At 37.5% G+C, this 576,716-nt stretch overlaps 1 protein-coding gene and 1 long non-coding RNA gene across 3 annotated transcripts; one reads left to right on the forward strand and one right to left on the reverse strand.

Annotated features, from left to right (window-relative positions):
• Positions 1-126,068: 126,068 nt before the first annotated feature.
• On the reverse strand, positions 126,069-133,229 carry LOC102413900. Its single transcript, XR_329321.3, has 2 exons — positions 133,093-133,229; positions 126,069-126,767 (listed from the first exon to the last, which is right to left on the reverse strand). It is a non-coding gene; the product is annotated as an uncharacterized LOC102413900 (long non-coding RNA).
• KCTD8 (potassium channel tetramerization domain containing 8) lies at positions 131,687-404,312 on the forward strand. 2 transcript variants are annotated; one of them, XM_044945923.2, is made up of 2 exons: positions 131,687-133,228; positions 138,992-139,260. In XM_044945923.2, the coding sequence occupies exons 1-2, from the start codon at positions 132,277-132,279 to the stop codon at positions 139,036-139,038; spliced, it is 999 nt and encodes a 332-aa protein (XP_044801858.1). In that variant the 5' UTR covers positions 131,687-132,276; the 3' UTR covers positions 139,039-139,260. The 2 variants fall into 2 exon arrangements, with proteins under 2 accessions (XP_044801858.1, XP_006078809.1); XM_006078747.4 differs by lacking the exon at positions 138,992-139,260 and adding an exon at positions 402,981-404,312 and having other exon boundaries at positions 131,695-133,228.
• Positions 404,313-576,716: the final 172,404 nt, after the last annotated feature.

Consider the following 576,716-nt stretch of genomic DNA (forward strand, 5'->3'; position numbering starts at 1 on the left):
TAACCAGGATTTGAATCAGAACTGAATTCCAGTGTCCATAACCACAACATAACCCTCCTGTTACTGAGCAAAAACTGCTTTGCATTTTCCCATGAGCGTCAACATGTCTACTACTTCTACTCAAATCATCCTTTTCCCTTGACCTTAGCCGCTACTAGAAAGAGCCAGAGACCTTACCTGCTAGGGAATAATAATAAAATAATAAGATAGAAGAAGAATCCAGAGTGTCTAACAGGAATAAAGTGACACCTTCATGACTCCTGGGTTCATTTCTGAACTCTAGTTGAAATAAGCTATGCAGAGTCAGACCTAGTTGGCATTTGAATAAAAAAATCTCATGAAGTATAGGGCTTTCCTCTCATTCCAAGTAGGGTTTGCATTATACGGATTTGTATGGATTGGAGATATTTTCCTTTGTTAATAGTGCTGTTTATGGTCAGTAGGATGTGTTACAGAACAAATGATAAAGTGAAAGGCACTTAGGGTACACAACTAGAGATACATCTTTTTGGTTGAATAAGTAAGTCATGTCCAACTCTGCGATCCCAAGGACTGTAGCCCCTCCAGGCTCCTCTGTCTATGGAATTCTCCAGGTAAAAATACCGGAGTGGGTTGCCATTCCCTTCTCCAGGGGATCTTCCCCACCCAGAGATCAAACCTGGGTCTCCTACATTGCAGGCAGATTCTTCCCCATCTGAGCTACAGGGAGGAACCCACTTTATTTTGGTGGAATAAGCCATAAAAAACTTTTTCCCTTTTGCTCAAATGCTTTCAATTTATTTTATCTGAGAATGTAACATTTTCCACTTTTCTGTTTTTACTCTTGAATGAAAGTTACAAGTTATGTGTAAAAGTTAAATGGCACATTTGGAGTCAAGAGATGGCCTTCATTTCTACAGGAATGAATGGGGACATGTGCTGAAAATAAAAGTCCCGAATTACCGAGACTCAAGTGCCCCAGTTCACAGTGGTTTAACTAGGGCAGTGGCCTTTGCAACATTTGATGACAGATGCCTTTCTACTTTGCTCTGGTTCCCAGTGAAGAATGTTAAATGTAAAATCACACTGACAATCTCCTGCTCCGCTTTTTCCTAGAGCACCGTAGGTTCTGTTCTATTTTTCAGCAACACAATGAAGGATCTATCTTTTCAAATCACTTCTCACTTATGAATGTAAGTCTGGGGCGATTTTAAATGAGTGTTCTGGCAAGGAGAACAAGCAATTCTTGGACATTGGTAGGAAGTTCGAGAGTTCAAATCTGACACCATATATCCAGCGGCAGCATCAGATGCCACAGGTCTTAGCCTAACCCTTCTCCTACTTCAACCCCAAGCCCATATTTTTGGGCTGTACTTCTGACCAACTGGCTATGAAGCAGGGGTTCCTCCTCTTAGGGTTAATTTACTAGAGCATTTCATAGAACTCACTTACTAGATTACTGGTTTATTATGAAAGGATATAATATAGGATACAGATAAAAATCCACATGAATGAGATGTGTAGGGCAATCCATGGTGAAGGGAGCCTCCATACTCTCTCAAAGGATGCCACTCTCTCCAAATCTCCACGTGTTTACCAAACCAGACACTCTCTAAACGCAATCCTTTTGAGTATTTTGCTGTTGTAGTTGTTCAGTCACTCAGTCATGTCTGACTCTTTGTGACCCATGTACTCTGGCCCTCCAGGCTCCTCTGTCCATGAGATTTCCCATTCAAGAATACTAGAATACTAGAGTGGGTTGCCATTTCCTTCTCCAGAAGATCTTCCTGACTCAGGGATTGAACCCACGCCTGCATTAGCAGGCAGATTCTTTACCACTGAGTCACTAGGGAAGTCCCATTTTGGGTGTTTATAAAGGCTTTATTTATATGCAAAGAAATAGAGGAAAACAATAGATGGGAAAGACTGGAAATTTTCTTCGAGAAAATTAGAGATACCAAGGGAACATTTCATGCAAAAATGGGCTCGATAAAGGATAGAAATGGTATGGACCTAACAAAAGATTACTAAGAAGAGGTGGCAAGAATATGCAGAAGGACTATACAAAAAAGATCTTCATGACCCAGATAATCACAATGGTATGATCAATAACCTAGAGCCAGACATCCTGGAATGCAAACTCAAGTGGGTCTTAGGAAGCATCACTACAAACAAAGCCAGTGGAGGTGATGGAATTCCAGTTGAGCTACTACAAATCCTAAAAGATGATGCTATGAAAGTGCTTCACTCAATATGCCAGCAATTTTGGAAAACTCAACAGCGGCCAGAAAAGGTCAATTTTCATTCCAATTCCAAAGAAAGGCAATGCCAAAGAAAGCTCAAACTACCACACAATTGCACTCATCTCACATGCTAGCAAAGTAATGCTTAAAATTCTCCAAGCCAGGCTTCAACAGTATGTGAATCGAACCTCCAGATATTCAAGCTGAACTTAGAAAAGGCAAAGGAAACAGAGATCAAATTGCCAACATCCGTTGGACCATCAAAAAAGCACAAGAGTTCCAGAAAAACATCTACTTCAGCTTTATTGACTATGCCAAAGCCTTTGACTGTGAGGATCACAACAAACTGTGGAGAATTCTGAAAGAGATGGAAATACCAGACCACCTGACCTGCCTCCTGAGAAATCTGTATGCAGGTCAAGAAGTAACAGTTAGAATTGAACATGGAAAACACACTGGTTCCGAATTGGGAAAGGAGTATGTCAAGGCTGTATATTATCACCCTGCTTATTTAACTCATATGCAGAGTGCTGCTGCTACTGCTGCTAAGTTGCTTCAGTCACGTCCGACTCTATGCAACCCCAGAGACGGCAGCCCACCAGGCTCCCCCGTCCCTGGGATTCTCCAGGCAAGAACACTAGAGTGGGTTGCCATTTCCTTCTCTAGTGCATGAAAGTGAAAAGTGAAAGTGAAGTTGCTCAGTCGTGTCTGACCCTGAGCGACCCCATGGACTACAGACTACCAGGCTCCTCCGTCCATGGGATTTTCCAGGCAAGAGTACTGGAGTGGGTTGCCATTGCCTTCTCCATATATGCAGAGTACATCATGAGAAATGCTGGACTGGATGAAGCACAAGCTGAAATCAAGATTTCTGGGAGAAACATCAATAACCTCAGATATACAGATGACACCACTTTTATGGCGGAAAGTGAAGAACTAAAGAGCCTCTTGATGAAAGTGAAAGAGGAGAGTTAAAAAGTTGGCTTAAAGCTCAACGTTCAGAAAACTAACATCACGGCATCCAGTCCCATCACTTCCTGGCAAATAGATGGGGAAACAATGGAAACAGTGACAGACTTTATTTTGGAGGGCTCCAAAGTCACTGCGGATGGTGAATGCAGCCATGCAATTAAAAAACGCTTATTCCTTGGAAGGAAAGTTATGACCAACTTAGACAGCATATTAAAAAGCAGAGACATAACTTTGCCAACAAAGGTCCATCTAGTCAAAGCTATGGTTTTTCCAGTGGTCATGTATGGATGTGAGAGTTGGACCATAAAGAAAGCTGAGCGCCAAAGAATCGATGCTTTTGAACTCTGGTGTTGGAGAATACTCTTGAGAGTTCCTTGGATTGCAAGGAGATCCAACCAGTTCCTCCTAAAAGAAATCAGTCCTGAATATTCATTGGAAGGACTGATGCTGAAGCTGAAACTCCAATACTTTGGCCACCTGATGGGAAGAGCTGACTCATTGGAAAAAACTCTAATGCTGGGAATGATTGAAGGCAGGAGGAGAAGGGGACAACAGAGGATGAGATGGTTGGATGGCATCAGGGACTCAATGAACATGAGTTTGAGTAAACTCTGGGAGTTGGTGAGGGACAGGGAAGCCCAGTGTGCTGCAGTCCATGGGTCACAAAGAGTCAGACGTGACTGAACTGAACTGAACTGAACTGAAAGGCTTTATTGCATAGTCATGGTTGATTAAATCATTGGCCATTGTAGATTGATTTAACTTCCAGCCCCTCTCCCCTCCCCAGAAGTGGGAGGGTAGGACTGAAAGCTTCAATTTTCTAATTGTATGGTTGGTTCTCCTGACAACCAGCTTGAGTGAGATCCTAAAGTCACCTCATTAGTAAAGGAAGAGCCACCCTTGCACTTACCATTTCCAAGGTTTTTTTTAAAAAATTATTTTATTGCATGCATATATTCCAAAGATATATATATATGTATGTATGTATGTATGTATATATCATTATTATAGATTTTTTAAGTTTAAAAAACCAGCCAGGCTGTGTGTATAGTTAGTCCACTCAAGATGGCTGTTCTCTTGCTCTCTGTACATCTCCTGCTCCACCAATGTCTGTTTCACCTACACCCTACTCAGATGACTGACCTTCCTACATACTGTCCCTCATCCCAGCTAGTGATTGTTCTCAATAAAGGTGATGAGGGGTGTGCCCCTCTGCTAGTTTCTCTGGTAACCAATGAACTAATTTGATGTCAATTCCTCTTATAACTAGCAATTTTCTCTTCCCCCAGAGTAGACTTGCTGCCATGTCCTGCCTGCCGTCACCTTACATTGTGGAGTATCACTCCAGGGCCTTGTTTCAGATGTGTAAGCTCCCCTGATTCAATAAACCATTAACGTCTCTGTTGCTTACTTTGAGCTCTTTCCTCAGTCCTGAAGCTGGGCAGGCACAAGGCTTGTAGGTCTATGGGGTGCAGCCCATAGAGAATCCATGATTATGGTAACTAAATACATATTTTCAGAAAGGAAATCTTAGATTCTAGTCCTGCCTCAAAGTCAGCTTGGTTACTTTGAGACCATGATGTACCTTTCTGAATCTCATTTTCTTCACAAATGATTCAGAGTTTGCAAAGTCCTTCCAAACTTGCTAGGTGCTTTGGGAGTTCACTTTGCTAGAGTCTCAGACAGTAAGGAATCTGTCTGCAATGCAGGAGACTCAGATTCAATCCCTAGGTTGGAAGGATCCCCTGGAGAAGGGGACGGCAACCTACTCCAGTATTCTCACATGGAGAATTCCATGGACAGAGGAGTCTATTGGGTTACAGTCAATGGGGTCACAAAGAGTCAGACACGACTGAGCTACTAACACTTTCATTTTCTATGGGGACGAACTAGGATGCTGCACATAATTTACCTAGAGCAGTGCCTGGAATATAGTAGTTACTCAATAAGTGAATATTTACCCATAAAACCTCTGGGGTAAAATTATAATAAATGCTGTTTGATACTCCATATATCTTGAATGAAATTGTAAGTAAAGGATGATGACTTTAATTGGTATACATAAATATAGTGGAAAACATTTTTTTGGCATAGTAGTGCCATTCATGAGACGACCATGTCAAAGACAGCTAAACATTTTTGTGTTATTAGAAATATTAACACAGTTTTATGAACTTGAAAAAGGGTCTTTGCTGAAGATTTATTATTACTATTTGGTTACCGAGCATCTGAACCTCCTTGTTATGTTGTGTCCGACTCTTTATGACCCCATGGACTGTAGCCCTTCAGGCTCCTTTGTCTATGGGATTCTCCAGGCAAGAATACTGGAGTGGGTTGCCATTTCCTCCTCCAGGGAATCTTCCCAACCCAGGGATTGAATCTGCATCTCCTAAGGCCCCTACTTTGGAGGCCAATTCTTTACTGCTAAGCCACTCACCAGGGTAGCCCTGGTCTATCCTCTATCTTTCTTTAAAATCCTACTTTCTTTTTTTCTTTTTTTAAAATTTATTTTGGCTGAGCCAGTTTTTAGTTGTGGTACATGGGATCTTTAAAGTTGCAATATGTGAGATCTAGTTCCCTGATCAAGGATTGGACTTGGGTTCCCTGCATTCAGAACGAAGGAGTCTTAGCCACTGGACCCCCAGGGAAGTGCCCCCATTTCCTTTTATATTAACCAAAATCGTTTTCTGTTGTTTGCAATCAAGAACTCCAAGGAATTAGTTAACTAGTGAATATTTCTTTTCAGTATCACCAAACCTTTGGAATGTAAATTTCATTATCATAACATGAAGGGCTCAAATAAATGTACTCTCTGCATTGTTTAAGACGACAACTATGCCTAACTCTCACATGCAGAGCAATTAGCACCTAAACTGTCACTGTGCAGGACACATCATACAAAGTGACACCCAGAAAACGGCACTTGAAACTTACTGTCATCTGAGGAGAGGATTTTGGTGGCTAAAGTATAATTCCCAGACTCTACTATACATTAAGAACATGGGTTTCATCTGTCCCACCACTAAACTTTCTGAGACCGTGGTTGATGGTGTAGAATGTGGTACAGAGGGAGGAGCCATGCTAGAATGGCTAAAAGCAGCAAGTGAAAAGGAACACATTAAATGTGGAATGCAGGCAGGGGCAGAAGGAGTGAGAAAATACATCAGCCAAATGTCCTCCCACTGACCCAGTCAAAAGTGCATGCCTCCTCAGCTGCCTTCTGAAAAAGCTGCCGTGAGACCACCACCTGAGTAGGCGCTGCAATCTGTCTTGCCTTTTAAAATGTAGTACTAGGGAATTCATCTTTACTTAATAAAAAGTGTGGGCCTTGTAGATAAACAACCATTCTGAACTTCCCTCTGAGGGGTCCTTAATAGATCAGGTAGGGGTGAGAGAAGCCAGGACAAGTACAAGCAAGGTTTTTCTTGTGTCAAAAGTGTATTAGAGGAACTTTTATAGAATTCTTTCAAATTCCTCGAATTTTCTCAGAATAGGATTGTTTGAAGGGGCTCTAAAATGGTGTTTAGTGTTTCTGTGTTTATGTTCTTCATTTGCTTACAGTGATTGCTGGAGCAAGCCAAAAAAATATAGAGAATATGCAAGGACATTTTTACTCCTAGCATAATTTTTGTAAACACTGACTACCAAAGCTTTTATTTTATATCTTTTTGGACATGACCCTGAGTTTGTGTTTTTTCAAGGAGTCATTGAACCTAGTTTCAAATTTTATGTGCTTATAACCTGTACCCTACTTATCTGCCCTGAGTCGTAAGTACTATTAAGAAACAATACTTAATTCAAACAATAAATTAGAAGTATAAATAACTTCTCTCTGATGAATGATATCAATTGATAATTGATCTTATTAGATAGACCATTTCCGGAAATATTTCCCAAAAGATAAATTCCCTTCAGAATGAACTCCATTCAATAAACCTTTCCTCCTTTATAAACTTTGATGAAACAGATTCTTTAAGTAGCCATTAGAATTATTTAAATATTATATTTTCATATTATTTATAAATAATGAGAAAAAGGCTATTTACTGATCTTTGCTCTCATAGTTTAATCTTGAGAAGATGCTTTTTATCTTGAGCAGAATGAGCTAATCCAGAATATTTTTAAGGATATCATCAGCTTCATGGAACTTCAGAACCAGCAGCCATTTAGTTGTGAGATTCCTCTCCTCCATGAGCCATGGCTCCAAGGCCAGGTCATCATACGCTGGGTGTGCAACCAGTAGGTAGGGTCGATGGAATGTTTTTTAAGACTCTTCCACTTTTGCTTTCTACTTTTTTTTTTTTTTTCCTTCCATGTGTAGACAGACTCCCTGGTGGCTCAGATGGTAAAGAATCTGCCTACAATACAGGAGACCTGGGTTCAATCCCCAGTTTGGGAAGATCCCCTGGAGGAGAGCACGGCAACCCACTCCAGTATTCTTGTCTGGAGAATCCCCATGGACAGAGGAGTCTGTTGGGCTATAGTACATGGGGTCGAAAAAAGTCAGACACGACTGATCGACTAAGCACAGCGCAGTGTGTGTATACAACAGGCATAAAGGAAGTCTCTAAAGAGCTGATATGTGTTGGGTATCTATTATGTTTCATTGTTTTATGTAGAAATTCTTATTTTAGTGTCATAAAAAACAATGAGACATTCATTGTTGTTCAGAGGCATTATGGTATTGTACAAAATATAAACTAAGATAATACAAAGCCTATTTCATATGCTCCCATAGCATCATGTGTCTACCCCTGTTGTAGGTATTAGAAATGTCTATATATTTGTCTATACCTTCAGTGGAGTTAAGTGTCTTGAGGATACTGATTATATTACTGATACTGAATGTTAGGACTGCCATCACAAAGTACCACAGACTGGGTGTCTTCAACAACAGAAATTTATTTTCTCACAGTTCTGAAGGCTACAAGTCCAAAGTCAAGGTATCTGTTAGTGTGGGTTCCTCTGAGACCTCTCATGTTAGATTGTCTGTAGCTACCTTTTATCTGTGTCCTCGCGTGTTCTTTCCTTGGCCTGTGACTTCTATGTCTTAATTTCCTCTTCTTTAAAGAACACCAGTAATATTGGATTAGGCTCACCCGTAAGTCCTTATTTTACTTTAATTACTTCTTTAAAGATCATATCCACAAACACATTCATATTCTGAAGCACTGGGGCTTAGGACTTCAATGTATAAATTGGAAGGGAGTTTTGGAGAGCACAGTTCAGTTCATAGCACTCTCATGTCTTACCATTTTTATGTCCTCACCACGGAGTTAACGTTTGTTTCTATCATATTATCCATCTTTTCAAGTAATTTTCTAACTCCTTCCTCAATTTTCTAAGAACAGCTCTTCTCTATACCCTTATGACACTGCCTCCACCTGCCCACCAACCCTTTGTGTAAATGTGCCCGGAAGTATGGCTGCTGTCAACAGTTCCTTCCCGCTCTGTACCATGTTTATTCCCCTTCTTGAATCTGGGATGCTTATGACTCATCTGGCCAATATAACATGGTGTATATGATGTTCCAGTTCTGAGCCCAGCCTTTAGGAGGACTGGCTACTTCTGCTCCCTGGCTCTTGAGGTCTTAAGCCATTGTGTATGAAGTCCAGGCTCCTTTGTTGCAACAAGACAGTGCCTGTAGGAACACTGAGGAGCTAGGAATGTTGGTGAGGAAGACATCTGTGGCAGGGAGCTCCTACCTTGAGAATATATTGACAGGAACTCTAACTAGAAATATCAGTTATAATCACTCTATGCTCCTTTGACTTCAGTGGCCCCATTTATGACCTTCGGGTGCACAGATTGCCATAATCTTATTCCTTTGAACTAGCCCAGGGCATAGGCTAGGCATGAGAGCAGTCTTCTCTTTCGTCCTTATCCTTATCTAGCTCTGTCCAAAGGGAACTCTAGGCCACTAAACTATTTAATAAAATTAATATATTTTTAGGCCAAACTCTTGCACTTTTAACATGAAACCAATTTCACATAATTTGAAATCTATTCACTGGAGCAACCATCCACAGATTGGTTCTCAAATATTCTTGAACCTAAAATGCCTGTTAAGGTACAATTGGTGCTGTCAACATTTCTTACACAATTTTAATGAGAAAAAAAATTAAAAGCACACTTCTTTGGATGGTCAGTCATTAATCACTGCGATGATAGCTGGAAAGTAAATTAACTGATACAATAACCTCTTCCCCTTCAGAAGCTAAGTAATCATAAAGGTACCATGGGAAAATTGGTTACATCCGAACACATTTTTTAAGGAGTGATGATAATTAAAAGTAAAAATCAAAGTTTTTTTTTTTAAGTTGAAAAAAGAAACATTCTGAGAACCTCAAACTTGGAAGCAATGCTGTAATTCTGATTTTTCCCTCACTGTTGCTGCCTGTATGCTTCCCAAGCCATGGCTGCACTCTCTTTCCCTCTCCTCTGGGGAGCCCCTTTGGGTCCACTGAGGACTTGGAGTCCTTACTGTGTCCTTTGCATCCTGTGGATGATGTGTCCTGCACTCCATCCTGAGATCTTTGATAATCACAGCAACATTTATTTCTCTCCTATTTCCACCCTGCCACCACAGCCACACTCGGGATGTTGCTGTCTTCTAGAATCCATCTCAAGAAAAAATATTTCATCAGAATTCTCAGTTCCTCAATTCCTTCTTTCTCCCCAACCCATCCCCAGTATTCTTTTTCCATTCCCAAGACATTTAATCAATAACAACAACCTCAGATATGCAGATGACAACACCCTTATGGCTGAAAGCGAAGAAGAACTAAGGTGCCTCTGAGGAAAGTGAAAGAGGAGAGTGGAAAAGTTGGCTTAAAGCTCAACATTCAGAAAACTTAAAATCATGGCATCCGGTCCCATCATCTCATGGCAAATAGAAGGGAAAACAATGGAAACAGTGACAGACTTTATTTTGGGGGGCTCCAAAATCACTGCAGATGGTGACTGCAGCCATGAAATTAAAAGACACATGCTCCTTGAAAGGAAAGTTATGACCAACCTAGACAGCATGTTAAAAACAGAGACATTACTTTGCCAACAAAGGTCTGTCTAGTCAAAGCTTTGGTTTTTCCAGTAGTCATGTGTGGATGTGAGAGTAAGACTATAAAGAAAGCCGAGTGCCAAAGGGTTGATGTTTTTGAACTGTGGTGTTGGAGAAGACTCTTGAGAGTCCCTTGGATTGCAAGGGAATCCAACCAGTCAAACCTAAAGGAAATCTGTCCTGAATATTCACTGGAAGGACTAATGCTGAAGCTGAAACTCCAAAACTTTGGCCACCTGATGTGAAGAACTGACTCCTTGGAAAAAACCCTGAGGCTGGGAAAGATCAAAGGCTGGAGGAGAAGGGAACGACAGAGGATGAGATGGTTGGATGGCATCACCGACTCAATGGACATGGGTTTGAGCAAGCTCTGGAAGTTGGTGATGTGTGCTGCAGTCCATGGGGTTGCAAAGAGTTGGACATGACTGAGCAACGTTTAACTTTCGTTTCTATCCAGGCCAGATATCATGGAATCTCACTTTCCCAACTCCCTAAGGATTTTGCCCTTCTCCCAACTTGTTTTGCCAAACTGCATATAATCTTACTTTAATACAAACTCCTGGCGACCTAATTTCCTACTTGGTCTAATGGGAATTGCTGGAAAACTGAAGAATCACACAACGATATTGATTATGACTTCAGTTTATAAACTAAAATATCAAATAGGTTCACAAAACAACTCAATTTTTATAAAAGTAAAACATGTTTGTATAGAACTCATGAAAACAAACAAAAAATAACAAAATGTGGGGAGAAAAGACACCTATAATATTGCACAGAAAAATTGTCCAATTGAAATTGCACACCAAATTGCAAATGACAATTTGGTGCTTTTCCTTCTGATCACATTTCTATATAAATAACAGACAAAATGTACCTCTTAACTTACAGAATGCCCCTTACACTATTATGAAATTAATCTATGCCATGTCTAATTTTTATTGGCTTCATAACAGTTCCCCTTTTAGGTGATTATACCTATTTTAACTTTCCTTTAATGCTGGATATTTAGGTTGTTATTGACCAGCAGCTCAAACTTTTTTTCCTCTAGAATGCATTTCTAAACTTAGGACCCGGAAGCTAAAGAAAATCAGTTTTGAAGTTCTGCAAGTGCTTTTGAATTGCCTTTGAGAAAATTGAGAAAGAAATCTATTAACAGCGGAAGTTAAGACCAACTACTTGGCACCTTGAATAGCTTATCTAAAGGTAGTACTGATTGCATTAACAAGTCTTTGCAAATATAAGTGGCCAAAACTTTTGTGTGTCTATTTCATATCTTGGATTATAAATAAGATTAAATGTTTCACTTTATAAATTTCTTCATATCTATCATTTTATGAATTTCTTAATCACATTTTATTCATTTTATTAATTTATTGTCTTTTTTTTTTTCCCCCTGGCTGTTCATCATGTGGTGATCTTAAGTCTCCTTTCCTGACCAGGTATTGAACTCACGCCTCCTACACTGGAATCAGGGACTCAACCACCAAACCACCAGGGAAATCCTTTATTCACATTTTAAAAGTGACCACTTGGACTATTCCTAAGTCACTTCAGTCGTGTCCGACTCTGTATGACCCCATAGACGTCAGCCCACCAGGCTCTCCTGCCCCTGGGATTCTCCAGGCAAGAACACTGGAGTGGGTTGCGATTTCCTTCTCCAATGCATTGGACTATTCCTGGCCATCTCAATCTCCCCATTCCTCTTGTACTGTGCTGTGCTTAATCGCTCAGTTGTGTCTGATTCTTTCCAACCCCACAGACTATAGCCCACCAGGCTCCTCTGTCCATGGGGATTCTTCAGGCAAGAATATTGGAGTGGGTTGCCATGCCATTCCTCTTAGTCACTCTCAATTCTCAGTGTCCTCCAGTGGTCATCCATTCTAATCTTGCTTCCTATACTTTAATGTATCTATCTGACATCAACTAAGTCTATCTAGCAATAATATTCCTTCATTGAAACATTTTGTATTATGTATTGTGTTTGTTTGTTTGTTGACAATTCAGAATCATTTTTTTTTGTGTGTGCTATTTTGTATCATGTGGGCTTAAAATGTGAGAATTATATTTACCAAAATTCCAAGTAAGATTCTAATAAGTATTTCAGGCAAGGGGTAGCCAGCCAAAAAGAAGCAGAAACCATTATTCCTCCTTAAGCAGAGGTGGGCAAACAAGGGCTTTGGCAGAAGGCAAATATGAGGTTTGTCACCTTCCTGATTTGATGCTATAGGCAGTTGATTAGCATTGACATTTCCCACAATTCCCAAGTAAACTAAACTCTTGAATGCTAATGGCTTCCCTCAGAGGAGTCCAGCTCCATGTCAGAACCCCACCTGACTTTTCAGGCTAGACCACGGGTAACTACAAGGTTTTGCCCTGTGGGCCTCCTAAGAGGAAGCACTCCTTACCAGACTTAGTGCACAGCCAGGGCCTTCAAGCTCTCTGGAGGAAGTAACAGTCCTAGGAGCCAGGCTCCTTTGGTTCAGTCAGGCTCTTCTACCTATGAAATCACCTCATCAGGGGCACTTCCAGCACCTCCTGCTCTTTATTAAAGAGCCTTGCCTAAGGCACTTCTCTACTTAACTTTGGAGTCCCTCCTGCCACTTCAGAGCTTCCCAGGTGGCTCTAGTGGTAAAGAACCTACCTGCCAACGTCAGAGACATAAGAGACTGGGGTTCAGTCTCTCCGTTGGGAAGATCCCATGGAGGAGGGCACTGCAGCACACTCCAGTATTCTTGCCTGGAGAACTCTACGGACAGAGCAGCCTGGTGGGCTACAGTCCACAGGGTCACAAAGAGTGGAACACGACTGAAGCAACTTAGCAGGCACACACTGCCAGCTCATGGATACATGAGGAAGGAGGAGACCCCAACGTCTCTGATAAGGTTATCTCTGATATGTAGATAAGCCTGGCTGGATCAGAGGATCCTGGCTCCTAGGACTGTTACTCTTTCCAGAGACCTTGAAGGCCCTGGCTGTGCACCAAGTCTGGTAAGGTGTGCTTCCTCTTAGGAGGCCCACTGGGCAAAGCCTTGCAGTTGCCTGTGGTCTATCTCTGAGAGAGAGTTGCTGGAGTCATCCCTTTACAAGAGTAAATTCTTTATAATGGGGCAGTCTTCTGGCTCTTTGTCTTCTAGGCCAGTCTCATTGCTTTGACTCCCCTGGCTAATTTGTCACAGGATGCTCCCCTAGGTGCACATGCATCCCTCAGTCAAGATGGATTTCATCATGGGGGGCCGGGAGGGAGGTTAGCAAGAGTTATGGCCTGGCTTTCCCTGCCTTTTTTACTCTCAAAGACTTGTACATGTGTATCATCTCCCTTCCCTGGTGGCTTAGATGGTAAAGCGTCTGCCTGCAGCGCACGAGACCCAGGTTCGATCCCTGGGTTGGGAAGATCCCCTGGAGAAGGAAATGGCAACCCACTCCAGTACTTTTGCCTGAAAAATTCCATGGACTGAGGAGCCTGGTAGGCTACAGTCCATGGGATCACAAAGAGTCAGACATGACTGAGTGACTTCAATTTCAGTTATCGTCTCCCTTGTCCCAAGGATGGGAAATACATGAACTCTTTACCTCCTAACAGGGTTTAAACCCTGTTTGTTCCTGACATAAAGTACCCAATGTCCAGTTACTCATCCCATTCCTGTTATTGTTCCTTATATGGAAGTGCAGATCTTGAAGTGTAGACCCAAATCTGACCATAAGCATGTAGCCCAGGGCCCATGTGTCCCTTGCCTCAAGAAATGTAAACTTGGGCTTGAGAGTGAGCATCCATTCTGGGACCCATCTTTTTTCAACCCAGGAAGTGTGAACAGGGGGGTAGTTGTAAATATCTAACCTCAAACCCATCTATCTCCTGCCTCATTCAGACTCATTAGTAACCAAATAAATTAAATTCATCAAATTAATACAGCAATACTGTCCTATGTCTACCCCTAAAATTGGCAAAGATACAAATGAATGCTAATAATTGTGAGGGTGTAGGGAGGGGGTAGTGTAAATTATTGGAAACTTCTCTAAAAATTAATTAAATACTATGTGTCAAGAGATTTAAAATGCTCGTATGTTTTGACCCATTGATTCCACTCTTGTGTATCATAAGTGCAGCCAAAGTTTAGCATTACCAACCAGGAGATAAAATGGCAACAACTTACATTGCTGTGAAGTGTAACACTTCACATGTTACAAGAGATAACACTTGCTAAACATGAGATAAACATGAGATAACACTTGAAAAATGCCTGTAACACTGCTAGGACATGGAGGAGTTCAGTAAATGTTAGGAATCATTCTCCTTTTGCATCTTGACTTAAAATGTGCGCAGGCAATAAATAAATGAGTGAGAAAACCACAGTATGTATTGCTTGCCCACTATGTGCCAGACCCCATGCTAACTGCTGAATTCATAATTGTGAATATTACAGGATTTTCTCTTACTCTTAGGACACAGTGTAAGAGACAATGATATAGTCTATACTGTTGCAGGAAGGTTTGTCATTTCCTCCTCCAGTGGACACATTTTGTCAGAACTCTTCACCATGACCCATCTGTCTTGGATGGCCATGCAGGGCATGGCTCATAGCTTCACCGAATTACACAAACCCCTCGCCACGACAAGACTGTGATCCATGAAGAGCAGTGATGAAGAGACTCTAAATAAATAAACACTATAAAATCTACATATATATGTTTACATGTGTATATAAACATGTACATTCAAGCACACTGAGTAAATGAACATGTAACTGTGAGAGAAAAAGAGAAGAGATTAAATTTAGAGAGGCAGGAGCAGGGTAGCACTCTTTGGCTGAGAAAGTTTTAACTGAGGACCTTGTAAGGGACCTTGTGTCCACCTTCCATTCATATAATAAAGCCCTAACCTCTCATGTGACTGTCTTTTGAGACAGGGTCTTTAAAGAAGTGATTGAAGTTAAACAAGGTCTTAAAGGTAGAGCCCAGAAAGCAAACCTGTGGTAACTGATCTCAGACTTCTAGCCTCCAGAACTGTGAGGAGATAAATGTCTGTCATTCAAACCTCCTGCTGCTGCGGCTGCTAAGTCGCTTCAGTTGTTTCTGACTCTGTGTGACCCCATAGACGGCAGCCCACCAGGCTCCCCCATCCCTGGGATTCTCCAGGCAAGAATACTGGAGTGGGTTGCCATTTCCTTCTCCAATGCATGAAAGTGAAAAGTAAAAGTGAAGTCGCTCAGTCATGTCTGACTCCTAGCAATCCCATGGACTGCAGCCTACCAAGCTCCTCCGTCCATGGGATTTTTCAGGCAAGAGTACTGGAGTGGGGTGCCATTGCCTTCTAGTCTGTGGTATTTGTTACAGCACCCTCTGCAGACTAATACAAACCTAAAGGACAGGAGGAGGTGGCTATGTGCAGAGTAGGGCATTTCCAGGCAGAGTGAACATTAGACCCTAAGCCCAGGAGTCTGAAAATGGTTGAAAAGCATGGACAACTGAAGGAGGAACATCGTACCTGGGATCCTATGGATCCATTGTGAATATTTCTGAGATATCTTTGGAAAATGAGGCCAAAGTGATATAACAACTAGTTATGGACATAAAAAATAGAATCATTCTTCAGATGGATTTTGAGTTCCACTTCTAAGGGGTACAATGTGACTGAGATAAGGAGGAAGAGATTACAGTTTTACATTCTGGCAGTGCCTGAGGTACTGATAACCACGGGAAGCTCAACTTTTGCATGTTACAGATGTCAATATTAAAACACAGGAATATGAAGAATATTAACAGAGATTAAACAGACAAATAATATACCAGCTAACATCAGGCATGTTTAAGAACTTAGGTCTCTTATATCCCTTTCAAGTGCTTTAAAGCAATCACATTAAACTAAACCAAATGTCCCACCCCAAACTGATAATTGATTGGGCTATGGCACCAAACCTGGATTTCTAGAAAAATAGTCTCTGTGGTGTCTGAAATCTAAGGAAAGCAGAACCTGCAAGCTAAAAGCATTAACGATGTTCTTGTTGAGTGTTCAGTTCAGTTCAGTTGCTCAGTCTTGTCCAACTCTTTGTGACCCCATGGACTGCAGCACACCAGGCTTCCCTGTCCATCACCAACTCCCAGAGTTTACTCAAATTCATGTCCATTGAGTCAGTGATGCCATCCAACCATCTCATCCTCTGTCATACCCTTATCCTCCCCCCTTCAATCTTTCCCAGCATCAGGGTCTTTTCCAAGGAGTCAGTTCTTCACATCACGTGGCCAAAGTATTGGAGCTTCAGCTTCAGCATCAATCCTTCCAATGAATATTCAGGACTGATTTCCTTTAGGATGGACTGGTTGGAGTTGGACTGGTTGGAGTCCCTTGCAGTCCAAGGGACTCTCAAGAGTCTTCTCCAACACCACAGTTCAAAAGCATCAATTCTTCGGCGCTCAGCTTTCTTTATAGTCCAACTCTCACATCCATACATGACCACTGGAAAAACCATAGCTTTGACTATACAGACCTTTGTTGGCAAAGTAATGTCTCTGATTTTTAATATGCTGTCTAGGTTGGTCATAACTTTTCTTCCAAGGAGCAAGCATCTTCTAATTTCAGGGCCGTAGTCACCATCTGCAGTGATTTTGGAGCCCCAAAAATAATGTCTGTCACTGTTTCCTCATCGATTTGCCATGAAGTGACGGGACCAGATGCTATGGTCTTAGTTTTCTGAATGTTGAGTGTATTTGCCTCTATCTTCTCTTAGTAGGATTGACTGAGCACTGTTGGAAGTTCCAGGGTTTGAAGGTCCTGGGTCTGTTGTGCATGTTATTTACTTACATTGTACTATATTCTCCACAAAAAAATTTCCCTTTCATAACTGTAGTAATAACAAAAGTAAGGGTGTATTTATTATTTATGTTATCTCTAACAGATGGCTAGATATATTATAAAACATATTTTATCTATAACATAGGTACTTTTAGTACCAACAGATGAAGAAAGTAAGGAAATATGTGGGTAAGTTTCAAAGGTTATCCAGCTAAGGGAAGAAGGAGTTGAACATGAACTGTTCTTATACTACAGGAATGATTTCAATGAGCCCGGACTGCCTATACATAGAAAAACACTAAATTCTTTAACTTGAGATATCAGGTTTCCATTAATTAACAATAATCTCTTGATGTTCAGACTTCCTGCCCTTTGTTGTAAAACTTCTATATACCCTGGCTTCTCCCCTCTCCGCCTCAGAGTAGTTCTCTCAGAATCGTTTGAGATGCTGTCTCCTGGGCTTGAAGTCCTAAAAATTCCCACTAAATAAAACATAACTCTCAACTTTTAGACTGTGAATATTTTTTCAAGTCGACACCATGCTATCCTAAGCCATCTTCCCTTCTCTGAAACAATCATTTCCTAAGCTTCCCTGCCATATAAACAATATTCTCTGACTTTTGCAATATACAGATAGCTTCTGACTACCACACTCTGTCTAGGTGTTTCTCTTTCATGCAGAACGTCTACCTATATTCCTGAGCTTGCAAACAATGTTGATGGGAACTTCTGAAGCCCAAATGAGAGCTGAAGTGTCTGCATCGATTAGCATGCCTTTTAGATAGTGCATTTCCTGTGTTCTGATTACCTTGTTGGCAAGGTACCTCTGCCTTTGAATTATGAATAGTACTTATACACGAAACTGCTTCTTTCATTTTTGAGCTGCATTTCAGTAGGGCTATTATAAATGTAGGATTCAGCTTGGTCATGTGTGGTGTTTCATTGAGAAGGATACAGAGTGACATCTCCCCAGAATTTGCAGTGCCTATGGTCCAATGTGGTGCCTATGTTCCTCTGCCAAAGGATTCTCATAATCTTCTACAGACTGTTGATACCAAGTGTGCTGGTAAGAAGTATGCTTTCAATACTTTCTGTATTTATGAAAGTTTTAGTTCTAGATGAAGCAGATATGGTAGTGAGGCCTAATCTCAGCATATATTTGGACCTTATACCCACAAACATTAGAACAGTTTGTTTCTGTTCAGTGCTTTAAGACAGTATTCTATCTGTGCTAAGATGGACTGTCAGACTCATGGTATACAAATTTTAGGAAAGAGATCAATTGATATTAAACTCTTCAACATGCTCCCAAAATATTATTTTAAACACAGATTCCAGAGTGGAGAGAATATTTGGTCTGATGTTGTTCGAGCTTTATTTTTATGAAATTTTATTCTCTTTGCTATAAGGTTGTGCTTATGTGAATTAATAGTAGAATTGAGCAAATCATGTTCATTTTCAGAAAAAGATAATCTGGATCAATCTTACCTTATAAATCTCATCAGTAAATCTCAGCAACCAAGTAATTTTAATGCAGCTAAAACTACACTAAGCATTTAGTTTAGAATACTTGGGAAACACACTTTATAAACTTCCTTAAAAAGGAGCATTCATTAGTCAGTAGATGCTGATCAGCTTTTGTGTGGGGAGAGGGTCCCAGCTTCATTTTTGTCAGATGAACACATCCTTCAAATAAACACTTTCAAGGGCCTTCTAATTTAATTCATGGTATTAGTTCAATTGTCTAGGATACCAAGTAAAAAAGTCTGTGAATCTATTTATCATCTATCTATAGATCTATCTATCATTTATCTATTAATATCTGCTATCTTGGTCTACTAGTTTCACACTTTTACCAGGTGATATGCTGAAGAATTGACTGAAGTCGCTGAAGGATTATAAAGCATCATGATGTGAAAGCTACACAATGTGTATGAATGACCAATGGTAATCTGTACATATAAAACATAAATGTATATTAAATATATGTGTATATATATTAAACTTATTTAAGAATATTTGTGCACCCTGAACATTTTTTGGAGCATTATTTATCAAATAGCATGCCACTGATGTAATAGAAAGAACCAAGTTGCTTTTAATTATGCTTCCCAGGTGTCTCTGCAGCAAAGAATCCACCTGCCAATGCAGGAGATGCAAATTCAATCCCTTAGTCAGGAAGATTCCCTGGAGGAGGAAATGGCAACCCACTCCAGTATTCTTGTCTGAAAAATGCCATGGACAGTGGAGCCTGGTGGGCTACAGTCCATAGTGTCGCAGAGAGTCAGACACTACTGAAGCCACTGAGCATGCACTTTTAATTATGTCATTAAAAACATGTTTTTAAAATGAGAATATTGATTTGAAATAATGGTAGTTTTAGTTAAGAGAAAAGCTGGTTACACAAATCTCATATCTCGATTTTAGAATTTGTGTGTTTCTAATTCTGTTGAAGATAGGACCAGAGAGAATATGGGGAGATCACAATAAATTCAGGCACACAGCCTGACAACTCTGCAGAACTATGGGGCTTTCCTGGTGGCTCAGATGGTGAAGAGTCTGCCTGAAATGTGGGAGTCCCAGGTTTGACCCCTGGGTCTGGAAGATCCCCTGGAGAAGGAAATGGCAACCCACTCTAGTATTCTTGCCTGTAAAATCCCATGGATGCAGTAGCCTGGCAGGCTACAGTCCATGGGGTCACAAAGAGTCAGACACAACTGAGCAACTTCAGTGACTATGCAATGTACTGGTGGCTTAAAAGTAAAAAGACATTGCTCCTCCCTGTAAAAGGCTTACAATCTATGTAATGGATTCTTGCCTATAAATATAAAATGTAATCATTTAGCTGGTCGTTTATCATGACCTTGCCACTGCCTATTACTAGGGAAAAATGAGGGACACTCCTCTGACTTTCAAGGACAAATGTATATTAGTTTATTCACTGAGATTGATTCATTTGATAGAATTCTTATGATCTTTCAGTTAAAGGAAACAGAGGCTCACTCAAATTGACTTAATAATGAGGGATTTATGATAAGGAAACATTTAGGGCAATTAGAGAGACAGAGATGGAATAGGGTTCCAAGAATGGAAACCATAGCACAGCTGACCATTATACAAATGGAACTTGATCCAAGGAAGCACTAATCATTTCAGCGGCAGAAGTTCATGAATTGTCAGTAGCTTGACATCAGTGCTGTGTTTTTTGTATTGACTTGTTTAGTCTTTCTGGTACTCCACCTTCTAACTTTGCTCCTAAAAACTTCAGCTTGCTTTATGATCCTTTATGCCCCCAAACCTAAATACTTCTTGGCCCTATCTAATCCTCCTGGCTTCTTATTTTTCTTAACATGCTTATTGTTTTACTTGATTTTTGAATATTTTAATGTATCATAGTTAACTGTGACTTTTATTTTAAAATAGTTTTAACAATTTATTATTTTTTTATATTGTTCAGTGTTTCTTACATACTTTAACTTTAAATTTTTATTTGTCAGATCTATCTATCTTCTCTCCCTAGATTTCACTTTTGCTAACATCACTTCAAGAAAATTAGAGATACCAAGGGAACATTTCATGCAAAGATGGGCACAGTGAAGGACAGAAATGGTATGGATCTAACAGAAGCAGAAGATATTAAGAAGGGGTGGTAAGAATACACAGAAGAACTATGCAAAAAGATCTTCATTATCCAGATAACTGTGATGGTGTGATTACTCACCTAGAGCCAGACATCCTGGAATGCAAACTCAAGTGGGCCTTGGGAAGCATCACTATGAACAAAGCTAGTGGAGGTGATGGAATTCCAGTTGAGCTATTTCAAATCCTGAAAGATGATTCTGTGAAAGTGCTGCACTCAATATGCCAGCAAATCTGGAAAACTCAGCTGTGGCCACAGGACTGGAAAAGGTCAGTTTTCATTCTAGTCCCAAAGAAAGGCAATGCAAAGAATATTCAAACTACCACACAATTGCATTCATCTCACACGCTAACAGAGTAATGCTCAAAATTCTCCAAGCCAGGCTTCAGCAGAACCTGAACCATGATCTTACAGATGTTCAAGCTGGATTTAGAAAAGGTAGAGGAACCAGAGATCAAATTGCCAACATTCGTTGGACCATCGAAAAAGCACGAGAGTTCCAGAAAAACATCTACTTCAGTTTTATTGACTATGCCAAAGCCTTTGACTATGTGGATCACAGCAAACTGGAAAATTCTGAAAGAGATGGGAATACTGAACCACCTGACCTTCCTCCTGAGAAATCTGTATGTAGGTAAAGAAGCAACAGTTAGAACTGGACATGGAACAACAGACTATTTCCAAATCAGGAAGAGAGTATGTCAAGGCTGTATCAAATTGTACCCTACTTATTTAATTTATATGCAGATTACATCATGAGAAATGCTGGAATCAAGATTGCCGGGAGAAATATCAATAACCTCAGATATGCAGATGACACCACCCTTAGGGCAGAAACCGAAGAGGAACTAAAGAGACTCTTGATGAAAATGTAAGAGGAGAATTAAAAAGCTGGCTTAAAACTCAAAATTCAGAAAACTAAGATCATGGCATCTGGTCCCATCACTTCATGGCAAATTGATGGGGTAACAGTGGAAACAGTGGCAGACTATTTTTTTGGGCTCCAAAATCACTGCATATGGTGACTGCAGCCATGAAATTAACACACTTGCTCCTTGGAAAAAAGTTATGACCAACCTGCTGCTAAGTCACTTCGTCGTGTCCGACTCTGTGTGACCCCATAGACGGCAGCCCACCAGGCTCCCCCGTCCCTGGGGTTCTCCAGGCAAGAACACTGGAGTGGGTTGCCATTTCCTTCTCCAATGCATGAAAGTGAAAAGTGAAAGGGAAGTCGCTCAGTCGTGTCTGACTCTTAGTGACCCCATGGACTGCAGCCTACCAGGCTCCTCCGTCCATGGGATTTTCCAGGCAGGAGTACTGGAGTGGGGTGCCATTGCCTCTCTGATGACCAACCTAGACAGCATATTAAAAAGCAGAGACATTACTTTGCCAACAAAGGTCCATCTAGTCAAAGCTATGGTTTTTCCAGTAGTCAAGTATGGACGTGAGAGTTGGACTATAAAGAAAGCTGAGCGCCAAAGAATTGATGCTTTTGAACTGTGGTGTTGGAGAAGACTCTTGAGAGTCCCTTGGACTCCAAGAAGATCCAACCAGTCCATCCTAAAGGAAATCGGTCCTGAATATTGATTGGAAGGACAGATGTTGAAGCTGAAACTCCAATCCTTTGGCCACCTAATATGAAGAACTGACTCATTGGAAAAGACCCTGATGCTAGGAAACATTGAAGGCAGGGAGGAGAAGGGTATGACAGAGGATGAGATTGTTGGATGGCATCACCAACATGATGGACATGAGTTTGAGTAGGCTACAGGAGTTGGTGATGAACAGCGAAGCCTGGCGTACTGCAATCCATGGGGTCACAAAGAGTCGGACATGACTGATGATGGAACAGAACTGAACAGCCTCTGCAAGTTCTCCTCCTCTCTAGCTTGTGAAATAGTTTCTCATCATCACTGGTGGTTTTTTTTTTGTTTTGTTTTTGTTTTTTAATTTTAGTCTAAAGACTGCAGAAACACCTGGGTTTCCATACTTAGAATCTTGATGCCCTAGATTTATTTTACTTTTTTTTTTTTTCCCAGATTGAGGCCCAAATAATCTATATTTTTTTAAATAAAGAAAAAAGAGTTGATCTTTTTGCATATTACAATTTGACATCGTTGATATATTTTTTTAGTACTTCATTAAGACCTGAAATTACTTTTACATAATTACTATCTGAAAAAGTCCTATAAAACAGAAGTATCTGGAAAAGTCCTGTAAATCAGAAATATATAGAATAAATGTAAACATTATCTTCTATTAATGATTAGTTCTTTGCAGATAAAGAATATTATTGATGTTTGTTTGTCTTCCCTGATGGCTCAGCGGCGAACAATTTGCCTGCAATGCAGGAGACTCAGGAGATGCAAATTCGCTCCCTGGGTCAAGAAGACCCTTTGGAGAAGGAAATGGCAACCCACTTCAGTATACTTGCCAGGTGAATTCTGTGGACAGAGGAGTCTGGCAGGCTACAGTCCATGGGGTCACAAAGAATCCGATATGACTGAATGACTGAACACATGTTTGCTTTGAGTTATTCAGAACATGTTTCTACCACTGTGAAATTTTGATTGTCTTCCAAATTGGGACTGCATGACTTTTTAGACCAAGAATTAATTTTCAAAGTTATGTAATAATTTCTTATTTTAATAGAGAAATCTAACAAAACATTGAAATATGAGTTCTTCTGTACAATTCAGAATTCCCCTAGCAATAATATAGATAATGCCTCATTATAGTATGTTCAAAAGCTAGTTTGGATATTTATATACCCTTATTTAAACATTCCCCCTTAACTTATATACACTTTTTAATGCTGGTTACTTTATACTATTTACAAATTCCAAAAGAAATATTACTAATTATTCATTATAACATGAGCTTAACATAGTAGAAAGCTATTCATATTTTATTTTCTGTCATGCCAAGAAAGAGTATAAACTGTTACAGAGTATAAATTACTTTTAAAAATTCTGGTCTTGTGCAGTTTGATCTTGCTGATAAAAATTTCAGAAGACATTGAATATTCTCAGAAGTGGCAGTTTTACATCAAGTGCAAAAATACATGTTAATCTTGGATGACAGTTTGTCTTTTATCATGTCTTCCCATGTATCATTAAACTTGATTTTGAGGATGAGCAGGATATCTTACTCAACTGTTTGACCATGGAGGAATTTACAGTTGTTAGATACTGAGCCATGAATTTTTTCTTTAAAGCTGAATGTAGGCTTTTGTAGAATCTATTTAGTAAATATTAATTTTACTATTTAAATTGGATTTTGTGATATTAATTTTCTGGTGATGTCCATTGAAATACTTTCTTCTGAAAACTGATCACCTTGAGTATGTTAGACTACATGGGTTTTTTAGTCCATGGACTTTCTGACTATTCACCGAGACTATGCAATTTATGCAAAAGAAAATCCACAACTATTTGTTCTACACCAAATGTTTATCTACTTACAAGTCTAGTTGTGTGAGCTAGGTTTTATTTTTCAGACTCTTCTGTATCCGTACTTGTTCCCTACACAGTCATTTCATCCAGCCTCAGAACTTTATTCAGCTTCATGCCAATGACTCCCAAATTTTCCAGGCAATTAAGGACTGAGTAATCAATGCTATATCCCCCTAGACAGAGTGAAGGATGCCACTGAGAATCCTCTCTGGGAGTACTGCTGAAGAGGCAGAAGCTTTCCATGGGAATTTCTAAATGAAAAGTAAATGTAAAGCTTCTAGGGTTCTTTTGCCATCTTGTAGGAAGAAGTGACTGAGAATGAAATCAACACAGGAAAAATCATCGCTAAGAGGTAGATAAAGATGAATTTTTGATTAATTCCTGTGAGCACAAAAGCCCAAGCAGCTTACTCCTGGTCTTTTCAGCAACTTTTTTATTTGTACAAGCTAAAATTTACCTTTATTTGTTTAAGCCATTTTTAATTGGATCTCAATTCCCTGCAAATAAATCAATGACACAGAAAATACTTAAACTCTAATATCAAATGGTAACCCACATACTTTTTAATTCTAAATATTACTTCAGATAGTAAAAGAAGGAAATGTCAACCCACTTCAGTATTTTTGACTGGGAAATCCCATGAACAGAGGAGCCTGGTGAGCTACACTCCATGGAGTCACAAGAGTCGGACAGGACTTACTGACTAAACCAACAACCAACCAAAGCATATGCGAAGAAAAACTTGAAGGTATCATTCTGTATTATACCTGTATCGAGATATAATTATGCATGTTTTTATTTAGGGACTTCATTCACATGTCTTACCTCTTGTCCTAGTCCCGGAGCCTTTTCTACAATAAGGGTCTATTATTTTATAGTTGGAAAGGTTTAAATCAAATTTTATAAAATCCAGCTTTTCCATTATTACCATTATTTCCCCAATATTATTTCTGAAAAATATTCTCTGTGATTGAATAGAGTTTCACTTGCAAATTCAATCTAGCAGATTTAGTTTTATTGGATGCAGGCTTTTGAATTCATTTTAAAAGAAGAACAAATACCTGGCTAAGAACGTTGTAAAGATTTTTATTTCCTATTTTAATCATTTTTTTTTAAAACATGTAATTCTCACCTCTAAAATTCAAAATTTTTTCTTTCTTGGATTGCCTATAGGTTATCTTTCTACTGCTTGTTTTGAGATGTCTTAGTGCACATACTTTTCTATTTCTCTTGGCCTTTTAGAAGTGACATGAATGTACTTTTTAAAAACTGTTGCTTAAAGTGCATGGAAAGCAGTATCTTGTGAGTATCCACATGAATGGTTGTGATGAAAGTAGACAGTAATTGCTACTTTAAGTGCTGCTACTACTACTGTCTCTGTTTAAAAAAAAGAAAGAGATTTTAAGGCTTTTTGTTTTGAAAAGTTTGCAGAAGACCCAACCATGATGTGAGTTGACTTTTGTTTTAGCTAATTTCTGCAATTAGTCTCAACTTATCATATTAAAATCTAATCCAATATTGAATAAATTTTGCATCTAAATAGAGACTTATGATTCATTGTAAATAAGTTTTATACACTATGTAAGTACTGGAAATTCTTTGGAAGGAATGATGCTGAAGCTGAAACTCCAGTACTTTGGCCACCTCATGCCCAGAGTTGACTCATTGGAAAGGACTCTGATGCTGGGAGGGATTGGGGTCAGGAGGAGAAGGGGAGGACAGAGGATGAAATGGCTGGATGGCATCACTGACTCGATGGACGTGAGTCTGAGTGAACTCTGGGAGTTGGTGATGGACAGGGAGGCCTGGGGTGCTGCGATTCATGGGGTCGCAAAGAGTCAGACATGACTGAGCGACTGAACTGAACTGAAGTAGCTAATACTTAATAAATGTACTTGGAAAAATGCCATGTAACAATAGAATTTTTCTTCTCTCTAATTCTGGGAGAAGAGTTTTATTTAGCTTAGAAGTTATTTTCTTCTCCCAAATATCAAAGTGGCCTTCAGAAGTACAAAGAGAAACTATCTCTGGGAATTTTTAGGCAGCTGCTTAAAAATATTTGGCAGAAATGGAATTAGAAAAGAACAACATTTATGGAAAATTTGCCAACATACAAATGTATTAGGATTATAGGAATATAGTTGAGAAAGTTACTACATTAAAATCAGCTTGGATCCGTTAGAGAAGAGACAAAATTCTCTGAGATTTGTATAGAAGTTCTTATTTAAAAAGGAAGTAATTAGCCTGACATGAACCAATTTGGGAACAGAACAAGGTTAGTGGGTGGTTAAAAAAAAAAAAGAAGGTAAAAATAGCAGAAGCAGATCTGGGTCAGATCTGGGACAGAGAGATTTCCTTGAGGACACTTACTAAGAGTTTTAGTGTCTTAAAGTGGAAGGGTTGATCATGCATATAAGAATTGGACACTAGTCTTAACTGCTTTTAAATGATTTGCTGTCATTGTTTGGGCTTCCCTTGTGGCTCAGATGGTAAAGAAACTGCCTGTAATGCAGGAGACCCAGGTTTGATCCCTGGGTCAGGGAAGATCCCCTAGAGAAGGGAATGGCAACCGACTCCAGTATTCTTGCCTGGAGAACTCCATGGACAGAGGAGCATGTTTTAAGACTACAGAGTTCATTCCATGACATTTATTCAGTTCTTCCCAACTTTTTCTTTTTGGCCAAATTAAGAGGGCTTCAGAGATTCTTAAGCTGAATAGGAAGAAATTAAATTCCATTTAGTTTAGTAGAACAAATATTTCTTGAGGGTTTGGTAAAGGTCAGGTATACGACTCCATGAGAAAGATGAACAAGACACTGCTTCACACTTGGAGGCACCCAGGCAGCGTAATGCAGTTAACTAAGTAGCATAAATATGTCAATAATATAATGTTATCTTATCTAGCTTTATCTACTTTATTCAGCTCAGTACTGAAGGGACCAAGGGCTGGGGTACATGTGAGATTTGCTCAGGGGAATGAGTGTATTGTGCAAATGAGAGAAGTAGACATGATTGGGACTGGAGCAGGGTGAAGGGTGGAGGAATATTCTGTAAACAGAGGATGGGATTAATGAAGACATGGCAAGATCATGTGGCTGTCAATGAATAGGCCAGGTAAACAGCATGGTTTATGTGACTGTTACTTAACTTTTAAAGATGAGGAGTAGTTATTTATCTTGATTCAAGTCCCTATAGATTGCTAATATGAGAAGTTTACTTTTTTAAAGCATGCTATTTCTTATCCATTAGAAGCATGGATTCAGTGTAATACTAATGGCTTGTACAATTCGGTCAGATAATCACTTGAAGTTTGAGATTCCAGTTTAATGAGTTTTTCTTATTTTCATAAAGCGTGTGACATTGTTATTTTGTAGTTTTGTACTTCTTTTTAGAAGGTTTTCTTTCTCTAGCCTAGTCCACTTTAATGTCTAGAGATCTTTGTCAATCAAAGTATATATGTTATGTATTATTGCTTCTTTTCTTTTTTTAAAAGTAAAGTTGTTGGTTTAGGCTTTTGAAATAGACACATTAGTAAAATAAATATACTATAAGCTTAAAAAAAACCCCAACTGCTTAATAATTATGTGTTTATCTCAATATAATTATGTGCCTTCAAAACTGCAGAAATATCATATAATGATATCACATAATATATTTGCAACAGCAAGTTGAACTCATTCTTTCCAATAGACAGAGAGGAAAAAGTAGAAATCTGAATCAAGTTCTATAACTGGAGTATTTTTCTAATGTTAGTGAGCCACAGATAATATTGCATACTTCTGAGTTTGCCCAAAGCAACAAATCTCCCAGTTCCAATTTTTTTGCTAGACGGATTTTTTCTCCTTTCCTTTGCTCTTTTTGTAGCCAAAACACAGAGGATAGAATCTTAGCTGTTTTAGAATTTCACAGCTTTCTGTGGGTCTCTGTACAGATAAAATAATTTTCCCTGAGTATCACTGTGAAAGAAGTAATCCTCTAGCATACTTGAAAATTAAAATCTAACAGAATTTTGGCTACTGCTCTTATTTCCAATCATTTTTAAGGCCCCAAGTTCTATTTCTTGAAGTACTGTAGTTTAATTATTTTATCTTTAGTATAAAGATCTCCTTTGATTAGCACTGGTCCCTGATTCTTGCAATTCTTTGGAAGGATATTAAGCTTAAATACAAATACATAAATAAAAATTTTGGTAGTATATTGTCATTGGGACTTTCTTCAGTGATGATTTATGCAAATAATATTTCCATAGAAAAGTGCCTAGATCTATTTCTTCTCTTTGTTCTTCCTATCTGCAAGTATCAGACAAAAATTAGTTCATATATTTTTATAGTTTCCCATCTATGGTTAGATTTGCTCTCTTCCTAAGCCACTTAATGTAACTCCATTACTTCATTTATCTTTGCAGCTATAGCCAAAAGCTCTGAGTGTTTATTTCCTTACTTTAAATGGATTGGGAGGTTTTCAGTGACAGTAAGGTTAGCTTTATTGACTATATTGTCTAAATTATGATAATTCTCTCATTGCCTCTTCTGTGGACTTGTCATGGTTGTGCACAAAGGGAGAAAATAATTGTATTTATTTCAGAAAGAATGACTGTTTTGAATATTTTAGTATAACAGTATTCCTTCCGAGTTTTACACATTTACTTTCCTCTTCTAGAATTATTTAACTTTGTGTTTTGCAGAAAACTAAAGACCCTGACACATAATTTTTTAACCAGAGTATTACAACTAAGTCACTCAGCTTGTACTACATATTTTTTTCCTATTCTTTGAGATAAAATTCAGACTAGAACTTGAGGAAAAGGACAATTTTATGCTGCTAGAGTCTGGAGATTATTTCTGATAGCAACTTTTTAATGGTCTTTATTTTAAAATAAAAGGAGCTGAAAGAAGTTTTGATCTATGAGTTTAAAGAGAAGAGATCAGAGGCAAAGGATCAGGGAGGAAAAATGAGGAATGGGAACCATGCGAGAGGATGCCAGGCTGGGAGACTGACGTAGTTCCTGAGTCAGAACAAGGATTGTGGTCCTGGAGTCATGAGTCATGGTCATAAAAATGCTGGAGCCTGTAATGTCAGGAAGAACTGATGAAGGACAGTGTTTTTCTGTAAGTTGCTTCAGTCAAATACCCAGAAACGGTATTGCCCAGAGAGCCACTTCTAGCACAAAGGTTTGGAGCAAACTGCCTGGGCAGACTGTTGATCATGTTTTTTTTTCTGGTTTTCTTGCAGTATTATTGACATAGAGCACTATTATAAGTTTGAGGCTTCCCAGGTGGCTCTAGTGGTAAAGAACTTGCCTGCCCATGCAGGAGACAGAAGAGACTGGGTTTGATCCCTGCGTCAGGGAGATTCCCTGGGGGAAGGCATGGCAACCCACTCCAGTATCTTGCCTGGAGAATTCCATGGACAGAGGAGCCTGGTGGGCTATTAGTCCATAGGGTCGCAAAGAGACAGACATGAGTGAAGCAATTTAGCACACACGCACACACTGTATGAGTTTAAATTAAGCACTATATTGACATAGGACACTGGATTATGTACAGTGTAACCATCTGACTTATGTATATCATGAAATGATTACCACAGTAAGTTAGTTAGCGTCCATCATCTCAGGTACAAAAGGGAAAAGAAAGAAAAAAATATTTTTCCTCATGATAAAACTGTTCAGATTTATTATCAATAACTTTCATATATATTACACGGAAGTGTTCGTTATAGTTATCATGTTGTACATTTCATCCCCACTACTTATTTATCATAATTGGTGACCACAAATACCCCTTTTTCTATAAGTTTCTCTTGTTTTAATTTTTAGAGTCCATGATTCCACATATAAGTGAGATCATACAGTATTTGTCTTTCTCTCTGAGTTATTTCACTTAGCATAATGCCCTCAAGATTTATCCATGATTGCCACAAATGGCAAGATTTCCTTGTTTTTATGGCTTTGTAATATTCATGAAAGTGAAAGTCCCCCAGTCATGTCCAACTCTGTGATCTCATGGACTATACAGTCCATGGACTTCTCCAGGCCAGAATACTGGAGTGGGTAGCCTTTCCCTTCCCTGGGGGATCTTCCCATCCCAGGGATCGAATCCAGGTGTTCCACATTTCAGGCAGATAATATTCATATATATTTCTATTTTTTGAGTAATGTTGATCGTATCATTGAAGAATCTTGTCCTGGCTAGGCCTTAGTACCTCATACAATTTTCTTCAATCATTGCATAAATAACAGTATCCTATTCTTGGGCTTCCCTGGTAGCTCAGACGGTAAAGAATCTGCCTGCAATGCAGGAGACCTGGGTCGATCCCTAGGTTGGGAAGATCGCCTAGAGAAGGGAATGGTAACCCACTCCAATATTCTTGCCTGGAGAATTCCATGGACTGAGGAGCCCGGCAGGCTACAGTCAATGGGGTGGCAAAGAGTTGGACACGACTGAGCAACTTTCACTTCACTTCGCTTCATCTTATTCTTAACTTCTCTAAAACTGAACTTTTGGATCTCTCTGCATATCTCAGGCATTTTAAATGTCTATTTTATTCATCACTGTATCCTCACTGTCAAGCTTAGGGCATTGATCAGAGCATATGTTTAATAAATATTTATTGAATGAATGAATGAATGAATGAGGGCCCCTTTGACTGGTAGGAGAAGGCAGAAAAATCTTATGTATAAGTTGAGACATAACAGAAAATATTAGAAATTTCCAAATTGTCTGTGGAGGTGAAGGGTCATTTTATTTATAATATGGGTACTTCCTTTTCCCAACACACATACAATTCACAGCCTATCACATCCCTTTCTTTTCAGTACAGGTTAGCACAGTGTCCTTCTGCATCTTCACATCTGAACCTTTCTAGAATTACCTTAGAACCTGTATTCCTCTTTCCTACTGTCTCTTTAATTAAATCTTGTAAAATATCATTAGAGAAAATCCTATAAACTAACTTATACTAATGTAAAATAAGTTTACTGTGCTCTTTTGTCCAGGTATTAGAGGAATGAAGTTCTAATCAAAAAGGTCTGAATTTCATCAGACAAATTTGAGGGCTCCAAGAAAAATACTTGAGCAAAAAGTATACTCCAGAATCCTTAGAAGATACTTTTAATTTACAAAAGCATGGAATATTTTCCAGTTATCTACTCCTCCTTAAAAACTCATCCCAAAACATAATGCCTTAAAATAAAATGTTATCTGTCACTGTTCTGTTGTTGTTCTGTCTTGTGGGGCAGTTCTAACTTAGGATCTCTGACAGCTAAGACTGGAGTCATTAAAGGCTTGAGTAAGCTAGAGATATTCCAAATGGATCATTCAAAGTTGGCAGGTGATACTGTCTGTCAACTGGAAGCTCAAAACCTGAACTCCTACACACGGACTCCTCTTGTAGTTTGGCCTTCTCACAGCATGATAGCTGAGTTCCAAGAAGGAAAGTACCAAGAATGAGCATTCCAAGGTGCAGGAAGAAACTTAACCTGAATATCACTCCCACAGAATTTTATTAGTCAGACGACAGGATCTGGCCTGAATCAAGAAGGAAGGAATTAGATTCAACTGTTTGATGAAGGTGTGACATGCAAATATGAGGAGGATCAGAACTGATATTGGAAGTATTTGGAGACAACCTACCACAGGGGCCACCAGGTATGAATAATAACTGAATTTCCTACAAATTTATTGTTGGCAGTTAATATCACTGAAGTTTGGCAGTGGTTAGAATTACTACCTTTTTGCTGATAAACAAGAATTTTAAAAATTCAAAGGTGCCATTTATTTATTAATTTGTCATGGCTTAAGCAGTAAAGTATTCACCTGCAGTACAGGAGACATGGGTTCAATCCCTGGGCCAGGAAGATCCCCTGGAGAAGGAAATGGCAGCCCTCTCCAGTATTCTTGCCTGGAGAACCCCATGGACAGAGGAGTCTAGTGGGCCAGTCCACGGGGATATGACTGAGCACTCATGCACATATATCCTTTTATCAAGTATTTATTATAGGCATAAAATTAGAATACAGCGTCTAGAAGTTTATAATGCAGGGAAAACAAGAATAAAAAGCCAAATCCCATCACTCAAAAATATTCTCTTGTATCATTTGGTGAACATTTTTATAGAACTATCTCTTTTTCTTATTGTATGTGTACATATGTTCACCTTATTTATCTATACATTTATATAATTTCACAGCAGTATGCTTAAATAAGGGCTTCCCAGTTGGTGCTAGTGGTAAAGAACACACCTCCCAATGCAGAAGACATAAGAGACACAGTTGATCCCTGTTTCGGAAAGATTCCCTGGAAGAGGGCATGGCAAACCACTCCAGTATTCTTGCCTGGAGAATCCCACAGACAGAGGAGCCTGCTGGGCTACAGTCCATAGGGTCATAAAGGGTAGGACACGACTGAAGCGATTTAGCATGCATGCACAGCTGCATACTTAAATAAACATCCTATTTTAGAACCTTTTTTTTTAAAGGAAATCATGTATTATGAAGTATATTTCCATGACAATGGACCTATAAAAATGTTACACAATGACTTTTATTTGAGCCTCTGCGGGTTCTATGGTCAGGTTGCATTTGCAGAAGAAAAATAAATGCAATTAATTTGTTTTCATACATCTTATAAATTTGAACTCTAAGATTGATAATAATTTTCATAGTAACTTATGTTCTTAATAAAGTTTAATGTTCTCAAGCTTTGTGCATAGCCCTAAGGACCACGTTGCCATTGTCTCAGCTTACATTAAATTAAAAGAGTGTAATTCCTAGAGAAATTATTTTCATCATGCTGCTGCTGAGTTTATATCACTTCAGTCGTGTCCGACTCTGTGCAACCCCATAGACGGCAGCCCACCAGGCTCCTCCGTCCACAGGACTTCTCTAGGCAAGAATACTGGAGTGGGTTGCCATTTCCTTCTTCTATTTTCATCATATTTACACATTAATGTTTATACTTATTAAGTTTGCAGGCTTCACTGGTTTCTGTTGGTTAAACAAGTGTTGAAAATAACCACAAAGCTACAATTGAAAATAATGAAATAATTTTAAGTCCAGTAACCAAAAATATTATTGTTTTAAAATTTGTTCAATCTGTTTTTAGTCAGAGAATATACTTAAGCAAGAGAGTGTGAAATTCAAAGGAATTGTTGAGAGGGAACAGTGTAAGAAATTGAGATTTTGAAGCTGTTTGGTTTCTGGTGATGCAAAGGTCTTCTAAAGTAAAGAGAAAGGTCACTGTATCTGAGCAGAATCGTTGAAAATGGTGCCAGAAATTTGGAGTGAAGAGGAATATTCTCAGTTGGGAGTTAAAATTTAATTTTTGAGTAATTCCTTCAGAATAATGTTAAATGTTAAATAATACTAATGATAAAAGAAAGGACTATTTTAATCTTAAAATATTACCTTAAACAGACCTTATATCACCCTTAAACACAGTGCTTTTTTTTTGAAATACATTGTTTTATAATATTTTTAATAAAATATTTCCAATTAAAAAGGATTTTTTTTGTCTCTAGTTAAAAGTTCACCTTTTTTCTTCTCTTGATCTTTTCATATTCATTAATATTTGAAATATATTTTCCCAGCATCACTTTCTATCTTTCTAACTTGCTTTAACTAGTTGTTTGACTCTTAACAGTTTTTTGATCCCCCCAGGACCTGTAAATCTCTGATGACATCATCTTTTCTGGGACTTCTCTGGTGGTCCAGTGGCTAAGACTCCACGCTCCGAATACAGGGGGCCTGGGTTCAATCTCTGGTTGGGGAACTGTATCCCACATTCCTCAACTAAGTGTTCACATGGCACAACTAAAGATCCCACATGCTGCAAAAGGCCTAGTGTAGCCAAACAAATAAATATTTAAAAAGTCATCTTTTTCATGCTCCTCATCCATCTTGTGCCATCAGTATCTTCTTCAAATCCCATGAGTGATCATAAACACACCCTTGCTTATATGCTCAGCTTCCTTGGTTTCTCTCCATCTAGTATACCAGTCTGGCAAAACTTCAGCCCAGTTTGAAACAGATGTCCACATATACATGAAGCGATAATAATAATAAAATAAGGTTGAGAGAAAATGCTAGTCTTGAAAAACTATGCAGTAAGATGCCAATTTAGTGAATCTTAAAAAGAAGCAAAACCAATTACTTTATTGCTTAAGAATTCATTCCTTAAAAAAAAGAATTATACTTACAAAATTCAGGATTGTGGTTACTTGGGGGTGAGTATGTAGAAGGATGTGCTGAGGAAAGTTATTGCTGATGTTCTAATTCTTGATTTAAATAATGGGTTGTTAAGTTGTCATTGTTATGTATTATAACTTACAAATATCATATATTTGCATATATAAGGAAAAATAATAATATATGCAGAGGTAGATTTGAAATAACCTTTTAAGTCCCTATTAAGAGTTTGGGGATTTATTTCATGGACAATATAGTGAGTGAATGTGAAAATGATAATATATTTGCTCTCATATTACAGTATTACTCTGTCAGCATTGTGGAAAATGAATTTGAAAGGGTAAGAACAGATGCAGAAAAAGTGAAATTTGTTGGAATACTGAAAGGGAAAACTAGAGGGTGTCAATAAGAATAGATATAAGTGATTATTATAATTGCACCTTTTCCCATTTGAACTATGTTTATGTTACTGGAATGAAGGACAGTTCAAGGTGCTTCATTCCTTTAATATATGGCTGTAATTTATTTAAGACTTTTGCATTTTTTATTTACAGAATTAAATGGTTTATAGATAGTTTTGTTCATATTATCTTTGTAAGATTTTAATGTCTGTGATTGTTGTTGTTCAGCCACTAAGTCGCATCCCCATGAGACTCTTTGTAACCCCATGCACTGCAGTATGCCAGACTCCTGGAGTTTGCCCAGATTCATGTCCATTGAGTCAGTGATCCTATCTAACCATCTCATCCTCTGCCACCCTCTTCTCCTTTTGCATTCAATCTTTCCCAGCATCAGGGTCTTTTCCAATAAGTCAGCTCTTTGCATCAGGTGGTCAAAATATTGGAGCTTCAGCAACAGTCCTTTCAATGAGTATTCAGGGTTGATTTCCAATGAATATTCAGGGTTGATTTACTTTATGACTGACTCGTTTGATCTCTTTGCAGTCCAACAGACCTTTATTGATTTTTTAAAAAAGGGAACCATATCTATGATTAGGAACCATTTACATACTAAGTACACATGCTTTTTGAAAGGTTTGAAAAACTTCTTTCACTATTACTTTCAAAGGTAGCCATTTGTCTTTTTAAGTAGGGTTCTCTGATAAAGCACAAAATACCCAGTTAAATTTTAATTTTGAATAAACAGTGAATGATGTTTAGTGTAAGTATGTCTTAAATATTGAATGGGAAATCTTTAATTAAAAATTGCTTTTTTTGAGATTGCAGAGTACATCATGAGAAACGCTGGACTGGAAGAAACACAAGCTGGAATCAAGATTGCCGGAAGAAATATCAATAACCTCAGATATGCAGATGACACCATCCTTATGGCAGAAAGTGAAGAAGAACTCAAAAGCCTCTTGATGAAAGCTAAAGTGGAGAGTAAAAAAGTTGGCTTAAAGCTCAGCATTCAGAAAACAAAGATCATGGCATCCGGTCCCATCACTTCATGGGAAATAGATGGGGAAACAGTGAAAAGAGTGGCTGACTTTATTTTTTGGGGCTCCAAAATCACTGCAGATGGTGACTGCAGCCATGAAATTAAAAGACGCTTACTCCTTGGAAGGAAAGTTATGACCAACCTAGATAGCATGTTCAAAAGCAGAGACATTACTTTGCCAACAAAGGTCCGTCTAGTCAAGGCTATGGTTTTTCCTGTGGTCACGTATGGATGTGAGAGTTGGACTGTGAAGAAGGCTGAGCACCGAAGAATTGATGCTTTTGAACTGTGGTGTTGGAGAAGACTCTTGAGAGTCCCTTGGACTGCAAGGAGATCCAACCAGTCCATTCTGAAGCAGATCATCCCTGGGATTCCTTTGGAGGGAATGATGCTTGAAGCTGAAAGTCCAGTACTTTGGCCACCTGATGCAAAGAGTTGACTCATTGGAAAAGACTCTGATGCTGGGAGGGATTGGGGGCAGGAGGAGAAGGGGACGACAGAGGATGAGATGGCTGGATGGCATCACTGACTCGATGGACGTGAGTCTGAGTGAACTCCGGGAGTTGGTGATGGACAGGGAGGTCTGGTGCACTGCGATTCATGGGGTTGCAAAGAGTCGGACATGACTGGATGACTGAACTGAACTGAACTGAAATCAAGTCTGTATTCTATATTTTTATTTGCAAATTCTGTCAACTCTATTCTTGGATCACTTTTGTTATGTGCTCAGTTGGTTATACACATTTAGGCATTAGTCTGATTTACCATTGTATGTTATCATTAACATGAAATTTATCATTGTGATGCTATTGTACTGAATTGTCATATAAGCTATTAAAATTTATTTTAATCTGTATTTATTACACATAAATATTTCATATTTTAATCTTCTAATTAATGTATCTAATGTTTTATTTATTTCCCTCCCCTGCCCAAACCACTATAACAAATATTTTACCTTGTGTTTTGGTTTTCTAATTTATTAGTTCACTTTTATCATTTGAATTGTATCCGTGGTCTTCCTTAGGTTTATTCTCCTCTTTTAAATGAGAAATAAATGAGTTTCGCATTACATATGTGCTTCTTTTGTAGCACCAGGAGCACTTTTTTCCCTAAAAACTTTTTTGATTCTTTGCCATGAGGAAAATGATGATACAACATAGCCATCTTTAAAATTTCAAAAGTTTAGTTACTAACATTTGGAAACACAAGAGTTGTCTCTTTACATTGAGTGGAGGGAAATTACACACATAGAGCTTTTTCTCCTGTTATATCAAGTAAAGATAGTTAAATTCAATCTTATAGAGAAATTTCTTTGATTTATTAAGCAATTATTCTAAGATTTTGTTTTATGTTTCATCATCTTAAACAAAGAACTTTTATATCATAGGATGTATAAAAAAAGTAGTCATAGAAAAAAAATATTCATGGGTCCAGGATAAGAATTTTTGCTTTAAATGATACTGATAATCAAAGCTGGATAAAAATAACCCATAACCTACTAAAGAGAGAATTATTTAATTCCACAATGTTATGCTAACTCATAAATGTTTAAGCAATTTATCTTTACTCTCTAATTATTAATGAAACTTTCTAAAAATATAATTTTTTCTATTTGTATGTACCATATTAGCTACAACCCATGTGTTTTGATGTTTAACATAAAAAATAGGTGTTTTCTAAATAATTTGAAAATGAGATTTTAAATTCTTCTTGGCTTCAATACTATTTTAATATTCTTTCTTAACATTTCTATGTGGTTGCATTTTGGTTATTTATATCTCATTTATTTATTTATTTTTAAAATTTATTTATTTATTTTTGCTTATTTAACTTATATGCAGAGTACATCATGACAAACGCTGGGCTGTATGAAGCACAAGCTGGAACCAAGATTGCTGGGAGGAATATTAATAACCTCAGATAAGCAGATGACAACACCCTTATAGCAGAAAGTGAAGAAGAACTAAAGAGCCTCTTGATGAAAATGAAAGAGGAGAGTGAAAAAGTCGGCTTAAAGCTCAACATTCAGAAAACTAAGATCATGGCATCCGGTCCCATCACTTCATGGCAAATAGATGGGGAAACAGTGGCTGACTTTAATTTTTGGGGCTCCAAAATGACCACAGATGGTGAGTGCAGCCATAAAATTAGAAGGCGCTTGCTCCCTGGAAGGAAAATTATGACCAATCTAGATAGCATATTAAAAAGCAGAGACATTACTTTGCCAGCAAAGGCCTGTCTAGTCCAGGCTATAGTTTTTCCAGTAGTCATGTATGGATGTGAGACTTGGACTATAAAGAAAGGTGAACGTGGAAGAATTTATGCTTTTGCACTGTGGTATTGAACAAGACTCTTGAGAGTCCCTTGGACTGCAAGGAGATCCAACCAGGCCATCCAAAAGGAAATCAGTTCTGAATATTCACTGGAAGGACTGATGTTGAAGCTAAAGCTCCAATACTTTGGCCACCTGATGTGAAGAACTGACACAGTTGAAAAGACCCTGATTCTGGGAATGATTGAAGGTGGGAGGAGAAGGGGACAACAGAGAATGAGATGGTTGGATTGCATTACAGACTCAATGGACAAGAGTTTGAGTAAACTCTGGGAGTTGGTGACAGACAGGAAGGCCTGGTGTGCTGCAGTTCATGGGGTCGCAAAGAGTCACACACGACTGAGCGGCTGAACTGAACTGATATCTTTTTTTATTTGTAGATTAATTGCACTGTCAATAGAGAATGCTGTTCACATTCTTTGGGGATTACTTAATTTTCTTTGTGATTCATAGTCAATGCTTGAAATTTTTTAAAAGCAATTTTAAAAAGTATATTCTTCATTTACATGATCTGTGCTTTTCTCTCTATAGAGCTGTTTGAATAATCTGTTATTCAGAATTTCTATTATTTTTTGGATTGTTTTTGCTTACTTGTTATATCAAAGACTGAAAGATATGTCTTAAAGTTTCCTACTAGTACTATGTTTTCCTGTTTCACTTTTTATTTCTAGAAGTTTTTATCCATATATTTCAATTGCAAAGTGATTACCCACCTCAATGACTAGATAGATTCTCCTTGCTTTGGTATAAAAATAGATATATTTCTACCACAAGACCATGAACACTTCCTGTTAAGAAGTAACCTATCTTTTCACTTCCAGTGACATGGTTCCTGAAAAACAATAGAGAGGAGAAGTTTCATTAGTGGGTAAATGATAATATTCTGAGGTCTAACTTATAGTGGATGAAAAACAGTGCCCTTTGGAATTTATACTTTGAGGAGGACAGAAGATATAAAGCATGTTTGCTAAGTGATTAATTTTCATCTTACATGTAGTACCAGCCATCAAGTCATAAACACCACACATTTACACCAACTCTCTGGAACTCTCCTTATAAAAGATACTCACAAAAGTTACTATTACATGAAAATAAGTATGTAGACTTTCAGTAAAGTTTGCTATGAGCACATCTTTAGTAAAACTTTACAATTCTTAAATAGGAAGAAACTTTGGCCTCTGAGATGGTGAGATGTTCTTTTCAGGAGATGTAACATCAGGATCTATAAATCAGTCTATTTTTATCTATAGCATAAACTGTTCTTTGAACATTGTTTAAAATAATAGATATATATGACCATCATTGTAATCATTATTCAATATTTACTGACCATGCACTAGAATCTGTTAAAATTCTATATGCTGAGCATATTAAAGACAGAAAACAGCAGAGCTTGGCTAAGTATTAACCGCTATTCCCCTTTCCTTGGAATCTTACCAAGACTTTGGGAAAAGTCTTAATTTGTCTTTAGCAATATACCTGTGCTGTAGCTAAAACCTCCTTAAATCACTTGTCTATGAAGTAGAAACAATAAATTAGATTCTCCTTGGCAATCAACAATGAAACTTTTGAACTGGATGAAAATATATTGTTCAGTAACTATTCTGGACATGAAAACTAGTAAAATCTTTCTCACACAGCTCTTCTGAGGTAGAGGCAAGACTGACGTGTCAGTTAAGAATGCTTTCTTCTGCGTGGCATAGGAACCGGGAGATACAGTGATTAGTAAAAAAGTTTATTCTTCGCACACAAAGAGCAGCCTGGAGGTGGGAAGTTTGTCTTTGGCAAGTGTCTTCACGATCCTGTTACAGTCCTGGATCATTTTATCTTCCTGGTGGTTTGCCCACCTTTGTGGAAGGATAGTTTTCTTCATGTTGTCATCTGATCATAAAATGGCTGATTTCCATTTGCTTTGCAAGCAAAAAGAAAAAGGAAGGAAACAGAAAGGGATGGTACTTATATCAGAAAGAGATATCTTACCTAGAAAGACTCAACTTCTATCTTTTGGCCAGAATCACATAGCTTGAACCCTTCTTAGCTATAAAGAATTCTAAGGATTGAATGCTTTCAACTGGACATATTGCCATTATGACGAAAAAAGCAGGTTTTTTCAGGAAGAAAGAGAAAGGGATGTTTGGTACTCATTAGCAGTTTCCACTGGAATCTTTCTTCTCATACAGGAGATATCACTGCCTAACCTTAGGTTAGTGTTTCTATCCATGCCCTGAGAGTTACAGACGGGCAAAGCTGTTGTGAGCTCACAGAGTGTCTGAGAATTTGGAAACGGTGCTAAGGAAATGTAGCCCTAGGTTGCAGCACATACCTTGGTGATTTACATTTCAGCCTCCATTTACCTGTGTTGTCAAGACAGCTGTGTTCAGTGAACAACCTGCACAGCTGTATAAAGGGACACTGAAAAGTCAACCCACTCCAGTACTCTTGCCTAGAAAATCCCATGGACGGAGGAGCCTGGTCCTCATGGGATCGCAAAGAGTCGGACACAACTGAGCGACTTCACTTTCACTTTCAGGGACAAGACAGAGGTAAAGTAGGAGGGGATCAGTGACCCATCTTGGCTCCTTTGACAGAGATGTATTTTCAGTTGTTCAGTCATGTCCAACTCTTTGCAACCCCATGGACTGTAGCCCGCCAGGCTCCTCTGTCCATGGAATTTTCTAGGCAAGAATATTGGAGAGGCTTGCCATTTTCTACCCCAGGGGATCTTCCCAACCCAGGAATCGAACCCATGTCTCTTGCGTCTCCTGCGTTGGCAAACATATTCTCTACCACTGCGCCACTGGGAAGCTCAAATTATATCTGCTCTACTCATCTTTCTTTTGGAAGCAAAGGGAACCATGCCCAACAATTACTATGTGTTTGCAGAAACTGTGAAGCAGATGTATGAAATATTTTGCAGTCCTAATGAAATTTTCCTGGTGACTTTTAAACTTTTGATAGCTGATGACAAAAAGGGATGGAAATACTAATTCCTGGGAATATTGAAGGAAAATCTCAAGTCTTCACAAAGAGTTGTAGGTGAAGAGGTTATTAAATACATAAGAAGAGTTATAATAATTATTATAGAAGCCCATGGAAAGTATATCTTCAGGAAATAATATTCTCTTGTGCAACTAGAAGGATGAAGCCAATGCTGCTGAAAGGGAGAATACTGAGGCTATTATCATCCATCCTTCACTGTACTTTGGCTGGATTTAGGATCCTTTTTCCTCTCAGTGTAGAATAATTCAAAAATCCCTAATGGAAGCACACGGATATCTCGCAGCTGTCACTGTATTTACTCCATCTCTCCTGCTTCATGATGAAGACACTGTTGCCATCATTCTGAATGTGATGGTGTTTGCAGAACATAAGATATGATCCTTCTTTAAATAGAATGCTTGCCAATCATCCTTAACTGTTTTCTCTTAAGGTACTTTGTCTTTTAGGCAGGGTTATCAAGAGAAGGCTCAGCTCTTTGTTTGAAGTTGTCAGATCTTATATTACCTCATTATTCCTTGTTCTGTCCTCAATCAAGTTCTGGATATTTTACCTTCTATTTTTAAAAAAGTTTAATGATTAGAATTTATTTTCTATAAAGAAATAGTCTTCTAGCTGCATTCTTTAGGTAAATAACCTATTAAAACATCAGAATAGAGACTTTAAGAAATGACCTGGCTCAGATCTTATCACACTTCTGTCATTTGCCAAACAATTGAAATCTGAAAGACATTTTCCTAACCCTTTTTGCTATCATTTTGTGTTAATTATCCCTGTGGACAAAATTTTTCATATGTCCATTCACTCATTCATTTATTATTAATTTCTAGTTTTCTTAATTGTGTTGTATGTAAGCACACAGAAATAACTGATTTTTTAGCAACCCTACTTTACGGATGGAGAAGGTGATGGCACCCCACTCCAGTATTCTTGCCTGGCAAATCCCATGGACGGAAGAGCCTGGTAGGCTGCAGTCCATGGGGTCTCTAGGAGTCAGACACGACTGAAGTTACTTAGCAGCAGCAGCAGCAACTTTATGGAACTTATGCATGCTTTCTTTATGCTCTAATATGAAATTGATCTTTTATGAATGTTTCTTATGCACATGTGATGAAGATATAGTCTTTATTATTGGAATGTAAATTTCAATATATAATCATAAAATCTACTGTATGAATATGTTATTATCTTTCATTATTTTTGGCTCACTTCATCTGCCTTAACTGAATGTAGTGTGTAAATTCTCTTGGTGTAAGTTTTTCTCTCACTCTCTCCTTGAATCTTACTGCCAGATATATTTAATTCCCATTTTTTAATTCCTTTTAGTAGTTTTGTATAATAAATACTACTTGCATCTCTGTATTTCTAGGAGCAGTGTGGTGGTTTGGGATGTTTATATGATTATAGTTCAAGGATTTCATGTCAGAATAAATGATTGCAGTCTCTTTAGTGATGACATTTCCTTTTTGTTTGGTCAATGAGGAGAGGGTCGTTTCCCTTGAAATTTATTTTTTACTTCTGTTTTGAGGGATTGTAAAATTTCTTCTCTTCTTTTACCCTGTAGCACACAAAAGGGTCTCTCCCTTCCCTTGATTTCCCAGAAGTATTATCTTCAGAGACAGCCTCCTTCTGTGTGCCTTTGTTTATTTATTTATAATTTTTGTTGGAGTATATTTGTTTTACAATGTTGTACAAGTTTCAGGTGTACTGCAAAGTGAATCAGTTATACATATAGATATACACTCTTTTTTTAGATTCTTTTCCTATATAAGTTATTACAGAGTACTGAGAAGAGTTCCCTGCACTATGGAGTAGGTTCTTATTAGTTATCTATTTTATATAATGTGTATTTGTCAGTCCCAATCTTCCAGTTTATCCCTCCCCCTTATGGTAACCATAGGTTTGTTTTTTATATCTGTAATTCTATTTCTGTTTTGTAGGTAAGTTCATTTGTACTCTTTTTTTTTTTAAGATTCCACATATAAGCAGTATTATATGATATTTGTGTCTCTCTGTCTGACTTCACTCAGGATGACAATCTTTAGGTTCATCCATGTTGCTATAAATGGTATTGTTTCATCTTTTTAATGGCTGAGTGATATTCCACTGTATACATGTACCATATCTCCATTATCCACTCCTCTGTCAGTGACATTTAGGTTGTTTCCATGCCCTGGCTACTGTAAATAGTGCTGCAGTGAACACTGGGGTGCATGTATCTTTTCAAATTATGATTTTCTCTGGATATATGCTCAGGAATGGGATTGCTGGATCATATGGTAGCTCCAAAATCACTGCAGATGGTGATTGCAGCCATGAAATTAAAAGACACTTACTCCTTGGAAGGAAAGTTATGACCAACCTAGATAGCATGTTCAAAAGCAGAGACATTACTTTGCCAACAAAGGTCCGTCTAGTCAAGGCTATGGTTTTTCCTGTGGTCATGTATGGATGTGAGAGTTGGACTGTGAAGAAAGCTGAGTGCCGAAGAATTGATGCTTTTGAACCGTGGTGTTGGAGAAGACTCTTTAAAGTCCCTTGGACTGCAAGGAGATCCAACCAGTCCATTCTGAAGGAGATCAGTCCTGGGTGTTCTTTGGAAGGACTGATGCTAAAGCTGAAACTCCAATACTTTGGCCACCTCATGCGAAGAGTTCACTCATTGGAAAAGACTCTGATGCTGGGAGGGATTGGGGGCAGGAGGTGAAGGGGACGACAGAGGATGAGATGGCTGGATGGCATCACTGACTCGATGGGCATGAGTTTGGGTAAAGTCCGGGAATTTGTGATGGACAGGGAGGCCTGGTGTGCTGTGATTCATGGGGTCGCAAAGAGTCGGACACGACTGAGCGACTGAACTGAACTGAACTGATGGTAGCTCTATTTTTAGTTTTTTAATGAACATCCATACTATTCTCCATAGTGGCTTACCAGTTTACAGTCCCACCAGCAGTGTAGGAGGGTTCCCTTTTCTCCATACCCTTTCCAGCATTTATTATTTATAGATTTTTTGATGATGGCCATTCTGACCAATTTGAAGTGATACCTTGGTGAAGATTTGATTTGCATTTTCTCTAATAATTAGTGATGTTGAGCATCTTTTCATGTGCTTTTTAGCTCTCTGTATGTCTTCTTTGGTGAAATGTCTATTTAGATCTTCGGCCTATTTTTTAATTGGGTTTTTTGTTTTGTTGATATTGAGCGGCATGAGCTGTTTGTATATTTTGGAAATTAATCCTTTGTCAATTACTTTACTTGCAAATGTATTCTCCCATTCTAAGGGTTGCCTTTTGTTTTGTTTATGGTTTCCTTTACTTAAAAGCAAAAGCTTTTAAGTTTAATTAGATCCCATTTGTTTATTTTTGCTTTTATTCTCATTACTGTAGGCAGTGGATCAAAAAAGATCTTCCTGCAATTTTTGTCAAAAAATGCTTTGCCTATGTTTTTCTCTAAGAGTTTTATAGTATCCAGCCTCACATGTAGGTCTTTACCCATTTTGAGTTTATTTTTGTGTGTGCTTTTAACTCTCCTTTCTGTAGTCAGTGTTCTCATCAGAACTCTTTATCAGTAGTTTTGCATGTAAGGAAGACTTTCTCTTTCTGGGAGATTTTATCTCAGTTTTTCTGGACTTCTATACCTTTCTGTAAAGATTTGCATCAAGGGCTTGATAAATAGATATGTTGGGAATTGGGTATTTATTTTATTCAACTTACTCAATTTTGAGTCTGTTATATGGAAAAGGACTTCCCAGGTGGCACTAGTGGTAAAGAACCCACCTCCCGATGCAGGAGACATAAGAGACATGGGTACCATCCCTGGGTTAGGAAGATCCCGTGGAGGAGGGCATGGCAACCCACTCCAGTATTCTTGTCTGCAGAGTTTCATGGACAGAGAAGCCCGGCAGGCTACAGTCGATAGGGTCTCACGGAGTTGAACATGACTGATGTGACAGCTGCATGCACCCATATAGAAAGAAAGGGAGTTTGTGTGGGTTGTTTATCTGTATAGTTTTGGAGGATGGCTAGAGACATTTGCATTCACACAATTGTGAATCTTCCTGGAAGTCCTCTATTATCCCTGTCTTACAGGTGAGGCAACTGAGACTTGGTGAGCTCAGATGATTACCACAACCCACTTTAAAGGTCACATGTAAACCACGATCCATACTGCTTCTGAAATTGCAAATGTAGTTTAATTTGCAGTGCATCCAACCCGTACATGTTATTCACAGAAATTACTTCAAGAAGCAAAACTGACATGGTAGCAGAATAGCAGATCAAAGTGGTCAAGCTACTTAGGAAACAACTTTAAAATGAGATAGCCCAAGCCTTTAAGGAGAATAAGTGAGTAAGGTCAGAATCGACAGTGAAACTGTGAAAACAGACAATGTGAAATGGACCAAAGTATACAATGAGAGAAACCCAACTTCAGGAACAATAAAGAAGTAGAAAAGCTGGTGGGTTTAAGAATGTGTCTTTTGTTTTCAGGAGGAAAAAGCAGCATAAGCATTAGTTTAAGTCCAGGATAAATACAATTAGGAAAATAAAGTACTTTCTTGAAAGCTTTAAAGGCAAATAAAATTAATGGGATGTAACCCATATTTTGAATAATCCTTACCACTATTCTCCTTTAAAAATTAACATTTGCTATTTGTTTGAGTACATGTGCTCTTAATCTAAAAATGGTAAGGTGTATTTTCAAAGAGTGCTAGTGCTCAGTTGCTCAGTCATGTCCGACTCTTTTGCGACCCTATGGACTGTAGCCGCCAGGCTCCTCTGCCCATAGTATTTTCCAGGCACAGATACTGGAGTGGGTTGCCATTTCCTCCTCCAGGGAATCTTCCCAACCCAAGGATCGAACCCATATCTCCTGTATCTCCTGCATTTTCAGGCAGATTCTTTACCACTGAGCCATCTGGAGTCACTTTCAAATATGGAAAGTGAGGGACAGAAAAATGAAGCTGTATAGAACACAGATAATTATCACTTGAAGGCTCAAAAGAAAGTGGATCTGTGAACATGCAGAAAGATAAATGCCTTTGGAAGAACTAAATATTAACGATACATTGTGTTTCTATGCTTCATATTGATTCTGGGAAATAGCAGGTCCAAACTGTAGATTCAGGAGACACTTAATATGAAATAAATGAGAGCTCAGAAAGTTTCTCAAGAAATCTTGTTCTTCTCAAAACCACATCTGCCTAATGCCATCTTCGTGTGTTTCTGGCAAGTAGGTCTAAGATTTTGCTGTTATGATTATTGTTTGTTATGTTCATATTCTTCTTGGGAGAAATGTGAACTGGTGGAGTAGGCAAACGGCCAGGATTCTACCAGCTTTCTGCTGTCTTGTGTTTGAGTGCTTTATTTTGTGTTAAAAATGTCTCTATTGTGCATATTTCTAAAATCAGTGAATGCCTCATTCATAAAGAAGAGCGATTGCATTTCTTGGTGGGTAACTCTTAATTCAAGAGACCATCAGGAACATTTAATGTTATATTTTTACTCCAAGGAGGGCACCAGATTTTACTGAGAGATATACAGAAAATGTATTGAAATTTAGGGACAACATTTCCTTGCCATTTATGGTAAAATAAGCTGTTACAGCATATGGTCATCTGCTTCATTTGATATTGTTTACTGCTCTCTCCATCTTGAAATTCTCCTTCCTTTCATATTCTGACCAGTTTTCTCTCTCCTTTCCCCGCTCTGGGATAAAATGGTGAATTTATTTTTATTTTATACTGTGTTTTCATAAAATACACTTAATGTATTGCTGCCATCTTAACCATTTTAAGTGTATGCACAGTTCAGTGGTACTAAGTACATGTATAATGTTGTGTAACCATCATTACCCTTTCTCTGCAGAACTCTTTTCGTCTTGTAAGACTGAAACACTTTAAATAATAACTATTAAACAATAACTTCCCAGTTTCCCTCCTCCCAACCCTTGGCAACCACCATTTACTTCCTGTATCTGTGATTTTGATTTCACTACATACCTCATGTAGATGGAGTTGTACAGTATTTGTGTCTAGATGACTGATGTTTCACTTAGCATAATGTTCTCAAGGTTTATTTATTTTATAGCATATGTCAGAATTTCCTTCTTTTTAAAGTGAAATGATACTCTGTTGTATTCATATACTACATGCTAATCCATCCATCAGTGAATATTTAGGTTGTTTTGACATTTTAGCCATTAAGCATATGCTGCTGGAACATTGTTGGACAAATGTCTCTTTAGAGCTTTGCTTTCAGTTCTTTTGTAAACACACCCAGAAGTGGACTTGGTAAATCATGTTGTAATTTCACTTTTAAGATTTTGAAGAACTGCCATATTGTTTTCCATGTGACTATACCACTTTTCTTTCCCACCAACAGTCTGTAAGCATTCTAATTTCTCCACATCCTCAACAAAACTTGCTATTTTCTGTTTTTTGATAGTAGCCAACCTAATGTGTGTGAAATGGTGTCTCCTTGGGTTTTTATTTGCATTACCCTAACGATTAGTGATACTGAGAAAATTTTATGTGCTTTTTAGCCATTCATGTACCTTGGAGAAATGTTTATTCATGTCCCTTGCCCATTTTTGAATTGAGTTGTTTGTTGTTGAGTTTTATGAATTTGCTATATATTCTGGATATTCCTTTTTTTCTTTTATGAACATTTCTTTCTACCTCCATTCTTTAAATGAGTATTTCTCTAAGTGTGGTCTGCAAACTATGTAATCAGAATCATTTGGGATATGTGTTTGGGCTACATCATCCCTGAATCTACCACTCAAACTTTTGACTCAGTCACTAAACTAGGGATCCTGGATGATGCATTTTAACAAACCATCTGAGTAGAACTTCACAAATATTAATATTTGAGAACATTTCCTTACATGTCAGCTCTTTCTAGGGTTTCTTTTCCAGTTCACTGTTCTCAATCTCATGGTTTAAGCACCACTTACTGATATACTGACAACTTTCAAAGATATTATTTTCAGTCTTGATCATTTATTTCCATATAACCAATAGACCCAGACACCTCAAAGCCAACACATGTGAAAGTGAACTTATTATGTTTCCCCATAAACCTGCTCCTTCATCTATAGTCTCCACTGGTAGTACCATCATCTATCATCTAGTCACTGAAGTTGAAAACTTGAAAAGTAGAAAATTGGAAACCATCTTTATTTCCCCTTCTTCTTTCTTCTCTTCTCCAACCAATCAACCAAGGCATTCAACAGATTTTACCTTCAAGTATTTCTCAAACTTTTTCCTGCCTATCTGACACAAATGTCATTGATGCAAGTAAGTTGTTCAGCAAGTCTCATCCGCTCTTCTTTTTAAGCCATCTCCCTTACAAACTTCAGTTTGGCTTATCTAAATACAACATGTATCAATTCTCAATAGGAAACAATGGGCACTTTCAAAATAAAATTACTTCAAGAAAACTTTATTCATCAAGAGATGATGTCCATAGGTTTTGGTGTAGGACAACAACAGATGGTGTTAATAGTCTGGCCAAACTGTTACCACTTCTACATCTCATGGGATGCAGTGAAGGAGTGACTACTAGAACACAGAAAAATGAAGTGAGTAGAGCCTGTTGATTTGAAAGAAAGCAGAGGTCTTTGTTTAATCAAGGGACATCCCAGACAAAAGTTTGTTCAGATCATACCAGATAATACTGTGTCCTCATTCCCCCCTTCCCTCTAATCTTTGACTGGGGACCCTGTTGGCCAAACCCAACTAGAAATCATAGGGTATGAGGACCCTTCAATGTAATCTGTATCAGTTAGTTTCCAGGGAAGAGCACAGAATTGAGACAGGTGGGAGGGCAGTGGAACAATCCAGCACATTGATCTTACTATATAGCTCCATTGCTTATAATCATTCAGACTCCATCTCCTTTGAGCCAAATTTCTGTTCTTGAAAATGAAACACAAAATACCTTTATTGCACATTGCCTTCTTGTATGGCAGTCTATGCCTTGCTTATCATGTTAGACATGCAAACTGCTTATGGTTCCATAGTGAAGTCGCTCAGTTGTGTCCGACTCTTTGTGATCCCACAGACTGTAGCTTACCAGGCTCCTCTGTCCATGGGATTTTCCAGGCAATAGTACTGGAGTGGATTGCCATTTCCATAAGCTCGTAGTATTATTCACCTCCATGTTTTTGTTGGGGCTCTTCCTAAGTGTTCTGTTCCTCTTTCCAACTTCTCCCAAAACATAGTTCAATTACATCCTTGATTAACATCCCTCTTCTTTTTTTTTTCCTTCTTTTAACAAACATCCTGACTTGGCTATTTACTGGTTCTCAGGACTGTCTGAATCTCTCTATCATTGCTCTTACTTCATTGTTTCATTATTATCTGTTTATGTTTGACTTCCCAAACAAACTCTGAATTCCTGGGATAAAGAAACAACATTTTATGTATGTTTATAGTCCCAGGGCTAAGCCCAGGGCCTATTTGTTGAAAGAAAAAAAGAATTAGTAATTTCTCCCTGTCTCTTCTCTCTTGCTATGCATGTGCTAACAGTCAAAGGAATTACTTTCATATTTCGAACAAATGGTGTGCGTCTAAGTACCTCGTCAAGGTTGTATATTGTCACCCTGTTTATTTAACTTCTATGCAGACTACATCATGAGAAACGCTGGACTGGAAGAAACACAAGATGGAATCAAGATTGCCGGGAGAAATATCAATAACCTCAGATATGCAGATGACACCACCATTACGGCAGAAAGTGAAGAGGAACTAAAAAGCCTCTTGATGAAAGTGAAAGTGGAGAGTGAAAAAGTTGGCTTAAAGCTCAACATTCAGAAAACGAAGATCATGTCATCCGGTCCCATCACTTCATGGGAAATAGATGGGGAAACAGTGGAAACAGTGTCAGACTTTATTTTGGGGGACTCCAAAATCACTGAAGATGATGATTGCAGCCATGAAATTAAAAAACACTTACTCCTTGGAAGGAAAGCTATGACCAACCTAGATAGCATATTCAGAAGCAGAGACATTACTTTGCCAACAAAGGTCGGTCTAGTCAAGGCTATGGTTTTTCCTGTGGTCATGTATGGATGTGAGAGTTGGACTGTGAAGAAGGCTGAGCGCTAAAGAATTGATGCTTTTGAACTGTGGTGTTGGAGAAGACTCTTGAGAGTCCCTTGGTCTGCAAGGAGATCCAACCAGTCCATTCTGAAGGAGATCAGCCCTGGGATTTCTTTGGAAGGAATGATGCCAAAGCTGAAACTCCAATACTTTGGCCACCTCATGCGAAGAGTTGACTCATTGGAAAAGACTCTGATGCTGGGAGGGATTGGGGGCAAGAGGAGAAGGGGACGACAGAGGATGAGATGGCTGGATGGCATCACTGATTTGATGGACGTGAGTCTGAGTGAACTCCGGGAGTTGGTGATGGACAGGGAGGCCTGGTGTGCTGTGACTCATGGGGTCGCAAAGAGTCGGACGTGACTGAGCAACTGATCTGATCTGATCTGAAGTACCTCTCAATGGGGCTTCAGCTAGCATTAATATTAAAGTGGTTAAGTAATGGTTAATTTTGTTTCCTCTGTAATGGAAATTGATGGAAGGAAGGTTCACTGTGGATAATTAGATTGATTTTAGTTTTTACCATTTTAATATCCAGACAGTTCTTTAAAGTGATTGTTGTAATTACAGAAAGACAAACTGATACAGAAAGCTATTCTTTATTTTTCTCTATCCAATCCAGCCTCAATGTGCTGCTTAAAAGACTACGCTAATTCTTCTCTTCTTCAGTCTCTGCATACTTCCTTAAAAGAGTTGTATTTTCACTTTACATTAACATCTTATCAGTGTAGATTGAAACATGGAAGACTGAGGCCATAATAAGCGTATACAGAATCCATCAATGTATAAAGTCATTTTCTTTTAACATCATACGGTATATACCTTGACTGTGATATGACATATCAGGAAATGTAGGGCAAACTTATAGCCTGTATTCCCAAAAGTTACAATAAGTTACCTCTGTAAAAAGTAGGTTGTTATTAGAAGGAAGACAGCTTTTCATAAATCCTGCTTTTTGCTAGGGAGAATTTTTTCCTAAGCAGGCTCTCATTCCTCCTGATTGCTCTCCTTCCTTCTAAACTCTCTGCCCCTGGGGAGCAGGTGTTGTGCCAATTGTTTTTTAGTTGCGGTTAATTTGAAGCATATAACTGTACATGTCTCAGAACGGTTTCAGAATATAGGGAGATATTTGTCAGCCATTGGTGATGCTTAGGATGGGGGGAGCTGTAATGTTTTCAGTCAGATAAAGTGCCAAGGAAATAAATGCTGGCATCAACACCACAACCAATTATTTTTTATGATGACAGTGTTCTAGGTGCTGTTTAAAATGTTTACTTTGAAACAGAAGACTCTTATTCACCTTTTTCCTTTGCTATGATGCAAAGCAATAAAAATATGGTTTATGAAGGAACCCATCTCTCATTTATATTAGGCAACAAAGCAAATAGGAAAAGAAAAACAGGAAGTTCACTTAGAAAATAATAAAATTACTTCTGAGAATAGAAATGAGAATAAGAAATCACAGTGTCAGGCATTGTGATATCCTTGAAGATAGAATTTGTATTCTTTGTTGTTCCTGGCACAATGCTTTGCATATTGTTAATGCTTAGTAAATTTGTGTTGAATTGAACTTAATTAATTCAAAGTATGTATTTCTGTGGTTCAAAAATTATTCATGAGAAAGTCTCAGGAAGGAACATATTGATTTAAGTATCACAGTGTACATTGATATATATGTAAATATATTTCCAAAATCATATGATACCTCATTAAAGCTAATTCTGCTTGGGTTTTCGTGAATCAAAAAGGAAAAGAAAATTACCACGTTTGTCACACAAAAACCACACATTTTATTGTTCATCAAAGGTTTAGTAGTTTGATTCACCAGTGGAAGAGACTGGATGCAGTGCACTGCCTTTTTCTTTGCTCATATCTTATATAAATTTGTTCACATAGTTTTGTCATAATTAGGGGATAAAACATGTAAGGCAAAATTTAGAAATAACATTAGCTTTTGAGAAGGCAAAGTATGAGTGTTAGGAGATGGGGTTTAAGATATCCAAGAAATAACTCTCTTAGCCTCTTAAGTTCTAAATCAAATGAGAATTAGATTAAAAATTATGGGAGATAGACATTGGAGGTAAAATAATGTAATTGGTTTCTACCATGACTCTGCCACTTACTAGCTATGTGATCTGGGGACAAGTTATTTCACCTCTTCTGCCTTAATTTTATTATCTGAATATGGGCATCATAACACCATCTCTATTAAGATTTTATAAAGATTGAATGAGATCATGTATATAAAGTTCTTTGTGTGCGCCATGACAAACAAGTACTCAATAATTGTAGCTATTGTTATTAATAAATGATGGAGAATTAACTTCTAAAAGAGAAAAATTTAAATGGATTATTGAAAAAATTCCAATAACAAAAAGTGAAAATATAAGCTAGGTTGAAAGTTGACATTTTGACATTTCTAAAGAGCTTGAACAGTAAAAATGGACTTCCCTGGAAGTGCAGTGGCTAAGACTCAATGTTCCCAAGCAAGGGGCCCGGGTTCAATCCCTGGTCAGGGAATTAGATACCACATGCTGCAACTAAAAGTTTGCAGGCAGCAATTAAAATCCCCACATTTCACAAAGTAGATCGAAGATCCTGTGTGCCTGCAAAAGACTTGCTGCAGACAAATAAATAAATATATTTTTAAGCAGAGTATGTTGCAAAAGAGAACACCTGCTCTTTTCAGATAGGTTGAACAAGTGAGGAAGGGTAAAGGGATGGGAAGCTAGGCATCCATCTCTTGATGCATGGGAATCAATTCACCTTTTAGGGAATTTACTCCTCCTTCCTGGAAGACAAATAAATGAGGACACAGAGAAAATTCAGTAAGTTATGCTCATGGAGTTCCCTCTATGTAGAAGGAAGTATTGAAAATAAGAATTTAAGTCTCCACCCTTCAACAATAAGAACCATCACATTTTATGGTTATTATTTGATGAGTTTCCTATTAGAATATAAGTTTTGTTACGGGAAGACATGAGTTTGATTGGTTGACTATCATAAACACTAAGTACAGTGAATGACGTGTAAGGTGCTCAACTGATCTCAAGGAACGACTGAATGAATAAATAAATCCATTCACTTGGCTGTTATAACTCTGCTGTGTATTGTATACACCAGGCTGTTCCAAACCACATCATTAAAAATTTCAATAATATTATTTTATTATTGTGCTTCTATTTGTGCAAGAAACTATTGTAAACATTTTACATGTATTAACTCACTCAGATGGTACAACAATCTTAGACGTAAGTATTATCATGATCGCCATTTTTCAGATGTGTAACTTAAGTTAAAAAGCAGTTACTTTTCCAAGGTCACATGCTAGTAATTACAGAACTAATTATTCTAATTCAAATGAAATGAAATGTTAATCGCTCAGTTGTGTCCAACTGTTTGCAACTGCATGATTTGAAGCACGCCAGGCTCCCCTTTTCATGTAATTCTGCAGGCAAGAATACTGGAGTGGGTTGCCATGCCCTTCTCCAGGGGATCTTACTGACCCAGGCATTGAACCTGAGTCTCCTGCATTGCAGGCAGATTCTTCACCATCCAAACCAGGAGGGAAGCCCTTTTGAGTCTGTTCACCACAAACCTGGTTACAGTTTGATTTACTTATAGAGAAAGAACGAGTGGGTCATAGGACAGGATATCTATTCACTTTGTTTTGTTTGGTTTTGGTTCTTTAGTGTTTTTAAATTTTTTACTTTATAGTGGAGTACAGTTGCTTAACAATGTGTTAGTTTTGGGTATATAACAAAGTGATTCAGGTATATATATAAATATATCTATTCTTTTTTCAATTTTTTTCCCATTTAGGTTATTACAGAATATTAAGCAGAGTTCCCCATGCTATCTGGTATATCCTTGTTGGTTATCTACTTGTTTTTAATAATAAATGAACATACTACCATCACTTTGCAGAGGACTTCCTTGGAGGAAATATGTCCCCAAGACTCAATAACCTTTTTTATGATTTGTTAAGACCAAATTTCTGGGCCAGTTAAATAAGAAATATATTGTGTCTATTTTACCAGTTGAGGCTAATCAAGTAAAAACTGGCTGATTTTCTCTGATGACATAGCTATTTCTTTCTAAGTCTTTGCTGCTGCTACTGCTGCTAAGTCGCTTCAGTTGTGTCTGATTCTGTGCGACCCCATAGACGGCAGCCCACCAGGCTCCCCTGTCCCTGGGATTCTCCAGGCAAGAACACTGGAGTGGGTTGCCATTTCCTTCTCCAATGCAAGTCCTTAGGAAACATCAAATTCACTAAATATTTTAACTTATATGTCTATATAATCCTTTCCTCTCTACTAGATCGCTACATTTGTTATAAGCAGGGACAGGATTTCATTCATTTCTGTATCATCAGTCCCTTATGTTGAACTCAGGACAGATAAGTTGATAAACTTCTGTTTGAGTATATTAGGCATCCATATTCACTACTCTGAAATGAGTGTTTGGAGTCTTCAGAGTTGGAACAGAGTTTATTTGGGGGAAAATAAAATTTTGGTTTGACAGGATATATATATATATGTGTGTTGTGGTCCTTTAATGGACTGGAACCTGGTGGTCCGGAGTTGACGATAAGAAAGTGAAAGAGAAAGAGAGAGAGAGAGAGAGAGAAAGACACAGGGACCTAAGCTCTGATGGAGCAAGGATATTTTATTAGCAGAAATGCAGGGTTATATATCTTTAGTAAGATGATTACTCAGCTATTACACAGTATGAAATTTTATCAATAGCCACAATACGGATAGTCTAATACATACAAGGTCGCTGATGCTGATAAGAGTCACTGAAGGGAGTCACTGAAAGGATCCAAGCAGATACCCTTTCTCATGATCTCAGTCCTGAGAACTGCATGCAGCTCTACTCGTTCCCGAAATAGGAACTGATAAGGAATAGAATCCTTGAGAAATGGCACACAAAGGAAGAAAAATGTAACATATTGGATTCCTTAAAGTTAAATGTCCCCTGACGTATATGTACCTTTGACTCCTTAATCTAATAAATGGATCAATTACTACATACATAATTTAAAAGACATATTTGATCTGATAGTTCATTAATCAAATAACTGATTTAAGCATTTGTATGTGCTGAGAGTTTGCTGTAGAAGGACTGAGAATGTTTGTAATTTGGATATATAAGTGGAGAAAAATAACTTATAGTTCATAGCCACGGGCTAAGAGTTGCGAAAGGCCATAAATGCAGTGTGATTATTTGGTTAAAATATGTGACAAAAGTTCTCCAGAAGGAGTTAAACTTTAGTTGTCTCTTAAAGAATTCATGGACTTGGGTAGGTTAAAGGGTTCCAAGATGGTTAGAAAACACGAAGAAGAGCAAAAAAGCAGAAATGAGGGTGGTGCACATGGAAGGCTTATTTCAAAATAAAGGATCATGTACATAGACATTGCCAATTGCACTCATAGCCTATGATATTTATTATCATTATTATCATATCCACTTACATGATTTCCTTCTATTCACACCATCTGGAGGGAAAATACCCTTTGACTTATTACTTTTATACTATTTAGTAATACAAAGCATTCTATGAACTGAAGTTATACTTTTTTGGACATATGGGTGGAAACTGTAGCATAAATAGAACATATAAGGATACAGAAGGTAGTTCTAGGTATGAATTTTCACCTGGATGCTTACTATGTAACCTTGGCTAAGCTAAGTAACCCCTCTGAGCTTCAGCTTCCTCATCTTTTAAATAAGGAAAAATTATGATAGCTATGCCTAGAGTCTGAGTGAACTCCAGGAGTTGGTGATGGACAGGGAGGCCTGGCGTGCTGCAATTCACGGGGTCACAAAGATTCGGACACAGCTGAGCGACTGAACTGAACTGATGCCTAGAGTTATAAGGATTAAATGAAATAAAGGTTATGGAAAGTCTACTTTTCACTGGCTGTCACATAATTGCTACTTGATGACTAGTGGTTACTATTTACACTTCTATTATTTAATAAATAGTAGCACTTTGAATTCTGCTGTTTGGCATGTAACCTAGAGACAGGAGTGCTAATTCACACTGTTAACCTCTCTCCCTGGTTGTTTGTTATTCTTTTTCCCATTCTTGGGCTATTGAAGATGTTTGGTCTTTCTTCAAATGAACCAAAGGTACTTTTTCCAATTCAAAAATATGAAATCAGGTAAACATTAATCTATCATGAGTTAGTCAAACTTTCTTTCTTTCAACTTTTAAGCCATAAGAAAACAATAACAGCAGTAATTAACAAACATTATTTGGAATCATAAATCGTACAACATTCCACCCTATGTGGCAAGAAATTAGGGAAAAATAAGTTATTCTAAGAGATCTGGATTTCAGTGTTGCTACTTACTGCTCTTGAACTTTGGGGGAAGGATTTTCTAAATTTAAAAATAATAAGAATATCAAAGATTAAAAAAGGTTCTTGGGTGTTTCAATAAATCAGAATCAAGATGTTTAATAGCATTTATTATACCATAGTTTAAAACAAGAATATCACAGTAATAAATTGTGCACACAAAATACAACATATATCCAAATAGGCAGATTAACTTGCTTTCCATTTTAAAACATTGGTGGAGTTGTCTCACAATTGAAAGATATCATTTTAGGTTACCATTATCTTTGCAAGGCCCCAAAAGGACCACCTGTGGTAAGAATCAACTTAAATCCTTTAGCTCTTTGCTGGCTTATTAACAGGGTATTAATAAAAGATCTAAGCTCAATATGTAATGTATTTTTCTGTAATAATTTTAAAATGAGTGAAAAGGGAATGCACTTCCTGTGTATATACAGTTATGAACGGACTTGTGTGTAAAGTACACACATTGAAGTCCTAAGCATCAGTGTGACCGCATTTGGAAACAGGGTCATTAAGGAGGTGATTCAAGTTCAATGAGATCATAAAAGTGGAGCCTTATCTGACAGGACTGGTGCACTTATAGGAAGAGGAAGAGACACCAGAGACCCCCTCTCTGTGTGTCCCTCTCTACGTACACGCAAAGGAAAGGCCATGTGGACACAGTGAGCAAGAGAGGCTCACCAGAAACCAGCGCTGGTGGCGCCTAGATCTTGACTGTCGGCTTCCACCCATGAGAAGAGAAATCTCTGTTGTTTAAGCCACCCGTTCTCTGGTATTTTTTATGGCAGCTTGAGCAGGCTACACACACATGCGTGCAACTGTATGTGTCTCAGTATAATTTAGTGGTTATATATAATGAACATCAAATTCTGTTTTTGTAATATCTACTCTGTGTATTCTAAAATAATGGACATTTTTTTTAATCCCGCAATGTCTAAATATCTCTATCCTGCAAAAAGTTAAAATTTTATGTTTTAGAAATATGAAAAGTATTCTTTTCTGGAGGAGAGTATACAGAATTTGATAATGCCACAGGGGTTAATGTGCTTTATGAATCATTCATGGAATTATTTCATTACAATTGTGACTCCACCTAATAATGAATTAGATGACTATTAGCATAATTGCCATATAGCACAATGCTATGTTGCTATTAAATTTTGTCTAAAGCCAGTACATGACTAAAACACAGTGGCTGTCTTCTTAATGGCACATGATAATAATTATAATAACTTCAATTTGACACAACATTATCTTTTCACAAATTCTTGCAGAGCATGTATATTATCTTCTTTACTGGAGCTTAGGTAATAAATCCAATGCATTACAAGGACCAATTTGCTTTCAAGAGTTCTATCTTTGTCTTTTTGAAGGTAAATAGACTGGCAGCCTTCCTAGTAACGTCCAAAAGACAAATGTCAACCATTCTAAGTAGATTTTCTTCATGTTTCTCCAGTATGTGCTTTGTCTGAATATAAATAAGATTACTTCTCTTTTAAAGAACAGCATTGTATCAGTGATTGATATTGGGCACAAATTTGGATAATAAAATATTAATTTTCCTTTAGCTTTAGAATTATACCATAAGCATGACCAGATCCCCAATTAGACTTGCACACTTAAATCTTCTGTTTCCAACCCCAAAGCCCTCTGAGGTGGCCTCATTTCTAAATAGTCTAGGAGCCATCGGGTTGGGGAATTCTGGAATAAGAAATCCACAGACATGTCCTTTGTTTGTTCTTCATTCTGTTTCTTTAGGTTTCACTTTCAATGTTTTAGGTACCTCTGGCTCCTTCATGCACTTATGTCAAAACACTGAAAGAACACTTAAATTCCCAAATGGAAATTCACATTATTTCAGGTATTTCTAGGGCATAAAATGAAAGCATTATAACACTGCAAAAATTCTGCCTACCTCTCAGAATGTCAGTGATTTGTGGTGCTTCTTTAAGGGCAGCTCAATAGCATGTCAGGAGCTGAAAATGAAGGCGTACCTGTTGTCCTTTGGCTAACCTCATGTCAGCTCTGAGGATTTCTCTAATAGTTCTCTTCTCCATTCAGGTTCAGCTCCTGTCTTCTCTTCAGAACCTGACAGCTGATTTCTTGCATCTATAAAAGAACATCTAGGCACATGTATCAAGGAGAAGAGCTATTAAAAGGCCATTCTATAGGAACACGGCGTTAGGCAGTGGTTGAAAATTTGGTTTAAATTTGTTTCCAGAGAAAATATATGCATAAAATATTATTGCATAGGTTCAAAATAGAAAAAGAAGATTTTTATAAAAAGACAACAACCAGTTCTTAAACATTGGTCCTCTGGGGCTGTTTACAGAGAACCTCTTGAAATTTTAGGTCCTAAAGATGAGGGTGAAAGATTTGGCTTGACTTCCCCTCTCTTTCACACATAACCCAAATTCAGCCTGACCTTTTCAAAATCTGCCCTTTGCATCTGTTCCCACCACCAAGAGGGTGGACATGGATCTTGCTTATGTGGTTCCATTTTCAGCTTTCTAACAATAGTGAAAGCACTATTGTTACCTTATATTTCACAGGTAATGTGAAAGATAAGATGCTATGCATAGACCAGCCCAAAAGAAAGCAAGTTAAAAAAAAAGGTGAAAGAAAGTGTAGACTCTATAACAATATGTCAACCCTCCAACCCATTCTCTCCAATGAGCAAGAAAAAGAACAATTTTTCAATAACTATGCTTTAGGATAGAGATTGAAAACACTTTTCTCTGTAAAGCACCAGAGAGTAAAATCTTGGGATTTATAAACCCTTGTTTTCTATCACAACTACTGAACTCTACCACTGTTTTGCCAAAGCTGTCATCAGTAATAAATAAATGAGCATGACTATGTTCCAAAAAAAAAAAAAAAAAAAAAACCATTTATGGACACTGAAATTTGAATTTCATACCATATACACAGGCAAAGAATATTAATCTTCTTTTAACTTTATTCAACCATTAAAAAGTATTAAATTTTTAGCTCACAGGCTATACAAAAATAAGCAGCAAGTGGGCTTTTGTCCAAGAACACAGAGTGCTGACCCTTCTTAATTGGCTCATTCAATGTAGAGGTAGAATGGCTTCCGCTCATCTACCTCTCTTGGATATGGAGGTCTTGGTAAATGGGTAATGCTTTTAGCTAAATAAAGGCATGCCTTGCTTTTGTGTGAGCAGAGAAGGAGGTATTAGTGGTCCCTTAGATGCCAGCATGTGGAGGTTTCTACTTGCTAATCCCATCATTGTTGAACTTGTTAACCTGCACTGCATCATTGTTGAAACTAGAAAAGTCATGCTCTCTGAAAAGACAGGATAAAAAAAGGTACCATCTCTGGACAAATAAAACAGAAAAAGAAGACCTCTCTAGACTAATAAAAATAGAAAAGGACTTTAGGTAGATCCACTGAAACATCTTCCTGGGTGCCCTTTATGTGTGGATGACAAGGTATGACAAGCAAAGAAAAGACAAAATCTTAGCTCTTCTTTGCTGTGTTCCACCATACTCAGGGGCCCCCCACCAATGCTCATACAAACTGACTCTATTATATCAAAGTGATTTGTTCAATTTCTTTAGAGAAGAATGTAATTTTATTGCTTGGGGTGAAGGCACCCACTTGCCAAGTTTTGGGGACTTTGGGATAGAAGAGAGGGGTGGAGACAGTCTATTGTTGCAAAAAGACTTTCAAATAAAGTGTGCTTCTAATAAACTACAGCTCACTCCAAGCCTCTATTGAAACTGGAACATCTGAAATTTTCCATGGAAGACAGACTATCTTCCCTGGTGGAAGGTAGTATTCCTTGCATTACTCTCTCAAGCTTTATGAGTATTAGTCAGTGGTAGCCGTGTTCCACCTGCTTTTCTGTTTAGATCTTTTATTGATTGGCAGCTTCCCTCATTTCTATCTTCATTATGTGTAAGAAGAAAATATTTTTTCCTTTCTTTTCATTTTAGAGAGAAAGACAGGAGAAGATAAATCCACAGGTTGAGTTTGTCATCTTAAAAAGTGAAATGAAATTTTAAAAAAAGTTGTTGAATTGATTACAATGGAGGTAGGATTGGACCACTTTGAGAAATATTGCTAAGTGGATCTAGATCTTCTCTATCTTTCTGGTTAGATTTCTGTCAAGGAGTCAGGGTGTGCTCTCTACCATGTGTTAGCTATGAGGGATTGAACTTTGTTCAAATAATTTACAACTATTATCTTACTTAAACTTCACAAGTGAAATAGGTAATATTGATAGTTTTCCTCATTCATAGATGAGAAAATTAAATTTTGTTAAGAGATATTGACAAGTTTAAATAAGATTCTCATGGTCATTGTACTATGTTATCAATAGCTTACCCTTATACCATATGATGGGCTTCCCAGGTGGCACTAGTAGTAAAGAACCCACCTGCCAATGCAAGAGATACAAGAGATGCAGCTTCTATCCCTGGGTCCATAAGATCGCCTTGAGGAGGGCATGGCAACCCACTCCAGTATTCTTGCCTGGAGAATCCCATGGACAGAGGAGCCTGGTGGGCTACAGTTCATAGGGTCCCAAAGAGTCAGACATGACTGACGTGACTTAGCACGCATGCACATACTATTTGATGAGGTTGTCTCATTGCTTTGTTATGAGTATCAAATAGGAAATAAATGGTACTCAATAAATAATTGTTAGCTTTTTCTTGGTCTAACCTTAATTAAGCCTAAAAGATATGAAAATTTGTAGTCAACTTAACTTTAGCTCTTGCCTTCTTCACTCTTACCTCTTTCATCTTTTTCCCCTCTTTTTTACCCTCAAGGACAGCTTTGACAATTGGCTCTGGCTTTCCATTCTCACCAAAGAAAAAAATTAACAAAGAAGAGATACTGTGCAGTTCAAATCTTTGTTGAGAGCAATGTAAAAGAAAGTTTAATAAAGGGCAATAATACTAAACTCTCAAAAACTAAATATGACCAGAGGGAACATTAATGCTGATTAATGGAATTTTTAGAATGCCTAATTTTTACATAAAGATCAAAGTAGTTTTGCTTATTCAGCAAAATTCATCTAAATTCTTCCCTTAATTAGTGGGGCTCCTTAAAACCAAAAAGAATAAATGGTAATTAAATGCTAATCTTGCACAGTAAAAATGACTGGAAATTACATGCAAATTGGAAAACATAATCAGTAAAATATCTTTCTATGTGAAATTCCTGGTGCCTTTGTTTGAATTTATTTTATGTTGTATTTAGGAAGTATAGTCAGGACTCTGGGCAGATAGCAGCCTGTTATTTCAGGGAGTTGGAGTTCACTGCTGTCAAGGCAATAGTAGCTTGGCTGATAAGAACCTGAACTGTACCCGTATGAAAAGAAAATAGATATAAGGATGTTTAGGTGTAGAATTAATAATTTTTGGTGGTCAAATGAACAAAGTCTTCTCTTTGGTAGGTTTTGTAGATGGACTAAGTCTCAATTAAACTTTTTTAAAAAAAGATTAGTAGTATGAGAGGGACTTGAGCCTAGTAAAAGTGACACAAACTTTGAATTTAAAAATCTTCACATGAGATCTCTGCAAAGTCCATGTTGATATAGCTGATTTTAGAATTTATGTAACTCTTCCAGAAAATTCTTCATTCAGCCAAAAAAACTGTCTATTGCTATCCATTTCCTGCTTTTCTGTGAGGTGATGAAGTACCAGGTACTGTCTTTTGAGCTTATAATTGAGTGTCAGTTATTCTCCATTTATTTGTCCTTCCAGGTCAGCAACTGATACTTCTCATCCTGCTCTGGGTGTCACGAGTCTGACTGCTGTGGACTATATCACATAAACTCTCTCACTCTCTGTTCAACCAATGGAGACCCTAGCAGGAGACTGGTGGATGGGAGATAATGAGGTCACAGTATGTATTTTCCCCACCATTCCTTGGGCTGTGGCTTGGCAGTGTCTATGTTCTACCCAGAGATATAGTTCCTACCAGACCCTTTCCCACCATTACAGCTCCTGTCAGTCTCGGTGACAGCAACATCACTTTGCTCCTTCCGATTAGAGATGGCAATGTGGAAGTGTGTTAGTTGCTCAGTCATGTCTGACTCTTTGTGACCCCATGGACTGTAGTTTGCCAGGATCCTCTGTCCATGGATTTCTCCAGGCAAGAATACTGGAGTGGGTTGCCATGCTCTCCTTCAGCGGATTTTCCTGACCCAAGGATCCAAGTCAAGTCTCCTGTATTGCAGGCAGATATTTACAGTCTGAGCCACTAGGGAAGACCTAGAGATGGCAAAGGCTTCTGGCTATCAGAGTTCCTCAGGCCTCTCCTTCTCTTGCTGGTGCCTTTAACCCTCCCCACAATTCTGTAAATAATTAGCTCATTAAGTTGTCACAGTTATCACTTTTATGTGTCTTGTAAGGATCCTGACAATAAAATGATTCATATTCTTATAGCATTATTGTTTTCCTTGAGGTAAAAATAAAGGGAATAGGTTCTGCTTTTTATTTTTCAATTCATTGTTATTATTACTTTTTTGGCAGAGACATTTATTTCCTTCTCTACAAATATCTCTCTTCCTTTCTCTCCTTCCTCCAGTGAGGGCAGCTAGACGAAGTATAGTCATTTTATGCTCTGGCAATCCTTTCTATATACTCTATGCTGGCATTTTAGCTTCCTTTTATAAGTAATCATTTATATGCCTTCCTCTTCTCCTTAAAACTTTCTCTGCCTTATTTATCACTGTATTCTCAAACATGGATGGTTAGGAAATCTAGTACTCAATAAATGCTTAGTAAATGAGGAATTTCGGTGCTGAAGAAGACTCTTGAGACACACCTGGGTAACTTGCTCAAGGAAATCAAATCAATCAATCCTAAAGGAAATCAACCCTGAATATTCATTGGAAAGACTGATGCTGAAGCTGAAGCTCCAATACTTGCTCACCTAATGCGAAGAGCCGACTCATTGGAAAAGTCCCTGATGCTGAGAAAAGAAGTCCCTGATGCTTTTCTTCCTGCCCTGAATTGAGGGCAAGAAGAAAAGGGATTGACAAGAGGATAAGATGGTTGGATGGCATCACCAACTCAACGTACCTGAGTTTGAGCAAACTCTGGGAGATAGTGAAGGACAGGGAAGCCTGGTGTGCTGCAGTCCGAGGGGTCACAAAGAGTTGGACACAACTTAGTGACTGAACAACAACAACCTAGAAATGAGTTGCCCAAAAGATAAGTGTGCGGCTCTAATGGTGTTGTAGAATAGTTGGATTATAGATGTTATGAATGTGGTCTCTTCAGCTAGACTGTCTAGTTTGGATCCAGTCTGTCACTACTAAGTGATCTTGAAAGGGCTTAACCTCTCAGTGCCACAGTAGTGGTAACATTGGTTATTTAATAAAGGTGTTGTGAGTTAAAATGAGTTAAAATATGTGATGTGCTTAGGACTGTGTCTGTCACATAATAAGTCTATGTAAATATTTTGGACTATATTTGCTATTTTCATGGATCTAATATCATATGTGCCAGTGGCAAGAGAGTTAAAAGATGAATTTATGGTAAGCAAAAGGATATTTCAGAACTAATTTGCAAGCTAGATAAATAGATACATTATCAGGCTTAGTACTTCCATTAAGAGTTTTTAAAACACATAAATTAGTAATGTGGAACTGTTTTTCAAAAACTTAGCCTATTGTTAGGCTCTAAGAATCCGAGAGAAGACCTCATCTTTTGCCTAGGCAGTGATCACAAGCCACAGGCAAGTGTTTTAAAATGACTTTTATTGGCATTCAGTCTCAGGTAGCAATGTGTTATATTTATTAGTGGAGTTTTTACATGATAGTTTTATTTCTTTTCTCAGAGAATTTGGGAGCCATCGCACTTTGGTTTCCTAACTGCAAATGATATGTATTAATTTTCTAGGGACTTTTGAAGGATTAAAATAATAATATGGACAAGGCTAAAGCCTTCAAATTATAATTGTATTATTCTGCCCACCATTTCTGTCATGTGGTTAGAAGCGAAAGTTCTGAAGTCAGACTTTTGGAGTTTAAATCTGCTTCATCTACTAGCTATATCACCTTGGGCCAATTATGTAAATTCTCTGAGTTTTAATTCCTTTTAGTGTAAAATGGGAATCATAATGGTATCTACTTCACAGGGTTATTATGGAGATTAAGTGAGGTAATCATGTGAAGCTCTTAGAAAAGGGCCTGGCACAAATTAAGAGCTCAAATTGTTAACTATTATTTTTCTTTTAAAAAACATTCTGAAATACTTTCACATCAATTGTTCATTTGAAACAGTAAAATAAATTTAGTCATTTTGTTTTTGTCATTAAGCATAGTATTTTTTTTTTTTTTTGGAAAGGAATAGAGAGAGATACTCATCTTCCCTTTCAGAGTGACTGTAAATGTGATTTTGATCAATCTCATAGATCAAAATTTTCTCTAACAGTAACTGAAGTAGTTATTTTAACTTTAACCACTAAGATTACAAAAAGATTAATAGCAAAGAAATTCATTCTCTCAAGGAAATGCTCCATGTTTAGTATGTGATGGCAAAGAAATTTCCATTTTTATTTTTAGTTAACTTACTATATAAATAACATTATATATATATATATATACATAATTTTGTATATATAAACGTGTACACCTATCTATCTACATGTGTCTGTGTGTGTGTGTGTGTGTGTACAGCCTAGCCAGGAGTGTTTAAGGTAATGCTATGAATCTAGTTTTTCCATTTTCATTTAATTATTTCTACATTGCCTTCCAATCTACCTTGCAAACTTTTTTAAAGTTTTTATTTTATACTGGAGTAGCTGATTAACGATGTTGTGATAGTTTAAGGTGCATGGCAAAGCAACTCAGCCATGTATGTTCATGTATCCATTCTCCTCCAAACTCCCCTTCCATCCAGGCTGCCGCATAACATTGAGCAGAGTTGCCTGTGCTACACAGCAGGACCTTGTTAGTTATCCATTTCAAATATAGCAGAGTGTACCCATGGATCTCAAACTCCCTAAACTATCCATTCCCCCACCCACTGCCCCCATCCTTCTCCCCTAGTAACCATAACTTTGTTCTCTAAGTCTGTGAGTCTGTTTCTGTTTTATAAATAAGCTCATTTGTATCATTTCTTTTAGATTCTGCACATAAGGGATATCATATGATATTTCTCTTTCTCTGTCTGACTTACTTCACTCAGTATGACAGTCTAGGTCCATCCATGTTGCTGCAAATGGCGTTATTTCATTCTTTTTAATGTACCATGCTAACTTTTAGACCTTGTATTAGAGTCATTTTCTGATGTTGATGATAGAGCTGATAGACTGATTATATATAGTTCTTCATCTAAGGCTGTTCAAATTTTAATCTAAACCTAAATTTCACCAGTTGGACTTATGGCACTGTTGTGGCTCTGTTGTTTATAATCATTACTATGTAAAACTCTGCACATACTAGCCTGGTGCCCTTAGGCAAGTGCCTCTCCATATCCTACCTCCAAAATGAGGGTAATAATGGTACTTAACTTGTAAGGGCTGAAAAATAATATTTGTAAAATATTTAGAACATGACTGCACACAGTAAGCATTATAATAATATTTGTAAAATAAAACAAATCAAAGATAAATAAGATACAGTATAGACCATAAAACAGTTGTTGGTAGGGAAATGAAGTGAATTTTCCAATTTGGGGGCTGACTTTTAGGTTCAAAAGAACCTAAAGGTTTGTAAGGTACCAGTTGATTGATGGTGCATATGAGTGATCTTATACCATATTTATAGGAAAGTGGATTCTGAGCAACTGATATAGACCAAGGAAGCATTTAAGAAGTAAAGTACCTAAAGACAGTGGTCTTATGTGCTCTCAGGGCTAAAAAGTCAATACACTGTCAGGGATTATAAAAAAAAAAAAAAAGAAAAACAAAGAAAAAAACCTGGGAAGATGTTCTGGAAATGCAGTCTGAAGATATGATGTTGGTATCAGTTATAAACCTGATCCTTGGCAACTTATTTAACTTCATGGAGGCTTGATTGCTTCATTTGCAAAATATTTGCTTTTTCGCACATATTTACATTCTAAGACTGTTGTAAAGATTACAAGAGTGTCAGTGTTCATGTGCTGTGATTTCTGTAAAATAAACTAACATACCTTTAGTATTCTTGTTTTTAATAAAGCCCTGATGTTACATAACCATGATGCTTCATTTCCTCTAACTTGACATTTTATGGAAAATTAAATCAACTAAGAAAAGGTACTGAAGATTCGCTATGAATGAGGAGAAGGAAAGAGCCTTCCTCCTTCTATTATCCCCATTACTCATCTCTGAAAATAGAAAAATTTTAATTCAAATCTATAAATTTAGTTCAAGGAGATTAAAATATAAGGGAAAATTTAAAAAATATTTCCAAGCTTTTGATCTGACATATAACTATAGTAATGTCATGACAAATTTATTCAAAATTCTAAAAATTAAAAACATTTCTACTCTGTGTTATTGCTTAGGTGATTGAAGCCTATAGTTTGCTCAGCATGAATTGAGTATTTCTTTTTATATACTACCCTAAAGGCAATCTTTTAATATTCCATCAGTTATTTTTAAAAGTTTAGATTTGAAAAAAGAAATTCTACTTCCTCCTTCAGTTTTGTAAATTTTAACCAATTTCTGTTGTTATTAAAGTAGACACCTGATGTGAAGAACGGATCCATTGGGAAAGACCCTGATGCTGGGAAAGGTTGAAGGCAAAAGGAGGAGAGGTTGGCAGAGGATGAAATGGTTAGATCGCATCACTGACTCAATGGACATGAATTTGAGCAAACTCTGGGAGATGAAAGTGAAGGACAGGAGAGCTTAGCATGCTGCAGTGCATGGGGTCAGAAAAAGTTGGACACAACTCAGTGACTGAAGAACAAAAAGTAGAAAAATTTTTGGAATTTGATAAAGGGAAAGAGGACTGCATGTTAAATTTTAAAGAGGAAAGATAAGACATGGTCTGTCAAAGAGCAGGAGGAAACATTCCATTTTTACAGAGCAATCTCTGTAAAATATTCTACCCTCTTAGAAGCTAATACTTAATGAGTATTACAGGGTCAGGTACTATTCCAATAGTTCAAATATTTATTTCATTGAGTCCTCCTAAGAGTCTGTGAGGTAGTCTGTTATTATACCCATTGCATACATGATGAATCCAAGTAAGTCTGTGCTCATTGACTTAGCCAGGATCTCACTGCTGGTTAACTATGTAAGTGGCAATATGGAAAGTACAAATTCAAAGTGTTGTAAAATATGACGTCAGTTTAAGATGGAAATTCTTTTCAGTTATACTGCAACTTTAAACATATATGTAAAGAGGGACTTCCCTGACATTCTAGTGGTTAAGACACCGCATTTCCACCGCAGGGGGCACATACAAATGTGGGATGGTTGATATTCAGAACCAGAACAACTGATGTGCATAGTAAACCATGCACAGTGGGAAAGTAGACTTTCCCCAGTAAAGAACTCACCCTTAATTTTCCCAACTCCTGATTTCCTATCTCTGGTAGATTGCCATGGCAATGAAAAATGGGACACAGGTAGGGAATATATTTAACTGTCAGGACTTAGGTAATATTTTGTGGAGGTTTCTTTCATTGGTTGGGGTTTATAGAAGACCATCCCTTTGCATTAGATTGGAATATTCATGGAGGCAGTCACTATGTGTGTTTTGTCCACCTCTGATTCTGGCACTTAGAACAGGATCCAGAACAAATGCTCAAGAAAAATATGCTGAATAGCCTAGAAACAATAATATTAACACAATCTTCTCAGATTAAAGAAATCAAAGCATCTGTGTCTTCTCCAATTACTGGTTACTTCCCTACAATGCCAAGACTAGAGTAAGGTGTGGAAGAGCAAGATCTGCAAAGCACAGCAGTGGTGACAGATGTCCATTACAGAACTGTGATGGAACTATAAGTTCCATGAGAATACAAAGCAACTGTATTTTATTTCTTCCTACATTCTCAGGGCCCAGCATATGTACAACAAATGTATAATAGACACAACAGAAATGAAAGAGAAACTTTTAAGATATGAGATGACATCCTGTGGTTCTGAAGGGAATCTGAGGGAGTTGTTTCTTACTACTTGGTATCAGAAGAGAATAGTGGGATTCAGATATCAGATCAGATCAGATCAGTCACTCAGTTGTGTCCGACTCTTTGCGACCCCATGAATCACAGCACACCAGGCCTCCCTGTCCATCACCAACTCCCGGAGTTCACTCAGACTCACGTCCATTGAGTCAGTGATGCCATCCAGCCATCTCATCCTCTGTCGTCCCCTTCTCCTCTTGCCCCCAATCCCTCCCAGCATCAGAGTCTTTTCCAATGAGTCAACTCTTCACATGAGGTGGCCAAAGTACTGGAGTTTCAGCTTTAACATCATTTCTTCCAAAGAAATCCCAGGGCTGATCTCCTTTAGGATGGACTGGTTGGATCTCCTTGCAGTCCAAGGGAGTCTCAAGAGTCTTCTCCAACACCACAGTTCAAAAGCATCAATTCTTCGGAGCTCAGCCTTCTTCACAGTCCAACTCTCACATCCATACATCCGACTCTTTGTGACTCCATGCACTGTGGCCTGCAGGCTCCTCTGTCCATGGGGATTCTCCAGGCAAGAATACTGGTGTGGGTTGCCTTGCCCTCCTCCAGGGGATCTTCCTGACCCAGGGATCAAACCCAGGTCTCCCGCTTTGCAGGTGGATTCTTTACTGTCTGAGTCACCAGGGAAGGCCAAGAATACTGGAATGTGTGGCCTATCCCTTTTTCAAGGGATCTTCCGGAACCAGGAATCCAACCAGGGTCTCCTGTATTGCAGGAGGATTCTTTACCAGCTAAGCTACTAGGGAAGCCCAGAATGGCATGTGTATTAATATTTGAAATGCTCTAGCTGGTGTTTGGTCTGGCTAAGAAGCCAAGATGACATTGACAGTTGATTACAATTCAGCAACAATCACAGTGAAGAGGAAAAAACGAGAATGTAAACAACCCAGTAGTAGAATCTCGGCAGAGAAAAGAGCACGTCAAAAGTTGTTCTAAATTATAAAGGAGAATTATATGTGGTGGGAAAAACAGGGAAGGCTTCCCCATCTCTATCACCATTCATTCATTCAATGAATACTTGAATGCCTATTATGTGCCAAACACTTCTCGAGGGAATTTTTTACATCAGTAAACAAATGATTTCTGCTTTCATTTCCCCTCTTTCTATTCTATCAAGAATAGGGGCAGGTAGAAGTTAAGACAGAAAATGAACACTAGACATGAAAAATAAATAACTTATACAGTACATTACAGAGAGACAGAGGCTTTGAATAAAGAATAAAAGTAGGTCAGGGTTAGAGAGTTTAAAGGATGATAAAGGAACAGACTGCTAATTACAGTTTCAAATAGGTGAGATTTGATCAAAGTGAAGGAGCTGAGGAAAGTAGCCGTACAGATGTCTGTGGAAAGGCCTTCTAGGCTGAAACAATAGCTGAAATAAAATTCCAAGGCTGGAATGACCCTGGAGTGTTTATGTGCCCTTGTGTGGCTTGAACAGAAAGAAGAGGTGAAGAGGAAGTTAGAGAGAAAACCAGAAGCCAGGTTACATGCAGGCTTCTAGACTTTGGCTTTTACATTGAGTAAAAGGCGACAACAGTAGGGTTTGTAGCAGAGGAGTGAGCTGATTTTGGCTTTTGGAAATTTACTCTGACTGCTGTGTTAAGTACAGTCTTTGTGGTAGGTGGGGCAAATATAAAAGCAGAGGCACCTTTTAGAAAACTTTTGAAATAATTCATGAGAGAGATGATGGTTGTGACCCTGAGATTGGTAACAGAGGTGGTAAAAAATGGCCTTATTCTAGATATATTTTAAAGATAGATAAAACAGGATTTGCAAACAGATTGGATGGAGGATATAAAAGAATTCAAGGATGCAACCAAGGTTGTTGGTCTGAGCATTTGATAGGATGGAGCTTTCATTAACCAAGATGAAAAATTCTTCAGATAGAGGAGAACTGAATCACTGTTACTACCTACCTAGTCTGTATATCTCTAGTTCCTAGGCTGTATATCTCTAGTTACCTCCTTTTTTTTTTTTTTTTTTTTTTTTTTGTAATTTTACTGAATTACAAACCTGACCACATCTTTAGCTAGTTAAAATATTACTTTGGATCACTATTTTAAGACAAAGTCCAAACTCCTTAACTTGATCTCTTTCAGCTTTTATTTCTTTTTTTCCCTTTTTTTTTTCTCCTCTGGTCCCTACTCCCACCACCACACAGGCTATTATAAAGAAATACATTCTTTCCACCTCCAAAACAGCAGCTTCCATGTTCCATTCATTCTTCAGGTGTCACCTTAGGTATTACTTCTTCAGGGAAATTATTATTGTAGAAAACTACAATACCTATATATGAATGTTTTGCCATTATTAAATCAATTTCCATTATATCATAATTGCTTGCTTAATTTTATTAATCATTCAATATAAGCTTCAGTTCAGTTCAGTAGCTCAGTCATGTCTGACTCTTTGCAACCCCATGAACTGCAGCATGCCAGGCCTCTCTGTCCATCACCAACTCCCAGAGTTCACCCAAACTCATGTACATCGAGTTGGTGATGCCATCCAGCCATCTCCTCCTCTGTCGTCCCCTTCTCCTCCTGCCCCCAATCCCTCCCAGCATCAGAGTCTTTTCCAGTGAGTCAACTCTTTGCATGAGGTGGCCAAAGTCTGGAGTTTCAGCTTTAGCATCATTCCTTCCAAAGAAATCCCAGGGCTGATCTCCTTCAGAATGGACTGGTTGGATCTCCTTGCAGTCCAAGGGACTCTCAAGAGTCTTCTCCAACACCACACTTCAAAAGCATCAATTCTTCGGCGCTCAGCCTTCTTCACAGTCCAACTCTCACATCCATACATGACCACTGGAAAAACCATAGCCTTGACTAGATGGACCTTTGTTGGCAAAGTAATGTCTCTGCTTTTGAATATGCTATCTAGGTTGGTCATAACTTTCCTTCCAAGGAGTAAGCGTCTTTTAATTTCATGGCTGCAATCACCATCGGCAGTGATTTTGGAGCCAAAAAAAAAATAAAGTCTGACACTGTTTCCACTGTTTCCCCATCTATTTCCCATGAAGTGATGGGACCAGATGCCATGATCTGCGTTTTCTGAATGTTGAACTTTAAGCCAACTTTTTCACTCTCCTCTTTCACTTTCATCAAGAGGCTTTTGAGTTCCTCTTCACTTTCTGCCATAAGGGTGCTGTCATCTGCATATCTGAGGTTATTGATTCCAGCTTGTGCTTCTTCCAGCCCAGCATTTCTCATGATGTACTCTGCATAGAAGTTAAATAAGCAGGGTGACAATATACAGCCTTGATGTACTCCTTTTCCTATTTGGAACCAGTCTGTTGTTCCATGTCCAGTTCTAACTGTTGCTTCTTCAGGAGGATGCAAATGCGACTTTTCACTGTTAAATTTAGCTATTGCTAATGTAACAAAGCTCTCAAAACATGGAATCTTAACAAGGCACTGATCACTTAAATTGTTCACAAATCTGCAATATAGGCAGTCTTGGTGGGGAAAGTTTGTTACTATTTCATGTACTGTCAGCTGGGATGGCTTGATTCAAGTTAGAGTCAAGAATCCATTTTAAGATGACTCATGAATGTTTCAGGCAAGTTGGTACTGGATGTTCATCTCTCTCCACTTGGGTCTCTTTAGGTTATTGATTCCAAGAGCAAACTGCCCAAAAGTTTCAGGCAGAAACTGTACTACCTTTCATAACCTGACCTCAGAAGTTAAATATATAGCTTCACTTTCACCATAGTATATGCTTGCCCAGATCCAAAGAAGGAAACATAGATGCCCAACTCTTTATGGGAAGAGTGGCAAAGTCACATTTAAGAAGAGTATGTGAAATGGGAGCTATTACTGCAGCCATTTTTTAAAATGTACAATCTAATCTGCTAGCCTCACTGTTGTGTCTTTGCAATGCAGCAAATCATCTGGCATATATCAGAGGCTCAGTAAATATCTTTGGAATAATTAAAATGTCTTTCTTAATAGCTTCCTTTTCCAGCCACTATAGGAAACTTCCCTTTTTTATGGATGCTAAGTTTTGTTTATTGTATTTTGACTTTGTTTTACTTCTGAGGAACGTGCTATGCATAGGGAGTAAGGTCCACATAACTAATTCTGTGCGTTTCACCTGGATAGAATCTGTATTTCTTCCACTGGAGCCATTTAATCTGTAAAATGCTTACAAGGACAAGAGTTTCTAGTATTTCTTGCTTCTCATTAAGATATTACCACATTTCTTTGGAAACTGTTGCATAGAACAGAAACCATTATTGTGCTAAGCTGTATAATTTTATGGAAACCAATTGAGTAGTTTTTTGCATTTGGCTTTCCTATAAAACTTTGGACTAGACATTAATGTTTAGCTATTACAGTAACAAAACTAATACACATATTGATTTGTAAAGTGCCTTTCTTCTGCAAAGCCTAAAGTTTTACTTAAATATTTTTGTGTTTTTAAAGTAGTAAATTAAGCGACTTTGGCATTCCTGGAATTGTAGTTATTATAATTAAACAAAAATTATATTACCAAGCTCTCCAGAAAATATTGTTTCAAATTTTTGATCATTTTTTCTCTTTGGCTACATCTACACATACATAAGTAGATTCTTAATATACCATAACAGGATGAAAATCCAATACTTCCATTTCCTGAAGACCTGGAATGTTGGCAGTGACATTTACTGAATGCAGTGGAACTTTATACTATGCAATTCATAGACACTCAAACCTCTGAGTCTCAGAGAGTTTGTAACTTGCTCAGTGTTTATCTGATGCTACAGTGTGTTTTTTCTGCTATAAAGAATTTATTTTTTTTCCTAACCATAAGTCCTTAACAGTTCTATTCATAATTGCTTATTTTGACAAAGGGATTGGTCATATGAAACATATTTTCCTGATACCATCTGACTTAAGATAGAAGACTTCAATATTTTGCCAGGAAGATTTTTTTCAGTTTCCCTAAACAAAGATAATCCTTTCCTTATCAATACTCCCATAACGTCCTTGGGCCTATATTTACCATAATATTTTCACTTCATGTAACAAATATTTTTAAAAATCTATATTCCAAATCAAGCAAAGAATTCAGTAAAGGAATCTGGATCCTCTTCATAGTCCTTTCCATAACACTTGGCAGAAAGCCAGGTGTATTGGCTTTATTCCTTTAAGACCCATTCTATTCCCACTATCTCTTTATATCTATTCCCACTATCTTTGATGAGGATCACTCTGTCTCTCTTCTAGCTGCTTTTTTGAGACTCATTAGATTATAAAATGGTCTTTTATGGCAGACAAACAAAACTCATGTGACTTTAAATCCTAACATATAGAAACACTACTTTCACATAAGTGCCCAGTAAGTGCATTGAATAAATGCTTTTCCAAGTTTAAAAAAGCTCTCATAGCAGTCATTTTGAGAATTAAAAAAAAACAGCTTTAAAAAACTGAAAATGCAAAGTGAAAATCATTTACAGTTACCTTCACATTGAGAAAGTACTTGTGAGATGATTACTATTTGCCACTCTGTCTCAGAGGGAGAGTTTGGCACCAAATCTCTGTTACGAAAAAGCCACTCATTTTTACTGCTTCTTCCCAAACTCACTGTGATACTGATGCACAGGCCCATTATTTCTAGAGCAAATATGAGCAACCATCTCTGGCAAGACCAAAACACTGCTTGCAAAATAAGCCGACATGGCAGAATTAGGTAGTTGTAACAATGCTAAAAGATGCTGTATGGTTTTGCTCTTGGGCCAAGTGTCCCAAAGCACTTATGGTTTTCTTAAGACCAATGCTGATTTGCTCAGATCAGTCAAGGCTAAGATGGGTGGGCTGAATGAAGCCAAGCTGGCTTTCTGCACCGGAAGCACCAAGCCCCATCATGGAGAAACTCTGGGGAGACAAGAGGGACACAAAGAATGCTGAAGAGAGAAAACAGACGGCAAGTCAGGAGACATTCTAGTTATCACTGCTTTGACTGTCAGAAGAGGTCAGATTTCTACTAAACTATTCTCAGAAGGCTCTGCCTGCAGACAATATTTTATAGTTTATCCAGTCCCAGGCTCTAACCTAGTATGAGTTCACGCCTTTGTCTGCCGTCTTTCTCTTTCTTGGACACTCTCATCTAGCTTCGCCGGCCTCCTTTCGTTTCTTGGACAAGCCAAACTTGTTCTTGCCTCAGAAGCTTTGAACTGCCCTGCTGCTCTCTCTTTCTTAAGGACTCAGCTCAAATATGACCAGAGAGGTCTACTTTGACTCCTGATCTTAATGACTTTCTATGCCTTCTCACTCTTATCCTCCTCACTATATTTCTTTAATTTTCTCTATACAGTTCAGTATATATTCATATGCACATACTTATTTATAGTCTATCTCTCCCCACAAGGAGTTCCACAAGAGCAGACTTTTATTTCATGGAATGCTACAATCCCAGCCCATGAAACAGTGGTTGATACAGAGTAAGTACCCATTACTTGTTGTATGGATAAATTTTAACTGTGTTACCTCACTGTGTAACACTTTTCATTTTGTTTTTCCAGACTTCCACTGAAGTCTGCTACCTGCTTTAAGTACATGTATGTGTGTTTTGGAGGACAAATCAAGGAAAAGAGGTGATTTCCTCTTATAGACTGGCACAGAGCAGAGCGAAATAAGTAGCTGCAAGGAGAAGAGACATGAACAGGTTCAAGATTTCCATTGATATTGAATTTTTAGCTAGAGATGACTATAAATATGTAAGCATCTCACCAAACTCATAGAAATCTTTGAAAGGCTAGGATACAGGATAAGGAATTCAATTTCATTTTATTTAAACTCTAAAAGGTAAGGTGACCTCAATTGGCATCTACATCATAATTAATGATGCCAACTGCTCCATGTGTTTTGCGGTTTGGATGGGAATGGGTGCAGGGTCTGGGGAAGAGGGATTCAGCTAGTGAACAGGAAGGTCTGCTACCATCTGTTCTGTTTCTTCATTGCTGGGCTTGTACAGTGGTTTCTTTTATTCTACTTAAAGTATCAAATATCAAAGATGACTGTCTGCTAATTTCAGTAATGCAGTACTCCTTCTTAAACGACATTAGTCATTCTTATGAAAAAAATGTTTATTCTGCTTCTCCAGCTATAATGTGACCTTCTTACAGATGCAGAGGACTGAGCCCTGCTAGTGACACACGAGTGTTTTCCCTTGATTTGCTGACACATGTAATATCCTGGATCTATGCTTTTCAGGGATGAAATCTTTTAACCAAATAACTCCAGAAGAGAAGTTAAGCTTTTACCCCAAAAGTTTTCTGGTGATCATTTGCAAGCAATTAATACCTTGTCATCCGAGTTGTTATGAAACCTAACTGTTTGGGCTTCATGGGTTTCTCTCTGCAAGAAGAAATTATTTTTACAGTTTTTTCTAAGCTAATGTTTTCTAGTTTCTTCAATATTTTGCACATTAATGAAAATAAGATCCCCAAATGATGACTAAGATGAGATATCAAATCTTATATTTCTCTCTAGATCTCCATCAAGCCTTCAAGGTCTTTAGTCTCAGTATTCAAAAAACTGTGATAAACAATTTAAAATTGATAAATTAAACATCTTACAAATCCAGGGAGTTATTCTAAGTGGTTGGAACTTTAATAATAAGTGGTAAAAAGTGGGAAATTGAGCCATCACAGGAAATAGCACCTATGAAAAAGAGAAGGAGTACAGGGCTATAAATCTACTGACATATTCATGAGAAAGTTTTCTATAAGCCTTTACTCAACAGTTCTCTGAGCGTAAACACAAGACAGGGGGCCTTTAAGACCTGGGAATCTCCACATTTACCAAAGCCAAAAGTGAGTCTAATCTCCTCCACTTGATATTAAATCACCATCAATCAACCAGCTGAAGCTCAAATCAGAGATGTCCATGGAACATTTTTTTCAGTTTAGAATTTAAAATCTGCTAAAGCAAGTGATTTTTTTTTTCCTGCTTCCATGGAACCATAATTCTATTTAGAGGTAAGCACTTCATGTATTTTTTAGAGCTGCTCTGTAAGTTTAACACTTAGAGGTAAGCTGGAAATGGAATACTCTCACTGGCCATTTTCATGACTAAGTTAACTAGTGTAATCTTTAAAAAAGAACTCAAAGTCAGCTCACTTGAACACTCTTCCTGTGGCAAACATGATATCTTGATTCCCCCTCAAGCTTCTGGCAAACACCTTGACAAGTTACAGATTGGTGCTTTCTTTCTCTAAGCAGAGATGAAGGCTGATCACATCTTCGTCAGAAACAGCATGTCTGTGTGGATTGGAAAAGCTGACCCTGACAGGGTCACCAGTCAGGGATGGTGAGAAGCCATGAGGACACCTACATTATCAGGTATCAGAGCATCAGGGTCAGAAAAATTTGAGCAGAGATCAGGATTTCCTTTATGTCCCTCTGACCCTAGATGTAATGAGGTGAGTCAGCAGTGACCAGTCCAGTTGCTAACACTTCTTTCTCACCTTCTCTACCTTTCTCTTTACCTCCTCCACCTTTCTCTTTACCTCCTCCACCTTTATCTTTACCTCCTCCCCACACCCCAATCTGGAGTCTTTAATGCTGTAAGTGCAGGCTCAGTCAAGTCCGACTCTTTGCAACCCCATGGACTGTAACCTTCCAAGCTTCTCTGTTCATGGAATTTTCCAGGCAAGAACAGTGGATAGGACTGCGATTTCCAACTCCAGGGGATGTACCAGACCCAGGGATCGAACCAGCATCTCCTGAGTCTCCTGCATTGGCAGGTGGAATCTTTTACTGCTGAGGCACCAAGGAGGTCCAGTTCAGTTCAGTTCAGTAGCTCAGTCATGTCCGACTCTTTGTGATCCCATGAATTGCAGCACTCCAGGCCTCCCTGTCCATCACCAACTTCCGGAGTTGACTCAAACTCATGGTGTTTGAGTGACTTTGAGTTTGAGTCAGTGATGCCATCAAGCCATCTCCTCCTCTGTCATCCCCTTCTCTTCCTGCCCTCAATCCCTCCCAGCATCAGAGTCTTTTCCAATGAGTCGACTCTTCCCATGAGGTGGCCAAAGTACTGGAGTTTCAGCTTTAGCATCATTCCTTCCAAAGAAATCCCAGGGCTCATCTCCTTCACAATGGACTGGCTGGATCTCCTTGCAGCCCAAGGGACTCTCAAGAGTCTTCTCCAACACCACAGTTCAAAAGCATCAATTCTTCAGTGGTCAGCTTTCTTCACAGTCCAACTCTCACATCCATACATGACTACTGGAAAAACCATAGCCTTGACTAGACGGACCTTTGTTGGCAAAGTAATGTCTCTGCTTTTGAATATGCTGTTTAGGTTGGCCATAACTTTCCTTCCAAGGAGTAAGTGTCTTTTAATTTCATGGCTGTAATCACCATCTGCAGTGATTTTGGAGCCAAAAAAAAAATAAAGTCTGACACTGTTTCCACTGTTTTCCCATCTATTTCCCATGAAGTGATGGGACCAGATGCCATGATCTTCGTTTTCTGAATGTTGGACTTTAAGCCAACTTTTTCACTCTCCTCTTTCACTTTCATCAAGAGGCTTTTGAGTTCCTCTTCACTTTCTGCCATAAGGGTGGTGTCATCTGCATATCTAAGGTTATTGATATCTCTCCCAGCAATCTTGATTCCAGCTTGTGCTTCTACCCTCCCCCCACCCCCAGCCCAGGAGTCTTCCAAAAATCAATAAAATCCTCAGTGACAGAACTGTGAGCCCTTTGTGCTATGCTGTGTTTAGTTGCTTAGCCCTATCTGTCTCTTTGTGACCACATGGACTGTAGCCCACCGGGTTCCTCTGTCCATGGGATTCTCCAGGCAAGAATACTGGAATGGGTTGCCATGCCCTCCTCCAGGGGATCTTCCCTACCCAGGGATTGAACCCAGGTCTCCTGCACTTCAGGTGGATTCTTTACCAGCTGAACTACCAGGGAAGACCCTGAACCCTTTAATGTCTTTAACAGAGAGTGAGTCTCTGATGAAAACAATCATCAACTTGTTCAGAATTGGTTCCAAATATCACTCCTTTTTAGCAACATAAGTAGAAATTTGGCAAAAGACAAACTATCCCATCTCTGGATTACTCACTTTATAACTTCTCTATATGCTGATGTTGGCTTTTTGACAAACATTTCCCCCCATAGTCATTGATTTGGGAAGAAGACTGGGAAGGAAATAAAGAAGAAGGGAAAGGAAATAAAAAGAATTCAACTTAGCCAGAGGCTTGGGGCTAGAGAGGAGGTGCGGACCAGAACTAGAAACAGGCATTGAGCCCTTTAGATCATTTACAGGAAAAGTCTTTGAAACTGCCACTGTGGACTCGAGCATAAAGGGTCATTATTGAGCACATTCTGTTTTCCACATTATCTTTTCATGCCGGATTCTACTATTATTTAATGAAAGAGCCTCGAGGAAGCCCTCCTGTCTCCTTATCTCATAAGTGTCTGCTGGAAGACAGGCTCCTCTTCACCATGAGGGTCCAGGGATTGGTGGTCATCACTGCCAAACAATCCAGCTTTATTTTAGACAAAAGAAATTGGCAGGGTGATTTCAGGAAGAGGGAAAAATAAACATAGCATAAAACCAGAGGTACGGAAAAAAAAAAACAAAAAACAGAGCTACGCATTGAAGTCCCTTGAGTATTAATTGTAGAGTTTTTATGTCAGAGTAAATTGCTCCTGTGAAGCAAATACGACTTGTAAAAGAAACAGGGGGCCTGGGTGTTCCTTTCTGATAGTCCTTCCTGTTATGCCTTAGAGCTGGCCTGAGAAGGAAATCCCGTTTACCAGGAATTGATGTCTCTTTAGTTCTAGTTGTTAAAACAACTCTCAGCTTGGGGACCCACCTGGGTACTGATTTATCACTTTGATGTTTTTAGAAGTTTATTTATTTTTATTTTTTATCTCTCAATCCAGTATGATTTTAACAGGTAATTCCCATGCCTCTTCTAGGGTATGCTTAATAGCAAACTTTTAAGACAAGGTAGTTCTCCTTTTTATGGCTGGGTGGAATATTCTTCCCAACTGTGTGCTTAATCTCTGAGTTTGCTGATAAGTGTGAGGGTTTACTTGTCCCACTAAATAAAGCCCTACAACACTCAACAGGGTTTAAAAAGCACAGTGAGCCCTATTTCTACCTCCATTCTTCTGCACTGGGGACTAAATTGATTCTCTGCTTATCTGAGGAGGAATAATTTTTTTCTCATTATGCCCCATATTTTAGAGCATTTCTTTTTATTTCCAAAGGCAGAAGTTATGAAATTCTAAGGGAGAAAATGATTATTGTATATTTATTCCTGAATTCCTGTAAGATGTTACTCTTATCAAGCAATAAATATTCTACAAAACTGCCATGAAAATGAGAAAACTTGTGAGTGCTTTCACTATATGTTTTTCCCAAAGAGAAACATTACGAGTTTCCTTTCATTGTCTAAATAGCAGGATGACAAAAAGACAGGGTAAGAACTTCAGTGGGTTCCCGATGTCTCACATTGTTTAGCATAGCTACGGCTGGGGAAAAAGGACAGACTAGGAGAATTCCCAGTTATGTTAGTGTCTTTCTGGTCCAGGATTCATAGAGGATATGGGCCAGGATTTTTGCTAATAGGTATAATGTGAGAGAGTTTTGCTAGGTGTTGGAGGTCAATATGTAGGAGAAAGGTGATATGAGGTGACAGCAAAAGATATTGCGGTGGAAGGAACATTGGTTTTGTGCTCATACTTTCCTATTTTTTGCCAAGAAGACCTTGGGCAAGTAACAACTTGGACCACAATTTCCTTATTTATAAAATTGGCACAATAAAAATTATGAAAGAATTATTCTGAAGACTGAAAATTATTTATGTAAAGCACTGGCATATAATTGATATTTAGTAAATTTTTACCATTATTATGATATAGTCCTTGAACACTAGGCAACTATTAATAGTATTCACTTAGGGAAGGAGATGATAAATACAAGATAAAATGACTTATTCAAGATACTGTATACTAAATTCCCATGAGTGGTAGTAATGCTTGCTTCTCACACTAGAGGCCACTGAGGTGTACTCACTGGGAGACTTTCAAAGAAGACTCAAGACCTAACTATTGGCTGACTTTACACATCACCAGATGGAAACATTTGGAGATAGGAGAGAGAGTAATGGGAGGTAAATATTTGAAGACAGGAGCAGGAGTCCAGCAGGGCAATGGATTTTGGTGAAAAAGCAAACAAACAGACATCAAAAATCAACAAAAGCACTTCTGAAGGTTTTCAAACTTCAGTTGAGCTCAGAGAGCATAATCTTACAGCATTACATATATCTTGCAGGTATTCATTAAGTCAATGTTTTACTAAATTCAGTTCAGTTCAGTTCAGTCGCTCAGTCATGTCTGACTCTTTGTGACTCCATGGACTGTAGCACGCCAGGCTTTCCAGTCCATCACCAACTCCCGGAGCTTGTGCAAACTCACGTCCATCGAGTCGGTGATTCCATCCAACCATCTTGTCCTCTGTTGTCCCCTTCTCTTGCTGCCTTCAATCTTTTCCAGCATCAGGGTCTTTTTCAATGAGTCAGCTCTTTGCATCAGATGGCCAAAGTATTGGAGTTTCAGCTTCAGCATCAGTCCTTCCAATGGATATTCAGGACTGATTTCCTTTAGGATTGACTGGTTGGATCTCCTTGCAGTCCAAGGAACTCTCAAGAGTCTTCTCCAACACCACAGTAAACTCCTACTATATACCTAGCTTTGCGTTAGAGTGGAGAATAATGATGACATGATCTCCATTCTCTGCAGTTTAGAGTCTAGTGGGGATGTCAACAACAACAAAACCAAGAAAAAAAAGAAAATATATTACAACAGAATACAGTGTTTTGTTCTTGAATTATTCTATCTGTCTACATATCTATATATTTCTTGATATATTAATAAAAAATATCAAGCATCAGCTCTAGATGGGAAGTCTGGTAGGGCTTTCTGTGAAGGCCAATTTTTAAATGATACTTGAAAGATCAGAATAATCCCACATGCAAAGCATAAGAATTTTTGAGGAGGAGATAACAGGGGGGAAAAGACAAAAACAACTGCAAAAACAAAGACATAAGGTCTGAAGGCTCTTGCTACCCAACAATCAGTCCCTACATGAACAGTACTAATGTCACTTGGGACCCTGTTAGCAAGGCAAAACCTGGATACCACATTCAGATCAGATCAGATCAGTCGCTCAGTCATGTCTGACTCTTTGCAACCCCATGAATCGCAGCATGCCAGGCCTCCCTGTCCATCACCAACTCCCGGAGTTCACTGAGACTCATGTCCATCAAGTCAGTGATGCCATCCAGCCATCTCATCCTCTGTCATCCCCTTCTCCTCCTGCCCCCAATCCCTCCCAGCATCAGAGTCTTTTCCAATGAGTCAACTCTTCGCATGAGGTGGCCAAAGTCTGGAGTTTCAGCTTTAGCATCATTCCTTCCAAAGAAATCCCAGGGCTGATCTCCTTTAGAATGGACTGGTTGGATCTCCTTGCAGTCCAAGGGACTCTCAAGAGTCTTTTCCAACACCACAGTTCAAAAGCATCAATTCTTCGGCACTCAGCCTTCTTCACAGTCCAACTCTCACATCCATAGATGAGCACAGGAAAAACCATAGCCTTGACTAGACAAACCTTTGTTGGCAAAGTAATATCTCTGCTTTTCAATATGCTATCTAGGTTGGTCAAAATTTTCCTTCCAAGGAGTAAGCGTCTTTTAATTTCATGGCTGCAGTCACCATCTGTAGTGATTTTGGAGCCCAGAAAAATAAAGTCTGATACTGTTTCCACTGTTTCCCCATCTATTTCCCATGAAGTGATGGGACCAGATGGCATGGTCTTCGTTTTCTGAATGTTGAGCTTTAAGCCAACTTTTTCACTCTCCACTTTCACTTTCATCAATAGGCTTTTGAGATCCTCTTCACTATCTGCCATAAGGGTGGTGTCATCTGCATATCTGAGGTTATTGATATTTCTCCTGGCAATCTGGATTCCAGCTTGTGTTTCTTCCAGTTCAGCGTTTCTCATGATGTACTCTGCATATAAGTTAAATAAGCAGGGTGACAATATACAGCCTTGACGTATTCCTTTTCCTATTTGGAACCAGTCTGTTGTTCCATGTCCAGTTCTAACTGTTGCTTCCTGACCTGCATACAAATTTCTCAAGAGGCAGATCAGGTGGTGTGGTATTCCCATCTCTTTCAGAATTTTCCACAGTTTATTGTGATCCACACAGTCAAAGGCTTTGGCATAGTCAATAAACCAGAAATAGATGTTTTTCTGGAGCTCTCTTGCTTTTTCCATGATCCAGCAGATGTTGGCAATTGGATCTCTGGTTCCTCTGCCTTTTCTAAAACCAGCTTGAACATCAGGAAGTTCACGGTTCACATATTGCTGAAGCCTGGCTTGGAGAATTTTAAGGATTACTTTACTAGCGTGTGAGATGAGTGCAATTGTGTGGTAGTTTGAGCATTCTTTGGCATTGCCTTTCTTTGGGATTGGAATGAAAACTGACCTTTTCCAGTTCTGTGGCCACTGCTGAGTTTTCCAATTTGCTGGCATATTGAGTGTAGCACTTTTACAACATCATCTTTCAGGATTTGGAATAGCTCAACTGGAATTCTATCACCTCCACTAGCTTTGTTCGTAGTGATGCTTTCTAAGGCCCACTTGACTTCACATTCCAGGATGTCTGGCTCTAGGTCAGTGATCACACCATTGTGATTTTCTGGGTTGTGAAGATCTTTTTTGTACAGTTCTGTGTATTCTTGCCATCTCTTCTTAATATCTTCTGCTTCTGTTAGGTCCATACCATTTCTGTCCTTTATTGAGCCCATCTTTGCATGAAATGTTCCTTTGGTATCTCTGATTTTCTTGAAGAGATCCCTAGTCTTTCCTATTCTGTTGTTTTCTTCTATTTCTTTGCATTGATCGCTGAAGAAGGCTTTCTTATCTCTTCTTGCTATTCTTAGGACTCTGCATTCAGATGTTTATATCTTTCCTTTTCTCCTTTGCTTCTCGCTTCTCTTCTTTTCACAACTATTTGTAAGGCCTCCCCAGGCAGCCATTTTGCTTTTTTGCATTTCTTTTCCATGGGAATGGTCTCGATCCCTGTCTCCTGTACAATGTCACGAACCTCATTCCATAGTTCATCAGGCACTCTATCCATCAGATCTAGGCCCCTTAAGCCTATTTCTCACTTCCACTGTATAATCATAAGGGATTTGATTTAGGTCATACCTGAATGGTCTAGTGGTTTTCCCTACTTTCTTCAATTTAAGTCTGAATTAAGTACTGAATCTGAATCTGCATTTTTAAGATGTCCAGGTGATTCATAAGAACATTTAATTTGAGAAACAGACATAAAATTGACTTTTGAATAAACTGAATGGAAGTTTTTGGCTGGCTTGAGAAAGGCTATTTCAATGTAGTGGGGTAGAAACCAGATGGGAATGGGCTGAAGACTGGCAAGGATTAAGGAATGAACACAGCATGTAGATACCTCATTATGGACGTCTTATTTGGAAAGAGATGAGAACAGAAGATAGAGGCAGCAGCTGAAAGAGAAAACAGGGTCAGAAGAGAAGTTGCTTAAGATGAAGAATGGTGTTTTTGTACATAAAGGTTACACCTAGATGAGAAAAAGAGTGATGATGAGAACATAGAGAGATGATCTAAGAATAAGGTCCTCAACAATTCAGGACAAAGCAGAAAGGCAGCATGGCAAAATTAACCTGTGATGGGAGAAGTGACACTTCCTGTACTGGAGCAAGTGGGAGAGTGGAAAGGATGTGTGCCCTGTGAATTTATTGATGGGAATATGAGCAGCTTCTGGCACACTAACTGTCTCCTGTCAATGAAGCATAAGGCATGAACATCAGCTGCAAACAAGGGTAGTAGGGATTGAAAAAGTGATAAGAGAATGGAAGAGAAAACAATAGTTGGATTACTGGTAGTGGTAAGCAGACAGTGATCAGTACCTATTTAATATATACTGAAGTCTGCCCCATCACATGATTTTTTTTTTCCAAGATGTGCTCACTTTATGGGCACAGTGTAGAGAAAGCAGATGGTTAGGTTCATGCAATGTTGGGGTTAATAATCAAAAATCATCCTTTAACACTGCAATTTGTCTAAATCCAGTTCTTGGCAACTGTTTCTGTCTACAGAAGTTAGAGATTAGATGCAGATATTTAACATCAAATTATAATAACTTGGTGCCGATTATTCACTTTCAGTGTGCTCAGTTTTGCATACATTTTCTGGGAACTTCATAGCAATGCTATGGCTTAGCTATTATCAGCCCCACTTTACTGCTGCAACTGAATATAAAGAAGATTCAGTAAACCTTAAGTAAATTATAATGCCAAGATTCAAACTGAGATCTATTTAACTCCCACCACCAGTCATGTCATAATAATGAAAGGAATTTTTTTAAAGGGAAAAATAAGAAGATTGGGATTTTTATGTGTCTTTTTGTTTTTTATTTTTTTGATTCAAAGCAAAAAAAAAAAAATTGGTTTTCATTGGACGATCTTTCACCCCTCAGTGGTGTTATGAAATTGAATGAAATGTGACATGTGCTCTCTCTTTTCAGCTGAATATAAGCAGCAGATACATATGCACTCTTGAAGATCTGGCCTCTCACATTTCCTTGCCACCATGTGAGAAGTTTGAGAGGAAGATCAGCTAAGCACCATGTAGGGACAAAGATGTGGATAGTCCTTACAAGTTTTTGAGAAGTCTACAAAGGATTTATCTTGACTTGATACATCCTTCCTTGTAAAATATGAAGGATATGGCATTTATTTTGACTGATATAAATTGCAGAAAATGTTAAACAATAAGATTCCAAAATGAGTATCAGATGAAAAAATCAGATAACAAACTCAAATGCCTACAGAAGCCTGGAACAAAATATAAAGGAGTAAAGAGTGTCAGTTAGAAGATAGAGAAGGAAAATGGGGGGCCTGGTATAAACTGAGAGTCACTCATTGGTTTAATACAACTGATGGCACACAGGAATTCCAGTTCAGTGTTGCAAAATCCTCCTGTGATCCAATGGAAAACAGTCTAAAATTTTGTGAAATAAACATCTTAAAACATTTATTGGCAAAACCAAACGTATAAGCCAGCATGGAACTAAAAGATAAACTGAGACATGTTAAATTTTTTTAGTTCATTTGAGCAAAGATCAATTCAAATTGGGTACCACCAAACCCAAGTGGTCAGGAGTGCTCTTCTAACAGGAGGCAGGGGAAAACCTTACACAGAGAAAGTAGAGAAGCAGAGGTAGGAAATTATTCAGTTGGCTATTGCTTATTGCCTGGGTTGTTGTTCAGTCGCTAAGTCATGTCTGGCTCTTTGCAATCCCAGGAAGTACTCCAGGCTTCCCTGTCCATCACAATCTCCTGGAGTTTGCTCAGACTCATGTCTACTGAGTTGGTGATGCTATCTAACCATTTAATCCTCTGTTACCCCCTTCTCCTCCTGCTTTCAATCTTTCCCAGCATCAGGGTCTTTACCAATGAATCAGCTCTTTGCTTCAGTTGACCAAAGTATTGGATCTCTGGCTTCAGCATCAGTCCTTCCAATAAATATTCAGGGTTGGTTTCCTCTAGGATTGACTGGTTTGGTGTCCAAGGGACTCTCAAGAGTCTTCTCTAGCACCATCAATTCTTCAGCACTCAGTCTTCTTTATGGTCCAACTCTCACTGTGATTGGTTGTCCTTAGTATTTTGATTTTTCTAACACTGAGGCATTTGCAGGCTTAGATTTTGGTTAACTTATGTAGCCTGCCAGGGCATGATTCACTTCAGTCTCATGGCCTGCTTATTTAATTAAGTTACCAATGTCTAAGTCCATGAGTCTCCAGTTTGCCACTTCTGTAGAGGCACTTTTAAATCTGTGTCAGAGATCACAGATTGCCAAATGCCAACTTTAATCACCAATCTTAGGAAGCCAGTTTCAGTTCAGTAATTCAGTTGTGTCTGACTCTTTGCAACCCCATGGACTGCAGCACACCAGGCTTCCCTGTCCATGACCAACTCCTGGAGCTTGCTCAAACTCATGTCTATTGAGTTGGTGATGCCATCCAACTATCTCATCCTCTGTTGTCCCCTTCTCCTCCTGCCTTCAATCTTTCCCAGCATCAGGGTCTTTTCCAATGAGTTAGTTCTTCCCATAAGGTGGCCAAAGTATTGGAGTTTCAGCTTCAACATCAGTCCTTCCAATGAATGTTCAGGACTGATTTCCTTTAGAGTTGACTGGTTTGATCTCCTTGCAGTCCCAGAGTCTCCAAAGACTCTCAAGAGTCTTCTCCAACACCACAGTTCAAAAGCATCAATTCTTTGGTGCTCAGCTTTCTTTATAGTCCAACTCTCACATCCATACATGACTACTGGAAAAACCATAGCTTTGACTAGATGGACCTTTGTTGGCAAAGTAATGTCTCTGCTTTTTAATATGCTTTCTAGGTTGGTCATAGCTTTTCTTCCAAGGAGCAAGCATCTTTTAATTTCATGGCTGTAGTCACCTTCTGCAGTGATTTTGAAGCCCAAGAAAATAAAATCTGTCACTGTTTCCATTGTTTCCCCATCTATTTGCCATGAAATTATGGGACTGGATGCCATGATCTTTGTTTTTTGAAGCCAGGAAGCCAGATACCCCTTTAAAATCTCTTGTAAATGGCTCATATGAGAAATATGATCTACTAGATATAGTTAGACATCTTTTAATTTATTCTGTAATTTAGAGAAGTTACCCAAGAGAAAGAACTATTTTCAAACCTGAAGCAAGGGAAAGAGAGAAAATTATGCTTTTCTTGTACAAATCACGAGTGTCTCTTTAATGAGGGAGTTACCCGCACATAGGCAAAAAATAGCTTCATTATGAAAAAAATACAGAATATCTTTATTCAGCAGTGGGTTCTCATTTATGAACCAAAGAATTCACAAACTTAATCAATTTATCATAATGAACTTCCCAGGGGTAGTCAACAAGAACATTATACGCACAGCAGGTAAGTTTTCCAACAATAATGATATTATGCTTCCTTCTGTACAAAGCATGATTTCAGTAGCTTTGTATTTCAATTAAACCTATAAATACACAAAAGTCACAGTGGCAAAAATCACAGCCCATTATCTACGACCTACATGTGAGATGGTCTCATTTCATCTCAGGAGCACTGAAAATGTGAAAAAGATTCTAAGCTAAGTGAATGTCTTACTTTTACCTAAATATGTCTCTTACTTTTGTGACTCCACATTTGTTATTGGATTTCTTTCCTTTTAACTCGGCCCAGAATGCCTGTCAAAGTTCTGTCTACCAAGTCCAGTCTCAAAACAGCTTCCTCCTCATTGATCTGGTGAATGAAGGTCCTAGCTATGTATGTATCCATTGCAAATTCAGGTAGTATGTGGATTCAGGTAAGGAACATGGATTGTAAATTTTCTTTTTGGTAGATTGGAAGAGCCTCATGAGAGAGAGAAACTGACCAACACATTTGTTTTAGACTAACCAACAGAGCTAAGACTTCCAAGCAATTTGAAACAATGACAGTCCTTTAATCTCTCATGTTGTATCCTTGACAGTGGCAGGGCATCAGAGATTAGCAACTCAAAGTATTAATGGCAAAGGGAGGTGGGCAGAGTCAGTACAGAGGAGTGTACAGCTTTGAGACTATCAACTGTGTCTTGACTAGTCCCATCTGGAAATCAAAGCCAAAATCTTGAAAGCGGGGGGATGAGGGGGCGGGGGAGGGGCAGGGGGAGTACAATAAACAAAAATGAGGAATTAAGTGGAAGAGCTTTTGCTGATCTGATATTAAAGCTACATTCTAAGGAAGAGAATGTGATTTTATGAGAGTCATGTTGTCAATGGACATGAGTTTGAGCAAGCTCTGGGAGATGGTGAAGGACAGGGAAGCCTGGCATGCTGCAGTCCATGTGGTTGCAAAGAGTCAGACACGACTGAGCACCTGAACAACAACAGGTGTTCTTAAAACAAATTTATTTCTGTGAATATAATCTTTTAATAGCTGCCCTTATTATTTACTTTGGTTAAATGTGTAGTTAACCAGGAATTCTGATGAACTAATTTCCAGAAACTGTGACTATGTTAGTATACATGCCCAATGGACTTGGCAGATGTAGTTATCCACAGAATGACTGGTCTCCCTCCTTCATGCCTGCCCTTTAGATTCTATTTTCCATTCAGCAGCTTTCATATTCTTTGACAATGTACATCTGATCTTGTTACTGCTCTTCTTGGATCTTCCCAAGGGCATTCCTTTACACATAGAATAAATTCTGAAATCCAGTCTTTGACTTCCAAGACTCTATGTGATCTGGCTTCAAAATTCCCTTCTTCAGCCTTTCTCCTCCTATTCTGCTTCTTTCTTCCTATGCTCCAATCACCTGGCTTTCCTTAATGTTCTATAAACATGCTGCACATACACCTTCTTCAGGACTTCTGTAATTACTGTTCAATCCATAGGGGATACTTTTGCCTCTGACAGCCATAGGGCTTGTTGAAATACTTCCTGCAGGTTTCTTCCTAACCAACAGCGCACCCTACCTGAACTAGTCTACCACCATTCATTTTATCCTTGCCCTACCCCTACGTTATTTCACTTCATTGCACTCACTGCTGTCAGTAACCAAATTACATATTAATTTTCTTATTTGATTGCCTTCTGTCTTGTCCACTGGGAATGACAGAACCTCTGTTTGTTTTTATTCATTGCTGTACCTCTTGCACCTCAAACATTGCCTGCTCCCATAATATGTTAGGAAATCAGTTAAAATCTATAGTAAATAAATTGTGAACAGGCTAATCTTTTAATTAAAGTAGCCACATATGACTAGTGGCTACCAAATTATACAGTGCTTTATTAGATTGTCTACCTACTTGTTATGTTTTTTATTAACTGTTGTCCCATTATACAGGAATATAAGAGCCCTGAATACAGAGACTTCTGTCTGTTTCTTCAGTAACATATACCAAGTACCTAGGACAGTATCTAGCACATAGAAGGTGCTCTGTGAATATTTGGAAAGTGATTAAATGAATGTTTAATTTCTGTCTCATGTAAAATTAACATTTTGGCTTTCCTGGATTTAAATTTGAAGAGAGGGAATTAAACTTGACTCTTTTGAAAATCTTTTCTGCACTTAAGATGATATGATTCTATCTCCTCTGAAATGACAATTTTAGCAATAGCAATATTTTATCAGCTGTTTTGGCCTTAGATGAATGAAACATATAGCAGATGTCCAGATAATTGAAGACCCCAAACACTAATAACCTCTGCTCCAGTTTTGCCCTCTATATTAAGTAACAAACATACCCTTTCTGCCTAGACAGTCCTGAGAGTGTTACCATGGTATTATGTCTCTTACCTTTCATTCTCATCTACTTGCTCTCAATCTCCCCTTACCTTCACCCTCACAAATTTTATAGAAATATCTCCTTGACACATAGTTTTATCTCCCGCTGTGCTTTGTTGTCTTCTTCTTTTTTTTTTCAGGCTGCATTGTGTGGGATGCAGGATCTTAGGTTCCTGACCAGGGATCAAACCTGAGCCCCCTGCATTGGGAGCGCCAGAGTCTTAACTACTGGACAACCAGGGAACTCCACGCACTTCTTTTAAATAGGACTATCTTTCTGTTTCCCTGGCATCTATTTCATGCATCTCAACACCAGGACTTGGTGATTTTTGTGGGGCCAAAACTACTTATTTTTATTAAAATTCATTATAAATGAAGACATCTGAACCTCTATATTTCCCTCTTTCCTGTGTTCTTTCAAGGATTTTTAGTCACTTTTTCCCTTGTATTCACATCTAGTTTTCATTACAGATGGTTTTTGCTTGCTTGTTTGTAAGTTTATTTGGAACTTTTCCTCCCTCTTCTCTGTTTGTTTCGAGTTAAACTGGACCACATTATGATGTCCTAAGTGAAAATGTTACATTCAGTTTTCATGATATCATCACTGACCTAATTTTCTTATATCAAGAAAGACACAGAAACTAAACACTGTCCTTTAACAAGTTTTTCTTAATTTTACATTCATACCTTCTGCCAGATTTTCTTCCAAACTTACAGCATTCAATTAAGAAGAGAAAAAACGTTCTTAGTTTTTCCCATAAAGGCTTCAACATCAGTAGAGATATAGTTCATGTTTATTTTGCCTGAGTGAGGAGCCGAGTGAGGTCAGGAGATCTGAGTTTTGGTAGTCCTTTCCATATGTCTCTGGTCACACTCAGCATCTTTTGCTGGCTTGCATGTCTCAACATCCCATGTCCTCCTCTCAGGATTATTAAAGGAAGATTCATTATAGTTGATTGTGTGTATGAATCTTCTTTACTGTTACTTTAGATGTGGATTCAGAAGAATTGTGTTTATACTATCTAAGACCAGGTCATAACTTATATTTAGCTAAAATGGTCCTGAATGCATTTTCTTCCTTTTCTCTTTTTATCACATTGTCCTACTTTCAACCTCTTGATTCCAACTTTAATTCCCCTTCACCACCTTAAATTTCTTTGACTTTCTGGCTTCCTCATCAGCTCTCCTTTCTGTCTAGGACCTTTTCTATTGCTTCTAGAAAGGCAGAGCCTATATAAGAATTATTCCATCATTTACAGTTTTTATAATTCAGACATCAACTTATATCAGTAACAAACAGAACTAGTGACTTCTTTAAGCAAGAATTCAAACACATTACTCTCAGGAGGGTCACACATGACACTTTGGCATCTTAGTTTGAACCATAGTATTTTTCTAACATTTCTATGAAATTCCACTTCAAATGCTTACTTTCTGTCACATTTTTGCTTCTGTGGTTCTGGGGTAAACCTGACCTGGAGGTCTTCTTTGTCATTGTCCACAATCCCTCCATAAACCACATTGTTAGATCTGTGGCTCCCAAACTTGAGGGTCCATCAGAATCACCTAGAGGGTTTGTTAAGACAGAGTTTCTATATCAGTAGGTACAGGTTGAGAATTTACATTTCTATAAAGGTCCTTGGTGATATTATGTTATTGGGCAAAGACTTCACTTAAAGATTCACAGAATTACTGAATCTAGGGTTTAGTAGCATGGAGAAGGCGATGGCACCCACTCCAGTAGCCTGGCAAATCCCATGGACGGAGGAGCCTGGTAGGCTGCAGTCCATGGGGTCGCTAAGAGTCAGACACGACTGAACGACTTTACTTTGACTTTTCACTTTCATGCATTGGAGAAGGAAATGGCAACCCACTCCAGTGTTCTTGCCTGGAGAATCCCATGGACAGAGGAGCCTGGTGGGCTGCCATCTATGGGGTCACACAGAGTCAGACACGACTGAAGTGACGCAGCAGCAGCAGCAGCAGGGTTTAGTAGCATACCAGGCAATCAATGGTGCTGACTGTATTACGAAGTGCAGGAAAATCAGCAGCACTTCTTCCTGACTGCTGGCTCCGTGGATATTCTGCTGCCCCAGAAGCCGGTTTTCCAGATTTCTTTGAACACTAGAGGTAGTTTCTCCTTCTTCCTACAATCTAATACATTTCGTAGGTCATTATAAAATTTTCTTCCTTAGCTCAGGTACTGATTTTTCTTCAAGGAGTACAGAGTAGGTTAGTAATCCTATTGGGGAACGTTCTCAGTCCTCTCAGCTCCTTCGTGTACTTGGAGCCCTCCTCCCAAAAACCGCCCCCTCTCCCCTGCCCAATCTTAGTTAACTTTGTTTACAGCTAGGAGTCAGCTTTGTTCCCTCCAGCAAACATAAAAGCACACTCACAAGCTGACCTCTTACATTCATTTCAAAATATCCTACTCACTTTTCCTCCAGACTCCAGTATTAACTACTGACAGCTTAAGGTATAAGTATGTATTTGGTGACATCAGCTACGTACTAATGCTGGCAAAACTCAAGCAGTTTGTGTGTGATCTGCATTCTAGATAACTACACAGAGAATTCCATCATGGGCCTGACAACTGAGAAGCCCCCAGGATGATAAGACTAAGACATGACTAGCAGTCCACCTGCGAGCTCCCTCCAGAAACTAGCACCCTGAGAATGGAAGAATATGCTATTCAGAGATCAAGATAAGCCTTAAAAACTTGAAAAACAATTTGCAAGTCTTTTAAACAGCTGCATCAACTTACACAGTGGAAGTAGTAAATCCATATTTTCATAATTCTGTTTATTTTTACTTTGAATAAAATGAATGCAATTTTTAAAAATTGGTGAATCAGCCATAATTAGTAAAAGGGCTACAGTCATCTATTTTGCTTTTACTGCCCTTTTCCATTAGAATAATAGTGAAAGTTGCTAACAATCCTTGAGCATTTACTATTAGCAAAGAGTTTTGCTAAGCAATTTGTGCATTTTACTGTACAATTCTTACCAAAAAATCCCATGAGATAGATCCTATTCATGTTTTGCAGGTAAAAAATTTGAGACTTAAATTAAGTAACTTGTCCAAGTTCTCAAGTTATTCAGTTCAGTTCAGTCACCATGTCTCACTCTTTGTGACTCCATAGGTAGCAGCACACCAGGCTTCCCTGTCCCTCACCAACTCCTGCAGCTTGCTCAAACTCATGTCCATCGAGTCGGTGATGCCATCCAGCCATCTCATCCTCTGTCATCCCCTTCTTCTCCTGCCTTCAATCTTTCCCAGCATCAGGGTCTTTTCCAACGAAAGACCTTTGCATCAGGTGGCCAAAGTATTGGAGCTTCAATTTCAGCATACATTCTTCAAATGAATATTCAGGACTGATTTCCTTTAGGACTGACTTGTTGGATCTCCTTGCTGTCCAAGGGACTCTCAAGAGTCTTCAACATCATAGTTCAAAAGCATCAATTCTTTGGTGCTCAGCTTTCTTTATGGTCCAACTCTCACATCCACACATACTATTGCAAAAGCCATAGCTTTGACTAGATGGACCTTTGTCGGACCTTTGTCTCAAGCTATTAAACAGCAGCAAAATAGGGATTTGTACCAAGTCACACTCACAACTCCAACCTTTAATCATTTTTTCTGTGAGTATCACGGCAGTGTCCCTGACCACTCCATCAATTTCTGGCTCGACTTCTAGCCTTTCCTAGCATTTTCACATGGCAAGAATCAACATATTTGAAGCAGTCCTGAGTCCTCCCTGTAGGAGAAGTTGTGGTAGGAACCACACAATCAACATTGGTTCTTAAACTTTTGGTTGTTGGTAGTGGTTGTGTTATTCTGGGATTTGGGGGCGGGATCTCATAATTGGATACACTTGTGAAAAAATTCCATAATTGAATACACCTGTGAAAAAAATTCACTGTACTTTGAATAGCATACTACTGGGTTCATTAATGCACAGAGTCCTCCCTACCATGTATCCCTCACCAGGAAAACTAGAGGATAACAATATCTATTATTGAGTCTCTGAACTGACATCAAGCCCTATGACAGAGAACTCTAGGACAAATAATTCCAGAAATATAGTCTATATATAAAATTTAGTAAGTAAATTTCATGGCTAAACTCAATTTCGGTGCCTGCCAATTTCCTTATCTGAAAAATATTCATACTTTTTAAGATTGTCATGAGGATTGCATGAGAATATGAATGTATTATTGCTTACAATAGTGTCCGATGCTTCATAGGCACTTCATAAATTCTACCCATTACTAACATTATTCCCTTATCCTTCTTTTCCTTATTATTCCTTCATTACTTCTCTGAGGAAGTTCCCTTGAAGGGTATCACCTTTGTGATCATACTTTTATTTAGAGTCTTTTGGAAATATTTCTTTTACTAACATATTGGTATTATTTTGAGGGAGGAGGTATTTGAACATTAATCACCACTATAAAGCAGGAAGGGTTATTTAACCATAGGATATGGCCTCAACTGGAAAGGTGCCAAGTCTAAACATAAATGTAGAAATATGAAAAGTACAAAATTAAGGATGATGTGACAAAATGTTGTACAATTGAAGGAGAGGTTGTACAAACTTGATTTCTATAATTTTTAAAATTTGCCTCATTTTCTCAGATATTTGTTAGATAAAATCCAGACCCAATATTATTACATAAAGTACATTTCTATTACAGAAAATCTTGAAAGTTTAGTGATAATATGAAAACTTCTTTCCATGCAGAGAAGGAAAGTGTTAGACAAGCAAAAAAGAAGCAATACAAATTCAAATTCAATTTATGCACTTAAAAACCATGGCTTGTGTCTGTTTGTTTACTGTGACGTACTGATACTTCACACAGAGACCAACATGTAGAACCCTTTAGAATTTTATCATCTATTAAATAGTAACTACTGAACATATACTTAACATGTATTATGATGTATCTGTGTCAAGGAATATTGAATGTGTTTCATAAAGTTATAAGACTAAAGAAGGTAAGGCATGAAGAGAATAACATTCTATAGAGTTCTTTGTCCCTAAGGACTTCTCTGCAGTCTAGGGATCCCGGGTTGTTGTATTGGGAGTACTCTGATGCACAATGAATAGATGCTGAGCAGTTAAGATGTTGGATCAAATTATGTTTAAAAATTCACTTTGTTTTCCGAGGTCATTTTTTTAAAAAAAAGGACAGCCATGAACAACATACCTCAGTGACAATGAAACTTTTGGATGTAATGTGCTAAAATGTTAGGGAATTACACAGATCAGATCAGATCAGTCGCTCAATTGTGTCTGACTCTTTGCGACCTCATGAATCGCAGCACACCAGGCCTCCCTGTCCATCACCAACTCCCGGAGTTCACTCAGACTCAGGTCCATCGAGTCAGTGATGCCATCCAGCCATCTCATCCTCTGTCGTCCCCTTCTCCTCTTGCCCTCAATCCCTCCCAGCATCAGAGTCTTTTCCAATGACTCAACTCTTCGCATGAGATGGCCAAAGTACTGGAGTTTCAGCTTTAGCATCATTCCTTCCAAAGAAATCCCAGGGCTGATCTCCTTCAGAATGGACTGGTTGGATCTCCTTGCATCCAAAGGACTCTCAAGAGTCTTCTCCAACACCACAGCTCAAAACCATCAGTTCTTCGGCACTCAGCTTTCTTCACAGTCCGACTCTCACATCCATACATGACCACTGGAAAAACCATAGCCTTGACTAGACAAACCTTTGTTAGCAAAGTAATGTCTCTGCTTTTGAATATGCTATCTAGGTTGGTCATAACTTTCTTTCCAAGGAGTAAGCGCCTTCTAATTTCATGGCTGCAGTCACCATCTGCAGTGATTTTGGAGCCCAGAAAAATAAAGTCTGACACTGTTTCCCCATCTATTTCCCATGAAGTGATGGGACCAGATGCCATTATCTTCATTTTCTGAATGTTGAGCTTTAAGCCAACTTTTTCATTCTCCACTTTCACTTTCATCAAGAGGCTTTTAAATTCCTCTTCACTTTCTGCCATAAGGGTGGTGTCATCTGCATATCTGAGGTTATTTATATTTCTCCCAGCAATCTTGATTCCAGCTTGTGTTTCTTCCAGTCCAGCGTTTCTCATGATGTACTCTGCATATAAGTTAAATAAACAGGGTGACAATATACAGCCTTGACGAACTCCTTTTCCTATTTGGAACCAGTCTGTTGTTCCATGTCCAGTTCTAACTGTTGCTTCCTGACCTGCATACAAATTTCTCAAGAGGCAGATCAGGTGGTCTGGTATTCCCATCTCTTTCAGAATTTTCCACAGTTTATTGTGATCCACACAGTCAAAAGCTTTGGCATAGTTAATAAAGCAGAAATAGATGTTTTTCTGGAACTCTCTTGCTTTTTCGATGATCCAGCGGATGTTGGCAATTGGATCTCTGGTTCCTCTGCCTTTTCTAAAACCAGCTTGAACATCAGGAAGTTCACGGTTCACATATTGCTGAAGCCTGGCTTGGAGAATTTTAAGCACGATTTTACTAGCGTGTGAGATGAGTGCAATTGTGCAGTAGTTTGAGCATTCTTTGGCATTGCCTTTCTTTGGGATTGGAATGAAAACTGACCTTTTCCAGTCTTGTGGCCACTGCTGAGTTTTCCAAATTTGCTGGCATATTAAGTGTAGCACTTTTACGGCATCATCTTTCAGGATTTGGAATAGCTCAACTGGAATTCCATCACCTCCACTAGCTTTGTTCATAGTGATGCTTTCTAAGGCCCACTTGACTTCACATTCCAGGATGTCTGGCTCTAGGTCAGTGATCACACCATCGTGATTGTATGGGTCGTGAAGATCTTTTTTATACAGTTCTTCTGTGTATTCTTGCCATCTCTTCTTAATATCTTCTGCTTCTGTTAGGTCCATACCATTTCTGTCCTTTATCGAGCCCATCTTTGCATGAAATGTTCCCTTGGTATCTCTAATTTTCTTGAAGAGATCTCTAGTCTTTCCCATTCTGTTGTTTTCCTCTATTTCTTTGCATTGATTGTGAAGAAGGCTTTCTTATCTCTTTTTGCTATTCTTTGGAACTCTGCATGCAGATGTTTATATCTTTCCTTTTCTCCTTTGCTTTTCACTTCTCTTCTTTTCACAGCTATTTGTAAGGCCTCCCCAGACAGCCATTTTCTTTTTTGCATTTCTTTTCCATGGGATGGTCTTGATCCCTGTCTCCTGTACAATGTCACGAACCTCATTCCATAGCTCATCAGGCACTCTCTCTATAGATCTAGGCTCTTAAATCTATTTCTCTCTTCCACTGTATAATCATAAGGGATTTGATTTAGGTCATACATGAATGGTCTAGTAGTTTTCCCTACTTTCTTCAATTTCAGTCTGAATTTGGCAATAAGGAGTTCATGGTCTGAGCCACAGTCAGCTCCTGGTCTTGTTTTTGCTGACTGTATAGAGCTTCTCCAACTTTGGCTGCAAAGAATATAATCAATCTGATTTCTGTGTTGACCATCTGGTGGTGTCCATGTGTAGAGTCTTCTCTTGTGTTGTTGGAAGAGGGTGTTTGTTATGACCAGTGCATTTTCTTGGCAAAACTCTATTAGTCTTTGCCCTGCTTCATTCCATATTCCAAGGCCAAATTTGCCTGTTACTCCAGGTGTTTCTTGACTTCCTACTTTTGCATTCCAGTCCCCTATAATGAAAAGGACATTTTTTGGGGTGTGTTAGTTCTAAAAGGTCTTGTAGGTCTTCATAGAACCGTTCAACTTCAGCTTCTTCAGCATTACTGGTTGGGGCATAGACTTGGATTACTGTGATATTGAATGGTTTGACTTGGAAACGAACAGAGATCTTTCTGTCGTTTTTGAGATTGCATCCAAGTACTGCATTTTGGACTCTTTTGTTGACCATGATGGCTACTCCATTTCTTCTGAGGGATTCCTGCCCGCAGTAGTAGATATAATGGTCATCTGAGTTAAATTCACCCATTCCAGTCAATTTCAGTTCATTGATTCCTAGAATGTTGACATTCACTCTTGCCATCTCTTGTTTGACCACTTCCAATTTGCCTGATTCATGGACCTGACAGAATGTGGTCCACTGGAGAAGGGAATGGCAATCCACTTCAGTATTCTTGCTTTGAGAACCCCATGAACAGTATGAAAAGGCAAAGTGATAGGATACTGAAAGAGAAACTCCCAGGTCAGTAGGTGCCCAATATGCTACCGGAGATCGGTGGAGAAATAACTCCAGAAAGAATGAAGGGATGGAGCCAAAGCAAAAACAATACCCAGCTGTGGATGTGACTGGTGATAGAAGCAAGATCCGATGCTGTAAAGAGCAATATTGCATAGGAACCTGGAATGTCAGGTCCATGAATCAAGGCAAATTGGAAGTGGTCAAACAAGAGATGGCAAGAGTGAATGACACAGATACTTTATATGTAAATGCTTTTAACCCCCTTGACCATTGAAAAACTTAGCTATTATAGTCAAATTTCTAGATTTTGTTTTCATATACTGTTTGTTTTCATATACTTTCATATAAAGTTGCTGATCTTTTGCTGTTTATTTAGTGAAGGACATGGTAGGGATAGTAATACAGAAAAGCTGTACTTCACATTTCTTTCTGTCTGGGTTATCTCAAAGTTTAGATTTAAGTCTGAATATAGAGAAGTTTGGAAACTATGTTAAGAATCAAAGGCAGGTTCAGTTTGGACATTTATAGATTTTAAGACTCTATAAAATACCCCTGATTACTTCTGCTACATGTGATTCAGATAATTTCACTTTTTTTCTCTTTTTAAGTTAAATTCACATTGAGGGTGGGTTAGTTCATTTATGACTTTTGAAAAGTTGTCTAGGTGCTTTTATAATTAGACTCTTTCAGGTAGCAGGAAATTTTTGCTTTGCCATCCCACTTAACAGCTGTGTTCCCAGCTGGGTTTGTTTGTTATAAATGAAAATGGCTCTTTAAATCTACATTCCCTGCATGACCAAGCTTGGCATCAAATGCAGCCTCTGGATGATGCCAAAGATAAGCACCAAAGGGTGTCAGATTGAAACTCTGGATCATAGTGTGTTAAACAGCATTATCAGCCACAGTTGTATATTTCTATTAAAGCCAGGTGATGTGACCCAATGGATCTTTGAAAAATGAATTGCTTCCCATCTTTGAATGTTTTTGTAATGTGATTGAGATGAATCCCCATGATATGTCTATGGAGCATACTGAAATATGCAAAAATAGAGGTCATGGTAAAATGGAACACCTGTGGACCTAAATGATGCTATTACTTTGCTTTAGGCTTACAGAGGAAATGAATGGGCTTATGAATGAACTGAATAATTTCTTCAAATAGTGCCCATCAAACATCCCAGAATGGAACAATGTATTCCTAATTCTTGCTTTTAGAGTTATTTTGCCTCACAATTCACCACTCTTGCCTTCCTTATTGAAACCAAATGTATGCACAGACTTTCCACTGGACAAGTCCCTGAAGAGTCTATACCAATTTAATGAAAATCTACAAAATTCTATCAGTACAAAAAGGCTAAAAAGAGGTAAATTTTCTTTGCTTTTTCTAAGCAGCGTTGTCAGTTAATATCTTTGAGAGAGTATTGGGAGAATGAAACTACAAAAATCTATAGAAATAGAAACATTAACTTCCCTAAAAATGCTTTAAATTATTATCTTGTAATATTTTCAAAAGCTACATTTGTGAATATCATGAATATTGAATGTGTTTCATAAAGTTTATAAGATTAAAGAAGGTAAGGTGAAAAAAAAAATAGAAGGTAAGGTGTAAGAATATCAATTTCAGTTCAGTTCAGTTCAGTTGCTCAACTGTGTCCAACTCTTTGTGAGCCCATGAACCGCAGCATGCCAGGCCTCCCTGTCCATCACCAACTGCCGGAGTCTACCCAAACCCATGTCCATTGAGTCGGTGATGTCATCCAACCATCTCATCCTCTGTCGTCCCCTTCTCCTCCTGCCCTCAACTTTTCCCAGCATCAGGGTCTTTTCAAATGAGTCAGCTCTTCTCATGAGGTGGCCAAAGGATTGGAGTTTCAGCTTCAGCATCAGTCCTTCCAATGAACATCCAGGACTGATCTTCTTTAGGATGGACTGGTTGGATCTCCTTGCAGTCCAAGGGACTCCCAAGAGTCTTCTCTAACACCACAGTTCAAAAGCATCAATTCTTTGGCGCTCAGCTTTCTTTATAGTCCAACTCTCACATCCATACATGACTATTGGAAAAACCATAGCCTTGTCTAGATGGACCTTTGTTGACAAAATAATGTCTCTTGCTTTGTAATATGCTGTCTTGGTTGGTCATAACTTTCCTTCCAAAATATCAATTTACATACAATCAATAGTGGCTTTTTCCTACTTCTTTGGAGAAGATTATTAACTTAGGATACATGGACCTCTCAGATCAGATCAGATCAGTCGCTCAGTCGTGTCCGACTCTTTGCCACCCCATGAATCACAGCACGCCAGTCCTCCCTGTCCATCACCAACTCCCGGAGTTCACTCAGACTCACGTCCATTGAGTCAGTGATGCCATCCAGCCATCTCATCCTCTGTCGTCCCCTTCTCCTCTTGCCCCCCATCCCTCCCAGCATTAGAGTCTTTTCCAATGAGTCAACTCTTTGCATGAGGCGGCTAAAGTTTTGGAGTTTCAGCTTTAGCGTCATTCCTTCCAAAGAAATCCCAGGGCTGATCTTCAGAATGGACTGGTTGGATCTCCTTGCAGTCCAAGGGACTCTCAAGAGTCTTCTCCAACACTACATCCTTAAACACATTAACATTATAAAAATGCATATGTGTATTTTTAAAATGTGAGTATGTATTGTGAACTTTTCTGGGGAGAAAGTCCTTTAGTTTATTATTATTATTATTTTTTAAGCAATCCAGAAATGATTAAGAAATATCCTTACTTATTTTTTTCTATCTCATTTTGGTAGCATTTGAAATTGAATGAACTATGTTCAACATGAAAAGTTTGTCATTTCACCTCTACCTGGCAGTCTATAATCAAAATGCACCACACACACACACACACACACACACACAACACTTCTCACATTCATTTGCTCTTTTTGGTTTCATTGATTTTCTTCATTCATTATTCTGTTTGCACTATCTGGTGAAATTTTGAGTATTGCATACATCTAGTTGAAATAAAGTGAGAGATACTTCATATCCTTTCAGTGAATTAAGTGGCCACTGCTCTTGAGCGGGAATTCTTGGCTTAATAATTAATAATGTAGTTTTTCATTTTTAAATTTTTGTTGTCACACACATTGTACAGATGGATGATAAAGACTGGAAATATATCATTAGGATTTCCAGCCAAAGCTAGTGTTTATTCAAAATAGAAACTATTTAAAATGTATCAAAAGAGATGAAATTTTAGGTCATGTGATTATGTTTCTATGCATTTATCTTTCAGCATTGAGATCAGATCCTTAGAGACATGAGCTCATTTTTTCGCTGGCTTAAGCTAGGCAAATAAAATTAGTACTTACAGTTCAACTTTCTTTCCATTTGCATTAATTGAAATTCTAGCACAAGGCCCCATTTAAAATATAGCATCTGAATACTTTAGTTAAGATCCCTAGAATGACACTATTGATTTATAATACTTCACCAAAGTGATTTTTGTATTAGAATATAACACCCTTTATATCTGTCACTATAATTGGTTCTGCTCATACACAGGAAATTAGAGGAAAAAGTAAATTATTCAGTCAAATCACTTTCCTCCAACATTTTGAGAAGTGTTAGTAAGAAAATTCCACTTATGTTAAAGTTAGTTCTTGTTGTCTTAGTGTTCCTTGCATTAGTAATGCATATTTTGGATCATTTGTCATGTGCCAAGTAAACACTTACATGCAGTCAGTTTCTCATTTATTTTTCATCATGTATCCAGAAGGTTGGGGCTGCAGTTATTTTTTATTTCACAGGTGAGGAAACTGACACTTGCCCAAGACTACACAGATGATGAGTAGTTAGGGCTGACCGATGGTGTCAGACTGCTAGGCATGGACTACAACATTATGCAGTCAATCTTCAATATTCCTGGACTTTATGTTCTTGAATTTACCTACTTGTTAAAATTTAGTTCTAATTCCCCAATCAATACTTGCTGCACTTTTGTGGTCATTTGCAGACCTGATCAGAGTAGCCAAAAATTTGAGCCACTTAATGTGCACTTCCTCAGCTGAAGTACAACAGTTGGTCATTTTGTTTGAGTTTTCATATTGTAAGTAAATGTTCTTCTTAAGGTCTATTCAGAGCGACTTTGTTTTTGCATTTTTGTAATTTTTGTTGGTGATTTCTCTGTTTGAAATGCTCTCGAGCAGAGTGGATGAAGTACTGTCTTGTATTCCAAAAAGCAAGAAGGCTGTCATAAGCATTATGGAGAAAATATGTGTTTTAGGTAAGTAGGGTTTAGGCCTGGGGTTCAGTGCTGTTGTCTCTGAATTCAATATCAATGAATGAACAATATGCATGAAATAAAATATCTTTAAACAGAGCATACATAAAACACGATTAAGTTTTGATCAGTTGACAAAACCTAACCTTATATTTCATTTAGGAATAATGGTTCAGCATTAGTTAATTTATTGTTCATGACAACTGTATAAAGCAAAACTATCATAACTAGCGAGAGTCAATTGTAATGCCCTTCGACAATAATCATTCTTTATTAAAGACTTAGTAGTTTACACCCATTTAGTTTCCTTCCTCCTCAAGCCAAGCTACAGATGAGGCACTGGATTATGGCTGTCACACTGCCGCGGGGGGATTGTGTGATACCTGAATTAGGCTGTCCACAGAGCTGGCTCTCCTTACTACTGTGCCACAAAGATTGATCATTAATCCCCTTTGCTAAAACTGCCAAATAAGGGTACTAATCTGTATATCTTAATTCATTTATAGAAGTTCCATGCAGTACGTGATTCTATAAAATAACCCAACCCCACCAGAACCAAATAGTAAGACTGAAATAATAGCTCTTCAATGATGCTGAAGTTGCCCTATGGATTTTCAGAATATGTGGCTATTTTTGTGCAATGATTTTGGAATGATTTAAAAGTTCCTTTGCCCTCCTCATTGCTTTCATTCCATAATCATCTTTTTTATTTTGAAATTCCATGATAGGAAATTCATTGCATGGGGTAAGAACCTTTCTTTTTCTTTTCTAATACAAACCACCAGGCTAATGAAATACTAGGTGGTTTAGATGGTAACACTTCTATTCTGGGGAAATACAAGTTCAGGCAGCATAGAAGACTTTAGGGCCAAGCTGCACTGGGTGCTACAGAGCAAAAGCAGTTGCCCTCTGAAGGTCCCTGGGACTGAAATGCAGTAGGAGAAGGGGCGAGAAGTGGAAGAGCTAGTGGAAGGTCTAAAGTTCTGTTGTCTCTAAGACCTTCCTCTACCTTGGGTTGACTCTGATTAATTGGAATATTAATGCTTCCATCCTGCTATCCCTTGTATAATCACCCAAAATAGCTCCTATCCTGTGTTTCTTAAGTTATGATGCTTGACCTGTCTGCATCTGAAGTACCTGAGATATGAAGAGTGCCTACCTGTGAGCCCACACATACAGAATTATCCTGTGCATGAGCCCTGTACCCTAAGGTGATAAAATTGTAGGGGAGCAGGGCACAGAGTAGCATAGTGAGAAAAAGTTGTATAGTGACAAAAACCAGTAAACTGAAAGATGGAATACTGAACTGAATCCAAGACTCATCACTTATTAGCTGTAAAACCTGGGGCAAGCCACTTGATTCCACCCTGAGCCTCAGCTGCTCTGTATCCAAAATTGAAGGTGGTAGTGAAAGCAATACCAATGTCGCTCTTGAGGCTCTTGAGGTTTAAATAAAATAAGGCATATAAAATGCTTTGTAAGAGCAAAATTCTTAATTAATAAAATAAAGTGATAATAATCCTTTATAAGATGGTAAAGTGATAAATGAACTAAAGCTTTTAATATAAATTAGAGAGAATTTATATTCAAAGTTTTCATTACACAGGGGGAAACACGGCACAGTGTGGAATACATATTGAAGACTCTCACTGCCCTCAAGTATTTTTCTCTCTCACCAGCTACAGATACTAAAATCTACAAATCTGTAAAATACTAAAATCATATCATTATAGAGAATTTTTGTGTTAACCTCCTTTAGAATGCAAATACTACTTGGAGGGGAGAATGCTTTGTATCTAAATTATTATTAAGATTTTATATCTGGAGATGCCAGAGTCAAGAAAGAGTACCTTAGTGGGTAAAGGGGGCCTTCAAGGTGACGCACTAAAAGACAAATTTTGCCTACTTCAAACTTAGTCTCTTTGCTAATTCAGGGATCAGAAAATGACCAGCCAATCAGTACACACATACACACACACCCTCCCTGTGGTGGAAGCTGGAAAGAGGTAATTAGTGAAGCATTAGAGAAAATGGACAAATCAACTCTGTAATTAAGCCACAGCAGAGGAGGAAAAGGAAGTACTACAGCCTATGCCAAGCTATGCAAAACTTCTTTGTATAATTTTGGATTTCATGATATAGGATATGATAAGGATAAAATCACAGAGAAGCAAAGCTATATTGTTCGTACGCAACTTCTTCTCTTTGCCATCTGTCTTACCTGTGGGGAGAATATGCCTTTAAAACACTCAGCATTTGTTTCAGTTCCTTTCTCTCCTGTGCTTGCAATGTCCTTACCTACAGTCATGTCTTGTCACCTGTGACAGCACTCCTGTCAGTATAGCTCATGACTATCCTGCTAACCGTGGAGCAGCAAATGGTAACACACTCCAGTATTCTTGCCTGGAAAACTCCACAGACAGAGGAGCCTGGCAGGCTACATACAGCCTATGGGGTTGCAAAGAGTCAGACACAATTGAGCAAGCAGGCATCCTGCTTACCCACCGCCTTTCAGAGAGGTGTTCATCAATTCCATCAGAGAAGCAACAGTTGCCCACCTTCACACTGTTAAAACAAGTTATCCTTGCCTGTAGAAAAGCACTTATCAAATTGCATTATATTATATTTTCCTCATACATCTTCTCTATCTCTATATTGTCTGCAAAATCTTCTCCTCAGTTGTGCATTCCCAGAATTTAACAGAAAATTAGCATAGGACAGGTTTTCAAAATAGGATTGCTGAAGGAATTAAGATTATAATGAGAACAATTTTTAGTGTGTCAGTTTCTTTTTAACTACTAACTTTTCGTATTCACATGTCACCAGACTTATTTTTCTTTCCAGCTTATCTACAATGTATACCTTTTATTATATATGCTAGTTATTCCACTTTTCATTCTAGGTTATTGACAGCAGCATACTTTTTTTTTTCTCCCTTTGAGGAATGCTGTAATTCTGGCTAGATATTTTTCACATCCTCCATTACTGAGCTTACATTCCTTTATTCAATGTCAATAACTTCTAATTTAATTTGTTTTGTAGAAACTCTATTAGTGATTTCTTTTAGGCTACTCTATTTATCACTTTTTTTCTGAATCTTGAATCCTCTAATACAATTATTTTCTAGAATATCAAATAAATCTTCCTTTTGTCAAAAAATCTTAGTTGCACGAACAAATTCCATTTTATCCTCACCTATCATCGGGTTCATCATGACAGAATGATATTTTATATTTTTCAAAAATGACATGGTGGTATAAGAAATAGACTTCTCACATTTTGAAAATTTAACAAATAAAATCTCATTATAGAAAATTAGCAGAAAATGAATGTTTCCCAGTTCTGAAGAAATTTTTTGTAAAGTTAATTATCTCCAGTAACTCAGTTTAGTGGTGCCATTGATGTTTGTAATATGGTGTCATGTTGAATACTACTTAATTGAGAGAACTTCCCCTGAGCAAGGGGATAGAGTTTCATTCTAAAATCATTATTTTTTAGAATCAGTTTTTTTCCCCATTTTATCTTCATATAACTTCCATTTACCCTAGGAAAAGCCACATCCCCTCTTCTTATATAAAATCTTTAAAGTGATACTTCTCCAGATTCAAAGCCAAAGATTAATAGATACTAGAATCCTTGTTTGTTTTTATTTTTTGTCATTTTTGTTTCAAATATGCTATCATAGAAGGATGTTTGTCTTAGCATTGATTTCAGGAGAAATCTCAATTAGATTGTCCATGCATATACAAGATAGGTTTCTTCTGAACATCTGCTCTTCCCTTTGTATTCTGAGATATTCAAAGAGAATAGGAGGGTGGAGAGGTTCTCCATGGAGGACAGGCTTGGAGCAAAATGCTGGGGCACAATCTGGCATCATTCCTGCCATGACCAACAGATCATATGAAGGCTGCTCTTCAATGAAAGTCCTCTCATTTCCAACAAGAAGGGCAGGTAGACATTTTTAACACTCATACATTTACCACTCACAATTTTAACACTCACACATTTAAAGGCTTCAGGTCTGAATCTTAGGTCAGCAGTTTCTAATAACAATAAAAATTAGAGTAGTTATTCTACTAAAATTTGTCTGAAATTGCTCAGAGGCATTAACCACTTTTACGTAGGGAATTTGGACAATGATGTGCACAGACACTGGTGCTCTTGACTAAGGCATTGATTAACTCAAGACATTTTTTTGGAAGGAGGTGGATTATAAATGAATTAATCAGATCAGTCGCTCAGTCGTGTCCGACTCTTTGCGACCCCATGAATCACAGCACGCCAGGCCTCCCTGTCCATCACCAACTCCCGGAGTTCACTCAGACTCACAAACATCGAGTCAGTGATGCCATCTAGCCATCTCATCCTCTGTCGTCCCCTTCTCCTCCTGCCCCCAATCCCTCCCAGCATCAGAGTCTTTTCCAATGAGTCAACTCTTCACATGAGGTGGCCAAAGTACTGGAGTTTCAGCTTTAGCATCATTCCTTCCAAAGAAATCCCAGGGCTGATAAACAACAACAAAAAAGGCAGCCAAAAAAGGCATCCTTTGAGCCTAGGAGTGGACATCAGTGATATTAGCATTTGAGTCAAGTTTGACTCAAGTATCTTCAGCATGTATTTGTGATTAAGTTGCTGTTTATGCCATTAATTGCTGTAGGAGACATCATCACAGCTAGTCAGGGCTGTAGGAGAAGAAAATGGTAACACTCAGAAACTGTTAAGGAGGATTAATCCATAGGGTTCACTTATGAGTCTACTATCCTTCCTCTATTTCTCTACCCCAGGGACCCATCTAAATGTGGTAAGCATTTCGGAAAGACTCAGGAGTTTCTAACGGAGAAGGCAATGGCAACCCACTTCAGTACTCTTGCCTGGAGAATCCCAGGGATGGGGGAGCCTGGTGGGCTGCAGTCTATGGGGTTGCGCAGAGTCGGAGACAATTGAAGTGACATAGCAGCAGCAGCAGGAGTTTCTAAAGGGTAGGTGGTATGTAGTCATCACATAAATACAAATTATTTTAATTTATTTTGGTCAAATACATCTAAGACAACAATCATTATAAATAACATTTTGTATGTTCACAATGTTATGCAACTATTACCACTAATTTCAGAACATTTTCATCACCTCAAAAGGAGCCTCTTTCCTTTAGTTACTTTTCATCCCTTTCTCCTCCTAGATGTGGCAATCACTAATCTCTTCTCTCTCCCTATGGCGTTGCCTATTCTTGATATTTCATATAATGGAAGCATATGTGGTCTCTTGTGACTGGTGTCTTTCACTTAGCATAATGCTTCAAGGTTCACCCATATTGTAGCATGTAGCAGTACTTCATTTCTTTGTGGGGGAAAATATTCTATTGTGTAGACATATCCAATTTTGTTTATCCATTCATCAGTTGACAGACATTGGAGTTGTTTCCTTTTAGCTATTGTGAATAGTGCTATTATGAATATTATTATACACATTTTTGCTTGAACACTTGTTTTCAGTTCTACCCAGGAGTGGAATTACTGGGTTATACGGTAATTATATGTTTAACTTATTGAGGAATCACCAAACCACTTTCTGTACATCAATTTATATTTCTGAAAGCAACATACAAATATTTCAATTTAATTTGTGGTTAAGCAAAAGGAAAATAGCTGCAGTGTGAAAGATATTTAAGAGTGATTCAAGAATATTGTGAACTACTAAATGCTAATAATTTGAAATCTTAAGTTAATAGATATTTTTGACAATGTAATACTTCGGAATTGACACTGTAATAGAAAATTTGTATAAATTAGTAACTACAGTAAATCCTTGCCCCTAAAATGATGGTTTTATAGGTGATTTCTACCATACTTCCAAGGAATATATGTCTATTTTACACAATTTATTTCTTATAGCAGAAAAGAAATTTGCAACTCATAATTTGATGTGAGTGTAACTTTGGTATCTGTATCAGTCAGAGTCCCAGCAAGAAACACATTCATACTGGGGAATAGAAGAGATTTTAATGAAGGTGCTTTTTATAATGGCTTGGACTGTCTTTAGGAAAACCAAGAGAGAATAGTTTTGCAGTCAGACTTATAAAAGAGGCCAATATCATTCTTTGACCGAAAGGGGTAATTTGAGAGAGTTATTTACAAAATCCAGAGTGGAACTGGGACTTTTGGTAGAAGGATGCATCAGACTTCAATCTAATAGAAAGGAATTGAGGAGTCAATACCCAGACTTCATTCAAATCCCTGCCCTTGCATCTCCTGCCAGAAGAATGTCATGGGCAGTGGTACCAGAAGCTAGAGGCAAAGGAGCCCATTGATGGAAATGGCTCAGTCATGTTCCAATGTACAGAGCAGGGAGAAAAACAGAGAATAAACTCAGAAGGACAAATGAAAAAATACCTAGCAGAATATCAAAACTAGATGAAGAAACTATGAGAAAATGCCTGTATAAGTCAATTTCTTTTTGAGGCATAAATTAAAATTTTCTAAATATTAATTAGCCAACAAAATAAGCAACACATTTTAAAAAACACACCATGAATCAAAGAGAATTTATCTCAGGAATGCAAGGACAGTCAATATCAGAACATGTAAAAACATAATTTATCACGTGAATGGATGCAGGGGAAACATGATCATTTTCAAAATACACAGGAAAAACTTTTGATAATGTTCAAAATTCACTTGAGCTTTTTTTAAAGTTATTTAAAAAATAGGAATAAAAGGAAATTTCCTTATTCAGATAAAGTCTATCTTTTTTATCCTCTCCTGATACCCATCCCCAATTGCAATATAAAGCAAAACAAGCAGATTAACAAACACAAATCAATACTAAATGATATATTTAATGAAGAAATTTCAGAAGCTTCCTTGTGATATTAGGAATGAGGCAAAGCTCTCATATACTACTATTTAATATAGTACTGGAAGTTCTGTTTGATTAAATACAAAGAAAACAAAACATGTTTGTGAATAAAAAGGAAGAAAAATATTCAGTATTTATAATTAATTGATCATTTACAAAGAAAACCTCATATAATTAGCAGACAAACTATTAAACCTATTAAGATAGCAAGATCAATATGCAAAAATCAATGGCATTTCTTTACCACAGCAATAAACATTTAGAAATTAAATAGAAAATAGGATACTATTTACAATCACAATAAACACTACAAAGCTTTTAGAAATTAAGCAGTCTTGTTTCTTTTTGCTTCCCACATCTAGCTCACTATTGTCTGAAATATTTCAAAGTCTGTCCACTTCTCTTCACCTCTATACTATCACTTATGTTGAAGCAGCCATTGTGTCTACATTTCTGTTCAATGAAGTCACCAGAGACAAAATTAAGAGCTGACAGACTGGGAGAAAACACTTCCAACATTAAAAGGAATCAACTTTTAATTTTAGAATTGTTTAGTTGCTAAGTCCTGTCTGACTCTTTGCGACCATATGGACTGTAGCTGGCTGGGCTCTTCTGTCCCTGGTATTTCCTAGGCAAGAATACTGGAGTGGGTAGCGATTCCTTTCTTCAGAGGATCTTCCAGACCCAGGGATAGAACCCAGATCTCCTGCATTGCAGGCAGGAGTCTGAGCCACCAGGGAAGCCCAATTTCTAATGCTTGATTATCTTTTAAAATATAATTTGGCATTATTTATAGTATCCTTATCTGTCAAGAATAGCTGAAAACAATTTTTGTAGACACTGCTGAAATTTGAACTTGTGCTCACTTTTCATTTCCCTTCTGTGTGAAACTTGTCAGATTTAAAATTTTTCTTGGATTCAAAGGGCTTCCCTGGTGGCTCAGAAGGTAAAGCATCTGCCTGCAATGCAGGAGACCCGGGTTTGATTCCTGGGTTGGGAAGATTCCCTGGAGAAGGAAATGGCAACCCACTCTGGTACTTTCACCTGGAAAATCCCATGTATGGAGAAGCCTGGTAGGCTACAGTCCATGGGGTCACAAAGAGTCAGACACGACTGAGTGACTTCACTTTCACTTTATTTTTTTATTTTTTAATTTTTTTAAAAATTTTATTTTATTTTTAAACTTTACATAATTGTATTAGTTTTGCCAAATATCAAAATGAATCTGCCACAGGTATACATGTGTTCCCCATCCTGAACCCTCCTCCCTTTTCCCTCCCCATTCCATCCCTCTGGGTCGTCCCAGTGCACCAGCCCCAAGCATCCAGTATCGTGCATTGAACCACTTTCACTTTAGATTCAAAGTTACTGTTTAATTTACCAATACCATGCAGCTTCTTTTTTATATGCAGAAGCTTACAGTACTAAAGAGTTCTCCTTGAATGTGCTGGCCTTCTTATGCTATTGCTACCATGAGATAAAGTTAAGTAATAAACAAAAAAGCTCCTTCAACATTGATTTTTATTCTATAACATGTAAATTTCTTCTAGTATAAAGTCTGAATTTTATTCAAACACAAAAATATATCTTAGTCTAGTTTATTATTTACTAAACATTTTCAAGTAATAATATATCCTGAAGATACATTCATGGTTGTATATAGAGATATTCTTTCCTCTGTACAATCACATTGTAATTAATTATGTGAACGTACTATTATTTATTCAACCAGTCCTCAAACAATGGACATCTAGAAGGTAAAAGTGGTCAGTATAGCTTTTCTAACTTGCAGGCATTAGAGTTCCTCTTCACTGTCCTTGTGAATTGTTCAAACATAAGGCCTACAGATATTCTAGTTTGTGGCCCTTCCTAACTCTCTGGACCTTCCTTTTTCATCTGTATCAATTGTCCTTGTTTTGCTAATTTTGGAATCTAATCCAAGTGAGTTCTCCATTCATCTTGAAGGGAGCCTACCCTAGTACACTAGCCTGTTCTAGTTCCTCTAAACCTCACTGCAGGCCCCTTGCATTCATCTGAAACTTGGCGAGTGAGGGAAAACTGTCTAGTTTCAGTTGTCCTCCTGAGGTTTGCTGCTCTTTGCAGAGAGCATGGCTGGAATTCAGGGCTTTTCCTATTCTTACACCAGTGAGTTGCCCATTACTGCCCTCTGTGACAAATGGTGATACTACATACATTATACAGCTGTAGAGTTTGTCACCAGATTTAGCAAAAAAAGTTGTCAGGTTTAGCCAATAAATTCAGAACACTAAGTTAAATCTGAATTTTAGATTAGCAATGTATAATTTTCAGTATGGGTTTCCCTGGTGGCTCAGCAGCAAAGAATCTGCCTGTAATGCAGGAGACCCAAGTTTGATCTTGGGTCGGGAATATCCCCTGGAGAAGAGCATGGCAACCCACTCTAGTACTCTTGCCTAGAGAATCCCATAGACAGAGGAGCCTGGAAGGCTGCAGTCCATAGGGTTGAACAGAGTTGGACACAACTGAAGCGACTAAGCAGCAGCAGCAGTAGTTTTTAGTATAATTATGTTCCATGTAATATTTGGGACATGCTTGTACTAAAAAGTTATTCAATTTTAACTGTGTTACAGTTTATCTGGCAACTTAGCTGAGGTTTTGTTTTTTATTCCTGTGGATAGATTCAGAAAAGTACTGTCACCATAATAGTCATCAACACAGAATTCTTTTTTTTTTTTCTTTTTGGCCACATCTTCTAGTTAGTAAATGATCCCTTTTGCTTATTCACTTTTCATTTATTTGAATGAATATATTATTAGTACATTGTGCAATAATATCAGGTGTATTTTCCAGGGATATTTGTACCTAAAGAGATGTTTGTGGCCCCCAAAATTCATATGATGAGATCCTAATCCCCATTGAGATGATATTAGGAGGTGGGGTCTTTAAGAAGCAGAGAAGGCAATGGCAACCCACTCCAGTACTCTTGCCTGGAAAATCTCATGGACGGAGGAGCCTGATAGGCTGCAGTCCATGGGGTCGCGAAGAGTCAGACACGACTGAGCAACTTCACTTTCACTTTTCACTTTCATGCACTCGAGAAGGAAATGGCAACCCACTCCAGTGTTCTTGCCTGGAGAATCCCAGGGACGACAGAGCCTGGTGGGCTGCCGTCTCTGGGGTCGCACAGAGTCCGACACGACTGAAGCGACTTAGCAGCAGCAGCCTTTAAGAAGAGATTAAATCATGGACTGGAGTCCTTATGCATGGGATTAGTGCTCTTTATAAGAGACCCCAGAGAGCTCTATTGCCTCTTCTACCACAGAGGACACTGAGAGAAGATGTCTTTGAACCAAGAAGTGGGTTCTCACTAGACACAGATTCTACCAGCACCTTAATCTTAGATTTCCCAGCTTTCAGAACTGCAAGAAATGAAAGTTGTTTAAGCCACCAAAAACTTCTGATTGTGGTTTTCTGCTATAGTAGCCCAAATTGACTAAAACAAGATGCATTAGTTAAAAATCCAGCTCTGCTTCACATATGTGTGGTCAGGGTATTGATTTGGTTGGTGGTAAGGTCTTTTTGATAGGTCACTAATTTACAGTAAAATGCAGTTTATTTTGAAGTAATATTTCCAATTCAATACATCATGTAATATTTTAAAGGAAGAATCACTTATGGCCTTGAAAGGAGAGGAAATATTAAGATAACATTTAAAAAATGAAAAAACAAAACTGTCTTAGTAGGAAAGAACAAGAGTCCCAGCTATATCAGGAGCACTAATTATCTGTTCATAAATGTTACCAGGGCAAGGGACCAAAAAGAAGAGGACACAGCATTTTCAGCTCATAAGAAGAGAAAGGGATTAAGAGTTTTAACTAAACAGTCAACAGATATGTCTGTCAACAGTTAAAATGGGAAAGGGCTTTTAAAGGTCACAAAAAAGTCTTGGGATATCAACTGATAAACACACACATTTGTGAGCATGCTGCAAGAGGTAAAATGTGGCTTCTCCAGAGTGCTAATTTTCTAGGCACAAAGTGCTAATATCCAGATTAAAGTGAAAGAAAGTGAAGTAGCTCAGTCGTGTCCAACTCTTTGGGACCCATGGACTGTAGACCACCAGGCTCCTCAATCCGTGGGATTGTCCAGGCAAGAGTACTGGAGTGGGTTACCATTTCCTTCTCCAGGGGATCTTCCCGACCTAGGGATCAAAGCCCCGTCCCCCAGATTGTTGCAATGCGGGAGACTGCCGGAGTCCAACTCCAGCAACCAGGGATTCAACCTGAAGAGATGGACGGTGTTGGCGAATGAGACAGCCTCTCAGTTTTCTATGGACTGCCTGTTTATTCCAAGTTTAAGATTCTCTCTTATACTTTTACAAAAACATTAGGCCAGCGGTTTGACATTTTCAGTTGCCCCTCTCTCAGATTTATTATCTCCATAAATCATTGTTGCTCTTCAAACAGAGTTCATGCTTCAGTGATTGTCTTGAAATCAGCCTTATCATCTATTATCTACCTCTTCTAATGTGTCCCATAGTTAACTTGTGATTACATTGTAACTCATGCTACATTCCTCAGTTTACTACTTATCTTCCTAAATCCTGTTTGCCCCTAACATCCTGAGCTCACTATCTCTTAAAAAGGCTTCTAGCTACAGTGTCTCTAAAAATCCCTAACTTCTATAAGCTATAGTAAAATATGCTAACTTTACAACATTCCTTAAATCTTTAACTTCTAACTATTTTAATTATTTCTAAGCCCTAAATTCAGTAAACTCCTTTGCCAAAAACATTCTCTTCACAAATAGGCTTCAGGTATCAATCCCTCCCATGACCTCAAGCTATGGCCTATGTGCTCATCCTGCAACACTCTTTTGTAAAAGTCCTTGAACAAATGTCAATGATCAACTTTATGAATTATTTTCTGAGCACAACTGCAGAAGGCTTTGTGCCTTCTCATGCTCCTCTTAAGAACAATAAGCACCTTAATATTCCTTTTCAGTCAACTCAGCCGAGGAGAGGAAAAGACAAGTCAGAATTACAAGGCCTAACTCCTTCATCCTGGGATCCGTGCCTGCGGAATGAGGAGAGGGGGCTGGGGACCGTGCCTCCATTTTGTCAGTAATGCCTAACGTGGCTCCCGACAGGAGACCCTAGTTTGAGTTCCTTGGAGAAGGAACTAGCAAACCACTCTAGTACTCTTGCCTGGAAAATCCCACGGATTGAGGAGCCTGAAAGGCTACAGTCCATGGTGTATATCCAGATGACCCCCCCCCCCGCCCCCAAATGAAAATTACCTCCCATATTTAGGTAGGAAGAGTGCTGCCATTTTAGAGCACTTCAGTACATCAGAACTGTCTATCTCATAGCTAGTCAATACAAACAAGAGATAAGATTACAGACAAAAGGTTCTAAAATCAGCAAACAACAGAACCTATACAGAGCCAGATGCACATGAAATGGTGTCTGTGATGGAAGGGAACCCAGTACAGAAGCATGATTCTAAGGTTTTGGAATGGAGAAAACAAGGGAACTATACGAGATCGATAATACTGTACAATTTACTGCAGAACGAATGAATTCAAAATCCTCAAGGCACACTTGGATTAACTACCACCCCACAATGGGCCCTACCACTGCAGGAGGTCACGCAACCCAGGAGAAAGGAAGGAGTCCAAGAAGGAGTGGGAAAGCACTTGCAGACTGACTTTGACCTTTACAGTTCAGCATTTCAATAGCCACCATTAGAACTGTTAACAGCCTCTTTTTAATGTTTATACATAAACATAAACATAATGTTTATACATAAACATAAACAAAAGAAGCCATACTTAACATGTACTTAACAGTGTAAGCCAACATATACTATAGTGTTTTTTCCCTTGTTTAAATATAAGTTTTAAAGTGTTAGACTGCAACTAGAATAGAGAATGCTGAAAAATAATAATTTCTCTAATAGTTAACAGTGCTTCCTACTAGTTTTGATGGTAACTTGGGTAGGCTGTAGATATTTTTAAGGCTTTGGCAGACTTCTTGAAATATTTTCAGTTGAAGATAAAAATGAATTATATCAAACATCCCTTTCAGGAAGAGGAGGGTTTGCACACAAAAAGTAATGTTTTGGAATTCTCTAGTCTCACCCTTACTGCTCTGATTGCCAAAGACACTATTGAAAGGGAAGGGACATTAAATGCTTTGCAAAAATCAGGGACACTGCAAGTAGAAATCTGAATTATAAGGGACAAGAGGTAGATCATTAACCATCTACAGTGTCACTTTATGACCAAGTTGAAAATCAATCTAGAAGTAATCAAAGTACACCAGAGGAGTGACTACCTCCATACGGAATAACAACTGAGATTTCAAATGGGAAGGTAAGGAGATTATTTGTTGATACTGCCTTTGTTTTTGTACTTGAAAAAATATTTGTTAAACATAGGCTTTGTGTGATAGCTAATGAATACATTTGTAACAATAGGTTAAAAATATTAGAACATGCTGATAGCCATGCCCACAAAGAATATAATACTTTTGTTAGATTTGGCTGCATTAGCTCTATGTGGCTCTAAGGCACTTGAAATAAAGCTAGTCCAAATGTGATCTGCTGTGAATATAAAATACACACACGATTTCAAAGACTTAATATGGGAAAGACATGAAATAAATCAATAATATTTTATACTGATTATGTGATAATATTTTATATAAACTGAGCTAAATAAAATACATCATTAAAATTAATTTCACCTGTGTTTAGTATAGAATTTAGCCCTACTTAAAAAAAGCCTGGTCTTTGCAATTAACTTCTGGGAAGGTAATTTTTAAGCTCTTGGAATGTCCTATTGATAAGGGTGTCTGTTTACCTAGAAGTCTTGGGCACCAGTAGACCGTATAACTGTGTGATTTATGAGGGCTTTGAGTCAAATGGCATCAGCTCAAACCTGAGAAGGTCTGGATATTGAGGTCAACCACATTGGCAGTCAATTATGTATGTGATGGAGCGCCAATAAAAACTCTGAACACCATGTCTAAGGAAAGTGTCCCTGGTTGGCAATACTCCATGCATCTTACCCACAATGATGCTGGGAAATTTAGCACTGTTCATGACTCTCCTGGAAGAATATAACCAGGAACTCCATGGGTGGAACCTTCCCAGACTCTGCTCTTGTAGCTCTTCCCATGGCTGCTTTTTAACTCTCACCCTTTCCCTGTAATAAACCATAACCAAGAGTATAAAGGCTTTCAGCAAGCTCCCTGAACCCTTCTGGCAAATTACTTATACTGAGTGGTCTCATAGACCCTGAAGTTGCAACCAGTAACAAAGGTGAGGGGGTCTTGAAGACCTGCCTTGTAGTTGGTGTTGGAAATGAGGATGGACTTCTGGACTGCTCCTGAACTTTGTACCTTGTATTGCTTTATTTTGTTTAATGTGGCTTCTAGAACTTTTAAAAGTATACCTGTGTCTCATTTATGGCTTGCAGTTTTTCTTTTGCACGGGGCTGGGATAAAATTGGTGTCTAGCAGGAAAGGTAGAATAAGAGCATGATATCAGTTCAGTTCAGCTGCTCAGTTGTGTCTGACTCTTTGCGACCCCATGGACTGCAGCATGCCAAGATTCCCTGTTCATCACCAACTCCCAGAGATTACTCAAACTCATGTCCATCGAGTCAGTGATGCCATCCAGCCATCTCATCCTCTGTTGTCCCCTTCTCCCCGCTTCAATCTTTCCCAGCATCAGGGTCTTTTCAAATTAGTCAGTTCTACATATCAGATGGCCAAAGTATTGAAGTTTCAGCTTCAGCATCAGTCCTTCCAATAAACATTCAGGACTGATCTCCTTGGTGACTGACTTGTTGGATCTCCTTGCAGTCCAAGAGACTCTCAAGAATCTTCTCCAAAACCACAGTGCAAAAGCATCAATTCTTCGGTGCTCAGCTTTCTTTATAGTCCAACTCTCACATCCATACATGACTACTGGAAAAACCATAGCTTTGACTAGATGGACCTTTGTTTGCAAAGTAATATCTCTGCTTTTTAATATGCTGTCTAGGTTGGTCATCACTTTGCTTCCAAGAAGCAACAGCATGAGATACCACAGCTCAGTGTAGGGAACAATTGTTTAAATGGCAGTTAGTTATTCAAGTACATGCATTTGTTTGAATTCTAATCTTGTGGGTGGCAATAATGTTGGTAGATGTTATGAGTTTGTTCCATGAAATGTTCAAAAGGAAACTTCAATGAGTTGCAAGGGAAGTAGTGAAAAAGGTTGCCCTAACTTTATATGAATCATTCTGTTTATAAACAAAATACCCAATTAAACAAATAAGCATGGCAACTTTTCAAATGAGCCAGAAATTAGTATAAGGAAGTAATCATTGTTTTCACTCTGCAGCTAAACTGTCCATTATCAAACTTACGTCCACCATTTGTCGGCTGTGTGAAAGTAGGTAAGTTATCTAATCTTCCTGTGCCTCAGTTTAATTCTAAGTAATGGTGGGGTGACTGCTGTGAGGATTAAATGTCTTAATATAAAACAGGGCTTACAACATTGTTGGCACAGAGTATGCAGGCATAAATGTTAACAGGCATTGTTAACTGTTGGGTTTATGTTAGGTTTATGAAGACTAGTATGCATGGTGTCACAGTCCACCTGATCACCACTTCTCTTCTTTAACTCATGCCTTATATCCAGTGAATCTTTAAAGACTGTTGATTTGTTGATTAAGGTCTTCCAAATCTATCGCCTCTACTCAAGCTCTCTGCACAGAACCAGTTCATGTCTTTCTCTTTGCTTGGCTGGATCATTTCAAATTTCTGAGATGGTCCTGAAGAGTCCTCCTGCTTCTTCTCATCTTCTTTGTACCAGTAGGATGATTATATAGCTCTTTTCTGTAAAATACTCATATATCCCCATAATTTGCACAATAAATACACTACTACTGAATTTGGCATTCTAGCCTATCTTTGGCCCCATCATTTCCATTCACTTCTTTGTAATTCAATAGGTTTACTCAAATTCTAAAAACACCAAGTATTTATTTTCTTAATAATCCCTCAGCGGGGAATATGATTTTTGCCTCACATCTTCCATTTGTCTGCCACGTTGTCCTTCCCTGCCATAGAAATCTGACCAGAGTTCTCTTTTTTTGGGTTGTTGTCCCCTTAGCATTTGGTTTACACTGCTGTTCTAGCTCTTTCACATTGGATTATTTGTTTTCTCTGGATAGCTCCCTTTTGTCTCTCCAGGTCTACTTTTCATCCTTTTATAGCCTAGAACATTGATCCATGTGGAATAAACAATGGGTTCCCTTGCTTTCTTCCTTTGGTTGGGTTTAACCAAGTGATTATCACTGGCAATAAACAAATAAATAAACCTGAAATAATAAAAAAGAGTAAGATTGTAGTATTTGTTTTTCCTGTGCTTCCTTCCTGCTGAGTTGCTCTGGGGTCACACCTCTCTGCCAAAGGTAACAACCCCTGTCAAATAGCCCTCTCCACATAGCTGTCTCTGAGGTTCCAGTAACTGCTCCCTCTCCTTGCCTCTCAGATTAGATGCTGCAGTGACCTTCTGCTCTTACTGGTCCAAGTGCTTCTTTTGTTTCACTGAACCAACTCTTATAAGCTACATAACAGGAGAGTGCACCATCAGTTTCCTGTTTAGATCCCATGTGACACAAATGCCGACGATGCTCTTTGAGAAAGGAGATTAAATAAGATAAATTCTAGGTTGGAAGGATTAAATAGGAAATAATTCAGATTATAAATTATTAATTTTATTTTTTTCCTTTACCAATAAAACAATTTACATTTTATTCTCACTCATTTTCTTTTGTCTAAGGCATTTAAGGCATATTTGATATGTTACCATATTAATTTATGAGGCTAATAAATTAAGATTAACCAAGATTTATGAGGCATAGGAACAGAGTATTAGCTTGAGACAGGATACAGAACCTACATAAAAGATGTGAGATGGGAAGCAAAAACCAGCATTTTAGTTTAAGGGGATCAAGATCTATATTAAGATAGGACTTTAAGTACCAATGTAATAAAAATGACAAACTAGCTTAAAAATAGTTAGAGCCAGAGGATGGACTCAAGAAGAATGCTGACCAAACAAGAGATTATATATTGTTTTCAAGGAGATCTGGGTGCTTGTCACACAGAAGGCATTGCATAAATATTGAAAGAATTGGAAATAAAATAATAAAGGAATACCAGAAAAGGAAGCATTTACTGCTCTTCTATTCAGAATCTTTATCTAGCTGTCAGATTTTAATATGTGCCATTTAAGGTACAGGAAGGGACAAAGCCACATTTATTGATTGTTTAGTGTATCCTAGGCACATTTAATCCTTAATAAAATTCAAAAAGCAAATATTAAGCTTTCTATTTTTATATGGTGATATTGAGGCTCCAAAAGTAGTAGTCCAAAGTGAATAATTTGGAAGCTAAACTGATCTTCCCAAATGCCATGCAAATCTTAGGTTGGTGGCAAGTCCATGACTGATAAACAAATCTTTTTATTCTTATCCCCAGATTAGTATACATTTCCAGACATGATTGATTTCATAAAGGTTGGAAATGGAGTGAAATAAGAGAAATGGCCACATGATATCCCATTATTTTCTTTTGAATGCTGGTTCTTTTATGGGCCAAAGGTCAACATAAGACATTTCACTTGAAATTTAATCTAGAAATCTCAACAAACTCTAGTTTATTTGATTCTAAACCTGTTGGGGGGCTTCCCACGTGGTACTAGTGGTAAGAACCTGCCTGCTAGTAGAGGAGACATAAGAGCTGCAGGTTTGATCCCTGGGTTGGGAAGATACCCTGGAGCAGGACATGGGAATCCACTCCAGTATTCTTGCCTCGAGAATCCCCATGGACAGAGGAGCCTGGTGGGCAGTCCACAGGGTCACAGAGAGTTGGCCACGACTGAAGCGATTTAGTGATACAGTACAGTCAACCTGCTGGGAGGCTGGTTGTACTATTTCTTGGATTCTTTGGGTGATATAATCCCTTTTCTTCACAATCCGTTCAAGGAAGACAAGTTCTGCCTCTTTGCCTAAGCTAAACCCTTCATCATTTCTGTTCTCATCTTTGTTTAGGTTCTATTCCAGCAGCCTCTCTTTAGCATTCTCACTTTCCCCCTAAAGCTGCTTCTTCCAGCCAAGAACTATCCTTCTTTCCCTTGTCTTGAAAGGGCTTCATTTTAATCCTGAAAATATAATCTCAATCATTCTCATCATAATCAAACTTTGTGGATGATTTCTGCCTATAGTCTTTTTCTGGACCTATTTTCTATCCTTTACTAACCAGTTTTATTCTCACATTAAAGTAACACAAATCTGGATTCACATCCAAATCCAAACTGTAATAGTTATTAGCTGTGTGCTCTTTGGTGACCAATTTACTGTGCATGAATCTGTATTTCCTATTTTGAAAAACAGAAATAATATTGCCAACATCCCATATAGATTATGTTTACTAAGTTATACATTAATGTTTGATCTTTAGCTTTTAGTGAATACAAGTAAATTTGCTACTAACCTTAATCTGCTATTACATTTGTTATCAGGTGTGCCATTTGTGATATTGACCATTATATACTCAAGCTGCCTAATAAACAGAACTGTTTAACAAATCAATATGCTTTCTCAAAGTTTTTTTTTTTTTTCTTGTTGATAAATTCAGTCACAAAACTGATCACTTTTGCTTCCTCTAGTAAGCTGGTATTCCATATGAGTAAAGTTTGTGTCAACTTTACTAACCCAGGGCTCTATGAAATATGTAATTAATTCCTAATTTTCTTATTGATGTCAATACTGTATGCTATATTTTCTCTACCTTGACTTTTCCATTTACATTTTTATACAAGTCACCTTTTGGAATAAGACAGGATGAAGACTTACAGATGAAAAATTAAATAGGTAGATGAGTAGATAGGTAGATTAGTGAAACAAGTATCATTACTAGTCTAGTTTTGCTCATACCATCATTTAGATTTGAAATACTATTCTGTCATCCAAGCCTATGAACATTATGTCTAACCATTAGAATCTATCTAGTCTACCCTCTACCTACTCCTTTTAAACTTTTCTAACCTGTGGATCTGGTCATGTATGGATGTGAGAGTTGGACTGTGAAGAAAGCTGAGCGCCAAAGAATTGATGCTTTTGAACTGTGGTGTTGGAGAAGACTCTTGAGAGTCCCTTGGACTGCAAGGAGATCCAACCAGTCCATCCTAAAGGAGATCAGCCCTGGGATTTCTTTGGAAGGAATGATGCTAAAGCTGAAACTCCAGTACTTTGGCCACCTCATGCGAAGAGTTGACTCATTGGAAAAGACTCTGATGCTGGGAGGGATTGGGGGCAGGAGGAGAAGGGGACGACAAAGGATGAGATGGCTGGATGGCATCACTGACTTGATGGATGTGAGTCTGAGTGATCTCCGGGAGTTGGTGATGGACAGGGAGGCCTGGCGTGCTGCGATGCATGGGGTTGCAAAGAGTCGGACACGACTGAGTGACTGAACTGAACTGACCTGTGGACCAGAAGTGTTCTTTCCTCTGACTCGCGTATCACTTTGTGTGTTATGTTGTAACATTTACCTTAGTCCTCCCTGTGATTAAATCTCTGGTTACTCTGAGGCTTTTCTAATTCTCCTGTCCCTGTTGTAAGATTTTAGTGACAGGGTAGATGTTTTTGTCATTTCTATAACCCACAGTGCACTTAGCAGAGCATGGAATTGATATTCAACAAACACTCATTGAATTTTATTAAATTTAATTTGACAGGAACTTAGCTTTTAAAGCTACCTCAAAATTTATTCAAACTATGTGTATAACCTAAACATAAATACCATTCTGGGGGGTACTTATACCAAAAAATAATGGTTTCCTTTTATTAATTTCCCCAAGATTGGGTAGAAAAATTTAAAGTTCTAGTTTCATAGATGGCCATTTGACAAGACATATTATACTTACCATCTTCCTAATCTTTGAATAAATAAATAACATGATTTGTACAGAGTAAAATGAGAGTAACATGGGTTACAGTGAGAAAAAGGAGCATAGTGAGGATCTCCAGACAAAGAGCCAGTACTTTTGTAGGAAGAAGAGTAACTTTGGAACACAGAGATTGAAATTTATACAGTAGAGCTGTATCCATAATATGATGATCAGAATAGAGAAAACTGTTGAAAAACTGGGTAACAAGTACAGTTTTCAAGTGTGTACAGAAGTATTTGTGTTTACTAGGTCAGCATCTAAAAGATGAAAAGAGATGATTCACTGAGGGAGAATGAAGACTTGCAGGGAGAGGGAGAGGGTGGGAAGATTTGGGAGAATGGCATTGAAACATGTAAAATATCATGTATGAAACGAGTTGCCAGTCCAGGTTTGATGCACGATACTGGATGCTTGGGGCTGGTGCACTGGGACGACCCAGAGGGATGGTATGGAGAGGGAGGATGGAGAAGGGTTCAGGGTGGGGAACACATGTATACCTGTGGCGGATTCATTTTGATATTTGGCAAAACTAATACAATTATGTAAAGTTTAAAAATAAAATTAAAAAAAAAAAGAAAGGACAGGGGGTTCTTGATTAACTATAGGAAAGGTAAATTGGCTGAAGCAATTTATTAGAGCAGAATAAATGATCAAAATGAAAATAATTGAGATTCTTATTAAAGGTGAAGGAAACACCTTGCTGTGCTTTCATGTTTCTAAATATTGGCTTCAGATTTCAGACAACCACAGTATTGAGTTGGCTGTTTGGGCATGTGTATGCCTCTTTGTGCTTGGGGCTCCCCATACATCACAACTAGGCATGCAAAGTCTGCAAAATGCGTGCTACAGTAGAAAGCCAGGTCTCCACTTACGGAGCTCAGAGGAGCCTCGTGGGCTACAGTCCAAAGGGTCGCAAAGAGTCAGACACACTGAAGCCACTTAGCACACATGCCCTCTATATAAATATCATAAAGGGTAGAATGATACTTGATTTTTAGAGCTTTGTGGTAGATTTTAGAGAAATGGCCATGATATGTTTGGTCCCACGTGTTCTTCCAGAATGTTTCCATGTTCTTTCAAGCAGTAGAATCCATATTTTCTCCCATTAAAATTGGGAGGGCTTTTGTTACTGCCTTGTTTAATCAACTATGATAGCAGTGATACTTTGTGATTCCTTATGTTAGGTTATAAAACACGATACAGCTTCTACTTGGTGCCCTCTTCTGGGGTTGTGCAACTTTGGAGCCCTGTGGCACCATGATGGAAAGACTACTTGCACCGACTACATAGAAAGAGAAAGAAAGAGAGACAGAGAGAGAGAGCAGAAAGCCCCAACTAGCCAGCCCTCAGAAGGCTGAGCCTTCAGAGCTCACGGTGATTCTAGTCCCAGTCTGACTACAACCTGTAGAGGTATGAGCAAGAACCACCCAGCTGAGCCCAGAATGATCAAGTGATTATTGTTTATGCTACTAAGTTTTGGGGTGGTTTGTTGTGCAACAGTAGATAATTAGAACAGAATTTCCCCAAATATATGAGGATGTGTATGTCTAACCATCTAGAAAAGTGAACAGGAAAGCTACTTGCGCTGGGTCACTTTGTAAATCTGTGTCATTGGTAGGACTGGGATTCAAATTTAGTTTCCAGCTTTGTTCAACCCTCTGGTCCACTTCAGTTATGAAACATGGGAAACACGATACATCCTAACATTCACTGGCAAGAAAAGTTATAACACATAATGTCCTTTGAAGCTATATTTTTAAGAAGCTGTCTACTGAATAACATAGTGTACTATAATGGGTGTTCATTAGCTCAATTTATACCTTATATCAGAATGCTCTCCAATATTGAAGCATTGTGCTTTAAATGTATTTTTGAAGTCTGATTTGACTGATGTTCTTTTTAAAGTGATGTCTGGAGGTATACAAATATCAATATTTTCCTGTTTAACAGTACAGAGAAAAATTAAACAGTACCACAAATGCCTGTAAGTAGTCTCACTGCTAATTAGTCATGCTGAAGATAAATAACCTACCCATCACCATTACAGCTTCTTTTAAGTGTATGCAGAACACTGAATTGGAAATAAAACAACTGGAGAATAGTCCATTTGCAAAGAATTTGTTATCTAGGTAGATATACTAAATAGACACATATGAAGGGTAATTCAGAACACATTCAAGCCAAATATAAACAAAACGTCTTTCAGGCAAGCTACATTTAAGCGCTGGGGGAACCAAAAGTAAAGTGGTAGACAGAACTTTTTCCTGAAAAATTATAAAGATTTAGTATATTAAATATGCATATTTAAAATTCAAGTTACAAATTAAGCATTTCTAAACATTTAAGCATTTAGTGATACGGTGCTAGATTCGCTGTCCTTATTCCTGAAAACTATTAAGTTCGACCATACTAAATTGCCAATTTTTGACAGTTTTTACAAAATTGGCTATTTCATGTGGTTCAGCTTCATCTATAAATTTGGTGAAGAGTCTGTCCCAGACTCAGACACTTAACCCCTACCAAGGACTTTAGTCATTTGGCATATCTTCAGTCATCCTTTTAAAAAATCCCAATGAGAAGGGAAACAATTTTCTAGAAAATATATACTATATTGTGTTAGATCAAATTATTAGCATTCCCATCCACACACTACATTTACAATTTTTAATAGTAGATTACCTGAGGGCATTATTTTAAAATTTTAATTGCTTCTTTTTAGATTTAAGATAATTATCATGCATTTTACTATCTGAGAACCTTAGATTGAAGGATTACGTTCACAAATCCAACTCAGGCTGTGTCCCCACTGGGGACCAGCATCACAGGAGATGTAAGGAACTGACAGGAGCACTATTTCGGTTCCATAGCCTTTGAGAAGCATCAAGTACCTTACAGTCATTAGCTAAATAATCCTATTAGCAAACCTAAGAGGTAGGACGAAAACTTTAATACTGAATTCAAATGACTGAATTCCTGCTATGATTAATTTTTTAATAATGGTGTCAAACTCATCAGTTAATAGCCAGTCATTGGTTAAAAAAATAATTTAAAGAAAGTTTGTAATTTGGGGGCAATTCTAAAGGAAAATCTGACATTAGAAATTAACATTACTGTGTCATATGCTTTAGAATTTGCTTCTCATCAGTGAAACTTTTAAAATTTCAGCACAGAATTGATAAAATTGATAAAATTTATATTGTGCATATATAATATACACAGGCAAAACCATTTTTAGGCTCCTGGTTTATGTTATCTGAAGAGGCTTAGATTCCATTCTGGATCAGAATATTATGCCCACTGCCTAGCTGAAAATTTTTATCTAGAATGTCTTAACGTTTTCCTCCCCAAGCTTTGAGAGGTTAAGCAGTGTTTCAAGGAGGCAGCCAGTTGCACAAGATGAAATACAAGGATATCTGTTGCTAAATTACCTCCAACACATACATTCCCACATACATACCATATATTAAATTACATGTGTGCATATTATCCCAATTACTTCAGTTGTGTCTGATTTTTTATGACTCCATGAACTGTAGCCTGCCAGGCTCTGCTGTCCATGTGATTCTCCAGGTAAGAATACTGGAATGGGTTGCCATGCCCTCTGCCAGGGGATCTTCCTGACCAGGGACTGAACCCACATCTCCTGTGTCTCCTGCATTACAGGCAGATTCTTTACCACTGAGCCCCTGGCGAAGCCCATAAAATTTCATAGCTATATCCAAAAACAGGACTTTTACATGATACAAGGTAATATGAAAATGGCTTACACAAAATTTTATTCATAAATATTGAGTACTTTTTATTTTCCAGGCATTAAGTGCTTAGATATAGTGAATCATAATCTATACATTTCATTACTTTGAGTATTAATAAGTAGAGTTTTATCAACTCTAGCCTTGAATAATGCTTCTATAATTTATAATATAGACCAAGAATTCATATGACATTATAGCAAGATATCTAAATTGCTAGAAAACGCCATATAACAAATGCATCAAACACTGATACTGTGAGTTTCCTAAATACTTCATGTGCAACCTTTTTCATTCACAGCATTATTAAATTCTTAAAACTGATAGGTGAGATTTGCGGGTTACCTAGTTTCTATACTCTGTTTTCCAACTTTCTCCAGATTCTACAGCAATTGTTGAATCTGAAAATGGTCCTTCCCATCTTGTACTATCTGTTCTTTGACCCTGTTATGGCAGCAAACCTTTTACTTCTTATCTTGCAGGAGGCCATATGTTTTGGGTTGGTCTGCTTTTCACAAGAACAATGTGTACAGCAAAACTTGCCCATGATGGCTGTGAAAGGGAAACAAACATTCCTCCATGGATACAGTCTACATTATTTTCTTTCTTCTTTTTAGAGCTTTTCTTCCTTTTTGGCTAGAGAGATGCTTCATGGCTATAAGTGTGAAACACATGCCATATGTTGAAGACCTAGGATGGAAAAATATAAATTATGTCATTAATAAATTTGTATACTGACTACATACATAAATGATAATATTTCAGATACACTGAGCTATATAAATGATATTATTAAAAGAATTTCACCTATTTCACTTTTTACTTTTTTAAAGTGGTTACTGGAACACTTTAAGGTATTTTTAAAGGACACCACTGCTCAAAAAACTGCAAAGCTCTTGGTACAGGAAAGAATTTCAGGCTTTTTGCTTAGAATTGTAAATACTGGGGATATTCACTACGGAGGGGCTGCATGTTACCTTAGCGGTGAGACAAATGGAAGAAAGGTAGATAGAGCCACTATAATCAATTATCTACACTGGAATTTCAGATTTTTCTAGTTAGGGTGTGGCTCTGCTGTCAGCCTTCAAAACAACACTGTGAAACAGACCAGGTAAACACAGTGAACTCCATCAAACTTGAACGGCCACATTATGGGACGCATGATCTCAGTGAAAAGTCTCTGGTCTTTATTATTTCCACTATATCCATGAAGAAACTAAGGTTTATAGTAGTTAAGTCACTTGCTCAAATCACAAAGCCAGAAAGAGACAAAGGTAGATTTTTAAGCCAGTTCTGCCTGACTTTAAATCTCACCATTACCTTGTGTCTTCTTTCTCCCCTATCTAAGAGGATACAGTTCCTGCCTTTAGTAACTCTCACCCTGGTGAAGAAATATTTGTTATTTTTAAATTAACAATTATTTATTACAACCTGGACTCCCATTTTCTTTCTGGTTAGTCTGCTGTACTTTTAGAGACAGAGTTTTGACTGTATTGCTTAAAACTTTCTGGAAAGTGAAGGGATATAGGGTAATCTGTAGACTGAGAATATTGATGTCTTGTCTTTGCACAACAATAGAAGATTTTAAGGACCCATCCTTGTGAGACATCCTCGAATGTGAAGTCAAATGGGCCTTAGGAAGTATCACTATGAACAAAGCTACTGGAGGTGATGGAATTCCATTTGAACTATTTAAAATCCTGAAAGATGATGCTGTGAAAGTGCTGCACTCAATATGTCAGCAAATTTGGAAAATTCAGCAGAGGCCACGGGACTGGAAAAGCTCAGTTTTCATTCCAATCCCAAAGAAAGCCAATGCCAAAGAATGCTCAAACTACCGCACAATTCCACTCATCTCACACGCTAGTAAATTAATGCTCAAAATTCTCCAAGCCAGGCTCCAGCAATATGTGAACTGTGAACTTCCAGATGTTCAAGCTGGTTTTAAAAAAGACAGAGGAACCAGAGATCAAATTGCCAACATCCGTTGGATGATCAAAAAAGCAAGAGAGTTCCAGAAAAACATCTATTTCTGCTTTATTGACTATGTCAAAGCCTTTGACTGTGTGGATCACAATAAACTGTGGAAAATTCTGAAACAGATGGGAATACCAGACCACCTGACCTGCCTCTTGAGAAACCTGTATGCAGGTCAGGAAGCAACAGTTAGAGCTGGACATGGAACAACAGACTGGTTCCAAATAGGAAAAGGAGTATGTCAAGGATGTATATTGTCACCCTGCTTATTTAACTTAAATGCAGAGTACATCATGAGAAACCCTGGGCTGGATGAAGCACAAGCTGGAATCAAGAATGCCAGGAGAAATATCAATAACCTCAGATATGAGATGACACCACCCTTATGGCAGAAAGTGAAGAGGAACTAAAGAGCCTCTTGATGAAAATGAAAGTGGAGACTGAAAAAGTTGGCTTAAAGCTCAACATTCAGAAAACGAAGATCATGGCATCTGGTCCCATCACTTCATGGGAAATAGATGGGGAAACAGTGGAAACAGTGTCAGACTTTATTTTTTTGGACTCCACAATCACTGCAGATGGTGATTGCAGCCATGAAATTAAAAGATGCTTACTCCTTGGAAGAAAAGTTATGACCAATCTAGATAGCATATTAAAAAGCAAAGACATTACTTTGTCAACAAAGGTCCGTCTAGTTAGGGCTATGGTTTTACCAGTAGTCATGTATGGATATGAGACTATAAAGAAAGTTGAGCACCAAAGAATTGATGTTTTTGAACTGTGTTGTTGAAGAAGACTCTCGAGAGTCCCTTGGACTGCAAGGAGGTCCAACCAGTCCATCCTAAAGGAAATCAGTCCTGACTACTCACTGGAAGGACTGATGTTGAAGCTGAAACTCCAATCCTTTGGCCTCCTGATGTGAAGAGCTGACTCATTTGGAAAGACTCTGATGTTGGGAAAGACTGAAGGCAGGAGGAGAAGGGGACAACAGAGGATGAAATGGTTGGATGGCATCACTGACTCAATGGACATGAGTTTGGGTAAACTCCGGGAGTTGGTGATGGACTGGGAGGCCTGGTGTGCTGTTGTTCATGGGGTCACAAAGAGTTGAACAGGACTGAGCAACTGAACTGAACTGAACTGAATCCTTGTGATTAAGTTGATCCAGGGAACATTAATGGTGTCTGTGGCTTAGAACAAGGCAGTTCTAATTATAGTATTTGATGTTTTCTCAGTTCACCAAAAGAACTGCTCCAATAGTGCTTGTCTCTTTCTTGCTTTCTCTTCGTCCTTAAGATCTGATTTTATTTCAATCAGATTCTGTTCTCACTTTTGCTGATTTTAATTGTGAAGGAATTAGTCTTATTTATCTCTGCAATCTCATTGCTTAGCCCAGTGTCTAGCACTCAGTTGATGCTTTGTCATCCATTTGTGATATGAACACACTTCTATGCAGTTAGCATTCAACAGAGATTGACTGTCTTCTAAGGGCTAGGCATGATGCTGGGGATAGGTAGTGCATACGATTGTATGCCATACTTTTGACCTGATGGGAAACAAGGACACATCAGTGTGATAAAACAAAAACAAAAACAAAAACAAAAGACCTGTCCTTGTGTAAGCATAGGAACACCTGTGTGGGAATACCTGGTTTGTTGTAAGTCTGAAAGACTTCCAGAGGAAGCACTTTTTAAGATGGAACCTCAGGGAAGCAATAAACAGGGAGAAAAGATTAGGGAACTCATGGAAAAGGAAAGGCATTTCTAGCCAAAAGAACCACTGGTAAAGACATTCTGGACCTGAGATTTGTACAATTTGGAGTTTGGCTCCAGAGTTTAGTTGGGGGAAGGGTGAGATTAAGAGGAGTGTGGGGATGGAAGGGGTTAAGGAAAAATGTTCAATCATGGTTGAAAGATTTCAAAAAAGTAATACATCATATGATGCAATTCACTAAGAATTTCTAAGAAATATTCATTTAGAGTACACATTTTAGGCTATTTCATCTTATAAACATACTTTATGCAATTAAAAAGATTAAAATGGATTACAACCTGATAATACTGGAGACCTCATATACACATATGCACATGTATTATACATCCACTTCATTACATTTCTATGGTCTCTAACATACTTATCATTAGGGACACTTACCTCATGATAAATGAGCTTCATTAGTAGTGGTTTAAGACTTTATTATTCATTCATCTATAAAGATTATAAAGCTTCTATTATTTCCCAAGAACGATTATTTTAAATTTTCCGGTATTTTCTGATGTTAGCTTTTAAGTGAAGAAGGCCAAAATCAATTATTCTTCTTAATTTGACTGGTTTATAAATTAAGGGGAGGCTTGGATAAGAGGATTGCATGAAGATGGACAATTTACACTCAGTTTTAAGTCTTAGACCTTCGGCAAATACACTGTTCTTTCATTGGTTCATTCTCAGTCTCAGGTAATCTAACTTCAAAACTGATATAACATTTTCTGGGGATGTGGCTTATAGGGATCAGTGAATTAAATATAGTTTTTAATACTTTAATGATTTATTACTTCTTAAAAATTAAAGTTTATTGTTTGTGTGTATGTTAAATTCAAAGAGAAGGAATCCTAAGTAGGCATATGGAATTTTTAAGACATGAAAATCTGTACATTTTGTTAATGGGTAAAGTTCCTCTATAATACTGTAATTTGTGACGCAATCTACTTGTGCCACAGTATACTTTTTCTCCTTTGAACTTTATATAAATTAATGATTCTTTATGTTTCCAAACACAAAAGGATGTCCCAGGAGGAATAGGCAGAAGTGAGGTTCATTTGCATCTCTATCCTCACTCTTTACCACAAATAATGCTGATCTTAAAAGACTGTACCTGTGTTGTGTACAAATGGAAATTAAAGTGAGCTTAAATCCTTATAATTTTCATTTGTGACCTGACTCTTGGGGTTAGATAACTAATAAAATGTAAACCATTTCTCTTGCCCTATGGAGCTGAAAGGGAAAAGGAGAGATTAATCAAAGGACAGATCAAGATAGGAAACTAGGAACAAACAGACTAAGTTTCCTCCCTGCCTCTGTCCGTTCCTTCAAAAACATTTATTAAGCATCTACTATGAATCAAACACTGACGAAATGAAAGGAGGGAACCGTCGCGTTACCACAATCTGTGATTAGTTTTGTGAACTGAAATCAGATTTCAGTCTTAAAAATTCTTCAGCTGCACATGGTGCGTGCAGTTAAATATGCAATCATGACATCGGAATGTAATAGAGGTTCGTGCATTTCGTCTTTCACTTCAAAAAACCTGGCTAAGACTACTACAAGAGATTCAACCTCCTCCCCCGCTCCCAGTCTTTTGACAATCAAAACCCTCCTGCCAACACTTGTCGTAATTTCAGATTAGGAGCATAGCTTTTTTTTTTTTAAATAATCCAAACCTCTACCCCACTTCCCACCTTAATGCCAGCATAAAAAAAACAAAACAGTTTTACTGGGCGAACAAGGGCAAGGGAGGAAGAGAAGGACGGACGACGGAAAAAGGGAATGAAATGAATGAAGGAGAGAATGAAGGAGAGAAAGCTGGCCTTTCTTCGTTCGTTGTCGGTTCCCTGCCCGCTTCTCCCCGTCTCCCCACTCGCTGCCAAGTAGCATCACCTCCAGGCTCTGCCCTCGGCTCCGCCCCCTAGCGTCGGAGCCCTGCAGCCAGAGGCTGGCACCTATCTCTTTAAATGACAGCTGTGGCTCGGGTCCCAGTCCTGGGCTTGACGTCAGTTTCGCCTCCCGGGCTGTGAGGGGTAGTGAGCGCCACCGTCCGCGCTCCGGGCTCGCAGCGCGCTCGCAAGCTGCTAGGGCGGCGAGTTTTCTTCGCTCCGGCCCCTCCTCCCGCCCTCCCCGCGGAGAGCCGAGCGGCAGCCTAAGAGAGCCTCTCTCAAGTCTCTCTCACACTTCCCCGCCTTCGCCCCAAAGGAGCAGCCGCTCCTCCTGGCGCCTCTGCCGCCGCCGCGGCGCCCTCAGAGCTCCTCTCCCGCGCACCGCTCCCCGATGGAGCCCGGGCGCCGCGGCCGCCGCCGCCCCGAGCCCTGAACCGGGCCGCCCCGGCCGGAGGAACGTGCCGCCCGGCCCGAGGGCGCACCAGGCGCACACCACCGGGGGCGCAGGGCACGGGTTTTGGGAAGGAGAAAGTGCTGCTCTCCAGGGTCACTTGGCCGGCGGCGGGGGGACCATGGCTTTGAAGGACACAGGCAGCGGCGGCGGCACCATCCTGCCCATTAGCGAGATGGTCTCCTCGTCCAGCTCCCCCGGCGCTTCGGCAGCCGCCGCCCCAGGGCCCTGCGTGCCCTCGCCCTTCCCCGAGGTGGTGGAGCTGAACGTAGGGGGCCAGGTCTATGTGACCAAGCACTCGACGCTGCTCAGCGTCCCGGATAGCACTCTGGCCAGTATGTTCTCGCCTTCCAGCCCCCGGGGCGGCGCCCGACGCCGGGGCGAGCTGCCCAGGGACAGCCGGGCGCGCTTCTTCATCGACCGGGACGGCTTCCTTTTCAGGTACGTGCTGGATTATCTGCGGGACAAGCAGCTCGCGCTGCCGGAGCACTTTCCCGAGAAGGAGCGGCTCCTACGGGAGGCCGAGTACTTCCAGCTCACCGACCTGGTCAAGCTGCTGTCGCCCAAGGTCACCAAGCAGAACTCGCTCAACGACGAGGGCTGCCAGAGCGATCTGGAGGACAACGTCTCGCAGGGCAGCAGCGACGCGCTGCTGCTGCGCGGGGCGGCGGCCGCCGCACCCTCGGGCCCGGGAGCGCACAGCGGCGGCAGCGCGCAGGACAAGCGCTCGGGCTTCCTCACACTCGGCTACCGCGGTTCCTACACCACGGTGCGAGACAACCAGGCGGACGCCAAGTTCCGGCGCGTGGCGCGCATCATGGTGTGCGGACGCATCGCGCTGGCCAAGGAGGTGTTCGGTGACACGCTCAACGAGAGCCGTGACCCTGACCGGCCGCCTGAGAAGTACACGTCCCGCTTCTACCTCAAGTTCACCTACTTGGAGCAGGCGTTCGATCGCCTATCCGAGGCCGGCTTCCACATGGTGGCGTGTAACTCCTCGGGCACCGCCGCCTTCGTCAACCAGTACCGCGACGACAAGATCTGGAGCAGCTATACCGAGTACATCTTCTTCCGTAAGTTTCCGCGTTTCCCAGTTCTTCCGGCCCCCTAGTCGGCCCCCTAGCCGACCCCCGCGGCTTCCGGCGGCTCTGGTGTCCTTGAGCGCCCCAGCCCAACGTGGCCGATGGGTCATTGGTTTCGCGTCTATGTCCCTTTCGGCGCCTCTCTTCAACAGCTTCGGAGCACGCAGTGCCCAGGCAGTCCTCTTCCTTAACTTTATTGATCTTGCCCTCGTGCCCTGCCCAGTTCTTGGAGGCGCTGGGTGTCCTTCTATTACTCAGGGCTGGGAAGAGACTCGAGCGCAAGGCTGAGTGCTTAAGTCCTCCCGTCTCTCTGCCTCCGCTGTACTCCTGGGGGTCAATTTATGTGGGTCCCGGTGGTGTCCCTCAAGAGGGAGGGTTGGCATCAAGGTATCGCCGTGCCCCGATGGCCTCCTGGTGGTAAGGGTCCGCGCAGGAGCGTCCCATTATGGGTGATTTCTGTAGTGGGCAACAAGAAAAGTGGCGATTAAGTCTGCAAAGCGCCTCAAAAGTCCGGGGAAAAGAGGTTTCCATTGACCCATATAAACCTCAAATTTCCCCAGCGCCAGTAGTCTTCTGTAATTGTTATGTGTTTTGGACGGAGTGGGGTGGAGGGAACGGACTTTGGTTGTCTGAGTGCTGCTGTCAGGGTTGGAGATTAGGAAGGGACATGGTGTGTATGCGTGCACGTGTGTGTGTGTGTGTGTGCGCGCGCGTGGTTGTATTTCCTTTCTGGGCACCTGCAGTGCGAAATGAGGGATTGAATTCACTTTCCCAGGGGGAATAAATGCAGTGATTTTTCTGAACTTAGTGAACAAGAGAGAAGATTTGGAAAGCATCTGGCATGATGCTTTTTGTAGTGCACTTGGCGTGGCGAGGGCGATCTGTGGATGAAGTTCAAAAACTCCACAAAGTATCACTAGGGCTTGGGGGATGGGGAGCCCGGGCGGAGACAATTTTCAGTGACGTGTATAAGGTGAGGATGGCCACAACCCGAGAGCTGTTTGGACAAATGAAAAGCCACTTGCGATGGCAGCGGGGGCATCATTTGGCAAGCCTTTTTTTTTTTTTTCCTTTGTCAAAATACAAGAAGACTGAAAACTTTCCTGTAGTGTTATGGAGAGTAGCCCTGATAGCCAACGATGGAAATAAGCCCAGCGTTCATTGTATTTATTTATTTGAGTCACTCACTGTTTGGGACTCAGGCAATTTTTGCACTTTGTTTTGACTGGGAAAGTGGAAAGGACCTTTCCTTTCAACTCTATTGGAAGTTGCTCGTTGTTTGTATATTCTACTAACCTTGGAGTTAAGGGTGACAAAATCCCCACACTAAGATTTTTTTAATAGTGTTGATTTTCCTAAGAAAACCATCTCAACAGAAAAGCAAAGAAAGTGTCCATTGAAGTGCTAGATAAAAAGCTAATTGTCTTAGAGAAAGATAAATATTATATCACTTATATGTGGAATTTTAATACAAATAAGACTGTATACAAAACAGAAACAGACTCTCTGACATATAAAAAATAATTACGGTTACTAAAGAGGGGAGGGGAGGAGGCATAAAATTGGAGTCGTGGGATTAACAAACTACATTCAATAGATAAGCAACAAGGATTTACTCTATAGCACAGGCAACTGTATTCCATATCTCATAATAATCAAAATGGTAAATAATTTGAAAAAAATTTATATATAAAAGTGAATCACTTTGCTCTATACCTGAAATTAACACAATATTGTAAATCAATTACATTTCAATAAAAATCTAATTGTCTTTATTATATGAAAGTATCATTTGTCACACAATAAAAGGATCTGTAGTCAGAAAAGCCACTCAGAGGAAGGGGCCTTTATTGACACTTAACATCTAAGCATTTATGGCATTTCAATAAGGGTTTATTTCCAGGCACTTCAGAAGATGAGAGGAAATAACGTCTGACTTTTTTTAAGTGACTTTTAGTTAGAGAAGATATAAGCATAAGTGCTCTGAGGTTAAGGGTCTTGCATTTCAGAATCTTTCATAGTTTTGGTTTTTTTCCCCTAGAAACTTGGGGACTTGAAAAATGTCCGTTACTTTGATTATGAAGAAGTAATACAGGTTCTCTTTAAATTATGAAAAAATGCTCATGAGATAGTATATTGAAATTGGAAACTCAGCCAATTTAATTCAAAAGATGATTTGAGAGATTGGAATTTAGGATATTTCAGTTCTGGAGCTAGAAGTGAAACAAAATATTTATATTATGAATAACTACTTGCAGAGTAATCATGTAACAAATGAGTTCTGAGATTCATTCATAAAAGTCTCAGAAATCTAAGGAAGCAAGTTATAGCATTTTCCATTGATTATCCTTTTGCGGAAAATACATAATTCCAGATTAAATATGCCTCTTTTGAAGCAGTATTCCTATAGACCAACCGAATATAGTTGCCATTTTTTTATTTGTGATATAAAATTTATCTCAAACCCTGTTATACATACATTTATTTTATGCTTTGTATAGCTTGAAGCACATTTCACAAATTATATTGGAAGGGATTCCATTTAATATTGGTTAATGAAAATGCACTGTATTTCCATCATATTTAGTATAAGTAATAATGTTATGTATATCTTGGTGGCTCAGCTGCTAAAGAATCCTCCTGCAATGAAGGAGACCTGGGTTTGATCCCTGGGTTGGGAAGATTCCCTGGAGGAGGGCATGGCAACCCACTCCGGTATTCTTGCCTGAAGAATCCCCATAGACAGAGGAGCCTGGAGGGCTACAGTCCATGGGGTTGTAAAGAGTCAGACATGACTAAGTGACTAAGCACACACATATACAGAGTGTAGTTATCTTGTTTAGTAGCCTCTATTTTTAAAAGTCAGTGTTATTCATAAAAACAACAACATTGGATGAACTTCTTTGACCACCATTTTAGAGGCAGACAGGGTCTTATTATCTTTTATTTCCCCTTTGATATAATTCTTTCAAAAATATTTATTTAATGTATAACACGTATCAATCAGTTTAACAGCTTTTAAAATTCAAGCTACATGCGAATTTAGGAGTTTGAAACTGCTCAAAATTATAGAATTGCAGTTTATACACTTGAATATCAATTTCAACTCTTCACTGTCTTTTCCCACTCCACTTTTCCCCTGAGTTTCTATGGAGATGAAAGGAGAGTGGCAAATGTTTCAGTAACCCAGACACTGCTGTTTGCCAAATGTGTAATCCTGACTAAATTATTTCAGTTTTCTCACCTATTTAAATGAGATTATTATAGTATGAATTTTATAGGATTTGAGAATTAATGTGTAATGCTTAGTCTAGTGCTTGACCTATACTAAGAGCTTTAAAAAGTTAGGTGTTACAATTATAGTAAAGACTTTTTCTTGTCAGTATTAAATTTAAAATTTGTTTTTTGGTAAGTATGCTGTGCTGTGCTGTACTATGCTAAATTGCTTCAATTGTCTCCAACACTATGCAACTCTATGGACTGTAGCCCACCAGCTTCCTCTGTCTGTGGGATTCTCCAGGCAGGAATACTGGAGTGGATTGCCATGCCTGCCTTCAGGGTATCTTCCTGACCCAGGGATTGAACTAGGGTCTCCTGCATTGCAGGCAGATTCTTTACTTTCTGAGCCACCAGAAGTATAGTTGATTTAATTATAAAGTTAATTACAAAATTGCTTTGCAATTAAGTGATTGTATAATATACTTTCAGAAGTTTGAAACTACCAACTTAATAACCAGATTCTTTCCTGGAACTTGGATTTTTCAGGGCAAGTTCAAATCACCCAGGTTTGCCAATCATACTCCAGTTAGTTCTTTTGGATCAACTCCAACAGAACCCTTTTCTGATTCAGGGCCAAGAAGTGTTTTAATACTCTCCATTAGGAATTGAAACTTTGGCAATATTTTCTGACAGAAACTGAGCTAGATTCATATCTCCTTAAGTGCTTGTATCCAAGTCATTGGTTTCTAATGCTCAAGGTTATATACAGGTTATTAAAGATTTAATACCAGCTTAATTTGGCTACATGGACACTTATATCTATTATCAGTCATAACTCATTATTTTATCAAGACTTTTAGACTCTGCAACGTATACAGTACTATGAAATTTTGTATTATTCTTCTAATACTGAAGATGGATTGTCTTTTCTTAAAGTAAAACAGTGATTTATTGTACTTTCTGTTTTTTTTTTTTTTTTTTCTGTTGTTGTTTTGGAGGGGATGTCTGTTAAGTGTAATTAGGGCTGTTTTTAGCAATATTTGGAATAGAAAAAAGATATTTCATGTTAGCATTGTATTCATGCATGTGTGCTAAGTCACCTCAGTCGTGTCCAACTCTTTATGACCCCATGGACCATAACCCGCCAGGCTTCTCTGCTGGTAGGATTCTCCAGGCAAGAATACTGGAGTGAGTAGACATACCCTCCTCCAGGGGATCTTTCTGACCCAAGGATCAAATCCATGTCTCCTACATCTTCTGCATTGGCAGGTGAGGTCTTTACCACTAGCATCACCTGGGAAGCTTGTTACATTACATAGACAATAGGTAATTTGCTTAGAATGTGATATGTAGACTACCCATAATTAGAATGAGTGTTAACGTATCCTTTGTTTCTCATAATCAGTGTGTTTACAAGAAGGTAGTATTGATTCATTGCTCTTCTCTTATAGTATTTGAGTTCTGCATTCTTTGTTGGTTGAATGATATGTGGAATAAAAGTATACATTTCTCTAGGTTCAATTGATATTCCTTAAATTTGGGATTTCCTTTTTTTTTTTTTTTTTAAATTGTTGTGATGTGTAAGAGTGCTAGATCTCGGATCCAATGCTATTTCTTATCTGGGCTGTGGATTCTATTGTCTTTAATGAATTTTTATATCCAGTCTCTTAAATCTATTCTGATTTATTTCACTGTGTTGGGTTGAAGAAAGCTAGGTTGAGTTGAAAATATTCAAATAGCTATTTAGTCCTATGTTAGCAGACCTGTTGCATTAAAAGCTTTCTAAGAAACATCTTTAAAAACCACTCTATTTAGATGCATATCCTTAAAATTGTACATTATTTTTTTGTCTAAAAATGCATCTACTTTTATCACCAAACACTGTTTTATGAAAAAATAACTTTGTTCCTCTTATTTTTTTTAAGTTGGTTCTTTTTCTTCTGGAGACTTAACTAGTATTTTTATAATTTCATGAGAAAGTTTCTTCTGAAACCACACGGCTGAATGACTTTGGAATCAATGGGGAACAGATAACTTTGTAAAATACCAAGATTCTTATTTCATGCAGATAATTGGAATAAGGAGACTGAAAATGATAGAAAACCTTGGGTGCAAAACTTTTGGTGATCATGTGATGGCATTGGCTACTGTTTAAGAGAATTAAACTTTTATCTTTGGCATAGTACTATCTGTAACCTTGATCTCTTGAAATAGTGTTATGGTTTAGCTTAACACTAGTGGTGTTTGGCTTTAATGTGTGGGTCAGTCTTTAAGCACATAATGAAGACAATTAAAGACAAAAAGAATGGCCCTATAAGCCTTATTTGGCAGTTCTTTCTCGTTTGTAACTTAGAGTGCTGGAACTCAAGATATGGATATATGTGTGTGTGAGAGAGTGGACACATGCCTTATTTAAAAAGAAAAAAATATCTTTGGAAAAAAGAATATGTATGAAGTTAGCACCAATTATTACCTATTCTTGCTATAATTATTGGGTCAATTAGTCTAAAATATAAAAGTGATTGTCGCTTTCAGACCTGCCATCTGCGGTGGAACCGCCGCCAAGATGCAGATTTTCGTGAAGACCCTGACGGGGAAGACCATTACTCTCGAGGTCGAGCCCTCGGATACAATAGAAAATGTAAAGGCCAAGATCCAGGATAAGGAAGGAATTCCTCCTGACCAGCAAAGACTGATCTTTGCTGGCAAGCAACTGGAAGATGGACGTACTTTGTCTGACTACAACATTCAAAAGGAGTCCACTCTTCATCTAGTGTTGAGACTTCGTGGTGGCGCTAAGAAAAGGAAGAAGAAGTCTTACACGACTCCCAAGAAGAACAAGCATAAGAGAAAGAAGGTTAAATTGGCTGTTCTGAAATACTATAAGGTGGATGAGAATGGCAAAATCAGTCGCCTTCGCCAGGAGTTGTCCCTCAGATGAATGTGGTGCTGGAGTTTTTATGGCCAGTCACTTTGACAGACATTATTGTGGCAAATGTTGTCTGACCTATTGTTTTAACAAACCAGAAGACAAGTAATTGTATATTGGTTAATAAAGATATGAGCTAACAACAACAACAACAAAAAAGTGATTGTCAATTTGTTGTTCAAAGGAAACTATTTTTTGATAACGAAAGTAATATGTGAAGTTTTAGGAATTTTGTAAAAGAAAAGTAAAATTAAAAATATCACCAGTAATTTCTAATACAATGACTTCTTTCCTTCTAGCCTCTGTTCTAAATTATGAAGATGACAGACATATTTTTGAAAGTTATGATGATACTGTGTAGATGGTTTATGTGCCATCTTTGCTTTGTTTTGTTTTATATATTTAATGCAGTTATACATTTAGTGCCATTTCCTATAAGACATTGAAGTTTTTAGAGTTGGACACAACTGAAGTGACTGAGCATAGCACAGCTAGATAAAAGTATAATACATGTCCTTTGCCACAGATAGTATTACAAATAAATATTGATATTGAACATTTTCCCTGTAAGCTTAAAAAAGAGTTGATTTTTTTCAAAGTATAGTATGTGTAATAAAAAGAACATTTACTATGTACCTAGTTTTATGATAAATGTTTGTAGGCATTACTTTGTTTACTTTTTTTTTTTAATATTCCTTTAGCTTGGCATTAGTTTCCTAATACTTCAGTTAGGAAACCATGATTTAAAGAGGTTAAATAAAATCTTTAGGTCATGAAACTGGTATAGGACTGAGCTGGAATTTGAATAGTTATGTCTTATTGCAAAGCCCTTTCTCTTAAGTATTTAAAAGTAATCCTGTTTTATGCAATCAATTTGGCAAATATATTTCAATGTCTAGTGAGTATTTAAAACATAGCTCTGTAAGCAAAAATGAGTAGAGTGAGCTGTATATGAATGAAGCTAATATTTCTTAATTTATGTTAATTTTTTTAAGAATGTGGAAAATTCAATTGACCCTTAAACAAACTGAGTTTGAACTGTGAGGGTCCATCTATAAGCAGATTTTTTTTTTCAAATGATACATATTGCGATTGTTTGAATCCAAGGATGCAGAACCTCCAATTCAAGGACCAACTATAAAGTTGTAAGCAGATTTTCCACTGAGCAGAACTTGGTAGCCCCTATCTTGCATTGAAGAGCCAACTGTATATGTTTTATGTCTTTACCTGATGAAAAGGTTAACTTTTAGTGATTAAGGCTACCACATTCATGGATAATTTTTAAATTAAATAAAATAAACCATATGACTCAATTTACCACTCTTTTGGGGGAACAAATAATATCTATCAGTTTGCTAGACTGACAGATTTAAACAGTGTTAAGGTAATCTTCTGCAGAAAATTCATTTTACCTTATAAAATAGAATATGCTTTATACGTTCTTCAGTTCAGTTCAGTCGCTCAGTCATGTCCGACTCTTTGCGACCGCATGAATTGCAACACGCCAGGCCTCCCTGTCCATCACCAACTCCCGGAGTTCACCCAAACTCTTGTCCATCGAGTTGGTGATGCCATCCAGCCATCTCATCCTCTGTCATCCGCTTCTCCTCCTGCCCCCAAACCCTCCCAGCATCAGAGTCTTTTCCAATGAGTCGACTCTTCGCATGAGGTGGCCAAAGTATTGGAGTTTCAGCTTCAACATCAGTCCTTCCAATGAACACCCAGGACTGATCTCCTTTATAATGGACTGGTTGGATCTCCTTGCAGTCCAAGGGACTCTCAAGAGTCTTCTCCAACACCACAGTTCAAAGGCATTAATTCTTCGCTGCTCAGCTTTCTTCTCAGTCCAACTTTCACATCCATACGTGACCACTGGAAAAACCATAGCCTTGGGTAGACTATATGTTCCTAGAAAGTAACAGAGTGAAGAGGGCATTTTAGTTGAAATCACTTTTGTTAATTACTTGTAATTTATTGGTCCTAAGTATTGATTATTGCCTTTGAATTCTATACTTGCTATAATTAAGTTCAAAAAAATATCAAATACCTGATGGGTATTGAGATTATTGGCTTCTGGTGTTTTTGAATCCTTAAAGTATTCTAGAAGTATATCTATAAATTTGAAGTAATTGGAAAGTAGTGTTTTAGGTAACCCTTCAACCTGTGTTTTATTATAGTTATCATTTTTAAAACCTCTTTTAAATTAACTTCAGAGTATTGTCAGCATTTAACAGCTATATCCTGCAGGCGAAGCTGGTGGCTTCTCTAATGGAGAACATTCTTTTAGTAATAGGAGACTATACCAATGGGGATTTTGCAAGGACTTACTTAAAGATGAGAATAACTTTATTCACAGGATTTCAAAATTTCTCCCATAGGTAAGTTAAATGATAAGTTCTGAGGGTGATGGTGAACCTCTAGTTGCTGACTTGAGTCTAGGTGCTCTGTGCCTATTGTCTGCATGCTTCTCATTATTCATTTCTGCAAGGGAGCATGTCATAAAACCTAATTATCCTGTGAGGTTAGTTGTATTTTGGATTTTCTTTTTTTTTGTTAGATATTTTAAAATTTTATTTTATTTTTAATTGGAGGATAATTATGCCACAATATTGTGATGGTTTCTACCATACTTCAACATGAATTGGCCATAGGTGTACATATATTCCCTCCTTCTTAAACCTCCCTCCCAGCTCCATCCCTATGCCACCCCTCTAGCTTGTCATAGAGCACCAGCTTTGGGTTTCCTGGGTCATACAGTAAATTCCCACTGGCTATCTACTTTACATATGGTAATATAAATGCTACTCTCTCAGATCATCCCACTTTCAAAAGAGAAAGTATATGAAATATTTTATACTGGATTTATACTGTTTAAAAATTTATTTTTTGGCTCATGAGTTTTTTAGTGCACCCCTGGTATCATGATCATGTTTTACTGAGTGACCTCTTGCTATAATCCTTCTGCATTTAGCCTACACGTCTGTTTCTTCCTAGTACACTCAGTGTATTTCCTATAACTTGTCACGGTCTCTTTTTTTCTTTCTTATTATGTCCTAATTTTCCTAGCTTTGTTGAGATATAATTAACATATAACATTTTGTAAGTTTACAATGTACTGATATACTTGTATATTGCAATTTGATTACCACTGTAGTGTTAGCCTCAAATATGCAGATGACACCACCCTTATGGCAGAAAGTGAAGAACCAAAGAGCCTCTTGATGAAAGTGAAAGAGGAGAGTGAAAAAGTTGGCTTAAAGCTCAACATTCAGAAAACTAAGATCATGGCATCCAGTCCTATCACTTCATGGGAAGTAGATGGGGAAGCAGTGGAAACAGCAAGAGACTTTATTTTTGGGGGCTCCAAAATCATTGCAGATGGTGAGTGCAGCCATGAAATTAAAAGACGCTTATTCCTTGGAAGGAAATTATGACCAACCTAGACAGCATATTCAAAAGCAGAGACATTACTTTGCCAACAAAGGTGCATCTAGTTAAGGCTATGGTTTTTCCAGTAGTCATGTACACATGTGAGAGTTGGACAATAAAGAAAGCTGAGCGCTGAACAATTGATGCTTTTGAACTGTGGTTTTGGAGAAGACTCTTGAGAGTCCCTTGGACTGCAAGGAGATCCAAACAGTCCATCCTAAAGGAGATCAGTCCTGGGTGTTCATTGGAAGGACTGATACTGAAGCTGAAACTCTAATACTTTGGCCACCTGATGCGAAGAGTTGACCCTTTTGAGAAGACCCTGATGCTGGGAAAGATTGAAGGCAGGAAGTGAGGGGGACAACAGAGGATGAGATGGTTGGATGGCATCACCAACTCAATGGACTTGAGTTTGGGTAAACTCCGGGAGCTGGTGATGTACAGGGAGGCCTGGCCTGCTGAAGTCTATGGGGTCGCAAAGAGTTGGACATGACTGAGCGACTGAACTGAACTGAACTGTAGTGTTAGCTAACACTTCCATGTCCTCACATATTACTATTTCTTTTTATGTGGCAAGGACATGTAAGATCTACTCTCTTAGCAACTTTTCAAGTATATAGTACAGTACTTTTATCTATAATCCCAATGCTATGGGTTATATTCCCAGAACTGATTCAACTGGTAACTGGATGTTTGGTCCCTTTAACCAACATCTCCTTATTTCTTCCCACCCCCTCATTCTTCTGGTAACAACCATTCTACTCTGTTCCTATGAGTGTGGCTTTTTTAGATTCCACAAATAAATGATTTAATACAGTATTTTTCTTTCTATGTCTGACCTTTCTTTAACCTAGCCTAGCATAATGCCTCAAGTTCCATCCATCTTCTTGTAAATGGCAGGTTTTCCTTCTTAATTATGGATGAATAATAATCCATTGTTTTATACACCACATCTTCTTTAGTCATTCATTCGCTGACAGACACTTAGGTTGTTTCCATATTTGGCTGTTGTGTATAATGCTGCAATAAATATGGGAGCACAGATGTCTTTTAGACATCCTGTTTTCATTTCCTTTGGAAACAGATCCAGAAGTAGGATTGCTGGATCATATGATTACCTCTTGTCATGTTGACTTTCCGCACTGGCCTACTTTCTCCATGAGAATTTGCACCAAGTCTCACTTTTGTCTTATCAACCCTCAATGCAGTGGCTAGTACCACATTGGGAACTCAGTAAATATTTATTTTTTTGAATGGAAATGCAAGTTAACAAATGAACCAATGATGCTGGAAATTCTATCAAGGTAGTTATTTTGTTGAGCAATTATGAGGCTCCAGCTTGAAACAAGGGGTGAAAATGTGAATGTCAGAAACTTCGCATTTAAAGTTATCATAGTAAGCTTTATATAGTAGTGAATTATGTTGTAGAGGGTTATTTGGTGTGTTAGTAAGAGGCAGAGTAATGACATTAGAAGCTGTCGTATGGGCACCTATAAAGAATGAGAGTAGGTGAAATGTTAACTAAAACTTGGGACTGATTAAGATAATATTGTAAATGAAGTTGTTACAACTGTAAACATACACACAGAGATGCACACATGGAGACACACACATTGATTGGTTGATCGATTGATATTTAAATGATTGGTAGGATAGAAGGTATAAGGGATCAAAAATTAGCTGACTTATTTTTTTATGTATGAAAGATATTAGGCAAATGCTCTGAGTTGCAGCCTACCCACAGCCACATTTTTGAGTACTTGCTTTTCAAAACATGTTAGAATGTGGAGTGGCTGCTACCTCCAGACACGGTCAGGCCCTATTGTGGTGTAACATAAGCTCAAGAAGTATCTGGCAATGTTAGTAGGCATTTGCAAATGTGAGGATCTAGTGAACTTCATTTTGTTATCGCTACTCTAGTTTTTAAAAGATATCTTGAAATACATTGAAGAAGTATTACAGTTTCATGATTGATATATCAATATCAATTTTACTTATTAACCGTAGGTCAAAGTTGTTAATAAAAGCAAGTCAACTTCACTGGCAATAATAGCACATAGCTTCATTCACCAGTTAAACTTATTTTAATGCTTGTTCGGCGGTTGGAATGTAAACTTGGACTACAATTTCTACCATATTGTAACTACTAAATCATATTTACATGAGGGAAAATGAGATAAATACAACAAAAGAATAAAAAATATATATAGTATTGATTTCAGGTCACCAAAATAGTGAGTGATTTCACCATTCAGTTGTGCTAGTTCCATTTCTTGCACCAGTTATAATAACAAAACCCTTGAGCATAGATGGAATCCACAGTATATGCTATTTCCTTTCATCTTGTATAGACATGTCTAATTTCTGATACAAGGAGACTAGGGAGAGGAATACCGTGTTTAGAAAGAGACAGTACTAGAATCTCTTGGTCCCCGCTCCCAAAAAGCCAAAAGCTTGAACTCTCTGAATGATTTTCTACTTTTTAGTCACATTCCTTGAAAAATTTGGCTTTAGTTTTCAGAGCTTGGAAAATAATCTCCCTTCTGAAGGGAAAGTGAGAGAAACAATATTACTCATCTTATAGGTTTATAATGAGCATTAAATGTAGTAATCCATATAAAACACTTAAAAGACTATCAGGTAAAATTAAATGCTCAATATATGCTAGTTAGTGACACTTATTAAGATCCTCAAAATATCTATTTAATTCCATTTCTCTACATTGTCAATTCATGATACCAAATTTCTTTTTATTTCTTTAAGGAAATGGATAGCAGTGCCTGTTCAGAATTTCTCTGGAAAGGTCCTATTATCATTCAGTTCAGTTCAGTTCAGTTGCTCAGTCGAGTCTGACTCTTTGCGACCCCATGGACCGCAGCACGCCAGGCTTCCCTGTCCATCACCAACTCCCGGAGTCCACCCAAACCCATGTCCATCAAGTCAATGATGCCATCCAACCATCTCATCCTCTGTCATTCCCTTCTCCTCCTGCCCTGAATCTTTCCCAGCATCATTAGTGACATTAAAAAAAAGATATTGACATCCTAAGTAGGAAATTTTTTGCCTTTTCATACTGTTCATGGGGGAGAAATATCAACAACCTCAGATATGCAGATGATACCACTCTAATGGCAGAAAGTGAAGAGGAACTAAAGATGAGGGTGAAACTTGAGGAACTTGATGAAGGTGAAAGAGGAGACTAAAAAAACTGGCTTAAAAGTCAACATTCAAAAAATTAAGATCATTGCATCTGGTTCCATGACTTCATGACAAATAGGTGGGAAAAAAGTGGAAGCAGTGGCAGATTTTATTTTCTTGGGCTCCAAAGTCACTGTGAATGGTAACTGCAGCCATGAAATTAAAAGACGCTTGCTTCTTGGAAGAAAATCTCTGAAAAACTTAGACAGCATGTTAAATAGCAGAGACATCACTTTGCCAACAAATGTCCATATGGTCAAAGCTATGTTTTTTCCAGTAGTCATGTATGAATATGAGACTTGGACCATAACGAAGGCTGAGCATCAATTGACGAATTGATGCTTTCAAACTGTGGTGCTGAAGAAGACTCTTGAGAGTCTCTTGGAAGCAAGGAGATCAAACCACTCAATCCTAAAGGAAATCAACCCTGAATATTCATTGGAAGGACTGATGCTGAAGCTGAATCTCCAATACTTTGGCCACCTGATGTGAAGAGCTGACTCATTGGAAGAGACCCTGGTGCAGGGAAAGATTGAGGGCAGGAGGAGCAGGCGGCAACAGAGGATGAGATGGTTGGATGACATCACCGATTCTATGGATTTGAACTTGGGCAAACTCTGGGGGATAGTGAAGGACAGGGAAGCCTGGCTTGCCTTAGTTCATGAGGCTGCAAAGAGACACAATATAGTGACTGAACAATGAACAAAGTAGAAAATTAATTGTAGCAGATTATTAAAATAAGTTTATTCTAATTTGTTCTTCAGGTTTTAGGGGAAAAATGCATTCTTTCTGGTCTAGTGCTGGTCACCAGTCTGTTTTGTCACAAATAATAGAAATATTGGTATTCAGTGGTTATTGTCTCGAACTATGGTATTTATTGGGGCAGAGCACCTCTAAACCACATTCTGTACTTATATTTCTGATAAAGCCTTTGGCTTTGATTTTCAGCAGTTTTATGCAAGAGAACAAATTATCACAGGCCCAAGGAGCTCATACATTGCTTAGAGTTTGGGTATTGGACCAGAGGATTTCAGATTAGATTTTGGATTCAAATACTTATTTCCACAATTTTTAGAAAACTGTGTTCGTCTTCACCTCAATCAGCTCCTATTGAAACTACTCTACACATTTTGAATATAAGTGTTTTTGTTACTAAAAAGTCCAGCTATTTGAAGAAAGCATAGCAATGTAAGGGAGATGCTGGGAGCCATTCAGAGATAATTCTCCAATATTTTGGCCTCTTTTGGTTGGTAAAGGCTGCATCGCTTTGCAGGTGGAGGGTAAGGATTCATTCATAGAATTCTAAAGTGACTTCCAGTTTTGATGGAAAAGTTGCTACAGTGGCAATTTTATAGTGAATTGTGGGAAGAAACGGTGATTATGGTGATTTTACGTTATTGGTGTAATTTATATGGTGATCTTTTGGGTGAATCCCTTTAATGTTGATCTTGACTTAGAATGAAAAACAAAGAGTTGGCAATAGGTGTCTCTGGGCTATTGTCTTAATCTTCCTTGATATGGAGATTTGTTTTATGTTGGGCTAACTTTACTGTACTTCATTATGTAGAAAATGGTAGAAATTGATCTTTTTTTCATATTACCTCCATGGAATTCCATCAATAATATGTTCCAGGTAATTTGTGCTTAATAAAAATAGGCTATTTGTTCTAATTTTATTGTGTGGGATTGTCATTTCTTAAAGAGAATATGTTGAATATACCGATGTTAACAAAACATTTATTGAGGGGGAAACATTTTCATGCATTGTATTTTTTTTAATGATTTCTAAAGAAACATTCAGAAATACAAAGACTACCAGACTAAGAGAAATCCAGTTTAATTTTATTACTGATCCATTTGTCTTATTTACTCTATTTATATTTATTCATGCATTTATAGTCAGTATTATATACAGAGGAATCTGTTAGATGCTGAAGATGTGTTAGGAAGCAATGGTGAACACATTTCCTGATTTTCATAATCAGGGCAACGACATACATATGTGCAGGTTGCACACTGCTTATCTCTGCTGCTGCTGCTTAGTCACTTCAGTCGTATCCGACTCTGTGGACTGTGATAATTCTCCAGGCAGGAATACTCGAGTGGGTTGCCATGCCCTCCTCCAGAGGATCTTCCCCACCCAGGCATTGAACCTTGGTCTCCTGTATTGCAGGCAGATTGTTTACCATTGAGCCACCAGGGAAGCCTATCTGCTTAACTCTAGACTGTACTTAGTAGGTCTAAGTGTATAACAGTACAGTGGATTGTGTATCCTACATGAGCAATACACACTTGTGGGCCTTTCAGTGATGATCCTACTCATGGCCAAAGACCAATTATGTCTCTAATACTTCTGACCGCAAGAATATAGACCCATGTGTGTGTGTGTGTGTGTGTGTGTGTGTGTACTCACATGAACCTGCATAGAGATATGATCAGTATGACTCCGTGAACCGTTGCTGTCGATTAAAAACATTTGCCCTCTAACCTACGATGGAGTAATGACCAGTATGTTTTTGAAAAATGTGGCACTAGTATTAATTTTGACCTTTGGTTGAAATTGCCTATTTAGAAATAAACTCAGTATTGCAAATGATAATCTTTCTGGTTTCTGCATTATACATCACTCCCTTTTCGAGAAATTTTACTTCTTGAAGAAATGCAAAGTCTATTTAGGAGTCCAGATTTTGCCATACTACTTATAGATGTCTGTTGTATGTGAAGAAATCCTAAAGTCAAATTAAAATGAAGATTTTTTCTGGTTACCTTTGACAGATAATCTGTAATTAAGATTAAATTTGAAATGAAAATGGTTATTAGATATTCCTTTTCATTTCAGTTAAGCAGACATGTGATGGACTGATTTAGCATGTTTCACAGACAGTGGTAAAAAGCTATATACTGGGTTGGCCAAAAATTCGTTCAGATTTTTCCATGGGATTTTATGGAAGAACTCAAATGAACTTTTTGGTCAATTCAATATTTGCTTTGTAGCAAGAAATATGGAACTTGTTAACAATTGCTAATATTAATGGGAAATGGAAACATGAGTAAATATGCTAGGAAGTCCCACATTGAAATTTCTGTAGCTTTGAATAATCATTTACATTTCTTCTGCTGGCCTGATGTGTTTCTAAGGCATGCAAGAACCATTAAAATATTCCAGTTTTTACTTTCTGTGTTAGCATGTTTGGATAGTAAACTTAGTTATTTCAAGCTGTCTTGTTTTATGGTTGACACTATCAAACTGTATTTATCATTATTATAACTTGGTACTTAGCACTCATACTGTGAAGCTTGGTAATAATAAGTATTTGGTTACCTCACAATTTTAGTGCAAACACCAGACTCTAGAGACTAATGACTATAATGTTTGTTAAACTGTATTTTATGGACTGAAATTGTGCCCCCCCCCAGCCCCCGCCAAAGATATATTGATTCCTTAACCATCAGCACTTCAAATGTGACCTTATATAGAAACAAGGTCTTTATGAAGGTAATCAGTTTAGAATGAGGTCATTAGAGTGGGCCTAATCCAAAAGACTCTGATGCTGGGAAAGATTGAGGGCAGGAAGAGAAGGGGATGACAGAGGATGAGATGGTTGGATGGCATCACCAACTCAATGGACATGGGTTTGGGTGGACTCTGGGAGTTGGTGATGGACAGGGAGGCCTGGCGTGCTGCGGTTCATGGGGTCGCAAAGAGTTGGACACAACTGAGTGACTGAACTGAACTGAATCCAATATGACTGGTGTCCTTATGAAAAGGAGAAATTTTGGACATAGAGATATAAGTGTCCATGCACACTGAGAGAACACCTCGTGAGTGCAAAAGTGGAGATCACACTGATGCATCTACAAGAAAAGGGATGCTAAGATTGTCAATAAACCAACAGAAGTGGGGAGAGAAGCACAGCGGATTCTTGCTCATATCTCTCAGGGAGAGCCAAACCTTCCAGTACATTGACCTCGGACATCTAGCTGTGAGAACTATGAGGTAATACATTTTTGTTGTTTAAGTCACCCAGTTTCTGGTATTTTGTTACGGCAGCTCTAGCAAAGTACCAAAGTAATTTTAAACTCTTTATCTTGTAAAACACCTGGGAAAAGTTTGAAAGGCAATGGTAAATTCCCTGTATTTTTCAGAGATCTTAGTTGTAGACAGCACACTCCATTCTAGATAATTTATACCGGAAAATGTATCAAGTATAATATCAATAGCACATAGATTGCTTGGGATGTCTAAGCTTCCAGGAATTCCCAACCACACCACAGAATAGGGCTGCTAAGGTGTTTCTGCCTTGCAATGACCTGGGAGTTCAGAATTTGGCAACTGCCAACCACACAATCTGCCATGTGCTGTACTTAGTCACTCAGTCATGTCTGACTCTTTGTGACCCCCATGGACTGTAGCCCACCAGGCTCCTTGGTCCATGGGGATTCTGCAGGCAAGGCTATTGGAGTGGGTTGGCATGCCCTCCTCCAGGGGATCTTCCCAACCCAGGAATCGAACCTAGGTCTCCCACACTGCAGGCAGATTCTTTACCATCAGAGCCACCAGGGATGCACAGCATCCCCTTATACATCAGTTGACAAGTGTCTGGTTGTACAAACTGAATCACATATGGAACTCTGGCTATAAGAGAGTCTAGGAAATGTAGCTTTAAAAACAGATACATAATAAATCTTTATGGTACATTATCAACACTGGTCTGTTTTAAGCTTAATTACTTATTTATTTTTACGTTAATTTTTAGCAGAGTATAGTTGCTTTACAATGTTGTGTTAGTTTCTGCTGTACAACAAAGTGAATCAGTTATGTGTGTGAAAATTTCTCAGTCGTGTCCGACTCTGAAATGCTATGGACTGTAGCTTGCCAGGCTCATTGTCCATGGAATTCTCCAGGTAAGAATACTGGAATGGGTTACTATATCCTCCTGCAGGGGATCTTCCTAACCCAGGGATCAAACCTATGTCTCCTGTGTTTCCTGCATTGCAGGTAGATTCTTTACTGCTGCGCCACCAGTTAAAATAATAAAAAAGAAGGGATATATGTATGTGTAAATGGATTCCTGGTGGCTCAGCTGGTAAAGAATCCGCCTGCAATGCGGGAGTCCTGGGTTCAATCCCTGGGTTGGGAAGATTTCTCTGGAGAAGAGAACAGCTACCCACTTTAGTATTCTTACCTGGAGAATCCCAGGGACAGAGGAGCCTGGCAAGCTATAGTCCATTGGGTTGCAAAGAGTTGGACACAACTGAAGTGACTGAGCACACACAGCACATGAAATTTGAACCTTTCAGTTTTTTACAATTCATCCTCATAACAACCATTCTGATGAATTTATTTTCATTTCTTTCTTTTTTTTTTGGCCATGCCACTCGGCTTGTAGGATCTTAGTCACCCAACCAGGAATCAAACCCACAGCCTCGGCAATGAAGGCATGGAGTCGTAACCACTTGACTGCCAAATGATATTTCATTGTTGTTTTAAATGTCATTGCTCTAATTACTGATGTTGGAAATGCAATTATTAGCTCTTCAGTCACTGTAGATTAGAAATACATTGAAAAGACCCTGAGTGAACTAACTGGTCAAGAAGATCCATAAAGTCTATCTCTTTGGCCACCTTCTTTCTCTATTAAAATTCCAACCATGGCAATAGCATGATCAACACACATTCCTCCTCAACATCATGAAATTGCCTTTCATGCAAGTGAATATTTTCCCAACCTTTCTCACTAAAGGGCGACCCAAACTCTCATCAGCCGTGCCTCTGTCTTTGGGTTATGTACAGTACATTGTATGAGGTCCAAATGTGATTTCCTTGTGGAATGGTCACCTATAAGTTAATATATTAATGTATGTTATTTGTCCTCAGTGCATTCAATAAACAATCTCAAATAGGAGTAGGATGACTTCACTGAAAGCTTTTGCTCTAAAAATGGGAGAATAGGAGACACAGCAAATAGCAGAGAGCAAAGACTCCCTTTAATAGCAACAGAATAAATTCCTTGTTAAACCCAGCTGGCACCACCTGGTTCTGCTGTTGAGTGACATTCCCTTCCTCGCCTGCTGTCCTTTATGGTTCCTTCCTTTACCTTCTGGGGATTCTTCCCTTTTAGTTGTGCTCTGTGGCCCGACTGAGGCAGACGTTGGCACTGCATCCTCTTTGTAGCTGCTGAGATTTTACAGCTCATTTTCTGGCTCTGGATTCGGGGGCTTGCGGTTTGCTTTAGGGTTAAATAGCCCAGGCTATTGCCGGCCAGTCTTGCAGTTTCTTGGGCAAAAGAGTGCTTCAAAATTGAACTGCAGTTTTGGTCAGGTTCATGAGTGAATTAAGAGCAACAGAAATCTTGTGCCGTGTCATTTTTAGGTCTGAAGACTAATTTGTGACCTGTGTGAATCACTGACTTCCCTCACTCATAAATCGATGGTCTAGTGAATGGTGCCAGCTTTGTCAGCGGGGCAGTCACCCTTGTATGAAAGAGTAGTACTCCTGCTAAGGTCCATCTAGTCAAGGTATGGTTTTTCCAGTAGCCATGTATGGATGTGAAAGTTGGACTATAAAGAAAGCTGAGTGCCGAAGAATTGATGCTTTTGAACTGTGGTGTTGGAGAAGACTCTTGAGAGTCCCTTGGACTGCAAGGAGATCCAACCAGTCCATCCTAAAGGAGATCAGTCCTGGGTGTTCATTGGAAGGGCTGATGTTGAAACTGAAACTCCAATACTTAAGCCACCTGATGCAAAGAGCTGACTCATTTGAAAAGACCCTGATGCTGGGAAAGATTGAGGGCAGGAGGAGAAGGGGACAACAGAGGATGAGATGGTTGGATGACATCACCGACTCAATGGACATGGGTTTGGGTGGATTCCAGGAGTTGGTGATGGACAAGGAGGCCTGGCGTGCTGAGGTTCATGGGGTCTCGAAGAATCGGAAACGACTGAGTGACTGAACTGAACTGAACTATTACAGCAAGAACCACATTCTCTATTCTAAATCATACTCATCAGCTCCCTAAAAACAAATGCACTCATTAGTTTGAGGTGAAAGGGATCTATTAAGGATATACATATCTCATAGAAATATAGGAAGGATGGAAGAAATAAATCTCAGGAAGGAAGACTTTAAATCACTGTGGGGAACTGGCCACCTATGTGGCTGCTGCCTTTGCCACAATCAGAGAACTGAGAGTAAGAATCTGCCAGCATAGCTGCAGACAGCTTCCCCTGCAAAACCGTTATGCCTGCTCCCTGCCTCCTCTGCATTCTGAATGAAAGTCTATAGCAGGACGACTGATTCAGGCAACAGGGATTACATCTAGAATCCCATCTGAGTGGAATCAGGAAATTCCATGGTTTTCATCTATCTAGCCTTTTCCTGCTAGTGTACAGCAGATCCATCCATATTCTGTACAACCTGTGCCTCACTTATCTTTAAGAAGCACATATAAAAGACAATACTTTTTCTTTTTGTCAAAATGCCTGCAGATATATACATGAATATATTTATCTTGATGAATATCTTATCTCTGCAAAGACAGCATTGCATAACTCCCTTATGGGAATTCTTTTATATACTAAGTGTGTATGATAGAAATGAGCCTAGTAATCATAAGTTATCAATGAGGAACAGGTATAGGAATACTGGATAATAAAAGAAATACCCAAGGAAAAGATATATATGTGTGTGTGTATGTGTATATATGTGCATATATGCTTTTGAACTGTGGTGTTGGAGAAGACTCTTGAGAGTCCCTTGGACTGCAAGGAGATCCAATCAGTCCATTCTGAAGGAGATCAGTCCTGGGATTTCTTTGGAAGGAATGATGCTAAAGCCGAAACTCCAGTACTTTGGCCACCTCATGTGAAGAGTTGACTCATTGGAAAAGACTCTGATGCTGGGAGGGATTGGGGGCAAGAGGAGAAGGGGACGACAGAGGATGAGATGGCTGGATGGCATCACTGACTCAATGGATGTGAGTCTGAGTGAACTCCGGGAGTTGGTGATGGACAGGGAGGCCTGGCATGCTGCGATTCATGGGGTCGCAAAGAGTTGGACATGACTGAGCGACTGATCTGACCTGATCTGATCTGATCTGATATATAGTAGAAGTATGTAGTTTTAAAATATGCATGTTAGAGTTAGAGTCTAGGATAAACGAAAATATGCTAAATTGTTAGACACCTACCATTTAGTAATGTTGACATGTGTATGGATTCTGGCAAAGATTAGAGAAAATCAGAGGATCTTGGCTGACCTTTTGCTTCTGTCACTTTGTAGTTATTGATTGCATGAAAATCATTTAAATACTTTGAGATTATTTTCCCATCTCTCATTGAGAGCATAGATGAGATGATAAATATCAAGTGTTTTTAGCACTTCAGTTAAATTACCCTGTATAAACTGAGCCAGTAGTAACAACATATAGATTGCTTTGAGGTCAACTATGAGAAAGAAGCTGGTAAAGGCACTATCTCAGTTTCCACATCAGGTACCATGCAAGCTGAGGGTTCTACCCTAGCTACTTGCCAGATGAATAACTTTTGCCTGGCATCAGAATGTGAATTTAAGTCACTGAAGTGCAAGATATAGGGCTGATGTAAAAAAAGTTCTAGCAACAGTAAGGCCTGTACGATGTAATAGATAATCCTTCAAAAGCCCATGAGTGATGGGAATTACTAGGTAACTTTAAATTGTCAGAGAAATTAACTGTTAAACCTGATGCAGATTTTTTTTGGCCCATCAAGTTAAGGGGATAATGTCACATTAAATCTATTCTCCTTTCCTTATGAAATGAAGCCTCACACTGTTTGACACTCTGTCGTTAAGAGTGTATATAGTAGTTTGGTTTCTTAAATGAAATTAAAACTGGTGATTTCTTTAGTTAGAGAGGGTGATTTTTTAAATTAGACTTATTTTACACGCTTTACTTAGTGAAGTCTCACACTGTGTGTGGCACCAAATTATCACTTAGCAAATGTTTGTTCATATAGTTAGGGAAGCTGTGTAATGGGTGAGTTGTTGTTTTAGCTGCTCAGTCGTGTCCGACTCGGCGAACCCACGGACTGTGTAGCCCATTAGGCTGCTCTGTCCATGGGATTTTCCAGGCAAGAGTACTGAAGTGGGTTGGGTGAGTAGACACATACTAAAACTGGTGTTAAGGAGGAGGGCTCTGGAGTAAACTAGAGCTGTGTTCATATTCTAACTCTTTTCATTAATGACTGTGTAACTCTGGGTAAGTCTTTTTTGTATCCAAACCATGGTTTCCTCTTTTGTAAATTGTTAGAATAATAGTACATATTTCAGAGGGTGCTTTGGGAATTAAATTGTGTGATGCAAATAAAACACGTGGCATAGAATCTTGTTTGAAGTCAAGGTTATTGGTTATTTAAAGTGTACTGTATTGCTTATTATTTATAAAGAACAATGACAATACAGAGGGAGTGGCTATTACGTGAACTCTGGGGGGCAGGGGGTTGGTTCAGGAAAGGCATTTGAGAAAAGATAGCATTGAAAAGTATTGGCTGAACAGTGTGCATCCATGTGAGAGCTTGGGGGCTTTGTTAGGTAGGCATGAAGTATTAGAGAATAGGTTTATCTGGCTGGATATCAAGAAACATGTTGGAAAAATTTGGAAATCTAGGCAGTGGAAGGATGTTGCTGTACATTTTATGTTAGCCAAAGGATATTAAACCAGAAAAGGACATGGCTAAATATGCATTTTCAAGAAGCAGCTACGGCAGCAGAGTGAGACATAGAATCGGGGAAATTGAAGTTACTTGGTTAGTTAGTGGTTATGGTAAAGGTTCAGGCTAGAGATAAACTGATGTGCTCCAGTACAGATGAGGAGTAAGAGATGCATTCTATTGTATGGAGGTAGCATAGTCAATTGAACTTTGGGCTAAAGCAAAGAGCTAAAGCATCTGGCAGTTTTCCAATGATTCATTTATCCCCTTTCTCTCGCCTTGGGAGAAAGAAAAGAAGGCAGATGACTTGGTTTGACCTCCTTGTCAACTGGCTCTCGAAGTAAATACATGAGTGATCTTTCTAGGAAGAAAAGATATCTAGTAAATGCCTTTACCAAATGACCCTAAGGGATGACTTACAGTGAATAAGTACAAAGTCTATGTAGGGCATGGATCCCTGGAGGATACCAAATGGGCTATTCATTTTTCTGAGTATATAAAATATGGAAGATTTATATGTCCTTGTTTGTGGGGAACCCCATAAAACTTCCCTTAAATTCCTCATTGATCATTCTGGGCCTGAGAGTGACTGTTCTGTGTGGGAAGGAAGGAATGAAGGAGTCATTTAGGATGTCCCAGACCACTCTTGGTTTCTTCTCTGCCTCTCTGGTTCTTTAAATTGTCCGTAAAATTTAATACTCTGATCTGTTTTATGGGCATCCACTGTGATCATTTGATTGTGTGTCTTTGTTCAAATGTTTTGACCTGTTGGATGTAGGGAAGAGGGACAAAGACATGTAGGGAATGACTCCAGTTGGTGATGGCCATGACTGAGATAGCGCATACTGGAGGAGTGAGGCCCATCCTGAAGAAGAAGATGATCAGACCAGCTTTAGACCTGTTACATTTAAGGTATCTGTAATTTGCAAGTGGAAGTATCTCAGAAAGCAGGTACTAGAGATTAGATAAATGATCAGTTAATTTGGAGAGGAAGAGAACTGTGCTGAGGCTGTTGAAGGAGTAGGTTGATAAAGAGGGGCCTGAGAACAACATTGTGAAAGGCCAGGGGAACAGTGGAAGTTTCGAGAGAGAGAGGTGGTCGTGGAGTCTATGGGAAAAACAAGTTTTAAGCACAAAAAAATTGAGTTAAAAATTTTTTTTTTGTTTATTTATTTTATGGTCACACTGGGTCTTCATTGCTGTGCATGGGCTTTCTCTAGTTGTGGGGAGTGTTGTCTACTCTTTGTTGTGGTGCATGGGGCTTCTCATTGCCGTGGCTTCTCTTGTTGCAGAACACGGATCCTAGGGTGTATGGCCTTCAGTAAGAGTGCTGTGTGGGCTCAGTTGTTGTGCTCATGGGCTTAGTTGCTCCACGACATGTGGAATCTTCCCTGACCAGGGATCGAACTCACGTGCCCTGCATTGGCGGGCAGATTCTTATTTGCTGTATCACTAGGGAATGAGTTTTTAAACAGAACGGTATAAATGCTTCAGAGGGTTGACCGTTTATTAAGACTGAAAACATCAATTAGATTTACCAAATTAGGAGCTCATTAGTGATTTTAAAGATAATTAAAGAAAATTATAAATCACAGTGGTAGCAAATTGCATGTTGGGGATGGGCTCTGATGTGCATGCAGAAGTAGAAAGGGTAGATAATGGGATTCATCCAGGCTTGTGGATTCTTAGTGTGGGTGCTCTGAAGAACAGAGCAGAGCTAGTGAAGGATGCTGATAAATGAGTAGTTGATGCAACTAGTTGCTTCCTTCAGGATGTGTAAAGAAACCAGTAAAGCTGTGATAATCTCAGGAACTTGTAATGCACCTGGGATGTTGCTTAAACTAGAATATTTGTTTCCTACTGAGTTAGAATCTCTGGGGAGTGGTGCCTGAGAATATTCCTACCAGATTCATGTTTAAGAACTTCCCTAATTATAAAAATGTGGGTACTGAGAAAAATGATGGTCTTGCTAAAATAATAAATTAAAAAATAGGACATAGATCTGTGTCATAGAATGCTGATAATTATATTAAAAAAAGATACAAGTCAGTGTTAAGGCATTTAAAAGCCTAGAAGGAAATGCCCTTAGTTATTACTAGGTTGTAGGATTTTTAAATAACTTTTAATTTTGTAAACTATTTACTTTCAGCTTATATTTTTATAATTTAAAATAAATTGAAGTTATTAAAATTGGTAGCTAATAAATATTTCTAAGTACTAGATTATAGATACAGATATGATACTGTCTTAAAATGTTTTTAATAAAGATAGAAGGAAGAAAGAACATTAAAAGCATTTTATATCTGAATAAGGGAAATAGAGGGATAGATAGCTGAGAGGAACATGGAGTAAAAGTAGAACTTTGTGTATGAAAAACAAATTCCATGTAAGACATAATTTTGCTGAGAGTGGCTCACCCTCTAACATGTAAAGGCCATAAATATTCAGACTCTCAGGTTCTACCCATTGTTTTAATCAAGACCTAAACTGTTCACTTCAGTTCAGTCGCTCAGTTGTGTCCAACTCTTTGTGACCCCACAGACTGCAGCATGCCAGGCTTACCTGTCCTTCACTATCTCTCAGAGCTTGCTCAAACTCGTGTCCATTGAGTCAGTGATACCACCGAACCATCCCACCCTCTGTTGCCCACTTCTTCTGAATCAGTACAGTGATGTGGAAGGAACATCAGCCTGAAAGAAGCCTGAGGTCATGAATCCAGCTGAGTTCAGAAAATCTTGAAGGTGATATTAGAGAAATTGCTGAAATCTGCCATAGGTTCCTAGTCACCTGGGTGTATATCTGTCAAAGGCTATTCTGAAAAATATTGAGTATAGAAGGGCAGAATATTCCTTGGGAGACTTAAACTAAGGATTATTTTTTTTTTTGTATTAGACTTTTGACAAAGCTGGTAGTGTACAGTGTATTGTCAGAGCCAAGTGACTGTCAAATTCATAAATGTTTATTGAGTAATTTTTATAAGCTAGACTCTCTAATGGAGAAGGTAATGGCAATCCATTCCAGTATTCTTGCCTGGAGAATTTCATGGACAGAGGAGTAACAGTCCATGAGGTCGCAAAGAGTCAGACATGACTGAGCTACTAATATAAGACTCTCTAAAGAGGGATATCAAAATGGATATATTGTATATATCATCCTTAACCTCAGGAAGTGGATAATAATAGGTGGTAGTTTTATACAAGACCAATTAGATCTTTATCCTGAAGAAAATGGCAAATATTAAAGGTATAGTAGCAAAAGAATTGGAGAAGGCAATGGCACCCCATTCCAGTACTCTTGCCTGGAGAATCCCAGGGACGGGGCAGCCTAGCGGGCTGCCGCCCTCTATGGGGTTGCACAGAGTTGGACACAACTGAAGCGACTTAGCAGCAGTAGCAAAAGAATGCATGAAGGGAGTAAATTACAGCAAAAAGGGCCTTTGGGAGGCAATTGCGAGAGTCCAGGCATGACATGGGTTGAGCTTGAACTGAGCTGATGGTAATGAAATGGAAAAGAGGGGCTGGATATGGAAAACATTGTTCAGAAATCTTTTCTAGGGCTGTGGATTGAGTCCAAGGTAGGTAGGTAGGTAGAATCAAAGGTGGCTCTAATGCTTCCATGTTTGGTACCTAGAAGAACTCACAGGAATATGGAGGCCTAGAGGAAGGACTGATTTAGGGGTAGGAGGAAAGTAATGAGTCTAGTTTAGTTTAATCAAGTTGGTCATTATAGTCATAATAGTATCTGTAAGAGTTTGGACTTAATCATATTGAATTTTATTTTAATATACCCTTTCATTTGGTTAATATTTATTTTGGCATTTGCACTATTTATAATTGAATAGGCCTATAATTTTTTTTGCATAATCTTTAATTTTGTAATAAAGATTACATTAGCTGCATAACATGGACACCTTTCTCTCTTTCTACTTTTTCTTAAAAGGTAAGAATTATCTGTTCCTTGATAATTTGGTGAAGTGCACCTAAGAATCAGCAAGACCAGGGGATATTTTTTCAGAGGAGGAGACTTTGCTTTTTAAATTTATTCAATATGATTAATCTATTGGAAGTTTTTTGTTTCCTTTTATACTAATTTTATATTTTGTATTTTCCCAGAAATAAACATTTTATTTAGGTTTGCAGATTTAGTATCATATGGGTGCTCAGAATATTCTTTTACCACTTTAATATCTTTTTTACTTATTTAAGTGTTTATACTTATTCCTTCCTTACTTATGTTTTTTTATTTATATCTTCTTTCTCTCCCTCTCTTACCCCTCCTCTCTCCTGGAACTAATTGCCAGAGTCTGTTTATCTATTAATCTCCTAAAAGCTTTTACTTTTTTGTTTTTCCTCATTTTTTTGGTGGATTTTTTTCCTCCATGTCATGATTTTTGTTAGTATCTTTATTATTGTCTTCCTCCTTCATTCTTTAGGTTTGCTATGCTGTTCTTTTTCCCACTTTCCAAGTTAAAAGATTGGGTGTCATTTTTTTCCCAATCCTTTTTGTTTGTTGATGAATGTACTTAAAATAACTTTCCCTTTACAAGTGTCATATTAGTGTTGATATGCCTCATTCAGTTTATATTATTTCATTTGTCCTTTCTGTTTTAGTATATGTTATCAAGTAGTATTTTACTTGGTACTTGACATACATTTTCAGTTCCTCTTTTTTATTGGTTGCTTATATTGCTTTGGGTCAGATAACTTTGATATAGATATATTTTAACCCTGTCTGGCAAATAGTGTGCGAGAGGCAGTGGTTCTTTTAAAACAATATTTAGATGAGGAAAGAGTGGGGTCCTTCCTAAAATTATCCTCTGACTCTGTGCTTAGCTACTTGGTGTTATAATCGCACAGTAGTTTTCTCAGTGTTTTTATGTTGGTTCCTCAGGTCTGTGCTTCCTTCTGTGTTTTGTCCTAAAAGGATGCATTTTTGGGGAAAGAAACAGCAACCTGTGCCAGGCTGCCTGCCGTCTTTTCAGGAACCAGGAGAAGATAGTCATATTTTCTATTCATTGACACTTTCAGCATTCAGTAACTATGATTTGTTGTTGTTGTTCAGTCGCTCAGTTGTGTCCAACTCTTTGCAAACCCCATGGACTGCAACATGCCAGGCTTCCCTTTCCATCACCATCTCGCAGGGCTTGCTGTCCATTGAGTTGGTGATGCCATCTAATCATCTCATCCTCTGTTGTCCCCTTCTCCTCCTACCTTCAATCTTTCCCAGCATCAGGTTCTTTTCCAATGAGTTGGCTGTTCGCATCAGGTGGCCAAAGTATTGGAGTTTCAGCTTCAGCATTAGTCCTTCCAATGAATATTCAGGGTTGATTTCCTTTTGGATTGACTGGATTGATCTCCTTGCTGTCCAAGGGACTCTCAAGAATCTTCTCCAACACCACAGTTTGAAAGCATCAATTCTTCGGGGCTTAGCTTTTTTTATGGACCAATTATTGCATCCATACATGACCACTGGAAAAAACCATAGCTTTGACTAGATGGACCTCTGTTGGCAAAGTAATGTCTCTGCTTTTTAATATGCTGTCTAGGTTTGTCGTAGCTTTTCTTCCAGGGAGCAAGCATCTTTTAATTTCATGGCTGCAGTCACCATCTGCAGTGATTTTGGAGCTCAGGAAAAGAAAGTGTCACTGTTTCCATTGTTTCCCCGTCTATTTGCCATGAGATGCCATGATCTTCGTTTTTTGAATGCTCAGTTTTAAGCCAGCTTTTTCACTCTGATCTTTCACCTTGATCAAACAGCTCTTTAGTTCTTCTTCACTTTCTGCCATAGGGTGGTGTCATCTGCATAGCTGAGGTTATTGATATTTCTCCTGGCAATCTTGATTCCAGCTTGTGCTTCATCCAGCCTGGCATTTCGTATGTACTCTGCATAAAAGTTCAATAAGCAATGCTTATAAATTATTTAACTATTGATTAAGCAATGATAATGTCCAGAATAGTTCTAGGTGCTGAGGATTAAATGGTGAAAATCTATGCTAAACCTCTTAGTGTGTTCTACTTACCTTTCACTGATAAAACCTTTTTGTTTCCAAGCCAAAATGAAATATCACTGTATATTTATGAATGCAAAACTAAGGGTTGGCCAGACCTAATGTAAACATGAGTATGTGATTGTCACCATCCAGAGGAGCAGAAGATTGGCTGGGTGCAATATTTGCTCCATTTCCTTTTGTTCTTTCAGAGGCAGATAGACCCAAACTAGTAAATCACCTTTAATTGTGGAACTACTCTATAATAAATAGGATTTTTTCTTCTATTTTAAACACTTCTTAAAAATCTGAATGTTTAGGCTATTGGGTGTATTCATTTCTAGAGCTGCCATAACAGAGTACCACAGATTGGGTGGCTTAAAAAACAGAAATTTATTTTCATTTCTGGAGATGAGAAGTCTGAGATCAAGGTATTGGCTGGGATCATTGAGATCACTGATTTCTTCCAAGGCTTTTCTCCTTGGCTTTAGATGGCTGTCTTCTGTTTATCCACATGGTCTTCCCTCTAGTATGTCTGCATCCTAATCCCCTCTTCTAATAAGGACACTGGTCATATCAGATTAGGGGCCACCCTATTTATTTATTCAACTTTATCTCTTTAAAAACCTTATATCTCCAATATAGTCACATTGTAAGGTATTAGGGGTTAGGATTTTGTCATATGAATTTTGGAGAGATACAATTCAGTCTATAACAATGGACTAAAAAGAGAATAACAATGAAATGTTTCTTAATATTATTATAACAGATGTTATGGTAGATGCTCTCTATGATTAAATTAGCAAAAGTAGATATCATTTCCATAGCTTAATTTGGGGGGTGACTTTTTGGAGTATTTTAAATAATATGACTATGTTTTTAGTTAGCTTTTCAAGGCTAAAGTTAGAAGCAATTACTAAATTTATTTTTGGTGAACAAACCTGAATTATAGAGGAACAGCCTCACACAATTATATCAAAAATTGTTTTCAATTGACATTTCCCAAACAGTATTTAAGATGTCTTTTACTTTTTGTAAAAAGTATTATTCTGCTCCAGATTTCTCATTCTTTTATACTAACTTTTGCTTGTAAGTAGAGGCAAAATATATTGACATGAAAGGGAGAATAGCTATATATGTGTGTACGTGGGCGTCTATCTAATTATGTAGAAAAGCAGGGTCATATAGTGGAAAGAACCCTGAGAATGATGGGCTGGGAGTGGGGACATTTAGGTAAGACTCTAATAGCTGCTACTACCTGTTGAGACAAATATAGATAAGTAGTTAGGCTGGTGAATGACCAGGGTACATGTTGGGGAAGATGGTGGGGAACCCAGAAGAGTCTCTTTAAGGCCATAGATATGTCTTTAGAAAAGATTGGCCAGCCCATATTGTTTAATACTATTTATCTGGCTACGAAGGGAAGACAGTGGTTATTGTGTAAAATCAAACTGGAACCCATTTGGCTGGTTCAAAAATGGATTGTGATAGAGAAAACCTATAGAAACTGTCAACTTAGTGCTACTTTTTTGGGTATAGTTCAGTATGACATTATGATATCACTTATATATTGTTTTAACCATCAGCATCTGAAATCGTGTAAGCTCTCTCTGAGTGAATTTTACTATTAAGTCAAGTCACAATGATTATTCAGAAGTCTCACTAATACATATAGAAGAAATTAAAACTTTAGGGTAAAAACTTAAGAATGTATAGAAGGTTTATGGGTATGCTGATTACAGGATTCTCTATGTTGTAAGCAGCTCACCTTCTGTTCATATCTGGTGGGATTAAAAGGCTTATAATTTCTCCATTATTGTTGATTTATATAAATAATAACTCATGGTACATTTATTACTTACTTGTTTTCCCTGCTAACTTTCTACCCTCCATTTGTCTAAAGAATTCTTGCTTTTGCCTTTAAAGGGAAATGAAGTTCATCATCTCTTGTGGATCATTCTCAAGAACTTTTTCCAGCTTAAATTAACAGAGGAATTGGGTCACTTTTTATTGAGCAGACAGACTGTAGACGTTCTCTGGAATCACAGCTGTGTCAATTAATGAACTGCAGAGAAGCTCTTGTTTCACTGATGTCTTGACAATTCACAAAATAATTAACAGAATAGCTGTTTTACTAATGGAATATTCTGTGTCCAGAGTGTTGAAATTACTTATTTCAAAGATTGCTGAAGAGTGGAAAGACATGTACCCTGCTCTGTGTAATGGTAGTCACTGAAGAAACAGTGTAAGTGTGCCAACTTTACTAATTCAGGTCAGGGTTTTGCAACTTCAGTACTTTTGACATTTGGGTCCAATAATTCTTGTGTAGGCTGTTTAGTAGTGTTGCCTGTCTCTATCTAATAGATGTTACCAGCATACCCTATTGTTCCACTCTCCCAGTTGTGACTGTTAAAAATGTCCCCAGATACTGCCAAATATCCTTGGGGGCAAACTGCTCTAGTTGAGAACCACTGACTTAGATCAGTGTTAAAATTTACCCTGGAAACTGAAGCAGGCAAATTTCTGGTTGGTGAAATAGTGAGTAGTGGAAGGGTCGGTCTCTTTCCTGGTCAGAAACACCACCACCAGCACCAACATCACTATGCCTTTGGGCTGAGGCACTATGCTTTTGGGCTCCAAAACCACTGCAGATGGTGACTGCAGCCATGAAATTAAAAGACGCTTACTCCTTGGAAGGAAAGTTATGACCAACCTAGATAGCATATTCAAAAGCAGAGACATTACTTTGTCAACAAAGGTCCGTCTAGTCAAGGCTATGGTTTTTCCAGTGGTCATGTATGGATGTGAGAGTTGGACTGTGAAGAAAGCTGAGCACTGAAGAATTGATGCTTTTGAACTGTGGTGTTGGAGAAGACTCTTGAGAATCCCTTGGACTGCAAGGAGATCCAATCAGTCCATCCTAAAGGAAATCAGTCCTGGGTGTTCATTGGAAGGACTGATGCTAAAGCTTAAACTCTAATACTTTGGCCACCTCATGCGAAGAGTTGACTCATTGGAAAAGACCCTGATGCTGGGAGGGATTGGGGGCAGGAGGAGAAGGGGACGACAGAGGATGAGATGGGTGGGTGGCATCACCGACTCGATAGACTTGAGTTTGAGTGAACTCTGGGAGTCGGTGATGGACAGGGAGGCCTGGCATGCTGCAATTCATGCAGTTGCAAAGAGTTGGACACGACTGAGAGACTGAACTGAACTGAACTGAATAGAAAGGAATATTTGCTGGATATAAACCAAGTACCAGGGACTATGTACTTGGTTTATAAAGGACTCCTAGGCTCTTTATGGAGAAGGCCATGGCACCCCACTCCAGTACTCTTGCCTGGAAAATCCCATGGATGGAGGAGCCTGGTGGGCTGCAGTGCATGGGGTTGCTAAGAGTCGGACACGACTGAGCAACGTCACTTTCACTTTTCACTTTGATGCACTGGAGAAGGAAATGGCAGCCCACTCCAGTGTTCCTGCCTGGAGAATCCCAGGGACGGGGGAGCCTGGTGGGCTGCCGTCTATGGGGTTGCACAGAGTTGGACACGACTGAAGCGACTTAGCAGCAGCAGCAGGCTCTTTATGTTATTTCATTTAATCCTCCTCATAGCCTTGTGAAGAGAATGTTGTTGTTTTCATTCTAATCCTCTGCAAATTGAGGCTCAGCATGATTTAGCCTCCTACCCAGGGACAAACACCTGATAGGTGATGCAGTTAGGATGAATCCTAGCCAGATCCAACTCCAAATAAAATTTAGGAGGGAGCTCCTTTAAACAATATCTATTCTCCAAAGTATTTGAATACAGGTTCTTGGTTATGAGGTTGGTCCTGTCTCTTCACCTCCTTCCTACATATCCAGATTGAAAATCACACTGATTAATACATCTCAAAGGTGCTCCCTCTAACAATTGATAATGGAGAAAAGAATCTTGTATTACAAGCACATTAAATCCTAAAATATAAGACCTTCTTTCCAATAACAAAGTTTGATAGATTTAAATTTAATATTTTTTTTATTGTTTTCTTGGAGAGAGGAGTTTGACCAGCAACCAAATGGCTAATAAGTAGACAGAAAAATTTTACCCAAGGAGGGGTAAAATTCTAAGTTAAAGATGTGAATGCCAAGTTTGAGGTTTTTATTTTATCACTAAGGAACACAGTGTATTGCATTAGGCATAGACATTTAGAAAGATATTGCTAAGTAACAAAAATAAGAATGAATGGCACATATTTTAGGAACAGTTAATTAATGCCCATGCTCAGATTATGTAATTGCTGTTAAGCACAGAATAATTTATATAAAGAAAAAAAGAGGATCCATAGTTAAAATTGGAAACCATAAACATTATTATGAATAAGTCTTTGTAACTTTTTTCCATATTATAAGAATTCTGGGCTTTCTCCCAATAGTAGCTACATCAAATATTGAAACATCTGAAACAGATGTTGCATATTTTTTCCCCATAATTTCCTAGGATTTTATCTATTCCAAATGCTAGGTAGGGATAAGGGAGTCATATGACATCTCTGTCATGAATATGTTGTGATTGAACTTTTGTGAATCTCCTTGGAGAGGTGCTCTCCAAAGTCTTATCTTGAGAAATTTGTTCTGTTCTTTGGAAGGCAATATATATTATGTGTTATACTTAGGAAATATTATAAAACCACAAGATATGAAAAAACACTTGCTTTCAGGAAAATTCACTTATGTTTTATCCGTAGTCTGAGTTAACAAAACAATAAAATGAAAAAAAAAAAAAAAAAAGAAACCGATTTTAAAAACACCTTCAGGAAGCAATTCTCTAAGTTCTTTGCCTTTCTCTTGGAAATTCACTGCCTATCATCTTTCCCCCACCTTCTCCTAAAAAAACAGCTTATATTTGTCTCTGATTCATCCTAGGAACCGAAGACCATTAACCTGCTCTATTTTAAACTATTTTAACTTACAATTCCTTTATAGCCTTCATTTTCTCACTTTTAATTAGTGCCCTAAGGGCTTCCCTCATAGCTCAGTTGGTAAAGAATCTGCCTGTAATGCAGGAGACCATGGTTCAATTCCTGGGTCAGGAAGATCCACTGGAGAAAGGATAGGCTACCACTCCAGTATTCTTGGGCTTCCCTTGTGGCTCAGCTGATCAAGAATCCGCCTGCAATGCAGGAGACCTGGGTTTGATCCCTGGGTTGGGAAGATCCCCTGGAGAAGGGAAAGGCTGCCCACTCCAGTATTCTGGCCCAGAGAATTCCAGGGACTATACAGTTCATGGGGTTGCAAAGAATCGGACACAACTGAGCAACTTTCACTTCTCTTCAAAGTGAAAGTGAAAGCATTAGTTGCTCAGTCATGTTCAACTCTTTGTGACCCCACAGACTGTAGCCCACCAGGCACCTCTGTCCATGGAATTCTCCATGGACAAGGATACTGGAGTATCCAAGCAAGGATACTGGAGTGACTAGCCATTTCCTTCTCCAGGGCATCTTCCTGACCCAGGGATCGAATCTGGGTCTCCTGCACTGCAGGCAAATTCTTTACCATCTGAGCCACCAATTATAATTCCTTTAGAGCCTTCATTTTCTGACTTCTTTTAATTAGTTTCCCAACAGTTTTATCATTTTTCCTTACAACTCTAAAATATTATCTGAATTGTTAGTTTTATGTCATGAGAGAGACTTTCAGGATTTTCCTGATATTTTCTCTGAACACCTGGGAGAGAAGCCTGGGAAGAGGATGTGAATGCTCTGTATTTGTGGCTCCCAGGGGCTTTACTTTCTTGCCAAGGCACACTCAGTCTCAAGCAATAGACCACACATCCAGCCCAGGAGAAACAAACCATAGCCCCGGTGATTTTTTTTTTTTTTTGGAAATAAGCATCCCTGTGATTGGGACACCTTCATGCTCATTCATTTACCAATTAGCTATGTCTGTTTTTAACATAGCTGAGAAGTTGTGACCCAGTTTTTTGATTTCCAAAGCTGAAAATATTTGCTATCTGGCCCCGTGAAGAACGTTTGCCAACCTTGATCTCTTCTTATCAGTGTCCAGTTATACCTCAGTCAATTAAATTGCTGCTTATCTCTCGTCTTTTCTTGCAAGCACCTGACTCTCCTCATATTTTGGCCCCCTTGGTTGCCCTGTGACCTTAGCAATTCAGTTAAGTTCAAGTTGTCAACTTGCTTATGTATTGAATCCTAATGCCCAATGTGATGATATTAGGAGGTGGGGCACTTGGGAGGTGATAAGGTCATGAAGGTGGAGTTCTTATGAATTAGATTATTGTTCTTATAAAAAAGACCTCAGGGGGCTTCGGCACCCCCTCTAGCATGCGAGAACACAGTGATATCTATGAAGCAGAAGCAGATCTTTATCAGACAATGAATCTGTCAGCACCTTAATCTTGGACTTCCCAGCCTCCAGACCTGCATGAAATAAATTTCTGTTGGTTACAAGCTACCCAGGCTATGGTATTCCATTGGTGGTGATGATTTAGTTGCTAAGTTGTGTCCAACTCTTGGTGATTCATGGACTGTAGCCCACCAGGCTCCTCTATCCATGGGATTTTCCAGGCAAGAATATGAAGTGGATTGCTGTTTCCTTCTCCAGGAAATCTTCCCAACCCAGAAATTGAACCACATCTCCTGCATTGCAGGCAGATTCTTTGCGAACATTATTGCAGCCCAACTGAACTAAGACATCCATCAGTCAGTTCAGTCGCTTAGTCATGTCCAGCTCTTTGCGACCCCATGGACTGCAGCACGCCAGGTTTCCCTGACTATCACCAACTCCTGGAGCTTACTGAAACTGAGTAAGTGTTGGTGATCAGTGGTGATCAATGGTGATGCCATCCAACCATCTCATCCTCCGTCGTCCCCTTCTCCTCCTGCCTTCAATCTTTCCCGGCATCAAGGTCTTTTCCAAGGAGTCAGTTCTTTGCATCAGGTGGCCACAGTATTGGAGTTCCAGCTTGAGCATCAGTCCTTCTAATGAATATTCAGGAATGATCTTTAGGATGGACTGGTTGGATCTTCTTGCTGTTCAAGGGACTCTCAAGAGTTTTCTCCAACACCACAGTTCAAAAACATCAATTCTTTGGCAGTCAGCTTTCTTTATAGTCCAACTCTCACATCCATACATGACTACTGGAAAAACCATAGCCTTGACTAGATGGACCTTTGTTGGCAAAGTAGTGTCTCTGCTTTTTAATATGCTGTCTAGCTTGGTCATAGCTTTTCTTCCAAGGAACTCTTAATTTTGTGGTTTCAGTCACCATCTGCAGTGATTTTGGAGCCCCCCAAAATAAAGTCACTGTTTCTATTGTTTCCCCATCTATTTGCCATGAAATGATAGGACCAGATGCCATGATCATAGTATCATCTTTTATTTAACATTGGGGGGTGAGGGTTTTTTAATTCCCTAATCTTCAAGTGATGCCTGAAAGTCACCATTCTTCCTCCCTTCCCTTTCCCCCCCACTTATAATTTATCTACTAAAAAACCTGGGTAATTTGGTAGATTTTCCCACAGTCTATCATTTTTGTGTAGCTTTAAATGATCTGGTGCCTTGCCTTCTGATATTTCCTGGTTTGGTTCCCAAACTGTCTTTTCTGAGTTTTCTCATTTTATCCCTGCTCTTGTCTCTCTTCTACTGTATTTTGATGCCATTCCCCGTAGTTTCTCCTCGGTTTGTAGTCCTGCTCAAGAAGGCAGTTTGATTGTTTAGAAGTCATATGCATTAAGCTATTCCAGCTCCTTCCTCCCTCACCATGGGACACTATCGGAGTGGGGAAGCCCCTTCCTTCAGTTGCAGGTCTTAAAACATGCTAGTAGCGCTTTTAGGTGACTACCTCGTGGTTACTTTGGGGTTGTTTTGTTCTCACGTCTTCAGTGGCTCTGTTGATTCCCTCTGTTTCCTTTCACAAAATGATGATACCAAAAAGGTCTTGTGGCTGTTAGTGATTTGAAACTATCCACTTATATTCTGAGGCTTTGCAGAGCATCTTGTCACCTATCTTTGTTAAATGTTGTCCAAGGTTCTTAGATTTGCAATGTAATGACTTTCTTTGTTTTTATATGGATATTCAGAAAATGCAAAATTATGTTTCCACAGCTGCCATCATTTCCCCAGAATTCCTAATTCATTGTTTTTGATTAGTTATGTTTATTTGAATGTAGTATGTTAGAATATTTGAGAATAATGTTAATAAAATAATTTGAGTTTTTATTAAACACAGCCACATTTGGGTATATGTAAGGTTGTTGTCAGGTGAACAAACTGGTAAAGTGTGCACTTAAAAATTATAGTAATAATTACTCTCTTTTGATCATTTTATGTGTGCATTGTCTTACTTAACCTTAGGCGATACATAGTATTTGCTTTGTATCATTTTACAGATGAGGAAACTGAGCTTGAAGAGGTTAAGTATGACTGGCACAAGGTAACACACCTGTAATTGGGGAACTGTAATTCTAACAAAGGCCTGTCTGAGCCCACAGACCGTGCCTTGACCACAGTAATGCACTTGCAGTTGTTGAGCAATGTCTGTTTTATTCTTTCTTCTCTCCATTTCCTGACCCACTGCCTTAATCTTCTCTAAAAGCTTCTAAAAATAATCCCCTGATCCTCAACCAGCTTCCTCCTTGCCTGCTGATATCAGTCTGATGCTTTGCTTAACCGTAAGAATCCAAAACAAATGATGTTGGACCATCTATTATAAGTTCTAATTGGTCAGAAAGATATATGAATGGATAATGTTACAGTTCACATTTTATTGCCACTAAAATTTCAACTATTCCACCATTGGTTCTTCTTATTTTTTGCTCTGTTTCCAATGACTGCCTATTATAGATCCTGTGTACTAGCCACATCAATCTGTTCACTCTCTGTAGTGCTACCAATTAGTTTCACCCTTGTGCTTGCTCACACTGCTGCCATCTCTTCATAAATGTCCTCTTTCCATTGCCTTCCTTTAAAGCCAGATGCTTTAGTGGCCTGTTCTGTGAAGCTTTCTGCAGTTTTTACCAATATGAGGGCAGAATTTATAATGGTTCCTTAATGATCTTCATAGGCTTCCCTGGTGGCTCAGTGATAAAGAATCTGTCTGCCAAGTAGGAAACATGGGTTTGACCCCTGATTCGGGAAGATCACCTGGAGAAGAAAATGGCAACCCACTCCAGTATTCTTGCCTGGGAAATCCCATGGATAGTGGAGCCTGGAGGGCTACAGTCCATTCAGTCAGAAAAGAGTTCGACATGACTTAATGACTAAACAACAACAATGGTCCTCACACAGTAATTGGGAAGGATCTTTATCATACCATTGATTCATCAGAGTGTGTTTAGGTGAGCTATAGTGAACCTGTCTGATCTCCCAAATTCTGAGTCTACTGAGGGAGAGGAGCATTCTTTATCCGTCTTTGTAACCCTAGGGCCTCTACAGCGCCTGGAACATGGTAATTACTTAAATCAGTTTTGTTAGATGAGCACAATTAGTACCCATGAGATTACATAGGTAGTTATAATAGATTCTTGGTTAGAAATCAAATGCTTAACAATTGCATACTTACCTTGCCTTGCTGTTATTACTTATCTAATAGCATATTCAAAACTATACTTACGGCTAGACAGGCAAACAGCAGTTGTTTGCCTATATTTGCCACAAAATTAAATTTTTTTTCTTGCTTGGCAGCTCTCTGAGAATTATCTTAGTGTAAATAGTATTTCTTCATCTAGCTCATCATGCCCAGAAAATTAAATATTTTTAATTAACATTTATAATCAGCTTTTCCTATTCTTGGGTTTAGTGGTTTATATTCATTTAAACAAATTGAATTCAAAGATAAATTAAACACTGCCTTTATAAAGCCAAATTCAGATTGATTTTCTTTTTTCCAACCACACATGCTTTATCAGCTTACATTTCCATTATTCATTTATTCATTCACTAATTTAATAAATCACAGATATAGTTAAAGCTAATACTTGTCATCTCTAGATAGGTCTCGCATTTGCCCAAGTCAGAGATAATAGACTTTTCTAGAAAACACTCTGCTTTGATTTTTTAAATTACAATGAAATAGAAATTTCAGGATATCAGGAGACACAGACTAGACAAAATGGTTTTACTGTTCATTTATTTTCTGTTCAAATTCAATCTTAAACAATATTCAGAAGTTAACTACTTCTGGTCTCTGCCTAAAAGTGAGATTGTTCAGCTATTTCAGTGGGTCTAGGCTTCAAGTTATCCTTATTCTCTTAAATAACTTGCAAAGGGGGGATTTCTGGCTCCTTCTTAGGTGAACAGATATGGATCTTTGGATAACATTGAAGCATAATTTTTTATTAATACTTCAGTTGTGATGCTTCTGAGAAAATGTATCTCTATTTTTCTATTTTTTCTATATTTTCTATATTTCTATATTTCTATATTTTCATAAAATATAAATATGAAGCCAAAATATTTCTAGGAAACTAGAGGATATTTGGTGTTCTCCTTCCTTATTGCAATATGCAGACTCTAGTTTTGGGTAATGGCACACAGACCTAGGCAGCTTGTTTAGGACAGTAGGTACAATATATACAGTCTACCGGGCTCCCTAGGTGGCTCTAGTGGTAAAGAACCCACCTGCCAATGCAGGAGATGCAAGAGACACGGGTTCAATTCCCTGCATCGGGAAGATCCACTGGAAGCGGGCGTGGCAACCCAATCCAATATTCTTGCCTGGAGAATCCCATGGTCAGAGGAGCCTGGAGGGCTATGGTCCATAGGGTCACAAAGAGTTGGACATGACTGAAGCAACTTAGCACACACGCACACCTACATTCTACTAATGCCTCCAGCTTCCCACGGGAAGAAAAACTTGTTTCCAGTGGGCATTGTTGGTGTGTTTTTTAGGCTTCATGGGGGAGATTTTTCTCAAGGATCTACTATAAATGGGGATACAAACCCAAGTCATCCCTCATTCTTTACCCCAGGTAGGATACAATCTAACCAGGAAAACATTTTCCCAACGATTATAAAACAGTGTGGCAAGTTCTTTCAAGGAAGTACTTTGCTAGAATAGATAGTATTATCTTAAATGATACTATAAGATATAACACTAATAAGACATATTATCTTAAAATAATTTTGAAGGCTAAAGTTTCACTGAAGAAGACGTGAAGTAAAGTGCTATCCTAAAGTAATAGTTTATGAGCTATAATTTGCTCATACTTTTTAATAAGCTTTGTTTTCTAATTTCTGTGAGAAATATAAATTAGATTTTGATAATATGATAGGAAAATCAGTAGAGATATCATTCGAGAATTAAAAAAATTAGCTCTTGGGGGCACTTTGTGGTGGGAGTAAAAAGCCATAAATAGCCCCCTATAGCATAGTTATATTATAGTGATTACATTTTAGAGCTTGGGACTTTACAGTCAGACACAAAGGGATTCAACTTCTGACTCCTTTTTAATTGTGTGACCTTGGGCAAGTTGCTCAGCTGCTCTAAGTATCATTTTTGCACTGTGTGTTGCCTCAGATACTGTTTTGAGGACTAAAAGAGATTACAACTTTAACAGTTCATGGTATAGTGCCTGGTACATAGTAAGCTCTCAAAATATGTTTGCAACAATATTTGTAGTTATTGCAATAATTCCCCTAGTTCTTTAAATATTTATTTACCTATCTAATTATTAAATATAGAATCTTTAAATATTTCAAATAATTTAGAGTATATTTAAGTAAGTGTCACAGTTAAAAAGTGAGATGAAGGTGTTACAAAGGAGTCATGGCAGGGCTACCTGCCATCGGTGGCCATCAATCTAATCCTCAGCCATTGGGGTAGGAGGAGGCAGACAGTTTGTCAAGAGGCATCTTTCTAAGTGGACTCAAAAGGATAGGGAGACACCTACTTTTGGCTCATTTATAGTGGAGAGAATGCCATTTTTATATTATAATTTATTATTCTAAGCACTTTCTTTTTATTTTATGTCCTAGATGACAGTTTGGTGACTAAAAGTTTTCTTGGGAAGCAGTGAAGTAGATCAAAGGGAATTATACTGTTTTATGAAATTTTTTATTCAAGTTGCTTAAAATCCTGTTAAAGTCTGGCTGAAAAGAGTGTACCTTTCTGATAACTAGTGCATTTCAGAGTCTTTTTCCTTTGGTCATGCTGGACAAAAAATTCTTTCTGCTATTTTGTTCTTCCTCAGTGTGTTTTTCCGCACTCTATGAAGACCATCATCAGATCAGATCAGATCAGTCGCTCAGCCGTGTCCGACTCTTTGCGACCCCATGAATCGCAGCACGCCAGGCCTCCCTGTCCATCACCAACTCCCAGAGTTCACTCAGACTCACATCCATCGAGTCAGTGATGCCATCCAGCCATCTCATCCTCTGTCGTCCCCTTCTCCTCCTGCCCCCAATCCCTCCCAGCATCAGAGTCTTTTCCAATGAGTCAACTCTTTGCATGAGGTGGCCAAAATACTGGAGTTTCAGCTTTAGCATCATTCCTTCCAAAGAAATCCCAGGATTGATCTCCTTTAGAATGGACTGGTTGGATCTCCTTGCAGTCCAAGGGACTCTCAAGTGTCTTCTCCAACACCACAGTTCAAAAGCATCAATTCTTCAGCGCTCAGCCTCCTTCACAGTCCAACTCTCACATCCATACATGACCACAGGAAAAACCATAGCCTTGATGAGACGAACCTTTGTTTAGTTACCTATTGCTGCTTTGACATATTACCACAAACTTAGTGGCTTAAAACAACCTGTGTTTTACAGTTCTGGCAGTCAGAAGTATGAAAGGGGTCTCATTGGGCTAAAATTCAGGTATTAGCAGGGCTGTATTTCTTTAGGAGGCTCTAGTGGACAATCCGGAGAAGGCAATGGCAACCCACTCCAGTACTCTTGCCTGGAAAATCTCATGGACGGAGGAGCCTGGTAGGCTCCAGTCCAGGGGGTCGCTAAGAGTCGGGCACGACTGAGTGACTTCACTTTCACTTTTCACTTTCATGCATTGGAGAAGGAAATGGCAACCCACTCCAGTATTCTTGCCTGGAGAATCCCAGGGACAGAGGAGCCTGGTGGGCTGCCGTCTATGGGGTCGCACAGAGTCGGACATGACTGAAGCGACTTAGCAGCAGCAGCAGCAGTGGACAATCTGTTTGCTTGCTTCTTCCAGCTTCTATAAGCCTGTGTTGGTTGTTTCTTGGACTCTTCCATCTTACCAAGTAAGGTGACAAACTCACAGGTTCTCAGGATTAGGGGCTGCACATTTTACGGAAGGTATTATTCTAACCCCAGCCACTACCCTAGATAGTCTTTCTGTGGATATGTTACCCCTGTTGATTACATAATGACATTTTTCACATTTAACAATGCTGCAATTAGGTTTCCAAACTGCTCTTTAAGCACTGATTTAGGAGAAATTTGGTCCTTTAGGCACTTTCTAGAATAGCTCATGGTATTCTTTATGTGTTAAATTTACTAGTTCAACTTTTTAGGCTACAACTATATTGAAGACAAGTACTTCTTTTAATTGAGGCTTCCCTGGTTGCTCAGTGGTAAAGAATCCACCTTCAATGCGGGAGACATGGGTTCATTCCTTGGGTCAGGAAGATTCCCCTGGAGAAGGAAATGGCAACCCACTCCAGAATTCTTACCTGGGAAATTCCATGACCCTGGAGGACTACAGTCCATGGGGTCACTAAGAGTCTGACTAAAACAACTTCTTTTAATTACCAAGAAGTCATAAAGATGTGGGTCATATATTTATAAATTTCTGTTTGTATGGGGTGAGTATTATTTTCCCCAAAGTTTATCTTTTAAAGTTGCAAGTGTCATCCCTCCTAAAACTAAAAAAGGAACTACCATATCATCCAGCAGTTCCACTGCTGAGTATATATCCAGAAAAAAAAACCCATTAATTTGAAAATATGCAAGCACCAGGTGTTCATAGCAGCACTATTTATAATATCCAAGATACAGAAGCAACCCAAACATCCATCAACAGATGAATAATGAAGAAATATGTATATGCATATATATAATATATAAAGTATTGCTATATATTATATATATGTATATGTACACACAATGGAGTATTACTCAGCTATAAAAAAGAATGAGTTTCTGCTATTTGCAGTAATGTGGATGGACCTTGAGAATATTATGCTTAGTGAAATAAATCAGAGAAAGACAAATACTGTATGATACCACTTACATGTGGAATCTAGAAAATAAAAAAAATTAATGTATATAGCAAAACAGAAACAAACTGACAGATACAAAAAACAAATTAGTGGTTACACTGAGGAGAAGGAAGAGGGTAGGGGCAATATAGGGGTATGAGATTAAGAGGTACAAACAACTATGTATAGAATAGGTAAGCAACAAGGATATATTTTATAGTACAGGATCTAGCCATTAATAACTTTTAATTGTATGTATATGATCTGTAAAAATAATGAATTGCTATGTTGTATACCTGGTAGGCTCCAGTCCATGGGGTTGCTAAGAGTCAGGCACGACTGAGCGACTTCACTTTCACTTTTCACTTTCATGTATTGGAGAAGGAAATGGCAACCCACTCCAGTGTTCTTGCCTGGAGAATCCCAGGGACAGAGGAGTCTAGTGGGCTGCTGTCTATGGGGTCGCACAGAGTCGGACATGACTGAGGTGACTTAGCAGCAGTAGCAGCAGCATACCTGAAATTAATGTAATATTGTAAATCAACTATACTTCAATAAAGAGAAATAAAGTTACAAGTTGCAGTTATCAGGGACATTTATTGCCATGAAATTGTCCATTTTCTAAGCATGTTAATTCAGTTAAGTATTAATGTATCACAATAGGAGCTTGTTAAATTTTAGCAATTACTTTAATCTGACTCTTAAATGTGCTCATGCTTTTCACTGTCAGTTTAGGTAAATTCTACAATAAATTTTCCATTTTGAGGTTCTTCTATATATTGATGTTATAGGTCTGCAATGACTTGATGAGATGTTGCTGTTATAAGATGGTGCTGTTATCATAAGATTTACTGTACTAAATAGCAAAACATAAGGACAGAATAAGCATCTTTTATCTAGGAGTGACTGTGAGATGGAATACAGGCAATGTTTTATTGCATTGTCTATTCATTATAGGTTCAAAACTAATGAATAAATTGCAGTAGCAGGAACACATGATCATGACAAGGTGAACATAACTGAAAGAAAGGACTTAGAAGAAAGAAGGATTTTTTTTTTTTTTTGCTTTGGACAAGTCCTGTAAATAAATAAAAATTACCTACATGAATTCTCAGGCAGATAACTTTATATTATATTAAATAATTTAGCTAATTGAAAATATGGCTAGAAAAATGATAGCATTAATTTTAAATTGATCAAGTTTTGTTGGAGAGAATTTGCTAGTATAAAGTAGCTAATGTAATCATATGTCTGCATTGTTTCCTGTATATTAATACTGTTTCCCACCTAATCATCATGGTAATCTTGTAAGATGAGAGCTGGAAACCCTGCTTTCCACTTAAGAAATTGAATTTTAGACAAATGTTCAATTACTTACTTTAGTTTTTTTAAAAAAATATTATTAAAAAGTAGATCTCAGTTAACCACATGAATATCTACTCTCAATCAAGCCTCTTACTAAATTATTTACTCTCTCCAGTTATTACACAGTTCTTTACTCTGAGTATCCTAGGTTTTATCCCATGGTCAAGGTATCAATATTTTGGGTAGCTTAACAAAACAGAAAGTTCTGTTAACAATTCTGGAGAAGTTAAAAATCAAAGTAGTTGCAGGGCCATGATCCACTGAATAGAATCATTCCTTGCCTGTTGTACCTGCTGGTGGCTGTCGGTCTTCAGCCTTGCTCGGCCTGCAGCTGCAGCCTCTGTCATCACATGGCATTTTCCTGGTGTGTCAGTGTTTTCACGTGGCGTTCTCCTTCCTTTGTCTCTCCTTCTCTTATAAAGACACCAGTCAGATCAGAATAAGGGCCTACCCTGCTCCAGGGTGACCTCATCTCAACTAATTACATGGGTTACAACTATTTTTGAAAAAGGTAATATTCTGATGGCCTGGGGGTTAGAATCACAACATGCCTTCTTTGGAGGACACAACTCAACCCATAACACCATGTATTTGGAACTGTACTATACTGTATTTGGAAAAAGAAAATTATTTTCATAATTTGTTGTTTCTGACATTATGTTCACAACTTTGTATCAAAGGACTAATGATTGTATGAAAACAGTTATTGTACTTTTTATAAGGAAATGTTTCTCCAAGTTTGTTCCAAGAAAAACTAGTTTTTTAAGATGCTCTAAGAAAAATGGAGTACATGATCAAATAATGGTGGGATATATGGAATGGTAGTCTACATTTTATGCACCCTCCTTGAAGACCTAGTGCCCCTTAAGATATTAAATTCATTAAAAATTCCCTCATGAAATCTGTTGAACTTAACCTTAAGTTCTCTAAACGTGTTCAATGTTGGAAACTCTTAATTATTTTAACACAATACTTTGCACAACTATCTTGGGAAATGACGAATTAGGAAATCACAAACTGTATACTCTTGCCCCTTTTCACTAGGGACATGGAGAGATCAGTTTATGTTTGTATGCTTCAGTTTTCTCAACTGTAAAATGAGAAGAATAATTTCAGCTATAGCATAAATTATTAAGACTATGAAATAAGATAAAACAAAAATAAAAATAAGATGAAATAAGATAACAAGCAAAGAGCATGACCCAGTATTGGACCATAAAAAGTATTCTGTACATGTTTATCATTATTGTGATTAGTCTTACACTTAATATTTGTCACTGGGCATTAATCCAGAGTGATGTTGAGATCTGTCAATCAACAGGATCACACTTATTAACTTGAACAAAATTTATATATAATTTAGAGAAGAAATCATATATTTTATTCTTGGAGTATTTAAGTATTTTAGCTTTTTTAACACTATCTCAAGATAAAAGATTATATTAGAATCTGTGTAAATATGTATGTAAGGGAGGAAATTATGCAGTATATTTTAGGAAGAGGTTTTCAGAGGATGAGTAAAATTAAGAAGGTTCTTCATTACTAGTCATTTTATTGTACTGTTATGCGAATAGTAAAGAACCCGCCTGACAGTGCAGGAGACATAAGAGACTTTGGTTGACCCATGGGTTGGGAAGATCTCCTGGAGGAGGAGATGGCAACCCACTCCAGTAATCCTGCCTGGAGAATCCCAGGGACAGAGGAGCCTGGACGGCTACAGTTCATGGGGTTGCACATTGTCCGACACAACTGAAGTGACTTAGCGCACACACACGTTAATAAATTAAGTGAAGCTCCTGGAGCAATTGAAATATGACTGAGAAAACTTGAAATAAGGGCCCTGGAATGCTGTGCTTTGGATTCTTGTGTGTTTTCTCCTTTTCTCCTTTATGTCAAGTATTTAGTTGCCAGTTTCTTATTTCCATTTCCTAGGTGTTCTATTCTACTACTGTTCCAACTCTTGCTCTTTTGAAATACACTATAAACTGGAAAACTGATAATGAGAATCATTCAGTTCTTTCCAAAATAATAAAGATGGCTGAAAGCCTTTTATTTTTTTTTCTATAAATTTTTGAGTATATTTTTCTAGCTTGACATTGCTAGATTGCCAGATTGACATCTAGGTTGACATTGCTAGCTTCGAGATCTCTATCCAGTTGGTAAAATGTTACTGTATTATGTCCCTTAAAATAATTATTTTTGTGTATGCTGAAGAAGCATCCAGCTACTACTTCACTGTTTTTTTCTCAATTTCTGAATGCCCCTCTGGCCCCATCAGTTCCTTATAATCTCTCCAAGTGAGTGCCAACCTGGCTACCTCCATGCCTCTTACAGCTAGACCACTTGAGTCAGCAGCTTATCTTCCTGCTCATTAAAGGATGTGGACTGTTCTGCCAGCACATCTTTGTACTAAATGACAGTTCTGTCTTGGAAGAGCTGCAGACTGTGCTTGGGGTCTCTCTGGATATATAAAAATGTCAGTCTCTTCTTTGTCAGTCATTTTACTCAGAAGGCTCATAATGCTAAAATGATGATTAGAAATCTTCAATTAACTTTCTGAATTCAAAAGTCTTCACACTCATTCCTTCACTGTTAAATATATTAAATTTTGTCTGGCTCTTTGTGGATATGTAATTTGAGGTCATTATTATTTTTTTTTGTTGATGAATAATTCTGGTTAAATGCAGTAGATAGAGCAGATATATATTACCAAAGAGCTCATAGAGCAAGCTTGTACAGCAGTAATAAAAGTTTGCTATGGAGATTTCTTTTTTGTTGGATAAATATTCAAGGACCATTTAGTGAGTCAAGATCATAATTTTAACAATGCTTTATTATTAAACTTGAAATATGGATTAGTGTTTTATAGTCTGCCAAGTAAAATCACTTGTCCTTGCTAGTAATTTACGTGCACTTTTTCATGTAATCTTTCATTGGCCATATGAGTTTGGCTTTATTATCCCCTGTATTGCATATAATGAAGTCAGAATTCAAGGACTTAACTTATTCACAGTGGATAGATCATGGGGCTGAGAAATAATCTCAAAGTTCCCTGAAACCTCAGAGCACATTTACCACACTATTATTCTGCTTCCAATGACAGGAGGGTAAAGAAAAAATCAAAGAGGTGAGACCAGATTAACTCTTAAAATGTGAGAATCTGGTAGACGGTGAGAAAGTCAGTAACAGCCTAGAAAACCTAAAATTGTTTCAGTAGGTGGTAAATAATTATTGGAGAATTTGATCCAGGGAGAGGGAATGTCAAAGTGAAAATAGTGAATTAAAAAAATTAATGTGATGATATCAGGGTAACTAGAAAGAGGTAGTGTTTGAGCATTAAAATGACTTAGGAGTTTATTGTACTAATTGATATGAAAATGATGAGAACCTTGACTAAGTCAGTAAAAGAGCAGATTTTGAAAGGCAGTATCTTTAGGACTGACTTAGGGATGAAAGAGATGAATGATAGAATGAAGAATCTGAAATTTGTGTTTTAAATAATTGAAAGAAATTTTATAATATTGATTGACGTAAATAAACAATGTAAAGCAGTATATTTTAGAGGAAGAAAATACATTTAGAGATTTGTGGGGTGATGGGTGGATAATACAATGGATATATCTAGTGGTCCATTAGACAGATGGAACTGAACTCAAGTGTTGGCTGAGGATTAAGAAGATAAATTCTATTGTCATCAATATACATTTAACATCCAAGATTTGTGTTCTCATATTTATTTAGTTGTTACACTTAATTCAAACATTTAAATACCCAATTTGAGCTCTTAAAATTAACCTGAGAACAGAAACATTTGTAAATACAATATGTAAATTTGAGGATAAAAATAATGTGACAAGAAGCACAGATGGGATGTACTTGAATCACTTGAATTATTTTCATAAATTTTATTTCAGCTTTTTTTTGGGTCATATCTGTCATTTTCATAGATATTTATTCTCCTAAATTCTTTTCTTGGATTTGATAGATTATGCTTGAGTTAATAAAGAGAAGAGTAATATCTTTCAATGCATAAACTTATGCTTTGAAATTAACTGTCCAGACTATATTTTGCTCTTGAAAGATATCCATTATATCCTCTGCATGCTCTGCTGATTACCAAAGATCTGTCCATTTTCTATCTTAACCTCAGAACTCATACCTACTGTATTTTTACCTTTTCGTCCTTGGATATTATCCTACTATGGGGAGAAGCTATCCAGAATATAATGAAGAAAGCAGATGTCTCAATCTGGAAGAGACATATTACATTTTTCTGTTGACTATAGCTTTACAAAGAAATGCAAAATGTAAACTATTCTCAAAGAAAGCAGTGCTGCCAAAACATCATGCCAAACTTCTAGCAGAGCCTCCCATTTTTTCTATTCTTGTTTAGTTCCCTCCAACTGAAACTTGTTAGAATGGCTCAGTGTATAAAGACATACTTTGGAATGAGAAAAACTGTACTATTAGCCTTTATTTGGAGGATACAGGGCAAGCTCTTCAGAATACTCATAGCTAGAGAGATGACTGATTAGTTGATCCAAATAACATTGACCACCAATAAGAAAGAATCACCATTAAGAACCACCATTTCTGATTTTTATCTTGGGTTAAGATAAAAATGGATATATAATACCTTTGGTGTATGGGGCTATTTGAGTAGAGTTCCAGAGGAGAACAATGAAGAAAATTAGGAGAATGACACTATTAAAATGCCCGGTTCTATTTTTCTTGATTTTAAAGGCCTAACTCATCAGATCTTTAACCTTGAATGTGCTGTACTTAGTCACTCAGTTATGTCTGACTCTTTGCGACCCTGTGGACTGTAGCCCGCTAGGCTCCTCTGTCCATGGGGATTCTCCAGGCGAGAATCCTGGAGTGGGTTGCTATGCCCTCCTCCAGGGGATCTTCCTAGCCCAGGGGTTGAACCCAGGTCTCCTCTCCCCCCTTGCAGGCAGATTCTTTTGTATTTTTTTTTTTTTTTTAATTTAAGACCACAGCCAAAATCCGATGGATCATTAAAAAAGCAAGAGAGTTCCAGAAAAAACATCTATTTCTGCTTTATTGACTATTACAAAGCCTTTGACTCTGCGGATCACAATAAACTGTGGAAAATTCTGAAAGAGATGGGAATACCAGACCACCTGACTGACCTGCATCTTGAGAAATCTGTGCGCAGGTCAGGAAGCAACAGTTAGAACTGGACATGGAACAACAGACTGGTTCCAAATAGGAAAAGGAGTACTTCAAGGCTGTATATTGTCACCCTACTTATTTAACTTATATGCAGAGTACATTATGAGAAACGCTGGGCTGGAAGAAGCACAAGCTGGAATCAAGATTGCCGGGAGAAATATCAATAACCTCTGATATGCAGATGACACCACCCTTATGGCAGAAAGTGAAGAAGAACTAAAGAACCTCTTGATGAAAGTGAAAGAGGAGAGTGAAAAAGTTGGCTTAAAGCTCAACGTTCAGAAAACTAAGATCATGGCATCTGGTCCTATCACTTCATGGCAAATAGATGGGGAAACAGTGGAAACAGTGAGAGACTATTTTTGGGGGCTCCAAAATCACTTCAGATGGTGATTGCAGCCATGAAATTAAAAGATACTTACTCCTTGGAAGGAAAGTTCTGACCAACCTAGACAGCATATTGAAAAGCAGAGATATTACTTTGCCAACAAAGGTCCGTCTAGTCAAGGCTATGGTTTTTCCAGTGGTCATGTATGGATGTCAGAGTTGGACTATAAAGAAAGCTGAGCACTGAAGAATTGATGCTTTTGAACTGTGGTGTTGAAGAAGACTCTTGAGAGTCCCTTGGAGTGCAAGGAGATCCAACCAGTCCATCCTAAAGGAGATCAGTCTTGGGTGTTCATTGGAAGGACTGATGTTGAAGCTGAAACTCCAATCCTTTGTCCACCTGATGTGAAGAACTGACCCATTGGAAGAGACCCTGATGCTGGGAAAGATTGAAGGCAGGAGGAGAAGGGGATGACAGAGGATGAGATGGTTGGATGGCATCACTGACTCAATGGACATGGGTTTGGGTGAACTTAGGGAGTTGGTGATGGACAGGGAGGCCTGGTGTGCTGTGGTTTATGGGGTCACAAAGAGTCGAACATGACAATGACTGAACTGAACTGAACTGTGATTGTTTTAAATCCTTAAAAAAATTTTTTTTTTGCTATTGCTTTGATTGAAACAAAAGCTGTTATATTTGGTTATTAATATTAGATGCTATAAGGTAAAAATCCATACCTAAGTCAAGAAGCTCATGAAATTTATTTTGAAAAATAAAATTGCAGTTTTCTACTTAGAACTGTATTTTCTTTAGGCTTTTCGAAGCAGCCTTGTCTTAAAGAACTCAAAATATTTTACTTCAAACCATGCCTTGTGAAGGTGAACTGTGATTATTATTAAACAAGAGAGGCATTTAGCACCTGAAATCTGACCTAAATTCTTCTCAACATTTCGAGTGTTTAAAGTGAGATCATTTGACAAGCTTCATTACTTTTATGTGACTTCAAACATGAAATTAAACATAAAATGTTAGACTCTTGAATGAGTTATGAGATTTCCTGAAATGTAAAATATGAGGATTTTATAAATCAGCTTTCCTGTTTTTCTCTCTCCTTATTCCCCTGCTGTCTGTTAAACAGGCCAGCTCTTGAGGTCATTCATCTTATTCATCTTGTGGACTCTTATCTCCTTAGACCTAAGGCAAAACTTAGGGCCTACTCAAGGGCATGCTGATGATCCAGGAGAAAGTCTACACAGGTTTACACAGTTTAGTATCCTATTAAGAATGATATATAGACTATAATATAAATATAAAATGTCAGGCTTATTTATCCTTTTGGCAGGGTCATATTCACGTAGACATTGATGTCACTAGGCAATGTTTTCTTCATTGGTATTTAAAACTTTTTCTACTTACAGTCTTTATATAGAGAGGTGGGGAACAAGACATGAAATACAGTAAGAACACAGCAAGGAATTGAATGTCTGGATTTTAAGGACAGTTGAATATTAGGAAAAACTTTATGGCCTTCTATGAAAAAATTTTAATATATGACATTTCAGAGATGACTTTCTTTGCAAAATGCATATATATTGAATTGTAATGGAAGCTGCTTGTTTTTCAATGTCAATGAAATTATTTCCTTTTTTGAGATTAATTAATTGAATCCTTAAAGACTGGAAGTGGATCTTGGTTTTGTAAGGACCAAATCCACTGCAATATAGGGGGAAAACAGCTCTCTTGAAGAAATAAAAAATAAATTATGAATAAAAAGTTTGGTACAAAAATGAATATATTTTCCACATGAGAAAATAAATGGCAACAAATTGCATATTTAAAAAGACCTCAAATGCTAGAAACATCTCAAAATCCATGGAAATAGTATACTTAAAAATTATTAGTTGCCTACAAAACTTACTTTTTTCATGACATTTTATGGTTGCATACTCTTAGTGTCTATAATAGGCTGAATTGTGTCCCTCCCAAATTCCTGTGTTGAGACTCTCACCCCTGGTAGTTCAAAATAAAGATGGGCCTTTAAGTTAAAACTAGGCCTTTAGTGTGGGCCCTAATCCAATCTGACTGGTGTCCATTAAGAAGAGGGGATTAGGACACACAAAGAGACATCAAGGATGTAGGCTCACAGAGGAAAGATCATTTGAAGACTTGGTGATAAGACTGACATATGCTAGGCAGGGAGAGAGGCCTAAGGTGAAACCAAACCTGCCAACACCTTGGCTTTGGACATCTAGCCTTCAGAACTGTGAGAAAATAAATTTCTGTTGTTTAAGTACTCAGTCTCTGGTATTTTATGATGGCAGCCCTCTCAAACTAATAGTGTGCTTCTATCTTCTACCTATTGAAATTGTTTTATAATACGTTCTACAGAAAAAAGCTTTTCCTCTTGTAGGACTGATTGAAATATATATTTTTTAAATTATTGAAATGCATGAACCATGTGACTTTACATATAGATGTACTCACATTATGATTAGTAAACAAAGTAATTTTTTTTATTAATCTTCTTGGCCAAGCCACCTGTCATGTGGGATCTTAGTTCCCCAACAAGGATCGAACCTGTGCCCCTTGCATTGGCAGTGCAGTCTTAACCACTGGACTGCCAGGGAAGTCTCATAGAGTAATTCTGATAAATTCTATTTTGCTCAACTGGCGTGCTGCGAGTCATGGGGTCGCAAAGAGTCGGACCCGACTGAGCGACTGTGAACTGAACTGTAGCCCTCCCAAAATATGCCTTCATGCTTAGATATGCTTCATTGTAGAGTATCTTGACAAAATTGACGAAAGATATCTTCAGTTTTAACCATGTGTTGATAAATTTTCCATTTTCATTTTTACATTAAAATGTTTGATAAATGAAAGTATTTCCCACAGATTTGCTTCTGGCTCTGTTCATTGCCAATCTTGTTTCTCGAAGGAGAAACACTGACCACTTCACTGACCATGTACTTTCAGTAATGGCTGCCAAAGGACACCATATCATGATAAAGTCTTAAGCCTATGCCTTTGTGTTTCAAAGTTAAGTAAGTTGTGCAGGATTCTTGGAAGCCATTTTTACACTAGCATGGGTAATATAATGGAAACTACTTAAAATCATTTTAGTATATCAGACAGCATGCATTCTTAATTCAGCTTCCCCTTAGCCAGATTTCTGAAGTGCTCACAAACACTTCAGTATGACAGAAATCAACACGGAAAAAGACAGCAGTTAGAATCAATTGTGGTTAATATATCTTTTGAAAATTTTATGAAAATCTAACTGTGAATCCATTGCTAGGGTTCCTCCTAGGACTTTGGAGGGAGTGTTAAGCTTTATTAGCATCTGGGCAATGGCAGCCCACTCCAGTACTCTTGCCTGGAAAATCCCATGGACGGAGGAGCCTGGTGGGCTGCAGTCCATGGGGTCGCTAAGAGTCGGATACGACTGAGTGACTTCACTTTCACTTTTCACTTTCATGCATTGGAGAAGGAAATGGCAACCCACTCCAGTGTTCTTGCCTGGAGAATCCCAGGGATGGGGAAGCCTGATGGGCTGCCATCTATGTGGTCGCACAGAATTGGACACGACTGAAGCGACTTAGCAGCAGCAGCAGAAGTTGGCTTCTGGAGAAGGAAATGAGAACCCACTCCAGTATTTTTGTCTTGAGAATTCCATGGACAGAGGAGCCTGATGGCTACAGGCCATGGGATCACAAAGAGTTGGACACGACTGAGTGACTGAGCAGCAGCAAGTTACTGCTTTTGGCTTCTGGGACTCGAGAGTTTTGCTTAAATTCACATAGTGCTTAATGGTGACACTATGGCAGGTTTCTTCAGGTTGTTTTCTTTCTCTTTTCTGAAGCATGGGTTTATGCATTTTTATTCTTTTTGATATATATACATGTCATGTGACAATTTCAATTAAACAGTAATTAAATACTGATATTCTGTTAAGGATTCTAATGCCAAGAGGTAGGAGAGTCTTGGAATATTTGCATTAGTAGATTATTGTTTATGTTAATTACTCTGTTGAGCTAAGATCTCAGCAAATCTTAAGGTTAAAAGAGAAAATAAATATTTGAGCTTGACAGGCTTAAATTCAAAGATACTAAAATGAAAAATCAAATAGCAGCATGACTAAAACCTAAGAAGTTAAAAGTGTAACTCCTTGAATTATCCTTTATTTTGTTGTTACTCTCCAGTTAAATCTTTTTTTTTTTTCCTTCTATATTTAAATGCCAGGTGTACTCTTCCTTTGTGAATTCAATTTTTGACTTAGAAAATAGAATTTATTAATTCTAAAATTTAGGATTTTTTAAAACAATATGAGAGTCTGAAATAAGTAAGGGAATCTGTTGTATTACCTTATGATTAGCATATATTTCCGTTTGTGGAAATTCATGGTTCTTTGTATAAAATTATTTTGAGAGAGCTATGCTGCTTTTGGCAGTATGAAAAACAGATTCATTTATTCAATACCATAATAATGTTGCAGTTTCTTGAGGGAGCAGTGTAGGCATTTTGAGGCCTGGAGAGAATATTAAGGAAATGGGAATAAAAGGAGATGCTTAGAGTAGCAATTGCTGCCATTAGTTAAGATTTGGTATGTACTGTCTTGTGTTAAATATTTTACTTGTATTAAGTCATTTCCTCCTTAAAGTAACTGCAACATAAGCAGTATTTTCTTCTCATTTGATGAGGAGACTGACAGTCAGAGAGATAAAGTAATTTGTATAAATGTGGCTTACACCTGCAGGTTTCTGTCTTGAAAGCCAATACTACCTTTCTTTGACAGTGAGTCAGTGACAGCTCTAAGATGCGCACCAGAGAAACAGACTTAAAAATGCAAGGATGAAAACTTCAGTCACTCCAGAGAGTTCTAAAGGATTCATGCTTCTGATATGATGATTAGAGGAAAAGTACTGGAAGTGTGAATTGTAAAGTCTTGTTTAAAAGCACTCAGTGTGCAACGTTTATTTATCATACCAAACTGAATCTTAAAAAACTCATGATCAAAACACAATCATGAAATTTATTCACTTGAACTGAAATAGAATAGCCATATAGTGAATTCCCATGAGACTGATTTGGCTTTTAGAATTGAAGGTGCTAGAAAAGAACTGCCTTTTTCTTTCTTGTATTTTGAATTATAGTTGATGTACAATGTTATTTTGGTTTCAGGTGTACAGCATACTGATTCAGTATTTTTATAGGTTATACTCCATTTAATGTTATTACAAAACAATGGGTATCATTCCCTGTGCTGTACAATATATACTTGTTTCTTATCTATTTTATATGTGGGAGTTTGTATCTCCTGATCCCCTACCCTTGTATCCACTAATTTGTTTGCCATCCACTAGTTTGTTTTCTCTATCTGTGAGTCTGTTTCTATTTTGCTATGTACATTTATTTGTTTTGTTTTTCAGATTGTATGTAAGTGATATCATACAGTATTTCCTTTCTCTGACTTATTTCACTAAACATAGTATTTTCAAGATCCATTCACATTGTTACAAATGGCAGAATTACATTCTTTTTTAATATTCCATTAGCCATATAGAATGTTTTTAAATCCCTTTGTCTGATGGGTTCCTTCTGTATGTAAATAGTGCTGCTGTGAATTTTGGGATCCGTGTATCTTTTAGAATTAGTATTTTTGTTCTTTCTGTAAGTATACCCAGCAGTAGAATTTCTGGGTCATATGCTAGTTCTATTTTTAATTTTTTGAGGACCCTCCATAGTGTTTTCTGTAGTGACTGCCCTAATTTACAATCCCATCAACAGGGTACTAGGGTTCCCTTTTCTCCATATCCTCACCAATGTTTGTTATTTGTGGACTTTTTGATGATAACCATTTTAACAAGTGTGAGATGATATCTCATTGTGATATTGATTTGTCTTTCTCTAATAATTACCAATGTTGAGTATCTCTTCATGTGCCTATTAGCCATCTGTATGTCTTCTTTGGAAAAATGTCTGTTCAGGGCTCTGTCCAATTTTTAATCAGTTTATTTGTTTTTTTTAAATGTTGAGTTGTATGAGCTGTTTATACATTTTAGATATTAAATATATTTGCAAATATTTCTCCCATTCCATAGGTTGTCCTTTCATTTTTGATGGTTTCGTTTGCTGTGTAAAAGCTTTTAAGGGCAAAAGCTTTTAATTAGGTCCCATTTATTTATCTTTGCTTTTATTTCTTTTGTCCTAGGAGACAGAGCCAAAAATATTTCTATGATTTATATCAAAGAATATGCTGCCTCTTTTCTCATCTAGAAGTTTTATGGTTTTAGGTCTTATTTTAGGTCTTTAACAATTTTGAGTTTATTTTTGTACCTGATGTGAAGGAAATGTTCTAATCTCATTCTTTTACATGTAGTTGTCCAGTTTTCTCAGCACCACTTATTAAAGAGACTGTCTTTCCTCCATTGTATATTCTTGTCTCCTTTGTCATAAATTAACTGACCATAAGTTCATGGGTTTGTTTTCTGTGCTCTCTATTTTATTCCCTTCACCTGTGTGTATCATTTTGTGCCAGTACTATTCTGTTTTATTACCATAGCTTTGTAGTATAGTCTACAGTCAGGCAATTTGATACCCCTAACTGTGTTTTTCCTTAAGATTGTTTTAGCAATTTTGATATTTTTTAATGATTTCATATATATTTTAGGATTATTCTTGTTCTGTGAAAAATATCATGTATATTTCAATTGGAATTGCATTAAATCTATAGATGGATTTGGATAGTATGAACATTTTAGCAGTGTTAATTACTCCAATTCAAGAACATGGGACATATTTCCATTTCTTTTTATCATCTTCAATTTTATAGTTTTCAGAGACTAGGTCTTTCACTTCCTTGTTTAAGTTTATTCCTAAGTATTTTTTAATACAATTTTAAACAGGATTGTTTTGCTTTCAGTTTCTTATATTTAACTATTAGTCTACAGAAATGCAAGGGATTTCTATATGTTTATGCTGTATTCTGCCACCATGTTGAAATTGTTTAATAGTTCTTGGTCTGCTGTTCATTCCTTCTGGTGTGCTTTCTGTGTCTGTTATTGAATCATTTCTGATTGGGTCTTTTTCATATTTCCCCTTGTTAAAATTCTCACTCACTGTGTTCATCTATTCTTTTCTCTGATTCAATTAGCATTCTTATTTACTAATGTTTTTAATTATTTTTCTGATAAATTATTTCTGTTTCATTATTTTTTTGGGGTTTTCCTTGCACTTTCATTTGAGGCTTTTTCAAGTTCTTCCACCTTATTATTTTAGTTAACTTTCTTTATCTCTATGAATTTAGATGAAATGGTTACCTACTACAGTCTTGAAGGGGTGTCCTTATGTGTGAGTATCCATATATGGAACATGTGTGCCCATAGCTTTTGATTGGAGAGCCAGATTTGATGTGGATGCAAGTCACTTCTCTCCTTATGGTGTGCTAGCAGTTATTACTTTGGTAGAAGGCAGGGTTGAAAATGGAGGGACTAGAGTTGGAGACAGGTCGGAGGCAGGGCTTCCCCTCTGCTCTTGGGGTGTCACTGTTCCGGGTGTGGGGTCAGATACTAAATTGCTGGGGCAGAGAAAGTGAGGGTTGGGTCTGAGCTGGTTCTGTTCCCTTTAAGTGCTAGTGACCCTAGCCCCAGAGGGGAGCATCGCTGAAGCAAGAAGGGTACATGTAGGCTAAAAGGGCTGCTTTTTGATGTCTGTTTTTTTCTCTTTTCTCCTGTCTGAGCTTAGTAACAGTATTCTAGAGAAGGTGGGAACTAGGAGACAGAAATATCATGATTCTGACTTGACATCACTATCTCATTGAAGCAGTGGAAAAGTAGATGAAATTTTATGTTTCAGATGCTCAACATTTGCTATCGAGTAGGGAATACAGGCCATTATTTTAGTATTTGAAGGAATTTTACAGAGACTTATTTTCAGAAACTAAACATGACCAAGGAATTTGAGCCTGTTTTCTTTTCGTAATAAAATAATGCAGGTTTACTTGAACAGAGAAGGCAATTGAAATGTCAGGTATGCAGTTAAAAAAGGTACTGTGGGCATTAAAATTGGCATTAATAGTTAATTAGTCTGTATTTTGAGATCTGTTTTATCACAGAAAAATGCTAAATTAAAGAATGATAGTGGGAAATTCAAAGTAGTTTCAGAGGCCACCTGAAAATGTGATGAGTTGGCTCATCTAAAAATAATATTATTACTTTCAATGCCATCTAGAGTAGATGGTCAGTAACAAATTTATTTTCATTTCAGTTGGAGGGAGATAAAGATACTTTTACTTATATTTGGACTTTTTTCTTCTGTTGTGTGATTAATGCTATCCAACTTTAATGAGACCCTTGCTGTGACTTGATTGCCTTTTTTCCCCATCTTTTGTTATATAACAGAATATGTTACTTTTTCCTCAAGTCCTCAAGCCATACACTCACTGTTACTTTATTAGACACCCTTTATCCTGCTGGAGGATCATCATTTGTGGATTACACTAGCTTTTTCTAATCCAATAAGAATAGCCGTTGGTCTCTTCTTTCCTTCTCCCTGGTGTATCAGATGGTAAAGCCTCTGCCTGCAATGTGGGAGACCTGGGTTCGTTCCCTGGGTTGGTAAGATTCCCCTGGAGAAGGAAATGGCAACCCACTGCATTACCCTTGCCTGGAAAATCCCATGGACGGAGGAGCCTGGTAGGCTGCAGTCCATGGGGTCGGAAAGAGTCGGACGCGACTCAGTGACTTCACTTTCCTTTCCTTGACCCTTTGCCCAGATTAACTCTCTCATCTCTGATTCAGATCCCACACCCTTCTGCCTCCTCTATGATCTTGCTCATATCCTCAGTCTTTCCATGTTTCATTGGCTCTTTCACCTCTACTAGTATTGAAACTATTAATAAAATCTCCACATTCCAACAAATTTTCCATGTAGGGGTCTGTCTTCACTGACATTTCTCTTTTTCCCTTCACTTGCAAAATTCAGTTGACTGAATTCTCTTACTAATCATTTGTTATTTTTCATTCCCCCAGTGACTTCTGACTTTTTAGTATTTTATTGAAGCTGTTCTCATCTAATGGACAAATAGAATAACCCCCATGTTGTACCTGTAGTGTTTGGCAGAACTCTCTTGGCTTCTGTGACAAAGTCCTATCTTGGTTATCTTCATTGTGCCCAAACTTGCTGGTTCTTTTTCTTTCTCCAGTGTACCAAATGTATGAAGTCATTCTTGAAGGTTTTATTATCAAATCTCTTCTCTCATTTGTTTGTTGATTTAAAATTAAATCTAATCTCCCAACCATAGACCCCAGGAATCTGCCTGTTCTGGTCCTGGTTTCCTTTCTGGCCTCAAATAATATTGCTCTTATTCCAGTGACTCTGGCCTTCTTTGATTCCAGGAACCACACACGCTCCTTCCTCCATGTGTGTCTAGTAAATGCTATACCTTGGTCATCACATGCTTGGCTCTTTTTCCAGGTGTAATTTTAAATGACTACCTTGTACAGAATAGGTCTGCTTTCTTGCTGCCCAGTGAAATCAGCTGTAAAATAAGTTTGTACTTGATGTCCTCTAGAGGTTGTTCTGGATCTTTAATTCTGTGATACACATAAATGATCTAAGATGATAGAGTTGAAAGACTGCTATAATGGCCATCAAGCAAAATATCTTCAAATATTCCCTTCATCAGCTTTGTGTCCTCAAGAGCTAGAAAATAGTCAATGCACAGTGGATGCTTAATGAATGAATCAGTTATCATTGTGTGGCCTAGGATAAGTCACCTCTCTTTGTACTTCATCTTTTATGTTGGTACTTCGGGATTGCGTTTATTTCTGGTGAGAAGTGACATAGAGAATCTTATCCTTTCAGCACTGAAAGTAGCAACTGTTAAAGAGGACACATTAACTCCAACGACCGGGCACCGTTTTTTGCACGTCTGATTTAAGGGACTGTAATAGTTGACTTTTTAAACTTACTTCCAAGGAATAACTTTTAGACAATAAGTAAAACAGGTAAAAGACTTTGACCTTTAAAGGCATAGAAGCTATATATATTCTAGCTTTTTACCTGACATATATTATTTTAAAGATTTTCTTATGACTGTCTTGTAAAATGAAATAAAATACATTACCAAATTTTATTGTTTGACCACAAAAATAAATATTTCAATTTTCTATCAGTGATATTCCTATAGGAACAGGCTGTAAAATGAATCCTTCATAATAAAAAAAAATACACCGAAGCAAAAGAAAATTTAGTTTCTTGTTTTAAATATAATTTTAACTATAAATCATTATGCTACAACTGATTTGTAATCACAAATAAATTAATCGTATGTGTTCAGTTCAGTTGCTCAGTCGTGATTGACTCTTTGCAACCCCATGAACTGCAGCATGCCAGGCCTCCCTGTCCCTCACCAACTCCCGGAGTTCACCCAAATCCACGTCCATCGAGTCGGTGATGCCATCCAGCCATCTCATCCTCTGTCGTCCCCTTCTCCTCCTACCCCAATCCCTCCCAGCATCAGAGTTTTTCCCAATGAGTCAACTCTTCGCATCAGGTGGCCAAAGTACTGGAGTTTCCATTTTAGCATCATTCCTTCCAAAGAACATCCAGGACTGATCTCCTTTAGAATGGACTGGTTGGATCTCCTTGCAGTCCAAGGGACTCTCAAGAATCTTCTCCAACACCACAGTTCAAAAGCATCAATTCTTCGGCACTCAGCTTTCTTCACAGTCCAACTTTCACATCCATACATGACCACTGGAAAAACCATAGCCTTGACTAGACGGACCTTTGTTGGCAAAGTAATGTCTCTGCTTTTGAATATGCTATCTAGGTTGGTCATAACTTTCCCTCCAAGGAGTAAGCATCTTTTAATTTCATGGCTGCAGTCACCATCTGCAGTGATTTTGGAGCCCCAAAAAATAAAGTCTGCCACTGTTTCCACTGTTTCCCCATCTATTTCCCATGAAGTGATGGGACTGGATGCCATGATCTTCGTTTTCTGAATGTTGAGCTTTAAGCCAACTTTTTCACTCTCCTCTTTCACTTTCATCAAGAGGTTTTTTAGTTCCTATGTGTTAGATACCATAATTTCAAAGAATTATGCTAGAAACAACAGTCCAAAATTCTTATAGTGTTTTCTCACATAGTAAAAATATTTACCAGTGTGTTTTTAGTTTTACCACATTATCAACAATACATCCTAAATGACTTCTAAAGAATGATTTCATTCTTTTTCAGAAAAAGACATAAGCTCATTATTTAAAGATAGATAAGCAATAAAGAAACATTTGAGAATAATAATAGAAAAGTTATCCAAATGTAACCTCCCAGAAAATATATTACCAATATTATGCAGATGAAATTCTGGTCATCTCTTTATATAAGAATTGAATGAACATACTCCTATTTACCAACTAATTGTCATATTCTGTGTATATATATTATGTTTTATTATGTATGTGTGAGTGATTGTATGCACTACACACACAAACACACACTTTATAGGTACATATATATCAATGTGCATAAATATATGTATATATATTAAATGTATATATAAATATCAGAGAAATGTGCTTAGATTTGCTACTTATGGTGAAGACATTCATAAGTTAATAAAAATGGTTTCACTAACTGGCATGTGATCTATGAAAGGGACTATTGATTCTTAATATTTTTGTGATCCTCATTTTTATATAAACTGATTGATTTAGATGTGTTATACTGTATCTTATTTCCAATTAATACCGGTTCACAATCTGGCTAACAGACCCTGAAAACTATGGCTTGAACAAATGAAAGGGTTATTTTTCATTCATGTGAAAGGATCTAGATGGAAGCAGTATAGGAATGTAATGAAAGCCCTATTGTGTCCCCGTAATTCAGACCCCTCCAAGCTTTCTCAAACTCTCTTCTTAGGATATGTTACTTCTTAAGTTAGCTAGAATTCAGCCACCAGATTTGCATTTCAGTCTGTAAGTAAAAAGAAGACAAAGGGTAAAATGGGCTACATCAGCTGAATTGGTTCCTTTCTTTTCTTTTTTAAATTTTTATTGGAGTATCCCTGGTGATACAGTGGTAAAGAATCTGCTTGTCAATGCAGGAGACACAGGAGACAAGGATTCTTCCTTGGACTAGGAAGATCTCTTAGAGGAGGAAATGGCAAACCACTCCAGTATTCTTGTGCGTAAAATTCCATGGACAGAGGAGCCTGGTGGACTACAGTCAAAGGGGTTGCAAAGAGTTGGACACGACTGAGCAACTGAGCACACAGGCACATAGGTGGTTTACAGTGTTGTGTTAGTCTCAGATATACAACAAAGTGAATCAGTTGTACATATACATATATCCACTCTTTTTGGATTCTTGTCTTGGATAGGCCATTACAGAGTATTGAGTAGAGTTCCCTGTGTTATATGTATGTGCATGCTAAGCAGCTTCTGTCGTCTCTGACTCTTTGCAACCCTAAGGACTGTAGCCCACCAGTCTCATCTGTCCGTGAAATTTTACGGACAATACTGGAGTGGCTTGCCATGCCCTCCTCCAGGGGATCTTCCTGACCCAAGGATCAAATCCAGATCTCTTTTGTCTCCTGCGTTGGCAGGTGGGTGGGTTCTTTACTACTAGCGCCACCTGGGAAACTCCTGTGTTGTACAGTAGATCCTTACTGCTGCTACTGCTGCTAAGTCGCTTTAGTCGTGTCTGACTCTGTGCGACCCCATAGATGGCAGCCCACCAGGCTCCGCCATCCCTGGAATTCTCCAAGCAAGAATACTGGAGTGGGTTGTCATTTCCTTCTCCAATGCATGAAAGTGAAACGTGAAAGTGAAGTTGCTCAGTCGTGTCCGACTCTTAGCGACCCCATGGACTGCAGCCTACCAGGCCCCTCCGTCCATGGGATTTTCCAGGCAAGAGTACTGGAGTGGGGTGCCATTGCCTTCTCCGAGATCCTTACTAGTTATCTCTTTTATATAATAGTATGTCAATCCCAGTCTTCCAATTCATCCCTCTCCTCCTTACCCTCTGGCTCAGTGGTAAAGAATCTGTCTGCTGTACAGGAGACACAGGAGATGTGGGTTTGATCCTTGGGTCAGGAAGATCCCCTGGAGGAGGAAATGGCAACCCATTCCAGTATTCTTGCCTGAAAAAACCCCATGGACAGAGGAGCCTGGTGGGCTGCAGTCCAAAGGGTTGCAAAGAGTTTGACATGACTGGTGACTGAGCGGGCATGTAGTTCTTGAGGCAAACACTGTAGTTGGAAGACTCAATGCCCCTCTCCCTCTGCCTACTCTTCTTCCTGTCTTTTCTATAGAGTCTGGAACGCTGAACACTCTCAATCCCCATATTTATTGCTGGTAGAGTTGGAAAGCTTGCACATTTCTTTCTAGTTACTAGATGTTGGAGGAACTCTGCTAAGAATGTGCCCAGGAAAGTTTTGTTTTCTCATTACAAAAGGGAAAACCAGAAGACATTACTCCTTTCTCCTCATTCTTGCCGTAAGCATAGCTCTGATGACTGAAAGCTGTGCAGCCATCTTGAGAACATTAAGGACTATGAAAGAGGGAAAAGTCTAGGTAACCACACAGTTGAGTCCTAACATGGCTGAGTCATTGAATCAAGGCCTGTGTTGGAATCTAAATACCTTGTTAATATGAGAAAATGTTTGTCACTGCAAAATTTTCCACTATTTTCAGGTAAACACTTAATTGATGCAGTATCTATTCCTTCACTGACTCAAATTAAGGTTTTTTTGTTTTTGAGACTTTGACTTAGTTTGGAGTTGTAATCAAAAGCTCCTAGAGGGAATGCTTCATCTGTCTATACCATGCATGCAACACATAAAAGTGTGTACTCTAAGTTACCTGATTTGAACTCCGGGTGATTTTACATTGCCAGAGAGAGTTGAGTTTGAAACCAGGATTTAATCTTGAGGATTTAAATTTAAAATAGGAATAATAATGACTACATTATGTGTTTTTTGTGACATTAAAACCATAATATGGGAATGCATAATGCACAAATATTGGCTTTCTCTTGGAGTACTTAAAAAAAGACAAGATTTATCTTTTCCTTCCTGAGTTTACATTTTCTTTGGGACACATTATGATTTTTACATTGGGATTACAGAATTTGAAAGCTCAAAGAAGATGAGTATTCAAATTCTACTTCTATGAATTGAAAGCTTGGTCTCATTATGTGATCTTCCTGACCCTCTGTTTCTTTGCCTGCATTGAAGAGCATAGTAACACACATCTTCAACATGCCTGTGAAAATTCTTAGTCCTTGCCATGCTATTGGACAATCAGTAGATGCTATTTTTTCTTCTGATTAATTTGCGTTTTCTACTTGTAATTATATTTTAGAGTGAATGCTCCATATTTTGAAATAAATATTAATTTTGATACTTTTTAATGACAAGAGGAAGTAAAGTAGTGACAATAAACTAAACATACTCAATGGTCAGGAAATGTATTCTCTTGAACTCTAAATTCTCATTGACCACACCCATGTTACATTGATTTTCAAATTCAAAATAAGTGGAGAACTATAAATATAATTAACACTGGCATACTAAATACCACTTACTTTTATATTAATAATTCATAAGACACTTTAATATTCTGCCAGTTACCATCCAGACACTCTATTGTTCATACATAGTACTTTTCTAAGAATGTTTATTTGAATTATCACTGAATTTTTTTTGAGGGGGGGCACCATGTGACAAGTGGGATCTTATTTCCCAGACCAGGGATTGAATTGTGCCCCCTGAAGTGGAAGCATGGGAACTTAACACCCGGACCACCAGGGAAATCCCATATGACTGATTTTTAAATGGGCCTTTTATACATTTATTTTTTCAGAGTGACCATCAGTAGCTTCTCTGTTTTAAAAAGAGAGTACATTTACTAAACTATTGGAATATTAATTTCCTAAATTTTCTTTAATTACATACTTTTAGCCCACTGGTATGTGAATAACTTGTAATTTTAGAATTTTTTGACACTAATTTATAAGGATTATGTTATTTGCAAGACCAAATCTGTATTCTTCTTTGAACTTTCTTTATAACTTTAGGAAAATAGTACAACCTTTATTTTTATCCCTACCTTACCTCCTTTTCTAAAACCTGATCCTTCTTTTGACAAACCAGCAAAGCTATAGTTTGCTATTATATGCTCCTAAAAATACCATTCTCATTAAAGGTCACAGAACTGTGCTCACTACAATCAATGCTTAAATATGGAAGGAGTACAACTTTGTATTGTCACAATATTGCATCTTTCCCACATTGTGTGGCATAAATATTTCCAGCAGGAATTGAAATTCAGTGTTAGCACTTTCCCCAACTATGACTTAGCAGTGATCAGTATTCTTGCTTTGTAGGCTGGGAGGAAAAGTGCTTCTTTGTCCTTATCTGTTCTGACAATTTGATATATTTAGGTTTATCTCATGAATATCATTTGGTGATATTTTTGGTGTTTAGTAAAAATAGATGTTTTTCAGCTGTATGGAGCTATAATTTATAATAAACTTTATATTGCAGTGTTCAAAGAAGAAATTATGATGAATTGAGACCATTCTCTGCCTGAAAGCCAAATCTCACCATTTTATACTTTTCCTCATTTAGCCCAGAGAGGAAGTTGTATTTACCATTTGGGATTATCTCACCTGACTATTCTTAGCTCCAGAAGTTTCTCATCAGCAGCTTGATGAAAAGTATTTAGTAAGCATCTTTTTTTTTTTTTTAATGTTACTTTGTATGAGTGAATCAGCCTCTAACCTTTGGATAATAAATGAATATTGGCAGGGAAAATCAAGGTGGATTGGAGCAATTCAGAGTCCTTTCCAAGTACACCCAAAATATTTAACTAAGATTTGACCTGACTCAGCTCAACTTGTGATTTTTTTTTTTTTAGAATTCAAAAGATATGGTCAATAAATATCTTATATATATATGTAAAATAAGGCAATATATATATATATGTATATATATAAAGCCTTATTTTGCAGAAGAATGTACATCAGTGTAGAAGGCTTCTGTAATACTGCTGCAATAGAATAGGGCCACACCATATACCCACTTAGAGGAGGAACTGTCCTCTGTAAACCTTAATGTCCTTTCTCAGCACCAACTTCAAATAAAGAAGAGGCTTATTTTAGTTTTAGGGACAGTATAAACCTATAGGTCTGATTCTGTGATTATTGGAATGAGTACTAGTCTAAATAGTAAGATCTATGTGTGTTGAAGAAAGGCAATTAGGGTTGCTTGACCAAAAGCTTGTTCTCAGACTGTCTGCCAAAGTTTCTGAGGTTTTCATAGTTGGCAAGACTCTGTAAGAGTCTTCATTTCAGCTTGTACTGAGATTTGGCATAGGCCTTGAAATTTAGTCTACACCTGCTGCCTGGCTTTAGCATCAGGCTTAGGAAGATTTATTTGCTGAATGCCACCACTGTGTTATTTTTGGCAACCTTGAACTTGTGTGGAATCATGTGGACTGCTGTCATATGATGGTACATTGAATCAGTTTAACAGTAATACAAACTATGCCATTTGTTTTGATTCTGAAGATCTGAACATATGTTTATTGTTTTTAAGTTTTTAATTGTAGTAAAATACACATAACATAAAATTCACTGCCTTAACCATTAAATGTACAGTTTAATAATGTTAGGTGCACTTGCATTGATGTACAAGTGTCTTAGTCAATTTGCGCTGCTATAACAAATTATACGATATACGCTGCTATAACAAATTATACGCTACGATAACAAAGTATCGTAGGCTGAGTGGCCTATGATATAAACAGAAATATACAGAAATATAAATGGAATAAACAAATTTATTTCTCACAGTTCTGGTGACTGGGAGGTGCAAGATCAAGCCACAGACAGATTGAAAGTCTGGTGAGAACCTACTTCCTGGTTCATAGACTGTGTGTGTGTGTGCCCTGTCCTCGCATGGTGAAAGGAACAAGATTGCTCTTTTGGTCCTCTTTTAGAAGCGCACAAATTCTTTCATGAGGGCTCCACTGATCAAGTTAAGGATTTTGAAACGGGGTGGCTATCCTGGATTGTCCGAGTGGGCCCAGTGTAATCACAAAGTTCCTTAAAAGAGGCAAGAGCTGCCTCTCTGAGAGCTTCTAGAATGAAGCCCTGCTGACACCTTGATTTTAGCCCACTGGGAGTAAGTTTGAACTTCTGACCTCTAGAATCATTAAGATAATAGATTTGTATTGTTTTAAGCCACCAAGTTTGCAGTGATTCACAGCTGGAGTAAATGTGTGTTTACCGTAGCTAAATCCAACCCCAGAATATTTATGTGAATTTCTTTGTGATTGCTTTATTAGTTAAAAAGATCATTACATTGTTCTTTGCAGTCACTAATAGTTAATTTAAAATAATGTTTAATCAAGGCTATATGAAGATTATTATCCTAATATCTTGTTCATTGATTAATATGCACACACATACTGTTTATGTGGGTTCTATGTTACATATGTATTTATAAAGAAGGACATTTGATTATAATTGTTACATGCATGTGGTCTGTAGTAGGAAACCTCTGAGATCGTCAGCATTGCTCTTGTATAAATACCCTTTCCTTGAGTTAGGCCTGGACTTAGTGACTCTCTTCTGATGAACAGAGTACAGAAAAAGTGATGGGGTATTACTTCTTTTGGATTAGGTTATAAAAGGGCAGTGACTTTCATTTTGGGTGTTCGCTCTTGGGGTTTCACTCATTTTCTCAGAGAGAAGCCAGTTGCTATGATATGAGTTGCCCTATAGAGAGACTGACGTGGCAAGGGACTGATGGAAACCTATAGCTACTGATAAATTGAGGTTATTGGCCCAACAGACATCAAGAAGCCTGCCATGTGAGATAATAAATGTTTGCTGTTTAAAGTCACTGTGTTGTGGGATAATTTTTATACAGCAATGATAATGGGTGTCCTTCCATGACCTGGGACTTCTCATACTGTAATATAACTCAGATGTGAAATACAGGCTGTTCCCATGTATATTTCATTGTATATTTTTAATTGCAAGGAGAAATAGATATGACCAGGTCTGTTTGTCAGTTATTGCTCTTGAGCAGTAGTATACACTTTATTTAAATAATATTATCATTTCTTAATAATATGGAAGGCTCAGTTCACAAAGAGAATCCCATCTTAACAATAATTGGCTTTCCACAGAGTTGATCTCCATTACAAATCATTTCATAGACTAGGGAGGAAATTAGGAAATGCAGCTAACTTGCTTATATATGTCAAATAGAATTATGAGGAGTTCTCTGGGAAGGTAGAGTAAAAAGTGATTTAGTTTTTGTGATATGAGGCTCAAGAAAAGTTTTACAGGAGAAAAGGAGAAGGGAGAAAGAAGACATAACATAGTATGGGCAAGGCTATGGAATCCTTGCTATCCCATGGCAAGTCCACACTGCTTCCACTATGGCCATGCTACTTCCTTCCATGTCACCATATTACCTGGAGGAAAATGAGGTGAGGACATAAAAAGTAAGGCCCTGTATGACCTTTCTCTTTCCCTCCTTTTACAGCAAGACTGCCATTAGACTTGACCAAGAACAGTTCTTGTCAGCACTGTGTATGCTGGACCCCTTCTGGTCTTTCCCCAAACATTTTCGTGCCATAACACATGTTGTCTATGGGACCAAGGATTGGAGCCCGCTCTGGAGTTGGGCCTCTTCATTTTAGACTGTGAGTGAGGTACTCAGGACCCCATAATTTCCCTTGAAAAAGACCTTGAGCCTTCTTCAGGGTATCTTCTGGCTTCCTGCATATGTCTGCCCTTCCAGTTTTTCTGATGTGCTTCCCTGTTGGCGTGATGGATGACCAACTGTTTCCAGTGAGCATGGATAGAATTTGATGATGCATAAATTTGTCCATTCATGTGTGTGAGAATCCTCTCACACTAAGGGAAAGGACTAGGGGTGGGGAGAGAGGTGGGATTGGTTAGAGTGTGGCAGCTGTCTCTCTGCATACTACCATGCTCTTGTGAGAAACCTCAAGAAATAAAAAAATCTCTGAAAAATACTTTTGGTAGCTTGATAGGGATTGCATTGAATCTCTAGATTGCTTTGGGTAATACACTCATTTTCACTGTATTGATTCTTCCAATCCATGAATACGGTATATTCACAGAACTTGAACAAATAATTACACAGTTTGTATGGAAATGCAAAAAACCTCAAATAGCCAAAGCAATCTTGAGTAAGAAGAATGGAACTGGAGAATCAACCTGCCTGACTTCAGACTATGCTACAAAGCTACCATCATCAAGACAGTATGGTACTGGCACAAAGATAAAAATATAGATCAATGGAACAAAATTGAAAGCCCAGAGATAAATCCATGCAAGTATGGACACCTTATCTTTGACAAAGGTGGCAAAAATATACAATGGAGAAAAGACAAGCTCTTTAACAAGTGGTGCTGGGAAAACTGGTCAACCACTTGTAAAAGACTGAAACTAGAATACTTTCTAGCACCATACACAACAATAAACTCAAAATGAATTAAAGATCTAAATATAAGACCAGAAACTATAAAACTACTAGAAGAAAACATAGGCAGAACACCCTTTGACATAAATCACAGCAAGATCCTCTGTGGCCCACCTCATACGGTAATGGAAATAAAAGCAAAAATAAACAAATGGAACCTAATTAAACTTAAAAGCTTTTGCACAACGAAGGAAACTATAAGCAGGGTGCAAAGACAGCCTTCAGAATGGGAGAAAATAATAGCAAGTGAAACAACTGATAAAGAATTAATCTCAAAAATATACAAGCAGCTCATACAGCTCAATACCAGAAAACTAAATGACCCAATCAAAAAATGGGCCAAAGAACTAAACAGACACTTTGCCAAAGAAGACATACAGATGGCTAACCATCATATGAAGAGATGCTCAACATCACTCATTATCAGAGAAATGCAGATCAAACCCACAATGAGATACAATCTCATGCTGGTTAGAATGGCTACTATCAAAAAGTCTACAAACAATAGATGCTTGAGAAGATGTGAGGAAAAGGGAACCCTCTTACACTGTTGGTGGGAATGCAAACTAGTATAGCCACTGTGGAGAACAGCATGAATATTCCTTAAAAAACTGGAAATAGAACTGCCGTTCGACCCAGCAATCCCACTTCTGGGCATACACACGAGGAAACCAGAATTGAAAGAGACACGTGTACCCCAATGTTTATCACAGCACTGTTTACAATAGCCGTGACATGGAAGCAACCTAGATGCCCATCAGCAGAAGAATGGATAAGAAAGCTGTGGTACATATACACAATGGAATATTACTCAGCTATTAAAAATAATGGATTTGAGTCAGTTCTAATGAGGTGGATGAAACTGGAGCCTGTTATACAGAGTGAAGTAAGTCAGAAAGAAAAACACTAATACGGTGTATCAATGCATACATATGGAATTTAGAAAGATGGTAATGACGACCCTATATATGAGATGGTAAAAGAGACACAGATATGAAGAACAGAGTTTTGGACTCTGTGGGAGAAGGTGAGGGTGGGATGATTTGAGAGAATAGCATTGAAACATGTATATTACCATATGTGAAATAGATGACCAGTCCAAGTTTGATGCATGAAACAGGGCACTCAAAGCCAGTGCACTGGGACAACCCAGAGGGATGGGATGGGGAGGGAGGTGGGAGGTGGGTTCAGAAGGATGGGGGACACATGTACACCCATGGCTGATTCATGTGAATGTATGGCAGAAACCACCACAATATTGTAAACTAATTAGACTCAAATTAAATTAAAAAAAAAATACAAAAACTCTAAAATTCCATTCTGGCCTTCATGTTGCTAAGATTTTCTATTTGTAAATGTAGGAGGCTAGAGCATATTTTATTTGTGCATGCATTCTCATTCATGTCTGACTCTTGGCAAACATATGGACTTTAGCCCACCAGGCTCCTTTGTCCATGGTATTCTCCTGGCAAGAATACTGGAATGCCATTTCCTCCTCCAGGGGAACTTCCTGACCCAGGGATCTAACTGGTGTCTCCAGTTGGATTGCATTGCAGGTGGATTCTTTTACCACTGAGCTACCTGGGAAGCCCATAGGGTCATTTGTTGTTGTTATTTAGTAGCTAAGTTGCATCTGACTCTTGTGACTCTGTGGACTGTAGCCCACTAGACTCCTCTGTCAGTGGGATTTTCCAGGCAAGAATACTGGAGTGGGTTGCAATTTCCTTCCCCAGGGGATCTTCCTGACCCGGAGATCAAACCTGCATATCCTGCATTGTCAGGCAGATTCTTTACCACTGAGCTACCTGGGAAGCCTGCATTTTATATAGGAGTAGGTTATCCTGATTTATACGTTTTAAGTATTTAGGCATATGGTATGCAGGCTTCATTTATATTTATACTGTGGGTCTTGCAAGTCTTAGTGTCACATCTTTTCTCCAAGATTATTTACCCATGTTTCTCTCTCATTCCATGTGCTGCAGACATATCTAGTCCATGACAGATTTCTCAGCTTTCTGTTGCTATTTGATGCTTTTGCATTTATTACATCCTCTGCCAGAAATGCTCTTTTCTGCTTTTTCATCTAAGAGCCTGACACACATTCCTGAAGACCCAGAATGAAAGTTATTTCCAGCCTCCCTTGACCACAGTTAACCATTTACTGATTGGTGCTCCCTTTGTTCCTTTTAGTCTTTTTTATTTTTTTAATTAATTTATTTTAATTGGAGGCTAAGTACTTTACAATATTGTAGTGGTTTTTGCCATATATTGACATGAATCAGCCAAGGGTGTACATGTGTTTCCCATCCTAAAGCCCCCTCCCACCTCCCTCCTCATCCCATCCTTCAGGGTCATCCCAGTATACCAGCCCTGAGCACTCTGTCTCATGCATTGAACCTGGGCTGGTGATCTATTTCACATTGCTATTCTCTCAAATCATCCCACCCTCACTCCCACAGAGTCCAAAAGTCTGTTCTTTACATCTGTGTCTCTTTTGCTGTCTCGCATATAGGGTCATTGTTACCATCTTTCTAAATTCCATATATATGCATTAATATACTGTATTGGTGTTTATGGCTCACATCCTCGACTTTGAATGTGAGCTTCTCAGTGGAAACGGCTACATTTTATTCACATCTGTATTCCCATTGCCTTGCTCATAGCCATTATTAGCAAGGGAAAACATATTTTGTGTTTCTAACATATATTGTGGGATGAGATTAAAATTGCTTAATTTTCTTTCTCATAGTGGTCCTAGATGATAGAAAATGTTAACATTAAATGCATTCGTAATTATGCTGAAAAGTCAGCATTATAAATGAAGCCCACATCAGTCCAAAGTGCATGCTTTTCTGGTGAAACTAGGTTGAGAGCATGACTGTGTCTTGAGGCCGAAGAGGGGCTGGGGGTCCTATTACTTTCTCTTTAATCTTTGCCTTGGGGTTTTTTGTAGGGAGAGCCTCTAATTACACTTACCATCTCGCCATATGGGACGTTGGACATCCTCATGTACCCATGGTAGATGAGCTGGAGAATGCCATGGGATATGAGAAGAGAGCTTCAGTCTTACCTCAGGAGTGAAAGCATTGCTCCTGTTTCTACAGCCTCTGCTGCTGCTGCTGCTAAGTCATGTCAGTCGTGTCTGACTCTGTGCGACCCCATAGATGGCAGCGCACCAGGCTCCTCCATCCCTGGGATTCTCCAGGCAAGAATACTGGAGTGGGTTGCCATTTCCTTCTCCAGTGCATGAAAGTGAAAAGTGAAAGTGAAGTCGCTCAGTTGTGTCCAACTCTTTGCGACCCCATGGACTATAGCCTACCAGGCACCTCTGTCCATGGGATATTCCAGGCAAGAGTACGAGAGTGGGTTGCCATTGCCTTCTCCCTACCGCCTCTAGGTCTGCTAAAATACAGGCAAAAATTCTTTTTATACATGCCAGTGTACTCCTCTTCATTGATTGTTCTTTCTTCTCCAGGAGCACCTTTGTATACTTTTTTGCATTAGTCTATACTTTGAATTTGGGCCTCCCCATCAGTTTATAGTAAAAACCTGTCTGATCATCTAGAAAATTATAGATAATCTTGGCTAGCACATATTGAGCATTTTATACTTGAAATACTGATTTCAAGGATTGCTCCAGTTCTTCTGAGAAGACTGTAATCTTTACTTACCTTTCTTTATAGTTGTCTATTTTGTGTTATTTCTAAAGAATGTTACTTAAGGAGAAATAAACTTACCTTTAGCTAAGCCTTACCTTTCAGTCCAGCAAATGAGGTGTGTGGAATTGCATAGGTTCTAAGCCAAGGACTTTATAATATCTTAGAGTATTGATTGGATGTCTGAAATGTGAGTGAGAGAGGAATAAAGAATAAAAAAGAAGTGAAGGAGCTTCAGTCTGGGAAATAAGGAAGAAAAATAGGCAGAACAGTGGAAAGAATGGGATGGGAAAAAAAAAATTCTGGTCTGTGATTTTCTTCCATTCCTTTAGTCAACACAACACAACTTATATTAAAGTTTGGGGCCAGGAATGATGTTAGTCTTGGGCAAACACTGTTAAAATATCTAAACTTGTATAATACTTACTATAAGTCAAGTCCCAGAATAAATGCTTTAAAATATTAAATCACTTTATCTTCATTACAACACAATGGAATAAATATTGTTATGGTTTCCATTTTACAAATGAGGAAGCTAGGGAATAAACAGGTTAAGTTGTTATTGTTCAGTTGCTCAGTTGTGTCCGACTCTTTGCAACCCAATGGACTGCAGCACACCAGGCTTTCCTGTCCTGCACCATCTCCTGGAGCTTGCTCAAACTCATGTCCATTGAGTCAGTGATGCCATCCAATCATCTCATGCACTGTCATCCCCTTCTCCTCTTGCCTTCAAGTTTTTCCAGCATAACGGTCTTTTCCAATGAGTCAACTCTTCGCATCAGGTGGCCAAAATATTGGAGCTTCAGCATCAGTCCTTCCAATGAATATGCAGGACTGATTTCCTTTAGGATTGACTGGTTTGATCTCCTGGCAGTCCCCAACACCACAGTTCAAAAGCATCAATTTCTTTGGCACTCAGCCTTCTTTATCGTCCAACTCTTACATCCATACATGACTACTGGAAAGACCATAATTTTGAGTTTGTTGGCTAAGTAATGTCTCTGCTTTTTAATATGCTGTCTAGGTTTTCTTCCAAGGAGAAAACTAGAATAAAATCTAGCTTTTCTTCCAAGGAGCAAGCATCTTTTAATTTCATGGCTGCAGTCACCATCTGCAGTGATTTTGGAGCCATACCGTCATGAAACCACTGAGTGGCAGAGCTGGGGTTTGACTGGTCCCAGGTAGCCGTGCTCTGGAGCCCTGTCTCTTAACTGTAACCTTGTACTGAGCCTTCTTGAGGGTCTATAGTCCATGAGCACTGGAAGTGTAGTGAAGAACAAGGACAACTAATAGATATGGTTTAGGATGAGGAGCATGGGAAGATAAGGAAGCCAACAGGGAAGATTTCTCTCCCAGGTTCCAGAGTTAGCAAAGGATTCCAGAGAAAGTGAGGTTTATGTCTTGCTAATAGTAGAGATCAGCCACATGAGGGGAGGAAGAAGCAAAGCTTAAGGATGGGTGGGTTCTATTAGTAATGGCAAAGATTTTGCATTTATTTTATATAAAATATTAGCATTTGCAATAGATGCATCATTCTATATTATTGAATAGAGAAGTGTCCCTCCATATTTGTGAGCCCCTGAAACCTATCATATTTATGGATTTCCAAAACCATTTATAAGGCTGGGATTTCAATTATAATTGGGCTGTAATGAAAGATAATGTGGGGCTGTTTCTCTGCACTAAGCATGCACCTTATAATAGTGTATCAGGTTTTTAAAATGATTGAAGCAATGTGTCTGAAATGTGGCCTGATTTTGAGAAGCATGAATTAAGATACAAGTCTGTGCCTGGGAAGTCATCTTATTATTGATTTTTAAGACCTTTCCTTTATGACACAGTGAAGGATGTTTATTAATCAGAAACTTACTGGATTTGGAAGCAGGTTTGTGAGTAAAGTGATTGAAGGAAAAAATGCCCCAGGCTTCTTTCCATAGAAATGTGTAATCATTCAAAATATATTCTCTTTTTATTGTTCCTGAATGCTTTACCTCCATTCCCTTCCTTTCAGAGTCCACCTATGTGTGTATCACCTTATCCATAAAGCTGCCTTCATCCCTCCTGGCCTAATTGATACTATGACCTTCCTCCACGCTTGTGCTCACACTCTCATTGTAGCTTTAGTACCACTGATGCATCTGTGTCATGTACTTATAGTCTTAGTACCTCTGTTTGTCTTTTTCTGAACTGTGAAACCCTTGGGAGCAGGGACTTAAGTACATTATTTTAATGGACTGCATGACATACTGTGCTTATTAAAACTCACGTAACACCACTAAAATATTATCAAGTGGGGAATCATGCTATTTCAATAGGAAAAGAAAATGCATGGCTCTGTAGAATTACAAAAATTGTCACCAATGTTCACCAGTTGTTCCCTTTTTTATAAACCATTTAACAGTCAGGATTGACCTCAAATAGAGGTTCAGCAGAATATAAGCACCACAAAAGTTATCTGGAGCATAATTTCAAGAGAATCAGGCAGGAAAACAAAGCTAAAACAAAATTTTAATACTGGCCAGGACATTAAAAGAAAGAAAGCAGTTTGATGTTACCAAATTTACAGTGAAGATACTAAGACACAACAGGATTACTCACAGTAATACTACTGAGGGAGAACCACTTTAACAATATGGAATTTGTATTCAATCTTGTTTATATATGTGTGTTTCAGAATTAGGGTCACAGAATATATTGGTTTGTACTCTGCTTTCTTCATATATTTTTTGGGAACAATCCCCAGTGCTCTTAATATCCTTTGAAAAATATATGTTTATGACTGCCTATGTTTCATTTATTTATCAGTGCATTCATCATCACCCATTGAACATTTTTGTGTGCCAAGCATTAAAAGGCAAGAGATAAAGTTCCTGTTCTTATGTAACTTATCTCAAAGATGTAGTTTGTGTGGCCACTACAGTTGGTTGGTAACTCAGCTTACATTTCCACCTCTTTCTACTTCTAGGAATTGAGGCTGGAAAAGAAATACTAGTCTTTAGCACTTGATTTCTAGCTGCTGCTAAGTCACTTCAGTAGTGTCCGACTCTGTGAGACCCCATAGATGGCAGCCCACCAGGCTCCCCCGTCCCTGGGATTTTCCAGGCAAGAGCACTGGAGTGGGTTGCCATTTCCTTCTCCAATGCATGAAAGTGAAAAGTGAAAAGGAAGTCACTCAGTCGTGCCCGACTCTTAGCGACCCCACGGACTGCAGCCTACCAGGCTCCTCCGTCCATGGGATTTTCCAGGCAAGAGTACTGGAGTGGGGTGCCATTGCCTTGATTTCTAGCGAGGGTTGGCAATATAACCTATTTAAGGCCTATAGGATTTCAGTAGAAGTTTCTTTGTGGATTTCTGGGAAGGTTTAGCTAAAAAGGACTGATATGTTGAAATTTTTTACCATTATCCCCTTCTTTCTACCTTGAAAGAGGTCTGAGCTCAGTCTGCCATCTTTTAAGTATGAGAATGAGATGTTCTAAGGATGTTAGATCAGAAATATAGAAAATCCTGGTGGTGTTGTTGAGCACCTAAAGCATTATGAGCCACTGCTTCCAAGTAGACTAATTACTTGAGGAAAATAAACTCATATTATCAAGTCTGAATTAGTCAGATTTCCTGTGATTTGCAGCTACATAATTGCAGATGTTACTTTTATTGAGCCAGCCTCCTATTTTGGTATCTTTAGGTGTTTCACTCATTTTCCAGTTTTCAAGTAATGCTATAATAAATAATAGGATATGCAAGATGTTGAGTCCATTTCTAATTATTCTGATAAGGTTAATTCTAGAGGTATAGTTTCTAAGTATAATGGTATGACTTTGTATACATTTTGACCATGTTTACATCTTGAAGGTCTGAAATATTCTATAATCTCAAATACATGATAACATCCAATTAAAATGGCTGGTACTTCTTAACTGTACATTTCAACTCACTGTATCTTTTTAATGATAGTAAAGTCACTTCATGGGAAATAGATGGGGAAACAGTGGAAACAGTATCAGATTTTATTTTTTTGGGCTTCAAAATCACTGCAGATGGTGATTGCAGCCATGAAATTAAAAGATGCTTACTGCTTGGAAGGAAAATTATGACCAACCTAGATAGCATATTAAAAAGCAGAGACATTGCTTTGCCAACAAAGGTCCACCTAGTCAAGGCTATGGTTTTTCCAGTGGTCATGTATGGATGTGAGAGTTGGACTGTGAAGAAAGCTGAGTGCCGAAGACTTGATGCTTTTGAACTGTGGTGTTGGAGAAGACTCTTGAGAGTCCCTTGGACTGCAGGGAGATCCAACCAGTCCATTCTAAAAGAGATCAGTCCTGGGTGTTCTTTGGAAGGAGTGATGCTAAAGCTGGAACTCCAGTACTTTGGCCACCTGATGCGAAGAGTTGACTCATTGGAAAAGACTCTGATGCTGGGAAGGATTGAGGGCAGGAGGAGAAGGGGACAACAGAGGATGAGATGGCTGGGTGGCATCACTGACTCAATGGATATGAGTTTGGGTAAACTCTGGGAGTTGGTGATGGACAGGGAGGCCTGGCGTGCTGCAATTCATGGGGTCGCAAAGAGTTGGACACAACTGAGCAACTGAACTGAACTGAACTGAAAGGTAGATTTGAGTTCAGAAAATAGTGCTAACTGCTGTCTATGAGAAAGGAGGAATAAGAGAGAAAGAGTCGAACCCAACGTTTATTTCTAAGATGCAGAAACAGAATCGCAGTGTTTGGAAACACTTGTTCTCATCTAACTTGTATTTTCTTCATTATTCTGAAATAGCTGACTAATTTTTAATCCAGAAAGTGTGTTGAGAATTTGTGTAAATTCCAGGGAAATTTCAGTCTGTAGGTATGATATTATTTATTAAAACAAACAAACAAGTAGACAGAAAAAAAGATACTCAGGAAATAAGTGCCCATAAAAGCAACTGTGCTTATCTATTGTCATCTTGCTCCTTTTATTTAAAAAAGTGATTATCTACTCAGTTCAGCAAAACTCAAAAAGCTTCACATGTTGAATGCTCTGCAATTTGCAAACTCCTTCATATTGAATGTGTAAACCCTGCCAGTGGGTTGGTAAGGTTATCTTCTCTTAAACATTATGTTATCTTGTTTTGAACCATGAACATCTATTGAACTAATCATTATGCTCTGTTCCCCTACATAGAAGGCAAAAAAACTTTCCTTCGGGAATCATTTTCTGGAACGCTAAACTGGACCTAATTAGAAGTACAGGTAACACTAAAGGAGCTTAAATAATCTCCAATCAATTACAGAAGACTCTGCTAAGGGAATACTTCTTCTTCAATGCATTGCTAAGTCCTTTAATGCCAGTAAATGCTCCAATTTCCCCCTCTTAACCAGAAAGGAAATTTTCATGTTATATCTTTCTTGCACTGGTGTACATTCAGCTACTACTTGAGTAGTATCCCTGGTGTAGAAAACCTGGATGACCAGCTTGCATGTAACTGCAAAAAAGGACAGAAGGAGCCGAGCAGAGGCTATGCTGGTGACTCGCTGAAGTCCAGTCATGTGTAAAATCAACTTAGAAGCAGCCCAGCCCAGATACTGAATTGTGCCAGGAGGTAAGATTTCTAGAAAGTGTGTTTTCTCAATGATTATGAAAATTTAATATTTTCTCCAAATATCATCATTTGCTCTTCATAGTTAACTACGACTCTGGATTTATGTTGCCTTTAATGATTCTGAAAATACTGTGAGGTGAAGATGCATCTAACCAGGTTTACTGTTTGTTATCTCTGAGTTTACCTCTTTACTTTTTAGTTTACATAACAGCTTTTCCCCTAAAAAAACCTGTTCCCGTTCTGGGTGCCAAAATCCATATTTATCTTTCTGCTGCTAATTCTAGCAGTCAAGGGATCTAAAGCCTAGCTTGTTCTATCCATATTTATAGGATTTTTTCATACACTGAAGGTGGTGCTTCACTTAATCTCACAAAAAAATAATTTTATGATTGAACATTCTGCTCTTAGTGTAGTGTCACTGAATTTCAGTAGTCATTGGCTGAATTCCAGAGTAAGGCTCATGCAGAATCTGATTTGCTTTTAAGAAAGATACAAACCACAAAGCACTGATAAACTGTTCAAGAAACTCTAGATGATGTCTGTGAAATCCTGGTTTTATCTTTAATCTCAAAGTTTGGACATGACTGCCCATATCAGAGGATTTCTGCTCAAGGCCATCTTGATACAACAGCTGAAAGATTTTTTGAAGAAAAAAAAATTTTTTTCCTACTTTGTCAGTTTATTTTCCCCCCTTGGGTATCTATACATAGTTTAAGATAGCAACCTATGGTGTTAGCTTTAAGGAGTATGAAATCTTGAATATCTTTAGATGGTTTCTGTTGTGCCATTTCCTGTATTTTATGCATCAAATAGCTGGAAAGGAATTTGAAAGATAATCTGCCTTAGATCATCAAACTTATAGCCAGTAAAAAAGAGACACCGCCATTATTTTATTTTCCTGTAGCCATGTCAGAGATTTTCAGTAATGCCGATTTAGTTAGTTGAATAGATTGTGGCATTATTTCTAATTTCAAATATGCTGATTCCCTTTCTCCTCTGCATAAAAAGTTAAATATTGAGAGAAAATATGTTTTACTCTCATTTTACTGGTATTTAAAACATTTCTTAATTTTCTTCTTCTTAATATTCTAAAAATATGACTTTATAAGTTTAGTGATAGTCTGTACATATGATTCTTTGTTGTAAACTTAACGTACAGTGTAAACATTGCAGCCTAATATGCTAAACTGGATCCTGTAAGGGGGATGAACCTCTAAGAATTCTGTTAGCTTTGATAGTGATTGATTGATTCACTTATTTATCTATTCAGTGAATGATTTATTGAGTTCCTTCTAGGTATCAAGCTGTGTGCTGGAAATGCAATGGTAAACAAAAATAGACATGTTCCCTGTACTTCTTAGAGCATGCTGTGAAGTAGGGGAGAGAGGCATTAATCAGATTTATCATACATTGCGGCCATGGTAAGAACAATAGAAGTAACAATGTTATGTGACAGCCTAATGGAAGATTTCACCTAGTCAGGAGGTCAAGGAGGACTTTGGTAAGAACCGTGCTTGAACTGACATGCGGAGGAGAAGCAAGAGTTAAGTAGAGGAAGAGGACAGGGAAGGGAGGCCAGCTAGTCTGAGGGGCTGAAGGAAGAGAGGCATGACTGGAGTGTAGAATAGAATGTAGCCTATTTTAGAGGTGGAGCAGGTAGGGAAAAGCCATCAGGTAGTGTCCTAAAGTGTTTTATCTTTATCTAAAGAGCCATGGGAATTCATTAAAGAATTTTTAAGTTGGTGATTCAGAGAGCAGGATAGAACACATTATAATGACATGATAAAAATCCCTTATCTAAGAGGAACGCTCAGGCTGTAAGGGTGGAAAGAAGTAAGAGGGTGAGAGGTATATACCCACCACCTGGTTAGGGTTTCTAGGACTTTCAGTTCAGTTCAGTTCAGCTAAATTGCTCAGTCATGTCCTACTCTTTGTGACCCCATGGACTGCAGCCCACCAGGCTTCCCTGTGCATCACCAACTCCCGGAGCCTACTCAGACTCATGTCCAACATGTCGGTGATGCCATCCAACCATATCATCCTCTGTCGTCTCCTTTTCCTTGCCTTCAATCTTTCCTGGCATCAGGGTCTTTCCCCATGAGTCGGTTCTTCGAATCAGGTGGCCAAAGTAATGGAGTTTCAGCTTTAGCATCAGTCAGTTCAGTTCAGTTCAGTCACTCAGTCGTGTCTGATTCTTTGCGACCCCATGAATTGCAGCACGCCAGGGCTCCCTGTCTATGACCAACTCCCAGAGTTCACTCAAACTCACGTCTATCGAGTTGGTGATGCCATCCAGCCATCTCATCCTCTGTCGTCCCATTATCCTCCTGCCCCCAGTCCCTCCCAGCATCAGTCTTTTCCAATGAGTCAACTCTTTGCATGAAGTAGCCAAAGTACTGGAATTTCAGCTTTAGCATCAGTCCTTCCAAAGAACACCCAGGACTGATCTCCTTTAGAATGGATTGGTTGCATATCCTTGCAGACTCTCTCAAGAGTCTTGTCCAACACCACAGTTCAAAAGCATCAATTCTTCAGTGCTCAGCTTTCTTTATAGTCCAACTCTCAAATCCATACATGGCTACTGGTAAAACCATAGTTTTGACTAGATGGATTGTTTTCGGTAAAGTAATGTCTCTTCTTTTTAATATGTTGTCTAGGTTGGTCATAACTTTTCTTCCAAGGAGCAAGTGTCTTCTATTATCTTGACTGCAGTCACCATCTGCAGTGACTTTGGAGCCCCCCAAAATTCTCTCACTGTTTCCCTTGTTTTCCCATTTATTTGCCATAAAGTGATGGGACCAGATGCCATGATCTTAGTTTTCTGAATGTTGAGTTTTAAGCAAAGTTTTTCACTCCCCTCTTTCACTTTCATCAACAGGCTCTTTAGTTCTTCTTTGCTTTCTGCCATAAGGTTGGTGTCATCTGCATATCTGAGGTTATTGATATTTCTCCTGTCAATCTTGATTCCAGCTTGTGCCTCACCCAGCCTGGCATTTCACATGATGTACTCTGCATATAAGTTGAATAAGCAGGGTGACAAGATACAGTCTTGACATATTCCTTTTCCTATTTGGAACCATTCTGTGTTCCATGTCCAGTTCTAACTGTTGCTTCTTGACCTGCATACAGATTTCTCAGGAGGCAGGTCAGGTGGTCTGGTATTCTCTTCTCTTTCAGAATTTTCCACAGTTTGTTGTGATACACACAGTCAAAGGCTTTGCTTTATTGACTAATAAAGCAAAAGTAGATGTTTTTCTGGAACTCTCTTGCTTTTTCGATGACCCAGCAGATGTTGGCAATTTGATCGCTAATTCCTCTGCCTTTTCTAAATCCAGCTTGAACATCTGGAAGTTCATGGTTCATGTATTGTTGAAGAAGCCTGGCTTAGAGAATTTTGAGCATTACTTTGCTAGCGTGTGAGATGAGTGGAATTGTATGGTAGTTTGAAGATTCTTTGGCATTGCCTTTCTTCGGGATTGGAATGAAAACTGACATTTTCCGTTCCTGGGGGCCACTGCTAAGTTCTCCAAATTTGCTGGCATATTGAGTGTGGCACTTTTACAGCATCATCTTTTAGGATTTGGAATAGCTCAACTGGAATTCCATCACTTCCACTAGCTTTGTTTGTATTGATGCTTCGTAAGGCCCACTTGAGTTCGTACTCCATGTCTGGCTCTAGGTGAGTGATCGCACCATCATGGTTATCTGGACTTTACAGATGATAAAAGGGAAGTTAGAGGAAGACTTGGTTACTTATTCTGGGTTCCAGAAATTGATCATGAGTGTAATTCCAAATCCTGTTACAATAACTTATAGATACAATGTTTATTATTATGATAACTATTAGTGAGGTTGGCTACTCCATATGGCCAAGTCTCCTCTCAGGGAAGTATTCCTAAATAAGCTCTCTGATTTTGTTTTTGTTGTTTGCATGCTTACCTGCTTGTTTTGATTATTTTTTCCTAGATCTACTGTATTCTTAAGAAGTTGAGATGTAAAAAATAAAAGCGAAGATTCCTTCTGAGCCCTCCTTCATTGCACACACATACACACATACACAAAGTGAAACACAAGTAATATATGCAGACTATAATTTCATATAAATTGTGTTAGAAGTATAATTTTACAAACTGCTTTTCAAACTCAATTTTTAAGCAAGATATTTCCTTGTCAATGAGACATACAGCAGCTCCACTTTGATAATTGCATGGTAATCTATTGTAGGGAGCGACCAGAATTTATTTAATAAATTTCCCTCTATAATGATTTCCCTTTAAGTGCTACCTGCAATTTTTCCTATTATATGAGAGAATAAATATTTGGAAATAAATGTTTTTCATATTTAATTATTTTAGAATAAATTTCTAGATGATATTACTGGATCAGTTGGTATAAACATTTAAAATTTCAATATGTTTATTAATTCTCTACACTCCTAAAAGCTCTAGACAGTTTAATCTTAATCAGTTTTGGAGATGACATCATTTGACCTTGTCTTTGTCAAGTTTTCCCCCAAGTTGTTTTCTAAAAATCATAGTTTTGTGTTTTACTTTTAGGTTTGTGATCCATTTTGAACAGATTTTTGGGAAAGGTATAAGGGCTAGATTTATATTCACCATTTTTTTTTTTTTTTGGTGAATATCCAGTTGTTCAAGCACCCCAATTTTTTTTTTTGGTCCATGCTTGGAACCCTGAAACATCCATGTGTTATTGATACTAAGATATAAATGTGGCTAAAGATTTAAATGTAGATCTGAATATTTTGCTACTTCTGAATAGTCTACTTGAAAGCCATTAAAGTAATTTCTATTTATTATGACTCTAATTTAAGGTGAATTCCATGGCAGAAACACTTCCATAATGTCCAACTGTAATGTAACTGGTGTGTTGTTTAATAACACACAAAGGACTGTTCAGAAGCTGGTGTAAAACTATAGGTGTTGCTTAGAAGAGGCAAAATTATGTTTTCTAGCATCTCCCCTCTCTGCCCTGGTCCTTATTACAGCTTCTCATTTTACTTAAGTCTGTGATCTTTGAATTTGTTGGCTTGTAGTGAACTTCATTCACTGAAGCCAGAGGCAGAGTTTGCCCTAGCTGCTGATCCATACTCCTGGAGACTAACTCTAGTCTCAGTATTAAAATGTACAGAAATACATCAAAGACACCTTTTTCCCCCAACATCCCCCTTTAACCTAAGAATAAATAGCGTGGAAGCATTTCTCTTAGTTCCTAAGCTTTGATATGACTTACAATGGGATAAAAAGATGTCAAAGTTTCAATTCCTTTTAATGTTTCTCTTCTAATAGTTCTATGATTTGATACCATGGTGACAGGCATCAAGGAAATACTTAGAATTAATGATGCTTTAGTTGATTTCAAAAAGAAATGTATTTTTAATTCCTCTAGCTTCTTGGTTAAGTTACCATCTTGCATACAAGCTCATTTCTGGCATAAATGAATTGAAAATATCGATTTCAAGAATTATTTTAATCCATACAACACCATGCTTATTTTTGTCTAATTTTACCAGGTTATTTTAACCCAAATTATAGGAACAGAAAAGTAAAGCAGATGGCTTAAGTATTATATCTTATAACATTTTTGATATTTAGAGAGTTATGTTTGGAATTGGTGAGCTATTTCTTAGTATTTAAATATGTGTTGTTTCTTAATTTTAGGGGGTTGGTCTTAACTGGGTTAAAATTTCAAATAATGTTTTTAAAAATTCACCTTTAATATAGAAATAGTCACTTGAAGTTATTGTGATATTCCTTTATAATTCAGTTAAGAAGCTGTGTGGATTCTTTGCAGTATTGTTTGAAATATTTCTTTTCCATTATTTTCCTACTACAATTACTGCAGGTTTATATTTCGTCTCATCTGGACCATTTTTATAACAACTTCATGGTGTATCTGACTTCAGTCTTTTCCTTCACTGTTTTGCCACCTATTCTACATATTATTTGATTGTTGAAAACACTACATTGCTCATATTATTGTAGTCACTTTTGCATTGTCATGTAGAAAAGAATATGGATTATGGAATAAAGACCACTTTCTATTCTTCAGTTTTGGACACACTCATTAATATAAGTTTCAGTGCCCTTAACTGTAAAATGGGGCTTTATCAACAAGCTCATAAAAGTTGGCATTATGATTAAATGAAACTAATGTTTGTTTTATTAACACTTCTCAAATGTCTGATGAATAAAGTCCAGACTTCTTAACTTGGCATACAAAATCAATCGAAGTTTGAGCTCTAACAACCTCTCAGCATATTAAATCATCCACATGTGGTCAACATTTTAGCCAAAGTCCATTTAGAAATCCCCTCTTCCATCCTCGGCTCTGTCTTCCTGTACCTGCACCTCTATGTTTCTGTTACCTGAACTTTCTTCCCTCTGTCATTACGTATTGAAATGCTACCAGTTCATTAATGTAAGCTGATACGGCATCTTCAAATTCCTGATCAAATGTAGCCAGCCTAAAAAATGACCTTTTTCTTCCTGTTATTTGTAAGGTCCTTATTTTTGCTTTCTTATGACACCTAACATGTACTGCTCTGAATAGTAGTTACCTGTGTAAAGGTCTTTTCTAAGAGACCATAAGATACTCAGTAGCAAAGCCGTGTTATAGTCATGCAAGTTCATACACTTAGAACTGCATCAAATACAAAGTTTTCAATAACCATTTGGTGAATTAAGGTATCATTTATCTAATATTCATAATTATCATATTATTTTAGGATTATCTCTCATAGGGATATTTTTTGCTCATTAAACCATTAAAAAATGCACAGGATCTGGGATAATTGTGTTTTTCCTGTATTGGCTCAGGAGGATTCTTAGATGATTTCAGCAATGCAGTGTGCATATCACTTTGAGTACATTATGACTATTATTGTATTATTTTTTTAAAAAAGCTCATGTTAGCTATAACAGCAGAAATGTCCTGTCATGTATCAACCTTTGACAAATCTATTTGTCAAGATAGATTATGGAAAGAACAAAGGCATTTTTAGTTGATACTTTGTATTTTTAGAATATCTAGTTTATTTCTGACCCCAAACCATCAGAATACATAAGATTCTGTTGTATTACTAGTGGCCTGTTGTTCAGGCAAGCATGTTTAAAAATGCCCCAGATAATCACATAATATCTCATTATACACCATAAGACCAAAAAAGGCTTCTTACACTGTCTAATACATTTTTCATTGTTTCAGGCAAGTTTTACCTAAAGCATTTCTGGCAGGAAGACAACTCTTCTAGTGTTAATTATCCCAAGGGAATATGATTTCATAGCCTCCCTTATAGAATAAGGATCTTAGCAAATGAATGTGGTAAATGAACCTTAGAGCTATTGCAGTGACAGATGAATTATGTCAGTAAAAAACTTGGAATGAGTAGAAACAAGGAAGAAAAATCTCACCTTATGTGAGATCAGATAAGCATAAGGCATATACAAAGGCTTTTAATGAAGTCTCTTAGGAAAATTCTGCTTTGTTATAGAGAGTGAAAAGATGATAATGGACTTTGATGGAAGGGGAGAGGGAATGAAAAGAGCCTTTGAGAAAACTGAAGAAGAAATATTGGAAATTAAATGAAAAAAAAAAAACAAAAAAAACAACACATGGAAAGAGATGTATTTTGTGTGCATGCTCAGTTGTGTCTGACTCTTTGCAACCCCATGGCCTGTAGCCTGCCAGACTCCTCTGTCCGTGGAATTCTTCAGGCAAGAGTACTGGAGTAGAGGAGTATATAAACCAAATACAGATTTTATTGCTTCTTAGAGAATTTGGAAGGATGTGTATGAAGCAATCTGGATAATCTACTTTTCCATTATATTTATGATATATATGTTGCAAACATTTCTATGAATAAAATATTTTATTAAATTATAAATAAGGCATATTTAGGTGTTGGATTGCTAAGGGTAAATAGTTTTGCTCCTGTATATGCACTCTCAATGTAATAATCAACTGTGCTTTTAATCCTGCTGGAATAATACATTATTGGTTATTTTTTAAAATGCCATATGTACATCTATTCATTATGCAACACAAATTTAGAATAAAAATGTATGATTTTGTTAAATTGTCCTGTCTCAAAAATATTTTGGGGAGAACAGCATGCAAATTTTTAGTAATAAATTTCTTCTCTATTATTGTTCTGGTCTTATCTGATCTCAGACTTGAATTTATTCAGAATGGTCTTTATTGCTAGAAATTTTGTTTAAAACTAGAGAAAAGATAAATATTCTACATGGGTTTAAACTTTTAATTAAGCTTCAAAGCACAAGAGCCAAATAACAGAGTTAAATAACTAAAGAAGCCATGATATTTGTATAAAATGAGTTAAATGTGTTGAGGGTTTTGAATATTATTTTACCTCAGTATATCAGAAAATACATAAGAAACAGGTCCACTAGTATTTCCTACATATTTTGTTTCCTTCTCAGTCTCTGAGGTGTATTAACTGCCCAGTCTGCAAATAATTGATTACTTAGATGATCAATAAATTTTATAAATGATATATTTAATATTTTAATTAATTTTATTCCTATTACAGAATTTATCCTGCCCTTAATTTCAAAAAAATATCAATAGAGTAAGAAAATAATATAATTTGATATGTTAGGGAAAGCCATTTTTAGGAGAAGAAACAATGTATTAAAATCATGCTAAATACATGAATCCAAGCAGGAAATAAAACAAAATTCCCAGTGCTCTTTTATTAATATATGTGTGGCCTTTTGCTCTTTAAAAATTGCCATTTGGAGAGTAACCTTTGTTTTTATTTCTTTTTCATTTTTTAATTTGAATTTTTATTGCCATGACATATATTCTGAAAATCTTTAAAGCAAAATTATGCACTATATTTCTATTGCAGAAATATAAACATTTCTGTTAATTTCTGTGCAACCACATGCAGGACAGGAAATAGATCTTTGCCTTCCTGATCACCATCTGTGCCTTAGCCTCCTAAGTTCAATTTTATGCTGACCATAAGCTTACTAATTTAATGTCGTTAATTTTCTTGCTTTTCTTTATAGTTTTAACTCTTAGGTACGCATCCCTAACCATGTTAACGTCACCATTTGTTAAAGAAATGGAATCATGTACTGTGTGTCCTTTCATGCCTAGCTTCTTTCTCCCAGCGTGATATCTGTGACATGTAGTAGCCGTGTTGTGTGTAGCTGTACTTTGTTCGTTTTTATTGCTGTGGGGTCTGTGTGTGTGTGGTGGTTTTTCACTTTTAAAATCCATTCTCTCTTCACATGCATTTGAATTGATTCTTGTTTTTTCTTCATGTCTCTTGGGTAATATTTAAGTGAGGCTGCTAACAACATGTATCTTCAGCTCTAGTATTGCTGGGTATTGCTGAGTTGTTTCTGATGTGATATAACTGTGCACTCCCATTTGATATTTCCCCATTACTTCACATCCTTACCAACTTTGGTATATGTCAGGTTTTAAAACTATAGTCACTCTGATGGATGTGTTTACAGCTTCATCAATAAGTTGTGTCCGACTCTTTTGTGACCCCGTAGACTGTAGCCTAGCAGCCTGCTCTGTCCATGAAATTTCACAGGCAGGAATATTGGAGTGGGTTGCCATTTCCTTCTCCAGGGGATCTTCCCACGCTATGGATTGAATGTGCATCCCTGCACTGCAGGTGGATTCTTTACCACTGAGCCACTGGAAAGCCCAATAGTCCTATTGTAGTTGTTGTTTAGTTGCTAAGTCATGTCTGACTCTTTGTGACCACATGGATTATAGCATGCCAGTCTCCTCTGTCCTCTGCTATTTCATGGAGTGTCCTCAGATTCATGTCCATTGAGTCAATGATGCTACCTAACCATTTTATCCTCTGCTGCCCCTTTCTCCTTTTGCCTTCTATCTGTCCCAGGATCAGGGTCTTTTCCAGTGAGTCAGCTCTTAGCAGCAGGTGGCCAAAGTACTGGAGCTTCAGCTTCAGTATCAGTCCTTCCAATGTATATTCAGGGTTGATTTCCTTTAGGATTGACTGGTTCATCTTTTAGTCCACCAGACTCTCAAGAGTCCTCCAGCACCACAATTCAGAAACATCACTTCTTCAATACTCATTCTTCTTTATGGTCCAACTCTCACATCCAGGCCTGACTACTGGTAAAACCATAGCTTTGACTATGCAGACCTTTATCAGCAAAGCTATGTCTCTGCTTTTTAACATGCTGTATAGGTTAGTCATAGCCTTCTTTTACCAAGAAGCAAGTCTCTTTTAATTTCATGACTTCAGTCTCCATCCTCAGTGATTTTGAAGCCCAAGAAAACAGGATATTTTTAATTTTCATACCTAACTGATTAGGTTGGGTTCCATTTGGGCACTTATGAAGTTTTGTTTAAATCTCTTGCCATATTTTTCTATGATATTATCTTTTTTTCTCTTCTCTATGGATTTGTGTGATTCACACACACACAACCCCCCCCTATAAACACTCCTCCCCCCCCACACACACTGTATTAAAAAAAAAACCAACTATGTTTCTATTTTTATTATAAATATCGTCTCCCAGTATATAATTTACCTTTTTATTTTCTTAATGCTGGAAACAAAAATAATCGATTTTTATGTGGTCCAGTTAATCAGTCTTTTTCTCTGTTGTTTTGTTTTTAAGTGCTTTGTTTAAGAAATCTTTCACTTCCCTATACAAAGACACTTCCCTGTGTCAGTCCTGGGTGTTCATTGGAAGGACTGATGCTGAAGCTGAAACTCCAGTACTTTGGCCACCTCATGCGAAGAGTTGACTCACTGGAAAAGACTCTGATTCTGGGAGGGACTGGGGGCAGGAGGAGAAGGGGACGACAGAGGATGGGATGGCTGGATGGCATCACCAACTCGATGGACGTGAGTCTGAGTGAACTCCGGGAGCTGTTGATGGACAGGGAGGCCTGGCGTGCTGCAATTCATGGGGTCGCAAGGAGTCGGACACGACTGAGTGACTGAACTGAACTGAACTGATGTGGATATTAAATTGTCTTACAATCATTTGTTGAAAAAGACTGTCCTTTCCCCACTGTATAAACTAATAACTTTGTTAAAAATCAATTGTCCATATATGCATACAAGTGGTAATGAACTCTCCATTTCATTCCGTTTGTTCGCTTGTCTGTTCTTGTACCAGTACAACATTGTTTTAATAATTGTGTTTTTAAAATAGCTCCCGATATCCCATTGAGCAAGTCTTTTTGCCTTGTTCTTCCTCAGTAGTGTCTTGGCTATTCTTGGCTCTTTGCATTTCCACATTTAGTAGCAACTTGGTTACAAACGTACATACATACACATATCATACGAGTTGTGATCTTTATTTGGATTTCATTCAGTCCTTAGAGAAAGTTGGGGAGAATTAACACCTTAAATTTTTGAGACTTTAAATCTGCAAACATGATATATCTCTCAAGTTTTTAAGGTCTTTTTTTGCTTTCTCTCAATAAAATGTATTTTTCTGTGAGAGATCATCTTGTCTTTTATGTAATTTAATTCTAGTGTTTGATTGGTTTTCCCACTGTTGGGAATAGCATGTTTTTCAAACTACTATGTATCTAGCACCATTGTAAAACTAGGTCTCTGGCATATGTATAAATCTTTCTAAAATTATTTTATATCAAGGTTAGTAATTCACTGTGTATCTCAATTCAGTACTATAACTTTGTCATTGGCCTCTGATAATCTGTGGATGTTGGCTGCCAGCAACAGAAACTGATTTTGGCTAATTTATGGAAAGGAGAACTAAAAGAGAATAGAGGTGAAAGAAGAGATTTATGGGTTCCTGGGGATCTGTTTTGAAAACAAGTGGCAATCAAGGCAACCCCAAAGTTCTATGAGCATGAACATGAAGTCTGAAAGCATGCTTCCTCTGTGGCAGTTTTTCTGTACCTGTTCTTACTTTTTCTGGCATCTTTCCCTTAAGTGTAATACTCAGAGCAGAGAGCATTTAATTCAATAAACTTAGATCACTGCCTGACTCTCCCCATGTAGAGAGATGGAAAATTTGGGCTTTGGGGTTTTGTTTTCAGGAGAGATTGGTTCCTGAAAATTATCTTTGAACCAATGCTATGCCCAGTGGGAAAAAGAGAGTAGAGTATAATCTCTCAAAGAAAAAAGTGCTTTTAGGAGAGGTTATGAATGCTAGAGAGAAAAGCCAACAAATAAAGTCATTCTCCTTAGAGGAAGATCAAATAAAATAGTCTGGTGCCTATCAGGCAGTTCTTTGTAAAGTTTTGTAGCAAATGCTTTGCTAACTGTGGATTTATACTAATAGGATATCTGGAGCCACCGTATTCTCTGTCTCTGTCTCTCTCTCTGTCTCTCTCTCTCTCTCTATCTATATGGGCTTCTTTGGTGGCTCAGATGCTAAGGAATCCATCTGCAATGAAGGAGCTCCAGGTTCAATTCCTGGGTGGAGAAGATCCCCTGGAGAAGGAAATGGCAACCTCTCCAGTGTTCTTGCCTGGAAAATCCCATGAACAGAGGAGCCTGATGGGCTACAGTCCATGGTGTCACAAAGAGTCAGACACGACTTAACTAAACCAATATATCCCAATGTGTGTGTGCACTATATGAAATTTACAGAGACGGAAGATTAGAAAATTAGGAAGTCAAGTATTGGTATAACTATTTTTAGTATTTTTCCATAGAAATTTGTATTATTATGTGAATGAAGAGAAATCTACCCTATAACTTGATTTTTCCAGAAGTTAAAATAAGATGCATAATATTGGTTTTTTTTTGGCAGAGAACTGAAGTTCAGTTAGGGTTGATATTTAACCTTTTTCCATTCACAGAGAGGCGTCCAACTTCAACCAAGTATGTTATTCACAAAATGAGTCACTTCCTATGCAGGTGTTTCCAGATGTGTTAGGCTCCTGGGGATTAATTAGGTGTAGAGTACTATTTATATAAGTGTAGGATTAAATGTTATAATGCCTTGTTAGTCTGTTGTACCTCAAAGAGACTTCAGAGATATTTTAGTTCAAACTAAAGAGGGAACTTAGCCTATATGTCTCTGGAATTTAATTGTCCATTGGAAAGGATCCTGGAATGAAGAATGGGACTCTTGAAGACATCTTTCTCCTGTATCAATTCTTTAAGAATCCATGACTCTTATTCTCTACTTTTTTTCTAAATGTTATTTTTATTCTAAAAATAATACTTTTTAAAAAAATCATGTAGGTAGTAGAGAATTATATGAAATAAAAAACAAAAGCTTTAGAAGTTTTTATACTGCTAAAGTCATTCTTGCTGTGTGCTATTTGCTCACATCTGACTCAGTTTAGCCTCTGGAGCAAGACAATGTGTGTCTGTCTACTCTTCACCAGACAACGCTGCAGGTGTCTGAACACAGTGATTTAACTTGACCCCATTAAGTGGTGTTTTTTTTTTTTTCTTCTCTCTTTCTTACAGTACCATATATTTTCAATTGTTAAATGTTTTAGGTATGTTAGGGAAATTAAATGGAGATAGTCTTGTTCAAGCTTCAGAGACAAGAAAGCAGATCAGGGCTCTGACCTTGTTTCTGACATGCCTGGATACTGCCCTGACTACCTGCCTGCTCCAGAGTGCACCTATTGTTACCAGTAAGCCAGGGGCACTATGGATAAAACAGGGGGTGGATCTTGAAAGGGTTGAGCCCTTGGAGGGGGTCTGGCCAACCAAGCCAAGGGCTTACAACATTCTAAGACAAAACAAACAGCATTGTAATGAAGATTAACATCAAACCAGAGCTGCAATTTGCTTGCAGACTGATGGTACTATCAGTTTGCAGACTGAGATTATAAGCAAGAATCCCACAAACTGCATCAAAGCTGCAATTTGTTGCAGTCTCACCCATGGAGTAAGCACAGTGCCTGGGACCTTTTTCTAACTGGGACCCAAGATTGCTGTTACATGGGACGTCCCAGCTCTGTTTGAGTCTGGATGTTGGTCCGCCCAATTTGGTGATATATGTGCTGTTACTCTCCTTTACTGTTTCTATTTCTGTTTTCTTTTAATGTTTGTATATTGAAAATAAGTTAAATACTTCTTCATTAAATATTGAAATTGTTTATTTGTGTGTAACAAGTAGTGCCTTTTGTTAATGAATCCTTCAAACCTGAGACGAAAGTTAAAACTTTTGACAAAACAAGGTATAGACAAGACATCTTTAAAAGAGAAAATGAAATTGCTTAATATACTTCCTTAGTAATATTTGTATGATGTTTGTGCAATTTGAATTTATTTCTAAAATTCAGGACAGCACTGAATCAACTGACAACATTCTGAATTATGTTTCAGTTATTACTGAAGTTTTACATAAAACCTCAAGACAAATGCCTGTCAGAAGACTATACACAAATGGCATTTTTTGTTTTGAGAATAAGGATTTGATAGAAAGAAACATCACTTTGTCATTAAAATGTTCACACGCTGGTAAAGTAATGTTCAAAATTCTCCAAGCCAGGCTTCAGCAATACGTGAACCGTGAACTTCCAGATGTTCAAGCTGGTTTTAGAAAAGGCAAAGGAACCAGAGACCAAATTGCCAACATCCGCTGGATCATGGGAAAAGCAAGAGAGTTGCAGAAAAACATCTATTTCTGCTATATTGACTATGCCAAAGCCTTTGACTGCGTGGATCACAATAAACTGTGGAAAATTCTTCAAGAGATGGGAATACCAGACCACTTGACCTGCCTCTTGAGAAATTTGTATGCAGGTCAGGAGAAGGCAATGGCACCCCACTCCAGTACTCTTGCCTGGAAAATCCCATGGACAGAGGAACCTGGTAGGCTGCGGTCCATGGGGTCGCTAGGAGTCGGACACAACTGAGCGACTTCACTTTTCACTTTCATGCGTTGGAGAAGGAAATGGCAACCCACTCCAGTGTTCTTGCCTGGAGAATCCCAGGGACTGGGGAGCCTGGTGGGCTGCCGTCTCTGGGGTCGCACAGAGTCGGACATGACTGAAGCGACTTAGCAGCAGGAAGCAACAGTTAGAACTGGACATGGAACAACAGACTGGTTCCAAATAGGAAAAGGAGTACTTCAAGGCTGTATATTGTCACCCTGCTTATTCAAGTTATATGCAGAGTACATCATGAGAACACTGGGCTGGAAGACGCACAAGCTGGAAACAAGATTGCCAGGAGAAATATCAATAACCTCAGATATGCAGATGACACCACCCTTATGGCAGAAAGCGAAGAGGAACTAAAAAGCCTCTTGATGAAGGTGAGAGAGGAGAGTGAAAAAGTTGGCTTAAAACTCAACATTCAAAAAAGGAAGATCATGGCATCCGGTCCCATCACTTCATGGGAAATAGGTAGGGAAACAGTGGAAACAGTGTCAGATTTTATTTTTTGGGGCTCCAAAATCACTGCAGATGGTGACTGCAGCCATGAAATTAAAAGACGCTTACTCCTTGGAAGAAAAGTTTTGACCAACCTAGATAGCATATTCAAAAGCAGAGACATGGATTCATTTTGATGTTTGGCAAAACTAATACAATTATGTAAAGTTTAAAAATAAAACAAAATTAAAAAAAAAAAAAAAAAAGCAGAGACATTACTTTGCCAACAAAGGTCCGTCTAGTCAAGGTTATGGGTTTTCCAGTGGTCATGTATGGATGTGAGAGTTGGACTGTGAAGAAAGCTGAGTGCCGAAGAATTGATGCTTTTGAACTGTGGAGTTGGAGAAGACTCTTGAGAGTCCCTTGGACTGCAAGGAGATCCAACCAGTCCATTCTAAAGGAGATCAGCCCTGGGATTTCTTTGGAAGGACTGATGCTAAAGCTGAAACTCCAGTACTTTGGCCACCTGATGCAAAGAGTTGACTCATTGGAAAAGACTCTGATGCTGGGAGGGATTGGGGGCAGGAGGAGAAGGGGATGACAGAGGATGAGATGGCTGGATGACATCACTGACTCAATGGACGTGAGTCTGAGTGAACTCCGGGAGTTGGTGATGGACAGGGAGGCCTGGCGTGCTGCGATTCATGGGGTCGCAAAGAGTCGGACACGACTGAGTGACTGAATTGAACTGAATGGAGTATTTAATATTCCATTATTGAATATTAGATATTATTTAATAATGGAATATTATTTAGTATTCTAAATAATAATCATAACCTTCCTTTGGATAAAATAAGTCAAAGAAACATTAATTTGTAAAATCACTGCATTGAAAGATTTTTGAAGTGCCCATATCAGTGCATGCATCCTCTTATTAATGAATAAAAGTATCATTTCAAGGTCACATACGTGTACTCTAATTCCCATCCAAAGAGTTAACAATAAATATTATCAACTTATCTAAAAAAGAGGTTCTTATTGAGAAGATGTAATATAATTCTATTATGGAGTAACGGAATGGAGAAAAAAATTAACTTAAGCCCATGGTTGTATCATTGAGATATATTTAGTAATATTTTCCTCCCAACTTGTATAATTTAAAAGATGATCATAATATATAATTACTCAACCATGTTTTTTTAAATAGTAATATGTAATTTTATTTTTCTATTTAAAAAAAAAACTATTTCATAGCTTAGATGTTCTAAAAATTAGTTTATCCTTGCCCCTTTTAATAAGTATATATGTTTAAAAATTATTTACAAAAAATCATGTTGTAAAAATTCCTTGAAAAATGCATTTGAATATTTCTGTAACAGAACCCTTACCTGGAATTATTGGGTTCAGAGTATGTACTTTCAGTTTTTGACATAAAATGTCAAATTATTCTCTGATAACCTTATGATTTCCAGTCACATCAAGCATGTTGTTTTGGAGCACTAACGTCACATTCTCTCCAATACTGAATAACAATCACAGTGTTTTTTGGGCAAATTGATATTCAAAAGTGACATCTCCTTTTAATTTCCATTTTTTATGGAGATTGTGATTTGGGACAATTTTAGTGCCTTTTCCTGGGAATATTCTCTCCTCTTTTTATTCAAAGAATGAATGAATTTAATTTTTACTGGAGTATAGTTGATTCACAATGTTGTGTTAATTTCAGATGTATAGCAAAGTGATCCAGTTATATGTATACATATATCCACTCTTTTTTAGATTCTTTTCTATATAGGTCATTACAGAGTATTGAATAGAGTTCTCTGTGCTATACAATAGGTTTGTTAGTTAGCTATTCTATGCCATAAAATATGTGTATATGCCATTCCAAGTCTCTCAGTTTATCCTTCTCTCCCTTCCCTCCTGGTAACCATGTTTGTTTTCTACATCTATGACTCCATTTTTGTTTTGTAAATAAGTTCATTTGTAGAATTTTTCTAGATTCCACATGTTAGTGGTATCATATGATATTTGTCTTTCTTTGTCTGACTGACTTGACTCAGCCTAACAATCTCAGGGTTCATCCATGTTGCTGCATATGTCATTATTTTGTTCTTTTTTATGGCTGAGTAATATTCCATTAAAATTTAAATATAGTTGATGTACAATATTATGTTAGTTTCTGGTGTACTACATAGTGATTGGACATTTACATACATTATGAAGTAATTACCACAAGTCTAATAACCATCTATCCCTATACAAAGTTATGATAAACTTTAATCAGACTCAGCAAGAAAAAGAAAAGATTCAAATTAACAAAATCAGAAATGAAAGAAAAGAAATTACAACCCATACCACAGAAATACAAAAAATGGTAAGAGAGATTAATATTAGCAATTATTTGCCAATAAAAATGGATGACCTAGAATCAAGGGATAAATTCCTAGAAGCATAAGCAATCTCAAAACACTGAATCAGGAAGAAATAGAAAATATGACCAGAACAATTACTATTAAAAAAATTGAATCAGTAATTAAAAAACAAAAACAAATAAAAAGTCCAGGACCAGATGGCTTCATAGGTGAATTCTACCAAACATTTAATATAGAGTTAATGTTTATATTTCTCAAAACTATTCTGAAGAAATGAACAGGAAAGGATGCCTCTGAACTGATGCTATGAGAGCATCATGCCCTTGATACCAAAACCAGAAAAAACCAAAATGATAGGCCCATATCACTCTTAGAACCACTTTTGCTGTGTCCAGATTTTGGATGGTTGTCTTCACTTTCACTTGTCTAAGGTGCTATTTGCTTTCTTCAGTGGCCCATTGGTTGTTCAGTAGCATATTGTTTAGCCTCCACATTTGTGAGTTTTGCAGTTTTTTTCCTTCCTTTCCTTTGCAGTTGATTTCTAGTTATTTACCATTATGAAAAGATATTTGATATTATTTCAGTCTTTTAAAATTTATTGAATCTTTTTTTGTGGTCAAGCATGTGATCTATCCTAGAGAATGTTCCATATTCACTTGAAAAGTGTTTTCTGTTGCTTTTACTGGAATATGCTATAAATGTCTATTGAGTTCATCTGATATAATGTCGTTTAAGGCCTATCATGCCTTATTGATTTTCTCTTTGATTGATTTGTCCAAAGATGTAATTAGGGTGTTAAAGTCTGGTAATGTTATTGCTTTATGGTCAATTTCTCCCATTATATTGTAAATATTTGCTTTATTTATTTAAATGCTCCTATGTTGGGTACATATACATTGACAATTGCTATATCTTCTTGTTTGAAAAACCTTTCTATCATTATATAATGTCTGTCTCTTGTAAAATTTTCCATTTTAAAATCAATTTTGTCTGACATAAGTATTGCTACTTTACGTTTATTTTTTGTTTCCATTCCATGGAATATCTTTCTTCATCACTCATCATTTTTCAGTCTGTGTGTGTCTCTATATCTGAAATGGGTCTCTTATAGGCAATATATATATATATTGATTTTGTTTTTTACCCATTTAGCTACTCTGGTCTTTTAATTGCAGAATTTAGTCCAATTATATTTAAAGTAGTTACTGACAATCATTTGCTTATGCCATTTTATTGTTTTCTGATTGTTCTGCAGTTCATTTTTGTTCCTTTCACTTTTGCTTGAGATTTGATTACCATCTTTAGCATTATGTGATTAAATTAATCTGCTAATTTCAAATGCATTCTTATAATGCTACATTTTTATTCCTCATCCCCATGTTTAATGTTTTTTGAAATCATATTTACATGTTTTGTTTTGTGTATTCCTTAACTATTTATCGTACATAAAGATGATTTTACTACTTTTGTCTTTTAACCTCTCTACTAGCTTTATAACTGACTGATCTACTACTTCTATTGTATGTTTGCCTTTACAGGTGAAATTTTTCCCTTTCATAGTTTTTATATTTCTAGTTATGCCCTTTTTCTTTTCTGCTTAAAGAAATCCTTTTAGCATTTCTCATAATGTCATTTCAGTAATGCTGAACTCTGATCATTTTTCTTTTTTTGTCTATGAAACTCTTTATCTCTTTTTTAAGTCTGAATAATATCCTTGCCAGGTAGGGTATTCCTGTTTGTAGATTTTCTTTCTCTAGAGAATATAGCATATGTCTCCCTCTGGCTTGCAATGTTTCACTAAAAAGTTAGCTGATTTTCCTATGGCAGTTTTCTTTTATGCAACTAGTTGCTTTTCTCTTGCTGCCTTTGTGATACGTCCTTTGTCTTTAACTTCTTTCATTTTAATTATAGTGAAATTATAATTAATTTCTTGGTGTGGACCTCTTTGGGTTGTAATGACTCTATTTTTTAACATACTGTAGCTTTTCATCCAAGGAGCAAGCATCTTTTAATTTCATGCCTGAAGTCACCATCTCCAGTGATTTTGGAGCCCCCCAAAATCAAGTCTCTCACTGTTTCCATTGTTTCCCCATCTATTTGCCATGAAGTGATGGGACTGGATGCCATGATCTTAGTTTTTTGAATGTTGAGTTTTAAGCCAACTTTTTCACTCTCCTCTTTCACTCTCATCAACAGGCTCTTTAGTTCTTCACTTTCTGCCATAAAGGTCGTGTCATCTGCATATCTAAGGTTATTGACATTTCTCCCAGCAATCTTGATTCCAGCTTGTGCTTCATCCAGCCTGGCATTTCACATGATGTACTCTGCATATAAGTTAAAAAAAAACAGACAATATATAGCCTTGACATACTCCTTTCCCGATTTGGAACCAGTCTGTTGTGCTCTGTCCGGTTCTAACTGTTGCTTCTTGACCTTCATACAGATTTCTCAGGAGGCAGGTCAGGTGGTCTGGTATTTCCATCTCTTGAAAAATTTTCCACAGTTTGTTGTGATCCAAACAGTCAAAGGCTTTGGCAGAATGAAGCAGAGACAGATGTTTTTCTGGTGCTCTCTTGCTTTTTCTGTGATGCAACGGATGTTGGCAATTTGATCTCTGGTTCCTATGCCTTTTCTAAATCCAGCTTGAACATCTGGAAGTTCACGGTTCACATACTGTTGAAGCCTGGCTTGGAGAATTTTGAGCGTTACTTTGCTAGCATATGCTGCTGCTGCTGCTGCTAAGTCGCTTCAGTTGTGTCCGACTCTGTGCGACCCCATAGACGGCAGCTCACCAGGCTCTGCTGTCCCTGGGATTCTCCAGGCAAGAGCACTGGAGTGGGTTGCCATTTCCTTCTCCAATGCATGAAAGTGAAAAGTGAAAGTGAAGTCACTCAGTCGTGTCTGACTCTTCGCGACCCCATGGACTGCAGCCTACCAGGCTCCTCCATCCTTGGGATTTTCCAGGCAAGAGTACTGGAGTGTGTTGCCATTGCCTTCTCCAGCTAGCATATGAGAGGAGTGCAGTTGTGCAGTAGTTTGAACATTCTTTGGCATTGGCTTTCTTTGGGATTGGAATGAAAACTGACCTTTTCCAGTCCTGTGGCCACTGCTGAGCTTTCCAAATTTGTAGGCATATTGAGTGCCACACTTTAAAAGGATCATCTTTTGGTATTTGAAATAGTTCAACTGGAATTCCATCACCTCAACTAGCTTTGTCTGTAGTGATGCTTCCTAAGGCCCACTTGACTTTGCATTCCAGGATGTCTGGCTCCAGTTATGTGGTCACACCTTCATGGTTATCTGGGTCATTAAGATATTTTCTGTATAGTCCTTCTGTGCTTTGTTGCCACCTGTTCTTAATACCTTTTGCTTCTGTTAGGTCCATGCCATTTCTGTCCTTTATTGTTCCCATCTTTGCATGAAATGTTCCCTTGTATCTCTAATTTTCTTGAAGAGATCCCTAGTCTTTCCCATTCTATTGTTTTCCTCTCTTTCTTTGCACTGATCACTTAGGAAGGCTTTCTTATCTCTCCTTGCTCTTCTTTGGAACTCTGGATTCAAATGGGTATATCTTTCCTTTTCTCCTTCGCCTTTCGCTTCTTTTCTTTTCTCAGCTTTTTGTAAGGCCTCATCAGACAACCATTTTGCCTTTTTGCATTTCTTTTTCTTGGGGATGGTGTTGATCACTGCCTCCTGTACAATGTCAGGAACCTCTGTCCATAGTTGTTTAGGCACTCCGTCTATCAGATCTAATCCCTTGAATCTATTTCTCACGTACACTGTATAATCGTAAAGGGTTCAATTTGGGTCATACCTGAATGGTCTAGTGTTTTTTTTCAGCTTTCTTCCATTTAATTCTAAATTTGGCAGTAAGGAGTTCATGATCTGAGCCACAGTCAGCTTCTGGTCTTATTTTTGCTGACCCTTTAGAGCTTCTCCATCTTCAGCTACAAAGAATGTAATCAAGATTTCAAGATTAACTATCTGGTGATGTCCATGTGTAAAGTCTTCTCTTGTGTTGTTGGAAGAGTGTGTTTGATATGACTAGTGTGTTCACTTGGGAAAACTCTATTAGCCTTTGCCCTGCTTCATTTTGTACTCCAAGGCCAATTTGCCTGTTCCTCCGGGTATCTCTTGACTTCTATTTTGCATTCAAGTCCCCTATGATGAAAAGGATATCTTTTGGGGTGTTAGTTCTAGAAGTTCTTATAGGTCTTCATAGAACCATTCAACTTTAGCATTAGTGGTGGGGGCGTAGACTTAGTCTTTAACTCTGTGGAGATATTTTTTATAGAATTTTTTTTTCTATTTTTAATCTTTCATATATTATAGCTCATGGTTTTCAATCATGTTTATGCCAGGCTTTTCTGCCATAATATGATTATAAAGCATCATTCACTATTTCTCTTAATGATAATGTTTCTTTTTTAAAATGCTAAAATAGAAAAAAATACAGCATAATAGTTCCTAATATATATTATTTGGTGCTTGCTGTGTGGTGAGCAGTTTTCTAAGATTTTTGCATTTCTAATTTATTTAATCTTCAAAGGTATCTTATAAAATAGGTTTTCCTTACTTGGTAGATAAGGTCACTGAAGCACAGAGAGTTTTAGGAACTTATCAGAGGTCACTCAGCAGGTAGGTGGTGAGATAGGAATTAACCCTCTACAGTCTGCCTCTTGAACTTGTTCAGTAAACTATAACTAATTATTCACGAATACCAATAGGTTTACTTAAGAGTGATATTTTAATATTTGTTTATTCTAGTACTGCATTGCAGTCTGTAGGAAATAAGGTAGAAATTTTGCTTCTTCCTTTAATATGAATTGTAGGATGAAGTAAGTTTTATCTTGAGAAAGCAAAAGGAAACAAACCACTCACGGTATCAAGCAAGTAGAAAACAAATTATATATTTCAGAAATTAGAAGCTCTTGGTGATGAAATTCACAGGTTCTAAAGCTGGAAGATTTTGGTTTTGGAAGTCCTCCTTACCTTTCTCTGAAACATCAAAAATATGTTTAATCAAATGGTTCAGTTCAGTTCAGTTCAGTTGCTCAGTCGTGTCCAACTCTTTGCAACCCCATGAATTGCAGCACGCTAGGCCTCCCTGTCCATCACCAACTTCCGGAGTTCACCCAAACTCATGTCCATTGAGTCGGTGATGCCATCCAGCCATCTCATCCTCTGTCATCCCCTTCTCCTCCTGCCCGTAATCCCTCCCAGCATCAGGGTCTTTTCTTTTTTTTTTTTTCATTTTCTTTCTTTCTTTTTTTTTTTTTAATTTAATTTTATTTTTAGACTTTACATAACTGTATTAGTTTTGCCAAATATCAAAATGAATCCGCCACAGGTATACATGTGTTCCCCATCCCGAACCCCCCTCCCTCCTCCCTCCCCATTCCATCCCTCTGGGTCGTCCCAGTGCACCAGCCCCAAGCATCCAGTATCGTGCATCGAACCTGGACTGGCAACTCATTTCATACATGATATTTTACATGTTTGAGTCAACTCTTCGCATCAGGTGGCCAAAGTACTGGAGTTTCAGCTTTAGCATCATTCCTTCCAAAGAAATCCCAGGGCTGATCTCCTTCAGAATGGACTGGTTGGATCTCCTTGCAGTCCAAGGGACTCTCAAGAGTCTTCTCCAACACCACAGTTCAAAAGCGTCAATTCTTCAGCACTCAGCTTTCTTCACAGTCCAACTCTCACATCCATACATGACCACTGGAAAACCCATAGCCTTGACTAGATGGACCTTTGTTGGCAAAGTAATGTCTCTGCTTTTGAATATGCTATCTAAGTTGGTCATAACTTTCCTTCCAAGGAGTAAGCGTCTTTTAATTTCATGGCTGCAGTCACCATCTGCAGTGATTTTGGAGCCCCCCAAAATAAAGTCTGACACTGTTTCTAATGTTTCACCATCTATTTCCCATGAGGTGATGGGACCAGATGCCATGATCTTAGTTTTCTGAATGTTGAGTAGTTTTGGACAAACAGAGGTCACTCTGTTTCTGATAGAAAAGCAAAACAACAAAAACTTCATCTCAAAAAAGAAAAAGACAGTGATTAAATCTAATACACCATAGAGATCATCTGAAACAATCACTTTATTTTAGCAAGGAAGAAAAAGAGATTCATAGGGGAAAGTGATGTGAAAATGTAATTTGGTAGTGGTTCTGGGACCAGAACTCAGATTGCTACCTTCTAAATCAGCATACTTCCCACTGCCTCCAGTTACTCTGCTGTATATTTATTATATTTTAATGGCCTTGAAAAAATAAGTTTTAAACTGCTCATTAAGTAGTGCCCTACCTTGATATTTTAAGCAACATGTTTATGCTCACATTGGGTTACAAGAAGTGTATACCTTCAAGAGAGGGGGAAGAAAATCAGCTCTGACCTTGTGAAGTCCTTCCTCTATGGCTTTCGTAGACATTTCCAACTAAGCTTCATCTTCTATATTTAGATACTTTAATAGCATTCAAGGTTACCATAAGAAAATATTTCTAGCAGTATTCTTTTTACCTCATTTTATTTTACTATACTACAAAATAGAAACAAATAGGTGAAATCTAGATTATTTAATTTAAGGATATTTATATATTTAGAGAATATTTTAATTAGTCCTTAACTTTCTTATTTCCTTTTATTTTGATGGTAGCAGAGGATTGCATTTTTTCAAGAAGAAAGTAAATGTATCAAATAAAATACCTACTTAAAAGTAAGTATAGGACTTCCCTGGTGGCTCAGTGGTAAAGAACCCACCTGCCAATGCAGGAGACAAGAGTTCGATCCCTGGGTCAGGAAGACTCCTGCGGAAGGAAATGGCAACCCACTCCTGTATTCTTGCTTGGGAAATCCCATGGACAGAGGAGCTTGGCAGGCTACAGTCCACTGGGTCACAAAAGTGTTGGACGTGACTTAGCTACTAAACAGCAACAACTTGAAAGTATATATAGAAGTTGATTTTTTTTCTCTTACAGTTTTAGGTAATTTTATAGTGATGGCCATTATATGTAGTGGTCCCACTTGTATCCTCTAAATGATATATATAGTTGGATGCTTTCTTTGAGCAGAACTTCTCATAGACTCCTACTTGATATTCCTTGTTTCTTTTTGCTGGGGACTTAACTTTAGGAGACAGTACTGCCATTAAATAGTGATGTTAAAAGTCCCCTTCCTCTGAAGTGCTCTTATAATATACTTTAGCTATTTGTTTTTATGTGCTGAAAGCCAGTGTAGTTATTTTATGGAATTATCTGTGCCTTGAATTTTCTGGAATCAAGAAAAGAAGAATGCTTCATGGCTTAGAGTTACTCAACGTGGAAATAACGTATCATTGTTCATAGTGAGGAAGAAGACACAAGGAGCAACCTGTCCAGCAATAAAGCAAATGTCTTTATCGATTTCATTTAAGTACTGAAGGTATGACCTTATAACTGCATAGTTTAGTAATCAATATTTTTAATGACTTCATTATTAAAGAAAGAATAAGTGGTATTTTGGTATTCCCTGTTTTGCAGAACAGAGGAAACCATGTATATTTCAAGAATTTTCTCAACAATAATTAATAACAATATATAAATTTTACATAAAGGGTAAGCTTTATGTGGAAACAGAATTTCCATCATAACTAGCAGTTATTAAATTCTTCTCAATTGACTCAATTTTCATAAACTTTTACACTCTGGTTTTTCATTTTAATAAAAGAATTATGCAAACAAATTGTCCAGGCAGCTAAAAATTATTATTTACTGCTTGTTTCCTTGTGTTGTTTTTCATTTTTCCAAAATCATACCAACTTTGAGAAAAGAATCACATTTTATGACTTTTATTTTTCACTCATTTCTTTTCCAGAGGAGTCATAAATACTGAGCTTTGCCTAAACTATTCAGAGTCTTTGCAAAGCCACTGCCCCTCATGGGGCTTATAATACAGCAGTAGCGATGTGCTCCGGAGAAGGCACTGGCAACCCACTCCAGTACTCTTGCCTGGAAAATCCCATGGACGGAGGAGCCTGGTAGGCTGCAGTCCATGGGATCCTGAAGAGTCGGACACGACTGAGTGACTTCACTTTCACTTTTCACTTTCATGCATTAGAAAAGGAAATGGCAACCCACTCCAGTGTTCTTGCCTGGAGAATCCCAGGGACGGCAGAGCCTGGTGGGCTGCCGTCTATGGGGTCGCACAGAGTCGGACACAACTGAAGCGACTTAGCAGTAGCAGCAGCAGCAGGGATGTGCTCAGTAAAACAACACAACACAGTTTTTATAAGTAGTATAGCTTGAAAGCAAATTAATTTACATGAACACTTAGAAAAGTAAGTGGCAAAAAAAAAAAAGAAAAAGAAAAGTAAGTGGCACATTCTAAAGGCTCAATCAGTTGATAAAATAAGAGTGTATTATAATGGTTCAGAAAAAGGAGGTTACGTCTATCTTCTTTAGTCTCAATGAAAAATACAGTATCTCAGATAGATGTTAAAGATGTGATTTTGACAGGCAGAGAAGGCAATGCTCTGGGACAGACAGTGGTTTCAGATGGAAAGAGCAGTGGCTCACAGATGGGACTGTGTTCTTATTTAGGGAATAGTCATCCTGTTACACAGGTATGGAAAATAAGCATGAGGGAATAGGATCAAACTGCTGTATCTAGAAACATTATGGTTAGGTCAGAGAGTGGGAGGGCAGCTGGACCAATTTGAGAATTCTTTTACTTAATTTATAAATTACAAAAAAGCATTCATTAAGCCTGAAAGCTGATATGATTAAAATTCTATCTTAGAGAGTTAGTAAATTTACTTTTTTAAAAAGAGATTGGAAGAAAAGAGACCTGTTGTATGTTATTGGGAAAAAAAAACTATCGAATAAAGTAAGTTAGTGATACTAAGAATGGTAAAGGAGGAGTCACAGATGGATGTTAGAAAATTATTATTTTCTAATGTTGGTAGCAGAGTGACCAGTAACAATGCTTAGAATAACCCAAAGCAAGATTTCCAACCTTGGCACCGTAACTGGGGCTAGAGTACTTGTGTGACAATACAAGTAGACAAAAGAACACTGAATAAAATAAATTGAATAGATGTTTTTGAACATTGAGGATTGGGAACTGCGGGACTGTGATCACAGAGAGAAGAGAAAAATAATGAGACCCTTATGATCAGTTTGGCTTTTTCCCTGAAAACATATTCCTAACCATGGTACAAGGTGGACGAGCCCTGGCAGAGTTCAGAGGGTCTGTCTGAGCTGAACTGAGAGAATTAGAGTTTGTGGAGGCCCAGATTGCTAGAGTTTACAAAGCAGGAGGGAGTTAAGGAGAAAAGAGCTCCCAGACTCTGAATGGTTGTATCATTGAGTCTGTTGGTGAATCCCACCCAGCCAGGTATAGAAGGAAATTCCATGCAGCTGATTAGGGAATGAATTCAGAAAACTAAGATCATGGCATCTGGTCCCATCACTTCATGGGAAATAGATGGAGAAACAGTGGAAACAGTGTCAGACTTTATTTTTGGGGGCTCCAAAATCACTGCAGATGGTGATTGCAGCCATGAAATTAAAAGACGCTTACTCCTTGGAAGGAAAGTTATGACCAACCTAGATAGCATATTCAAAAGCAGAGACATTACTTTGCCAATGAAGGTCCGTCTAGTCAAGGTTATGGTTTTTCCAGTGGTCATGTATGGATGTGAGAGTTGGACTGTGAAGAAGGCTGAGCGCCGAAGAATTGATGCTTTTGAACTGTGGTGTTGGAGAAGACTCTTGAGAGTCCCTTGGACTGCAAGGAGATCCAACCAGTCCATTCTGAAGGAGATCAGCCCTGGGATTTCTTTGGAAGGACTGATGCTAAAGCTGAAACTCCAGTACTTTGGCCACCTGATGCGAAGAGTTGACTCATTGGAAAAGACCCTGATGCTGGGAGGGATTGGGGGCAAGAGGAGAAGGGGATGACAGAGGATGAGATGGCTGGATGGCATCGCTGACTCGATGGACGTGAGTCTGGGTCAACTCCGGGAGTTGGTGATGGACAGGGAGGCCTGGCGTGATGCAAAATTCATGGGGTCGCAAAGAGTCGGACACGACTGAACAACTGAACTGAACTGAACTGAGAGACATATAAGATGATCAATCTTCAGAGATCACACAGGGCTAGGGGATGTTTTAATTCCAACAGGCCTGAGTAAGTACTGTTTGAACCCCTGGGATATTACTGAGAGACTGCATAATGGTCACCCCTTAGAAAAAGATGTCAATTTAGCTTAGAATAAAGGCTATACAAGCCCTCCCTGCAAAAAAATATCAATCCCCACACAAAACCTACAAGTCTAAAAAGGGTCATGCTGGTCTGCCCCTAACTGCTTGTCAGAAGAAAAGTCTAATACTTTTTTGAAAAAGTCAGCAGAATTCAGTACTCAATAACATAACGTTCAAAATGTCTAAAAACCAAAACCAAAACAAATATGAGATATGCAAAGACCAACCAGTGTGACCCCTAATCTCTTTAGGAAAAAATATGATAATAGAAAGGAATGTAGAAATTACAGAGATGATGAAAATAGCAGAAAGCAGTTTAAATCATTTGCTGTAAACATGCTGAGGATTTAAAGACAACCATGAATGGAATAATATTAGAAATAGAAGATATGAAAGAGAATTAAAGGGAACTGACAACTGAAATATAAAATATTTAAGATGAAAATTTAATAAGTTAGATTAATAGTTACTAATCTGATGCTTTTCTAATCTTTTTATTACTGAATTTCTTCTCCTTGTCAATCAAGGGAGCTATTCCTTTTCTAACCATCATCATATATGTCACCCAGTTAACCACAGGTCAACATTTCAGTGCTTTAAAGGGAATGCAGAAAATGAACAGTTCATTGATAAATGTGTGAGATATCGGTGTAAGCTGGAAAAAAAATGTTCAGTAGGCTAACAAGGTTCAGTTTTTGGAAGCTGGTTTCATCTTAATGGACCCTGGCCTATATCCAGGGTGGTATTCCAAGATATGTGAGGAATTAGGATTCATGGAATTAAAGAAGAATGTTTTTATTCCTGGTAATTACCAGGCAAAAAGTTTTTCAGATCCATAGGCGCATTTTCTTCCTTAAGGTACATAAACTATTTTATTTTTTCTTCTATTTAGACTATGCCTGTATAGACAAAGATGAAGGGACATTTAACGGAGCTTGACTTTGCCTGAATAAATTGAAACTAAAGAACAATTGAATATTCAGTTCAGAGAGCTATCACTAATGCCAGCCTTTGTTCTCAGCAGTTTTCTAGGTAAAGAGATAATATAAAGTTATGGAAAGGTCACATTCAGTGATCTTATGATTCCTTTGTCCTATTATAGCATATTGATACTTTATATTAATGATATTTCCTGGCCATGGCATTCTTAAAGTAATAAAACTTCATTTTTTACACTACTCTATCTGAAGGAAATATGTGAGCCTCCAATGCAAGAAATTAAAGAAAAAATGCAGGTGAGATGGGAGGGAACATGAGCCTGAAATACTTGAAGCCTGGGACTCAGTGTCTCACTCACTTCAGAAGATTCCACAGAGATCCAGGGTTCTTGCTGAGACCCCCCAGACCCTCTCCAAACTTTATGGTTCAGAATCACACAATTTGAAAATCAATCACAAAGATAATTTTGCAGCAATCTATATTATTTTTTCTGAGGAAATATAACCAAAATAATACAGAAATCTAAGTTAGTTTCAATATTAAACTTGGGCACTTTTAATGTAAAACATCCTTTTCTTTAATAACTAAAAGTCAAACTAATTTCAGTCCTGTGGTGGAAATATCAGATCACCTAACCCCATAAAGTTGTTCTCAGGCCATCCATTATGCAGTTTCCCACAAATTTGACTGTTTTGTTTTTTAGTCTAAATTATGGAGCTACATCTGCCTGGAGTGATCATAAGGTTTGGACTATAAGACTTCAGACGATAGGTAGGATTTTAATAGCTGAGAAGGTATTGGGAAAATTGTATGCTGCAAAGAAAAAGTTTAAGGCATAGGCAAGAAAGCATGAGACATATTAAAGGCATGGTAAATGATCTGATTGGATACTCACAATACAATTGGATACAGAGGAGAAATAAACAGCAAAAGGGAATTAAAATGTGTTGTTTTTTGTGCCCTTAAGATTATCTCAATAAATTTTCAAAATTCACCCCACATATTCTTATTTTACTAGTGAGAAAATTAAAGGGAAAAGAAGTCATATATCTACTGAGTGGTGAATATAGCTCTGACATGTCTTTTCTACTGGATATCACTGTCTCTTAGTAAGTCCATAAAGAATCATTGGGCCCAGGTATTGGTTGGCCTTTGATACAGAGTTAAATACCTTCAACTTTATTTATTTGAATAATAAATATATAAAAATTATAGCAAATAATATTCAAGTCTTTTTGAATAGACATTGTTACAGTCAGACTTGTGCTTTGGAAAATTAATATGATGGCTGAGTTTAGAACTGATTGGGATGTAGAAAGAAATAATATTAGAACGTACCAGGCCCAAGTAAAATGTAGTCATGTAAGCAGAGTTGTTAAGAGTATGGCAGCCATAGAGGTATGCTGCTTGGCTCTCCTTTTCAGAAAAAACCCTCCTGGTCAGCTGCTGCAAGTTGTACAGTTAGTGGACAGATTTCTTCTGTTTAGTGCTTTCAGGATTCACATTGGTTTTGGACCAAGGTCATGCTTTTTCCTGGGCAGCTATCTACCATTGATGACTGAGCATGTCAGGGGCCCTAGAGCCGGGTCACCTCTGCCCAATGTGGGTCACCTGTAATGAAAAGTCCTTGTTCCAGAGCTCCCTACTGGGTTATCCAAGACTTTGTTAGATCTTTACTGTGGTTTGAGGCTCTCTGCCAATCCTTTTCCTCTCCCCGCCCCCGCCACATCCTTGGCTTAAACATTTTTCAGATCTGTATCACAGTCTGAAGGCCTTCCCTACCCAATCTTTCCTTTTCCCCTTCTTTATAATTCACAGATGTTATCCCCAACAAATCTCATGTGCTCCTAACTCTGTCTCAGAAGCAGAGATAATTAAAGTGTGGAAATCAAAAGGTGAGAGATCATCTTAGAGCCCTTTGCTGGATGATGATGGTAATGATGAAGATAAGACTGATTTTTGCATCACTTAAGTTTTTCTAGAGTCTCAGCCAGAAATAGTTTATAGGTGTGCAGTTTCTAGAGCTGACAGGGTATCCAAAGAGGTGGCATCTAAGACAGAAAAAGTTAGAAAAAAAAGTGTCAAGGGTAGTAAGAGGAGAATTGTGCCAAGAGAGAGAAGCAAGTTTTAGTTAGGAGGAGGGAATCAATACCCTAAAAACTGCCAAGCTGTCAAAGGAGGGTCAGCACAGCAAAAAGATCGTGTTGCCTGTTTTTTTGTTTCTGAAATGTGACTCTGATCTTCAGTATGAGTGTGTAAGTGTGTGTGTGTGTGCGTGCATATGCTAGTCACTTTAGTTGTGTCTGATCTTTTGCAACCCCATGGACTGTAGACTGTCAGGCTCCTTTATCCATGGGATTCTCCAGGAAAGAATACTGGAGTGGGTTGCCATTTCCTTCACCTCAATATGAGCTTAAATGGCTGTAAACAACAAGGACCAAGAGGGTTCACTAATCTTGAACTTGGGTCTAGAACTGAACCCCAAAGAAAGACCACTTCTCCATGAAGCAATAAGTATATAAATATTTTTGATAAGGAATTGGTATAAGAATAATAATCACACAGATATTTACTCTTAGAATGAATACTGTTGATCACAAGAGTAGAAACTTTGAAGATACACATTCACACGTTTTGTCTGCATTTGTCTTTGTGCTTCTGGCTAGTTTGCATTCATTTTCCACCCTGAGTGAAGCAAATGGAACTAAACATAATGTCTCCTTATTTTCTAGAGTGTGTCTTTCAGATCAGTGTTATACATGTCTGCATTATGTCAGTTATGTAAAACTATGTTAAGAAAGGGGAAGTAGAAAAATAGGACTTTGAGTAATGGCTTTACTTGTCTAATATTTAGCCCGATTAACTGTGTCATTTTCTTTAGTGATTTTCACTAAAGCTGACCTATAGTCTTTACTATACAAAGTCGTGTGCTTTTTTATGTAATACAGTCATTTTAATTAAGGTCTTAACTCTGTCCTTCTATGTTATCTGAAGCTAGACATATTCATTAGGAAGGAATGGTGTCTTTCCAAGTAAAATTGGGCTATAATTTCTGTACCTGCTGTGTGTATTCAGAGAACAGTTCTCCAACTGTGACATTAATATTACATTATTTATCTTGAAAGAAACTTGCCGACTTATCTTAAGTGAAAGGCCAAGAGTATGCCCTACAGGGATAATAATGGAATTTTTTTTTTTCTTGCATAAAAGTATTGATCTAATTATTTCTTACTGGCACCAGAAGAAATACATGACTGCCTGCATTATCGTTAGCATCATTCTAGCCTACTCTTATAATATTATTATATTTAAACTAATTTTAAAATCGTATAGCTAAAGAGTTTTATATAAAGTTCTTTTATTGATCATGAATGTCAGAGTCTTGATAATGCTGATGTATTTTTTGTCTAATATAATTTTCTCATTAATTCCACTAAGGACATATGCCAAAATTGGAACATAAAATACCTTATTTATTAATCATTGACTAAGGCTTTTAATGCAAACTAAGCATGTTTAATTAACTAAGCAAATTTAGGACTTCCCTGGTAATTCAGACAGTAAAGAATCTGTCTGCATTGCAGGAGACCTGGGATTGATCTCAGGGTGGGAAGATCCCCTGAAGAAGGAAATGGCAACTCACTCCAATATTCTTGTGTGGAAAATTCCATGAACAGAGGAGCCTGGTGGGCTACAGTCCATGGGGTTGCAAAAGAGTCAGATGTGACTTAGCAACTAAGTAACAACAACTGGTTGGCATGATATTCACTTTAAGAAGGGCTGCAATTATATTTTTATTTACAGCATCAGAGCAGCAACCTCTACTTGGACAGACATCCCCATTCAGGACATTGCTGTATGTGATGCTGTGGGCTACAGTATCATGAGATAATGTGTTCTGGAGGATCTAAAGCAGAAGGACCCTAGAGAGCCATTTGGTACAGTGCTTTCATTTCCACATTTCCTGCTGAGCTCATGAGAGATTTAGTCCAGGTCTTAATAATCTTCTTTCCCTTCAGATACGTTCTTCGCTTTGCATATTTATGGGCTTATAAAGCCAAAGTTAAAATCCCAATCAGTTAAGTTCAGTTCAGCTGCTGAATTTTGTCCAACTCTTTGCGACTCCATGGACTGCATCATGTCAGGCTTCCCTGCCCATCACCAACTCCTGGAGCTTGCTCAAACTCATGTCAATCAAGTTGGTGATGCCATCCACCCGTCTCATCCTCTGTTGTCCCCTTCTCCTCCTCCCTTCAATCTTTCCCAGCATCAGGGACTTTTCTGATGAGTTAGTTCTTTGCATCAGGTGGCCAAAAGTACTGGAGCTTCAGCTTCAGCATCAGTCCTTCCAAAGAAAATTCAGGACTTATTTCCTTTAGGCCCGACTGGTTAGATCTCCTTTAAGTCCAAGGGATTCTCAAGAGTCTCCAGCACCACAGTTCAAAAGCATCAATTGTTCGGTGCTCATATTACATTATGGTCCAACTCACATCCATACATGACTACTGGAAAAACCATAGCTTTGACTAGATTGACCTTTGTTGGCAAAGTAATGTCTCTGCTTTTTAATATGCTTTCTAGTTTGGTCATAGCTTTTCTTCCAAGGAGCAAGTGTCTTTTAATTTCATGGCTGCACTCACCATCTGCAGTGATTTTGGAGCCCAAGAAAATAAAGTCTTTCACTGTTTCCGTTGTTTCCCCATCTATTTGCCATGAAGTGAAGGGACTGGATGCCATGATCTTCGTTTTTTTAAATGTTGAGCTTTACACCAGCTTTTTCACTCTCCTCTTTCACTTTCATCAAGAGACTCTTTAGTTCGTCTTTGCTTTCTGCCATAAGGGTGGTGTCATCTGTGTATCTGAGGTTATAGATATTTCTCCCAGCAATCTTGATTCCACCTTGTGCTTCATCGAGCCTGGCAGTTTGCATGATGTACTCTGCATATAAGCTAAGTAAAATCCCAATACCTCCTACTAAACATGAAGAGATCTATTTCTTTTAAACAAAAGATTGTATATTTTGTTAGAAAGGGCACAAGCTCAATGAGAGTCCCAGTTTATGATGACTTGGAGAACTAAAGAGGGCTGCCCAGCATGACAGGTTTCTCTTTGTGCCACTGCTACACAGTCATTTGGTGCTGAAGCTGGAGCTCCAATACTTTGACCTCCTGATGTGAAAAGCCGACTTGTTAGAAAAGACCCTGATGCTGGGAAAGATTGAAGGCAGGAGAAGGGGATGACAGAAGATGAGATGGTTGGATTATATCACTGACTGAATGGATATGAGCTTGAGCAAGCTCCAGAAGATGGTGAAGGACAGGGAAACCTGGCATGCTGCAGTCCATGAGGTCACAAAGAGCTGGACATTACTGAGTGACTGAATGACAATCCAGTTTCTTTCATGCAACCAAGAGGTGAGGTGACATTTGAATCTATTCATTTTTGGTTTGACATATTTTCATTCTTTCTCTGGAGCTTGAGGTCTGTCACTAAAAATGACCTCTGATCACCTATTAATTAGTTCAATCATGTGATATAGTAACTTTGGCTGATTAACAAGCCACCAGAGGGAAACTGATGCAATCAGTTAGTGGCCGCACCTAAGATGTAGAGGAAGTCCGTGACTGGTTGATTTTGTCAGTTTTGTTAGCACCATAAGGAAGTTTAGGGTTGGAATTTAAATATGGCAGAAAATGAAGAAGAACTAAGGAGCCTCTTGATGAAAGTGAAAGAGGAGAGTGAAAAAGCTGGCTTAAAGCTCAACATTCAGAAAACTAAGATCTTGGTATCTGGTCCCATCACTTCATGGCAAATAGATGGGGAAACAGTGGCTGACTTTATTTTTCTGGACTTCAAAATCACTGCAGATGGTGATTGCAGCCATGAAATTAAAAGACGCTTACTCCTTGGATGGAAAGTTATGACCAACCTTGATAGCATATTCAAAAGCAGAGACATTACTTTGCCAACAAAGGTCCATCTAGTCAAGGCTATGGTTTTTCCAGTAGTCTTGTATGGATGTGAGAGTTGGACTATAAAGAAAGCTGAGCACCGAAGAATTGATGCTTTTCAACTGTGGTGTTGGAGAAGACTCTTGAGAGTCCCTTGGACTGCAAGGAGATTCAACCAGTCCATCCTAAAGGAGATCAGCCCTGGGTGTTCATTGGAAGGACTGAGGTTGAAGCTGAAACTCCAATACTTTGGCCACTTGATGCGAAGAGCTGACTCATTTGAAAAGACCCTGATGCTGGGAAAAATTGAGGGCAGGAGGAGAAGGGAATGACAGAGGATGAGATGGTTGGATGGCATCACCGACTCAATGGACATGGGATTGGGTGGACTCCAGGAGTTGGTGATAGATAGGGAGGCCTGGCGTGCTGTGGTTCATGGGGTCATAAAGAGTAGGACACGACTGAGCGACTCAACTGAACTGAACTGAACAGAATGTATTGGATGTAGGGAAGTAAAATCAGTCAATTCTGATAGTTTGCTATGACATCTCCCTAGTAATTATCTTTGAAATCAGGACCAGAGTCTCTGGTTACAAATGTCAACTAAGACCCTGGACTGAATGATCCTGCAATCGTAAAGTCATTTTGGCAAAACCAAGCCTTTAAGGTATATAAATGTGTATATAATCATTTGAAAGAGAGCTTGCAAATGTCTGTAGAATTCTCAAGTGGAGTCCTATAGAGATCTGGGTCTGCTCAGCTATTCAAATGCAGATCTATCTAATGGTCATACCTTTCCTTTAATATGGTAGCAAATTGTTAATATTAAAGCATAGCCATGTAGTCTATGAACTCAATTAAATTGACAGTTCCAATAGTAGGATATAAGCCCCTCAAATTATTCTTTTATTTTCTTCATTGTCTTTCCCTTGGCTCCAGAATTTAGTCTTTTGAACACATTTTTTGAAACCTCACTCATGATACACAATTGCTAAAAGTTCTATTTTGTTTTTTATCTAGGTAACATATAGATCAATTTTAATTTTAGTAACACAGTGTGTCTTCTCCCCAGTGTTCTGGTTTGTGGAGAATCTTGTACTTGAGAATACAGTTTTGTCTAGTTGAATTGACAAGAAAGAAAGAAAGAAACAAACAAAAAAACGAACCAAAGAAGCCAAAAAATACTAAAGGCTTCTGACCAGAGGAGAGTATGCTTCTGTTTGAGACATAATAAAAGGAAGACTTGATCAGTACATACACTAAATATATAAAATTTTCTATTCCTTATAGTAAATTGAGCTGATCCTGATCATATTCTGTCTCTTCAGAACTTAATTTAAGGTTTTATGAACACTGTATGATAAATTGTGTGTATGTGCTCAGTCGTGTCTGACTCCTTGAAACTGCATAGACTATGGCCCACCAGGTTGCTCTATCTATGGAATTTTCGTGGAAAGAATACTGGAGTGGGTTGCCATGTCTTCCTCCACAGGAATCTTCCCTACTCAGAGATTGGACCTGAGTCTCCTGCCTTGGCAGGCAAATTCTTTACCGCTGAGCCATGTGGGAAGCTTATATAGTAAATTAGGGCTATATAAATTGTCACTTAGATAGCTAGGACCAATGGCATATTTTTGTTTAAGCTATCCATCCTGGTTGAATATACCTGTAGAATTTATTACTTTAATTGTTAGTTCTCCTGTTCACTTTGTATGGGCTTCCCTGGTGTCTCACTTTGTATAAGTCTAACTAAAGAGTACTTTTGAAACTAATTCCTTAGGGCATTTTATTCTAATCTGCCAAGAACCTGTTTGAGAACATTTCTAATTTTCTTTAGTATGTTTGAATCTATCTGATATTCATTTTCTTTTGTATTTATTATTCATTAAAATTGTTATACTAAAAGTACAATTTTGAATGTTAAAAATAGTTTCTATGATAAAATTAAAAATTAAAGGTTAACTTATTGTTCCTAGTACTTAATAAGATATTCTCAAACTTAAGTATTGGTTTACTGGAAACGAACAAAACATGTAGAAATATCGAATAAAGAAAGTAGTAACTGTCTAAACCATCCAGACCTGAGAAACATGCCAAAGTAGTTCAGTTACAGTGTGTCCTAAAAGGTTTAAGAGAGGCAGTGAAGTGTTTTCTTGGGACTCAACAGAAGAACACAGAAACAAGAACAGAATAATGTGAACCAAAGTGAGGCTTATGAACAGTGAGGAGGGTAGGGGACAGGGACACATTCCATTACTTTCTTCCTTGTTGCCCAGAGAAGCCTGTGTTGGTAGTAGAAAGGGAAGGTTAATAGCATTGTTTCTCAAACTAACCTATGGAGCACCATTGTTTCACATATTTATAGGAATTCCTTAGTATTAAAATTCTGTGTTTTTAATTCAATGATAACCTTTGGAAAATTACTATAAGAAGATTCTCAGTCAATGCTTGGCCTTTGTGTTAGAATGACTGGTTCTATGTCTGTATTTGCATTGTTTTTTAGGTCTGTGTTATCCACGTGCTTTAATTTTGTAGCCAGCAGCAGAGGGGAGAGGGTGTACTTAAGGTGTAAAGGATGCATGTCTAACTGATAAATAAACCCTAGTAATGTCATGTGATTCTGTGTAATTGGAAAGTTCATAGTCATTTGAATAGTGAAAAATAGAACTAGTTAGTAATCCACATGTAGATACATTGAAATCAAAATATCCCCCCCCTTAATGTGGTAGCCGGTTTAATTTTCAGATGAGTAAACTGATTTAGTTCAGCATAACCACAATATCTTTGGTTTATGTTAATACTAATATTAACATATTTTATCATGTAAACTATATTTGTGTTTTGTATGTTTTATAGTTGATAAAGACCTGAAAGTTCAGTAGGTCTATATTATTTATTGTAGATTTAAAATTTTATTTTATTTAGATAATATTCACATACAGTAAACTAGAACTTATTTTATGTACAATTCAGTGAGTTGTGACAAATATATACATGTGCATAAAATACAACCCTATTAAAATATGGAAGTATCACACCAGGAAACACCATCCTGCCTTTCCTGTCAATTCTGAGACCATCACTCCTCCACGGCAAGCACCCTTCAGGCTTTTACCATCAGAGATTAGCTTGGACTGTTTTGAGCTTCTTATGATGGGATTATATAGCCTGTGCCCTTGAGTCATCATCTCTTTTGCTCAGCTCATTTGTCCATGTTGTTGCATTATCAGTTCAGTTCTTTTATTTTTGCTTAAAAAATAATTTTTGTTTTATAGCAAAATTGAGGGAAAGGAATAGAGATTTCTCATATAACCCCTGTCCCCACGTATGCACAACCTTCTCCATTATCAACATTTCCCACCAGAGTGATATATTTGTTACAATTAATGAACCTACATTAACACATCATTATTAGCCCATGGTCTAAGTTATTGTTCAGTCTTGGTTTTGTAAGTTTTATGGGTTTGGACAAATGTACAATGGCATGTATCCATCATTAGGTTATTTTCACTGCTCTGAAAATCCTCTGTGCTCTGCCAATTCACCTCTCCCCTCATCCTCCAACTCCTGGAAACCACTGATCTTTTTACTGTCTTTAGAGTTTTGCCTTTTTTGGAATGTTACTTGGAATCATACAATATGAAGTCTTCTCAAACTGGCTTCTTTCACTTAGTGGTACATATTTAAATTTACTCCATGTCTTTTCATGACTTGATAACTCACTTTTTCTTAGCACTGAGTAATATTCCATTATCTGGATGTACTACAGTTTACTTATTTATTCATCTACTGAGGAACATCTTGGTTGTTTACAAGTTTTGGAAGTTATAATAAAGTTGTGGTAAACATCTGTGTGTTTTGTGTGGACATGAGTTTTCAACTTCTAATGGTAAACACCAAAGAGAGTGATTGCTGGGTCATAAGGTAGGAAAGTATGTTTAGTTTTGTAAGAAATTGATAATCTGTCTTCCAAAGTGTTTTCCCCACTGTGAATAGGTGAGATTTCCTATTGCTCCCCATCCTCACCAGCATTTGGTGTTGTCACATGTTCTGGATGTTGGCCATTCTAATAAGTGTTTGGTGGTGTCCCATTACTGTTTTAATTTGCATTTCCATGGTAACATATGAAGTGGAACATCTTTTCATATGCTTATTTGCCATCTGTGTGTCTTCTTTGGTGAGTTATCTGTTAAAGTCTTTGGACTGTTTCTAATTAGGTTTTTTGTTTTTTTTATTGTTAAAGTTTTAACAGTATCTTTGTTTTGGATAACAGCTCTATATCTGATATGTCTTTTGCAAATATTTTCTCCCAGTCTGTGGCTTGTGTTCTCATTTTTTTGCCTTGTCTTTTGCAGATTAGAAGTTTTAAATTTCAATGAAGCTTAGCTTATTAGTTATATCTTTCATGTATCATGCCTTTGGTCTTGTATCTAAAAAGTTATCATCAGAAAGATGGTCAACATTTGGACAAATGCAGAAGTAGTAACCAAGTTCTTTCAGGTTTTCTCCTATAGGCCTTATATTTAGGCCTGCAATCCATTTTGAGTTAACTTTTATGATGGAGGTAAAGTATGTGTCGGAATTCATTTTTTGTCTGGATGTTCATTTGTTCTAGCATCATTTGTTGAAAAGACTGTCTTTACTTCATCGTATTGCCTTTGCTCTTTTGTCAGAGATTTGTATATATTTATGTGGGCTTTCTTGGAGAAGGAAATGGCAACCCACTCCAGTGTTCTTGCCTGGAGAATCCCATGGACAGAGAAGCCTGGTAGGCTGCAGTCCATGGGGTCACACAGAGTCGGACACGACTGAAGTGACTTAGCAGCAGCAGCAGCATGTGGGCTTTCTATTCTGTTTTGTTCATCTATTTGTCTATTCTTTTGCCAGTACCTCACTGTCTTGATTATTGTAGCTTTGTAGAAATCTTAAAGTTGTGTAGTTTCAATCTTCCAATATTTTCTTCTCCTTCAATAATTTATTGGCTATTCTGTTTTTTTTTTTTGCCTCTTCCTATATGCTGAGAAGGCAATGGCACCCCACTCCAGTACTCTTGCCTGGAAAATCCCATGGACAGAGGAGCCTGGTAGGCTGCAGTCCATGGGGTCGCTGAGAATCGGACATGACTGAGCGACTTCACTTTCACTTTTCACTTTCATGCACTGGAGGAGGAAATGGCAACCCACTCCAGTGTTCTTGCCTGGAGAATCCCAGGGACGGGGGAGCCTGGTGGGCTGCCAGACATCTATGGGGTTGCACAGAGTCAGACACGACTGAAACGACTTAGCGGCAGCAGCAGCAGCATATACTGTAGAATCATTGTTCTACAGAACAACTTTCTAGAGTTCAGTTCCTTTATTGCTGAATAGTATTCCATTTTTAGATATGCCAGAGTTTGTTTACCCATTGATCTTTATGTGGACATTTAGAATACCTCCAACTTTTGTTTGTGTGAATAAAATTTCCAGCATTCTTGTATATTTCTTTATTCAGACATGTTTTCTTTCTTTTTTGAAAACCTAGGTGTAGAATTATTGTATCAAATGATGTGTTAATTTCATAAGAACATGCTAAACTGTTGCTGAAAGTGACTGTACCATTTTCAGTTTCATCAACAATCCAGAGTTCCAGTTTATTGATGTCCTTTCCAAGTTTTGTCACTCTCAGTCTTTAAATTTAGCTAATTTAGTGAGTTTGTATGGTATTTGTGGTTTATTTTTTATATATCTGATGACCAATGAAATCGAATGCCTTTATGTGCTTATTGAACATCTGTGTGTTTTATTTTTGAAATGTCTTTTCATGTAGTTTTTCCATTGGGTTTTGTCTTTAATTATTTGAATAATGCTTTTATATTTTGTACAACTATTTCATTGGGCAGTTATGAAACAATTATTGGATATTTAATTTCCAAATACCTGGCAATGATCTGAGATATATTTGTTAGTGTTCTTTAATATTATGATCAGAGAACATAGTTTATATGATTCAGATTCTTTCAAAGTACTGGTCTATCTTGGAATATGTTCCTTCTCAATATTTTGGTGTAATGTTTTAAATTTGTCAGTTATTCTAAGTTGGTTGATAGTGTTGTTAAAATCTTATATATTCCTGTGGATTTTTTGTCTCATTGTTTTATGAATTACTGAAAGAGGAGGTTTAAATCCTTCAACAATAATTATGTAACTATTTCTCACTTTAGTTTTGTCATTTTGTTTTATGTATTTTGAAGCTCAATTATTAGGTCCATATGTATTTGGAATTATGATAAATGGTTGATCCTTTTTTCATTTGAATTATATCTGTTCATTTTTATAGTACTCCTTACCTGGAGATTACTTTTTCTAAAAAACCACTACAGTTTTCTAAGGATTATTGTTATGAAGTTGTATCTTTTGTTATCTATCTACTTTTAAGTCATCTAAGTGTTTATATTTAATATGTGAAAGAGATTGCACATACTTAATTCTTGTTTTTATAATTGTAATTTAGAATTGTTCATTTTTAATAAAAATATTAGTAAGTTTATGATTAATGTAGTGACAGATATAGTTATTTGTAAACCTGTTTTGCTGTTTTGTCCTTATATTTGTGTCTTTTGATCTTTATTTTTTCATCTTTTTATATTCTGTCTCCTGAGTAGTTTTCAATATTCCATTATATCTACTCTAGTAACTTTTTATATATTTTAAATTTATATGATAAAATTTACTCTTTTTGGTTTACAGTTATATAGGTTTTAAAAATGAATGAAATTATGTCTGTCACCACAATCAATATATAGAACATATATAGCACAGAATCTTAACTCTCTTTATAGACAACCTTTCTTCTCACATCCATCCCCAGGTAAGCACAGATCTGTTCTCCATCCCTGTAGTTTGTATTTTTCATAATATGATACAAATATATAATATATAGCCTTTTGAGTCTGATTCTTTCAATTTGAAAAATGCATCTAGGAGTCATATTGTTGTATATATTGATAGATCATTCTTTTTTATTGGTACTATATGAATGTACCAGGGTTTTAGCCATTTTTTGGGTAAAATATAGTAGGGCTATTAACAGTTTTTGGAGATTATGATTAAGCAGACTGTTGATATTCCCATACATATTTCTGTGTTAATATAAATTTTCCCTTCTCTTCAATAAAGAACTGTGCAATATTCACAGTACCTATGAGAGTGAGTGACAGATTTCTTGCTCTCAAGAATTATTTTTATAAGAAGTTGCAGAATATTTATTTTTAATTCAACTTCTTACTATTTTATTCATATTTATAAATTCAATGTTTGAAGTGTTTTATGATATTTTATTTATTTAAAAATTCATATGCTGTTATGTTCTGCAAACTTTAGAGGGTATTAACTATTCTATTAAGGTTTTGATTCTGGGTCTTTGAGAACTCCAGTAAAATATTTGGACCACAGAGCCTCCAAAACATGCAGATGACACAAAGGCAAATTTGCTGACTATATTAACAGGTAATATATAACATTATTATAGTATTAAAACCACAAGATTTATTTCCAGAGATTAGGGTTTGAGTTTCATCTCTGCATTTTACTAGATGAGTGAATCTAGGGAATTTATTGTACCTCACTAAGCCTCAGTTTGTTTATTTGTAAGATATGGATAAAAACCAAATCTACCATAAGGTCTTCCAGAAGGTTAAGTAAGCTAATACTAGTCACACATTTTGGGTAACACTTGGCATTCTATGTATGTTAGTTATTATTAGTATTAGTAGTAATTATACTTTTTAGATAATATTATTTGATGATATTTAATAAATGATTAACATAAGTGCTTTACAATCAGTTAGTGCTTTGAAGTATTTGATAGAACTTGAGAATTTTATCATTGTCCTATGCTCTCTCAAATGAGTTTTAACATTTTCTCTAAGTGTGCAATTTTATATTAGTTTTCTGTTGTTGCCATAACAAATTAACACAAAGTTAGCGGCTTAGGCAACATAAATGTATTATAATTCCATAGATCAGAAGCTCAGTAAGGGTTTCATGGAGCTAAAATCAAGGTGTTGGCAGGCCAGCAGTCCTTTCTGATGGCTCTAAAGGAGAATCTATTTCCCCCCTCATTTGGGTTTTTTGCAGAGTTAAGTTTCTTATGGTTGTAGAACAAAGGACCTCATTTTCTTGTTGGCTGTACACAGGTCATTTCTAGCTTCTAGAGGCCACTGGCATTCCTTGGCTTGTGGCCCCATTTTCTCCTTGTAAGGCCTGCAACAAGGGCTTCCCTCATAGCTAAGTCAGTAAAGAATCTGCCTGCAGTGCAGGAGACCCGGGTTCAACCCCTGGGTTGGGAAGATCCCTGGGAGAAGGAAATGGCAACCCACTCCAGTATCCTTGCCTGGAAAATCCCATGGAGAGAGGAGCGTGGTGGGCTGCAGTCCATGGGGTCGCAAAGAGTCAGGCAAGACTGAGCGACTGACACTTCACTTAAAGGCTTGCAGCAGTGGACTGAGTCCTCATATTATATCTCTGACCCACTCTTCTACTGTCTTGAATTTTAAGAATGTATTTGATTAGATTGGGCTCACCCAGATAATCCAGTGTCATCTCCACAACTCTAGGCCCTTAAACTTATATCAGCAAAGTCTTTTGTTCTCATCGAAGATAACATAGCCACAGGATCTGAGGATTAGATAGGTCTAGGCTTTTTTTAAAAAAATCTTTTGCAGGAAGAGAGGTATTATGTTGGCCTACAACAAATTCTAAAAACTTTAGGAAATCACTGTTAGTTCAGGACTCACATATAAGATATGGCACATCAAAGATGACAGACTTTGCTTTCTAATATCCATTTCCACTGAAAGTACTAATTGATGCCATATGTCCTATTAGAGGAACTAATAGTTTTCTGATCTTTGTTGTATCAAAGGTTGGCTGAGCCACTGCCACTGTGTAGTAAGAAATGGGGAAGAAAAAAGAACAGATATAGGATTGAACTAACAAGATAAAATGGAACAAATATATGTAAAGAATGCAAAAGCATTTGGTTTGTGTGTGTGTGTGTGTGTGATCTTGGCCTTGGAGTACAGAATGAAGCAGGGCAAAGGCTAATAGAGTTTTGCCAAGAGAACACACTGGTCATAGCAAACACCCTCTTCCAACAACACAAGAGAAGATTCTACACATGGACATCAACAAATAGTCAATACTGAAATCAGATTGATTATATTCTTTGCAGCCAAAAATGGAGAAGCTCTATACAGTCAGCAAAAACAAGACCAGGAGTAGACTGTGGCTCAGATCATGAAGTCCTTATTGCCAAATTCAGACTTAAATTGAAGAAAGTAGGGAAAACCACTAGACCATTCAGGTATGACCTAAATCAAATCCCTTACGATTATACAGTGGAAGTGAGAAATAGATTTAAAGGACTGTATCTGACAGACAGAGTGCCTGATGAACTGTGGATGGAGGTTCATGACATTGTACAGGAGACAGGGATAAAGACCATCCCCAAGAAAAAGAAATGCAAAAAACCAAAATTGCTGTCTGAGGTGACCTTACAAATAGCAGTGAAAAGAAGAGAAGCAAAAAGCAAAGGAGAAAAGGAAAGATATACCCATTTAAATGCAGAGTTCCAGAGAATAGCAAGGAGAGATAAGAAAGCCTTCCTCAGTGATCAGTGCAAAGAAATCAAGCAAAGCAATAGAATGGGAAAGACTAGAGATCTCTTCAAAAAATTAGAGATACCAAGGGAACATTTCATGCAATGATGGGCTCAATAAAACAGAAATGGTATGGACCTAACAGAAGCAGAAGATATTAGAAAGAGGTGGCAAGAATACACAGAAGAACTGTACAAAAAAGATCTTCACGACCCGTATCATCATGATGGTGGGATCACTGACCTAGAGCCAGACACCCTGGAATGTGAAGTCAAGTGGGCCTTAGAAAGCATTACTACCAACAAAGCTAGTGGAGGTGATGGAATTCCAATTCAGCTATTTCAATCCTAAAAGATCATGCTGTGAAAGTGCTGCACTCAATATGCCAGCAAGTTTGGAAAAACTCAGCAGTGGCCACAGGACTGGAAAAGGTCAGTTTTCATTCCAATCCCAAAGAAAGGCAATGCCAAAGAATGTTCAAACTACCGCACAGTTCCACTCATCTCACATGCTAGTAAAGTAATGCTCAAAATTCTCCAAGCCAGGCTTCAACAGAATGTGAACCATGAACTTCCAGATGTTCAAGCTGGTTTTAGAAAAGGCAGAGGAAGCAGAGATCAAATTACCAACATCCACTGGATCATTGAAAAGGCAAGAGTTCCAGAAAAACATCTACTTCTCCTTTATTGATTATGCTAAAGACTTGACTGTGTGGATCACAATAAGTTGTGGAAAATTCTGAAAGAGATGGGAATACCAGACCACCTGACCTGCCTCTTGAGAAATCTATATGCAGGTCAGTATCAACAGTTAGAACTGGACATGGAAGAACAGACTGGTTCCAAATAGGAAAAGGAGTACGTCAAGGCTGTATATTGTCACCTTGCTTATTTAACTTATATGCAGAGTACATCATGAGAAACCCTGGACTGGAAGAAACACAAGCTGGAATCAAGACTGCCGGGAGAAATATCAATAACCTCTGATATGCAGATGACACCACCCTTATGGCAGAAAGTGAAGAAGAACTAAAGAGCCCCTTGATGAAAGTGAAAGAGGAGAGTGAAAAAGTTGGCTTAAAACTCAACATTCAGAAAACGAAGATCATGGCATCTGGTCCCATCACTTCAAGGCAAATAGATGGGGAAACAGTGGCCGATTTTATTTTTGGGGGCTCCAAAATAACTGCAGATGGTGACTGCAGCCATGAAAGTAAAAGACGCTTACTCCTTGGAAGGAAAGTTATGACCAACCTGCTGCTAAATCTCGTCAGTCGTGTCTGACTCTGTTGGACTCCATAGACGGTAGTCCACCAGGCTCTGCCGTCCCTGGGATTCTTCAGGCAAGAACACTGGAGTGCCTTGCCATTTCCTTCTCCAATGCATGAAAGTGAAAAGTGAAAGTGAAGACGCTCAGTCGTGTCCAACTCTTAGCGACCCCATGGACTGCAGCCTACCAGGCTCCTCCGTCCATGGGATTTTCCAGGTAAAATTACTGGAGTGGAGTGCCATTGCCTTTTCCTTGACCAACTTAGACACCATATTAAAAAGCAGAGACATTACTTTGTCCACAAAGGTCTGTCTAGTTAAGTCTATGGTTTTTCCAGTAGTCATGTTTGGATGTGAGAGTTGGAATATAAAGAAAGCTGAGCACCAAAGAATTGATGGTTTTTTTTTTTTTTTAATTTTATTTTATTTTTAAACTTTACATAACTCTATTAGTTTTGCCAAATATCAAAATGAATCCTCCACAGGTATACATGTGTTCCCCATCCTGAACCCTCCTCCCTCCTCCCTCCCCATTCCATCCCTCTGGGTGAAATTGATGGTTTTAAACTGTGATGTTGGAGAAGACTCTTGAGAGTCCCTTGGACTGCAAGGAGATCCAGCCATTCTATCCTAAAGGAAATCAGTCCTGGGTGTTCGTTGGAAGGACTGATGTTGAAGCTGAAACTCCAATACTTTGGCCGCCTGATGCAAAGAGCTGACTCATTTGAAAAGACGCTGATGCTGGGAAAGATTGAGGACAGAAGGAGAAGGGGATGACAGAGGATGACACGGTTGGATGGCATCACTGACTAAATGGACATGAATTTGAGTAAACACCGAGAGTTGGTAATGGACAGGGAGGCCTGGGTTGCTGCAGTCCATGTGGTCTCAAAGAGTTGGAATTTGACTGAGCAACTGAACTGAACTGAATCTTTCTTTCTCTTTCTATAGATGTAGATAAAATGATACACACACACACACACATTGAGTTAATCCTGTTTTCACATTTGACTTCCCTTGTGGTTTAGCTGGTAAAGAATCTGCCTGCAATGTGGGAAACCTAGGTTTGATCCTGGGTTGGGAAGATCCCCTGGAGAAAGAAAAGGCTGCCCACTCCACTATTCTGGCCTGGAGAATTCCATGGACTGCATAGTCCGTGGGGTGGCAGAGTCGGACAGGACTGTGTGACTTTCACTTTTATTTTCACATTCACTGAAATACTGGTACTTTTAAAACAGGTTTTTCTCTTGCTCTTAATTTGTTTGGGTATTTTGTTAGGGGTCCTAAGCACTCTGGAAGAATCAATAACACAACCATTTAAAATTCCTTTTACAATTTGACTGATCCTGGGCTTCCTTGGTTGCTCAGCTGGTAAAGAATCCACCTGCAATGTGGGAGATCTAGATTCAATCCCTGGGTTGGGAAAATCCCCTGGAGAAGGGAAAGGCCACCCACTCCAGTATTCTGGCCTGGAGAATACCATGGACTGTATAGTCCATGGCGTTGCAAACAGTTGGGCACGACTGAGTGACTTTCATTCACTTCACTTCCACTATACACCCAAAGCAAATTTCCAAATTCTTGCTGTGTGTAGTGTGTTTCTTCTTTCCTCAAGAAATAAAGTATGAATTGTAATAAAAATACTTTGAATTAAAAAAAAAGCTTTTGAAAATTTAAAGCAGACTATATTACAAGTATTAATTACCTTTCTATCTGTAAATTTCTGCAGTATCTTTGGTCTCAATCCCATTAGGTAATAAATTGGGTAGGTAATATCTTCATTTTGGATATAAAGTCAATGAGGCCTAGGGCTGCCCAGCATTAAACTATAGATTCAGGATTTAAACCTGTTTGTTTCCTTGCCTCTAAAATGCAATGGTACTGGAAAATAGAAAGAAATCTCATTTTTTTCCTGCTTTAAATTTTGAATGTACCTCTCTATTCAAAAAAGGCCTCAGTTGTCTATCTACTTTGTTTTATTGTGAGTATATATAAGGTCCTATGAAGAGAAATTTTCCTAAGTAAAATTTATTTGCTTCACCATCTTCTCTTCTTTACTTTCTCTAAATAGTTCAATTCAAAATATATACTTTTGAAAAATTCCTGATTAACTCTATCATAGTTAAATTAATTAATTTGTAATTGTAATTTGCTTTACATTTTAATTTATTATAAGATCGAACATTTTAGAGATGTTTATTACTTGTGTGTTATTTTTTCTTTTATGACAAGAAGGTTCAGATCCTTACCTGAATTAATTCATTTTTTTACATACATAATTAAATATTTCTGCTTTTGTTATTTTAATTTTATTAAATGGGTTTTCGTTTATCACTTCTTCAATCCTGTTTAAAAATAAAAGACTTCTCTCATTCAGGGATTTATTATGTAACATTTTTATTTTATTCTAAGTTTCTTTTGCTATCAGAGCTAACATATAATTTTATTCATTTTTAAAATAAGTCCTCATCAATTATTTTTATATCTCCTAATTAAGATATGTAGTTTTCTCCAAGTAGATATCACACATTCAATGCTTGGAATATCTTAATTTTATGATATTATGACTTTTTATTTTTGCTGTTACTGCTATAACAAAGTTTGTACTTTTATCTTCTCAGCCACTTGAATGTTTTTTATCTCTAATCTTTCAGTTAATATTTTGTAACAGTCATGCTTTCTCTTATAATTGTAGTTTTTCTGTATGTTTCATGTTCTGTTGTTTTATACACCAGAAATAACAACAATTTGGGGGTCTTTCTTTTGGATGGGTGCCCTCAGTGACTCACCATAAATAAAAATAAATAAATGCTAACTATGTGAGTATGACCTGATTCTTGACTGTAAGGAAGTGTTCTTTATGAAACTTACCTTGTAAATTTTCAATTGTATGAAGATGATCCTTTTCCTAGCAGTTTTATTGATAATATGTTATTTTAGAGTCTAATATTAAGCTACTTCATGCTTATGAGGTGAATCTTTGTTGGTATTTTTGACTTATGGTTTTAATATTCAGTTCAATTTGGTTTGCTAATATTTTATTCAAAATTTTAAAATTTTATTTTGTAATTCTTCAATAATTTCTTCTGTTGTGGTCAGAGGTCCTTGGAAGTTATAGTCTTCTCGTTGACTTAGGATCATTATCATCTTTTCTATTCTCTAAAAGACTAGCATTTTTCTTGTATCTATATTACACCTTAACAAGTATTATCTAGTCTGGAAACCATAAGAAATTCACTAATAATTCTCAATTCACTAATAAAACTGTCATTCCTGCAGAAGATTCTTTCATCTCTTTAAAATGTCTTCCGTAACTAATGGTCTTTTCAGGGTTTTCAAATTTTTCTTTGCTTATTTGTTCTTGTTAAGTATTTCACTTAAAAATAATTTTCCATTTCATTGAGATAATCAACTTTGTTAACACAGACTGGTACATAGTATCATATTTCCCAAATCTTTTTATATGTGTTATACGTACATTTTTTTATTCCTAACTTTATAAAAATGTTAGATAGATAATTAAAAAATGTTTGCCAGAATAATTATTGTATTTAATTGTCTATTTGAATACTTTTATTGTTATCTAAAAATTTTTTTCCTGGTATTATTCCTTATCTGATGAAAAGTCTTTAAACAATTTTCATATATGTTATTCTCATTTTGGATGTATTCTAGGTAATCTGTGGTTGTATGTTTGGATTTCACTTTGATTATAAAACAATTGAGCCAAGTACTTTAAAATTTCTGATGTGTATTTATTTATTTAATATCTTCAGTTCCAAATATTTATGGTTGTCACTTTAATGTTTTATTCCTTTGTGATCAGAATATGTACATTAGAGTGTATCTTGGATTTTTTTATTCTTATGTTTATAGAGTTTCTCATATTATTACCTATACCCCTCAAACCTCTGTTTTAAAAGGTTGTGTATTATTGCATTCATATGGTTTTTTGAAATTTTTTCCATAAATTTACAATTCAAATCCTATGAAGCTTTTATTAATGTAGTTAATGCCTTGGTAAATTTACTCTTGCAGCTAAATCTGCGTGCCTATCTCTGTTTATTTTCTTAATGTAAACTTCCAGAACTAATAATTCTGGATAAAATTGGCATTAACATTTAATTAAAAAAAAAACAAACTGATGAGGTTTTTGCCCGAAATATTTAATTTATTAAATATTAAATAAATAAATATTTAATTTATTCCTATATACTGTTGTAGTTAAAAATGTATGTACTTGGAATTTTTTGAAGGTTTCTTGGTGGCTTAATGCAACAGATGTACGCTATATAGTGAAGAGAATTTTTCTTTTTTTCTTTGTTGTATTCCAGTTACTGGAGGAATGCCTTGCATGTAGTAGACACCTAATGTATTCAGTGACTTTTAAAAAATGTTCAGTGGCTTATTGGAATAAAAAGTATTAATGTAATATCTCTCTGTAGAATGCTAAGTTCAATATACTATAGCTATTAACTCAACTTTATTAATTCTATCCTTCAAATTCTGTCCTAATTTCTGTATTTTCAATTGACAGTAAAATTGAAAGTGCTATCCAGAGTTACATTCTGTTCAGTTTTTCTCATACTTCTGATATTCTTTGCTCCATATATTTTGATGATACCTCTTTTAGTGTGTTAAGGATTATGAATATTTTATTTTCTATGCATATTAATTTTTAAATATATAAAGTGATTGGACTTTGTAAAAAATTTATCTGGCAACTAATAATATAGCCACTAATCCTTTTTACATTTGGATTTGCCTTATGTTTTTGCCTTTGTCCATGTTTACATCATCAATCTCATCCACCTTCATACACCACATCTCTAACTCAGCTGCTATATTATCTTCACTTTCTCATCTCTTACATATTATCAGATGAAGTGATCATTTCATAAATGTGTGGAGAAATGGATGAGTGATGGCGTCAGCTTTGAGTAATCACCAGGACCTTCCTTGAAGGACTGTCTGTCAGTTATGTATTGTCCTTAGGTATTCACTGAAGACTTGACTTTAGTTATACCCAGCTTGTGCTCAGTTCTGCCCTTGACAGTTGCACTACGGCTGTGCATCCCTTGAAGGATGTGGTAAAGCTCAGTATTTGAGAAGTATTGAGTTATGTCTTTAAGACAGTAGCATATGTTTTTATCTAGAATATCTCCAACAAAAGGCTTCCTAATTTACTGGTGACTTAAGCATCTGATGCTTTCTATACAGCTTGCTGTTCGGTATAATTAATATTCATGATAGGACTCACATCTTTCCTGGTCTTTATGTTAGATTTCCTATCCTTATCTTCAGTTGTCAATGAAAAGATACAGTGTTTTTTACAAGGTCTAATAAAGTACCTGTGTATTCTATGATGTACTCATTCCATCGTCTCCATATGGATAAAATGAAAAGGCTTCAGTGCATTCAGCTCATTATTTGGGCCATTTAACAGCAACAACAACAACAGCAAAAGAATGGCATTGTTCTCCATTCATGTGTGCAAATAGTTGAGAATATGGTAGGCATATTAAGATGACTTAGCCATTACATTTGGTCTCAGTGTTTGTCTGTCAAGTGGCTCTCAACTAGGGATTGTTTTTCTCCCCAGGAGATACGTGACAACATCTGAAGACGTTTGAAAGTTTAGGTTATAGCAATGGGGGTAGTTTAAAAAGTATATTGAGGGTAAAGGCCAGGGTGCTGCTAAACATCTTATAGTTCACAGGACAGCAAAGAATTATCCAATCCCAAATGTTAGTAGTGCCAAGGAAGAGAATCCCTGGTCTCTCATATAAAACAAAAGGCATTTTTGAAAGAGTAAAATGAGTATGGAACATGTGTGTAGTGTGGTGTGATAAAAATATAATCATTCATAATGGAATTATTATGATGAATTTGTCTTTTCCTAACTATTGGAAAAATTTTAAAGAGAAAGATGAATACAGTGAGAAGGAACCTACTCCTCTTTTATTTATACTTGTCTTGCCTACTTCATAAATGGAAAAGCAAGTGAGAAACTGGGAAACTGGAAGTGCTTTGTAAGAAGTAAAATAGTACATAAATGTAGGATAGAATTGCAGATAAAGACCATTTATTAAGCACTTAGGCTCTGTCATACCATTGAGAATAACATTTGAATAATATTCCATTCTCCTCTGTGTTGAAGGACTGAAATTCATAAACTTGTGATGAACAACTTTTAGAAGTGGAGATACTTGATTTGAAACAACATTTAAGGTATTTGTGTAATAGCGGTGTGTGACAAGTTAGGCTGTAGGTACTGGACCGTGTTTCTCTCATCTTCTTTCCAACAGAGCAAATCCAGTGTCATCTGTTAGAAACGTATTGAAATTCTGTGTAGAATGTGCTTAAAAAAGAGGATTTGACTGTTAAGGAGACCAGTTGGAAAAAAACATTTGTTGATCTAGTCCAAGTTCTTCTATGAAAATTAAGAATATTGAAATTTAGAAGATGTGACTTACTCAAGATTGTGTAGCTATAAAATAATTGAATGGTGACTTAAATTTAGGTCTTCTGACTCATTCAAGTGTTTTTTTTTTTTTTTGCATATTGCATTAATTTTTATGTCTCTTAAAGCGTGATAATCTGAGAGAAATTTGGTCTGTGTTTTACTTGAGGGTTCATTAGTTTCTGTGGAGTAACTGTATGGAAACTTATCTGTGGCTTTTTTCCCTGTAAATTGCTATCTCCAAATTAACAAGGAAGATGAACAATAAAATTTTCTACTCAAAAATGGCAATGGCAGATTAATTTAAATTCATATGGTGTCACATTTATTATATCAAGAACAACATGATTAGCCCATCATTAAGACTCTGAGATCTGTTTTCTCTCATTGAATCCAAATCATTTTCTCAGTGCTTTATAATAGAATAGAGAATATTGTATTTAGTGTATATGTCTTTCTAAAAGAAGATAATTGTAAAATACTATGGTTGTTAATGTGTATAGGAGCTGATTGTATTCCTATTATCATTGAATTAAAATATCCCCAACTAAGGGAGTGTCTGTATGTTATTAATACTCTGGTTCTTTGTTTTTCTTGACATCATGAAAGGATGTAAAATTAAGAACATGTATTTAATTTGTATGTTCAGTTCAGTTTAGTTCAGTCGCTCAGTCGTGTCTGACTCTTTGTGACCCCATGAATTGCAGCATGCCAGGCCTCCCTATCCATCAACAACTCCTGGAGTTCACTCAGACTCACGTCCATCGAGTTGGTGATGCCATCCAGCCATCTCATCCTCTATCGTCCCCTTCTCCTCCTGCCCCCAATTCCTCCCAGCATCAGAGTCTTTTCCAATGAGTCAACTCTTTGCATGAAGTGGCCAAAGTACTGGAGTTTCAGCTTTAGTATCATTCCTTCCAAAGAACATCCAGGACTGATCTCCTTTAGAATGGACTGTAGTGATGTACTAATAGTAAAATTTAATAGTACAAATTAATGTATTAATGTATTAAGAGTTCTTACTATTAGAGCCATTCTTTCCATCAAAAATCTATTGCCAAACTGAGAAGAAGCAGATAACTCCAGAAATGTAATTTTTTTCACGGACTTTCTTTAGAAGTCATGTAAAACTACCATGTCTTCTCAATTTGTAATGAACGTGGGATTATAGAACAGTTTCTCCATTGATGAAAAATGTTTAACATGGATGATCCACACAAAGTCTTCCTGTCTTACCATGACATCTGTGATACTTAAATGACAGGAGATGAGGATGGTGTTGGACGGTCAGTGTCACAATATCATCTCTGCTCTAGGGGAGAAAGCCCTCCCTTCTCTTGCTCAAACAGGAAAGTGATTGAAACTCTGAATTAGCATCCCCAACACATTGTCTTTGTCATCGTCATCATCACAACATGAAACTGAGTGCCTGCGTTCACTGTGTACCAGTGCCCTGCATATATTACCTTATTTAACTTTCACATATCTGGTGTGAATCTCTGGTGGCCATATTTTCGTACCTGCTATATAGACAGATTCACTGAGGCTCGCAGTAGTTAGGTAATTTAGCTCAAGTGTACACTTCTAGTAACTGTCAGACTGTGATTTTACCCAGGTCACTCTGATTTTCAATTCTAATTTTTTGTCTAAAACTGAATCCCACAATTAACAAAGCGACTACAATGATGGGCTGCAGTCCCTGCAAAATAGATAATGTTCTGATATTGATATACATAATGATATTGATAACATCCATGAATAACAAACACTTATGGAAACTAGAGTAAGAAGTTCAGAGACAATAAAATTTCTAGAAATTCAAAAGGTAAGAAGATACACTGATGTATTTGAGAAAGGCAGAACTAAATAAAACATAGGAATGAACTAGTAACAGTATTACACAAAAGTAAAGACAGCACTGACCTGAGGTTTCAAGCAAATAGTTGAGTGGGCATAATTTTTATAAGTGAAATATGTTCCTGAGGTTTGACCCACATTTGTAAATCTTGCAGGAAGTTGTAACAGTGTATCACTGATGGCTGAAAGACCAACCAAAAGATTCACTCAACTGCTGTGATTCTGGCATGTCTGTGTCTATGTTTGTTAATTGCTCAGTCCTGTCCAACTCTTTGTGACCCTGTGGACTGTAGCCTGCCAGGCTCCTCTTTCCATGGAATTCTCCAGGCAAGAATACGGGAGTGGGTTGCCATTCCCTTCTCCAGGGGATCTTCCTGACCCTGGGGTTGAAGCTGGGTCTTCTACATTGTAGGTAGATTCTTTACTGTTTGAGCCACCAGGGAATCCTGGCATAGCTAATCTGAAGTGTGAGGCTTTTAGTTACACTGAAGAGTACAAAGACAATAGAAAAAGCTGGCAGGCTCATGTGCATTTTTTTCCTGAATTATTGGGGCTTTTCTATATAGGACATAAAGTACCTACAGTAGCCAGATTGTGCTGTATTGAGCCATGAGGTGTCATAGTATATTTCTCATGGTATTGCTGGGAAATGCCAGTAGATGGAAGCTGCCATGGTCTTAAATGAAAAATTGAAGTCATATTCACTCTAGTCTCCTCTACGCTAAAATCTATGAGGTCAAATTTAGAATGGACATTTAAATTTTATGTGGTAAAGCTAATTCCAAGATATTTAGAAAGTTATTTATTTGGATTACTAAGAATGATTTCCAAATTTAGTGCATGCTGCTCCATGAATGTTTCCCTATATGACCTGTACAAAACACATTATTGGATTTAATTACATTTTAAAATCTACCTTCCTCTTTTGCTGGCTATCACTCTCCATCTGTATTGGCACTGTAACACTGAAGAACAAAAACTGATAATTTTAGTCCTTTGTATCTTAAGAAAATTATGTATTAGACTATTATTAATATTGGCTTCCCTGGTAACTCAGCTGGTAAAGAATCTGCCTGCACTGCAGGAAACCCCGCTTTGATTCCTGGGTTGGGAAGATCCGCTGGAGAAGGGATAAGCTACTCACTCCAGTATTCTTGGACTTATTTATCTGGTGGCTCAGCTGGTGAAGAATCTTCCTCCAAGGCGGGAGACCTGGGTTTGATCCCTGGGTTGGGAAGATCCCATGGAGAAGGGAAAGGCTACCCACTCCAGTATTCTGGCCTGGAGAATTCCATGGACTGTATAGTCCATGAATTCTCTAAGAGTCAGACACGACTGAGTGACTTTCACTTTCATTATTAATATTATGCTTAGAACAGGTGCTTTATAATTCAACTCACTTTTTTCTTGTTTCTTTATTGAAATATCGTTGACTTTTATTGACTGAATATATTAGTTTCAGGTGTGCTACATAATGATTTGACATATATAAGGGAATGATCACCATGATGTCTAGTAACCATCTTTCCCATACAAAGTTGTTACAATATTATTAACCATATTTCCAATGCTATATATGACATTCTGTGGTTTGCCTACTATATTGCTGGAGGGTTGACCTCTTAATCCTTTTCAGCTATTTTGCCTCATCTCACCCTATCCCTTCTGGCAAAAACTTATTTCTCTGTATTTCTTTTGTTTTTTATATTTCACATATAAATGAGATCATGCAGTACTTGTCTTTATCTGTCTGATCTGTTTCACTTAGCATAATACCCTCTAGATTCAATCATGTTGTCCCAAAGGACAAAATCTCATTATTTTTATGGCTGAGTAATATTTCATCATGCAAATATACCGCATCTTCTTTAACCATTCACCTATGTTGGACACAAGTTGCTTCCATGTCTGGCTGTTGTAAATAATGCTGCAGTGAACATTGGAGTGCATGTATCTTTTGAATTAGTGTTAGTGTATTCTTTGAGTAAATATTGCTTTTGTTTTTCATTCAAATAAGTATGCATTAGTTGTCTATAATGTAGTACAAAAGTTTGTGCTGGAACTCTTGTTTTTTTTTCTTTTTTCCTTTTTATTGGAGGATAATTGCTTTATAATATTGTGTTGGCCTCTGCCACCTGTGGCTGATTCGTTTGAGATACTTGTTTTTAATCTAATTGTAAAGAAAAAGCTCAAGGTTAATTGTATCTCTGATTGGAATGAAGAACATGAGAATAATGGCTGTGTTACGTCTCTGTTGAACTTTACAGCTTACTAGCTGCTTTCACAAACTGTTAAATTTCATTCTTTCAACACTTTTCAAAGTTTAATGTGTATAGAAATTACTTAGGATTTTGTTAAAATGTCAGTTCTGATTCAGCAAGTCTGAGCTTGAGTTTCTAGATTTCTTACAAGGTCCTTGGGGATACCAGTGTTGCAGTTCATTGCCAGTAGTGAGGCAGTTTTACCATATTTTCCTTCTTTGCTGGTGAGGTGATTGAGGCTGGACAGTTGAATGAATGACTCACAGTCACACGATGGTTTGGTCAAGCCAAGAGTAGTTCATGAGAAACTTGATTCAGACCAGTACTGGTTCCACCTCACGTAATGACACTGAAATCATTTTTACAGAAAGACCCTCTAAAAAAGAATTAGGAGAGAATGTAATACAAACTTATTAAGAAACATGTAAAATGGGAGAGCTTTTTCTCAAAGTCTTCAGGATACTGTCTACAAAACTTCATTGTTGTCAAAAATGCAATTAATTTGTGAATGATCATTTTTGATAGCTGCTGCTGCTAAGTCACTTCAGTCGTGTCCGACTCTGTGTGACCCCATAGACGGCAACCCACCAGGCTCCCCCGTCCCTGGGATTCTCCAAGGCAAGAACACTGGAGTGGGTTGCCATTTCCTTCTCCAATGCATGAAAGTGAAAAGTGAAAAGTGAAAGGGAAGTCACTCAATCGTGTCCGACTCTTCACAACCCCGTGGACTGCAGCCTACCAGGCTCCTTTGTCCATGGGATTTGCCAGGCAAGAGTACTGGAGTGGGGTGCCATCGCCTTCTCTGTTTGATAGCTACACATTTTAAATAAAACATTTTAGAAGAAAAATAGTGAAATTGTTTTCTGTCTTAAAAACAGAAATAGAGAATTTATACTTAAAACTATTGAAACCCATTAATTAGTATAAGACCTTACAGGAATATTTACTTCTCCGATATAATGTTCCAAAGGAAACATTCTGGTTCTTATGGTACCTACCCTGTATCCAACATTTAGCAAGATCTTAAAAGAGATATTTTAGTGTCAGTATGCAGATGGAAAAACAAAAGCCCTGGGATGATAAGTGACTTGCACAGTATATCAAATAAGTGAGTACAGAATGGGAACCAAAACACAGCTCTCTTTTCCTCTACATTCTCCTTAGCTGCCAGGGAATTATGGGCAAACTCAGTTTCTACTGACAGTCAATAATGAAGTACATCTCAGAGCTCTCTGAAGATTAATGGATTTCCCAAAGTAACTTGTGGGTAGTTAAGATTCGACCCAATAAAAGCTGGAACCATTTCCCCTAGCTGAGTTCAGCCACATCTATTAGTTGTTGAAGCTTAAAAACAACTCTCTGGATGGCACTGATTATTTAGCAGCTTGATTCTCATGGTCTTTGCTAGCATAAAATAGTTAATTTTCTTGCATTCCTAATGGAAAGTCATCTAAAATTATTTTTATTGAGTACTTACTATGCATAATAATATCTGTATATTGTATGGATGCCTTCCATGTAAAAATTGCCATAAGCTAAGAGAAAATACATGAGCCAAATCATTGGGTTTGCCAGAGTGTATATTAACAAACTGGTTATGCAATTCTCACATCTCCCTCTAATTCAAATATATTTGTTGGAGTCAGAATAAGACATTTAGTAGGTGTTATGAAAAATCCTTTAGAGAGGTCAATTGCAATAATTATTTTTGTGTTAATCTTTTATCAGTTGTGGTGTGCCTTCTAAAACCAATAAATCTAATTATTAAGTATTTGAGAATGAAGATAATACATAGGACAGTTAAATATTAGTAAAAATATTCAATTATTACTTGATTACAGGTAGTGGCCTTGGGCTTCCCAGGTGGCACAGTGATAAAGAACCCGCCTGCCAATGCAGGAGACACAGGAGACCTGTATTCGATCCCTGGGTTGGGAAGATCCCCAGGAGGTAGCAACCCATTCCAGTATTCTTACCTGGAAAATTCCATGGACTGAGGAGCCTGATGGACTATAGTCCAGGGAGTTAGACATAACTAAGCGACTGAACAGAGGGACAGTGGCATTACTTTATTTTCCTATGAGAAAGTATCTCTGAAAGAGTATATAAATTCCCAATGTGCTTTCTAAATCAATATTTTAAAACTTAAAGTTATAAACTTTGGGGATTATAAATTGTTTTGAATAGTGTCTGAGGCAAAGCAAGTGTCCAGGAAATGACTGTTGCTGCTGCTGCTAAGTCGCTTCAGTCATGTCCGACTCTGTGTGACCCCATAGACGGCAGCCCACCAGGCTCCGCCATCCCTGGGATTCTCCAGGCAAGAACACTGGAGTGGGTTGCCATTTCCTTCTCCAATGCATGAAAGTGAAAAGTGAAAGTGAAGCCACTCAGTCGTGTCCAACCCTCAGCGACCCCATGGACTGCAGCATTCCAGGCTCCTCCATCCATAGGATTTTCCAGGCAAGAGTACTGGAGTGGGGTGCCATTGCCCTACTGTTTGTATTGATGAACTAAACCTCCGCAGTGTCTATATGAGTTAGGACCTACTTTATTTACTGCCCCTAACCCTGGCCTTATTCAACACATGAGGCTATCAGGGCACAGATATGCTGAGTAACTTGCCCAAGATACCACAGCTAAAGAGCTAGGAAGTGGTGAAACTGGTGTGAGAGTGCAGAAAGTTTATCTCCAGAGACTGTATTTTCTTTATTTTTATTAAACACTTATGTATTTATTTGGCTGCATTGGGTCTTAGTTGCGGCACATGGGATCTTTGTTGAGTCATGCGAGATCTTTCTGGTGCGCAGACTCTCTAATTGTGGCTTGTGGGCTCAGTAGTTGTGGCTTCGGGCTTAACTGTGTCGTGGCATGGGGGACCTTAGTTCCCCAACCAGGGATTGAACCAGTATTCCTTGCGTTGCAAGGAGGAGGATTCTTAATCACTGGACCACTAAGGAAGTCCCTGTATTTTCTTAATTGCTATCTTCTGCAAGCATTTAAATAAAATAATGATAATTATAATTATTAATGTCAATAATAACAAACTTTATCTCAGACTTTTGTGTTCTTTCTGAGCCTTGATTATTTCACTATATCCTCAGGGTTTGCTCTCAGCTCCAGTATTTATAAAATCTCTTGCAACCAGAAATACTGTGGAGAACATTATGCAAACATTCTTTATCAACCTCGTGTATTAATTAGAAAATACTTTATTTGCCACAACAAGTAAATCAGAGACCTATCATTATAAGAAAATAGACATGGTGAGGTTGAAGTTAATGTGCTTAATACTTTGCTTAGAAAAAATACTGGTTCTGCAACTAGTATATATGAAACCCTGACATAAAAACCAGACTGTTTTGAATTATTTTCTGATGAATTACCCAAACTGTTAGAAGTAAATCACAGCGAGAACTGTGCTTGTGATTTCACTTCATATGGAGTTTGAACTTCTTGCTATAAAAATAAGAAAGTCTTTTGACCCATGACTTTTTATGCTTCACTTGGTTGAACTGCATTTTTATTTTCTCACAAATTAAAAACCATATCTTTCAGCAAAGAGCCCATTAAAGGAACAAATCTTCCTTGAAAATGTTCTGAAACGGGCTTCATTTTCATCCTTGTGTAATTTTATTTCCAAACTGAGAGCCAACTGGAGCATGTCAGAAACAGCTGATGAGTAGATGAAGTAATGACTTCTTACATAACAAGATTAGCTTTCTCATTTGGAAGAATAAAGGGATGAAGAATGTGAGATGGTTAATTTCACTGTCAGACTTCTGTTACTCATGCATGGGAATCTTTCTGGAAAACAGCTTGCTTTCAAATGTTCAGATATTAGAAAGACAGGAGTATCAGTCTTGGCGACCCGTAGTAAATAACAAATTCAGAGAAAGCTAACGAGACAAACAAATAGGGCTTAAAGCCAAGGAGGAAAGATACAACCTGTTTACACAAAAAATCCTAAGCTAAAATGTGAAAAATAAAATGGTGCTTAAGTTTTAAATTGTTGAGACAAATGCAGTGAAGATTGAAGAAAATTATCTTGGTAATTCAGGACCCACAAACCCTGTAAGTAAATAAAATATATGGAAATAGACCTATGTTTTTTATATACTGAGGGATTTAAGTAGTTACTTTCAGCAAATCAAATTGCTTTAATCCTAATTCTGAATCCATGGAGGTTAAAGGCAAATGGCACAAAGTAGAATCCTGTTTTTTATTTTTTTTTAGAAAAAAATTAATCCACGTGGTGTAAACAGCTGCCAGAACACACATACACACACACACACACACACACACACACACACACACACACACAATCATGTTTAATCCTAGTGTGATTGGTGCTATGCTGTTATTCCTGAAAGTAAAAATGACCCAAAATATGAATTGTTAAAAATATTGTTAAATTGTTAACAAATATGAATTTGTTAAAATATACAAAAGACTCATCATGCATAGATGTCCAATGTACGTAAAGAATGGAACAAACAAAGCCCAGAACGGTACAAAGTTGTGAATGGAACAGTAGCAGGATAATGCTTTTCAAAATAAATGTTTAAGACCACAACTCCTGTCTGGCCATTAGCATAATGTCTGCCCTGTTCACGTATTTGTTTTTCTTTTATATCCAGAGATTCCATTTTGGGAAGTTGTGCATTGGCTCTAGAGTTCTCCTACCTCACCCCTCTCTGAAGCAGATGCTAGGATTACCTTGTGTCTCTGTACATGTTTCTTCCTGCCCTGTTCTGGATGTGCCTTATAGCACTAGGGTGACTGTTTACCCCATGAATTAAGGTGTTGAGGGTACACCTCCTTCTGTAGGGCTGTTTATAAATATTTCCTAAGCATAGGGAGAGACTAAGATTTATGCCAGCTGCTAACATTTGCAGGTGCAGAGAAGAATTATATGTATGAATATTTAAAGTTGTGTATCTAATTAGCAAATTATTAAATAAGACAGAGTTTACCTTCATACTTTGACTAATATATTTTCACAAAAACCTAGAATGGCAGATTTAAATTTTTAATTATTAAATGCCTAAGAATTCTATTCTAGAAGATGGCAGTACTAGGAAAGCTTGCCCTCAACCTCATCCTCTCATTACAGTTTTTGAACTGTTGTCTTCACCTTGGATTCCTCCTGTCTTTTCAGGAATCTTACATACACACATGTGCGGCATCTCAGCTTATCTGTCCAAACTATCTGCTACCCTCCAAAGAGGTAATTGTGGCTAGTTATCTGCATTGGCTATATCAAACAGACAATTGTATTTATAGTTCTTTTTTCCAGAATTTTAGAAATTTAGAGGTGAGCAACACTTAGAAATTCTGCCTTAACCAAGATTGTTCCTTTCACCTTTGCTTTCACCTTTCCTTTCACTTTTCCTCATACCTCTGTAATCTGATTTTTAAAACAAGCCTGTGTGATAGCTTGGCAGATATCTCATTTCTCTGGATGGAGAAATGAGTTCAGGGATGTCATGTGAGTTGCCTAAATTCACAGTTAGCACTGTAAAGCCAGCCTCAAATTGGACCATTTTGATTCCAAATCCTTACTCTTAAAAAGAGAATAAATTAGTAAAGTGTTGGCTTATGTTAAGGAACCAAACATTCAGAAATCTTAGCAATTCTTAGATTTAGAAAATAATCCATTTACTAATGTCTCCAAGGGGAAGCCAATATCAGTATTTGACATGAGAAGAAAAATCTTTATTCCTATTGCACACTATGTATTGACTATTATATGTACTCTTTGTCAGTATTTCCTGAGTATACTAATGTCCCAGGAACACTTGGAAAAAATGGGAATGAAATTGTTTTCTGAGTGTTCAACTGTGAAGGCAACACGTAACAGATCAGATCAGAGATATGCAAAGTTGTCTTAAAGAGAAATATCAGCTTCTTGAATTACAAGATTAAATTTAATTTAACATAGTAAAATATAAAGAGTATCCCTCAATAAAGGATTTAGTCAGAAAAGGAAGTATAGAAAAGACAGGGTCCCGTAATTGAGTTGACTGTGTCAGTTCATATATGGTCTAGAGAAAAAGATGCCTTTTTCAACAAACTGAATATTCATATATCGCTGGACAAGTCATCCCTAAAGTGAAGATGTGTACATTAAGCTGTCTTATTCTGCCGTGACATTGTTATTTCATTCATCTATCTCTTTTCATTTTAACTCAGTGCTCTCTAGGCCTTCTCCGATAAAGATTTTGTTTCCCATGTAGGACAATCTCTATTGATGATCATGCCTGCTGGGGTGATATAAACAATGTGATGATGATTTTTCAATCAAGAGACATTCTAGTGTGTATAAAGCTTAATTCTCTGCCCAGACTTTTTACTAGCAGAACCACTGATACTTTTTATGATATTCCCAACAAGTAAAAAACACATTTTACAATCTCTGATGCAGGATGCTAAACTAAGTCTGGGAAAACAGAAAAATCCAAGGATTTTAGGATAATGGTAATGTGGAGTTGTCACACCTTTCCTGAGCTATTACTTACCTCTGAGCACTTTGTTACATAAGAACATAAAGTAAAACAACTATATCCTTTGGATAGGACACTGTGGGGTCTCTGTTGCCTGAACTCAAATACAAACCTGAGTGACACAGTAAATCTTAAGTGAACCTTTGGAAGATTGTTCTTATAAAGTTGAGGATGGTAGATTAAATCAGCAAAAGATAATCAAGTGCATACTGTGTATAAGGTTCATGGTGGATATTTTTACATAAAACATCCTTGATGCTGATTGAATTGCTCATACAGTAAAAATGGGGGTTAAAAAGAAAACAGAGAAAGTTAGAATAAAAACTACAAGTAAAACAGGTATTATGATAAATATTTTGAAGGAAATGTACCAAATGATAAGCAAAACAGGTTGGCAAGTATTCACCCAGGGTGATTGATGAAAGCTGCTGTGAGCAAATGACACTTTTGGAACAAAAATGGAACGAAAGGAGCCTTAACACCGCAAGGAACAGTTTCTAGGGATGAGGAACAGAATGTGCAAATCCAGCTGGGAATGCCATTTTCTGAAGCCCCTGGTTCTACTGTCGTTTTTCTCTTGTCACTCTAACTTGTTGTCCTTTTGTGTGCGTTCTTAAGATGTCTTAAAATACACTAGCAAAGCAGAAGTGTCTATGGACTTTTCTAAGAATCAGGAATAAACCATGGACTTTGTTTCATTTTCTTCTCTTCCGTTTTCCAGTCACCATTGCGCAGGGATTGATTATAGATTGGGTGAGCTTGTCTGCATTTTCTTGCACACAACTGCTGCTTGACTGTTGGGCCTCCCAGTCTTTCAGTTTCAAACCTTTCCTGAAATGAATTCTAGCAGAGTCCTCTGAGACTGTAATTATACTTCCAAAATAAAAATGCTTTACTGGGAGAAGTCTATTTTTCAGTGATTCTCCCTACACCAGCAAAATGTATAAAGCTTTATTTCACAATATTTATGGGGAAAAGGTACCTGTGACTAGACATTAGCTATATATCTGAATCATAACCTGTATTCTTAGGGCAATATAATAAATTAGGGCAGTACCAAAATCTAGAGTGAGATTTATTGAAGAAAATTTTGAAATATCCTTTTCTAAGTGCCCTTAGAAAAACCTTGTTGCAAGTAAAAATCCCCCCAAATTTGAAGTGCCCAAACTTTCCCACAAAGGGACAATTTTCTTTATAGGAAGTCATGTATAAAATGATGGACAGAAAGTATAGGAGTGGATAAGAGTAACTTGCTTTGGGATTTGATGCTTCATAGGAAAGGACATAGGACTGTCATTCTCTTGCTGGCGCCCTTCTCATTGGAAATATCATTGAGACACAGGAAAAGCATGAAGAATATAGGATTGATTTTATGAACACCAAATTTTAGATTTATCACCTTTTGGAATTTTGTGTAACCCTGTGCAAGTTACTGTTCTTATTTGTGTTTTTGTGTGATTTTCTTATCTCTGAAAGGAATTACATAATAATTATTCACTTTGAAGTAAGAATTTAATTAGAAATTTATTTCCATATCTATAAGAGGGTCATGGCATAGGAATGCATTTCTTTACTATTTTAAATTAAAAAAAAGATTCTGTAGTCATAGCGTCTTTTCCTGCAACTCTCTCATTCTATGTTTATACACTATTTTGAATTTTTTTTTACTTTCTTTTTTTTCTTTTTATTATTATTATTTTTTACTTTATAATATTGTATTGGTTTTGCCATACATCAACATGCATCTGCCACGGGTGTACACGTGTTCCCCATCCTGAACCCCCCTCCCACCTCCCTCCCCGTACTATCCCTCTGGGTCATCCCAGTGCACCAGCCCCAGGCTTCCTGTATCCTGCATTGAACCTGGACTGGTGATTCATTTCTTATATGATATTACACATGTTTTAATGCCATTCTCCCAAATCATCCCCCCCTCCCTCTCCCACAGAGTCCAAAAGACTGTTCTATAATCTGTGTCTCTTTTGCTGTCTCGCATACAGGGTTGTCGTTATCATCTTTCTAAATTCCATATATATGTGTTAGTATACTGTATTGGTGTTTTTCTTTCTGGCTAACTTCACTCTGTATTTTGAATTTTTAACCACAAAAGTACATAGTCCCTAAATTCTCTTTTTTTCCCTATTAGTCATCTTCTATTTTTATTCCCTTCTTACTCATCTTAAGCATTATAGTCAAATTTCAGATAGTCTTTACCAAATCTTCCAGTTCCTTACTGGGTAAAACCTTAACTCTAGATAAACCTAGCTGCACCCTTATTTAGATTGCTGAAAACTATTATAGAAAATTACAAACTGAAGCTTGTGTTACTATAGAAGAATGATACCCACCCTCAGTTGGATCCTTGATACTTCCTCTGTACTTCAGTGTTATCCAAATTCTCTCTCTTCCATTATCTATGGCAACTATTCCAACCCTCTCTAAATTTCCTAGGCTAGCTAACACATAGGATATATTCTTAGCTGGTATTTCGCATAGAAAATAAAAGTGATAAGGAAAAAAACCTTTGTGATTTTACTGCTGTCGATTTCTAGTCTATATCCACACCTGTCCTTCCCTCCTCTCTGTCAGTCATCTTATCTAAAGTGAGTTCTTCCACCTCTACCCAGGAGTCTACTCTTTTCTGCCTATTCAAGGACACATTTCATAAATTATACCCTCTCTTTTCCTTTCTTTCTTCCAATAAAATGTTTCTGTCTAAAAGTTTCTTTCACTGTATTTTAAGTGTGATATAGTAACTTCTATCTTAAAAAAGAAATGTGGCAACAATAAACAAGCAATCAGTTTAGTCACTCAGTTATGTCCAACTCTTTGCAGCCCTATGGACTGCAGCACACCAGGCTTCCCTGTCCATCACCATCTCCCAGAGCTTACTCAAACTCTGTCCATCGTGGTCAGTGATGCCATCCAACCATCTCATCTTCTGTCGTCCCCTTCTCTGCCCGTCTTCAATCTTTCCTAGCATCAGGGTCTTTTCCAATGAGTCAGTTCTTTGCATCAGGTGGCCAAAGTGTTGGAGCTTCAGCTTCAGTCCTTCCAATGAACACCTAGAACTGATCTCCTTTAGGATGGACTGGTTGGATCTCCTTGCAGTCCAAGGGACTCTCAAAAGTCTTCTCCAACACCACAGTTCAAAAGCATCAATTCTTCAGTGCTCAGCTTTCGTTATAGTCCAACTCTCACATCCATACATGACTACCGGAAAAACCATAGCTTTGACTAGATGAACCTTTGTTGGCAAAGATCTCTGCTTCTTAATATGCTGTCTAGGTTGGTCATAGCTTTGCTTCCAGGAATAAGCGTCTTTTAATTTCATGGCTGCTGTCACCGTCTGCAATGATTATGGAGCCCAATAAAATCAAGTCTGCCACTGTTTCCATTGTTTCCCCATCTATTTGTCATGAAGTGATGGGACTGGATGCCATGATCTTAGTTTTCTGAATGTTGAGTTTTAAGCCAACTTTTTCACTCTCCTCTTTCACTTTCATCACTTCAAAAGGCTCTTTAGTTCTTCTTTGCTTTCTGCTATAAGGGTGGTGTCATCTGTGTATCTGAGGTTATTGTTATTTCTCCCAGCAATCTTGATTCCAGCTTGTGCTTCACCCAGCCTCGCATTTTGCATGATGTACTCTGCATATAAGTTAAATAAGCAAGATGACAATGTATAGCCTTGACGTACTCCTTTCCCTATTTGGAACCAGTCTGTTGTTTCATGTCCGGTTCTAACTGTTGCTTCTTGACCTGCCCACAGATTTCTAAATCCATAATCTAGTCATACTTTCCTTTTCTCACACACTGACCTATATCTCTCCTCTCTTTCATGATCGAACACCAGAAAGTGTATATATGCACTATATTTTTTTCTTCAAATCTCAATCATTCCCCAAGCTACTGCTCTCTGCTCTCTCCCCCTACTATTCTACTTAACCTACTATATCCAAGGTAACCAATGATATCCTTGTTTCTCTATCTAGGGTCACTTTTCCACCCATATCTCATTTTAATTCTCAGCAGTATTTAGCAATATTGATTATTACTTCTTGTAAAACTTTTTTTCTCTTGGAGTTTCGTATACCAGATGACAGCTTGAACACAAGAATCTAGCTCATTTACTTTAAAAGTTTTCGTAGGTCATTCAGAAATTCATGGAAACAGAAGAGAAATACAATTATAATGATAATGAATAAGAAATAATTTGATTGCACAATGAATCAGAAATCCCATAAGCTTGGGATATAGAACGCATATAGCATAAGATTAATGTACAATATCCTATAGATAACAGGAATAAGCAAGGACTTCCCTTCCCAAGTCCATAGATACTCCAGGTTGAGAGTTAACAAATTCAAAGACAGCTGGGAACAAACCAGGTAATTTATTAAGTAAACACCTTTAGAATACCTGATACACCTGCCTTTCTTCCCTCTTCCTATTGTAAATTAAGTATCTAATGATTAGTGTTTTTAACATAAAGATAAGTACTGAAATTTCTTTCTTAAACACAGAAAATGATCTACCTGAACACAGCTACTAGTGAGCACTGAGGATGAAAAAGAAGTATCACTTGCTTAAGGATACCCTAGATGAGGAGTTGCCAAACTTTTGCCAAGCAAAAATCTTCATAGGGAACATTTTAGGCTTTTCAGACCATATAATCTGATGAACCTATTCAATTCTCTTGTAGCATGAAAGCAACCATGCTGCTGCTGCTGCTAAGTCGCTTCAGTCGTGTCCGACTCTGTGCGACCCCTTAGATGGCAGCCCACCAGGCTCCCCTGTCCCGGGGATTCTCCAGGCAAGAACACTGGAGTGGGTTGCCATTTCCTTCTCCAAGGCATGAAAGTGAAAAGTGAAAGTGAAGTCTCTCAGTTGTGTCCAACTCTTAGTGACCCCATGGACTGCAGCCTACCAGGCTCCTCTGTCCATGGGATTTTCCAGGCAAAAGTACTGGAGTGGGGTCCCATTGCCTTCTCCCAATCTCTGCTCTAGACTCACTCACACACACACACAAAATGAGAGAAATGAAAAGAAGTTTACTTTGATTCAGTAGTAAAAGGATTGTCTCCACTGCCAAACTGCTTACTCCTTCTTCTGGTAATGTAGATGATGACTTCCTTTTTCTTATCTGTGAAGCCTATAGGAATATTACCTGTTGACATGCACAGTTATTTATATTAACAATTGCAGTTGATCTTCCAGTAGAAGAGACCTATCACCTGGAAGAAGCATATACAATTGATGAGAAAACAAATTTTATCCATAAACACTTAGTATTTCACTTATATTTATAATGAACATGTGACTTCTGGAAAAAATCAACATCACCAAAGCGAAGGAAACAACCCCAAGATAAACCAAAAGAAAAATCAGTCTGAGGATTAGAGATAATTCAGAGAATGAAGGAAAACTTAAAGATAAATTTTTGTCTTTATTAAGATTTAGGTGTAAATTAAACTATTGGAATGATTATTCATAAATTTAAAAAAAGAGTATGGAAATGAAAATGACAAAGTATGAGTGGTAAAAACAGGCAGAGTTAAGGGGTGTGGATGGAAGAAGTTATTTTAAAAAACAGCAACAAATCATCTGGAAAAAAAAAATCAAGAAATCTGACAGAACTAAGACAAAAAAGAAACAGATGAAGATTAGGAGGAAAATTAAAGAAAAGTAAATGAGAAAAGCCCAGCGCATGTCCAAATGAGTTTTAGAGGGAAAATAGAAAGACACTGATTTGCCTTAGCTGATGTTTTGAATACATTGGTAAAAACTGGTTTTTCATTGCTGAGCAAGATGAAAAGAACCAAAAGAATAAAATTTGCGAATATCAAGGTTAAAGAGAAAAATCCTAGAAATCATCCAGAAAGAAATGAGACAAAGCAAAATTATGCTAATATATGTTGATTTCAAAGAATTGGCACTCAGAGAGACATCAGATTTCTCATCAGCAACATCAGACCCTGGAACAATAGTTTCCTAAGTCTGAGAGAAAATGTTTTGAACCTAGATATCTGGATATACTGTCAATCAAATGCGGAGTTAAAATACACACTTTTGCAGGAATAGAATGACTGAGAAATTTTAGTGTACGTATTTATTTTATGAAAAAAAGTCACTTGAGCAAGTATTCCTGGAAATAAAAAGAAAAACCTCCCCTAAAAATGGGAGGAGGAAGGGCACTGTGGACTACAAAAATATTATAAGAAAGTTGGAAAAGGAACTGGAAACAAGAATTTAAATAATGTACTCTTAAGTTTCTATGAGTTCAGTATGCTTTTTGATTCTATAGTACATAATGTTTACATAATTGCACATTAAACTCTGTACAATGGTTAAACAATTTTAGTACTAAGCTATAGAAATAAAGAAAATTACTTTAGAATTTATATTTACAGAAGAGAATGCAAAATTTTGATCCTAAAATAATTTATGCCAAAATCTTTGAGAAATGGAAGAAAGACAGCCAGAAGCTAAGTAGCTAGTTTTCTCTCTTTTTGATTGGAGGGTAAATAAATAATATTAAAAGTGATAAACAACTCAAGAAAAGTAGATTACAATCTCTTACATAAGTCAATGAAAAATAAAAACCCTAGAAAAAATTAAAATTATTAAGTAACAAAGATTTGGATGTAGAGGGCAAGAGAAATGAGAGGCTGCATAAATTTCCTATTTTTCATCTTTTACAGGTATAATAGAAATATAAAGTTGGTGAATTATATAACAGAATTTTAAGTGTAATACTTGGAAACAATCTTCAGATATCTGAAAGGAATAACAGGGGTTGATTCTAGTTGAGGATGGAGATTTTAAATTTTAAATTTTATTTTTTATTATTTTTATATTGTCCTTGAATTATTCCTAGAATAAGAATTTAAATATAAAATTTAAATGATTTACTCGTGGTATATTCATACAATAGAATATGATGTCATTCAGATAGTAAAATATATCCAGAGTCTAATAAATAAAACAAGTTGTAGAATATAGAATATGATCCCTCTGTATAAATATGGGTATAAATGTTATGTATTTATATGGACATGGAACAACAGACTGGTTCCAAATAGGAAAAGGAGTACATCAAGGCTGTATACTGTCACCCTGCTTATTTAACTTATATGCAGAGTACATCGTGAGAAACGCTGGACTGGAAGAAGCACAAGCTGGAATCAAGATTGCTGGGAGAAATATCAATAACCTCAGATATGCAGATGACACCACCCTTATGGCAGAAAGTGAAGAGGAACTAAAGAGCCTCTTGATGAAAGTGAAAGAGGAGAGTGAAAAGGTTGGCTTAAAGCTCGACATTCAGAAAATGAAGATCATGGCATCTGGTCCCATCACTTCATGGCAAATAGATGGGGAAACAGTGAAAACAGTGTCAGACTTTATTTTTGGGGGCTCCAAAATCACTGCAGATGGTGACTGCAGCCATGAAATTAAAAGACACTTACTCCTTGGAAGGAAAGTTATGACCAACCTAGATAGCATATTGAAAAGCAGAGACATTACTGTGCCAACAAAGGTCCATCTAGTCAAGCCTGTGGTTTTTCCAGTGGTCATGTATGGATGTGAGAGTTGGACTGGGAAGAAAGCTGAGCGCCGAAGAATTGATGCTTTTGAACTGTGGTGTTGGAGAAAACTCTTGAGAGTCCCTTGGACTGCAAGGAGATCCAACCAGTCCATTCTAAAGGAGATCAGCCCTGGGTGTTCTTTGGAAGGAATGATGCTAAAGCTGAAACTCCAGTACATTGACCACCTCATGCCAAGAGTTGACTCATTGGAAAAGACTCTGATGCTGGGAATGATTGAAGGTGGGAGGAGAAGGGGACAACAGAGGATGAGATGGCTGGATGGCATCACTGACTCGATGGACATGAGTCTCAGCGAACTCCGGGAGTTGGTGATGGACAGGGAGGCCTGGCATGCTGCGATTCATGGGGTCTCAAAGAGTCGGACGCAACTGAGCGACTGAACTGAACTGAGACAGTGTCTGGTCATACACACCACAGTGTTACCAATGACTTCTGAGAATTAAGATTGCATTGGTGAAGAAAACAGAGTTCATTCCTTACTTAGTGCACAGTTCACTGCTTGGGTCAGATTATAAGGAACTGTAACTTACATAATTAAAAAAATTGAATCTATTATTTGACTTTCATGACACTATTTTTTCCTTTTTCTTACTACTTTTCTGTTGACATATGTCAGCTATGTTCTTTATTTACTTGGGTTCCAAAATCATTACAAATGGTGATTACAGCCATGAAATTAAAAGATGCTTGCTCCTTGGAAGAAAAGCTATGACCAACCTAGACAGCATATTAAAAAGTAGATACATCACTTTACCAACAAAGGTCCGTCTAGTCAAAGCTATGGTTTTTCCTGTAGTCATGTATGGATGTGAGAATTGGACCGTAAAGAAGGCTGAGCACTGAAGAATTGATGCTTTTGAACTGTGATGTTGGAGAAGACTCTTGAGAGTTCCTTGGACTACACGGATATCAAATAGTCAATCCTGGGGGAAATCAGTCCTGAATATTCATTGGAAGGACTAATGCTGGAGCTAAAGCTCCAATACATTGGCCACCTGATACAAAGAGCCAACTCATTATAAAAGACCCTGATGCTGGGAAAAATTGAAGGCACTAGAAGAAGGGGATGACAGAGGGTAAGCTGATTGGATGGCATCACCAACTCAATGGACATTAGTTTGGCCAAGCTCTGGGATATGGTGAAGGACAGGGAAGCCTGGCATGCTGCAGTCTATGGGGTTGCAAAGAGTCAGGCATGACTGAGCGACTGAACAGCAACAACAGCTATATTCTGATGGTTACAAATCTAAATTACATATCTCCTGGGACTTCAGCCTAATATATATCAACTCCTACCAGCTGCATGAACTTGTATGTCTCACATCACCTCAGACCCTCATTTCCAAAACAGAATGCATAATCTCTTTGTGTTTTGTCTCACCAAACTACAGAAACCTGTAGTGTTGTCTAGTTTGTCTTTCTTTATGATTGAAGAAGGGTGCTCAAACTAGACTTTGGGATAATATCATTAATTCTTCGTCTCCAACTAGTCACTGGATTCTATCCATTTAATGTTCTGGTCTCTCTTGAACTTATAAAAGTTTCTTTATTCTAAAACCTAGTTTAATTTAGGTCAAAATGCTTACCATATTTTACATGATCATTCGTATCTCACTATTGGTTTATTTTTTCAGCCCTCTCTATTCTGACTCCTTCCTTGCTCAGTTGGTTTCATGAAGGAGGATCTACCTTCACTTACCTAATTTTGGCAAGTTTCCTTGCAGGTTTTTGCAGATGTTATTTCTGTATTTGAATTTTCTTTCCTCACATCTCTACTAGGCTAAAATTTAATATACTTTTCAGGTCAGAAATTAAGTATCTGTTCCAAAGGACCCTATGCCTATTCCAGTCTCTTTGCCTCAGATATTTATCTGTATCTCCTAGTATGATATCATCATATCTTCATTACCTAAACTAGTACCTTGTAAACTATAGACAACAATATTGTACTATATGTGTTAATCAATGGTATACATCATTCTTGTAGACAGAATCTGAATTATAGATAAACCAAATAAATTACAAGCCAACTCACTGTTAATTAATGGGAAGGTGAAAATTTCCACTGAGGAGTTGATTCTGAGCCAGAAAATACTGTTTCTTCAAATTAAATGAAGTACCAAATTAGAGACCAATTTCAGTTAAGATTATAGGTATCCTCCCAAGGGCAGTTGACTGACCTGCTTCAGGACCTGTATAGCACAGAGGCCACTGGACCACATGGCATCATATTGACTATAACCTCCTGTAGCACTCTAGCTATATCTCTGTCTGTTGGTGTATTCATTTAAATACTTTTTAGCTAACATGCACCAGTTGGTGCTCACCTCACATTTGAAGCCACTGATGCACAGAGATTTGGGGAGCACAAACTAAGAAAGTGTTTCCTTTCTCTGACTGGAACTCATGGGCAGATCGCGGATACATATGTTTCTAGTTTTATTGGAATTCTGCAGAAAATATTACTTGGGCCGGGCATGGCTGGCTATATCACAGGACTGTGTTACAAGAAAGTGACCCACCATTCTGATGCTCTCATTCTATGTGAGATGGGTCTGACTGTGACCTCAGAATTGGGAGAAAACAGTCTGAGTTTGGATATACAGTTTGAAGTAGATTATCAACTAGTAATGGTGTGTTAGAACACCAGCTGCCCGCCAAATGGAGCCTTTGGGTAAAATGAAGATTCTGCACAGCATCCCTTGTTGGGAGATAAGAAAAGCCCTAGTCCCAGCTGGCTCATTACCAGACAATTTTAGGACAGTATCTGGACCATACATTGAACAAACCTGTTTGTCTTCCTACAAACATTGTTGCATATATAGAATACCAACAACAAACTAAAGAATCAAATAACCAGTTCTACTGTGCATGTGTATAAAAACATGTTTATGTATAAAGATAGTTGTGAAGGAATGCTTAGCAAACTTCAGTCTTAAAGGCGGCAGAACAGAGGATATAAAAATGCTTTCTTAATACAACTATGCAAATATTAAACTTTCTAGGTATATCCAAATGCATTTAGGAGTTAGTTCTGTATTCATATATAGTTGTGATTCTCTATTGCTATTTTTTTAAGATTTCATACCTTAGTTAATTTTCATTTTCTATTACATTAAAAAATAAGTAAACCATTGAAAGGAGAAAAATATATCACTGATATTAATCATATGTATTTAATTGAAGAAAGTAGGGAAAACCACTACACCATTCAGGTATGACCTAAATCAAATCCCTTATGATGATGCAGTAGAAGTGACAAAAAGATTCAAGGGATTAGATCTGATAGACAGAGTGCGTGAAGAACTATGGATGGAGGTTCATGACACTGTACAGGAGGCAGTAATCAAGGCCATCTGCAAGAAAAAGAAGTGCAAAAAGGCAAAATGATTGTCTGATGAGGACATACAAATAGCTGAGAAAAGAAGAGAAGCTAAAGGTAAAGGAGAAAAGGAAAGATATACCCATCTGAATGCAGAGTTCCAGAGAATAGCAAGGAGGCATAAGAAAGCCTTCCTCAGTGATCAATGCAAAGAAATAGAGGAAGACAACAGAATGGGAAAGACTAGAGATCTCTTCAAGGAAATTAGAAATACCAAGGGAACATTTCATGCAAAGATGAGCACAATAAAGGAAAGAAATGGTATGGACCTAACAGAGGCAGAAGATATTAAGAAGAGGTGGCAAGAATACACCAAAGAACTATACAAAAAAGATCTCCATGACCCAGATAACCACGATGGTGGGATCATTGACCTAGAGACAGACATCCTGGAATGTGAAGAAAGGTGGGCCTTAGGAAGCATAACTACGTACAGAGCTAGTGGAGGTGATGGAATTCCAGTTGAGTTATTTCAAATCCTAAAAGATGATGCTGTTAAAGTGCTGCACTCAGTTCAGTTTAGTCACCCAGTACTGTCCGACTCTTTGTAACACCATGAACTGCATGCTAAGCCTTCCTGTCCATCACCAACTACCGGAGTTTAATTCATGTCCATTGAATAGGTGATATCATTGAACCATCTCATCCTATGTCGTCCCCTTCTCTACCTGCCTTCAGTCTTTCCCAGTATCAGGGTCTTTTCAAATGAGTCATTTCTTCTTATCAGGTGACCAAAGAATTGGAGTTTCAGCTTCACCATCAGTCCTTCCAGTGAATATTCAGGACTTATTTCTTTTAAGATGGACTGGTTGGATCTCCTTGCTGTCCAAGGGACTCTCAAGAGTCTTCTCCAACAACACAGTTCAAAAGGATCAATACTTCTGCACTCGGATTTCTTTATGGTCCAACTCTTCACTTCCATACATGACTACTGGAAAAACCATGGGTTTGACTAGACAGACCTTAGTTGGCAAAGTAATTACTCTGCTTTTGAATATGCCATCTAGGTTGGTCATAACTTTTCTTCCAAGGAGCAGGTGTCTTTTAATTTCATGTCTGCAGTCACCATCTGTAGTGGTTTTGGAGCCCCCAAAAATAAAGGCTGACACTGTTCACTGTTTCCCCATTTATTTGCCATGAAGTGATGAGACCAGATGCCATGATCTTAGTTTTCTAAATGTTGAGTATTTAACCCAACTTTTTCACTCTCCTCTTTCACTTTCACCAAAAGGCTCTTTAGTTCTTCTTCGCTTTCTGCCATCAGCATGGTGTGCTCAACATATCTGAAGTTATTGATATTTCTCCTGGCAATCATGATTCCAGGTTGTGCTTCAACCAGCCTGACATTTTGCATGATGTACTGTCATACAAATTAAGTAAGCAGGGTGACAAGATACAGCTTTGATGTACTCCTTCCCCAATTTGGAACCAGTCTGTTGTTCCATGTCCAGTTCTAACTGTTGCTACTTGACCTGTATACAGATTTTTCAGGAGGCAGGTCAGGTGGTCTGGTATTCCCATCTCTTTCAGAATTTTCCACAGTTTGTTGTGATCCACACAGTCAAAGGCTTTGGCATAGTCAATAAAGCAGAAGTAGATGTTTTTCTGAAACTCTCTTGCTTTCTTGATGATCCATCTGATGTTGCCAATTTGATCTCTGGTTCCTCTGCCTTTTCTAAACCAGCTTGAGCATCTGGAAGTTCACGGTTCATGTACTGTGAACCCTGGCATGGAGAATTTTGATCATTACTTTACTAGCATGTGAGATGAGTGGAATTGTATGGTAATTTGAGCATTCTTTGGCATCACCTTTCTGTAGGATTAGAATGAAAACTGACCTTTTCCAGACCTGTGGCCACTGTTGCGTTTTCTAAACTTGCTGGCATATTGAGTGCAGCACTTTCACAGCATCATGTTTTAGAATTTGAAATAACTCAACTGGAATTCCATCACCTCCACCTGTTTTGTTCATAGTGATGCTTCCTAAGGCCCACTTGACTTCGCATTCCAGGATGTCTGGTTCTAGGTCAGTGATCCCACAATTGTGGTTATCTGGGTCATGAAGGTCTTTTTTGTATAGTTCTTCTGTATATTCTTGCCACCTCTTCTTAATATCTCCTGCTTCTGTTAGGTCTGTACCATTTCTGTCCTCTATTGTTCCCATCTTTGCATGAAATGTTCCCTTGGTATCTCTAATTTTCTTGAAGAGATCTCTAGTCTTTCCCATTCTATTGTTTTCCTTTCTTTCTTTGCATTGATCAGTGAGGAAGGCTTTCTTATCTCTCCTTGCTATTCTCTGGAACTCTGGTCAAATGGGTATATCTTTCCTTTTCTGCTTTGCCTTGTGCTTCTCTTTTCATAACTTTTTGTAAGGCCTTATCAGACAACCATTTTGCCTTTTTGCATTTCCTTGATCTTTATCAAGTTCTTATGGCACTCTATCGGATCTAATCCCCTGAATCTTTTTGTCATTTCTACTGTATAATCATAAGGGATTTGATTTAGGTCATACCTGAATGGTCTAGTGGTTTTCCCTACTTTCTTCAATTTAATTCTGAATTTGGCAATAAGCAGTTCATGATCTGAGCCACAGTCAGCTCCTGGTCTTGTTTTTGCTGACTTTATATTGCTTCTCCACCTTTGGCTGCAAAGAATATAATCAATCTGCTTCCGGTATTGACCATCTGGTGATGTCTATGGGTAGTGTTTTCTCTTAAGTTGTTGGAAGAGGTTGTTTGCTATGACCAGGTATTCTCTTGGCAAAATCTGTTAGCCTTTGCCCTGATTCATTCTGTACTCCAAGGCCAAGTTTCCCTGTTACTCCAAGGATTTCTTGACTTCCTACTTTTGCACTCAATAACAACAACAAAAAAAAAAGTGAAGAAGAACTAAAGATCCTCTTGAGGAAAGTGAAAGAGGAGAGTGCAAAAGGTGGCATAAAACTCAACATTCAGAAAACTAAGATCATGGTATCCAGTCCCATCACATCATGACAAATAGATGGGGAAACAATGGAAACAGTGAGAGATTTCATTTTTTTTGGTCTCCAAAATGACTGCAAATGTTGACTGCAGCCAGGAAATTAAAAGATGTTTACTCCTTGGAAGAAAAGCTATGACCAACCTAGACATCATATTAAAAAGCATAGACATTACTTTGCCAACAAAGGTCCATCTAGTCAAAGCTATGATTTTTCCAGTAGTCATGTATGGATGTGAGAGTTGGACTATAAAGAAAGCTGAGAGCTGACAAATTGATGCTTTTGAACTGTGGTGTTGGAGAAGACTTGTGATTCTCTTGGACAGCAAGGAGATCCAACCAGTCTATCCTAAAAGAAATCAGTCCTGAATATTCATTGGAAGGACTCATGCTGAAGCTGAAACTTCAATACTTTGGCCACCTAATGCAAAGAACTGACCCGTTGGAAAAGACCCTGATACTGGGAAAGATTGAAGGCGGGCAGAGAAGGGGATAACAGAGAATGAAATGGTTGGATGGCATCACTGATGCGACAGATATGAGTTTGACTAGGCTCCAGGAATTGGTGATGGACAGGGAAGCCTGACATGCTGCAGTCCATGGGGTCACAAAGAGTTGGACATGACTGAGCGACTGAACTAAATTGAGAAAGATTTAATACCTGGGTATTGATCAATACCTGGGTATTGATATCCAGTGATTCATGTCCTGACCTGAATGGCCTATTTTCAAATGCAATTAGAAAGTCTAGTCAGTTCAGCTTAGTAGTCCAATCAAATGAGTTATCCCCATTTGTTGAGCACCTAAGTATGTTTTAAGAAACAAAGATATGTAAAATACTGCCTCTACTCTCAAAGCATTCCCAAGGAGCAAAGCATGCCATTTCAAAAATCTTTAGAGAACATTTTCCAAAATTTAATTGCATGAAAATCTGAAAGTATACCTCTCCTCACAGTCACATTTTATCTAACTTAAAAAAATGACAAATCAAGACATCTGAAATTCAAGAGAAATTGGTTTTGGAACTGACAGGGAAAGGTGGTAAGAGAATAATTATGACCCTTGATTCCTGATAGGTATCTACAAAAAAAAAAAAAAAAAAAAAAGGAGGGGCACTCTGATTATGAGTAAAGGTTTCCTTCAGTTTCTACACTTAGATCAGCCTAGTTAAGTATCCTCTGGGATGATGACATGAGATACATAACAACAGTGAGGAAAACAGGAAGAATGAAAATAGAGCATTCAACTTTTAAAATTCAAGTTAAGGGTTTAAGAGATGCAAATAAATTATTTTTGGCCTTTTGTTTTATAGATCCTGAATTATTTCATAGTATAATATAAAGCACACTTGTTTTTTATCCCCTCCTTCTGGATTTGCTTGGCAATCCATGTTTTCTTGAATGTTAAATACTGTGTGTTTTTGCAAGGCCAGCATTGTAATGACAGGCTTTCCATCTGACTGGCAAAGGGTTTGGTGTTCCTAGTGTCCCTTGAAATGAACATACTGTTTTTTCTGTTGGTGACCCTTGAATTTAAAAATCTAACTTCCTTAAAATAAAGCTAAAATAGATAGGTTTTTGCTATATGTAAATATGTTTTGAAATAAAATGAGCAATTCTCATTTTTATTCTACTGATTTGTTGTAATGTATAAATAGGGAGCAGAGAAGGCAATGGCAACCCACTCCAGTCCTCTTGCCTGGAAAATCCCATGGGCGGAGGAGCCTGGTAGGCTGCAGTCCATGGGGTCGGGAAGAGTCAAACACGACTGAGCAACTTCCCTTTCCCTTTTCACTTTCATGCATTGGAGAAGGCCATGGCAACCCACTCCAGTGTTCTTGCCTGGAGAATCCCAGGGACGGTGGAGCCTGGTGGGCTGCTGTCTACGGGGTCGCACAGAGTCGGACATGACTGAAGCGACTTAGCAGCAGCAGCAGCATAAATAGGGAGATTATCTACCTTTGTGGTGAAAGATGCTCCTCCTATTAACATGGAAAATGATTTGTAGTCTGTGGGTAACACTGTACAACAGGAAAGTAATGGAGAGAGAGCTTATTGTAGGCATTGTCTTTATTGTCATTTAAACTGAGTATAAAATACTTTTGAAAATTTTGGAGGTGGAAAACAATAAAGAAAGGATATTACAGCTAAGGACTATTCATATCTGTGATATAGAAGATTTGTTGGAACATTATTTATGGAAGAATTTGAGAGCCTAACTGGATCTTAGAAAATTATTTACCTTAAGAGAAATTGCCAAGCCTGAAGCTGAGACATATGAAAATAATACACAAGAGAGAGGAATCGGGAATGTAGAAGCATGTGAAAGATGAGTATAGAATAGGCCTGTTTTGGAAAACTGATGATGTGATCTATACTTAACATTTCATTCAGTGGGGAGGAAATGGGTTTCTCAGAGCTAATCTTTTCTACTGAATCCAAGAAATAGTTGGCTTATATATAGTTAGATACACAGGCACATGCAAGCAAAAATAAAAGCAAATTCTTTGCAACATCGAGACACATAAAATCAAACAATTTTCAGAAATTAAAATAAGATTTATAAATGTGTTAATCACATTTGCAGTTTTTCTGCACACTGGCAGTGTCTCATTATGTTGGGTTCGCCATGAATCTGATCATTGTTCCTTATAGTAAGGGCCTCAACCTTCAGTGACTTGAAGCAGGATTTTGTTTCCTGGTGAGATTGAGGTTGGGCCACAGTGGTAAGAGTTCTAGCCACTAAACCAGTGGCCAGTGACAAGGCCCTGGCCCTTTGACTTTGCAAAAATGAATTCCCATAAAGACAGAAAGCAATGAAACAAGTGAAGTGTTTATTAGGAGGAAAAAGTACATGTGGATAGACACATGGACAGACTCAGAGAAGAGTCTTACCCCATGGTAATTTAAATCACTTAAATGGTGCATTCCTTCCAGATTTTCTGTGGCCAGTCATCTTGCTTTGTCAGGTTCAGAGTCCATTTCTTGGTATATCTCAGGGTCCTCCTGTGTGCACATATATCTTAGCCAAGATGCATTCCAGCGAAGAGGCTTATGGGTAGGTTTACATCACTCCTTCTTTGACCTCCAAGGAGCCTCTCTGCACATGTAGGTATAGTTGGGAATGTCTCCTTGACCTCTGGAAGAACTACATGGTCTCTGTCTTTTATCTGGGCAGGGCTCAGCTCCTCCTCCTCTTCATTTTGGAATAACTGTACACAGGGCCTAACTCCAGCTGTTCAGGCTGGGATCTGTCTATCTCCTGCCTCAGTGCAAGTAATGTAATATTCGTAACTAAAAAATTTTAGAGTTTACATTTTTATGGTCACATAGAAAGCTTGTGTAGTGAAATAGTTCATTTCTTTTCCCTGAAAGTGACTAACCAGCATTAGCAATGGTTTAGACTATATCAGGAGATACTAGACCTTAGCTTTATGAATATGTGTTAAAAATTTGTATTTTTATTCTCATTTTTAATATTTTTAACATATCCCATAAAACACTCTGGTGCCTTTTTACTGTAACACTAAAAATTGCTCGATTCAACAACACTTCATTACACTTAGTGTTTCCTGGTCTAGAAATTATGTGCTAAGACTGTTTCTATATGCAAAGCCAGGTTATTCACAAAATCTTCATTATGCAAGTAACAATTATACTATCAATTTATTTATTTATTTCATTGGGTTTCATGTAATAGAGTTTCAAAGTTATCTCTAAAATGTCAAGTGTTTATAAGGGATACATATAAACAAAGAAGATTGTATTTCTCCTCAGTTACATCTAATTTAGTAATACTAGGTCCCATGCTTTTAAAGAATATGCAATCTTTTTTTTTCTTTTTTTCTTTTTGAAGGATCTCTCTAAGGACTTGTTAATAGAAGTCTCAAAATGATATAAATCTTATGATATGATTGCTTTCAATGATTCAATACTCTGTTAAACAACTGTTCTTCATATTACTATTATTTTAATAGATGCAACTATTGGATAGCTATATTTTTATTTTTTTATTTTTTTTGGATAGCTATATTTTTAAAGCCCAAGGTTGAGAATTGGAAAAGGAGATTATGGGAATAGTCTTGTGAAATGAATTATCTAACTTTATGAAAGTCCATTAAAATTACCTCCATTTTATCTCAGCTAAACAATTCTGATAGTATGACTTGCTAAATATTTAATGAATAAGATAATTAAATATAGCTGAAAGACTTTACTGGGTTTCCAGAACATTGTCAATGCTCAGAATAATACAATTTGTAAGATATATATTTTTCTTAGAGAATTTGAATTATGTGGAATAATGCCCTTAGATTATTGTAACTGATATAGTTTTGAAATTAAAATTAATTTAGGAATTCAAACACTTTATAAATTTAAAATTCTTTAGTTTTGTTTGACAAAGTTGAGTCAAGGTAATGTATGTTGCTGCTAGGTCACTTCAGTCGTGTCTGACTCTGTGCAACCCCATAGATGGCAGCCCACCAGGCTCCCCTGTCCCCGGGATTCTCCAGGCAAGAGTACTGGAGTGGGTTGCCATATTTATCTGGTATTTGATTAAGATCATTATTCCATAGTTATGTTCTTTAGATATTCAATATAGAGTTTATTAATTATTGCCACTCCTGCTCAGACTAGGATTAACATGATATTTTAAATATTTCAATATTTATCTCTTCATGTTTTATTTAAAGAAATGTTTAGTGTTGCTGTAGTTCAATCGCTAAGCTGTGTCTGACTCTTGTGACCCCATTGACTGTAGCACACCAGGCTTAACCTCTCCTTCACCATCTCCCAGAGTTTGCTCAAACTCATGTCCATTGAGTCGGTGATGCTATCTAACCATCTCATCCTCTTCTGCCCTCTTCTCCTTTTGCCTTCAATCTTTCCCAGCATCAGATTCTTTTCCAATAAGTCAGCTCTTTGCATCAAATGGCAAAGTATTATAGCTCCAGCTTCAACATCAGGCCTTCCAATGAATATTCTGGGTTGATTTCCTTTAGGATTGACTGGTTTGATCTCCTTGCAGTTCAGGGGACTCTCAAGAGTCTTCTCCAGTACCACAATTCAAATGCATCGACTTTTCAGCACTCAGCCTTCTTTATGGTCCAACTCTCACATCAGTTCATGACTACTGGAAAAACCATAGCTTTGACTATATGGAACTTTGTTAGCAAAGTGATGTATTTGCTTTATAATATGCTGTCTAGGTTTATCATAGCTTTCTTTCAAGTAGAACTTCCCTGATAGCTCATTGGTAAAAAATCTGCTTGCAACACAGAAGACCCTGGTTTAATTCCTGGGTTAGGAAGAGCCACTGGAGAAGGAGTAGTCTACCTACTCCAGTATTCTTGGGCCTTCCTTGTGGCTTAGCTGGTAAAGAATCTGCCTACCATGCGGGAGACCTGGTTTTGATCTCTTGGTTGGGAAGATCCCCTGGAGAAGGGATAGATGACCCACTTCCAGTATTCTGGCCTGGAGAATTCCATGGACTGTATAGTCCATTTGGGTCACAAAGAGTTGGACATGACTGAGTGATTTTCACTTTCTTTCCAAGTAGCAGACATTTTTAAAATTTCATGGTTGCAGTCACTGTCTGCAGCGATTTTGGAGCACAGGAAAATAAAATCTTCACTACTCCCACTTTTTCCATATTTTATTTAAAGAAACTTTTAGTGTTATAGTGAATGTTATTTGATAGTCTGCATTTTCATTATTGACTAGTATATTACTTGATTATTTTTTAATTTAATTTTATTTTTTATTGAAGTATAGTCCATTTACAATGTTGTGTCAGTATTTGCGGTATGGCAAAGTGACTCCCTTATCTACATATAGACATTATTTCTTAATTTTCTTTTCCATTATTATTTGTCACATGATATTGAATATGGTTCCCTGTGCTATACAGCAGGACTTTGCTGTTTATCCATCCTATATACAATAATTGCATCTGCTAATCCCAAACTCCCAGTCGTTCCCTCCTCTACTTCCCTCCCCCTTGGCAGCCACAGGTCTGTTCTCTATGTCTGGGAGTCTGTCTGTTTTGTAGATAGGTTCATTTGTGCCATATTTTAACTTCCACATAGAAATGATACCCTACAGTATTTGTCTTTCTCTTTCTGACTTATTTCACTTAGTGTGATAACCTCTAGTTACATCCATGTTGCTGCAAATGACATTTCATTCTTTTTTTATGGCTAAGAGATTATTTTTAAATTGCAGTCTCTTTTTGATTATTTTTATTTTTAACTTTGTAAGGAAGAGGCCATAAACATTATATAAGATGTATACATAAAAGTAAACATTTTTATTCTCCTTTTAATGTTTATCCCTGTAAACATTACAACCTTTTCAAAATATGCACTTATAATTTCGAAAGAAAATACATACAGAATGAAATATTATAATATCAAATCCTATAGATATTGAACAAGAATTGATAAAATTCAATATTGTTCTTCCACACTCCTTCCCTGTTTATATATTACTTTTTCTTCTAGATTATGATTAGTATATTGATTACAATCTATTAACCTGAAAAATGAGCTTTATATAATCTTCTTAACCAACTGTCTAAATATGGAACCCAACAGGTTCTACTTTGTTTTACAGAAAAAAAAAGAGGATTTTTTTGTAACTTAATGTCTACTCTGGGTATCAATTTGGAGCTAACTGGCACTTGTTGATTGCTTAATTGATTAAATGATTGACTAATATCAGTTTGAAAACTTTCTTGCCATATCCAAATAGGAGACATCATATATATTTAAATGTTTTTTTTTTATATTAACTTGTGTAATGTTTTGTTTAACTTATAAATGTAGATCATTGAATTATATGCAAGGGAGCATCTGCATATCTTGGGAAATTTTATATCTACATATAATAGCATTAAATAAAGTGAACAAAAATAGGGATTTATTTCAGTATGGAAATAAGCAACAGTGACTGTAACAGCTGGCTATTTTAATATTTTATATTTTAATATTTAATATTTTAAGTTGCTTAAGGAAGTGATATTAACCTCTTTCTAATTAATAAGTCTGTCTTTTGTCTAGATCTCTTTAAACTATTATACACTAAACCTCTACATTATTTTACTATTATGATTTTTGACCATAGATTTTTATTTAGATACATAGATATATGAGTGATAAGCCTGTGCATTGTGAAAAATTTAGATACACTCTGAGGCCTATTTCATAGTAATTTCTACTTTGTTCATCATGTAAGTTGATATAATGAAAAGCATAAGTGATAAATCTAAATTTAAACTTAAATCTAAATTTCTCTTGAGGGTAGAAATTTAATTATGCAGTTAATTGGAAAATAAATGGCAATGTGTTATACTCAATGGCCTATAGCTTTTTTATAAATTGTGTTTGTAATCTGATATCATGATGATGGTATATTGAACTTCACTATGTCTTATTTGACAAAACACTGAAAACATATGCATCTAGTATTGCACTATTTTCTAAATATGATATTCCTCTTGAAAATAATGATACATAAACAAGTATAGGATGACTTCAAAGTGTAAGAGTGAGCATTTCCCATAGTATATCAGTTTTAGACAGCGGATATAGATGAGCTGGCTTAATTCTCATTCTTAAGTTTGATTATTTCTGGGCATGATATGCAAAAAAGGTATGTGATCATCATTACTAGAATGTGAGCATGGGCTTGGGAAGACTTCTTTAGTTTCTTTTAATCTGATCTGCATTTAGACAAACAGCCTTTCTACAACAAACCCTCACCGGATTGTGGCAAAATTCTTTAGGGATAAGGAACTTTTTTCCCATTAGCTCTGATTGGAACTCAATATAAATATCCTTTCTTACAGTAAGAAAGGATATTTTGTCCCTTTTAAATCTTAATTACTGTTCTTGTTTTGGCTGCTTTGGTTAAATAATTCATCATATATTTGAAGACAGCTGTCAAGTTACTCTCTTCAGTTGAAAGGTGCCTGGTATCTTTAACCATTGTTTATATCTTTTAGTTTTTCAGACTGCATGGCCATTTTGGTGCTTGCCTTCTACTGAAAATAATCTGATTTGTTGATTAGAGACTTATCTTTTCCTTTTCTTTCTCTTTCTCCTTTTTTATGATCTGTGACAGAGAGTGCCAGTTGCCTATTAAAATTCATTTTTCTTCTTTACTAACAGAAAGCCAGTTTTATTTATGACAAATTCAATAAAAATTCACATTTCCTAGCTCCCCAAGATGGCTATTCACTTATTTTCTGGTAAATCATATTTAAGTAGAAAATGTTAGATTTATTCTCCCTGAAAATACCTTTACAGGGGGAGGGATTGACTCACATTGATAGACCTTTTCCTTTTGTCCTTCTTTCTGACTGTAATTCAGTAAAAAAGAGATGTTTTATCTTTTCTAACTATATTAAATTCTATACTTTTATTACTCTAGGTATCAACTTAGTGGAGGGAAGCAAAATTATGAGTTTAATCTAGGGTCATTTGGTATAAGATAAAAAAACAGTGTTGCTTTTAAACGTAGTTCATTATTTTCTCAAAATGAGTAGATTTTATGTAATGCTTCTTTTTTGTATAATTTTATTTATTTATTTATTTATTTTTGACTGTTCTGGGTCTTCATTGCTGTGCAGGCTTTTCTTTGGTTGTGGAGGATGGAGGCTACTCTCTGGTTGCGGGGCACGGGTTTCGCTGGTGACTTCTGGGGTTGCCGAGCATGGGCTCCAGGGCAAGCGGGCTTCAGTAGTTGCGGCTTCAGAGCTCTAGAGCACAGGCTCAATACAGCACCGTTGCAGTGCACAGGCCTAGTAGCCCCACGGCATGTGGGATCTTCCTGGATCAGCGATCAAACCCACGTCTTCTGCACTGGCAAGCAGATTCTACCACTGAGACCCCAGGGAAGCCTTATCTCGGCAGGAGACTACAAACATACAGAAGAGTAGAGACTAGAAATTCTTGCAAGTGTGAGAGTCATTGTTAACCATATTTGATTTTATTAACTATCATTAACCATTGTGTGTGTGATAAGTCACTTCAGTCATGTCCAACTGTTTGTGACCCTATGAACCATAGACCACCAGACTCTTCTGTCCATGGGATTCTCCATGCAAGAAATACTGGAGTGGATTGCCATTCTCTCCTTCAGGGGATCTTCAGTCTCAAGGATTGAACCCTTTTCTCTGGCATCTCCTACATTGGCAGATGGGTTCTTTACCACTAGCGCCACGTGGGAAGCCCTATTATTAAGAATTGATGCTTTTGAACTGTGGTGTTGGAGAAGACTCTTGAGAGTCCCTTGGACTGCAAGGAGATACAACCAGTCCATCCTAAAGGAGACCAGTCCTGTGTGTTCATTAGAAAGACTGATGCTGAGGCTGAAACTCCAATACTTTGGCCACCTCATGCGAAGAGTTGACTCATTGGAAAAGACCCTGATGCTGGGAAAAGACCCCTCCTCCTGATGGTGGCAGGAGGAGAAGGGGATGAAAGAGGATGAGATGGCTGGATGGCATCACCGACTCGATGCACATGAGTTTGGGTGAACTCTGGGAGTTGGTGATGGACAGGGAGGCCTGGCATGCTGCGATTCATGGGGTCACAAAGAGTTGGATATGACTGAACTGAATCATTTTAAAGAGGAATCAGAATAAAGAGAAGTCACTTTATGAGTTTGGGTCTACCTAATCCCCAACACATGGATTTTTCTGTCCTTCCAGACAAATCTCTTCTTCATCAAGGCTGATTTCACTTGGTTCTTGAAATTGTTAAATTTGTTATCTCTTCTTGTTACCTTAAGACCAAGCTCGGAATGAGTGATGTCATTGCAACAAAGGAGTTTTTTGAGACAAATGATGCGTCAAGTGGTAGAAAGACTGGGGAAGATATTGTTAAAATGCAGGTCTTCTACTCCTCGTTATAAACTGTGACTGTTGTCTTTATCAACATGCTTTTTACTTAATCAACATGCTTTTTATTTAATCAATAGGTGTTAATTGGACACATTCCATGTATCAAACATTTCAATCTTTGACACCTAGAATTATTCGTTTTTTGTGTGTTTTATACTTTTCATGCTTAGTGAAAACAGATAGTGAAAAATGGATTCTTGTAGAACTAGGAATATAGATGATCACTTGTGATATTTATAGATAGAATCAAAATTCAGGTGTCTCAAGTTCGGTAATAGCATTGAAGGCTGGACTTCTGACCTACCATATAGCTCAGTGTTATGTGACATCTTATCAGTGTGACTTCATACATGTTATATTACTGACTTGTAGCCTGAATTTTATTTATTTTGCAGTTAAGATTTTGAAGCATCATACTCCTTCTGCTGACAATTTGGGCCTAGTAGTCATTGTTAATTTCACTATCATGGAATTAGTTTGAACTGAACATTTAAAAAGTACACTATGAAAGTATTTAATTCATTTTCCAGTTATCAAGTATGATAGTATTTTCCCTTGTTGCCATCAGATTGCAAAGATGATTATTCTTTTCTGCAATCTTTTAGTAGACTGTTTCAAATACGTTTTCATTTAAAAAGAGATGGTAATACAGAGCAATTTCCTCATAAAATATGTGAATATAATCTTTTTTTCTGATAGTATGATTGGAATTAGATCCATTTTGGAAGGTGCTTTACATTTATTATTATCTTATATTACTAGCAGTAAAAGTCATGATTAGGAAACTGAAACAGAATCTATGTCTCTAATAAATATCCGACCTTTGGAGTACTATAATCCTTTCTAATTTATGCATAAATGGGAAGACTGATTATAATGCAAGACAGTGTTACTCTGAACCTCTATAGGTCATTGTAGAAAACTCTAAATTCCTTTTACATATTAAAAATAGATGAGTCAGTTTTTTTTTTTAATACCCACTACATTTTTGTGCAAGAAGAAAGGTGAACACACTCCAGTTTGCTGTCTAACTTTAAACTTTAGAGGAAATATCACATCCATTGGCTTCCCTGGTGACTCAAATGGTGAAGAATCCACCTGCAATGTGGGAGACCTGGGTTCGATGCCTGGATTGGGAAGATCCCCTGGAGGAGGGGATGGCAACCCAATCCAGTATCCTTGCCTGGAGAATCCCCATGAACAGAGGAGCCTGGCAGGCAATAGTCCGTGGAGTCACAAAGAGTTGGACACGACTGAGTGACTAAGCACACGTCACATTCATTATGTGAGAATGTTGCTACACGGAAGACTAGGTGGGCAGCAAAACATGGTGACATGCCTAGTTTTTAAAGAGAAATAAGAAAGTATTTCTCTTAGAAAATGACACAGTGAGAACTCTTGCAGACATCTCTTCCAGTGTTAGGTAAGAATGCTGATCTTTAAGTCATGCAGTTATTAGCCATTTGATAGCCTTTCATACTTTTCTGGCTTTCATAAATTCACACAACCACATGTTCATTCACATCTGTAATGGGGAAAATGACACCTAATTAAGAAATGTTAAAATAAGTTTTAGTGATCTTTATATTTTTAACCTCATTGCATGGCAGTTTTCAAAGAGGCTTAGAATAATAAGTAAATTAGTTAGATTTTATTGCCATGCAAAATTTTGAATTAATTTTTTTGCAATTATATATGTTTTATCATGTTTTCACCTTTATAGCACATCCATTTACATGAGATAAATTACTTTTTAAAAAGGTCCATTCACTTGTTACTTTATTTACTGTCATTTTATAAATATTTATTTCATGTCTAATTACTGTATTGTACTTTTCTGGATCCAGAAATTTTACCTGTCTTTAAGAAGGTAGCCTTTGGTCACTTGGATACAGACCCAGTGGGTATGAACTCCAAACTGATAACCATTCTCAATACTTTATAGAGTTTAGTCAGTTGAAGGAGTTTGTTTCACATTGGGGCTGTCAGAATGAATGTCAAGAAGCAAGTTCTAAGGAAATTCTCCAGGAAGCTATTTTCTATTGTTTCTGTGGAAGTGTCAGCTCTTTCCCTGAAGAGATTTTAATATATATTTATACATTATTGATGCTGAAACAAAACATAAATGTAGGCACAGTCCATGGTGATGGTGATGCTCTTCACCCTAATTTATTTTAGTTAATTTCATTTTATAAAAAAATAAAGGAGAGGGCAAGTCATCAGAGAAGGAGTTCTATGAAAAGAGGTTAGAGACTTTGCCATATCCCTTGCAGGAATCCTGATTCATTCTGGGTGACATATATAACTGAACATACCATCTTCTAATTGCAAAACAGAAGAAGCCCTGACAGACCATCTGTGGGAAACAAAGGGATCTTCCGCCTCAGTGGATACGGAAGGACTACTATAAGTCTCAATCTGAGCACAGAGAATGAGAAATGTTGGACCTGGCATCCTTTTATTTTTCCTGCCACATCTCCATGTATATTTCTTTCTTGTAAACATATCATCTTATGTGTATTTTCCAGTATAACTTTCATTCCACACATGTCTTCTTGACACTGATATACTCAGTACTCTTTGTGACAGGAAAGAGATAACTTAAGCTAGTTCTTAACTGCAACTGGTTCAGTCTTATGGTAGGCTCATATATGGATACACCAGTTACATTATAAAGGGATGAGGGATACTGAAACTTCCAGAGGTAAAAAATTCCTTGAAAAGTCGTAGATATTTCTTATGAAATTACTCAGATATGTTAAGACATTGCACAAGGGCTTTGTTCCATGGAAGTCTCAGATGCATCATGTAGAATTGGACTTTTCTTATGTTTGTATGTACATGATAAATATATTCCCTTGGACTGTAAAGAGTCTAACATATTCCTCTTAGGATCTGGAAAACTTTGTTTAAGAAAAGCAGGTATAGTGTTCTATTTATTTAAAGCTGCTGTAAACACTTGTATGCAGGTTTTTGTGTGCACATAAATTTTCAGTTTCTTTGGGTAAATACCAAGGAATGTAACTGCTAGATCATTGTAGTAAGAGGGAAAAGACTGTGAGGCTGAGAAAAGATTGAAAGCAAAAGGAGAAGTGGAAGACAGAGGATGAAATGGTTAGCATCACTGACTAAATGGACATGAATTTGAACAAACTCTGGGAGATAGTGGAAGACAGAGGAGCCTGGCTTGCTATAGTCCATGGGATTGTGCGGAGTTGGACATGACTTAGTGACTGAACAACAAAGAGTAAGAGTATGTGTAATTTTGTAAGAAATTGCCAGGCTGCCTTCTAAAGTAGAAGTACCATTTTGCATTCCCACTAATAGGGGACCTTATTTTACAAATATGTTTTCAAGTACAAGGAAATGGGAAATTAGTGCTTTCCCTAAAAAATAGAAAACATATACTGTATTTCACTCATTCTAGGGTGCTATTTAATTAATAGTTCATCAGAGTAAAAATATATATAATACTATAATTAATATAGATAGCTGTTTAAATAGAAAAAATATGCATCTTAAAGATAGGAAACCATACTATGTAAGGAAAAGGATTTTTTTGGAGTTGAAAGCAATCAAAAGTTAATTTAATTTGCAAAGTAAGTTGAAACTTTAGATGACAATTCTATTTTTATGAGTTTGTAAGGAGTAGTACTATTTAGACCATTTTATTTTAATTTGTTTCATTTAGCATATGTACCTATTTGCAAAATATTTTAGTTTTTCTTATGTTATTTTCAATTGCTTTTTAAACTAGTACTTTGCATTGATAGTATGCTTTCTATGTGGTAGTGTCTGAATTGAATTTATTGAGTATGTTATTTGGGTTTTTATGATGTCAACCCAGTGTTTGGCACATAGATATGCCAAAAGTATTTATGAAAGTACACTGCTTCTGTAGCACCGGATATACTGTTTAAAATATGGAATGTTAATTTTGGAAGCCTAATACAATATGTCTTTTACTGATGTTAAAAAAATAGAAAGTGGCCATTTTCCAGTATCTACTGGAATATTTCAGATTATGCCTTATGTAACCTAGACTATATGACACTGAAGATGGAATAAACTCTGGGTTCTCATTCTTCTTGAATTTTTTAGAGGCAATTTATATCCTTTGATTTTAGGTTATCATTGTGGGAAATATTGAAAAAAAAATTTTTTTTTTTTTTTTTTTTTCCAGAAAAATCACAAAAACTAAATGAGAAAAATCCCAAAGCTCTCTGGTGTCTTTATGAGAATTCAGGAGAAAAACATTAGTGGAACCTAAGTGATACCCTTCATCACTATGTTATCAGAGGAGTCAGATAATCTTGTGACCTTGTTAAAGATCAAGAAAATAATCTATAGGTTATATTGATATCTGAGATATTCTTTTTTTAAACAAACAGTTAAAACTGATTTGCAGTTTTATGAAACACATTGCAGTGTTTCATAAACCACTAACGTATCAATTTGAAACATATTATAGAAACATTATAAATGATTGTTGGATCACTAATCCTGCTCACAAATGTCTAAATAACCTATGCGCCACTGTTATGGGACTGTTGAAACTAACACCATTTCTATCACTAATTCTATAGTAAAGTCATTTCCAAAATCAAACACAAAGTGTCTATTAGAGGAGAACTAGGATTTCCCATATCCTTTTTTTGTTTTGACTATTATGGCTAGGAGGGAATTCCATTTTGGTTAGAATGGGAAGAAAGGCAGAGAAATTGACTTAGTCATAAGGTCAGAAAAATGAGGGAAAACTTATCTCTTGCCCAGCAAAGGAAAATTTAAACCTTTTCCTGTAATGTGCATCTAGGTATTTTAAAAATGCATTCATAATGCCTATTTGTACTTGCTGATGCCTCAGCAAGTAAAGGATCTGCCTGCCATGCAGGAGACACAGGAGACTCTGGTTTGATCCCTGGGTTGGGAATATCCTCTGAGGGAGGAAAATGGCAACCCACTCCAATATTCTTGCCTGATGAATCCCACAGACAATGGAGCCTGGCAAGCTAAGAGTTGGACACGACTGGACAACTACTCATGCCATTTAAATAGCATTCCTTGTTCTGCTGCAAAATTGCTTTTAATAACAAACATGATCGGATAAGAACTGGAAATACTTAAATCAAGGAAAATAATTATTGATGGAAGGCAATTAAAGGGGGAATGGGTAGAGTAGTTTTAATTATCTAGGAACTTAAAATTTTATTTTGTTGATTTATTTTGATTGGAGGATAATTACTTTACAATATTGTGATGGTTTTTGCCATATATCAGTATAGATCAGCCACGGTATACATGTGTCCTCCCATCCTGAACCCCTCTCTCACGCCCCCAACCCTGTCTCTCTGGGTTGTCCCAGAGCACCAGCTTCTGGGTTCCCTGCTTCATGCATCAAACTTGGACTTATAATTTTAAATTTGTCTACCAAATGACCAGGCTAAGTAATTTACAAAACAAAAGACTATTGAATTAATATCTAATGAACCACTACTATTAATGTGTATCAAAATAAAGGGATATAAGAGATGGTAATACTTAGGAAAACAAAGAATGTGAGTATATTCAGTTACATATAAAAATATACACTTACCTACACATTTAACACATAAATTTTTTTCTTTGCTTTTCCTCCCTTTCCCAGAAGCTGTCAGTTAATTAAGGATGACATCAAAGGACCTGAAAGGAGGGCTTTCCTGGATATTACATTTAAAATCTGTTGAGCCCGTGGCCAAATCTAAGATGCCTAGCATCTTAGGTCTAGAAGGACCCGTTGGAAGACATCTGTATCACCATCTAGCTTCTCTGTCTCTGATAGCCTTTTCTCTCCCCTTGTCCTAGAACACCTTGTCTTACCATTTCCTGTAGTTCAGTGGTGTATTCACTGAGTTCTCCTTGGTCTTAAGATTCAATAGACATGCCTCCAGATTCTACTATAGAAAAGTGGGACCTTAAACATGAAGGGTGATACTTTCTCCTTTTTCTTTTAACAAGTCAGCTCTATTTTTGTCTGTTCTGTATATTGGACTCTGTGTGAGATTTACTTAGAAAAACAGGCTCAACTTTAAAACTTCTTAGAAGATTCGTGCAAACATTGATATAAAGGATAGTGTGCAGAATCAGCATTTTTCCATTCTACTGATGATGGTATTTAGTGAGAACCCAAGTGAAACCTTAGGGGATAAGTTGTCAAGAAGATTAGGTTCCATTGGAGAATTTTTTTTTTCAGTATTCATAAATATGTGGTCTATTTCACAGTGAACCAATCCTATTATAAATCAAAAGCAGATAATCTTACCAGTTGCTATGGTGCTACAGGGTGATAAGCAAATGAATTTGAACTGGATGACATGAGAAAAGAGTATACTTTTCAAAGAAAATTTTTCTCTCATTACAATCAGAAAATCTGGTTTTGATTTATAAAAGCTTTAGTCAGAATGTTTTCCTATATTGTGATCTTGAGAGCACTTTGATGGCTCCTAGGTAGCAGTGGGCAAATGAAACTCATAAAATCTACTGAGTGTAGATTGACTTTCATTTTTTCCTACATTACCACAGAACTCCAGGGATCCAAATATACTAAGAGGAGGGATGTCCAGGAAATCGTAAGGTAGTTGTTAATTTTTCCTTCTGTATAGTTATATGGAACTTGCATGTGTCAAATCATTTCTGTGATTTAGATCCACAATAACATGGTATCACTTACATCTTACTTTTTTGAATGTTAATTTCACCAATCCCTTGCCAACCATAAGCATTAACTTTGGTCAGTTTTAGGTAAAAATGCATAGGGTTGCATTAGTTTAAATTTTAGTTATTAGTCATGTTAAAATGTTACATTGATGATTAAGTTAATAAAAGTATATGTTCATAAAGATTGTTAAACAAACGAATAAACAGGCTTACCTAATTTTTAATGCAATAAGTTTTAGAAAAACATTTCAGATAAGGAATTCTCCTTTGTGGTTGGCTTTCCATAGGCTGTTTGAAAATATTTGATGCTATATCCTTCAGAATGCTGAAAGAATTTTCAAGTAGCTATGCTCCAGTATTTTCAACAGTTTGCTTAATTTTTGGCTAGTGTTAAAAAGGTTACTGAATCTTATGCTTTATCTTGAGTCATCAAACAATTGATTAAAATATTATCAATAGACCTACCATATCAAATTCCTAGGGGAAAAAAATCAAAGCCTGAAAATCTCGCTCATTAAGCAATAAATATCATTTGCGTTTCCCTGACATTTTCTTATAGAAATTAGATTTCTTTATGTCCTTGATGTGCTGCTTCTAGCAATTACACTTTCATGGTTTCCTTGCTTCAGTCTATAGTGACTAATGCTTGTTTGCCACATCAAATGTAAATCAGGATGCAGAACTGAGTTCAGAATCTTGGTACAACTTAAAGTTAATTTTCTCCAGGAAGTATGGGGGATAAATTAATCTGGTTTCAAATTTGGGCAAGCTGAACATTTCTTTTGGAAATAATTTGAGGTCAGTAATTTGGGAGATTATATTTGATAACTCTTACTGAATAGGAAAAGGTCATCGACGAAGAAGAAAAAACCTTTTAAAACAGTTTTCGAAAGAAAGTTATAGTATATAGAAAAAGGATCAAATTAGAAAAACGAGTGATGTTGATATTCATAATAATCCTGTGCTCAGGTAAAGTTTCCATGTGTTTAGATTCTGGTTATTTTTTTTTTTAACTAGCTGAAATTTATTTATATTTTCTTTGCAGTGTTTGTCAGCATTTCTTAATGATCTACAATGATTATCTACAATCGCTTAAAAATTAGAAATTTGTTTTCAAGGAGGCTTAAAAATGATTTTAACCAAAGGAGTTGCATAATACTTATTTCCCATAGTTTCTATGTAAACCCAAAGCTTAAATCAGTTGAAGTGCTTTAGAATTAAAATTTATAATTAAAAAATTATTTGTGAATAACTGGTATTTCTGAGATAAAATTTAATGCTGTAGAAATCTATGTAATGATTAGGAAAATGTAGACCCTTCTATGCTGAACTATTAATTAAGACTAAATCCTATTTCTTCAATTTTTTTCCCCCAACTTACCTACATCTGATAATGGATCACTAAAAAATATATATACATTACTATTCATTCTCATGTATTCTAACTACCACTCATATATAACATTCTTTCTCCCTCCAGGAGCAGAGTTATCTTTCTTATAACATAGATCGGGGTCATGCCACTTTCCTACTTAAACTACTCCAATAGTTCCCTATCATAGTAGCATAAATTCTAACCTTCTTAAATTTACCTAAGTACCTCTACAGGAATCTACCTCTGGTCTTTCTCTCTGATTTCCCATCCCCTCTTTCCTTTATCCACATGTCCAGCCGCATTGGACTTTTTAACTGTTGGGAGACCATTACATTATTATAAGTGAGAAACAAGGATGGTAGTATTGGAGATGTTGAGAAGTAGTCAACTATGAATGCATTTTGAAGGTAACCCCAACAGCAATTCCTGACAAGTATGTTATGAAAGAAAGATGATTCAAGTGTGACTCCAAGGTTTTGGGCCTAACCAACTGGAAGGATAGAGTTGCCATCAATTAAAATGGGACAGACTAAGTTTCAGGGTGTATTTGGAAGAAAAAATTAGGAATTCAGTTTTGAAGGTGTTGAATTTGAGATGCTTGAGAATTGAATATATGAACCATGAGTTAAGAGGAGAGGTGTGTGCTAAATTAAAATTCTTTGAATTATTGGAATGTACTTGGTAGTTAAAATTATGAGACTTCCTATGTATACGAAGGGACTGAGTGTAGACAAAAATGAGAAGGGGGTGAAAACTGAACTAGCGAGCCCTAGACTATTAATAGGGCTTCCCAGGGGGTGCTGGTGGTATAGAACACACCTGCCAGTGCAGGAGACATAAGAGATGCAGATTCAATCCCTGGGTCAGGAAGATCCCCAGGAGAAGGACATGGCAACCTACCCCAGTATCCTTGGCTGGAGAAACCCATGGACAGAGGAGCTTAGAAGGCTATAATCCAAAGGCTTGCAAAGAGTCAGACACGATTGAAGTGACTAAGCACAATTGCACTCATCTAACACCTTAGTAAAGTAATGCTCAAAATTCTCCAGGCCAGGCTTCAGAAATACGTGAACTGTGAACTTCCAGATGTTCAAGCTGGTTTTAGAAAAGGCAGAGGAACCAGAGATGAAATTGCCAACATCCACTGGATCATGGAAAAAGCAAGAGAGTTCCAAAAAACATCTATTTCTGCTTTATTGACTATGCCAAAGCCTTTGACTGTGTGCATCACAATAAAGTGTGGAAAATTCTGAAAGAGATGGGAATACCAGACCACCTGATCTGCCTCTTGAGAAACCTGTATGCAGGTCAGGAAGCAACAGTTAGAACTGGACATGGAACAACAGACTGGTTCCAAATAGGAAAAGGAGTACAGTCAAGGCTGTATATTGTCACCCTGCTTATTTAACTTCTATGCAGAGTACATCATGAGAAATGCTGGACTGGAGGAAGCACAAGCTGGAATCAAGATTGCTGGGAGAAATATCAATAACCTCAGATATGCAGGTGACACCATCCTTATGGCAGAAAGTGAAGAGGAACTCAAAAGCCTCTTGATGAAAGTGAAAGAGAAGAATGAAAAAGTTGGCTTAAAGCTCAACATTCAGAAAATGAAGACCATGGCATCCGGTCCCATCACTTCATGGGAAATAGATGGGGAAACAGTGTCAGACTTTTTTTGGGGGGCTCCAAAATCACTGCAGATGGTGATTGCAGCCATGAAATTAAAAGATGCTTACTCCTTGGAAGGAAAGTTATGACCCACCTAGATAGCATATTCAAAAGCAGAGACATTACTTTGCCAACAAAGGTCCGTCTAGTCAAGTCTGTGGCTTTTCCAGTGGTCATGTATGGATGTGCGAGTTGGACTGTGAAGAAAGCTGAGCGCCGAAGAATTGATGCTTTTGAACTCTGGTGTTGGAGAAGACTCTTGAGAGTCCCTTGGACTGCAAGGAGATCCAACCAGTCCATCCTAAAGGAGATGAGTCCTGGGTGTTCATTGGAAGGACTGATGCTGAAGCTGAAACTCCAGTACTTTGGCCACCTCATGTGGAGTTGACTCATTGGAAAAGACCCTGATGCTGGGAGGGATTGGGGCAGGAGGAAAAGGGGACAACAGAGGATGAGATGGCTGGATGGCATCACTGACTTGATGCACATGAGTTTGAGTGAACTCTGGGAGTTGGTGATGGACAGGGAGGCCTGGCATGCTGCTATTCATGGGGTCTCAAAGAGTTGGACATGACTGAGCGACTGAACTGAACGGAACTGAACTGAGATAGAGAGAGTAGTTACTCCTCTCTACAATAAAGATTTTGAAATTGATTTGTCTCTTGATATATACCTGAAGTTTAGTTTAGTTAGAAATATATTTTACTTTTTCCTTGGTTTCCATAGATTTTTTTTTTGTTTGTGCAGTTGTTTCAAAGAAAAAGAATCATTATGAACCAGTTACATTTCTTAGGTTCTCTGTGAATTGAGTATTCATGTAGTTAAAAATATAAAACCCTATACTTTAGTATGCTGTGATAAAATGATATTCACTTCATTTAAGTATGTGGCTTGTTCATTCTTTTAGTTGAATCTATCATGATTGACTTTCAGGTTTGTTAAAAAAAAAAACTGAAGGCATTATGATGAATCTGATATTGAAATGTTTTTGTACTTTTTACATGCCTGAGAAGCAGAGATATAACTGATACATCTTTTTGATTTGTGTGATATCCAGTGTGACTCTAATTTTTGACTGTATTGAAGAGAAAAGAACATAAAGGTAAAAGGCAGTTTTTCTCTTATAAAGAAATCATACACATGTTTTGACTGCCAGGTTAAAAAAGAGGCAAATCTGTTTTATTTTCTTGACATTTCCTTATACTTATCTTCACTTATATAGTCAGCTGGAAAGCTGAAAGAACTATCATTTATTTTTGGGTTTTTTGTTTTTGTTTTTTTTTTGATAAAACATGACTCAAAATCGCTATAGTTCTAAAGCATATCATAGTTTCTGTTTCATTCATGATGCCTTCAATATTTGATATTTTATTGTACTTTGATTCTTTAAATATTGTTAACTCTTTTTTAGTTGTAAGAACATATCAGTCCTGAGCTGTTGACAGTTTCTTAACAATCCAAATGAGTTTATATTTGCTACCTGAAATGCAGGAGAACAGTCCCAAATATACTTTATATTTGTTATAGGAGTAGATAGTTTACTGGATACATGAGGACTTCTAAAAATGAAGCTATGGTATGACAAGACATAGATGGTTAAGAAAGCCAGATTTTCTTTGTTGCCTTGGAATCACTTCTCATTCATTTAAGATGTTTATTAACGTAATATTCATCCTCAGGGCCACTTTATTTTAGGACATCTTTTTGGGCATGGGTATTTCAAATGAGCCAGCCCAGCCTTTCATTATGCCGATAGGGAATGCAGTCCCCAGAAGCTAATGATGTCTGTTTCTAACCCATTTATAGTAAAGGATTACTACCGTTATTGATAGTGTTTAATACCAATGCTGTGCTATTAAAATTGTCCAGTCTTGGTGCAAGGTTCTTTATAGCTGCTCTCAATCTTTTCTCTGCTGGTACATTTGGAAGACTAATTTCTACTAGGATTCCAGGCGAATTAAATGATAGTGGAAAAGCATTTTCCATCATTACTGTTGGAGCAGGAACAGTAAATCACCACAGGTACAAATTGAGAACTCTGTCTTAATATCATTGGACTGAAGAAGGCACGTAGAAAATCCTTATCAGTCAAAGCCCAGGATTTAATGAGTGTATACATCAGTTTCTTCAGAGTAGTGCCCAGGAGAAGTTGCTGAAAGCAGGCATCTCTGCAACTTGAATCATTTATAGTTTAATATAAAGAAGGAAGAGAGCAGGAGACATATTCCTCCTAAATCTAAGTATGAAAATGTATGTGTGCATGCTCAGTGTCTCAGTCATGTCATACTCTTTGTGACCCCATGGACTGTAGCCCACCAGGCTTCTCTGTCCATGGAATTTTCCAGGCAAGAATACTGGAATGGGTTGCCATTTCCTCCTCTGGGAGATCTTCCCAACCCAGGAATGCACCTGCATCTTCTGCATTACCACTGAGCCACCTGGGAAGCCCATGGGAAAATGTATACACTTTATGAAACAGAAACTATTGAGATGCATTCTATAGAAAGATCAGCCCATAACTTTGATTCTGTTCCAGTTAATAAATCTTCAGCAACCAGGAATGGGAAAGCAATGAATAAATCTTCAGCAACCAAGAATGGGAATGTGACTGGCATTGTTTAATTTTGTTGCAGATTCTTTGGAGATCAGATTGTTTGTCTGGAAATGAACCACAATGTATCAATAAAGAAAATGTTGGGGAAACTGAGCAGAAGGTTTTGGTAGCCAGTGGAGTCTGTCCTCTGCATAGCTGAGGAATAATGGAGACAGAGTGGTCAACTCTATGAGTCATGGTTGAGTGGTCAGAAAAGATGAGAACAGAGATGAGGCCTTGGATTGACTCTCAAACAGGTCACCATTACTCTCATCATTTCTGATTTTAGACCCTCTTCATTTCAACCTGAATACTAATGATCAGTGTGGGTGTGATAGGTTTTCCAATTCCAACAGAGTTTTAAAGTACATTTGGATGACTTCCCAGGATGAGGCCAGAGAGCCAATGACTATTGACTGTTTCTTCTACAGTTTCTAGACTATTTCCTCATCATCTCTATAAATATGCTGCTCCCTTCATTTTTCACCATTGCCCTTACAATCCATATGAAAGTAATTACTATTCTACCCTATCAATAGTCTGACTTTTTAAGAAGTATTTCTCTTCTATTAAAAGCACATATGCCTATCTTTTTTATTCCCTACAATATGAATGAAAAGGAATTGGGACTAGTAAAGCAACAATAGGAGAAAGGAAGAAACCTTGACATTTACTGGGGACATACTGAGGGGAGAATAGAGAATAATTACAGAATATAGGGTTGGTTACAGGATATGACATCATTTATGAATGATTCAGTATTGGTTTAGTTGCTGTTCCGTTGCTTAGTTGTGTCCGACTCTTTGCAATCCCACGGACTGCAGCACACTAGGCTTCCTTGTCCTTCACCACCTCCTAGAGATTGCTCAAAGTCATTCCATCAAGTCGGTGATGCCGTCCAATCATCTCATCGTCTGCATGCCCTTCTCCTTCTGCCTTCAGTCTTTCCCAGCATCAGGGTCTTTTCTTACAAGAAGGCTCTTTGCGTCAGGTGGCCAATGTATTGGAGCTTCAGCTTCATCATCAGTCCTTCCAATGAATATTCAGAGTTGAGTACCTTTAGAATTGACTGGTATAGCAATTATGTAGAACCTAGTCAAACAAAAGATGTTTTCAGGGAGGAGTATTTTGTATGGAAATTGTTGAGAATTACCCTTGCATGATAGTAATAATAATAATAATAATAAAAGACTTTACGTTTTATTGTTTTCAATTTGTCTGCAATGCACCTACCTTTTTATCTACATGGGGACAGATAGCTCTCACTGTGTCCCACTTTGTAGGCTGTGTTCTGGGGCCATAGGAGTTGCCACAGTAATATACTTACTGGCTCGCATGGAAGAAGAAACCATATTTAAAGCAAGTTCGACTGCATTTTAATTCAGACCTTTAAGAAATGTTTCCTTAACTGATATCAGTTGGTTAATTAATAGTTGTGAAGAGTTGCTTTGCTTTTCTGTTGGGGGCTATATGTGATAGCGTTACTCTTATCCTCTGTCACCACCACCCCCTCCCACACACACACACACACCCAGCACGCACACTGCCATAACTTTTCCTGGGGCACCCTTCCTCATTCTGGCATTCAGACTGCCTGAGTGCAGCTCTTTACATGGGCATAAAGAATGCAGTGTTTCTTCTCAATCCTTGCCTCCAGGCTATTTATCTGTGATTCCATTTTAATTTCAAGATTTTGGATCAATTTCACTATCATTATTCGGAATTCTTTATCAGGTAGATTCCCTATCTCTTCCTCTTTTGTTTGGTTTGGTGGGCATTTATCCTGTTCCTTTATCTGCTGGGTATTCCTCTGTCTCTTCATCTTGTTTAAGTTGCTGAGTTTGGGGTGTCCTTTCTGTATTCTGGCAGTTTGTGGAGTTCTCTTTATTGTGGCGTTTCCTCGCTGTGTGTGGGTTTGTACAGGTGGCTTGTCAAGGTTTCCTGGTTAGGGAAGCTTGTGTCGATGTTCTGGTGGATGGAGCTGTATTTCTTCTCTCTGGAGTGTAATGAAATGTCCAGTAATGAGTTATGAGATGTCTATGGTTTTGGGGTGACTTTGGGCAGCCTGTATCTTGAAGCTCAGGGCTGTGTTCCTTTGTTGCTGGAGAATTTGCTTGTTATGTCTTTCCCTGGAACTTGTTGGCCCTTGTGTGGTGCTTGGTTTCAGTGTCGGTATGGAGGCGTTTGATGAGCTCCTGTCAATTAATGTTCCTTGGAGTCAGGAGTTCCCTGGAGTCAGGGATTGGACTTAAGCCTCCTACTTCCAGTTATCGGTCTTAATTTTACAGTAGTTTCAAAACTTCTCCTTCTATACAGCACCACTGATAAAACATCTACGTTAAAGATGAAAAGTTTCTCTAGAAAAGTACAACTTTCCAAAACTCGATCAGGAAGAAATAGAAAATCTTAACAGACCCATCACAAGCACGGAAATTGAAACTGTAATAAAAAATCTTCCAGCAAACAAAAGCCCAGGTCCAGACGGCTTCACAGCTGAATTCTACCAAAAATTTAGAGAAGAGCTAACACCTATCCTGCTCAAACTCTTCCAGAAAATTGCAGAGGATGGTAAACTTCCAAACTCATTCTATGAGGCCACCATCACCCTAATACCAAAACCTGACAAAGATCCCACAAAAAAAGAAAACTACAGGCCAATATCACTGATGAACATAGATGCAAAAATCCTTAACAAAATTCTAGCAATCAGAATCCAACAACACATTAAAAAGATCATACACCATGACCAAGTGGGCTTTATCCCAGGGATGCAAGGATTCTTCAATATCCGCAAATCAATCAATGTAATACACCACATTAACAAATTGAAAAATAAAAACCATATGATTATCTCAATAGATGCAGAGAAAGCCTTTGACAAAATTCAACATCCATTTATGATAAAAACTCTCCAGAAAGCAGGAATAGAAGGAACATACCTCAACATAATCAAAGCTATATATGACAAACCCACAGCAAACATTATCCTCAATGGTGAAAAATTGAAAGCATTTCCTCTAAAGTCAGGAACAAGACAAGGGTGCCCACTTTCACCATTACTATTCAACATAGTTTTGGAAGTTTTGGCCACAGCAATCAGAGCAGAAAAAGAAATAAAAGGAATCCAAATTGGAAAAGAAGAAGTAAAGCTCTCACTGTTTGCAGATGACATGATCCTCTACATAGAAAACCCTAAAGACTCCACCAGAAAATTACTAGAACTAATCAATGACTACAGTAAAGTTGCAGGATATAAAATCAACACACAGAAATCCCTTGCATTCCTATACACTAATAATGAGAAAACAGAAAGAGAAATTAAGGAAACAATTCCATTCACCATTGCAACGGAAAGAATAAAATACTTAGGAATATATCTACCTAAAGAAACTAAAGACCTATATATAGAAAACTATAAAACACTGGTGAAAGAAATCAAAGAGGACACTAACAGATGGAGAAATATACCATGTTCATGGATTGGAAGAATCAATGTAGTGAAAATGAGTATACTACCCAAAGCAATCTATAGATTCAATGCAATCCCTATCAAGCTACCAACAGCATTCTTCACAGAGCTAGAACAAATAATTTCACAATTTGTATGGAAAAACAAAAAACCTCGAATAGCCAAAGCGATCTTGAGAAAGAAGAATGGAACGGGAGGAATCAACCTACCTGACTTCAGGCTCTACTACAAAGCCACAGTTATCAAGACAGTATGGTACTGGCACAAAGACAGAAATATAGATCAATGGAACAAAATAGAAAGCCCAGAGATAAATCCACGCACATACGGACACCTTATCTTTGACAAAGGAGGCAAGAATATACAATGGATTAAAGACAATCTCTTTAACAAGTGGTGCTGGGAACTCTGGTCAACCACTTGTAAAAGAATGAAACTAGAACACTTTCTAACACCATACACAAAAATAAACTCAAAATGGATTAAAGATCTAAACGTAAGACCAGAAACTATAAAACTCCTAGAGGAGAACATAGGCAAAACACTCTCTGACATACATCACAGCAGGATCCTCTATGACCCACCTCCCAGAATATTGGAAATAAAAGCAAAAATAAACAAATGGGACCTAATTAACCTTAAAAGCTTCTGCACATCAAAGGAAACTATTAGCAAGGTGAAAAGACAGCCTTCAGAATGGGAGAAGATAATAGCAAATGAAGCAACTGACAAACAACTAATCTCGAGAATATACAAGCAACTCCTACAGCTCAACTCCAGAAAAATAAATGACCCAATCAAAAAATGGGCCAAAGAACTAAATAGACATTTCTCCAAAGAAGACATACAGATGGCTAACAAACACATGAAAAGATGCTCAGCATCACTCATTATCAGAGAAATGCAAATCAAAACCACTATGAGGTACCATTTCACGCCAGTCAGAATGGCTGCAATCCAAAAGTCTACAAGTAATAAATGCTGGAGAGGGTGTGGAGAAAAGGGAACCCTCTTGCACTGTTGGTGGGAATGCAAACTAGTACAGCCACTATGGAGAACAGTGTGGAGATTCCTTAAAAACTGGAAATAGACATGCCTTATGATCCAGCAATCCCACTGCTGGGCATACACACTGAGAAAACCAGAAGGGAAAGAGACACGAGTACCCCAATGTTCATCGCAGCACTGTTTATAATAGCCAGGACATGGAAGCAACCTAGATGTCCATCAGCAGATGAATGGATAAGAAAGCTGTGGTACATATACACAATGGAGTATTATTCAGCCATTAAAAAGAATACATTTGAATCAGTTCTAATGAGGTGGATGAAACTGGAGCCTATTATACAGAGTGAAGTAAGCCAGAAAGAAAAACACCAATACAGTATACTAACGCATATATATGGAATTTAGAAAGATGGTAACAATAACCCTGTGTATGAGACAGCAAAAGAGACACTGATGTATAGAACAGTCTTATGGACTCTGTGGGAGAGGGAGAGGGTGGGAAGATTTGGGAGAATGGCATTGAAACATGTAAAATATCATGTATGAAATGAGTTGCCAGTCCAGGTTCGATGCACGATACTGGATGCTCGGGGCTGGTGCACTGGGACGACCCAGAGGGATGGAATGGGGAGGGAGGAGGGAGGAGGGTTCAGGATGGGGAACACATGTAAACCTGTGGCGGATTCATTTTGATATTTGGCAAATCTAATACAGTTATGTAAAGTTTAAAAATAAAATAAAATTAAAAAAAAAAAAAAAAAAAAAAAAAAAAAAAAAAAAAGAATGCAGTGTTTGCTACCATTTAAAACCAGCTTGTTCCACTATGATCACAAGAAATAAAATGCAAGTAAAGGGCATCAGAAAGAGGCTTTTATATTTGAAGATCACACTTTGTATTTTAGTAGGTTCTTGGCTCAGGTTAAACTGTAGTTCAACTTCTAGTTTATACATGTAAATCTAAGTTTGTGTCCTCATTTGTTAAGTTTATGGATGACTGAAGTCTCCACCTCCTAAAACTGTAGAAATTCCCAAAGACTCTTGATCTTTTCTGCTCTCATGCTTTTATGCTTGATGTGGGTACTTTAGACTATGTCTTTTTATTCTCACATTGGATAAGAAAGAAGGAAGAAAGAGAAGAGAAGGAAAGGGGAAGGATAGACAGAGACAAGAGAGAGGAGGTAAAACTGCTCATGGAGATAATTTACCTGATAGACACCCCTTACCACTTGTAATGTTAAGAACACATCTTTTATATTCCTGTTGTCCCTAGTTCCTACACGTGGAGTTAGAGATTCCGTAGTCTTACATCTTCCTTGTGTCCCTGTCTCATTCCAGTGTTGATTTTTTTAGGATATTTCCCCATCATTTCATACACTTTAATTAAGGAGTAACATTAAGTCTTTATCCTGTCCCACACATAGAAGTTTTATTTTTTGAACATGACCTTTCAGTATTAACTTTTATTCCAAGCCGTCATCAAGACATTTCTTTTTAGTAAATCACTTCACCTCTTAAAAGCCATTCTGAGTAAAAAAAAAAAAAAAAAAAAAAAGACTTACAATTTAATGTATGTGTAGAACCTTAGTCAGGACAAATGAAAAAGAAACATTAATAGACTGCAGTGTACCATATTCCAATCTCTAAATTGATTAAGCTCCACCCCAAAAACAGTAAATATTTTTGCTTTATAGCAATATAGCAAGTATAGCAAGCCTGGTCAATGTCATTCTGATTTGAGACTGTTTTAGAAAGTAATAAAATTTCTTAGGAATAAACTTCCCAGTCCAGACTTTAAACTCTTATCATGAATGAATAAGCATTTTTCAACCAAATTTTTGGCATGGGCTAAGGAATTATATAAATATTAATATAATTAAGTTCAGATACTCAGAGACAATCCAGTTTGATAATGTAATATAGCAGAAGATAAGCTCACAAGAGCCAAGATGTGATCTCAGTATAATCTTACGATTAGCATTTTATCTAACATGGAGCTTCACAATTTTTTGGTTTAGAAAAAATCTGGAAGCCTTTAGATAGTGATTATGGATAATAAAAGATAAACATATTATACTAATTTGAATAACTCTGGGGGGGGAAAAAGAATGAGCTGTTTCTTAAAATAGCACCTGATTCAGTCAAAGGAATGACATTAGATTGTTAGACTTTCCTGAGGCTAGAGGCTTCCCAGATGGTTCAGTGGTCAAGAACCCACCTGCCAATGCAGGAGACACAGGAGACGTGGGTTCAGTCCTTGGGTGGGGAAGATCCTCTGGAGGAAGAAATGGCAACCCACTCCAGTATTCTTGCCTGGAAAATTCCATGGACAGACAAGCCTGGTGGGCTACAGTCCACGGGGTCACAAAGAGTTGGACATGACTGAGCATGCATGCACTAGGAGGCTAGAAGATGAAGTCTCCTTATGAAGAGGAAAAGTTAAAATTTTACATAACCTCCTGCTCATTCTGCCTCTGTAACTCAGCTTGCTCCTTGCAGTCTGTCATGTAGGTCACGTAGTCTTGGAAAGTGGGGACTTAACAATACTAGAAACTGGAGCTTATCTCTCTCACCCTTGTTCTGCTCTTTGCAGTTGCCCAGCCCCGGAAAACCTGCTTAATCTGCCTGTCCTTGTAAAGGTCAGGCATCCCCCTCCCTATCTTGACTGCTGTTTCTGCGTGCACAAAGCCTCTTAGTTTAAACCAGCCTATTAGCAGCTAGCGTTGCCCACTATAGTAGGTCTATAAAAACTCTGTAACCCCTCTGTTTGGGGCTCAGAGCTTGGAGTGTTAACTCCTCTGGGCAGGCAGGTGCAATAAACTTGAGTTCTCCAATTCTCCGAGTGTGGTTTCTGAGTGTGGTGCTTGGTTTCTTGATTACTGGCTTCTGCAACACTTTAATTACTCCAAGGAGGGATGCATGCATTTGAAATTACTTATTAAGCCTGTATGTGCTGTGCTGTGCTTAGTCACTCAGTCATGTCTAACTCTTTGCGACCCCATGGAGTGGGGATCTTCCCAACCCAGGGATTGAACCCACGTCTCCCGCATTGCAGGTGGATTCTTTACCATTTGAACCACCAGAGAAGCCCAAGAATACTGGAGTGGGTAGCCTAACCCTTCTCCAGGGGATCTTCTTGACCCAGGGTCTTCTATATTGCAAGCAGATTCTTTAACAGCTTAGCTGCCAGGGAACCCATTAAGCCTCTAAAGCTAGTACTATAAAATATCTGTTACTGTCTCAATATTTGGGGCACTTGTTAAATTTTATTAAAGCCTTCTCTGGAGTTAAACATAAGGATTACAGGGAGTTTTAACACTGGTAGCTAGATCAGGTAGAGTTTTATAATCTTTTTCAGTTTAAAGAGTAAGCTGAAGAAGACTTTCTCTCTTGTTGCCTATTTAGATAATTTCAAACAACAAAAAGACTTTCACAAAGAAACAAAGTTTTAGCTGGCAACAAACTATATTTTTCTCCTCAGACTTTAATATGGTTTTTAATAAACATAACACTGAGGATCCAAATTAACATCTGTTCATTGTAACAAGATAATTATGAAATATGTTATAATAGCATTTTTGAATATTATTGATCATGTTTATTATTTTACAAACATGAATTATTTGACATAACAGCTAATGTTGGGTTCATCCTGTCATGCTTATATTTTGCTTTTAGCACTGTTATTTCTTAAAATACATATTTCTCAAGATAATTTTTCAGTAATCAGTGGAAAAAATTAAGAAATGATCATGTGTGAACTATCCTGGCATTTCAGTTTATAAGATTTTTTTTTTTGAGTTCAGGACAGTTTTGACTCTTTTCCCTTAAAATCTTCATCTTTATCCCACATGGTTCAGTGGCTAAACTGAGAGGCCCATTTTCAACCTTTTCTGAGATTTCTAATTCATATTCCAAACCTCTGCACTCTTTCAATCATGAAAAATTCATTGAAGTTTTACAATGCTAACATTGAAAATGCCTTAGTTGTTTTCTCATAGAAAATATTTATGTAGCAGTCTGTTAATATACATATGACAAATATATACACATGCTTTTTTTTCTATAAATTGCTACTATAAGAGTAAGTTTTTAAATTCAAATGGATGGCTAGCACCCTTTCAACATACTTATTTTTTACCTGTATAATGGCATAGTGGAGAAAATATGAATTATATATGCCATATGAAAGGAATGTCACCTTCTGAATATTTATGAATATTTGATATTTTAAAAATTGGGAAGTATTTCTTTTTAGGACAGAAGCCATTGAAGAAATGAACTGTCATATAACATTCAGAATTCTTTAGGCAGATTTGTGTTTTGTCTATTATGCTTCCATTTCCCAATTTTGTTGTTAGCTTTCTAACTCTTCAAGTAAAATAAGAGATTTGTGGTTCTTCATATATGATGTGACTCATAAATGAAGAGGGATAATCTTCTCTATAAGAACAATTTATTCTCCCATTTCAGAAATATCAATAGCCTTGGCTCTACTAATTGATTACAGTGAGTAAAGGAATTTGAGTTTTTATATTTGAAGAATTTTTGATGTTCTGTCTTGATGGTACTGCAGAAAAAACTAGATTTCCATAGTTCCAGTAACCTGTACCTAGTTGAGAGCAGAGACCATGCTTGTCTCACTCACCATTTCGTCCCCTGTGCTTGATGCATGCTTGACATGAAAATGGATCTGTTGAATTAAAGTATGAATTAAAATACATAATGGTGTGTAACCTGTGTTACCATGAATGCAATTTATATGCACACACTCCACATATGTATGTGAGCTTATGATAACACAAATTCTTCAAGAATTTGTAAAGTACTAATTTCATATACTAATTATGTAAAACATTATCCTATATAGAGTATCATTTTTTAAAGAATGAAGGTAGATGGGAATACTCTTTATTCTACACATATTTTAAGAATCTGATGATTCAAGCTTCCTCAAGTTCATAAAGAGCTTCATTTTGAATTGTCATTGTGCATTACTTTAGACAGGAATATGAGATGAGAAAATTTATGCTGATCCTATAATATATTCTAGAAGGAGCTATAATTTCTTTTTAGTTTGACTTATTCGTTCATTTGTGTTTCTGGAAAACTTTGTGGGAAATAATGTTCTCGTTACTTTTTGTGAGGTTTCTTTTGAAGCTTATGGAGAGTCACTCTCTGTGTATATTTATTATATTCAACTGTATTATCCTTCCAATATTTGACAGATAATTACAAAAATCATTACTTATGGCTCAGCCTAACATATGTCCATGTGGTAATACAATGGGTGTTTATCAGTGGACAGTCAGTGTGTGTCTTTTTACTGCATACTGACAACAACCCCCATGAAGTATAGCTAATTATATTACCTTTATCTGATAGAGGAATTAACATACTCAGTGAACTGTGGCATTGGGAGTTGAACATTAGAAGTTGTAATCTGAACATGTACACTCAAATATTATTTTGTTCTATCTCCCACAACAAAACTATTATTCACAAATTAATTATCTGATATACTCAGTATATTCCTTTCATGATTGATTACTATTCATTAAGTTGAATATTCTTTCTAGAGGATTAGAATTCTATGTAAATATTGATTGAGGGTGAAATCCAAATGAAAGGCTTTAAAGTGCCTTTACTTCTTCTGACAAGCAATAATGGTTATAATAAATTAAAATTTTAATCAATAGTATAAGTGTAATATACTTGTATAACTTGCTGTTATTCTTTATGGATTTTAACCTCAATTTAGCTCCAAAGTTTGTGCCTTTTAAATTATAAAGTCTGTGGACTTTATAATTATAAGTCTACAGACTTTATAATTTAATATAGGTACTGTGATGAGGCTTGACAAACACCCTAATATGAAGTAAATAAAATTTGACACTGACTTTTGGAAGTCCTAATAATTGGTTAAGATTTTATATTGGTTAAATAATAAAGGGACCAAATACTGAAGATTGGCTCACATCCAGGGGTAAGCTTTGAGTAAGTTTCAATTCTGAACTTAAACAGTAAAAAGGAGTTGCTCCTCTTCATTATTTTCTAATAGAAATAATAATAATAATAATATTTATTTAGTGCTTAAAATGTTCTAGATACTTTTTCAGTCGTTTAGTCTCCATGATAACCCTTTGAGATAGAAACTGGTATTATCCCAGTTTTGTTTCTTAGGGGTTTATATTTCTTATTATTAAATTGACAATATAGCCTATTTGCTGTATTGTGTTAATTTCAGGTTTGTACAGCACAGTGATTTATTTATATATATATATTTCCAGATTATTTTCCCTTATAAATTGTTAGAAGATATTGAGTATGATTCCCTGTGCTGTACAGTAGGTCCTTGTGGGTTTTCTCTTTTATATAGTGGTGTGAATATATTAAACCCATCCAGATAAGCTATTTGCAACAATGAGTTTGTTTTCTATGTCTGTGGGTCTAGTTCTGTTTGGTAAATAAATTCATTTGTTTTTTTTTTTTTCAGATTCCACATATACGGAATATCATATGATATTTGTCTTTCTGTCTGGTTTACCTCATTTAGAGTATGATAATCTCTAGGCCGATTCATGTTCCAGAAAATAGCATAATTTTCTTCTTTTATGCCCAGGTATAGGATTGCAGGATCATATGGTAACTCTATTTTTAGTGTTTAAAAGAAACTCTGTACTATTCTCCATACAGGCTGTACCAATTTCCATTCCCACCAACAGTGTAGGAGGGTTCTGTGTTCTCCACACTCTCTCCAGAATTCATTATTTGTTGACATTTTAATGATGACGTTCTGACTGGAGTGAGGTGATACTTCATTGTAGTTTTGATTTGATATTATCCCAGTTTTATAGATGAGAAAATACAGGCAAAAGCAGGTATTGAATTGCTCTGAATTGTTGTTTTGGGGGCACAGTCAGTTGTGGCAATTACTTGGAAACAGTGGGAGAGATTGGAGACTGTTTCTTGAAAGAAAAAAAAAGTTGTCAATTGATATCACACTATCAGAGACACAGGGAGCTTTCCCCGGAATGGCATCAGTTTCTACTAAGGAAATGAGTGAGACTGCATTTGGATATTGTAAGCAAGTGTGCTGATGGATAGATGATTTTACTTCCTGTCTTGGTAGCAGATTCAATTTCCTATGACATTTGAAGGCCATTGATCAGGGATGCGTTTTAAGGCATTGGTAATCTTAATGTCTGTGTGTGTTAGTCGCTCAGCTGTATCTGACTCATGTTAACCCCACTGATTGTAGCCCACCACGCTCCTCTGTCCATGGAATTCTCCAGGCAAGAATACTGGAGTGAATTGCCATTTCCTTCTCCAGGGGATCTTCCTGACCCAGGGATTGAGCCCTGGTCTCCTGCATTGCAGGCAGATTCTTTACCATCAGAGCTGTCAGGGAAGCCCAGTAGTCTTAATAGCACTTTTCAATATTTGTAAGCCATTTACCCCAAACTGAGCATTGCCTTTCTTTCTCATCCCTTTCCTTTTTCTTTCCTTCTAGTTTTACTACTCTTTTCTTTCTAATATCAGAGTAAAGTAAAATAATAAATTGTATATTAATCCATCTGTAGTCATTAAGGATTGCTTGTTATTGCTTATTTGTTAAGCTGTGTCCAACTGTTTTGTGACCCCATCGACTGTAATGCACAAGACTCCTCTGTCCATGGAATTCTCCAGGTAAGAATACTGGAGTGGGTTGCCATTTCCTTCTGCAGGGGACTTCACAACCCAGGGGTAGAACCCACGTCTCCTGCATTGGCAGGTCGATTCTTTCCTACTGAGCCACTATGGAAGCAGACAGTAAGGATGCACAGTGTGTATACCTGGGCTTAAAGGCTTGGAGCTACACCAAACAAGAAGTAGCCAAGTTTGGGGTCCAAAACATCAGTGCATTCACACAGAGGCAACTCCATTGATATTAATTTGAGGCCATGACAACACTGGCATTCCATTATTCTCTTTGAAAGAATCTAGAGATGCAAACATGGTTCATGAATCTGTATTCTTTGAAAAATAAAACAACTTCAACAACTTCAACTTCTCATCTACTTAGATTTTCAATGTATAAGTTCATGTTTGATATAGGGAAAGAAGCAGATTTTCATGTTATTTGTTATGCCTAAAATGTGACAAAATAAAGATTATCAAAATATGGGCCTAAAGAAAAAGTACCAGGCTCTTTCTATTGCTGCAGTGGCAGAAGAAAGAGAATGTCAGGGTAAAATTTAGAATTGTTATGGACAGAGTGAAAACAATTATACAAAATCTCCTATAGCTAGCAGCCTTTTACCCAAAACCGATCTCTTTTTATGGTAATTGAATGAATTTCATTTTAACAGCTATTCTACTTTGCTCAAGTTTTCATACAAACTAAGCTATAAGGAAGTCTTGCTTTGAAGTTTGAAAGACACCCTAGAGAATATTGAATATTAATTTTTGAACAAGCTGTTACACCTTAAATTGAGAATAAAGTACCAGACCATGTTTCATCATTCGACTTGTGTACATCCCTTATCTCACTTTCTTAAAATGTTTTAAAAACCCAAGAGGGGAAAGTGTAATGATTATAGAAATCATTTTCTTGTGGAGCTTTATCAGTTGTTTTTATCACTGTAAGACATTGACAAAAATGGTGATTCAAATAAAATTTAATGCACACTTCCTAGACGTTTTCTCATTAAAAGCAAAATAAAATCACTCCGTAACATTAATGTAAAGAATGAATACCTTTTTTACCCTCAGGCACAAGTGACTTGGGCCTCCCTGGTAGCTCAGCTGGTAAAGAATCCACCTGCAATGCAGGAGACCCCAGTTCGATTCCTGGGTTGGGATGAGCCCTTGGAGAAGGGATAAGCTGAAAGAAATGAAGTCGCTCAGTCGTGTCCGACTCTTAGCGACCCCATGGACTGTAGTCTACCAGGCTCCTCTGTCTATGGGATTTTCCAGGCAATAGTACTGGAGTGGATTGCCATTTCCTTCTCCAGGAGATCTTCCCTACACAGGGATCGAACCCAGGTCTCCCGCATTGTAGACAGATGCTCCCTTGTGGCTCAGACGGTAAAGAATCTGCCTGCAATGCAGGAGACTTGGGTTCGATCCCTGGGTTGGGAAATTCCCCTGGAGGAAGGCACAGAAACCCACTCCAATATTCTTGCCTGGAGAATCCCCATGGACAGAAGAACATGGAGGGCTACAGTCCATGGAGTCGCAAAGAGTCGGACGCAACAGAGTCACTAAGCGCAGCACACAAGTGACTTACTGTAAGATACATTTGCCCTTAAGTAAGCAATGTCTTTATATAATAAATGTGAATTCTATCTCTTATAAGTTTTTCAGAGATACTATTCTTGCAGTTATTCCCTCTCTCTTCTTTATCATCAGTTATCCCTTCTCTTCTCTTCTAGATCATTGATATTTGATTGAATATATAGATATTTTGATCTTATGGTGGTGGTGGTGGTTTAGTCGCTCTCATGTCTGACTCTTGCAACCCTGTGAAATGTAGTCTGTCAGGCTTCTCTGTCCATGGGATTTCTCAGGGTAAAATACTGGAGTGGGTTACCATTTCGTTCTCTAGGGGATCTTCCTGATCCAGGGATCGAACCTGGGTCTCCTGCATCACTGGTGGTCTCCTACATTGCAGGCAGATTCTTTACTGACTGAGCCACCAGAGAAGCCCTTATCATATATCCCTCTTGGAAGCAATGCTCCATTTGTTCTACTTAAGAGAAAATCTTTGAAATCTGTACTTCCTTGTCTTCCATTCTTTCTTCTCCCACATCACTACACTAAAAGTCTCGTCAAGAACTTGTCAAAGTCAAACCCAGTGGACACTTGTGCACGACTTATTCTTTCAGAAGCATTTGAAAGAACTGTTCACTTTTGTTTTTTCTTTAAGTACTTTCTCCCCTTGGTTTCTAGGACACTGTACTCTCTCAGCCTTTCTATCTCAGTATAAGCCAGTCTCTGTTACTGGCTTATGTTCCAATGTCAAGATTTTTTTCAAGTGCTCTTGGGCTCTAGGATTCAGTTCTGAGACCTCTTCTCTTCTCTATTTATACAAGTTTCTTTGGAGATCTCATCCATTCTCTTGGTTTTATTTTTTTTTATTTATTTATTTTAATTAGAGGTTAATTACTTTATAATATTGTATTGGTTTAACATCTGTACTTTCAGATGACTTAATTTTGAATTAGAGAACCAAATTTGCTACTGAAATCTAGACTTATACGTTCAGCTTACTGGCATTTTTCTGGATATCTCATAGACATTTCAAATTTAACATCTGAGGTTTCTTTTCAAACCTCCTTCTTCTCCAGTATTCCCCAATTCCATGAAGACCACCATTAGTTCACCAATTACTCAGGTCACAAATCCTGGCACCTTCCTAGAGTCCTCTTCCTTCTTTCTCTTCTATCTCCTGTACAAACCAGTAGAAATTCTACTAGTTGTACCTTCAAATGGGAACCCAAATCTTACCACTTCTAATCCTCAGCACCAAGAACCTGGTCTAAACGTGTTAACTCTTTCATGGTTTAATTCAATAAGGTCTAATTGGTCTCTCTGCTTCCAGTCTTACTTCACTGAAGTCTATTCATCACAATGCAACAAAAGTAATCCTTTGTAAGACAAAATACATAACAAGTTACTCACCTTTTCTTGACCTTCTAAGTCCTTGGCCTGTATTCATGTCCTATGATTTCCAGCCTCTTCTCAGTAGCTCTCAAACTCATTTCCCTCACTCTTCTCCTTACTCATTTAGCTCCCGCTACACTGGTCTTTCTGTTCTTTGAAAATTCTAAACATGATGACAGGAACCCCAAGACTTTTTGCTCTTAGCACCTCAAAGGGCATTCCCTGGCCACCCTATCTTGAGCATCACCTTTCCTCACTCTTTCCCCTTAACTTGCTTTATTTTTTTGCAAGTGATTGTGAATCCCTGACATTATGGTTTTTATAACTTTGTTTAGGATTTTGTTGTTGTCAGTCTTCGTGCTTGGAAGGTGAGTTGCATGAAGGTAAACATGTTTTCTGTTTTGCTCAAACCTGAACCTCTAGTGCCTGGAACATAATAGGTGCTCAGATCACATGTGCTGAGTAAATTATTGTTATCACTTGCATGTTCCCCCTGCTCTCTAATCTCAACATATTTTCTAATTTTATTCTACTTACTTTTCTACTAATTTCAATTGTTTAATAATTGTTTTTACATTTTAATGTAAAATATTTACTTTTCACTTGACGGTATCTCCATTTTTATGCAATCAGGTTAGCTTTTTCAGACTTTCAGACACTAGTAGTGCATTCTGTTTCTTTTTGGGCTGACTTCCTAACAACTGAATAACTTGTGGAAAGCTGAAGTATATATAGAAATTGAATCTTCCTGTCAAATTTATGCCTAAGATACAGTATTGAGCCTTCCTGTCAAATTTATACCTAAAATATGGAGTTGAGCATATGATCAAATGTTAAAAATATTTGATTTACAACATTTGGAATAAATATTTAAGAACTTTAGGTGGGGTAGGGAGGTGAGAGAAATCATGAAAAAATATACCTCAAAGAACAGACATAAGGAACAATTTGCCTTTAGATTTTTTTGCTCCTATTAAAATATTCTAGCATTAATGCCTTCAAACATTTCACAAAAGTGGTGATAAAATTCAGGCAGCTCCTATGGGGGTGGGGAGGGGAAACATGTTTAGAGAGAGAGGTGGATATAGAAGTATGTTCAGTTTTTTTCTTTACTCTGAACTTATTTTAGAAAGAACTATTTGACCAAACAATTACAAGAAACTGGAAGAGGTTACCAAGAAAAATACATTTCCATCTCAAGAGGTTTTGGGGAATAAAGTAGACTGTTACTTTTGGGGATGGGTTAGGTACTTGCATGTAGGAGGATAAATAAAATAAATCTTAACAATTACTTCCTGCTCTATTGAATCTTTGTTTCTATAATGATATGGCCTTTTCTACTTGAAAAGGAACTAGAAGCTTTGTTTGGCAGATTCAAAATGTTAGTGTGACATGACTTTTTAAATTTTAATTTATTTTTAATTGAGGTATAATTGACATACAGTATTATATTAGTTTCAGGTGTTCAACATAATGATATTTATATACAGTGTGACATGTTTACACTTCGTTCATAATAGGGACCTGCTGATGATATTTGAGAGATACCTAATTTCAAGGTGCAGAAAAGAAACATGTAATTACCATCTCTCTACTCAAGCTGCTACATATAGAAAATCATGTACTACTACTCTGCAAACAAAAACAGAACAGATAATACTAAATCAAATACTATCCTTTTAAAATGTTATTTACCTTTATTTTTGGCTGTGCTGGGTCTTCATTTCTGCAGGGGTTACTCTCTAGTTGCAATGCACGAGCCTTCTCATTGTGGTGGCTTCTCTTGTGGAGCACAGACTCTAGGGTATGGGTTTCAGTAGTTGGAGCACACAGGCTCAGTAGTCGGAATTCCTGGGCTCTAGAGCACAGGCTCAGTTGTGTGGCACACAGGCTTAGTTGCTTTGCAGCATGTGGGATCTTCCTGGATCAGGGACTGAACCTGTGTCTGCTGCATTGGCAAGCAGATTCTCTACCACTGAGCCAACAGGAAAGCCCCCAATACTATTCTTTTTAAAAATCAAACACCAAAGTTCCTGGAGGCACTATTCTAAATACAGTACAGAGTCTTTAGCTAAAAACTTAAGTGCTATTGGTATTTGGGAGTTTTGAAAAGGCTGCTTTATCTTCCCCCAGAAGTTTTCTAACTCAGTTTATTAATTATGGAAACCACATGTTTAGAAATATTAGAAATATATTGGCTCCAAATGGTACAATAATAGTTAATGTTTGTGAGGGCTATGTGTCAGGTATCTCACACCAGTTTTCCATTGCAGGTATCATTTTTACCATGTTACATATGAAGAAACTGAGATACAAGGAGGTTAAGAACTTTTCCAAGATTACACAGTTTGTAAGTTGTTGTATCCAAGTACTGTAGCTAGAGAGCCACACCTTAGAACACTTGACTCATGTTAATTATCAAAGACCATCCTCATAATCATTTTAGGTTTAAGGCAGTGGAGCCAGTATGAAAATTGAGTGAGGTATTATCCAGGAAAATGTTTTAAATATCCTCTTTGAGTTATTAGGAAAGGGGTCGCATTCCGGTTACTTGAAGTTTAAAATATTTTGCAATAAAGTTATATGTGACATTAAGGGAGTGAAATCAGCTTAGTTTGCAAATATATGGATAACCACACAACCAAAAATTATCGACACTCACAAATACTCCAGTTGGACTTTAGGAAGAGGAAACACAGTTCAGTTTTGGATTTTACCTCTTCTCTACCAATATTCATAAATTTATGAATCTCTTCCCTAGGACTTTTATTGAGATATAATTTATATATCATAAAATACACCCATTTAAGGAATACAGTTTTATATATTTGTAAGTATATGGAAAGAACTAACCAACCATCAGCATAATCTACGTTGAGAATGTTTTTATCACTCCTGAAATAACCCCTATACCTATTAGCACTCACTTCTTACCCTCCTCTCTCTCAGCACTGCTTAACTACTAGTGTATTTTATATCTCTATACAGTTGCCTATTCTGGACATTTCATATCAGTGCATTTATACAATAGATGGTCTTTTATGAAGGTTCTTCTGCTTAGCATAATGTTTTCAAGTTCTATCCATGTTGTAGCATGTATCAGTACTTCATTGCTTTTTATAGCAGAGTAACATTTCAGTGTATAAATATACACAGTTTGTTTATACATTGATTTTATGGACATTTAGGCTGTTTACACTCAGCAACATAGTAATGCTGCTATGAACATGTATGTACATGTTTTGGTGAATGTGTTTTTGTCTCACTTGGATTTATACATAGGAATGGAATTGTGGATCATATGGTAAATATGTGTTTAGCAGTTTAGTAAACACCAAGCTGTTTTTCAAAGTGATCAGGAATGAATTCTCACTAGGGATGAACGACTGTCCCACTTCTTGTGCAACCTTGTTAACACATATTATAGTCTGACTTTTGACTAAAGCTATCTTAGTGGATGTGAAGTGGTATTTCATTGTCATTTTAATTTGCATTTTACATTTCCTTGATGGCTTCCTGGTAAAGAATCCACCTGCCAATGCAGGAGATGTGGATTTGACTCCTGGGTCAGGAAGATCCCCTGGAAAAGAAAATGGCAACCCACTCCAGTATTCTTGCCTGGAGGATCCCTTGGACAGAGGAGCCTGGTGGGCTACAGTACTTGGGGTTGCAAAAGAGTTAAACATGGCTTAGTGACTAAGCAATAATGACTAATGATGTTGAGCATCTTTTCCATGTGCTTATTGATCATTTGTTTTGCAGAAATGTCTATTCAGATCCTTCACTCACTTTTAATTGGGTTACTTGCCTTTTTACTATAGAAATCATTATATATTGGATACAAGTGCATTTCAGACACAAGATTTGCAAATATTTGTTTCCCATTCTGCAAGTGTGCTCTCTTCCAATGTGACAGCATGTCCTTCTTTTTCATCTACTGCTCTAACTGCCCCCTCCTAAGACTCTCCTCCTTGTATCTGTTGATTTCTGCTTACTCCAGATTAATAACCTTTTTTTTGTTGTTGTTCATGTCTCATGGCTCCCTCTGCCTCAGAGTCACTGCTTGCTTGTCTTTTTCTACATGTTCTCAATTTCTAATTTTAGTTTCTTGATCTCAAATTTACAAATCCCTTGAGAGAGTTTCTAAGATTTGCTGTCTCTGATCTAGGGGCCCCTTTCTGGTTCAGTCCCCTGTCACTGAGGTGGTTTGTTGGCTTATATGGATGAACTGGCCTAGCACAGTTCCTTGAACAAAAGCTGGGTTGGGTGGTTTTCTTGAGGAAAGGTCCTGTGCCATGTAGACGCCTAATGCTTCACTGAATGCACTTTAGTTATGAATGATAGAGGCAGAATGCTGGACATCACTACTTTATTTCATCATGTAGACAAAGAATTAACAAAAGTTTATGTATTGTTTATTTCTAGTTTCAGAACTCAAACTGAGAAATTTATGTCAAACTAAATTACATAAGGTAGTGGTCTTTGCTTGATTCTGTTATGTTTTACTAATAATTCAAGGCTTGTTTGCATTAATATTTAGCATGTAGTGTTGTTGTTGTTATTCAGTCACCCAGTCTGACTCTTCGTGACCCCATGGACTACAGCATGCCAGGCTTCCCTGTCCCTCATGATCTCCTAGAGTTTAGCTAAGTTCATGTCCATTGCATCAGTGATGCCATCCAACCATCTCATCCTCTGTTGCCCTCTACTCCTTCTGCCTTCAATCTTTCCTAGCATCATGGTCTTTTCCAACGAGTCGGCTCTTCGCATCAGGTGACCAATGTATTGAAGCTTCAGCATCAGTCCTTCCAACTTGCTTTAGTATAGATGATATATACTATGATACAGATGATGTACAATGATAATATGTCTATAAGTAAGCAGATTTCATACATATATATGCATATGAAATATATTTATATACAACTACATATATATATGAGTTTAGTAAATCCTCATTGTTTTAAGTTCCAATTCAAATCTTTTTATATCGACTAGTCCAGATATTCCCTTAAACTTAAAACCTTTAAATGAATCAAAAAGATATCATAGCATTAATATATTTGTATCCATGAATCATAAATTACCTTTTCTTCTAAGAATTCGATTTACTTGAGGGCAAAGATTTTTAACTCATTTTTGTTAGTAAGTTAACCCCCTTCACCTTCTTAAAACAGCACTTTGTATCCAGTAGGCAACTCAAAGTTTATTACATTTAACTAAAAGAAGTAGTGAACTACAAGGAATTAGAAAGGCACAATTTAGGAAAGTCTCTTTCTTCCTATTGAAGGTGAGTTTACCTATGGCTATCAATAGCCTTTCTAGCTACTTGGATCTTTAAAAACTGGGTATTCAGGTCAACGGATCAAAACCTTTATACCTTGACAGTGGAATCCTTTTTTTTAGGTAAAGATAAAGAGGAAAAGTATAGGCCTTGTCCAGTACGACTGTCTTTTAAAACCTGGATTATGGTCGTGTTGCATCCTCATCTATCTACTCTCTAAGCCCATAGCTACTGGTACTGATGACGTCAGTGTGCCTAGTAAGGAGAAGTAGTACAAAAGGGTTTAGGGAATTGAAGACATCTAACTAGAAGTGGCCAAAGTATCAGCGACTGAACTGAACTGAACTGAACTAGAAGTGGCTGTAGCTAAAAGTGTGGCCTATATTAATATTGTAGTCTCTGTAGGGACATTGGAACAAATAATTAGAAAGGAAAATATTGCCATTGTGTCAGCATTGGGAAAGTATTTTTCCTCTGTGTATTTCAATTAACTATTCAATTAAATATGCATGACCTTGTGACAGTGCTCCAGGGACAGTCCCAGCCTCAGGCTAGGCCTCCAGGCCTTGAGAGAATGTTTCAATGTTTAAATAAGACCTCAAAAAGACCTTTGTTAATATTTTTGATGTATTTATCCAAAGTAACTTTTTAAATCATTTAAATTTTTTAAAATCTTTTAAAATTTCCATAAGTTTTAATCTTCCTTATTATTGATCAAAAGAAATTTCTGGGTCACATTTTAAATTTACTTTTTAACTTTTTATTAGCATTAATATATGCTAAAGTTAATGTAGAAAAAGTGATGATTTTCACAAACTGCAGAGCCGTCACCCAGACTAAGTAAGAAACATTGACACACCCAAACACACCTCTTTGGATCCCACAGAGACTCTGTGCTGCCTCCAGGCATAGTAGCCACTATTTATATTTCTGTTAATTTTTAAATTGTATGTAAATTGGATGCATTTACTTTTATGTATTGAGCTTCTTTATTGTTTGTGACATTTTCCATATTATGTCATGTGTTTATAAGTGGTTTATTCTCATCACTACATAGTATCCTACTCTGTGAATATATTAGAAATAGTACAAGGATGATGAAGAATAAAAACTGCTTACCATGCCTGTTAAGATGGTGTTTTATTTTTGTGTCTGGGCTGTAGGACATATATATACTCAATGGACATAAGTTTGAACAAACTCCAAGACATAGTGAAGGGCAGGGAAGCCTGCCATGCTGCAGTCCATGGGGTCACCAAGAGTAAGAGACCACTTTGCAACTGAACAGCAATATATATATGCAATCACTGCACTTACAGAGGTTTTAAGTTTCATCTCCTCAACAGGAAAATTATTTCTGGTATGGTGAAACCTCTAGGACACTGGCAAAAATAAGTACAAAATTGCTTAGGAGGGACTCCCCCCCCAATTATAAAATATTCCTACGTAGACGTAATAAGCACACATAAATATGAGCTCAAAATAGTTTTGTCTCTAACCATGACAGAGTAAATGGGACCAGATTTCCCCTCCCACCATAGCAACTACAAAACTGGACAAGATAATTTAACAAAACTGGCTCCAGACGTTGGATGACAGGCAGGGAGGGTGAGGCTCTCGAGATAGAAGTGTGTGAAGTTAACTTCATATTTACTCAGGATCTCTGTATGGGAGTACTTTCTTTACCACAATGAAGAGAAGAAGCACACAAGTTGAGAGGTAACTTGTGGAGCTGAGAAGTGATAGGCCAGAATTTAGAGCTGCTAAATTGTTTGAAAATTTCAGAAGTGGATTGGAGAAGAGAAGCTTTGTCTTGGGAGGAATTGTTCTGTGATAACGTAGAGGGGTGGGATGGGATTGGAGGTGGGAGGAGGTTCAAGAGAGAGGAGACATACATAAACCTATGACTGATTCATGTTGATATGTGACAGAAACCAACAGAATACTGTAATGCAATCATCCTCCAATTAAAAATACATAAATATATTAGAAAACAAAAGGCATCTGTGTTGGTGTTCACCATGGACCCTGGGCCTCAGGCTGGGCTGTGCAGCTGCTGGGTAAGTCTCTATTATATCTAGCAGGGACTAGATGCTACAGTCTGGGACTGGATGCAGGCATCAGAGCTCAAACATAACAAGGAGTCATTGGCATCTTGATTCTAAGACCATGTTTTCCTATCAGGGCCTTGGATTTGAATTTTCTCTTTAAGACCATTACTTCTTTTGAAAATTGCTGGATAAGACTGGAATTAGAAACAGTTTTATATTTGAAAGTCTTGGGCTGGAAATATTTCCTCTAGATTCTGATTAATAATGGAACAACTTATTATTTAGTTCATCTATCTCTCTCTAAGCCTTAGCGTATACAGCTAAAAGAAACAGTATTTTCACTATTCTGCATGGAAATCTTCTTAGCCAAATCCACAAATTCATTAGATATGTTTTTATGTTAATGTAGGTGATAATGTTGCCACATTTCCCACTACTGCGTAGCAGTCTATCTTTTTTAATCTATGCAATAAAATTTCTTCACTGTCCTTCCACTATTCTGTGTTTCTTCAAAGCCCTTCTAGCTTCTGCTCATCGCCAATAGCTCATATTTTAGGGTTTTACTATGGCCTCACCCCACTTGCAGAATTCTGTTTTGACTACTTTTTGCTGTTTAACAAAAGCTACAAAAACAAAAATAATTCATTTTTTTAATCTCATGAGTTTCTGGTTTGACCAAGCAGTTATTTCATTGGTCTCATTTGGTGTCAGTAATGTGGCTGAAATCAGAGGTCTGTAGAGTTAAAGGAGCCAAGATGACTTCACTCACATGTCTGACTGGAGAATTAGAAAACTAACAAAGAAGAGGTTCTCTGTGGGCTCACTATGAGGGTAGGCTTTTTTACATAGCATCTAGATATCAAGAGTAAGAAAGATATAAAATATAAGCTGTGAGCCGTCTTAAATGCTGGGTCTAGAACTGGCATGAGCATGTTCTACTGGGTTCTGTTTGGCAGAACCAGCCTACATTTAAAGAGGAGGACACAAATTTCACTTAAATAGGGTAGTGTCAATGATTTATGGTCACTTTTAATCCATGCAAGGCTCTTTCAGAATCACAATTTATTAAAACTGTAGAATGAAGAATTAAAAATATGAATACCTTATGTCTACTATTAAATTGAATTTATAACAACAACAACAAACTTTTCCAGAAGTAAAACCCCAAACTAGATGATTTCATTGGTAAATTTTATGAAACAAGAAATGAAAAGATCAATAAAACCAAAACTTATTCTTTGAAAAAACTATAAAGAACTATAAAACTTCTAGTGAGATTGAACTAGAACGAAAGTCATTAATTTTCAAATATGAGAATATTAAAAATAATTAAAGCAAAAAAATACTTTATTATGCAGAACTTTATTCCACTGTTTATGGAACTTTGAATCTGAGTCAAGAAAATGTTAAAATGTCTGAAACAACTTTTATTCACTAAATGAAGTGTCAGTACATTATAGTTCAGTTCAGTTCAGTCGCTCAGTCGTGTCCGACTCTTTGCGACCCCATGAATCACAGCACACCAGGCCTCCCTGTCCATCACCAACTCCCGGAGTTCACCCAGACTCACGTCCATCGAGTCAGTGATGCCATCCAGCCATCTCATCCTCTGTCGTCCCCTTCTCCTCCTGCCCCCAATCCCTCCCAGCATCAGAGTCTTTTCCAATGAGTCAACTCTTCGCATGAGGTGGCCAAAGTACTGGAGTTTCAGCTTTAGCATCATTCCTTCCACAGTACATTATAGGCTACCATCAAATAGAGAAATAGACACTAGGCTGAGGAGGTTTTAAAGATTAGCTTATAACAAACTTTCAGCTGTTACTCCCTGTAATATGCAAGCTATTCCAAAGCCAGGGAAATTACCTCTTTCAATTTGTGAGACTGCTATATAACTCAAAAAACTTTTTAAGTATCTTTCTATGAAAAGAAAGCTATAAGCTATGTCACATGTGTGGTTGTAGGTGTAAAATTATTAAATAAAATATTGACAGCATCAATCCAGGAGTATACTTTAAAAAAATACATTGGGACAAGATAGAATTTTTTATTTCAGTAAAGCAAGAGTCGTTAATATTAGAAAAATCTATTACTGAAATTTTCCACAATACACAGAAGAGGGGAAATAACCTTTTAGCACAAAAGTTTGACAGTTCATCATGATTTTAAAAGAAAAAAATCTTGGTAAGTTTGGAATAGAAAAGCATGTTTTTAACTCCACACATGTTGTCATCAAAAATCTATAATATATATTATTTTGAATGTAGAAATGTTAGATTATATTGTAAAAAAGGAACGAAATTAAAAGAGGCTACTAGCACAAAAATCTTTTCATAAACCAGCAGTACATAATTAGAAATTATAACTTTAAAATATATTATTACAGTAACAACAAAAATAAGGTGCTTAAGAATAAATCTAACAAAAGTTATATGGAACTTTTATGGAAATCTCAAATAAAGACATAAAGAAGACACAAACAGACTGAGAGATTTGCCATGTTCATGTTTGCAAGATGCAATAAAATTAAGATGTCGATTCTTTCTTAAGAATTAATCCATATATTCATGTTATTCCTAATCCATCTTGTTGGTCTTTCTTCATTTTTTAAATTTGCATTTGTCAAACTGATCCTAGAATATTTATGAAAAGCTGAAGGAATGAAAATACCCAAATCATGGTTAGTATTTTGATGAATATGAGAGAAAACTGACCCTATTAGATGATAAGATTACTGAAAATATATGGCAGTTAAAATATTTTGATGTTTGTTAAGACATAAGTTTCTCAGTGTGAATGAATTAAGAGCCTCCAAATCACTTTATATTTAGGAGAAATAGTAGTTGTTGTAGGTGACACCAGAAGTCAGCAGGGCAAAGGGTGGATTATTCCATAAATGATGCCAGTAAAATTGGTTATTCATGTGGGAAAAAGGTTCTATAAAGTAGAAACCATGAAGAAATATCTGTATAATATTGAAATAAGAAATAATTTCTTGAGTGAGCATATAAGAGGACAACAGTGAAGATAATGAAGTGTGATAAATTCACATACAAATTTTTTTTAACTCAAAATGACATAAGAAAATGAAAAGCCAAGCTTTTGAATTTAAGAAAATGTAGAAGGCAATGGCACCCCACTCCAGTACTCTTGCCTGGAAAATCCCATGGATGGAGGAGCCTGGTAGGCTTGCAGTCCATGGGGTCGCTAAGAGTCAGACACAACTGAGCGACTTCACTTTCACTTTTCACTGTCATGCATTGGAGAAGGAAATGGCAACCCACTCCAGTGTTCTTGCCTGGAGAATCCCAGGGACAGGGGAGCCTGGTGGGCTGTGGTCTATGGGGTCGCACAGAGTCGGACACGACTGAAGTGACGTAGCAGCAGTAGCCTATATAATTTGAAAGCATTTACTTTTCAGAATACTTGAAGAAGCTCTAAAAATCCATTTTAGAAAGCACAATTAAATAATAATGAGGCAATAAACCAAGGGTATATCTAGGCAGTTCATAAAAAAAGAAGTCTGAGTAGTAATAAATATATAATATGATCATCAATTTTACTTGCTAGTTTAAATAACATAGATTTTGGAATCAAATTACCTGAGTTCAAATTCTGATTTTATCACTGAGTAGCATGGCACAGTGGTAAAGAATCTGCCTGCCAGTGCAGGAAATGCAAGAAATGCAGATTTGATTGGGAATATCCTTTGGAGTAGGAAATGACAACCCTCTCCAGTATTCTTGCCTGGAAAATTGCATGGGCAGAGGAACCTGGAGGGCTATGGTTCATGGGGTCCCAAAGAGTCGGCCACGACTGAGCACAAGCACAATGAGCCAAGTTACTGGGAAAGTGACTTTATGCGTCTGAGCCTCTGTTGCCTCAGTTCTGTAATGGGAATGAAAGTAATGCTGGCTCATATGATTATGTTAGGACACTTTAAATGTTTAGTCTAGCCTAAGCATGAGCATTTCATAAGTCTAAGCAATTTCTATTAAAGAGAAGTTTTTTTAACACTCATCAAATAGGCAAAAATTATTACATCAGACAAGAACCTGTGTGACAAGATATAGGGAAACAGAAGCTATTTCTGGTGAAAGCATAACGTCTGATTTGAAAAGCAGTTTTTGAAGATATGCATATTCTTAGTACTCCTCATTTCCACTTCAAAGAGTCTAAGAAAAACTCCACACTGTTTCCTAGAGTTTATAAAAAAAAGTAAACTGTCAACCAATGGAGAATGATGAATAATCTGTAAACACACCAAAATATTATAGAGCAATGAAAATGAACTAACTCAAATCTACCTAGTTAAATTTCAAAAGAAAATTCCTAGTAAAAAAAAAAAAGCTGACCACAAAGGGTTATGTGCATAAATGATACCATTTGTGTAACTTAAGAAAACAGGTTAGTTTGCATCATTTTTCTGTAATATTCATTGAGAGAAAAAGAAGGCAGAAGAAAGGGAATAGGAAGAGGAGGGGAGAGGAGAATTTGGAAAGACAGAATAAGACAAATTATTAATATTTTTGTCATTTCTGTGCAGTTTTTACTGGTACTTTGTATTTGGGTATAGATCAGAGAGTTAGCAAAACTGTAACCTATGGATCAAATCCTGCCTATTTCCTGTTGATGTAAATATAATTTTATTGGAATACAACTGTGCTTGTTTGTTGATATGTCAACTATGGCTGTTTTTGCATTTTATTCATTGTGACAGAGATTGTATAGTCTACAAATCCAAAAATATTTCTCATAAGACCCTTTACAGAAAAAAAACCTGACACTTGGTGTAGAGCACAATTTGTAGTTTTCTCATATAAAGTATTTTATACTTTAAAAAGTATGCATTAGAATACTAGTGACTTGTAAAGGGAATTGATTTTTCGAGTGGTTTTATGCAAAGTCTTTTTGCACGTGGCTTGTTAACTTTTAATCATTTTCAAAAGTGAAAGTCAAAAAAGCCTAAGTTTAGTCATAAGAAAAATATCTTTAACCTATATTCTTTGTTCATAAGAATCAAGGAGGATACGGGCTTTTTGCATTATAATTCATGTCAAGTTAAATGTAATGAAAGTCCTACTTTTCTCACTGAAGCTCCGAGTCCTCAGAAATGTCAAATCTCCTTCACCTAGTCTTCCTGTCCTTCTGCAGCCCAGTATTTGGGAGGCAGAAAAACGTTTCAATATTAGATAATATTTATTTAGCTGAGACCTGAATGTTAACTGAAGAGACCCTAAGTGTAATGGCCCCAAACACAATAGAATTGTTTGTTTGTTTACAAAACTCCTGGGGCAGGTGCTCCAGGAACTTGAAGAGACTTCACAAGGACCTAGTTTCTCAGGGACCCAGGCTGATGGCAGCCTGGTTATCATCTATACATGGACTTAAGGCCCTTTTGTGTCATTATCACAGAGTGTATTGAAGGGCATTCTTTGAAGTTCTGGAAAACAGGGCTAGATTAAGGCATGGATTAAATCTGGTCCCATTTCACTGGAAATAATTTGATCATATGGCCACATCTGACTTCAAGTCCATTCTAGAATTGTGTTCTGCTGGGAATACATATGCACAGCTATTAAAGAGAAAGGTAACACACCAGAGATGAAGAGAAGACATTACATGGACAAGAAAGTATAGTGTGTTAAAAGACTAGAAAGAAGAGAGTAGTAAGCCAGTAGGTTTTTCTTTGTCTTAAGGTGGGTGGGAGAAGTGGATAATATTATACAAGGTGGAGAGTAGTAATATGGGTGGAGCATAGGAGGAATGACCTAGATAAATAATCAAATTCTCTATCATGGAGGTTGCTAGAAAAACATAGGATGCCTGGTTCAAATTGAATCTCATGCAAGTAATGACTGAAGGTATGTCCTATGCAATAATTTAATTTGATAAATCCAGTAATATTACATATCATGAAATTCTTTCATGCCATGCTAAAAAGTCTACATTCATTCTGATGGGTAATACTGAATCTTTAAAGGTTTTGAGTAGAGAATATAAAAGTTATGGTCATTTGAACATTAATTAAAGAAAAACTAACAGCATAAAGGAATATAGATTTGAAGAGGATAACTCCAGAGGCAGGGTGAAAAAACAGTAAAAGAACTATTGTATCTCTTTGAGATCCTGATTTCAAATCTTTTGGATATAGGGGATTGTCAGATCATAATAGTTCTATTTTTAGTTTTTTGAGGAACCCGTAGGTGGCGCTAGTGGTAAAGAATCTGCCTGCCAATGCAGGAGACTCAAAGAAACACAGGTTCAATCCATGTTTGGGGAAGATCCCTTGGAGGAGGAAATGGCAACCCACTCCAGTATCCTTGCTTGAAAACTTCCACTGGCAGAGGCCCCTGGTGGGCTGCAGTCCATGGGGTCACAGAGTCAGACACAACTGAGCACACACGCACGCGTGCACACACACACGCACATACACACACACACACACATACACACATCCATTGCAGTTTTACTCACAATAGCCAATATATGGAAACAACCTGAATGTCCACTGATGGGTGAATGATAAAGAAAATGTGGTATATACATATAGTAGAATAGTATTCTACCTTATAAAATAAATACATTCTGTACTATGTGACAAGATGGGCGAACCTGGAGGACAGTGTGATATGTGAAGAAAGCCAGGCACACAAATGTGTGCATCCAATTACACAAGATATCTCTTTAACAAGTGGTGCTGGGAAAACTGGTCAACCACTTGTAAAAGAATGAAACTAGAACACTTTCTAACACCATACACAAAAATAAACTCAAAATGGATTAAAGATCTAAAAGTAAGACCAGAAACTATGAAACTCCTAGAGGAAATCATAGGCAAACCACCCTCCGACATAAATCACAGCAGGATCCTCTATGACCCACCTCCCAGAATATTGGAAATAAAAGCAAAAATAAGCAAATGGGACCTAATCAAAATTAAATGCTTCTGCACAACAAAGGAAACTATAAGCAAGGTGAAAAGACAGCCTTCAGAATGGGAGAAAATAATAGCAAATGAAGCAACTGACAAAGAATTAATCTCAAAAGTATGCAAGCAACTCCTGCAGCTCAATTCCAGAAAAATAAACAACCCAATCAAAAAATGGGCCAAAGAACTAAACAGACATTTCTCCAAAGAAGACATACAGATGGCTAACAAACACATGAAAAGATGCTCAACATCACTCATTATCAGAGAAATGCAAATCAAAACCACAATGAGGTACCATTTCACGTCAGTCAGAATGGCTGCTATCCAAAAGTCTACAAGCAATAAGTGCTGGAGAGGGTGTGGAGAAAAGGGAACCCTCTTACACTGTTGGTGGGAATGCAAACTAGTACAGCCACTATGGAGAACAATGTGGAGATTGCTCAAAAAACTGGAAATAGAACTGCTATACAACCCAGCAATCCCACTGCTGGGCATACACAACGAGGAAACCAGAATTGAAAGAGACACGTGTACCCCAATGTTCATCGCAGCACTGTTTATAATAGCCAGGACATGGAAGCAACCTAGATGTCCATCAGCAGACAAATAGATAAAAAAGCTGTGGTACATACACACAATGGAATATTAATCAGCTATTAAAATGAATGCATTTGAGTCAGTTCTAATGAGGTGGATGAAACTGGAGCCTGTTATACAGAGTGAAGTAAGCCAGAAAGAAAAACACCAATACAGTGTACTAATGCATATATATGAAATTTAGAAAGATGGTAACGATAACCCTGTATGCAAGACAGCAAAAGAGACACAGATATAAAGAATAGACTGTTCGACTCTGTGGGAGAAGGCGAGGGTGGGATGATTTGGGAGAATAGCATTGAAACATGTATATTATCATATGTGGAACAAATCGCCAGTCCAGGTTCAATGAGTGAGGCAGGGTTCTCGGGGCTGGTGCACTGGGATGACCCAGAGGGATGGGATGGGGAGGGATGTGGGAGGGGGGTTCAGGATGGGGAACACATGTACACCCATGGCAGAGTCATGTCAATGCATGGCAAAACCAATACAATATTGTAAGTAATTAGCCTCCAATTAAAATAAATAAATTTATATTAAAAAATAAATAAAATAGTCAAACTCATAGAAACAGAGGGTAAAGTGACGGTTGCCTGGTGTTGGAGGCAGGGTGCAATAGGGAGTTGTTGTTGAACTGATATAGAGTTTTGGTTATGCAAGATAAGTAATTTCCAGAGATTTTCTGTACAACATTATGCATGTAGTTACCAATATTCTACTGCACACTGAAAATTTCCTTATAAGGGTAGTTCTCTTATTAAGTGTTCTTACCACAGTAAAGTAAAATGAAAAAAAAAATTGTAATGGCCCAGTAAAGAGATTTTAGGGAACTAAAAGAGAATAGTAGTGACTAAAACATTATTGATAGTAAAGAGGAAAATAGGAAATAATTCGAAGTTTTAACTAATAGGAATGAATGATTAGTTGGATGATGGGAGCATGGATCACTAAAAATGTATCTAAGATGATTTTTCCCCATTTATAACCATTGATACCATAAACAGACATAAAGAATAAAAATCATGGGGCATTTTTTTTTTATTTAAGGATATCAGAGCAAGAAGATGTAGCTATGATCAAAGTGGAATAGTTTTCCTAAACAGGGGCAGTAGATGGCAGGAGGTCAAATATCTGCTCAAAGACACAGGAATATGTAATAAGGGCTATGAAATTGCCACTGGATGTAGCAACTGTCTTTGTAGTTGATTTCTTTTGCAAGGGTATTTATAGGGGATGGTATGGGTTGAACATGGGAGGATGGCATAAGATAGATGACTGAGAGTGACTGAGATGTGAGGGATTAAGTTTGGAAGATGGAAAGGCTCTTTAAAGAAGATAAAATGGGGAGTCTGAGAAACAGGAAAAAGTTAGAAAGTGGACCTAAACCAAAGGGGAGATTTTGATTTTCTAACAGGAGAAACTTAAGGCTGCTTCTTTTGAAAGAAGGATGTTTGTAGATTAAAGATCTGAGGGAAATTAGGTATGATTAATAGAGCATCTTCCTTGAAGAAATGGAAAACAATGGGTTAAAAATTATAGGTGGGTTGACTCACTTGAAGCAAAGCTTCCCTGGTGGCACAGACTGTAAAGAATCTGCCTGCAATGCAGGAGACCCAGGTTCAGTTCCTGGGCTGGGAAGATTCCCTGGAAAAGGAATGGCAACCCAGTCCAGTATTCTTGCCTGGAAAATCTCATGATAAAAGGAGCCTGGCAGGCTACACAGTCCATAGCATTACAAGAGTTGGACACGACTTAGTGACTACATACTGAAAGATGAGGGAAAATTAGGGTAAAAACTAGATGAGTATGTTGGAGACTTGTAGTTCATACTCAATGATTTCAAATTCTATTTTAAGTAGAGACACAGTCATTTGCCAGAAATGAAAGTCTTTGCAGTTGTCTTATTTGGGGATCGTTATAAAGGTTTGGATTGATTTCTGTGTAGTTTGGACTAGCAGAATGATAGGATAGATTAGAAGGGTTTCCCATGTGACAGAAATCAGTACATTGTCTAAATGTGTTTATATATTGGAATCTGTTATAACTCCTAGTCATCAATTTTGGGAAATAATCATATTTGTCTAGCTAGTACTGGCCCCAGCCAGAAAATATGGTATTTGCTCTTTCTAGTGTTTACTGTCTTCTCATTATTAAAAAAATTATGAAAAACTAAAATATTAGAAGATATGTAAGAGGTACTGGGAGGTTTATACATGCCGTATATCATTTTCTGAATTCTTAAATTATTTCAAGCATTTTCTGATCTATCTGAAGGCAATTAAGTTTTAGAAAACTAATTCCAGAATGTTTCATAAGTCATCTGATTTCTTTGCAATCAGTCTTCTACTTGATTTATTGCTTGATAAGAAAAAAATACTAATTAAATTGACTTTAGTGCTGGCATATGGTTATTGGAATATTGACATTTTAACACCAATTAGACTATATTCTTAATCTCATTTTCCTGATAGTCTACATCACTTTATTGAATTTTGAGAATAATCTTATCTATTTTTCTACTGCTATCTTAAAAATAGTTTTTTCTTCTTCTTCTTTATTTTTTTTCTTTCTTCTTTCTTTCTAAGAAAATTAAAGAAAAAATTCACATACCTGCTATTAAAGCCATAAAACATATAAAACCTACATGAATGTTAACCCAGACCCTAGGTATTTTGTTAACTAAGTGTAAAAATTTGTTATTTTTTTCAGTTGTATTTTTTTTTTATTGTTGTCGTTCAATTGCTAAGTTGTGCCCAACTCTTTGTGACCCAATGAACTCGGCACACCAGGCTTCCCTGTCCTTCACTATCTCCCAGAGTTTGCTCAAACTCACGTCCATGAGTCAATGGTATCACACAACCATTTCATCCTCTGTTGCCCCCTTTTCCTCTTGCCCTCAATCTTTCCCAGTACCAGGACTTTTTCCAATGAGTTGACTCTTCTTCACACCAGGTGGCCAAAGTATTTGGAGCTTCAGCTTCAGTATTATTTTCTGAGGTTTCCAAACATGAACAGATACATAGATTTTGATATTTGTCTGCTGATTTTAGCTTCTTTTGAGTATTATTTTGAATATGATATATCCTATATTTTCAGTCTTAGTACAGTGATACTAATGTCTTTATATATTATAAAACATTCTGAGGGCTATTAGACTTATTTCCAGTCTCTCTATTCCCTTGCCTTTTCCAGAAAGCCAGCTGGCACTGATATTCCCTATTCTCATTATCCTCCTTTTTTGACATGTCTTGTAGAATTTTGATATCATAAATTCAAAAGTTTGCAGTCTTTTATTTTTGCTACTTTATGAAATTGCTAGAGGTAAGAGGGACAGGTTGGGAATGTTTATTTTATTGTAAGAAAAAGTGCATGCTAAAAAAGAGTTTTCTATAATCGAATGTCAGAATCACAAGAAAAGAGGATTAAAAATCAGTCTCTCTATATATCTTTGTGTTTGAATATGGAAAGGAAGCCCAAGGAAAATGAGGAAAGTTTAGTATGGAGAACAGAAGTGTTAATAATAGAATGTGATCATTTTGCCTAAATTAATGTCTCCTGGTAATAGGGTTGTCAGATTTAACAAATAAAAATACAGTTATGTGCTCAATCATAATCCCACTCATTGCAAACCTATGGACTGTAGCTTTCCAGGCTCCTCTGTCCATGGATTTTTCAGGCAAGAATACTGGAGTGGGTTGCCATTTCCTCCTCCAGGGGATCTTTCCAACTCAGGGATCGAGCCCATGTCTCCTGAACTGGCAGGTGGCTCAGCAGTAACGAATCTGCCTGCAATGTGGGAGACCCAGGTTCAATCCCTAGGTTGGGAAAATCCCCTGGAGAAGGGAATGGCAACCCCCTCCAGTATTCTTGCCTAGAGAATTCCATGGACAGAGGAGCCTGTTGAGCTACACTCTACTCCATGGAATCACAAAGAGTTGGACATAACTTAGGGACTAAACAACAACAACCTGGGAAGCCCTTATATTCAATTAAGTCCATATAATCCATAATTAAGTGCATCAGTTAAGTCCATATAATCTTTCTCTCTCTAAAACAGCTCTTATTTCACTTATCTTATGGTCAGGTAACTTTGGAGAAGATATTGAATGTCTCTGCATTTTAGGTATCCTCATATGAATAAAGTGGGGCAGGGCTGAATTGAACCTATCACATAATGTTGACATGAGAACCTAAATTTTATTTAAAACAGTATCTTGCACATAGTAAGCCTTGTGTTGTTGTATTAAATGCAGATTTTGCTTTACAAGGAAATAAGCCTGTACTCTCCATTCTCCACACACTGAGTAGTCAGTGGCTTGGAGATTGGCAGCTAAAGTGAGCCTGAAAGGCAGCATGAGATTCAGTCAAAGCACCTAATACAGAGAATAACAGTGAGATCTCCTTGGGTGGATCATAAAAGCTGAACCCAGGGCAGCTTTTAGTAGAGGCATAAAGAATAGGCAGGTATCTTGTACTCTTCTCTTCTGTATATCTCAGAAACAGTGTTCATAACCAGGTTACTTTATGTGGGCTGGACTGTCTAGGCTTATACGTTCAGAGGTTTAATAACATTTCACAAGAGATCTGGTTAATTTACCTGCCATTCAAGGCATATGTTACTTGGTGGCTATGACCTGTAATTCGGAGAAGGCAATGGCACCCCACTCCAGTACTCTTGCCTGGAAAATCCCATGGACAGAGGAGCCTGGTGGGCTGCAGTCCATGGGGTCGCTACGAGTCGGACACGACTGAGCAACTTCCCTTTCACTTTTCACTTTCATGCATTGGAGAAGGAAATGGCAACCCACTCCAGTGTTCTTGACTGGAGAATCCCAGGGACGGGGGAGCCTGCTGGGCTTCCGTCTGTGGGGTCGCACAGAGTCAGACACGACTGAAGCGACTTAGCAGCAGCAGCATGACCTGTAATTCCTGTCTACTTTACTGAATTGAGAATTCAAAATGATACAAGGTATTTATTTGCTTTTATATATGTGGTGTTTTTTAAACAAAAAAAGATTACATAAATAATATTTACTTTGTATCCTGCACATTGTAAATAATGTAGACTCCTTAAGTATATCTTGAATTAGTTTTGGAACCAGACCACCTGGCTCCAAAATCTGACTCTATCTCAGCTGTTTCACCTTTGGAAATTACTTAATTGTTTGATACAACAGTTTCATTTTGTGAAATGGGGATAATCATAGAGATTTTGAAGAGGACAAAGTGAGTGTGTGTATATAAATTATGCATACATATATTCATATTTATAAATAAAGATTTAATTCTTTCAAAATTATGACATAAATTCACAAGATAAATCTATGTTTTAGTCAGCTATAACTCTACGTATTTTTGACCTTTTATGAGGTGCACCAATGTTATAAACATGAATAGTTTTCATTTTCCTGGATAAAAAGAGAAAATGCATGCAAATCTCATCACCAGTACTTGGCACTTCATCTAGCAGAAAATAGCTGTGATATAGATTAGGGATTCGGAATTGGCAAAATGAGAATAGGGCAACTTTGAGCTTTAAAATCAAGAAGGGCAAGAGTTGGGTTGATAGAAATTACAGAAAAATGAGATGTGGGTTTTGGTCTTAAGAGAGATTGTGATGCCTAAGATCATGGAGAAAGGAGTAAAGGATGAAGACCTTGCTGCATTTTTTCCTCTGAATACCTCTGACAAATGAATTGTATAAAATAATAGAAATTCCTGTTTATTTCAACACAGTCACACAATAGCCTCAGGGGCCTTGTAGACACTGCTGCTGCTGCTGCTAAGTCGCTTCAGTCGTGTCCGTATATTGTTTTGATCATGCCCAGCCGGTCTTTAGAATTGTCATAGACATGTTTTAAAAGCTGCTGTAGGAGATGTGTCTCGCTCAGGGCTCCTAGAGATACTGGATCCTTGTCACAGTTGAAAAGACAACAAAATCATTCATGAACACAAACTAGAATAAAATCCTGTGGCTGATAATAATTCTAATTCATGGGTGGGGTTAAAGACACACATTAAAGATATGCCGCGAGCAATACAAGACGGTGATGAAAGTGTGGGGCGAGCTGCACAGCCCGCCGCTAGCAATCATCAGCTCTCAAATCTCTCTTTAATCTCTCCAATGTAAGGGAATAGGAAAAGGAGTTCCAGCATCTAGAGAATAAAATTAACGTGAACGGCGAAGACCTCGGGTCTCTTAAGATCAAATCATGCAAAACTCACTTGATTGCTATTTTCGTAGAAGGGATACCATTTGTGGCTGCCGAGAAGGCAATAGTCATACCTCAATTTCAGTAAATCATCTGTTAGTGCCTCAGGCAGTTTTACAAATTGATTTAAATGGGCTTGAAAGTGAACCCGCTTCACACAGTCGAGACTGGCAGTGGGGTCATGATAAAAGGCACTTTAGGAAGTCCCGGTGGTTTGTGCTGGAGTTAGTATTTAGTTGCATCTCCAATTTCTTTATTAGTAAATCTACCTGGGGAGGTAATTGGCATGAAATGGAGAAAAGTGAAGTACCCTCAAGACTGAGAGAAAGCAGGTAACAAGGTTAGAGGCCAAATTACTTTAGAAAATTTGGAGACCCAGACTGAGAGATGAAAAGGTGAAAAGAGTCACTCAGTCATGTTTGACTCTTTGCGACACCATGGATTGTATCCCACCAGGCTCCTCTGTTCATGGAATTCTCCACGCAAGAATACTAGAATGGGTAGCCATTCCCTCCTCCAGGGAATCTGCTTGACCCAGGGACTGAACCTGGGTTTTTCCTTGTTGCAGGCAGAATCTTTACTGTCTGAGAGGTGAAAGTACAAGCCAATCAAAAGAGAATACACACCCTATTGTGGCAGAAGAAAATGCTGAGTATAAGTGAACCCAAAGGCAGTAGAGATAAGCAGTGAATTAGTAAAAATGATAAATGTTTTTCAATTAAATTTCAGTTGGCAAAGTTATATTCTCATTGACTAAATATCCCCAAAGTATTAAATGAACAGTGTTTTTTCTCACCGCGGAGGCTGCAGACACATGTGAAGAGAGCAATACACTGCTGCCACGCACACCATCCGATATAAGGAAGCTGCAGCTCAGACAATGAATTCTTACATAGCATCAGTCCTGTGGATAATTGTGTGGCATTATTCTTCGCACTTTTCATATGCAGCCTTGTTTCATCTGCATGATAACACTGTACGAAATATGCTAGTATTGCTTTCACATTACTGAGGAAATGGGCACAGAGATAAAGTAACAGCCATGAAATGAGGAAGCTGGAATTTGAGCCCAGACTTCTGGCTTTAGATGCTGTGTTCTGTTTTTTGTTTTGTTTTTTCGTATTTATTGCTGTTCACATAAGTTGAATCAGCTTAACATATTGCTGAGAATATAGTAGCTGTTCAATAAAGACATGTTAGCTGAAAGATTGAGTACCAAGGGACTGCTCCAGAAAGTGGCATATAAGTAGCCTGAGACTTTAAAATTCCAACCATATTTTAAAATGTTCAATTTATTTAAATTAAAACAAAACAAAACAAAACAGTTTACCTGTTTCTTGCACCCTCAGTACCCTACGTCTGGCAACTACCAATCTGTTGGTACCAATGTGTATCTGTGAGCCTTCTTTTCCTGGTGTGGGGGGTGTTGTTTGCTCCTTTGTTTTTTTGCATTTATAATCCACATGTAAGAGAGATCATATGCCTCTATCTTTCTCTGTCTGACTTATTTCACTAAAGCATAATGCCCTCAACTCCATCCATGTTGTTGCAAATGACAAGATTTGATTCTTTTTGATAATCGATCAATATTCCATTGTTTCTATTGTTCAGTCACTAAGGCTTGTCCAACTCTTTGCAACCCAGTGAACTGCAGCACACCAGGCTTCTCTGTCCTCCACTATCTTCCAGAGTTTGCTCAAACTCATGTCCATTGAGTCGATGATGCCATCCAAACATCTCATCCTCTGTGTCCCCCTTCTCCTCTTGCTTCAATCTTTCCCAGCATCAGGGTCTTTTCCAGTGAATGGTCTCTTCACATTAGGTGGCCAAAGTATTGGAGCTTCAGCTTTAGCGTCAGTCCTTCCAATGAATATTCAGGGTTGATTTCCTTTAGGATGGACTGGTTTGATCTCCTTGCTGTCCAAGGGACTCTCAAGAATCTTCTCCAGCACCACAATTGGAAAATAAATATATATTTATATACCATGTCCTCTTTATCTGTTTATCCATTGGTGGACACTTAGATTATTTCACTCTCTTGGTTACTGTAAATAATACTGCAATGAACGTGGGTGTGCACGTATTTTTTTCCAGTTAGTGTTTTTATTTTCTTTGGATAAACACCCAGAATTAGAATTGCTGGATCATATGGTAGTTCTGTTTTTAATTTTTTTCAGGAAACTATCGTGTTTTCTAATAGTGGCTGCAATACTTTGCATTCCCACCACCAGTACACAAAGGTCTCCTTTTCTTCACATCCTCACCAACACTTTTTATTGTCATCTTTTAGATAATCACCCTTCTAACATATGTGAGATAATATCTCTTTGTAGTTTTGATTTTTATTTCCCTAATGATTAATGATACAGAGAATCTTTCATGTCCCTATTGCCCATCTCTATGTATTCTTTAGAAAATTGTCTATTCAGATCTTCTGCCCATCTTTTAAGAGATTGTTTGCTTTTTTTGCTATTGAGTTGTAGGAGTTCTTTGTGTATTTTGAATACTGTGTGCTCAGTCACTCTTGTGCAACCCTATGAAGTGTAGCCCACCGGGCTCCTCTGTCCATGGGATTTTCCAGGCAAGAATACTGGAGTGGGTTGCCATTTCCTTCTCCAGCCCCTTATCAGATACACAGTTTGCAAATGATTTCTCCCATTTTATAGGCTGCTTTTTCATTTTGTTGACGGTTTCCTTTGCTCTGCAGAAGCTTTTTACTTTGATGTAGTCCCGTTTCTTTGTTTTTGTATCTGTTGCTTTGCTTTTGGTGTCAGATTAAAAGATCAGTGCCAAGACTGGTATGAAGTAGTTATTGCTATGAATCCTGAGGCTTTGTTCTTAATCCTAATACTTCTAGGCTTTGGACAAATATGATGTAGCTTCAGAGTCTGTAACAACATCAAAATCCTCTCTGAAATTTCCCAGTATAGGGATTCCCTATGATTATCTTTTATTTGAATTGTAGTTCAGATTTTACCAAGAGATGAGACCACATTATCTTGTGTAATCCTCTGCTGGTAAAGACAGAACAGGCACTATTTTCCTCAGTCACAGAGATGTTCAGGTTATTTAAATTTACTCCTGCACATGACTCGCAATTTGTGGAACAATCTAGAACCCAAGGCTCTGATTTTTTTTTCCCTCCAAAGTGATCTGCTTCTCCTACTCTGCTTCCTATCATATGATTTTCTTTTATGAATCAAAGATAACATAAGACTTCAATGTGCAACATTTATTTGGGGACCAGTTTATAATTTTAGAAAATTCAATAGAATGCTTAGATAGTTAAGATAATACATAATAGTGCTACCAGTTATATGAATTATATAAATTTTTTAAATGGTATAACTGTGTGAATAATAAAGAAGTAACTTCACTATATCACAAGAGAGATTATTTATTAAAAACTTTGTGCCACTAAGATGAAATGAACATATTTTTGAGAAACAAAAAACAAACTACTAAAATCTAATGTAGAAGTCAATTTATTTTTCAGTATGGAATGCTTTCTTCAAATACACCAGGGTCTTGTATCTTAAGACCCATAAAATCTATTTAATTGAGTATTTCTGCATATATACACATGATATAATAACACATGGGTAACTTTATTTTTTGTTAATTTGCATTTATTCATTAATTCAACATATAGTTATTGACTCTGCTACACTCTACTTTAAATGATAGGTTAACAAGATTATGCATGGTTTCTACCTTCATGAAGCATAGTTCATTAGTCAAATAATCTCATCAGAAAATAAAACATTACAACAAGGGATAAGTCAAGAGAGAGTGACAGAGAGTAGCTGAAATTATGAGAGCATATAGCAGTATCAGTAACCTAAGCTAAAGAATCAAGGAGGCTTCCCAAAGAAGAGAAGCTTAAAGCTGACATAAGAATCGTGAATAACAGGTAACTTGGATAGGGTGCAGAAAACATTCCAAGTAGAGCTAACAGCATCCACAAGATTCTGTGGCAGAAGGGAGATTGTTGGGTTTGAGGAGGAGAGAACATAGTGTGGCACAAGATGAATCATGAGTGGGAGAAGAGGCCAGAACTCTGATCCTGTCAGATTTTAGACTTCATCCAGAGAGCAATGGAAGATATTGGAGAGTTTCTGTGTTTTGTTTTGTTTTTTTTTTTAGTGTTTTGAGTGGCAAAGGCAGATCTGAATGTTACATACACGCCTCCAAAAATGGCGTGGACCTCAGCTGTTTCATTGGTGTCTGCATAATCTCTCAGCAGTGTTTCTCCCCTCCAACACCTGAGATTTATTTATTGAGTCATCCCATTCTTGTGATGTGCATATTCAAGCCATGTAGGCAGATTAAAGGTCTTACAAAATGTGCATATGCTTAGGGTTAAATAGAAAATTAGGAATGGGAGATTTCATGTATTCTTCACGACAGTAGCTGCTGGACTTCTTTACAGGGTGGACTAATGAAGACCATTCCATTCTTTTCCTCCTAAATTGCAAACCAGTTGAAGCCATATGTGAGTCAGATGGAGATCAAAATGCTAGCCCTACTATTGGTAAATCTGAATTGGAGAATACAACTTGCATCCATATCACAACCGATCTTCCCCACAGTGCTCCATGAATTTATTTTACTCACTCATAACTATAGGCCATTCCATCCTACTAAATCCACTCCAGCCTTCCCAACAGCAAACCTGTAGTGTCAGATTCTGTTCTGATAAACTCACGCTACAGAGGAACAGGAACTCCTGTGTATCTTGCATAGGAAAATGGAAAGAAAGTAAAAGGGGAGGAGGAACGGAGACTGTAGAATCACTCATCTGTCAGATATCACTCTTCCCTCCCAAACGAGGAGCAAGAAGGTGTGAAGAAAGAGGCATAAAGGATTCCTCCCACATTGTTCTTCTTAGGAGTGTAGTAGACATTCCTTCCCTATTATAGAAGTGTGTTAAGTTGCTTCATTCGTGTCTGACTTTGTGACCCAATGGACTGTAGCCTGCCAGGCTCATCTGTCCATGGGATTCTCCAAGTAAGAATAATGGAGTGGGTTGCCATGCACTTCTCCAAGGGATCTTCCTGACCCAGGGATTCAACCTGAGTGTCTTATTATGTCACCTGCATTGGCAGCCGGGTCTTTACCACCAGCACCACCTGGCAAGAGATAGTAAATATATGTCCACATTCCTCCATAGCTATTTATTTGTTTTTTCTTTCATTACTACTTTTTTCTATTAATTCTTTTATTTTTTTACATAGATATTTAGCTATATTTTTATTTTTATTTATTTTTTTCTTCATTATCTTCCAAAGGATCTGTCCATTTCTACTCATTTTCCATGTAGATGTAAATATGTATCAATGTGTACATTTCAGGCAAATTTATACACAGTATTCCAGGTGGTAAAGAATGATTGCTTTTTTCTTTTTGTTAATATAGCTTCAAAATCACATATTTACATATGTAAGAATTAAATACAACCAACTCACAATGATTAAAACTCTACAAGGGATAGGGAGAAATAAACATTCTCCCTTGGAAAAAGTTCCATTCTTCCCAAATGGAACTCCTTTTAAAGTAACACACTTGGTTTCAAAATGAATACATCTTTCTCTTCCCCATTACTCTTGGAGCGAGTGCCACAAGCACTGTCCACTGGGTAGCCAGAAACCATGGGACCTACCTGGACTCCAGTGTGCCTCACCCTTCAGACTCCAGGAAGCTGACCCTTCTGTACTGCATCAGTCATGCTCACTTGCTCTCTGACTTCAGATAGAGGTCCAGGCAGTGGGAGGCACTGCAGGATGTGGGGAGCAGAGGAGAGTAATGAGGTCAGGGGTTGAGTCCCTGGGCTCCCTCTTTCATGGTTATAGGTGGCAATGGCTGAGTTCCTGGCTCCCTGGGCCAGAGCTGCTATTAGGCAGCTGCTGCTGCTGCTGTGTTGCTTCAGTCATGTCCGACTCTATGCGACCCCATAGACGGCAGCCCATTGGACTCCCCCATCCCTGGGATTCTCCAGGCAAGAACACTGGAGTGGGTTGCCATTTCCTTCTCCAATGCATGAAAGTGAAAAGTGAAAGGGAAGTTGCTCAGTCATGTCCGACTCTTAGCGACCCCATGGACTGCAGCCCATCAGGCTCCTCCGTCCATGGGATTTTCCAGGCAAGAGTACTGGAGTGGGGTGGTTAGGCAGCTCTCAGCTAAAATGTAGACACTCTTTCCAGATTGTGGTAGCCTCTGGCCCTTCAGTTCTAGAGATACAATAAGGATTCCCTCGGATTGCCAGTCCTGTGGTGCTTTAGTGTCTCTTATTGAATTCCCCTCATCTCCATTCACCCTTTGTCCTTCCTTAACTTCTACTCTGACAACATCCTTGAGTTCTATTTCCTTCCATGACCTTGATTGTTACAGGAAGTTATGGTCATAAAGATGATGAATTCTGTTTAAAATCAAAGCCCAGAATATTTATGGCATTATGGTATGTTTGTGGGAGAACTAATGAGTCAGAATCTCTGGATAAACATAGAAGGTGCCACATAGTTGAGAGATAGGTGATATTATTTCTCTATTGAATTGTAGACTACTTAAAATAACATAATCATAACTAAAATACTAAAAATAAAACAATTTCACTGGTATAAAGTAGAATGAAAATCACTCCATTGTGTCCGACTCTTTATGATACCATGGACTGTAGGCCGCCAGGCTCCTCTGTCCATGGAATTCTCCAGGCAAGAATACTGGAGTGGGTTGCCATTCCCTTCTTCAGGGAATCTTCCAGATCCAAGGATTGAACCCGAGTCTCCTGCACTGCAGGCAGATTTGAAACTGTCTGAGCCACCTTGTTAGACCAAAAGCTATTTGCTTCATTCACCACTTAGCGACTGGATTTCACCCAGGCTATCCTCAATTTATCCTCATTTCAATGACATCCAAAAAAAGACTCATGACAAGTAAGAATTTAAGTCTCAGTTTTGCCTCTTACTTGCTGGGTGACTTTGGAATTGCCATTTAACTCATCCAGGTGCCAGGTTTCTCATGTACAAAAGGTTTCAAGAGTTGAATGAGATGTTGTGTACAGAAAATGTATCACACTGTCTGACAAGTTTTAAGTGCTCAATCATTTTTATGTTATTTTTACTAATGTATTATTATCATCATTATCATTATCGCTGCTCAACAGCAGCCCATATTGATTCATGCTTTGATTTAATGATTTTATGATATTGATTTGTTATTGGAGTTGGACAGAAAGCACATTTTCACCTTCTGCCTAACAATGCTTCGTATATTCTGTTAATTCTTTACACTGTTGCTGAGGACTAAGTTCATCTGCCAATTCTGTTATTAAAGAAAACATCAATTAGAACTGAGCCTGAGCCTGCCTGTTCTAGAATATTGCTTTTTAAATTTTTCCATGTAGGAGAGTGATGATTTCTATAGTGAAGTCTTTACTTTTGTTTGGTTCACTTAGCAGTGTAAAGGCCCTAAGGGCACACATTGTAGCTGCAATATTCCCTGCTATTTCTCAGCATGTAGTGATCTCTTATGTGTTCATGGACTAAAAGCAGGTGGGACAAGTGGTCAAGAGGAGTGGCTTTCTGTGCTGCTTTCTCCCTATGAGGGTCAAAGCAGAGACAAGCAAAGCCTGGTCACACTCTACTGACTGCCCTTGACCAAAGCTGGCCTCCTCTCTGCTAACTTTCCCCATCCAGTTGACTTTTATGAATAATACTAGAGAAAAAAAAAAATAGCCACAACTTTCCTCCACTCATCCTAAAAAGACTTGTCTTCAGTCCTTTCGTTTGATACCAGTCTACCAAAGGACACCGACTGAGATCATCCTTGTCATTTTCAGAACTCTACAGAGTTTAGCCTTTGCTACTTCATCAAATGGGGCCATCTTTGCCTGCAGGGTTTTCTATCACTCTCTAGAGTACATCAGAGCCTCCTGTTTTCTCCTGCCATGCCACCTCCTATGTACTCATGCCCAAGCACTAATCACACTTGATTTGAACTATCTTCCATATATTTTATGAGCTCCTGAAGAATAGAAACCATGTCTGTTGTAGATCATAGACACCACTGTCGTATCTCAACTGCCCAGATCACTTTCCTAATCTATAAAATTCAGATGTTGATAAGAGTAAATCTCCCATGGGTTGTTCTGAGGATTAAATAGTAATTACACATGAGAGGCTTAAAACAGGGCCTGACACATGGTAAGTATGCATAAGTGTTCCATTTATTATTAAATTATTCGATCTTATAATGTTGATAGTATTTTAAACCTCAATTTATAGAAGAGAAAATTGAGGCATGGAGAGGTTAAGCAATTTCCCAAAGGTTATGAAGCTAGTGGGAAATAATGTGTAAATGAATGGGACTATCTGAAACCATCATATTTACAAACTATTTTTTATTGGAATGTTCTACACTGTGTTTGCATCAATAATACACAATTTTTAAAGGAAACCCTGTATACAAGTAATAAATGCTGGAGAGGATGTGGAGAACCCTCTTACACTGTTGGTGGGAATGCAAACTAGTACAGCCACTATGGAGAACAGTGTGGAGATTCCTTAAAAAACTGGAAATAGAACTGCTTTATGATCCAGCAATCCCACTGCTGGGCATACACACTGAGGAAACCAGAATTGAAAGAGACACGTGTACCCCAATGTTCATCGCAGCACTGTTTATAATAGCCAGGACATGGAATCAACCTAGATGTCCATCAGCAGATGAATGGATAAGAAAGCTATAGTACATATACACAATGGAGTATTACTCAGCCATTAAAAAGAATACATTTGAATCAGTTCTAATGAGGTGGATGAAACTGGAGCCTGTTATACAGAGTGAAGTAAGCCCGAAAGAAAAACACCAATACAGTATAACGCATATATATGGAATTTAGAAAGATGGTAACAATAGCCCTGTATACGAGACAGCAAAAGAGACACTGATGTATAGAACAGTCTTTTGGACTCTGTGGGAGAGGGAGAGGGTGAGATGATTTGGGAGAATGGCATTGAAATATGTATAATATCATATATGAAACGAGTCGCCAGTCCAGGTTCGATGCACGATACTGGATGCTTGGGCCTGGTGCACTGGGATGACCCAGAGGGATGGTATGGAGAGGGAGGAGGGAGGAGGGTTCAGGATGGGGAACACGTGTATGCCTGTGGCGGATTCATTTCGATATATGGCAGAACCAATACAATATTGTAAAGTATAAAAATAAAATAAAATTTAAAAAAAAATAAATGAAACCCTGATGTTTAGAGAAAACATTTGAAATTCTTAGGACTACATAAAGTATATGTTTCTTTTTTCTAGAGAATAGGCTTTTTGTGGTAAATTGTATCCTTAATCTAAATATTGACAACCTTTGAAAGTCCCTTGAGATATAGAATCTGTGTACAAAAATAGAACAAGAGTAAAGCAACATAAGTCTCCTGACAGTTCCATATAACAGCAACCTGGTTCCTATTCTTCAGTTCATTGTATCTAAACCTGGGGCAAGTGTATTTTTTATCCATTAAAGCAAGTTTAATCGTAATGAAATCCGGGATTGACAGATTCAAATGCTGTACAGATTGCTGAAGTGGTGAACAAACCCGGTGAAACTGCAGTGCCACACAGCATTGAGATGAATTAGGAAGCTCCTTGAAAAAGAACAAATTACTTTTGTGACTATTAGATTTACAGAAATAGAGACACTCTATTGAAATGAAAGATTAAAATGGTGAAAGAATTGATCTTTAATAAAATATTAGAGGCTTTGAAAGATACTGAAAAGGCAGAAAGTATTCAAGCAGGCCAAAGAACTCATAATATAAAGAACCCAGATCAGAATAGTGTAAAGATAACAACTTAAATGAATGGTAAGGAAAACACACATTTCTTTTTTTACTTTCCATTTAGAAAGAATTACATAAGGTAAGTGCCTAAATTAACTTGCTTCTAAAAAACAAGAAAACAAAATTAAGAACCAAAACAAATAAAACAGTAACTAAGCTCGTGTCTTTTATATATTTTATTTAAGTTTTGGATCAATTGAAGAGTGTACTGTATAGTATAAAATGTCAACTAGTAATATGAGATTCATAATAAAAATAGAGTTCCCTCCAGGGAGGGGGGGGAATGATTTGGGAGAATGGCAATGAAACATGTATAATATCATATAAGAAACGATTTGCCAGTCCAGGTTCGATGCAGGATACAGGAAGCTTGGGGCTGGTGCACTGGGATGACCCAGAGGGATGGTATGGGGAGGGAGATGGGAGGGGGGTTCAGGATGGGGAACACGTGTACACCCGTGGCAGATTCATGTTGATGTATGGCAAAACCAATACAATATTGTAAAGTAATTAGCCTCTAATTAAAATAAATAAATTTAATTTAAAAAAATAGAGTTCCCTGTGCCTTCCTCCACTGTGATCCTTACCATGCTCCTCTGTCCATGGGATTTCATGGGCAGGAATACTGGAATGGGTTGCCATTTCCTACTCCAGGGAATCTTCCCAACCCAGGGATCAAACCCATATATCCTGCATTGGCAGGCAGGTTCTTTACTGCTGAGCCACCAGAGAAACCCTGTTAGGCCCTCAGAGGCAACCATTTTCTATTTATTTCCTTGTTTATTTCATCCTTTAACTCCATGAAAAGTGAAAGTGAATTCCAGTCCATGGAATTCTTGTTTCTAGATAAACATATAATACTACTTTATTTAAATATCAAATTAAATTTAATAGGTATAAATAATAATGTTATGTCCCAAGTTAGAAGTGAAGCATGCCAACCACAGTTGAACTACCCTTCCCCAAAGGAAACCACTATCCTGAATTTGTTGTTTATTATTTTTATTAAGCTATCATTGTAATAGCTCCATCTATTTATTTTGTCATGTTTTAGACAGTAAAGTTAATAGAAAGAAAGTCATTTCTTCTGCTATAGAAGGGGAAATATTGTTGATTTCTTTTTTTTTTTTGTAAATTGAGTGGCATGTTATGGCCCTTTTCGTTCTCTAGCTATGCAGCTACCTTGAAAACCTGAGATTCCTCATGACTTTTATAGTCAGATCAGTCAGTCAGGCACCCTGCTGGGCAGACTGGGTCTATAGTGGAACCAGCAACATGGTGAAAAGTGTGGGGCAGAAAAGTGGGTTTGAGTCTCTGCTCCACCACTAAATTATTTGACAGTTTTGGCCCTGTGAAAAAAAAAGACAAGATGTTGAGAAATCAGTCATCAAGAAAGCTAGGAAGGAATGTTTGAGCAATATGAAAGAGCCTTTTAGTCTAGAAGTTGTTGTTTCTGAAAGTGCTGTTTCTAAACCATTTAACACTTAAGTGATCACTTAAAACACACCTGAGTTTTTTCTTTTTTTTTTTTTAAATAGGTGTCACTAGAGATCTACTGAATCAGGATTACTATGGTTGTAGCCTAGAAATTTGCATTTTTATCTAGCACACCTTCTCCTCAGATATTTCTGATAGAAATAAAAGCCTGAAAGGTAGTTAGAATACAATGCTATCCAGTATTGAGCTATTTATTCATTATGCACACACCCAAAGATACTGAAGAGGTTTCCATCTTGTACCTTGGCTTTCAGAGCAGCCACTCCAATTTCATTTCTGGAGTTACTGGCTAGAATCAACATGGTAACAACATGTTATTCCATCAACAGACAGAGAGAAACAGAGAATCAGAGAAAGAGAAGAGGAAGAAAAAGAAGAGATTGGTTCATTCCAAGAAAAAAATGTTAATAAAAAATTAAAATTAAAAATATATGTAGTTAATTTTAGTATACCTTTTTCATGTATTAAGAACATTAAAATAATTTTACCAGTGGAGTACAAAACTGAATTTTTTACTCCTCCTAACATAATACGGAGAAGAAAATGGCAACCCACTCCAGTACTCTTGCCTGGAAAATCCCATGGACGAAGGAGCCTGATGGGCTGCAGTCCCTGGGGTGGCTAAGAGTTGGGCACGACTGAGCAACTTCACTTTCCCTTTTCACTTTCATGCATTGGAGAAGGAAATGGCAACCCACTCCAGTATTCTTGCCTGGAGAATCCCAGGGATGGGGGAACCTGGTGGGCTGCCATCTATGGGGTCGCACAGAGTCGGACACAACTGAAGCAACTTAGCAGTGGCAGCAGCAGCAACATAATACTGAAAATATTTAAACTACATACTTATAGATAACATTCCATTTTGGTCAAATATAGCTTTGTCATCACTGTTTGAGAAATAAGATAAAGGCTGTGTATATACAGTATCTCAAATAAATAAAATAAAAACCAAAATTTAAGCCTCCACCAAGTCAGTACTGGTAAATGTCATAGGTAATTTTATACAAATTTTATTACAGATAAATCCCTTCCTGGAGTTGAATGCTTTGCATCAACATTTCCAGGCTTACGGTACTTGCTAATTATAGTGTTCTGAATTGATTTTCCATAAATATCCACTTAATATGTTATAACATTGATTGAAGCAATTATAGAAAGACTTGAAAATCACAGATAGGGCTAGTGCAGGGGAAACAGGGTAAGATATATGATCTTTTCCTAGCCTATGTATGAGAAAAGTCACATGGCAGCTGGAGGATAACTGGGGTTAGTGAATACTGACCAGCTCTTGGCGCAGGTGTTTGGAATCCAAAATAATCACCTAAATGTGCATATCTGAGTTTGTCATTACCACCGAGCATCTCTGCTCCTCAGTGGAGGAGCACTAAACAAACACAGAGAATTTATGACCAAATTTATAAATTTTCAAGCAAAATCAATTTTTTCAGGGTGTTTGCATGGAACCACCTAGTGCAGATGGCTAGATTGGGCTTGGAAACCACACTCTTTTCTGTCCATTGTGCTTGAGAATCTCAATATTCCCAATTGGTAGGTGTTGAAAATGGTGTGTACTAATAAGATCTGTACAGATGGTGACTGCAGCCATGAAATTAAAAGACGCTTACTCCTTGGAAGGAAAGTTATGACCAACCTAGATAGCATATTCAAAAGCAGAGACATTACTTTGCCAACAAAGGTTCGTCTAGTCAAGGCTATGGCTTTTCCTGTGGTCATGTATGGATGTGAGAGTTGGACTGTGTAGAAGGCTGAGCGCCAAAGAATTGATGCTTTTGAACTGTGGTGTTGGAGAAGACTCTTGAGAATCCCTTGGACTGCAAGGAGATCCAACCAGTCCATTCTGAAGGAGATCAGTCCCTGGGATTTCTTTGGAAGGAATGATGCTAAAGCTGAAACTCCAATACTTTGGCCACCTGATGCGAAGAGTTGACTCATTGGAAAAGACTCTGATGCGGGGAGGGATTGGGGGCAAGAGGAGAAGGGGACGACAGAGGATGAGATGGCTGGATGGCATCACTGACTCGATGGTTGTGAGTCTGAGTGAACTCCGGGAGTTGGTGATGGACAGGGAGGCCTGGCGTGCTGCAGTTCATGGGGTCGCAAAGAGTCGGACATGACTGAGCGACTGATCTGATCTGATCTGAATAGGATCTCTAGATCCTGAAGACTAGCTTTGAATATTAAGAGACTTTAATGGCAAAGTTAAAGTGAAAGTGCCTCAGGAATTCCTTTATGAGAAAGAATACCAATAATAAGCAGCATACTGATCCCAAATTTTGGGGTCTCTGCTGTGAGAGTCCTGAGACATCCTATATTTTTCTGTAGATTTGTGCCAGGCACTGGGTCTCTTCACATCACTAAAGAACTTCTTTTAGAAATACTTCAGGAGAAGTTAATTTGTAACCTCTAGTTAAGTCCCTTGTAAACAATGCTTCTTAGAACACAACTTTGTGATCCAGATGATGTGAGATGGTGAAATCAGTCCTAAGCAGTACCATTCACTTGGTAATAACTATATGATGTATAATCAAACCAGTCAATCCTAAAGGAAATCAATCCTGAATATTCATTGAAAAGACTGATGCTGAAGCTGAAGCTCAAGCTCCAATACTTGGGCCACCTGATGCAAAGAGCCAACTCATTAGAAAATACGCTGATGCTGGGAAAGATTGAGGGCAGGAGGAGAAGGGGATGACAGAGGATGAGATGGTTGGATGGCATCACAGACTCCATGGACATGAGTTTGAGCAAGCTCCAGGAGATGGTGAGGGACAGGGAAGCCTGGCATGCTGCATGCAGTCCATGGGGTTGCAAAGAGTCTGAGCGACTAAACAACATGTTAATTATATTCATTTCACCATAATTATTTCCTCAAATATTTTTAATGTTGTATTTGTGTTATATCATTTGCTTTAAATTGATAAGTTGAATTTTATTTGAATAACATACAGTTTCCCTAACAATATAGATTAGTCTTTTAGGCAGAAAAAGAAAAATGGCCTTAACCACTTTTTAATCAACTAAAATAAACTATACATTGCATATCTTTAGTGATAATAGTGATAATAACAGCAAATCTGCATCTGCATGCATGTTGTGTTCAACTCTTTGCAACCCTATGAACTGTAGCCAACCAGGTTCCTCTGTCCATGGGAGTTTCCAGACTAGAATACTGTTGTGGGTCACCATTTCCTCCTGCGAGGAATATCCCTGAAAGAGGGATTGAACTTGCATCTCCTGTGTCTCCTGCTTTGCAGGCAGATTCTTTACCGCTGAGCCATCCAAATGTTAATATTTTACCATGTGCTGATGTAGCTCTAAATATTTTATGTACTATTCATTGAATCACAGTAACAATCCAATGCCTTAAGTATAGCTATTACCTTCATTTTACAAATGTGAAAATTAATAACAGAGGTTATTCAACTTGCCCTAAGTAGGAGCTGTGAAATGGCAAGGCTGGGTTTTAAACCCAGTAAGTTTGGTTCCAGAATCTATGTATTTAAATTTAAAAATGTGATGATTTATTTGACTAACTTTTCTACTTTATATAAAGAAAAAGAAACTATCAGTAATTCATTCACCAATTGTTTATTGAGGCTCTATGATATATGAGTCACTGTGGCTATGCACAGAGGGATTAAAGCCACAACAGAATGAGACAAGTACACTGCCCTATAGTTTACATTTTAAGGAGAGACGTAGACAATTAATATGCTAAGCTAGATTAAGATGTGGGAATAGTGGACAGTGGTCATGCTTTCGATTAGCCAGGGAAGCCCTCTCTGAGGAGCTGGCAATAACAGTGGAAGAGAGAGAAAAAGCCAGACTTTCTAAGAGGAGAAAAAGTTGTTGTCTCCCAGTTCTGGAGATGAGATGTCCAAAACCAATAGGCCAGCAGGGCCATGCTCCCTCTGAAAACCAAGAGGAATAACTCTTCCCACCACCTTCCAGATTCTGCTATCCCAGCTGTTATTCAGCTAATGACACCATAGCCACAGTCTCTGATCAATTTTCTCTTCCTTCTCCCTGTGCCTCTTCGAATCATCTTTCGTCTGTGCAAGTCTATGTCTGTGTTTGAATTTTTCATTTTTTTTGATAATGACACCAGTCTTACTGGAATAGAACCCATTACAATGACCTCATTTTAATTTGATTAGCTCTGTCAAGACCTCTTTCCAAATAAGGTCACATTCTGAAGTACTGGGGGCTAGGATGTCAACATCTCTCTTCTTGTTGGCTGGAAAGGAGGAGCACAGTGCAACCCGTAGCAGTTTCTAGAATTGAATAGCCAGCCACATTCTAAGTATTTCACGTATTTGTAGCAACGATTATCTGTGAATCTCCTTGTCACGTCAGGGGTGCTGTCTCTCGGGAAACATTCACTAAGTCTATTTCCTCTTGCAGCATTCAAATATCAGTCTTGGCATTACAAAAGTTTCCCTTGGTAGGGAAAATTTTGAATGCCTTGTGCATAAAAATTATTTCCTGAACAACAAGTTCAAGGTGAAATTCAACACAAGAATGTTTCACTCATTCATTCACTTTGTATTCTTTGGATATGAAGAATATTATCAGGAAAGTAAGGTCATTAAGGATAGTGTTAAAAAAGTTAAAAGATAAATCAAGTGAAAGATAATATGTAAGTAGACATATAGTAAATACTTGATAGACCAACCATGTTAGAACCTAATAATAGATAAAAATGAAGTTCTACAAAGTTGAATTGGGAAGAGAATTTTTCTGACTAAGAAGGTAGTATGGAGATATGCAATGAAAGTTAGTTCTACAGAGAGTGCTAATTGTCTTATCAAAGATTCATACTCCCTGCTGATCACACCGACTTGTTGCTGAGGAATAGATGTTTGACAAGGGACCACACTTCTGAAACTCCCTTGAAATTATGTGGGACCATATGACTAGTTCTCATCAGTGAAATGTAGGCAGAAGCAATGTGTGTGACGTCTTTGGGATTAAGAAGAGATATCCTTTCTCTACTATCTTTTCTCTGCCTGCTAACTGGACACTGAGGCCAAAGCTGATCTTGAGGGATTTGTGTTAAAGATGGCCGTCATGAGTGACTTTGTAGAGTGGACTACACACTCACCACACATCATGGGTATGTCTCTGCATGCTAAGTCGTTTCATTCATGTCTGACTCTGTGTGACCCTGTGGACTGTAGCCCGCCAGGCTCCTCTGTCCATGGGGATTCTCCAGGCAAGAACACTGGAGTGGGTTGCCATGCCCTCCTCCAGGGGATCTTTCTGATCCAGGGATTGAACCTGTGTCTCTTACGTTTCCTGCATAGGCAGGTGGGTTCTTTACCAATAGCACCACCTGGGAAGCCCTCACCACGCTTCACCTCACACTAATGACTGAGAACAGAAGCATTGAACTAGTATGTTGGTAAAACTTTATTTGTGTGTATTAAGTCAGGAATTTAAGAGTTTGTCTGTTTTAGATGCTAACATTATCTTCACAAATGGATAGCACTGAACCTGTAAAGAGGATGGTAGAAAGGGGTTTTTCAGGAGGAGCAGAAGTCACAGAAATAGGAAGGAGACCAATTTGACTGAAGCACCTCTACTGGGGTGTAATTGGAGATAAGCCTAAAAATTAGGTCTTGAACATATAATAGAAGCTTTTGAATGTCAGAATGGGTGTTCATATTTAATTCATAAGCAGTAGAGAGCTGTTGAAGGATTATGAGCAGGTTATAATGTATTCAAAGGCATTTTTAGAATGTTTTTTTATATTTATTTAAGTATACCATGTCTCTTTGAAGAAAGGATTATAACAACTTTTGAGATAGTAATATAACAGTGATGTAAAAGAAGCATTGGATTGAAGGAAAGAGTAAATAAGGAGCTCACATAAAAGTCACTTTGGTCTAAATGTTATACAATGTTTGTAAGGGTCAGATAATATTTCAGGTTTAGCAGGCCACAACTGCTCGACTCTGCCTTTATAATATGAAAGCAGTCATAGATTATACTTAAATGAATAGGCATGGCTATGTTCCAATGAAACTTTATTTACAAAAACAGTTGAACAGCCTGTGGGATTTAGTTTGCCCACCCCTCGTCCAGATGCAAAGTAACAAGATTTCAACTATGAGACCAGTAGAAAGGTGGAAGGACAAAGGAGGAAAGGAATGTGACACATAGACATCAATCAAACAGAACGTGCAGAGATAGTGTGTTACTTCCCATATTGACTGTAAAATCGGTGTCCTTCTTTCTCTGCTATAGTAGTAGACTAGGAGCTCCATGAAAGAAAGGCTAAATTGTATTCATCTTCATATTGAGAGCATGTTAAGTGCTTAGTGAAATATTTAAGTAATAGGAGAATTTTTTAAATTGTTGAATATGAAGAATGAGAAAGAATTAGCAAAGTCCCAAAGTGTTATAGAGTGTCTGTTAAGCTTGAGTTAATGGAAAATAGTCATGCCATTATTAGACATATTCTTGACTTTGAACAAATTATTTTACTCTTCCACATCTGGATGCCCCAAAACACCTCAAAATTAGCAGGTACGAAATGCCATATTTAATTTCCTTTCTTCCTCCACTTCAAAATCTAATCTTCCAGTATTTTCTATCTTCATCAGTGATGTTGCCATTTACCTAGTCACTAAAAACAGAAGCCCTATAAGCCATTCTGGTTCTCTTTCTTAAGAGGAATAATCTGGGGGGAAAATCTTATGTTTTCAGACACTTTTGTGGATCTTACTCTTGAACTGAATTTTTAAAAAACCCTTCCTCTCCATTTTCATTTCTCAAATGGTTACCACAAAATATCCCTACTCCCGTACTGATATCCTCCTTGAATTCTCTGAGCTTCTCTTGTGGCTCAGCTGGTAAAGAGTCCACCTGCAATGTGGGAGACCTGGGTTCGATCCCTGGGTTGGGAAGATCCCCTGGAGAAGGGAAAGGTCTACCCATTCCAGTATTCTGACCTGGAGAATTCCATGGGGTCACAAAGAAAAATATTAAGTAAAATATTTTGTAAATGAAATTATTAAGTGAAAAATCATTTAGATAAGAAATACATAAGACAGAAATCATGAGAGATGTATACAGATGTCACAATCTGTGCAGGTGGTATACGAAACCATGTCATTGGGGTCTCAAAGAGTTGGGCAGAACTGAGCGACTTTCACTTGCATTCTCTACATAATTGTTAAGTCAGTTAGTTTTCTGGTTAAAACTGTTGAATGATTTCCCATGAAATTTGGAGTAAATCCATACTCCACATCATGACCTACAAGGACACTTAAAATTAGTCTCTTCCACACATCTCCGATCTATGGTCATGGCCAGTCTCTATCTTATCTGATATCACCCAGTCATTGTTACTGTCATCTCATAAAAATTCTGAAACTTTTTTTTTTAAGTTTCCAAGTATTTTTGCTTTCCCTTCCTCTGTCTGGTTCTTTCCCCTTCTCTTTGTATATTAGGCAAGTATGGTGACTTTATGCTAGATGTGCTGACCTAGAATTCCTTTTAGTGTGTAGTTCTGGGCTAGCCTTGAACACAAGATATATTTTGCATGAGATTTGAAAAGTGGAAGTGAAGCAGCAGTCACATTTTTAAACTCTCTGAATGATAATGCAGAGCACCAGGAACTTCAGCATCTCAGTGTTATGATGGCTTACATTTTGGGGTGTGGCAACTTCCTGAGCCATAGCTCCTTCAGATCTTTGATCAGATCTCCAACTTTAGCTTCTCTGGGATGGAGGCATATGTGTGTAACTGTGGAGAAGGGGCTAGCTATTCCTGCAGGCCACCCATAAGATCAAGGTTAGAGTTGTTGAAAGACAGTTTCAGTAATCAGTCCTTGTGATTTCCAGTTTTTTTTCCCTGCAGGTTTCAGTTTGCCCTTGCTCTCTTTCACCTTCAGCTTTCCATTTCTTCATGATTTCTGGTCTTCATGATTCCTTAGCAACATCAGGCTCAACTCTGCAGAGGCAGTAGCCTGCCTGGGCTTTCCCATTGGCTTCCCTGACTTTCTCATCAGCTGCCCCCCTCATATGAGGACTAACCCCTACAATAAATTCCTTATTCTGTACTCTCATAGCAATTCTACTAATCTGAGTGAATCTTAACTTCAATTTTAGCAAAAATATAAAACCTTAATGAGGTTTTAAGGAGATTTCTCCTGAAGCTTCATCTTAAATAGATCCTCTATTATGTTTAAGAGGAACTTAAGTAGCTTATCTATTACATTTATTTTTCTAGTAGTATCTACTAACATCATCAATTCAGTTCAGTCACTCAGTCGTGTCCCATTCTTTGCGACCCCCTGGACTGTAGTACTCCAGGTTTCCCTGTCCATCACCAACTCCCAGAGCTTACTCAAACCCATGTCCATCTCATTCTCTGTCGTCCCCTTCTCCTCCTGCCTTCAGTCTATCCCAGCATCAGGGTCTTTTCTAGTGAATCAGTTCTTTGCATCAGGTGGCCAAAGTATTGGAGTTTCAGCTTCAGCATCAGTCCTTCCAATGAATATGAATATGAACTGATTAATATCAGAACTGTAGTTGTTTATTTTATTGTTGACTATCTCTTTGACCCACTAGAAGTCAAACTCTATGAGGGCAGTAATTTGTTTGTCTTGTTGAACAATGTATCTTCAGGATGTATCACATTGGCTGGTATACCGAGAAAATATTTGTTGAATTAATGTGACATCTTTTGAGTATAGGGGTAATGGTGAGAAGTTAAATAAGGATCTGAGTTATTGACAAAAATGTTTGCAAAAACATTGTGATTCAGTGAAGATATAAATAAAAATGGTTGCCAAGGATCAGTGAAAATCCTGCTAAGGGCAGATAGCATATCTATCTATGCATCTATGTATCTATTGATCTATTTATTCATCATGTACCTACTTATGGAGAAGGCAATGGCAACCCACTCCAGTACTCTTGCCTGGAAAATCCCATGGATGGAGGAGCCTGGTAGGGTGCAGTCAATGGGGTCACTAACAGTCGGACACGACTGAGCGACTTCACTTTCACTTTTCACTTTCATGCATTGGAGGAGGAAATGGCAACCCACTCCAGTGTCCTTGCCTGGAGAATCCCAGGGACGGCGGGGCCTGGTGGGCTGCCATCTATGGGGTCACACAGAGACGGACACGACTGAAGCGACTTAGCAGCAGCAGCAGCAGCAGCAGCAACCTACTTATGCATCTATAACTTTCATTTGTAATAATGAAAAACAATATCATTAATAGTCATTTGAATTTTTAAGAAATTAGCTAATACAGCTTAGGAACTCAAATCGTGGTCTTCATTCCATCAGATATATTTTACTTTTGGCAGTAAAGATGAGCAGATTGTAACCCCTTTCTGCAGTTTTCACTTGACTTGAGGTAAGTGAGTAGAATGAGGACAGCTGCATCACAGGGCGTGTGTTAAATGTCTTCCGGGCTAATCACATGCTTGTGACCAACCTGGGAAGGAGAGAGGATGGGTATTAATTCCGACTCACATTCATTTACGGCCTGTCACTTCTGCTTTGGTCAAAATCACGATATTAAGCACAAAGTCAGATACTCTGGACTTGACAGTGAGGCTTCTTTTTTTCTGAAATAAAGCAAAACCTCTCACGAAAGCATTTCTCTTTTCCTGCTATGGTGAAAATGGCAGTAACCTCTACTGGAGCACTCGAGGCTGGTAGTCCACCATTTGTTAGGTGCCTCACCCTGTGTGATGCCCTATGTGTCTTTAGGAATTCTGAGACTGTTGTATAAATCAGTTTGGGCCTTTCCTGGGAAAGCAGCATGTCCTGGGAGCTAATAGGGCTGGAAATAGAGTGTGATCTGCCTACCTGAACATGCTTGTCTAGAGCTTGTCCTGCTGCATCACTTGTTACAAAGGTTTGCCTCCACTGCCCCTCTTCTCAGATTTAGAAAGAAAGGAATTCTAGATAATGTGACTTAATCAAGATTTCTCAACCTACCAGTTCTAGAGATACCCTGAGGCTGAGGGAGAGTACCTGAGGAGGGACGAGCTTGGAGGAGGACTTTCCTCCCTGTTATGGGGCAAACTTGGTCCACCAGTATGTTGACGTTCTAATCCTCAGTACCTCAGAATGGATGACCTTATTTGGAAGAGAGTTGTTGCAGATGTAATTAGTTAAGATGAAGTCATACTGAAGTGGCGTGGACCCTTAATTCAGTGTGACCAGTGTCCTTATAAGAAGACCACCATATGAAGAGAGACACAAGAAAAATGCCATGTGACCATGAAGGCAGAGATTGGAATGAACCAGCTGCAAGCCAAGACTACTGGCAAACCACCAGAAGTTAGGAAGATTTCACAGGCTTCAGAGGGAGCATTGGCCTGCCAACATGTTGTTTTCAAAGTTTCAGCCTCCAGAATTGTGAGACAATGTATTTCTGTTGTTTTAAGCTCTTGACTTGTTGTACTTTGCTGGAGCAGCCTTTGGAAACTAGTGCACTCTGAAAGTCTGGAATCAGATCCCACTGGAGAAGGTAAAGTTGCAGCCATGGGATGGAGAAGTTGCTTAGGAAGCAACCCTCTCTGGCACAGGTGAATAGAAGCTGGTTGGGGAGCATACAGATGAAATTGGAACACTGATCTGGACATGAGTCCCAACTCAGACATTATTCGTGTTAAGAGAGCAATAGCAATGTCATCATTAGACCACGCCAGGTCTATGAGATCCCCAAGGGACTGTCCCTCTGTCATAAGGCTAACTAAGGCAGAGCACCACAGCGAAACACAGCACAGTGGAACAAGTTGTTGTTCAGTTAGTCATGTCCGACTCTTTGTGACCCCAAGTACACCTGGCTTCCCTGTCCACCATCTCCTGGAGCTTGCTCAAACTCATGTTCATTAAGTCCGTGATGCCATCCAACCATCTCATCCTCTGTCACCCCCTTCTCCTCCTGCCTTCAATCTTTTCCAGCATCAGGGTCTTTTCTAATGAGTTGGCTCTTCGCATCAGGTGGCCAGAGTATTGGAGCTTCCTCTTTAGCATGAGTCCTTCCAATGAATATTCAGGAGCCACCTCCTTTCTCCTGCAGTGTTCCGCCACTGCCCTCTGCTGGCAGTGCTTATCATAGTCACTGTAAAGGAGAAATGCTTGAAATGCTTAAGGAGCCCATTCCACTTAAACAGAGAAGGTACTGAAGCATTTGGAGCTGTGAGACAGTAAACTGATAACTGCATTACAGAGTTCTTTTGGTGTATTGGGAGCATTCCAAGGACAATCATGGATTTCCTGCCAATGATACTTACCCAGTTATACCCTTCTGTGTGCTCAGTCGCTCAGTCATGTCTGACTGTTTGAGACCCCATGGACTGTAGCCCACCAGTCTCCTCTGCCCATGGGATTTCCCAGTTAATAATACTGGAGTAGGTTGCCATTTCCTCCCCCAGGAGATCTTCCCAACCCAGGAATTGAACCTGCAACTCCTGCATTGGCAGGCGGATTCTTTACCACTCAGCAGCCTGGGAAACCCATTTGTATCCTTCTAAGTCAAGCATTAAGCAGTGATAATAATATATACATTGCTAGTCCTGGTGGCTCCAATGGTAAAGAATCCACCTGCAATGCTGGAGACCTGGGTTCAATCCCTGGGTTGGGAAGATCCCCTGAAGGAGGGCATGGCAACCCACTCCAGAATTCTTGCCTCGAGAATTCCCATGAACAGAGAAGCCTTGTGGGCTATAGTCCATGGGGTCTCAGAGAGTTGGACATGACTGAACAGCTAAGCACGGCACAACACAGCTCATACCAAGATGGTGGATCTGTCTGTTTATTCAAGTATGTTGTGTGTAGTGGGGGGTGGAGGGGTTGTACAGCTGGATATTGATCCTTAGGTCTAAAATTCATTGCACATCTCCCAAAATACAGCAAATTGGAAGCCAGGACCCTCATGGTAACCCATGGCTCAGATGGTACCATGATCAAAAGAAAACAAATCCTTCAATCTAAAAGTAATTCCCAAACACTGTGGAGGGAGATACAGAATTCATCTTAAATTTTATTTCTTCATTTTCCTAACATACAGGAGTGACTCCTGTACCCCAAATACTCCCCAAATTTTCCATCTTTGACTCCAGCTCCAAGTAACTGTGATTCTTCTCCACTGACAGCATATATCTATTCAGTATAAAAGTGAAAAGTGAAAGTGAAAGTTGCTCAGTTGTGTCTGACTCTTTGCGACCCCATGTGAGTTCTCCAGGCCAGAATACTGGAGTGGGTAGCCTTTCCCTTCTCCAGGGGATCTTCCCAACCCAGGGATTGAACACAGCTGTCTTGAATTGCAGATGGATTCTTTACCATCTGAGCCAACCAGGGAAGCCTGAGAAGCTCCAAAGAGCTTAGTGTTACAAGGTATAACCCTTTGTGGAGGCAAGATAAACCGAGGAGTCAAGAGAAAACTTCTCCTTAGTGGATAACAGGAGCAGAGTGTCTAGAGCTACAAATAGTATCTTTATTAAAGAAATATGATGGGGCCAGTGAATTATGCTTTGGGCAGGAACAGGGGTAGAATGTGATGTTCCTTCCACCACACCCTTCCCCCAGACAAACCTTGGTGGACTCCTCAAAGATACTTCTTACGTGTCTTTTCACCAGTGTCTATTTTATTGCTACTGTATCCTAGACAGCTTGGACAACATTAGGTGTGTGTTTCTCAGGACTAGTTGCTCTGGTATAGAAAAAACACGTGAATCTTTCACCATCACTCTGATTAGCTGCAGCCTATCTAGGAATACCTCCATATCCCTGTCTCCAAAATCAAACAAAACTATTCCTTTTTTCAATAGGTTCCTACATGGTAGTCTGCTCTTTTTTTAACTTCTGCCTTACCATCTCTGCCATAATTCATAAAGTAATGATGTTCTCTAGCTTTTGTCATGGTTACTACTGACAGGATTATAAGAGCATGCAATCTCTTAACACCAGTTTCCCTAAGAAGGTAAATCATTTAGACTCATCACTCTGCCTCATTCTCTACCAGCACCTCAAATGTGAGCATTCCCCTAATTAGTGCAGTGCTAGGTATAGGCTCCATTATGTTTACCAGGCTTCACTGAGTGCCCAATCTCACAAGAAAACCCACTGTACAGCTTGAAGATTGAGGTAACAGAGAAGTGGCATTTTATTTCTGGCTTTCTGCATTCTTTGAAACTGCTACAATAGACATATTAGAAGCTATTTAGAATTTATCTTCTAGCTTAGATGAACACTGAATAAAATTCTTAACTCATCTTCAATCCAAAAGTAAGGCTGTAGGCCCAGCATCAAAAAATGGGCAGTAAAGTCAGTGGAGTAATTCATGGTTACGTTTTGTGCATCAGATGTGCTGCCTTAATCCATGTATGTAATCCATATATGCATCTTCCTTCAGCATGAATGTGGAAACCAGGTCTTACAGTTTTTGTACCTCTAATATCACTTTATAGTGGTTAATTTTGGCTACTAAGCATTCCAGTAGTAGTTTTCATTCTCTGTTGGCTCAGATGGTAAAGAATTCCCCTGCAATACAGGAAACCACCTGCAATGCAGGAGATCCAGATTCAATCCTTGGGTTGCAAAGATCCCCTGGAGAATGGAATGGCTACCCACTCCAGTATTCTTGTCTGGAGAATTTCATGACAGAGGAGCCTGGTGGGCTACAGTTCTGCTGCTGCTGCTACTGCTAAGTCACTTCAGTCGTGTCCAACGCTGTGCGACCCCATAGATGGCCTCCCACCAGGCTCCGCCGTCCCTGGGATTCTCCAGGCAAGAACACTGAAGTGGGTTGCCATTTCCTTCTCCAATGCGTGAAAGTGAAAAGTGAAAGTGAAGTCGATCAGTCGTGTCCGACTCTTAGCGGCCCCATGGACTGCACCCTACCAGGCTCCTCCATCCATGGGATTTTCCAGGCAAGAGTACTGGAGTAGGGTGCCATTGCCTTCTCGGGGCTACAGTTCATGGGGTCACAAAGAGTCAGATAAAACTAAAAGCAACTAACACTACTACTACAGAAAATAAAGGACTTAACATTTTTATACTCATAAATTATACATTGTTGTACTCTGGATATTATAGATAATTTGCCTTTGGTAAAATGTTTTAATTATGGGCCTCCTAAGTGGCGCTAGTGGTAAAGAACCTGTTTGCCAATACAGGAGACATAAGAGACATAGATTTGATCCTTGTGTGGGGAACATCCCCTGGAGGAGGCCTGCAACCCACTCCAGTATTCTTGCTTGGAGAATTCCAGGGACAGAGGAGCCTGGTGGGCCACAGTCCATAGGGTCACACAGTCAGACACAACTGAGCGACTTAGTAGGCACACAACTCTTCTCACAGATATAGGTCACTCTTTGGAACAATGATTATAAATTTTACTTATATACAGATATAGTAACCAAAAATTGCCTCTAATAGTGACTTCTCTGACAAGTATTTAATACTACAGTGTTCTGTTTCCATGGCTTCCATAACCATAGCTGTGTGACTTAAAATAACAGAAGTGTATTCTTTCACAGGTCTGGACTGAGACTCTGGGTAGAATGATCCCTTGACTCTTCCTAGCTTCTGGTGGTGGCTTTTAATCTTTGGTGTTCCTTGACTTGTAGCTGTTATAACTCCAGTCTCTGCCTCCATCTGCTTGTATCATTCTTCTCCCTGTGCCTCGGTGTCCAAATTTCACTCACAAGGACAATGGCCATTGGATTAAGACTCATCCTAATCTAATATGACCACATCTTAACTCGATTACATTGACAAAGACCCTATTTCCAAATAAGGTCACAGTCAAGGTACAGGATATCAGGACTTGAACATATCCTCCTGGGTACATAAAACAACCCACATCATAAAGCAAGCAAAAATCAATTTTTGTTAGCTGGTTCTTTATTTCATGTTGTCATTTCTCTTTGCTTAAAATTATTTATTTAACTTGCAACATTTAATAATTTTGTTTGTATATATTACTAACATTATGGATTGAACATAAAATCAGAAATAAAATTGAAATTCACTATATTGTTATTCATCAGGGAAATTTTAAAACTTGGTTTCTTTATAATACTTTTTATAGTGGCTGAAAAGAATTTGTGGTGGGCTTATGGAAGGGTGATGGAGGATGAGTCAAGAAAATATGGGTCTTTGTCCTTCAATAGGAAACGTTGAACTACAGTCCTGTGAATAGAAGAGTATGAAATTGCTTGTCTAGGTATGATAGCTGAAGGTGAACGTTGTTGGGTTTGTGATCTCTGAAGAAGAAAATTTAGATTTGGGAACAGGGACCAGGCTTGAGCACTCAAGAGCTTTTGTGTAGCAGAGTTTTATTAATGTGAAAAAATGACAGAGAAAGCTTCTGATATAGACATCAGAAGGGGGACGGAGAGTGCCCCCATCTCTAGTCTTATCAAGGGAGCTATAACTTTTTTAATTGGTTATTATAATAAATCAAAAGAATGTCTCAAGGTTGTAAAGATCTTACTAAACCCACTCACACAATTTACATTTTAAGATGACAGGATCAAAACTAACAATAGAAAGATCTTACCAGACCCACTCCCATAATATTCATTTTAAGATAACAGGATTAATCAGAAGGTTTTCAAGAAGGAGAAACTGTCCTCAAGCAGGATACATTGTTGTTACATAATCCTTAGTGCATAGTTTAAGCTGAGGGTTTTTTTTTTTTTTTTTTTTTTGTATAATCATCAGTTCCTGGTTTAAAGAAAAAAAACTTTTATGTGACTAAGACTAAGGAATGTAAAAAAAAAAAAAAAAAAAAATTCTTTCCTCCTCCTTGAGCATTCCAGACCCCTGTCTCCTCCTTGAGAATTCCAGACCCCTTTCTCCTCCTCGGGGACCCCAGGCTTCTTATCAACCTGCCTAGGATTGACTCTCTCAGGTACACTGAGGAAAATACAATTCTAATGTTGTGAAATTCAGTGACAGTGGGGCTCTGGTTTTATGAAACAGAAAAGAATTTTATAATCATTATTTAGCTTAGAATCTCTCTTTATGTTGTGTATTTCTCAATCTTGTTTCATGAAACTACACTGACCCAGGAAAAATGGAAGATGGACTTAAGGAACGAACTAAGAAGACCCTAGACTTAGTAACAGTTACCAGTTACAGACACTGTGCTATTCCATATTTCTTACCTTTTGAAACTAGCTTGCATGTCTCTTACACACTTCTGTGTCAATGCTAATGCTTCATTGTTGCTTCAAGTCTTCCTCTTTTAACCATTGAAATTTCCCTGCAGACCAAATTAACAATCCTTATGCTCTACCAGTGCATCCCACCCTTAATTTTGAGTCACATCATAATCCCTGTGGCCTGTTGCTCCAAGAGATTGCTTCATTTTAATCCAGATGTCATAGAGATCCTTGGGGAAATGATGCTTTGGGTGATTAGACCTGATATTTATGAATTAAAAAGGCACTTTAGTAAGAAGAATAAGAAAACTAAGTCATGAAATTGCAAGACATATACACTGATAATCTTTATAACATAATGAATTCTCTATTTTGCATTTTGCTAGAAACTCTAGTTTAGAAGAACCATTCATAAAAAATTTAATAGCAGAGACAGTTCTCAAAAATACTAATTTCCTGCTCTTGCATTTTCTTTCATTCAGAGTCTCACTGTATAAAAATTGAATGTGCCTTTTGGCTATAGTGAATGTTAGCAGTTGCCTGTTTCTGCACTTTTCTGTATTATAAGCCTTTGAGTTGTTTTTTGTTTTGTTTTTTTTAAGCTACTAATAACACATGACACTGCACAGGGGACCTATTTCTCATTTTATATGCTAAGAAAGGCATATCAGTTTGGTCAGACACCCTGATCTTTTCACAGGGTTCTTTCCTTTCAAGAGGACTAGACAGATTAATATTGGCCCACTAAGTTCCAAAATTATGGCAGAGTGAAGAGGAACTAAAAAGCATCTTGATGCAAGTGAAAGAGGAGAGTGAAAAAGTTGGCTTAAAGCTCAACATTCAGAAAACTAAGATCATGGCATCTAGTCCCATCACTTCATGGCAGATAGATGGGGAAACAGTGGAAACAGTGAGAGACTTTATTTTTGGGGAGCTCCAAAATCACTGCAGATGGTGATTGCAGCTATGCAATTAAAAGATGCTTACTCCTTGGAAAGAAAGTTATGACCAACCTAGATAGCATATTAAAAAGCAGAGACATTACTTTGCCAACAAAGGTCCATCTAGTCAAGGCTATGGTTTTTCCAGTGGTCATATATGGCTGTGAGAGTTGGACTGTGAAGAAAGCTGAGCGCCGAAGAATTGATGCTTTCAAACTGTGGTGTTGGAGAAGACTCCTGAGAGTCCCTTGGACTGCAAGGAGATCTAACCAGTTCATCCTAAAGGACATCAGTCCTAGGTGTTCATTGGAAGGACTGATGCTGAAGCTGAAACTCCAATCCTTTGTCCACCTGATGCGAAGAGCTAACTCATTGGAAAAGACTCTGATGTTGGGAGGGATTGGGGGCAGGAGGAGAAGGGGACGACAGAAGATGAGATGGCTGGATGGCATCACTGACTCGATGGGCATGAGTTTGGGTAAACTCCGGGAGATGGTGATGGACAGGGAGGCCTGGCATGCTGTGATTCATGGGGTCGCAAAGAGTTGGACACGACTGAGTGACTGAACTGAACTGAACTGAACTGAATCTCCAAAAACCCCTTTTGTATTGTATAACTCTGGTTTCATTAAATCTCTGTGTAAGGTCAAAGAAGCATTACAAATTGAGAACGTTCAGTAAAACCAGAAGTCAATATTGGCCAACAGATAGCATATAACTAAAGAGAGGTTAGAGTTCAAATATTCTAGTTTGTTGCTTTTTTTTCTTTTTTCAAGAAGATGGATGATTAACCTAGGCCTAAGGTTTAAAGTATTTAATTCCATAGTAATTTTTCATATCTACTAAAAGAATCAGTTCAGTTCAGTTCAGTCGCTCAGTCATGTCCAACTCTTTGCTACCCCATGAACCACAGCACGCCAGGCCTCCCTGTCCATCACCAACTCCGGGAGTCCACCCAAATCCATGTCCATTGAATCGGTGATGCCATCCAACCACTTCATCCTGTGTCATCCCCTTCTCCTCCTGCCCTCAATCTTTCCCAGAATCAGGGTCTTTTCCAATGAGTCAGATCTTCGCATCAGGTGGCCAAAAGATTGGAGTTTCAGTTTTAGCATCAGTCCTTCCAAAGAACACCCAGGACTGATCTCCTTTAGGATGGACTGTTTGGATCTCCTTGCAGTCCAAGGGACTCTCAGGAGTCTTCTCCAACACCACAGTTCAAAAGCATCAATTCTTCGGCACTCAACTTTCTTCACAGTCCAACTCTCACATCCATACGTGACTACTGGAAAAAACTGGCAAAGTAATGTCTCTGCTTTTGAATATGCTGTCTAGGTTGGTCATAACTTTCCTTCCAAGGAGTAAGTGTCTTTTAATTTCATGGCTGCAATCACCATCTGCAGTGATTTTGGAGCCCAGAAAAATAAAGTCTGACACTGTTTCCACTGTTTCCCAGTCTATCTGCCATGAAGTGATGGTACCAGATGCCATGATCTTCGTTTTCTGAATGTTGAGCTTTAAGCCAAATTTTTTACTCTCCTCTTTCACTTTCATTAAGAGGCTCTTTAGTTCTTCTTCACTTTCTGCCATAAGGGTGGTGTCATCTGCATATCTGAGGTTATTGATATGTCTCCTGGCAATCTTGATTCCAGCTTGTGCTTTTTCCAGCCGAATGTTTCTCATGATGTACTCTGCATAGAAGTTATATAAGTAGGGTGACAATATACAGCCTTGATGTACTCCTTTTCCTATTTCGAACCAGTCTGTTGTTCCATGTCCGGTTCTAACTGTTGCTTCCTGACCTGCATACAGTTTATAAATTCCAAATTAATTATAGAAAAATACAAAATCAGATTAAAATTTTAATTTTATAAATGTTATTCTGGTTTTATAATTTTATAAATTAAATTATAATTTTATAAGCCTAATATATAATAAATAACTATGATTTTAAACAAATTTTCAGTCACTAAAAAAGGATTATAGATACAAAGGAAAAATGAGCACAAAATAAGCAATAATATATTAGAAAGCCAATAAATATATAAAATGAGCCTAATATTGTTGTCCTTATTATAATAGTATTTTAAAGATATGTTAAGGATAAAGCTAGTGAAAGGGGAAATCTGGTCAAATACAATATTTTTTACACACATTAAGCAAAGCCATCATAAGTGCACCTTCACCACTAGCTGACTGGTGAGCTGTGTCTCTGCTACAGTCCCAACTTACTGCTTGCCTTCTCCTGCTGTTATCCCATTGATGGTGACACTGACCCTCTGCCCACCTCCAGAGAGCCTCCTTCCCTACTTCTGTCTCCTAATTCGAGATGGAAACTCTGCTAGAGGCAGAACTACCTAATGTCTGGTTGCAGATCCCAGGGTCCAAGCACATCTTCAAAGAGGAATAGTGGTCCCCTCCCTTTCTGTCTTCCTTTCAGAGATGGGTTGTGGCCCATTTCCATGTACCTACAAAAAATTTTATTTTGTCCCCTAATTGACTATATCCCCTCCTTTCAGCATTCATTTCTCAGATTTAATTGAAACCCTGTGGTGCTTTTTTAGTAAAAAATTATTCCTTATGTTATTATCAAGACAAATGATAAGTAGATGCTCTTTAAGAAAAATAATAATAATGAAATAACAGTAAAAGAAGCACTTGTTTTTAGAGCAAACTCATTTAAAATTTCCGAATCATTTATCCTGCATATATGTCTTCATGGGATAAGACTTTTTTCTTGATTATTTTATTAAAACGTTTTCCATATCACCTTCTTGGTTTCAAAACAAAATTATTATGAGTAATAAAGGGTAAATATCGATATATAAGGGGCTTCTCAGGTGGCGCTAGTGGTAAAGAACCCATCTGCCAATGCAGGAGACTTAAGAGACTTGGGTTCAATCCTTGGGTTGGGAAGATCCCCTGGAGGAGGGTAAGGCAACCCACTCCAGTATTCTTGCCTAGAGAATCCCATAGGCCTGGTAGACTACAGTCCATGGGGTCACAAAGAGTCGGACATTGAAGTGACTTAGCAGTTGCAGCAGCATGAATATATAAGATAAAGAAAAATGCTTCAGCAGTTTTTTCATTGTCACAACTGGAACGACTTGTTCCGTGCCAGAGTCCAGCTCCAGCAGCCAGGGAATCAGTCTGAAGGGATGGGCGGTGTTGGTGAGAAATGATGCAGCCTCTCAGTTTTCTTGGACTGCATATTTATTTCAAGCCTAAGATTCTCTTTTATACCTTTACAAAAGCATTAGGTCAGAGGTTTGACATTTTTAGTTCCCCCTGACCCAGATTTGTTGTCTCCATAACTCATTGCTGCCCCCTCAAAAGGAGTTCCTGCCTCAGCGATTCTCTTATCTACTTCTCATGTGTCCTTGTGAATACACTGTAACTCATGCTAATGTCTGGGCTGCATACCACATTCCTCAGTTTATTTCTTATCTTTCTAAATCCTGTTTGCCCCTAGTATCCTAAGCTAACTATTTCTTAAAAATGGCTTCTAGCTATTAATATCTCTAAAGTTCCTAATTTCTATAAGCTATAGTAAAATATGCTAACATTATAACATTCTTTAAATCTTTAACTTCTGACTTTTTAATTATTCCTAAGCCCTAAATTCAGCAAACCCCTTTGCCATAAACATTTCTCTCAAAAATAGGTCTCAGATAACAATCCTTCCCATGGCCTCAAGCTGCGGCCTACATGCTCACCCTGTAACATTCTTTGTAAAGATCCTTGAACAAATGTCAATGGTTACTTTATAAATTATTTTCTGGGCACAACTGCAGAAAGCTCTGTGCTTTCTCATGCTTCTCTCAAGAACAATAAGCACCTTAATATTCTTTTTGGTCAACTCAGCCAAGGAGAGGAAAAAACAAGTCAGAATTACAAGGCCTAACTCCTTCATCCCGGGTCCGTCCCTGTGGGACAAAGAAAGGGAGTTGGGGCCGTGCCTCCATTTTGTCAGTAATGCCTAACGCAGCTCCCGACAGTTACGGTGGTCATCTGACTTCCTAAAACTTTTTATTTTCCATTATGAATTATTACAGGATATTAAGTGTAGTTTCCTGTGATATACAGGGCCTTCTCTGGTAGCTCAGTTGGTAAAAAAAATATATGCCTGCAATCCAGGAAACCCTGGTTTGATTCCTGGGTCGGAAAGATCTTCTGGAGAATGGATAGGCTATGCACTCCAGTATTCTTGGGCTTCCCCTGTGGCTCAGCTGGTAAGAATCTGACTGCAATTCAGAAGACCTGGGTTCGATCCCTGGGTTGGGAAGATGCCCTGGAGAAGAGAAAGGCCACTCACTCTGGTGTTTTGGCTTGGAGAATTCAAGTATTCAACTATACAGTCCATGGGTTCGCAAAGAGTCAGACACGACTGTGCTGTTCAGGGATAAAGGACCTTGTTGTTTATCCATCCTATATATAATAGTTGGCATCTGTTAATCCCAAACTTTCAGTCCAACCCTCTGCCACCTCTCCTTTTGGCAACCACAAATCTGTTCTCAATGTGAGTCTGTTTCCTTTTGGTAGATAAGTTTGCATCATATATAGAATCCACAAATGGGTGAAATTATATGGTATTTACCTTTCTCTTTCTGGGTACTTTGCTTAGTATGGCACTTCCCTGGTGGCTCAGATGGTAATGAATCTGCCTGTAATTCAGGAAACCCAGGTTTGGTCACTGGGTTGCAAAGATCCTCTGAAGAATGGAATGGCCACCCACTCCAGTATTCTTGCTGGGAAATCCCATGGACAGAGGAGCCTGGCAGGCTACAGTCCATGGGGCTGCAACAAAGAATCGGACACCCTGAGTGACTAACACTAACACGTGCTTAGTATGATAATGTCTAGGTCCATTCATGTTGTTGCAAATGGCACTATTTCATTCTTTTTATGGCTCAGTAATATTCTATTGTTAATATGTACCACATCTTCTCTATCCATTCATCTGTAGATGGACAGTTAACTTGTTTCCCTGTTTGGCTATTGTGAATAGTGCTGCAATGAACATTGGAGTGCTGCATCTTTTTGAATTAGAATTTTGTTTGGATATTTGCCCAGGAGTGGGATTGCTGAGTCATATGGTAGCTCTATTTTTAGCTTTTTAAAGGAACCTGCATACGGTTCTCCATAGTACTACACCAATTTTCATTTCTACCAGCTGTATAGGAGGGTTTAAAACTCCTTTTTTAAAAATTGTGGTGTGAACAGATAACATAAGATCTACCGTGTTACAAATATTTAAATGTACAGTATAGAAGGTTTACAGTGTGCACAGCAGATCTCCAGAACTTAGTCATCATATGTAACTGAAACTTTATACCCATTGAAAAGCAACTCCCCATTCCCCAAACTCTTAAAAGGTTCAGAGTCACTTAAGAATGAAAGCATAAGAAACATAAAATGCTTTAACATTTTGTAGAAGGAGGAGATCAGTTTTATGGAAAGAGTTGTGAAGAAAAGATAAGCAATAACTGCTATCTGATTGGGGCTTCCCAGGTGACATAGTGGTAAAGAATCCACCTGCTGTGGGTCAGAAAGCTCCTTTGGAGGAGGCCATGGCAATCCACTCCAATATTCTTGCCTGGAGAATCCCATGGACAGAGGAGCCTGGCAGTCTATGGTCCATAGGGTCACAAAGAGTCGGACACAACTGAAGTGACTTAGCATACATACACACTATCTGATTGGGGCTTCCCAGGTAATGCGATGGTAAAGAATCTGCCTACCAGTGCAGGAGATGCAGTGGACATGGGTTCGATCCCTGGATCAGGAAGATTTCCTGGAGGAGGAAATGGCAACCCACTACAGTATACTAGCATGGTTGCCTAGAGAATCCCATGGACAGAGGAGCCTAGTGGGCTATAGTCCATAAGATCACAAAGAGCTGGACACAACTGAGCGACTGAGCACATATGCAGTAATGATTTTTACAATACTGACACAATGCTGAGGAAAAAATATATGTTGGGCACTCCAGTAGATCTCAAACTGAGCTCAGAGAGGTTAATATGCCTTCTGTACTTTCTGTTTTTACCGTTTTTTGTTTTTTTTTTTTTTTTTAATTACACAGTTCCTTCCACTGTAGAACTCACTGGTGCTTTCAACACTTGGAGTTATTTATTTAGCTAGAATTGCATAACTTCCTTTGGTTTCTGTACTGTAAGTCATCTTCTATCACCATCCAACCTTGCATTTTCACTGCCAGGTCTGTCCAGGCTCTTTAATGTGCCTCTGTTCATACATTTATTTTTTGCTTTTCATACGTAATCATATGTTTTCATTTTATATAATGTGAAAGGAGAAAGGGCAACCTTTTTTCCTAAAGTTTATTAAGTAAAATGTTTACTAGCTTGAAGAGTAAACTCAAAAAAGATGAGAATCTTATTTGAACTTATATTCCCTGGTGAGTATCTTGAGTTTGCACAGGAATTCTGAATCTCATATTCTTTTATTAAGTTCTTTGGCCCATCACATCTCTTTTCTCTGTTCCTCATTGCAATAGAAGCAAGCCATTTTAAAGCAAGCCCTGCTGTGTATGCATAATAAAAACCCTTTAGAAAAATCCCATTTTAACAGATCATTAAATATTATTGCTTGTGAGGGGCTAAAAATCCAAGATTCCAGAACAAACACATTTTTATTCTTTTGTTTTAATTTTTCTATTAAGATACTTAAACAGAACGCACATGTAACAAACCCCCAAAGAAATATATGTTTGAAATATAACAAACCCCCAAAGAAAATCCACATACAAGGAAACTGAATACCTCTTAATAAACAGACAAACACAAACAAAATCCTCCCCATATTGCCTAGAGATTTAAACTGTGGATTAGAGACAGACCTTCAACTGATTTGAAATTTCTATCTTGACATCAGTTATCAAGTAAAAGCTGACAAATGCTATAGAAATAAACATATCCTCCCAAGGTTTATTTTTAACTCCCAATATAATGATGTAGGTTTTGATTTCTTCAGTAGTTGCAGTATTTATAAACAAGAGAGGTTTCAGTTGAGTTTTATGAGGATAAATGAGTAAAAGAGCAGGACAGTGTATCAGTCAGGGCTGAGTAACACAAGGCTGCAATAACGGCAGACCAATTATTTCAGTCCTAGACAAGGTCTTTTTCTTTTTGAATGAAAATTTGCATACGCTGTACTTTTGGAGCATCCCAAATTTCTCATCTCAGGTTATTTTTCAGTGTTCGATATGCTTTGTAATTCTATCTTGTGGCCTGATATGATGATCTTATTTAGGGACTGCATTATTTTATGAAAACAGTGATAAGAGGTGGAGGTACAGATTCAAAGGCTACTCATTAAGACACACTCTGGTGATGGAGCAGGGCTCAGAAGTTCCCCATGGCTCTGCTCCCAGGTAATTACTTCCCCTGCTAGCTGGTGCCAGGAAACGCGGCAGATATGCGACATGACACTGACTGGTATTGACTCAGTAACGTGGTAAAAATAATTAGCAATAGTGACTTTAGTTAAATACTGGGTGCAATCACTGTATTACAATTATGACAGTGATTAGAAACTGTTTTTCACAGAGAAAATAAGTGAATGGTACAGGGATAATTGCTGGGGTAATTGAGAAATGTTCTTGCTAAGGAGAAGGCAATGGCATCCCACTCCAGTACTCTTGCCTGGGAAATCCCATGGACAGAGGAGCCTGGTAGGCTGCAGTCCATGGGGTCGCTAAGAGTTGGACACGACTGAGTGACTTCACTTTGACTTTTCACTTTCATGCATTGGAGAAGGAAATGGCAACCCACTCCAGTGTTCTTGCCTGGAGAATCCCAGGGACGGGGGAGCCTGGTGGGCTGCCATCTATGGGGTCGCACCAAGTCGGACACGACTGACACGAGTGGACACAACTGAGCTGAGTGGAACCTCTTCTTAAAGGCTGTGTTTGCCTTTTATACTCAAAAGAATAAAACTCTGTAATGGACACAGGATTTCTTAGCCTGCCATCATTTCCTGGGGCTTCTGCAATATGGTTTCTTGAATTCCACCTGAATGTCCAATGTCACCAACTAGGTCAAGTGCGATCATCTCAGACTGATCTTTATACCTCTGATTCTCATCCCTGCTTACTCTGTCTGTGTTTATACTGCTAGCAACTCAGCAGCAAGCCTTTCCCCATCCGTGGAGCACCTAATAAAACTCCTCAGGCAAAGCAGTTTCATCCTTCAGCATTATCCTAAGCTTCCTGTAGAGAACAGTGGTTTTTGTGTTTCTGCTACAAAGGAGTTTTTAATATATTATGTTCAGTGCTGATGTAGCAGTTGACAGAGGTGCCATGTGCTGGCAGGCTTTTACTCTCTCCACAGAATTAAGGGAACGCATGTTTGTTTAAAAACATTAACTTTAGTGGTTGACACACACATTTAGTGAGAAAACAATTTTGTATTCCAGGAATGTAGAACAGAGGAGAAGGATGTGTAAGGAGTTTTGAATTATTAATAGGAGACAGAAGAGAAGGTGGGTTACCATTTAAAATAAGGAATAGTCAGACTCAGACTCACTGAGAAGTATGATATTGATCAAATACAGGAAAGAGATTGTGTAACATGATATACTCTTCATATCATACTTTACCATTTGCATTGCACTTAAAGATCTAATCAGTTATTTAGTTTCTTCCTTTTTAGGACTAGATCTTAAACTTATTTTATTTTAAAACATATATGTGTATATATATATATTCATATTTTCTATTTTAGTAAGTCAAAATTAATAATTTATACATACATTAGAATATTAATTTTAATTTTATTGATATAAATTTACTAATAGTATACTTGATCACTTTACAGTCTCTCTAATTCTCTCTTTAATTATTTTCACTTTCTCAGAATTAAAGAGAATTCTGTTTTGTCTTTATTAGATATACCACAAAATTGTTTTTTAACAGCCATCTTTTCATTTTATTTGCTAAAGATTTTTTTTCCTTCTTTTTACTGTCTTTCATATTAAGCTCCTATTCCTTTTGAGTAATTTTGCTATATTTCAGTACCCTGAGTTGAATGCTCAATTCACTTATTTTTATTCTTTCTAGTTTTGTACTAAATGTATTTTAGGATACATTATTTTTTATTCTGAGTATCACTGTGTAAACTCTACAGATTTTTGATATGTAGTGACCTCACTATTCTACATTTTAAAATAAAGTCTTTTATTGATGTAACATGTACAGCCCAGTGCTAACTGAAAAGATTAAGTTTCCTGTTCAAAAAGCAGAAAGAGCGAGCCACTGAAATTCTAAAATATAAAGCTTTTTCCTTTTTTATGTGGTCTCTCTCACAACTCATTGTTTTTTATTTGCTATTAAATAGTGTTCTAAGTAAAGAAATGTTAAGTTTTAAATTACTAACATGAATTTTACTGTTTATATAGTGAATGTCAGTTTTAAATGCAAGTATTAAAGCATTAAACTGATAAACAGAATCACCAAGATTACACGACTGGTTTTTGTTGCCAGTGCGTGTGTATGCATACCTTTCTTACTAGAAGAGGCAAAAAGTATTGCACAAAACTAACAGAACTCCTATTCCACTTCTTTATGTGTACACATTCTGCCAACACAATATCTTTGCCTTCAGTTCAGTTCAGTTCAGTCGCTCAGTCGTGTCCGACTAATAACTGAAGAACTGAAAGAAAAAAGTTATGGATTTCCCTATCTTTCCCTTTCTATGCTATTGTTTTTAGTATAATGATGACTAAGAAAGGATAGGATAGGATTCCTTGGTCAAAAGTTGAATTATAAAACAATATTTTGTTATTGATAAAGTAATTAAAGGATAGAGCAATTTGAGCACATAATAGTGAAGATTTTGAATATGAAGTTTTTTCTAATTATATGTATGATTTTGCTATTGTAAACAAAAATGGTAGAAATTGATAAAATAAAACCAATAACCATTCTCATTAATACTAATATTATCCATTCTGATCTGCTCTTTGATCCCCAAATCAGAATCACCTTAGTGTTCTGTGACTTTTGTCCTTTGCAGTATTGCTTGCAAAGTATTTCACCATTTATTAAAGGCAAATGGAGTGATTAGCCATTCAAGCAAAACAGTGTAAGTCTTTAATCATTGATTAAACATTTTTTTGTGCTTCACACACACACAAAATGCTTATATACAGTGACAGTGGTATTAAAATCAATTATAATATAAGCCATAATTTCTAATTAGTGATTTTTATACATAGTTCTTATTATTGAGTAATTGTAGCTCTGGTTTACTTCCTTGTTATGGAAATTTGTGCCCTAAAAGGAATGAATAGAGTTGAATTTTCTATTCCAGTTGTATGTGGTTTGTTTAAATACGTTTTATGAATCGAACAAAGAATGACCCTCCATGATCACTTTCACTGAACTACATAACGTCAAAGCAGACTATTCATTTCTGTGAATCCTGTGTTCTCAGCACTTCATGAAGAGCTATTCAATATGCATCATACTGGGAACATACTCTTTTACTAATGCTGCCTATATTTAAATAGTGCTATCTTTAAGCTTTTACTGAATAACCATTAATATATCTTGTAATTAAACACAGTTTTCCTAATGTATTCCCAGTGCAAATTCTTACTTTACATAACCATTTTGATTGATCTACATAGAAGGTGTTACCAGTACATCTTTTTATCTTGTAATAGTTTCATTAGCAATACCTCACAATCTTTTAATCTGTAAAGCTTTAAAGTCGGAAAGGAAGATTGATGTTCTGCTCCTATTGAAATAATAGATTTAGACTAAAGTGCAGTATGAAGTGACATGAAAAGTTCAAGGTATCTCAACCCTGACAGAATCTACTCATTATTTAATTAGGCTCCAAAAGCTCTTAACAGACATTTCTGACCTTATGGTAGAATCTTTCTGATCAAGAGGCACATCATTGAGAAATGTTCAGTCTTAAAGGTGCCTTGGGAGAAGGCAATGGCAACCCACTCCAGTACTCTTGCCTGGAAAACCCCATGGACGGAGGAGCCTGGTAGGTTGCAGTCCATGGGGTCGCTAAGAGTTGGACACGACTGAGCGACTTCACTTTCACTTTTCACTTTCACGCATTGGAGAAGGAAATGGCAACCCACTCCAGTGTTCTTGCCTGGAGAATCCCAGGGACGGGGGAGCCTGGTGGGCTGCCGTCTCTGGGGTCACACAGAGTTGGACACGACTAAAGTGACTTAGCAGCAGCAGCAGCAAAGGTGCCTTATTATACAAATCTAATTCTGATATTTTGGACTATATTATAGTACTTGGCAAGTCATGATTCCTGAGATAATTCCCTCATCCTCTCTTTTTCTTCTCGGTTGTAATTCTACATCCTCATCAATTTTCTAATTATTTTCATACTGTAAATTTTAAAGTGGAATTCATATTTAAATAAATAATTTTTGTTTAAACTGTTTTTGTTTTCTTGATCTGTGCCTATCTAGTTAACATAAAAGAACCTTTTTATAGGTCTAAATTTACAATAATGTGTGCTTCAAAAGATATTGCAACATAAGCATTTGTTCTGAAATGGAAAAATCTTAGATTTGATAAAGATTACCTGGTTAAAGGGCTTCTCAGGTGGTGCTAGTGGTAAAGAACCTGCCTGCCAGCTTGGGAGACATAAGAGACATGGGTTCAGCCCCTGGGCTGGGAAGATCCCCTGGATGAGAGCATGGCAATCCACTTCAGTATTCTTGACTGGAGAATCCTATGGACAGAGAAGCCTGGCAGGCTACAGTCCATAGGGTTGCACAGAGTTGGACATGACTGAAGGGACTTACATACACATACACACTGATTGTGTGTGTGTGTGTGTATATATATATATATATATATATATATATATATATATATTTCTGCGTAACTCATTCTAAATTTCCCCAGCTTTTCTGATCAGCAGCTTAAAATATTTAAGTTTGTGCATTAGGTGTCAGAGTTCTGCAATGACGAATACAATCAAATGTCACTCAGCTTGCTTCAAGAGCGAAGATTTAAGTTATACTTCAAGCTTATTTGAATCTAATAAAATATCTAAACTGGACTTTATAAAAAGTCCTTTATATAAAAAGGGCTTTTCTGGTGATAATATATTTTATTATGTCTAAAATACTTGCCTAACAGGTGGAATTGACCAGAAGGATCACTGAGTCAGACAGGGCCAACATTGATAGGGCTTCCTTTCAACTTTCATTCTCTTCTATTCTTGTTGGGGCTGAGCACTCAGCCATCTGCAGTCACATCCAAAAGCTTTTTGCCAAGTATGTAAAGGTCTTCTCTCTCTTTTTTCTTTCATCAAGAGTTTAAAGTATTCCAAGGATTTCTTGTTATTGAACTACCCAAGTAACTTGCCTTCTAACCTTCATCTTTGCCTTAGATTATGGGATGGAGTTGGTAAGGTACTGTGGTTATCCCAGTCTGGGTTATAAATCTACTCCTTGGACTTGGAGTCCATTACATAGATAGAGGCCACAAATTTATTTTCAGACACACAGACACACACAATAAAGAATTTACTCCAAATATATAAGTACGATACAAAAGAGAAATCAGTCCTTCTTTGCAGAGGTAAAGAATTGAAGCAAAAATACATACAGTATTGAGGAGTAATAGTAATTATCTCTAATCTGGCTTGAATAGAAGGTGGGAGTAATAGAAAATGAGTTTTGGAGTTGAAACTGGGACCATGTCATAGGATGTCCTGTTTATGTGGCTAAGAGATTTGAATTTGTTTCTGAAAGCCATTTTCAGAGAAGAGGTACTATAAAAAGAGCTGTGTTTTGGTGATGTGCAGCTGGGTTCTCAGTGTGGATAGCAGGTGGTAGATATTAGAAATGAAAAAATCTCGAATGTCTTTTCAGTAGATTCAGTAAGAGGTTAAAAGGTCATTGCAATAGATTAAGGAGGGTCATAACAGTGATGGTCAAGACTAAAACAAAGGAAATGATTGAGATGCTATCAAAGTACACTCAGTAAGATTAGGTAGCTGTTCATAGAAGGAAGGAATCAATAGAGCAGTAGGGATAGCAATAATGAAGATGATGCTAAGACTTCAAATCTGTGTGATTGACAAGATTGCAGTGCTTATACAAAAAAAGGCAAATAGAAACATCCGGGGAGGAACTGGTTTAAAGGGGAAAGAATAGTGAGGTCATTTGTCATTTGGGGGCGTATGGTATTTGAAGTTTAGGAGATGTCCAGAGAGCAGTTAAATCTAGTGCTAAAACTTTAAGGAATGGTCAGGAACTAGAGATGTGTATGGAATCACTTATAGATAAGACTTGGTGATTAAAAATACCACTTATATATATATATGATGTATGTGCGTATAGTTGGAGGGGTGGATGTGTGTGTGTGAGCGTGTGTGTTTAGAAATAGAAGAGTTTATTGTGGGAACAGATATGTTGTTAGAGGACTATAAACCTCATTATCCAAATAATGGTTGATTTATATAACTGGGCAAAACTTAGACTCAACATGATAACTATTTTCCCAAATCTTAAGGGCTAAGAGTTGGAAAAGAAATACGATGACAGTTTGGCAGAGATTGCATTTTAGTAAAGAAACTAAGATCCTATAATTCAGATCCAGTATCATCAAGTTGTTAAGATAATACCATGCTCACCTCTATAAATGCCATAACTCAACATTGACAAGGGCCAGACATTAGACTAAATAGACTTGTATTAGTTTCCAGTGGCTGTTGTTACAAATTCCCAAAATTTTGGTGGCTTAAAACAACATAAATTTTATTCTGTCATAGTTCCAGAAGCCTGAAATCCAAAATCATTTCAGCAGGCTGAAATCAAGGTGATAGCCATGCTTAACTGCCTCCACAGGTTCAAGGGGAAAATCTGATGCTTGCTTCTTCCAGCTCCAGGTGGTTGCCAGCATTCCTTGATTTGTAGCCACCTCCCTCCAATCTCTGACTCAGTGATCACCTTTCCTCCTCTTCCTGTGTGTGTATCACATCTCCCTCTATGTCCCTCTTGCAAGGATTCCTGTGATTGATTTAGAGTCCATCCAAATAATCCAGAACAACTGCTAACACTTTGTCATATGAAGTGACATTTACAGTTTCCAGGAATTAGGACTTGGGGCCACGTTTCAGCCGACTGTAAGACTTTCTCATACATATCTTTCCTTAAAGCAATTCTAGGAGGGATGTACCATATTTTTAATCCTTATTGAGCAGAATAGGAAAATGAATCTCAAAGACACATTTTGGCACATAGCTAGTAGTTGTCAGAACTTTACTTCAAGCACAGTTTTGCTACTTAAAGGCTGAGCAATTTTTCATTGTCACACAACATGAAGTTAAGCCCTGCTGTGAGCATTTATGTTTCCCTTTTCCATGCACTGTTGGGATTCTGCACTGCTTCCATAACAGGTACGCTTTCACACATCTCAAAGGGAAGAGAGGGGGCACGCACATTAAATAGTATGGCAGCTATAAGAAGTGGCATCTCGCTGGACATTGTTGGAAGTACTTGAAACCATTTATTGGTAGGCAGGCACTCAGATTCTGAAGAGATGTAACAAATAAAAATCCCCTTAAATATGACTTTCTGCCTACAATCACTGCTGCTCCTGGAGCCCAGGAGTATTAGCCTGGTTTTTATTTCGCTCCCTCACACACTCTGCTTCCCCTGTTGTCGTTGAGTTTTTGCTTTTAGTATCTTACATCAGGCAAGGATAATTTACAGCCAGCATGGTCTTTTGTTCATTTCAGTTTGTTACACAGCATACCATAAGTGCACCCCAACCTACATTTTCGGAGTGCCTTTTTTTCCTCCCACAGCCATCAGATGTGTTATGAATACAACCTCTCAATCCTGTGTAGGTGGTATGACCCACAGTTTACAGATGTAGAACAGCGTGAGTAGGCTTGTGTCCACAAATTTTTAAACCTGATAAATTATCCCTCTTATACAGTATGTGCCTGCGAAAAAGGAGGTAATGAGAAGGTGGCTACCTCAGCATGTACACAAAAAAGTCAGACATTCATTAATAAGGTGTGGTAGATTCGGATGTGGTAGGAGCCTAAGAATGAACAACTCTTAATTTCAGGATCCAGAAGGAGCCTGAGCATCTTTCTGAAGCTCTTGTTTTTTATTTTTTATCACAAAATTTGGTACATGCGCCACAGAATACTAGCTCCTATAAGTGAAATGAGAAGATAGTTTCAAATGTAGACTTCTTACAAGGTGTTGGTAACCATTCTGCATGTGATAGGGATTCTGAATGGACACATGAACACTTAATATCTTCTTTCCTAGACATCTGATGCAAGCAGCAGATACAATCACATTAGTATGGTATAATTCAATACACAACAAAGACAGTTGGTTTTCCTTATTATATACAGTTCCCCAGTGCTTTTTATTTCTCTTTAATAATCTCAAGGGATTAACATAGGTACTGCAAGGAGATCCAGCCAGTCCATTCTAAAGGAGATCAGTCCTGGGTGTTCATTGACAGGACTGATGCTAAAGCTGAAACTCCAATACTTTAGCTACCTCATGCGAAGAGTTGACTCATTGGAAAAGACTCTAATCCTGGGAGGGATTGAGGGGCAGGAGGAGAAGGGGACAACAGAGGATGAGATGGCTGGATGGCATCACCAACTCGACGGACATGAGTTTGAGTCAACTCCGGGAATTGGTGATGGACAGGGAGGCCTGGCGTGCTGAGATTCATGGGGTCACAAAGAGTTGGACATGACTGAGTGACTGAACTGAACTGAACTGAACCTTCTCAAAGGAAAATTTTCACTTACTACAGAGACTATGATGTCCTTCTTATATATCACACTAAAAGTTCTTATCTTTGCCCATGTCTTTTGTTTGTTTTTGTTATAACCTATGGGCTTAGTTATACTTGGGTTTATCTTTTTATTAGTTAAAACAAAGCAAAACTTTTTGGGGGATAAAAAATTGCCTATGAGCTTAGAAATTCTTAGTTAAAGTATATGAATTTCACTTAATTCAGTTTAACTGTTACTGCATAATTATGAGTCATGTTCATAATAGTGGTACTCCAGGAAATACAAAGATAGAAAAGAATCTCTGTTCCATAGTGCTTAACATAGGTGTTTTGTGTGTGTGTGTGTGTGTGTGTGTGTGTGTGTGTTTGGGGGCAGAATCCAGAGATGCAATTTAAAATTAGTATGGAAATAACTATTATTTGAGACAAGATAAACCCAATAATTGGTAGATTCAAGCAAACTGCAAAGGATCATTAGAGAACAAAAATAACAAGAAGTCACTTCCAAATGGAAGAATGGAATGTTTGATGCTAAAAGTACTATTGGGAATAGGCTTTGAAATGGTACTTTTCCTTTGAAGCAAGGAAGGAATGCAATCCAGAGGGGTGGAATAGGCATGGATAAAGCAAGACGTTTACCAGGAATACATGTATTTTGGCCAATATATGTGGAACATTACAAGATGGGTTGTGATAATCATTTGGGTCACACTAAGAGTAGTTTCCAATGCCAAAATGTGTCACTGAGATTTGATTTTGTGTACATAGGAAATATTTAGAAGGTTTTTGCACACGGAATTAGACTTTGGGAATATTTATTTAGCATTGCTGTAGAGAATTGTTTGAAGTGGAGCTAAAAATGGAGTCAGAGAACTGCTTAAAAAGTCATGAGAAACCTGTTATAAGAGGTGAAAAATGGGAATAGAAATGAAGGTTAGATTCAAGGGGTTTCCTTGGTGGCTCAGATGGTAAAGAATCTGCCTGCATTGCAGGAAACCCGGGTTTGATCCTTGGGTTGGGAAGATCCCCTGGAGAAGGGAATGGCTACCCACTGCAGTATTCTTGCCTGGAGAATCCCATGGACAGAGGAACCTCATGGGCCACAGTCACAAAGAGTTAGACACAACTGAGCAACTAACACAAACACTAGATTCAAAAGCCAGTTTTAACAGTAGAATTTAAAACCTGGAAAATAATTGGAACTGATGAAGCCATTGAGTAGCCAAAGATTACTTGGATATCATCTACAGAAATAACTAATAGAAAGAAACAGATTTATAGAAATGGAGGAAGGTGACAAGATTACTTTTGAAACCTCCTCCAATATAAGTCTCACTACATGTGTATTTTCTCTTATTTTTTCCTAGTACTACATTACTTTTGCTTATTCACTCTCTTAGTATCTTTGATTCAGTGATGAATCAGCCTCCTGAATGGAGCGATACAAGGAAACTTAAGACATAGTCTCTGCCCTCATGGAAATAACAGTTGACCCTTGAACAATATAGGTTTGAACTGTGCAGGTGCACTTAAATGCAAAATTTTTATCAATTAGTCATGTTCAACTCTTTGCGATCCCATGTACTGTAGCCCACAGGCTCCTTTGTCTATGAGATTTCCCAGGCAAGAATACTGGAGTGGGTTTCCATTTCCTTCTCCAGGAGATCTCCCCAACCCAGGGGTCTAACCCATGTCTCCTGCTTGGCAGGCAGATTCTTTACCACTGAGCCACCTGGGGAGCCCAAAATAAATACTACCACTACTACTCTGTGGTCATTTAGGCGAATATTTAGTAACATAAAGGGCTTCCCTGGTGGCTCAGACAGAAAAGAATCTGCCTGCACTGTGGGAGACCTGGGTTCGATCCCTGAGTTGGGGAGATCCCCTGGAGGAGGGCATGGCGACCCACTCCAGTATTCTTGTCTGGAGAATCCCCATGGACAGAGGAGCCTGGTGGGCTACAGTCCAAGCACACATAGTAACATAAAATGTAGTGAATGCTAAGTACCAAACAAATGACTTAGTCAGTAGTAGTTACTATAGAAATTCAGAAAAATGAATATAATTTTCTTTTTATTATTTTGGTTAAACAATTACTCTGATCAAGACTTCACAACAGTCTAGAAAGGCACAGTTTGTGCCTTCAAGGCATTTGCAGTTTAAGCACTGGAAGACAGAGTGTAGATAAAAAAGTATAGTAAAAAGTTAACAAGTACAAGGATTATCACAAGATTGGGTTAGTGGTCAATCATGTCAGTATGAAAAAAAGAATCCACAATATGTTTGTGTTTTCAATTACCCTTCTTTACATTTCTCTTTTATTCACTTTCCTTCATAGAAGTGATCAAGTAATGATAGAAGAGATCATTAAAACATAAGAAATGTTTAAATTATTTTCATATAAAATTAGTTTTTATTCATTCAAATAGCCTTTTACAGCTGCATTACTGTTCTTGTCACACTAAGCCTGAACGACTGAATGACTAGGAACTCGTGTGTGTGTGTGTGTCTGTGTGTGTGTGTGTGTGTGTGTGTGTCCTCCTCTTGAAACTAACACTGTGGTGCCTGGTACATAATAGGTGCTCAACAAATGTTTATCAAATTGAAATGAAAATTTTTTCCCCTTTGGACTCAACTGCTTAATACTTAGAGGCCTGTGGTGCTAATATTTAAGATGGATTGGTTCATTCTGTTCAAGTACCACATAACCATTCACACACCATTGAGTTTAGTACTATTAAAAGGTAATTTCCTTTCTGGGAATTATGCCTGTTGCAGACACATTTTACATATTCAGTCTTTTTTATCATCAGTAGGCAGGTAAAGAGATTAAAAGATTTTTTTCCAGTGTGCAGTTTTCCACATAGACTTCCTTTTGAAATTCCTGTGTATTCTGAAAAAAAAATATAGAAGTCCTATTGAATGCGCCTAAAGCCAGCACTATTAGTCATGTACCTTTGTAAAAGATGAAAATATTAATGTTTAATTTCTGTACAACTCTATTCACCCAAATAACTTAGAAAAGCTACTATTTCTTCCTTTTTATATCAATGTAATAAAAGCCAATGGAATTAATTGAAAATACCATTTTGTCCAATTTTACAAGTTTTGGCCCACTATTCAGTGTATTTTATTTTGTTTAATGTAATGTTTTTACTATTGTAATTCATACATTTTAATAACTCAAAGAGAGCTTTTGTGTTTTATTTTCTCAAATAAGTTCCTTTTTGGACAAAACAATTTAATACTTAATAGTCTCTCAAATTTATTATAGAGAACTTTACAGCAAAATTGCTCCAACATCTGTTATCTCCTTTCTTATTATAACCATATGACTAGGAATTACTGTTCTTATTTCATTTTTAATAGATAAAAAACTAGGGTAGCGAAATGTGACTTGCCTGTAATTCATATGTTCAGAGTTACTACCTGTGAAGCTAAAATTAGAATGGAATTATTTGGATTCCTCAATCAGTACTCTCAATATTCAGATAGGCAAATATGCCATACTGTAGCCAAATAACAATGAATATTTATTCTGTATATTAGTAATAAACATTGCAAACATTTACACATGCCAGGCACATCCTAAGTACTCTATGTGTGCTAGCTCGTTTAATCCTTGCTGCAACTCGATGAAGTTTAAACAGGAACAGAGGCCCAAAGAAAGTAAATAGCCTGACCAAGAAAACACACCTAGTTAGGTTCTTGAACTAGAACGTGAGCCCAGCCAGTCTGCACTATGTTGGCTTAAGTGTCACTCTTATTGCCAGCATTTCAGTGACAAGAATAGATTTAATGAAACAAATGTAAGTTGATATCTTCTAGAACTACACTTCCTATCAATGAGTTTAGAGAAAATTACCCTAGAATCCTGTAATTCTATGAAGTATTTAAATAGAAGTTGAATTTGTTTCCCCATTCTAAAAGGTAATTTCTATTAATGGTAACTCTTTAATGTTTTATATTTAATATTCAGTAGAGTTTTACTGTGGAGAAGGCAATGGCACCCCACTCCAGTACTCTTGCCTGGAAAATCCCATGGATGGAGGAGCCTGGTAGGCTGCAGTCCATGGGGTCGCTAGGAGTCGGACACAACTGCGCGACTTCACTTTCACTTTTCACTTCCATGCACTGGAGAAGGAAATGGCAACCCACTCTAGTGTTCTTGCCTGGAGAATCCCAGGGACAGGGGAGCCTGGTGGGCTGCCGTCTCTGGGGTCGCACAGAGTCGGACACGACTGAAGCGACTTAGCAGCAGTAGCAGAGTTTTACTGGACTTCCCTGGTGACTCAGACGGTAAGAGCATCTGGCTACAATGCGGGAGACCCAGGTTCAATCCCTGGGTCGGGAAGATCCCCCTGGAGAAGGAAATGGCAATCCACTCCAGTACTCTTGCCTGGAAAATCCCATAGACAGAGCAGCCTGATGGGCTATAGTCCATGGGGTCGCAGAGAGTCAAACATGACTGAGCAACTTTACTTTTCAGAGTTTTACTACATGGAAAAGTTCTTACTATTCATGATATAAATTAGAATCACAGAACTTTATCGCATAAATGATTCTGCTGCTGCTGCTCCTGCTAAGTCGCTTCAGTTGTGTCCGACTCTGTGCAACCCTATAGACAGCAGCCCACCAGGCTCTGCCTTCCCTGGGATTCTCCAGGCAAGAACACTGGAGTGGGTTGCCATTTCCTTCTCCAATGCATGAAGGTGAAAAGTGAAAGTGAAGTTGCTCTGTCGTGTCCGACTCTTAGTGACTCCATGGACTGCAGCCTACCAGGCTCCTCCATCCATGGGATTTTCCAGGCAAGAGTACTGGAGTGGGGTGCCATTGCCTTCTCCGATAAATGAATCTAGGGGCTAACAAATATTAGATGATATGAACAGCACAAAGTACTTGCCTAGAGAGGCTGAGACAAGCTTAGCCTCAGATCTTCCACCACAGTGAAGAAAGGTGTGACTCTAATAAAGGAGTATAATGTGTAGTGTGTGTGTGTGTATGTGTCTTCACTGCTTTTTAAAAATTAATTGTGGAGTGGCATGAACTAGGTAGCTGGCTTGCACGTCTCTTAGGTAGAGCTCAACTCGCCTTGAAAGACAGTCAACTCCTGGATGAAAATCCTACTGTATTTAATGGCAAATAGCCAAATGAAAAGTGGAGGATTTACTTTGCCAAATACCTTTTGAAAAGCTTCTAACTGCACATATATATTGGACTTTTAAATAGCTAATTCCTTTTTAAAGTTAATCTTATTGTTCACTGATTTGTCGCCTATTCTAATAATTAAGTGAAGGAAGATAGTCCAGCTGATTAAGTCACCAAATCACATTTAATTTTCTTTTTTTATCCTTCTTTTCGTATACTAAGTCTGATTGGTGCTGTAATTCAGAGTGCAGAATGCTTTTAAGAAGATCACAGGTATATATTTGATTCTTTTATTTGCAGAAGAGACACAGAGAAGTTTCTGACAATCATGCTATTCCTGTATATGCAGGACTTATTAAATTATTATTCATGTGCTTATTAAGGCATTTCAAGTGGCTTTCGATCATTGAATGGAATGATGTAAAGTTTTAAATTATCCCTGGAAGCATACAATTAGCAGGCATTCACAGAAAACTAAGCAACTAGAATAAATCATTATTCCCTTTTATTTCACTTATTTTTATTAAATCTCATGTCATAAAAATGCAAAAATCATCTTGTTATTATATCTTAGTCTCAATTTAAATCAACTAAGTTATCAGTAATGATTTAAAGTGTGCTTAATTAAATAGAAATTATATAATATGTTATGCATCATCAAAAATTCTAACATAAATCAAAAGGAGACTATTCCCCTTAATGATTTACGCAAAGAACTATGATAGCGTTCTATACATTCGAAGGTGTGTTCTTCAAAAAATTAAAAACAGAGCTACCATATGATGCAGCAATTTCACTCCTAGATATTTATCCCCCCAAAATGAAAATACTAATTATAAAAAGATAAATGCACCCCTATATTCATTGAATCATTATTTGCAAGAGCCAGGATATAGACGGAACCTAAGTGCCAATCAGTAGACAAATGGCCAAAGAAGATTTGGTGTGTATGGTTTATCTATCTATATACATATACAAATACATAGATGTATATAGATAGATATACACACATAATGGATTATTACTAAGCAATAAAAATAATAAAATTTTGCCATTTGTGATAATATGGATGGACATAGAGAATAAATAGGGCAAAGGCTAATAGGTTCTGCCAAGAGAACGCACTGGTCATAGCAAATACCCTCTTCCAACAACACAAGAGAAGACTCTACACATGGATATCACCAGATGGTCGACACCGAAATCAGACTGATGATATTCTTTGCAGCCAAAGATGGAGAAGCTCTATACAATCAACAAAAACAAGACTGAGAGCTGACTGTGGCTTGGATCATGAACTCCTTATTGCCAAATTCAGACTGAAATGGAAGAAAGTGGGGAAAACCACTAGACCATTCAGGTATGACCTAAATCAAGTCTCTCATGACTATACAGTGGAAGTGAGAAATAGATTTGAGGGGCTAGATCTGATAGAGTGCCTGATGAACTATGGATGGAGGTTCGTGAAGCTATACAGGAGACAGAAATCAAGACCATCCCCAAGAAAAAGAAATGCATAAAAGCAAAATGGCTGTCTGGGGAGGCCTTACAAATAGCTGTGAAAAGAAGAGGAGCAAAAAGCAAAGGAGAAAAGGAAAGATATACACATTTGAATGCCGAGTTCCAAAGAATAGCAAGGAGAGATTAAGAAAGCCTTCCTCAGTGATCAATGCAAAGAAATAGAGGAAAACAACAGAATGGGAAAGACTAGAGATCTCTTCAAGAAAATTAGAGATACCAAGGGAACATTTCATGCACAGACGGGCTCGATAAAGGACAGAAATGGTATGGACCTAACAGAAGCAGAAGATATTAAGAAGAGGTGGCAAGAATACACAGAAGAACTGAACAAAAAAGATCTTCACGACCAAGATAATCACGATGGTGTGATCACTCACTTAGAGCCAGACATCCTGGAATGTGAAGTCAAGTGGGCCTTAGGAAGCATCACTATGAACAAAGCTAGCGGAGGTGATGGAATTCCAGTTGAGCTATTTCAAATCCTGAAAGATGATGCTGTGAAAGTGCTGCACTCAATATGCCAGCAAATTTGGAAAACTCAGCAGTGGCCACAAGACTGGAAAAGGTCAGTTTACATTACAGTCCCAAAGAAAGGCCATGCCAAAGAATGCTCAACTACCGCACAATTGCACTCATCTCACACGCTAGCAAAGTAATGCTTAAAATTCTCCAAGCCAGGCTTCAGCAATACGTGAACCATGAACTTCCAGATGTTCAAGTTGGTTTTAGAAAAGGCAGAGGAATCAGAGATCAAATTGCCAACATCTGCTGGATCATTGAAAAAGCAAGGAATGCCAGAAAAATAATCTATTTCTGCTTTATTGACTATGCCAAAGCCTTTGACTGTGTGGATCACAATATACTGTGGAAAATTCTGAAAGAGATACCAGACCACCTGACCTGCCTCTTGAGAAACCTGTATGCAGGTCAGGAAGCAACAGTTAGAACTGGACATGGAACAATAGACTGGTTCCAAATAGGAAAAAGAGTGCGTCAAACCTGTATATGGTCACCCTGCTGATTTAACTTATATGCAGAGTACATCATGAGAAACGCTGGACTGGAGGAAGCACAAGCTGGAATCAAGATCGCCGGGAGAAATATCAATAACCTCAGATATGCAGATGACACAAGTGAAAGAGGAGAGTGAAAAAGTTGGCTTAAAGCTCAACATTCAGAAAACTAAGATCATGGCATCTGGTCCCATTACTTCATGGCAAATAGATGGGGAAACAGTGGAAACAGTGGCTGACTTTATTTTTCTGGGCTCTAAAATCACTGCAGATGGTGATTGCAGCCATGAAATTAAAAGACGCTTACTCCTTGGAAGGAAAGTTATGACCAACCTAGACAGTATATTCAAAAGCAGAGACAGTACTTTGCCAACAAAGGTCCGTCTAGTCAAGGCTATGGTTTTTCCAGTGGTCGTGTATGGGTATGAGAGTTGGACTATAAAGAAAGCTGAGCGCAGAAAAATTGATGCTTTTGAACTGTGGTGTTGGAGAAGACTCTTGAGAGTCCCTTGGACTGCAAGGAGATCCAACCAGTCCAAAGGAGATCAGTCCTGGGTATTCATTGGAAGGACTGATGTTGAAGCTGAAACTCCAATCCTTTGGCGACCTGATGGGAAGAGCTGACTCATTTGAAAAGACCCTGATGCTAGCAAGGATTGAGGGTAGGAGAAAGGGACGACAGAGGATGAGATGGTTGGATGGCATCACTGACTCAATGGACATAGTTTGGGTGGACTCCAGGAGTTGGTGATGGACAGGGAGGCCTGACATGCTGCAGTTCATGGGGTCGCAAAGAGTAGGACACGACTGAGCAACTTAACTGGACTAAGCGGGTGTTATGCTAACAGAAATAAATGAGACAGAGAAGTACAAATAGTGTATGATTTAATTTACATTTGGAATATTAAAAAAAAATGAATGAACAACAAAACAGAAACATAGTCATAGATAAGGTGAACAAATCGGTGTTTTCCAGGAGGCAGAGTTGGGGAAAGGAAAGATATAGATGAGGAGATTAAGAGGTACAAATTCCCAGTTGCAAAATATATGTCAAAGGTATGAAATGTACAGTGTGGGGAATATAGTCAATAATTCTATAATATCTTTATATGGTGACACATGATACATAGACTTACTGTGATGACCATTTTGAAATGTATAGGAATATTGAATCACTATGTTGTGTAACAGGAACTAACATAGTGCTGTAGATCAGTTACACTTCAAAAACAAACTAAAAAGTGTGGACAAAATAAAGTTATGCATTTTCTGTTAAGTGAACATCTGAACCTAATTTGTCTCTTGATTAGGAGTTTACCTTGCCAATGTAGCTTAAGAATTAGGAGGGATGAGAAATAAAATGTATGTTTATTAATTCTTGTTAATATCTATACCTATTCTAAGTTCTTTTTTTGAGAAAAAGGTGCTTTCGAGACCATAGAAAATTCAGATTTCCACCTCCATTTTTTTTTCATGGAGTTCAAAGTCTACAGTGGGAGATATTCTAAAGTGCCTCATGCATTTTAAACACTTCATGTTATGGAATACCATAAAATAGCCTGTGGGCTTCACTGGAGCACCCATTGTGTGCCTCCTCTAGACCCCTGCCTGGCATGTCGTGGTGCTCAGTAAAATTCTCTTGGCTAAAGTGATCAGTGCCTTCTTCAAAGAAGTCTTCCTTGAGCTTCCATCTTACACTACAAACAAGAGTAATCCATTTCCAGCATACATATATTGCATTCTGCTGTGCTGTGGAGCCTGCATTTGTGTGTGTGTATTTTGGGGAGTATTTTCCCATGGATAATTATTAATACCATTAAGAACAATAAATGTATATAATTTATTTAGTTAACACATGGACTTCATATGGCATCACTGATTCAATGGACATGAACCTGGGCAAACTCTGAGAGATGGTAAGGGACGGGGAGGCCTGGAGTGCTGCAGACCATAGGGTTGCAAAGAGTTGGACACGACTTGGTGTCTGAACAAATGGACTTCATGTACCTCTGTGTTCTTCCTGGCCTATCTCAGTGAGCATTGTTCCCCAGTGAATCAAAACAGAACGAACCATTTGCTTTAATGGTATGTGGTATCTCTGTACTGTCTTCCTCTTGGATGTTACTACTTTTCTGCCTAGATATCTCTATTTAATGCTCTATCCCCTGCCTATTAACAGGTAATGATTTCTCATTAATCATTAATTCTTAAACATAAATTGGCTTTCCCAGCTACTTGCAGTTTAATCCTTTAGTCTTCATTGGGAATGAAAATCTTAGATTCCTCTGTGGAGATTTCTGGTTAAAATAACACACAAGTTTGGTAAACAAGTAAAAACCATTTGTTTATAGTCTACATTTTACTAGGCTAGTGGGCATTATGCTAGCTTGGGATTACATTCCACCATTAAGGTAATTAGATAAACAGATGCTGTACTTCCTTTACCACTCTGACTGCCATTTAAATACATATATACAAACCATTCATTCAGCAAACAAAATCTCCAGAGATGAACCTGTACATTTGTACATTAAAAAAATTACAATGATGTACTCTCATTGTTGAGAATTACTGTACTAGACCTTTTTGTATGGTGCGTATATGTGGATGTGTGTGGGGTGTGTGTGTGTGTGTGTGTGTTACTCAGTCATGTCCGACTCTGCAACCCCATGAACTGTAACCTGCCAGGCTCTTCTGTCCATTGAATTCTCCCGGCAAGAATATTGGAGTGGGTTGCCATTCCTTTTTCTGGGGAATCATCCCGATCCAGGGATCGAACCCAAGTGTCTTGTCTTTGTAGGTGGATTCTTTACCACTGAGCCACCAGGGCAGCCTTCCAAAAGGTTCTAAAGTTTTTTAAAATCTTTACTCCCTTTCAACTAAATGTCTAGCATCATTGGGTTTTCTTCTAATTTTAAATAGGGAAATTGGTGATAGCTGGTGGGCTGCAGTCTATGGGGTTGCACAGAGTTGGACACGACTGAAGTGACTTAGCAGCAGCAGCAGCAGCAGTACATAGTGGGTGCTCTTATGAAAAGTATTTTTATTGTTTGTTTCCTCACCCTTCTAAGTAATATGGACTATTCATATTGGTTATTAATTCATATATATTCGACTGAAGAAACCCTCAGAATCTAAACTGCATGTTGAAATCACCTGAATCTATTAAATGACCCAATGATCAGGTAGCATCGAGCAGGACATCTGGGGTTAAGATCAAGGCATCAATAATCCATGCTTTCCAGGTAATTCCATATGTGGCTAAGGTTGAAACCTTATGAATCTGACCAGTTATTCTCAACTCTGGCTGCACAGTAGAATCCCCTATGCAATTGTTTAAAATACTGATGCCTTTCATTTCAATTATGGTTCAGATAACTTGTGCATAAATGTTGAATACAAGAGAAAAACATTTGGGTAACTTATATTTCTGAATGATTGGACTCCAGTTAAATCAAGGTTTTATTATAGTTCTGAGTATGTGGTGATGTTCAATAAATGTTAGATGGAGATCCTAATCCCACACAGAGTCAAGGAGAATAAAACATGCTCCCTCTTGGAAATAAACTGTTTGTGTATTTGAAATAATTATCTTGGCAAACTATCATTTTCTGAAAGTTGTCCTCCTAGGTAATTTACCTCAAATGGTAAGCCTTGTACTTTAAGAGAACACTATATTTCAACTATATTTTTCAGCATAATATTAGGTACCTATATATCTTATAGTACTTTCATGATTCTCTCCAAGAAAGTGGACAGGAAACAAGATTAAGAGATGGAGGATAAGATTTAAACCAGTTTCCCTCTTGGAAGCATAAATGATGCTATTGCACTTCTGGGCCTGGAGAATACTGTTACTTTGTAAAATAGAGCCATGGTACTTTCTGCGTTATGATGATGAATTATTTATATACGCAAAGGACAACTAATGCCATTAGCTAAAACGGAAATGAACTAACTGTTCAATAAAACAGTTATGGGACTAACAAAATATTTATATGTGATATCTTTTTCAGATTGCAGGAACTAGTAACTAAAAATAACAAAATCTTTTTTTTTTTAGCATGAAGTTATAGATGATCTGTTATGGGATAAATGCTTATCAAGCAAACCCCTCAAATTTAATTATTATCAATAATTAATCAGCACATTGCATGCTTCAGTGTGCATTAACTACACCAGGTGTTGGATTTAATTCCTCAAATATAAATTAGGGAAGCAGACCACATTTTTCTTAAATGTTTGTGGTTGAAAATAAAAAATATATATATAAAGCTTATTTAATTTGACCTTCCCACTTCTTACTCAGTTTTTCTACTTCTTTTCTCCTTTTTAGGACCACCCCAGAAAATAGTGTCACCTAAACAAGAACACGAAGATAGGAAACATGACAAAGTCACGGATAAAGGAAGTGAGAGTGGGACTTCCTGTAATGAGCTCTCCACTTCCAGTTGCGACAGCCACTCAGAGGCGAGCACTCCCCAGGACAACCCACCCAGTGCCCAGCAGGCGACAGCTCACCAACCTAACACTTTAACTTTGGATCGTCCTTCCAAAAAAGCACCTGTGCAATGGATGCCCCCACCAGACAAACGTAGAAACAGTGAACTCTTTCAGACACTCATCAGCAAGTCCCGGGAAACCAATCTCTCCAAAAAGAAAGTCTGTGAGAAGCTAAGTGTGGAAGAAGAAATGAAAAAGTGTATTCAGGATTTTAAAAAAATCCACATTCCAGATTATTTTCCAGAGCGCAAACGCCAGTGGCAATCTGAACTGTTGCAGAAGTATGGGTTATAGTAACGATCACATTCCTGCAGTATTAATGACGTTCCGTGTTTACCGGTGTCGCCACCTGACTGTACTAACAATGGTCAGTGTGATTCTTGCTGCTCTTCCTTTTCGTGAACAGTGGATGTGGGACAGTATTTTCTTTCATTCTTTCTGTTGTTGTTGTTTTTAGAAATATTTCAGAAAAGAAAACTAATAAATATTGAATCAAATGGTGTTCCTGATTCAAAAAATTTTGCAAGAATGAAAGTAAAATGTGCATGATCAAGAAGCTTAGAATCTTGATTTTTGAACTGTGGTCAACTGGCTATGTTTGTCATTTTGTAACTCACCAAAAACAAATCATCATATCACTCCAAATAAAGTGACAATATGGATGAAGCAACATCAAGTAAAATGTTATGTGATAGTTTTGGGACCCAAATCCAAAACTATTTAAATGTTAACACAATAAAACAAGTATTACTTTTGCATGAGCACAATATTACAAATAAATCACAAGACATAGGAAGATCTGTTTGTTGCTTGGAAAGAAATAATTATGAAAAAATAGCAAAAAAAATATGGTTCAGACAAAGCCTATAAATGTAAGCTAAGAGATTGAATTTTATTTGTTCTGGATCTGTGATTTTTTTGTGTATGTGTATGGTGTTCTGTATGTTAAGATGGTGTAAATATGCCTTATGATCTTGTGTTATGGCACTGACATTCATCTATTAATGCTAGTTATGATTATTTCTGTGAAATGAGTCCTTACATCAGGCTGTCAAAATTGGCATAATGATGCTCTGAAAGATCTTACTCTCATGTTAATCACAATAATTGAGGGAAATGGTGAAGAGCTTTATGTATTTATTAAAAAAGGAAATATATATTAGAATTTCTTGATGTCTATTGACTCTTCTTTTAAAATATTCAGTTGTTACATTGTCTTCAGTTTTTCCTTTAAAATTCCAAACTGGAGAGTCATATGTTCAAACTTAATGTTGACAAGTTAGAAACTTATAATTCAAAATGGAGGTAGAGTCAAATTCAGATAGCTTTGGTATTGATTAATAAACCCTTAGCCTGCAAGAGAAAAAGATTTCATCTGAGGATGCACTAAAATTTTATTTTAGCTGACAACTGGATTGAAAGTCTCCCTAAATACAATTGGGAAGTTGCTGCTTGCAAATTATGGGACAGAAATGTCAACAGGAAGCTAAAAGTTCAGCCTGAATGACAAGAGCTTGCTTCCTGATTGCATATTTGAAAATAATCTTTCTTACTATAAGCCACACAATTTTTACCTCACCATGTCCACAGAAAAAAAATCTATAATATCCCAAAATTTTGCTAAAGAATAGGCACCAGGAGGACAAAAATATCTCTAATCATCAGAGCTCAATCTCCTCTGTGGTTAGTTGAAATAAAAGTTGAGCAGCACTTGTAGTACCATTTCTTCCAGGGTAATATTGGGAGATAAGCATTATTAACTCAAAATTTAAAATTGATGTTCATTTTTGGATTTAGTTTTAGATTTCTCACTCCTCTATTATATAAAATACCATCTACAGTGGAGTATTAAAGAAAACCCAAATGTATGATTTGCCTTGAATAACCTATCAGGTTTTAGTGAAAGAGCTACTTTTAAATTCTGCATTTCATTTTGGGAAGCTTGGCAGTCCCACCCACTAAGTTGGCTAAGTGTAGCTGCAACACACTGGTAAAATGGACAGAGCTTGTGATTAGGTTGCTACTGTTTCCATCTCTACCCATCTCTACCACTACCACTAATGTGACCTAAGGGATAACAGGGATATTAATAACATGATAGAGAAGATTTAAATGAGGTAATTGAAGTTAAGCATCACCACCACTCCTGGAGATGGAGGGGAAAAACAAGTAGTGGGCTTACCAGAATTTTTGGAACCAGTACTGTCAGATGGAAAATTTCAAATAGGAATAAGCTGTTCAATAAGAACTATAGTCTCTAAGGAGTCATGGTCACTTTCAAAGATGCCTCCCAAAGCAAAGACAAAGGAGATAGGTTATCCTAGCTTCTCACATTTCAATTCCCACCAACACTTTCCATTTTCCCAACATGAGTAGAAGCAGTTGGTAAATGAGCTTTGGAAATGCAATTCAGTAAAGGTGATCCCACTGTGATAGAAAGCCCAGCACTGAAGGGCAGGGAGTAGATTTGAAGAATACCTCCCACCCTCCTCTATTATTTCCAACACAAAATTTCAAATAGAACTGCAGGGGTAAGAATCTGGTAAATAAGAACTATTTCAGATCTTTGTATCTCTACCACAAGAGAAGTGATTCCCATAAGATTGCCTACCCTTAAAGTCCTTCTTAGAAAATTAGAACCTATTTCTTCAATAGTCTATTGAGCACTTACCATACACCAAGCATTTGGCTCAAAGGTTAACAACATACTCAAGAAATACAAATTACTAGCCATTGCCCTTGGGAAGAAGCTTATGGTCTGATTCTCCCATACTATTATGCTTTCACCAGAGACTAGTTCCTGTCTCGTCCCAGAGACTAGTTCCTGTCTTGTCCCAATTGGCGCTACAAGAGGATCAAGGGAGGAAGCTAGAATGAGAACTCTTCTTTGAAAAAAAGGAGACTCCAAAATTTAAAGATGGCTTAGACTAAAACTGCTATATAAAACTTTACCAAAATATCAGTAGATAAAATCTAGAAGGTTGCCAAAAATCAGAAAAGCTGGAAGCAGGCATTGAATTTAAATATTTTTAGGGAATAAATGCATTTTGATGCTCATATGATGAACCTTTGATGCTCAAATGGTATCAAAAAATACTGTTTGGTATACAGGATTTGCTTAACTTGTGACCTGATGTTTCATTATTAAAATAAATGGGAAACATGTTGAGTATTAACTGAGATGAGAGAAGAAAATAAAAGTGAAATTGTGAGATTTTCAATTTTGAGTTGATATGCTTGCCCTATGTTTTTCACTCAGTATACCCAAAAACCATAGACATTATATGTTAACACTCTTAAGAGACTCTGAAAGGCTAATAAAAAAAGGAAAGCTGACTAGAGGTGTTAGGACCCAAAGAACAACATGTTGTTGGAGATTCTTGGGTTTTCTTTTTGCCTATTTATAGCTGAAGAAGCTGGTAACACAGAAAAACTAACAGGTGCGGAAAAAAACAAGCATCAACAAAACCCTGCTTTCTCTAACCAAAAGGCCAGAGAAGGTGCAGCCTAGCAATTAGATAATAACTGCTGTGCTGTGTTAGGTTGGTGAACACAATTTTATTGCATAATCATTTTAAGCCTTGGTTTACAGCAAAATTGAGAGGAAGGTACTGAACTTTCCCATGTATTCCTTATCCTCCAATATGAATAGCTTCCTCCAATATCAACATCCCCCACCAGAGTGGTGCATTGTTATAATTGATGAACATACATTGATGCATCGTTGTCGCCCAAAGTCCATAGTTTACATTATTGTTCACTCTTGATATTTACATTCTGTGAGCTCGGATAAATGCATAATGACACACATCCATCATTACAGTACCAGAGAGAGTATTTTCTCTTCACTCTAATCCTTCATGCTCTGCTTATTCATTTTTCACCCCTCACTCAACCACTGGAAACTGCTGTTCTTTTTACATGTGCATGGTGTTATCTTTTTCAGAAGATTATATAGTTGGAATCATGCTATACATAGTCTTCCCAGATTGGCTTCTTTTACTTCAGTTCAGTCACTCAGTCGTGTCTGACTCTTTGCAACCCCATGAATCACAGCACGCCAGGCCTCACTGTCCATCACCAACTCCTGGAGTACACCCAAACCCATGTCCATTGAGTCAGTGATGCCATCCAGCCATCTCATCCTCTGTCATCCCCTTCTCCTGCCCCCAATCCCTCCTAGCATCAGAGTCTTTTCCAATGAGTCAACTCTTCACATGAGGTGGCCAAAGTACTGGAGTTTCAGCTTTAGCATCATTCCCTCCAAAGAAATCCCAGGGCTGATCTCCTTCAGAATGGACAGGTTGGATCTCCTTGCAGTCCAAGGGACTCTCAAGAGTCTTCTCCAACACTGCAGTTCAAAAGCATCAATTCTTTGGCACTCAGCCTTCTTCACAGTCCAACTTTCACATCCATACATGACTACTGGAAAAACCATAGCCTTGACTAGATGGACCTTTGTTGGCAAAGTAATGTCTCTGTTTTTGAATACGCTATCCAGGTTGGTCATAACTTGGTATGGTCAGATTCATTTTTTGCATGTGGACATCTAGTTGTTTTAGGAGCATTTGCTCCATTGTGTTGCCTTTTCTTCTTTGTCAGAGATCAATTGACTATTTTTATATGGGTCTGTTTAGGGGAATCTATATTTTATTTAATTGATATTTTGCTTTTTTTTTTTTTTACGAAGATCACATTTTCTTAATTCCTGTAGCCTCTGTGCTAAATCTTGAAGATGGACAGCCTCAGTCCTCTAACATTGTTATTCTCTGTTAGTATTGTATTGGCTATTTTGAGTCTTTTTCCTCTTCCTATAAACTTTATAACCAGTTTGTTTATATCTGCAAAAATGCTTACTGAGATTTTTATTGAAATTGCATTGATTCTATAGATCAAGTTGAGAAGTGACATCTTGAGAATATTGAGTCTTACTATTAATGGACATGGAATATATCTCCATTTATTTTGTTAGTAGATTCAATTCATCAGAGTTTTGTAGTTTTCTTTTTTTTTTTTTTAATTTTATTTTATTTTTAGACTTTACATAACTGTATTAGTTTTGTAGTTTTCTTTATACAGAGCTTGTATATATTTGTTAGGTTTATACCTAAGCATTTCATTTTAGGGAGTACTAATGTTAATGATAGTGTGTTTTTAATTTCAAATTCCACTGTTTGTTGATGATATGATACAACCCCCTACTTTTTGAAGAATAAAGTCTAAAAACTTTAGTATCACATTACAGGTCCTCAATAAAGTGGCTCCATATCAATTTACCTTTGTCTGGCAAAAGACCACTTCCAAAACTTAGTGGCTTAAAAACAGCAACAGTTTATCAGCTTATGATTCCAAGAATTGCCAGTTTGGACTGAAATCAGCTGGGCTGTTCTCCCACTGATCTCACCTGGACAATTGACTGATAACTAGTCAGGAATCAAATAATCTGTAATAGTCTCATTCCATATTTGGCACTGACAGGTTTCATCACGTTGTCTTAGTCTTCTAACTCTCCTCTCCAGGAATCTAGCTCAAATTTGTTCACATGGTGATTCTATAAATGTCAGACAAGAAGTTGCAGGGATCTGGAGCCCTGGCTCCAAACTCATACAACATCACTTATCCTGCCTTCTTTTGGTCAAAGCAAGTTATTTTGAATGCAAGCGATATGGAAATACACTCCTCTTAGGAGTATATACCTTTTCATGGAAGAAACAAGGAATCTGTGACCATTTGTAATCTACTATAAAAGCAATCCATCTTTTTCAGATTCACAGCTAGAAGCAAACTGCACACCATTTACTAGTTATTTAAAAGTAAAAGACTTTAAATAAATCTTTTACTTATATTTACATAATAAAATTATTTAAATATTTTATTAATATTTAATTAGAATAAGTCTTTTAAATGAAATAAGTTAAGAGGCTCTATCTGCACCCTGAAGTCACCTTCCCCCACAAAATACACAAAAACTTTTTCATTCACATTTGAAGTCTTTCCCATACTGCACATTTTAATTTAAATAGCACCTACTCTCCAAAGTTTTTTTAATCCCTCAATAGAGAATTACTAATCATTCTATTCTCAGAAATATAAAATGACTTTAAAAACATTTTCTCTTGCTCTACGTATTGTGTTTTATGGTATATAAGAGTAATGATAGACATTTGTGTTTTCCATTGATTTGAAGGATTTTTTTTTTTTAACATAGGTTAAGATCTTATTTTTCTTTCTATGAGGAGAAACAATAACTAGACAACTTCTGGCACACAGTAGGTATGAATGATTTTGGCAAAAGAGTAAACATTCTTTTTAATGTAATAATCTCCTAAACAATCTTCGATAGATACTCTCCCTGTCTAACTAGGCTTGCTAAAACTCCTTTACGTTTTCAGGCCAAATCCACTCATTAGTCCTACATTTGTGATCCCTCATGAGAGGTTAGTCAAAGATTAATTTAAAAATATTTCATCAGATCAGTTCAGGCATTCAGTTATGTCCAACTCTCCACGACCCCATGAACCGCAGCACGGTAGGCCTCCCTGTCCATCACCAACTCCCGGAGTCTACCCAAATCCATGTCCATCGAGTCAGTGATGCCATCCAACCATCTCATCCTGTGTTATCCCCTTCTCTTCTTGCCCTCAATCTTTCCCAGCATCAGGGTCTTTTCAAATGAGTCAGCTCTTCGCATGAGGTGGCCAAAGTATTGGAGTTTCAGCTTTAGCATCAGTCCTTCCAATGAACACAAGGACGGATCTCCTTTAGGATGGACTGGTTGGATCTCCTTGCAGTCCAAGGGACTCTCAAGAGTCTTCTCCAACAAAAGGATCAATTGATCAAGAGGATCAATTCTTCAGCACAGCTTTCTTTATAGTCCAACTCTTACATCCATACATGACCACTAGAAAAACCATAGCCTTGACTAGACCGACATTTGTTGGCAAAGTAATGTCTCTTTTGAATATGCTTTTGAATATGCTGTCTAGGTTGGTCATAACTTTCCTTCCAAGGAGCAAGTGTCTGAATTTCATGGCTGCAATCACCATCTGCAGTGTTTTTGGAGCCCCCCAAAAAAATCTGACACTGTTTCCACTGTTTCCCCATCTATTTCCCATGAAGTGATGGGACCAGATGCCATGATCTTCGTTTTCTGAATGTTGAGCTTTAAGCCAACTTTTGCACTCTCCTCTTTCACTTTCATCAAGAGGCTCTTTAATTCCTCTTCACTTTCTGCCATAAGGGTGATGTCATCTGCATATCTGAGGTTATTGATATTTCTCCTGGCAATCTTGATTCCAGCTTGTGCTTCTTCCAGCCCAGCGTTTCTCATGGTGTACTTTGCATATAAGTTAAATAAGCAGGGTGACAATATACAGCCTTGACGTACTCCTTTTCCTATTTGGAACCAGTCTGTTGTTCCATGTCCAGTTCTAACTGTTGCTTCCTGACCTGTATACAGGTTTCTCAAGAGGCAGGTCAGGTGGTCTGGTATTCCCATCTCTTTACAATTTTGATAAGTATGTTTTAAGCATCTTCAGCTAGAGATCTAGTCATCACTGATTGGCATAAAGTAAACATAACCTGTGACCTTGTATGTTAATGATTTTAGTATAGGTTAGTTAAGCAAGGATTACCAGAAATAATTATGTTCAATGAGAAAAGATGCAATTTCGAAGATATGCTTATAAACCTTAAAAAATAAATCAACTCTTTTTCTCCCTTTCTATTTTATAGTCCACAAAGCATTCACTTTGAAGTGTAACATACAGAGGCTAAAAGAATCACACCACAACAGGGTTGAAAGTATATTGTAAGTCATGTAAAATTCCTATATAAATGAATTCAAAGTAATTGAAGCCTACTTCAAGGGTGTCTACTATGGGCAAAGCATTTTACCAAATGTATTAAAGATACAGCAGTGAGTAAGAAATAATAATAATGGATTTAATTTCAAACTTATCATAGAAGAGACAGTTTTATGGCAGAAATGGAATTTGAACTGGGACTTGCAAGGGAATTTGGATTTGTATATATGAGAATGTTGAAAAGAGGATTCTATAAGGAATGAGCAAAGTTTACATTTAAATATGTAAGCACACTGTGGTAGATGAAGAGTAGCATTGACGTATACACTATCACGTGTAAAATTCCTAGCTGTTGTATCCAACTCATTGGAAAAGACTCTGGTGCTGGGAAAAATCGAGGGCAGGAGAAGAGGGCAACAGAGGATGAGATGGTTGGATAGCATCACTGACCCAATGGACATGAGTTTGAGCAAACTCGGTGGTAAAAGACAGGGAAGCCTGGCGTGCTGCAGTCCATTGGATCACAAGGAGGCAAACACGACTTAGGCAACTGAACAGCAACAACAACAATGTGTAAAATAGATAGCTAGTGGGAAGCTGCTATATAACACAGAGAGGACAGCTCGGCACTCTGGATGACCTAGAAGGGTGGGATAGGGTAGGGGGAGGCTCAAGAGAGAAGGGACATATGTATAATATCAGTTCAGTTCAGTTCAGTTCAGTCGCTCAGTCGTGTCTGACTCTTTGCGACCCCGTGAATCACAGCACGCCAGGCCTCCCTGTCCATCACCAACTCCTGGAGTTCACCCAGACTCATGTCCATTGAGTCAGTGATGCCATCCAGCCATCTCATCCTCTGTCTTCCCCTTCTCCTCCTGTCCCCAATCCCTCCCAGCATCAGAGTCTTTTCCAATGAGTCAACTCTTCGCATGAGGTGGCCAAAGTACTGGAGTTTCAGCTTTAGCATCATTCCTTCCAAAGAAATCCCAGGGCTGATCTCCTTCAGAATGGACTGGTTGGATCTCCTTGCAGTCCAAGGGACTCTCAAGAGTCTTCTCCAACACCACAGTTCAAAAGCATCAATTCTTCGGCGCTCAGCCTTCTTCACAGTCCAACTCTCACATCCATACATGACCACAGGAAAAACCATAGCCTTGACTAGACGAACCTTTGTTGGCAAAGTAATGTCTCTGCTTTTGAATATGCTATCTAGGTTGGTCATAACTTTCCTTCCAAGGAGTATGCATCTTTTAATTTCATGGCTACAGTCACCATCTGCAGCGATTTTGGAGCCCAGAAAAATAAAGTCTGACACTGTTTCCCCATCTATTTGCCATGAAGTGATGCGACTGGATGCCATGATCTTCGTTTCTGAATGTTGAGCTTTAAGCCAACTTTTTCACTCTCCACTTTCACTTTCATCAAGAGGCTTTTGAGTTCCTCTTCACTTTCTGCCATAAGAGTGGTGTCATCTGCATCTCTGAGGTTATTGACATTTCTCCCGGCAATCTTGATTCCAGCTTGTACTTTCATAGTCATGTTTGGCAGAAACCAATACAATGTTGTAAAACAATTATCCTCCAATTTAAAAGTAGTGAAAGTGTTAGTCAATCAGTCATGTCTGACTCTTTGTGACCCCATGGACTATATAGCCTGCCAGACTCCTCTGTCCATGGAATTCTCCAGGCAAGATATTGGAGTGTGTAGCCATTGCCTTCTCCAGGTAATCTCCCCAACCCAGGGATCAAACCTGGGTCTCCTGCATTGCTGGCACATGCTTTACCATCTGAGCCACCAGGGAAGGCCAATTTTAAAAATGGTATTAGAAAAAAATATTATTGTATGTACTTCTGAATATAATTTTAAAATGAATATATCATTCTTATGTTGAAGAATATATTAATGAAGAATATTTTAATAGTAACCTTCATGCATGCATGCTCAGTCACTTCAGTTGTGTTCAACTCTTTGTGACCCTATGAGCTGTAGCCTACCAGGCCCCTCTGCCCATAGGATTATCCAGGGAAGAATACTGGAACAGTTTGCCATGCCCTCCTCCAGGGGATCTTCCCAACCCAGGGATCGAATCCACGTCTCCTGAGTCTCCTACATTGCAGGCAGATTCTTACCCACTGAACCACCTGGGAAGCCCTTCTAGATTATATTCTCATGAATAAATTCTTCCTAGATCCACCCAGTCTCTTTTTCCCTCAGTCCACTAAGGTAGAGGGAAATTATGTTTTCTCTAAAATGCTGCTAAGAGACCAAATGGGAACTGATTAGTAAAAACTCATGAAAAGAAACGAATGAGAACTTAGACCAATAAAATATTTTTTATCTGGGAGGAGTATTTTAATACTAATGCTGTTTAGAATTGCAGTTGCATGGTAATAATAAAAAGTAGATTAATTTATAGTCATTTTTATTGGCATTTAAAAATTATCTACTTTTATTGCCTACACCTGGGGCAAATTGCTCCCATCACCTTTATTTTATATTCATTGCAGTTCAATGTAGAAGACAGACTAGAAATTATGGTATAGTTTAACATGCACTGCGCTAAGGGTATAAAGGACTATCTCTACTGCAACTACAGGTTCACACTTTCATCATTTTCCACTTCAGCTACAGGAATAAGGACTTCACTGGTCTGCCTTCAATCCTTTCCCTGTCAGCCCGTCCTTCATACTGTTAGAAAGGTGATCTTACTACAACACAAATTTTTCATATTCTGTTGCTTAAGTCTGTTCATCTCACTGTTAAGAAAAATAAAATTGCATGATTAATAAAGTCCATTTTCTGTATCTTATCCAGTTTAATCTTTTCCAACAGGTATAATGCGCACACACACAGACCCTACTTTTCCATCTATTTATAATTCTAAGTCCCAAGAAGAATTTGCAGCTTCTTTCTTTGTGCTCATCGTTGTAATATTTATTTAAGTCAGGGACAAAATTTGCTGATATGTGTTAATGTTCCTTCCTCTACCTCCTCCAAACTAAAGATGAAGTTTTGCCAGCTCAGTCCTCACCTATTTGGCGATATAAAATAAAAATAAGTTGAGAATACAAGAAACATAGTACACAATCCATTCTGTGGAGGTCTGCCCCACAGATGAGAGGCCTTGCCCCAAGGTTACAGAAGCAGAGCCCAGAACTAAGTTCACCTCTGAAGCTGACTGAGCCCCTGTGTAACCATTGCCCAAAGCCTCCCTGATCATCACCAGCAAGCTTTCTGACCCCAAATTAGGGGTCCACCCCAGCAGTCACCCTGATAGTGTTGGTCAACTCGTTGTGACCCTATGAATTGTAGCCCACCAGGGTCCTCAGTCCATGGAATTCTCCAGGCAAGAATAATGGAGTAGGTAGCCATTTCTTTCTCCAAAGGATCTTCCCAACCCAGGGATCAAACCCATGTCTTCTGCGTTGGAAATGGATTTTTCACTGTTTGAGCCACCAGGGAAGCCTTATATTCACCCTATAGTACTCTAACCAATCACATAAAGCCACCCTTCCAGCAGGATTTTTTTTTTTTTTTTTGTCTTGAGGCTATAAAAATTTTCTACTAAACCACAAAAAGCATTGACTCTCCCTGACCTGTCAGGAGGTGCCCACATTATCTCTGCTTTTCATTCTTAATAAACTCATTCCTTTCTCCTACTCTGTGTCTGGAAATTCTTTTCCAACCCATGCTCTGACTGCCACAACACATTTCTACCACATTTTCCTTTTTCCTCTTAGCTTTGTTTTCATGGCAGAATAAGTAAATAAAAAATAAAATGCTACCATTTTGCAAACCTTAATGGATCTAAACAATAGTCATCCCTGACTACTTAAATTATTCATGAAAGGATAATGGGTGAATCAGGCTAATAATATCTGATCCCACTGTCAAATCATAACATCATGCTGAGGCACCACAGCACCATCTATGATGAGTTCTTACGAAAACCATTAGAACTGAATCTGACAGGTGTCTAGATCTAACTGCCAGTTTTCTGGGAAAATGGGGGATAAAGAAACCTTTTAATAAAATGTGGTACATATATACAATGGAATATTACTCAGTAATAAGAAAGAAGGAAATAAGACCAATTGCAGCAACATGGATGGACCTATAGATTATCATACAAGTGAAATAGGTTGGACAAAGAAAGACAAATACTATATGATATCACTCATATATGGAATATGTTTTAAAAAATGATACATTAAACTTATTTACAAAACAGAAACAGATATTGAAAACAAACTTATTGTAACCAAAGGGAAAATATGGGGTGGGCGGGATAAATAAGGAGTTTGAGATTAACATGAAAAAAGTGAAAGTGTTAGTCACTCAGTCAATTCTGACTCTTTGAGACCCCATGAACAGTAGCCTCCCAGGTTCCTCTGTCCTTGGGATTTCCCAGCCAAGGATACTGGAGTGGGTTGCCATTCCCTTCTCCAGAGGATCTTCCTTACCTGGGAGTTGAATCAGGGTCTCCCACATTGGAGGCAGTTTCTTTACCATTTAAGCCACCAGATGATCTATCTTATATATATATAGGATACATAACCAACAAAGACCTGTTGCACAGCACAGAGAACTCTACTCAGTATTTTGTGATAATCTATATGAGAAAATAATCTGAAAGAGAATGAATATATCTATATGTATAACTGAATCACTTTGCTGTACACTTAATACTAACATGGACTGTGGCTTACCAGACTCCTCCATACATGGACTTTTCTAGGCAGTAGTACTGGAGTGGGTTGCCATTTCCTTCTGCAATGATACTAACACAACATTGTAAATCAACTGTAACCCAATCAAATTAAAACAAAAACAAAAAACAAAAAACAGACAAGAGCTTTCAGCACTCTGAAGCTATAGAATCCATGACTAGGATCCAAGGATGTTGGATCTTACTGTTTTCTCAACCCTTCCACCCTTCCCCAAAGCCCCTCAATAAGATGGCTTGTTGTTGTTCAGTCACTATGTAGTATCTGACTCTGTGACCCCAGTGGACTGCAGCATGTCAGGCTCCTCTGTACTCCTCTATCTCCCAGAGTTTGCTCAAATTCTTGTATTGAGTTGGTGATGCTATCTAACCATCTCATCTTCTGCTGCCCATGGTTTGACCACCCCCCCAAAAAAGATTATAAAATTATGTAGTTAGTAATTTTTAAAACAATGAAGATTTTACAATACAAATTAGTTGATTTTCAATAACATAATGGCAAGGGAAACAAAGATGAAGAGTGAAGAAACTGCAATCAGGATTGCAATCAAGATACAACCTATACATCTATGTAGGGATATTATTTTTATCCTGACTGCAGTAAAACCAACTGTAGAAATCATCATCATCATCATCATCATCATCATCAAAGAGCTTTAAGAGAGATGTTTAGTGATAAATTATCATAATTTGTAACAGTGATATTATGGCCATGTTGAAAATAGTCTTCAAATCTTTTAGAGATGCTCTCTGAACTATTAAATGATAAAACAATAAGAAGCCTGAGTTTACCTTTAAAATAACACATTGTGAAGGAGCTGTGTGTTGCACTAGATGAAGCAAATTTGGATATGCTGATAATTGTTGAAGCAAATGACAGAACTCATGGCCTCTCTTCAATTTTGTGTAAGATTTAAAATAAAACAATATTTTAAAAAATATTAATACATTTTAAGAAGTGGGAGAATGTTGACTCAGTGAATAACAGGAGGTGTGGCAAAGCTGAAAGCATTTATGAGGTTAGTGAACAAGAATTTTTAGTGACATCATTTTATCCCATTGTGTGACTCTGAAACAGTATTTGACTTCTTGGATGGGAGGTTAGGGTTGAAGTACAGAGAATTTTTGTATAAAAATAATTATCTATGTGTTTTTCTAATCCATTAGAATTTTTTGATGAATTACAGATAAGCAAGGGAGGTTAAAGTATTGGTGAGGATGTTAGTTAAAAGATTGAACTTACAAACTCAACTGGATTTAAAAAAATTAAGTGAATAAAAAATAAAGCAATAGATTGGGGAGTGAATAACTGAGTGATCTCTAGTCTAGAAATCTCATTAATCAAAGCATGATCTCAGAAAAAGTGGTTGTATATGCAATGTGGAGGGAATAGATAGTGTGGCCATAGAAAGCTATTCTTTTGATTTTGATAGTTTAGGTTTTAAAGAGAATTCAGAAGGGCCAAAAATCACTTGAATCTACTTATTCCAACTTTCTTGACTAAGTATTTGACTTCCATAGTGCAGACCTTACTTCATGATTCATTAATCACTCCCTCAGTGATATCTCATGCAAATAACCCATGTTATTGTTGTTCAGTCACTAAGTCACGTCTGACTCTTTGTGACCCAATGAACTGCAGCACACTAGTTCATCTTGTCCTTCACTATCTCCTAAAATTTGCTCAAACTCAGGTCCATTGAGTTGATAATGCCATCCAACCATCTCATCCTCTGTCATCACCCCCTTCTCCTCCTGCCCTCAATCTTTCCCAGCATCAGGGTCTTTTGCCGTGAGTTGGCTCTTCATATCAGGTGGCCAAAGTCTTGGGGCTCCAGCATCAGTCCTTCCAATGAGTATTCAGGACTGATTTCCTTTAGGATTGACTAGTTTAATCTCCTTGCTGTTCAAGGGACTCTCAAGAGTCTTCTCCAGCACTACAATCAAAAGCATGGTACCTGACTAGATTACTCTTCATAAAACACTGCTTTCATAATTCTACTCCTTCACTCAAAACTTCCAGTCTCTTTCCCCAGATCATTTCCATAAGTCTTAGTCTGTCATTCCCAGCTCTCTCTTAACTGGCCATACTTTGTTCATTTCACCTTCCCAAACACTAACTCCCATCAGCTTCAGTTTCTATCAGACATATTGTCTTCCTGTTTTTTCTTTTCCATTCTCTTTATTCTTCAAACTTGAAATTCTCTTTTTCCCTAAGGCTTTTCGTACCAAGTTAATCATCCCATCAAAGTCCAGTTAATATATCATAGCAAATATTGTGTGTGTGTGTGCTCAGTCACTCAGTCATGTCCAGCTCTTTGTGACTCCATGGACTGTAGCCTGCCAGGCTCCTTCATCCATGGAATTTTCAAGCAAGATTACTGGAGCAGGTTGCCATTTGCTACTCCAGGAGACCTTCCCAACCCAGCAATAGCAAAATGTTGTAAAAGTGTTGAAAAGTCCACTGCATAGTAGCCATCTATAACATAGTGATCATAATAGTGCCTACTTTAAGGATTGTAGTCAGGACTTAATGTAAGGCATTTTAAACAATGCTTGCATTGCTCAAAAACTTTTAAAACCGTTTATAAAAAAGACCTTCTTGCCATGATGTATTCCTTCATTTGAATTCCTTTAGTAGAGATTTATAATTGTTATACTTCAAAATATTTCCACATACAGCCCTAAGTTCATTCTGTAATTAAATGAAAGAAGATTCATAATCTCTACTAGTCTTGTATTCATTACATTTAGGCTGTATTTTGCTCGGAAGCCCCTGTTTTGCACCATTAGCTACTTAATAAATGCTTATAGTTAATTGAATATCAAATATCTAAGTTAAATAAAATACGTGAATAAGTATACTAACAAATAGGGGAATGAATGAAAGAGATTAAACAAAGAAGCATGGATTTGTAAAGTGAAACCTCAGGAGAAATGAATTCTTTCAAATTCCCAGACTGTTCTACAGGATGCTAATTTTTCACTCAGGCTTCAACCTTAAGACTCCTGAGTTATGCCCCATCATTAATTATTTATCACCTTTCTGATTCAGAAAACCAAAGCATATCTATTTTTCATCAATATATGTCATTATAGCAGCTTCTTATTTGTTACCAAAGTTAGTTTGTTCTACAAACTTTTGAGGAGATATGCTATTTTACAGAGATTTCAATCAACTATACTTCTATTAAAATATCTATTCAGAAAACTAAAAAATATATAGTTAAACTTCATAGATCTCATCTATAAAGAGGAAAATTTTTAAACTCAGACATCAATCAGTGTTGATATTTTAGGAACTTATCATGTAAATATTTGCCCTAATTATCTAAGACTCAAATCCATCATATTAATGTGGTAAAACTGAATTATCTGAATGCAAATATACTTTGAGATCCTGTTAAGGAATATTTTTTGGGAGGGGAGGGTTGCTATTGTTCCAAAAGCAATATTTTCCCCTAAACTTTTATTTAATATTGTAATATCTGATTATTTTGAATGTGTACAAATATTGACATCAAAGTGAATTTTTTCTCTTTTCTTTAGTGAATGAGTTATCAGTTTTTAAATTGAGATATAATTCAATATCATAAAATTTATCCTTTTACAGTATACATTTCAGTAATCATAAGTATATTCACAAAGTGACAGAGCCCTCATTATTATCTAATTCAAGAACACTTTTCTCATCCCATAAAGAGAGTCCATACCCATTAGTAATCATTTCCTAGTGCCTTTCCCTCTCCTCGCCCTGCCAGCCACATGGCTAAGCTACTTTTTACTAATCTACTTTTAGTTTCCATGGATTTGCCCATTCTAGACATTTCACGTGTATGGAATCATATAATGTGTTGCTTTTTATATGGAGATCTTTTCATTTATCATAGGTTTTCATTTATCATTCATTTTTATTTTCAAAGTTCATGGATATTGCATCAGAAACAGTATTTCATTTTTCTTTTCAAGGCTGAATATGAATATAGAATATTTGTTTACCCATTCATCAGTTAATGGTCATTGGGTTGTTTTTAATCTTTGGTTCTCATCAATAATGCTGCTATGAATATTTGCATACCAGTTTTTGAGTAAATATGTATTTTCAGTTCTCTTGGGTATATATTAAGGGATAGAATTACTGGATCATAAGATAACTCTATGTTTAACTTTTCAAGGAGCTCCCCAACTCTCACTCAAAATGGTTACACCAGTCTACATTCCTACCAGCAGTTTACAAAGGCTCTCATTGCCACACCCTTGACAATGCTTGTTATTATCTGTGCTTTTGATACACAGCCATCATACTAGCCATCCTAGTAGCTATAAAGTGGTATTCTATTGTGGCTGCACTTATCATTTCCCTAATAACTAATGATGTTGGATACCTTTTTATTTTGAGCTTGTTGGACATTTGTGTATCTTCTTTAGGGAAAACACTCAAGTTCTTATTTTTAAATTGGATTATTTGTCTTTTTATTGTTAGCTTGTAAGTTTTTTAAATATGTTCTGGATACTAAATCCTTATCAGATAAAGGACTTGTAAGTCCCCCAAGGTTTGTACCAATATGTCTCCTAGTCATTGTTAAGGGACTTCTGCGCATGTTAGGGCATGTCTTCAACACAGAGACAGATTCTTACTCCATTTTGGCCTTCATTTTCTGCCTTCATCTGGCCTGAATGTCAGCCAGTAGTGAGAGATTAAGACAGTCTTAGGTCTCTCCTAAGTATGTACGTAGCCCTGTACATGACATTTCTAGGATTTCACACAATACCACCCATGCATGTGACCTTGTAGTTCCCCAGAAAAACATTGGTGCTTTCAAAGTCTCCTATGGGCATCTCATTCTCCAGCTTTTCCTTTTGTTTTGATCAGTTTGTCATTTGCCCCAACTCATTGCTTCAGGTAGCTGTGATGATAAATAATGGCCACTTATATTTTCAACAACACCCTCAGGAGAAGACTGTTCACCTTGTGAGAGGTCTGAACCAGGTCAAATAAAATAAGTCCTGCCAGTGGGATTTTCCAGGAAACCAAGGGAATTGCATTTTGGAGGCAATCCAGCCCCATTTCATTCCCTCTAAAAGATTCTAGGCTGCTAGTTTTCACTTTTATTATGGGCTGTTGGTTCTCAAAGCTATCACAGAACTAGTAGAGAGGGAGCTGGTACTAATGAAATTTGAAATGCCATAAAGCTTACTATTTTTAAAAATGAGATTTCATAAAATCTTGAATAAAGACTACACAAATTGTTGCAAGTGTCTGACTCATTGTGACCCTTTGAACTGTAGCCCACCAGGCTCCTCTGTCTGTGGGATTTTTCAGGCAAGAATACTGGAGAGGGTTGCCATTTTCCTCCTGCAGGGGATCTTCCCAACCCAGGGATCAAACCCACTTGTCCTGTATCTCCTGTATTACACGAGGATTCTTGAACCACTGAGCCAGCCAGGAAGCCCTAGTCTCCAAATTTTAGAAAAGCTGACCCTTGATCACTGTTGCCAATCTCATTGCTTTTATGGAGGAGGAGAACTTTTGGAGGTTTGTTAATGCATTCCTGCCCTATAAGTGTTTTGAAATTAAATACAATTATAATGTCTGTCTTCTTCTGGGAAAATTTATTCACAAATAGGAAAGCAAACATTTTCTTTTCATAGAAAATCTGTGCTCATCCAATGGTATTACAGGGTCAAGTCATTCCCTTCATTGTTTTCTCAGAAGCCTCAGCTCAAATTCAACATAATTCAGCTTCTATGGGACAGAGACCACAGGAATAATCGTTTTCCTCTTTATTCTTGCTTCTTGATTTTATCACTCTGAGATTTTATTATAATTGCATGATGAATTATGCACCATGCAAACTAAGATTGTGTGGTGCAATAGCATAAATCAAAGAAGATGTGATATGTTAAAAGTTGGATTTCTCATAGCAAAAAATCCTGGCAGCCCTGATATAATGATAATAAAAACACGGACTGTTGTATCTAGATTTTCTTACCCGGACAATAAATGATTCACTTTATTTCAGTTGTTCAGTTGTGTCCAACTCTTTGTGACCCCATGGACTGCAGCACGCCAGGCCTCCCTGTCCATCACCAAATCCCAGAGCTTGCTCAAGCTCATGTCCATTGAGTCAGCGATGCCATCCAACCATCTCATCCACTGTCATCCCCTTCTCCTCCTGCCTTCAATCTTTCCCGGTACCAGGGACTTTACTGATGAGTTAGTTCTTTGCATCAGGTGGCCAAAAGTACTGGAGCTTCAGCTTCAGCATTAGTCCTTCCAGTGAATATTCAGGACTGATATCCTTTAGGATTGACTGATTGGATCTCCTTGCAGTCCAAGGGACTCTCAAGAGTCTTCCCCAACACCACAGTTCAAAAGCATCAGTTCTTCGGTGCTTAGCTTTGTTTATAGTCCAACTCTCACATCCATACGTACTACTGGAAAAACCATAGCCTTGACTAGATGGACCTTTGTTGGCAAAGTAAAGCCTCTGCTTTTTTAATATTTTTATAAAATTTTAATTAATATTTAATTAATATTTTAGATTTCCTTTCCTGGACAATAAATGATAGCTATCTACAAAAAATCAATTTTTAATAACTACTTCTATTGTTCTAGAGTTCTATGCATTCTAAACAGCATAATAATTACTCCCCTCCATACCTAGAAATCATGTACCTGCTGATAGAGGCTGAGCCAGAAGCTGCAACACTTAGTAATATCCAATCACTGCAAAAGAGCACATGTCTTCGTTCTGATTAGATCTGCTGTAGTAAAAACTTTGCTGTTTAGAATAGTCACCTTTCTCAAAACAGTTGTCAGTGGAGGAAGTATATAGCTTGGAAAGTTCTATTAAAGGAACAAAACCACCAATTGTGCCAGTGCAGACGCAGGTTCAAAGCGTTGGTTTATGGATGAAGACCTAATTCATTTTGAATAGGGAGTGTATGCCTGTGTGTGGGTTGGCTTGTAAAAAGATACTATAATGTCATTTTAGAAACTTTAAAAAATTTTTAAAATAGTCCTTTTCAATTTGAAGCCTAGAGTATTTCTGATATCACAGTAATAAATTCTCAATCCAATTAACTCATTAGCATATTTGATAGGCTGCTTTCTCACAACCCCCTCATTACTTGAACAACCTTGGGCTTTCTTTCCATTTGAAATGAAAAGAGTACAAACGTAGGGATAAAGCAGTCATTTCATAATCACATAGAACTGTTCATAAGCAGTGTTAGCAATATTTCGGCATAAAATTTTGAATCTACCCATACACAAAGCACACTAGTTAAATCAATCCCATGTCAAACTAGAATTTCCCTAATTGTAAATAAATTGTCACTGAAAATGCCATTTCTTGCCACCTGGAGACACCTTGCTTTTAACAATTATCCTGCAGTTTTATATAAAGAATATTTATTATCTCAAGGAAATATGTAGGTCATTATTTCTAGAGTTGAAAAGAACAAAATATTGCTAAACCTTTAAAGCCGTAAATGTTTAACTGAAAAACCTTAAACCTTTTTCTTTTTCTTCCTAGATTCTTCCATTTGATAGTGAAAATCACCTGCAGATGGACAGTAGACAAAATTTACCTTCAAATTAGGGTGAAATTTCCATTTCACTTGTGATCTTGTCAGTGTTTAAATACTGAAACAGATGCATTTATAACACAGTTAGGAACATCGTTGAAAGTTTGATTCCAAACAATCAAAGTTTCTTATAATGTTAGAGTGCTTTTTCATCATATCCATTACTGTCTTTGTCCTCTATTTGCAAAATGTCATATCTTGTATGTTAAAATGTCATCCCATTAACCTCTATTAATGTAAAAATACCCCATAAGTTGACTTACTGAATTGGTTTTTGAAGTTCTAGGGCTTTTTTAATAGTATACTTTTTTAAAAAGCTAGATAGTAGATAGAAACCTAGCTAGAGAACCATTATTTTTTTTTTTACTCAAATATATACCCATTATTTTATTTCTATATCCATCCATCCATTCATTCATATATTGTTGGTTTTTAAAATTTTTTACAAATTTTTTTATTTGACAACCAAATGAAACATTGATGCCACAGTGACAAGTAACCAAAACATTGTAGACTCACACAGTTTTTTTTAATCAATAAATAATTCTGAGTATAAAGGAAGCTAATAAAATAGAAACACAGATGTCCTAGGAGCACATGTGGATCTCAAGTGATCTGAGAGTAAAAGGGAGGTCTACCAGAAGACATTTGGCCTACGTTTAAAGAATTAGTTGGAATTTTCTAGACAGAAATGGAAGGGAATGACACAGTGGTTTTGCAGCAGAAATAGTATTTTCAAATTCAAGAGAGAGCCTTAGAAGAATGAGAAAGAAAAAAAATGCAGAAAGCAGAATGTAGAGAGATGAAGCTGCAGAAGTCAGCAGAGAGCTGAGCCTTTTAAGCCACATAAAAGACTAGATTTTTCCTAGGGACAATGGAAAGCCAATGAAAGTTTGGAAACTTAAGGGTTCATGAACAAAATGCTTTTAGACTTTCACTGTGGTTGCAGAAGAAGGAAAGTAGGAGTTTATGTATGACCAGTTGGAATTGTATTGCAATAATACAGGGCAGAGATTATCTATTTAATCCCCTTCATGAATCACAGCCTTATTATGCAAAAGGTCTTGCATAACTCATTGAACTATGAGCTATGCCATGTAGGGCCTCCCAAGATGGACACACAATGGAGAGTTCTCACAAAATGTGGTCCACTGGAGGAGAGAATGGCAAACCACTCCTGTATTCTTGCCTTGAGAGCCTCATGAACAGTATGAAAGAGCAAGCATATATAACACCAGAAAAGGAGCCCCCAAGGTCAGAAGACGTTCAATATTTTATTGGGAAAGTGTTAGTGGCTCAGTCATGTCCCTCTGGACTGTAGCCCACCAGACTCTTCTGTCCACGGAATTCTCCAGGCAAGATTATTCAAGTGCGTTGCCGCTTCCTTCTCCAGGGGATCTTCCTGATCCGGGGATCTTCCTGATCCAGGGATCAAACCCAGGTCTCCAGCATTGCAAACAAATTCCTTACCATCTGAGCCACCAGGGAAGGACAGAGGGCAATTACTAATATCTCAGGAAAGAATGAAGCGGCTGGGCCAAAGCGGAAATGATACTCAGTTGTGGATGTGTCTGCTGGTGAAAGTGAAGTCTGATGCTGTAAAGAACAATATTGCATAGGAACCTGGAATGTTAGGCCTGTGAATCAAGGTAAATTGGATCTGGCCAAGCAGGAGATGGCAAGATTGAACATCAACATCTTAGAATCAGTGAACTAAAATGGACAGGAATGAGTGAATCTAATTCAGATAACTATGATATCTATTACTGTGGGAAAAAAATCCCTTAGAAGAAATGGAGTAGCCCTCATAGTCAACAAAAGAGTCTGAAATGCAGTACTTGAATGCAATCTCGAAAACGACAGAACGATCTTGGTTTGCTTCCAAAGCAAACCATTCTATATGACAGTAATCTAAATGTATACCCTAACTACTGATGCCAGAGAAGCTGAAGTTGATGGGTACTCTGATGACCTACAGACCTTCTAGCATTAACACCAAGAAAAGATGTCCTTTTCATCATAGGGGCCTGGAATGCCTAAGTAGAAAGTCAAGAGATACCCGAATAACAGACAAATTTGGCCTTGGTGTACAGAACGAAGCAAAGCAAAGGTTAACAGAGCTTTGTCAAGAGAACACATTGGTCTTAGCACACAAGAGGTGAATGTACACATGGTTGTCACCAGATGGTCAATACTGAAATCAGATTAATCATCTATTTAAACAGAGTGCTAAATACTGGATATGGATAGAAGTGAAGTAATGGAAAGACCCAGGGTTGTAAAGAATATATTCTTTTCTTAAAACATCTCAGCACATCTGATACAAGTGTGTCTAGTGGGCTTCATCCTTTCAGAAAGCTTTTATATCTATGATAACAAATTTCAATGATAATTAAAACTTCAAGTAAAATAGCAGCATATGCAAATGAAATTCCACTGCAGTTATTCACTACCAACTGGCAAGTCACTAAACTATTTGGAATTAACTCTTCCTTAGCTACACAGTGGAAGCCCACAATATCTAGATAATACATATACAAAGTACTCATAAACTACAGATAGAAATACTGCTATTATTAACATAATTTAAAGTAGGTTAGAAGCAATACTTATGCACCTGGAGCAAAATAGGTGTATAGAGATGGGGAATAAACTATTCTTAAAGAGACATTTGGAAAGGAAAAATTTAATACTCAATTACACATTCTAAGTCACAGTCTGTTGGCTGTTTCATCTATTTGTCACATCAAACATCTGCAGGAATCCCATTAGCCTGAATAAAACAGCTTAGAGGATAGCTTTGCAACTATAATGCCAATAGCTTTTTTTTTTTACTGCATTTAATGTGAACATTATAACATTTCCTTCCCTTCCTGTGAAGACTACCAGAAAGCTGACCCAACACTGTCCAGCTGCTCCATCTATAACACATATGTCATTTATATCATGTATCTCCAGGGCCTTAAAAAGGCACATTCAGTGCTCCAAGTGTTCCTAGTTAGTAAGCATACTTTACATTTTTGTTTACTGGCAATGCTCATATATCTTTGATAATGATAAAAAATAATTACCTCTAAATTAAATGACTCTATAATGTCCTGGCATGAATCCATGTTGTCTGAGTTCCCAGTTAGGAAATAAACTAAATAATTATGGATTGGCTTTGAATATTCTCATTTAAATTGCTCTTTGCTAGAAGAGTAATTCTAAATGGCTACATACAAATACCTTCTGATTATTTGAGAAGATGAGACCATTGAAGTGTTTTTCTGGATTTATGTAAATTAAATCTATCCATTGGATAGATTTCAAACATAAGCAGTATCAGATATGGGATGTCAGGTTATGCATAAAAGCTACTTTTTATTTTATTGCCAAAATCTTTATATCTTTCTTGATGGAGCCTTAGGCATTCACTTCAGCCAGCAATTTTTTAAGTCACAGGCTAAAGGCAGACATGCCTCTGATCCTAAAAAATGTATCAGTTAATGTCACTGGAGGTAGTAGGAAAGGAGTGTTTCCATGTGCTCACTTTTCCTCCCTGCTTGAGTTTGCTACATTATTCATCATCACCTTTAGTCCATCTGGCAATACTTCTCTCTTTATTCCTAGCTTTGCATCCATGATATTCTTGCCAAGCCTGATTATGTTTGACAAATATTCTCTAAAAACAACTGCTGAAACCTACTTGGTAGACTCTTACTTCCTTGTCTCTAGACACCCTGATTAAATCTACTCTCTTATTTATTTTGATTTGCTATTGTTATTCAGTTGCTAAGTCATGTCTGATTCTTTGCACCCTATGGACTGTAGCAAGCCTGGCTCCTTTGTCCTCTACCTCCCAGAGTTTGCCCAAATTCATGTCCCTTGAGTCAGTAATGCTATATAACCACCTGATCCTCTGCTGCCCCTTTCTCCTCTTGCCTTCAATCCTTCTCAGCATTAAGGTCTTTTCCAATGAGTCAGCTGTTCACATAATGTGGCAAAGAATTTTCCACAGTTTATTGTGATCCACACAGTCAAAGGCTTTGGCATAGTCAATAAAGCAGAAATAGATGTTTTTCTGGAACTCTTTTGCTTTTTCAATGATCCAACGGATGTTGGCAATTTGATCTCTGGTTCCTCTGCCTTTTCTAAATCCAGCTTGAACATCTGGAAGTTCAACAAGAAGACATTGAATAATGCTGTGAGCAGGATCTTCCTATAGCTTGCAACTTCCTTTTTTTTTTTTTTTTTTTTTTTAGCAGTTTAATGGATAGCTTTCCACATCAGTAAGTAAAGAACTTACTGTTCTGAATGTGTCATATTCATAATTTGTAGTTTAAGGTAGGTTATTGGTGAATATCAAACCTACCTCCAGATTTATCATTACAAAAAATACTAATATGAATATCCTTGTGTGTATATAACAATATTCTTAAATTTTATTTCTTGGAAGAGTTTCTTAGATGTGAGATTTCTGATCACTGAATTAGATGCATTAGACATTTGTCTAAATGCATTAGACATTTTACTTTATCTTGCTAAATTAATTTTAATGAGGTTATACTTGTTGCCTAATTATATATTTTCTCTAGTGATTATCAACATGTGATATTGCTAGTACTTAAAAATTATTTTTAATATGATAGTAAATATAGTCCATAGCTTTTTAATTTGCATATCCATTACTATGTTAATTAAATCTTGTCTTTTACATAGTGACTCAGCACATATTTTGATTTCCCCACTCTTTTTTTCCTCAGGCCAATATTAGTATTCTATCTCAACAGTTTTTTCTTAAATGTTTTGCAGTGTCTTTATGAACTCTTGCCTGATATTTAAATGAAAAAAGAATGAAGTTACATAATTAACCAGTGACATTATAATTTCATTTTGTCCATCTTATCTTTAAAGAGATAGTGGGGTGGGAGAGGTGCTTAATTTATATTTTTCTATGAAATTAGAGATTTGTTTACCTGACCAACTTAGAAATCATTTTGAAGTATCATTTTTTCTACTCCAACTATTCTGCCTAATTTGTCAAGATAGTGAAGGACAGGGAACCCTGACGTGCTGCAGTCTATGGGGTGGCAAAGAGTCAGACATGACTTCATGACTGAATAACAGCAGTAGAAAAATAGTTGATAAAGTATAATTTCCAAGATTGTAAAATTTTCACGTTTAAGACACACTTATACATTGTATTTATAATGTGCATATTCACATGACCCAAGTTTTAAAAGATTTTATGTTCTTTTTTTCAGTTGTCTTGCAATTTTTAAATTTTATTTATTTATTTATTTATCTGGTAATATAAACATCCAGTGTTGTTTTAAAACATTACATGTTTTAGACAGTAATTTTACTTTATCTGCAGTATTTACACAAAAACACATTATATGCAGACAATCACATTATAGATCACTAATACTCTCCATTTAATTTTATTTTAATCTGTGTTTTCTGTGCTTTGCATCTCAGAGTCAATAACACTTTTCTCCCACATTACATGCATGCCCTGTCAACTTTTGTGTGTCTGAGTAATTTTAAACAAAATCCTATTTATCATTGCATGCTTGATTTCATTTACTCTTGTTGACACTAAGATTATTAGTATTTTATTTTGTATGTATAAAATAAAAAACTCCTTTGAACACTGCCTATTATAACAGTATTTTACCTCTATTATCTTATATTATTTAAAAATTGTCTAACAAAAAGAATGCAGGGATGATAACAAAGCATTGTCATGAGCCCTCAGTAGTTGGAAGAGATGCTGGTACTGATGCTGGATACAGGCATAAACACCTGGCTGCATCAATGCAATTTAAAAATTACAGTCATGGTTAATGTGTGAAAAATCCATTCAAACAATGAGTGGTTTTATAAATACACTGTTAAATCATCTCCTTAGCCACATGTTTTTTCTTGTTTCTATGTTCTCTCTTTTGGATCATTTACACATACTAAGCTACAAAAAAAAAAAAATTATCAAGGCAAGTTAAATGATCATTTTCATCTAAAATGCTTATACATGAGTAAGTAACACCTGAAATTACATTTTGATAATAGGGAAAAGTGGAAAAAAAGACTTCTGGTGAGATCTCTTACACTCACGATCTTTCTGGAAAATCAGGATTGTGTAACAAAACATCAAGATATTTCTAAATGCTTCTGTCCAGCACATGTGAATTTAAGAAGACAGCAGCAGGTAACTAATTCATCTTTGAGAAGAAAATCTTCAATGACCTAGAGCCAAAAACATTCAGTTACTTCTACCTACCCTTTCTCTTAGATCTTTCTGTTTCAAACTAGTTTCACTTTGCTTTTCTTAAAGGAATTTTATCTTCCATGAAAATATGCTAAATATTTATCTTTATATCTCATATGAGGTAGAAATAAGAAATCATTCTTTAGTCAAGTAAAATTTTAATTTTGCTCCATTAGAAATTTTTATAATTTCTATCTTACATTCTTGAAATTTCTGATATTTATTGAATTAATTGTTAATATAATTTTGTATGCCATTTAAAGACCTGTTTGGATATTTCAGGGGATGCTTTAGTTTCTTTGATTTTCTGTCTTGTCTTTAAGAAAGTTGAGAATTCTTCCATTTTAATAATTTTTAACATTGCCCTTGTACCCAGTGGTGGAATGTTAACAGGAGAGAACTGTATAATTCAAAGCTACATTATGGTAGAACATGTGATCAAAGTAAATTGTAATAATTAAGTGATTTGCAAACATTGATTTAGTATGTACTTTCTCTTTACCACACAAACCAGTTCTCTTGGTCTCCTCTTTTTCCATGCACCTCTTAATTGACAGATATATTTGAGTTTCCTCGATACCCCGGTTCTATCCCTCCACACATGATCTTGCCTTTTATACTTCCAAGGCTTGTTCTGTCATCTGGTGAGTGCCATGGCTTCCTTTCCTCAGTAAACCTTTCAGCCTCTTCAGTGAACCTGTAGGAAACACAAGTCCTCTGAAAAGACTAACATGCTGTTCAGAGACATGCAGGAAACATAGGCTTAGCCTTCCTCTAATTCCATTATTTTGACCCCATCTGGGTTCTATTGGCCACAATCTATTTAGCAGTAATGTTCAGTACCTATGCATATTCATAAGAAGAGGGTTTATTCCCCTAATTCAGAAGTTTCTAGATATAGATATCTCAGTCTTAGCAAAGGATTTAATTCTTCATTACTCCATAGACACTGATTTCTCTTCCTTCCCCTTTCTCTCTGTCTTCTTCTTTCACTCCATTGTTTTATAAAACTGGCTTTCTTGTTTTGCAAGAAACTGGTACCTGATTTGTAAGCAACTCTCTTGTGTTTTTATTTTCTTATTACATGGTTCATGGAGCAGAAAAAAGAGAAGTCTGAAAATAAAAGAATTTTAGAAGGTCCTGTCCTAAGGTGAAATTTAATTCAATTTATTGAATTGATATTCAGTTTAATTATTTGAACACCAGTTATAAAATGAAGCCTAGAAAAATATTTCTGGTAAATTCATCTTTTGCTTTGACTGGTGGTGGTGGGGGGGTGGGGTCAGGGAGATCCCTTGCTAAGGTGCTCACAGTTTATTCTCCACTCATGACATGTTGAACATTACACGGACTTTACTAATTATGTTATCACTGCCTATTAGAATTCTATGTTCCTAGGCAATGAATTGTAAAAGCTGGTAAAAAAAATAATTATTTAAATGCGGAGAGAGAAAGGACAATAATATAGCATTATAGTGAGGCTAGAACAAAGAAAATCAAGGTATCATTTTATATTGTAGGATGATAGTCACAAAGTCAGAAACAGAAGAGTGAGGGGGAAATCAGTAAAACATAGAAAGCTCTAGAAAAAAAAGAAATTGCTGAGAAAAGACAATACAACAGAGGAAATGCAAAAGGAAAAAAAGAAAATAATGTTAAGGCAAAAGAGAATAGTTTAAGAAGGAGAATGAGAAGAGTCAAAAAAAAGAAAAGAACAAAAAGTGGAACAAAAGTAGAAGAAAAATAAGAAGGAGAAAAGAAGGAAAGAACAGATGAAATACTGAATGTATCAGATCAAATGTGCTTTAATTGGATACAAATGGAAAGAATGATGTAATATCCAATCTTTTTTATTTTATATAAAAACAATTATACTGGAAAGATCCAGTATAAGTTCATTTGTGTCATATTTAGAATCCACAAATGGGTGATATTATATGGTATTTATCTTTCTCTTTCTGAGTTACTTTGCTTAGTGTATGGGGTTTCCCTGGCAGGTCAGATGGTAAAGAGTCTGTGTGCAATGCAGGAGACCTGGGTTCCATCCCTGGGTTGAGAAGATCCCCTAGAGAAGGAAATGGCAACCCACTCCAGTATTCATGTCTGGAAAATCCCATGGACAGAGGAGCCTAGCAGGCTACAGTCCATGGGTCGAAGAGTTGAACACAACTGAGCAACTAACACTTCCACACTTCATAGTGTGTATGTATATAGTATATATATGTGCATGTATATGAATTCAAGGGTGCTTCCTCTGGTAATTTTCAGTTATATTTTTGTAAATGACAAAGTGATTACATAATTGGAGCTTTCTCAAGGAGTTAACACAGAAGAAGGTAGACATTCATTTCAATTCCACAATTTGAGGTTTTGAAAAGAGAGACCTGCCTGATTTGAAACAATTAAATGATTAATTAAGTTTTCCTCACAGAGTGAAACCTCTACTATTAAAATTAAAATTTGTTTTATCAGGGAATATCTGTCTGTAACCTCTATAATATTCATAGTCAAATGAAAAAAGATTCATGAAAGAACATAACCCACAGTAGAAATAGAAACCATTTCAGTAGAGGCTGAGATCTAGAGCTTAAATTATTTCACAAATACAGTATAAGACATCTTCATAATGACTGAAACAAAGGAAGTTTCAAATGGCCAGAGAAAGTGTTGTAGAGGTTTTATGATTAGTTAAAAGATGCATTTAAGGGTTTTTCTGTTGTTATGTAATTAACACTTGCTAATGACTTAGGATCACTGTGATTAATGGGCCATTCTCTCTGCAAATTTGTTTTCTGTGCTAGAAGAAGAAATACTAAGCCTCACTGTTGCAAAAAAAATAATTAAGTTGAAAACAATGACTATACAAAGAATAAAAGCAAAATCTGTCAAAATAGCTCTAAAGCAAGTCCAGAAGGAGACCAGCTCTCTTTCTGGATGTTGCCTCTGACAAGAAACAAGGGAGGAAAGCTTTGCTGACACTCACCGGAGATTTTAATTTATTTCAACAGAAGCACTTCCAAGATCACTGATTTGTAAAATGTGCCCATAGCTGAGCCCTCAGGACCACTTCCAAAGAACAACGTATCATTTTCCTCTTTGCCAAATCTGTTTATTTATTATTGAATTTGCACAATGTGCTCATCCCCCTGGCCTCAGAACAGGTTTTTTTTTTGAAAGCCATTAAAAAGAATCCCAGCTATTCTGTCTTAGCACTGGAAATTGTAAGGAAAACACATACAGATACAAACACAAATGCTTATATTCTCCAGGAAAAAAGTACTTGTAAAACCAGATGAACCTCTTGGTGCTGATGCAGGAGGTGTTGCCTGTGGAATGGCTTTGTGCCTGACTTCAGAACTGGGGAACAAGGAATATAAATTTAAATTCTGCCTCTCAGACACCTGGGTCCTCTATGAGTGATGGAGTGTGGGTTGACATGAGATAAGGTGACAGCTCAAATCCTGTTCCTCTGCTTGCCACAAGAACCAGCTGCCACAGGCACCACAGAGTTGCCTGTTCCCACTGGGCTGCAGTGAATGGCTTCTGGGCAGGAGGAAGAGCCATGAAAACAGACACATAGTTTCTGCTTTCCTCTTCTATCTTGCTGCTGCTGCTAAGTCACTTCAGTCGTGTCCAACTCTGTGCGACCCCATAGACCGCAGCCCACCAGGCTCTGCCATCCCTGGGATTCTCCAGGCAAGAACACTGGAGTGGGTTGCCATTTCCTTCTCCAATGCACAAAAGTGAAAAGTGAAAGGGAAGTCGCTCAGTCGTGTCTGACTCTTCGCGACCCCATGGACTGCAGCCTACCAGGCTCCTCCGTCCATGGGCTTTTCCAGGCAAGAGTACTGGAGTGGGTTGCCATTGCCTTCTCCATCTTCTATCTTAGTCCCTCAGATATTTGCAGGGAGTGAGTTCATGCCTGTTGGTTCAACACAGCTCACTCACTTCACTAAGCCTCAAGCTAACTTTGCTAAGTGTCTAAATGTATCACTGGTTCAGCAGACTTCTAAAATCTTACCAGTAAAAAGGAAATGAATAATATAAGGCAAATTATTGGTTTGGTAATTCATATTACTCTTTTATGAACACTTGAAAAATGAGATGCTCTCAGGCCAAGGAGAGCAGCTCATAAATGCAGCTCACTTTGCTTGCCTACTAGCTAGCTGTCTCCTTGGGGGGACTCTTGATAACTGACCTAAACCTTAGATCAAAGAGAGTCGGGAAGAAGAGAAGGGAGAGAATCTGTAAGTTTAAGCCTGTGGCACCAGTTCTTAAATTGAGCCACAGAGGCAACACACCAAGGCCTTGTATCATAAATTAGATTGTATCCACACCACCCACCAATTCATATGTTGAAGTCCTGGTGTTTCAGAATGTAACTGATACGGTCTTTGAAGATGAAATTAAGTTAAAATGATGTCATTAGGGTTTGGGTGGTACAGATGGTAGTGGATGAAAAATTACTAATAAGAAATATTAAGGAAAAAGTATGGATTCTAGCTAACATGACTGAGTAGAATTCTTGCTGAAGGCAAGCAAGGATGATTAGACACTGCCTGGGGGAAATGATCAGTTCAGTTCAGTTGCTCAGTCGTGTGCGACTCTTTGCGATCCCATGGACTGCAGCATGCCAGGCCTCCCTGTCCATCACCAACTCCGGGAGCTTACTCAAACTCATGTCCACTGAGTCGGTGATGCTATCCAACCATCTCATCCTCTGTTGTCCCCTTCTCCTCCCACCTTCAATCTTTCCCAGCATCAGGGTCTTTTCAAATGAGTCAGCTCTTCATATCAGGTGGCCAAAGTATTGGAGTTTCAACTTAAATGCCAGTCCTTCCAATGAACATTCAGGACTGATTTCCTTTAGGATGGACTGGTTGGATCTCCCTGCAGTCCAAGGCACTCTCAAGAGTCCTCTCCAACACCACAGTTCAAAAGCATCAATTCTTCCGTGCTCCATACTTCCGTGCTTTATACTCCAACTCACATCCATACATGACTACTGGACAAACCATAGCCTTGACTAGAAAGATCTTTGTTGGCAAAGTAATGTCTCTGCTTTTTAATATGCTGTCTAGGTTGGTCATAACTTTTCTTCCAAGGAGTAAGCGTCTTTTTATTTCATGGCTACAGTCACCATTTGCAGTGATTTTGGAGCCCCCAAAAATAGAGTCTACCACTCTTTCCACTGTTTCTCCTCTCCAAATGACAGAGGATGAGAGACTCCATCAGATATTCAGGGTGATTGGCTGTCAAGGTTGGAGGATTCTAGGTAAACTGACTTAGCAGGATGCAGGATTTTCACTAAAATTGGATAATTTAGGGACAAACAGCATTGGACCTTGCTTCCGTCTCCAGTCACATCCAAAACTGGGTGTTGTTTTTGCTTTGGCTCCGTCTCTTCATTCTTTCTGGAGTTATTTCTCCACTGATCTCCAGTAGTGTATTGGGCACTGACCGACCTGGGGAGTTCATCTTTCAGTGTCTTATCTTTTTACTTTTTCATACTGTTCATGGGGTTCTTAAGGTAAGAATACTGAAGTGGTTTGCCATTCCTTTCTCCAGTGGACCACATTTTGTCAGAACTCTCCACCATGACCTGTTCATCTTGAGTGGCCCTACACAGTATGGCTCATAGTTTCATTGAGTTAGAGAAGGCTGTGGTCCATGTGATTAGATTGGTTAGTTTTCTGTGATTGTGGTTTTCAGTCTGTCTGCCCTCTGATGGAGAAGGATAGAGGCTTATGGAAGCTTCCTGATGGGAGAGACTGAGGGGGATACTGGGTCTTGTTCTGATGGGTGGGGCCATGCTCAGTAAATCTTTAATCCAATTTTCTGTTGATGGGTGGAGCTGTGTTCCTTCCCTGCCATTTACCTGGGGCCAAACTATGGTGGAGGTAATGAAGATAATGGTGACTTCCCTCAAAAGATCCCGTGCATGTACTGCTACAATCAGTGCCCCCAGACCTGCAGCAGGCTACCACCGACCCACACCTCCACCGGAGACTCCCAGACACCCACAGGCAAGTTCGGGACAGTCTCCTGTGTGGTCACTGTTCTTTTCTCCTTTGGTCCTGGTATACAAGGTTCTGTTGTGCCTTCTAAGAGTCTATTTCCCAGTCCTGTGTAAGTTCTGGCAGATCTACAGTGTGGTTAACGGGGACCGCCTCCAAAAGGGCTTATGTCATACCCAAGTGTGCTGCACCCAGAGCCCCTGTCCCTGCAGCAGACCACTGCTGACCCGTACCTCCACAGATGTTCAAACACAGCTCTGTCTCAGTCTCTGTGGGGTCCCTGGGTCCTGGTGTGCGCAAGGTTGGCTTGAGCCCTCTGAGTGTCTCTGGTGGGAATGGGGTTTGATTCTAAATGTGAATTTGCCCCTCCTACCGTCTTGCTGGGGTTTCTCCTTTGCCCTTGAATGTGCGGTATCTACACATGTCTGGTCCAGCGAAGCATAGCTGCAGCTCCTGACCTTGTACGTGGGGTATCTCCTCTCTGCCACTTGCCTCTCCAGTGCCATGAAGCCACCGTTCACCACTCTAGCGCCGCACAGAACAATTGCGCTCATCACACACGCTAGTAAAGTTATGCTCAAAATTCTCCAAGCCAGGCTGCAACAATACATGAACCGTGAATTTCCAGATAGTCAAGCTGGATTTAGAAAAGGCAGAGGAACCAGAGATCAGATTGCCAACATCCACTGGATCATCGAAAAAGCAAGAGAGTTCTAGAAAAACATCTACTTCAGCTTTATTGACTATGCCAAAGCCTTTGACTGTGTGAATCACAATAAACTGGAAAATTTTGAAAGAGATGGGAATACCAAACCACCTGACCTGCCTCCTGAGAAATCTGTATGCAGGTCAGGAAGCAACAGTTAGAACTGGACATGGAACAACAGACTGGTTCCAAATAGGAAAAGGAGTACATCAAGGCTGTATATTGTCACCCTGCTTGTTTAACTTATGTGCAGGGTACATCATGAGAAACGCTGGACTGGATGAAGCACAAGCTGGAATTAAGATTGCTGGGAGAAATATCAATAACCTCAGATATGCAGATGACACCACCCTTATGGCAGAAAGTGAAGAAGAACTAAAGAGCCTCTTGATGAAAGTGAAAAGAGGAGAGTGAAAAAGTTGGCTTAAAGCTCAACATTCGTAAAACTAAGATCATAGCATCTGGTCCCATTACTTCATGGCAAATAGATGGGGAAATGGTGACAGACTTTATTTTATTTTATTTTATTTTTTGCTCCAAAATCACTGTAGATGGTGACTTCAGCCATGAAATTGAAGGACGCTTACTCCCTAGAAGAAAAGCTATGGCCAACCTAGACAGCATATTAAAAAGCAGAGACATTACTTTGCCAACAAAGATCTTTCTAGTCAAGGCTATGATTTTTCCAGTAGTCATGTATGGATGTGAGAGTTGGACTATAAAGAAAGCTGAGCATTGAAGAATTGATGCTTTTGAAATGTGGTGTTGGAGAAAACTCTTGAGAGTCCCTTGGACTGTAAGGAGATTCAACAAGTCTATCCTAAAGGAAATCAGTCCTGAGTATTCATTGGCAGGACTGATGCTGAAGCTGAAACTCCAATACTTTGGCCACCTGATTCGGAGAGCTGACTCATTTGAAAAGATCCTGATGCTGGGAAAGATTGAGGGCAGACGGAGAAGGGGCTGACAGAGGATGAGATGGTTGGATGGCATCATTGACTCAAAGGGCATGAGTTTGAGTAGACTCTGGGAGTTGGTGATGGATAGGCAGGCCTGGCGTGCTGCAGTCCATGGGGTCTCAAAGAGTCAGACAATTGAGCGACTGAACTGAACTGAACTGGGGGATAAACATGGAACCCCAATGAAGAGCATCTTTGGAAAGCCCTAATCTAGTGTAACTGTTGTCCTTAAGGGCAGAGAAGATGAGCACACAGATAGTGACAGATGGAAGACCATGTGAGGATTCAGTGGGAGTCCTGACCATCTCCAATCCAAGAGAGATAGTCCAGAAGATACCAAATCTGCCGTCATCTTGATCTTGGACTTCCAGTCTCCCAAACTGTGAGAAAAATTAATTTTGTTGTTTAAGCCACCCAGTTGTTGGTAGTCTGCTATGGAAGCCCTAACAAACTTGCACACCTTGTAATGCCTAACTCCATGTGGAACTACCATCCGAAGTTCTTGTTTAATATCTTTCTTAGAAGTGTTAACCAGACACTGTGCTTAAAAGACAGTCAGTTCTTTCACCATCACTATACATTTTCATTCGTTGAAACTGTGGGTGGGGAAATATCTGTAAAAGGGCTACATGTGCCACAGCGTGAATAAGAAAAATCAACATGGCAGCAACACAACACTTTGATTTGGGGATCCAGAAACGGGTTAATTTAGGGTTTAGATATGACTCGAAATTTTGCTGTCTCTGGTTTGTGTGTGTAAATGGAGAAAAGTGGGTGAAGTTTATACAGTGCCAAAGGGAGAAAGGATAAATTGGAAAAAGGAAAATAGAAGATAAACAAGTGGGAAACCATACATTGTTTGCAACCAGTTCAGAATGAATTCGCCCTTCCTGACAATTACATTCTATTCCAAAGACCAGTGAGATTAGCTTAAGGTTATGAAGGTCAGTGTCCTTTTTTTCCATTTGTTTGGTTACTTGATTGTTACTTTACTATTACTTGGCTCCTCCAGGGCACTGATTCACTTACCTAATATTTATCTCAGGTAAAGTTTTTTTTTTTTCTCTCTTCAATATATGCCCGTTAGTGGTTTTGGGGGACTTTCAGTTCTAAAACTAGTGGGAGTGACTCATGGTGTGAATCACGAAAGAAAAGGAAGGGAAAACCAGTTGTGAGCACTTCCTCCTGCCCCCTCCTTTATTCTGACAGCTCCATAAACTCTGCGTTTAAGGATTCGCCTGGGATTATCTAGCATAGTGTTTACTCTATGACCTTTGTTCAGCGCCAAAAGTTTAACATACATTTAAAAAATTTAATCCCTAACTTAGATGTATAAATAGACAGGTTTGGAATTCAGACACACCTAGGCTCCAAACTAGGGTTGGCTTCTTTCTAGCTGTGAGATCTTTGAGCACATGATGGAAGCTTTCTTGGTCTCAGTTCTCATCTGTAGACACAGTTTATGGTATTTCTCTGCAGGTTATGAGATGATTTACAGAAAATGCTTAGAACAGTCTTTGCCCATCATAAGATGGGCAAAACTCCAAAGGTATTCATTGTGATGATGAATATGACAAAGATAATAAGAATGTATTAGTTAGCTAGCACCCACTTTATAGGTACAAATACTAAAGCTAAAAGTGACATAATTTGTCCGAGGTCACACAACAGGTAAGTTCCATCAGTGTAATTTTGACTGACGTCTGCAAGGTTCACTACTTTGTTACATCGCCTTTTACCTTATGGTTATTGGACCTCCAACGTATAGTAGTGATGATGCTAGCTCTGAAATTACAAAAGAAATAGTGATATGAACCTCAAAACTAAAGGAATTTATATTTTCGACTTCATCCCCTTAAATACTTTGGCCTTTGAAATTGAGATGTATGTTAATTACACTTTCTTTCTTGTTGTAGACGGGCACAATCATTTTAAAGAAAGCTATGCAATCATAGTTTTATTTTACATTATTTATTTATTTGTGTTTTCATGAGGGGGTATGCCCTAAGGTATCGTGTGAATTGATTCTAGACAAAGCACTTTAATAATACTGGGTCTCGTTTTAAGCTTTTAGTGTTCCCTAGCTTTACTCCTTTTGTTTTTCACAGTATGGCTTATTTCCTTGATATCGTCAAGGATGCATTTGGTGGTATGAATCAATAGTATGCGCAATTATTATATACTCTACTTAGAAAAAGCAGACAGCTATCTGAAGACAACGAGCGAAAAAACACACAAAACCAGAAAAAGCTTTTTGATTATTAAATATTAAAAACATAAAAATCCTAGCAATATTGTAACAAATTAATTAAAGGAAGGCCACTGAGACTTAAAATTGCAAGCCTGCCACTAACTCACCCCAAGAGAAACTGCAGTGGCCCTGACACACTGAACAATGAACCGTAAGGCAAGGGCTTCACTCTCACGGCACACTCAGTTACAAGCAGCTCTGAACCAAAGCTATGAAAGTAGATGTTTTACTTTTTCCTTCTTTAACAAAGAATAGAATACACTGTAACTTTATACTGAATTGTACTACTTTTATTTGCTGATATGGAAGAAGAATTATTTGAGTGGAATAATATATCTGGTGACAATTTGATATTACAGGATAAGAACCTTTGTTTAGAAGCAAATTTGGGACCACATACAAAATTGTAAACTCAGGACTAAATAGATTTTTTTAAAGATCACTTAACAAACGTAAGAATAGCTCTGTTTTTTTCTTTTCATTGTCTGAAAGATATAGGGGAAAATGGGGGAAATATTTGGTCTAGATAATCTAGACATTTTGTGTTTCTTTGAGGACTACTCTATCATTATCTTTCTCATTTAAAGAAATACAGTGTGATGAAAGTGACATTTTAAATGAAAATATTCTTGCAAAGGATCGTGTTAAAATTTATTTGAAGAACAAGGCCAAGGGAAATTCAAATACTTTATTACTAGTAATAACTAACCTGCAAACCTCTACCATAGATTGTGTTTTACCAGTATACCAAGAGCCAGTAAGAGAGAACCACTGGGCTATAAGAAGTACTTATGCATATGAATATAAAACCCCTGGGTGCTCTGTTTGTATAGGGCACAGTATAGGCCCCAGTGTAGGGGTGATCATTACTCCCAAAGATACACAAGGGAGGGTTTATTGAATAACATTTTCTTTCAGTCTTAAAAAAGGAAAAACTTCATACCAAGTGTACTAGGTGGAATGGGATATCAAAGGGCCTTCCCAGGAAACTAAGCAAAGACATTGAGAGACATTAAGTAGCATGATACACTTGAGAATCTCCAGCTAGTTTAGAGTCTTCTATAATCCTTCCGGTTTGTGTAGGAAAGAACTGTGAAAGATTAAAATTGAGCTGGATCATTATCGTTGAGAAATGATTTTTCATAGGTCTCCTGTGTTCTGTATATCTTGCAGACAAAGTCATTAACATATTTTGTTACAAGCTATTTTTTCAAGGATGTTATTGAATAGACTTAGAGCACAGATAAGGTTTTGTTAGTGCCCAGTATGTGCATGCATGTTTGCTAAGTCACTTCAGTCGTGCCCAACTCTTTGTGATCCTATGGATTGTAGTCTGCCACGTTTCTCTGTCCATGGGATTCTCCAGGCAAGAATACTGGAGTGGGGTGCCATGCCCTCCTCCAGGGGATCTTCCAGACCCAGGGATCTAACCCATGTCTCTTTTGTCTAGTGCATTGGCAGGTGGGTTCTTTACCATTAGCACCATCTGGGAAGTGCCCAGTATAATAAAACTAATATCTTTTTATCTTTCTACAGGCAAAGGTTTAGCAGTTTTGCTTGTAGCCCCTGATAAGAGATTGGATTTCTCTAGTCTTGGAGTTCCTCAGTTGTTATACAAACATGCTGCATGTACAACCACCACTTGGACCCACCTCAGTATTGGTTCCATGGGACCTAGGAAGCAATGGGTACCATGATGCACTTGAGGCTGATACTACTTACTGTACCACAAGTAATAAAAGGTATTGTGTCTGACTGAATATGCAGGTCAGGAAGCAACAGTTAGAACTGGACGTGGAACAACAGGCTGGTTCCAAATAGGAAAAGGAGTACATCAAGGCTGTATATTGTCACCCTGCTTATTTAACTTATATGCAGAGTACATCAGGAGAAACGCTGGGCTGGAAGAAGCACAAGCTGGAATCAAGATTGCAGGGAGAAATATCAATAACCTCAGATATGCAGATGACACCACTCTTATGGCAGAAAGTGAAGAGGAAATAAAAAACCTCTTGATGAAAGTGAAAGAGGAGAGTAAAAAAGTTGGCTTAAAGCTCAACATTCAGAAAACGAAGATCATGGCATCCGATCCTATCACTCCATAGGAAATAGATGGGGAAACAGTGGAAACAGTGTCAGACTTTATTTTTCTGGGCTCCAAAATCACTGCAGATGGTGACTGCAGCCATGAAATTAAAAGACGCTTACTCCTTGGAAGGAAAGTTATGACCAACCTAGATAGCATATTCAAAAGCAGAGACATTCCTTTGCCAACAAAAGTTCGTCTAGTCAAGGTTTTTCCTGTGGTCATGTATGGATGTGAGAGTTGGACTGTGAAGAAGGCTGAGCACTGAAGAATTGATGCTTTTGAACTGTGGTGTTGGAGAAGATTCTTGAGCGTCCCTTGGGCTGCAAGGAGATCCAACCAGTCCATTCTAAAGATCAGTCCTGGGTGTTCTTTGGAAGGAATGATGCTAAAGCTGAAACTCCAGTACTTTGGCCACCTCATGGGAAGAGTTGACTTATTGGAAAAGACTCTGATGCTGGGAGGGTTTCGGGTCAGGAGGAGAAGGGGACGACAGAGGATGAGATGGCTGGATGGCATCACCAACTCGATGGACGTGAGTTTGAGTGAAGTCCGGGAGATGGTAATGGACAGGGAGGCCTGGCGTGCTGCGATTCATGGGGTCGCAAAGAGTCGGACATGACTGAGCCACTGAACTGAACTGAATTGAAGTTTCATGTCTTCAGAAAAACTAAAAGTGAAGTCGCTCAGTTGTGTCCGACTCTTTGCAACTCCATGGACTGTAGCCTACCATGCTCCTCTGTCCATGGGATTTTCCAAGCAAGAGTACTTGAGTAGGTTATCATTTCCTTCTCCAGAGGATCTTCCTGGCTCAGGGCCCAAACCTGGGTCTCCTGCATTGTAGGCAAACACTTTATGTCTGAGCCACCAGGGAAGTCCATGTCTTCAGCCATGTTCCATTAAACTGGTAAATCAACTTGTTAGCTTGTAAATAGGGTAAAATTTCAGACTTTTCACAGTTCTTAACAATCATATGACCTTGAATTGATTCCTCTGTTCAATACATATTTTTAAATGACCCTTACGATTCCATTTGTGTTCTAGGTTGTTGCTTTTTTTTTTTTTAATGGAAAAAAGCAAAAAATATTCCACTTTCATGTATCTTACACTCTAGTGGCATTAGATGGGGCAAAGTCAGAGAGGATACCTCAACAAGTAAGCTATATGATATGTTAACATAGTTATTATTGCTTTGAAGAAAGAGCAGTAGGTAGAGAGTTTCATGGTCATGGTTGAGGGATAGTAGCTGCAATTTGAAGTTGTAGCCTTGGCAAAGACATCACTGAGAAGGTGATATTTGAATAAAGATCTTGAAAAATCAAGGAAAACTCTAGAAGGCCATTTGATAGTTTCTTAGAAAACTAAACACACTCTTACCATACAATCTAGAAATCATACTCCTCATGATATATAAAATTGAGTTGAGAACTTATGTCTCTACAAAAGCCTGTAAGCAAATGTTTACTGAAGTTGTATTAATAATTCCCAAATTTTATAAGCAACAAAGATGTCTCTCAAGAAGCAAAGGAATTGCCTGTGATATGTGCATGCAACTGAAGATTATTGATAAAAGGATATGAGCTATTAAGCCATCAAAAGACACAAAGGAATCTTAAGTGCATATTGGTATGTGAAAGAAGTTAACATGCAAAATATATATACATATTCATTATTCCAAGTGTATGACATCTGGAAAAGATAAAATCATGGAAACAGTAAAAAGTCGTGGAGACAGTAAAAAGATAAGTGGTTTCCAGGAGTTCAGGGAGACAGAGGAATGGATATGTGGAGTATAGGAGGTATTTAGGGCAGTGACACTATTCTGTAGGACACTCTAATGGCAGATGCATGTCATTGTACATTTTTCAAAGCACATGGAATCAATAATACAAAAAACAAACCCTAATGTAAACATGTCAAGTGTGGATTTTTGTTAATAATGGCTTTAATCAATATTATTCATCAAGGTATGGCAAGTGTACCACATTAATGCAAGATGCTAATAATAAGGGAATCTGGGTGGGTAAGGTAGGTTTGAAGAGGTATATGAGAACTCTATGTACATTCCACTCCATTTTTATGTAAACCTCAACCAGCCCATTGTGAAGGAGATCAGCCCTGGGATTTCTTTGGAGGGAATGATGCTAAAGCTGAAACTCCAGTACTTTGGCCACCTCATACGAAGAGTTGACTCATTGGAAAAGACTCTGATGTTGGGAGGGATTGGGGGCAGGAGGAGAAGGGGACGACAGAGGATGAGATCGCTGGATGGCATCACTGACTTGATGGACGTGAGTCTGAGTGAACTCCGGGAGTTGGTGATGGACAGGGAGGCCTGGCATGCTGTGATTCATGGGGTCGCAAAGAGTTGGACACGACTGAGCAACTGAATTGAACTGAACTGAACTGAAAACTGCTTTAAAAAGTGCTGTGCTTAGTTGCTCAGTGGTGTCCAATTCTTTGTGATCCCATGGACTGTAGCCTACCAGCTCCTCTGTCCATGGGACTCTTCAGGCAAGAATACTGGAGTGGGTTGCCATGCCCTCTCCAAGGAATCTTCCTGACCCAGGGTTCAAACCCATGTCTCCTGTACTGCAGGTGGATTTTTACTGACTGAGTCACCAGGGATAATGTCTATTAAAATTATTTTAAGTTATGGAAAAAGCCATTTGGACAGACAGGACAAGAGAGTTCTAGTCAAAGGGAAAAGTAAATGCAAACCCTGAAGCAGGAACGTGCCAACATGTTAAGAAAGAGTAAGGAGGCCAATGTGACTACAGCAAAGTTGGGAGTGAAAGACTGGTAGCAAATGAGGTTGGAGCAGTAATGGCATCACTTATGTAGGTGGATATGAAGACATTGGCTTTTCTCAGTGAGATAGGGAGCCATTAAATGTTAAAGCAGAAGACTAAAATAAACTTGGCAAATTTTAAATGGATCAGGTTGGATTCAGTGCTGAATGTACTATTAAAGGAGAAGGGTAGAAGCAAGTAAGCTAGTTACAAATCTATTGTTGAAATAGTCCTGGATAAAAATGGAGGCTATTTGAACATTTATACTGGTATATTTGAAAGGATAGAGTGAAGCTGTATAAAGATTGGGAAAATATGAGGACAGTTCAGTGGATGGCAAGAGAAAGAATTCTCTTTTGATTGTGATTAATTTGAGACACTTAATAGACATGACAATTAAGATCTGAGGAAGCACTTGTATGTTCAATTCTAGGTAAAATTATGGGAAGAAATGCAAATTTGAAAGTTATATAGTGTAGCCAGTATTTAAAGTTCTGAGTCTGAAAGAGTTGGATAGGAAAGAGACTTAAGCACTAAATAGCGCATATCAACATTTAGAGGTTAGCTAGAAGAGGAAAAAAAATCAGAAAAAGGTATTCTGAGGGAGTTAATGAGACAGGAGAAAAATCAGAAGTGCTCTGGAAATTAAATAAATAAATAATTCCCAAAAGAATGAATGAATATTTATGTGAAAAGCTGCTTATGGGTCAAGGAGAGAATGGGGTGTTTGTTATTGGTTTTAGTTACATGAAAGCCATACATGACCTTGAACATAGATAGTTTTAAAGTTATTTTGGGAAGAAATCCTGATTGTATTGAGTTCAAGAAAGAATGAGCCTTAAAACAAATAAGGATATTGTGAATACACAACATTTCAAAAGAGTTCTGTTATAAGGTAAAAATGATATAGTAGCTGTAGAATGATGTGAAGTTGAGAAAGGTTTTTTTTTCTTTTTTAATTTAAATTTATTTATTTTAATTGGAGGTTAATTACTTAGAAAGGTTTTTATTTTTTAGCTTGAAGAGGAAACAAATGACTAAAATGATATCATTGAATAGGTTCAGATTTATTAGTACACTAGTGGAAGAGTTGGTCTTTGCTATGATCAGTTATCAGTAGTATCAGGAAGGAATACAAAGTGATGTAAGAATATAAAGTGATGGATGCAACAATATTATAATAGAAATTTATAAATTTATCTTCTGATTGTTCTTATTTTTCAGTGAAACAGGAAGCAAAGTCATTAAGGATAAAGTAGAAGTACTTGGAAGTTTGAAGAGCAGCAAGAAAATATGAAAATGCTTATTTAGGAGAGTGGGAACATGAGTGAGTAAAAATAGAATAATGCAGGGGAGCACTAAGGATCTACGTTAAATCTGTGGTCATAAGAACAATGAGACCAGTCATCATGGATGAATACTTTCTTCAACAACATTCAACTGCTTAGGTAAAGAAATAAGAGAACCCGAAGAATTAGATTTAACGTGTGTGTGTGTGTGCGTGTGTGTGTGTGTGTGTCTGCGCACACACTTAGTTGCTCAGTCATGTCTGACTCTTTGTGACCGCATGGACTGTAGCCCTCCAGGCCTCTCTGTCCATGGGTATACTCCAGGCAAGAAATATGGAGTGGATTGCCATGACCTCCTCCAGGGGAACTTCCCAACCCAGGGATTGAACCCAAGTCTCCTGCATTGCAGGAGGATTCTTCACTGCCTGAGCCATCAGGGAAGAACAAGAATACTGGAGTGAGTAGCCTATCCCTTCTCCAGGGGAACTTGCTGACCCAGGACTTGAACTGGGATCTTCTGCATTGAAGGCAGATTCTTTACCAGCTGAGCCACCCGGGAAGCCAGATTTAAGTAGAGTTGGAATTTATTTCAGATGACTTGGAGAAATGAGAAATGCAAATATTGTGTGGATTTGCTTTTTGACAATGGACCATGTATTAAACAGTAAACCAAAATTTGGGCATATCAGTGATGAAGGACAGAGAAAAGTGATATAGTCAATTAATTTTAGATTCTGGTGAAGTTAGAATATTTTTGGAGTTGATATATTAGAAAACACTTGGAATAAAAAAGTGATAATCTGAAGTGAAATACTGTAAATTGAGATATTTAGAAGACTTTTCGTTTTTGATAGTGACGAAGTCTAAGATAAGTCACATAGCATCTGGCTCAGATGAGATGGAGGGTAGGTCATAGAAGAGGTCAAGGAACTGATGGGGATTATTTGGTCTGACATGTAAAGAGTTTAGAAGTTCACTCCTTCCTCACAATCAGTAAAAAGCTGAACAAACTGAAAACTAACAACTCTTCTTTAATGTCTCCGTGAATTGAAGTCACAGAGCAAACAGCTGCCCTCAAAACTGGAGACACAGATGGGAAAACATGGAGAATTACAACTTAACAGACCAGAGACCCATTAGCAGAAGTCTCCATAGGATCCAGTTTGAGGGTAGGAAAATCTGAACTGTAATTGAATAGCTTGAAACTCGATATGGATAAATCTAGGAGATAAAAACTCCAAAGGGGCCCAGTTTTAGGGTAGTGTGATCACACTTTTGTCTGTTTCAGCTCCAGGAGATTTACCAGGTTCCCAGTGAAGATTAGAGAAAAATCCTCTCACACTTCTGGCAAAGGAAGAAGAAAAATGTCCAGAGCATTCTGTTTTTCAGTAATCCTTTCTTCAAGAGAAGCTATTTTACCAGAGCTTAACCTAATGAAGTTTTATCAGCCCCTTCTAGCCATTTTATCCCACCTAAGCAGGAATGGGAATCTGAGAAGCACTTGTGAACTTCACAATCCATATGCACAGCTTCACTGAAAGACTGAGACTTCATCATAGGAGTCTAGGATGCCTCCTATACTCCAACACTTTGCCACAACACTGCTTAAAGCCTATTTATCATAGTTTCTTCTACCCAATGAATCATGTATGCTTATTTAACTTATATGTAGAGTACATCATGTGAAATGTCAGGCTGGATGAAGCACAAGCTGGAATCAAGAGTGCCAGGAGAAATATTAATGACCTCAAATATGCAGATTATACCACCCTTATGGCAGAAAATGAAGAAGAACTGAAGAACCTCTTGATGAAGGTGAAAAAGATGAAAAGCTGGTTTAAAAGTCAACATTTGAAACCTAAGATCATGGCATGCGGTCCAATCACTTCATGGCAAATAGATGGGGAAACAATAGTCTGCAAGGAGATCAAACCAGTAAATCCTAAAGGAAATCAACCCTGAATATTCATTGGAAAGATTGATGCTAAAGCTTGAATACTTTGGCCACATTATGCGAAGAACTGACACACTGGAAAAGACCTTTTACTGGGAAAGATTGAGGGCAGGAGAAGAGGGAGACACAGGATGAGATAGTTGGATGGCATCATTGACTCACTGGACATGAATCTGAGCAAACTCCAGGAGAGAGTGAAGACAGGGAAGCCTAGCATGCTTCAGTCCATGGGTTGAAAAGAGCTGGATGCAACTGAGCAACTGAACAACAACTAACAACCAAACATTCCAAAGCAAACCTTTTCAAGGACATTTACGAGGACATATTTCAAGAACACACATACCTTGCTGTTTCTTTTTGTCTGAAACTCTTAGCCTTCATTCAGAAAGTCTAATTGGAATAGAAATCTATTGACTTGGATGAAGACAGTAATAAGATAAAGCTTGTAGAAATAGGAAAGCATTAAGTCAATGAATTTAGGGGAGCGTGCACAGATCATCACACGTTATGAAATCTCAAGGGAGGACCTGAGGAAGAAGACTACAGAATGTTTACATTTTGGTGATAAGAGAGTGAGATGCACCGAGAACTAAATGATGAATTGAGCAAATAAAAAAGCAGGTCTGACTGAGCCCAAACTGAGGTTAAGAATGTTTTGATAAGTTGCTTCAGTCATGTCTGCCTCTTTGTGACCCCATGGACTGTACCCTGCCAGGCTCCTCTATCCCTGGATTCTCCAGGCAAGAATACTGGAGTGGGTTGCTGTGCCCTCCTCCAGGGGATCTTCCTGACCCAGGGCTTGAATCTTCATCTCTTACATCTCCTGCATTAGCGTGTGGTTCTTTACCACTAGTGCCACCTGGGAAACCCATAGGTAAGAATACCATGGTGAAAAGAAATATATATAGAGAGATATAAATATAACAGAAAACAGCAAAATCTGCCTTTTTTTTTTTTTTTTTCTTTAGTGAATAAGATCATTTGGGGATGGTCTTGACCTGGATCATTGAAATTGTATGAAACTTCTTGACATATGCAGACCTATTGAACTGCTTACTGGATTGACAACCACTATAATAAATAAATGAATGTCTTAAGGATCCATGTTGTGATATCTAATTTGTTCCATACTGTTAGAGAATGACAGAAAAAACCTAAAGGATACAGTGTGGGTGAGTTAAATGTTTAAATGCAGTTACCTTTGGAGAAGGTGAGAAATTAAATTTATAATCAGATATAAATTACTAATATCAGAATCTTCCTTGAAACATATTTTAATAATGAAAGTGAGAACTGACCAAGATGGGGGAAAAAATAGATAAAAGAAACAATGGGATTCAGAATTCACTACTCACTAATGTAATATTCTTAAATATTGCTTATGAAAGAAATCTTAAATTATTAGATAAAACTTTGTTAGAAAGTCCTATCTCAGATTTGCTTATGATGTAAATGTCTTAATAGTGAAGTGAAATGAAGTGAAGTCGCTCAGTTGTGTCCAACTCTTTGCGACCCCTGAGATTGTAGCCCACCAGGCTCCTCCGCCCATGGGATTCTCCAGGCAAGAATACTGGAGTGGGTTGCCATTACCTTCTCCAAAATGTCGTAATAGTAGTAGCAAAAATGATAGAAAATTCTTGTGAGGGATTTCTCTTACTTTTTAATCATATGTAGAATCAGAGTTTTTAAATCAAAACAGACATTTAATAATATTTTATTAAAACATTTAATACATTCAAAACACACAAAAAATATTTTTTAATCTAAGTCTTGGTTAGTATATATTATGTAATATACATTATGTATTTCATGCATATTTCATATTTACAGGAAAAGATTTTCCACAAGGGTAGGGTATTTTCTGTGAGAAGTCAGACAATAGTCATTTTCTCTCTTTCAAAATTGTCTTATACTTGGAACTGTTGTAAATCTTAAGTTGAAAAAGAATATTAATGAGTCGGTTCTTTTTTTACATGTGTAATCAGCAGTCACTTCCAGCTAATGACTAAAATAAATGTTAGGGCCACAGATGAGCCATACCGTGAAGAAGTGTCTGACATAAAATTTTAAAGAAAATTTTCCCTTTTATGTCCTTTAAATAAATAAATAAATAAACCTTTAAATATATTTCTTGTTTTCCATCATTTCTCAAAAATTTTAAGAATAGTTTTGCAAGCCACCCACGCGTATTCAGGGGATATGTCGAAGAGTTGAGTTTTAAACTCTCCTCTGGGGATTTACTCCTTGGAAGGAAAGTTATGACCAACCTAGATAGCATATTCAAAAGCAGAGACATTACTTTGCCAGCAAAGGTTCATCTAGTCAAGGCTATGGTTTTTCCTGTGGTCATGTATGGATGTGAGAGTTGGACTGTGAAGAAAGCTGAGTGCCAAAGAATTGATGCTTTTGAACTGTGGTGTTGGAGAAGACTCTTGAGAGTCCCTTGGACTGCAAGGAGATCCAACCAGTCCATTCTGAAGGAGATCAGCCCTGGGATTTCTTTGCTAGAAATGATGCTAAAGCTGAAACTCCAGTACTTTGGCCACCTTATGCAAAGAGTTGACTCATTGGAAAAGACTCTGATGCTAGGAGGGATTGGGGGCAGGAGGAGAAGGGTACAACAGAGGATGAGATGGCTGGATGGCATCACTGACTCAATGGATGTGAGTCTGAGTGAACTCCGGGAGTTGGTGATGGACAGGGAGGCCTGGTGTGCTGCGATTCATGGGGTCGCAAAGAGTGGAACACGACTGAGTGACTAAACTGAACTGAACTGAACTGGGGATTTGAGCCTAGATACTTAAAATTTATTTCAAATGTCTGGGTACTCTTGCTGTAATTTTTCTTATTGAGGTTTAATTTATTTTTAATGATGTTTGCTTTGAGACTTTCCATTTTAAAATCAATCTCCTTGGTTAAGAATTCCAAGGTTGGATGGCCCTGCCTGTTTTGTATTAATAGTACAATACTCGACTCATTTAGATACCCTCTTGCTTTATTTTACTATCTTATTTTTTTAAAAATACATCTTGAGGTTTTTTTTTTTAAATTATTATTCCAAAATTGTAGATAGTGAAAAATATTAGTGACCATTTAAGGCTCTATTCATCACTGGCACATTGTTGTTTTATATCTTGTGAAAAGTGAAAGTGTTAGTCACTCAGTTGTGTCCAACTTTTTGTGATCTCATGGACTATGTAGCCCTCCAAGCTCCTCCATCTGCAGGCAAGAATAAAGAGGGGGTAGCCATTCCCTTCCAGAGAAGGCAATGGCACCCCACTCCAGTACTCTTGCCTGGAAAACCCCATGGACAGAGGAGGCTGGTAGGCTGCAATCCATGGGGTCACGAAGAGTCTGACACGACCGAGCAACTTCACTTTCACTTTTCACTTTCATGCCTTGGAGAAGGAAAATGGCAACCCACTCCAGTGTTCTTGCCTGGAGAATCCCAGGGACGAGGGAGCCTGGTGGGCTGCTGTCTATGGGGTCACACAGAGTCGGACATGACTGATGTGACTTAGCAGCAGCAGCCATTCACTTCTCCAGGAGATCTTCCTGACACAGGGATGGAACCTGGATCTCCCACATTGCAGGCAGATTCTTTACTGTCTGGGCTAGCAGGGATCTTAGATGTTATTTTATGATATCCTTTAAATGCTCAGTTTTAGCTACATATCTCATAATTTCTTCATTCATATGTTTTCTATAAACTATGCTCTTCAGAAAAGCTGGCTAAACAGCCACATTTATCTGCTGGCCAACTCCCTTTTTTTGCTTCATTTGAATCAGTTAGGTTCAGTTGCTCAGTGGTGTCTGACTGTTTGCAACCCCATGGACTGCAGCATGCCGGGCTTCCCTGTCCACCACCATTAGCATTTGTTTAATCAGATGTTTTAAATGTCCTCTATCCCTTTTTAGAATTCTTGTTTATGATATTGATCAAGACAGGTCTTAATATTCCCCTCAGCTTGAGTAAACTTTAGGCACATTTTTTTCCTTAGTAGGCTTCTGACCTCCTTCTCCCAGAGCATTTACTTTAGAACACTTGTAATTGTAAATTTTCTTCACCTTTTTGAGATGTAAATCTCTTAAAAAGCTCTTGCCAGGTTATAGCCCAAGAGTGTCTTTCTCAAGGGCAAGAAAATAATCTCTTCAAAATGTAATTATTAAAGATTTTACACCCTTATTTTTCCAGGTTTTTGTGGGAAAATAGGGGACTAATTTAAGCAGGGGTGGGGGTGTCTTCCCAGGTGGTGCTAGTGGTAAAGAAACTGCCTGCCAATGTAGGAGCCGCCAGATCCAAGGATCAGGAAGATCCGCTGGAGGAGGGCATGGCAACTTACTCCAATATTCTTGCATGAACAATCCATGGGCAGAGGCGCCTGGTCAGCTACAGTCCATGGAGTCTCAAAGATTCAGACACAACTGAAGTAACATCAATTTAAGGGGGAGTCTTACTCTAAGTTGTAAAATTACCTCCAGTCTGTTACTTTTCCTTTGAGTAGCAGCACTTAAACACAATCTGCTATAGCTCCCACCCCAGCTCTTCAAACCCCATACTCCTTTGTATCAGAAGAGTTCATGAATTCTGGTCACTCTTCCCTAAGGCAATTTTTGTTGTTCAGTAGCTAAGTCCTGTCCTGTTCTTTGCCACCCTATGGACTGTAGCATTCCAGGCTTCTCTGTTCTCCACTATCTCCCAGAATTTACTCAAACTCAAGTCCATTAAGCCGGTGATGCCATCCAACCATCTCATCCTTTGTCATCCCCTTCTCCTCTTTATTGAATAAAAATCTTCTTTCCTTGTTTACCTTTATCCAGTGCAATTTTGCCTTGAAAGTATCTTACTGATTTTTTAAAAGTCAGTACCTTGTCTTTTTAAATTATTAAATGGATGGGATAAATCTCTGACTATTCTCTGAGTACTTTGTTTTCTCATCATGACGGTTTTTTTTTTTTTTTTTTTCATGATTTATCCCCCTGTCTTTTTCCTTTCCTTCCTTTTATCTTTCCTTCCTTTCTTTGTCTCTCCTTCCTGTGGCCAAAGGATATTTAGTCCTATACTATTCTTTGTCCAAAATTGTGCTATTAAAGCAATAATGAGCTAGGTGTAAAGTTCTTGCCTTCTATTGTTGCAGGAAGGCAGACCCCTTCCAGGGCCCAAAACTGGGCTCTTGTCTAACACTCGGAAATGAATTATCCAAGGAGACACATGTGCTGACAAAGCAAGAGATTTTATTGGGAAAGGGCACCCGGGTGGAGAGCAGTAGGGTAAGGGAACCCAGGAGAACTCTGCCGCGTGGCTCGCAGTCTCAGGTTTTATGGTGATGGGGTTAGTTTCCCGGTGGTCTTTGGCCAATCATTCTAATTCAGAGTCTTTCCTGGTGGCGCACGCATCGCTCAGCCAAGATGGATGCTAGTGAGAGGGATTCTGGGAAGTGGATGGACACGCGGTGTCTCCTTTAGACCTTTCCCGAACTCTTCCTGTTGGTGGTGGCTTATTAGTGCCCTACTCCTTATCAGGATCTCCTGTCATAAAACAACTTATGCAAATAGTTACTATGGTACCTGGCCAGGGTAGGCGGTTTCGATCAGTGAGCTTCCCCTAACACTATGAATCTAGTCATTTGTCTTATCAGTTCATTTTGAATTGAAAGGAGCAACTTCTACTTCTCTTTATTAGGAGAAAGGGGACTTTTCCTGCCTCATCCTAACAATTTGCTATAGGGCTTCTATCTTTCTACCCAGAGGACCCAGTATTAAAGAATTCGCAAACCTTTTTCGAACTCCCCACACTCATTCCTCATGGCCAGAAGAGGAATCTCGCCAGACTGGTGCTAAGGGACGCATTAGGGTGAAAAATTGCTTGAAGAAGCAGTGCTGATTTATCTCTTTCCTCTTCTTGTGTTGCATATCTTGCACTTGGAATGTGAAATAGGCTCATCCTTGCATTTCACTGGCTACATATAGGTACAGAATTTACTTTGCAAACTTAGCCTTCTTGCAGACAGATTCCTCCTAGAACTTTCTCAAGAATCTAGGTTAGGGGCTGTTTTTTTGGAAAGATGGGAAAGGAAAGGTAGAAGCAGTTCCCCTCTAGACTTAAATAATGTTCTAGCAATGTCTAGGCAAACAGTGTCTCATATTTTAAGGTAACAAAGCTTACTTTATTCTTTAATAAATATTGATCATTTTGTGCTATTCCTTAAATTAGCTAAATATCATAGGGGAGGAGGCATAAATACATGAAGTTTCTGAAATTTGAAACAAATCCTTCCATTTTTTGAGAAATAAAACTATTTTCAATTCATGAAGTTAAGAGATAAGCCATCTTTGGTAGAATTATTAGTATTATTCTAGATCCAGATTATTTCATATCTGCTGCTGCTAAGTCACTTCTCCCCCATCCCTGGGATTCTCCAGGCAAGAACACTGGAGTGGGTTGCCATTTCCTTCTCCAATGCATAAAAGTGAAAAGTGAAAGTGAAGTCACTCAGTCGTGTCCGACCCTCAGCTACCCCATGGACTGCAGCCTACCAGGTTCCTCCGTCCATGGGATTTTCCAGGCAAGAGTACTGGAGCGGGGTGCCATTGCCTTCTCCGATTTCATACCTCGAGTTGGATATATCTTGATATGTGTGTTACTTTTACTCACTGTATTAGTGTTAAATATATTTCATTCCAAGTTCAGATCTTAGAATTTAAATATTTTATTATGATCCCTGTTGCTTCAAACTTCTATAATAATATGGCATCTGTTTCTCTCCTATTTTCCCCTTCCTGCTTCTACCCTTAGGTTTCTGAATTTCTTAGCATAAAAGAGACTTCAGTGAAAATTAGCACTTTTAGATGTACATCTAAAGTTAAGTTCAACCCAGAGTAGCACAGATTCTGCCTGAAGTGTGAAGTCTTCTTGCATTAGACAAATTTTACATTACTATTGTTATGCTATTGAATTTTAACTGGATGAAAATTGCTTTCCAATGTTGCATCGGTTTCTGCCATACAACAATGCAAATCAGTCATATTTAAACATATATCCCCTACCTGTTGAGCCTCTCTCCCATCCCCCATCCCACTCCTCTAGGTATTTGTAAAGAGATGCAGACGTATTCTATTAATTTACATCCTACTTTTTCTCAAATTTGACAGTGAATTCACTTTACTAAACTGACAAATTTCCTCTTGTCTTCAATTTCCCAAAAGATACAGCTGTGGGAGGAAAGAGAAGAGGAAAGACGAACAGCACAATTATATTTATATTATCCATTCAGTATATCCTCTCTGCTTAAATAGATCTTGCTTTCCTGGTGGGTGTTTGCATTAGTTCTTAAAGTTCAGCCTCCTGGGGTTGGCATTAATGACTCTCTCATAAGCTCTATTTTCCTAAGGCAAAGGACAGAGGACTTCAATGAGACATTAGCATCTGAATAGGTCAGGAGTCTTGATATTTAGTGTGCCAAGGATTTGTCATATTGATTAATTATAAATCAAAAGTGGCTGGACTGTTATCAGCACTTGCAGTTTACATATAATCCAAAGTTTCCTTTCTTTAATTAAACAAAATAGCTACCATATGTGCTATTTGAGAAGTAAAGGCTTATTTACATATCTTTATATAATAGGCTTGAAAAATAGGCATAAAAGACAGGCATAAGATGTAAGAGGTATAATATATATCTATATGTCTTTTTATAAGAACATGATGAAGAACTTACAACTTTGCTCTGTAGAGGTCAAATCCATGATTTTACAGAGTGGTTGCCACTATATCACCTCCTTTTTCCTGCCATATATTTATGCCAAAAAACTGTTGCCCCTGAATCTATGCCTTATCATTCTGTCTATATGCTTTTTACCAGCCTATCTGCTCCTCTCTCTAGCTGTCACAATTCAAGGTGATTGTCGTTTGGAGTCCCTAGGTACTGACTTGAAACATGTAAGAAATAGCAAGAAGAGAGATTCATTTCTCTCTTGGTATCACTATTTTACTGTCATCACTCTTGATGGCTGTGATGGCTGTTCTTTGTCATATTGTGTGGCATATGGAATCTGCAATGAGGAAATACAAATAAGAAGCATGAATGACCTCATTTGCAAAAGAAGCGGAAATAAATTAAGCACAGGCTAAATGATATATCTCCACTGCATTTAATTACTGTAAATATTCATTGAAAACTTACTCCATGAGAGATACTCTAATATATACGACTTAGGGAAAACTTGGTATCTGTGCATTAGGTAATATGTGAAAATAAAGAGAATGTATTTAAGATTCTTCCCTCTTCCTTGTGTAACTTTGGTCATTATGCTTACCTCTAGGAGTCTCTGTCTCAAATCTATGGGATGAAAGTGTTGACACTTGGCCTGCCTACCCCAGAGGATAGTTGGGAGATTCAAACAAAAATGATGCAAATAAGAATGTCAGTAGACACTGTGGTCCTTAATTGAGGGCAAGGTTGCTTCACAATGTTAGTGCAATTGAAGAAACTATACACTGGAATGCTAATTTAAGGAAGTCAGCTTAGTGTGATGGTTAGGACCACATTTTAAGTTTGAATCTTGGGTTTGCCATGTGTTCTCTGTGGAAACTTGAAGAATTAGTTTAGGTATCTCTGCTTCCTCATTTGTAAAATGGAAAATTATATCAGGTTTACATTTCTATTCTGGGATGTGTATCAGTTACCCTTGACTATAAAACAAATGTCTCCCCAAACTTGGTGGCCAAAATTAGCTGGTAATTTTCCCGCTGTTCTTGCTTGGGTCGCTCATGCAGCTGTAGTCATCTGGTGGTTTCTCTGGGGATATTTAATCTAAGAGGGCTGCCCAGGGGCTCAGTGGTAAAGAATCCGCCTGCCATTGCAGGAGATGCTGGAGACGCAGGTTTGGTAACCCTACTGGGAAGATTCCCTGGAGGAGGAAATGGCAACTCCCTCCAGTATTCTTGACTGGGAAATCCCACGAACAGAGGAGCCTGGAGGGCTTCAGTCCAAGAGGTGTCAAAGAATCAGACATAACTGAGCAGGCACACAAGCAAATTTGATCTAAAAGGTTTCTTCATTATTCAGTAGGTGGTACTAGTCATTGGCTGGCTTGTCTGTCCATTGCATCACTTATCCTTGAAAAGACTAATGTTCCCTAATGTGGCAATCTCAGGGAAGCAAGAAAACCAAAGCAAAAACTGTAAGACTTGTTTCAGTATGCACTCTCAACTCACAAAATATCGCTTCTGATGCATTCTAGGGTCAAAACAAATCACAAGGGCAACAGAGATTTGAGGAGATGGAGCAATACACTTGGGAAGTATGGCAAAGTCACACTGCAAACAGGTGTGCAAACACAGATGGGAGGAATCATGGCTACATTTTGCAATCACCCACAAGGATTAGATGAGATAATATTTGCAAAGTGCTTAAAGCAGAGGTTGGAACATGGTTAGCACTATATAAATGTTTGTTGAATAAATTATTAATATATTTTGTTGGAGAATATACAGCATTTACACTTTTATATGAAATAAGGTTCTATCAAAAAGTGTCACATGTGTGCTGACACAAGGACTTTAAAGATGAGATAGGAAACATTTCTATTTTTGTTAACAGAACTTAACAGAGAAAATGGCATTCGAGAGTGGCCTTGGAGGAAAGGTAATAATTAAATTGGCAACGGGGTTATGTGCAGAATCCTCCCTCTTCTGAGCTAGAATCTCAGTTATTTAACTATCTTTAGCAATATGCCCACGTAATTCTTCCTCTAAAGGTAAAATAGCAGGTTTAAGAGGAGAAGCAATCATGCAAGTTAATAAGGTTGCTTTGACTGAGAAATTTTAGATGTCCCTCCTAGCCCTTTTCTAATGCAGAATAAATTGCTCCAATTCCCTTGGGCTGTTTTTCATTTGACTCATTTTTTTTTCTCTTCCTACTTTAGCAGGTGAGAAAAAAAAATAACTAATATGTATTTAACATGTGCCAGATACTGTTCCAAGTAGGCTACATCTATTCATTAATATTCAACTCTATGAGTTCAGCACTTACCATAGATGAGCAAATTGAAGCACAGAGAACTTGACTCAAATCACACACTTAATAAGTGTCAGTGACATGATTCAACCATAGATAATGTGACCTCAGTGCCCTTGGCTTTAATGCTATACTGCACTGTCTCTCTGCTTGCAACCAGCTCCTTCATGATGTAATAGATTTTAAGGCGGAATGTTTTCTGTTTATACTTTTTAAAAAAAAATAATATGAAATTCTTAACACACAAATCTGAAAATCTTTAAGAATTCTATACCAGGAAATCATAGAATATGGAACCATAGGGTAGTAGAGCTTGAAGAGATCATGATATTCATCATCTAATTTGGTTACCTTTTTTTATAGCTAAGGATGTGAGTAATATTTTATTTATGATGTACTGTGAACTATAGATATTGGCTAAATGCCAAAAAATTTTCCTCTCTTTGCATATTTAACCATGTGAACTTAGAATCAAGGCATCTGGAGAGTGGAAGGGGTTTAATGGCTGCATTTTGTTCACTTTCTATAGACCAGTTAATTCACTTCAAATTCTAATGCCTTGCTATGAAGTTCAGTTTCTATTTTTTGATTTTTTTCAAAAAATAATGAAATTCATCTGTAATTTGCATACTACTGAACAACATAAATAAAATCCATGAAAGTACATGAATGCAAAAATTACATTAAAAATAAGATTTCACACAATCCCACTGTGTAGAGCTAATAGCTGCTAACACATTGGTCTATTTTTTCATGTCTTCTATCTGAAATTTCTTTTAACAAAATAACATTCAAATTAAGATCCCACTTTTCTATTTAACCCTTGCTAATGTTTTCTGAAATCATTAAATATTTTGAAGACAAAATCTGTAATAGCTACATAATATTTCACTTTCCAGATATAACATCATCATGCAATGTCCTCATTTAATGACTCAACTTGCCATATATTTTCCATGATCCCAAATTGGGTGTGATACCTTATTTCCCTCTACAACTTAAAGCCAGTGCAGATGTCACAATCTCTAATAAATCTCAAGTTTTGAGCCTGCTCAGGACATCTTGATTAAGCTTTCAGAAATCAGAAAAGGAAAGATGATAAAGCTGGAAATACACATGAAACACGCAAAAGGTGGTATTTTGCATTTCAACCTGGAGGTGAAATAACCTTCTTAAGATGTAAATATTTTGTCAAAATAAGGTGTTATTTTCTATATACTAGTCGCAGTTTTCTTATTTTTTCCTTTCTTTTGTCAATGCTGTTTGGAAATTTTAGCATTTAGGTGTTGTATTGAGTGTCACTTATAAATTGCTGCTGCTGCTGCTGCTAAGTTGCTTCAGTCATGTCCGACTCTGTGCTACACCATAGACGGTAGCCTACTAGGCTCCCCCGTCCCTGGGATTCTCCAGGCAAGAACACTGGAGTGGGTGGCCATTTCCTTCTCCAATGCATGAAAGTAAAAAGTGAAAGTGAAGTCACTCAGTCATGTCCGACCCTTAGCGACCTCATGGACTGCAGCCTACCAGGCTCCTCCGTCCATGGGAGTATTGAGTGTCACTTATAAATTAGCTTTCTCCAAATGCCCATTTATAAACTGCCTCCTATTTACTATTTTTCAGAACATCATGCAGTGTTGATATCTGAATTCCTACACCCAGAATGATTAGAAACTCATCATGTTGTGTTATTTGATGGTTCTAGTTCAGGGACCATTTTTAGCTATCAGAAGTGACCTTTAGGTCCTTTCCAAGTAGCCCCTTCTATACTCCCTTTCACAACCTGGCAGCTTACGTTTTCAAGGTCAGCCAGGAGAGCACATAAGTCTCCTACTGAAGTGCTTACCTTCAAAGCTCAAGAGAATCTCTTTTTGATTAACTCAAAGTCAATTGATTAGAGCCCTTAATTACATCTAAAGAGTCCCTCCAGTTTTTCCATGTGAATTAAGATATCCTATCATATGCATCTAGTCCATCCACACTCAAGGGGAAGGGATCATACAAGGGCAAGAGTCAGTGGGATCCATCTTAGAATTTTAATAATGTCTTTCTCAACCCTTTCCTATTTCTCTAGTCTCACTCATTTTTGACCTTGGCTAAATATCAGACATAAGTCTAATTCATAGTTGTTGTTCACATTGTTTAATGGCATATGGGAAAAGCATACACAAGCAATTCTGAGTAATCCCTAGGTTTAAATCTTGCTTTCACCATTTGGCTACAAGGGTAATATATTTAACCTCTCTTAGCCTCATATTTTCATGGGGTCTCAAAGAGTCGGACACGACTGAGCAACTGAACTGAACTGAACTGAGCCTCATACTTCAGAGAAGGCACTGGTGACCCACTCCAGCACTCTTGCCCTGAAAATCCCATGGATGGAGGAGCCTGGTAGGCTGCAGTCCATGGGGTCGCCAAGAGTCAGACACAACTGAACGACTTCACTTTCACTTTTCACTTTCATGCATTGGAGAAGGAAATGGCAACCCACTCCAGTGTTCTTGCCTGGAGAATCCCAGGGACGGAGGAGCCTGGTGGGCTGCTGTTTATAGGGTCGCACAGAGTCGAACACGACTGATGCGACTTAGCAGCAGCAGCAGCCTCATATTTCTCCTTTAAAAATGGAGAAATAACATATATACTGTTCAAGTACTGTTGGGAGGAACATAAGGTACCAAATGTATATAATATAATATATGTATATAGATAGATAGATAGATAGATAGATTGCCCAGGTGGCTTAGTGGTAAAGAATCTGCCTGCAATGCAGAAGCCAGAGGAGACGTGGGTTCAATCTCTGGGTCAGGAAGATCCCCTGGAGAAGGCCATGGCAACCTATTCCAGTATTCTTGCCTGGGGAATTCCATGAACAAAGGAGCCTGGTGGGTGACAGTCCATAGGGTTGCAAAGACTGACAGCACACAAGCATGCATATATGTATGTAGAGTACATCATGAGAAATGCTGGACTGGAATAAACACAAGCTGAAATCAAGATTGCCGGGAGAAATATCAATCACCTCAGATATGCAGATGACACCACCCTTATGGCAGAAAGTGAAGAGGAACTCAAAAGCCTCTTGATGAAAGTGAAAGTGGAGAGTGAAAAAGTTGGCTTAAAGCTCAACATTCAGAAAACGAAGATCATGGCATCCGGTCCCATCACTTCATGGGAAATAGATGGGGAAACAGTGGAAACAGTGTCAGACTTTATTTTTCTGGGCTCCAAAATCACTGCAGATGGTGACTGCTGCCATGAAATTAAAAGACACTTACTCCTTGGGAGGAAAGTTATGACCAACCTAGATAGCATATTCAAAAGCAGAGACATTCCTTTGCCAACAAAGGTCCATCTAGTCAAGGCTATGGTTTTTCCAGTGGTCATTTATGGATGTGAGAGTTGGACTGTGAAGAAGGCTAAACGCCGAAGAATTGATGCTTTTGAACTGTGGTGTTGGAGAAGACTCTTGAGAGTCCCTTGGACTGCAAGGAGATCCAACCAGTCCATTCTGAAGGAGATCAACCCTGGGATTTCTTTGGAAGGAATGATGCTAAAGCTGAAACTCCAGTACTTTGGCCACCTGATGCGAAGAGTTGACTCATTGGAAAAGACTCTGATGCTGGGAGGGATTGGGGGCAGGAGGAGAAGAGGACGACAGAGGATGAGATGGCTGGATGGCATCACTGACTCGATGGACGTGAGTCTGAGTGAACTCCGGGAGTTGGTGATGGATAGGGAGGCCTGGCGTGCTGCGATTCATGGGGTCGCAAAGAGTCGGACACAACTGAGCGACTCATCTGATCTGATCTGATATGTGTATATATACATACATAGTATCTATTATATATAAAAACTCCAGGAATTATAGCTATTTTTAGCAGTGATATTATTGTTATGTTTTACTTTGTCATGTATTAATACATTACTTATTACTCTGTGATAGGAGTCTTACCTTTTAACATAAATCTTAGAATACAAGGACTAGGTATCTCATAAGTTTGTACTGCTTATGTATAATTTTGACTATGAGAATTGATACTTCAACTTAAAATATTAACAAACTAAATCAGTGGTTCTCAACCTATTTTATTTCTGAAATCACATAACTGATGACATTCACAAATGAGATTTATTTCCCTGGATGTATCTAGGATTATTAAAAATTCTAAGTATATAGTATCTGTAGCTTCAAAACTTTCTTTCCTATTCTGAATTTGCATTACAAAAAGCAAATGCATGCATATGACATTATGGTAGGGCTGCCTGAAATCCATGATAATTAATGCACAAAATAGTAAAATAATAAAATACTAGTGACATTTCCCATAAGTGTTCTGGAGACATTCTTGCTGTGGAGGTCTGTTGAGCTAAAAGATCCGTTTTGGTGAACAAAATATTTTAATTTGTGATCTTTTGTTTCAGATTAATGAGGAGGTGCTTTATTTATATTTTAGAGCTGAAAGCTACCCAAAGGCTAAATACCCCAGCAGGAAAGAATAGTTAGTAAATTCATTCATTATCTGTTTACATTTTAATAATGAGTAAGACTCTCTGCTTTTATCACAATTATGGGTTAAGAGAGGATTGTTCATTTAGGCTGAGTTTGGCTTCCTACTGTGAAATGCAAGATTTGTGAAATTTCAAGTTTCCTGTATTATTAAACCAATGAGCCAGTGAGAGTCTATTCCCTAAACAATTAGCTTTCTTAAATGAAGTATAGAAAGAAAGGCAATCTGTGAATTCATTACTTGTTCTTTCTGGGTGCAGACATTAGCTGGCATTAAGGCTCTTTGAGTTGTGACATATGAGGTGTGATTCAAAAGGAAGAGACTGATTGCTATTAGTTACCCAGGAAATCAATCACAGCCCTTTATAGAGACATCCTCATGTTCATTCCTCTTTATGGGGAGACACATTTTACCTTGAAAGTAGACAATTGTGGACTTGGTGCATTTTTTCCCCCCCTACCATTCTTGACAATTTATACTTTTCATTTGGAGTTCTCAATTGTCAATATCTTTTATTAACCGTCATTTGAGATATTTTACAAGAATATCCAGATGCCTAACAAATGAAAACCAGCAGTCTCTCAAACAGTGTGATTCAATTTCAGTGACTGTAAATCAGAACCTACAGCCACAATCACAGTTTATTCTATTGTTTGCTTCAGGTGTTATAGCTAGCAGACTCCCTTTCCAATTACATTTATGGCCTCAGCCAGACAAGTTAACTTCAGTAGAGAGAATGGAATATCTTTACTAATTTAAAATTAATTAAACAATGATAGCTAAAAATTTTTAGAAGATGTTCATCCAATATAGTACTGATAACAGCTGCACAGAACACAGGATTTGGAGTTCTTAAGTGATAATACTGTACCTGTCACTTCTTAGAGCTTGACTTTTAAATCATTAAGCATCTTTGAGCCTTATCCCGTATAATTGAAATAGAAATCCTATCTAAACATTAATGTTATAAGATAAATGAAAGAATTTGCCAAAGTTTCTGGCACATGGGTACACATAAGGGAAAAGTGGTGAAGTTAAATACATAGACTCTGTAATCAGATGACTCATATCAAAACCCATCTCTACCAATTACCAGGGATATGATCTTGGTCACAAAGCTTTGATTTTTGTTCCCTAGTTTCCTATCTATAAAATGGGAACAATAATAATAATTACCCTATAGTCAGGACCAATTCAGTTAATATATGGAAACTGTCAGGAAGCATTTAACAGGAGGCTTCCTGTGTGCTGTGTTGGATCTGTCAGGAATTCTCTGTTCCTTATTAATTCCTGAATATTCAGGAATTAAATGGAGAGGCAAGCCTCTCCTGGGGGGCTGAGGAATCCAGGCATTTCCTTTGTTAGTTTTTCTATATGGTGATAAGTACCCTCTTCCTTTTTATGAACCATATGGTAAAAGTGATTATTTACTACTCTCTCTCTCTCTTTAATATGGATCACCTATGTTTTGTAAGTCTGGAATTTTAATCTTAATCTTTGCTTAGAATAACTACAGTATATATGCCCACATCATGTTGATTAAAACACCTCTGCTCCATCAGAGCTTTGGTCCCCATGTCTTTCTTTCTCTTTCTTTCTCTCTCTCTCTCAGGCTATTTCTTTGGAGCGCAGAGGCTCTCTGAGTTCACTTTCCTGCCTGGGCTTCTAAGACCCTCTTGAGAAGGAGCTCTGGGCCTTCATCCCATCGAAAGGGTGCCTGAGGCCTCCGTGAACAGAGCAAGCCCCATGTCAGGGATTTTATTGGCTTTCTGCGTAAACCAAGGAATATCAGCCTCTTTCTCTTTCCTTTACTTTCTTATCAGTCAACTCCAGCCCACCAGGCTCTGGTCCATTAAAGGACCTCAACAGAAACCACTTAATGTCTGGAACATAGTATTAATGTTGTCTTTTTTCTCATAATCACATACCAAATTTGTGCATACCAAACATGCACATTAGTTTTAATTTTTATTTACTGTGATATCTCATAAGGCCTGTTTCTTTTCAACCAGTTAAGCACCATCTGAGAAAATAATTCAAAGTAAACAATAAATATCTTCACATCATTTATAATTGTCTATTCTCTTTTATTCTTCATTTCAGTTCAGTTCAGTTCATTTCTGTCGCTCAGTTGTGTCCGACTCTTTGCAACCCCATGAATTGCAGCAGGCCAGGCCTCCCTGTCCATTACCAACGCCCAGAGTTCACTCAGACTCACGTCCATTGAGTCAGTGATGCCATCCAGCCATCTCATCCTCTGTCCTCCCCTTCTCCTCCTGCCCCCAATCCCTCCCAGCATCAGAGTCTTTTCCAATGAGTCAACTCTTCACATCAGGTGGCCAAAGTACTGGAGTTTCAGCTTTAGCATCATTCCTTCCAAAGAAATCCCAAGGCTGATCTCCTTCAGAATGGACTGGTTGGATCTCCTTGCAGTCCAAGGGACTCTCAAGAGTCTTCTCCAACACCACAGTTCAAAAGCATCAATTTTTCTGCGCTCAGCCTTCTTCACAGTCCAACTCTCACATCCATACATGACCACTGGAAAAACCATAGCCTTGACTAGATGGACCTTTGTTGGCAAAGTAATGTCTCTGCTTTTCAATATGCTATCTAGGTTGGTCATGACTTTCCTTCCAAGGAGTAAGCATCTTTTAATTTCATGGCTGCAATCACCATCTGCAGTGATTTTGGAGCCCCCCAAAATAAAGTCTGACACTGTTTCCACTGTTTCCCCATCTATTTCCCATGAAGTGCTCCCAAATATTCTTTTTGAAATAAACTCAAAATCAAATGAGAAAGCATTTGGGAAACTTCTATTGTACATACTTGCAAGCATATATGTGTACTTATGCATGCTTGTGTTGAAAGCTTAAGAGATATTCAGTTCAGTTCAGTTGCTCAGTTGTGTCTGACTCTTTGCAACCCCATGGATTGCAGCACTCCAGTCTTCTTTGTCCATCACCAACTCCCAGAGCTTGCTCAAACTCATGTCCATCAAGTCGGTGATGCCATCCAACCATCTCATCCTCTGTCGTCCCCTTCTCCTCCTGCCTTCAATTTTTCCCAGCATCAGGGTCTTTTCCAATAAGTCAGTTATTATGTTGTTCAATTATCTCTTTACATTGTAATCCTTCAATTCCAGAAAGTAGGCAGTATTTTTTCCTAGGATACAGGACACAGAAACAAAACAAAACAACGGTTCAAAGAGTTTAAGGACTTTCTTAAAGTCACACAGCAGGATGGGAATTTGAAGCCATTTATGCTGCTAGAATTGTAAACAAATCCTATAGTTATTATGCACCAGAAGGGTTTGTTTGTTTGTTTGTTTTTTCTTTGCATAACTAGAGCCATTTGTGACTGCTAAATACCCAGGCTTCACTGGCCAGTGTTCACATTGTACCTCTTATTAATTGTTTCTATATTCATCCTGCTCTTGGTCAGTGGACAATGCTGCTAAACTACTTTGGAATGCCTAGTGTTGATCCCTGAGAGGGTTTTTCATTAACTTCTAAAGGGAGATTTCTGTAAGTTCTAAGATTTGGAGGGATCAGTCATTGCTATCAAATTTTTTGAGAGTCATAATGAAGAGTCCCTAAAATTCTGTACCTGAATTCTCTCAACTCATGGCTAGAGGACTTAGAGAAATGTTAGAAGCAAGAGGGTGTGGCAAATTAGCTCCAGGATCATTCACCATGAATCTGACATTTGAAACCTGTCACAACCTGAATTCTACCCTGATTCCCCAGCAGCCGGGCTTAGAAATGCTTATAATTTATCTGTAGTGTAGTTGTTAAATTTCCAGATAAGCCCAATGAACCAAGTGTTGGCAAACACAGAATATTTAAAACTCCTATTTTCTCATCTTGAATTTTTATAAAAATTAATCATTTGAACTAAACTCATTTCCAAGTTATACACTGTAGCTGAGATTTAAGGATTCTAAACAACACAACCCCCCAAAATAATCTATTTTCTGCATGCACCAGGTTGAAGTCTCCTAAGTGGCCTTTAAAAAAAATCAGTTGATAAATACCACAGCAGGTTTTTTGTGAATATGAATGCTTTCAGGCATTTATTCAGTCTTCAGTGGTCTGGGAAAATCAAAAAGTCTAAGGCCCAAGAGATGAATAATCAAGACAACATTTTAATTCAGCATTCTTGAAGCTAATTTATTTTTACAAAATAGCAAGGGTGAGAGCTTAAATACAATACGGTACAACTTGGATGGCTCTAATTTTCAATGCATAGCAATCAATTTTATCATTCTAGGTCTAAGGTCTGGGTCTAAGTCACAAGTTAGACCTCTTTTGGAGATTTATGCAAAAGATTTTGTTTTAATAGTATTCTACTCAGTGGATCAGGGTAGCAGTGGATATGAAAAATTTCCCAGGACCTAAATGGTGAGTGAATGTCCACATATAATTCATTTTATTTATTAATCCTCTGTTTCATGTTTTCTCCTTACCTTCCAACCAGCAGAAACTTATTCACAGTATCTGTCATTTAATTCAGAGTCAGTTAAATTTCAGATTCATGATATTGAATATGAATTTGTGGTTGTTATAGGCTGAATTGTATTTCCCACTCCCAAAACTGCCCAAATTTGTATCTTGATATTCGAATTTCCAGTAACTCAGAATGTGACAATATTTGAGATAGGATCTTTTTTTTTTTTAATTTTATTTTAAGATCTTAACAGAGATTATTAAGTTAAAATGAGGTAAGTAGTATGGATCCGAATCTAAAATGATTGTTATAATATGAGGATGTTTGGATGTAGACAGCAATCTCACTCTTGGGCTTATATCCAGAGAAAAATTCAGATTGAAATGATATGGGCCCCCCAGTATTCATTGCAGCACTGTTTACAATAGCCAATACATGGAAGCAAACTGAATGTCCATTGACAGAGGAATGGATAAAGAAGATACAGTACATATATACAATGGAACACTACAGCCATAAAAAGAATGAAACAATGCCATTTGCAGCGTCATAGATGGACCTGGCAATTAAGTAAAGCAAATCAGACAAAGTCAGACAGAGAAAGACAAATATATTACAATGTTTATGTACGATAAATATCATATTATGTGGGGCAAATATCATATTGCTTATGTCTGGAATCTAAAAAATAATGTTACAAATGAACTTATTTCCAATTCTGAATGTCTTTTGAAGACTCAACATTGTTTTATGTGAGAGAAGTCAAGAATGATTCATATTTTTGATGTAAGAAAATGAAATAATGAAGTTGTTATTACTAAGAATGAGCAATATTGGGGATAGAGAAGACTCAGGAAGAAATTCAAAAGTTCAGTTTTGATGAGTCTGATATAAATAAATATAAATATAATACAAGTAAATATAAACATGAGCCTGAAGTTTAAACAAGAGAATTCAAGTGGCACTGGTAGTGGAAAAAACAAACAAACCCCACCTGCAGATGCCACAGATGTAAGAGATGCTGGGTCAATCCCTGGGCTGGAAAGATCCCCTGAAGGAGAGCATCACAACCTACCCCAGTATTCTTGCCTGGAGAATCCTATGGACAGAGGAGCCTTGTGGGCTAAAGTCCATAGGGTTACAGACAGTTGGACATGGCTGAAGTGACTTAGCATGCACACACGCAGCATACATACAGTATTTAAGGTCTTGAAACTGATAATTTACCTAGAAAGTCCATGAAGTTAGAAAAGAGAAGGGTTCCAAGGATAAGTTCTGGGACACAAGAATTTTTTAAGTCAAACTGAAGAGTTGAAATAAGCAAAGGAGACTGAGGAGAAATGGAGAATGAGCTAAAGGGGAAAACCAGATGCCAGGAACTAGGCTGCACCTGGTAGTGAGCAGAATGTCACTACAGCCCATCAAAAATAATTATAATAAAAGAAGTACATCATCTATCTGCAAGATTATCATATTTTAAGTGATTCTCCTGATGTGAGGAACTGTGTCTCATTCTTATCATATTTGTAAAGAAAATAATTCTATTGGGGAAATAACTATTGTAGTGAATATATCAAATCCTTTTTAAGAAGTTAAAGACAATAGTCTTTCAGATTGTTGCAGATCTTGGGGGTGTATTTTATTTTCTTTAGTTTAAATTTTTTTTTTAGTTGGAAGGTAATTGCTTTACAGTATTGTGTTAGGCTGCAGATTTTCTTCATTATTCAATTTAGTGATTAATTAGAAATTGTATCAAATTAATACATATGGGAAAAAAGCACTTTTAAATTTATTTTTCAAATGATAGGTAGTTGTATCTATATAAACAAATAAAATTTTTTACAGGTAGATTCTGAACTATGTATTCTTTTTAAAAAATTAATTTTATTGAAGTGTAGTTTGATTTATAAAGTTGTATTGATTTCTACTATACAGCAAAGTGATTCAGTTATACATACTATACATTTTCATTATGTTTTTTCATAGAATACTGAATGTAGCTCCCTATGCTATACGCTAGAGCCTTATTGTTTATCCATCTTATACATAATGTTTGCATCTGTTAACCTCAAACTCCCAGTCCATCCCCCATCTATGCCCCGCTCCTTGGCAACCACGAGTCTGTTCTCTGTATCTGTGAGTCTGTTTCTGTTTCATAGATGAGTTTATTTGTGTCATATTTTAGATCCCACATATAAGTGATATTACATATTTGTTTTTCTCTTTGTGACTTTCTTTATTCAGTGTGATTATCGTACTAGGTGAACTATGTATTCTTGTCTCACATTAGTTATTCATCTGACTCTGATGTGGGTAAGTATCTGGCAGCCTTAAAGTTTTCCCTTTCCATTCCACTGGTAAGTTTCTCCTGAATTTCCTTCTCTCTGTCATCCTTATCTTCTCTCAGGTCCTCTTTGGCTGTATGTTGTCCTGTGCTTGATTCAGTTCTGGTCTTTACATTTTATCCCTGGGCTGTTCTCCAGGACTGGCTTGGCTGCAACTGGAGTGATATCACAAAAGTAGCAGGCAAAAAGAATAGGACAGCAAATCCAAAACATAACTAATACTTACATTTTACAATCTTAAAATTAATTAGGAAATTCATAGAGTTGTAATCGATAGTCACTTAATTTTCTCTACAATAAATTATTTGGTAATGTAATCAAGGTAGACACAATTATCTAACATGATTAAGAACCTACCTTTCTCAAGTTACTAAATAGATTGGAATAAAAATAGAAAATAGAATTCATTTGCACTGTTAGTGACATTATTATGCATTTCAGTGGAGTTTCTGTAATTTACAGTGATGTTAACATAAGTGCATTGATTTTATGGAGAAAAACAGCCTAATTAAGTATAATACTTAATTTTTTACTAATTTAGGGGAGTAATTAATCCATGTTAAAAAAGAAAATCTCAAAAGAAAAACAATCAATTTTATTGTCTCTAAATTATTTGGAAAATCACGTTTCTTCTGTTCCTTTTAAAATTACTAATAGTATCCTTGCTTTTTTGCAACAAGCAGTTATGTTTCTTCAGAATTTTTCTCAAAAATTAGCTCAATCTCTTCACATTCATTACATGAACTGAGCTAGTAGATACCTTTTTTCTCCTAACTCCCTTCTGGTCAACATAGCCTTCTACTCCTATAGCCAAGAACGAGAATCAGCATTCTTGCTGTCTCTCAAATTATGTCATAATCTGTCCTTCATCAATGAAGGATGTAAATAAAGTTAACTTACTATCTTCTCAAAATTGTCACTTCTTCAGACTCCTGATCATATTGCCCCCTATTTTAGCTGCCCAGTTCTTAGATCAGTTGTTCTTACACTTGAATATATACATATACACACAATCTAAGTGTGCGGCCATAGGCCAGTGTACACTAGTGTTTATAATGCCTTATATGCATTTTATTGAGCTTAGCTCTGCCTTTATCTCATACTTTCACCCTCCCTCATGCTGTTCTAACCATGTTAGCCTCTCTGCTTTTTTGTAAACTTGCTAAGCATGTTCCCACCCTTGTATTTTGCTCTAAATTATTCTACTTTCTGGAATGCTCTTCCTTATGTCCATAAGTTTTAGTCTCCTTCCTCACTATTCCTTTAATAAGTGTAGCATGTCCCTTCCACCATCCTTGAACACTTATGGTTTGGGTTATTTCCTAGCTTATTCCGCAAACTACTGCAATTAATATTCTTGTATCCATATCTTTTTAAACTTAAAATTGTATCCTCTAACAATAAAACAGATCAAAAAGTACATATAATTTGTTTCAATGTATATTATAATGTCGCTGCTGCTAAGTCACTTCAGTCGTGTCCGACTCTGTGTGATCCCATAGACGGCAGCCCACTAGGCTCCTCTGTCCCTGGGATTCTCCAGGCAAGAATACTGGAGTGGGTTGCCATTTCCTTCTCCAATGCATGAAAGTGAAAAGTGAAAGTGAAGTCGTTCAGTCATGTCCGACCCTCAGCGACCCCATGGATTGCAGCCTACCAGGCTCCTCCGTCCATGGGATTTTCCAGGCAGGAGTACTGGAGTGGGGTGCCATTGCCTTCTCTGGTATATTATAATGATCCCTTCCAAAAAGTTTATGTTAATTTATGCTTCTACTTATTTCATGGTTGTTTAGTACATCTTCAGTGGCAATTTGATTTTCATCCTGCTTCCAGCAAAGAGTGTTAAATATATTATTTACTGCTTTGGAAATTTTTGTTACTGCTGAGTTTGCAGGATCAGGAGAGGGTAGTACAGAGTGGTAGAAAGAGAGCAAAAGCTTTAGAGTCAAGCATAACTGGCCTTGAATTCTAGTTCTGTAACTTGCTAGATTTGTGCCCATGGAGCAAATCTCTCAAATTTCCTGAATCATTATGTGATCTGTAAAATGAGGAAATTAAAACTTTACTTCCATACCAAAGGTATTTCAAGGCTTACAGAAATATTTTGAACATTGCAGGTAGAGAGTGCAGGGAAAAATCAATAAATGGTAGGTAGGTATTATCACTCTGTGTTTTCCTATTTTCCAATAAAAATGATGATACTTAACAATTGAACTAAAAGTGACTCTGTTTTGGATGCATGCATCCAAGAGTTGTGGCCCACTCTCGTGGGACCTTTTGAACCGTGGCCCTCTAGGCTCCTTTGTCCATGGAATTTTTCAGGCAAGAATACTGGAATGGGTTGTCACTTTTCTCCTCAAGGATCAAACATGCAATTCCTGCATCTCCTGCATTGCAGGTGGATTCTTTACCAGCTGAGCCATCAGGGAAGCTCATTGGTCTGGAATATCATTAGTTAGTTATACTCTTACCAGTCACTTCCACCTCATTACCACCCACCCCCCGCCTTTTTTTTTTTTTTTAAAGCAAACTGCAGATTTGTTCTTGGGAAATTCACACCCCTTGGGGTATTTCTTTTTTTCTGTGTGGCAGTCATATAATATGGGTGGGTGCTAACCCCACCTTTGGCTCCATAGATGCCCACTCATTGATGTGGGAAAATCAACATAATCACAGTTCCTGTTGGCACAGCCATGAGTTGAAGAGTGAACAACAACCTAAGGCTAAATCAATGACCATGTATATTTACTCTGGTCACAGTTATTGGCTCATGTTGGTCTAAGCAAACTGAAATTCAGAATTTTTATTTGACGGTTGTAGAAAGCTACATTCTTGCCACATTATTATAAATGAGAAAATCTGTAGCTGTAATCTGTTATACCTGTCGGAAAATCTTTTGCAATTAATGAAGCAAATCTCAAGAAGCATCCAACATGAAATAAATTAGTAAGCTAGGAGAATTGCTGAAAAACTGATTACTCTTCTTGTTAAAATAATAATAATAATTTAAAAAACCGAGTTTTCTCTTAGCTCTTTACAGCTCTTTGCATCTTCCCTCAGCTGTCACTTATTCCCCACTTCATATCTCCCACCAAACTTCACTGAATTAAGTGTTATCTTCTATTTAGTTCAATACGATTTCCTTGGAAACTCAACAGCTTCCTCTTTTTCACAATAAATAAGTCTTTTCCCTTCAGTTCCTTTGCCTGGTCAAGGTAATGCTACGACAGCACCTTTGCTGGTCCATTGGAAGAAAGCCAGAGGAAGCTGACTATTTGTGGAACAGGTTTGGAATTTCAGAGCACAGCATAAATGACTGGGAAGGTCATTTACGAAGTTAACCTTATAACCTCTGTGATAAGAATACAAATGGCTAAAATGTATTGATTCTTTTAATATGCTCCTGTGTTCAGTATTCAAATGGCTCCATTTCAAATGCTTTCTGAGTTAGGTATTATTATTATCTCCAAGTCACATTTGGAAGAACTGAGATTTTTGAAAATCCAAATAACTTGCCTAAGGTCACATAGTGATAAGAAATAAAAAGATGGCATCATAGAAATTAGTGATTTAGGTTTAATAAAGTCTCTCACTTGCTTTTGGAATAGTAATAAACTCTAGCTTTTTCATGACTTCTGAAATTCAAATAATTCAGGTGAAACCTCTTTCCATTTATAATGAGAATAGCAACCAAGGATAATATATACATATGTATATATATTTCTGTCTTCAATTTTCTCTTAGATTCAAGAGATAGGCCATGCCTTTGAAACTGGTGCTACACAACCTACACAGGATTTAAAAGAAAATATCTTTAAAAAATAGACTTTTCCATTCTCGGAGTTAAAATGAACTTCAGAAAACTGTTAAGGGAGGTGAAGAAGAAATTTAGCAGTTATAGACTCATGGAATTATGTTTCTACATTGTCTTCCTGAGGACTATCATTTTTACAGAACTTTCCTATCTATGTGGCTCTTTCCTTTATTGGCTAAATAATGTGAAGGCAGGACCACACCTTATTACCTTATTCAGACTTATATTCCAGCACCATGCAACTTGCTAAGCCTAAATGTCTCTGTTTTTTAACAGAGATCTCATCTCATTAAAGTTTTAAATTAAGCCTGTAAAATAGATGGAGGGAGGTTTTTGTTGTTTGTTTTTAAAAAATTTTTACAAATAAGCACACTAAATTTCCAAATTCACCCAGCAAATCACTGAGAGAACCTAGATTTGTGGGCCATATATTGACATTTTAGCATTAGAAATCTTTTTACCTGTACCGAACTAACACAAAATTTAGGCAGATTAGAAGGCCCTGGTGGCTCAGAGGGTAAAGCATCTGCCTGCAATACAGGAGACCTGGGTTTGATCGCTGGGTCAGGAAGATACCCTGGAGAAGGCAATGGCACCCCACTCCAGTACTCTTGCCTGGAAAATCCCATGGATGGAGGAGCCTGGTAGACTACAGTCCATGGGATCGCAAAGAGTCCGACACGACTGAGCGACTTTACTTTCACTTACTTTCACTTTTCATAATTAAATATGGATGCAGTATAGATATCTTCAAGTCAAATAAAGATGATACTTGCTTTATGAATATTGAGGAGTTCATGCCTCAATTCCACTATCCGGTTTTGTTATGGTGAAGTTTATTCTACTAACATTACCATTCATTCAGTAAATAAAGATTTTAAATCATTTCATTTTGCAATAACTATTCTGTCATTGATATAAAAAAAGTCAAGCTTTATTTCCTAATTGGGAATAATCATAATCAAACTAACGTCTATTTCCTAAATGCAATAGGGCCCTTATATTAGATTGTTCCTCTGGAGAAAGGTTCGTTGGTTTTCCAGGCTATAAAATAGTGAGCAAAACTTGTTAAAAAAAACAACAAAAAACCACTATTGCTTGAATGGTTTTATTCTCTTTGGAGACTTTTGAAGAAGAAATGGAATGAAGGAATTATCTATTGAATTGGATTTTTTGAGTGTAAATAAGGGAAGGCACTCAAAATCCTTTAATATGTCACTTTGGGAATAGATTGCTGGAAGTAATTCTATCAACAATTATTATTTTTTATGTTTACTAGTTTTTGGTGCTTGTTTGTGGAAAGTTTTAGATTGTGAATGTACAAAGGTCTATCACATAGATTTCCATACTGAAAACATTTATAAACTTGTTGGAAACTCTTTTCTTCTCTCTCATTTCCTAGTGTGTAATGGGGAAATTATTTATTTCTGAATAGAATAGACTCATTCAAAGTTCAATAAAATATTCTTATTGAGCATCTAGAATATGAACAATAGAATATAATTGCAAAAAAACTTAAAGCATCTCAGCATTCCTGAAACTTACATTCTTTTAATAAGTGAAAATGATTTGCCTAAAAAATATTGGAATAATGACCAGAAATACAAATATACCAAACAGGTGACTAAAAAGTGATTAATTTCTTTTCAGAAAACAAACATTAATGAAACATTAGGCTGGAAATCAAATAAATCAAATACATTTTGGTTTTTCCCTTTCCACCATATTATACGTTATCTCCTCCAGGCAGGTTGACCAGCCTTTGCATGGTGATCATTTGCATAATGGCTTCTCTATTTTCCTTTTTTCTCTAGCAATGGATTTAGAATAGTCCTATTATTTCAGTCATTGGTCTGTTAGAAATGTCTCTCTAATTTAGAAAATATAGAATTGCTTAAACATTATAATATTTTGGTTTATACAAGTTTTGTGAACACAGATTTCTGGAATCTATATTGACTGACAACAGATTCAAAAAAATACACAACAACAGCAACAATAATAAACAAAGAAAGAAGAAGAACAACAACAAATCACTCAGATTCTTCAAATACTTGATATTTATTCTTTTAAGCTACCCCAGGATTCTAATATATATGTACCACCAAAAAGTGGAGGCTGTACCTTGATAGCTTTTCCAGTGAACATTTGAATGACTTAAATCATTTCTGTTATTGTTTTTTGCAAAAGAATTCACCCTTGTTTGCTGTAATAAGTTTTCCTTTAGCATTTGAAACTGGACTAAATATAAATGTTACATTCATTTATAAAGTTCAGTATCTTCCTGTAGCAAAAAATTATGAGAAGTTTTATTAGAAAAAAGTATAGATTTCTTGGAACTCTGGTATCTCCCTTTTGCTGGGACTTATTAAAAAACAATTTAAAACTTGAACTGGAAAGTAAACTACTTTAGTGAGCCATCTGGGATGAAATGCATAAATAATTTCAGAGGAAAAATAGTGGAACTTTTTTTTTTCTTAGGAAAATAGTAACCTATGCATACAGAGGTTTGCCAGACAAGAGTCTAATGATCTTTATCCAGATATTTCTTTTTTCCCTATAAATGCTAATAATAGTTTTTCTAATTATCAATTCTTGTCAATTTTGTAATTCTTTTCCACAAGTGTCTCAGCTAAAGGATAAATATTCTTTCAATGAATGGTCTCAGGACAACTTAGTACTCACACACAAAGAATTAAAATTGAATCCCTATCTCACACCATACACAAAATTAACTCAAATTTGTTCATAAACAGAAATGTAAAAGGGAAGACTGTGAAACTCTCAGAAGAAAAGGGGGCATAAATCAGTGTGACCTTAGTTTAGGCAAAGATTTGTTAGACATGTCATCAAAAGTATGAGTTACCAAAATAAAACCAGATAAATTGGATTTATGCAAATTTAAATTCTTTGTGCTTCAAAGGACAGGGTATCATTAAGAGAGAAAAATCCACAAAATGGGAGGAAATGTTTTAAAAACATATATGTCTTAAAGAAATTGTGTCTGAAATACAGAAAGAATTCATACAACTCAACGAGAAAAAGACAAATAACCCTATTTGAAAATGGGCAAGGGATCTGAACAGACAAATTATAAATGCAAAAAAGTTGCTCAAAATAATCATCAGAGAAATAAAAATCAAAACCATTCATTTCATACTCACCAGCATGATTATAATTAAATAATAAAAAGATATACAATAAATGTATTTGTGAGGATGTGGATAAATTGGATGCTCATATGTCTCTCGTAGGAATGTAAAATTGAACAGCTATTTAAGAAAAAAGTTTGGCAATTCCTAAAAAAGTTATAATAGAGATATCATATAGCCCTGTTATTCTACTCTTTGATATATATATGTCCAAGAGAATTAAAAAGTTATTTCCACACAAAATCTTGTGTACAAATGTCCATATCAATACTATTCAAAATAGCCCAAAAGTGGAGACATCCAAATATCTATCAACCAAAAAGTGTGTAAACAGAATGTGGTATGCCTTATAATGGGAATTTTCTCACAACAGAAATAAAGTATTAGCATATGCTAGAACATGAATGCACCTTGATAACATTACACTAAGTGAAAGAAACCAGTCAGAAAAGACCACAAATGGTATGATTCCATTTATATGAAATTTCCAGAATGGGAAAATCTATAGAGACATAAAGTACATTATTGCCCAGAACTAAAAAAGCCTCTTGATGAAAGTGAAAGAGGAGAGTGAAAAAGTTGGCTTAAAGCTCAACATTCAGAAAATGAAGATCATGGCATCCGGTCCCATCACTTCATGGGAAATAGATGGGGAAACAGTGGAAACAGTGTCAGACTTTATTTTTGGGGGCTCCAAAATCACTGCAGATGGTGAGTGCAGCTGTGAAATTAAAAGACACTTACTCCTTGGAAGAAAAATTATGACCAACCTAGATAGCATATTGAAAAGCAGAGACATACTTTGCCAACAAAGGTCCATCTAACCAAGGCTATGGTTTTTCCAGTGGTCATGTATGGATGTGAGAGTTGGACTGTGAAGAAAGCTGAGCGCCAAAGAATTGATGCTTTTGAACTGTGGTGTTGGAGAAGACTCTTGAGAGTCCCTTGGACTGCAAGGAGATCCAATCAGTCTATTCTGAAGGAGATCAGCCCTGGGATTTCTTTGGAGGGAATGGTGCTGAAGCTGAAACTCCAGTACTTTGGCCACCTGATGCGAAGAGTTGACTCATTGGAAAAGACTCTGATGCTGGGAGGGATTGGGGGCAGGAGGAGAAGGGGACGACAGAGGATGAGATGGCTGGATGGCATCACTGACTCGATGGACGTGAGTCTGAGTGAACTCCGGGAGTTGGTGATGGACAGGGAGGCCTGGCGTGCTGCGATTCATGGGGTCGCAAGGAGTCGGACACAACTGAGCGACTGAACTGAACTGAACTGAAGCCTAGGTATGTGAGGATAAGAAGGAAACTGTTGCTAATGGCTACAAAGTTTCTTTCGGGGAAAAACATGAAAATGTTATAAAAATACATAGTGGTGAGGTTTGCATAACTTCATGAATATACTAAAACCCCCTAAATTGTGCCCCTGTAGGGGTAAATTTTATGGTATATGATTTATATTTCAATAAAGCAGTCAGAAATGAGAACTATTTGAATTGGCATGTTTGAGGCCATTTACTTTGAAGAAAGGTTGTAAAAAAGTCAAATTGTGATTATAAATCTACAACATTTTGTAAACAAGTAATGAGAAAAATCTTGTTTTCATAATTAAAAAATCATAGCTTAATTTATCTCTTGCTAATTATTATTCATGAAATTCTTTTACTCATCTCTCTGAAACCTGGATAGCTAATTAGAAACTGGGCTTTGAGCTTCATTTCAGTAAGATTTCCTTACTGAAGAGAGTTATTTTTTAAGTAGAGAAAAAGCAATCTTTTTTCCCCATTGGAGTCTTTTTTTCTTAGGATATTCCTACTTCACCTCTCAAGTCATGTTCTGCCGGGAGCCGGCGAGAGACATTCCACTCGTGACAAAGGTCATGAGGAAGGGGGCTCGGCATACGCAAAGGCGGGATCGAGCCTCGGGAGTGCCCCCGGATATTCTCGAGCATCTACCCCCCCCAAAAAACCAGAGTCTGCCTACTTTATTGCTTTGTGCTCTCACCTCTGACTTTACTGGGGGCTGTCCCCCACCACCATCTCGCTCTCTCTGTCAAAGAGTTAACTTACAGCTCCAATTAATAAAGTTCCTGGGCAATTAGGAGTGTTTAAATCCAAACCCCTCAGATGGCTCTCTAACTTGCCTGACAAGTTTACCCGGACACCTACAGCTATGCATACGATTGTTTACAGTCTCCCAGCCTCCAGAGGCACGGGAAGCTTAAGATATTCAAATAGCTTACAGCCTCTCAGAGAATTAGAAACTGTCAGAATAAAACTAGTAAAAGATTTCATTGATGAGCCAATGTTTGTTGCCAAGTTTTCACATCCCCTGAATTGTATCCTTGAATGTGCATTAATTAATATAGTTGGTATGTAGAAAAAATAAGTAGTGGCCTGGTGTTAGTAACTTTAGACCCTTAAGGTAGTAAATTCTTTCCTTTGTAAACCCATTACACATCCACCCTATAGGAACGTAATCTTATCTTCGGAAGATGGCGCCAAACCTTAAAATAATTACTCTTAGAGAAAATAAGTCTTTGTTGATAAGTCCTTGTCAAGAGTCATAAAATGTTAATAGGCCTCTGGCCAGAAGATGATGTAAATCACCTAAACCATTTGTATACGATAAATCTGCAGGAAAGAAACCCTGGTTTTTGATAAGCATCAAAGACTGCTGATTTTGCATCCCCTATTATCCTCTATGTGTAACTTAGGGTATAAAAGCCCCTGTTGAAAATAAAGCTATGGGCCTTGCTCACCAACGCTTGGTCTCCCCATGTCATTCTTCCCTTTAACTTCCAGCTGAGTGTCCATCTGGAGCGTGGATGTCCTCTGCGACCATTTATTTGCCTGGGCTTCTAAGACCCACTCGAGAAGGTGCCTAAGGTGGGGCACCTTCCGCTATTCGAGAGGGCGCCTGCGGCCTCCGTGGTCAGAGCTAACCTGGTGTCACGGGTTATATTGATTTTCCGCGTAAACCAAGCCACTCAGCTTCTTTTCTCCACTGAATTTTCCTACTGAGCTATCCTCATTCTATTCCTCTTTATTATCTCTAATTAACATTTGAATAGGTCGCCTAGCCGTCTCTCCTTCGAATACCCTGGATCAGCTGGGGCTGGACCCCGGCAATGTTCTTTTACCATCTTCAGTTCATATGTATGAGATGTCATATCTTAATGAAAGGAATATCTGTGAAGGCAATTAATATACTATTTTAGCAGCAGACTCAGATGCACGATCCTAATATGTGTTCTTCAATCCTGACTAGAACTTTTCCACTATAGCAAACACCTCTCTAGTCCATGATAAACCTTTTCTAAGAATTTTAATCCCACCCAGGCGGCCATATTTATTTAGTGTCATGGGGCAGACACTTAACATAAATTGGGCCAGTTGGGTCACACGGAGAATTCCAGTAAAGTGTATTATGGGATAGTTCATGATTTTGCAAGGTTCTGTGGAGACAACACAGTATGGGACCTTAATCTGGGCTGAGGGACTGCATCACCAGGTTCTAAGAACACTGCAGGAAGAAAAAATTGGTAGTGTTGGTCTGTTCCAAGGTTTTCTTTCCTCCAAATTAGCGGATATTCACAGAATCTCTTCACTGCTTCTGGGAGTTTCTGTGAGTGATATCTAGAGAGTAATAACAAGGGAGATGCTCCAGAGCAGGGTATTCTACTGCAAGATTGTACAATTTTCTGATGACTTTATCTTGGTCAGCAGGATTCTCTTGTGCACTCTTGAAATCTAGGGAGGCCAGAATGAGAATTAAAGAAGAAAATACATGCAGAGTATTTTCATTCTTGAGATACAAAAAGGTTAAAAAATGTGTAATGTGTTTATTTTGGGTACATGAGAATAAAGCTTTGTCAGAGCAGAGGTAAATAGTAATATGATTTACAGTGCCCTGAAGCTAACAAAGATATATAGATTGAGTTTCTAACAAAGGGATAAAAAATTAATTTTTCATTTTTAAACATATTCTAAACTGGCTTAAGAATGCAAGCATAAATACAACTTTTGGGGAAATCAGCTTTTGAGAATTGGAACATATTTGAAAACTCAAGTCACTCAACGTATCCTGATTCTAGTAATAATGTATACTTGTTTAATTGCATTCCTGCTTAGGTATTTTAGAAAGTATAATTCTTTGTCAATAGAGAAAAACAAAAATTGGACATCATTAACCTTGTATGCCTATGCTATTTGTACTTAGTGTAAAATAATTGAATCCAAGTCTAGACACTTGGGAACAATTATAGAACAAGCTGTTTACTTTTCATATCCTCTGATACCTTCTGGGAAAGCCATGACTTCCTATTTTTTAAACAAAATAAAATCTTCCTTAGATTTTTTTGGTCACCTAGTTTCACCTTTATTTCCCCTTCTCTTTACTATCTTGACCTGTTCACCTCTGTTCATTAGCTGAAACTAGCAAATTTTTTTTCAGACATAATTAGTTTCTCTGAAGTATTTGATAGAGCTGTTCCTTCACCTGACTTCCCTAACACTGGCCTCTCACAGTTTTCAGTCTTTTTCTTTTCTTTCTTTGTCAATCTTGGCACATTCCATATAATTTCATTTTAATTTAATTCAATCTATTTTCTGGAGAATGACATTATTATGTGGTTAGCAATGTGCTATGTATTGAAAATATTAAAATTAATAATAGGTCTTTCCCATCAAGAATTTCACTCTATAATTGGAAGGATGATATATCAGTAGGAAGTAGACTATGAGAACACATGAAAGGGATGTTGAAAGTGAAAGTGTTAGTCATGCAGTCATGTCCCACTCTTTGCGATCCCATGGACCATAGCTCACCAGGCTCCTCTCTCCGTGGAATTCTCCAGGCAACAGTACTGGAGTGAGTAGCTATTCCCTTCTCCATGGGATCTTCCCGACCCAGGGATTGAAGCCAGGTCTCCCACATTGCAAGTGGATTCTTTACCATCTGAGCCACTAGGGAAGCCCCATGAGAGGGATGCTGTATCACTATTCATGGAGTCAGGAAAGATGTTTCAGGGCAGATGGCATATGATCTGAGTTCTTAAAGACAAATAAGATTTAACAATAAGTGACAAATCTGTTCACCGTTATCTATACTTTTTCCTTCCATGGCCAAGTAGTTGTATCCAGTACATAACTGCCTGGTCAAGGACTATACACTTCAGCCCTTCAGAGAGAGAAATGTCATCATGTGAGTAAGCTTTGGTTAAAGGAGAATGAGCAGAAGTCAGGCACGCTACTTTCAGAGATGGTCCATGAAACTGGAGGTACACTCTTCCACAACTTTCTGTTTCTCATGGCCTTGAACAGTGCTGATTACAGAAACCTTGGAAGCTATGTGTCAATGGCAGAGCCACCATCAGCTTAGGACTTGGAATTGTTCATCGTTGTTCAGTTGCTAAGCTGAGTCTCACTCTTTGCGAATAACTGTGCAGAAAAGAGCTCCATCCATCCCTTCATCTTCCTGTACTGAAACACCTATGGTGGATTACTGCATGAAAAAGGAACATTTTTATTGTATTTGGGTCACTACATTGTCTTTTAAAATCTCTTTGCTTTAGTAGCTTAGAATGTTCAGACTATATTCATAGGATTAAGAAGAACATTGCTGTCTGAGAGGATAGTTCATTGTCACTGGAGCAGAGAATATGAAGGAAAATATGTCAGGATAATAGCTTGTACTCAGTTTCACAAGCACATATTATGGACAAAGAGTTATTGGTCCAAACCCATGATTTTTCCATCAATAAAAACTTTGTAGGCCCTTGATCTATTTGGTGTGTCAGTAGCTATACTCAAAATTCTTTACCAGACATAACCCTTTGTCTGCCTTATTTCTTTGCTAACTGATCCATATTTCCCCTCCTACAACACATTTTAATGGATATTTATCTTCAGATCATCTGAAATGAGAGATTTATATGATATGATACTGTTATGTGTGATTTTGCCCAATTGTTCAATCAAATATTAATCTAGATGTTGCTGTGAAGAAATTTTGCAGATGTGATTCACACAGATAGTCAGTTTCCTTTAAGTAAATGAATCTAGATAATCTGGGTGGGTCTGATTAGAAGGAATTATTCTTAGCTGATCTTTGCTGTAGAGCTAATATCCCATAAGTGACTTGATGGCTCTAAATTTTTATTTTTATCTTTTCCATTTTCTTTCTTATTGCTTGTGGTATACACTGTTTAGGTTATGTATTACTGCATGACAAAACACCAAAGCATAATACCTTAAGACAATGATTTTATTTTGCTTAGCATCCTATGGGTCAGTAATTTCTGAAGGACTGAGCTGGTGATTCTGTCTCCTATACACATAATGTCAGCAGAGGTACCTAGAGCCAGGAAATCTGCTTTCCGGGTAGTTTCTTTACTTACATAACTGATACATTGGTGCCCCATCCTCTCCTTGCCTCCCACGTGGCATCTGAGTCTTCAGGTCTCCTTAAGTGATGACTTGGTGATCCCAGGGCAATTGCCCTTTGTATAGATGTTACTAGCAGACAGAGAAAGCTGACAAGTCATGTAAAACCTGAACCAGAAAATGGCATGGAGTCATTCTGCCTTATTTGTTGGTTAGAACACTCTCAAGACTCATCTAGATTCAAGAGTTAGGAGAAACTGTCTCCACATCTTTACGGAAAGTGGCAAAGTCACACTGCTGGAGAGTGTGTGAGATGGGAGATATTGTTGGTGACATGTTTGAAAAATGCAATCTTTCACATCTGCTTTTCCACACTTACAAGTTCTCAGATTTTTGGACTTTATTTTCTTTCATTTCTATGTTTAAAATAACTCCCTCATAATATGCTATGGTGGTGTGTGTGCTTAGTTGTGTCCAACTCTTTGTGACCCAGGGATCCACCAAGCTCCCCTGTCCATGGAATTTTCCAGGCAAGAATACTGGAGTGGGTTGTCATTTACTACTCCAGGATATCTTCCCAACCTAGGGATTGAACCCATTTCTTCTGTATCTTCTGCATTAGCAGCGGGGTTCTCTACCACAGAGCCACCTGAGAAGCCCATAACATGTTACATAGAGTTATAAAAATCAATTCAGATTAGTCACAAAATGGCTTTCCCATTTCTTCCCATGAGCCACTGGTTCTGAGTTAGCATTTGTAACTCAGGAAGACAAGGGCTTCCCAGGTGGCACAGAGTTAAAGAATCTGCCTGCCAATACAGGAGACACAGGAGAGACCTGTCCCATCCCTCAGTCAGGAAGATACCCTGGAGAAGGAAATAGCAACCCACTCAAGTATTTTGGGCTTCCCTGGTAGCTCAGCTGGTAAAGAATCTGACTGCAATGCAGGAGACCCCAGTTTGATTCCTGTGTCCAAAAGATGCCCCGGAGAGGGGATAGGCTACCCACTCCAGTATTCTTGGGCTTCCCCAGTGGCTCAGTTCAGTTCAGTTGAGCCCAGGTGTGTCTAACTCTTTGTGACCCCAAGGACTGCAGCACACCAGGCTTCCCTGTCTATCACCAATTCCCAGAGTTTGCTCAAACTCATGTCCATTGAGTTGATGAGGCCATCCAACTGTCTCATCCTCTGTTATTCCCTTCTCCTCTTGCCTTCAATCTTTCCTATCATCAGGGTCTTTTCCAGTGAGTTAGTTCTTCACATCAGGTGACCAAAGTATTGGAGCTTCAGCTTCAGCATCAGTACTTCCAGTGAATATTCAGGACTGATTTCCTTTAAGAATGGCTCCTGTGGCTCAAGTGGTAAAGAATCCTCCTGCAATGGGCAAGACTTTGGTTCTATCCCTAGGTTGGGAAGATCCCCTGGAGGAGGGCATGACAACCCACTCCAGTATTTTTGCATGAAAATCCCCATGGATAGAGGAGCCTGGTAGACTACAGTCCTCTGGGTTGCAAAGACTTGGACATGACTGAGCGACTAAGCACAGCACAGCACAAGAAAAGGATAAGAATTCACTAAATGGCAATGAAATCACTGCTTTTTTAAAATATGAAACCTAATAAAATTAGATATAATTATTTTATACTACACATGCAAAGTTCACAGAACAATGGAATCATTAAAATATAAAAAAAATAGCTCTGTCATCTGTGGGAAGGGAAGGGTTTTTAAAGGGCACAAATTATAAAAGTAAGAGTAGTAGATTAATATTAAAATTAGCAAATAATTAAATTAGCAAATAATTAAATATTTAGCAAATAATTAAATATTAAAATTAGCAAATAATAAATGTATGTGGAATGCAAAAAGGTGATTTAAAAATATGTGACAAATTGGAAAAATATATTTACAACACAAGATTTGAGTGCATAGTTTATTACAATTTTTACATATTAATGAAGAGACAAATAATTCTAAATGTAATTGAGAAAAAAGGAAGATTTCAGAAAAAAAAAATAATATCCCATCTCTCTCAAGGAAAATAAATTTTTAAGTTACCATTCACACATATCTGAATGGAAAGGAAGTATGCCTGACAGTATAAAGTATTAGAAAATATATGAAATAAACAGAAAATTCTGAAATCTGATGGACATGTAAATATAACTACCATGGAGAACAATTTAATAATCTTTACCAAAATTTGAAATGTGTATTCACTAGATCCAGAAATCCTGTTATTAGATATATGTAAGAAGAAATTCTTATAAATATTTACAACAATATGCTCATTTTGAAAAAAAAACTAAAACAAAAGTGCACCTCAAAAATAAAATATGGAACTAAAAACAAGTATTCAAACAGTGCAAATGATATTAAACATGATATAATGATACTCTTGCTTTTCTTTAGTCACTAAATCATGTCCGACTCTTTGTGACCCTGTGGACTGTAGCCTGCCAGTCTCCTCTGTCCATATTTTCAGGAGTAGGTTGTCATTTCTTTCTCCAGGGTATCTTCCTCACCCAGGAATCGAACCTGCTTCTCCTGCATTGCAGGCAGATTCTTTTACTGCTGAGCTACCAGGGAAGCCCTATAATAATACTAAACATAATTAAAAGATGCATATGCCTCTCTATGTAGTACAATTGCTGAGTTTATATTCTGTTTCCAGAATTTATAATCTATGTGACCTTGTGCATTTAAACTCTCTGTACCTCAATTTTCTCATCTATAAAATTATTTGTTTTGAAAATTAAATGAGTTTATATGTGAAAAGCATTTAGAAACACTTAGAAGAGTCCCTGATTCATAGTGAATGTTCAACAAAAATAAAATGTCAATACTTTAAAAATATTCCTTCTGTTCTTCCTCCTACTCCTCTTCTTTTTATTAAAATATGGACTAAAGAATAGACATAAACTTCTGATAGTAAATGTCTTTGGGGTGGAAGTGAGACCAAGTAATAAGTAAAAATGGACTTCGACTTTATTAGTAATACCTTATTTTATTTATTTAAAGAAATAAAACAAATATAAGAAATCATTAGTATTTGCCTATTCATGTAGTAAGTACAAGAATATTTATATATTTTTATCTAAACGTTTCAAAAAAAAACCCTCAAAATATGATGAGGCATCTGAAACTTTTAAATATTTGTCTCATCATTGATTCTATTCCACAATAGTGGATAGTTTAAAAAATAAATTTATGCAAATAACTGGTTAGGGAGTTTGGAAATAGAATACAGAGATACGTTGCTTTATTGTGCTTCATAGATGCTATGTTTTCTACATACTGAAGATTTGCAACAATCTTGCATCTAACAAATTTCCTGGGGCCATTTTTCCAGCAGCATTTACTCACTTCATGTCTCTGTGTCACATTTTTGGTAATTCTCACCATATCTCAAACTTTTTCATTGCTATTATTTTTGTTATGGAAATTTGTGTTCCGTCATCTTTGAAAGCTCTGATGAGCATTTTTTCAGTTCAGTTAGGTTGCTCAGTCATGTCCGACTCTTTGCAAACCCATGGACCACAGCACGCCAGGCTTCTCTGTCCTTCACCAACTCCCGGAGCTTGCTCAAACTCATATCCATTGAGTTGGTGATGCCATTAAACCATCTCATCCTCTGTTGTTTCCTTCTCCTGCCTTCAATCTTTCCCAGAAGCAGGGTCTTTTCCAATGAGTCAGTTCTTCGCATCAGGTGGCCAAAATTTTTTAGCAATAAAGTATTTTTAATTAAGGTATGTACATTATTTTTTAACCATAATGAGATTGCACATCTAATAAATTATAATGTAAACATAAATTTTATATGCACTATGAAGTCAAAAAATCTGTGTGACTCACTTTACATTGTGAAATTTGATTGGTTTGCAGTAGTCTGGAACTTAAAATATCTCTGAGGTATGCCAGGATTCATGTTTCTTATCTTTCAAATGAACAGGGTTCATTTATGCTTCCAAATCAACCAAGCCAATGCTTCGAAAGGAAACTAGAGGTTAGAGACTACCTGATATTTTATGAGTTGAAACTTTTAAGGAAAAAAATTTATTTTTAAAATTAAAACTAAAAGTAGCAATTGTAGCTATGGGAATTATACAGAATAAATGGGGCTTTTACAGTTTTACTAAGTAAAGAGAAATACTAGACAAAAGATATAAATGAGACATGAAAAAATAATATTGGCTCTAAAATTTCTAAGAGCTTCAACCTTAACTTTCTTTTATACTTATCTTTAAAAAACATTTTAAGAAGAGCTCAGAGCAAAAAAATAACATTAAAATAATAAAGATGTATGAAAAATAAGATGCTTTAAAAGAAAATTCACATAAATCTTGATGCTTATTCAACTAAGGTAAAAGCTTAGCAGTGAAAGTATCAATGCACTTAAAAAAACAGAATGTCTTGTGATATTTTAGAGTTGTGAATTGAAGAATTATGGTAATAGGAAAAGGAATAAAACCTCAAGAAGATAGTGAGATAAGTATATTGTGATGGTGAAAAAAAAATAACTTCTAATTTCTGGAGACCAATAGAAGTATGATCATTTAGTACTCAAAATGGTAAAAACAAATAAACAAAAAACCCTAAAAAATCCAAACTTACTAGACACTATATAATTTATAGAGTAAAATCACACAATATTTGGATTTTTAAAACTATTTGGATTTTTAAAACTATTTGGATATGAGAAGCCAGGATATTTTATCTTTATTTTAAATTTAATTAGGATTACAACATAGGCTATAAACGAAGTTGAAGGTTATAAGTTTAAAATAAAATGACTAATGAGAAAAGAGTCTAATTATATTTTAAGATCTCAAATTGCTTAGAACTGATTAATTTACATGAGACTAAAAAGTCTTACTTAGCAGAGTGATAGATAAGATTTGGTCCACAGTTCTTGAATAAATATGTGATAATTCAGCATTAATGGGTAAAACTCGTCTGCCCTAAATAATGAGGAAGAACAGCAGATTTTCAGCCAGAGTTAGTTTATGATGACATTATTTCTTTTCCATTTCTCATATTAAGATGCATTGTATTTTAGATTGGGAAACTGAGTGACACTGGCCTCAATAGGTGACTTCGGAGGTAATGGAATCCTTGAAATGAGACAACTACAATCATTGGTAGGTGGAGATGAAGTTAGGAGCACGGGTGCAAAATAAAGTTGCTATTTGATCTTGACAATGGGAAATGAAAAAAGAAAGCATAAAATACACTAAATAGTATATCTAATGAGATGAAAATTGAAACAGAAATAAATGTAATATGATGAGACTTCAACATGGAATCCCATTCATTTCAGCCCAAATAACTTATAGATTTAACACAATTTTCAGTACTGGATTTGCCTTAAAGAGCTTGAAGTCTAAACTAAGGGTCACAAAGTAAATTACCACAGAGGTTAGAGTTGGTTTTTTAAAAAGTAAATGGCAAAGAGATATTCCCCAGTGAGTGGTAAAGAATCTCCCTGCAATTCAGGAGACACAGAAGACTCAGGTTCGATCCCTGGGTTAGGAAGATCCCCTGGAGGAGGGCATGACAACCCACTCCAGTATTATTTCCTGAAGAATCTCATGGACAGAGGAGCTTGGCGGGCTACAGTCCATGGAGTTGCAAAGAGTCAGACATGACTGAAGCAACTTAGCACGCACACACACATACAATGCTAAAGAACAGAAAAAGGAGAAGATTATAGCAAACTTAAGGGTGGAGCTTTTTTTTTTTAAGTAAAATGTTGAAGAACAGAAAAAAAGAAATTATATTAATAGCAAACTTAAGCCTTTTAAGAGAACACCAGCTACTCAGAAGGAACCTATGTTTATCAAGAGGCTGAACCAGAGGTGGTACTATTTTTCCACTACTGTCTTCTGTGCCATCCTCTCATCTCCCCTTCTTTCTTCTCCTCTCTGCTCCTTTGCTCTCTTTCCTTTTATCTTTCCTCCCTTTCCCCTCCCCTATTTTTCCTCTTCTTTTCTTCTATGTCTCCATTTTCCAACAGTAGTCAGAAATCCTAATTTTATGCAAAGTGTCCCAACTTTCAATTCTGTCAATTAACTATAAGAAAAGAAACACTGGGAGGCCATACAAAAAACATGTGTGTGGAGGTAGATATTGTTCATAGACTGCCATTTTCTAACTCTGATCTAAATAATTTAGCTGCGATAGTTTAAACTGTGTAATTAGTTCTGAATTGAGGACAATCCAGAACACTGCTGAGTTTCTTGTTCCAACAAGCAAATCTTATTTAAATGGAATGAAGGTAGTTTACAGAAGTAAATTTCTCTCTTAATTCTCTGATGACAGATAGAGGCAATAGTACTTATGGTGGGTGTTCAGTTGCTCAGTTGTGTCTGACTCTTTGACACCCTTTGGACTGTAGACCACCAAACTCTCCTATCCATGGGATTTTCCAGGCAAGAATACTGGAGTGGGTTGCCATTTCCTCCTCCAGGGTATCTTCCCAACCGAGGGATCAAACCTGCATCTCTTTGTCTCCTGCATTGCAGGCAGATTCTTTACCTGCTGAGCCATCCTGTTTAATAATGTTTTAGTTCACTGACTGGTAACAAAAAGAACATGGAGGTCTTTTTTTATTAACATTATTTAATTTACTGTATAGCTCTAAATTGCGATTTATCACAGATATATGGTTAAAAGAATGAGGAAATTATTCAGAATATCTTCAAAGATTTCCTGACTGTAAGATCAATTGTGCCAAGATTGCCTTTTGCAAAGGACATTGTGGAAACCCCACTGTCAGAAACATATGGAGTTAGACTGTACAAAATCAAAGATATTAAACTGTAAAGAACAATCCGGCTGGTGCCCCAGGATATGGCCTATATAAAGCAATAGTTAGTTTTCATCTTTAATTTAGGTATTTCCAAGACAGGGTGAAATTCATTATTAAAAATCATTGTAGTTCAATTTATTTTAAACTATATGTTTAACCTATCGGTTATTCTAAGTGGGAACATAAAATTCTATCCATTGTTATCCATGCCCTTGGAAGTCATTATCCTTGATTAACTTCATATTATGGAAAATAATCATATTCTCAGTCATTATATAAATGCTTCATGTCTAGAAGTGTAAAGAGTTTTATAGTTTAACTTAATAAGTTTTCTCTTCATAGGCCTAGTTTTCATCTTTTTTTTTTTTAATCTTCTCATCTAGCACAGAACTTAAATATCTAGAGACTTAGTAAATCTTTATCAAATTGAATTAATTAGAACTCAACTTGTGAAGCAGTCAGATGCCACTAGGAGCCATGTATGTCTAAGGTCCAATTAGAGATGAACTAGAAATATATTTCTCCTTACTTTTAGATAAATGTTATTTATAGAAATTAAATAATAGCAAACATATTTAATTTCTCTTTAGAATTTGAAATTTCAAAGTTTCTATTTTAACTGCTTATACAGAGAGGCCTGGTGGGCTACAGTCCATAGGGTCACAAAAAGTTGGACATGACTGAAGCAACTTAGCATGGATGCATACTATACAAGAAAAGATTTTAAAATACGCTTCATTTTGTAGTTTTAGGGAGAGGAACACATACATGATGATGAAGTGCTGTATTTTTTGCTGTTGTTTACTTTGAATGATTCTTCCATTGTAAACTTGACTTCTTAAAGAGACATAAAGATATAGTTAAAAAGTGTTTTTTAAAAAGTAGCTGAAAATGTGGATTCTGACCCTTGTTTTATCATGTTATAAAGATATCACCTGGCTATGTCAGACATCTTTCTGATAATTAATCTCCCAGCAGCCTAGAAAAATATTTGCCACTTCTATGTCCAAAATGGTTGGGATTTATACAAAAGTTGTTTTGCTGTGTAAACATACGGTTGCACTTTTCCTTCACAGGTTTATCACAAACCTAAGTCATTAAATAAAATATTTGAGTCATTAAAAAAATATTTGCTAACTTTAGGTCAAGATGGCAGAGTAGTAAGACCCTGAGCTTACTTTCTCCCAGGTCATTCCAAAATTACAACTACCTACAGAGCAACTGTCTATGAGAATGACCTGAATATTAGCAGAACAGAATTTCCACAACTAAAGACATAAAGCAGGAACCACAAGGAGATGGGTAGGTGGGGTGGAGATGTATACTCAAAACGCATCCCTGGGGTGGGAGATCCACAAATGTGTGGATAATCACAACTGCACAAGTTTTCCCCAAGGATGAAGGGTTTGAACCCTGGCTCAGTCTCCCCAGCCCAGGGATCCTGCTCTGGTAAGAGGAGCCCCTAGAACATTTGGCTTTGAAGGCCAGCTGGGTTTGCACACAGGAGAGCTGCAAAGCTGTAGAAAACAGACTCTGCCCTTAGAGGCTGCGTGCAAATTCTCACACACTGAGTTCTAACAAAGCAGCAGCCATTTGAAAGGAGTCTGAGTCAGATCCATTTGCTGCATCTTTCCAAGATGCAGGAGGCAACTTGAACTTCCCACTGGGAGCACAGATCCCAGAGATAGCCATTCTTGGGAGCTCCTTCTACCACAAGGACGCTGGTGCTGGCAAGCCCCGTCTCAGAACCCTCCCTCTAGCTTATTAGGGTAGGGGCTTACCTGCCCGTGTGGTTGGCATCAGCCTTAGGACCACTTGGCCCTCCCAACCAGCTACCCAGGGGACAAGCCCACCCACTTTATAAGCCAATTAATCTACCACAAAAAAGGCAATAGTGTACAGTGGAGGAGAGACAGTCTCTTCAATAAATGGTTTGGGCAAATTGAACAGCTACAGGCAAAAGAATCAAACTGGACTACTTTCTCACAACCATATAAAAAAACAAACTCAAAATAGATGAAAGACTTACAGTAAGACCCCAAACCATAAAACTCCTAGAATAAAACATAGATAGTATACTCTTTGACATCAGTCTTAGTAATATTTTTTGAATGTGTCTCCTTAGGAAAGGAAAACAAAAGCAAAACGAACAGATAAGACTGCCTCAAATAAAAAGCTTTTGCACAGCTAAGGAAACTATTTTAAAAAGGCACCATTAATGAATAGGAGGAGATGTTTGCAAATAACATATGATAAAGGGTTAATATCCAAATATACAAAGAACTCATATTACTCATACGAAGTGAAGTGAACTGCGCTTCCCTTGTGGCTCAGCTGGTAAAGAACCCGCCTGCAATGCAGAAGACCTGGATTTGATCCCTGTGTTGGGAAGATCCCCTGGAGAAGGGAAAGGCTACCCACTCCAGAATTCTGGCCTGGAGAATTCTATGGACTGTATAGTCCATGGGGCCCCAAAGAGTTGGACATGACTGAGCAACTTTCACATCATTTCACTTCATGCGTATTACTCATATTACTTAAAAACAACCCGATTAAAAAATAAGCAGAGAAGCTGATTAGAGTTTTTCTTTTCAAAGAAGATATGAAGATGGCCAACAAACACATGAAAAGTTGCTCAGCATCACTAATCATCAGGGAAATGCAAATCAAAAGCACATTGAGATATCACCTCATACCCATCAGAACGTCTATCATCAAAAAGACAAGAAATAGCAAATGTAGGCAAGATTTGGAGAAAAGGAAACCCTTGCAGACTGTTGGTATGACTGTAAATTGGTGTAACCACTACGGTTAACAGTATGAACGTTCCTAAAAAAATGGAAATAGAGCTTCATGTAATCCAGAAATTTTTTTTTGGATATTTACCTGAAGTAAACCAAACCAATAATTTTAAAAGATTTATGTACTATGATGTTTATTTATGTATTATTTACAATAGACAAAGTATAGAAGCAACCTAAGTAGCCATAAATAGACAAATGGATAAGGAAAATATTACCTATCCATAAAAAATAAAGTCTTGCCATTTGCAACACCGTGGATGCATCTAGAGGGCATATGCTAAGTGAATTAAGTCAGACAGAGAAAGCCAAGTACTGCATGATCTCAGTTATAGGTGGAATCAAAAAACAAAACAATAAAAAACCCAAACCAGGCTCCTAGATACAGAAAACAAATGAGAACAAACAGTTGCCATAAAGGAAGAAGATGGAGTGAGGGTGAAATAAATATGGGATATTTAAGAGGAGTAAGACTCTAGTTATATAATAGATAAGTCACAGAGATATAATTTGCAACAGAAGGAATATGATCAATAATATTATGTAACTTTTGTGGGGACAGATGGTTGCAAGACTTTACTGTGGTGATCATTTCATAACATACATAAATTTTAAATACTTATGTAGTACCCCTAAAATTAACATATTTTTCAATTAAAAATGCTAAAAAAAAATCTGCTACATTTAATTACCCCAACAGAGCCATGTAGCAGTCACCATAGCTTGAACAAAAACAGTTTATTTGTTACTCATGCCATTGTAAGTCACTAGGACTGTATTCTGCATCAAACTCTCTCTAGGCCAAGGCAGATGAGCAGTGCTCCCGGGATACTGCAGTATCGCTGGTGAACTGGAACACTGCCATCATGGCAAAGGAAAAGCACACCGGACAGATCAGCAGTTTAATGCTCACAGTTCACTGGGCCTGAAACAGTTTGCTAAAGCTGCCATCACAAACTGCCACATACTGGGTGGCTTAAACAGAATAAACTTATTTTCTCATGGTTCTTCAAGCTGATAGTCTGAGACCAAAGTGTCAACAGGGTTGATTTCTTCAAAGCTCCCTTTCCTTGTCTTGAGAATGGTTGTCTTCTTCCTGTGTTTCCAATGGACTTTCCTAGGTATGTGTCTGTCTCCTAATTCCATCTTCTTTCAAGAACACCAGACATATTGAATTAGGGTCTACTCAAATGACCTCATTTTAACTTAATTATATCTTTAAGTACCCTATCTTCAAATACAATCACATTCTGAGATATTGGGCAATAGGACTTTAACATCTGAATTTCAAGGGCTATGAGTCAACCTGTAACAAGGTACCATCAAATGACAGGAGAGCAAAAGGAGGTGAACAGCATCCCTGACTACAACAACCATTTCTTCACTGCTATATTTTAAAGTGTCTGGCATGTAGTTTGTACTTAATACCCGAAAAACTATTAACAAATTATTCATATACTAGACATCTTTGTTTCTGAAAATATATTTGTAATTTCACATATAATATATAAGTATAATTTTATACATAAGATAATTTACATTAATAGGCATGAGTTCAAGTAAACTCAGGTAGATAGTGAAGGACTGGGAAGCCTGGCATGCTGCAGTCTATAGGGTTGCAAAGAGTTGGACAGACTTAGTGACTAAACAGTAACAGTTTACATCATCTGCTTTAATCAAAATATATCAAGTTTTAAGCAAAAATAATGCAATAACATTTCCTTCTTTGAAATAAAAGTTGTATAATGTAACCTTTTCTTTTTCTCCAATGCTAAGTTTCTGTCCCTTATTATAACTTCTTTTAAATAATGGTACTTAAGGCTTTCATATAAATCACATGCCATTGATAACAAGAAATGCACCTATTTCAGAATGAGCCCCAAACACAGAAACCATCAGTAAATCACTCTTATAGGCTCATGTATCATTTGGCTCATTAGAATGTGTGTTTGCTCAACTTAGAAATGAAATGAAACTTCCTCAATAGGGTTCTTGCCAGAGAGAATATAAGGGAGAAATTCAGTAGGAGAATTTGTTCTCTCAGTGTTCTGTCTCAAATACTAATATATTGCTACAGAGGACAGAGAATGTTAAAGCACATTTTCTCACCTACATGGAGAACATATTTGATGACTTGTTCTTTCCCTTAAGGAAATTATAAGCTTCAGGACATTTTAAAAAATATATCAGTGCAAAAGGATCTTTACCTGTCTGTGGCTCATTTACAAAAACATTTTGGCTCCAAACATCAGAGGATGGAAATGGATATTGATCAGTTATTTTAACAGTGGAATAAGAACTTCAATTAAATGATTGTGTAATAACACTATAATGGCAAAGGCTGCAAATAAGACACATTCATTATTTCATATGTAGGACAAAAAGCCTTGGTTTCCTTAAGTACTAATTTCCATATGATTTAATTATTATGCCCTCTTCAATACTAATGGGCTTTAGTGTGCAGATGACTCAATTCTTTAAAAATAGAAAAGAATGGCCAATTAAAACAGCTCTGTGGTCAAGACTTCTATTAACTTATTTTATTTGCAATATTAGTCCTTTAACTTGATCATTTACTGAAATGTATTTTCAAGATTGCTAAGGCATCCTAAGAAAAGAAACTTGTTTTATTTCTATAAAACTGAATGTAATTTCTAACTCAAGATCACATTCTGCATGCTGGCAGAAAAAGTAATCTAGCAAATGTCAAATTGTATAAGTCAGCTTGGGTTTTCTAAATCATTTCAGGTTTAAACTAAGTCAGGCCTGGAATCCCCAGAAGGCAGGAGGAAGTTTCCCTTGCTCTGTGCCACTCAGCTGGAGCCTTTGGGGCCTTGGGCTTTCATCAGGCCTTCTTCCCCAACTTACGCCTCACAGAGCCTTCCTGTCTGTTGTTCAGAGGACAGAGGTCACAGCTAGGGTTAGCACAAGACTACCTACCTCCCCAGAGTTCCAACAATGTATGCTACAGGACTTGTCCATAGCACTGGGTATTATTTCCTTGGCCTTATCAGAGGAAACGAGGCAGAAGTTCTCTATTCTCCTGAATGCACCCATATCTTAAAGAGATTCTAGATGAAACCTTGATTTGGGGTCAGAATGTATGGCCCTCAACTACATTTCACATTTCTTGTCACTGGCTTCACAAACCCCTTTCTTCCTTTCCTCAAAGAATCTTATTTAATCTTGAGTGAGGTTGGGTAGACAAATCTACCAGTGCATCTCTTATTTTTCTCTTAAAATAAATTGAAGTTCTTAAATATAAATGTAAAAATGTGATGTCATTGTTTTCCAGCTATGCTGTAGTACCCCTTCTTTGGGACTGTGACTATCTCTGAATGAATGGGAAGTAGGACAAACCCCTCAGAGAACAAAAAACATTATTATAAATAGGATTGAAATGCCAAATCAAGAATGTAATATCACTCCCTACTCATTCGCAAGTTAGGAATTGGGAAGGAAGTATTGGTTTTGTATTTGGCAGCAAGAACTCTATGATAGAAGTATGATGGGTTTCACAGTTAGATGTTTGCATCTGAGTTTGCCACTTTTAAAAGTCTTTGTCACATGTGAACCTACCGAAAGATTTCAAAAATTATCTACCTTTAGGATTAGGTTTAACATACAATCTTTGTGTTAAAATGATTGCTACTATTTTGTTACCTCAGAACTATTTGTTATACAAAATAGCTTTTACTATTTTTTTCCTACTTAAATCTACTTTAGTTTCTATAACTTTAAAAAGCTATTTCTAATGTCCTTATTTTTTCTTTGCATTGATTGCTGAGGAAGGCTTTCTTATCTCTTCTTGCTATTCTTTGGAACTCTGCATTCAGATGCTTATATCTTTCCTTTTCTCCTTTGCTTTTCACTTCTCTTCTTTTCACAGCTATTTGTAAGGCCTCCTCAGACAGCCATTTTGCTTTTTTGCATTTCTTTTCCATGGGGATGGTCTTGATCCCTATCTCTTGTACAATGTCACGAACCTCTGTCCATAGTTCATCAGGCACTCTATCTATCAGATCTAGTCCCTTAAATCTATTTCTCACTTCCACTGTATAATCATAAGGGATTTGATTTAGCTGCAATCAAGATTGCCAGGAGAAATATCAATAACCTCAGATATGCAGATGACACCACCCTTATGGCAGAAAGTGAAGAGGAACTAAAAAGCCTCTTGATGAAGGTGAAAGAGGAGAGTGAAAAAGTTGGCTTAAAGCTCAACATTCAGAAAACGAAGATCATGGCATCTGGTCCCATCACTTCATGGCAAATAGATGGGGAACAGTGGAAACAGTGTCAGACTTTATTTTTCTGGGCTCCAAAATCACTGCAGATGGTGACTGCAGCCATGAAATTAAAAGACGCTTACTCCTTGGAAGAAAAGTTATGACAACCTAGACAGCATATTAAAAAGCAGAGACATTATTTTGCCAACAAAGGTCCGTGTAGTCAAGGCTATGGTTTTTCCTGTGGTCGTGTATGGATGTGTGAGTTGGACTGTGAAGAAAGCTGAGCACCAAAGAGTTGATGTTTTTGAACTGTGGTGTTGGAGAAGACTCTTGAGAGTCCCTTGGACTGCAAGGAGATCCAACCAGTCCATTCTGAAGGAGATCAGCCCTGGGATTTCTTTGGAAGGAATGATGCTAAAGCTGAAACTCCAGTACTTTGGCCACCTCATGCGAAGAGTTGACTCATTGGAAAAGACTCTGATGCTGGGAGGGATTGGGGGCAGGAGGAGAAGGGGAGACAGAGGATGAGATGGCTGGATGGCATCACTGACTCAATGGACGTGAGTCTGAGTGAACTCTGGGAGTTGGTGATGCACAAGGAGGCCTGGCATGCTGCAATTCATGGGGTCGCAAAGAGTTGGACACGACTAAGCGAATGAACTGAACTGAAGTGAACTGAATGTCCTTATTTTACTGTTTTAAAGTCTATGTTTTTCTATTATCACGAATCAGACAGAATTAAGTAAATATCCTTGGAGTCAATTTGTTTTCCATTAAATTCTTTGTCTTACTCTCATTTCACTTTCTGAAAACCATACTCTAATGGTCTAGGACAGTTAAGTAGGTTTCAAATGCCAATTTTATTTTTGTTAATACAGTAGTACCATTGAATTCTACATAGTCTTTCACATAATATTTTGTTTTAATTATTTTTTTTCTGTTGATGAAAAATACACAAATGCTTTTGCACAGAATTTGAAGACAATTTTTCCTTTGGATGCAATGATATGAAGTAGTGGGTAAAGGCTTAACTGAAATAATGTGATATAAGATTTGATCTCTGCTCTGTCTCAATTTGCTATGCAATTTTGAGTAAATCATATCACTTCCTTGAGATTTGATGACAATATCTGTTAAATAATTAAGTTTAATTAGATTATCTCCAAGAGTTCTAGCAGATCCATATTTGGTTCCACTTGAATCTAACAGTCCTAATTGACTTTGTTTTAGCATTTTACTAGCATTTCATATATAGGCCTTGTTTAATATTTACTCTAATATATATGTGGCATTACTGTATTTTGCACACATGCTGTCATGTCCAACTCTTTGAACCCATGGACAGTAACCTGCCAGACTCCTCTGTGCAAGGGATTTTACCAGGCAATAATAGTGGAGTGGGTTTCCATTTCCTTTTCCAGGGCATCTTCCCTAACCAGGGATCAAACCTGGATCTCTTGTGTCTCTGCATTGGCAGGCACACTCTTTTCCACTGGGCCACCTGGGAAGCCCTCATCTGTAAATTACATATTAGGAAGCTAAAGATCAATGAAGTTAAGTGACTTGCACAGGGTCATACAGCTAGTGTGTGTCAATAAGCAGTAGGACTTTCCACTTGAAACTAGGTCTTCCTGACTCCAGACGTATTTGTTTCTATCTGCTATTGCCATTGGATTGCCCAGTAGCTCAGCAGTAAGGAATCTGCCTGCAATGCAGGAGACACAGGAAACATGAATTAGATCCCTGGATTGAGAAGATCCCCTGGAGAAGGAAATGGCAACCCACCCCAGCATTCTTGCTGGGAAAATCTCATGGACAGAGTAGCCTGGCTGGCTACGGTCCACAAGGTTGCAAAGAGTTGGACATGACTGAACATGGTTGCATGCACACTATTGCCATATTGCTCCTAAAAGAGAGAAATAGATGTCAGAATATCAACTGAATTGTCTGATTCAGTTATAACAATTGGAGAAATAATATTTTGAAAAAGAAATTGTACTTGGTCATAGCTAAATAATTGATTGTTTAAATCTTTTTTTATGCTGTAAATAAATATCAGTAGTATAATTTTGACAAAATTAAAAAATTATGTTCAATAGTAATCTGTCCAAAGAAGGACAGTGCCAAAGAATATTCAAACTACCATACAATTGTGCTCATTTCGCATGAGGGCAAGGTAATGCTCAAAATTCTTCAAACTAGATTTCAACAGTATATGAACCAAGATCTTCCAGATGTATAAGCTGGATTTAAAAAAGGCAGAGGAACTAGAGATAAAATTGCCAACATCTATTGGATTTTAGGAAAAACAAGATAATTCCAGAAAAGCATCTACTTCTGCTTCATAATTACACTAAAACCTTTGACTGTGTGGGTCACAACAAACTGGAATATTCTTGAAAAGTTGGGAATACCAGTCCATATTACCTGCCTCCTGAGAAACTTGTATGCAGTTCAAGAAGCAACAATTAGAACTGGACATGGAACAATGGACTGGTTCAAAATTGGGAAAGGACTATGACAAGTCTGTATATAGTTACCCTGCTTATTTAATTTATATGCAGAGTATATCATGCGAAATGCCAGGCTGGATGACTCACAAGCTGGAATCAAGATTGCTGGGAGAAGTATCAACAACCTCAGATATACAGATGATTCTAGACTAATGGCAGAAAGTGAAGAGGAATTAAATAGCTTCCTGATGAGGGAGAAAGAAGAAAGTAAAAAGCTGGCTTAAAACTCAATATCCAAAAAACTAAGATCATGACGTCCGGTCCCATCACTTCATGGCAAATAGAGGGGGGAGAAGTGGAAACAGTGGCAAATTTTATTTTCTTGGGAACCAAAATCACTGCACAAGGTGACTGCAGTCACGAAATTAAAAGACACTTGCTCTGTGAAGGAAAAGCTATGACAAATCTAGACAGGGTATTAAAAAGTAGAGACATCACTTTGCTGACAAAGATACCTATAGTCAAAGCTATGATTTTTCCAGTAGTCATGTATGGATGTGAGAGTTGGACCATAAAGAAATCTGAGCACTGAAGAATTGATTCTTTCAAACTGTGGTGCTGGAGAAAACTCTTGAGATTCCCTTTGACAGCAAGGAGATCAAGCCAGTCAATCCTCAAGGAAATCAACCCTGAATGTTCATTGGAAGGATTGATGCTGAAGCTGAAGCTCCTATTCTTTGGCTGCCTTGTGCAAAGAGTTGACTCCCTGGGAAAGACTCTGATGCTGGGAAAGATTGAAGGCAGGAGGAGAAGGGGGCAACAGAGGATGAATGGCATCACTGACTCAATGGATATGAGTTTGAGCAAACTCTGGGAGATAGTGAAAGACAGGGAAGCCTGAAGAGCTACAGTCCATGGGGTTGCCAAGAGTTGGACACAACTTAGCTACTGAAAAATAAGAAATCTGTGTTAGAAAACCCAGTTTTATTTACTATTAACAAATTACTCTCATTAGTTAATACTAAACATTGTGTGTCAGGATGAAGTTGGAAGCCAGTGCAGAGAAGATTAAGAGAGCAGAAGAAAAGAAGGTCCAGATCCAGCAATTCGACTTCTTTGAGTACATACTCAAAGGAAATAAAAACAGAATACTGAAGAGATATATACATACTCTACATTTTTTGCAGCATTATTCACAATACTCAAGATATAGAAATAAACTAAGTGCTTGTCAAAAGAAGAAGAGATAAAGATGTGGCATATATTTATAGATATAGACATAGACATAGATATATACATTAGATATATCTGAATGTTATTCAGCCATGACAAAGGACATCCTGCAATTAATGACAGCATGGATGGATCTTGAAGATGTTATGCTAAGTGAGATAAGTCAGACCAAGTCAAATACTATAGGATATCATTTATATGGAATCTAAATAGTCAAACTCATAAAATGGTGGTTAGCAGGGAATGGAGGTGGTAGTGGATAGGACAGTTATTAAAGGGTACAAACTTGCAATGGGTAGCAAGTCAGCCCTACAGATCTCACGTACAGTATAATACAAACCGTATTGTGTTATATACATCAAAGTTGCTCAGAGACTAGATCTTAATTATGTGTGTGTGTGTGTGTTCAGTCATTCAGTTGTGTTTGACTCTTTGTGACCCCATGGACTGTAGCCCTCCAGACTCCTCTGTTCATGGGATTTTCCAGGCAAGAATACTGGAATGGGTTGCCATTGCCTCCTCTAGGGGATCTTCCTAACCCAGGATCAAACCCACATCTCCTGTGTCTCCTGCATTGCCAGGTGGATTCTTTACCACTGCATCACCTGGGAAGTCCATAGATCTTAATTATTCCAACCACTAAAAAAAATTGTAATTGTGAAAGGTTATAGAAATGCTGATTATCACTACAATGGCAACCACATTAATTAATATATCAAATCAGCATGTTATATATCTTAATTTATACAATGTTATATTTCAAATATATCTCAATTAGGAAGGTAGTAAATTTCATAAATTTAACAAAATTCAAAAAATTATTTTTATTAAAGATGCTCTGATTTAGGTTGGCTGGATGTCTGTGTATACAAGACATTAGTTTTCTTTACATGTTACGCTGCTGCTGGTGCTGCTGTTAAGTCGCTTCAGTCGTGTCCGACTCTGTGCGACCCCATAGACGGCAGCCCACCAGGCTCCTCTGTCCCTGGGACTCTCCAGGCAAGAACACTGGAGTGGGTTGCCATTTCCTTCTCCAATGCATGAAAGTGAAAAGTGAAAGTGAAGTTGCTCAGTTGTCTAACACCCTATTTAAGAAGAAACAAACAGTGTGAGTGAATGTAAGCTTCCATTGTCTAAGAAAGACAAGAAATTGCTTCTTGGTGAATTTTCTTGATGTACAATAGAAGTGGAAGATGGGACACATGGGCTAATAGAAAAACCACATGCACATACACACAAAAATACACAAGTACACACATTAAGGGAGTCACAGGTGAATGATAGGCTTATCCAAAGAGCTCATAAGTATTGATAGGATGAGCTGATGTCTGTTTGTTACCCATTAATAAATAAGCAAACTATCGGCATGTTGATATTGGCTTGTTATTAGTTGTTGGCTATCAGTTGTTGATGGGTAGTTGGTTTTATATCTAAGCTCTGCTCCTTACCAACTAGGTTTTCTTGGAAAACTTATTTAATCTCTCTTAATAATAGTATGAAATTATGCATGTTGCTATAACAGCATGGTTCTTTTTTTGCTTCTCTATGCCTTAGTATATATTATTATTTTGACCACAGTACTTTTCCCACTCTTTTTTTTTTTTCTGATAAAAAAATACATTTGTCCTTCAAAATTCAGTTTAATATTACCTTTTTGAAGCCTTTCTCAACTCTGAACTGTTTGGTTAATTTAATCTTACTCTTCTCCTGATTCTCTTTTATATGATTCTGTTATGAAAGTTATTACACTTGTTCAAAAGTCTATCTCCCTCACAATATTTTTTCACACAAACAGAATTTTTATTCCTCTAGGACAGGAACTGTGTCTTGTATTGATTCTTGAGGACCAATATCTAGTGTGGTATCTGGGCCTCTTTAGTAATTTCTGTTGACTGAATGAATAAATTAATAAATGAATGTGTTAAGAGATTTCTGGAACAAAGTAAAGACAATACAAAAAGCTCATATTTGAGAATCAGTGTGAAAGTGCTAGTTGCTACGTTGTGTCTGACTCTTTGTGACCCCATGGACTGCAGCTTGCCAGGCTCCTCTGACTAAGGAGAATCAGTAGGGTTCACTAAAAACAAGTACATGCAATTAAACTCATTTCTTTTATATTTATAGCATGTTTCTCACAGATATAGCTGTCTCCCCAAATCCATTTTCCTTATTCCATAGTAATAGAATAGTTAATTTTTATTGGGCACACAAACATACAGAATTTTAAAAAATGCACTTTTCAGCTTTCTTGGCAGAGATACAACTATCTGACTATCTCTTGGACAATGAGATATACACGTCTCATAGAATGTCATGTAGCAGCTGCCGGAATCCTTTCCTAAGGTGAATTTGTATTATCCATTTTTCTTTATTCTTCCTCTTTGCTGCTGCCTGAAATGTGAGTGTAATAATTGGAGCTTGGTGCAGTCATCATGAATAATGAGTTAATCTTGAGATCGGAAGCAGTGCTTGATGAAGAAACAAGATAGAAAGAACCTGGTATTTTGAGAACTGTGTGAAAAAGAGCAACCATACTAGCTTTAGACTGCCCTTCTCAAACTTTTAAGTGACAGATAAATTTATATTACATTTTATATATTTTATTCGGATTCTCTGTTATATATACTGTGAATTAGTTGATGGAATTTAGGGTATAACCAACTATTCAGAGCTGAGTATACATTTATTCTGAAATATGCATACTGCAGAGATATTAAGAAACTTGCTTAATGCTACGGGGCTAATAAGTGATGAGATACAAAAAGCCCTTGGACTTCTTTCCTTCTAGTTTTGTGGCATTACGTACTTTTCCTTAGTCCTTTGTGTCCTTATATGTGGGAAATTAAAAAAGTCATTTCAGATGGTGCTCATAAATGAGGGGATGCATTTTGAAGGTTTAAATGCTCAATAAGTGTCCACTGCTTTCCTCACCAGGACTGACTCTGCTAGATCTTTGAGAGCAGAGAAGTATTATTGACACAGTTTATCAGAACTTCAGTAAAGCGCTTTGTAAATTCTCTTGAGTACAGCATGCTTGTAGGTAAAATAGAGAAATATGTTAAGTGATAGAACAGTTTAATAAATTCTTAGCTTACCTCCAAGTGTGTTGTTTAACAAATGATTGTCACCTTGGAAGGAGGTATCTTGTGGCATGTCATAAGATTCTTTATTTAGTCTTATAAATTTTCATCAATGACTTGGATGAAGGAACATTTATCAGATTTGTAAGTGATACAGTGTTGACAAGGGAAGCAATTATTTCAGGTGATAGAATCAAGGTTCAACTATTTTACCCAACAGACTTAACTTATAGACTTAAATTAACAAGAATCTGAACATAAAAAAAACCCAAACAAACAGAAATTCCAAATACACAATGAAAATAATGCATAATAATTATGCATAATAATGCAAATAATAAAATAAATATACATAATAATGCAAAATAATTCAATAATAATAATGAAAATGCAAAAGTATAGGACTGGAACACCTGGCTTAACAGAAACTCAGATTAAGTTTACTTTAAGCTTAATGGGTACCAGTAATAATTAGGGAATGTTATGATATTATTTTTTGCTCAAAAATCTAGATTAGAGCTTTTCCAAGTAAGGTTTATAAACATCTCAGCTCAGAATTCTTTGCAATTAACAAAAAATCATATTCAGTCCAAGTCTACCAATTTCTGAGGAAATATATATGTGTTTCAAAGCTAAGTGAAATCAGTCAGACAGAAAGACAGTACAGCATGATTTCTTACACTTTTATGTGCAATCTTAAAAACAAAGCAAACAAATAAAGCAAAATAAGCATGAAATCAGATGCAGACAACAAACTTGTTTTGCCAGAGGGCAAAGTGGTAGGCGTAGGGGTTGAAACATGAAAGGGATTAAGAGGTACAAACTTCCAACTCTAAAATAAATAAATCATGGGTAAATAATGTACAGCATAGAGAATAGAGACAATAAATTTTAATCACCATTTTTATGGTGACTGATGGTAACTCATCTTACAATAGTGATCATTTCATAATATTAAAATGCAGAATCACTATGTCATATACTTGAAATATAGTATTATATGTTAGTTATAGCTCAATGCAAATAAGTAAATAAACCCCAAACATTTCATGGGAGAGAGAGGCTTTGGATTTTGAAAATCATTGGTTTGGATAAGCAGAATCCCCTCTTCAGAACATTCTCTTTTCTTCTTGAAACTGCATATTAAGAGACTCACTATTAACCATGTGTCCATCTAGAATTAGACCTCCATTTGGCAAAGGATAAAGAGGCCATGCTGCAAAAGAAAACAAATGAGAAATTGGGAATATTAATACTGTGAAAGACTAGCCCAGAAAGGATCATAGTAACAATCTTCTCATACTCTAATTGTTTTCCTTTAGAAGCAGAAGGTGTAAACAATAACACAGAGTCAATACTACAGTGTTACCTAAGAAAAAGCTTGGATTCAGTCAGACCAAACACATACATATTATGGTTCTCATTTCCCTGAAATTATTCAGGCAGAGCCCTGAGAATATCCTTCAAGAGGACCTCTCATTTTGGCAGGGGGACTCCCGTTTATCCATGGGGTCACAAAGAGTCAGACAGGACTGAGCAACTAACATTTCTATTTCTGTTTCATTAGATGATACCTGGTGTTTCTCCCTTTTTGAATATGCTTGGTACTTTTTCTTTTAGCTTTTCATTTCGTTCAATTGTTATTGTCCAGAGTTCTTGGCCATCTTAATCAATACAAATTGATCAGAGGCCAGACAAGAAATTCAGGCAAGGCTTTATTGAAGCCCCTGCTGAAGCAGCAGGGTGTAAGAACAAACAATGAGCTCCCTTGCTTGCTCCCTCTCTGAGGGGGCTGAGCTAGTTCCTTACATGGGAGTGAGGGTAGGGGTGTGTCAAAGGTTCTGGTCAGAGGGGTGGCTTAAGTGATTTGCCCACCCCTTGTGATGTTGTGTGCAGTGGGGCATGCAGAGTACCCTGCTTTTGCTCTCAACCCCCGATTTTGCTCCCAGCTTGTTAGTAGCAGTAGTTGGACTTTTTTGGTCTTTTTGCATCTTTTGTCCAGAATTTGCTTGAAATGCTCATGCACACAGTTATTTTTAGTCCCTTATGGTTTCTTTGTGTATTGTAGCTCAAGGGGATGGTTGCCAAGTGCAAGCTTTGGGGCACTATAGCAAAGGATCTGGGTCCTAAAGTGTCTCGCAATCACTTTCATTGATAAATAACCAAGAATTCCTATATTAACACCTAACAACAAAACAACCATATTTAAGGGAATGGCTACTTACTCCAGTATTCTTGTCTGCAGAATTCCATGGACTGAGGAGACTGGTGGGCTACAGTCCATGGGATCACAAGAGTCAGACACAAATGAGTGATTAACACTTTCACTTTCTTTTCACTTAGTAATTTAGAATTTTTGCACCTAAAGAACCAAACTGTGACCTTCCCAATTCATTCTGGAAGATATAAGGTCATCTCTACAAACAAAAACTATATACATTGTGATTTTTATTAATTAATTAAAAGCACCAGATATTTTAATTTATTGATGAAAAAGTTCTGGAACATGCCCTATTTTCATGTGGAGTAGCTGTATATTATTAAAAATATGTACTGTTCAATAAACATATATGGTTCTAAAATCTTGGTAAAAACACATATATCTTGATTTGGACGCATGGGGGATGTTAGACTAGTATTGATCTTGAAGTTTGTTCATAGATAAGGCTACTGCTGATAGATTTGGCCAGCATTTGTCAAGGAATTCTACAGTTTGAGCATTAGTGCTGAAAAGAGATATGGAGTGTCCAGTTCCACAAAGGGTGAAATCATTGATTGGTGTAAGCTTTTTCCTGTTGGTACCTTCAGAACTGACTGAGCTAGCAAGAAATACAAAATCTATCTTATTATATCTTCATATGATTGTGTTTATTGTCCTTGGAATAAGATTAAAAATTAATTGAGCTCTAAGGTCAAATTTTTATCAACATTATTTTAAAAATCCATTAATTCTTAAAGAGTTACATTTCCACAGAATTCCTAGCTAATAATGTTTTACACCCTTAATGGTGTAAGAGAAATGATATTTGCAGGTAATAAATCCCAAAGTTATTTAATACTGTTTGCTGCCAATTTAATGCATTAGTCACTGAGCAGATGCCCATTAAAATATACTTTAATTTTTTTCAATTAATTAACTCCTACTCTGAACAGAGCATGTGCATTGTGACACATGCCTCCTAAGAGTATAGACATTTGAGCATGAATTAATGTATTTAAAGGGCTTCCTAGGTGGCACTTAGTAGTAAAGAATCCTCCTGCCAATGCAGGAGACATTGATCCTTCATTCTGGAAGATCCTCTGTGGAAGGGAATGGCACCCCACTTCAGTATTCTTGCCTGTAAAATCCCATGGACAGAGGTGCCTGGCAGGTCCATGGGGTTGCAAAGAGTTGGATACAATTGAACTCATAGGGTAACATGTTTAAAACAGTGTGTTAAGAAGTAAGTTAATATGATAAGTAAGGATATAGCTTTTAAATCAGGGTTGACAACTTCTCTTTTTGAGGTGGTAGAGTTAAACAAACTTCAGGAAGTTGCAGTTAAGTAAATAGAATGAGAAAGTTAAATTATGATAATCATCATGTAGGAATTAGAGCACACATTTGCAAAAAAATTACCCCTCTAGAGATAGAGTGACTTCCTCACCTAGAAACTTTTCTATGGTAGAATTAATGTAAAGAGAGATTATATTATTTAGCAGAAAAGTGCCAGTTGTCCATGGAAACATAAAAAGAAAGGTCTCAGTGGCAAATATTGCTTATGTGTATACCAGGTGTGTCCATGGATTGTAGGGGTGGGATCTGTAGACTGCTCCAGTCTGAGTCAGGCATATTTTTGTCTCAGGCCTGGAGAGGGCATGTTAGATTGTCTTGGCTTATGTTAATACTTTTCATCATATGACTAATTATTTAAAAAATTTTAATCAAATTGTATGTACACAGACCATGTATATCTATAAAGCATTTTACAAAAGGCAGTAGTATTTTTCCCATCTTCCAGCCAGATTTCAGCAAGTCCTTCCCCTGCACCTTTCTTCATCTGACTTTCTTATTGATTCTTTCAGAATTTACATTCACATTAGTTTACGTTGGGCTTCCCAGGTGGCATTAGTGGTAAAGAAGCCTCCTGCAAATCCAGGACACATAGAAGAAGCAGGTTCAGTCCCTAGTTTGGGAAGATACTCTGGAGAAGGTAATGGCAACCTTCTCCAGTATTCTTGCCTGGAGAATCTCATTGACAGGGGAGCCTAGTGGGCTACAGTCTACAGGGTCACAAAGAGCTGGACACAACTGAAGTGACTTAGCATAGCATAGAATAGTTTACATTGCTATTTCTTATTTATATCTTTGTATGGTCGTAGCAAACACCCTCTTCCAACCACACAAGAGAAGACTCCACATGGACATCACCAGATGGTCGACACTGGAATCAGATTGATTATATTCTTTGCAGCCAAAGATGGAGAAGCTTTATACAGTCAGCAAAAACAAGACTGGGAGCTGACTGTGGCTCAGATCATGAACTCCTTATTGCCAAATTCAGACTGAAATTGAAGAAAGTAGAGAAAACCACTAGACCATTCAGGTATGACCTAAATCAAATCCCTTATGACTATACAGTAGAAGTGAGAAATAGGTTTAAGGGACTAGATCTGATAGAACGAGTGCCTGATGAACTATGGATGGAGGTTCGTGACATGGTACAGGAGACAGGAATCAAGACTATCCCCAAGAAAAAGAAATGCAAAAAAGCAAAATGGCTGCCTGAGGAGGCCTTACAAATAGCTGTGAAAATAAGGGAAGCGAAAGCAAAGAAGAAAAGGAAATTTTGACATTTGAATGCAGAATTCCAAAGAATAGCAAGGAGAGATAAGAAAGCCTTCCACCGTGATCAATGAAAAGAAATAGAGGAAGACAATAGAATGGGAAAGACGAGATCTCTTCAAGAAAATTAGAGATACCAAGGGGACATTTCATGCAAAGATGGGCTCGATAAAGGACAGAAATGGTATGGACCTAACAGAAGCAGAAGATATTAAGAAGAGGTGGCAAGAATACACAGAAAAACTGTACAAAAAAGATCTTCACAGCCCAGATAATCACAATGGTGTGATCACTCACCTAGAGCCAGACATCCTGGAATGTGAAGTCAAGTGGGCCTTAGAAAGCATCACTACAAACAAAGCTAGTGGAAGTGATGGAATTCCAGTTGAGCTATTCCAAATCCTGAAAGATGATGCTGTGAAAGTGCTGCACTCAATAGGCCAGCAAATTTGGAAAACTCAGCAGTGGCCACAAGACTGGAAAAGGTCAGTTTTCATTCCAATCCCAAAGAAAGGCAATGCCAAAGAATGCTCAAACTACCGCACAATTGCACTCATCTCACACGCTAGTAAGGGAGAAGGCAGTCGCAACCCACTCCAGTACTCTTGCCTGGAAAATCCCATGGACGGAGGAGCCTGGTAGGCTGCAGTCCATGGGGTCAGGAAGAGTCAGACACGACTGAGCGACTTCACTTTCACTTTTCACTTTCATGCATTGGGGAGGGAAATGGCAACCCACTCCAGTATTTTTGCCTGGAGAATCCCAGGGACGAGGGAGCCTGGTGGGCTGCCATCTATAGGCAGCTGCTGCTGCTAAGTCGCTTCAGTCGTGTTCGACTTTGTGCGACCCCATAGACAGCAGCCCACCAGGCTTCTCTGTCCCTGGGATTCTCCAGGCAAGAACACTGGAGTGGGTTGCCATTTCCTTCTCCAATACATGAAAGTGAAAAGTGAACATGAAGTCACTCAGTTGTGTCCGACTCTTAGCGACCCCATGGACTGTAGCACACCAGGCTCCTCCATCCATGGGATTTTCCAGGCAAGAGTACTGGAGTGGGGTGCCATTGCCTTCTCCAGCAGCACACGCTAGTAAAGTAATGCTTAAAATTCTCCATGCCAGGCTTCAGCAATACGTGAACTGTGAACTTCCAGATGTTCAAGCTGGTTTTTAAAAAGGCAGAGGAACCAGGGATCAAATTGCCAACATCTGCTGGATCATCAAAAAAGCAAGAGAGTTCCAGAAAAACATCTATTTCTGCTGTATTGACTATGCCAAAGCCTTTGACTGTGTGGATCAAATAAACTGTGGAAAATTCTGAAAGAGATGGGAATACCAGACCACCTGACCTGCCTCTTGAGAAACCTGTATGCAGGTCAGGAAGCAAAAGTTAGAACTGGACATGGAACAACAGACTGGTTCCAAATAGGAAAAGGAGTACGTCAAGGCTGTATATTGTCACCCTGTTTATTTAACTTATATGCAGAGTACATCATGAGAAATGCTGAGCTGGAGGAAGCACAAGCTGGAATCAAGATTGCCAGGAGAAATATCAATAACCTCAAATATGCAGATGACACCACCCTTATGGCAGAAAATGAAGAAGAACTGAAAAGCCTCTTGATGAAAGTGAAAGAGGAGAGTGAAAAAGTTGGCTTAAAGCTCAACATTCAGAAAACGAAGATCATGGCATGTGGTCCCATCACTTCATAGCAGATAAATGGGGAAACAGTGGAAATAGTGGCTGACTTTATTTTTCTGGGCTCCAAAATCACTGCAGATGGTGATTGCAGCAATTAAATTAAAAGACGCTTACTCCTTGGAAGGAAGTTTACGACCAACCTAGACAAGCATATTAAAAAGCAGAGACATTACTTTCCCAACAAAGGTCCATCTAGTCAAGGCTATGATTTTTCCAGTGGTCATATATGGATATGAGAGTTGGACTGTGAAAAAAGCTGAGCGCAGAATTGATACTTCTGAACTGTGGTGTTGGAGAAGACTCTTGAGAGTCCCTTGGACTGCAAGGTGATCTAACCAGTCCAATCCTAAAGGAGATCAGTCCTGAGTTTTCATTGGAAGGACTGATGTTGAAGCTAAAACTCCAATACTTTGGCCACCTGATGTGAAGAACTGATTCAGTTGTAAAGACCCTGATGCTGGGAAAGATTGAGGGCAGGAGGAGAAGGGGATGACAGAGGATGAGATGGTTGGATGGCATCACCGACTTGATGGACATGGGTTTGGGTGAACTCTGGGAGTTGGTGATGGACAGGGAGGCCTGCGGTTCATGGGGTCGTGGAGAGTCGGATACAACTGAGGGACTGAACTGAACTGAACTTATATTATACATATGTTATCCATGCACATTATGTGTTCACACATGCATGTTATACATGCATGTTAAAATGTGTTATATGTTGTTATATGTGTATGTTATGTTAACTTTCTACTGATGATGTTGATTTAACTCTCCATCCCTCACCTTACCATGTGCGTCTGCCTCACTTATCCTCGAATAGTGTTATATTATGATTCTTTTTGTATAATACATTGTTTGTATAGGGTATTCAGTTGTTTTTATGACATAAAAATATTAATGGGTGAGCGAAATAATAGCATTACAAGAGCAACAGCAACAAGAAGCTCTTCCTCAGCACTCACTTTGTGCATGACAATGATGTCACTTCCTTTCTTCTACAGTCTTATTCTTGGGGGTTGTTTCATTAACTGATTTATTTTTCACTCTTTCTCTTTTTTAATTATTCAGACATTTAATGCATCTGCTTTAAGTGGCCTCTCACATACATCTCCTCTTAGTGCATTAAAAAAAAATCAAGTATAATGCTAACTTTAATTTTTCTTTAATCTCATTCCTGGAATCTTCTCTTTATCAGTTCCAATGGCTACAGTCCGAGTCTGCTGGGCAACTTTGTTCTGAATCAGCAGCTACATACACCATCAGTTTGTTTATGCCTTCACTTATTTTCTTGGTGTCATCCCTCTTATGTTGGAAGTTCCACATTTCCATTTTTATTAATTCCTCACTTAGCTGGAACACATTTTCAAGTCAGTACCTGAGAAATAATCTAAGAAATGATTTCTGATACATTGTCTGAAAATACATTTTTATTGTCATACTTCAGCATGTGATGATGCTTAGAGTTCTAAAGTGGAATTATTTTTTCCCCTGACATTTGATGGTTATGCTCTATTGTCTTCTTTCAGTGCTGCCACTGAGAAAGCTAAGGCCACTCTGATTTCCAAACACTGAGGTCTTTTTATTTATTTTTGCTATCTCCTTTTGAACCTTGTATCCTTAAATTCTAGTAATTGCTTTAATGCAGATCTTTCTCCATCACTATGCTGGGCACCAAATCTATCTCTACTGAAAACTGGTCCCTTTGGTTTGTAATGTTGTGATGTTTTATTTATTTGATAGTTTCTTTTGTTTCTTTTATTTTACAATTGGTATCATTTTAGTATAGATTTTGTGGGAATCTTCTAACCTTTTCTTTCCTACTTTGTCTTTTACTCTATTTTCTAAAAGTCTTCAAATTCATCTTTTTATTCTTGCAAGGGATTTTCATTTTAATGTTATATTTCTTCAATCTTTTTTTCTTTGTAGGTTTCTCTGTTATTAGTTGTCTGTGCTTGCTTCAGATTGGTAATATCTTCTTTTTGTCACATAGGATATCAAATAAAGCCTTTTGGAGTCTTCTTATTTTCTCTGCTCTCCCTGGTTCCTCTAACTTTCTTTTTGCTCTTTGTTTTAGTCTCTTTCATTTCAAAGGATTTTCTTAAGTGTTTATTAATCCTTGGTTAAATTTTTCCACTTGGAACTGATACACTAAATCTTCAGTATCTTTGTATGTGTTTTGGGGGAAAGGAGACTTGTTACCAGATAGGACTCATAGTAAAGTGATCTCAACCTACTGGAGATCCAACAGCTCACGTTGGTTCTCCTGGGACCATTTTCTTTTGAGAATGGAATCATCTTGACTGCTAACTGGGAAATATACATCTGGCTGCCAACATTTTTGAAACTGACAAACAGAAGAGAGCTAAATATGTCTGATTTTCAACATGATTACCTTTTGCTCTCAGTTGTACCTGGGTTCTTCCAAAGTCTAGTTCTTCTAGATTAGAATCTCCAGAAAAGGAATCCTGGAATTGAATTCCTATTTATATAGACTTCCAACCACTCCTTTTATTTTCATCCTTACTGCTACTCCTACTTTTAGAGTTATGTTGTTGTTCTTAGCCAGTCGTGTCTGACTCTTTGTGACCCCATGGACTGTAACCCGCCAGGTTCCTCTGTCCATGAGATTCTCCAGGCAAGAAGACTGGAGTGTGTTGTCATGAGGTTCTTCCAATTCTTTAATCCTTCTGAATTTCTAAAGGAGATCAGCTTGTTTTAGTTTAGCACATTATATAACTGAATTTCAGCTTTATCAGAGCTGGCACATTAATTATCATTTATCCATCTGCTTTACTGTTCTCACTTTTTCCTCCTTGTCTTTGTGGGTTTTATCCTTCCAATTTAGTAGGATTTGGGGATGGAGATGTAAATCAAGCTTCAAAATCATGTAACATAAGAAGTTCTAAATAATTTTATTTCAAGAGTAACAAAATTAATTCCACCTCCTCCCAAGATAAATGATTTTTTTAAGAAAAAAAAATTGGAATTTTTGCCATGTCTCAGATTATAAAACAATAGTCAATGACATTGACTATGAGTGAAGTGAAAGTCGCTCAGTCATGTCCAACTCTTTTTGACCCCATGGACTGCAGTTTGCCAGGCTCCTCTCTCCATGGAATTCTCCAGACAATAATATTAGAGTGGGTTGGCATTTTCTTCTCCAAGACATTGACTATGGTTGCCCTCATAATGGTATAAAGCAGGATTTGGATGGAATCATATGCTACCTAATGCACTTATCTTATGGATATCAATGCTTAAAAAAGCTGGTTAAAGTTCATAAACTATAATGATTTTTCTGAGTACCGTCTATGTAAAAAGGGAACACATAAAGGTTCTTTGGTTTAAGTTTCCATGAGGATCTTTCTTAAGGCAGAAAAGAGGACACAAGTATGGTAGCTTCAGAAGTTAGCATCACTGTATCATAGTTAATTAAATTTCTCCATTTGTAAATCATTTTTATGAGCTTTTTTTCTTTAAAGCCTACACTTAAGCAGAGGCATTTTGGTGTGCTGACAAATTAGGTTTTGAATATGCAATGTTTAGAGATCGACTTTGAGCCAACACAATTTTAGCAAGATGAGTGTGATACTGAGTTAGAGAACAAGGTTCAAAAAATAACTTTAAAAAGTGAAGATGGTAAGCTAGTATTTCAAACATAGAGATGGTCCAATGTGTACAGAGAAGACACTGAAATGGAAACAATGGGGACTGAATCAATACCTAGCTCCATTATGGTTCCTGGAAACCAGGCACATCCATTCGGAATAATGTAGCAAAAGAGAGCAGAGAAGGCAATGGCACCCCACTCCAGTACTCTTGCCTGGAAAATCCCATGGACAGAGGGACCTGGTAGGCTGCAGTCCATGGGGTCGCTAAGAGTCATATATGATTGAGCGACTTCACTTTCACTTTTCACTTTCATGCATTGGAGAAGGAAATGGCAACCCACTCCAGTGTTCTTGCCTGGAGAATCCCAGGGACATGAGAGGGGGTGGGCTGCCGTCTATGGGGTTACACAGAGTTGAACGCGACTGAAGTGACTTAGCAGCAGCAAAAGAGAGAGTGTATGAAGGACTGGAGGAGCCTGAAAACCAGACAGGGCTATCAGTGAGGCAACCAGGGGTTACTTGCTACCATCCATAGGGAATCGGGGGATATAGAGAGAAAGTGACTATGGCACTGTAGGAACTGAGTCTGCCTGGCAGGATTGGAGCTACTGTAAAGAAGAATCTGTTACTGTTGATTCCACTGAAAGTGGAGAAAGAGATAAATACTCCAGTTTTTCTTTTCTTCCTGCCATCTAATATTCCAACAATGATTCCCACTGACAAGCTCTAACTGGAAGCCACTTATCAAGGAACCTTAAAAAAATATAATGTTCAGGACCAGGGCAGGGAAAGCAAGGATATTGTAAATGAATTAAAATCTGTCATTCAGGGTCGAGATACTCTCTCCACAGGACTTGACAAGGCAGCAAATCAGCTCTGGAGTAGAAAAGGACTGCCACACTAACTTTCTGACTGCATCTTTTGGAACACCTGAACATTCATAACTTTCTCTGCAGTGGGATCCTTAGTAAATGTTCATGTGGGACAAACTTATTCCTACAGTTTGGATTCATTCCTAAGCTATGTATATTTTTACAACTCTGTCAAAGTTTCTTGCCCCCAGAACTCCAATCTTGCTTCTCCCAAGTGCCAGAAACCCAGATAATCTGCTAGCAATTAACCAGAAATTAGAGTATATTTTTACTTCAGTGTGTCTCGGCATCTTGTAAAAGAGACAGCAGGATATACTACAAGAACTTCATCCAAGTGGGTAAATATAAACTTTCATCTACCCTTTTGAGTTTACTGATTTGCTACAGTTCCACATATGGAATAACAGCTGCAGTCAGATACCCCACCTAATTAAGCTTACAATAATTCAGTCATTCTCAAAAACCCATCTGTCTTTGAAAGTGGTCAAGTCTGAGCATAAAATGGGCTGTGATATAAATCATTACTCTTGCATCTTTAGAGTCTTTGATGGAGGCACTTATTTCTTTGACTTTTCTGGTGATACACTATTGGTTTTTACTTTGCTATTTTCTTAGATGGGACGAAGTATAGAACTTGGCTTCTCCTTCTGTAACAACTCTTATGCAGGATCCTGCCAATGGCTTACATTATTTCCAGAAACCATACACCCTAGAACTGGGAGAACCAAACGCAGATGTCCTACTGTGTATATAGTGTGGCGTATATAGGCAAAAATTGCATCTTTTTCATTTGATCTGCAACAACACCTTTGTGTATTTGCCCAAGAAGTGGTAACGATTCAGAGTCAGTCAGGATCTTTTGGAGAAGGTCAAGAGTTTTATATTAATATTGTTTATTATTTTCATTATATTTTCTCATGAATACCTAACATCTTCTTAATTCAAGGTAACAGGCCTGTTAAGGGATGTAGTTCTTAAAATTCAATAAGTTGTGACTTTCCACTGATATAACTCACTCCAAACTTCTACCTATCTCATCTGGAGATTTTTTTTTTTTTCATTTGTGTAAATCAAGTATATGGCCCTAGGGCAGATTCTGTATTAATGTTGTAGTCAAAGACTTTGCCATTGAGGTCATTGGGGATTAAGTGATGTTGATAACAAGTTCAGCTTCCTGAAAAGGTTATCACTGAAAATCTGCCTGGGGCATTTATATCACTCCCTTTGACTTCCCTACCTAGTAATTGTCTGCTCATAGGAATCAAAGAGTTCATTTCAACAATAGCATTGAAGCATCTCTAATCAACTACCTACCTACTTACCTAAGTGAGTGCTCAGTTTTGTCTGACTCTTTGCAACCCCATGGACTGTAGCCCAGCATGCTCCTCTGTCCATAGAATTTTCCAGGCAAGAATACCAGAGTGAGTTGCCATTTCCTTCTCCAAGCGATCTTCCTGGCCCCAGGATTGAACCTATGGCTCTTGCATCTCCTACATTTGCAGACAGATTCTTTATCAACTGTGCCACCTGGGAAGCCCATAATCAGCATCTTAGTCCAACAAAAATCACACATTCTCTCAAAGACTTTTAAAGCTACTAGGCATTTCGGGCAACAATGCATTACTCAATATAATTAAGGCATGGCTTGCTTTCCGGGAAATAGAAGATAGCTGAGTGGTCAATAACTGACAAATCCACTCTAACATTCCTCTTTCACAGAGCATTTGGATTCCTTCTTTAAATCATATTGAGTTGTTTCTTTGGCATCTCAACTCAATTTAGCAAGGGCACCTCAACTCTCTGAGTAAAGATTTCAGTAACTTAACTGAGAAAGCCATTAGAATCACATTCAAATACTCACTGTATAATGTTGATCTTGATTTCTGCGGTAAGAACACTCATATTGAAGTTATATCTCATTTGACTTTGTATTATGCCCTCTTTCTAGTTTTTAAATTAATTCCTTTTCTGATTATCAAAATTTTTGCTGACATAAAGTTGAAAAAGTTTAAAAAATTTTGGCATGTACCTCAGCTTCAGTGGACTGGCTTTTCAACTTCCTCCTTATCACTGAAAGATTGAGCTGTGGTATGTCTGTGATTAGGGATCTGATGATAATAAACAGGGCAAGGATGGAGCCCAGAGAGAATTTGCTTCCTCTTACACGATGACATGGTTGGCTACCCAAGAATACCTCAGAGGAAACAAGAAAAAGGACTGTTTCGGCTGATTGGGTTTGTGGATACCTGGTGTGCTGAATCTTCAAAATTCCACCATATAAATTTATCTCAATTCTGGTTTCCTCTTCCCCTAGCAGTGTCATAGTTTTAAAACAATAGTCTTAAAACAACTGTGAATTCACCTGATATCAAACTTCATCAATCCGTAGGATAATTCTAAGTGTGCTGTTTAATTGTGAGATACAGTCATCTTTTATTTTGAAAGTATTGCTATTCTCTTAACATAACTAAATTCTCAAGTCTTCCATTTGTTCCTTGAGCCAAAATTATAGATAGTTTGGATATTTTTCCTTATCATTCTCTTTTCTTAAGCTATTCAGTGCCGTAAAGGCAGCTACCTCATCCCACAGTTCTTAACTTCCTAATAAACTTTATGTTTAGCAGTAGCTATGCAGAATCCTAGAGACTTTCCATAATTTTATGGAGATAATTTAACTGCTTTATTATCACACATCATGGGATTGCAGGTTACTATGCCCCACTAGTGGATTTTCACTGTGACACTTTGGCAAATTAAATACAGTTACTGTGAATAATGTCCCCCAGAAATTCACATCCACCGGGAACCTCAGAATGTGACCTTATTTGGAAACAGGGCCTATGCAGATGTAATTATAGAATGATAGAGATTAGAAGAATCTCTATCTAAAGTAGAAGTCTAAATTAGAAGAAATCTAAATCCAATGAGAGTGTACTTATAACAGAAAAGACACACAGAGACATAGGGGCCACATGAAGATAGAGATGAGGACTGGAGCTATGTTACTACAAGCCAAGAAATCCCAGGAGCCAGCAAAACTGGAAAATGCAGGGAAAGTTTCTCCCCTAAAGCCTTTGCGGGGTGGGGGTCGGGGAAGAAGGGGGTAGAGAGTGTGATTCTGAGAACACCTTGATTTCAGCCTTCTGGCCTCTAAAACTGTGAGAGAATAAAGTTCTGTTGTTTTAAGCCAACAGCTCTGTGACAATTTATTACAGCAGCCCTAGGAAACTAATACAGTTACAGATTACAGGTTTCTTTATTTGCCAGAGTTATGTTCAGTATTCTGATTTTATCTATTTCTGTACAAGTCAGGATTTTTAGCAGAAATAAAAAATACAAAATTGCTTCTTTCTGAATTTTTTTTTAAACAGCAATCAATTTATTGAAATGTGGAACACTCACAGGATCCCTGTGAAGGCTTAGGAATGAATCTTAGAAAATGGATGGAAATGAGTGGCAGTCTAGTCAGTTCAGTCAGTCAGTCAGTTCAGTCGCTCAGTTGTGTCCGACTCTTTGCTACCCCATGAATCTCAGCACGCCAGGCCTCCCTGTCCATCACCAACTCCCGGAGTTCACCCAAACTCATTTCTCCTATGTTCTCATTAAAACTAGGCAAAACCAGATAATATATTGTGTTTCTAAAAACAGAAAAAAAAAAGACAAATATTGCCTATTTGTACATATGAGTTCAAAATTTTCTTTAGAATATATTTTAAAATTCATTTAAATGTTTGTTTCAGAATACAGTATTAATCATATGCTCTTACATATGTAGTGAATAAGATTCAGTTCAGTTCAGTTCAGTTGCTCAGTCATGTCCGACTCTTTGCGACTCCATGAATCGCAGCACGCCAGGCCGCCCTGTCCATTACCAACTCCCAGAGTTCACTCAGACTCACGTCCATCGAGTCAGTGATGCCATCCAGTCATCTCATCCTCTGTCATCCCCTTTTTCTCCTGCCCCCAATCCCTCCCAGCATCAGAGTCTTTTCCAATGAGTCAACTCTTCGCATGAGGTGGCCAAAGTACTGGAGTTTCAGCCTTAGCATCGTTCCTTCCAAAGAAATCCCAGAGCTGATCTCCTTCAGAATGGACTGGTTGGATCTCCTTGCAATCCAAGGGACTCTCAAGAGTCTTCTCCAACACCACAGTTCAAAAGCATCAATTCTTCGGCACTCATCCTTCTTCACAGTTCAACTCTCACATCCATACACGACCACTGGAAAAACCATAGCCTTGACTAGATGGACCTTTGTTGGCAAAGTAATGTCTCTGCTTTTTAATATGAAAAGCAGGCCAAATCAGGCCCCCCAGCTGTCATAGGCATTGGGTACCAGATTGAGGAACTGTCCCTCTTCAGCTGCTCTGGACTCCATATAGCACCACTGCTGTGGCTGCCCCTGCTTCCAGGCTCCTGGACACTGTGGACGCTTCCACCGCAGCCATAATGAAGTCTCTCTCCCTGTTTCTTGGCATTGTGAGATGCAAATCCAGTGTTAAGGGGTCATAGTAGATTTTCCTAGCCTGGATCACTTTTCTATGACCTAGTGTGCAGAAAGGCAAATGAGATGCTGAACTTGCAGGCATCTGTCCTAAGTAATGGATGAGGACTCTGCCTCCCCCAAAGATTACATACATTTGGGGTGTGGGGTGGGTTTTTGCAATCACAGAAAGGAGGTCGTAAGTGGGGAGGCAAAATAAAAACAAAACAGAACAAAATCAAGCAAAATTTCTCACAAATGTGCATTGCGCATGTTAATGTAAGGCCAGTTCCAGTAACTGTAGAAAAAATTCCTTCTAGACTCTGCCAAAATTTGACATAGTAGTCATAGTTAGAAGTTGGGAGAAGGTACATTAGGTTCTTTACTCAAATAGATATTTTTCTAGTAGAGAAAGGATGAAAAGTTCATATATAGTTGTTCCTTGGATCTCACTAATGACAATTTTTAAAATATTGTCAACAATATTATATGTGCCTTTTGTGTTTATCCCCAAGAGATCTTTGCTTGTAATTAAGCATCATAATGTCTTGTCGATGCCATATTCAGAATTAAAATTCAGGTGACTAAGTGATAGCTTAAATGGAAATGAAATTTTTATTTACCTACATGCAAAAATATTAGATACAACATTAATAAAACTCATGGTCTTGATATTGTTATATAAGGAAATTCAATAAATATAAAAAAGCCACTTTAAATGTTAATTCATGATATTATTTCAAAGGAAATTTATTTCATATTCATAGACTAGAAAAGAAAATGCTTAGATCACACTGAATGTGTTTAATAGATCGCATGGGATGAAGCAGTATTGACAGACTACGGCAATTTCTTACTGTCCGGGAAAGTCAGAGTCCTTGCTGTCACTGGAAGTCCCCAAAAGAAACATATTAACCAATTAAAAAAATCAATTTTCATAGCTTATGCTGTCACCAGTATTGAAGTTTAAATACACATGACTGAAGGGTTTGTCTGTATTCTTGTCATGTAGTATGTGAAAATAAGACACCAGGGTAGCATATTTAATATTTATCAAAGATTTAGAAATTGAAAGAAGCACACTATGATGTCATGTTACTTTAGTCCAATACTCTGCTGCAGCATACATTTCTGGTAAACTTTGGAGACGGATACGGATCTGAAAGACTTTGGCAAGCATTTTCAGTGTATGAATGCACACAGTCTAAAATTAAAAGCCCTTTCTTATACTACCTTTACTTGAAATGTATATTTGTTCTAAAATCACATTTGTGACAGGTACTGCAGTTTGCTTAGCTCCTCCTTATTCCATCAGTCTTCTAGGATATCTTTCTAAAGCAGATGTTGGAAAACTAAAAATTACATTTTCAGTACTCCTTTACTGCTAAGGATCTGACTGCTAATTAATTCCCACCAAAAAGATCCATCCACATGAGAACTGGAAAATCCAAGTGAGAATGAAGACATCCTCCTGCCCTTTTGAATGTTTTTTACTGATAGGCAAGGTCTTGCAGATGTGAAGTTTTCCTGCAGCCGTACTATAGATCCTCTTCTCCCATTTCCTGGTTTCAGAGATTGTTATCATTTTCTAGGATCCAGGCACCAGTTTTGTATGTTGCAAGACATTTGTGGTAGTGTTGACTTCCTGATATCTGGAATACAACCATGGATCATCTTCATCTCAATAGTTTCAGTGGTGGAACTTCCAGTTTTAATGGTAGGATCTCCTGTTGGCTGGCAGGTCTCATGGTTTGGAAATTATTCCTGAATTCCCAGAATAAACTGCACTCCTCCAACCCTTCCAATGATTTTATGGGCATTTACTCCTTTACATAAAATCCCTTTCTAAATAGATGCAAGATGCTTTAGTGTTTCCTATTTCCTGTTTAGAGCATTAACTGATAAAACATCTAAAAATAATCTCCCCAGAAAATTTAATCTGTCTCCTAAAAATGAATTTTGGAATCCAACCAAAATATTATAGCAGTTCTGTTTGAATGTGGACCAATCTTGGAGAAGTAGTCAGTCAGAACTCTTCCAGAAGAGGTTGACTTTACCTGAACCATAACTTCTTTACAGATGCAAGACAGAGAAAAGAACATAATCTGCCAGTCCCATTCATGTAGTTAGTTGAGGTTGTCATCATCCTCTCTGTGACCTTCAATCTGGATCCCCCAAAGCTGTCTTTCACTAACACATTCACATTCCTGTTGCTGTTACACCTTCATTTGAAACATGGGCAACAAGATATTTAATAGGTAATGACAGAATTGTTTAGAATTTCCAGGAATAGAAAAATCAGAGAAGGAAAAATATATTGATCAGTCTAGTTTTCCAGCTGGGCTTCCCTGGTAGCTCAGCTGGTAAAGAATCTGCCTGCAATGCAGAAGACGAAGGCTGGAGTCTTGGATCAGGAAGATCCCCTGGAGAAGGGATAGGCTACCCATTCCAGTATTCTTGGGCTTCCCTGGTGGCTCAGATGGTAAAGAATCCTCCTGCAATGCAGGAGACCTGGGTCATGAAGGTACCCTGGAGAAGGGAATAGCAACCCACCCCAGTATTCTTCCATGGAGAATCCCCATGCATAGTTTTCCAATTAGACATCATTACATTCATCATGAAATGCTTTATTTGCTTTCTTTTATTCTATTCAAAATAACGAAAGATGTACTTCTCAGAGATGACTAAATTTCACTTAGTCATAAAAAAAGGAAAAAACCATTGTGACTGCATTCCTAAACACTTGTTTTCTGTTCATTTGTGTTCAGTTTTATGGTAGTGGTAATTAGTGAATTACTTACTTAACCAAAATATCTTCTTAGTAATCAGGAGTTCATATTTTACAGTTATCACTAGGTTCTTCAAAATAAATGGTGGCAAAAAAGCATTTGGAGCCATAAAAAATGTGCCATTTAGTGAAATTAAAACTCTGGCTTGCCAGAGCATTACACAAAATGACATGTTGCTCAAAGGAAGTCCATTTTACTAGGAATAAATAAACACTGGTGGGAAATAAATCTCTGTTTCAGATTTCAAATGCAGTTGTTCACAATATTGCACCTAAGGGTGAAAAACAAATGAGGTAAATGAATTTGTGTATACATTTCATGATTTTCCAGCAGTGTTATAATTAAAACTATAAAACGTCGCCTTTAGCAAACAACTATTGTGGGAATTCTTTCCCACAGCCTTGTGCATGGAAGCCCTATTTTGTTTGTCTTGACTTCCTCTGACAATGATTGCAACTGTCTGCTGAGAAAGGGAAAATGTAATTTTTATGTAGAATAATTCACAAGAAAGACAAATGTTATCAGGATTAGCTCACCCTGATTAGCTTCTGAAAAATAGACACTTCAAAATCAAAACTGAAGTTTCCATCATAGAAAAGAGAAAAACCATCTCTGTGTTTTGAATGGAACCACTAAGGCCCTAATAGTCTGTGGTTAGAGCCTCAGAAAATCATAGACCATACATAGAACTGCACAAACTCTAAGACAGGCTGGTGGGTTTAGTTGAATCTTCACACTGTCAATATCTCTGTCGGTCTTTTGTACCTAATCCCAGATGTCACCATATTTATTTTATCTTTAGCTAAAATGCAGACTACAGCCACATTTTCTTCCAACATTATTATTATTATTATTTTTAAACAGAACATCAAATTTATTTTTTTTTCTCTCTCTCTTTTTTTTTTTTTAACTTTAAAATATTGTATTGGTTTTGCCATACATCAGCATGCATCCGCCACGGGTGTACACATTTTCCCCATCCTGAACTCCCCTCCCACCTCCCTCCCCATACCATCCCTCTGGGTCATCCCAGTGCACCAGCCCCAAGCTTCCTGTATCCTGCACTGAACCTGGACTGGTGATTCATTTCTTATATGATATTATACATGTTTTAATGCCATTCTCCCAAATCATCCCCCCTTCCCTCTCCCACAGAATCCAAAAGACTGTTCTATACATCTGTGTCTCTTTTGCTGTCTCGCATACAGGGTTGTCGTTATCATCTTTCTAAATTCCATATATATGCGTTAGTATACTGTATTGGTGTTTTTCTTTCTGGCTTACTTCACTCTATATAACAGGCTCCAGTTTCATCCACCTCATTAGAACTGATTCAAATGTATTCTTTTTAATGGCTGAGTAATACTCCATTGTGTATATGTACCTCAGCTTTCTTACCCATTCATCTGCTGATGGACATCTAGGTTGCTTCCATGTCCTGGCTATTATAAACAGTGCTGTGATGAACATTGGGGTACATGTGTCTCTTTCCCTTCTGGTTTCCTCAGTGTGTATGCCCAGCAGTGGGATTGCTGGGTCGTATGTCAGTTCTATTTCCAGTTTTTTAAGGAATCTCCACACTGTTCTCCATAGTGGCTGTACTAGTTTGCATTCTCACCAACAGCATAAGAGGGTTCCCTTTTCTCCACACCCTCTCCAGCGTTTATTGCTCGTAGACTTTTGGATCGCAGCCTTTCTGACTGGCGTGAAATGGTACCTCATAGTGGTTTTGATTTGCATTTCTCTGATAATGAGTGATGTTAAGCATCGTTTCATGTGTTTGTTAGCAATCTGTATGTCTTCTTTGGAGAAATGTCTGCTTAGTTCTTTGGCCCATTTTTTTATTGGGTCATTTATTTTTTTGGAATTGAGCTGTAGGAGTTGCTTGTATATTTTTGAGATTAGTTGTTTGTCAGTTGCTTCATTTGCTATTATTTTCTCCCATTCTGAAGGCTGTCTTTTCACCTTGCTTATAGTTTCTTTTGTTGTGCAGAAGTTTTTAATTTTAATTAGAACCCATTTGTTTATTTTTGCTTTTATTTCCAATATTCTGGGAGGTGGGTAATAGAAGATCCTGCTGTGATTTATGTCAGAGAGCGTTTTGCCTATGTTTTCCTCTAAGATTTTTATAGTTTCTGGTCTTATGTTTAGATCTTTAATCCATTTTGAGTTTATTTTTGTGTATGGTGTTAGAAAGTGTTATACACCATGACCAAGTGGGGTTTATCCCAGGGATGCAAGGATTCTTCAATATCCACAAATCAATCAGTGTAATACACCACATTAACAAATTGAAAAATAAAAACCATATGATTATCTCAATAGATGCAGAGAAAGCCTTTGACAAAATTCAACATCCATTTATGATAAAAACTCTCCAGAAAGCAGGAATAGAAGGAACATACCTCAACGTAATAAAAGCTATATGTGACAAACCCACAGCAAATATTATCCTCAATGGTGAAAAATTGAAAGCATTTCCCCTAAAGTCAGGAACAAGACAAGGGTGTCCAGTCTCACCACTACTATTCAACATAGTTTTCGAAGTTTTGGCCACAGCAATCAGAGCAGAAAAAGAAATAAAAGGAATCCAAATTGGAAAAGAAGAAGTAAAACTCTCACTGTTTGCAGATGGCATGATCCTCTACATAGAAAACCCTAAAGACTCCACCAGAAAATTTCTAGAGCTAATCAATGAATATAGTAAAGTTGCAGGATATAAAATCAACACACAGAAATCCCTTGCATTCCTATACACTAATAATGAGAAAATAGAAAGAGAAATTAAGGAAACAATTGCATTCACCATTGCAATGAAAAGAATAAAATACTTAGAAATATATCTACCTAAAGAAACTAAAGACCTATATATAGAAAACTATAAAACACTGGTGAAAGAAATCAAAGAGGACACTAATAGATGGAGAAATATACCATGTTCATGGATCAGAAGAATCAACATAGTGAAAATGAATATACTACCCAAAGCAATCTATAGATTCAGTGCAATCCCTATCAAGCTACCAATGGTATTTTTCACAGAGCTAGAACAAATAATTTCACAATTTGTATGGAAATACAAAAAACCTTGAATAGCCAAAGCAATCTTGAGAAAGAAGAATGGAACTGGAGGAATCAACCTGCCTGACTTCAGGCTCTACTACAAAGCCACAGTCATCAAGACAGTATGGTATTGGCACAAAGACAGAAATATAGATCAATGGAACAAAATAGAAAGCCCAGAGATAAACCCACACACCTATGGACACCTTATCTTTGACAAAGGAGGCAAGAATATACAGTGGAGAAAAGACAATCTCTTTAACAAGTGGTGCTGGGAAAACTGGTCAACCACTTGTAAAAGAATGAAACAAGAACACTTTCTTCCAACATTAATAGACCACATCCAACCCCTGATAACATCAAGTTGGTTCCCACATCACATCGTCTTTCACCCTGCCTTGTGCATGGCAGCCCCATTTTGTTTGTCTTGCCTTCCTCTGACAATAATGTGAAGGTTGGAGTCGACTTCCTAAGGCTCATGTGTGTATTTCATACCAGATGTGTATTTCCTCCTGTCCTGCACGCTGCTCTTTCTCAGTCTTCCACTGGTCATTCCTTTCCTTTCTGTCACTGAGTTATCAGCATTTTCCAGAGCTCACTCCTTGTGCTTCTTTTCTTCATTTCAAAGTGTACTTTAGATAACTTTATTATGACCTATGGCCATAAATGGAGCTTCCAAGGTGGTGCTAGTGGTAAAGAATCTGCCTGCCAATGCAGAAGACATCAGAGACACAAGTTCTATCCCTGGGTTAGAAAGATCCCCTGGAGGAGGACATGGCAACCCACTTCAGTATTCTTGCCTGGAGAATTCCATAGACAAGGGAGCCTGGCAGGCTGCAGTCCATAGCACGGCAAAGAGTCAGACACAACTGAAGTCACTTAGTGCACACCCACGCACATGGCCATAAATTCCATCTTTATCCTGCTATCACCAAATAAATATCACCAATCTAGACTCTCCCTTGGTTCTAGACTTCTCTATTTCACTGTGTACTTATCAAGACATATATATTTAAACATGTTCAATAAAGAACTGATCTGTATTCCCAAACTCACTCCCTTCCCCTGAGTCTTCACTGTTGCTTTGCACTAGGAGTTCAGTCAACGCTCAAGGCTCAAATTTGTTTTTCTTCCATTTTCTCAACCCAAGTCCCGTTCACCAAGTCCTGCAAAGATACCTCTGCATGTATCCATAATCTCATTACCTCTCACTGCTTCCCTCACTGCTACTTGGTTCAAGTCACCATCATGTCTCCTGAGAGCCCTGCGAAGTCTTCTGACTGGTCTCATCCCTTCATTCCTTCTCCCTCCCAAACCCATCCTCTTGATTACGCTCACCCTCAAGTCCACTGTACACGTAGTGTTAAAATGTTTCTCACAGCACATAAAACCAATACTTCCAATGATTTCTATAGCATTTAGACTGACTGAAAGTCTCTTTCATAGCCTAAAATATCCTCTGTCATCTGAACCATGACTATTTGAGTGACCTGGTCTCTGAATTCTCTTGGTTCACTCACTCCCAGACTCATTGAATGTTTGGCTGCTTCTTGAGCACTAAACCAGCTTTTCTTCTCTAATGTCATCTTTTCTAAGACACTATGTCTGATTATCTAAATAGCATAAGAAGCGTACATACTCTGTCTCTTATTCTGCTTCTTTGTCTTCATAGCTCTAACAAATTTCTCTTTAGGAGGAGTTTTACATTTTATATTTTCTTTTTGTTTGTGAATGTCATTACTTGTCATTCTCCTTCAACAGAATGTAAGTTCTGTAAGTACATATTATTTTTCTTTGCTACTGTCTTTGTGCCTCAATCACAGCCTGGCAAATAGTAGCTTCTCAAACATTATTTACTAAATAAATAAGTACAATTTCCTTTTCCCCTCTTCTCTAAGCCAACCTCATCCTGAATATACAACATTAGTACACAATTTAATCCCCTCCTTAAAAAAGGACCATTAATCTTTACTTGTTTATTCTGAGGCACTATCACTCCTAAACCCCCACAGATATATCACCTGAACTTCACTCTCCTTTTGACTGACAAATATTTAACATTAAAGAACAATTACAACTCATTCTTTTATTTTTATTTTGAGACAATAGATTCTTATTGAATAGTATATTGATGCCAGGAAGTGAAAAAAATAAAATAATTTTAATAAGAGCAAAAGTTTCTGAAACAGAAACACAGCTTTAGTCATAATAATTATGGTTCAAAATGACTGTCCTTTATTTTCCCTTTTATGCTGAACATAAGTTTATGTTTGTTTTCATTACAGTTCCAGTTCCAGTTCAGTCGCTCAACGTGTCTGACTCTTCGCAGCACGCCAGGCCTCCCTGTCCATCACCAACTCCTGGAGCCTGCTCAACCTCATGTCCATAGCGTCGGTGATCATTACAGTTATAGATGCAATAGAAAAATGGAAATCTGTTATCAGTATTTTAAGACTGATTTATGTTTTTACTTTTTTTGCATCCATTGTCTTTTAACGTTTGAAATTTGGTACTTGCACAAGTAGCAAAATGAAGATGATGTATTTTGTTCAAGTTTATAGTCCTCAGAGCTGAGGTCTGTGTATTTGTACTCATTTTTTTTCTTCCAGTTTTGTTCAGATATAATTGGCATACAGTGCTATATAAGTTTAAGGTATATAGCATGATTTAATTTAAATATATCATGAAGTGATTATCACAATATATAGTGAACATCCATCATTTCCCATAGATACAAAATTAAAGAAACAAAAATAAATTTTTTCTTCTGATGAGAACTCTTAGCATTTACTCTTTTAAAAACTTTCATATATAGCATATAGCAATGTTAATTATATTTATTTATGTTGTATATTAATAATGTGCATGTTGCCTGCAATGCAGGAGACCTGGGTTTGATCCCTGTGTTGGGAAGACCTCCTGGAGAAGGGCATGGCAACCCACTCCAGTAGTCTTGTCTCAGAAATCCCATGGGCAGAAGAGCTTGGAGGGCTAAAGTCCATGTGGTCGCAAAGAGTCTGATACGACTGAGTGACTAACACTCACTTTCACTTTTATCTTACATTGCTAGTACTTATAACTGGAAATTCGTACCTTTTGACTGCCTTCATCCAATCCCTTCTGCCCTCCCTCTAGTGATGACAAATCTAATTTCTTTTTCTTTGAGTTTGTTTTTGAAGTGTAATTGATTTATACATTTTTAGTTCCAGATACACAATATAGTGATTCATTATTTTTATACATTTCAAACTGATCTCCATATTAAGTCTAGTTATGATATGTTAAAATACAAAGTTATTACTTATTGACTATATATTCTCCTCCCTGTTCATTTCATTCATTTATTTTGCAACTGGAAGTTTGTTCCACTAAATATCCCTCTCCTAGTTTTTCACTCCCTCCCTACCCTCTTCAACTCTGGCCAACAGGCAGTCTGTTCTCTATATCTATAACTCTATTTCTGTTTTGTTATGTTTGTTCATTTATTTTGTTTACTAAGATACCATATACAGGTGGAATCCTGCAATATTTATCTTTCTCTGCTTGACTCATTTCGCTTTTATGCTCCAGGTCCATTCATGTTGTCACAAATGTCAAGATTTCATTCTTTTTTAAGGCTAAGTAATATTCTACACCACACCCCAAGGTTATACAACTGAAAGAGGCAGAATCAAAAGTTTAGGTTCAATTCAACTCATTTTGGGCTTCCCCGGTGATTCAGTTGGTAAAGAATCTGTCTTGCAATGCAGGAGACTCAGGTTCCATCCCTGGGTCAGGAAGATCCCCTGGAGAAGGGAATAGCAAGCCACTTCAGTACTCCCTTGCCTGAAGATCCATGAACAGAGGAGTCAGGCAGGCTACAGCCCATGGGATCGCAAAGAGTTGGACACGACTGTGTGACTAACTTTCACTTTCACTTTTCAACTCATTTCAAATCCTAAACTGTCTTTTGTAATATTTTAGGAGACACTATATTAAATACTATTTCCGTTTTTCCCTCCTGATTTTCTTCCTGCTCTAGTTAGACTTTAATGGGTTATCAATCTTTTAAATTAACTTGAAAGATTCTCAGTGTGATTAAAATTAAGCTCTCCATCAAACCCTTGCTCATGGGAGAATATAGTTGGGAAAAAAAGAATCTGCCCACCAAAGCAGAAGATGCAAGAGAGACAGGTTCAATCTCTGGGTCAGGAAGATCCCCTGGAGTAGGAAATGGCAACCCACTCCAGTATTCTTCCTGGACAGAGGAGTCTGGTGGGTTACAGTTGGTGGGATCACAAGGAGTTGGATACAATTGAGCATGCATTTGAGCAGGCAGAGCATTAATGATTTTCTCTGCAGAAAGGCCTAACTAGAAGTATGAGTGAAAAGCCCAATGTGTAGATTTGCATCTAATTATAAACTTTTCTGACAGATGCTTAACTGTGTTCACGCTTACGCTAAAAAGAGCATATGATACTCCTATCCATCATACTTTATTTTTTTTAAGATATGACAGCTTTGGTAGTTTATCCCCCCATAAATCAGAAGAAAATGAGAAATAAAAAATGCTAAATCATTTCACAGACATTAATGCAAGCTCTTATTCATATATTTTTTAAATGACCCAGATAAATTTTAAAATAGTTTTTCCCATCAAACAGCAACATGTGGAATCAGGTTCCTTGATATATCTGAACTTTAATCAGAGCAAATAATTAGGAATTGCTCACTATAACTTATTTCTAGCAATTTGAAGTGTGTCATACATCAACAGAAACAGACAAAGTGAAGGGCAATGGAGATAAATTATGTTCATAAAATGTTCATAGTATTAGTAAAGAAGTAATGATAATTTTCAGTATGGATGTAAAAGCAAAATTCTAATTGTGAGTTAACTTTTCCACATGGTGTAGGTGTTGCATCTCCACAATCTTTATAAATAGTTTTCCAGTTTAAAGGTTTTTAAGACACAAAGTTCTTACAGGATTACAAGTATAATCTTTAAAGCTGGAGGAGACTTTACCAAGAAAACACACTATTGGTTCTCAGTGTTTTGCCTGAACAACTGAATGATAGGAAATACTACATGTTATTTATAAGCAAACTTGCCTTTCTCATGATAGTGTACTCCAAAGCATTCTTTGCTGAGTAGTATGATGTGTGTGTGTGTGTTCACCATGGAGGGCGGCGGGGGCAAAAACAAAATTACTCTGTATAACAATTGAGAAAAATTACCAGTGGTTTGGTGGGAAAGTTATGAAATAAATGACAGCAGGGGCTTGAGAAAGGATACATCAATTGAGATTATATATGTATGGTAATATTCTTCCAGGTCTCCCTTAGAAAATCTTCAGTATAATAAATATAATTGTTCTCTGTCACACAAATAGGCCATGACCAGAGCTATTACATTGAAACTTCAAATAGACAAATTAAAAATAGTCAAATTATAAATTTGTTGTTGTTCAGTCACTCAGTCATGTCTGACTCTTTGTGACTTCATGGACTGTAGCACACCAGGCTTTCCTGTCCTTCACCCTGTCCTTCCCTGTCCTTCACCTTTAATTCTTTTTATAAATAGAATTAAAGCAAAGAAATGTGTGACTCTGATTGGATAAGAAGTTTCTTCCCTGGAAACAGCCTGACCCTTTGAAGGTTGACATATTCCAACACCCTAGTTTAAAGTGATGTAAAATCCTTGTTTATATCTGACCTGATTGATTCCCCTTCTATGCCACATACTGAGCCCATCCAATTATTGGTGTGCCTCCCTGATGAACATTAAGAGGCACTGAGGGACTGTGTGCAGTCTTTTTATTCCTAACTGTAGGCACTGTGAATTGCTTTTCACAAAGTGAAGGTAGTGAGTCAAATCTAAGTCATCCCTGTCCAGCTCGTCAAACCTGAACCTGCCTTTGTGGCCTGGCCTATTTCACCCTTGAATTCGACATTCTGTGGGGAAATATAAACACGGATGTCTGCTTTAGTTTTAGTAGGTGGGTGAAAACAGGATACGGCTGAACTATGGGAAGAACTAAAGAAGGCCTTATTTACTAAAATGCTATAAAGAAAGGTACAGATAAATAAACAAGAGTTTATTTACAATTTGACTCTGTCCCAACTGATGATTTTGCTCCATCGTTCAGCTGTGTCCGACTCTTTAACGACCTCATGGACTGTAGCCTGCTAGGCTCCTCTGTCCATGGAATTTTGCAGGCAAAACTACTGGAGTAGGTTGGCATTTCCTACTCCAAGGGATCTTCCTGACCCAGGGATGTAAACTGTGCCTCCTCATTGGCAGGCAGATTCTTTACCACTGAGCCACCTAGGAAGTCCACACACAAAAAGTTATAAAGATGAAAAAGGAGGAGGGGAAAGAAATAGGAGGTAAGAGGAAAAAGGGAGGAGGTGAAGCTAGGGATTAAAAAATTAGTGATGTTTAAACTTGTAAATCTCACCATGGTCCATATCAGACTTGCTGTGTCTTATCATCTATAGGCCATTGACTTCCACATTTATCTCCAGATGCAGTGCTTCTCATGAATTCTAGACTAACATATCCATGTATAGTGATACTCTATATCTCTGGCATGTCTGACGGGCATCTTACTTACTGGTTTAAAACTAAACTTTGGATATTTTCTCTCCAGTGAAAGATCTCTGTTGGGAGTTCTCCCACCACTCAGATATCAACACAATATAAAGTGAACTATTGTGTTGACATTGACAGACACTGTATGCTTTGGTGTGCTTTCCTTTCTTTACCTGCCTTTTTATACTCTTCACTATTTTCATATTTCACTGAGAATTCTGTTAGCCTAAAATATCATAAAGCCAATGGAATGTAAACTATCTGAGGTCAAGGACTTAGTAAAATTTGTTCCCTGTTGAATTTCTGATATATAGAATAGTGACTCAGTGCTCAATCAACATTTATTGAATATCAAATGTCAGTTGAATCCATATATTATTATGATTAGGTTTACAAATTATAGTCCGTTGCCATTGGGATATATGTTGGATAGGGACTGGATGAGGAACACATGTATACCTATGGTGGATTAATTTTGATATTTGGCAAAACTAATACAATTATGTAAAGTTTAAAAATAAAATAAAATTTAAAAAAAAAAGTAAAATTTTCTAAGATGTTATAAATTTGGCATGTTTTCATTGAAAGAAGTTTAAAATTCAAGGTAGTGTTATGAATATACATTTTATATATTTTGATTAATGTACATTTCTGACTTTGTCAACTATTTAACAAATTTTTTGTTTGCTTTCATATTTTTTATTGAAACATAGTTTATATAAATTATTATATAAGTTCAGTTCAGTTCAGTCGCTCAGTCGTGTCTGACTATTTGCAACCCCATGAATCACAGCATGCCAGGCCTCTCTGTCCATCACCAACTCCCGGAGTTCACTCAGACTCACCTCCATCGAGTCAGTGATGCCATCCAGCCATCTCATCCTCTGTCGTCCCCTTCTCCTCCTGCCCCCAATCCCTCCCAGCATCAGAGTCTTTTCCAATGAGTCAACTCTTCCCATGAGGTGGCCAAAGTACTGGAGTTTCAGCTTTAGCATCAGTCCTTCCAATGAACACCCAGGACTGATCTCCTTCAGAATAGACTGGTTGGATCTCCTTGCAGTCCAAGGGACTCTCAAGAGTCTTCTCCAACACCACACTTCAAAAGCATCAATTCTTCAACGCTCAGCTTTTTTCACAGTCCAACTCTCACATCCATACATGACCACTGGAAAAACCATAGCCTTGACTAGACGGACCCTTGTTGGCAAAGTAATGTCTCTGCTTTTGAATATGCTATCTAGGTTGGTCATAACTTTCCTTCCAAGGAGTAAGTGTCTTTTAATTTCATGGCTGCAATCACCATCTGCCGTGATTTTGGAGACCCAAAAGTAAAGTCTGACGCTGTTTCCACTGTTTCCCCATCTATTTCCCATGAAGTGATGGGAGGTACATTGTACAATATAATGATTCTCAATGTTAAAGGTTATACTCCACTTATAGTTATTATAAAAAATTTTGCTTCATTTTCAAAAATTTAATTTATTTAAACTAAAACAAAAAATCATATAATTCACCTATTTCTCCCATCTAGCACTCCCTGCCTCTGGCAACAATCAGTCTTTTTAAATCTATGTCTTTTGATTGAAGACTTTAGTTTATTTACATTTGAAATGAATATTGACAAGTAGGTGCTTATTGCTATTTTGTTTATTGTTTTCTGACTGTTTTTATAGTTTTTGTTTCTTTTTTCTTCTCTTGTTCTCTTCCTTTGTGGTTTGATGACTCTTCTGTGGAATGCTTACATTTTCTTTATCTTTTGTGTCATTACCATAAGCTTTTGATTTGGGTTACCTTTAGGATTACCCTTGGGGCTTCCCTGGTGACTGTGGCTCAGTGGCAGAGAATCCATCTGCAGTGCAGGAGATGTGGGTTTGACCCCTGGGTTAGGAAGATCCTCTGGAGAAGGGCATGGCAACCCACTTCAGTATTCTTGCCTGGAGAATCCAATGGACAGAGGTGCCTGGCAGGCTATAGTTCTTAGGTTTGCAAAAAGTCAGATATAACTGAAGTGACTGAGCACACACACACAAGAATAACCATTATGTGATTATGTAAATCACATAATGATTTACAACAAATATTTTAAGTTGATAACAGCTCAAGTTTGATTCCATTATAGAGCTCAATATTATTACTTCTCCCTCCATATGTTTTATTAAAAAGCTAAGTATGAATGATTTAGAAATAATAATGAATCTTATAATAATCAATTTGAAGGCAGAATAAAGTAGCTTCATTTATAAAGTCATTACAACACCTCATCATTTAGGGTGAATAATTACTTATACTGCATCATTTTCGATAGTTAATTGCTATGATTTGGCAAGAATGTGAGTATATATAGTTTGCTAAGATGAAACCTCATTCACCACTGCTTTTCACTGATCTATTTTGAAATAAATATAGAACTTCTTGAATTAAGTCTAATGAAAAGTTAATTATTTAAAATGACTGTAGGGCTTTGTCCAATCTTTAGAAGTAGGTAGAAAATAATGGAAGAATGTTTATATTTCCTGATTTATAATAGTATGTAGTTTTATTAAGAATATTTCCCTCATGTATCAATACATATGCATAAATTTGAAGGTTAGTCGTAAGGCCAGATTCCTAGCCATGTGTGCTTATGTAACAAGAGTGGAGAAAGAGGAAGGAAGAAACCACATTTGACTGAATCTTGAAAATCTACATGCAGAAAAATTGAGACATTTCACCCTCTAAGTCAGCAATAGTCACTGTTCATGCTGCAAGCAGTCAAGTAAATGTAGATGCTTTTCTTTGGACTATTTCCTCAAAATAGTGAGGACTTATAAATTATTTATGTTATTGTATAATGGTTTCATAACCAAAACTGATAAAACTAAAACATTTCAGAGTGAGATAGATGTAAAATTCACAAAGCTACACTAACCATTGTTGCATTTTGGCATTTACTTGGGTATTCAGAGATGATACTTGATACTGTATACAGAATTGCTGCCAGTGTATGGTGGTAATGAACCTATATTTGCCATCTCTGAAACATTTTTCATAGGGTTGGTAAACAGTTGTGGGTGTTCACTTCCTCCCTTGGTTACATAAAGCCATTTAAAAATATTCTCTCCTGAATATATTTCTTTCTCATTTTATTTTTGTCTCCAGTAATTAGGACAATGCTATCATCAGTTTATCTAAAGAATCTTTATTGTATTTCTCTGTGTATTGCACTGTATTGTATTATTTTTCCTTTTCCCCTGATTTCCTTTAATCCTACTTTCTTTGTTCAATAATACTTTCTTTAATATGCAAATTATATATGAACATATTATAAAATGTATTTTCTGAAATATGTATCCAACCATACAAAATACATAGTTTTCTTCATGCTGTTTTCCTCTTTTTTATCATTTCAATCAGTACTTAAGTTTGATTAAGAGCATTGGTTTGTTCAAGATTCCCACACTTTTTCAAGTTGGCATTTTACAGTGACTCCAGTAGCTCATTCCTCTGATCTATGTTAATAAATTCATTGATATAGAATATAAATGTATTATTTCATTTTTTAAAATTTTAATTGTATTATTTCTTGTTTTCATTTGTTTTAGTTTCTTCACCCTCTTTCTTATTTTCATTCTTTCCCAGAAGATGCTATATGTTATTGATTTTTCCAAAGATATTACTTTTCATCCTGTTTTAAAAATACACGTAATTGGGAATCCCCTGTTAGTCTAGCAGTTAGGACTCTCTGCTTTCACTGCCAAGGGTGTAGTTCAATCCCTGGTCAGGGAACTAAGATCCTGCAAGCCACATGGTGTGCTCCCCCTAAATTTTTTAGAAAATGTATGTATGTAATTAATTTTTGCTCAATTTTAATATTTCCTTTTTCACTCTTTTTTTTTAAGTTGTTGTTGTTGCTCTCTCACTGTAGTCTTGAATTAAATATTCATTCCCCGCCCCCCCCAGTGGTTGCTCTAAAAAAAGTATAAGAAAAGTACTGTATGTGCTTAGTCACTTCAGTTGTGTCCAACTGTGATCCCATGGATGGTAGGTAGTCCATCAGGCTCCTCTGTCCATGGGATTTTCTCTGCAAGAATACTGGGGTGGGTTGCCATGCCCTCCTCCAGAAGATCTTCCTGACCCAGGGATGGAACCCACGTCTCCTGCATCTCCTGTGTTACAGGTGGGTTCTTTACAGCTGAGCCACCTGGGAAGCCCATATGAAATGTATTAGAAGATTTTAAATAAAAAAATTAAAGAACAAACCAGCAAACATGCAAAATAATGTCTCTCATATCCTAAAATTATGTACTAGAAGCATATTTCAGATTTAGGGAAGAAATGCAGGAACATAGTCTAGAATATGCATGTAAGATTACATGTGCTATTAGTAAAAAGAGTTAGTGCTCATAACTTTTATTTTCAAATTTATTTTAATTAAAATTGCACTTTAAACATATTATTGTATCCTTAATCTGATGCATAAAAATTCACTGTACAGTTCATTTGAAACAAATAAGCAAAAATTAAGTTCATCTAACTTCCTTCCATTTGTTGTTTTGTAGCCTGTGAATCCCTTGGACTGTAAGGAGATCTAACAAGTCCATCCTAAAGGAGATCAGTCCTGAGTGTTCATTGGAAGGACTAATGCTGAAGCTGAAACTCCAATACTTTGGCCACCTGATGCGAAGAGCTGACTTATTGGAAAAGACCCTAATGCTGGGAAAGATTGAGGGCAGGAGGAGAAGGGGACGACAGAGGATGAGATGGTTGGATGTCATCACCAACTCAATGGACATAAGTTTGGGTAAACTCCGGGAGCTGGTGATGGACAGGGAGGCCTGGTGTGCTGCGGTTCATGGGGTCGCAAAGAGTTGGAGACCACTGAGCGACTGAACTGAACTGAGCCTGTGAATTACTTTTATTGTGTTTATTTAGTTTCTGTCTGACCAGCATTACTTTCCTTCTCTTGTCTTCCCTCTTTCTCTTTGTCTTCATTTGGTGGCTGCTCCTTTTTTCCCTCAGCTGCTCTTCTCTTGGGGAAATCATCAAATACTCACAAAATCTACTCTCTGGCCACATTTGACTGGAGTTGAAATGTATAGTTATCAAAATCCTATTATAACTTTTCTCTTGGGTTGTGAAACTGGGAGCTTGAAAAAGGAATCAGCTTCCTGATGATACAAACCTCCAGATGTGAGCTTCTCAAACTCTTTGGGCCTGTGTTCCTGCTATGAGAAGAAATAAGACTGATATTCTTTAAAGAGAAAGGGAAGGAAGGAGAGAGAGATGCAGAGAGAATGTTGGTGAGAGAGTTTGTCTTATGAAGGTTCTGGTGACTGGCTCTAGCTATCCCCACAGCCCAGCCTTCTGCCAGTCTTAGTTTCTTTGTTCTTTCCTTCCATAATCTCTGTAATGTAATAACTTCTCTTTATTCCCTGTGCTAGATTGAGTTCAGTTTCTGTTACTTGCCATCAACACTTTTCTGACTAATATGCTTAATCTTTATGCAGCAGAAATTGTAAACATTGAATCATGATATTTCATAAAGCCACTTGGGCTTCCCAGGTAGCTCAGCCAATAAAGTATCTGCCTGCAATGTAGGAGACCTGGGTTTGATTCCTGGGTCAGTAAGATCCCCTGGAGAAGGGCATGGCAACCCAGTCTAGTATTCTTGTCTGGAGAATCCCCATGGGCAGAGGAGCCTGGTGGGCTACAGTCCATGAGATCACAGAGTCAGACATGACCAAACGACTAATACTTTACTTTTTACTCATAAAGCTAACCAATGGTCATACCTAAGGTGAAATAAGTATACTGTCTACTTCACTAATTTGAGCCCAACTGAGTGACATCCATTTCATATAAGAGATCATCAATCTGCTGGTTCAATAGAAGCCCCACATGGAAGGTAGGAAATCTGAAACAAACACTTACACTTTCAAGTAAATACTCCTAAGTCACTTCAGTGGAGTCCGACTCTGTGCGACCCCATAGACGGCAGCCCACCAGGCTCTGCCATCCCTGGGATTCTCCAGGCAAGAACACTGGAGTGGGTTGCCATTTCCTTCTCCAATGCATGAAAGTGAAAAGTGAAAGGGAAGTCGCTCAGTCGTGTCTGACTCCTCGCGACCCCATGGACTGAAGCCTACCAGGCTCCTCCGTCCATGGGATTTTCCAGGCAAAAGTACTGGAGTGGGTTGCCATTGCCTTCTCCATCAAGTAAATACAGATACAAATAAATAATAAATAAATACAAATAAACTGTGCTTGTGTGTATGTGCTTGTGTGTTTGAGAAGCTTAATAACCCTCTAAATAATCAGTCATTAATCCAGATTCTGACTAAGAATTATGAATCAAATCCTATCTCTTCCATTTACCAGGAGAGAAACTTAGACATGTTACTTACCTTTTTCTGGGTTTTATTATCATCAACTATTAAATGGCAACAATTTTAGTAGATTTTTAGAATAATCATGAGGTTTAAATGACTAGATGCATAGAGATATGAGTAAGAATGTAGATATATATTTATCTTTATCAATTAGAGCAATGTGTTGGAAGAGGAAGTGCTGTACAATATCATTTATTATTTTCAATCACTGCTAAATGCTACCTCTGTATTTCCCTCCTATGACAGGAGCCATATAAGTATCTAGTAATTCCCATTATTTTTTCCTAGAACACATTTAGAATTCATATCAATAATTCTTTCCTTATCTATACCCTATCACCTCTATCTGAGGTGAAACCCATTAAAAAAAAGTAGAAAAACAACATTGACAGTAATTACCAAAATTGCTTTTATTTGACGGTTGCTAGAGGGTACTTATTAACTTCATTTTTAACTTGGGATTTTGTCATGATGTTTTCTTGTATCTGCATACTGTAACTTGCATTATTTATTCTTCTAAAACATATTAAAGATGAGCTATACATATATATATGTTTCATAAAATTGCAAATCTCACATGTTCAGCTTTCAGTGTATGAGGCCCACTGTGAACAGAATTGATGGATATTTACTAGGCTGTACTTAACAATGAAAACAAGCTAGTGCTATTTATTACATTTCTTAAATCAAGTGGAAAGTAAACAAACCTATAAATTCCCTTGATATGTGTTATTTAAGGTGTATAGCATATTTTGAAAACTTTAAGAATAAGTAAGTTTATAATAAAATTTCAGAAGGTCATCTTAGTCTCAGAACATTAATTTTTGTAAATTAGAGGATAATTACTTAACAATATTGTGATGATTTTTGCCATATATCAATATGAATTAGCAATAGGTATACATTAATTTTGTACTATATGAATCAATATATATTTCTTTCTATCTTGTGAAAAAGTAGCAGTAAGAAAAGATTAAAGCTTTATCACTATAAGAAATTCATTAAATTTACAAGAGTTGAAATAGAATATGAGTGTTTTCTGTGTGCATATGACTTCATATATCCAAAATATGAACTAATGTCATTTAAAATGCACATTTATATATTAAGGATGTGTATTTCTATGAAGTAATTTTAAGACATTTAATATAAATATGTGCCAAAGAATTAATGCTTTTGAACTGTGGTGTTGGAGAAGACTCTTGAGAGTCCCTTGGGCTGCAAGGAGATCCAACCAGTCAATCTTAAAGGAAATCAGTCCTGAATATTCATTGCAAGGACTGATGCTAAAGCTGAAGCTCCAATACTTTGGTCACCTGATGCAAAGAACTGACTCATTGGAAAAGACCCCAATGCTGGGAAAGATTGAAGGCAAGAGAAGGAGATAACAGAAGATTAGATGGTTGGATGATATCACCGACTTAAAGGACATGAGTTTGAGCAAGCTCCAGGAGTTGGTGATGGACAGGGAAGCCTGGTGTGCTGAAGTCCATGGGGTTTCAAAGAGTCGGACATGACTGAGCGACTGAATTGAATATAAATATGACTAAAGAAAGCCTTAAATGATTTTTTTAAATGAGAGAAACTAAAAGAGAAAAATATAGGTTAAAAAGCTTAAGTGCATCTTAGAAAATAAAAGGAAATAGAATCAGGGGAATTCAACAAATATATGACAAAATTGTATTATGATTAAAGTTATAATGTTTGGAGAAGGGGCTCATGGAGTAAAAAAATTGGAGCTTTTGTGATTAGGAAACTGAGTGATCTGATTTATGTCATTCTCAATGTAAGATTTACAGTGAATTTTGAATATAGAAATATGTGACTAGAGAAAATATCATAAGGATTGAGCAGATCAAATCAGTGCCTCACAGATTTTGTATGGAGTCCTAGCTGAGAAATGGGTTATATTTTCAGTCCAGTGAAATATTCATATCTTCTTAATTCATATTCTCAAAGTAAAACCCTCAAAGACCTTTAGATCCTCTCTTAATATGTAAATAGTATTCAAGTCTCCTCTTTTAAGCCACATAATCCCAATTAGTTTTCTTCAAAATTTAAAAAGAAATTTTGATATATACATATAATCTGATTATTTTAATTTGAAACAATATGCATACCTGATAGAAACACTGCAGAATGTCCCTTTTGCTGTTAAAATTATATCATCTTCAGTAAATTTTTAAACATTTAATTATGAATATTCTTAGATACATTTCTAATTTTCCCAATATACTTGACATATCTGTAATACTCCTTGTGATGAGAAAGTGGAACAGTGACTACAGACCTAAATTTGAATACTGCCTGTCAACCTAATATACAGTCCAGGAGTGAAGATAATTGATGTGTGTAGGGCAATCAGAATAAGCCCAAATACTAAATTATGTATTTGTTGCTGCTGAGCCACCAAGACCATTATCCGGTATATTTATAAATTTTAAATTTTCCTTGCAGGAAAGATATGCTTCTAATAACTCTGGCTTCATGGTGAAATTAGGCTTTAGAGACATGATTCCAATATATATTTACTTTTGACCCTACATAAGAAGATAATCTTTCTGTATTCTAGGCTAAATATTTTCTGAGTATTAAGTATTTAAAATACTGTATTTCTCAATAATACAGCCAGATAGGAAACTGCCAACAGTCCTAGAATATTTTCATAAGAATTTTAGTCCCTTTTTCATCATTAAATTGGAAATTGACATTGCATTGGTGCATTTAAATGTTAACTGGTGAAGATATGGAGGTGGTGCAGAAAACACATAAGGGCAAATGGCTGAAAGGGAAACAGAAGAGATAGTATATAACTTCAAGATATCTTAGTGCTCTCTCTCTTTCTAAGTTGTGAATTTTTTTTTTAAGTTGTGAATTTTTAATTAGGAATATGGGGCAGAGAACAGCTAGAGGGGTGGAGTAGATACTGTTTAATTTATATATCCCTAACAGCCACTACTGAAATCTCTTCAAAATGCATTACTGTCAGCCTGCCTCCAGCATGCAAACAAGTTAGATGATCAAAGTTCATTTTGGTATGTTTGAGGGTTTTGAAATGTTAAAATACATTTTCTTATGAAAATTTAATAATAGCATTATAATGCTAAAAGTGACAGTTTTCTAAAACAAGCAGTGTAATCTAATTTATCTGCTATACAGTTTAGCAGTTGGGCCAATGAATACCATAGAACCTGGCTAAGATTTATAATCTGTCTGTGATGCAAAAGACCCAGGTTCGATCCCTGGGTCAGGAAGACCCCCTGAAGGACAGCATGGCTACCCAACTCCAAGATTCTTGCCTGGGAAATTCCATGGACAGAGGAGTCTGGTGGGTTACGGTCCATGGGGTCACAAGGAGTTGGACTTGACTGAGTGACTTTCACTTTCTGTTTTTAAGATTTATAAAATTAATTACATGAAATGTGTTTTCAATTTCTAACCTGGTCTTTGAAAAATATATCTTCTCTTTTGACTTGGCAGTGAGACATCTAGAACTCGCAGTTCCAGTGAATGATCTACAGATTTGTATAGTCTATAGATCTGACTATTTAAAGTGATTTAGAACTGGAAGTAATCGTGAATGAATCAACTCAAAGGCAAATCATAGTTTTCTCCTGCTACTGTGTGTTCCAATCAAGATGATTTTCAGTTGGCATCACTGCATAGCAGAAAACATAAACCACAGTTTACAGAGGAAGAAGCAAACATGGATCAATGAAGTGATTTTCCAAGGCATACAGAGCTTGTAAAATGGAAGATCTGAGGTCTGAGCCCGCAGTGCAATAATTTGAGGGGCCTAGTGGAAAACGAAAATGTGAGGTCCCTTATTCAAAAATCAGGAAGAAAAGATTTTTTCCTTCTTCCACAGCTTGTCTCTCTGGTTGTTGTGGTGGTTTTCATTTGCTATTTGATGTTATATTCCTTAGGGAATGGGAAGATTTGAGGAGCAAGTGTAGGAAACCCTTAACAGAGTGTGGGGTCACATGCCTAGACACACTATTCCCCCTCCATGGGTGGAGGGTGTCAGTAGTTTCTGGGTGGGGGCAGATGATGGAGAACCCGCTCAGGAACCCACTCAGGAGAAGCAGAAAGGTGGGATGCCCATGGAAGCAGGATGTGGGTGTCAAGGCATACAGGCTCCATTCCTCCATCACACTTCATTTGCAAAGCACAGATTCAAAGAGAAAATTAAGAATTTCAAGGCAGCTGCTATAGAGCATCAGCTCCCAGGTTTACGAGCATGGGTTCCTGGGAAGATCACATGGACTTAAAGCTGATTCTATCCAGGACACTAAACCTGATTATTTTATTTCAAGTTTTTTTTTTTTTTTTTCCACCATAGTAACTGCCTGTCTATGTTGGAGATTATTTGCAGAATGACTTTCTTAAAATGTAGCATTTCCATGGAGAGGGCCTGAAATTTGAGGTCTTAGGAGAGAGAGGCTTAAATGAACGCTTCACAAGGTTTTGACTTTTGATTTTACTCTGAAGGCATGCTCTTCATATAAAAGTGTGTGCTTTTTACAGCCTTGCCATCAGTAACCACTGACCTCTCTTAGCAAAGCAGCCCCTGTGCTTTGACATAATAAAACTCATCAAGCACAAAATATATATTTCACTTGGGAGTTCTTGACAATTACTTTTTGAAAAGTCAGGAGCAGAAGTTAGCTTTCAGTTTCATGTATGGTGCCTTTTTTCTTCCACCAGGCAAACTTTGCCTCATCTGGCTTTTAAAATTTATAGGCTGATTTATTGTAATATATTAGATGCATCCGGTACCCATCCATATTGTAGCTTTTAGCTATATTTGTATGTGTGATGGGAGTTGGTGCAAATTGAGAGAAGGAATACTATTGCAAGAAGGAAACACTATTCATATCAATCTTAATAAATGAACCAATTAATATAGCATCTTTTATAAGAAGATATGGATGAAATTTACATGGCTGTTTTTGTATCAGTTAGCATTCACATTCTGACAGAAAGGATTTAAGATAAGTGTGCTTGGTTCCATTAATGGAAACAGATATTTGTATTTCTTCTAGGAAAAATTTTTGGGATTTGAAATATCAAGTATCTAAATATGCTGTCAATGTGCTTACCGATAGTGTCTCAGCTACATAAGCAGTTTGTGATCATCTTAGTTTTTATCATAAAGGTGACAGGCATTTTAATGGTCCTGTCTTGATCTAGAATAATAGTTACAGCTTTTTTCCTGTCTCTCAAAAGCACTCTAAATCTTTGTAAGTAAAGGAAGATAGTTAAGATTGACTGTGTTTTCCAAATTTGCTGAGACAGAATTTTCTAAGTATTTTATATGCTCAGGTACATGTGAATAGTTGTGGATCTACAGTATTTATTTGGAATGAATAAAAAATTCTGGCTCATCTATGATTGATTCTAATTGTTTTTATTTGATGGAGGTAGGTATTTGAAGGTGGTACAGCTTTTTCATCTTTCCATAATTTTTCCTTCCATTTGCCCAATTGATCTCCAGTCCATTCTAAAGGAGATCAGTCCTGGGTTTTCTTTGGAAGGAATGATTCTAAAGCTGAAACTCCAGTACTTTGGCCACCTCGTGCGAAGAGTTGACTCATTGGAAAAGACTCATGCTGGGATGGATTGGGGGCAGGAGGAGAAGGGGACGACAGAGGATGAGATGGCTGGATGGTGTCACTGACTTGATGGACGTGAGTTTGAGTGAACTCTGGGAGTTGGTGATGGACAGGGAGGCCTGGCGTGCTGCAATTCACGGGGTCACAAAGAGTCGGACACAACTGAGTGACTGAACTGAACTGAACTGAATTATATAAAAAGGAAGCCTCCATTTTGAATATCTCCTCTGTATTATCTTTGCAGATTCACCAAAAAAAAAAAAAAAAAAAGTTCAAAGGAGAGTGGAAATGAAGTATAAATGAGTCTCACTTCTTCAGATTTATTCAACAAGAATATTCAAGAGTAGGTAATAAAGCATCTGCATAAATAATTTATTTCATTAGTGATTACTGTGTAGTCAACCCAAATCTAGCATACTATTTCATTCAAACTGCTGGAATCTTTCTTCTTTTCTTTCTGAGACCATCACATGATTGCTTTCTGATATCATTCAGGTCTCAAAAGTCCCTTTGTTGAAGAATTTTTCCTGAACAATCTAGCTAAACAGGCAATTTTTCAATATTCATACAAGACAACCCAAAACATTGATTTGTCTTCCTGAAAAATAGTAACATAAGGACAGCAAGTGTTTTCTCTAGTGTCTTATCTTGGAGTTAGAGTTCTACATTAAATATAAAATGAAGGCCAGATAAAATATGTAATTAAAATGGATATTGTTAGAACAAAAATGAGATTATTTTGTAATATTTCTTTACTTAATAGATTTTCAAATAGATTCAGAATGAATAAATGCCTCATTCAAAGACACACTGATCTCTAGGAGAGCTAAGTCCAGGACTTAAATTTACCAATTTGCTAACCTAGCAAAAAGTATTTCCACAGCTTTCTCTTGTTTAATGAGGATTCTTTATGTTAGAAAATCAACCCAAGCAAAGGGAATTTGCTTACCACACGAAAGGAAGAGAAAGCTGTCTTCAGTTCTGTGAGCCTAGACAAGGTTGTGTGTGCTTTTTCTCGCTCCATGCATCTCTTCTCTGCTTCTCTCGGTATGTTGATCTTAGTTTCTCCAACTGGCGATGAGCTTTTTTAATGTGGCTAGAGATAAGACCCACCCTCACCCTATCCTATAAGATTCCAGGTTAGTAATTAATCCCAGTGAAAGACAGCCAGCATTTTCCCCCAAAACATGTGTATATGTTATATACATAACAAAACACATCTCCAAGAGTTTCTGCTTGAATGTATACACTTCTGTGAATAAACCACTATAGGAGACAGATTGACTGTTACTAGTTCACAAAGTTATAAACTCAATTTTGTTTTCAAGACAACAAGGTTTATTAATAAAACTCAGTTCAGTTCAGTTCCATAACTCAGTCATGTCTGACTCTTTGCAATCCCATGGCCTAGAGTATGCCAGGCCTCCCTGTCCATCACCAGCTCCCAGAGCTTGCTAAAACTCATGTCCATCGAGTTGGAGATGCCATCCAACCATCTCATCTTCTGTCATCGCTTTCTCCTGCTACCTTCAATCTTTCCCAAAATCAGGGAATGAGTCAGTTCTTTGCATCAGGTGGCCAAAGTATATTGGAGATTCAGTTTCAAAATCAGTCCTTCCAATGAATATTCAGGACTGATGTCCTTTAGGATTGACTGGTTTGATCTCCTTGCTGTCCAAAGGACTCTCAAGAGTCTTCTCCAACACCACAGTTCAGAAGCATCAATTCTTCGATGCTCAGCTTTCTTTATGGTCTAACTCTCACATCCATACAGGACTACTGGAAAACCATAGCTTTGACTAGATGGACATTTGTTGGCAAAGTAATGTCTCTGCTTTTTAATGTGCTGTCTAGGTTGATCATAGCTTTTCTTCCAAGGAGCGAGGTTCTTTTAATTTCATGGCTGCAGTTACCATCTGCAGTGATTTTGGAACCCAAGAAAATAAAGTCTGTCACTGTTTCCATTGTTTCCCCATATATCTGCCATAAAGTGATGAGACTGGATGTCATGATCTTGGTTTTTTGAATGTTGAGTTTTAAGCTGACTTTTTCACTCTCCTCTTTCACTTTCATCAAGAGGCTCTTTATCTTCACTTTCTGCCATAAAGGTGGTATCATCTCTATATCTGAGGTTATTGATATTTCTCCTGGCAATCTTGATTCCAGCTTGTGCTTCAACCAGTCTGGCATTTCTCATGATGTACTCTGCATATAAGTTAAATAAGTGGGGTGACAATATACAGCCTTGGTGTACTCCTTTCCCAATTTTAAGCCAGTCTATAGTTCCATGTCCGGTTATAACTGTTGCTTCTTGACCTGCAAACAGATTTCTCAGGAGGTGGTCTGATATTCCCATATCTTTAAGAATTTTCCACTGTTTCTTGTGATCTGCACAGTCAAAGGTATAGTCAATGAAGCAGAAGTAAATGTTTTTCTGGAATTCTCTTGCTTTTTCTTTGATCCAACAAATGTTGGCAATTAGATCTCTGGTTCCTCTGCCTTTTCTAAATCCAACTTGAACATCTAGAAGTTCATGGTTCACTTGAAGCCTGGTGTGGAGAATTTTGAGCATTACTTTGCTAGCGTGTGAGATGAGTGCAATTGTGTGTCAATTTGAGCATTCTTTGACATTGCCTTCTTAGGGATTGGAATGAACACTGACCTTTTCCAGTCCTGTGACCACTGCTGTGTTTTCCAAATATGCTGGCATATTGAGTGCAGCACTTTCACAGCATCATCTTTTTAGGATTTGAAATAGCTCAGCTGGAATTCCATCACCCCCACTAGCTTTGTTCATAGGGACGCTTCGTAAGGCTCACTTGACTTTGCACCCCAGGATGTCTGGCTCTAGGTGAGTGATCACACCATCATGGTTATCTGGGTCATGAAGATCTTTTTTGTATAGTTCTTCTGTGTATTCTTGCCACCTCTTCTTAATATCTTCTGCTTCTGTTAGGTCCATACCATTTCTGTATTTTATTGTGCCCATCTTTGCATGAAGTGTTTCCTTGGTATCTCTAATTTTCTTGAAGACATTTCCAGTCTTTCCTATTCTATTGTTTTCTTCTATTTCTTTGTATTGATCACTTAGGAAGGCTTTCTTATCTCTCCTTGCTATTCTTTGGAAATCTGCATTCAAATGGGTATATCTTTCTTTTTCTCTTTTGCCTTTTGCTTCTTTTCTTTTCTCTGCTATATGGAAGGCTTCCTCAGAAAGCCATTTTGCCTTTTTGCATTTCTTTTTCTTGGGGGTGGTTTTGATCACCGCCTCCTGCACAGTGTTATGAACCTCTGTCCATAGTTCTTCAGGCACTCTGTCTATCAAATCTAATCCCTTAATATAACTAGGAGAAGAAAATATTATACAGAGAGCAGGCAAAAACCAGTGCTACCACAAGCAGTTATTCATAATTTATTCTTTACATACACATTACCTTCCATATATACAAAGTTTATACAAAATGCATTCACCAAATGCCTTCTGCTTGATTAGTTATCAGCTCTAAATTCAGTTATTTCTGTGTATCTAAAACTTCTGACTTTTCTTTTGAGAATATCATATATTTTCTTGCTGATCTTTTCTAAGATACATCCTAAAAGAGATAGAAAATTGTATTGTTTGAATATACATCAAAAGGAATAATTGAATACTTTAATAGAAGAGAAAAATGTAAAAACTATTTTCAGTTAATAAGCATTAATCAATTTTAGGAAAAGTTTTATCCATAGCTATTAAAAACAGTTTTCCATATTATCCTAAAATGCAATTTCTAGGGCCATCACTTGGCCCAAATATATTCACAGTATTTAAGAAAAAAAAAAAAAAACTCTTTTGTAAGAATCCATCTATTTTTGATTTCTTGCCATGCTGAACATCTATGCTTCATCCCTTTACAAACATTGCCCTTTCCATTATTAAAGGTGTCCTCACTATTTATAGAGAAAGGAAACTGCTCTTTTGTGTCAACCTTACCCCCAGCAAAGGATTCACAGTCTCCTTAATTCTTCACAGGATAGTCAGTTCTAGTCATCACAGCTGACAAGAATTACATGAAGGTCTAGAATTCGGAAGGAGAAGTAAATATACCTTGTAGCCACTGCAGAATTTATGCTTTCAGAGATCCTTCAAATATTGCCTCCCTGATCTGCTCCTGTACCATAACTATGTGGCATTGGGAGGGGATCTATATGCTGCTATGTTTCAGAATCCAGAGAAAAAACTGACTTCAATACTTAGAAATGAAGTTCTTTCACTTTAATTGAAGCCCAACCTCCTGAGTCCTTACTTCCTGGATAATTTCCCAGATAATGTGCAATAGATAAATCTAATATTTTTAAAAGATCTTTTTATGTGGGCCATTTTTAAAGTCTTTATTGAATTTGTCTTTATTGAACTTGTTACAATATTGCTTCTGTTTTTTGTTTTGTTTTGTTTTTTGTCATGAGGTATGTGGGATCTGAGCTCCCAATCAGGGATTAAATCCACAACCCCTGCACTGGACCACCAGGGAAGTCCATTTAATCTCTTTTTTAAAAACCTCAACTCCCACAAGACTGCAGTCAGGGCTTCTGCAAGTATATCCAGGATTTATGTTTGAATTAGAAAAACGTATCTTGTTCAACCAAAGAGAAAAATGGTGCCTCTCAGAGGATCAGCTCCACATGGTTCACAGCTCCTTGAGTAGATTCTACTCTGTGCAAACAAAACAGAAACAAACAAACAAAGAAAATAAGGTTGCTCCTTCTTCTCTTGTGAACCAGTTCTATGCTAGGCTGCATTTCAATCTCTATCTGTTCCCAGACAGGCTGCATTTTCAAGGTGCACAAATTGCACAGCTGTGCATAGCAGCTTTGCAAAAGTTATCGAAACAATAATTCAACAGAGTAGACTTTCCCATTTTGTAAGAAACTCAGTCAGAAATAATAGCACCAGTGTCCTCTGAGCCTACTAAATTGTCATTCTGAGGCAGGTTGTGCTCAGCATCCAGTTCCTGGTTGTTTACATCGACTCCTCTATGAGAGAAGGTGAAGAGCATATCAGGTCTGGAAATCCTATTGTTTTTAAGTGTCTACATTTCAGCTCCCCCAGGAGCAGCTGTTTAAACAATAGCATGCCCAACTCTGTAAGAACAGGTCATTGATAACTTAAATTCTTCTTTAGAGAAAATCATTAATCTAAATGAAGCCTACGCAGGAATATAAATCTGCTATAATAAACAGTAAATTTACATTACTAAATATAACCCTTAAATGTTTGAGCCATAAATTCTTCCTTTCAGTTGCTTCCCTGCATGAAGGTCTTGCCTAACTCACAAAGTTCTACAGAATGATTTATCTTTCACCATCCAAGGGGAAATAGCCCAGAGATAAATTCAAGTTTCTTAGTAAACAGAAATTTCTTTCAACATTTATTAATAAGTGACAGTCTTCACAACTTAAGACGAGTCACTTAGACTGATTTTCCAACTAGGAAAATTCCTCCATTGTCAGAAAAGACTCAGTCGTGTCTGACTCTTTGCGACCCCATGGACTATATAGCCCTCCAGGCTCCTCTGTCCATTGGGATTAATCAGAGATATAGAGAAGTAATGTAGGAATGAATTCATCAAGTTTCTAAAATGATCTTGAGAATAACAGAGCTGTTCTTTCTCCTTCTTACTCCTTCTTCTTCTCTCCCTCCTTTTTAATAGATTAGCTGTGAAATACTCTTCTAAATTTTGTCAGCTTTCATAAATGTGCATCTAGGGGAAAACTCCAGTGTTCTTGCCTGGAGAATCCCAGGGACTGGGGAGCCTGGTGGGCTGCCGTCCATTGGGTCGCACAGAGTCGAACACGACAGAAGCGACTTAGCAGCAGCAGCAGCAGCAGCAGCAGGGAAAAACACTCAAGACAATATTGAATTCAGTAAGAAGTAAGAGGGTGATCCCAAGATGTGGATTCGGTTATCTCCCTATTTACAACTCCCTATTTACAAGCTAGTTTTAGAAAAGGCAGAGGAACCAGAGATCAAATTGCCAACATCTGCTGGATCATTGAAAAAGCAAGAGAATTCCAGAAAAACATCTATTTCTGCTTTATTGACTATGCAAAAGCCTTTGACTGTGTGGATCACAATAAACTGTGGAAAATTCTGAAAGAGATGGGAACACCAGACCATCTGACCTGTCTCTTGAGAAACCTGCATGCAGGTCAGGAAGCAACAGTTAGAACTGGACATGGAACAACAGACTGGTTCCAAATAGGAAAAGGAATATGTCAAGGCTGTATCTTGTCACCCTGCTTATTTAACTTATATGCAGAGTACATCATGAGAAACGCTGGGCTGGAAGAACAGGCTGGAATCAAGATTGCCAGGAGAAATATCAATAACCTCAGATATGCAGATGACATTCGGCAGAAAGTGAAGAGGAACTAAAACGCCTCTTCATGAAAGTGAAGGAAGAGAGTGAAAAAGTTGGCTTAAAGCTCAACATTCAGAAAACGAATATCATGGCATCTGGTCCCATCACTTCATGAGAAATAGATGGGGAAACAGTGGAAACAGTGAGAGACTTTTTTTTTGGGGGGGGGGGGCTCCAAAATCACTGCAGATGGTGATTGCAGCCATGAAATTAAAAGACACTTACTCCTTGGAAGGAAAGTCATAACCATCCTAGATAGCATATTTAAAAGCAGAGACATTACTTTGCCAACAAAGGTCCATCTAGTTAAGACTATGTTTTTTCTGGTAGTCATGTATGGATGTGAGAGTTGAACAGTGAAGAAAGCTGAGTGCCAAAGAATTGATGCTTTTGAACTGTGGTGTTGGAGAAGACCCTTGAGAGTCCCTTGGACTGCAAAGAGATCCAATCAGTCCATCCTAAAGGAGATCAGTCCTGGGTGTTCATTGGAAGGACTGATGTTGAAGCTCAAACTCCAAAACTTTGGCCACCTCATGCGAAGAGTTGACTCATTAGAAAAGACCCTAATGCTGGGAAGGATTGGGGGCAGGAGGAGAAGGGGATGACAGAGGATGAGATAGTTGGATGGCATCACCGACTCGATGGACATGGATTTGGGTAGGCTCTGGCAGTTGGTCATGGACAGGGAGGCCTGGCGTGCTGAGATTCATGGGGTTGCAAAGAGTCGGACACAACTGAGTGACTGAACTGAACTGAAGAGCCCTGTCTTTGGTCTAAAGTTAATCTCTTGGGAACTGATTCCCATTATGAGTGTGATTTGGCATCCATGGGATAGAAAGGATTTTCTTCTAATGTGCATTCTGAACAAATACTTTTGCAATAAAATCCAGTTTTGCCTCAGCCCAATTTTGATTCATCAGCATGCTAGAGTGTCCAAGGAAAAAGGGATAGAAAATCTCTAGCACCTCATTTTATGTAAGAACCCTACCTGGAACAAATTAAAAAAAAATCGTTGGGGGATTTTGAATTTCTCTTAAAATATAATTATTTCTTTCACTTTAAATGGATGAATCTTGCTAACTGCCAAATTTGTGCAATTTGATTAGAATTTAATATTTTTATCCATATTTTTTCAGAGAGCAAAATTATGGCTATCTAGAGGAGGCCAAGTTGCTGGAATTTTAATCCACATTTCAACTATTTAAAATGGGTGTCACCTCTATTGGCATATCAATAGAAGAGAGGAAAATAGAAAATTGAAGAGACCCTTGATTGAGCTAACATGGCTGGCTGGATCCATATAAAATTATCAACCTAGTTTTGTGCAGAGAAGTCAGTAGCTCGTTTTTCTAATATTTATTATGCAAATTGGATTATTATTTATTAATATAAAGCAATATCAAAGAGCACCACTAAATTACTTCTAACAGGACCAACCATTGAGGATATGCCAGTTGCAGCAAATTAAATTGCAATCAATTTTGATGAATTCTTACTGATTCATAATCTGCTATAATTATTTTCCTTATCTATGGTATAAAAATAGTTATTTTAAATTTGCTAAATAAAAGGACAGAAATAGAGTATAAGCCCCAATTATTTTCTTGAATATTATTCACATTTGTTGCCTTCATAAATTTTTCATCAGCTGAGATTGTCTTATTTATTTTTTATTTGTTTACATTCTGCCTTTACCAACTGGAATGTAAACTAGCACATCAGTTTTTTAGTCTCTTTAACAGAGCGTCTGTAGCATCTACTGCAACTTTGACACATACTTATACACCTCATAGGGCTTCCCCCAGTAGTTCAGCAATAAAGAATCCACCTGCAATGCAGGAAACACAAGAGATGCTGGCTTGATCCCTGGGTCAGGAAGATCCCCTGGAGGAGCACATGGAAACCCACTCCAGTATTCTTGCCTGGAGAATCCCATGGTCAGAGGAGCCTAGGGGGCTACAGTCCAAAGGGTTGCAAAGAGTAAGACATGAATGAAGTGACTTAGCAACCCTTTCAGGCATACACTTCATGTTTTTTAATAAAACAATGGATAATAAATTACACTAAGTTTTGGATACATAAAACATTTTTGAATTAAATAGACACTTATTTCACCTATTAGACGGAAAGTATTCTTATGAAAAAATTATGTTGTCTTGCAATAGACATGCAGAAAAAATAGATATGAAGGCTTAGCTTTCAATCATGCTGTATGCTGTGTTTAGTCACTCACTTGTGTCTGACTCTTTGCAACTCCATGGACTGTAGCCCACCAGGCTCCTCTATCCATGGGGTTTTTCTGGGCCAGAATACTGGAGTGGGTTGCCATGCCCTCTTCAAGGGGATCTTCTCAACAAAGGGATCGAACCCAGGTCTCTGCCATTGCAGGCAGCTTCTTACTGTCTGAGCCACCAGGGAAGCTTTCAATCATACTGAGATTCATTTTACTTGGATTAGAGTTTAGATTTTTGGTTTAAGAATCAATAAGAGATCAAGAAAAGCAACAACAGTAACTGTTACTGCCAGTTAACAGATTATTAGAGTTCAGAAAATGTAAACAGAAGGGAAAAAATTTTAAACCACAGATTGCTTTAAGAAACAATGATAAGCTGTTTCTTTGAAATACTTTTAAGTAATAAAAATTTCACCAAGAAATGTTTTGACTTCCAATCTTTAAGAAAGAACTAAAAAGCTATATCTATATTAAAATATGGAAAAACAACACTTTTAAAGGATACATCTGGTTTGCTTTCAATTCATTTAAAACTCTGGTCATTTGTTGAACCAACAGGTAATAAATGTTACCCTTACTAGCCAACTAACTAATGAACTAACTCTCCTATGAGTAATTGTTTTTATGTATATATCTGTAAAATCTCTTAACAGTAGATATTGATCTTTACTTTTCAAGTCTACAACCCAACTAAAAGCAATTTCATGCTAAATTGATAGTATCATGAAAACAGTGAATATATATAGCATATGTAATTATCTTTGTGTTGTCATTCATCTTTCAGTCACATACTATTCATACATTTGTTGAGTGCCTGCTCTGTGTCAGTCATTTAAAAGTTTGCTATAAGACATACAGTAAGCTCTTCCTACAAAAAAATCCCAAACCTTACATATTGATAATTAAAATAAATCACTTAGTATACTCTAAAATAAAGAAGGAATATTTATTTACAATTGACTATGTTTCCCAATGTGTTGAAATATAGATGAAATTTAACTCTGAATATTTTGGAAAAAACTGGTCAGTGAAGTAATTTCTACAATCATAAAAAAATGACTATATATGAAAACCTACAATATCTACAATGTTAGATTTTTGTTCTTCATTAGCTACTCTTCAATTAATACATATTTACAGAATACCCAGCAAAAACTCCCCTCAATAAAAAATAGATTTATATCTGTTACATTTCATTCAGTATAAATAAGAACTCTCTCTCATCAAGGTTCAGGATTAGCCATGGGTTACTGAAAAATAAAACTGATGTAATTGGATATCAGACTCTTGCCTGGAAAATCCCATGGATGGAGGGGCCTGGTGGGCTGCAGTCCATGGGGTTGCTAGGCGTCGGACACTACTGAGCGACTTCACTTTTTCACTTTCATGCATTGGAGAAGGAAATGGTAACCCACTCCAGTGTTCTTGCCTGGAGAATCCCAGAGACGGGGGAGCCTGGTGGGCTGCCGTCTATGGGGTCACACAGAGTCGGACATGACTGAAGTGACTTAGCAGCAGCAGCAGCAGCATAAGTAGGATTCTCCAGAGATAGTTTGTATGTGATGCTCAGGAGAGGAAACCATTAATGTTATTTTGAAGGTTGTGTCTACTCTCTATGTATGGCAAGTACATTTGTAATATACCATTACCCTGAAAAGTGCTGGATCAAGGTTTTATCAGGTCACAATTCCATCATCCAAAGTCAATGGATGCTGTCTGAAGATTTGCAGCTACAGCAGAGACATTGACATTTGTTACCAATATCTTAACAGTTCCCATTCCAACTTCTGCCATACAAAAGGATTAATGCTGTGCCATTTAAAAAAATGTTTTATCTTTCATTAACTTTCTTGATGATTAGTGGAGGTTAAATCAAATGGGATAGAAAGACCAGCTATTCAAACTACTGAATACTGAAAAGGTCACAGCATTGCGGCACACTCCCATAATTTATTGTCTCCCAGTACATACTATAAAAATGATCACATTCCCTTCTCAAAGACAAAACACTAACTATTTGACATAAAGTCACCATACTCATTGAATTCAGATCAATTTCGGTCAAAGCTTATAACACTATGCTACCTGTATCAAGCACTGAAGAATATAACATAGCAGAATTATATCAGAGCATACCAAATTCAATTTATAACCATATATTCATAGTATCAGGAAGGTAAAATTGAAAGTATTGTGTGCTTCTCAATACAAAAATGTTTTTAAAAATCCTGATGGCACATGTTAATGACTAGAAATTCCCACTTTTCCAATGCAACATTCAAGAGATTCCCATATATGTCTTTCTGTTAAAGTTGGACTTTTCCAACAAGTGCATTGGAGATTTTCCCTGGATTCCATCCTTGGGAGATCATTAACTGATCCTGAACTTTTTTACTTTTGCTGACTCTTCAGCAATGTTCACAGCATTACTTATACAATAGTAGAGTACAACTCGTACGTGTTATTAATTTCCATGTTCATGGTTTCATTTTTCAGGCATGCTAATCTGGACCTTAAGCATTACCTTTTTATTTTTAATCCTAGAGTAAGTTGATTTGTTTTACTCTTCCCCAGAGAACTGTTTTTATTCTTCCATTCTCCAAGTGTGACATCTGATTGTAGCTGCTTTTTTCTGCCATCTTATGGATCCAGGAGTGGAAAACTTGGTGCTTCCCTTGGTGCTTCCCAGAAACTTCATTTTACCGCTCTTTCTGAGAAATTACCATCCTGTATCTTAGTTGAGAAGAAAAAAAATTTATAAAATAAGATTTAAGAAGAATCCAAGTGTTCATCTTACACTGTAAATAGATTTTTGGTAGAGAGTGATTTTTTAAAATGATTTTGTTTTCAACTTTATCAAAGGATCACAGGTTTATAATGAAAAGTTTCAGTGTCCTCCCTTATGACAATCCCATATGCTGAACAAACTTTCAATCCTTTTCATTCTTATTTTTTTCACTAGTGTTTCTCTAAATAATATGCTGGTATTGCTTTTTCTCTTTGCACTTTGTATTGCTTTTTTCTTGATTGATTAACTTTACAGGTTACTGATTTTTTATTCTGGTAAGTTCAGATTAGGGCTGCCCTGGTGGCTCAGATGGTAGAGAATCTGCCTGCAGTGTGGGAGACCCAGGTTTGATTCCTGGGTCGGGAAGATCCCCTGGAGAAGGAAATGGCTACCCACTCCAGTGTTCTTGCCTGGAGAATTCCATGGACAGAGGATCATGATAGGCTACGTCCCTGGGACAGAGCGAATTTTACTTTCACTTTTTTAGGTTAAGATTAAGAATACTTCTAAACCTTCCCTCTCCTCTTCTAACAATATGTATTATTTTAATTTCTTTACTGGATGTTTCTCTCACTTTGAATAATACACTTATTCAGAATATATTCTGCCATCAGCTTGAGACAGCATCTCTTCACTCCTCATATTTTCAGAATATATTGTGAGCTCTTGGATCCCTCCAATTCTTTTTCTTCACTGCTCTTAATTTTTTTTTTGCTTTGTGTGCATGTATATATTTTTATTATCAAGGGTTAATGTCTCATATATCCATATTCATATTTTGACTATACATCAGTTCTGAAAGTTAAAAATTAGTAGATGAGGTTTTTATAATAATGGTCATTTAAATACAGTTTATTGTATATTCAAATAGTATATCTATATTTCCTCTTTGAAAATTTTTTTTTTCCCTGTACTGTAAATTAGTAAGAATAGTAAAATCTTCCTTTCCCTCTCTGCCTGGCTGTCTTTTTGTCTGTCTCTTGCTTGCATTCTCACTCCTTTTTTCACCTCATGGACATATATCTTCCTCTTGCAGTTTTCCATTCTCTTGCTAAAATTGGGATTATCGCATTTTAGCCTAGCTGCACAACTACACTACTTTTTGGACTAGCTCATCTTTTCTCTTTTTTTTGATGGATACAGTATTTTCTAAACCCCATATTTCATCTTTCCTGTTTAACTCAATTTACCAGAACATATTTTTAGTATAACATTTTAATAAACAGGTACATGAAAGTGTGCTTTTTTGAAAGTCTTTATTTGAATGTCTTTAATGGATAGTTTAGTTGAGTATTGATTCGGCTCACTGTTTCCATACTGTTTAGGCAGACCCTAAATATCATTAGGATTTGTGTTGTTATGTCTTTTTCCTTTGTCCAGAGTGTGGTAGGGCCACTTCAAATTGAAGACATATCTTTCAACATTATTTTTTTTTAACTTACACTATTAATTATTTACATATTAATTATAAACTGTCGAATTTTAATATGCCACACTGTGTCTTTTCTGGGTAGTATTTCCATGACACAATTTTCCCATCTGTTTAAAGCTTTCATATTGTATTTTAAATGTGCCTTTTAAAAATTATGGAGAGCTGGATTTTCATTGAACTCAATTTGAATCCTATAACTTTAACAGGAAATCTCAATTCAAATACATTTATTGGATTACAAATATATTTTGACTTATGGCCATCTTTCTATTTTGTTTTTGCTTATGGTTAAATTTATCTCACATACAGAGATTAAAAAATATATACTATTTGCTATATATTCTTCTAAGGCTGCTGTAACTGGGTAGCTTAAACAACTGACATTTATTTTCTTATAGTTCTAGATGCTGGAAGTCTAAGATCAAGGTACTAGCAGGAGTGCGTTCTGGTGGGACCTCTTCATGACTTCTGCATGGCTGTGTTCTTGCTGTATCTTCACGTGGCCTTTCTTCTGTGCACAGGCACTTCTGGTGTCACTTCCTCTCCTTTTAAAGGTACCAGTCATATTGATTTGGGATCCCCCCTTATTATTTCACTTAATTTTATTTTCTGCTTGAAAGCCCTACCTCCAAATACTAACACATAAGTGAAAGTGTTAGTCGCTCAGTTCAGTTCAGTTGAGTCTATCAGTTGGGTCTGACTCTTTGCGAACCCATGGACTGGAGCACGCCAGTCTTCCTTGTCCATCACCAGCTCCCGCAGCCTACTCAAACTCATGTCCTTCGCGTCAGTGATGCCATCCAACCGCTCATCCCCTGTCGTCCTCTTCTCTTCCCTCCTTCAATCTTTCCCAACATCAAGGTCTTTCCCATTGAGTTGGTTCTTTGCATCAGGAGGCCAAAGTATTGAAGCTTCAGCTTCAACATCAGTCTTTCCAAAAAATATTCAGGACTAATCTCCTTTAGGATGGACTTGTTGGATCTCCTTGCAGTCCAAGGGATTCCCAAGAGTCTTCTACAACACCACAGTTCAAAAGCATCAATTGTATGGTGCTCAGCTTTCTTTATAGTCCAACTCTCACATCCATACATGACTACTGGAAAAATCATAGCTTTGACAAATGGACCTTTGGTGACAAAATAATGTCTCTTCTTTTTAATATATTGTCTAGGTTGGTCATACCTTTTCTTCCAAGGAGCAAGGGTCTTTTAATTTCATGGCTGCAGTCACCTTCTGTAGTGATTTTGGAGCCCAAGAAAATAAAGTCTGTCACTGTTTCCATTGTTTTCCCATCTATTTGCCATGAAGTGATGGGACTGGATGCCATGATCTTAGTTTTCTGAATGTTGAGTTTTCAGCCAACTTTTTCACTCTCCTTTTTCACTTTCATCAAGATTTTCTTTAGTTCTTTGCTTTCTGCCATAATGGTGGTGTCATCTGCATATCTGAGGTTATTGATATTTCTCCTGGCAATCTTGATTCCAGCTGTGTTTCATCCAGCCCAGCATTTCACATGATGTACTCTGCATAGAACTTAAATAAGGAGGGTGACAATATACAACCTTGATGTGCTCCTTTCCCGATTTGTAAACAGTCTGTTGTTCCATGTCCAGTTCTAACTCTTGCCTCTTGACCTGCATACAGATTTCTCAGGAGGCAGGTAAGATGGTCTGGTATTCCCATCTCTTTCAGAATTTTCCACTGATTCTTGTTATCCACACAGTGAAAGGCTGCATAATCAATAAAGCAAAAGCAGATGTTTTTCTGGAACTCTCTTGCTTTTTCGATGATCCAGCGGATGTTGGCAATTTGGTCTCTGGTTCCTCTGCCTTTATAAATCCAGCTTGCACATCAGGAAGTTCACGGTTCACGTACTGTTGAAGTCTGGCTTGGAGAATTTTGAGCATTACTTTGCTAGCGTGTGAGATGAGTGCAATTGTGCGGTAGTTTGAGCATTCTTTGGCATTGCCTTTCTTTGGGAAAATAATGTAAACCGACCTTTTCCAGTCCTGTGGCCACTGCTGAGTTTTCCAAATTTGCTGGCATATTGAGTGCAGCATTTTCACAGCATCATCTTTTAGGATTTTAAATTGCTCAGCTGGAATTCCATCACCTCCACTAGCTTTGTTCGTAGTGATTCTTCCTAAGGTCCACTTGACTTCACATTGCAGGATGTCTGGCTTTAGGTGAGTGATCACACACCATTGTGATTATCTGGGTCATGAAGATCTATTTTGTACAGTTCTTCTGTGTATTCTTGCCATCTCTTCTTAATCTCTTCTGCTTCTGTTAGGTCCATACCACTTCTATCCTTTATTGTGCTCATCTTTGCGTGAGATGTTCCCTTAGTAGCTCTGATTTTCTTGAAGAGATCTCTAGCCTTTCCCATTGTATTGTTTTCCTCTATTTCTTTGCATCGATCACTGAGGAAGGCTTTCTTATCTCCCCTTGCTATTCTTTGGAACTCTGCATTCAATGGGTATATCTTTCCTTTTCTCCTTTGCCTTCTAACCCTTTGGGACCCCATGCAGCCCACCAGGCTCCTGTCCATAGAATTCTCCAGGCAAGAACACTGGAGTGGGTTGCCATTTCCTTCTCTAGGTGATCTTCCTGACCCAGCAGTCGAACCTGGGTCTCCTGCATTCCAGTCAGGGGCTTTACCATCTGAGTCACCAGGGAGGCCCTATAAGGAAGACATATAAGGGGCTTAACACAATCTGGGAAGGGACACAGTTTAATCCATATCCATATGTATTTTTTACAATTTGCAGTTCTCAGTCAATAGCACCCTTCCTATCTTCATCTATTGCTTATCATGCTCCATAATTTTTTGTTTTGAAAATATGCCTCAATTTTTGAATTGTTTTTAGTATTTTACTATTACTAAAGTGCTCTCAGGAACTTTCCTATAGATCTGTCAAATGCATATGTGCAAAATTTTCTCTATAGCACACACCTAATGTTAGAACTTCTGAATCTTCAAATTTCCTATAAATTGCCAAATATCTTCCATATGATTTACCAACTTTCCTCCACCTTGAAATTTCTAAGCTTTTTTTTTGTTCCATATTTGTTAAAACCCTAGATTGTTAGACTTTTAAAATATCATCACCATTCTGATGGAATGGTAAAATATCATTTCCATTCTGATGGATGTATGAGAATATCTTATTGTGGTTTTAATTTGCGTTTTTGATTGCTAACATAGTTGAATCCCTTTCATATTATTGGCACTTTGGCTTTTCTATCTTGTGAAGTGTGTAATTAAATCTTTTGCCTATTTTTCTATTGTGTTTTCTTTTTCTTATTAATTTATAAATTTGTTTATTTAAATTATATTTTGCATGTTAGTCCTTTGCTGGCTTTGGAAAATATCTCCTCCCATTCTGTGGTTTGCCCATTTACTCTCTTAAAGATGTATTTTAATGTACGTAAATTCTTAAATTCAAATTAGTTGAAGTTGAGTCTTTTACTTTATGGTAAGGTACTTTTTATGCACACTGATAACACAAAGTAATTCCACAAGTTATCTTCTAAAAGTTTCATGGCTTTGATTTTATGTTTAGATATTCCAATTGCCTAGTGTTAATTTTTGTGAAGGGTGGGAGGGGAATGTATGGGATTAATTTTCTTTTTCCCCAATATGAATGCCAAAATATTTTAGCATCATTTATTAAAACTTTGTACTTTTGCCAGTGATCTTTAATCTGTAATGCCAGTTCTGCAATAAATCATATATTTGTTCTTGTGTTTCTGGGCTCTTTAGTCTGTTCTTCTAGTCTGTTTTTCTATGGCAGATCTGCTGCTGCTGCTGCTATGTTGCTTCAGTCGTGTCCGACTCTGTGCGACCCCATAGATGGCAGCCCACCAGACTCCTCTGTCCCTGGGATTCCCCAGGCAAGAACACTGGAGTGGGTTGCCATTTCCTTCTCCAATGAAGGAAAGTGAAAAGTGAGAGTGAAGTCGCTCAGTCGTGTCTGACTCTTAGCGACCCTATGGACTGCAGCCTACCAGGCGCCCCCCGTCCATGGGATTTTACAAGAAAGAGTACTGGAGTGGGTTGCCATTGCCTTCTCCTAATTCTGTAAACAATCCTACAATCTCTAGGTCAAATTGTCCCAATTTTTTATTTTTCAGGAGGGACTTTGCTATTTCTGAAATTAACATTTTAGAATACAGATTAGTGTTGGCTTGTTAGGTTTTTCACACATGTACACACACATGCACACACATCTTATTGGGATTTTATTAAATATATACATAATTTTAGAGATAATTGGCAATTTTATAGTATTGAGTCATCCAATCCATAAACATGATTGATAGCTATATCATTTTAACCTTTGTGGTTACTTATTCAATGCATTTTAAAGTTTTCTTCATACATGTCTTGCATATTTGTGTACTTAATATATTTAGTCCAAGCTATTTTTGAAGTATTTTTGCTTTATATTTTTGAGCTATTTGAAAAAATATACTTTTATGTTTTATTTTCTAATTATTTTATGCTCTTAGGTAGACATGCAATATATTATTGCTCATTAATAATAACTGATATTTGTAACAGCAATCTTAATAAACATGAATTCTAACAATTTATCTATATCATCCATTTGATTTTCTATGTATACATTCATATCGTCTGTGAATAATCAGAGTTTTGTGTCCTCATTTCCAATCCTCATACATTATAACCCCGTCTATATGTCTTACTGTTCATGTTAGGGTCTCCAGTGTGACATGGAATGGAAGTGTTGCTAGTGTGCGTCCTTGTCTTTTCCTGATCACAGAACATGCTTTAGATGTCTCACTAAATATTCTACATGTTTTGTAGCTTCCTTGTATCAGGTTAGGAACATCTCCTTCATTTTTTAGTTTGTCTAGGTTTTTCCTTAATTCTCTACTGCTGGTATTAAATACATACAGGGGTGAGAGAAGAGAGTGTCTTCCAACCTGAAGAATTGCTTTGTGGACTGTCCTTTTGTTTATTAACTTGATTTCTACACCTGTTCCTTTTCTTCCCTCTGTGCTTGCTTGCTCCAAGTTGGGAGCCACATCACTGTTTTATCAGAAAAGTGGCACTTATAACAGCTAACAACTTCTTTGTGTGTTTTGGATTGTGATTATCCATATGATAACAATCATTTTCTATCTCCCCAAAAGTCATCAATGTCCCAATCCAGTAATAGTGACTTCTTCTGTTTCTTAGTGCCATCATGAATGGCTCTTTTTATATGATAAGAATATCATTAACAATATATAACCTTTCTGGACCCCTAATAAGTATCAGAGACTATACTAAAAGTTTTATATCTATCAAATCATTTAACTTTTGCTCATTTTTATGACTTTGTGTGATTTTAATTGGATTCTGGCATAGTGGAGTATGCTTAAATTATCTCTTAAACTGGAAGCTCATTTAAGTTATAAATTGTAATTCTCTTTTTCCTAAAAGTTTTAACTTCTGATAGTTTTTCATTATTAATACTTTTACTGTAATAGCTATTTTGATATACAGTTGACCTTTGAGCAGCACAGGTTGGGGATACCAATACTTCCACAGTCCAAAATCCACACATAACTTTTGACTCTCCCCAAACTTAAACTGCTAAAAGCCTACTGTTAAGGAAGTTAGGTTTTTAGTATTTTAAAACATTTTTTGCTCCCCTAAAAAATATAGTTTCCAAACTTTTATGGCCATATGTTATTAGAATTTATATAAAGAGAACAAAGTGGGAAGGTGTCCAATGAGGAGTGTTAACTCCTCTGGGCCCGCCAGCATAATAAACCTGAGTTCTCCAACTCTCCGAGTGCTGCTTGGTTTCTGGATTACTGGTTTCTGCAGCATTTCAGCAGTTTTAATAGTTAAAATTTTAATTTTTAAATAAAGAGCATGAGAGAATAAAATGAAGAAGAAAAGATCAAGCCACAATTTTAAGTAATAAGAAGCACTGCATGGTGGGATACACTTATCAATATTAAATATCCATTAAAATAAGTGAATTCAAGAAATCTTAAGAATATCAAGGCATATTTTTACTAAAAATCTGAGACTGTTATAGCAGTTGATTTTTATTATAGCAATAGGAAAATAATTATAAATAGGAAAGTTAGTTATACACTAGAGTGGGTTGCCATTTCCTTCTCCAATGCATGAAAGTGAAGTCGCTCAGTCATGTCCAACTCTTAGTGACGCTATGGACTGCAGCCTACCAGGCTCCTCTGTCCATGTGATTTTCCAGGCAGGAGTACTGGAGTGGGGTGCCATTGCCTTCTCCTAGTTATAGGAAAATAGTTATAAAAATGAAAAAAAATAATATTCTTTGTTTTACCTAGATAATATATATACTAAATAAATATTTTCTATGCTTCTGCATATCTCAAAAAACAGCAGCACCTCTTTATGACAAGGCAATTCAAAGATTAGTAGATTATTTTCATCTTTTTATGTCATTGACCATAGTTATAAAATATAATTTTAAATTATATTATGTGCAAAGTGGGTAAAATAATCCTTTGAGCTTTATTTTGAATCTCTTTCAACTAAATATGGCTCCAAAATAACCATTTGTGTCTATGATTGTGTCTGAAGTGTCAAAATTTAGTTTACACATTGGAGAATTTTTTTTAAGATGAAACTACATTCAGAACAAGGTCAGTCATTGTGATGTTATTTTTAGTGCCATCTGAACAATATTTTAGTTTGAACAGTTAAGCTGTTTAACTGCTTTTGCCTTTTCTCATGAAGTCTATGGCCAAATAACTGGTCCATAGTTTTGAAGTGCTAGAGTTTGAATTTAGGTGAGTAGTTCAGGGTCTTTTTCAATAAATCTCTTATATCACTTGAGAGAGATTAACAAACACAGTTTTTCAAATTCCTGATACTGTACTTTTTCTTCCAAGCAGTTTGTCTATGAGAAGGAATATGGGTAAAAAAAGCTCATTTATTTTTATGATTGTCTAAGAGTTGTAGTTATTGAAGTTTGATAGATGTTTTTACTATGTTATTTTATTTGAAAATATTTCTGCTTACAAGCAGTTCATAAATTACTATTATCCATAAAACTTTTAATAGGATTTTTAAAGGGGCTATTTCAAAGAAGACAGTTGAATGGCACAGTGGGATAAACAATGGGCAGGAATGTTGACCGCTTATGAATTATATCTTAACTTGCTTCTGATATTAGTCAGACCACATAACTGCCTTAAGTTTTTGCTTATTTCATCCCCATTTTCCTCTAGCATAGTAAAGAGAATGCATTGAAAATTGAATATCACAATTAATAGAGGAAGGTAACCATCATGATTACAAGAAGAAATGTATCAGCAGAACCATTAAAAGACAAAGGCTAGAATTTATTGAGCATCTACTAAGCTTCAGGTACTCTTTGGACATTTTTAATAAATTCTATTTTACTCAATAATAATTGTGTGAATAACCATGATTTCTATTTGAGCTATGAAGGGGAAAAAAAACAAAAATATCTGATAGGTAAATTCATTGGCATGGATAAACTAGTAAGTAGGTACTTTATCAATATTATCAATGCTTCCAAAGAAGGAGCTTTTTCGTCTGTTTTATTTGTGAAACTGCTATTTTTAACTTATTCATATCTACCTTTATTCTTTCTCATCTTTTTCTTAATTTGTATTAAATTTGCTTTTTTTTTCTAATTATTTAAAGAGAAAGTGTAGCTCATTGATTTTAAATGAAGGGTTGAAATACTAAGGCTTTCAGGAGAAATTTGAGCCATGCCTATTTTTCTATGACCCTTGAGATGAGAATGGATTTTATATTTTTAAAGAATTAAAACAAAACAAATAAAAACATGTGACAGAAATTATAGGTGGATGACAAGGCCTGAAATATTTACTATTAGACTCTCTACAGAAAGCAATGAGCCAGTCTCTGGTTTAGAACATTTGTATTTTATGTAATTATCATATTGCTGATATGAAATCTACTGTCTTTCTATTTGTTTTCTATGTGTCCCATCTACACTTAGTCCTTTTATCCTCTTTCCCTACCATCATTTATTTGAGTATTTTTATGCTTCCATTTACCTTCACAACACTTTATTATTATAAACTATAGTTATAAATCTTGGTTTTAATTTTTAGTGATTGCCCTAAGGCTAATTATATATGTCTTTATTTGTCACAGTTCTCTTCCAAATAGTATTTCATGCACACAATTTTTACAAAAATTTTGCAGAAGTACACCCCTCTTATCCTTTGCCTATTGTGATATGTTACTTTACCATGCTAGGAAGCACACAGTAAATTATTATTTTTCCTTTAAACTTTCAATTAATTTTGCTCACACTCATTCTCAGTTTTTCAGACATGTCTGACTCTTTCTGACCCCATGGACTGGAGCCCACCAAGTTCCTCTGCCCATGTGATTTTTTTAGGCAAGTATACTGGAGTGGGTTGCCATGGAATAGATTAAAAATAAAAGTATTTTATGGTTGCCTATAAATTTACCAGTTCTCTCACTCTTCACTCATTTGTATAGAAACACATTTCCATCTGGTATCATTTCCTTTATTCCTAAAGAATCTTCTTTAACATTTCCTTTAGTAAATGTCTGATTTCAATTAATTCTCTTAATTTTTTTTTGTCTAATCTATCTTTATGTTCTTCAATTTTGTAATATTTTTGCTAGTCAAAATTTCTGGGTTGACATTTATTTCTTGGCAGGATTTTTAAAATGTTACATTGTATTTTGAATTGCATAATTTCAGATGAGAAATTTGCTGTAATTCTTAGTTTCTTTGTACAAAATATGTCATTTATACAGTGGATGTTTTAAAATTTTCTCTTCATCAGAGCTGTTAAACAATTTTTTTATAATGCAGCTGAATATAATTAATTTATATTGCTTTTACTTGCAGACATTTCTCAAATAATTTTGGTTTTGAAAACTTGTCAGTTCTAAGAACTTCTTTATACACATGTTGTTTTGTTAGAATCCAACATTAAATAGTTATTTTCTTATACTTTAATATCCTTTCATTTTACCTTCATTTGCTTTCATTTTCAACTATTTCTTTCACCTCCAGTATTTTTCCAGAGTCAAAATATCTTTTTATTAGCTTTATAATTCAATAATAACTTGTCTGAGTAAAGTAATTTTAGACACTTACTTTCCCTCAAAACTTGTCTTTCAAGTTTTAATAATTCTGTTCTATCAATATTATTTTATCAATACTATCTTTCAAATTTTCCCGAAATTCATGTCACCTTAAAGCTGTCTTCCTGTATGTTGTGGTGCATGCATGCTAAGTCACTGGAGTTGTGTTGACTCTTTGCAAGCCTGTGGACGGTAGCCCATCAGGCACCTCTGTCCATGGTATTCTCCAGCCAAGAACACTGGAGCAGGTTGCAGTGCCCTCCCCCAGGGTGTCTTCCTGACCCACGGATCAAACACACGTTTCTTATGTCTCCTGCATTTGCAGATGTTTTCTTTACCACTACCGTTCGTGAATTATGTAGTTTTGGCTTAAAAACTTATAGTGTGTGTGCTCCTCTTTTAAGTTTAAAACATTATTTTTTAAATATAATGATTGCTTTTGAAATCATTATTTCATTATTCATTCATATTCATTATTTTGAGCTACTGAGAGCAACTCCTTTCAAATTTGATTAAAGAACTTACTGTTCAAATAGTATCAAAAATTCTCAGAGGCGAGAAGTTAAGATAAAACAGATATCACAAGCTAAGACAGCAATCATGTTTAAATCTATAATCTTGGGTTGAATTGAAGAGGGATGCCTCAGATGAGATTTACTCTTAAGATCCAAAGGATGTGAGAGAAAATCTGTTTAGTTAGTAATATTCAACAGGCTTTGCTTAGAACTTTTCCATTTGTGCACACAAGTTATTAAGCTTTATTATCCTATCTGGTTTTCACTTTTATTCTTTTTTATCCATTTTATGTATTTTCAAAATCGCATGGCATCTTTTCTTCCTCTGCTAGATCCTTTGAGATTGTGCTAAATGGTTAATGTTTTAATTAACCTTAGAATACTACTGAGAAAAATGTAACTGGATAATTATTTACCAACTAGTTACCGAAAAAACATAACAGCACTTATTGATTACTGTTCAGCTGGTCCCTGTGCTAGGAACTTGACATATTTTATTTATGAAACTTTACTTAAATCCTTCAGCTATTAGTATTTCCAATCTAAAAATGAGAAACCTGGCTCAGGTAATGAAGTAACCTGCAAAATCTTATATCTAATTAATGGCTGGCTTTGTATTCAAAATCACATTTACTTGGTTGCAAATGCTATACTCTTTTCATAATTCAATGTGATCTTCCAAATAAGAATATGACATGGTGTTGGAGAAGACTCTTGAGTCCCTTGGACTGCAAGGAGATCCAACCAGTCCATTCTGAAGGAGATCAGCCTTGGGATTTCTTTGGAAGGAATGATGCTAAAGCTCAAACTCCAGTACTTTGGCCACATCATGTGATGAGTTGACTCATTGGAAAAGACTCTAATGCTGGGAGGGATTGGGGGCAGGAGGAGAAGGGGACGACAGAGGATGAGGTGGCTGGATGGCATCACCGACTCAATGGACGTGAGTCTGAGTGAACTCCGGGAGTTGGTGATGGACAAGGAGGCCTGGCGTGCTGTGATTCTTGGGGTCGCAAAGAGTCGGACACGACTGAGTGACTGAACTGAACTGAACTGAAGAATATGACGTAGTTCTTATTACTTTTTCTTTTCTTCAGGATTTGATAAGTTAAAATATGAAGTAGATTTGAAGGAAGATCCTGATAATTGGATCAAAGAATGACACATTTCTTTGAAAGAAATTGAAAGAATTGCCTAGATCTGACTGATTTGAAAACTTCCAAGAAGAGTTAAAATTAGAATTTAGTCTATACAGATCTTAAATTATAATTATTTTTATTAGTTTATCTGCTACTTCTAATAACTAAACGCTACTTGATGACAGGGATGTTCGGTGTTCTGGTACTCTTTAGAAGGTAATGTTGTATAGAGACTCTAACACAGTATTTGTGCGTAGCCAGCACCCCTCTCTAGTTCACTGATGGAATACTTTTCTCTTTGGATAGTAATAAAATCTACCACTAAGGAAGAATATGTTTTCAGACACATGTGTTGAAATGTTGGTTTCTTTTTTTCAGAACAGTACCCAATATAAAAATTTATTATATTTTCTGATTATCTGCAATGTAGTATTGTTGAAAAAATTCAGCAAACTCTAGTCATAGCCTTTACACACACTAACACAGATTCTGAAGTTATCTCTCCATTCACATCAGTTCAGTTCAGTTGCTCAGTCAGGTCCGACTCTTTGCTACCCCATGGACTGCAGCATGCCAGTCTTCCTTGTCCATCACCAACTCCTGGAGCTTACTCAGACTCATGTCCATTGAGTCAGTGATGCCATCCAGCCATCTCATCCTCTGTCATCTCCTTCTCTTCCTGCCTTCAATCTTTCCCAGCATCAGGGTCTTTTCCAATGAGTCAGTTCTTCATATCAGGTGGCCAGAGTATTGGCATTTCAGCTTCAGAATCAGTCCTTCCAATGAATATTGAGAACTGATTTCCTTTAGGATGGACTGGTTGGATCTCCTTGCAGTCCAAGGGACTCTCAAGAGTCTTCTCCAACACCACGGTTCAGAAGCATCAATTCTACGGCACCCAGCTTTCTTTATAGTCCAACTCTCACATCCATACATGACTATTGGAAAAACCATAGCTTTGACTAGAGGGACCTTTGTTGGCAAAGATAGTGTCTCTGCTTTTTAATATATTGTCTAGGTTGGTCATAGCTTTTCTTTCAAGGAACAAGGGTCTTTTAATTTCATGGCTGCAGTCACCATCTGCAGTGATTTTGGAGCCACAAAAGATAAAGTCCCTCACTGTTTCCATTGTTTCCCCATCTATTTGCCATGAAGTGATGGGACTCAATGCCATGATCTTAGTTTTCTGAATGTTGTGTTTTCAGCCAACTTTTTCTTTTTCACTCTCCTCTTTCACTTTCATCAAAAGACTCTTTAGTTCTTCACTTTCTGCCATAAAGGTGGTGTCATCTGCATATCTGAGGTTATTGATATTTCTCCTGTCAATCTTGATTCCAGCTTCTATTAGGAAGATTCCAGATTCCTATATGGAGGGGGAGGGGCTTAAGTAATTTACTAACTTTCCTATTTAAACAGAAATCAGGAGCAGGAAGGGAGTGCTTGAGAGAAGACTGAATGGGCCTTGGGACATCTTCTATCTAAAATGAAACCAATTATGGGAAAATTATAGCCATTTAAAAATATGTTTAGGGTGGGTTTGTGTTTTTCAGAAGGTAAGAGGCACAGTAGTAGCTATAATTTTAAAAACACTGGAAAAATAGCACAGACAAGCAAAAATCAGTAGTCATATTTTATTCATAAGGTAAATAGTATAATTAGTTGAGAGACACTTTCTCTATATCACATATTTCGTGTTCCACTGAGGACAGGCCGATTAATTGCACAGAAATTTAGTCAGCAGATTCTTTTTCCATGAAAAGTTGTCTAAGAGACAAACACTTCTTAAATGTCCTCTTTTTGTTAATTACTCTTAAAATTAACTGTAGTAAAATGTCAACATTAATGCACTATTAATTTTTAATGTATTTTTATGAATATGTTTTTAAATATATTTCTCTTGGTTACATCGGAGAAGGTGATGGCACGCCACTCCAGTGCTCTTGCCTGGAGAATTCCAGGGACAGGGGAGCCTGGTGGCCTGCCGTCTATGGGGTCGCACAGAGTCAGACACGACTGAGGCGACTTAGCAGCAGCAGCAGCTTGGTTACATACTTTCACATTCATTTTTTCAAGGAAAGTCATTGAACTCAAAGGAATTTTCAACCAAATTTTAAGTATAGATTAGCCTATAGGGTGTACTTCAGTCAGTTCACCCTTAAAAAAAAATATATATATATATATATATGGTTAAATGAAACTATAAACAAATTTGACACACAAATGACACCTGGAAATAAATGAAGTGGAGACTACTTGCAAGTAAAATATGAGAAATTTAAGAGATTAAAAGGTAAACCTGGTATTTTTTATGGCCCTTGTCCTGGATGCCTCAGAATCACATACTAGAAGCATTCAGCTCTTGTTACCATCTGGCCCTGCATCTGAAAAGATTTCCCCCGCTTGATGTAGTCTGCAGACATCATCATCAAAACACGAAAGCACTCACAGCACTAAGTAACTACCTTTGCAGATCATAAAAAAAGATGTGATCCTACTTAGCATTTGAATTTCATCTGCTTAGTTTCAGAAGGTCTTACTCCAGGGTTACAGAAGGAATAGGCATGCAGTTACATCCAATAAACTCTATACGTTATGGCTGATTCTAAAGGCATCTGGTTCTATTACATTGGCTTTAAGCTCTGCTTTATTTTCAACAAATGATTGTTTTATTTGTCCCCTTGAGCCCATGGTGATGGTTTATAAGGTGTTACATTACTTTTGTTCACTTGAGTGGATATTTATACATATATTCCTTGGCTTCAGGTATTTTCATTTTATGGTCAGGAATTTGGTATGTATATGCAGAGAAATGCTGACGAGTCACTACATTCATCTATTGCTCAGAGATGATTATGGGCCGTAATCATAGATAGTAAAACAAACAGCTAGGAGAGTACATTCTTTTAGGTTTAATCCCTGCATGTTTTTCCTACCTGCAAATAAAACAGGCAGCAGAAAGGAGTTAGATTAATAACCCCTGACACATTATATTTTCTTATATCATTGCTATGCCATCAAGTAGAACAAAAATCAATGCAATTGCTTATTTTTATTGAGTCCTCACTCTGTGGCAGACAGTTCTTTAAATGACATATGTGAATCTATGCATTTGATCCTCATCATCACCCTATTAGGTAAGTACTAGCATTATCTTGATTTTGCAGATAAGACAACTAAAGCACAGAGTATAATAATTTGCTCAACATTACACAGTTGGTAAGTGGCAGAGCTGAGATTCATGCCTAGGAAGTTTGGCTGTAGAATCCGTATTGTTAGCTTCCATGCTGTGGTGTTTTTCGGGATCACTTGATACCTGAAAGTGCAGAATGATATATTTTGAAGGAATGAATGCTCAGCTTGGAAAAATTTGTGAGAATAGTCTACCAAAGTCGCTAATTACAAACCTTGTCTGATTTACAAGACATCACAAAATGCAGAAATTGGTAAATCTGAGAACAAGGTCTAGGAAATAAGAGAAAAGAAGCCAAGCAATTTTTTTTTTAAAGCTGTAAACATTTGTAGTAAATACTACAATCAGATACATTAATTAAGATTGCTTGTTTGCTATGAAAAAGTTCAATACCATACTGATATAACAGAATTGTAAAAAGTAGCAGACAATAACTCTTGGAAAATTTTTCAAAAATATGAAAGTAGTACATCAAAATCCACAAAGTGTTCACAAGTTCACTGGTGAAACTTAAAAATTTGACAAAAAATACAGTGGTCAAGTTACATTATCTGTTCTAGGCCACAAAAGCAATCTGATATTACCATATAAAGTTAATGTTTTCTTAGTCCCAAACTTGGTGATAATTAAAAATTATCAGTTTCACACATGCACATGCGTGCATAGTCATTCAGTCATGTTGACTCTTTGCGACCCTTTGGACTGTAGTCCACCAAGCTTCTCTGTGCATGGGATTTTTTAGGCAAGAATACTGGAGTGGGTTGCCATTTTCCTCCTGCAGGGGATCTTCCTGACTCAAGAGATCAAACCCGTGTCTCCTGTGTCTCCTGCATTGCTCATTACCTGCTGAGCAATTTGGCAGGTTATAGTCCATGGGGTCATAAAGAGTTGGACATTACTGAGGGATTAACAATTTTTCACTTTCACTTTCAACACTACCAAAAAGGACTGGATCCAAGAATGCAAATAAAGGTGAGATAAGGAAGTATATTAATTACTAGGTCAAAAATTTATTGTATCAGTTTAGCATATGCGCAAACTAATAGCCTAAATGACTCATCTCAAATTTTAAATTTGAATTTAAATATATTAGAGAAAGATTCTTATTTAATAACACATTTTAAACCAAAATTAAAAAAAATTCTCCTTATTTTTAGGAAAAATGATTTCTGCTTTACCATTACTGTTTAGTATAATTTGGAAATTTTGGTACTGTCAATTATATAAGTAAGAAAAAAATCAATAGTAATAAATAATGGGAAAAGGAAAGATAACTATATTATGTAGAGATAAAGTTATTTTGTTCCTAAGAACTCCAAAAGACATCAAATTAAATTTAACCTATGTCTATGGTACATATACACAATGGAGTACTACTCAGCCATTAAAAAGAACACATTTGAATCAGTTCTAATGAGGTGGATGAAACTGGAGCCTATTATACAGAGTGAAGTAAGCCAGAAAGAAAAACACCAATACAGTATACTAACGCATATATATGGAATTTAGAAAGATGGTAACAATAACCCTGTGTACGAGACAGCAAAAGAGACACTGATGTATAGAACAGTCTTATGGACTCTGTGGGAGAGGGAGAGGGTGGGAAGATTTGGGAGAATGGCATTGAAACATGTGTAATATCATGTATGAAACGAGTTGCCAGTCCAGGTTCAATGCACGGTACTGGATGCTTGGGCCTGGTGCACTGGGACGACCCAGAGGGATGGTATGGGGAGGGAGGAGGGAGGTGGGTTCAGGATGGGGAGCACATGTATACCTGTGGCGGATTCGTTTTGATGTTTGGCAAAACTAATACAGTGTTTCAGGTTTAAAAAAAAAAAAAAATTTAACCTATGCCTAGTAACAGAGTAGGTGATTTTATAAAAGTCAGTATGCTAGCAATTACCACAGATAATGGGCAAGCAAAGATGTGAGAATTCACATCATATTACAATTGCTAGAGCAGCCTTTCTGCAGGAGGGTACCTTGAAATTTAAAGGGACATATGAATGAGCTAGTTAAACCAACAATGGAGAGTGCACGTGAAATTTGGCATTTAATCGAATCTCTCTCTCTTTTTTTTTCTTAGATTTTTATGATACTGCTTTCCTTTCTCTGACTTTCCTGTGACAGTGCCTCCTATTTGTTCTTATATGTGAAAACAGTTTGCCAAATTCTGCATTCTGCTCTTATCCCAATACTGTTAAACCTAATAGTAAAGTATTTGGAATCAAGAAATATATTTTTATCTTGTAATTATTTTGAAACACTGTAAATTCCTCTGAATTTAAGTTCAAATAAAGTTTTCTATATCTTCACTTTCCTGGCTGTGAGTAGGCAAGGGCAATCTAGTTATTCTTGGAATAGTTTCAATTAAATTTTCTTACTCCTGAGTAAAATTTCTCCATTTTGTTTCCTGTCTGTGACATTGGTAGGAGTGAATAGACTGAAGATACCTAATCTATTCTCACTTCTATTTTTCCCTCTTTGTGTATTTCAATCCAGTGCTATTCTGAGCAATATTTTTCCCCATCACTTTCAGGCAAAGAGCAATTTATGAAATAACAGAAAACTCTAACTTTTAAAGTAAAAACTATGTGCACACATATGTGTGTGTGTGCACATGTGTGTGTTTTAGCAATCCAATTCAATTCCAGAAAAGAGACAGCGTGGGAACCAGGAAAAGAAATCCAAGCACCAAGAAAGAATTGCAATAGTTTGTCCTGCTACTGTATTGGGCCACATAGGGTGGTGTTATATACTGACTGTTTGTGTTCCTCATCAGTTCATATGTTGAAGCTGTAATTCCCAATATAGCCATATTTGGAACTGATGAAGGTTAAATGCGGTTATAGAGGTTATAGATGGTTATAGATGGGCCCTGAAATTGATGATGGTAGAGAAGCCAAGATTGTTGTAAAAAGACTGTGGGTAGAAATAGGGATGTTAAAAGCAATTTTGCTGAAGGCTCAGAGAGAGACCTGGAGAGATATTCTTTTTCTTAGAGAGTACAAAAATTATCATAAACAGAATGTTGGTAGAAATATGGATGTTAAAGTCCAATCTGGTTAAGTTTCAGATGGAAATGAAGAACATATTTTGGAAGCTGGAGGAAAGGTGATCTTTGTTATAAAATGGTAGAGAACTTGGCTGAATTGCATTTATGCTCTACTGTTCTGTGGAAGGTAGAACCTGTGAATAATAATGTTTAGCGGGGGATATTTTTAAGCAAATTATTGAAAGAGTGGTTTGTGTCCTCCTTACTACTTGTAACAATACGGTAAAGGATACAGATGAGTTAAAGAAGGAATTGCTAAGTCAAAAGGAACAAGACTTGAAGATTAAAACATCCTCAACTTATCCATAGTGCAAAAAAAATGAAAAAAAAAAAAAAAAAACACACTTATTCTGAAGAGAAGATAAATGGTGTTGAACCGCAATTTCAACTCAGGGATTCAACCAGCCACTTCAGCAGAGGCCAAGAGTAGAGATGGAATTATATCATCTCTGTCAGCTGGCACTAAAGGAAACAGAGAAAATGGTGGAGAATGAAGAAAAGCTGTGAACCTGCATTATCTCTCAGGAACGACCCTGAAGTCTGTTCAGAGATCATCAAGACTGTCATTCCCATCATAAATGCAGCAGAAAAGGCTCCCTCTTACTCGGTTTCAGAAGTCCGATCCCTTGCAGAGATCTACATGCATTAGACTATTCCACAGATCCAAAGGGGTAAGAATACCCAGGCAGCCTGTAGGAGTAACATATCTACCCTAGTAGCTATGGCTTGGAGGGCAGAGCATTGGTCCAAAGAGGACTATTCTCCAGCCTTAAGATTGAATGATATTTCTTTTGCCAGGTTTTGGACTTGCTTGGAACCAATCACTCCCTCCTTTATTTTTATTTCTCCCTTTTGGAGTTGCAATGTCTCATATGCCTGTACAAGTGTTGTGAGTATATGCACATAATTTGAATGGTTTTACAGGTTTACAGCTGGAGAGAAATTTTCCCTCAGGATGAATCATACTTCCTGTTTCACCCATATTTGATTTAGATGGTACTTCGATGAAACTTTGGACTTTAAACTTTAAAGTTAATACTGGAATGAGTTGAGTATTTGGGGATTGTTGAAATGGAATCTATTCTCCATATGAGAAGGACATGGATTTCAGGAGTCAGGGGTAGAATGCTATGGGCCTAGTCTCATCAGATTCATATATTGAAATGGAAGCCTTTGGGATGTAGTTAGGGTTGGATTAAGTCAAGAGGGTAGAGCACACATGATGAGAGTGGTGTTCTTATAAAAAGAAGAGGAGAGACCAGAGTTTTCTCTCTGCCACATGTGGATTCAAGAAGACAGCCATTTGTAAGCCAGGAAAAGAGCCTGCACAAATAACTAAAGCTTCTGGCACCTTGGTCTTGGATGCCCTAGCATAGAGAACTATGAAAACTACATGCCAGTCATTTGAAACTAAGGTATTTTGTTATAGTAGCTTGAACTAAGACACCCGACTACAAATTTCAATGGGCAGAAATGAATCCATTGATGAATAGACCTGAGATCACGGGAGTGGTAAGGTTTAGGCTATTAAAAGAGTCACCAATATTCCAAGAAGTCCACCAATATTCCAAGAACACATTTGGATAAATATAACATTACTCCATGCAAACTCTCTAGTAAGATTTCATTTGGCCTTGGAAAATAATTTATTCTTACTTTTTTAGATGGAAACTCATTTGAGCAAAGAGGTGGCATCAGTTTATTTATGCTTTCTTTTGAAACATTATCATGGCTGGCTGTTCAATATCTAATAAAGTGGCAGGAATGAAGCAGAGAATATTTCCTTAAAGTGGCTGTGTATGATTCAGGCACAATGATTGGTATACATCTACTTCAAACCCATAGAAAGCTTGACCAAAATCAACATATACAACTAAACAACCTGTATGTAATATTTAATAACAAAAGAGTTCTTGATTTTTATAAATGTATATTTTAGGAGGATATTAATGATATCAGGAAACTTTCATATTCATAGTGAGTACTTCTGTGTGCCCTTATAAAGTTCAAAAATTATCACTGCTATTTTTGGTAAGTTCTTTTTACAAAGAGTTCCATGTGCACTAAATGTATGACCTATTCATCTCATACTCATTAAGAAATCAATTTTTTAGAGCAAATGTTACAAATGAATATTTAATTTAGTTGCAATTAAGAATGTGTATTTACAGAACATTTCTTATTAATTAACACAAACCAGATTGGCTAAACATAGAAAAGTTTGACCTTCTACTACAACTATTCACTTGGCTCGGTATTATTTTCAAAAGCACCAGAACTGGATCCAACCTGATCATGTCTCCCTCTGTAAACACATTTCTGCCTAATGAGGTTCCAGTCCCCAGGTGGTCTGCAGAGGTTCAGTTCTTTGCATTTCTCTGCAAAAAGTCAGATGCCCAAATCTCCAGTTGACACTGAGAAGCCATTCCTAAAAGCTCTTATAAGAGCCATTCCAATAAGTTCTTTCCATTCCTACTCTAAATAAGCAAAAATGAATGACTTTTCTTAAAATGAGGTCTTTAGTGCAAACATGAAAATACGTTTAGCTTAGATACACACTTGACCTGTAGCCCTAAGAATCACAAATCAGAGGAAAAACTGCATACTAATTTAACTAGGCCTTTATCATCTTTTTCTCCGTGGGCTTTTCTTCTAATTAAAAGCCAAGATTGACATCAAATAGTCGCAAAAATATGTTGTAAAATCTTTACTAAACTAATCAACTAATTTCTGAATACATGTGTTCACTAAAGCTAGGTGAATAAAAACAGGTCACAGCATGCTCCTAGAAGCTTAAGAAAATCACCCGTGTTCTTCTTCCTGATCTTAAATGGCAAAAAAGGGATTATAAACATATTCTTCCACGTTACACTTCACCATACATAAGCCACTAAGCCTCAGACACAGACTGCGATGATTTCATAGTTCATTTCAGCCCTGCAAAAATAAACAACCTGCCACTTAAGCCACCAGGATTGCTTATAATTTTGTTAAAATTGTAGCTATTTTCCTAGAGTTGTAAAGAAATAAGAGAGTTTCATCTACCGTTTTGTCACCACTGACGAATGTTGTCTGGGATTTAGAAAAGGATATTTGTCAGTTATACACTAACCATGGGAAGATGATTAATAAGGGTATAGTTATGTTCTTATTAGTATTATACATTATTGTTTTGAAAAGGTTGGCAGAGGATTGGTTCCTAACATTGTTAGAGCCAGTAAGCAGTTATTCATTATAGATTTATGCCATAAAATAGTTAAGTGACAGCAAGCTGTTTTCTTAAATGTTAATTAAGGATCATCTTGATTTATAAAAGTCTCTGCTATCTCTGTGCAACATTGAACTAGAAACTTATATAGCCAAATCAATTCCTCTGAATAAATCAGGTCTCAGTAATGATCATTTGCATTTTACCCATGCAGGATAATTTGGAGAACATGCCTGAAGACACTGTGTAAACTGGACAACCACAAAAGATCTCTATCAACTTTATGATGACTGTGAAGATTTAGCAATAATATCTTTGTGTGTGTGTGTGAGTGCTCAGTTGTTTCCAACTCTGCAACCCCATGGACCTTAGCCCTCTATGCTCCTCTGTCCTTGGAATGTTCCAGGCAGGACTACTGGAGTGGGTTGCCATTTCCTACTCCAGGGGATCTTCCTGACGCAAGGATCAAATTCACGCCTTGTGTGTCTTCTGCTTTGGCAGGTAGATCCTTTACTGCTAGCATCACCAACTTTCAGTTCTGCTGGTAACTATTATTTTATGAGAGTTAGTAGTGATTTACATCTTTCTTTTATTGGGGTAATAATATCCTATTACCAAAAAAACAAAAGGTGAAAGTGAAGTCGCTCAGTCGTGTCCAACTCTTTGCAACCCCATGGACTGTAGCCTGCCAGGCTCCTCCATCCATGGGATTTTCCAGGCAAGAATACTGGAATGGGTTGCCATTTCCTTCTCCAGGGGATATTCCCAACCCAGGGATTGAACCTGGGTCTCCAGCATGCAGGCAGACTCTTTATCATCTGAGCTGCCAGGGAATCCACTCCTATTATCCAGGTCATTTTCAAATAT

The sequence above is a fragment of the Bubalus bubalis genome, chromosome 7, assembly GCF_019923935.1.
Source record: "Bubalus bubalis isolate 160015118507 breed Murrah chromosome 7, NDDB_SH_1, whole genome shotgun sequence".
In the NCBI taxonomy this organism is placed as follows: Eukaryota; Metazoa; Chordata; class Mammalia; order Artiodactyla; family Bovidae; genus Bubalus; species Bubalus bubalis.

Bases quoted from the DNA above. Each gene is read 5' to 3' on its own strand.
- KCTD8 (XM_006078747.4), top strand. From the start codon at position 132,277: ATGGCTTTGAAGGACACAGGCAGCGGCGGCGGCACCATCCTGCCCATT. The intron at 133,229-402,980 runs GTAAGTTTCCGC...TCTCCTTTTTAG, and splicing joins TACCGAGTACATCTTCTTCC to GACCACCCCAGAAAATAGTG.